This window comes from Erythrolamprus reginae, chromosome 3 (genome assembly GCF_031021105.1).
Source record: "Erythrolamprus reginae isolate rEryReg1 chromosome 3, rEryReg1.hap1, whole genome shotgun sequence".
In the NCBI taxonomy this organism is placed as follows: Eukaryota; Metazoa; Chordata; class Lepidosauria; order Squamata; family Dipsadidae; genus Erythrolamprus; species Erythrolamprus reginae.
The window spans coordinates 110,062,544-110,540,712 of NC_091952.1; the positions used below are offsets into that span (position 1 = coordinate 110,062,544).

Genomic DNA, 478,169 nt, shown 5'->3' on the forward strand with positions numbered 1-478,169 from the left:
CTTGTGGTTGTTGAACCACTGGTCAGTCATTAAGGCAGATTTCAGTCTGGTTTCCCACTCCTTTTCTTTGGGTGATGATTGTCCCCTCATATGGCCTCAAGTGTGGATAGGAGCAGCTTTCTCCATATGTTCCGAAGATGAAGGGGAACATGGGATAATCGGGTGGATTTCTTCTTCTCTTTGGCTGTTATACTGGGGTTTACGCGACAAGGCATCCACAAGAAGATTCTTCCCAGCCAGGATGTGCTTCAGTGTGAAGTCAAATCATTTGAAGTATTGAGCCCATCGTACTTGCCTAGGAGAAAGCTTTGGGGTTTTTTTAATGCCTCAAGATTCTTATGATCAGTGTACACCTCGAAAGGAATTGGTCCACCCTCTAAGAAATGTCTCCATGCCTCCAATGCCACTTGTATAGCAAAGCTTCCTTCTCCCATATGGCCCATCTCTTTTCGGTGGGGCTCAGCTTTTTGGAAAGGTATGCACATGGCAACAGCTGTCCTTCACCATTCACTTGTAGCAACATAGCCGCTACTGCCACATCACTGGCATTTGACTGAATCACAAACTTTTGTGTTGGGTCCAGATGTTGCAGGATTGGTTCCTTTGCAAAAAGTCTTTTTAGGCCTTCAAAAGCCTTTTGGCATTCCATTGTCCACCTAATTGGCTGAGAAGGTTTGGGCTTAGTAGGAGTGGACCCAGTTTTTAGGAGTTCAGTTAAGGGCAAAGCAACTTCAGCGAAAGCTGGAATGAACTGTTGATAGAAGTTTGCAAATCCTAAAAAACTTTGCTGTTGTTTGTGCGTGCGAGGAGCTTGCCAGTCAAGCACAGCCTTCACCTTGGCTGGGTCTATCTCTATGCCTTTGGTTGAGATGCGATATCCCACATAGTTTACTGAAGTTTTTTGAAATTCGCATTTGGAAAGTTTCACATAGAGCTTAGCGGCCAAAAGTTTTTTCAAGACTTGCCTCACCAATTTGACATGGTCAGGCAGGTTCAGACTATAGACAAGAATGTCATCTAAATACATGAGCACGCCCTCATAAAGGTGGGCATATAATATTTCATTGATGTTCTGCATGAATACCACGGGGGCTCCTTTTAGGCCAAATGGCATGACACGGAATTGGAAACTCCCCAATGGGCAGTTAAAAGCTGTCTTCCTCTTATCCCCTTCCTTTATTCTGATGCGATAATAAGCCTCTCTTAAATCCAGCTTGGTGAATAATTTCCCTTTTGCTAGATGATTGAGTAGATCCTTCATAAGGGGGAGGGGGTAACACACACCACATTCAGATTGCAAAAATCTGCTATCAGATGAATGCCCCCATATTTTTTCTCCTTAGGAGAAAAAAGGAGCACTGGGGCTGCTATCTTGCAATTTGCAGGCTGAATGAATCCCCTTCTTAGGTTGGTGTCTATGTACTTTCTCAGCTCTTCCATTTCCCTTGGTGACATTGCATGCATTCTATGTCTTGGGAGACCTGTCCCTGGCTCAAGTTCTATTGCACAGTCTGTGGGTCTGTGAGGTGGCAATTCATTGCAATCTTCCTCTCTGAAAACTCTCTCCAAGTCTCTGTATTCAAGGGGTACCTTTTGGAGACCTGGCAGTGTCCTTTCCTTCATTGTTGCTGCTACTAAGGGCCCATCTGCTCTCTCTTGGGGAAAAGACTTTTCCTGTCATTTTCGGTGGGAGAAGTAGGCCCTATGTGGAGGAAAAGCTTGCAGTATCCATCCTCCCACTTTATAGTGGGGGTCCATTCATCCAACCAAACCAAACCCAGGATGATGGCTTCTGACATTTTGGGGGTGACTATGAACCGCAGGAGTTCACGGTGTCGACCTATTTGTAACTCAATTAGTTCTGTCAGGAGCGTGGCCAGCGCTCCACCTACGATGGAACCATTCACTTGTTGGAACCGGATGGGTTTGGCTAAAGGTTTGGTTTGGGTTTTTAATCTTTGCTCTACTGCTTTGCTGATTAGATATCTGGAGCATTCTGTGTCTAGCAGGGCCTTTATTTCCCCCTCCTCCCCTCTGGTGATTACTTTAATCTTCGCCTTAAGGGGGAATGGAGGAATGGGTTCACTCACCATTGGGTCTTCTCCTCCAGCCGGTTCCTTGTTCCAGTTGGGGCTGGGTCCTGAAGGGATGGCTTCTTCGGCCCCAGGAGTATCCTCAGAAGGAAACAGCTTCGTTGTTTGAAAAGCCCAATGCCCTGGTTCAGAGGGTCTTCCAGGTCTTCTCCTTGCCGTTGTGTGAGGTTTGGCTCTTGGGAGAGAGAGGGGGGCTGGTGCCAGGCACTCAGACGCTCTGTGCCCTTGTTTACCGCACCGGTAGCAATTTATTCCCCTCATGGCCTCTGAATGAGAAGGCCCCAGCTGGCAAAGGAAAGGGCGGCGTCCTGGAAGTTTGTTAGAGGCCCGGCTGGGGAGTGGTTACTTTTCAGCGCGAACCACCTCATCCAAAGTAATCGCTGTGGCATACCAGTTCTGAATGGCCCAAGGGATTCCCCAAATTTCACATGCCCTTCTTAATTCTAGGTCAAGAGCATTTTTAAAAGTATGGACCAATAATCTTTTGGGCCAGTCCCTTAATTTACCTGCAGCTTTTCTGAATTCCCACACCAATTCCTTCAATGGTCACCCTGCTTGTTTTAGCAAACCAATCTGTTTTTCTGCATCTACCTGGCTTGCAATGTCATGAAATCTCAATCTCATTAACTCAACAAACCCCGCCACATTGTTTAGCTCAGGAGTGGCTTCATCAAACAGTTCAGCTATAAACTCAGTTGCTTCCCCTTCATTTAAAACCTCAGAAATGGCCTCAATCAGCTCGCGATCTGTTGGAAACAAATGGCCATGTTGCCTTACAAATGCTCCAACTCTGTAGAGAAAGTAATTAAGTTTCTTCAGATCCCCATCATATTTTGCCTGGAAGGAAGGTGGGCCGGGCAATCCGGGATGGTGGCTGCAGCAGGGAATGCAGCAGGCAAAGGGGTGTTAAACAATGGATGCATCCTCCTCAATGGTATACCCCCCTCCTGCTGAGAAGAGGGCTCCTGTCTCAGTCTCATTCTGCTGGCAGGGGGAGGCACAGGGGGAGGAGGCTGGGCAGGAAAAGAAACAGCATTCATTTTCACAGTTTCACTCAAAAGGCTTGGCTGCTGGAATTCCTGAGCAGGGGGGAGGTAAGGACCCCACTGGCACTGGGCCCATCCTATCCCAGGAATATACACAGTCCCAGGCATCTTCATCTCAGGGCATTCCCCAGGGTCTTGTCTCCCCTGCTTGGGGCTTCCCCCATTGGATCTGTGTGCCAACCTGGGCTCAGAAGGAAGTGTCCCCCAGGTAGTTTTCAATCCTGCTGCATCATCTTTAGGGGTTTCACTCGCAGCCATGTGGAAAGAAAGGGTTTGTTCACTTCACTGGGTCTCCTTCCCTAACTCAGCATTAAAATCCCCTGGGGCTTTCAAGACCCATCCGTGGGTCTGGGGGCTCTGTTTAGGGGTTGTTCCACTTACAGTCAGATGTCCAAAATAGTCAGGGAGATCTGCCAAGGACTGGCTCCTGAACACCGATTGCAGGCTCCCAAATTCAGGCTGATCGACAAATTGGCTTCTCAGTGAGCTCCAATTTGCGGGGGGGGGGGACCAGCTGCTCGGGGATGACTAATGGCCAGCTCTGTAATATGAGACCAGCCAGGCAGCTCAGGGTGGGGTTGGAAGTCTCTGCTATGTGAAACTTGCAACTTTGCAGCACAGACCTCACTGGTTGGAATGAGGTAATGGTGCAAAGAGGGGGGGGGGGGGGGTAGTGGCACAGGCCAGTTAAAGTAATGGGTGTCACCAACCTATGGCTCATTCTTCCCCATGCTGTGGCTTCCTGCCAGCTGAACACACCAGTTGTTGCCCACCCCTTGCCCTCCCCTGTCAAGCACTTTTCACCTGGCCTGAGACGGGAAGGGCGGGGGATGGGGATTTGCTCCAAATTCCAAAATGGGAGTGAAGCTTCATCTCTTGCGGGTGTGCGCACAAGAGAAGTGGGGGAGAGAGGGAGAGGAGAGGGGAGAGAGATGAGAAAGAGGGAGAGAGAGAAAGAAAGAGATGAGACAGACAAAGGGAGAGAGATGAGAGGGGGAAGAGAGAAAGAGAGTGGGGGAGAGGGGGAGAGAAAGAGAGGGGGGGAGAGGGGGAGAGAAAGAGAGGGGGGGAGAAAATGCCTAGAGGACCTAGTTAGTATGTGTCAGTGCAAAACCTTCAACATACATTAAGTAGAGTTGTTGTGGATGTAGGTAATGTGGGTTAGCCAGACAATGTGTCAGACTTAGTATCAATGTATATACAACAATATTATTATTTACAAATATACAGAAACAACAATATAACTCTAATAGCTTACAAACTGCACACAGCAAGAATAATACAACTCACAGGCAAAGGTATCACTAACAAAGTAACTCCCCCTAAAGGGAACAATGCTGGCGCCCTCTTATGGCCAACCAGTAATATTTCCTTAAAGATACAGACTCTATATTTTACAGACTAACATTGTTAGTGTACTGTATGGCAATACCCAAGTAGGTTACATACCATGTACTAAGAGACCTCATCGCACCACTGGGAGTCCAGGTGCTTTAACAAGTGTGCTGGATTCATATAGAAACATAGAAACATAGAAGACTGACGGCAGAAAAAGACCTCATGATCCATCTAGTCTGCCCTTATACTATTTTCTGTATTTTATCTTAGGATGGATATATGTTTATCCCAGGCATGTTTAAATTCAGTTACTGTGGATTTACCAACCACGTCTGCTGGAAGTTTGTTCCAAGGATCTACTACTCTTTCAGTAAAATAATGTTTTCTCAGGTTGCTTTTGATCTTTCCCCCAACTAACTTCAGATTGTGTCCCCTTGTTCTTGTGTTCACTTTCCTATTAAAAACACTTCCCTCCTGAACCTTATTTAACCCTTTGACATATTTAAATGTTTCGATCATGTCCTCCCTTTTCCTTCTATCCTCCAGACTATACAGATTGAGTTCATTAAGTCTTTCCTGATACGTTTTATGCTTCAGACCTTCCACCATTCTTATAGCCCGTCTTTGGACCCGTTCAATTTTGTCAATATCTTTTTGTAGGTGAGGTCTCCAGAACTGAACACAGTACTCCAAATGTGGTCTCACCCGCGTTCTATATAGCGGGATCACAATCTCCCTCTTCCTGCTTGTTATGCCTCTAGCTATGCAGCCAAGCATCCTACTTGCTTTTCCTACCGCCCGACCACACTGCTCACCCATTTTGAGACTGTCAGAAATCACTACCCCTAAATCCTTCTCTTGTGAAGTTTTTGCTAATACAGAACTGCCAATACAATACTCAGATTGAGGATTCCTTTTCCCCAAGTGCATTATTTTACATTTGGAAACATTAAACTGCAGTTTCCATTGCTTTGACCTAGTAAATCATTTGCCATATTACAGACGCCTCCAGGAATATCAACCCTATTGCACACTTTAGAGTCATTGGCAAATAGGCAAACCTTCCCTAACAAACCTTCCCCATGTCACTCACAAACATATAAAAAAGAATAGGACCCAGAACAGACCCTTGTGGCACACTGCTTGTAACCAGTGTCTGCTCAGAATACTCGCCATTGACAACAACTCTCTGATGTCTATGCTTCAGCCAGCTGCAAATCCACTGAACTATCCAGGGATTAAGTCCAATCTTCACTAATTTATCTATCAGCTCTTTATGTGGAACTATATAAAAGGCTTTGCTGAAGTCCAGATAGGCAATATCCACGGCACCACCTTGATCCAACACCTTTGTGACATAGTCAAAGAAATCAATGAGATTAGTTTGACATGATTTGCCTTCAGTAAAGCCATGCTGATTTGGATCCAATAAATTATTGTTTTTTAGGTGCTGATTTATCCTCTTTTTGAGTAGAGTCTCCATCATTTTAACTATAACTGATGTCAAGCTAACTGGCCTGTAGTTGCTAGCTATTTCTCTATTTCCCTTCTTGTGGATAGGCACAACACTGGCCTTTCTCCAATCCTCAGGAACATCCCCTGTTCACGGGGATTGGTTAAACAAATCAGTCAGGGGGGTAGCAATGACAAATCTGAGTTCTTTAAGAACTCTGGGGTGCATGCCATCTGGACCCATTGCCTTATTTATCTTTAATTGTTCAAGTTCTTCTAAGACATCAGCTTCTAAGGTCACTGGAGCTGAATCCATACAGCTGGAAGCAATGCTATATCCATCTATAGTATTATATTGTAAGGTGTCTTTTGAGAAAACTGAACAGAAGTAGCTATGAAATTGTCAGTGATCTCCTTATTCCCATCAATGCATGTATTATTCCTGGTACTAAGCTTTGTGATGTTGCAGTTTTTCTTCTTCCTATCACTAATATATCTGAAGAAGGTTTTATCCCCCTTCTTTACAGATTTGGCAATTTCTTCCTTATTTGAGGCTTTAGCAGCATATATTATCTGTTTCATCTCCTTCTGTCTCATTTTATACACCTCTCTATCAGTTATACTTCCAGACTCTTTATACCTCCTATAGGCAGCCTTTTTTTCATTGACTATAGCCCTTACATCATTGCTAAACCATAGCGGTTCCTTCTTCATTTTACCTTCAGTTATTTGCCTTACATACAGTCCAGTGGCTTTTAAGATGGGATTTTTTAATACAGTCCACTGTATTTTCTGTATTGTCTGTGGGATTTAAAATGATGAAAATAGTGGTCTCTAAGGTCCAAAAGGTTGACCTACTTTAATGAACACAGTGAATGGAACTTCATGAGGAATAAGATGTGTCATTCTTAAATGTGATATTGCTGTTTGGTGGAAATATAAGATATTATCTCAATGGCCTTTTCTAAACATTGATTGATTGGCTAGATTAGGTCTGCCACTGACCTAATCTAGCAAATTAGGAATACAAGTAGCCCTCGTTTAGCAGCCACAATTGGAGCCAGCAATTCATTTATTACAAGAAATAGTTGCTAAGTGAAAGATCATGTAATTGCAAACGTATGATTTTATGCTTATGGTTTTACTTCAGCAGGCCTTTGAAACTGGTGGCCCATGGACCAGATGTGTCACATGTAGGCCACAATCACACAAAGGCAAAAATGTCCCAAAATTTTCTGACACAGTGGTACCTCTACTTAAGAACTTAATTCGTTCTGTGACCAAGTTCTTAAGTAGAAAATTTTGTAAGTAGAAGCAATTTTTCCCATAGGAATCAATGTAAAACCAAAGAATGCATGCAAACCTATTAGGAAAGAAATAAAATTTGGGTGGAAGGAAGAGGAGGAAGAAGAGGAGGAGGACGATCACTACTGAAGGAAGAAGGTGAGGTGAGGGGAATCAAAAAAATCCAAAACTTAAGGCTTAATAAAAAAAAGAGGGACTCTGAGGTGGCGTGGAGGAGCACACACCTCGCATACACCCAACGTGAGGCTGCCTCCCATACACCGTGCCAGAGAGAGAAACCCAGGTGGGTGAGAGGGGGGAACATCCTGCTCCTTTGACCAAAAAGTGGCTGCTGCTGCTGCTGCTGCTGCTACCTGCTTCCTCTTCCTTCCCATGCTGAAGGGCTCCCCTCTCCTCTCACTCGCTCACTTTGTAGCCAGTGCCTTTCCTTACTGTGGTGACTCCTCGGTTGGCTGAAGTCGAGTTGATCTGGCCAGGGCTAAGTGCCCCCTTTTGCCCAGATGCTGTGGGAGGCAACCTCACACTGGGTGTATGGGAGGCAGCTTGAAGGAGTCTCCACAGTGAAGTGGTTTACTCTCTCTCCAAGTGCCCAAAGAAAGGAAAATGAAGTGTTTCTTTTTCTCTGGGCACTGGCAGAGGTTTATTCCCTCTCCAAGTGCCCAGAGAAAGTAAAATGCTTCGATCGCTCTGAACTGCCAAAGCCTCCTTAAGCACCACCGAAAGGCTCCTCTGGTAGCCCAGAAAAGCCCGAGGTGGCCAGAATTAAAGGGGGAATGGCAGGAAACTGGCTGGGCCTTCGTGGCACTCTCAAATTTCCTGGGAAATTTTTCTGGGCTCGGGTTCTTAAGTAGAAAATAGTTCTTAAGAAGAGGCAAAAAAATCTTTAACACCTGGTTCTTATCTAGAAAAGTTCTTAAGTGGAGGTGTTCTTAAGTAGAGGTACCACTGTACATCACGTGACCATAGAATATGAAACCCATGCTTTCTAGCATCAGATGGCTATGACCCCATATGCCCAAATGAAGGGAAAGTTTTCTGAAACTTGACTCACAAGGAAGCCAGATGAAAGGGCTGATCTTGTAGCCTTTAATCTTGCTCTCCCACCCTTTGGAATAATCACTGTGATGCTGGGATAATTTAAAAGAAGAGAATGTTTATAGTGGCATTCATTTGAAAAGAAGGGATTACAAGAGAGTAAGCAGGCACACCAAGGGAAGTATACATTGAAGGCCTACAAACTTTACCTAGTAATAGTCAAAGAAGTCTTTAGCTGAAACCTGACTAAGGTGTCAGTAGCAGTGCCAGGTGAATTATCCTAATCAAGCAAGATGACAAAACTGAACTAGTTAACTTGCAGTTAGCATTTTTTAAGGGAAGTGCTACACTGGGGAGAAAAGCAGCTCGGATAGAATAACTTGTTTAGTCAATCTCTCCACTCTGCAAGAGGTAAAGAAGACACAGGACATCTACTAACTGACAATATTGCTAAATAAATGATAGGCAGTGTTGTGTCCGTAATGGCTACCTTGTTTCAACTGTAAATAGTTTCTTCCTGTTTAAAGCGCTGTCTGAGCCGGAGTCAGGAAGTCGCTCCTCACCGATGCCCTAGTTTTCGGCATGAAAAACGCCTCAGTGAGGAACAAACTCCTCACCGAAGACGAGCCAACGCTACAAACCGTGATCAAATTAGCTCAAACCGCAGAGGTCGCCGACGCCGCGGCCAAAGAGCTGAAGGAAAACGAACGGCGAGAAGTCATCGCCAAGATCGACTCCGCTTTTCACCGCGTCGAGGGATCAGACGACCTCAGCCCGTCAGCCCAGAACGAGGACAACTGCCTCCTGCTGCAAGACCAGCCGAGACAGCACAGAGCTCCTCACCACACAGCCCCTTGCGCCGGCTGCCGGGGAAACCACCAGCGCCAACGATGCCCTTTCCGGGATGCCATTTGCCGCCGCTGCAACCGACGAGGCCACATCGCCGAAGCCTGCAGAGCATCGACGCCAGAAGAAACCTTCTCCACACCGCGCAATCAACGAGGCCAACACCAGGCGCCCCAACCGCGAGAAAACCGACCTGCCCGCTTTTCAAACCGAAGGAACTACTCAGCCGCTAACCGCGACTACTCAAAAGGTAACACTAAATTTTCCGTGAATAACACGGCAACAAGAAATGGGGGCAAAATTGTAATTTCATTACTGCTTAACAACAAACCATGCTCCATGGAACTGGACATGGGGTCTAAATACACCCTCATGCCATGGGAAAAGCTCAAATTATACATGCCTAATCTATCTAAAGATGACTTATTGCAAACCTCATTGGTGATTAGAGATTTTCAAGGGGGGGTAATCTCTGTGTTGGGCAAATTGAACGTACCTATTGTGTTTAAGGATGTTAAATGTACCCTCCCTATGATTGTGGTTACAGGGGCTAAGCATTCTCTCCTGGGTTTGGCATGGATGGAACCTTTAGGAATTGAAATTTCTGGAGTTTGTACTATTAACTCGAATAGCATGCCTGATTTCCTACAAGAGTTCCCCGAAGTGTTTAGCCCCACTCTAGGGACTTACAAAGGGCCCCCCATCTCGTTCTCTATTGACCCAAAGATTCCACCTATTCGACTCAAACCCCACAGGGTGCCCCTTCCGCTCCTTCCCAAACTGGATCTGCAGCTAGACAAGCTCATAAGTCAGGGCATTTTGGTTCCAGTGGAGCAGGGTCCCTGGGAGACACCCATAGTCACGCCTTTAAAGCCAGATGGCTCATTAAGAGTCTGCGCTGACTACAAATCTACTTTAAATAAGGCTCTCCAACATCACCCTTACCCCATTCCAGTTGTACAACAACTCCTGCACTCCCTGGGGGAAGGAAAAAGGTTTGCAAAGATTGACCTCGCCCAGGCTTACCAGCAGCTAACAGTCGATGAACAAACAGCAAAAGTGCAAACAATTGTAACCCACAGGGGTGCCTTTAAATGTACCAGACTGCAGTTTGGAGTGAGCATAGCCCCAGGCATATTTCAAAGTATAATGGAACGCCTATTAGCAGGCATTAAAGGGGCCATTCCCTATTTTGATGATATCTTAATTGCAGGGGAAAACCAGGAACAGCTAAACAAAAGAATAAGGGAAGTACTTAAGAGGTTGCAGGACAAAGGACTAAGAATTAAACCAGACAAATGTGTGTGGGGGACAAACAGTGTTGAATTCCTAGGGTATAAGATTGATGGAGAAGGTATCCACCCCACAACCGAGAAACTGAGAGCCATCAGAGAAGCCCCAGAGCCACAAAATAAGACAGAATTGCAAGCTTTCCTAGGCCTTCTTAACTTCTATTCCGTTTTCTTAAAACAGAAGGCAACAGTAGCAGAGCCTCTACACCGTTTGCTCCAGAAAGAAGCCCTTTGGACATGGGGGAAAACTGAACACGAAGCCTTTACTCAAATAAAACAGCTGTTGACTTCTAAGAGTGTGGTAGTCCAGTATAGCACCTCATTACCCATCAGGCTTACGTGCGACGCCTCCCCGTACGGCGTGGGAGGGGTGTTGGCTCATATCTTGCCAAATAATACAGAGGCTCCAATTGCTTTCTTCTCCAAAACAATGACAGATACCGAAAGGAACTATAGCCAGCTAGATAAGGAGGCTCTAGCTTTAGTGGCAGGGGTAAAGAAATTTCATAACTACCTTTTTGGGAGGAGTTTTGAATTGGTCACAGACCACAAACCCTTACTGGGACTTTTAGCCCCCGACAAGCCTACTCCCCCATTTATGTCCCCAAGACTAATAAGGTGGGCCCTTTTCCTCTCAGGATACCAATACGAACTCATCCATAAAGGGGGTAAAACCATCAACCACGCGGATGGTCTCAGTAGGTGCCCTATGGCAGAATTAGTAGTAGACCCTGCCCCATCTGCAGATGTATTAATGATAGAACTAGATGACAAACCGCTAGTCACGGCAAAGGAGGTGGCTACACACACACAGCAAGACCCCCTCCTAAAACAAGTAGTAAATTGTGTACTTAAAGGTTGGCAAAATGACTCGTTGAAACCTGAATTGTGTGATTTTAAGACTAAACGTTTAGAATTGTCATATGTAAAGGGTTGTTTGTTGTGGGGGGATAGAGTGATCATCCCTAAAACCCTAAGGGTAAAAGTACTCAAAATGTTACATGTAGGCCATCCTGGGATTGTCAGGATGAAAGGCCTAGCCAGGGGACATTTATGGTGGCCAGGTTTAGATGCAGACATTGAGAACTGGGTAGCCAAATGTGACCCGTGCCAAGAGTCACGGCCTAACCCCCCCAAGACAACTCCAGCAGAGTGGGAGCAACCTGCAGGACCATGGTCCAGAATTCATATCGATTTTGCAGGGCCAGTGGGGTCACAATACTTCTTAATAGTAGTCGATGCATTTTCTAAGTGGGTAGAAATCATTGCAATGAGCAACATAACCACGTGTGCCACCATCAAGGTATTGAGCAGACTGTTTGCTACCCATGGTTGCCCGGATATCCTAGTATCTGACAATGGCTCACAACTAACAGCCAGACAGTTTGAATTGTTTTTAGACAACCTAGGAGTCAGACATGCACTCATTTCAGTTTACTCACCCTGGGCTAATGGATTGGCAGAACGTTACGTTCGGGTGGCTAAGGAAGCCTTACGTAGGTCAGGCCCTGGGGATGTACAACAAAATCTGGACCAATTCCTGTTAACCCAACACATCACCCCAAACTCGCACACGCACATAAGCCCTGCTGAGTTGCTAATGGGTAGGAAATTAAGGTCACCACTAGATAGATTACACCCCAGGTTCTGTGAAAATAACCAAATGTTTGTAAAACCTGAAAGAGAAATGTATTTGGGACAAAATGTATTTGTTAAGAATTTTGATGGGGGTGTGAACTGGAAAAAAGGAATTATTGTTAAGCAAACTGCTCCAAAGACATATGTTGTAAAAATGGAAGATGGTCGAATGTGGAAGCGGCACATTGACCACATACGTAAACGTGCGGAAAATACTTTACAGCAAACCGCTAACACGGCCTCTCCCAACTCTACAGACGACAACACGCTACCCGAACTAATTAATATGCAATTGGACTTATCGGGACGAGGGGAGGCCTCCAGCGACGCCGAGCCATCATCCTCCTCCGAAATCAGCAACCAGCAGGCCGACGCACAAGTAAGGCCACAGCCGCACCGGGAGAGCAGCAGCGAGCCAACTTCCACCGTCGAGACTGAGGACATAACTGAACTGCACAGGTCCGAGCGATCCTCGCGAAGACCAAGCAGATTGGACGATTTTGTCACATGGCTTTCCTAATGGATGCATCCAAACTAAGGAGGGAGGGGTGTTGTGTCCGTAATGGCTACCTTGTTTCAACTGTAAATAGTTTCTTCCTGTTTAAAGCGCTGTCTGAGCCGGAGTCAGGAAGTCGCTCCTGATTGGCTCAGACGTGGCTGCTCCTTGCTTTGGCGGGAACCGCAAATGTATAAAAGAAGCAGTTTCTCCCAGGCAAAGCAGATCGGTACTCGCTAAAGTCACTTGCCTTGCTGAGCTGTCACTTCTCTTTCTCTGAGCTGAATTAAAGTACCGTTCTAAGATTACTAGCGTCTGGATTCATTTCAGGCAGTGAGATGCTGCAAAAGTTGGAAGACATTTCTATCCAATGAAGTACACCAGATCAAGAAATCAGCTCCATATGAAAATCAGAACTAAATTTTCATGAGATAGACCATAGTATCAGTATCTTGCAAATCTGCTTATTTTTTACATTCCCTCATTACAATCATCTAAGTCAAGAGGAGTCAGTTTGATCCTTTTCTTAATAATTATCTCTTTTCCTGGGCTTTATAAAAGGTTTCTGCCCTTGTTATTTCTGTAACTTTCTCTGAATATTATTTCTAAGGTCCTCTCCATGAGTCCCTATAGCAGTGATGATGAACCTTTTTTTCCCTTATGTGCAGAAAGCCCTTGTGTGTGTGCTCTCGTTCATGTGTGAGTGCCCATACTCATAATTCAATGCCTGGGGATGGCAAAAATGGCCTCTACTGCTCCCCCAGAGACTCTCTGGAGGCTTGAAAACTTGGTAGGCCCACTTTTCACCCTCCCCAAGCTCCAGAAGCAAAAATGCCCTCCCCCATCACCCCAGAGACTCTCCATAAGCTGAAAATGCCTTCTCAGATCCTCCGGATGAACCAAAAACCAGCTGGCCAGCACACACATGCACATTGGAACTGAGCTGTGGTAATGGCTCGTGTGCCAGCAGATGTGGTTCCGCATGCCACCTGTGGCACCCATGCCATAATTTCACATCACTGCCCTATAGCAAAGGATGCAATATTCCAGGGTAAATATTTCAGAGTCCTTTGGGAGTTGGGTGCCATAGAAATATAATAAATTAAATTAAATCATTTACCTAGTTGGTTCAGCAATATTGTTTGGGCCCTATTGGTTCAAATATTGAATTGGAACTCTTTCCCACACACAAACAGATGAGTGTCATAGGAATCTATGGTGGGTGAGCATGTGAGGCCTACATCAGATGCTATGGTTAAATGCTTGCAGGCCTTGCTGAGGAGAGTGGAGAGAAAGCAATGAATAAAGTGTAGATCTTTATAACTGCATCACGTGTGGGAATCATTAGAAACTGCTTAAAGGAAGGTATAACAAAAGGAAGTTATATTTTTGTTTTTAAAGAATAGAAGGCTGAATGAACTAGCCAAACACAGACACTTCCCTGGTTTAGCTGCTGTTTGATAAATTAAAGTATAGTGATACCATGTCTTACAAACTTAATTGGTTCCGGGATGAGGTTCTTAAGGTGAAAAGTTTGTAAGACGAAACAATGTTTCCCATAGGAATCAATGGAAATGCGATTAATGCGTGCAAGCACAAAATTCACCCCTTTTGCCATCCGAAGTGCGTTTTTGTGCTGCTGGGATTCCCCTGAGGCTCCCCTCCATTCGAAACCCCACCTCCGGACTCTGTGTTTTTGCGATGCTGCGATTTCACTGAAGCTCCCCTCGCTGGGAAACCCCACCTCCGGACTTCCATTGCCAGCGAAGTGCCCGTTTTTGCACTGCTGGGATTCCCCTGCAGCATCACAAAAACACAGAAGTCTGGAGGTGGGGTTTCCCATGGAGGGGTGCCTCAGGGGAATCCCAGCAGCGCAAAAATGGGTGCTTCGCTGGCAATGGAAGTTCGGAGGCGGGGCATCCCAGCGGTGATGGTGGGTTTGTAAGGTGAAAATAGTTCGTAAGAAGAGGCAAAAAAATCTTAAACCCCAGGTTTGTATCTCGAAAAGTTTGTATGACGAGGCGTTTGTAAGACAAGGTATCACTGTATGTCAAATGTAGTCCTTAGCTTACACTGGCAGTTGGGACCAGAATTTCCATCACAGAATGGCAAAGTACAGATAGTCCTCAATTTATGACTACAAAATTTACAGTATGTTGTTAAGTGAGAGAATTGTTAAGTGAGTTTTGCCTCATTTTATGACTTTTCTTGGCACATTTGTTAAGTGAATCACTGTAGCTGTTAAATTAGTAACAGGGTTGTTAAATGAATCTGGTTTCCTCGTTTGTCAGAAGGTCACCAAAAGCGATCACATGACTCCAGGACACTGCAACCTTCATAATTGATTTTACTTGTGGGAAGCTTGCAGGAATATATAGGAAATCACATGCTGTAAAGCTGAAACTTTGTGAAGCATTGAAAGTCCTCCCGATTCAGTGCCATTGTAGCTTTTAATGGTTGCTGAATGAGGGGTCACAAGTCAAGGACTATCTGTAATTGCAAAAGCTTAGCTCCCATCATTGGAATCCAGAAATGTGGGTATGGAAGCATTTAGGGTTCTAACAGAGAAGAGAGATACAGTAATTAGAAGGGGAAAAAGAAAGGAAGAAGGAAGGTACAAATAGGGATATAAGTATCTATAAAACTGATGACAAAATATTGAACTACTGCAGGAAGGCAATGGACTGTGATTGTTAAACAAAGCTCCTCTTTCCTTCTAAGGATCTCTTTTAGCAAAGGGGTCTGCTCAAGACATAATGATGGCAAATGTCACCACCATACAGATGGGTCCATGTTAGAAGACCAGGACAGCAAGAAAGACCAAAGCTTTTTGGAGCTCCTGAATGGGGGAATGTCTAGGTAAAAGGAAAAAAAATAGATTGCATTCCCATATCAGAGAAGTATAAACCACAGAAGAAGTGTGACAAGAAAACGCTCAAAGCTATAGCTGTAAGGGGCTATTCTCCTGATACCACCTGAAGATACTACCATACCTGTTGTGGTTAGCTCTGGCCCAGCTCCTGCCCCAAGGACTGGGGGGGGGGGGGAGGTGGATGTGGATGAAACATCCAAATGTCACAGGCCTGTTTTGCTGCCGACAGCTTCGGGCAACGTATTATCCTCTGAAGAACAGAGTGTCTGTGAGATGGGACCTTCAGAGGGTAGCTTGGCGGGCAGCCCAGAAAGAAGCCAGTCTTTACCTTCCTTATCTTTGATAGACTCTGATGAGGCAGTTGTCATAGACCCACACATTCGTAGAGCTATGCATAGAAGAGAACAGCTTCGCAGATATTACAGGAGATAATAGAGTCTACCTGTGGTTGGGTGGGGTTCAAGTAATTAGGGCTGCTGTTAAATGGGCAGCGTGCCGGCCTCACAGTGTGGAAGATTATCTGATCGTGCTTGTGGAATTTGCATTGCCATTCCGGATTGTCCCAGGACCTTGTGTTTTAATCCCTTTTTCCATTTTATTCTTTCTATTCTTCCTTCTAGGAAGGAAGGACTTTATTAGAAAAATAAAGGGGTTATTGGATCAAACTTTGGACACTTGACAACTGGTCTGTAGTTATGATGGTGGCAATGTCCCAGGATTATGTGAACATCTTTGGGGATCTTCTGACAAGTAACTGCAGGGATTCACTTAATGACTGTGACAAGAAAGGTGGTAAAGAGAGGCAGAACTCACTTAATAACTGTCTTACGCAGGAGATTGAATCGTTGGCATCCACTGGGGTCAGAACAGAAGTCGAGGATTATCTGTCCGACCAGTGCACTCTTTTAGAAGCAGATCATGAGTCCATTTTGAAGCTCCCCAGAAAACATCTAGGGGGGAAGGCAGGTTGTCCTCGACTTACAACGGTTCATTTACTGACCATTCAAAGTCATGATGGCCTTGAAAAAGTGACTTATGCCCCCTTTTCACACTTACGACCTTCGCAGCAGCCCCACAATCGTGTGATCAAAACTTGGCTGCCATTTCATATTTATGACCGTTGCTGTGTTACGTGACTTTTGCAACTGTCTCACAAACAAAGACAATGGGGGCAGGGGGGCAGAAAAGCCAGATTCGCTTAACAACTAGGTTTCTAACCAATCCACGCCCAGGCATGAAAATGCGCCACTCAGACATTATACTTTTCTGCCCACACCGAAAAAATATTAGAGGGAACATTGGTCATGGAAACTAAAATATCTAAGGCAGACTCGATACTGTTGTAGCAACTATATTTTTATTGATTGATTGATTTTGTCCAATACACAATGAGGGTTTTATTGGGTATACACATAGTAAAATACATGATGAAGGTTATAGAGGATATACTCATAGTAAAATATATCTAAGAAAGAATAGAAGAGAAGTTATAGGAATAGAACATATCAATGAAAGAATAGAAGAAGAGATATAGGAATAGAAGAAAGGTATAGGAGATATAGGTCATAGGAAAGGTATAGGAGATATAGGAAAGGTATAGGAGATATAGGACAGGGGACGAAAGGCACTCTAGTGCACTTGTACTCGCCCCTTACTGACCTCTTAGGAATCTGGATAGGTCAAACGTGGATAATCTAAGGGTAAAGTGTTGGGGGTTGGGGGATGACACTATGGAGTTCCACGCTTCGACAACTCGGTTACTGAAGTTGTATTTTTTACAGTCAAGTTTGGAGTGGTTAATATTAAGTTTAAATCTGTTGTGTGCTCTTGTGTTGTTGTGGTTGAAGCTGAAGTAGTCACCAACAGGCAGGATGTTGCAGCATATAATCTTGAATACTTAGATCATGTTTAAAGCGTCTTAGTTCTAAGCTTTCAAGACCCAGGATTGAAAGTCTTAGTCTCGTAGGGTATTCTGTTTCGAGGGGAGGAGTGAAGGGCTCTTCAGCTGTATTCCAGTCCTCTAGCAGTTTTACCATGCTCCAAGAACTCTAAAAAACTTCCTTTAGTAGCTACAAAAACACATCTGCCAGCTCCTTTAGTTTCCTGAGATGAAATCCATCTAATCCTGATGATTTGAACTTATTCAGATTGGATAAATGTTCTCTTACTATTTTCTTTCCTATTTTGATCTGCATCCCTATTCTGTCTCCTTCTGTACTGATAGGCTGGACTATTATAGATTGAACCTCTAGGTGTGTTTTTTACTATGTTAATGATACACTTTACTTATCTCCAGACCCCCATTTAAACATCTTTATCAGCTTAAGTGTAAACTAAATACCATTTTATTTTCCTTAATTTCAATATTGTCAAAGTCACGACCTACCAGTTATATAGGAAATATTTCTGAACAACCTATGAGGTGTTCGTGGTCAACCCCTCTAGATCTTGCCAACAGGTGTTAAAAAGATGTTACTTCTAGGAGGCAAAGACACAAATAAACTAATAGCGCTAACTAAAATCAATTAATAGCTTACCAAAGTTTCTAATTATTTATTAATAAGCTAATAAACCACCTATCCTCAAACTGGAATTGTATCACAGCTACAAGTAAGAAACAGACAAAGTTATTAGGCAAAGACCCAGACTGACTCCCCCTAATTTAGGTGGGTATAACAAGGAATGAAAACTTATCAGCTGAAATTTCCTGGTCCCCCACCCCCCGGAATGTTATTGTCCTGGAGTCCTGTTCATAACATCAAGCCAATTGTCATCTATTATACAATCAGAAGCCAAGCCAATGAATTATTTCAAATTCAGAGATGATACAATCACATAAGGATGAAAGGCCAAAAATGATTTGGTGGATTTTTAAAGATCAGAAGAAGAACTACTGTAATTAGTGGTTTTAGAACATTTAGTACATTTCATTCCATTCTGTGTCAAAGTTTATGAAGGAATGTGGTTTGGCAAGCCCTGCATCAATTTATAAAATCTAGCTTAATTTTAATTGTTAATAAATAATTATATAATTTCATACTGTTAAAAAGAAAAACAAAACCTTGAACCCATTTGTTATTTTCCCATGTTATACATCAAAGCAAATTCACTTGGTTGATCTGAGCATGAAGGTATATTGGGCTAACTCCAGAACAACCCAAGGAAGACTAGACTGCTTCTGGAACTTGGATTGGACTGTGAATTAGAGAGTTTGCTCTCTATCTCTGTTATTTAAAGAATATATTACAAATTGCTTGGTGAAAAAAATATTTATTTATTTTTATTTTAGAACTCAGCACATCTTTAAGCTGAAAATATTAATTACAATTTTCTATTTTTATTGTGTTAAGTTGACCTGCTGAATGATAATTCAGATTAATTAAATGTTTACTGATAAAATGTATATTTTTTAAAAAGGTAAATTCTTCATTGTAGATGTATCTGCCTTAAATATAGTCTGCAGACTTGTTTGTAAATGTTAACTTTTTCCCAGTTGGTAAAACTTGTTTTTTTACAAAGTAGACTTTTAGGTTCAGATACTTTGTTGATAGCTATAGACAATACAGTTTAATGTGGTCATATTTTAGGAGAATGATAAATGATTTCTGATGTTCATCTTCTGGTTCAAAGAACGGTGTGCATGTTATGTTGTTCCTTTAGTTAGATCTGTAAAATACAATGTGAAGAATGAAGAAATAAATGTGCATCTCTACATTTTATATACCGTAATTCTTTTTTAAATGGCTAGATCTTGATCCTCAAAAAAATACAGCCTCTGATAACTTTGCGATATTAAATTGATTCCATACATGGGCAAGAAGGCTCTGAAATGTCAGCAACTCAATTACTTAATTTACTCAAGTGACTCAAAATTTGTAGACCTCTGGGCAATGTTCTCCTTTTTTAAAAAAGAAATTACTTTTTACAACAATATAATTTACAATAACAAATTTAAAGAATATTTATTAACCATTCATTCTCACCAGGGATACACTTGAGAAAGGATGGAATACAAATGCAGTGAATAAACAAACTCCCATTATTCTCTGACAACACAGCCCAATAGAAGGACACTGGGAGCTGTAGTCCAGCAATACCGAAAAAGCTGCCATTTTTTCATTGATTAGAAAGAATGATTAGAAGAATTATTTCATTACAGAAATAATTGATATTTAATTTTAACTCTTGAAAAAAATTGGTATTATATTATTCCTATTTGTATTAATTGTAATTTCAAAGGAAAGCCTCGTTATACAATAAGATTCCTGTGATCTAAATAAAATTGCTTCCATTCAAAACAATGGGAAAGAAGTATCATGTGAATAATACTTAAAACAAGTAATGGGGCAGGAAGGAAAAAAATATATGTCCTTTCATAATGAGTTTCTGAATCCTGGAAGATTCTTAGACCAGATTCTTACATTCCTCTGTACTGGGACTGAAATGATAAATGGAAACTCCATGCAATGAATTTACTTGCCTCAAAATTAATGGTTCCAAATGAATGCTCATACTTTTTATTTTATTTCTTGCATTTATTTATTTATTTATTCATTCATTTACTTACTTACTTGTTTATTTATTTGATTTATATGCCGCTCCCAGGACTCAGGGTGGCTTACAACATATAAAAGAAACAATGATATACAATAGTTAAATCTAATTAATTAACCCTGCTGTTCTCCTCGCATTTACTATACACTTTTGGTCCTTGGGTTCTTTTAGACCCAGAGTAAAAAAAAGTTGGATTTAGCTAATGGAAGTGGGTTTTTTGAATACTTTTTTCAGTAGTATACTAATTTGAACATTTCTGAACACAATGAAATAAAAAATGAAATGAAAAAATTAATGCTTATTTGTTTAATTTGCTCAGAAAAACCTGCCCACCTGGCTGTGTGCAATTTTTTTTCAATTTATAGATAGATTAGCCTGGTTGCCGGGGAAGGCCCTTTTCTGTGCAAAATAAACAAATAAGCACCATTTCATTTTCATTTCATTATGTTCAGAAATGTTCAAATTAGCATACTAGTGAAAAAAGTATTTAAAAAGACACTTCCAGTAGCTAAAACCAACCTTTTTTTACTCTGGGTCTAAAAGGACCTGGAGGAGTACAAGTGTACAGTAAATGTGAGGACAATAGCAGGGGTAAGTAATTGCACATAGCCAGGGGGAGCCCTTTTCTAAGCAAAATAAACAAATAAGCATCAATTTTTCATTTCATTTTTCATTTCATTATGTTCAGAAATGTTCAAATTAATACGCCAATGCCAAAGATATTTTAAAAATTCAGATTTTGCAGGCTAATCTATCTATAAATGGAAAAAATTGCACACAGCTGGGGGGGCAGGCTTTTCTCAGCAAAATAAACAAATAAGCATTAATTTTTTTCATTTCATGTTCAAATTAGTATACTAGCAAAAAAAAAAGTATTCAAAAAACCCCATTCCAGTAGCTAGAACCAACCTTTTTTACTCCGGGTCACATATGACCTGGAGGACTACAAATGTTCAAAACATTTTTTTTTTTCATTTCCAAGCTTAGAATGAATGTAAAAAATAGACTGAAGAAACACCCCATGAAATGAATTGGATGAGATAGATTGTCCATTATTAAATAAAATTCTATTGACTTCAGGAGACTACTAGATCCTACCCAAGGATTACTTGCTTTCTACTGAAAATGTTACTGTGCATGCTAAATGAATTTGTTCCATTGAGGACAATGAAATCAATAAAAATAGCCCATTGAGGTTAAAATAGAGCTTACATTCATTTCAGGCCTAAGACACAGGGATCTCCTGTTCTTTATTTTGGAATTTATCAGGATTCAGCAACAGACCAGAAGAGATGAAATGATAGACAATGTTTTTGTCCCATGCCTCATTGTTTTTAAGTAACACCAACACTCATAGGTTTCTTTCCCATTGCTCTGATCAGAAGAAATTTTATTTAGGTCAGAGGAATCTTCAAAAGTGTTCTGATTTAGAAGAATTGCCAAAGACTAAGTTGCTTTATAATCTATTACATCCACAATTTTAGCTACCAGGCTTTGGCCATTTACACATTTCAATTGTTTTTTTCAATGATTAGATATACAGTAGATGTACAGTGGTACCTCTACCTAAGAATGCCTCTACTTAAAAACTTTTCTAGATAAGAACCGAGTGTTTAAGATTTTTTTTGCCTCTTCTTAAGAACCATTTTCTATTTAAGAACCCAAGCCTGGAAAATTTCCCAGAAAACTTGAGAGTGGCATGAAGGCTTGGCCAGTCTCCTGCCATTCCCCCTGGGTTTCTCTCTCTGGCACAGTATATAGGAGACAGCCTCGCGCCGGGTGTATGGGAGGCTCGTGCTCTTCCTCACTGCCTCAGAATCCCTCTTTTTTTTTTAAGCCGTAAAGTTTTGAATTTTTTTTATTCCCCTTACCTCACCTTCTTCCTTTAGTAGTGACTGTCCTGTGAGAAAAGTAAGTTTTACCCCTTCCTGGTAGATAAGAAAAACCAAATGCATAGGTATAGAATAGCAGTATAACTCAATAGCAGTAACTGTGAAAGGGATCTAGGAATCATTGTGGACAATCATTTAAATATGAGCCAGTAGTGTGCTGCATCTGCCCAAAAAGCCAATGCAATCATAAGGCTGCATTAATAGAGAGATAGAATCAAACCCATGGGAAGTGTTAGCACTACTTTATAATGCCTTGGTAAAACCACACTTGGAAGATTGCGTCCAGTTTTGGTCAGTAGAATATAAAAAAAAAGATAGAGAAATTCTAGAAATAGTGCAGAGAACAACAATACAGATGATTGAAGACAGAAACTAAAACATATGAAGAACAGTTGCAGTCTACTGTGATATGAAAGCAATTTTCTAATATTTGAAAAGCTGACATAAAGAAGACAAGATCAACCTATTCTTCAAAACACCTGAGGACTAAACAAAAAGCAATAGATGGAAACTAATCAAGGAGAGAAGCAACCTAGAAGTAAGAACTGACAATGAGAACATTTAACCAGAGAAATGGTTTGCCTACAAAAGTTGAGATGCTCCATCACTGGAGGTTTTAAAGGAGAGATTGACAACCATTTATGTGAAATGGTCTCCTGTTTGGGCACGTGGATGAAATGGGTCCCTTTCAACTCTATTATTTTGTTTTGTTATTCTGTTATTCTTTCTATGATCAGGTTTATCTATCCTGTAAAATCTAAAGAAAGTCTGCAATGGTATAGTATCTCCTGCCAAATGCAGAGGGTTGGACTACCTGACCTCCAAAATCTCCATTCCAATCCTGTTATTCTATGTTCTTTACCAAACCTTCAAATAGTTAAATTTGAAAGAAGAATGATGACTAAAGGTGTGAAAATGGTTGGAGAAGTTATCACAAGTAGTACATTTGAGATCTTTAAAATGACAACCAGTTTTGTGTTGTGTGCTGAGAAGGAAAATTAAAGGATGTTAATTGTGAAATAGAGAGAAGCAGATATCTCTGGAGACTCGGGGCGGCTAACAGCGACAATAAAACAGTGTACAATAGTAATTTGGTATTAGAAATGATTAAAAATGATTAAAAATCCATTAATATAAAAACCAAACATGCCTACCATGCATAGAATTGTAAAGGCCTAGGGGGGAAGAAGATCTCAATTCCCCCATGTTTGGCGGCAGAGGTGGGTTTTAAGTTATTTACGAAAGGCAAGGAGGGTGGGGGCAGTTCTAATCTCTTGGGGAAGTTGGTTCCAGAGAGCCGGGGCCGCCACAGAGAAGGCTCTTCCCGTGGGTCCCGCCAGGAGACATTGCTTAGTTTACGGGACCCGGAGAAAATCCACTCTGTGGGACCTAACTGGTCACTGGGATTCATGCAGCAGAAGGCAGTCCCTGAGGTAATCTGGTCCGGTGCCATGAAGGGCTTTATATGTCATAACCAACACTTTGAATTGTTTAAGATTTTTTTGCCTCTTCTTAAGAACCACTTTCTATTTAACAACCCAAGCCTGGAAAATTTCCCAGGAAACTTGAGAGCGGCATGAAGGCTTGGCGAGTGTCCTGCCATTCCCCCTGGGTTTCTCTCTCTTGCACAGTGTATGGGAGACAGCCTCACGCCAGGTGTATGGAAGGCCCTGCTCTTCCTCACCGCCTCAGAGTCCCTCTTTTTTTTTAAAGCCGCAAAGTTTTGATTTTTTTAATTCCCCTTACCTCACCTTCTTCCTATAATAGTGACTGTCCTCTTCCTCTTGTTCCTCCTCCCACCCAAATTCTAAGTTTTTATTTCTTTCCTAATGGGCTTGCATGCATTATTTGCTTTTACATTGATTCCTATGGGAAAAATTGCTTCTACTTACAAACTTTTCTACTTAAGAACCTGGTCACAGGACGAATTAAGTTCTTAAGTACCACTATATATAGTAGGTATAGTATCATGATGACAAGCATGTGTGCCATCTGTGGCACACGGAGCCATATGTGATGGCATTCGAGGTGTTGCCCTATGTCAGCTCCAACTGGCCAACTGATTTTTGGCCTTTAGAAAAGCCACCAGAGTCTGTAAATGGCAAAAATCAGACCCAATGGGCCTACCGGAAGTTCCAATAGGCCAATTAGGCCATTTTTTTCACCCTCCACAGGTTTCAGAAAAGCCATTTGAAACTGGGGAGATTGAAAAGGTTTTAGTGAGGCCTGTACGTAGGCATAGGGGTACAGCATGGGGCTGGTGGTTGTGTGCACATACATTGGGGGAGGGCATTACATTATGGATGTGGCCACAGGCAGGGGCACTCCCTTTTGGCACCTGAGCAAAAATAGGTTATGCATCACTTAAGGCAACCCAATGTCCTGCTTTTAGTGAGACAGTCCCGCTTTTTAGCAATTTGTCCTGTGTCCCACAGCGTTTTTTAAAAGTCCTGATTTTTTGAAAGAAGCTGTCAGCTGGAGATTGCTAAACCTTCGCATTGGTCGATTTTGGGCAGCATGGAAGCTGAGCTTCCTTCTTCGTGGCTTCCAAGTTTTTCCCCAGCAGATGCTACTTGCCAGTGCTGGGGGAAAACTGAGCAGGGGTAAACTGAGCTGGCTTTTTTCCTCCCCAATGTACCTTTGCCTCAGCACCATGAATGGAGAGACTCAGTGTACTATGCCTCTGCCTCTGGATAAGTGTCATCTTGGAAGCAGGTGAGAGAGGCAGCACAGCTCGATGGAGAGAGAGAGAGAGAAGAAAGGAAGAGAGAGAAAGAGAGAGAGAAAGAAAGAAAGGGAGAGAGAGAGAGAAAGGGAGAGAAATAAAGAGAAAGGGAGGGAGGGATGAAGAGAGAGTGAGAAAAACAGAGCGAGAGGGAGGTAAGGAGGGAGAGAGAGAAAGGAAGAGAAAGAGACAGGGAGGAGGGAAGAGAGAAAGAGAGAGAGAAAAGAGAGGATGGAAGGAATGAAGAGAAAGAAAGAGGGGGAGAGAGGGAAGGGGGGGAGAGAGAAAAAGAAATAGGCAGGGAGAAAGAGAGAGAAAAGAGAGAAGGAGAGAAAGAAAGAAAGAAAGAAAGAAAGAAGGAAATAGGAGGGAGAAAAAGAGAGGGAAATAGAGAGAAAGTAAGGGCGGAAGAGAGAAACAGATAGAGAAAAAAGAGAAGGAGGTAGAGAGGGAGAAAGAGAAAGAAAGAGCGAGGGAGAGAGAAATATAAAGGGAGGGAGGAAGAGAGAGAGAAAGGGAGTGAGAGGGAGGGAATGAGGGGGAGAGAAAGAAAGAGACAGGGAGGAAGAGAGAAAGGAAGAGGAATGGAGAGAAAGAAAAAAGAGATAAAGGAAGGGAGATAAAGAAAGAGGGAGGGAGAGAGGGAGAGAAAAAGAGAGAGAAATGGAGAGAAGATTTACCTCTTTACCAATGTTAAAATCTGGTCACTTTACCACCACTAGCGTAGTATATAAATATAGACAGGAGAAAGAAAAGTTAACTGGTGAATTAAAGCAATTTTCTGGAAAATGTACCTATAGGAATGCAGTCTGGAAAGTCGAATTTCCTATTCATACAAGTAACTCTGAATGATCTGGCATTTGGCTGTGGTTTATAGTCTCTTCTACATTCAAATTCCACTACATCTCTATCCTCGGAAGATATTTTATCCCAAGTTTTCCACCTCAGCTTTATATTGTGTTCTCTCATATCTTCTTCACTTGCTGTGCAAGGGCCTGCAAAAGAACACAGATCTGATGATGCAAACAAAGTTTGACTGAATAATTCCTTTGATAAAATGATTAAAATTTAGGTGGGAAATTCTGTGTTGCAATGGAATAAAATGATTAGAGATTTATGTAAATGGATTTTTATCTGTTGTTGCCTCCTCTCTTTTTTTTGTCTCTCAGCTGTTATCAGTCATAAACTAAACCACCTAACATACATAAACCTCTTTTAAGCAAGGCAATGTTTCATATGCAAAAGGCAGAAGGAAATTATTTTATCCTTCCTCCAGATTTCCTCATACTAAATGTCTGAATTATACAAAAAAACAAGTTCAGCCAACCTTTTTTAAAAAATTCCAGATTGCATCTTCTCCTTCAACATTATTATTATTATTATTATTATTATTATTATTATTATTATTATTATTATTTATTGGATTTGTATGGCGCCCCTCTCCACAGACTCGGGGCAGCGAACAACAGCAATAAAACAGTATATAACAAAATCCAATACTAAAAACAGTTAAAAACCCATTATATAAAAACCAATCATACATACAGACATACCATGCATAAAATTGTAAAGGCCTAGGGGGAAGTGTATCTCAGTTCCCCCATGCCTGGCGGCAGAGGTGGGTTTTAAGCAGCTTTCGAAAGGCAAGGAGGGTGGGGGCAATTCTAATCTCTGGGGGGAGTTGGTTCCAGAGGGCCGGGGCCACCACAGAGAAGGCTCTTCCTCTGGGTCCTGCCAAGTAACATTGTTTGGTTGACGGGACCCGGAGAAGACCCAATCTGTGGGACCTAACTGGTCACTAGGATTCGTGCAGCAGAAGGCGATCCCTGAGGTAATCTGGTCTGGTGCCATGAAGGGCTTTATAGGTCATAACCAACACTTTGAATTGTGACCGGAAACTGATCGGCAACCAATGCAGACTGCGGAGTGTTGGTGTAACATGGGCATATTTGGGAAAGCCCATGATTGCTCTCGCAGCTGCATTCTGTATGATCTGAATTTTCCGAACACTTTTCAAAGGTAGCCCCATGTAGAGAGCGTTACAGTAGTCGAGCCTCGAGGTGATGAGGGCATGAGTGACTGTGAGCAGTGACTCCCTGTCCAAACAGGGTTGCAACTGGTGCACCAGGCGAACCTGGGCGAACGCCCCCCTCACCACAGCTGAAAGGTGTTTCTCTAATGTGAGCTGTGGATCGAGGAGGACGCCCAAGTTGCAGACCCTCTCTGAGGGGGGTCAATGATTCTCCCCACAGGGTAATGGACGGACAGATGGAATTGTCCTTGGGAGGTAAGACCCACAGCCACTCCGTCTATTACCATCATTCAAAAAACAAATTAGGGGATTGTTGGTAAACTGAGTGTTTTATTATTTCTCTTCTGGGAATGACTGCTGATGGCGATGGTGATGATGGGATTGCACTGTGTGCTCAGCTGTGAAATACTAAGAAAAATTAAATATAGACTCTGGAATTTCACAGGAAGGTTTCGCAAAATGAGGACAACATTTGTAAATGTCAGAAGGTATTGTACCATTTTCCACTATAATGCAGTTTCTCTCCGAGAGTTTCTTTATCTTGGTTCACAATACTACCACTTCTAATTCCATTACAAGGCCACAAAACACCTTCTGACACTATCATACTGATACTGGTATTAAGAGCTTTCCCAAAGGACAATTTTGTTTATAAAGCACAAATATATATTAAAAATATAGATATTACTTATACCTCTACATGTTGGTGTTTGTGACCAACGACCATTTTGGCAAGTGACTCTTGAAGAACCTTCCATTATGTAGAAATTTTGGCACTGATAATTTACACTTTCAGATTGTAAATAGGTTTCCTTGAGTGTGTCTATGATGTCTCCATTGTCCACAGGAGGTGGGCGTCCACATCCTCCTTCACTATCTATATTAGACAAATAATCCATTGATCAACATTCCTGACAATTACAAACACATTTGTTCATGGTAATGATTTCAATGACTCTTTAATACATGAATGATGCAAAAAGGAATAATATCATGCCAGACATATCTTATTTCATGATTTGACAAAGTGACTAAATTAGTGGAATAACAAAATGCTGTGGACATAGTAAACATGGATTTCAGTAGGGCATTTGACAAAGTAAATGACAACCTACTTCTTTGTAAACTAGAAAAATGTTGGCTAGACAGCATCAACCCCATTTGTAATTAGCTGATAAACCACACTCAACATGTTAAACCACATTCAACATTAAGCAGTCCTTAATGGAACCATATCTACATGGAGGGAAGTGAGCAGTGGCATACCTCAAGGCTCTATCTCAGGCCCAGTACTCTTCAACATCTTCATAAATGATTTAGATGAGGACAAGGGAAATTCATCAAATTTGCAGATGACACCAAACTGGCAGGAGTAGCCAACAGCCCAAAAGATAGACTCAAGAACCAGAAGGATCTTGACAGACTTGAACATAGGATGCTATCTAATATAATTAAATTTAGTTGTGAGAAAAGTAAGTTTTACCCCTTCCTGGTAGATAAGAAAAACCAAATGCATAGGTATAGAATAGCAGTATAACTCAATAGCAGTAACTGTGAAAGTGATCTAGGAATCATTGTGGACAATCATTTAAATATGAGCCAGTAGTGTTCTGCATCTGCCCCAAAAGCCAATGCAATCATAAGGCTGCATTAATAGAGAGATAGAATCAAACCCATGGGAAGTGTTAGCACTACTTTATAATGCCTTGGTAAAACCACACTTGGAAGATTTCGTCCAGTTTTGGTCAGTAGAATATAAAAAAAAAGATAGAGAAATTCTAGAAATAGTGCAGAGAACAACAACACAGATGATTGAAGACAGAAACTAAAACATATGAAGAACAGTTGCAGGAATCGGGTATGTCTACTGTGATATGAAAGCAATTTTCTAATATTTGAAAAGCTGAGATAAAGAAGACAAGATCAACCTATTCTTCAAAACACCTGAGGACAAAACAAAAAGCAATAGATGGAAACTAATCAAGGAGAGAAGAAACCTAGAAGTAAGAACTGACAATGAGAACATTTATCCAGAGAAATGGTTTGCCTACAAAAGTTGAGATGCTCCATCACTGGAGGTTTTAAAGGAGAGATTGACAACTATTTATGTGAAATGGTCTCCTGTTTGGGCAGGGGGGTGAAATGGGTCCCTTTCAACTCTATTATTTTGTTTTGTTATTCTGTTATTCTGTTATTCTTTCTATGATCAGGTTTATCTATCCTGTAAAATCTAAAGAAAGTCTGCAATGGTATAGTATCTCCTGCCAAATGCAGAGGGTTGGACTACCTGACCTCCAAAATCTCCATTCCAATCCTGTTATTCTATGTTCTTTACCAAACCTTCAAATAGTTAAATTTGAAAGAAGAAGTAAGTATACAATATTAATGAATGGGAATGAACAAAGCATCTAGGTTGATCTGTATATCATTATAGAATGATGACTAAAGGTGTGAAAATGGATGGAGAAGTTATCACAAATAGTACATTTGAGATCTTTAAAATGACAACCAGTTTTGTGTTGTGTGCTGAGAAGGAAAGTTAAAGGATGTTAATTGTGAAATAGAGAGAAGCAGATATCTCTGGAGACTCAGGGAGGCTAACAACAGCAATAAAACAGTATATAACAAAATCCAATACTAAAAACAGTTAAAAACCCATTATATAAAAACCAATCATACATACAGACATACCATGCATAAAATTGTAAAGGCCTAGGGGAAAGTGTATCTCAGTTCCCCCATGCCTGGTGGCAGAGGTGGGCTTTAAGCAGCTTTCGAAAGGCAAGGAGGGTGGGGGCAATTCTAATCTCTGGGGGGAGTTGGTTCCAGAGGGTCGGGGCCACCACAGACAAGGCTCTTCCTCTGGGTCCTGCCAAGCAACATTGTTTGGTTGACGGGACCCGGAGAAGACCCAATCTGTGGGACCTAACTGGTCGCTAGGATTCGTGCAGCAGAAGGCGGTCCCTGAGGTAATCTGGTCTGGTGCCATGAAGGGCTTTATAGGTAATAACCAACACTTTGAATTGTGACCGGAAACTGATCGGCAACCAATGCAGACTGCGGAGTGTTGGTGTAACATGGGCATATTTGGGAAAGCCCATGATTGCTCTCGCAGCTGCATTCTGTACGATCTGAATTTTCCGAACACTTTTCAAAGGTAGCCCCATGTAGAGAGCATTACAGTAATCGAGCCTTGAGGTGATGAGGGCATGAGTGACTGTGAGCAGTGACTCCCTGTCCAAATAGGGTTGCAACTGGTGCACCAGGCGAACCTGGGCGAATGCCCCCCTCGCCACAGCTGAAAGGTGTTTCTCTAATGTGAGCTGTGGATCGAGGAGGACGCCCAAGTTGCAGACCCTCTCTGAGGGGGTCAATGATTCTCCCCACAGGGTAATGGACGGACAGATGGAATTGTCCTTGGGAGGTAAGACCCAAGCCACTCCATCTATTACCATCATTCAAAAAACAAATTAGGGGATTGTTGGTAAACTGAGTGTTTTATAATTTCTCTTCTGGGAATGACTGCTAATGGCGATGGTGATGATGGGATTGCACTGTGTGCTCAGCTGTGAAATACTAAGAAAAATTAAATATAGACTGTGGAATTTCACAGGAAGGTTTCGCAAAATAAGGACAACATTTGTAAATGTCAGAAGGTATTGTACCATTTTCCACTATAATGCAGTTTCTCTCCGAGAGTTTCTTTATCTTGGTTCACAATACTACCACTTCTAATTCCATTACAAGGCCACAAAACACCTTCTGACACTATCATACTGATACAACAGCTCTGGTATTAAGAGCTTTCCGAAAGGACAATTTTGTTTATAAAGCACAAATATATATATATAAATATATAAAAATATATAGATATTACTTATACCTCTACATATTGGTGTTTGTGACCAACGACCATTTTGGCAAGTGACTCTTGAAGAACCTTCCATTATGGAGAAATTTTGGCACTGATAATTTACACTTTCAGATTGTAAATAGGTTTCCTTGAGTGTGTCTATGATGTTTCCATTGTCCACAGCAGGTGGGCGTCCACATCCTCCTTCACTATCTATATTAGACAAATAATCCATTGATCAACATTCCTGACAATTACAAACACATTTGTTCATGGTAATGATTTCAATGACACTTTAATACATGAATGATGCAAAAAGGAATAATATCATGCCAGACAGATCTTATTTCATGATTTGACAAAGTGACTAAATTAGTGGAATAACAAAATGCTGTGGACATAGTAAACATGGATTTCAGTAGGGCATTTGACAAAGTAAATGACAACCTACTTCTTTGTAAACTAGAAAAATGTTGGCTAGACAGCATCAACCCCATTTGTAATTAGCTGATAAACCACACTCAACATGTTAAACCACATTCAACATTAAGCAGTCCTTAATGGAACCATATCTACATGGAGGGAAGTGAGCAGTGGCATACCTCAAGGCTCTATCTCAGGCCCAGTACTCTTCAACATCTTCATAAATGATTTAGATGAGGACAAGGGAAATTCATCAAATTTGCAGATGACACCAAACTGGCAGGAGTAGCCAACAGCCCAAAAAATAGACTCAAGAACCAGAAGGATCTTGACAGACTTGAACATAGGATGCTATCTAATATAATTAAATTTAGTTGTGAGAAAAGTAAGTTTTACCCCTTCCTGGTAGATAAGAAAAACCAAATGCACAGGTATAGAATAGCAGTATAACTCAATAGCAGTAACTGTGAAAGGGATCTAGGAATCATTGTGGACAATCATTTAAATATGAGCCAGTAGTGTGCTGCATCTGCCCCAAAAGCCAATGCAATCATAAGGCTGCATTAATAGAGAGATAGAATCAAACCCATGGGAAGTGTTAGCACTACTTTATAATGCCTTGGTAAAACCACACTTGGAAGATTGCGTCCAGTTTTGGTCAGTAGAATATAAAAAAAAAGATAGAGAAATTCTAGAAATAGTGCAGAGAACAACAACACAGATGATTGAAGACAGAAACTAAAACATATGAAGAACAGTTGCAGTCTACTGTGATATGAAAGCAATTTTCTAATATTTGAAAAGCTGACATAAAGAAGACAAGATCAACCTATTCTTCAAAACACCTGAGGACAAAACAAAAAGCAATAGATGGAAACTAATTAAGGAGAGAAGCAACCTAGAAGTAAGAACTGACAATGAGAACATTTAACCAGAGAAATGGTTTGCCTACAAAAGTTGAGATGCTCCATCACTGGAGGTTTTAAAGGAGAGATTGACAACCATTTATGTGAAATGGTCTCCTGTTTGGGCAGGGGGATGAAATGGGTCCCTTTCAACTCTATTATTTTGTTTTGTTATTCTGTTATTCTTTCTATGATCAGGTTTATCTATCCTGTAAAATCTAAAGAAAGTCTGCAATGGTATAGTATCTCCTGCCAAATGCAGAGGGTTGGACTACCTGACCTCCAAAATCTCCATTCCAATCCTGTTATTCTATGTTCTTTACCAAACCTTCAAATAGTTAAATTTGAAAGAAGAAGGAAGTATACAATATTAATGAATGGGAATGAACAAAGCATCTAGGTTGATCTGTATATCATTATAGAATGATGACTAAAGGTGTGAAAATGGATGGAGAATTTATCACAAGTAGTACATTTGAGATCTTTAAAATGACAGCTAGTTTTGTGTTGTGTGCTGAGAAGGAAAGTTAAAGGATGTTAATTGTGAAATAGAGAGAAGCAGATATCTCTGGAGACTCGGGGCGGCTAACAGCGACAATAAAACAGTGTACAATAGTACAGCGGTACCTCGGTTCTCGACCACAATCCGTTCCAGAAGTGTGGTTGAGAACCGATTTGGTTGAGAACCGAATTAATTTATCCCATAGGAAATAATGGAAATGGATTTAATTGGTTCCCAGCCCATTGACTTGCTGGGAACCAATTAAATCTACAGTATTTCCTCTATTTCCTATGGGATAAGAATCTGAGGGGACGGGGTGAGAGGGAATGGGAGTCGGAATCAAGACACGCCCCTCCTGGCCACCCTCTTAACAGCCTCCCAGTCTCTACCTTGTAACTGCTCCAAGCTGCAGGAAGGGTAGGGCTGGCTGCAATACCGGCAGCTTCGGGGGGCTCCTTTCCTCAGCGGTTCAGTTCGGTACCTCCAGGCAGCTGCACCAACTTTTTCCTTCCCTGCAGCGACGGCTCCGGCGGCTTACCTTCATCACATGATGTTCCTGACGCTGCTCTTCCTCGTAGGGAAGCCGCCGGAGCCGCTGCCGCCGGGAAGGAAAAAGTTGGTGCAGCTGCCTGGAAGTACCAAACTGAACCGCTGAAGAAAGGAGCCCCCCAAAGCTGCCGGTATTGCAGCCAGCCCTACCCTTCCTGCAGCTTGGAGCAGTTCCAAGGTAGAAACTGGGAGGCTGTTAAGAGGGCGGCCAGGAGGAGCGTGTCGGGATTCCAACTCCCATTCCCTCTCACCTCGTCCCCTCAGATCTTACATTTCGGATAGTAAACAAAATTTTCTGTTCAGTACCCGAATTTTTGTTTGGATACCGAAGCAAATTTTTGCAGAAAATTTTGTTTGAAATCCGAAATGTATGAAAACCGAGGCGTTTGAGAACCGAGGTACCAATGTAATTTGGTATTAGAAATGATTAAAAATCCATTAATATAAAAACCAAACATACATACATGCCTACCATGCATAGAATTGTAAAGGCCTAGGGGGGAAGAAGATCTTAATTCCCCCATGTTTGGCGGCAGAGGTGGGTTTTAAGTTGTTTACGAAAGGCAAGGAGGGTGGGGGCAGTTCTAATCTCTTGGGGAAGTTGGTTCCAGAGAGCCGGGGCCACCACAGAGAAGGCTCTTCCCGTGGGTCCCGCCAGGCGACATTGCTTAGTTGACGGGACCCGGAGAAAATCCACTCTGTGGGATCTAACTGGTCACTGGGATTCATGCAGCAGAAGGCGGTCCCTGAGGTAATCTGGTCCGGTGCCATGAAGGGCTTTATATGTCATAACCAACACTTTGAATTGTTTAAGATTTTTTTGCCTCTTCTTAAGAACCACTTTCTATTTAACAACCCAAGCCTGGAAAATTTCCCAGGAAACTTGAGAGCGGCATGAAGGCTTGGCCAGTGTCCTGCCATTCCCCCTGGGTTTCTCTCTCTGGCACAGTGTATGGGAGACAGCCTCACGCCAGGTGTATGCAAGGCCCTGCTCTTCCTCACCGCCTCAGAGTCCCTCTTTTTTTTTTAAAGCCGTAAAGTTTTGATTTTTTTTAATTCCCCTTACCTCACCTTCTTCCTATAATAGTGACTGTCCTCTTCCTCTTGTTCCTCCTCCCACCCAAATTCTAAGTTTTTATTTCTTTCCTAATGGGCTTGCATGCATTATTTGCTTTTACATTGATTCCTATGGGAAAAATTGCTTCTACTTACAAACTTTTCTACTTAAGAACCTGGTCACAGGATGAATTAAGTTCTTAAGTACCACTATATATAGTAGGTATAGTATCATGATGACAAGCATGTGTGCCATCTGTGGCACACGGAGCCATATGTGATGGCATTCGAGGTGTTGCCCTATGTCAGCTCCAACTGGCCAACTGATTTTTGGCCTTTAGAAAAGCCACCAGAGTCTGTAAATGGCAAAAATCAGACCCAATGGGCCTACCGGAAGTTCCAATAGGCCAATTAGGCCATTTTTTTCACCATCCACAGGTTTCAGAAAAGCCATTTGAAACTGGGGAGATTGAAAAGGTTTTAGTGAGGCCTGTACGTAGGCATAGGGGTACAGCATGGGGCTGGTGGTTGTGTGCACATACATTGGGGGAGGGCATTACATTATGGATGTGGCCACAGGCAGGGACACTCCCTTTTGGCACCTGAGCAAAAATAGGTTAAGCATCACTTAAGGCAACCCAATGTCCTGCTTTTAGCGAGACAGTCCCGCTTTTTAGCAATTTGTCCTGTGTCCCACAGCGTTTTTTAAAAGTCCTGATTTTTTGAAAGAAGCTGTCAGCTGGAGATTGCTAAACCTTCGCATTGGTCGATTTTGGGCAGCATGGAAGCTGAGCTTCCTTCTTCGTGGCTTCCAAGTTTTTCCCCAGCAGATGCTACTTGCCAGTGCTGGGGGAAAACTGAGCAGGGGTAAACTGCGCTGGCTTTTTTCCTCCCCAATGGACCTTTGCCTCAGCACCATGAATGGAGAGACTGAGTGTACTATACCTCTGCCTCTGGATAAGTGTCATCTTGGAAGCAGGTGAGAGAGGCAGCACAGGTACGTACCATCGATGGAGAGAGAGAGAGAGAGAAGAAAGGAAGAGAGAGAAAGAAAGAAAGAAAGAAAGGGAGAGAGAGAGAGAGAGAAAGGGAGAGAAATAAAGAGAAAGGGAGGGAGGGATGAAGAGAGAGTGAGAAAAACAGAGAGAGAGGGAGGTAAGGAGGGAGAGAGAGAAAGGAAGAGAAAGAGACAGGGAGGAAGGAAGAGAGAAAGAGAGAGAGAAAAGAGAGGATGGAAGGAAGGAAGAGAAAGAAAGAGGGGGAGAGAGGGAAGGGGGGAGAGAGAAAAAGAAATAGGGAGGGAGAAAGAGAGAGAAAAGAGAGAAGGAGAGAAAGAAAGAAAGAAAGAAGGAAATAGGAGGGAGAAAAAGAGAGGGAAATAGAGAGAAAGTGAGGGCGGAAGAGAGAAACAGATAGAGAAAAAAGAGAAGAAGGTAGAGAGGGAGAAAGAGAAAGAAAGAGCGAGGGAGAGAGAAATATAAAGGGAGGGAGGGACAGAGAGAGAAAGGGAGTGAGAGGGAGGGAATGAGGGGGAGAGAAAGAAAGAGACAGGGAGGAAGAGAGAAAGGAAGAGGAATGGAGAGAAAGAAAAAAGAGATAAAGGAAGGGAGATAAAGAAAGAGGGAGGGAGAGAGGGAGAGAAAAAGAGAGAGAAATGGAGAGAAGATTTACCTCTTTACCAATGTTAAAATCTGGTCACTTTACCACCACTAGCGTAGTATATAAATATAGACAGGAGAAAGAAAAGTTAACTGGTGAATTAAAGCATTTTTCTGGAAAATGTACCTATAGGAATGCAGTCTGGAAAGTCTAATTTCCTATTCATACAAGTAACTCTGAATGATCTGGCATTTGGCTGTGGTTTATAGTCTCTTCTACATTCAAATTCCACTACATCTCTATCCTCGGAAGATATTTTATCCCAAGTTTTCCACCTCAGCTTTATATTGTGTTCTCTCATATCTTCTTCACTTGCTGTGCAAGGGCCTGCAAAAGAACACAGATCTGATGATGCAAACAAAGTTTGACAGTGAATAATTCCTTTGATAAAATGATTAAAATTTAGGTGGGAAATTCTATGTTGCAATGGAATAAAATGATTAGAGATTTATGTAAATGGATTTTTATCTGTTGTTGCCTCCTCTCTTTTTTTTTGTCTCTCAGCTGTTATCAGTCATAAACTAAACCACCTAACATACATAAACCTCTTTTAAGCAAGGCAATGTTTCATATGCAAAAGGCAGAAGGAAAATATTTTATCCTTCCTCCAGATTTCCTCATACTAAATGTCTGAATTATACAAAAAAACAAGTTCAGCCAACCTTTCCCAAAGGACAATTTTTGTTTATAAAGCACAAATGTTTATAAAAAAATATAGATATTACTTATACCTCTACATGATGGTGTTTGTGACCAACGACCATTTTGGCAAGTGACTCTTGAAGAACCTTCCATTATGTAGAAATTTTGGCACTGATAATTTACACTTTCAGATTGTAAATAGGTTTCCTTGAGTGTGTCTATGATGTTTCCATTGTCCACAGCAGGTGGGCGTCCACATCCTCCTTCACTATCTATATTAGACAAATAATCCATTGATCAACATTCCTGACAATTACAAACACATTTGTTCATGGTAAGTTTACAGAATCAGCATATTGCCCCCAACAATCTGGGGGCAAAAGGATGGAAAGCTGAGACAACCTTGAGCTGGTGTGAATTGCTGAACTACAGCTAGCTGAAGTAGCCTGCAGTGTTGCACTCTAACCACACCAGCTTATTCATTATATTATCTTAATTGTTTTAATTAGTTACGATCCTAGATAATTAAATCATTTTGATAGCATGCTTACCAGAGATACATAATGGGAAATCCATGTAACCATCAATACACTTTCTAACTGATGGAACTACAAGCACATATCCTTCATTACACTGAAACTGCAGACTCTGATTACTTTGAATAATTTATTTATTATTATTTATTTATTTATTACTTAGATTTGTATGCCGCCCCTCTCCGAAGACTCGGGGCGGCTCACAACACGTGGAACAAATCATAAATAATCTGACAAATTTAAAATATTTAAAGATTTACAAAAGACCCCATATACTAACAGACATACACACAAGCATACCATATATAAATTAAACATGCACAGGGGGAGATGTTTCAGTTCCCCCATGCCTGACGGCAAAGGTGGGTTTTAAGGAGTTTACGGAAGGCAGGAAGAGTAGGGGCAGTTCTAATCTCTGGGGAATGTGAAAAGCAAAAGAAAAGGCAGAAGTTATTCTGTTCACAATCCCAGCTGTTAATACACTATCTTAACAGCTGGCCAAACTCTAAAAGATAATTGGCAAGTTTTACTGTACTTGGCATAAGTCCCAAACTGGCAAATGCAAGAGACAAGTTCCTTGCTGAAATACAAATGCAGAAGTCAAGAGTTAGAAGCGACATCCAAACTAGCAAATGCAAGAAGCAAGTCTGAACTGGAATGCAAACTGGCAACACAGGAGTCAAGATTCAGAAATGACGTTGTTCCCTGCAACTATGCTCAGCGTGGTTAGGACTTAAATAATCTAAGGGCATGGCCAATTAGCCTGCAGCTCTCTCTCAAAGAGACCTCCTCCTGTGTAGCCAGTCTTGTCTGCTAGCAGCCCTGCATGCCCTAGCCTCGAGAATAAGAGACCCTCTCCTCTTCTTCTGTATCACTCATGTGTCCCTCCTCACTATCAGACTCGGGTGCCAGGATTGATGGTACTGCACCACAACCGCCTCTTGGTCCTCGGGATCCATGACCAGCTCTGCAGGATGCAGGCATGCACAACACTATCCCTCACCACAGGGCCCTTCCCCTGGATCTGTCAGCCTGGATGCAGTTGTGATGGGAATTGTTCATGGAATCCATGAACCAAGTCAGGAGCTTGAACAGAGATCACATCCTTCCACATGAAATCTTCTGGCCCATTCACCTTTCACTCGATGAGGTACTGGAACCAGCCCTTCAGCCACTGTGAATCATGAATGCTGGCGACCTCAAATTTGGGCAGTTCATCTCATATACTGGGCAATGGCTGTGGTTGATGAAGAAGATGGAGCAGACAGGCAGGATTGTCAGGAACAAGAAGAGAAGAGTGGAACACGGGATAGACAAGGAGAGGGGCAAGGTCAGGCAATAAGTCACAAGAACATGACTGCTTCCACTGGAAATGGCCTCAGATAGTGATGGCTGAGCTTGCAGACTGGTCAGTCAGTGGGGAGATGCTTGGTAGAGAGCCATACTCGATCCCCTATCACCAATGGTGGTGTGGCTCTTCAAGAGTGATCCATGACCTTTTTGTAATCCACCTTGGCCTTGTTCATGTACGGTTTCATGTACCAATTGGTTTCATATACTAATTGGTGAATGGCCTGCAGCTTGAACAAGAAGTCCTCTGCTGCAGGAAATGGGGAATCAAGGAGTGTGAGCTGGAAGAAGTGGGGGTGGTAGCCCAAATTGTCTAAGAAAGGAGTGGTTTGGATGGAAGTGTGTTGGGAGTTGACCACTGCGAGGTACTCTGCCCAATTATCCTGTTGTTGATTGACAAAACAATGCAGGTACTGCTCAAGGATGCCAATCACCTTCTCCATGCCTCCGTTAGTTTCAGTTTGATGTGCTGATGATAAACAGACTTGGATCTCTAGAGCTGACATCAGACTTTTCCAGAATTGGGTGGTGAATTGGGCCCCTCTGTCTGACATGACCCTATATGGCAGCCCATGTAACTAGAAGACATGCTGAATAAATATGTGGGCAATGGAGCGAGCTGATGGTAATCCTCGAAAGGGGATGAAATGCACCATCTTCATCAGCATGTTTACCACCATGAACACAGTCATGAAACTGGTGGACAGAGGCAAGTCCATTAGAAAGTCCATGGAGATGGACTCCCAGGGTCTCTCTGGCCTCACCAAAGGCTGCACCAGACCAGGAGGTGCTCCCATGACTGAATTGGCCTGACGACACCAGATACAGGAGGTCATATAGGATTGGATGTCATGACGGAGTCAGGGTCACCAAAAAGTCCGGAAAACCAAGTGAAGTATCTTAAACAGACTGAAATGTCCTGACACAGAGTTAATATGGCATTGGGTAAAAGTCAGACCTCAGAGCAGTCCTGCTGGGACATACAATTTGTCTCAAAAGTGGAGAAGGTCTTCTGAGAAGGTCCAAGGAGACTCAGGCCCTATGTTCCACTTCCGTTGCTCTACAAAATCATCCTCTGCTTCTCCTCCCGAATATGTCTTCATAGATCAACAGGGTTGTGGACAGCCATAAACAACTTGATGGGCAGGATAATCTGAGACAGCAGTGGGTCCTCGACATGGATGTATTCAGGTTTGCGGGATAGGGCATTTGCCAGGTGGTTACACCCACTCAGGATGTAGGTGACTTTAAAGTTGAATTGGGCAAAGAAGAAGGACCACCAGATCTGGTGCTGGTTAAGTTTCCTTGGACTTTATAGGAATTCCAGGTTCTTGCGGTCTGTCCAAACTTCTACTTGATGTCAATACTCCTCAAGGGGATGCCTCCAGGTCTTGAACGTGGTCTTAATGGCAAATAACTCTTTCTCCCAAATTGTGTAGTTGCATTCGGATGGATTTAACTTGCTGGAATAATAAGTGCATGGGAAAAGAGGACTGCCATCCTCATGAGCCTGGAGAACATGGCTCTGACGGCAATGTCTGACACATCCACATCTACTACAAATGAATGATGGGGTTCTGGGTCTTTGTGGATTGGCTCCTTCATGAAGGCCTCCTTTAAAAGGCCAGGAATGCCTCCTGCTTGAGATGGGACTCAAATGGGACTTTCAGAGTTCTTGGAAGAAGCCAATTATCTAGGCCCTCAACAGTCAGGATTCAGGCCTGGCTACAGCACGGAAACTGCTTTGGTCGCGCTGATGGATGATCTCTGGTGGGCCTGGTACAGGGGCTTGTCCTCTGTCCTGGTGCTTCTTGACCTCTCAGCAGCTTCGATACCATCGATACCATTGACCGTGGTATCCTTCTGTGCCGGCGAAGGGGTTGGGAGTGGGAGGCACTGTTCTTCAGAGGTTCTCATCCTGCCTTTGTGGTCAGTTGCAGTCGGTGTTAGTGGGGGGTCAGAGGTTGACCTCTAGGTCTCTCTCTTGTGGGGTGCCTCAGGGATCGGTCCCCACCCACTATTTAATAACTACATGAAACCGCTGGGTGAGATCATCCAACGGCATGGGGTGAGGTATCATCAGTATACTGATGATACCCAGTTGTACATCTCCACCCTATGTCCAGTCAGCGAAGCAGTGGAAGTGGTGTCCCGGTGCCTGGAGGCTGTTGGGGTCTGGATGAGTGTAAACAAGCTCAAACTCAACCCTGAGAAGACGGAGTGGCTGTGGGTTTTGCCTCCCAAGGACAATTCCATCTGTCTGTCCATTACCCTGGGGGGGGGGAGATTATTGTCCCCCTCGGAGAGGGTCCGCAACTTGTGCTTCCTCCTCAATCCACAGCTAAAATTGGAACATCATCTTTCGGCTGTGGTGAGGAGGGCGTTTGCACAGGTTCACATGGTGCACCAGTTGCGGCACTATTTGGACAGGGAGTCATTGCTCACAGTCGCTCATGCCCTCGTCATCTCGAGGTTCGACTACTGCAATGCTCTCTACATTTGAAAAGTGTTTGTAAATCCCAGCGGCCGATAAAGTCCCACAGAGTTGACCTTCTCTGGGTCCTGTCGACTAAACAATGTCGTCTGGCAGGCCCCAGGGGAAGAGATAGAATTCTATTGGCAAGTATGATTGGACACACAGTATATTTCCGGTTCCGGTTTGAGCAGTGAGGAGATGGTGGGTCCACCGCTCCTCTGAAACGATGGTGAAAATCATCAGAAAAATGTATTAATCCAGGGTGAGAAATGCCCTGAAGTCTGCCTGCTGCTGCTGCATCTTGAGGGCTTGAGGGCTGGAGATGAGATATTCCCACCCGCTGTAGAAGTGCTGAGAAAAATTGCGGCATGGAGAGGCAATCAGCTGGGACGCGGAAGATGGCGTCCATGCCTGGCGCGAAATTTGAATATCGGAGGGAGGAAAGGAGCCGAGAGAGTGTGGAGGTACTAACGAACTGAGCCTCTCGCCCCGGCCCCAGTGAGTGAGAGTGACCGGTGCTGAGGCGGAGGTGACAGAGAGGGCATCCACCCTGTTGTAGAGGCACCAAGAAAGACCACGGCATCGAGAGGTGACCAGCTGAGACGGGGAGGATGGCGGCAGTGCCTGGCGCGAAATACAAACATTGGAGGGAGAAAAGGAGGAAAGAAGTTGAGACAGCGTGGAGTGTGGAGCGTGGAGGTTATTGCTGAACTGAGCCTCCCGCCTGGCCCTTGGTGAGTGAGAGTGACCAGCGCCGGGATGGTGGAAGCCAGGGGGTAACGGAGGCGACGAAGAGAAGTGGAGACCAACACCAACACCGAGATGGGAGTGACCTGTTGCCAGTGGCGGAGGACAACTGCAAGCGGGGGACATCCAGAGACAACCCCCCCGCCCCCGCCCCCCCCACATGGCACCAGTGGGTGAGAGTTGCTGGTGCCGAGGGGAGGTTAGAAGAGGATTGAAAGATCGAAGAGACAGATGGAGTTGGTGGATATTGGAACAACAATGACTAAAATGATTAGAGGGGGTGAGGATTGTAATTGGTTGCTCGGGAACACTGTGGCCAACCGGACTGGTGATATTGCTAATGCTATCTTTGCAAATTTTTATCACCATTTGTCGTCTCCCCCCCATCCCCCCTCCTCCTGATTGCTATGCACTATTATTGAAGACCTGCGCCCCTAGTGGATTGATTGTAGAAGACAGCAGCTTTTTTAAGACCTTTTAAGACTTTAAGACCTCATAGAAGACCTACAGAGGACATCATACCTGGATTGATCGATTGACTGATGATTAATTAATAACTAAGATCTAATTTTATATTATCAATTATTAATTTATGAACTTTTTCTACTCTCTATTTTATACTTATTTATTGTGATATATTTTATTAGTGTTTTAACTATTATTAATTTAATTCATTTTTAATATTATTGGGGGGGTTCTTAATTAATGGATGATTGGCGTAGATATAACACTGTGCATGGAGTGAATGATTGGTATGAGTGTGATGGTTGGGGTGGGTGGGAGTATGGTATGAATGAGATAATTGGAAACAGTATGAATGACGGATTTCGCCCACCTGACACCGGAGAGGCAGGAGGAGGGGGGGGCGCTGATCTCTGGGGTGACAGAGGGTCAGAATATCCAGGTGTTGCTGGGGAGAGGCAGATATGGCGGGGGCCACAGAGTTAGCCGTTCCAGGGGAACGAGGGATCGTTGCTTAATAATGATCCCTTGTTCTGGCTCTGTGAGCTCAACCTTGGGTACTGGTGATGAGTGTAATTCTGGCCCTGGGCTCAGGTTGCTGCTGCTTAATGCCAGGTCGGTGGTAAATAAAGCTCTCCTCATCCGGGATTTAATCCTGGATGAGGAGGCCGACCTGGCATGTATTACTGAAACCTGGCTGGGCCCAGACGGGGGAGTTCCTCTCTCTGAAATTTGCCCAGTTGGGTTTCAGATATGGCATCAACCTCGACCCCAGGGAAGGGGGGGAGGAGTGGCTATTATAGCCAGGGAGAGCCTTTGCCTACGTGGACTCATTGCTCCAGAGATTGCGGGTTGCGAGTCTCTCTTGATGAAGTTGGACTTAGGGGTTCAGGTGGGCTTGTTTCTCATGTACCTGCCTCCCAGCTGCGTGTCAAAAGCCCTGCCTGTGCTGCTCGAGGAGGTAGCCGGGTTGGCGGTGGAGTTCCCCGGACTTATTGTCTTGGGGGACTTCAACCTGCCGTCACTCGGCGAAGACTCTGGACTGGCACAGGAGTTCATGGCCACCATGACAGCCATGGACCTGACTCAAGTAATGCAGGGTCCGACTCATGAGGGAGGACATGCACCCGACATGGTATTCCTCTCTGAGCAATTGAGCAATGGTCTGAGACTAAGGGGCTTAGAAGTATTGCCTTTGTCATGGTCAGACCATTTTCTACTACAGCTTGACTTCCTGGCTCCAATCCTTCCCCGCAGGGAGGCAGAACCAATTATGATGTTCCGCCCCAGACACCTGATGGACCCAGAGGGCTTTCAGACGGCGCTTGGGTTTATTCCAGATACACTCATCCACAGTTCGGCAGAGTCTCTTGCGGAAGCCTGGAACAAGGCTGCAGCAGAGGGTCTTGATCGGATTGCGCCTTTGCGACCTCTCCATGGCGCTAGACCCCATAGAGCTCCATGGTTCAACGAGGAGCTCCGGGAGTTGAAACACCAGAAGGGACGTCTAGAGAAGCGATGGAGGAAGAGTAAGTCTGAATCTGATCGAACACTTGTAAGAGCTTTTATTAAGACTTACAAAGTGGCGCTCAAGGTGGCAAGATCCGCGTATCATGCCGCCTTGATTGCATCAGCAGAATCCCGCCCGGCTGCTCTGTTTAGGGTGACCCGCTCCCTTCTTAACAAGGGGGGAGTTGGGGAGCCCTTACAGAGTAGTGCCGAGGATTTTAACACGTTTTTCGCTGATAAAATCGCTCAGATCCAGGCGGACCTCGACTCCAATTGGAAAACAGAGTCGACTGACAACGAGTCAGTCGAGGTGACTGGGGCCCGTACTTGTCCACCTGTCTGGGAAGAGTTTGATCCAGTGACACCTGATGAAGTGGACAAGGCCATTGGAGCTGTGATTTCCGCCACCTGTTTAATGGATCCGTGGCCCTCCTGGCTGGTTTCGGCCAGCAGGGAGGTGACACGGAGCTGGGTCCAGGAGATTGTCAACACTTCCTTGGGGAGGGGATCCTTTCCATCATCCTATAAAGAGGCGCTCGTGCTCCCCCTCCTCAAGAAGCCTTCCCTGGACCCAGCCGTACTCAATAACTACCGTCCAGTCTCCAACCTTCCCTTTATGGGGAAGGTTGTTGAGAAGGTGGTGGCATTCCAGCTCCAACGGTCCTTGGAAGAAGCTGATTATCTAGGTCCCCAGCAGTCGGGTTTCAGGCCCGGTTACAGCACGGAAACTGCTTTGGTCACGTTGATGGATGATCTCTGGCGGGCCCAGGACAGGGGTTTATCCTCTGTCCTGGTGCTTCTTGACCTCTCAGCGGCTTTCGATACCATTGGCCATGGTATCCTTCTGCACTGGCTGGAGTGGTTGGGGGTGGGAGGCACTGTTCTCCAGTGGTTCTCCTCCTACCACTCCCGGTCAGTCACAGTCGGTGTTAGTAGGGGGCCAGAGGTCGACCCCAAGGTCTCTCCCTTGTAGGGTGCCTCAGGGGTCGGTCCTCTCCCCCCTGCTATTTAATATCTACATGAAACCGCTGGGTGAGATCATTCAAGGGCATGGAGTGAGGTATCATCAGTACGCTGATGATACCCAGCTTTACATCTCCACCCCATATCCAGTCAACGAAGCAGTGGAAGTGATGTGCCGGTGCCTGGAGGCTGTTGGGGCCTGGATGGGTGTCAACAGACTCAACCCAGATAAGACGGAGTGGCTGTGGGTTTTGCCTCCCAAGGACAATTCCTCTGTCCTTCCATTACCCTTGGGGGGTGGAAATTATTGACCCCCTCGGAGAGGGTCCGCAACTTGGGAGTCCTCCTCGATCCACAGCTCACATTAGAGAACCATCTTTCAGCTGTGGCAAGGGGGGCGTTTGCCCAGGTTCGCCTGGTGCACCAGTTGCGGCCCTATTTGGACCGGGACTCACTGCTCACAGTCACTCATGCCCTCATCACCTTGAGGTTCGACTACTGTAACGCTCTCTACATGGGGCTACCTTTGAAAAGTGTTCGGAAACTTCAGATCGTGCAGAATGCAGCTGCGAGAGCAGTCATGGGCTTACCTAGGTATGCCCATGTTTCACCAACACTCCGCAGTCTGCATTGGTTGCCGATCAATTTCCGGTCACAATTCAAAGTGTTGGTTATGACCTTTAAAGCCCTTCATGGCACTGGACCAGAATATCTCCGAGACCACCTGCTGCCACATGAATCCCAGTGACCGATTAGGTCCCACAGAGTGGGCCTTCTCCGGGTCCCATCAACTAAACAATGTCGGTTGGCGGGCCCCAGGGGAAGAGCCTTCTCTGTGGCGGCCCCGACCCTCTGGAACCAACTCCCCCCGGAGATTAGAACTGCCCCTACTCTCCTTGCCTTTCGTAAACTCCTTAAGACCCACCTTTGTCATCAGGCATGGGGGAACTGAGACATCTCCCCCGGGCATATACAATTTATGAATGGTATGTCTGTATGTATGTTTGTTTAGAAAATGGGGTTTTTAAAATATTTTTAAACTGTAATTTAGATTTATTGTAAATTGTTTCACTTTTTTGTGAGCCGCCCTGAGTCTGCGGAGAGGGGCGGCATACAAATCTAAATAATAAATAAATAAATAAATAAATAAATAAATAAATAAATAAATAATAAATTGTTCTGCTGTGAATTGCTCTATAGTGCTGTTTTGAGGGTAGGAATTGAAGCAGTTTGTGTCCAGGATGTGAGAGGTCAGTAAATATTTTCACAACCCACTTTTTGACTTGTGCAGTATACAGGACCTCAATAGAAGAAAGGATGGTAGTAATTGTTTTTTCTGCAGTTCTAATTATCCTCTGAAGTCTGTGTCTGTCTTGTTGGATTGCAGAACCAAACCAGACAGTTATAGAGGGGTAGATAACAGACTCAATAATTCCTCTGTAGAACTGTATCAGTAGCTTCCTGGGCAGTTTGAGCTTTCTGAATTGGTGCAGAAAGAACATTCTTTGTTGTGCTTTTTTGATTATGTTAAGTGTCCATTTTAGATCTTACGATATAGTTGACCATAGGAATTTGAAGGTCTCTACTCTTGATACTGTATTGTCTAGTATTGTAAGAGGTGAAAGTACAGATGGGTTTCTCCTAAAGTCTACCATTTTTTTTTACAGTTTTGAATATATTCAGTTCCAGATTGTTCCGGTCAGAATCAGGAAGAAAATAATTATAGAATAATTGCCTCTAACCCGTCAGCTAGTGAATTTAGCTATTTAATTTGAAAAAGTCTGAAATTGGATAGCATTCACAACTTCTCATGGCATTGAGTTACCAATTAATTTTACAATTATTGGGGAAAGAATACCATCTATACTAGTGATGATGAAGCTGTGGCACAGGTTGCATGCGTAGCCATATCTGCTGGCACACGAGCCATTGCCCTAGCTCAGCTCCAACGTGCATGTGTGTGCTGGCCAGCTGATTTTTTGTTTGCACAAAGGCCCTGGGAGGGTGTTTTTGGCTTACAGAGAGACTTTGGAGGGATGGGGGAGGGCGTTTTTACCCTCTCTCAGCTCCAGGGAAGCCTTGGGAGCCTGGAGAGGGGGAAACATGAGCCTACTGGGTCCACCAGAAGTTGGGAAACAGGCCATTTCCAGCCTCTAGGGGGCAGGGAAAACTGTTTTCGCCCTCCCCAGGCATTGAATTATGGGTGTGAACACTCGCACATGGGCGATAGCATGCGCCCATGCTCTTTCTGAGGAAAAGAAGGTTCTCCATCACTGATTGTTGATTAAGATCAGTTTTATTTCTTCCTTTTCCTTCATGAATGACTTTTGCAATCATCCAAAACAGTGATAAATATATGATTGGCTCAAAGTAAGAATATAGTCTTAGAAAATATAGTCTGAACTTTAAAATATTGTGAAGTCAATATTACCTTCATTGTCTTCTTGTAAAGGATACAACCATTTTCAATTTAGACATCCGCTAATTTCTTTGTATTTATCCTGATATATACGATACCCAACTAAAATACATCTCTACAACTTCAATCACTCTGACTTATGAAACCTCATCTTAGTCATGGTAATTACTTGGTTATTATCATATCAATTTCTTTATTAACTGAAACAAAGATCCTCAGAATTGTTGTGAATTTATAATACTGATGTGAAGTATTTTGTTATTTACAAATCAACTGCTGAAAAGTCTTGTATTTGAAAACAGGATTGGAATTATAAATCCATGATATTTTTAAAGAATCTGGTATTACAAATGTCTAGAAAGCCTCAAGAGAAAAATGAAACTGTTTGTCTTTTCTAAAAGAACTAGTTCCTTTAATGAATGCAATCAGGCACTAGTTCCCCCTTGATTTCTCTTTGTTTTAACTTACCTTTAACTTACCTTTTTGAGAAGAGAAGTCTGGCCAGAGAAGAAAAACAGCAGTCGGGAGCAGCCAGGCCTTCATAGCTCTGCAGGTAATCTCCCAGCCACTAAAATTCAGTTCAGTAGTTTAGCTATTTCAGCTGATTTCTCTGAGCTACTATCATCCCCGCCTCCTTTTTGCTTTGCTTTTTGTTACGGAACATGAAAAAGAAGTATTACTGGAATAAAAATATGACCTTGCTAGCTAAATGAGGACTAAATGAGAACTTTGTGAACTTTGTATTGCAATGAATAACAAACAAATCAAGCATGAACTTTCAACTTTTCATGCTGTGTTTCTATCTCTTCAGAAGAGGGAAAAAACCCACTTATGCCGCTGGCGACTTACCCGCCGGCGCGGGTTGTGGCGTGGCCGGGGAAGGAGGCCGCCATGTTGTGGGCAGAGCCTGTGGCCCCCACATCATCCCCGGGGGCTGCAGTGACGAGTTTGGGGTGCGTGGGGCACCTATTGGCCGGGCAAGAGGGAGGCAGCCCTATAAAAGGGGCTGCCTTGTGGCACAGTTTCTCTTTGCCCGGCAGCACCCGGAGACATCGCACGGCAGGGGACAAGGCCCGGAGGCCGAAGAAGTTCGCGGACAGCGCAGCCGGCGATCGGATCCTGATCAGGCCGGCGGAGGGCGGTGGACAGCGGATTGGAGGCTATTGGGGCTAGATTGTCTCTCGGGGGTGGTTTTTTCGGCGATGGCGCGAGGCAGCAGGGCAAAGGCGGGAAACCGGCAGCGGGGAGCGGGGGAGCAGGCCAGCGAGCAGGGCACCCCCCCATCGAGCCCCGGCGTACGGGACGGAAGAGGGCCCCAAAGAGGGCATGGATAGAGGCTTCTGGGGCTGGGCAGGCCGGGAGGCCTGGGCGAGAGGGAAGCTCCAGGGGGGCAGTAGGATCAAGGGGAAGGGCGGCAAAGCGTCGGGGGCCACCCCCAGGAGCGGGAGGCTGCCGCCAGGGGCGGGCCCCATCTTGGGGGCCACGCGGTAGGATGGCTGAAGGAACAGGGGAAGGGGAACCCAGCGCCTCAGAGCTTAGCATGTCTGAGGAGGGGTCCCCTGCGGTGAGGACACCTGGGGTGGAAGGTGCAGGGGATGATTCTCTTGCTGTTTCCTCACAACTCTTATCTGCTTTACTCAAGAAACTGGATGAGAGGCCAAGGAAGAGGGGAAGGCCCCGGCAGATGGGGGCCACAGGCGCCACGAGCGCGGAGGGGACGTGGAGCTCCTCGGAATCGGAGGAGAGGTCCCAGAAGGAGCGATCTGAGCATCGTGCTAAGAAGAAGCGTAAGAGGAAGCGGGTAAGCAGGACAGCCTCCTGCTCTGAGGACGCCGATGATGACTCTTCACATTGGGGTGAGTACCCTGTACCTAAGCATCGCTGGTCCCGTCCAAGGGGGCCACGAGGCCGGCTGCAGGCTGTCAAACGCACACCACATAGGGCACACAGAACATGGCGATTGCGCACGGCAGCCCAGGTGTGGGGGAGGCAGCGCAGGCGGGAGGTGACAAAACGGGGCAGGAAGACAAGGGACACATCGCAGGATAGCTCCGAGTCAACCACAACGGAGTCCACTGACTCCTTCGGGGGCAACAGTGACAACCCTTTCACCCCTGGCCTTCCGGACACCCTGCTGAGCATGCATATGTCACAGGCCCTTAAGCGAAAAATTTGGCGTGGGGCTTATGTGGATATCTTCAGTATTTTGTTACCGGAGAAGTCCAAGAAGGACAAAGACAAGGATAGTAAGAAAGGGTCCGATGAACCGAAGGACACTAAAATGGATAAGGGGATATTAGTGTGGGCGTGTGCATTCTTGGCTTACCATTCAGTGGTAGTGGAGGATGACGTGCACAAGACCCGCGAACTTATACTTTACATGAATATGATCTTGAAGGCGTACCAGGAGTTTGGGGGGGAGGCATGGAAACAGTACGATGAGACATTTCAGAGATTCGCCGCACACAATAGACACTGGCCTTGGGACATGAGGCATAACGATCTGTGGCTTCAGGCCACACAGCAAGCAGCTACCCCGGCCAGCGGGCGGACGCCCACTGGCCACCTGCTGCTGACCCAAGGAAAGGAAGCAACCCTTCCCCGCCCCACGGTGGGTTCAGGGACCCAGGGCTCTACACAACGTAGCGGGTCGGGTTTGCCCTTTCGGATCCCGCCGTACTGTTACGAGTACGGTGCCAGGGGAGCCTGTTCAAGGCCAGTTTGCCGCTTTCGCCACGCATGCGCTCTGTGCAATGGTAGACACCCAACCTCAGCATGCTACAGGGGCAGGGGGGGAGGCAGCAACAAGGAAACAGGGGCCCCCTCCAAACCCCAGACGGGAGGAGCTCAAGGGAAGGGGCCCAACCCCCGTTAGGTTGGACAGGTTGAAGGACAGACTTACTGGCTATCGACCAAGGAAGGATGCCAAGTTTTTGATGGAAGGTTTTTCTGAGGGCTTTAGGATTCCATACGAGGGGCCAAGGAGGGCCTGCCTTGCAGATAATCTGAGGTCTATAGCTGGCATGGAGCATGCGGTACGGGAAAAGATTATGAAGGAGGTGCGGGAGGGCCGGGTGTTAGGCCCCTTTCCGGAGCCGCCCCTGCCCTCCTTGCAAGTATCCCCCCTGGGAGTGGTGCCCAAGAGAGCAGCCGGGGAGTTCAGGCTCATTCATCATCTGTCTTTCCCTCCGGGTGAATCGGTAAATGACCACATCCCTGGGGAACTGTGCTCAGTGCACTACACACCCTTTGAGACGGCTGTCTCGATGGTCCGAGAGTGTGGAATGGGGGCCCTGATGGGCAAATGTGATATTAAGTCGGCCTTTCGACTTTTAACGATTCACCCCGAGGATTTTGACCTCCTAGGTTTTCAGTTTGAGGGGGGCTTCTTTGTGGACAGGGCCCTGCCAATGGGTTGTTCGGTGTCATGTTCTTTATTCGAGAAGTTTAGTTCATTCCTAGAGTGGGCCCATGTGAAGGGCATGGGGATTCGGTCAGTTGTCCATTATCTAGATGACTTTCTCTTTGAAGGGCCGGCTGGCTCTGACGAATGCCAACGGGGGATGGCAGGATTTCAGGATTTATGCGGTGACCTGGGCGTGCCTCTAGCCCACGAAAAGACCGAGGGGCCCACCACCAGGCTCACATTTCTAGGCATTGAGGTAGATTCGGTAGCACAGACGTGTAGGCTACCTGAGGACAAGCTGACTAGGCTCAGGGACACGGTTAAGGTTGTTCGAGCCGCCAGGAGGGTGACTCTTAAGCAGGTTCAGGAGCTAGCCGGATTGTTGAATTTCGCTTGTCGAGTGATAGCGCCGGGTAGGGCATTTATGTATAGACTTTACCGGGCGACAGTGGGTCTGAGTAAGCCGCACCACAGGATCCGCCTGACGGCTAGCGTTAGGAAGGATCTAGGGGTGTGGCAACAATTTTTAGACACATATAATGGGGTTTCCTTTTGGAGACAAGACATGCTTTTGAAAGGGGACTTGCAGGTGAAGTCTGACGCGGCAGGGACGACTGGTTTTGGAGTGATATGGAAGGATAGATGGTTCCGGGCGGACTGGCCGCAGGATTGGTGGGATACCGCGGTTTGCAGGGATTTGACATTCCTGGAGCTGTTCCCAATTGTTGTGGCCATCGAGCTTTGGTCCCCTAGTTTCGCCGGGAAGACGGTACACTTCTGGTGCGATAACATGGCAGTTGTACATGTGGTCAACACACTTTCCTCCAAAAACGAGCGGGTGATGGGGTTGGTTCGACATATGGTAGTGAAGTGCCTGGCTCTTTCGCACACACCATGTCCCGGGTATTAGGAACGGGGTGGCTGACGCATTATCAAGGGGGCAGTTGGCTAGGTTCCGGCTGCTTGCCCCACAGGCCGAGGAGCACCCAGAGGCAGCCCCCCTTCACCTGTGGCTGATTGGAGGGCCGATGTAAACAGGGCAATGGACATGTCCATAGCCGCAAGCACCAGGAGGTCATACCAGCGGGCAGGTAGGGAATTTTGGGCTTTTCGTCACCTTAGGAGATACGATCAGCTATGGCTGGCCCCGGTGGAGCACCTACTTGAGTTCTGTGTGCTTAGCAGATATCGGGGGTTGTCCGCCCGAACAATATGGGGCAAACTTGCTGGCTTGGCTTTTATAGCCAAGTCACGGGGCTTCTCAGACACCACTGGGGACTTCAGGGTTAGAAAAACACTGGAGGGCTGGATTAGGGAGAGGGGTCCGGTTCGGGGTGACAGAAGGCGTCCCCTTAAACTAGTTCACCTAAGGGGGCTGTGCGACTTGTGGGACGGGCTATGCCGCTCTCAGTACGAGGCAGCACTTTACCGTGCGGCCGCGGTTATATTGTTTTTTGGGGCTTTCCGTATTAGTGAGGTTTTAGCGGCATCCAGATTCGACAGCTCCGGCTGTGCCCTGATGGCAAGGGATATCAGATTTAGGCGGGGCTCGGTGTTCCTACGACTGCGATGATCCAAGACCGATCAAAAGGGACAGGGCGTTATGGTTAAGCTTTCCCGGACTAGCAACAAGAGGGTGTGCCCCGTACGGGCAATTTCAGCATACTGGGCCCTTAGGGGCATGGAACCCGGTCCGCTTTTCTGTCATCCCTCTGGGGAACCTCTCACCAGGTACCAGTTCTGGGCAGTAACGACTAAGGCCCTGGCCCGGCTGGGCCTGGACCCCAAGCGTTACGGGACTCACTCTTTTAGGATCGGTGCAGCTTCCTTTGCAGCGGAGGAGGGTTTCAGCATGCCGGACATCTGTGCAGTGGGCCGATGGAGATCTGCGGCCTTCCAGACTTACATCCGCCCTTAGGTGAGTAGGGCGGGACAGGGCGCAGCTGCTCCGCCACTTCTGACGCTGCTTTGTTTCCTCCCTTCCTTTAGATAACACACAGGGTGCGCACAGGATCCTGATCTGTGGCCACAGCATGGTATACTGGGCCGAGAGGAGGGCCCGGGAGACGTCGCCTGGCACGCACTTGGAGCTTGACCAGCATGTGTTTGTTCAATGGTTGGGCCGTCGAGGCCTGCGGTGGTTTGATTTACTGCCCCTGTTATTCAACAGTGGGAAGGTGCACGGGGTGCCGGGGTGGTTGGTTTTACATGTGGGAGGTAACGACCTCGGATCAATGACGGGCGTGGATTTGTTGTGGCACATTTGGGATGGCTTACAGGTGATTTGGAAGTGGTGGCCGGACACCCATGTGTTGTGGTCCAACATTTTGCCACAAAGGTGCTGGAGGCTTGCCATAAACCCTAAGGCGGTAAATGGGGCCAGGAAGAGGGTCAACAGAGCAGTTAAGAAGTGGGTACTCTAGTCGGGGGGTGGAGTGATAGACCACCCCGATATCAGAGCATCCCAGATAGAGTTATATAGACAGGATGGAGTACATTTGACAGACAAGGGGAATGACAAATTCATAGCGGACCTGCAGAGGTGCCTGCACATTCATGTGTAGGGGGGGTGCAGGGGGAATAAATTCATAATTTCACCCCCTGCTGTGGCCGATATGGGGCGGAAATGGGCGTAAGCAGCAACTGTGTGATCGCCTTTAGGGGCACCTCTACTGAGGTGAGGGGCGATTTCCTTCTCGGATTACAGGGCTCGATCGGCCTGGGTTCGGGGAGGGGGTCGCTCCTGTGGCTCGCTGCCTGGGGATTATCAGAGACCAGTGGCGAGCCATCCCATATGCCGTGGGGGCGTGGCAAGGGGCAGGGGGCAGGTGTAATTTTACCATGACCCTGCACCCGGCAAGGAGCTTTCGCCCTAGAGTTGCTCAGTTGAGGTTGTTGGAAAGTTAACTCCGCCCCATTTGATTTATGCACCCCTGGAGGTCACGTGGGTTTATTTGGTTAATAGTTAATTGAGTTGGTTTAATAAAAGTGACCCTATTTATACCCATACCTTGTGTCCAACTGTTACTCCGACTGCGCCGCAATGCCGCTGGTGACTTACCCGCCGGCGCAGGTTGCAGCGTGGCCAGGGAAGGAGGCCGCCATGTTGTGGGCGGAGCCTGCGGCCCCCACGTCATCCCCGGGGGCCGCAGTGACGAGTTTGGGGTGCGCCGGGCACCCATTGGTCGGGCAAGAGGGAGGCAGCCCTATAAAAGGGGCTGCCTCGTGGCGCAGTTTCTCTTTGCCCGGCAGCGTGAGACACCCGCCCGCCCTCCCTCTGTTACAGGGTGCATATGATGGGTCGCCCTTAGGGGGGCCGAGTAGGAATTTTTTGCAGCCACAGCAAATTGGCCGAGCTGTGGCTGTTTTTTCGCCTACTCCACTCTGTGCGTGGGAGTGCGGTTAGGGGGTGGACCCACCAGCTAGTACCCCTCCCCCCCCAAGGTCACTGGGGGGGGACGGCCGATAGGTGGCGGAAATGGGCATAAGCAGCAACTGTGTGATCTCCTTTAGGGGCACCTCTACTGAGGTGAGGGGCGATTTCCTTCTCGGATTACAGGACTTGACCGGCCTGGGTTCGGGGAGGGGGTCGCTCCTGTGGCTCGCTGTCTGGAGATTATCAGAGACCAGTGGCGAGCCATCCCATACGCCGTGGCGGCGTGGCAAGGGGCAGGGGGCAGGTGTAATTTTACCATGACCCTGCACCCGGCAAGGAGCTTTCGCCCTAGAGTTGCTCAGTTGAGGTTGTTGGAAAGTTAACTCCGCCCCCATTTGATTTATGCACCCCTGCAGGTCACGTGGGTTTATTTGGTTAATAGTTAATTGAGTTGGTTTAATAAAAGTGACCCTATTTATACCCATACCTTGTGTCCGACTGTTACTCCGACTGCGCCGCAACATCCCAGCATTGATAAATCTTCCCAGGTTGATACATGAATTTATGAAAACCTCTTGGCAATGGAAAACATTTTCTCCTTCTTCCATGTCTTAACATGGTAATTTGTATTGTAAATCACTCAGAGTGACTCAGATGAAAAGGGCAGTGTAGAAATTTGATTATTAAATCATTAAATTACATTTGATATCTGACATATTCCAGCTTAGGCCCAGTACTTCACAAATGACTTAGATGATGAATAGAAGTGGAACTTATCAAATTTGCAGATAATATTAATGTCAAGAATAGCTAACACCATTGAAGATAGGCACAAGATCCAGATTAATCTTGACAGATTGAACACTGGCTCCCACCTAATGACATTCAAAGTAGAGGAAAGTAAAGTCTTACAATTAGGCAAGAAAAACCAAATATACACATATAAACTGGGTGAAACTGGCATTAAGATGCAGTGACTGTGAGAGGGAACTTGGAGTCTTAGTGGACAGCCAGTTAAATATTAGCTAGCAATGTGCTGTGGCAGCCAAAAAAGCCAATGCAATCGTGAGTTGCATTAACAGAGGGATATAATCAGTGAAGGGCTACCAAAATTTTTACTACTACATTGTGGGCTTGGCTTATGCAGGGTGCATTTTCTTCCAATATCTTTCAGTGTAAATTGGGTGCTCTGGGGTGGAGCTCCATTTTCACTACCCCACTGTGCCCCCCCAGCCCCCCGTCCAGACAGTAGCCCACCCTTGGATATAATCAAGATCGAATACCACTCTATAAAGTCTTAGTAAGACTACACCTAGAATACTGCATCTAGTTTTGGTCACTACACTATAAATAAGATATTGAAACTCTCGAAAGAGTGTAGTGATGAGCAACCAGGATGATTAGGGGACTGGAGAATAAAACAAATGAAGAACGATTACAGGAACTGGGCATGACTAGTCTAGTGAAGAGAAGGATGAAGTGAGACTTGATAGCAGTGTTCCAATATTTGAGGGGCTTAAATACCTTAAATACCACACTTCACTTCCTACTATGTTATAGAGCCCTAATTATGACATGCAAACAAGCTAACCTCATTACTAATGTAGGGAGCCTCCTACCCACATTCTCTTATATTTCTTGGTGACCTAAACCTACCACATATAAAGTGGAACCTAAACGAATGTACAACTGAACCCATACATTCAACCCTTTACAGTGCTATTATAGCATTGGCTCCTATGGGTACGGTCAAGCATGCAGAACCAGTAGACAAAAATTGAATTTTGTTTCTTTTTTTCCCCTTCTGGGCTCTGGGTATGTTTTTCCTATCGCAGTAAATGAGATTGAATGTGTATAATTTTAGAAGAGCTGTGCATGCACATACAGTTTATATAGTAGATAATGTATATTTTTATGTGCCTATTTATAATATGTATGTCCACATATGGCATATATATAGAGAGTTAAATAGTACATTTTGGATGTTCAGTAATAGTAAATGGATAGGGAAATTGTATCTCTTTGAGGTGAGGAGAGGCCAGGAATCCTAATCCATATCCTTGACGTGAGTGATGTAAGTTGGCCACCTTTAAGCCAGTCACATGACCTTTAAGCTAACCCCTGGTCACATGATTGTCAAGTCACTCCTACCTGGTCACATGGCCAGCAAGCCACACCCACAAAATAAGCCACGCTCACAGTGTGGTAGTAAACAATTTTATAGCCCTTCAATGTCTAGGGCTAGATCAACTAGTTACAGACAATACTAGACTCAACAATTGTCTTGATTTCATCTTCTGCAACAGTTTACACTCAATATACAGACTACAAATAAAGGAACCCTTTTCCAGCAGTGACCATAGCATGATTGACTTTTGTCTCAGTATATGTCCTTACATAAACTACCTTAATAATGGGATAAGAGTACCGCAATATATTTTTGCTTGAAATCCAAGGAGTCATTATATTATATGCACCGCCATCACCAAAACCAAGAAAATTAAATTAACCATAAAAATAAGGAAGCTCCAATCTAAAAAAAGGATGAACTTGGCAAAAAAATAAAACAGGCTACATTGCAAACATTAAAAGCTGCTACAAAAATTTGTGTCAACAAATAAAGACAAAATTTACCAATTATCACTTCAATCAAGAAGTAAACTTATGTACAAAGTCCACAGGTGCCTTCTATAACTTGGTAAAAAACAAACTCAAAGACTCAAGATCCATCCCATGCCTTAAAGGACCGAATGGTAAAGACTATAATGATGAAACAGTTAAAGCCAACCTCTTTAACACATTCCTCAGCTCAGTCTTTGTTAACAGCAATGGCTCACGGACAACATTTCCTAGTCATACCACAATTAACTTCAGTGATGTAACACAAATCAATTTTACAGAAGAAAATGTTAGAAAGGCATAACAGAACCTAAAACCATCTCTATCTATTGGGATCTAATGGACTATGTGCATACTTCTTAAAAAGCTCTCCACAACCTTGCATCCAGATTCAGCACTGATTAGCGCAAGAAAATTAGCACCCAACTTTTCACCCCCTTTTTTGGGGGGGGGGTAAAAGATGTTGATTTTGACCTATAACAATGTGGAAAGTGGAGCTAGAAATGCAAAGGACCTGTTTTAAGGTCCTATTTTAAGCACCTGCATGTTTTACCTGTCATAGGTGTGACAACTATATAATATAGATATAGTCCACGGGGTGTCCATGGAGAGGGACGGCATACAAGTCCAATTAATAAAAATAATAAATAAATAAATACAAATAGGTGCATATTTCAATGCAATGTTGTATCAAAATTTCAAAATTCAAATTCAATCAGTGAAGAACTTTCAGAAATTTAAGATTTTGAGCAAATGACCATTTACATTTTTATTTATATAGATTTATTGATATTTATTTTATAAATACTTATAAAAACTTCAAGTTTGCAGATATCTAGTTCTTCTCTTAAATTACTCTGGAGTTTAACATTCTTCAGAGAAATGCAGTTAAATATTAGTCAATTATTATCATAGAAATGGTTTGTACACTTTGATATCAGTTTTTCCCCTCAAATATTACAGATCTGGGATGGTGTTTCCCTTCTACTGTCAAACCTGATTATGAGCATAGCTGCACTTAATAAAAATTGAACAGACAGCACACCACAAAAATATCACTTTATGATTCAGAGATTTATTAGAAATTATAGCATAGCAAATATAAGACACTTAAAGTAATCACACTGCAATGAAGGTCAATCAGAGAAGCAGTCTAAAGGGATGACTTGAGACCAATTGGCCCCGAACTACAAGTCATAGACAATTCATAAGGTAGCTTAAAACAACAAGCAAATACCACATTTTCATAGCAACTGTCTTCCAGCACCCCACCTTATTTCATCATTTCTATTTTTGTACATGCTGTTACCATATAGTTCCCCATTTTCCACAGCACCAGCTTCTTGCATCCTGAATTAAAGAACTATGGTATAAGAAAAGAGGAACCACACACCAAAACACTAATGTCAGTTATCATTTCAGCAGATGCACATTTTATTACAAATTTTCTTAATACTTTATACTAGCAGCAGTTAATTAATGTAAATATTGAACCCACCCTACACCTCCCAAACCCTATTGGCTAGAAGGGCATGCAAAAGGTGCATCAACACCAGTGAAATTGCATGTCTCCATTACAAACATATTAGTATTGAATACTAGCTAAATACCTGTGTTCTGCTACGGAACTATGTGATTGGGCTTGATAAATTGAAACTTACAGGAACGCGGGAACTAGTGTCTTGGAATGTGCGTGCGAAAATCATAGACCTTGAGCATGACACATATGATGACCCAGTTTCTCTAGCAACATTCTCCTTCCCTGCACTCTTATCTTGCTTTCGTTGCTGCTAGCCTAAGAAAAGTGCAACATTATATATCACGAGGTGGGCTGATGGGGCCCTTCTCTCGCTCTTGCTTTCTTTTTCTCATGAATCAGCACTTTGAAATGTAGCACAAGTTGTGTGATTTTTATTGGTTATATTTTGTACGCTTAATACGTTATAAGTTTGAATTGGTGTAAGAGACCCATGTGAAATGTAGCATCACAGAAGCCTGCCTTTCTTTGTTTGCTTTCAATAAAAGGGTCATCCTGGATTTAATCTGGGTTGCCTCACCAAAGAGAAAATCCAGGTTGTCTCACCAAAGAGCAAGTTTCTTGTGCAAGGTCTTTTCTCTCAATTGGATTTGTGAGTAACCCGCAGTCAGTTGCCAGCTGCGAGCTCCCATACATCAACACCAGTGAAATTGTATGTCTCCATTACAAACATATTAGTATTGAATACTAGCTAAATACCTGTGTTCTGCTACGGAACTATGTGATTGGGCTTGATAAATTGAAACTTACAGCTTGAAAATTAATGAGTAGTTACACTTGGCGTCTTCTTTCCCCTTCTCTCCCTCAGCCTTGCCATACAGAAGCCTTGCCTATCCCATCTCCTTCTCTCCCTCAGGCTTGCCGCATAGAAGCCTTCCCTCTCCCCTCCACTTCTCCCCCTCAGCCTTGCCGCACATAATTCTCTCCTTTCCTACCCCCTTCTCTCCCTCAGAATTTCCCCATGGAAGCCTCCCTATCCTATTCCCTGCTTTTGCTGTGAAAGTAAATCTGAACCTGAAACTTCTCTCCTCTGCTTGTGTTTTGCATTTGGAACAGATTTCTTTTCAGATGGGGAGGGGAAGTAGAAGTCCTTGGCAACAGAGCGTGTTAATAATAATATAGAAAATACTAATGCTCCAATGGTCATTTTGAAAAATCCTTTCTTAGTGAGCACCTAGAAGGCAAGAGGAACATACATGTCAAATTTAAGTTTATAAGCTTTACTATTTTGGAGACTTCATGATTAATGAATGAGTGGTTTTTGGTTTTATATATGTAGAGACAATAAACTTTGACCAGAAATCACCAGTCATCAATAGGAATTAATCAAAAGCTTAGGCATATAGAATGATTACTTGTTTTCTGTTGGAAACTTCCAGTATCTGGAAGCCCAAGTGTCTTTACACTCCTGGACTAAGTAAGATGGGGGCACAAGAAAAACAAAATGGTGGCTGGACAGACAGAGACCTAAAATGGCTCTCTCGCCAAATCCCCAAGCCACAAGGAGCCCACATAGAAACAAGGTAAGGCCCAGGAATCAGTAGAGGCTGTGGGGGAAGCCAATGAACTTGTCTGAGGTGACAGCTTCACCTGTGCTCCATGGCTCATCGAATAGCCGCTGATTGATCCCAGCTGTCTGTCGGCTTTCAGATTACTTGTGTGCATGGATGAGGCCTACTTCTTCCAAACAGGTAATTGGTTCTTCTGTAGTGTTGGGCGAACCCAACGAAGTTCGGGTTCAGCGAACTTATCCGAACTTGGTGGCGGAGTTCAGGTAAATTCGCCAAACCCGAACCCGAACACTTAAAAATTTTTACACCCGTAAAAATAAACAAGGAGGTGAGGAATCCCATAATGGGATTCCGGGAGTGGGGCTTTGACATCATGGAGACTCCTTCCTGGCCGGCCGAAACGGGGAGTTGAGGAGGAAATAAAGCCACAGGCCAGGAAGGAGTCTCCGTGACGTCAAAGCCCCACCCCCGGAATCCCATTGTAGGATTCCCCACCTCCTTTTGCTTGCAGCGGTGCTGCGGCTTCCTTTTCCATAAAAATAAAAGGAAGCAAAAGGAGGTGGGGAATCTCCTTCCTGGCCTGTGGCTTTATTTCCTCCTCAACTCCCCATTTCAGCTGGGCCAGAAGGAGTCTCCATGGGATTCCCCACCTCTTTTTGCTTCCTCAGAAGATGACAGCTGGGCGGCGGCGCTTCGTGGTGTTCGAACAAATGCCGAACCTGAACCCGAACTTTTAAAAACATGCCGAACACTGCAAAGTTTGGCACAAACCCGAACTGTGCAAGTTCGGTTCACACAACACTATTCTTCTGCTGTTCTCAGACTATAATTGGAAAAGTGGGAGAGCTCCAGAGCCAGCGGCAGCAATGGGAGGAAGAGGAGACAGCAGGGAACGAAGATGCAACTCCCCTTCGCTGTCAATTTAGGGGTGGTCAGGCAATTGCTGAGATAAGGAGGGTCTGTCACCTGAGCTGGTTAGAGGAATTGGAGTGGAAAAACTGCTAGTGCTGGAGCAAAAATCAGTGATTTGTTGCCATGGTGACTTAAACCTTTCCTCTCACTCTGATACAGATGTTGGCAGTTCAGGGGGAAAGGTGTAGCATACAAGTTCCTGAGAGTAGCTGGTAATCAGAGGGAAATTAATGGGGAACAAGGCCCCAAATAATAGTCCCTCAGTCCTATCAGGACTGGAGCAGGGCCAAGGCCCTCAGAGCATCTGCACAAAGACAAATTCCTTGTGTGTCCAATCACACTTGCCCATAAAGAATTCTATTCTATTCTATTCTATTCTATTCTATTCTTTATTGCTCCTGCCATCCAGTCAGAGGCAGTAAAGCTTGAAAACTGACAGTTGAATCAAGGAAACCTCAAACTCATGTGCAATGACAGATGAAAAGTAGAGATATCAGCTAATGAAGCTATCAATCTGAGGATTGAACAAGATGACCTCTGTCCAGACTGAAGACTGAGGGAAATAGGACAGAAGTGCCCTTCAGTATTTAAATTACCAGTTTCAGTCCTCATCTGATTGGGCAAGATCAACCCATTCTGGATTATAGTTCCACCTAATGTGGAGAACAATATGTATTAGTATCTGTATTATGCAACTTGAATTGAGTCAAAAAGACCCCATTGACTTAAAAAATGTAGACAGTGCTCTATGTTCCTCATGGGAAGATTCAATAAAATAAGGAAAAGATCTAATGTGAGAAGATATCTGGTTTGGCTCTGCCTTATTATGAAGCATCCAATCTTTCATTCTTCTCCTTCTTCTTCATTATCCTTGTCCTCGTCCTCATCATCCTTCTCCCCCACTCTTCCAAGAGGAAAAATACACAATGTTGTCCACAGGTAATCACAATGGATTATTAAAATTGGTGAAATGTGTACTTCTTAACTTGCTGTTCTCCAAACTTCACAATGACACCAGCAAAGTTGAGGGTATCTTGTGATCTTCCATAAGAAAGAAAAAAAATTACCATATCCAAGAGATGGATATTGTATCTCCCCCTATAATTGGGAATGAGTAATTCATATGTGCAAAGGGAATCTTTACTTTTACTATTTATGATACCCCTTTGCAAACTTCCTCTTGAATCCTCATGTGATTGTTCCCTTAAGATATTTTTCCTTCCTTTTTCCCCTTGAACATATCTATAGGCTTATTATCAATTACAATTTTGTCATTGTTTAAGATGAGTTGCTGTTTGATCTGATTAATCAAACGTTTAAAGGAAAAATATATTAAAAATTCTCCATTCCTCCATTATTTATTAGGTTACCTTATATTTTATTATATTTTATTATTTTATATTTTATTTCATCATTTTTAAATTTTACATTGCCACCTATTCACAAATGGATATTATTTTATCTGCCTTAATTTTAGTCCATAAACTTGTTTTTAATTAAATCTTATCATTTCCCAAGAAATTATAGTTGGTAAAATCTTTTGCAGACCAGGCTTTTTTGTTTGGATCTGATGTTTATAATTGCATACAATCCAGTTTCATGTGGTCACATTAAAGAGAATGATATATCTTTTCAGATATTCATCTTCTGTTTTAAAGGGTGAGGCATATGTCCTGTTGTTCATTTACTTAGATCTGGAAAAACAAAAAGTGAACAGTAAAAAAATAAATTTGCATCAGTACATTTTATATAATTCTTTTTTAAACCGATTCATCTGATCTGCAGCAAAATATAACAATTTTAAGAAACCAAACTACATGGACAAGAAAATTCTGAAATGTCAGTATCATCATTTTTATACCAAATGGCTAAAATCACCCAAGTGACTCAACATTTGTTAAATTAATAGCCTGATTGTTAAGTGAATCTGGCTTCCCTATTAACTTTCCTTGGCAGACGGTCACAAAAGGAGATCACATTGACTTGGAACATAGCAACCATCATAAATATGAATCAGTTGCGAAGCATCTGAATTTTGATCATGTGATCAAGGGAATTGCTGCAAAGGTCACTTTTTTCAGTGTTATTGTAACTTTGAATTGTCACTAAATGAACTGTTGTAAGTCAAAGACTACTTGTAAAACGTTCACTACAGAAATGTTTGGTATTTACATGTAAATCACAACACAAATTTGTATTTTACTAATACCATTTGTTATTAATTGCAATTTCAAATGCAAGCTCCATTGTACAATAATATTCCTGTGATCCAAATGAAATTCCTTCCATTCAGAGCAATGGGAGAGAAGTACTATGATTCTAAAACTGAAGACCAGAAGATCCCTCTGTCCTAAGGCTGAAATAAGTGTAAACTGTTATTTAACTTTAGTGGGTTATTTTCAATGATTCGATCATCCTCAGTGTAACAAATTCAATCAGTGTGCACCGTAAGTTTCCAACAGAAAACAAGTAGATTGGGTTTGGTAGTCTCTTGAAATCAATAATATTTCATTTAATGATCACTATTTTACAGATAAAAAGTTGTGAGCATTAAAAACAGCTGCTAAAAACAAAAACACATTTTGACAAGGTCCCACTCGTCATCTTCAGGCTATTGTTTTTTGGCTTTGTGCTTGGGCAAACAAGGTGTGGTCTATGCTACTGTCCCTCTATAAATACTGCTGGGTGGGTGTGGCGTGTTGGCTCAGCTGCTGCAAGCGGGTTGATTGGTTGTATTGAAACATCCTGATTAGTTGGTGGGGTAACACCTTGAGTAATTGATGTAGTTGATGTATGCAGATTAGTTGATGTTTGCAGATTAGGAATAGTAGTTGTGGCAGTTGATGTCTGCAGACTAATCTACATTACAAAACAGCTGACTAGCTGAAAGTTGTCAATGGAATTCCTCCTCAGATCCAGCCTCTTCTATAAGTCTCTTTGGATGTGAAAGGTATGAAAACAATTAAGCAGTATACTTTTTTGTTGTGAATACCAAAAAATAGAAATACAATTTTTTTTAACCCTTTGTCAATAATTACTGCTAGATTCTACAGTAATTTATTTCTGATGACAGTTTTTCCATCTTATGCTTTAAAGTTAATACTTGTTCTGATAAGTTCTTTTTTGGTTGTGTGTGTGTAAAATTGCTTATTTTTTCTCCACTCATAAATACATACATTTTTCATATACCTTCAACTTTCAATACAATACAATAATTTTCCATTTCCTTTTGGTAAATATCATTGAACAAGTGCTACCTCCTTAACTTTTGTCAACTGGATGACCCAATATAACAATTTTTAATATCCTTATTCAAATTTATCATGCTATTAGCTGTTAGATCTCATCAATTGCTTTAAAAAGAATTCCCACGGCCGACTTACCGGCCGATGGGGTTTGTGACGATCGGCGGGGCGAGGAGGCCGCCATGTTGGGGGCGGAGCCACGGCACCCACGTGGTAAGGGGTGCCGTGATGACGTGGCGCGGTGCGTGTGCACCGATTGGCCGGGCGAGCCAGGCAGCCCTATATAAGGGGGCTGCCTCATGATGCAGCAGTCTCGCCCGGATCAGCGTGAGGCGAGGCTGCTGCTGCTACTGCCGGCTCGGGCTGCTGCGTCACAGGCCCGGAGGCCGGCGAAGCAGCCGATCGACGCGGGACGTTCGGCCTTTTGAGGCCAGAAGAGCCGCGAACGGCGGCTGGAGGCTCAGTTCGCTTCGGCGACACCCCCCACAGGGTTTGGAGGCGCATTTGGGCTGCGATACATGGCGGGGGTGGGAGAAGTCGTTCGGGGGCACGGCGGCGGGCCACGGGGGGCAGGCCAGAGGGCTAGGGACCCCCCCCATCGAGCCATGCCGCACCGGGAGGAAGCGGGCCCCCAAACGGACATGGAATGAGGCCCCGGGGGCAAGGCTGGCCAGGAGGCCAGTTGATGAGGGCAGCCCCAGGGGGGAGGTGAGCCCCCGGGGGCGTGTAGGGGGCCGAAGGGGAGCCTCATCAGGGGCAAGGGGCCGCCGCCAGGGCCGGGCCCTACCGGTGGAAGCACCGGGGGGATCAGGTGAGGCCACTGGGGCGGAGGAGGGGGCCTTCAGCGGTTTGGAAACGGGTCTGTCTGGGGTAGAGGCCCCCGCTGCAAGGCCTGCCAGGAGGGAGCAGGAGGAGGGGGATTCACTTTCGGTTTCCTCACATCTACTGTCTTCCTTGCTTGAGAAACTTGATGAGAGGCCAAGGAAGCGAGGTAGGTCCCGGCGGGGCCAGGCCGCGTGCGTTGCCAATGCAGAGGGGTCTCGGAGCTCATCGGAGTCAGCAGACAGCCCGCGGAGGGCGCGGGGGACCCGGTGCGCAAAGCAGAAAAGCAGGCGGAGGAAGGCCAGGAGAACGGTGTCCGGCTCCGAGGACGCAGACGATGACTCTTCTCACTGGGGTGAGTGCCCTGTGCCTAGACACCGGTGGTCCCTCCCAAGGGGGCCTCGCGGCAGGCTACGGGCTACTAAACGCACGACACGTGGGCTCATAGGACCTGGCGCTCGCGCACGGCTGCTCAAGTTTGGAGGAGGGGGCGTAGAAGGGGGTTGGCCAGGAGGCACAAGAGGAAGAGGGATACCTCGAAGGATAGCTCTGGGTCGACCACCTCTGGGTCCACCAGCACCTCTTTTGACAGCGATAATCCTTTCGCACCAGGCCTCCCGGACACTCCGCTCAGTATGCACATGTCCCAGGCCCTCAAGCGTAAGATTTGGCGTGGCGCTTATGTTGACATTTTTCAGATTTTACTACCTGAGAAGTCTAAAAAGGATAGGGATAAAGAGGGCAAGAAGGGGTCGGATGACCCAAAGGACACCAAAATGGACAAGGGCATTCTGGCGTGGGCGTATGCATTTTTGGCATACCACTCAGTGGTTGTGGAAGATGACATCCATAAGACCCATGAGCTCATCTTGTACATGAACATGATTCTGAAGGCTTATCAGGAGTTTGGGGGCGAGGATTGGAAGCAATATGACGAGACCTTTCGTAGGTTCGCCGCCCACAATCGACACTGGCCTTGGGATATGAGGCATAATGATTTGTGGCTTCAGGCCACGCAGCAAGCGTCGACCCCGGCCAGTGGGCGGACTCCCACTGGTCATTTGCTTTTGACGCCTGGCAAGGAGGCCACTCTTCCCCGCCCGGCGGTGGGCACGGGGACCCCGGCCTCCGGCCAGCGTAGCACGGCTGGTTCGTCCTTTCGAGGCCCGCCGTACTGTTACGAGTACGGCGCCAGGGGGGCCTGTTCAAGGTCATATTGTCGTTTTCGCCACGCCTGCGCCTTGTGCAATGGCAGGCACCCGACCTCCGCTTGTTACAGGGGAAGGGGAGGGGCCGGCTCCAAAGACGCCGGGGCCCCTGCCAAACCCCAACCGGGAGGAGCTCAAAGTAAGGGGCCCAACCCCCGTTAGGTTGGACAGGTTGAAGTACTGGCTCACCGGCTACCGCCCCAAGAAAGGGGCTGATTTTCTGCTCGCGGGGTTTTCCGCGGGCTTCAGGATCCCATACAGGGGGCCGTGTAGGGCCTGCCTGGCGGACAATTTGAGGTCGGTGGCAGGTATGGGTCATGTAGTGCGGGACAAAATTATGAGGGAGGTGCGTGAGGGCCGGGTTTTGGGCCCCTTTTCGGAGCCCCCCCTGCCCTTCTTGCAGGTGTCCCCACTCGGGGTGGTGCCCAAGCGGGCCGCGGGAGAGTTCAGGCTCATACATCACCTGTCATTCCCCCCTGGTGAATCGGTGAACGATCACATTCCCGAGGAGCTATGCTCGGTGCGCTACACACCATTCGAGACGGCTGTCGCGATGGTCCGGGCGTGCGGAGTAGGGGCGCTGATGGGAAAATGTGATATCAAATCTGCCTTTCGGCTTTTGCCTATTCACCCGGGGGATTTCGACCTGTTAGGTTTTCAGTTTGATGGTGGGTTCTTTGTTGATAGGGCCCTGCCAATGGGTTGTTCAGTGTCCTGCTCGCTATTCGAGAAGTTTAGTTCATTTTTGGAGTGGGCACATGTTAAAGGTACAGGCATTGCGTCTGTCGTGCACTATTTGGATGACTTTCTTTTCGCCGGGCCGGCGGGTTCCGACGACTGTCAGCGGGGAATGACAGGTTTCCAGGATTTATGCTTGGATTTAGGCGTACCTTTGGCTCACGAAAAAACCGAGGGGCCTTCGACCAGACTGACATTTTTAGGCATCGAGGTGGACTCCGTTGCGCAAACGTGTAGGCTACCCGATGATAAACTGACGAGACTCAAGGATGCGGTGAGGGTTGCCCGAGCTGCTAAGAAGGTGACTCTTAGGCAGGTTCAGGAGCTGGCTGGCCTGTTAAATTTTGCTTGTCGAGTGATAGCGCCAGGTAGGGCTTTTATGTTTAGACTGTATAGGGCGACGGTTGGCTTGACGAAACCGCACCACAGGATCAGGTTGTCGAAGAGCATTAGGGAGGACCTCGTGGTGTGGCAAGGGTTTCTGGACGGGTACAACGGTGTGTCATTGTGGAGACAGGATATGCTGCTGAAAGCGGACTTTCAGGTGAAGTCCGATGCGGCGGGCACGACCGGTTTTGGTGTGGTATGGCAGGACAAATGGTTTCGAGCTGACTGGCCGCAGGAGTGGCGCGGTGCGGCCGTCTGCAGGGATTTGACGTTTTTGGAGCTATTCCCAATTGTCGTGGCCATCGAGCTGTGGGCCACCAGTTTTGCCGGGAGGACGGTCCACTTTTGGTGTGACAACATGGCGGTTGTACACGTAGTGAACACACTCTCCTCTAGGAATGAACGGGTTATGGGTTTGGTCCGGCATATGGTAGCGAGATGCCTAGCCAATAACATGCTCTTCCGGGCCCACCACGTTCCAGGGGTAAGAAACGGGGTGGCGGATGCACTGTCAAGGGGGCAGTTGGCTAGGTTCCGGCTGCTTGCCCCACAGGCCGAGGAGCACCCGGAAGCAGCCCCACAGCATCTGTGGCTGATTGGAGGGCCGACGTAAGCAAGGCCATGGATTTGTCCATAGCCCCAAGCACCAGGAGATCATACCAGCGGGCAGGTAGGGAATTTTGGGCTTTTCGTCATGATAGGAGATACGATCAGCTTTGGCCTGCCCCGGTGGAACACCTGCTCGAATTCTGTGCGCTTAACCGTCGCCGTGGGTTGTCTGCCCGGACGATTAGGGGAAAGCTTGCTGGCTTGGCCTTCGTAGCCAAGTCACGGGGCTTTTCGGACACCACAGGGGATTTCAGGATTAGGAAGACATTGGAGGGTTGGATTAGGGAGAAAGGTCAGGCCCAGGGTGACAGCAGGCGTCCCCTAAAGCTCGCCCACCTGATGGGGCTTTATGAGCTGTGGGGCCGGCTCTGCCGCTCTGAGTATGAGGCATCACTGTACCACGCGGTTGCGGTGACCTTGTTTTTCGGGGCTTTTCGGGTTAGTGAGGTTCTTGCAGCTTCCCGAGCCGATAGCTCCGGCCAGGCATTTACCACCAGGGATATCAAATTAAGTAGGAGCTCGGTGTCCCTGAGGCTTAGACGGTCCAAGACCGACCAAAGGGGTCGAGGTGTGACGGTCCGACTTTCCCGGGCTAACAACCGGAGGGTGTGCCCAGTGGCGGCTCTGGTGGCGTATTGGGCCCATAGGGGTGAAGAGCCGGGCTTTCTGTTTTGTCATGTGTCCGGCGAACCCCTTACCAGGTACCAATTCTGGGCCGTCACGTCCAAGGCGCTGGCAAGGCTGGGCTTGGACCCCAGACGTTACGGGACTCACTCATTCAGGATAGGTGCAGCGTCGTTGGCAGCAGTCGAAGGTTTCAGCAGGCTGGATATAAAGACAGTGGGCCGCTGGAGATCTGGGGCCTTCCGGACGTACATCCGCCCCTAGGTGAGTGGGGCGGGGGGGGGGGTCTTTCCGGGCCGCCACTTCTGATGCTGCTCTGCTTCCTCCCTTTCTCTAGAACGAATACATGGCAGGCACCGCAGAATCCTGATATGTGGCCACAGCATGGTGTACTGGGCCGAGAGGAGGGCCCGCGAGACGACGCCCGGCACGCAGCTGGAGATGGATCATCGAGTGGTTGTTCAGTGGCTGGGCCGTCATGGCCTACGGTGGCGCGAGGTTCTTCCCCTGTTATTCAACAGTGGGAAAGTGCAAGGAGTGCCGGGCTGTTTGGTTTTGCACGTTGGTGGGAACGATCTGGGATCGATGATAGGTGTCGATCTGCTGTGGCACATTTGGGAGGGTTTGCAAGTGATCTGGGAGCGGTGGCCTGATACGTGTGTGTGGTGGTCCAACATCCTGCCAAGGAGGAGTTGGCGGCAGGCTAGAAGCCCTATGGCAGTGGATAGGGCCAGGAAGAGGGTAAACAGAGCGGTTAAGAAGTGGGTAGTTCAGGCCGGGGGTGGAGTGATAGACCATCCAGACATCAGGGCATCCCTAATAGACTTGTATAGACAGGACGGAGTACACTTGACCGACAGAGGGAACGATAAATTTATAGCGGACCTGCAGAGGTGCCTGCACATCTATGTGCAGGGGGGGGGGGAGCAGGGGGAATAAATTAAAAATTTCACCCCCTGCTGTGGCCGATAGGGGGCGGAAAATAAAGTAAATAGCAACTGGTGATCTCCCTTAGGGGCACCTCTACTGAGGTGAGGGGCGAGCTCCTTCTCGGATTACAGGGCTCGACCGGCTTGGGTTCGGGGAGGGGGTCGCTCCTGTGGCTCGCTTGCTGGTGATTAACATAGACCAGTAGCGAGCCATCCCACACGCCATGGGTGGCGTGGTAACGGTGCAGGGGGCAGGTGTAGTTTACCAAGACCCGCACCCAGTGTTAAGGAGTTTTCGCCCGAGTGTTGCTCTGTTGAATTGGCTTAAAAGTTAATTCCGCCCCCATTTGATTTATGCACCATGCAGGTCATGTGGGGTTAATTGTTTAAATAAGTTAATCGGTTAAAGAAGTTAAGTTGAGTTGTTTGAATAAAAGTGACCCCATTATACCCACACCTTGTGTCCGACTATTACTCCGCCTGCGCCGCAATTCCCACGGCCGACTTACCGGCCGATGGGGTTTGCGGCGATCGGCGGGGCGAGGAGGCCGCCATGTTGGGGGCGGAGCCACGGCACCCACGTGGTAAGGGGTGCCGTGATGACGTGGCGCGGTGCGTGTGCACCGATTGGCCGGGCGAGCCAGGCAGCCCTATATAAGGGGGCTGCCTCATGATGCAGCAGTCTCGCCCGGATCAGCGTGAGGCACCCGCCCACCCTCCCTCTGTTACAGGGTGCATATGATGGGTCGCTCTCTGGGGGCCGAGTAGGAATTTTTTGCAGTCGCAGCAGAATTGGACGAGCTGCGATTGTTTTTTCGCCTACTCCACTCTGTGCGTGGGAGTGTGGTTAGGGGGTGGCCCCACCAACTAGTGCCCCCCCTTAGGGTCACTGGGGGGAGGGGTGGCCGATAGGGGGCGGAAAATAAAGTAAATAGCAACTGGTGATCTCCTTTAGGGGCACCTCTACTGAGGTGAGGGGCGAGCTCCTTCTCGGATTACAGGGCTCGACCGGCTTGGGTTCGGGGAGGGGGTCGCTCCTGTGGCTCGCTTGCTGGTGATTAACATAGACCAGTAGCGAGCCATCCCACACGCCATGGGTGGCGTGGTAACGGTGCAGGGGGCAGGTGTAGTTTACCAAGACCCGCACCCAGTGTTAAGGAGTTTTCGCCCGAGTGTTGCTCTGTTGAATTGGCTTAAAAGTTAATTCCGCCCCCATTTGATTTATGCACCCTGCAGGTCATGTGGGGTTAATTGTTTAAATAAGTTAATCGGTTAAAGAAGTTAAGTTGAGTTGTTTGAATAAAAGTGACCCCATTATACCCACACCTTGTGTCCGACTATTACTCCGCCTGCGCCGCAAATGCAGTTCATTACTTTTGGTAGTGTTTTCTCTGCTTTAGCATTTCCTAATTGGAGGGTGGGGTGTCAGCCTAGATATACAATCTATTTGAGGTCATGAAAACCCAGCAGGAGGGACACATTTTAAATTAGTGCAGGTTTTATGTCTGGAAATAGCACTTATGATTGCCTTGCCTACCTTGAATGATCAAGCTTGTTTGCTTATTTACCATATTTTTGGGAATATAAGATGCATTGGAGCATAAAATGCATCTTAGTTTTGGGAAAGGAAAACAAGGAAAAACAAATCTGCCTCTGTCTCCCAGCAATTTCCCTCCCAGCAAACAGCACAGATGATATACACTGTTTGCTGTGTATTTTTGCGCATCCGGGTCTAATAATAGAAATAGCAAAGAATTGGAGAAATGTATATTGCGGCGCAGTCGGAGTAACAGTCGGACACAAGGTGTGGGTATAAATAGGGTCACTTTTATTAAACCAACTTAATTAACTATTAACCAAATAAACCCCACGTGACCTGCAGGGGTGCATAACTCAAATGGGGGCGGAGTTAACTTTTCAACAACCTCAACTGAGCAACTCTAGGGCGAAAGCACCTTGCCGGATGCAGGGTCAGGTAAACTTACACCTGCCCCCTGCCCCTTGCCATGCCCCCATGGCGTATGGGATGGCTCGCCACTGGTCTCTGATAATCCCCAGGCAGCGAGCCACAGGAGCGACCCCCTCCCCGAACCCAGGCCGGTCGAGCCCTGTAATCCGAGAAGGAAATCGCCCCTCACCTCAGTAGAGGTGCCCCTAAAGGAGATCACACAGTTGCTGCTTACGCCCATTTCTGCCCCCTATCGGCCGTCCCCCCCCCAGTGACCTTGAGGGGGGGAGGGGTACTAGCTGGTGGGTCCACCCCCTAACCACACTCCCATGCACAGAGTGGAGTAGGCGAAAAAACAGCCACCGCTCGGCCATTTTGCTGTGGCTGCAAAAAATTCCTACTCGGCCCCCCGAGGGGCGACCCATCATATGCACCCTGTAACAGAGGGAGGGCGGGCGGGTGTCTCACGCTGCAGGGCAAAAGAGAAACTGTGCCACGAGGCAGCCCCTTTTATAGGGCTGCCTCCTTCTGCCCGGCCAATGGGTGCCCCGCGCACCCCAAGACACGTCACTGTGGCCCCCGGGGATGACGTGGGGGCCGCAGGCACCGCCCACAACATGGCGGCCTCCTTCCCCGGCCACGCTGCAACCCGCGCCGGCGGGTAAGTCGCCAGCGGCATTGCGGCGCAGTCGGAGTAACAGTCGGACACAAGGTGTGGGTATAAATAGGGTCACTTTTATTAAACCAACTTAATTAACTATTAACCAAATAAACCCCACGTGACCTGCAGGGGTGCATAACTCAAATGGGGGCGGAGTTAACTTTCCAACAACCTCAACTGAGCAACTCTAGGGCGAAAGCTCCTTGCCGGGTGCAGGGTCAGGTAAACTTACACCTGCCCCCTGCCCCTTGCCACGCCCCCACGGCGTATGGGATGGCTCACCACTGGTCTCTGATAATCCCCAGGCAGCGAGCCACAGGAGCGACCCCCTCCCCGAACCCAGGCCGGTCGAGCCCTGTAATCCGAGAAGGAAATCGCCCCTCACCTCAGTAGAGGTGCCCCTAAAGGAGATCACACAGTTGCTGCTTACGCCCATTTCCGCCCCCTATCGGCCACAGCAGGGGGTGAAATTATGAATTTATTCCCCCTGCTCCCCCCCTGCACATGAATGTGCAGGCACCTCTGCAGGTCCGCTATGAATTTGTCATTCCCCTTGTCTGTTAAATGTACCCCATCCTGTCTATATAACTCTATCTGGGATGCTCTGATATCGGGGTGGTCTATCACTCCACCCCCCGACTGGAGTACCCATTTCTTAACTGCTCTGTTGACCCTCTTCCTAGCCCCATCTACCGCCTTAGGGTTTACAGCATGCCGCCAGCACCTTTGTGGCAAAATGTTGGACCATAAAACTCGGGTGTCCGGCCACCGCTGCCAAATCACCTGTAAGCCATCCCAAATGTGCCACAACAAATCTACGCCCGTTATTGATCCGAGGTCGTTACCTCCTACGTGTAAAACCAACCATCCCGGCACCCCGTGCACCTTCCCACTGTTGAATAACAGGGGAAGTAAATTAAACCACCGCAAGCCTCGACGGCCCAACCATTGAACAGACACAGGCTGGTCAAACTCCAAATGCGTGCCGGGCGTCGTCTCCTGGGCCCTCCTCTCGGCCCAGTATACCATGCTGTGGCCACAGATCAGGATCCTGTGCGCACCCTGTGTGTTATCTAAAGAAGGGAGGAAACAAAGCAGCGTCAGAAGTGGTGGCGCAGCCGCGCCCTGTCCCGCCCTACTCACCTAAGGGCGGATGTAAGTCTGGAAGGCCGCCGATCGCCATCGGCCCACTGCACAGATGTCCGGCGTGCTGAAACCTTCCTCCGCTGCAAAGGAAGCTGCACCGATCCTAAAAGAGTGAGTCCCGTAACGCTTGGGGTCCAGGCCCAGCCGGGCCAGGGCCTTAGTCGTTACTGCCCAGAACTGGTACCTGGTGAGAGGTTCCCCAGAGGAGTGACAGAAAAGCGGACCGGGTTCCTTGCCCCTAAGGGCCCAGTATGCTGAAATCGCCCGTACGGGGCACACCCTCTTGTTGCTAGTGCGGGAAAGCTTAACCGTAACGCCCCGTCCCTTTTGATCGGTCTTGGAACGTCGCAGCCGTAGGAATACCGAGCCCCACCTAAATCTGATATCTCTTGCAGTCAGGGCCCGGCCCGAGCTGTCGAACCTAGATGCCGCTAAAACCTCACTAATACGAAAAGCTCCGAAGAACAATATAACCGCGGCCGCACAGTAAAGTGCTGCCTCGTACTGAGAGCGGCATAGCCCGTCCCACAAGCCGCACAGCCCCTTTAGGTGAACTAGTTTAAGGGGACACCTCCTGTCACCCCGGGCCGGACCCCTCTCCCTAATCCAGCCCTCCAGTGTTTTCCTAACCCTGAAGTCCCCTGTGGTGTCTGAGAAGCCCCGGGACTTGGCTATAAAAGCCAAGCCTGCGAGTTTGCCCCGTATTGTTCGGGCGGACAACCCCCGATGTCTGCTAAGAGCACAGAACTCGAGTAAGTGCTCTACCGGGGCAGGCCATAGCTGATCGTATCTCCTAAGGTGACGAAAAGCCCAAAATTCCCTACCTGCCCGCTGGTATGACCTCCTGGTGCTTGCTGCTATGGACATGTCCATTGCCCTGTTTACGTCGGCCCTCCAATCAGCCACAGGTGATGGGGGGCTGCCTCCGGGTACTCCTTGGCCTGTGGGGCAAGCAGCCGGAACCTTGTATTGCTGTTGCTGTGAGCCGCCCCGAGTCTGCGGAGAGGGGCGGCATACAAATCTGATTAAACTTAAACTTAAACTTAAACTAGCCAACTGCCCCCTTGATAGTGCGTCAGCCACCCTGTTCCTAATACCCGGGACATGGTGCGCGCGAAAAAGCATGTTATGCTCCAGGCACTTCACCACCATATGTCGAACCAGCCCCATCACCCTCTCGTTTTTGGAGGAAAGTGTGTTGACCACATGTACGACTGCCATGTTATCGCACCAGAAATGTACCATCTTCCCGGCGAAACTATGGGACCAAAGCTCAATTCCCATGACAATTGGGAACAGCTCCAGGAATGTCAAATCCCTGCAAACCGCCGTATCCCGCCAATCGTGTGGCCAGTCCGCCCTAAACCATCTATCCTTCCATATTACTCCAAAACCAGTCGTCCCTGCCGCGTCAGATTTCACCTGCATGTCCCCTCTCAAAAGCATGTCTTGTCTCCAAAAGGAAACCCCATTATATGTGTCTAAGAATTGTTGCCATACCCCTAGATCCTTCCTAACGCTCAAGCGGATCCTGTGGTGCGGCTTACTCAGACCCACTGTCGCCCGGTAAATCTATACATAAATGCCCTACCCGGCGCTACCACTCGACAAGCGAAATTCAACAATCCGGCTAGCTCCTGAACCTGCTTAAGAGTCACCCTTCTGGCGGTTCGAATAACCCTAACCGAGTCCCTAAGCCTAGCCAGCTTGTCCTCAGGTAGCCTACATGTCTGCGCTACCGAATCTACCTCAATGCCTAGGAATGTGAGCCTGGTGGTGGGCCCCTCAGTCTTTTCATGGGCTAGAGGCACGCCCAGGTCACCGCACAATTCCTGAAATCCTGCCATCCCCCGTTGGCATTCGTCAGAGCCAGCCGGCCCTGCGAAAAGAAAGTCATCTAAATAATGGACAACTGACCGAATCCCCGTGCCCTTCACCTGGGCCCACTCTAGGAACGAACTAAACTTCTCGAACAAAGAACATGAAACCGAACAACCCATTGGCAGGGCCCTGTCTACAAAGAAGCCCCCCTCAAACTGAAAACCTAGGAGGTCAAAATCCTCGGGGTGAATCGGTAATAGACGAAAGGCCGACTTAATATCACATTTGCCCATCAGGGCCCCAATTCCACAGTCTCGTACCATTGAGACGGCCTTCTCAAAGGGGGTATAGTGCAGTGAGCACAGCTCCCCAGGGATGTGATCATTTACCGATTCACCCGGAGGGAAAGACAGGTGATGAATGAGCCTGAACTCCCCGGCTGCTCTCTTGGGCACCACTCCCAGGGGGGATACCTGCAAGGAGGGCAGGGGCGGCCCCGAAAAGGGGCCCAGCACCCGGCCCTCCCGCACCTCCTTCAAAATCTTCTCTCGTACCACATACTCCATGCCAACTAAAGACCTCAAATTGTCCGCAAGGCAGGCCCTCCTAGGCCCCTCGTACAGAATCCGAAAGCCCTCTGAAAAACCTGCCATCAAAAACTCGGCCTCTCTCCTTGGTCGATAGCCGATAAGTCTCTCCTGCAACCTTTCCAACCTAACGGGGGTTGGGCCCCTTAGCTTGAGCTCCTCCCGACTGGGGTTTGGAGGGGCCCCCCGTGTCCTTGTTGCCGCCTCCCCCCTGCCTCTGTAGCATGCTGAAGTTGGGTGTCTGCCATTGCACAAAGCGCATGCATGGCGAAAGCGGCAAACTGGCTGTGAACAGGCTCCCCTGGCGCCGTACTCGTAACAGTACGGCGGGATCCGAAAGGACGAACCTGACCCGCTACGCTGTGTAGAGCCTTGTGTCCCTGAACCCACTGCGGGGCGGGGAAGGGTTGCTTCCTTTCCTTGGGTCAGCAGCAGGTGGCCAGTGGGCGTCCGCCCGCTGGCCGGGGTAGCCGCTTGCTGCGTGGCCTGCAGCCACAGATCATTATGCCTCGTGTCCCAAGGCCAGTGCCTATTGTGTGCTGCGAATCTCCGAAACGTCTCATCGTACTGCTTCTATGCCTCCCCCCCAAACTCCTGGTACGCCTTCAAGGTCATATTCATATAAAGTATAAGTTCGTGGGTCTTGTGTACGTCATCTTCCACTACCACTGAATGGTAAGCCAAGAAGGCATACGCCCACGCCAATATTCCCTTATCCATTTTAGTGTCCTTCGGTTCATCGGCCCTTTTCTTGCTATCCTTGTCCTTGTCGGACTTCTCCGGTAACAAAATACTGAAGATATCCACGTAAGCCCCACGCCAAATTTTTCGTTTAAGGGCCTGTGACATATGCATACTCAGCGGGGTGTCAGGGAGGCCAGGGGCAAAAGGGTTATCACTATCACCCCCAAAGGAGTCGGTGGACTCCGTGGTAGTTGACTCAGAGCTGTCCTGCGATGTGTCCCTTCTCTTCCTGCCCCGTTTTGTCACCTCTCGCCTGCGCCGCCTCCCCCAAACCTGGGCTGCCGTGCGCAATCGCCATGTTCTGTGTGCCCTATGTGTAGTGCGTTTGACAGCCTGCAGCCTGCCTCGTGGCCCCCTTGGACGGGACCAGCGATGCTTAGGTACAGGGCACTCACCCCAATGTGAAGAGTCATCATCGGCATCCTCGGAGCAGGAGACTGTCCTGCTTACCCGCTTCCTCTTGCGCTTCTTCTTAGCGCGATGCTCTGCTCGCTCCTTCTGGGACCTCTCCTCCGATTCCGAGGAGCTACGCGTCCCCTCCGCGCTTGTGGCACCTGCAGCCCCTGCCTGTCGGGGCCTTCCCCTCTTCTTTGGCCGCTCATCCAGTTTCTTGAGTAAAGCAGATAGGAGTTGTGAGGAAACAGCAAGAGAATCATCCCCTGCACCCTCCTTCCCAGGAGTCCTCCCTGCAGGGGACCCCTCCTCAGACAAGCTAAGCTCTGAGGCGCTAGGCTCCCCTTCCCCTGTAACCTCAGTCGTCCTTCCATGTGGCCCTCGAGGAGGGGCCCGCCCCTGGTGGCGGCCTCCCGCTCCTGGGGGTGGCCCCCGACGCTTCGCCGCCCTTCCCCTTGTTACTACCGCCCCCCTGGAGCTGCCTTCACGCCCATACCGCTCGGCCTGCCCAGCCCCAGAGGCCTCCATCCATGCCCTCTTAGGGGCCCTCTTGCGTCCCGTATGCCGGGGTTCGTTGGGGGGGGTTCCCTGCTCGCTGGCCCCCTCCCCCGCTCCCCGCCACTGGCTGTTTCCCTTTGCCCTGCTGCCTCGCGCCATCGCCGCCACAACCACCCCCGAGAGACAATCTGGCCCCCAATAGCCTCCAATCCGCTGCTCTCCGCCCTCCGCCGGCCTGCTCAGGCTCCGCTCGCCGGCTGCGCAATCCGCGAACTTCTCCGGCCTCCGGGCCTGTCCCTCGCTGCGCGATGACTCCTCGTGCTGCAGGGCCGTCTCATGCTGCCGGGCAAAAGAGAAACTGCGCCACGAGGCAGCCCCTTTTATAGGGCTGCCTCCTCCTGCCCGGCCAATGGGTGCCCCGCGCACCCCAAGACACGTCACTGCGGCCGCCGGGGATGACGTGGGGGCTGCAGGCACCGCCCCCAACATGGCGGCCTCCTTCCCCAGCCACGCCGCAACCCGCGCCGGCGGGTAAGTCGCCAGCGGCATTCTCTACAATTTAAAAGAAGATACAACAACACCAAGCCTCTTCAGATCAAGCATTTATTTTAAAAAGTTTTTTTCATTTTGTTAAGTTGTCTAGAAAAAATAATAAAGCAGTCTTTAAAAAATATGTCTAATAATTTGAACATTGTATAGGCATTTATAGTTATTGACTTATCTCCTTGCAGCATACAACAAATAGCCAGTTTCAACACAATGTGATTAGCACAGGAAATAAAATTCTGCCTTCCCTCTCCCTGACAGTGATTTGCCTCCATCACTTACGTTTTAACATATGGGTTTGCCTGCAGCTTCAATCAATCAGCTGAGGGTTGAAAGGCATATAATCAGTGGCTTATGCTAATCAGGCTATGGGCTGCTTGCTGCAAGGAGGTAAATTGCTGGGAGGAAGAAACCAAAAGGTGTGGGTACTGGGGGACTACAGCAACCATGTTTTCACCCTCTTTTGCAGGGGTAAAAGGTGCATTTTATAATCCACTTCTATCCCATCACAATCTAGAGACAGTTAGCTGCTTATATATATAAAAACGAAGTATAACAGCCTCATTACAATCAACTGTAAAAATAGTAAAGCAACAGAACAGACTAAGTGGTCTTTATATTAATCTGTTCTCTCTCATCCAGATCTGATGGTTTCCAAACATCAGCAAAGGATATTGAACCCATTTCCCTCACAGCCTAGAGTAGAGGATCACAGTTGCATCTGTTGCTTTGCTGCTTTGTAACAGACTGATTCGAAGGGAAAAGGCCAGAATAGTTCATCATGCAGAGGTCATTCACTTAATAGCTTCTTTTCTGTATGTAGTTCATAGAAGGATTTAAATTTCTTGCAAAATAATCCAGTTTTCAATACAACATTTTAGAATTGCTCTAATGCATAAATACCATCTAAGTATTAATGTTGTATTCTTATTTAGCTTTTACAAACAAAATTAGAAAACAGACTGTATACAGATTCTCCCACCCTCTGAGTTAACAATAATCCTACAAAAGGAGTTTCAGAGAAAATTATTTACACAAACAACTCACTACCACTAATCTAAGACTGATCAGATATCATGATAGTAATGATTGAAGGCACCCAATTTCATTTCTTCAAGGAGGAAGAGGACGTTCCACTCTCTGTAGTCTCACATTCCGCTCACCTCAAAGGGAACAGAACCTGCAGGGCCACCCTTGTATTTTCTATGCCATATGATATGTACTGTCAATTTTAGTTTAAAAAGTTAAAGTGAGAGCATGCTTACAAAAGTTTGTTTTGGGAAAACCAAGTGCATTTAACTGAACCATATTTGTTACTATTTTAGATGTAAGATGTTCTTCTCCCCCTGAAATTCAAAATGGTCAGATTGTTGGTGACATAAAGGAGAAGTATTTCCCCCAAGAGAAGGTGTATTATCAATGCAACACAGGTTATACTTTTCTTGGATTTTCTTTCATTACATGTTTGAAGAAACGTTGGGAACAACAACTACCACGTTGTACAGGTATTTGTACAGATCTTCACTATGTAGAACTGAAGTTAAAATTGGAAATGAAATTGTTTTTATTTCACTGGCTCTTTCATGTTATTTTGAAAGTCCTTTCAAACTTTTTCAATATTATATTATATACCAATATTGTATAAAATGCTATAATTGTAAAATTTAATGTACCAGTTGAATTGTGAAAGTGTAAATGTATAGATGAGATGGTTATGAGTACATAGGAAATAGACGGTAGGTGTGCTTATGCACGGTTCTTCCAGACCTCTTAAGAATGGGGTGAGGTCAATAGTAGATAGTCTAAGGTTAAGAATTTAGGGATTTGGGGAAGAAAGCACAGAGTCAGGCAGTTTATTCCAGGCATTGATCCCTCTGTTGCTTAAGTCCTATTATCTGCAATCGAGTTTGGAGCAGTTTACCTTAAGTTTGTTTCTATTGTGTGCTTGTGTATTGTTGCAGTTGAAGCTGAAGTAGTTACTGATGGATAGGACATTGTAGCAGATAATTTTATGTGCTAAACTTAGGTCAAACATAAGGGGATGTAGTTCTAAATTGTCTAAGCCCAAAATTTCAAGTATGGTGGCATAAGATATTCTGTTGCAAACAGAGGAGTGGGGGACTCTTCTCATGAAATATCTCTGGACATTCTCAATTGTATTAATGTTCGATATGTAATGTAGGTTCCAGACAGATATGCTGTAGTCAAGAATTGGTCTAGCAAATGTTTTGTATGCTCTAGTTAAAAGTACAATATTACCAGAAAAGAAGTTATGCAAGATTAGGTTAACAACTCTTAATGCTTTTTTTTGCAATGTTGTTACATTGAGATCTGGTACTTAGATCATTCGAGATAAGTACTCCAAAGTCTTTAACAGAGTGAGGGTCACTTACTAGGTCATTTCCATCCAGCCTGTATTTTGTGTCTTTTTTTTTTTTTGCCAATGTGTAAGACAGAGCATTTGTTGGTTGAGATTTGTAGTTGCTAACAGTTTGACCATTCTGACACATAGTCAAGGCCTGTTTGAAGGATAGCAGCAATGTTAGTAGTGTTGAATAGTTTTACATAATCAGCTAAGAGAATGCAGTTGCTTTTAATATGCTTGCAAATATGATTTTAATATGATTGTCATTTATGGAAAGTATAAAAAGTGTTGGCCCTAAAACACTGCACCATGGTTAACAGGCACAGGATTTGATATAGCATTTGATATTTTGACTACTGGTTGCCTGTTTGACAGAAACACAGTTATCCATTTGTGCAGGGGGCCAGATTTGCCATGAGATTGCAGTTTTAGAAGTAGTTTGTTTTGCACCACTGAATCAAAGGTTTTACAGAAATCTATGTAAATTGTGCCTATTGCTTTGCCATTTTTTTTCATTCTATCAAAGTACAGTGATACCTTTACTTAACAACTTAATTTGTTCTGTGGCCAGGTTCATAAGTAGAAAAGTTTGTAAGTAGAAGCAATTTTTCCCATAGGAATCAATGTAAAAGCAAATAATGTGTGCAAACCCATTAGGAAAGAAATAAAAGCTTGAAATTTGGGTGGGAGGAGGAGGAAGAAGAAGAGGAAGAGGACAGTTGCTGCCGAAGGAAGAAGGTCAGATGAGGGTAATCAAAACAATCCAAAACTTTAAAGCTTAAAAAAAAAGAGGGACTCTGAGGCGGCTAGGAGGAGCACACACCTTTCATACACCCAACACGAGGCTGTCTCCCATACACTGTGCCAGAGAGAGAAACCCAGACGGGTGAGAGGGGGAAACCTCCCACTCCTTTTACTGAAAGCTGGCTGCTGCTGCTGCTACCTCTTCCTTTCCATGCTGAAGGGCTCCTGTCTTTTCTCACTTGCTCATTTGGTAGCCAGCGCCTTTCCTTAACTGTGGCGCCTTTCCTTAACTGTGGTGACTCCTCGGTTTGGCTGAAGCCAAGTTGATCCAGCCGGGGCGAAGCACCCCCTTTTTCCTTTCTGCACCCAGATGCTCTGAGAGGCAACCTCACGCCGGGTGTATAGAATAGAAGAATAGAATAGAATAGAATAGAATAGAATTTTATTGGCCAAGTATGGGAGGTGGTGCGAGGGAGTCACCACAGCGAAATGGCCTAGTGCTTTCCCCTACTTTCTTTAATTTAAGCCTAAATTTTGCAATGAGAAGCTCATGATCTGAGCCACAGTCAGCTCCTAGTCTTGTTTTTAACTGACTTCTTACTCTTTGGCTATGTTCTCTACAGAGAACATAGTCAATCTGATTTCTGTGTTGACCATCTGGTGATGTCCACGTGTAGAGTATTTCTCGGGTTGTTGGAAAATAGTGTTTGCTATGACCATCATATTCTATTGACAAAATTCTATCAGCCTGTGCCCTTTTTCAATTTGTACTCCAAGGCCAAAATTGCCTGTTATTCTGGTTATCTCTGGCTTCCTATTTTAGCATTCCAATCCCCCATGATAATAAGGACATCATTTTTGGTTCAATTCTATAATGTGCTGTAGGGCTTCACTGAATGGGTCAACATCATCTTCTTCAACACCAGTGGTTGGTGCATAGACTTGGACTACTGTGATATTGAATTGTTTGCCTTGGATTTGAAATGAGATCATTCTGTCATTTTTAGGATTGTATCCCATTATCACTTTTCCTACTTTTTTATTATGAAGTCTATTCCATTTCTTTCTGAGGAATTATTGCCCGCAGTAATATACCTGATGGTCATCTCAATTAAATTACCTCATTCCTGTCCATTTTAGTTCACTGATTCCTAAGATGTTGGTGTTCAGTCTTTTCATCTTTTGTTTGACTACATACAGCTTGCCTTGATTCATGGATCTTACATTACAGGTTCCTATGAAGTATAGGTCTTTACAGCATCAGACTTTCCTTTCACCATCAGATACATCCACAGCTGTGTGTCCTTTCGGCTTTTGCCCAGTTGCTTCACTCTTTCTGATGCTATTAGTACTGGCCCCCTGCTCTTCCCCAATAGCATATTGATTACCTTCCGACCTGTTCCAGCATCATATCTTTTTGCCTTTTGGTACTGTCCATGGGGTTTACATGGCAAAGATACTGGAGTGGATTGCTATTTCCGTCTCCAGTAGATCATGTTTTGTCAGAGCTCTGCTATGACCTGTCCATCTTGGGTGGCCCTGTACAGCATAGTTTATGCTTCATTGAGCTATACAAGCCCCTTTGCCATGGCAAGGCAGTAATCCATGAAGGGGATTTGTCCAGCTATAGGACAATAATATTAATTTTATATCCTGGGCCATCAAAAAATCCTGCACTTCCCTAATTTGGTCACTGTCACATTTTCTAAGTTTTTGAACTTCTCTCCCACATACATTCTGTTCAGCCGGCTTATGACACAAGCCTTCAATTAAAGGGAAATATAGCCAAAGCAGACACACACAAGAGAGAATGCAATTAAAGTTTCTTTATCCAAACAAAAGAGCAGCAAAACTTCCTTTTTAACTTCAAAGGGATTTCTGGTACAAACAAAGCACACTTGAATATAGTAAGATAACGAAGGCAAGAAAGACATCCAGGCAATAAACCAGTAACTGTGAAATTCGTCACAGCTACTGTTTTTCAGACATTGTAAAAATTCACAATGGTTTATATCCCAAAGTCCTGAAATCCAAACAGAGTTCTGAGCACAATCCTGAAACAGCAAGTCATGGTCCAAACAAGTACAATCAGATAATCTTCCACACTGCGAGGCGGCATGCTGCCAATTTAACAGCAGCCCTAATTATTTGAACCCCACCCAAACACAGGTGGACTCAATTATCTTCTGTAATACTTTTGAAGCTGTTCTCTCCTATGCATAGTTCTACGCATGCGTGGGTCTATCATTATTTCCTCATCCGAATCTAACGAAGATAAGGAGGATTGGCTTCTTCCTGGGCTGTCTGCCAAGCCCCCCTCATCCATCCCACTGACACTTCCTTCTTCAGAGGATAATTCACTGGCCAACTCTGTCAGCAGCAAAATAGGCCTGTGACATTTGGATGTTTCCCCCGCATCCACCTCCACAGTCCTTGGAGCAGGAGCTGGGCCAGAGCTAACCACAACACATTCCCAGGAACAATTAATAAACTAACCTCCCTATAGCTTTTAATTCACCCTTTCAATTCCATCCTACACCTATCTTTCCTTTTCCATGCAAGCAATAGCACCTTCTTCCAATTTAAGTTTAAATATCCATATGTAATAAGCTGCACACATTTTCCATTATTTCATAATTCAATTATTTTCCTCCATGGTAGCAAGGCCTAATCAAACACTCTAACCACTTATGAATGAAAGCACATTTTAAAATTTCTCCTGATATAGCATCAAATTTGCCCACTGCTACTTTTCTTCATCATTTACTGCATTTCTGTGACTTTTCCTTTGACTCTAATATCAGTAGCATTGAGTTACATACCTTTCCATTCCATCCTTCAACTATCTCTATTATTTGCATTACAACTTATATAATGGGAATGATGACATGGGTCTCCAGAGCCATGTGGAGGAAATTGTGAAACACTTGATAGGAAAAGTTGCTTCTATCTATTCTCAGTAGAAGGCCAAACATAAAGCAGGTCCATTAGAGATGCCCAGGAAGTGGGCTTACCCAGGTATCTGGGAACAGTTTCATTTTGTTAGATCTAAAGAAGCAGACAAGGTCCTCAAGGCTATCAGTGCAAGTGCTTGCCTATTATATCCCTGGCTGGTGAAAACTTTGTGATGTTGTCCTCCAGGTGGTGATCAATGCATCACTGCAGAAGGGGGCATCCCTGGGACCCTTTAGACATTAGTCTGTTCCCTCCTTAGATGATGTGGATGTCTGAATAGTGGACAACAGGCTTGAATCCTGGTAAGACAATCTTGATATGGTTGTTTGAATCTGGGAATTTAAAATCTTCAGTTCTGGATGGGATTGTATTGACGCAAATAGATCCTGTGTACAACTTGTGGGTCCTCATAGACTCACAATGCCTGCTCAAAGATGCATGTAACATTGCTGTTACATGAGTTGAACTAATTGCTGGTATGCTTCCGGGTCCAATTCAACATTCAGTGATGGGCGCCTACGGGTATGGTCAGGTATGCAGAAACGGTAGAAAATTTTGAATTTGTTTCTTTTTTTCCCCTTCTGGGCTCTGGGTGTGTTTTTAATATTTCAGTAAATGAGGTTGAATGTGTATAATTTTAGAAGAGCTGTGTGTGTGTGTGTGTATGTATGTGTATGTGTACAAACACATAAGGTTTATATAGTAGATAATGTATATTTTTGTGTGCCTGTGTGTGATATGTATGCACACATGTGGCATATATACATAGAATTAAATAATATATTTTGGATGGTCAGTAATAGTAAATTGATAGGGAAATTGTATATCTTTGAGGCGAGGAGAGGCCAGGCAGCCTAACTCTAACCCAAACCCTTGACGTGAGTGACGTCAAGTTGGCCACCTTTAAGCCATTCACATGATCTTTAAGCCACCCCCGGTCATATGATCATCAAGCCACTCCCACCTGGTAACATGGATGACAAGCCACACCCACAAAAGAAGCCATGCCTACAGTGTGGTAGTAACTTTTTTTGCAGCCCTTCACTGAACATGTTGGTTATCACTTTTAAAGCCCTTCATGGCTTTGTCACTCACTCTGACAAAAGAAACATGCTGCAGAACTCCTCGGTCAAGAAAATTTGCTAGCAGGATCTAGTAAACGATCTTTCTCTGCCATGCCTCAACAATCTGGAAAATCTTGCTGCTGGAGATAAGATACACCCTCACTGTCTAGGCATTCTAGATTTGCCTAAAAACCTGAGTCAGTTGACTTGGGTCCATGATGGAGCATTTTACACAGTAAGTGTTTGGAGGACAAAGAAAGAAGATTCCACCACTGTACTGCTTATGTACTGTTTCCTAGTTTTAGTCAACCTCTATTGATTTTTAAATGTTTTTTTCTATTCTTGTTTTTATTGTGTTGAAGCCTCCCATCACTTCAATACTGACATGGATGGCACAACATTCCATACAACTACACAATATATTTGTGTAGATTTTAAACATTTATTAATGGAAAATGGGTAATTCAAATAAGAACACCTTGTGGGGAGATGTCAATTATCCCAAAGCAATTGCTATTCATTTAAATACAGATCTGGCTTTAGGTATTAAAAAAGTAATGGCACTATATTTTCTAAAGTTGAGAGACAGCACTAGGGGCAACAGTAATAATCATTTTGATCAAGCTGCAGGATATTGTTTTTAAAAATAAGAAACAGTATAATTTTGAAATATACCATGTTTTCCCAAAATTAAGGCCCTGTCTTATATTTGTTTGAACCCTGAAATAAGCTCTTGACCTTATTGCCATGCACTCAAAAGCCTGATTGTACTTACTATCAGCGGATGCTTATTTTGGGGAAAACAGAGTAGTTTCTTATGAATATGCTTAAAATGTGTCTCTCTGTGTGAAAACACTTTGAATGTTTGTAATCATGAGCAGCATTGCTGAATGGATTCTGTATGTATTATAGATATTGGTGGGGGATGTGGACGCCCACCTCCCATGGAGAATGGAGACATTATGGAATCACCCAAAGCAACCTATTTACAATCTGAAACTGTAACATATCAGTGCCAAAATTTCTATACAATACAAGGGTCTCAAAGAGTGACTTGTCGAAATGGTCATTGGTCACAAACGCCAACATGTAGAGGTATAAGTAATATCTATAAGTCTTCATAGATTTATTCCTTATAGAGAAATATTGTACCTATGTAGTATGTAGATTTTCTTTTGCTTAGTATTTCACAGGTGAGAATATAGGGCCTTTCCACCACCACCATCATCATCATGCCCTCATCATTTATTTATTTATTACATTTATATTGCGGCTTATTCACCCAAGATACCCATCATCAGTCAATCAGTCAGTCAATCAATCAATCAATCAATCAATCAATCAATCATTCATTCATTGAACAATCAATTAATCAATCAATCAATCAATCAATCATTTCTTGAACAAAAAGTTTAAAAAGCCATGTTTCCCAACAATCCACTAGAGCTCTTTTTGAATAATAGTATTAGTTGAATCTCTAAGGAACTAAAATTATTGGGGGTTTTTTAAAATAGACTAAGTATGGAGGCGGACTCTGTTGATTTAATCACATTTACCCTGTTTAGTCAATGTTGAAAAATAACATATAAGGTGACATTGTAAGAGAGGTTGCCTGAACTTGGTCTTCTAATTCAGATTTTCAATATGAGGAAATTTGGAAGAAGGGGACTAAAATGTTTTTCTTCTTCCTTTTACACATATGACATCAGTCCATTTACATAGATCTGTACAGTGTTCCCTCACTTTTCACGCGGGATGCGTTCTGAGACCGCCCGCGAAAGTCGAATTTCCACTAAGTAGAGATGCAGAAGTAAATACACTATTTTTGGCTATGAACAGTATCACAAGCCTTCCCTTAACACTTTAAAACCCTTAATTGCAATTTTCCATTCCCTTAGCAACCATTCAGATTATTACTCACCATGTTTATTTATTAACGTTTATTAAAAAAAATATTTATTAAAGGCAAACAAAACTTTGGTGATGACATATGCATCATTGGGTGGGAAAAACTGTGGTATAGGGAAAAAACCCACAAAGTATTTTTTAATTAATATTTTTGAAAAACCATGGTATAGACTTTCCGCGAAGTTCGAACCCGCGAAAATCAAGAGAACACTGTAATTGTTATACCCAATTGCAATATAAAATATCTAACCTAAACTTTAATTGCTTTATTAAATGAATTCCTCAGTATAAAGTCTATATGTCATCTGATCTGTGCCCTTTTACAGCCGCTTGTACAGCAAGTGAAGAAGATATGAGCGAACGCAATATAACGCTGAAGTATAGTAGAAGAGAAGGAAAAATATATTCCGAGGATGGAGATAGAGTGCAATTTACATGTAGAGGAGGCTGTAAACCAAATCCAAATAAAGCATTCACAGTTTATTGTGTGGATGGGGAATTTGACTATCCGAATTGTACTCCTGTATGTATATTTTCAGAAAAATACTTTAATTCACCAATATTAACATTTTGTTCCCTTATCTATATCTATTGACCTATATCTATATATATGCATTAAAAAACACTTGAAATATTTAAAAGACCTAGGTCTAACACAGTACTGGGTTCTAAAACCCATTACTACCGGTTCACATGTTTTTGTACACATGCACAACACTTCTGCGCATGTGTACAAGCATTGTGGGCAGAGGACAGAGCTTCCTGCCACCGGCACTACCGGTTCTAAGAACCAGGCTGAATTGGGAGCAACCCATTGCTGGTCTGGCAGCTAAATTTGTGGATGTAATGGATTCTAAAGTAGATTAGATTAGATTAGATTAGATTTATTCAATTTGTATACCGCCTCTCTCCAGAGACTCGGAGCGGCTCACGACATAAAACATGGTACAAATCCAACAATAGAAAGCAATTTAAAACCCTGAGTGTAAAAAACAATCATACATCTCAGACAAACCTTGCGCAAAATGGGAAACGGCACAGGGGAGTCAATTTCCCTATGCCTGACAGCAGAGGTGGGTTTTGAGGAGTTTGCAAAAGGCAAGGAAGGTGGGGGCAATCCTAATCTCTGGGGGGAGTTGATTCCAGAGGGTCGTGGCTGCCACAGAGAAGGCTCTTCCCCTGGGTCCCGACAGACAACATTGTTTCATCGACGGGACCCGGAGAAGGCCAACTCTGTGGGACCTAACTGGTTGCTGGGATTCGTGGTCAAAAGTCAAACCCAAGCCTGATGCAGCCCTCAGTGAAATTAAGATTGACACCCTGGTTTAGAGCAATGGGAGAGAAGCACTATGGGGACAGGTATAATGCTTAAAAATATTGAGAAATGAGGCCAGAATGCTAAATCTGCCAGCACTTCATCTCTTCTGTTCTGTTGATGAATCCTGACAGATGCCAAGACAAAGATCAGAAGATTTCTCTGTGCTGGAGCTGAAATGAGTAAAAACTCAGTGGGCCATTTTCACTCATTTCATTACTTCAGTCAACAAATTTAGTTGCTTCAAAATGAATGGTTCCAAATGAACACTCATACATTTTACTTATTTATTTCATTGCATTGATATTGAAATAGTTACTAAATTAGTAACTGTTGATAATAACAACAGCAAAAACCACTTAGACTTGTAGACAACTCCATAGTGTTTTACAGCTCTCTCTGAACAATTTACACAATCAACACATTGTCCCCAACAATCCTGGACTTCATTTTACCAATCTTGGAAAGATGGAGGGCTGGGTCAACCTTGAGCTTGTCAGGATCAAACTCCTGGCAGAGTAAATGCAAACTAAGAATTACTTACTTTCTACTGAAATCTTTACAGTGCTCACTGATTAAATTTGTTGCACTGAGCCGCTAACCATTTGTTTTAAAAATGCTGATACTGACTTTCAGAATCATGTTGCCCATGTAGATTGATGTATTAAAATGATTGCAGGCTGCTTTCTGCTACAGATCAAATGAATGGATTTTAAAAAATAATTACATAAAATGTACAGATGCAAATTTATTTCTTACTTACTGTTCACATTTTATTTTACAGATCTAAGTTAATGAACAACAGGACATATACAGCACCCTTTAAACCAGAAGATGAATGTCTGAAATCATATATCATTCTCTTAAATATGACCACATGAAGCTGGAATGTATACCATTATAAACGGTGGATCCAAATGTGAAAGTCCACTCTGTAAAAGACATTTTACCAACTGAAATTACTGGGGAAATGATAACATTTAAAAACAAGTTTATAGAACCTCTTTAAGGATGTTCAATTTAAGGATTAAATATTATAATATAACCATATAAATATATTTTTAAAAATGCATCTTGAGTGAGAAATGAAGATTTTTTTTCTGTCTATATATGTAATAATTGTAAACATTTGATTAATCAGAATTCAATCAGCAGCCCATCTTATAGCAATAACAATAGATAATTGAAATTGATGTTTTTACATATAGAGAAGTTAAGTACTTTTACAATTTTATTAAAAATTCATTAATCGTTTTTGCTGCCAAACAATTTGTAGTATGTTTTGTAAACATCCATCTAGTACTTCAATTTACAGTCTAATCCAAGATCCAGGGAGAAACTGGTGCTCCTTATGTTGCTCTGGAAGTCGCCAAATCTATTATGATGGTCGGAATCTTTTGGAGGTTCACCCAGATGAATTTCTATGCTTGTTTTTGTTTTGCTTTGCTTTTGATTGTTTGTTCTTACAATATGAAATTATATAATTATAAGTAATTAAAAATTAAGATAAAGTTTAAAAATTGGCACAGGCCTTCCCAAACTGCATTCCTTCCAAGGCTGTTATTTAACACTGAATGGACTACAATTTGTCATGATATCAATATAGTATCATTCATTGTTCTATACAAAGAGAACCCATTCAAAACAAAGTACATTTTTGGACTACCAAATCCCTTATTTATTTATTTTTATATAAGATTTTTTATTTTTTCTCTACCATAAAGTAAAACAATATATACTTATAAACACAACAATGCTTAAAATCAATCATATACAAACTTTTTTTTCCTCATTACTCCCTCAATGGAGGCTCTAATCTCTCTCCATGTAAAATTTTCTATAAATTTTATACAATATTAGCAATTCTTAAAAATCTAAATTAAAATTTTTCCCTCACCATCTTACTACAAAAGGTTACAGCAATGTAAAGAATAATAAAATCTCTTTTATCTAAATTTTAATCTTATATCATATAGCTAATTAAAAATTCTCTCTCTATATATGTGTCAGCATTCCAAATAGCATCTGAGAAATAAACCAAGTCCCAGTCCAATTCTCTCAATCAGAGCTCGATTTATTAACAGAACCATGTTGGCTATGCCATCGTCATTCCGATTCTGAATAGTTCCCAGAATCCCATCTAGGTTAAGGTTCATCTTACATCCCCCACACCCACAAGTTCATCACGAGAGCCAGTCTGTGTGCAGGGACTTATCAACTTCCTCTTCTCTTCAATTGAGGCAGAACAAAAGGTGACCTTGGCTTGGAGAAAGGAATCTTTGGTTGTGTCTGGTAACTTTCCCCTCTGACTACTCACTACCCCTCCCATCCCCCCTTGTGTTGTGTCAGGCTGAACTCTCTAACTCCACATGAAGATTTCGGCCTGACAGGTAGCCCCCCTTCGCAAAGAACCATCTCCTGGAAAATTAGAATAAACACATAGGGTGTTTAGTATCAGTTAAATCAATGAAGACATTTCAGTTTGGTTGGGTAAGTTTCATGAAACCACTTAATTAATCTATCAGCTTTGACATCCCGGCTCTTAACCCAGGTTGCTTCCGACTGGAGGTACCCTTTCCAATGAATCAGGTACTGCAGTTTGCCTCAGAAAATGCAGGAATCTAATTTCTTTTTCACTTCATAGTGAGTCTCCCGGCATGGGAATGAAATCTTGTCCACTGGTGACCTGGAAAGGAGTTAGTCCCACACTGCTGTGTACAGAGTTGTTGTACGCTACTTCCGCAAAAGGCAGTAGTTCAGCCCAATTGGTTTGTTGGTAACCCACGTAACATCTAAGATACTGTTTCACTAGGGTGTTAGCTCTTTCTGCTGCTCCATTTGTGGAAGGGTGGAATGCATAACTGAGTCCTTAGGTGGAACCAATGGTATGGATGAATTCTCTCCCGAACTTGGCGGTGAATTGGACCCCTCGATCTGATATAATCCTAATGGCAACTCCATGCAATCTTTAAATGTGTTTTAAGAATAACTTTGCCAGATGTCTGGCTGTGGGCAGTCCTGAACAAGTGATGAAATGAGCTTGTTTGGAGAACAAATCGATAACAGTTATCTGGTGGCGACTTGCTGCAATAACCCTGAGGGTTTACCAGGCCTATGTTTCCAGGTGGTGCAGGTGGCACAACTTTTCACATAATCTTCGACTTCTGCTCTCATCCTAGGCCACCAGAATTGTCTCCGCACTAGGTGCAATGTTTTCAGGAACCCGAAGTGACCCCAAGTCTGGAGTCATGACTCCATTGGAGAATTTCTATTTGCAGGCTGACAGGCACATATAATTTGGCTCCCTTCCAAGCCAAACCTTCCCTTAGTGTCAGGATTTCCTTGTGGTTGTTGAACCACTGGTGAGTCATTAAGGCAGACTTCAATCTGGTTTCCCACTCCTTTTCTTTGGGTGATGATTGTCCCCTCATCTGGCCTCAAGTGTGGACAGGAGCAGCTTTCTCCGTAAGTTCTGAAGATGAAGGGGAACATGGCACAGTAGGGTGGATTTCTTCTTCTCTTCGGCTGTTATACTGGGGTTTACACAACAAGGCATCCACAAGAAGATTCTTCCTGGCCAGGATGTGCTTCTGTGTGAAGTCAAATCATTTGAAGTATTGAACCCATCGTACTTACCTAGGAGAAAGCTTTCAGGTTTTTTTTAATGCCTCAAGGTTCTTATGATCAGCCCACACCTCGAAAGGAATTGGTCCAACCTCTAAATGTCTCCACGCCTCCAACGCCACTCGTATAGCAAAAGCTTCTTTCTCCCATATGGCCCATCTTCTTTCAGTGGGATTCAGCTTTTTGGAAAGGTATGCACATGGCAACAGCTGTCCTTCACCATTCTCTTGTAGCAACACAGCCGCTACTGCCACATCACTGGCCTTTGACTGAATCACAAACTTTTGTGTTGGGTCCAGATGTTGCAGGATTGGTTCCTTTGCAAAAAGTCTTTTTAGGCCTTTAAAAGCCTTTTGGCATTCCATTGTCCACCTAATTGGCTGAGAAGGTTTGGGCTTAGTAGGAGTGGACCCGGTTTTTAGGAGTTCAGTTAAGGGCAAAGCAACTTCAGCGAAAGCTGGAATGAACTGTTGATAGAAGTTTGCAAATCCTAAAAAACTTTGCTGTTGTTTGTGCGTGCGAGGAGCTTGCCAGTCAAGCACAGCCTTCACCTTGGCTGGGTCCATCTCTATGCCTTTGGTTGAGATGCGATATCCCACATAGTTTACTGAAGTTTTTTGAAATTCGCATTTGGAAAGTTTCACATAGAGCTTAGCGGCCAAAAGTTTTTTCAAGACTTGCCTCACCAATTTGACGTGGTCAGGCAGGTTCTGACTATAGACAAGAATGTCATCTAAATACATGAGCACGCCCTCATAAAGGTGGGCATATAATATTTCATTGATGTTCTGCATGAATACCACGGGGGCTCCTTTTAGGCCAAATGGCATGATACGGAATTGGAAACTCCCCAATGGGCAGTTAAAAGCTGTCTTCCTCTTATCCCCTTCCTTTATTCTGATGCGATAATAAGCCTCTCTTAAATCCAGCTTGGTGAATATTTTCCCTTTTGCTAGATGATTGAGTAGATCCTTCATAAGGGGGACGGGGTAACACACACCGCATTCAGATTGCAAAAATCTGCTATCAGATGAATGCCCCCATATTTTTTCTCCTTAGGAGAAAAAAGGAACACTGGGGCTGCTATCTTGCAATTTGCAGGCTGAATGAATCCCCTTCTTAGGTTGGTGTCTATGTACTTTCTCAGCTCTTCCATTTCCCTTGGTGACATTGCATACATTCTATGTCTTGGGAGACCTGTCCCTGGCTCAAGTTCTATTGCACAGTCTGTGGGTCTGTGAGGTGGCAATTCATTGCAATCTTCCTCACTGAAAACTCTCTCCAAGTCTCTGTATTCAAGGGGTACCTTTTGGAGACCTGGCAGCGTCCTTTCCTTCATCGTTGCTGCTACTAAGGGCCCATCTGCTCTCTCTTGAGGAAAAGACTTTTCCTGTCATTTTTGGTGGGAGGAGTAGGCCCTATGTGGAGGAAAAGCTTGCAGTATCCATCCTCCCACTTTAAAGTGGGGGTCCATTCATCCAACCAAACCAAACCCAGGATGATGGTTTCTGACATTTTGGGGGTGACTATGAACTGCAGGAGTTCACGGTGTCAAACTATTTGTAACTCAATTAGTTCTGTCAGGAGCGTGGCCGGCGCTCCACCTACGATGGAACCATTCACTTGTTGGAACCGGATGGGTTTGGCTAAAGGTTTGGTTTGGGTTTTTAATCTTTGCTCTACTGCTTTGCTGATTAGATATCTGGAGCATTCTGTGTCTAGCAGGGCCTTTATTTCCCCCTCCTCCCCTCTGGTGATTACTTTAATCTTCACCTTAAGGGGGAATGGAGGAATGGGTTCACTCACCATTGGGTCTTCTCCTCCAGCTGGTTCCTTGTTCCAGTTGGGGCTGGGTCCTGAAGGGATGGCTTCTTCGGCCCCAGGAGTATCCTCAGAAGGAAACAGCTCCGTTGTTTGAAAAGCCCAATGCCCTGGTTCAGAGGGTCTTCCAGGTCTTCTCCTTGCCATTGTGTGAGGTTTGGCTCTTGGGAGAGAGAGGGGGGCTGGTGCCAGGCACTCAGACACTCTGTGCCCTTGTTTACCGCACCGGTAGCAATTTATTCCCCTCATGGCCTCTGAACTAGAAGGCCTCAGCTGGCGAAGGAAAGGGCGGCATCCTGGAAGTTTGTTAGAGGCCCGGCTGGGGAGTGGTTTCTTTTCAGCGCAAACCACCTCATCCAAAGTAATCGCCTTGGCATACCAGTTCTGAATGGCCCAAGGGATTCCCCAAATTTCATATGCCCTTCTTAATTCTAGGTCAAGAGCATTTTTAAAAGTATGGATCAATATCTTTTGGGCCAGTCCCTTAATTTACCTGCAGCTCTTCTGAATTCCCACACCAATTCCTTCACTGGTCGCCCTGCTTGTTTTAGCAAACCAATCTGTTTTTCTGCATATACCTGGCTTGCCATGTCATGAAATCTCAATCTCATTAACTCAACAAACCCTGCCACATTGTTTAGCTCAGGAGTGGCTTCATCAAACAGTTCAGCTATAAACTCAGCTGCTTCCCCTTCATTTAAAGCCTCAGAAATGGCCTCAATCAGCTCGTGATCTGTTGGAAACAAATGGCCATGTTGCCTTACAAATGCTCCAACTCTGTAGAGAAAGTAATTAAGTTTCTTCAGATCCCCATCATATTTTGCCTGGAAGGAAGGTGGGCTGGGCAATCCAGGGAGGGGGCTGCAGCAGGGAAGGCGGCAGGCAAAGGGGTGTTAAACAATGGATGCATCCTCCTCAATGGTATACCCCCCTCCTGCTGAGAAGGGGGCTCCTGTCTCAGTCTCATTCTGCTGGCAGGGGGAGGCACAGGGGGAGGAGGCTGGGCAGGAAAAGAAATAGCATTCATTTTCACAGTTTCACTCAAAAGGCTTGGCTGCTGGAATTCCTGAGCAGGGGGGAGGTAAGGACCCCACTGGCACTGGGACCATCCTATCCCCGGAATATACACAGTCCCAGACATCTTCATCTCAGGGCATTCCCCAGGGTCTTGTCTCCCCCAGGGTCTTGTCTCCCCCATTGGATCTGGCTGCCAACCTGGGCTCAGAAGGAAGTGTCCCCCAGGTAGTTTTCAATTCTCCTACAGCACCTTTAGGGGTTTCACTCGCAGCCATGTGGAAAGAAAGGGTTTGTTCACTTCACTGGGTCTCCTTCCCTAACTCAGCATTAAAATCCCCTGGGGCTTTCAAGACCCATCCGCGGGTCTGGGGGCTCTGTTTAGGGGTTGTTCCACTTACAGTCAGATGTCCAAAATAGTCAGGGAGATCTGCCAAGGACTGGCTCCTGGACACCGTTTGCAGGCTCCCCAATTCAGGCTGATCAACAAATTGGCTTCTCAGTGAGCTCCAATTTGCGGGGGGGGGGGGGGCGACCAGCCAGCACTGAATTGTTTCTCAATTCTCTTGGTCAGAGGGTCCTGGCCTCCCACGGCTCCAAGAAGAGACAAATCCTGAGGGGGGGGTTGTTTCATCAGCAGCTCTCTTCCGCCGTGCCCCTCCCATGCCTTCATCCCTTTCCTTAGGGTCTTCAGTTAACTCCTTCTCTTGCATTTCTCCTGAGTTTACTCCTCCGCCAGTAGCTGAAGAAGATGAGAATCGGAATTTAATGTCAGCGTTCCAAATAGCATCTGAGAAATAAATCAAGTCCCAGTCCAATTCTCTCAATCAGAGCTACGCCATCGTCATTCTGATTCTGAATAGTTCCTAGAATCCCACCTAGGTTAAGGTTCATCTTACATCCCCCACACCCACAAGTTCATCACGAGAGCCAGTCTGTGTGCAGGGGCTTATCAACTTCCTCTTCTCTTCAGTTGAGGCAGAACAAAAGGTGACCTTGGCTTGGAGAAAGGAATCTTTGGTTGTGTCTGGTAACTTTCCCCTCTGACTACTCACTACCCCTCCCATCCCCCCTTGTGTTGTGTCAGACTGAACTCTCTAACTCCACATGAAGATTTCGTCCTGACAATATGTATGTTTAATAAAAGAAACTATTCATAATATATCACCTACATCGTAAAATAAAGTTCTATATGTTTAAAGTCTAAACAATAAGTAAATTTTGTTTTATATCACTATTATTATATGGCAGTAAAGGGAGATATTGTGGTTATGGGTGATTTCAACATGCCTGATGTTGACTGGAATATCCCCAGTGCCCTTACATGCAAAAGTAAGAATATAGTAGAGGCCTTTACAGGAGCAGCTCTGGCACAGCTGGTTAAGACACCAACTAGAGGGGAGAATATTCTAGATTTAGTTTTTACGAATGGGAATTGGGTTTCAGGTGTCAAGGTGGGAGAAAATTTAGGTTGCAGTGACCATCTATGTTTGTGGTTTGATGAAAAAACTCATCGTGAGCAATCCTATAATGCAACCAAAGTATTGAATTTCAGAAAAACAAATTTTAATGCAATGGGGGAATATTTAGATAATGAATTAAAGGGGAGGGATAAAATGGCAGGAGCGAGCACCCAGTGGACTGTATTAAAAAAGGCCATCTTAAAAGCCACTGGACTGTATGTAAGACAAATAACTAAAGGTAAAAGGAAGAAGAAACCGCTATGGTTTAGCAATGATATAAGGGCTATAGTCAATGAAAAAAAGGCTGCCTATAGGAGGTATAAAGAGTCTGGAAGTATAGCTGATAGGGAGGTGTGTAAAATGAGACAGAAGGAGGCAAAACAGATAATATATGCTGCTAAAGCCTGAAAAGAGAAAGAAATTGCCAAATCTGTAAAGAAGGGGGATAAAACCTTCTTCAGATATATTAGTGATAAGAAAAAGAAAAACTGTAGCATCACGAAGCTTAGTACCGGGAATAATACATGCATTAATGGGAATAAGGAGATTGCTGACCATTTCAATAGCTACTTCTGTACAGTTTCCTCAAAAGACACCTTACAAAATAATACTATAGATGGATATAGCATTGCTTCCAGCTGTACGGATTCAGCTTCAGTGATCTTAGAAGCCGATGTCTTAGAAGAACTTGAATGATTAAAGATAAATAAGGCAATGGGTCCAGATGGCATCCACCCCAGAGTTCTTAAAGAACTCAGATCTGTCATTGCTACCCCCCTGACTGATTTGGTTAACCAATCCTTGTTAACAGGAGAAGTTCCTGAGGATTGGAGAATGGTCAGTGTTGTGCCTATCCACAAGAAGGGCAGTAGAGAAGAAGCTGGTAACTACAGGCTAGTTAGCTTGACATCAGTTGTAGTTAAAATGATGGAGACTCTACTCAAAAAGAGGATGAATCAGCACCTAAAAAACAATAACTTATTGGACCCAAATCAGCATGGCTTTACTGAAGGCAAATCATGTCAGACTAATCTAATTGATTTCTTTGACTATGTCACAAAGGTGTTGGATGAAGGTGGTGCCGTGGATATTGCCTATCTGGACTTCAGCAAAGCCTTTGATAGGGTTCCACATAAAGAGCTGATAGATAAATTAGTGAAGATTGGACTTAATCCCTGGATAGTTCAATGGATTTGCAGCTGGCTGAAGCATAGACATCAGAGAGTTATTGTTAATGGCGAGTATTCTGAGCAGAGTCAGGTTACAAGCGGTGTGCCACAAGGGTCTGTTATGGGTCCTATTCTTTTTAATATGTTTGTGAGTGACATAGGGGAAGATTTGGTAGGGAAGGTTTGCCTATTTGCTGATGACTCTAAAGTGTGCAATAGGGTTGATATTCCTGGAGACGTCTGTAATATGGTAAATGATTTAGCTTTACTAGATAAATGGTCAAAGCAATGGAAACTGCAGTTTAATGTTTATAAATGTAAAATAATGCACTTGGGGAAAAGGAATCCTCAATCTGAGTATTGTATCGGCAGTTCTGTGTTAGCAAATACTTCAGAAGAAAAGGATTTAGGGGCAGTGATTTCTGACAGTCTCAAAATGGGTGAACAGTTCAGTCAGGCGGTAAGGAAAGCAAGTAGGATGCTTGGCTGCATAGCTAGAGGTATAACAAGCAGGAAGAGGGAGATTATGATCCCGCTATATAGAATGCTGGTGAGACCACATTTGGGATACTGTGTTCAGTTGTGGAGACCTCACCTACAAAAAGATATTGACAAAATTGAACGGGTCCAAAGACGGGCTACAAGAATGGTGGAAGGTCTTAAGCATAAAAGTATCATGAAAGACTTAATGAACTCAATCTGTATAGTCTGGAGGACAGAAGGAAAAGGGGGGACATGATCGAAACATTTAAATATATTAGAGGGTTAAATAATGTCCAGGAGGGAAGTGTTTTTAATAGGAAAGTGAACACAAGGACAAGGGGACAGAATCTGAAGTTAGTTGGGGGAAAGATAAAAAGCAACATGAGAAAATATTATTTTACTGAAAGAGTAGTAGATCCTTGGAATAAACTTCCAGCAGATGTGGTAGATAAATCCACAGTAACTGAATTTAAACATGCCTGGGATAAACATATATCCATCCTAAGATAAAATACAGAAAATAGTATAAGGGCAGACTAGATGGACCATGAGGTCTTTTTCTGCGGTCAGACTTCTATGTTTTTTGTTTCTATGTTTCTATATCATTATATAGTGCTACAACCATTTCTCATCTTTGCCATCTGGCTTGCAGAGCTTAAACCAAATTATCTTGTTTCAATTTTTTCAAAGTTAACCAATTACTAATACATACATAATGTATCTCTTAATTTTCTACCCAATCATAAAACTTACCCAAAATTTCTATAATAATCTGAGTCTTGTTTATCTTTAAGTTTCAAAGTCAATCTACTCATCTCTGCACAATCCATAATTTTTCTCAAAACTTCCCTTTCCGTTGGTATCCTATTCAATTTCCAACATTGTGCATATACAATCCTAGCTGCTGTATTTATATGTATAATTAAATATGTCTCTTCTTTATCAAAATTATCTGGTAAAATACCCAGAAGGCATCTCGGATCTAAGATCAATAGTCTTTCTTAAAATCTTCTGAATCCAATCATGAATTCATGTCCAAAATTTACGTGCTTCCGGACAAGTCCACCACGTGTGATAAAATGAGCCAGGAAACTTCTTATCTTCGCAACCATGAAGCATTTAGAGGGTGAAAGGTGGCACGCAGGGCCGTATTGGAGGGCACACAAGACGTTGCCCTTTGTCAGCTCCAGCATACATGTGTGTGCTGGCCAGCTGACTTTTGGCCTTAAGGAAGGCCATTTCACCCTCCAGATTCTTCAGGTATGCTTCCCTGAAGCCCCAGATTGCAAAAAACTACTCAATAGGCAAACCGGAAGTTTGGAAAATGCACTTCGGGTATGCCCATTGTGCTGTTTTTGGCACTCTGGAAGGTTTAGGAAAGCTTCCTGAAGCCTTGGAGTGCAAAAAACAGCATAACAAAGGAACCTGAAATCCATTTTTCCTAAATTCTGGTTTGTTCTGTTTTTTTCACCATCCCAGGCTTTGGTGAGGTCTGCGCACATGCGTGGGGATGGTGGGGGGATTATGTTCTGTGCAGGGGCAGCACCTGTGTGTGTGTGTGTGTGTGTGTGTATCTTTGTGTGCATATGTGTGGGGGGAGGAGGAAAGGAATGTGGGCATATGCACACATGCTAGCAACCCCCACATACCTTTTTGGCATGTGAACCAAAAAGGTTCGCCATCACTGCCATAGAGTAACAAATCTATGCTTGCAGAGGTCACCAACCATTCAGTGAGAAAATTTGGGTGGTCTGTGGCACACCTGGTGGAGGAGCTGCTCGAGGATGACTAATGGCCAGCTCTGTAATATGAGACCAGCCAGGCAGCTCAGGGTGGGGTTGGAAGTTTCTGCTATGTGAAACTTGCAACTTTGCTGCACAGACCTCACTGGTTGGAATGAGGTAATGGTGCAAAGAGGGGGTGGTGGTAGTGGCACAGGCCGGTTAAAGTAATGGGTTTCACCAACCTATGGCTCATTCTTCCCCATGCTGTGGCTTCCTGCCAGCTGAACACACCAGTGGTTGCCCCACCCCTTGCCCTCCCATGTCAGGCACTCTTCACCTGGCCTGAGAAGGGAAGGGCGGGAGATGGGGATTTGCTCCAAATTCCAAAATGGGAGTGAAGCTTCATCTCTTGCTGGGTCTTGCGGGTGTGCACACGAGAGGGGTGGGGGCGAGAGGGAGAGGAGAGGGGAGAGAGATGAGAAAGAGGGAGAGAGAGAAAGAGATGAGACAGACAAAGGGAGAGAGATGAGAGGGGGAAGAGAGAAAGAGAGTGGGGGAGAGAGGGAGAGGGGAAGAGAAAGAGAGGGGGGGAGAGAATGCCTAGAGGACCTTGTTAGTATGTCTCAGTGCAAAACCTTCAACATACATTAAGCAGAGTTGTTGTGGATGTAGGTAATGTGGGTTAGCCAGACAATGACTCAGACTTAGTATCAATGTATATACAATATTATTATTTACAAATATACAGAAACAACAATATAACTCTAATAGTTTACAAACTGCACACAGCAAGAATAATACAACTCACAGGCAAAGGTATCACTAACAAAGTAACTCCCCCTAAAGGGAACAATGCTGGCGCCCTCTTATGGCCAACCAGTAATATTTCCTTAAAGATACAGTCTCTATATTTTACTAACAGTAGACTAACATTGTTAGTGTACTGTATGGCAATACCCAAGTAGGTTACATACCATGTACAAACAGACCTCATTGCACCACTGGGAGTCCAGGTGCTTTAGCAAGTGGTGTGCTGGATTCATATAGAAACATAGAAACATAGAAGACTGACGGCAGAAAAAGACCTCATGATCCATCTAGTCTGCCCTTATACTATTTTTTGTATTTTATCTTAGGATGGATATATGTTTATCCCAGGCATGTTTAAATTCAGTTACTGTGGATTTACCAACCATGTCTGCTGGAAGTTTGTTCCAAGGATCTACTACTCTTTCAGTGAAATAATATTTTCTCATGTTGCTTTTGATCTTTCCCCCAACTAACTTCAGATTGTGTCCCCTTGTTCTTGTGTTCACTTTCCTATTAAAAACACTTCCATCCTGAACCTTATTTAACCCTTTAACATATTTAAATGTTTCGATCATGTCCCCCCTTTTTCTTCTGTCCTCCAGACTATACAGATTGAGTTCATTAAGTCTTTCCTGATACGTTTTATGCTTAAGACCTTCCACCATTCTTGTAGCCCGTCTTTGGACCCGTTCAATTTTGTCAATATCTTTTTGTAGGTGAGGTCTCCACAACTGAACACAGTATTCCAAATGTGGTCTAACCAGCAGCCAAGCATCCTACTTGCTTTTCCTACTGCCCGACCACACTTCTCACCCATTTTGAGACTGTCAGAAGTCACTACCCCTAAATTCTTCTCTTCTGAAGTTTTTGCTAACACAGAACTGCCAATACAATACTCAGATTGAGGATTCCTTTTCCCCAAGTGCATTATTTTACATTTGGAAACATTAAACTGCAGTTTCCATTGCTTTGACCATTTACCTAGTAAATCATTTGCCATATTACACACGTCTCCAGGAATATGAACCCTATTGCACACTTTAGAGTCATCGGCAAATAGGCAAACCTTCCCTAACAAACCTTCCCCCATGTCACTCACAAACATATAAAAAAGAATAGGACCCAGAACAGACCCTTGTGGCACACTGCTTGTAACCCGTCTCTGCTCAGAATACTCGCCATTAACAACAACTCTCTCATGTCTATGCTTCAGCCAGCTGCAAATCTACTGAACTATCCAGGGATTAAGTCCAATCTTCACTAATTTATCTATCAGCTCTTTATGTGGAACTATATAAAAGGCTTTGCTGAAGTCCAGATAGGCAATATCCACGGCACCACCTTCATCCAACACCTTTGTGATATAGTCAAATAAATCAATGAGATTAGTTTGACATTATTTGCCTTCAGTAAAGCCATGCTGATTTGGGTCCAATAAATTATTGTTTTTTAGGTGCTGATTCATCCTCTTTTTGAGTAGAGTCTCCATCATTTTAACTATAACTGATGTCATGCTAACTGGCCTGTAGTTGCTAGCTACTTCTCTATTTCCCTTCTTGTGGATAGGCACAACACTGGCCATTCTCCAATCCTCAGGAACATCTCCTGTTAACAGGGATTGGTTAAACAAATCAGTCAGGGGGGCAGCAGTGACCAATCTGAGTTCTTTAAGAACTCTGGGGTGGATGCCATCTGGACCCATTGCCTTATTTATCTTTAATCGTTCAAGTTCTTCTAAGACATCGGCTTCTAAGATCACTGGAGCTGAATCCATACAGCTGGAAGCAATGCTATATCCATCTATAGTATTATATTGTAAGGTGTCTTTTGAGAAAACTGAACAGAAGTAGCTATTGAAATGGTCAGTGATCTCCTTATTCCCATCAATGCATGTATTATTCCCGGTACTAAGCTTCGTGATGTTGCAGTTTTTCTTCTTCCTATCACCTCCTTTTGTCTCATTTTATACACCTCTCTATCAGCTATACCTCCAGACTCTTTATACCTCCTATAGGCAGCCTTTTTTTCATTGATTATAGCACTTGACTTACATCATTGCTAAACCATAGTGGTTTCTTCTTCATTTTACCTTTAGTTATTTGCCTTACATATAGTCCAGTGGCTTTTAAGATGGGAATTTTTAATACAGTCCACTGTATTATCTGTATTGTCTGTGGGATTTAAAATTATGAATGTAGTGTTCTCTAAGGTCCAAAAGGTTGACCTGCTTTAAGGAACAAAGTGAATGGAACTTCATAAGGAATAAGATGTGTCATTCTTAAATGTGATATTGCTGTTTGGTGGAAATATAAGATATTATCTCAATGGCCTTTTCTAAACATTAATTGATTTGCTAGATTAGGTCTGCCACTGACCTAATCTAGCAAATTAGGAATACAAGTAGCCCTCATTTAGCAGCCACAATTGGAGCCAGCAATTCATTTATTACAAGAAATAGTTGCTAAGTGAAAGATCATGTAATTGCAAACGGATGATTTTATGCTTATGGTTTTACTTCAGCAGGCCTTTGAAACTGGTGGCCCATGCACCAGATGTGTCACATGTAGGCCACAATCACACAAAGGCAAAAATGTCCCAAAATTTTCTGACACAGTGGTACCTCTACTTAAGAACTTAATTCGTTCTGTGACCAAGTTCTTAAGTAGAAAATTTTGTAAGTAGAAGCAATTTTTCCCATAGGAATCAATGTAAAACCAAAGAATGCATGCAAAGCTATTAGGAAAGAAATAAAATTTGGGTGGAAGGAAGAGGAGGAAGAAGAGGAGGAGGACGATCACTGCTGAAGGAAGAAGGTGAGGTGAGGGGAATCAAAAAAATCCAAAACTTAAGGCTTAATAAAAAAAGAGGGACTCTGAGGTGGCGTGGAGGAGCACACACCTCCCATACACCCAACGTGAGGCTGCCTCCCATACACCGTGCCAGAGAGAGAAACCCAGGTGGGTGAGAGGGGGGAACATCCTGCTCCTTTGACCAAAAAGTGGCTGCTGCTGTTGCTACCTGCTTCCTCTTCCTTCCCATGCTGAAGGGCTCCCCTCTCCTCTCACTCGCTCACTTTGTAGCCAGTGCCTTTCCTTACTGTGGTGACTCCTCTGTTTGGCTGAAGTCGAGTTGATCTGGCCAGGGCTAAGTGCCCCCTTTTGCCCAGATGCTGTGGGAGGCAACCTCACACTGGGTGTATGGGAGGCAGCATGAAGGAGTCTCCACAGTGAAGTGGCTTACTCTCTCTCCAAGTGCCCAAAGAAAGGAAAATGAAGTGTTTCTTTTTCTCTGGGCACTGGCAGAGGTTTATTCCCTCTCCAAGTGCCCAGAGAAAGTAAAATGCTTCGATCGCTCTGAACTGCCAAAGCCTCCTTAAGCACCACCGAAAGGCTCCTCTGGTAGCCCAGAAAAGCCCGAGATGGCCAGAATTAAAGGGGGAATGGCAGGAAACTGGCTGGGTCTTCGTGCCACTCTCAAATTTCCTGGGAAATTTTTCTGGGCTCGGGTTCTTAAGTAGAAAATAGTTCTTAAGAAGAGGCAAAAAAATCTTTAACACCTGGTTCTTATCTAGAAAAGTTCTTAAGTGGAGGTGTTCTTAAGTAGAGGTACCACTGTACATCACGTGACCATAGAATATGAAACCCATGCTTTCTAGCATCAGATGGCTATGACCCCATATGCCCAAATGAAGGGAAAGTTTTCTGAAACTTGACTCACAAGGAAGCCAGATGAAAGGGCTGATCTTGTAGCCTTTAATCTTGCTCTCCCACCCTTTGGAATAATCACTGTGATGCTGGGATAATTTAAAATAAGAGAATGTTTATAGTTGCATTCATTTGAAAAGAAGGGATTACAAGAGAGTAAGCAGGCACACCAAGGGAAGTATACATTGAAGGCCTGCAAACTTTACCTAGTAATAGTCAAAGAAGTCTTTAGCTGAAACCTGACTAAGGTGTCAGTAGCAGTGCCAGGTGAACAATCCTAATCAACCAAGATGACAAAACTGAACTAGTTAACTTGCAGTTAGCATTTTGCTGAAGAGACGGAGTAACGACACGGACACAAGAGCTGGATTTAAAACTGGGTCATTTTTATTAACATAAATTAGCATAATTTAATTTAAATAAATTAGCATAACAACATAACTAACTATGACCCAAACAATGGACCTGCAGGGTCAAACAAATACTTCCGGGGCGGAAATGACGTAGCAATAAACCTTCCTGGGCAACTTATGGGCGTAGCTCGATGCTAGTCCAGGTGAGGGACACCTCCCTCACCTGAGACCCTGCCATGCACTTGCATGAGGGGGGTCCCGCTGGCTAACCCCTAACAGGGGACTTAAAGGTGCGGGACCCAAAGACAGGTTCCCCCCAACTGCTCAGGTCGCTTCCACCACAAGCTTGGAGAGAACCTGTCAATCATCCCCAAAGATGCCCAAGGGAGAACGCGCAGTTGCTAAACCACCACCCAGTTTTCCGCCCCTAACCTGCCAATGAGCGGGGGTCAGATCTCTATCTTGGCCCCCCGACTCCCCCCTCCAGCTGCGCCAGCTCACGCAGAGACCGCTGCAGGTCCTGTAAGAAAATGGCGTTCCCCTGTTCTGCCAGGTGAACGCCGTCGGCCCAGTAAAGCCACGGACGATCTACAGTGATGAGGGGATGGGCCACTACAACCCCACCTAATTCCCTGACTATTCTGCCCAGGGCCTTATTTACTCTACGCCTGACCTGGTGAGTGGTCCTAAGGGAAATGGCATCCCTCCACACGATCCTCAGGAGGATCTCTGACCACACCACTTGCGTGTTGGGCCACACAGAGCGAAGCCGCCGCAGGTCTTTGATCGCCTGGATGATCAATGGTAGACCCCCAAGCAGGCACAGGTCATTGCCACCGAGGTGCAAGACCAGCCATCTGGGCGCAGCAATGGGATGCCGCCCTCCCAGTCCAACCTGGGCGTGACCCTGGGAAGCCGCCTACCCAGTAACGTTGGGTGCAGCCGTGGGATGCTGCCCCCCCAGCAAAGCCGGCAGGAGTCCTTCCCACCGCATACCTCTTCGGCCCATCCAAACGACCTTGACCCACCGTCCCAATGACAACTGGGTCCTGATGGCGCTTCTGGCTGCTGAGCAGCCGGCCCAAAATATCATGCTGTGGCCACACAGCAGCGCCGTCAGTTTCGTGTTGGCATGGGGACCTGGAAGAGGACACACAGAGAGGTTACCTAGCCTAAGCCCTGCCTAGAATCCTCAGCGGGCCTAACATAACCCAAATATGCTGCTGACCCCCAGGAAACCAGAAAGTGCCGCACTAGTGGCAGCGCCGATATGGAACGAATGCATTCCATAGCCGGCGGGATCCATGCCTACCTGAGCCCTTGCCCTGGACACCAACACCCAAAATTGATAATGGGTCAGAGGGGTACCGTCCAGATGCTTAAAAAGGTACCCTTGCCCTGACCCACGTAAACTACAATAATGCTGCAAGGTGGCCACTGGACACACAGACTGGTCGGCGGCCGCGCTTAGCTCAATACAAACCCCTCTGTGCAGCTGATCTGTCTTAGAATGCCTTACTACAAGGGATACACCCCCCCCTGCCTGAAGGCTAGATCAGCATACTGGAAGGCACGGAGCGACGTGTCAGCTTGAGAGGAGGCCATGGCCTCGCTGACCCTGAGGGCCCCAAAAAACATGACACAAGTCGCTGCCCTAAAAAGACGGGCCTTGTACAATGAGGCACACAGACTGTCTAAAGCCTGATTTACCAGGGACAGCTGCTGAACTGTCAGGGCCCGACGAGTGTCACAAGGGGCTCCCAGTCGCTCCCTCACCCAGCCTTCCAGCATCTTCCGAATGCGGAAGTCACCAGAAAAATCTCTAAACCCCCCCCGCCTTGGACAGAAAGGCGAGGCCGGCTAACCTGGACCTAATAGTCCTAACTGAAAGGCCAAGCTGCCTAAGCTGGACACAAAATTCTGCCAGGTGCTCAACTGGGGCAGGCCAGCTATGGGGGTAACCCCTATCCTGCCTGAAATCCCCAAACTCCTTACCTGCATGCTGGTAAGCCCGCAGGGTTCCCGGTGCTACCGAGAGGGCGATAGCCCTGGAGGCCTCTTCTCTCCACCGCTCGGGAGCCCGCCCAGGCTCCAAAGGTGGTCTGGGAATGCCTCTGGCGACTCTCGGGTCCACGGGGCCAGGGTCCGAAACCTGGACAACTGACCACAGGACAAGGCGTCAGCAACCCCGTTATCTAACCCGGGGACATGCCTAGCTAAAAACAATGTGTTTAGGGACAAGGACCTGTGCACAAAATGGCGGACAAGCCGCATGACCCTGTCACTCTTAGAGGACAGGGCATTCACAACATGGACAACCGCTAGGTTGTCGCACCAAAAATGCACAGTCTTGTCCCCAAACTGCTCACCCCAAAGCTCTAGGGCCACTATCAAGGGGAAGAGCACCAAAAAAGTCAAATCCTTAACCAATGAAGAGGCACTCCATTTCGGAGGCCAAACCGACCAGCACCACTGGTCACCTAACACTACCCCAAAACCACAAGTCCCCGCAGCATCGGAGCAGAGCTGCAACTCAGCTTCCAAAAGAAGCTCGTGCCTCCAAAAAGACAGCCCATTAAAGTGGTCTAAAAACTCCCGCCACACGCAGAGGTCAGCCCTGACCCCTGCACATAAGCGGGTACGATGATGGGGCAAACAAATCCCCTTCATCGCAGTATATAACCTCCTAGAAAAGGCCCTGCCCGGCACCACAACCCGGCAGGCAAAATTAAGTATATCAGCTAGTTCCTGGAGCTGCCGAAGAGTGACCTTCCTGCAGCCCAGAACCGTATCAAGCTTATCCCTGACTTTAATCAATTTGTCCAGGGGCAATCTGGAAGATTGCTCAACTGAGTCCAATTCAATACCGAGGAAGGTAATCTTGGTGGCGGGGCCTTCGGTCTTCTCAGAGGCTAAAGGCACCCCCAACTGAGTGCAAAGGGCTTCGAAGTCCCGCATTAGAGCAAAGCATTGCTCCGAATACGCAGGCCCCACCACCAAGAAATCATCAAGGTAGTGAACAACCGAACCCAGACCACTGCGCCTCCTGAGCGCCCACTCCAAGAAGGTGCTAAAGCTCTCGAAAAGAGAGCATGAGACAGAGCAACCCATGGGTAAAGCCCTGTCTACATAAAAACCACCTTCGAAATGGAAGCCCAAGAGCTCGAAGTCGTCTGGGTGTATGGGGAGGAGCCGGAATGCCGACTTAATGTCGTATTTTCCCATAAGGGCTCCAACCCCACACTTCCTAACCATGGCCACGGCCGCATCAAAGGATGTGTACCGGACTGAACAAAGCTCGTCAGGAATGAAATCATTCACTGACTCCCCTTTAGGAAAAGACAAGTGGTGAATCAACTTAAATTCACCACTCGCCTTTTTGGGGACCACCCTTAATGGGGATACTCGAAGATTCGGGAAGGGCGGCTCCGGGAAAGGCCCAAGGACCCTGCCCTCGGCCACCTCCTTCCGAATCTTAGCCCTAACAATGTCTTCATGTCCCACAACCGATCTAAGGTTGTCGGACATGAAGGCCTGCCTAATCCCCACGTAAGGGATCCTGAATCCCTTGGAGAAACCTAGCAAGAGAGCAGCCGCTCTCGAGCGAGGGTGGTAGTCAATCAACCAACCCTCAAGTGCTTTTAAATTAATTGGGCTGGGTCCCTTTTCCCCCAGTAGGTGGGGGAGGTTTTCCTGGACCCCCACCCTTCTTTTCCGCCCCCTTCTTGGGGCGGGGGCACACAGAGGAGGCATGGGTCCCCCCACAATTCCCGCATGCATGTTTATACTTGCAAAAGGGATGAAAACACGCCCCTTTTACAGCAAACTAATGACACGCAGGGGAGGCTCCCTTCCCCGCTCCCCCCGTAGCCGCCTTGGCTGGTGTGGAAGCCGTGGGCTCCTCCTCCATGAAATGACCGCTATTGGTCCTGTCGCACCCTTCCTTGCCAGACATATACGTGGCCTGGAACCATAGATCTGGCACCACCATATCCCAGGGGAGGGAGGGGTCGTGAGCTATCCGCATCATAAAGCCTTTGTCGTAATGATGCCAGATAGTACCTTTATACTCAAAATGAGCCCTAGCAATTAAGTCAATATATTTGAGCATAGAAGCGGCCCTAGCCGGCTGCCTTTGAATTACAACTGATGCATAAGTCAGGAAAGCGTACAGCCATGAGCTGAAACACTTAGTGACTTTGGTCTTTTTAGGCTTTTCCCCGGGCACTACATCCTTTTCCTGCTTGGGGACCTCTCTGTTCAATAGTGAGAAGAGGTCCATATACTCTCCCCTCCAAATCGCCTCCTTCACTGACGGGTGGAGGTGGTACCCCAGGGGAGTGGCAGGTAGCCCACATGGGATAGCCCCAGCCTTGATGCTGGCGAACGGGTCCCACACGGTGGAGGCCCCAGTTCCCAGCACCCCTAGCCCCGGTGGATACACCAAAGGGGGCGGGGGCATAATAGCGGGCGCTGGAGGGATCCAACCCGCCTCCCCGGGCCCCGGTGGGAAAATCACCCCTGGCGCCCCTGCCGGCAGAGCCGGCGGGGACCAAACCTGACCACATGTGCCTGAAGTGGACCCCAGAAAACTAGCGCCACTCCCCAAACCAGGCGGGTTAAACCCCGGACCCTGCAAGGGGAGGAGCGATGTGGCGGACAAGTGTGGTGCAGCCTCACCTGCCCCATACGGGGTTGAAGACATCCACGGGGGCCCATCCGAGAGGGGCCCTGCAATGCCGCCCTCTGCCCCGACTGGGCCATCTGCCCGGTCTGGGCCATCTGCCCGGCCTGGGCTACCTCTTCTTCTGGCTCCCTTCCCCAGGCCGCCGATGCAGCCAGGGGGATCCCGCCTGGGCCCGATCCGGACCGCCAACGCTCCAGCTCATCAAGCCTTTCCAGGACCCTGGCCCAAGAAAGGGAGGGAGAAACATCAAGGTGAGGGGCTGGAGGCATAAACCCCCCCTTCCGGTGGGACCACCCCAGGGGTCCCCTCTAGGTTAGCCCGAGCCCGGGCTGAAGACCTCAACGCCCTCCTAGGCCGCCCTGCTGGTTGGGCCGGAGGGGCCTGGGCCTGCCTCTTCTTCGGGGCCATACCCTTATTATTATTTAATATTCTATCTGTTAAGAAAACAAGAGATTGGGCTGGGAAGCGAGGCCAACACTAAGCACCCAGGCCTCACGAGGGGAGGCCCAGCGGCAGGCCAACCCACCCAATGGTGGCAGAAAAGCCAAGCCGCTCCTCCCAATGGGCACCCTCCACGACCCCCCGATCCTGGGGGAAAACGGAGCAGGCAAACCGAGGGCGGCAGCCAGCCGATGCCGGCTCCGCCAGGCAGAAGATGCCACGCCGAAGAGCTCTTTCCGCCGACTACGAAGCCACAAAATGGCGGCCAAAGACACGAGGCTGCCTAAAATGGCTGCTGAGAGCAGGCACCCAGCCGAGTGTCTGCCGTTCAGCCAAGGTCCGGGCGAAAAGGCTCAGCCCCGGGCCTACACGCCCTTAAATAGGGCCAGCAAGCCCCGCCCGGACTCGTCAGCAGTCAGGCCGAGTTGGCCTGACTCTCGGCCGAAGTCTCGCATCGCGAGACTTCGGCCGAGAACAAGATGGCGACCGCCAAGGAGCCCGGTGTCTCCCCGACCCTCCAGCAAACGCCGCCAGCGGGGTAAGTCCGCTGGCGCTATTTTAAGGGAAATGCTACACTGGGGAGAAAAGCAGCTCGGATAGAATAACTTGTTTAGTCAATCTCTCCACTCTGCAAGAGGTAAAGAAGACACAGGACATCTCCTAACTGACAATATTGCTAAATAAATGATAGGCAGTGAGATGCTGCAAAAGTTGGAAGACATTTCTATCCAATGAAGTACACCAGATCAAGAAATCAGCTCCATATGAATATCAGAACTAAATTTTCATGAGATAGACCATAGTATCAGTATCTTGCAAATCTGCTTATTTTTTACATTCCCTCCTTACAATCATCTAAGTCAAGAGGAGTCAGTTTGATCCTTTTCTTAATAATTATCTCTTTTCCTGGGCTTTATAAAAGGTTTCTGCCCTTGTTATTTCTGTAACTGTCTCTGAATATTATTTCTAAGGTCCTCTCCATGAGTCCCTATAGCAGTGATGATGAACCTTTTTTCCCTTATGTGCAGAAAGCCCGTGTGTGTGTGTGCTCTCGCTCAAGTGTGAGTGCCCATACTCATAATTCAATGCCTGGGGATGGCAAAAATTGCCTCTACTGCTCCCCCAGAGACCCTCTGGAGGCTTGAAAACTTGGTAGGCCCATTTTTCACCCTCCCCAAGCTCCAGAAGCAAAAATGCCCTCCCCCCATCACCCCAGAGACTCTCCATAAGCTGAAAATGCCTTCTCAGATCCTCCGGATGCACCAAAAACCAGCTGGCCAGCACACACATGCACATTGGAACTGAGCTGTGGTAATGGCTCGTGTGCCAGCAGATGTGGTTCCGCATGCCACCTGTGGCACCCATGCCATAATTTCACCATCACTGCCCTATAGCAAAGGATGCAATATTCCAGGGTAAATATTTCAGAGTCCTTTGGGAGTTGGGTGCCATAGAAATATAATAAATTAAATTAAATCATTTACCTAGTTGGTTCAGCAATATTGTTTGGGCCCTATTGGTTCAAATATTGAATTGGAACTCTTTCCCACACACAAACAGATGAGTGTCATAGGAATCTATGGTGGGTGAGCATGTGAGGCCTACATCAGATGCTATGGTTAAATGCTTGCAGGCCTTGCTGAGGAGAGTGGAGAGAAAGCAATGAATAAAGTGTAGATCTTTATAACTGCATCACGTGTGGGAATCATTAGAAACTGCTTAAAGGAAGGTATAACAAAAGGGAGTGATATTTTTGTTTTTAAAGAATAGAAGGCTGAGTGAACTAGCCAAACACAGACACATCCCTGGTTTAGCTGCTGTTTGATAAATTAAAGTACAGTGATACCTTGTCTTACAAACTTAATTGGTTCCGGGATGAGGTTCTTAAGGTGAAAAGTTTGTAAGACGAAACAATGTTTCCCATAGGAATCAATGGAAATGCGATTAATGCGTGCAAGCCCAAAATTCACCCCTTTTGCCATCCGAAGTGCGTTTTTGCACTGCTGGGATTCCCCTGAGGCTCCCCTCCATTCGAAACCCCACCTCCGGACCTCTGTGTTTTTGCGATGCTGCGATTTCACTGAAGCTCCCCTCGCTGGGAAACCCCACCTCCGGACTTCCATTGCCAGCGAAGTGCCCGTTTTTGCGCTGCTGGGATTCCCCTGCAGCATCACAAAAACACAGAAGTCCGGAGGTGGGGTTTCCCAGGGAGGGGAGCCTCAGGGGAATCCCAGCAGCGCAAAAATGGGTGCTTCGCTGGCAACGGAAGTTCGGAGGCGGGGCATCCCAGCGGCGGCGGTGGGTTTGTAAGGTGAAAATAGTTCGTAAGAAGAGGCAAAAAAATCTTAAACCCCGGGTTTGTATCTCGAAAAGTTTGTATGACGAGGCGTTTGTAAGACGAGGTATCACTGTATGTCAAATGTAGTCCTTAGCTTACAGTGGCAGTTGGGACCAGAATTTCCATCACAGAATGGCAAAGTACAGATAGTCCTCAATTTATGACTACAAAATGTACAGTATGTTGTTAAGTGAGAGAATTGTTAAGTGAGTTTTGCCCCATTTTATGACTTTTCTTGGCACATTTGTTAAGTGAATCACTGTAGCTGTTAAATTAGTAACAGGGTTGTTAAATGAATCTGGTTTCCTCGTTTGTCAGGAAGGTCACAAAAAAGCGATCACAGGACTCCAGGACACTGCAACCTTCATAATTGATTTTACATGTGGGAAGCTTGCAGGAATATATAGGAAATCACATGCTGTAAAGCTGGAACTTTGTGAAGCATTGAAAGTCCTCCCGATTCAGTGCCATTGTAGCTTTTAATGGTTGCTGAATGAGTGGTCACAAGTCAAGGACTATCTGTAATTGCAAAAGCTTAGCTCCCATCATTGGAATCCAGAAATGTGGGTATGGAAGTGTTTAGGGTTCTAACAGAGAAGAGAAATACAGTAATTAGAAGGGGAAAAAGAAAGGAAGAAGGAAGGTACAAATAGGGATACAAGGACCTATAAAACTGATGACAAAATATTGAACTACTGCAGGAAGGCAATGGACTGTGATTGTTAAACAAAGCTCCTCTTTCCTTCTAAGGATCTCTTTTAGCAAAGGGGTCTGCTCAAGACATAATGATGGCAAATGTCACCACCATACAGATGGGTCCATGTTAGAAGACCAGGACAGCAAGAAAGACCAAAGCGTTTTGGAGCTCCTGAATGGGGGAATGTCTAGGTAAAAGAAAAAAATAGATTGCATTCCCATATCAGAGAAGTATAAACCGCAGAAGAAGTGTGACAGGAAAATGCTCAAAGCTGTAGCTGTAAGGGGCTATTCTCCTGATACCACCTGAAGATACTACCATACCTGTTGTGGTTAGCTCTGGCCCAGCTCCTGCCCCAAGGACTGTGGGGGTGGAGGTGGAGGTGGGTGAAACATCCAAATGTCACAGGCCTGTTTTGCTGCCGACAGCTTTGGGCAGCAAATTATCCTCTGAAGAAGGGAGTGTCTGTGAGATGGGACCTTCAGAGGGGGGCCTGGCGGGCAGCCCAGAAAGAAGCCAGTCTTCATCTTCCTTATCTTTGATAGACTCTGATGAGGCAGTTGTCATAGACCCACGCATGCATAGAGCTATGCATAGAAGAGAACAGCTTCACAGATATTACAGCAGATAATAGAGTCTACCTGTGGTTGGGTGGGGTTCAAGTAATTAGGGCTGCTGTTAAATGGGCAGTGTGCCGGCCTCGCAGTGTGGAAGATTATCTGATCATGCTTGTGGAGTTTGCATTGCCATTCCGAATTTTCCCAGGACCTTGTGTTTTAATCCCCTTTTCCATTTTATTCTTTCTATTCTTCCTTCTAGGAAGGAAGGACTTTGTTAGAAAAATAAAGGGGTTATTGGATGAAACTTTGGACACTTGACAACTGGTCTGTAGTTATGATGGTGGCAATGTCCCAGGATTATGTGAACATCTTTTGGGATCTTCTGACAAGTAACTGCAGGGATTCATTTAATGACTGTGGCAAGAAAGATGGTAAAGAGAGGCAGAACTCACTTAATAACTGTCTTACTCAGGAGATTGAATCGTTGGCATCCACTGGGGTCAGAACAGAAGTCGAGGATTATCTGTCCGACCAGTGCACTCTTTTAGAAGCAGATCATGAGTCCATTTTGAAGCTCCCCAGAAAACATCTAGGGGGGATGGCAGGTTGTCCTTGACTTACAACGGTTCATTTACTGACCATTCAAAGTCACAATGGCCTTGAAAAAGTGACTTATGCCCCCTTTTCACACTTACGACCTTCGCAGCAGCCCCACAATCGTGTGATCAAAATTTGGCCGCCATTTCATATTTATGACCGTTGCTGTGTCTTGAGGTTACATGACTTTTGCAACCGTCTCACAAACAAAGACAATGGGGGCAGGGGGGCAGAAAAGCCAGATTCGCTTAACAACTAGGTTTCTAACCAATCCATGCCCAGGCATGAAAATGCGCCACTCAGACGTTATACTTTTCTACCCACACCGAAAAAATATTAGAGGGAACATTGGTCATGGAAACTAAAATATCTAAGGCAGACTCGATACTGTTGTAGCAACTATATTTTTATTGATTGATTGATTTTGTCCAATACACAATGAGGGTTTTAGTGGGTATACACATAGTAAAATACATGATGAAGGTTATAGAGGATATAGTCATAGTAAAATATATCTAAGAAAGAATAGAAGAGAAGTTATAGGAATAGAACATATCAATGAAAGAATAGAAGAAGAGATATAGGAATAGAAGAAAGGTATAGGAGATATAGGAGAGCAATAGGACAGGGGACAGAAGGCACTCTAGTGCACTTGTACTCGCCCCTTACTGACCTGTTAGGAATCTGGATAGGTCAACCGTGGATAATCTAAGGGTAACGTGTTGGGGATTGGGGGATGACACTATGGAGTTCCACGCTTTGACAACTCGGTTACTGAAGTTGTATTTTTTACAGTCAAGTTTGGAGTGGTTAATATTAAGTTTAAACCTGTTGTGTGCTCTTGTGTTGTTGTGGTTGAAGCTGAAGTAGTCACCAACAGGCAGGATGTTGCAGCATATAATCTTGAATACTTAGATCATGTTTAAGGCGTCTTAGTTCTACGCTTTCAAGACCCAGGATTGAAAGTCTTAGTCTCATAGGGTATTCTGTTTCGAGGGGAGGAGTGAAGGGCTCTTCAGCTGTATTCCAGTCCTCTAGCAGTTTTACCATGCTCCAAGAACTCTAAAAAACTTCCTTTAGTAGCTACAAAAACACATCTGCCAGCTCCTTTAGTTCCCTGAGATGAAATCCATCTGGTCCTGGTGATTTGAACTTATTCAGATTGGATAAATGTTCTCTTACTATTTTCTTTCCTATTTTGATCTGCATCCCTATTCTGTCTCCTTCTGTACTGATAGGTAGACTATTATAGATTGAAACTCTAGGTGTGTTTTTTACTATGTTAATTGTTGTGATTCAGCCTGAGGCTCCTCAGGGACCGGCTGGATCTCTGCCGGATCCATGCCCAGAGGAGGAGGACAGTGAACAGGAGGGGGAGGACCAGGCAGACGGGGGAGAGGAACGTCAGGAAGAGGAGGAGGGAGAGCAGCCTGAGACCCCCCGGGGGGGGGGCTCTCCCCAGCTGGTAGCCTGGATTCATTGGATGAAGACGCACAGTCTATAATAGACATGAGGCAGCGACGAGCAGCTCAAAGACGGAGCCAATTAGAAAGGTATTTCCATCCCTGAATTGGCAACAGCTGGGTTTGGGTGTGGTTCTCCTCAGCAGGGTTGAAAAGGCAGGCCCGCCCTTACAGTCTTGTGGAGAGTTATCAATTGGGAGTCCTGTGACCTTTGCTTCGATTCTCGGCGTCTCTGATCTTGGCTTGTGGCCAAGAAGTCTGGAAGACTTGGGGGAGGCATGGGTTTTATTATCTCCAATGTTGTTTTTGCCAGCAAGACTCCTGTTTTATTGCCTGGCCTTCATGAAACCTCTGTGAAGCTTCATAGTGTTCCTGTCTGTAAGAACAGTTTTTGTTACCTGTGTTTGCTTTGAATTATATAAACTGCCTTTGCTTTTTACCAGTGTGTCTGGATACTCTTTTTGGTTGGTGTTGGCATCTGGGGGGACCCAGACAGAACAGTTAATGATACACTTTACTTATCTCCACACCCCCATTTAAACATCTTTATCAGCTTAAGTGTAAACTAAATACCATTTTATTTTCCTTAATTTCAATATTGAGTTTACTTGCAAGGAATCTTAGCCAAGTGTCAAAGTCACGACCTACCAGTTATATAGGCAATATTTCTGAACAACCTATGAGGTGTTTGTGGTCAACCCCTCTAGATCTTGCCAACAGGTGTTAAAAAATGTTACTTCTAGGAGGCAAAGGCACAAATAAACTAATAGCGCTAACTAAAATCAATTAATAGCTTACCAAAGTTTCTAATTATTTATTAATAAGCTAATAAACCACCTATCCTCAAACTGGAATTGTATCACAGCTACAAGAAGCAGACAAAGTTATTAGGCAAAGGCCCAGACTGACTCCCCCTAATTTAGGTGGCTGTAACAAGGAATGAAAACTTATCAGCTGAAATTTCCTGGTCCCCCGCCCCCCGGAATGTTATTGTCCTGGAGTCCTGTTCATAACATCAAGCCAGTTGTCATCTATTATACAATCAGAAGCCAAGCCAATGAATTATTTCAAATTCAGAGATGATACAATCACATAAGGATGAAATGCCAAAAATGACTTGGTGGATTTTTAAAGATCAGAAGAGGAACTACTGTAATTAGTGGTTTTAGAACATTTAGTGCATTTCATTCCATTCTGTGTCAAAGTTTATGAAGGAATGTGGTTTGGCAAGCCCAGCATCAACCCAAGGAAGACTAGACTGCTTCTGGAACTTGGATTGGACTGTGAATTAGAGAGTTTGCTCTCTATCTCTGTTATTTAAAGAATATATTACAAATTGCTTGGTGAAAAAATATTTATTTATTTTTATTTTAGAACTCAGCACATCTTTAAGCTAAAAATATTAATTACAATTTTCTATTTTTATTGTGTTAAGTTGACCTGCTGATTGATAATTCAGATCAATTAAATGTTTACTGATAAAATGTATATTTTAAAAAAATGTAAATTCTTCATTGTAGATGTATCTGCCTTAAATATAGTCTGCAGGTTTGTTTGTAAATGTTAACTTTTTCCCAGTTGGTAAAACTTGGTTTTTACAAGGTAGATTTTTAGGTTCAGATACTTTGTTGATAGCTATAGACAATACAGTTTAATGTGGTCATATTTTAGGAGAATGATAAATGATTTCTGATATTCATCTTCTGGTTCAAAGAACGGTGTGCATGTTCTGTTGTTCCTTTAGTTAGATCTGTAAAATACAATGTGAAGAATGAAGAAATAAATGTGCATCTCTACATTTTATATACCGTAATTTTTTTTTAAATGGCTAGATCTTGATCTACAGAAAAATACAGCCTCTGATAACTTTGCCATATTAAATTGATTCCATACATGGGCAAGAAGGCTCTGAAATGTCAGCAATTCAATTACTTAAAATTACTCAAGTGACTCAAAATTTGTAGACCTCTGGGCAATGTTCTCCTTTTTTTAAAAAGAAATTACTTTTTACAATAATATAACTTACAATAACAAATTTAAAGAATATTTATTAACCATTCTTGTTATTTTTGGATATCAACTGTGGCAGTCAGAAAGATCCTGAAGCCCAATATTTTAAAAACAAGAGTGGGAAAGTAGATGTTACCAAACTTTAATTCATCCTCACCAGGGATACACTTGAGAAAAGATGGAATACAAATGCAGTGAATAAACAAACTCCCATTATTCTCTGACAACACAGCCCAATAGAAGGACATTGGGAGCTGTAGTCCAGCAATACCGAAAAAGCTTCTTTCATTGATTAGAAAGAAGCCCCATTACAGAAATAATTGATATTTAATTTTAACTCTTGAAAAAAATTAGTATTTTGTTATTCCTATTGGTATTAATTGTAATTTCAAAGGAAAGCCTCATTATACAATAAGATTCCTGTGATCTAAATAAAATTGTTTCCATTCAAAACAATGGGAAAGAAGTATCATGGGAATAATACTTAAAACAAGTAATGGGGCAGGAAGGAAAAAATATCTGTCCTTTCATAATGAGTGTCTGAATCCTGGAAGATTCTTAGACCAGATTCTTAGATTCCTCTGTACTGGGACTGAAATGATAAATGGAAACTCCATGCAATAAATTTACTTGCCTCAAAATTAATGGTTCCAAATGAATGCTCATACTTTTTATTTTATTTCTTGCAATTATTTATTTATTTATTCATTCATTTATTTACTTACTTACTTATTTATTTATTTGATTTATATGCCGCTCCAAGGACTCAGGGTGGCTTACAACATTTGAAAGAAACAATGATATACAATAGTTAAATCCAATTAATTAACCCTGCTGTTCTCCTCGCATTTACTGTACACTTTTGGTCCTTGGGTCCTTTTAGACCCAGAGTAAAAAAAAGGTTGGATTTAGCTACTGGAAGTGGGATTTTGAATACTTTTTTCACTAGTATACTAATTTGTACATTTCTGAACACAATGAAATGAAAAATGAAATGTAAAAAATTAATGCTTATTTGTTTAATTTGCTCAGAAAAGCCTGCCCCCCCCCCGGCTGTGTGCAATTTTTTTCAATTTATAGATAGATTAGCCTGGTGGGGGGGGGAGGCCCTTTTCTGAGCAAAATACACAAATAAGCACCATTTTTTTCATTTCATTTTTCATTTCATTATGTTCAGAAATGTTCAAATTAGTATACTAGTGAAAAAAGTATTAAAAAAGACACTTCCAGTAGCTAAAACCAACCTTTTTTTACTCTGGGTCTAAAAGGACCTGGAGGAGTACAAGTGTACAGTAAATACGCAGACAATAGCAGGGGTTAGTAATTGCACACAGCTGGGGGAGGAAGGGAGGGGGAAGGCCTTTTCTAAGCAAAATAAACAAATAAGCATACATTTTTCATTTCATTTTTCATTTCATTATGTTCAGAAATGTTCAAATTAATATGCCAATGCCAAAGATATTTTTAAAATTCAGATTTTGCAGGCTAATCTATCTGTAAATTGAAAAAATTGCACACAGCAGGGGGGGCAGGCTTTTATGAGCAAAATAAACAAATAAGCATCAATTCTTTCATTTCATATTTCATTTCATTGAGTTCAGAAATGTTCAAATTAATATACTAGTGAAAAAAGTATTCAAAAGAACACTTTCAGTAGGTAAAACCAACTTTTTTTACTCTGGGTCTAAAAGGACACGGAGGAGTACAAGTGTAAGTATTTTTGCCCAGCAAAAACTAAACAATTAAAAAAAAAAACCCTTAGAAATAGCCCATCAAATGAGACAAAGTCATGTAATTTCAAGTTTCAGATATGCAGGGAAATTTTTTTTACAATCTTTTACAATTTTGTTTTGTGTCTAAAAGGACCTGAGGAGAACAGCAGGGTTAAACTAAATAAGTTAATGTTAAAGTTAATTTTATTAACCCTGGTACTCTCCTTGCATTTACTATACACTTGTTACCCTCCAGGTCCTTTTAGACCTGGAGTATTAAAAGGTTGGTTCTAGCTACTGGAATGGGTTTTTTGAATACTTTTTTCACTAGTATACTAATTTGAACATTTCTGAACATAATGAAATGAAAATTGAAATGGAAAAAAAAGATGCTTATTTGTTTATTTTCCTCAGAAAAGGGCCTCCTCCCACATCTGTGTGCACTTTTTTCAATTTATAGATAGAATAACCTGCCAAATCAGAATTTATTTGACCATCTTTGGCATTGGCATACTAATTTGAACATTTCTGAACATAACGAAATGGAAAAAAAATGTTTTGGACACTTGGAGTCCTCCGGGTCATGTGTGACCAGGAGTAAAAAAGGTTGGTTCTAGCTACTGGAATGGGTTTTTTGAATACTTTTTTCACTAGTATACAAATTTGAACATTTCTGAACACAATGAAATGAAAATTGAAGTGAAAAATTAATGCTTATTTATTTATTTTGCTCATCAAACCCCACCCACCATTATTGTGAAATTTTGTTCATTTTCATCTAGATTAGGCTGAAAAATCTGACTTTTTTTTACCATCTTTGGTATTAGGAAACTCATTTGAACGTTTCTGAAGACAATGATATGAAAATTGAAGTGAAAAAACTAATTCTTATTTGTTTATTTTGCTCATAAAACTCACCCCCCATTTTTGTGCAATTTTGTTCATTTTCATCTCAATTAGCCTGCAAAATCAGAATTTTTTAACCATCTTTGGCATTGGCATACTAAGTTGAACATTCTGAACATAATGAAATGAAAATTGAAATGAGAAAAAATGATGTTCGCAAAGATGTTTTTTAAAATATTTTTTTCACTAGTACACTAATTTGAATATTCCTGATCACAAACAAATGAAAAATGAAATGAAAAAAAAAATGGATTTTACAGGCTAATCTATCTATAAATTGAAATAATTGCACACAGCCAGGGGAGGCAGGCTTTTCGCAGCAAAATAAACAAATAAGCATTACTTTTTTCATTTCAATTTTCATTTCATTGTGTTCAGCAATGTTCAAATTAGTATACTAGAAAAAAAAAGTATTCAAAAAAACCCATTCCAGTAGCTAGAACCAACCTTTTTTACTCCGGGTCACATATGACCGGGAGGACTACAAGTGTTCAAAACATTTTTTTTTTCATTTCCAAGCTTAGAATGAATGTAAAAAACAGACTGAAGAAAGACCCTATGAAATGAATTGGATGAGATAGATTGTCCATTATTAAATAAAATTCTATTGACTTCAGGAGACTACTAGATCCAACCTAAGGATTACTTGCTTTCTACTGAAAATTTTACTGTGCATGCTAAATGAATTTGTTTCATTGAGGACAATGAAATCAATAAAAATAGCCCATTGAGGTTAAAATAGAGCTTACATTCATTTCAGGCCTAAGACACAGGGATCTCCTGTTCTTTATTTTGGAATTTATCAGGATTCAGCAACAGACCAGAAGAGATGAAATGATAGACAATGTTTTTGTCCCATGCCTCATTGTTTTTAAGTAACACCAACACTCATAGGTTTCTTTCCCATTGCTCTGATCAGAAGAAATTTTATTTAGGTCAGAGGAATCTTCAAAAGTGTTCTGATTTAGAAGAATTGCCAAAGACTAAGTTGCTTTATAATCTATTACATCCACAATTTTAGCTACCAGGCTTTGGCCATTTACACATTTCAATTGTTTTTTTCAATGATTAGATATACAGTAGATGTACAGTGGTACCTCTACCTAAGAATGCCTCTACTTAAAAACTTTTCTAGATAAGAACCGAGTGTTTAAGAATTTTTTGCCTCTTCTTAAGAACCATTTTCTATTTAAGAACCCAAGCCTGGAAAATTTCCCAGAAAACTTGAGAGTGGCATGAAGGCTTGGCCAGTCTCCTGCCATTCCCCCTGGGTTTCTCTCTCTGGCACAGTGTATGGGAGACAGCCTTGCGCCGGGTGTATGGGAGGCCCGTGCTCTTCCTCACCACCTCAGAAACCCTCTTTTTTTTTTTTTTTGAAAAATACTTTATTTATTTACAAGCATAATTAAAAACAGGGAAGGGGGTTGGGGGAAGGGGGGACAGAACGAAAAGTTGGGGGTAGGATAGGGTGGGGGGGGAGGGAGAATTCAAAAACAAAACATTTATAATAGAATTGTGATACAAGTGAGTTATAATACACAAGTGTCTTAGAAGAAATGTAATAACTAATCTTAATATTTATATATGGAAATGACTCAAATGTAGTATTTCTTAGTATACATATATTGGCATTAAAGTTCTAGCTGTGAAGAGGAGGAGAAAAGAAAAGAAGAAAGAGAGAGAAAAAAAAAAGGAAGAGAGAGAGAGAGAAGAATCTGCATTTAATGCAGACGTTTTTATGGACGACTTTTGTTCAATTGTAGAGTGGGGAGTATATAGGTGATATAATGGGTGTGTATAAAGATTAGTTATTCTGAAAGTAGTCAGTATGTTTATAGTGTGTGTTAAGTTAGTTAGAAAACAGATAAAAAGAGATTTGATATATTTTCTTGTTGCAAATTTGATTAGTTTTTGGTGCTTCTTTTCTAATTTATTTTAATATTAATTTAAGTGTTGAAGGTACTTTTGGGTGTGGTAACGTATGAACTTTACAATAAGAGTTTTTTGTATTTTTTCTGAGAAACCCATTTATGCCAACTTTCCCATGCTTCGTAATATTCTGAGTCTTTTTTGTTTTGTGCTTCCATTGCTATTTTAGACATTTCAGCACATTCGTTAATTTTCGTAATTATTGTAAAGAAAGAGGGTACTTGATCAGATTTCCAAAGAGAGGCATATGATATTCTGGCTGCAGTTATAATTTGTAGTATAAGGTATTTTTGTGTCTTAGTAAGGTTTTGTCTGAATATCCCCAAAAGATAGAGCTCAGGTTTGAGTGGTAATTTGATTGACATGACTTGGTCGATTAGGGATTGAATTGTTGTCCAGTATTTTTGTGCAATTGGGCATGTCCACCATGTGTGGTAGTAGGTTCCAGGTTTGATCTTGCACTTCCAGCAGGTCGGTGAAAAGTTGGGGAACATTTTGGATATTCTTGCTGGGGGCAAATGCCAACGATAAAACATTTTAATTTGGTTCTCCTTGTAAGACATTGCAGTTGTCATTTTATAATTTGATGTCCATGTTTTCTCCCACTCAATTAAGTTAATCGTATAACCCTCTCTTTTTTTAAGCTGTAAAGTTTTGAATTTTTTTTATTCCCCTTACCTCACCTTCTTCCTTTAGTAGTGATTGTCCTCCTCCTCTTCTTCCTCCTCCCACCCAAATTCTGAGTTTTTATTTCTTTCCTAATGGGCTTGCATGCATTATTTGCTTTTACATTGATTCCTATGGGAAAAATTGCTTCTACTTACAAACTTTTCTACTTAAGAACCTGGTCACAGGACGAATTAAGTTCTTAAGTAGAGGTACCACTATATATAGTAGGTATAGTATCATGATGACAAGCATGTGTGCCATCTGTGGCACACAGAGCCATATCTGATGGCATTCGAGGTGTTGCCCTATGTCAGCTCCAACTGGCCAACTGATTTTTGGCCTTTAGAAAAGCCACCAGAGTCTGTAAATGGCAAAAATCAGACCCAATGGGCCTACCAGAAGTTCCAAAAGGCCAATTAGGCCATTTTTTCACCCTCAACAGGTTTCAGAAAAGCCATTTGAAACTGGGGAGATTGAAAAGGTTTTAGTGAGGCCTGTACGTAGGCATAGGGGTACAGCATGGGGCTGGTGGTTTTGTGCACATACATGGGGGGAGGGCATTACATTATGGATGTGGCCACATGCAGGGGCACTCCCTTTTGGCACCTGAGCAAAAATAGGTTAAGCATCACTTAAGGCAACCCGACGTCCTGCTTTTAGTGAGACAGTCCCACTTTTTAGCAATTTGTCCTGTGTCCCACAGCGTTTTTTAAAAGTCCTGATTTTTTGAAAGAAGCTTCCAGCTGGAGATTGCTAAACCTTCACATTGGCCGATTTTGGGCAGCACGGAAGCTGAGCTTCCTTCTTCGTGGCTTCCAAGTTTTTCCCCAGCAGATGCTACTTGCCAGTGCTGGGGAAAAACTGAGCTGGGGTAAACTGAGCTGGCGTTATTCCTCCCCAATGGACCTTTGCCTCAGCACCATGAATGGAGTGACTGAGTGTACTATGCCTCTGCCTCTGCCTCTGGATAAGTGTCATCTTGGAAGCAGGTGAAAGTGTCATCTTGGAAGCAGAGAAAAACAGAGAGAGAGGGAGGTAAGGAGGGAGAGAGAGAAAGGAAGAGAAAGAGACAGGGAGGAAGGAAGAGAGAAAGAGAGAGAGAAAAGAGAGGATGGAAGGAAGGAAGAGAAAGAAAGAGGGAGAGGGAGGAAAGGGGGGAGAGAGAGAAAGAAAAAGAAATAGGGAGGGAGAAAGAGAGAGAAAAGAGAGAAGGAGAGAAAGAAAGAAAGAAAGAAAGAAGGAAGGAAGGAAATAGGAGGGACAAAAAGAGGGAAATAGAGAGAAAGGGAGGGCGGAAGAGAGAAACAGATAGAGAAAAAAGAGAAGAAGGTAGAGAGGGAGAAAGAGAAAGAAAGAGCGAGGGAGAGAGAAATATAAAGGGAGGGAGGAAGAGAGAGAGAAAGGGAGGGAGAGGGATTGAAGGAGGGGGAGAGAAAGAAAGAGACAGGGAGGAAGAGAGAAAGGAAGAGGAATGGAGAGAAAGAAAGAAAGAGATAAAGGAAGGGAGATAAAGAAAGAGGGAGGCAGAGAGAGAGAGAGAAAAAGAGAGAGAAATGGAGAGAAGATTTACCTCTTTACCAATGTTAAAATCTGGTCACTTTACCACCACTAGCGTAGTATATAAATATAGACAGGAGAAAGAAAAGTTAATTGGTGAAATAAAGCATTTTTCTGGATAATGTACCTACTGGAATGCAGTCTGGAAAGTCTAATTTCCCATTCATACATGTAACTCTGAATGATCTGGTATTTGGATGTGGTTTATAGTCTCTTCTACATTCAAATTCCACTACATCTCCATCCTCGGAATATATTTTATCCCCATTGTTCCACTTCAGCTTTATATTGTGTTCTCTCATATCTTCTCCACTTGCTGTGCAAGGGGCTGCAAAGGAACACAGATCTGATGATGCATACAAAGTTTGACAGTGAATAATTCCTTTGATAAAATGATTAAAATTTAGGTGGGAAATTCTATGTTGCAATGGAATAAAATGATCAGAGATCTATGTAAATGGATTTTTATCTGTCTTTGCCTCCTCTCTTTTTTTGTCTCTCAGCTGTTATCAGTCATGAACTAAGCCACCTAACATACATAAACCTCTTTTAAGCAAGGCAATGTTTCATATGCAAAAGGCAGAAGGAAAATATTTTATCCTTCCTCCAGATTTCCTCATACTAAATGTCTGAATTACACAAAAAAACAAGTTCAGCCAACCTTTTTTAAAAAATGCCAGATTGCATCTTCTCCTTCAACATTATTATTATTATTATTATTATTATTATTATTATTATTATTATTATTATTAATTGGATTTGTATGCCGCCCCTCTCCGCAGACTCAGGGCGGCTAACAACAGCAATAAAACAGTATATAACAAAATCCAATACTAAAAACAGTTAAAAACCCATTATATAAAAACCAATCATACATACAGACATACAATGCATAAAATTGTAAAGGCCTAGGGGGAAGTGTATCTCAGTTCCCCCATGCCTGGTGACAGAGGTGGGTTTTAAGCAGCTTTCGAAAGGCAAGGAGGGTGGGGGCAATTTTAATCTCTGAGGGGAGTTGGTTCCAGAGGGCCGGGGCCGCCACAGAGAAGGCTCTTCCTCTGGGTCCCGCCAAGTGACATTGTTTGGTTGACGGGACCCGGAGAAGACCCACTCTGTGGGACCTAACTGGTCGCTAGGATTCGTGCAGCAGAAGGCGGTCCCTGAGGTAATCTGGTCTGGTGCCATGAAGGGCTTTATAGGTCATAACCAACACTTTGAATTGTGACCGGAAACTGATTGGCAACCAATGCAGACTGTGGAGTGTTGGTGTAACATGGGCATATTTGGGAAAGCCCATGATTGCTCTCGCAGCTGCATTCTGTACGATCTGAAGTTTCCGAACACTTTTCAAAGGTAGCCCCATGTAGAGACCATTATAGTAGTCGAGTCTCGAGGTGATGAGGGCATGAGTGACTGTGAGCAGTGACTCCTGGTCCAAATAGGGTCGCAACTGGTGCACCAGGCGAACCTGGGCGAACGCCCACCTTGCCACAGCTGAAAGGTGTTTCTCTAATGTGAGCTGTGGATCAAGGAGGACGCCCAAGTTGCGGACCCTCTCTGAGGGGGTCAATGATTCTCCCCCCAGGGTAATGGAGAGACAGATGGAATTGTCCTTGGGAGGCAAGACCCAGAGCCACTCCGTCTATTACCATCATTCAAAAAAAAAAAATAGGGGATTGTTGGTAAACTGAGTGTTTTATAATTTCTCTTCTGGGAATGACTGCTGATGGCGATGGTGACGATGGGAGTGCACTGTGTGGTCAGCTGTGAAATACTAAGAAAAATTAAATATAGACTGTGGAATTTCACAGGAAGGTTTCGCAAAATGAGGACAACATTTGTAAATGTTGGAAGATATTGTACAATTTTCCACTATAATGCAGTTTCTCTCTGAGAGTTTATTTATCTTGGTTCATAATACTACCACTTCTAATTCCATTACAAGGCCACAAAACACCTTCTGACACTAACATACTGATACAACAGCTCTGGTACTTAAGAGCTTTCCCAAAGGACAATTTTTGTTTATAAAGCACAAATGTATATATAAAAAATATAGATATTACTTATACCTCTACATGTTGGTGTTTGTGACCAATGACCATTTTGGCAAGTGACTCTTGAAGAACCTTCCATTATGTAGAAATTTTGGCACTGATAATTTACACTTTCAGATTGTAAATAGGTTTCCTTGAGTGTGTCTATGATGTCTCCATTGTCCACAGGAGGTGGGCGTCCACATCCTTCTTCACTATCTATATTAGACAAATAATACATTGATCAGCATTCCTGACAATTACAAACACATTTGTTCATGGTAATGATTTGAATGACGCTTTAATACATGAATGATGCAAAAAGGAATAATATCATGCCAAACAAATCTTATTTCATGATTTGACAAAGTGACTAAATTAGTGGAATAACAAAATCCTGTGGACATAGTAAACATGGATTTCAGTAAGGCATTTGACAAAGTAAATCGCAACCTATTTCTTTGTAAACTAGAAAAATGTTGGCTAGACAGCATCAACCCCATTTGTAATTAGCTGATAAACCACACTCAACATTTTAAACCACATCCAACATTAAGCAGTCCTTAATGAAACCATATCTACATGGAGGGAAGTTAGCAGTGGCATACCTCAAGGCTCTATCTCAGGCCCAGTACTCTTCAACATCTTCATAAATGATTTAGATGAGGAGAAGGGAAATTCATCAAATTTGCAGATGACACCAAACTGGCAGGAGTAGCCAACAGCCCAAAAGATAGACTCAAGAACCAGAAGGATCTTGACAGACTTGAACATAGGATGCTATCTAATATAATTAAATTTAGTTGTGAGAAAAGTAAGTTTTACCCCTACCTGGTAGATAAGAAAAACCAAATGCATAGGTATAGAATAGCAGTATAACTCAATAGCAGTAACTGTGAAAGGGATCTAGGAATCATTGTGGACAATCATTTAAATATGAGCCAGTAGTGTGCTGCATCTGCCCAAAAAGCCAATGCAATCATAAGGCTGCATTAATAGAGAGATAGAATCAAACCCATGGGAAGTGTTAGCACTACTTTATAATGCCTTGGTAAAACCACACTTGGAAGATTGCGTCCAGTTTTGGTCAGTAGAATATTAAAAAAAAAGATAGAGAAACTCTAGAAATAGTGCAGAGAACAACAACACAGATGATTGAAGACAGAAACTAAAACATATGAAGAACAGTTGCAGGAATCGGGTATGTCTACTGTGATATGAAAGCAATTTTCTAATATTTGAAAAGCTTACATAAAGAAGACAAGATCAACCTATTCTTCAAAACACCTGAGGACAAAACAAAAAGCAATAGATGGAAACTAATCAAGGAGAGAAGCAACCTAGAAGTAAGAACTGACAATGGGAACATTTAACCAGAGAAATGGTTTTCCTACAAAAGTTGCGATGCTCCATCACTGGAGGTTTTAAAGGAGAGATTGACAACCATTTATGTGAAATGGTCTCCTGTTTGGGCAGGGGGATGAAATGGGTCCCTTTCAACTCTATTATTTTGTTTTGTTATTCTGTTATTCTTTCTATGATCAGGTTTATCTATCCTGTAAAATCTAAAGAAAGTCTGCAATGGTATAGTATCTCCTGCCAAAGGCAGAGGGTTGGACTACCTGACCTCCAAGATCTCCATTCCAATCCTGTTATTCTATGTTCTTTACCAAACCTTCAAATAGTTAAATTTGAAAGAAGAAGGAAGTATACAATATTAATGAATGGGAATGAACAAAGCATCTAGGTTGATCTGTATATCATTATAGAATGGTGACTAAAGGTGTGAAAATGGATGGAGAAGTTATCACAAGTAGTACATTTGAGATCTTTAAAATGACAACCAGTCTTGTGTTGTGTGCTGAGAAGGAAAGTTAAAGGATGTTAATTGTGAAATAGAGAGAAGCAGACATCTCCGGAGACTCGGGGTGGCTAACAGCAACAATAAAACAGTGTACAATAGTAATTTGGTATTAGAAATGATTAAAAATCCATTAATATAAAAACCAAACATACATACATACATACCATGGATAGAATTGTAAAGGCCTAGGGGGAAAGAAGATCTCAATTCCCCCATGTTTGGCGGCAGAGGTGGGTTTTAAGTTGTTTACGAAAGGCAAGGAGGGTGGGGGCAGTTCTAATCTCTTGGGGAAGTTGGTTCCAGAGGGCCGGGGCCGCCACAGAGAAGGCTCTTCCCCTGGGTCCCGCCAGGCGACATTGCTTAGTTGACGGGACCCGGAGAAGATCCACTCTGTGTGACCTAACTGGTCACTGGGATTCATGCAGCAGAAGGTGGTCCCTGAGGAAATCTGGTCCGGTGCCATGAAGGGCTTTATAGGTCATAACCAACACTTTGAATTTTTAAAGATTTTTTTGCCTCTTCTTAAGAACCATTTTCTATTTAAGAACCCAAGCCTGGAAAATTTCCCAGAAAACTTGAGAGCGGCATGAAGGCTTGGCCAGTGTCCTGCCATTCCCCCTGGGTTTCTCTCTCTGGCACAGTGTATGGGAGACAGCCTCGCGCCGGGTATATGGAAGGCCCTGCTCTTTCTCACCGCCTCAGAGTCCCTCTTTTTTTTTTAAAGCCGTAAAGTTTTGATTTTTTTTTATTCCCCTTACCTCACCTTTTTCCTTTAGTAGTGACTGTCCTCCTCCTCTTCTTCCTCCTCCCACCCAAATTCTGAGTTTTTATTTCTTTCCTAATGGGTTTGCATGCATTATTTGCTTTTACATTGATTCCTATGGGAAAAATTGCTTCTACTTACAAACTTTTCTACTTAAGAACCTGGTCACAGGACGAATTAAGTTCTTAAGTAGAGGTACCACTGTATATAGTAGGTATAGTATCATGATGACAAGCATGTGTGCCATCTGTGGCACACGGAGCCATATGTGATGGCATTCGAGGTGTTGCCCTATGTCAGCTCCAACTGGCCAACTGATTTTGGCCTTTAGAAAAGCCACCTGTGTCTGTAAATGGCAAAAATCAGACCCAATGGGCCTACCGGAAGTTCCAAAAGGCCAATTAGGCCATTTTTTTCACCCTCCACAGGGTTCAGAAAAGCCATTTGAAACTGGGGAGATTGAAAAGGTTTTAGTGAGGCTTGTACGTAGGCATAGGGGTACAGCATGGGGCTGGTGGTTGTGTGCACATACATGGGGGGAGGGCATTACATTATGGATGTGGCCACATGCAGGGGCACTCCCTTTTGGCACCTCAGAAAAAAAAGGTTAAACATCACTTAAGGCAACCGACGTCCTGCTTTTAGCAGGACAGTCCCGATTTTTAGCAATTTGTCCTGTGTCCCACAGCGTTTTTTAAAAGTCCTGCTTTTTTGAAAGAAGCTGTCAGCTGGAGATTGCTAAACCTTCTCATTGGCCGATTTTGGGCAGCACGGAAGCTGAGCTTCCTTCTTCGTGGCTTCCAAGTTTTTCCCCAGCCGATGCTGCTTGCCAGTGCTGGGGGAAAACTGAGCTGGGGTAAACTGAGCTGGCGTTTTTCCTCCCCAGCGGACCTTTGCCTCAGTACCATGAATGGAGAGATTGAGCGTACTGTGCCTCTGCCTCTGGATAAGTGTCATCTTGGAAGCAGGTGAGAAAGGCAGCACAGGTATGCACCATCGATGGAGAGAGAGAGAGAAGAAAAGAAGAGAGAGAGAAAGAGAGACAGAAAGAAAGAAAAGGAGAGAGAGAGAAAGAGAGAGAAATAAAGAGAAAGGGAGAGAGAGAGAGAAAGAGAGAGAAATAAAGAGAAAGGGAGGGAGGGATGAAGAGAGAGAGAGAGAGAAACAGGGAGAGAGGGAGGGAAGGAGGGAGAGAGAGAGAAAGGAAGAGAAAGAGACAGGGAGGAAGGAAGAGAGAAAAAGAGAGAGAAAATAGAGGAAGGAAGGAAGACAAAGAAAGAGGGAGAGGGAGGGAGGAAAGGGGGAGAGAGAGAAAGAAAAAAAATAGAGAGGGAGGAAGAAAGAGAGAGAGAAAAGAGAGAAGGAGAAAAAGAAAGAAAGAAAGAAAGAAGAAAGGAAGGAAAGAAGGAAAGAAAGAAAGAAAGAGGAGGGAGAAAAAGAGAGGGAAATAGAGAGAAGGGGAGGGTGGAAGGGAGAAACTGATAGAGAAGTAAGAGAAGAAGGAATAGAGGGAGAAAGAGAAAGAAAGGGATAGAGAAATATAAAGGGAGGGAGGAAGAGAGAGAGAAAGGGAGCGAGAGGGAGGGAAGGAGGGGAGAGAAAGAAAGAGACAGGGAGGAAGAGAGAAAGGAAAAGGAATGGAGAGAAAGAAAGAAAGAGATAAAGGAAGGGAGATAAAGAAAGAGGGAGGGAGAGAGAGAGAAAAAAAGAGAGAGAAATGGAGAGAAGATTTACCTCTTTACCAATGTTAAAATCTGGTCACTTTACCATCACTAGCGTAGTATATAAATATAGACAGGAGAAAGAAAAGTTAATTGGTGAAATAAAGCATTTTTCTGGATAATGTACCTACTGGAATGCAGTCTGGAAAGTCTAATTTCCCATTCATACAAGTAACTCTGAATGATGTGGTATTTGGATGTGGTTTATAGTCTCTTCTACATTCAAATTCCACTACATCTCCATCCTCGGAATATATTTTATCCCCATTGTTCCACTTCAGCTTTATATTGTGTTCTCTCATATCTTCTCCACTTGCTGTGCAAGGGGCTGCAAAGGAACACAGATCTGATGATGCATACAAAGTTTGACAGTGAATAATTCCTTTGATAAAATGATTAAAATTTAGGTGGGAAATTCTATGTTGCAATGGAATAAAATGATTAGAGATCTATGTAAATGGATTTTTATCTGTCTTTGCCTCCTCTCTTTTTTTGTCTCTCAGCTGTTATCAGTCATGAACTAAGCCACCTAACATACATAAACCTCTTTTAAGCAAGGCAATGTTTCATATGCAAAAGGCAGAAGAAAAATATTTTATCCTTCCTCCAGATTTCCTCATACTAAATGTCTGAATTATACAAAAAAACAAGTTCAGCCAACCTTTTTAAAAAAATGCCAGATTGCATCTTCTCCTTCAACATCATCATTATTATTATTATTATTATTATTATTATTATTATTATTATTATTATTATTTATTTATTTATTTATTGGATTTGTATGCTGCCCCTCTCCACAGACTCGGGGCGGCTAACAACAGCAATAAAACAGTATATAACAAAATCCAATACTAAAAACAGTTAAAAACCCATTATATAAAAACCAATCATACATACAGACATACCATGCATAAAATTGTAAAGGCCTAGGGGGAAGTGTATCTCAGTTCCCCCATGCCTGGCGGCAGAGGTGGGTTTTAAGCAACTTTCAAAAGGCAAGGAGGGTGGAGGCAATTCTAATCTCTGGGAGGAATTGGTTCCAGAGGTCCGGGGCTGCCACAGAGAAGGCTCTTCCTCTGGGTCCCACCAAGTGACATTGTTTGGTTGACGGGACCCGGAGAAGACCCACTCTGTGGGTCCTAACTGGTCGCTAGGATTCATGCAGCAGAAGGCGGTCCCTGAGGTAATCTGGTCTGGTGCCATGAAGGGCTTTATAGGTCATAACCAACACTTTGAACTGTGACCGGAAACTGATCGGCAACCAATGCAGACTGTGGAGTGTTGGTGTAACATGGGCATATTTGGGAAAGCCCATGATTGCTCTCGCAGCTGCATTCTGTATGATCTGAAGTTTCCGAACACTTTTCAAAGGTAGCCCCATGTAGAGAGCGTTACAGTAGTCGAGCCTCGAGGTGATGAGGGCATGAGTGACTGTGAGCAGTGACTCCTGGTCCAAATAGGGTTGCAACTGGTGCACCAGGCGAACCTGGGCGAATGCCCCCCTTGCGACAGCTGAAAGGTGTTTCTCTAATGTGAGCTGTGGATCGAGGAGGACGCCAAAGTTGCGGACCCTCTCTGAGGGGGTCAATGATTCTCCCCCCAGGGTAATGGACGGACAGATGGAATTGTCCTTGGGAGGCAAGACCCACAGCCACTCTGTCTATTACCATCATTCAAAAAAAAAAATTAGGGGATTGTTGGTAAACTGAGTGTTTTATAATTTCTCTTCTGGGAATGACTGCTGATGGGGATGGGGATGATGGGAGTGCACTGTGTACTCAGCTGTGAAATACTAAGAAAAATTAAATATAGAGTGTGAATTTTTACAGGAAGTTTTCTCAAAATGAGGACAACATTTGTAAATGTCGGAAGATATTGAACAATTTTCCACTATAATGCAGTTTCTCTCTGAGAGTTTCTTTATCTTGGTTCATAATACTACCACTTCTAATTCCATTACAAGGCCACAAAACACCTTCTGACACTAACATACTGATACAACAGCTCTGGTATTAAGAGCTTTCCCAAAGGACAATTTTTGTTTATAAAGCACAAATGTATATAAAAAAATATAGATATTACTTATACCTCTACATGTTGGTGTTTGTGACCAACGACCATCTTGGCAAGTGACTCTTGAAGAACCTTCCATTATGTAGAAATTTTGGCACTGATAATTTACACTTTCAGATTGTAAATAGGTTTCCTTGAGTGTGTCTATGATGTCTCCATTGTCCACAGCAGGTGGGCGTCCACATCCTCCTTCACTATCTATATTAGACAAATAATCCATTGATCAACATTCCTGACAATTACAAACACATTTGTTCATGGTAAGTTTACAGAATCAGCATATTGCCCCCAACAATCTGGGGGCAATATGATGGAAGGCTGAGACAACCTTGAGCTGGTGTGAATTGCTGAACTACAGCTAGCAGTTAGCTGAAGTAGCCTGCAGTGTTGCACTCTAACCACACCAGCTTATTCATTATATTATCCTAATTGTTTTAATTAGTTACGATCCTAGAGAATTAAATCATTTTGATAGCATGCTTACCAGAGATACATAATGGGAAATCCATGTAACCATCAATACACTTTCTAACTGATGGAACTACAAGCACATATCCTTCATTACACTGAAACTGCAGACTCTGATTACTTTGAATAAGCTGAGCTTTTCTTTGACTCCCAAACACGGACAAGTTTTTTGCTGCTAGCTGTTGTCTTGTGATACTGCAGGGTGCTAAAAAGAGATAAAAGAAGGTAGAACTTATCAAGGCACGTAATTTGTCCATTGGTTTCCCTCTATTCCACTACCAACAAAATCAGCCTGGTTTGTAAATCACAACTTATAGTTCCAGATTAAAAGCAAATAAACCAAGTTAGAGCACAATATTAATGATAAACAAGTTATGATTCTGCAATAGATTTTAGACATAGCACAGAGGACTGGCTTGTAGGAACATGAAGGAGCATGCACAAACAGATAGTCTTGTTTATTTCAAGCAAAGAGCAAACAGCCTAACTCAGAATCTTCTGCAAAAACATTTGGAGTTGACTGAGTTATAATGGAACAAAATTTCAGGCAACTGGAGCCATATTCTATTGAAGTATGTTGAAAAACATCTCAACTTATCTAAGCATTGATTTCACTTTTTTTTACAATTTTATTTTATTGAAAAGGTTAAAATATAAAATCCAAATAAAAATAACTAAACTAAACTAGACAAAAACATTTAAAAATGTGAATTAAGAAAGGACAAAAACACACATTCTATCCTCTCTAGTTGAACACTGATCTATTACAACAATAATAATCTCCCCCCTTACAAAGCAGGTCCAGAATTTATGAGTTTGTATATCTATTTGCAATTTAATTGATCTGTCATACAGCACATTACATATATCAATTCTAACTCGCAGCCGGTTCACTTCCTCCCATACCATGTGGCAACACAGTGCCAAAATTAATCTTTTTTTAAAAGAAAAAGCCAAAACCAAGATGGTAGTGCATGCACAGTGCCAGAAACTTGGCTTCTGTGCATGCACAGAAGAAAAATATCAGTAAAAAAATTCCATACAAAAAAATTCCCCCCCCCCAAAAAAAAGAATCCCCAAAAGAGATGGTGGCATCCATGGGCCAGCACTGACAGAACCAGTTCCATGACATCACCATGACATAACCAGCAGTAGTGAGGGAAAAGCTACTTCTCAAAAAATTGGGCACCTGCAAGTCTTCTCCTATTGGATGAATTATGCATTTTCTCTCAGGTTTACACTAGTCAAAGAAAGCATGATGGTTTACCTAAGCATTTTGGTGGATGAGGTGTCCATTCTTCTCCTTTACACTGGATCCATTCAGGTCCTTCCAAGACATAGGAAGGATTGCATCTGTATTGCACACGGTCATTTTCCAGGTACTTGGCTTTCTCAGTACTCACAATTTCCCCAAAGTCAATCTCATCTGGTTCATTACATGCTGAAAATAAATTTACATTAAATTATCTTACCTGCTTGTTCTTCCTATCTACTCTTATGAGCTGTGAGATAACAAATTTCTCTCATAATTAGTTCCCATTTCTGTCTAAACTAGTAAACTAATACCTGCTACATACTTAATCCATGCTATAGGTTGTCCTTGACTAATGACTCATTGACTAATGACATTCAAAGTTCCAAAGGGGAATATTTACAACTTGGATTTGAAGTTCTGACAGTTGCCCATCCCAATGGTGACATGATCACACTTTGGACATTGGGCAACTTTATTGCATTTATAGTCATTTATAGTGTCCTACAGTTATATGACCCTGTTTTGTATCACTTTTGAAGTAGACCCAGAGACAGGGTTCAAGCAAATCGGTATTTTTAATTCAGCTCGGAGAACAAGTGACAGCTTAGCAAGGCAAGTGACAATTCAGCGAGTACCGACTGACTCTGCTTGGAAAAGCCGCTTCTTTTATACATTTGCGGCTCCCGCCAAAGCAAGAGCCAGCCGCGTCTGAGCCAATCAGGAGCGACTTCCTGCTTCGGCTCAGACAGCGCTGGAAGACGGAACAAACTATTTACAGGAATTACAAGGTAGCCATTTCAGGATACAACACCCCTCCCCTCATAGTTGGACACATCCATCACGAAAGCCACGTGACAAAGTCGTCCAATCGGTGGGGCCTCCGTGAAGCTCGCTCTGACCTGCGCAGTTCAATTTCTCCTTCGACACCGACTGTGGAGGATGGCTCGCCGCTGTTCTCCCGGCGCGGCGGACTTGGCCTGGCGGGCCCAATGAAGGCTTCGGAGGATGAGGATGGCTCGGCGTCGCTGGATGGCTCCCCCTGGCCCGATAAGTCTCTTTGCGTGTTTCTTAACTCGGGCAGTGTGTTAAAGTCTGTTGAAGGGGGAGAGTCCATGTCAGCGGTTTGTGGCAATTGATTTTCTGTTCGCTTCCGAATGTGGTCTATGTGTCGTTTCCACAAACGACCATCCTCTAGTTTTACAATATAAGTCTTTGGTGCATTTTGCTTAACAACAATTCCTTTCATCCAGTTTACATTTCCATCAAAACTTTTTACATATACATTTTGTCCCAAATACATTTCTCTTTCAGGTTTTACACACATTTGATTATTATTAATACAGAACCTTGGGTTCAACCTATATAGTGGTGACCTTAATTTCCTTCCCATTAATAACTCTGCAGGGCTTACATGTGTGTGCAAGTTAGGGGTGATGTGTTGGGTGAGTAAGAATTGGTCCAGGTTTTGTTGTACATCCCCAGGGCCTGACCTGCGCAATGCCTCCTTTGCCACACGAACGTAACGTTCTGCCAATCCATTAGCCCAAGGCGAGTAAGGCGAGATGAGGGCATGCCTGACCCCTAGGCCATCTAGGAACAATTCGAATTGCCTGGCTGTTAGCTGTGGCCCATTGTCAGACACTAAGATATCTGGGCAACCATGGGAGGCAAACAGTCTACTCAATACCTTGATGGTGGCACTTGTGGTTATGTTGTTCATTGCTATTATTTCCACCCATTTGGAGAACGCATCAACCACTATTAAGAAATACTGGGACCCCACTGGACCAGCAAAGTCAATGTGGATTCTTGACCAAGGACCAGCAGGCTGCTCCCACTCAGCCGGAGTTGTTTTGGGGGGATTAGGCCGTGACTCTTGGCATGGTTCACACCTCGAAACCCAGCTCTCAATATCAGCATCCAGACCTGGCCACCATAAATGCCCTCTTGCTAGGCTCTTCATCCTGACAATCCCAGGATGGCCCACATGTAACATTTTGAGTACCTTTTCCCTTAGGCTTTTGGGGATGATCACTCTATCTCCCCACAGCAGACAACCCTTTACATAAGATAACTCAAGTCTTTTGGTTTTGAAGTCACACAATTCAGGTTTCACAGAATCATTTTGCCATCCCTTAAGTACACAGTTTACCACTTGTTTAAGGATTTGATCTTGCTGCGTGTGTGCAGCTACCTCTTTGGCCGTGGTTAGTGGGTTATCCTCGAGTTCTATCATTAGTACATCTGTGGAAGGAGCAGGGTCCTCCACTAAGTCTGTTATGGGGCACCTGCTGAGGCCGTCTGCGTGATTGATTTCCTTTCCCCCCTTGTGGGTGAGATCATACTGGTACCCTGAGAGGAAAAGAGCCCATCTGATCAGTCTTGGAGACATAAAAGGCGGAGCGGGCTTGTTGGGGGCTAGCAGACCTAGTAAAGGCTTGTGGTCAGTGACTAATTCAAAACTTCTTCCAAAAATGTAATTGTGAAATTTCTTTACCCCTGCCACTAAAGCTAGAGCCTCTTTGTCTAACTGGCTATAATTCCTCTCTGTGCTGGTCATGGTTCTTGAGAAAAATGCTATTGGGGCCTCTGTCTTATTAGGCAGAACGTGAGCTAGGACTCCTCCTATGCCGTACGGTGAAGCGTCGCACGTGAACCTAATGGGTAGTGAAGCACTATATTGGACTACCACACTTTTAGAAGTTAGTAATTGCTTTATTTGGAAAAAAGCTTCACGTTCAGTTTCCCCCCAGGTCCAGCGGGTTTCCTTCTGGAGTAAACGATGTAGAGGCTCTGCTACTGTTGCCTTCTGCTTTAAAAAAATGGAATAAAAATTAAGGAGGCCTAAAAATGCCTGCAGCTCATTCTTATCTCGTGGCTCTGGGGCTTCCCTAATGGCTCTCAGCTTCTCTGTTGTGGGGTGGATACCTTCTTTGTCTACTTTATATCCTAGGAATTCTGTACTGTTGGTTCCCCAGACACATTTGTCAGGCTTGATTCTTAACCCTTTATCCTGTAACCTCTTCAGTACTTCCCTTATTCTTTTGTTTACTTGTTCCTGGTTTTCCCCTGCAATTAAGATGTCATCAAAATATGGAATGGCCCCATTTACCCCTGACAATAGGCGTTCCATAATGCTCTGGAATATCCCTGGGGCTATGCTCACCCCAAACTGTAACCTCATGCATTTGAAAGCCCCCCTGTGCGTTACAATTGTTTGTGCGTTTGCTGTTTGTTCATCGACCGGAAGCTGCTGGTAAGCTTGCGCGAGGTCGATCTTTGCAAATCTTTTTCCTTCCCCCAGGGAGTGTAGGACTTGTTGCACCACCGGGATGGGGTAGGGGTGATGTTGGAGGGCCTTATTTAGGGTAGATTTATAGTCAGCGCAAACCCTTAAGGAACCATCTGGCTTCAGAGGCGTAACTATGGGCGTTTCCTATGGCCCTTGTTCCACAGGGACCAAAATACCTTGGCTTATAAGTTTATCAAGCTGCAGGTCTAGTTTGGGGAGAAGCGGAAGGGGAACCCTGCGAGGTTTTAGCCTGACTGGTGGGACCTTGGGGTCAATAGAAAATGATATAGGGGGCCCCTTATACGATCCTAAGGTGGGGCTGAACACTTCGGGGAACTCTTGCACAAAGTTAGGCATATTATCACAGTTTACATTACACACACCCGAAATTTCAATCCCCAAAGGTTCCATCCAAGCCAACCCCAAGAGAGAGTGCTTAGCCCCCGTTACAATAAGCATGGGTAGGGTACATTTGACATTCTTGAATACAATAGGTACATTTGCTGTGCCCAGGACCGAGATTACCCCCCCTTGAAAATCCCTGATCACTAAAGAGGTTTGTTTTAGATCAGATTTAGACATATTAGGCATATACAGTTTAAACTTCTCCCAAGGCATAATGGTATACCTAGACCCAGTATCAAGCTCCATCGAGCATGGTTGGTTATTTAGTAACAGTGAGATAACAATTTTGGCCCCTTTTTTTGTTGCCGTGTTATTCACGGAAAATTGAGTGTTACCTCTATAGTAGTCGCGGTTAGCGGTTGAGTAGTTCTTTTGACCCGAATAGCGGAACGGTCTATTTTCTCGCGGTTGGGGGGTCTGGTTTTGTGGTCGTTGGTATTGCGGTGTGGCGAATCTCTCCTCTGGTGCCGTTGCTCTGCATGCGATGGCGATGTGGCCTCGACGGTTGCAGCGGCGGCATGTGGCGTCTCGGAAGGGGCATCGATGGCGCTGGTGGTTTCCCCGGCAGCCCACGCAGGGGGCTGGGTGAGTAGCTCTGTGGTGTCTCGGCTGGTCTTGTACCAGGAAGCAGTTGTCCCCGTTGTGAGCTGGTTGGCTGGGGTCGTCTGATTCCACGGCGCGGGGAGACGCGGAGTCAATCTTGGCGATGAGTTCTCGCCTTCCGTGTTCTTTTAATTCTCTAGCTGCTGCGTCGGCGGCTTCTGCGGTTTGCGCTAGTTTAATTACGGTTTGCAGAGTCGGCTCGTCTTCGGTGAGGAGTTTGTTCCTCACCGTGGCGCTTCTCATGCCAAAAACCAAGGCATCGGTGAGGCGAGCTTCCAGGTCTTTAAACTTGCATTGTGCAAGCACCGTCCGAAGTCGCGTTGTAAACTGGTTGATAGATTCTGTTTCCTTCTGAGCCATCATAGAGAACTGATGCCGAAAAACCATGGCTGGTTTGGTCGGTTTGAAATGGCTCGCTAACTTGTCTTGTAGGATGTCCCATGCGACGGTTCTTGCTGGCTGCGGGTCGGTGAGAGTCTGGGCGAGGCCACGGATTTCTGGGCCGCAGTAATTCAGAAAAATAGCCCGTCTGCGATCGGCTTCGGCGTCCTGTATCCCTGCTGCCTCGAGGAAGATCTCGAAGGTAGCCATGTATTCGTCCCAGGACGTTTTCTCGGGGTCGAAGAGCTCCGGAGCCTGGCCGATCTGGACTTTGCTCATGTTGCACGCGATGTTTCTTCCGTCCGTTCGTCGCCAGTGAAGTAGACCCAGAGACAGGGTTCAAGCAAATCGGTACTTTTAATTCAGCTCAGAGAACAAGTGACAGCTCAGCAAGGCAAGTGACAATTCAGCGAGTACCGACTGACTCTGCTTGGAAAAGCCGCTTCTTTTATACATTTGCGGCTCCCGCCAAAGCAAGAGCCAGCCGCGTCTGAGCCAATCAGGAGCGACTTCCTGCTTCGGCTCAGACAGCGCTGGAAGACGGAACAAACTATTTACAGGAATTACAAGGTAGCCATTTCAGGATACAACAACTTTTGCAATATTTACTTCCAGTTTGTAACAACCCCTGCCCATAGCAAATCATTGCTTATCTTAATGACTATGGATTTGCTTATTGACCATGGTAATTTGCTTAATGGCCAGTACAAAAAAGGTCATAAAATTGAATCAGTCACTTTAAAATCATAACAAATTATGATTGTGATGAGTAGGCTCCAAGTGGATAATAATTTAAGGACTAGCTATAATATGCAAACCTGCCTTGCCTAATCTAAACAAATCTGTGGATAGAAAGGTAGAGAGAGGTTGAGGGGCTCTCAAAATTGCATTCTCTTTGTATATGATTCTGTGGAATTTCATCTTTGCCAATACTTTGACTTACCCTGGTTGGTCCTGAAGAAATCTTTCTGACAGTTTTATGTATTGGATTTTCATGATTAATGTTCTGCCCCAGCGCAGAGCCTCCAAATAATTATGCACACACAAGCATTCAAATACAGTTTATTTTTGTAATTAACGCAAAGTCTCCTAATAACTTCTTAGGAATGTGAAAAGCAAAAGAAAAGGCAGAAGTTATTCTGTTCACAATACCAGCTGTTAATACACTATCTTAACAGCTGGCCAAAGTCCAAAAGATAATTGGCAAGTTTTACTGTATTTGGCATAAGTCCCAAAACTGGCAAATGCAAGAGACAAGTTCCTTGCTGAAATACAAATGCAGAAGTCAAAAGCGACATACAAACTAGCAAATGCAAGAAGCAAATCTGAACTGGAATGCAAACTGGCAACACATGAGTCAAGATTCAGAAATGACGTTGTTCCCTGCAACTATGCTCAGCGTGGTTAGGACTTAAATAATCTAAGGGCACGGCTAATTAGCCTGCAGCTCTCTCTCAAAGAGACCTCCTCCTGTGTAGCCAATCTTGTCTGCTAGCAGCCCTGCATGCCCTAGCCTCGAGAATAAGAGACCCTCTCCTCTTCTTCTGTATCACTCATGTGACCCTCCTCACTATCAGACTCAGGTGCCAGGATCGATGGTACTGCACCACAACCGCCTCTTGGTCCTCGGGATCCATGACCAGCTCTGCAGGATGCAGGCATGCACAACACTATCCCTCACCACAGGGCCCTTCCCCTGGATCTGTCAGCCTGGATGCAGTTGTGATGGGAATTGTTCATGGAATCAATGAACCAAGTCAGGAGCTTGAACAGAGATCACATCCTTCCACATGAAATCTTCTGGCCCATTCCCCTTCCACTCGATGAGGTACTGGAACCAGCCCTTCAGCCACTGTGAATCATGAATGCTGGTGACCTCAAATTTGGGCAGTTCATCTCATATACTGGGCAATGGCTGTGGTTGATGAAGAAGATGGAGCAGACAGGCAGGATTGTCAGGAACAAGAAGGGAAGAGTGGAACAAGGGATGGACATGGAGAGGGGCAAGGTCAGGCAATAAGTCACAGGAACATGACTGCTTCCACTGGAAATGGCCTCAGATAGTGATGGTTGAGCTTGCAGACTGGTCAGTCAGTGGGGAGATGCTTGGTAGAGAGCCATACTCGATCCCCTATCACCAATGGTGGTGTGGCTCTTCAAGAGTGATCCATGACCTTTTTGTAATCCACCTTGGCCTTGTTCATGTACCCTTTCATGTACCAATTGGTTTCATATACCAATTGGTGAATGGCCTGCAGCTTGAACGAGAAGTCCTCTGCTGCAGGAAATGGGGAATCAAGGAGCGTGAGCTGGAAGAAGTGGGGGCGGTAGCCCAAATTGTCTAAGAAAGGAGTGGTTTGGATGGAAGTGTGTTGGGAGTTGACCACTGCGAGGTACTCTGCCCAATTATCCTGTTGTTGATTGACAAAACAATGCAGGTACTGCTCAAGGATGCCAATCACCTTCTCCATGCCTCTGTCAGTTTCAGTTTGATGCGCTGATGATAAACAGACTTGGATCTCTAGAGCTGACATCAGACTTTTCCAGAATTGGGTGGTGAATTGGGCCCCTCTGTCTGACATGACCCTATCTGGCAGCCCATGTAACTAGAAGACATGCTGAATAAATATGTGGTCAATGGAGCGAGCTGATGATAATACTTGAAAGGGGATGAAATGCACCATCTTCATCAGCATGTCTACCACCATGAACACAGTCATGAAACTGGTGGACAGAGGCAAGTCCATTAGAAAGTCCATGGAGATGGACTCCCAGGGTCTCTCTGGCCTCACCAAAGGCTGCACCAGACCAGGAGATGCTCCCATGGCTGACTTGGCCTGGCAACACCAGATACAGGAGGTCATATATGATTGGATGTCATGACGGAGTCAGGGTCACCAAAAAGTCCGGGAAACCAAGTGAAGTATCTTAAAGAGACTTAAATGTCCTGACACAGGGTTAATATGGCATTGGGTTAAAATCAGACCTCAGAGCAGTCCTGCTGGGACATACAATTTGTCTCAAAAAGTGGAGAAGGTCTTCTGAGAAGGTCCAAGGAGACTCAGGCCCTATGTTCCACTTCCGTTGCTCTACAAAATCATCCTCTGCTTCTCCTCCCGAATATGTCTTCGTAGATCAACAGGGTTGTGGACAGCCATAAACAACTTGATTGGCAGGATAATATGAGACAGCAGTGGGTCCTCGACATGGATGTATTCAGGTTTGCAGGATAGGGCATTTGCCAGGTGGTTACATCCACTCAGGATATGGGTGACTTTAAAGTTGAATTGGGCAAAGAAGGACCACCAGATCTGGTGCTGGTTAAGTTTCCTTGCACTTTATAGGAATTCCAGGTTCTTGTGGTCTGTCCAAACTTCTACTTGATGTCAATACTCCTCAAGGGGATGCCTCCAGGTCTTGAATGTGGTCTTAATGGCAAACAACTCTTTCTCCCAAATTGTGTATTTGCGCTCGGATGGATTTAACTTGCTGGGATAATAAGTGCATGGGAAAAGAGGACTGCCATCCTCATGAGCCTGGCGAAGCATGGCTCTGACGGCAATGTCTGACACATCCACTTCTACTACAAATGAATGGTGGGGTTCTGGGTCTTTGTGGATTGGCTCCTTCATGAAGGCCACCTTTAAGGCCAGGAATGCCTCCTGCTTGAGATGGGACTCAAATGGGACTTTCAGAGTTCTTGGAAGAAGCCAATTATCTAGGCCCTCAACAGTCAGGATTCAGGCCTGGCTACAGCACGGAAACTGCTTTGGTTGCACTGATGGATGATCTCTGGCGGGCCCAGTACAGGGGCTTGTCCTCTGTCCTGGTGCTTCTTAACCTCTCAGCAGCTTTCGATTCCATCGACCGTGGTATCCTTCTGTGCCGGCTGAAGGGGTTGGGAGTGGGAGGTACTGTTCTTCAGTGGTTCTCCTCCTACCTTTCTGGTCAGTCGCAGTCGGTGTTAGTGGGGGGTCAGAGCTTGACCTCTAGGTCTCTCTCTTGTGGGGTGCCTCAGGGGTCGGTCCCTGTTGTGATTCCGTCTGAGGCCCCTCAGGGAACGGCTGATCCTCTGCCGGCTTCCTGCTCAGAGGGGGAGGATGAGGAACAGGAGGTTCAGGAAGACGGGGAGGAGGAATGTCAGGCTGAGGGAGAGGGAGGACAGCCAGAGTCCCCCGAGAGGGAGCTCTCCCCAGCAAGCAGCCTGGATTCCTTAGACGAAAATGCACAAGCAATAATCGATCTCCGGCAGAGAAGAGCAACACAACGAAGGGGACAATTAGCCAGGTACTTTCAGCACTAAAGAGGCAACAGCTGGGTTTGGGTGTGGTGCTCTCTGGAAAGGCTGAAAAGGCAGACCCACCCTTCCTGGCTTGTGGAGTATTATCTTTGGGAGTCCTGGGACCTGGCTGTGATCTTTGGCATCTTGGAATTCTGGTTTGTGACCTTGAATACTGAAACCTTGGGGGGGAAAGGTGTGGGTCTTATTGTCTACAGTGGTGGGTGTGCCAGCAAGAAGTCTGCTGTATTGTCTGGCCATCAGGACTCTGCTGTGAAGTCTCATAGCCTGCCTGTTGGGAAGAACAGGTTTTTCTCTGTGTTTATTTTTCAAACTATAAAGTGCTTGTGCTTTTACCAGCGTGTCTAGCTGCTTTTTCCAGTTGGTGTTGAAGTCTGGGGCACCCAGACAGAACAGTCCCCACCCACTATTTAATAACTACATGAAACCACTGGGTGAGATCATCCAACAGCATGGGGTGAGGTATCATCAGCATACTGATGATACCCAGTTGTACATCTCCACCCCATGTCCAGTCAGTGAAGCGGTGGAAGTGATGTTCCGGTGCCTGGAGGCTTTTGGGGTCTGGATGAGTGTAAACAAGCTCAAACTCAACCCTGACAAGACGGAGTGGCTGTGGGTTTTGCCTCCCAAGGACAATTCCATCTGTCTGTCCATTACCTTGGGGGGGGAATTATTGTCCCCCTCGGAGAGGGTCCGCAACTTGTGCTTCCTCCTCAATCCACAGCTAAAATTGGAACATCATCTTTCGGCTGTGGCAAGGAGGGCGTTTGCACAGGTTCACCTGGTGCACCAGTTGCGGCACTATTTGGACAGGGAGTCATTGCTCACAGTCGCTCATGCCCTCGTCATCTCAAGGTTCAACTACTGCAATGCTCTCTACATTTGAAAAGTGTTCGTAAATCCCAGCAGCCGATAAAGTCCCACAGAGTTGACCTTCTCTGGGTCCTGTCGACTAAACAATGTTGTCTGGCAGGCCCCAAGGGAAGAGATAGAATTTTATTGGCAAGTGTGATTGGACACACAAGGAATTGTTCTGTTGTGAATTGCTCTTTAGTGCTGTTTTGAGGGTAGGAATTGAAGCAGTTTGTGTCCAGGATGTGAGAGGTCAGTAAATATTTTCACAACCCACTTTTTGACTTGTGCAGTATACAGGACCTCAATAGAAGAAAGGATGGTAGCAATTGTTTTTTCTGCAGTTCTAATTATCCTCTGAAGTCTGTGTCTGTCTTGTTGGATTGCAGAACCAAACCAGACAGTTATAGAGGGGTAGATAACAGACTCAATAATTCCTCTGTAGAACTGTATCAGTAGCTTCCTGGGCAGTTTGAGCTTTCTGAATTGGTGCAGAAAGAACATTCTTTGTTGTGCTTTTTTGATGATGTTTTTTATGTTAGGTGTCCATTTTAGATCTTACGATATAGTTGACCATAGGAATTTGAAGGTCTCTACTGTTGATACTGTATTGTCTAGTATTGTAAGAGGTGAAAGTACAGATGGGTTTCTCCTAAAGTCTACCATTTTTTTTTACAGTTTTGAATATATTCAGTTCCAGATTGTTCCGGTCAGAATCAGGAAGAAAATAATTATAGAATAATTGCCTCTAACCCATCAGCTAGTGAATTCAGCTATTGAATTTGAAAAAGTCTGAAATTGGATAGCCTCTAGGAGGCAGAGAAAACTGTTTTCGCCCTCCCCAGGCATTGAATTATGGGTGTGAACACTCACACATGGGCGATAGCACGTGCCCATGCTCTTTCAGCACCTGAGGAAAAAAAGGTTCCCCATCACTGATTGTTGATTAAGACCAGTTCTATTTCTTTCTTTTCCTTCATGAATGACTTTTGCAACCATCCAAAACAGTGATAAATATATGATTGGCTCAAAATAGGAATATAGTCTTAGAAAATATAGTCTGAACTTCAAAATATTGTGAAGTCAATATTGCCTTCGTTGTCTTCTTGTAAAAGATACAACCATTTTCAATTTAGACATCCGCTAATTTCTTTGTATTTATTCTGATATATACGATACCCAACTAAAATACATCTCTACAACTTCAATCACTCTGACTTATGAAACGTCATCTTAGTCATGGTAATTACTTGGTTATGATCATATCAATTTCTTTATTAACTGAAACAGAGATCCTCCGAATTGTTGTGAATTTATAATACTGATGTGAAGTATTTTGCTATTTACAAATTAACTGCTGAAAAATCTTGTATTTGAAAATGGGATTGGAATTATAAATCCATGATATTTTAAAAGAATCTGGTATTACAAATGTCCAGAAAGCCTCAAGAGAAAAATGAAACTGTTTGTCTTTTCTAAACGTAACTTCCTTTAATGAATGCAATCAGGCACTAGTTCCCCCTTGATTTCTCTTTGTTTTAACTTACCTTTTTGAGAAGAGAAGTCTGGCCAGAGAAGAAAAACAGCAGTCGGGAGCAGCCAGGCCTTCATAGCTCTTTAGGTAATCTCCCAGCTACTAAAATTCAGTTCAGCAGTTTAGCTATTTCAGCTGATTTCTCTGAGCGTTTTGTTACGGAACTTGTGAAAAGGAAGTATTATTGGAATAAAAATATGACCTTGCTAGCTAAATGAGGACTTCAGGAGAACTTTGTGAACTTTGTATTGCAATGAATAACAAACAAATGAAGCAACAGTTCAACTTTTCATGCTGTGCTTCTATCTCTTCAGAAGAGGGAAAAAACCCACTTACATCCCAGCATTGATAAATCTTCCCAGGTTCATACATGAATTTATGAAAACTTCTTGGTAATGGAAAACATTTTCTCATTCTTCCATGTCTTAACATGGTAATTTGTATTGCAAATCACTCAGAGTGACTCAGATGAAAAGGGCAGTGTAGAAATTTGATTATTAAATAATTAAATTACATTTGATATCTGACATATTCCAGCTTAGGCCCAGTGCTTCACAAATGACTTAGATGATGAATAGAAGGGGAACTTATCAAATTTGCAGATAATATTAATGTCAAGAATAGCTAACACCATTGAAGATAGGCACAAGATCCAGATGAATCTTGACAGATTGAACACTGGCTCCCACCTAATGAAATTCAAAGTAGAGGAAAGTAAAGTCTTATAATTAGGCAAGAAAAACCAAATATACACATATAAACTGGGTGAAACTGGCATTAATAGCAGTGACTGTGAGAGGGAACTTGGAGTCTTAGTGGACAGCCAGTTAAATATTAGCTAGCAGTGTGCTGTGGCAGCCAAAAAAGCCAATGCAATCCTGAGTTGCATTAACAGAGGGATATAATCAGTGAAGGGCTACCAAAATTTTTACTAATACATTGTGGGCATGGCTTATGCAGGATGCATTTTCTTTCAATATCTTTCAGTGCAAATTGGGTGCTCTGGGGTGGAGCTCCATTTTCACTACCCCACTGTGCTCCCCCAGCCCCCCGTCCAGACAGTAGCCCACCCTCGGATATAATCAAGATCTAATACCACTCTATAAAGTCTTAGTAAAACTACACCTAGATTACTGCATCCAGTTTTGATCACTACACTATAAATAAGATATTGCAACTCTAGAAAGAGTGCAGTGATGAGCAACCAGGATGATTAGGGGACTGGAGAATAAAACAAATGAAGAACGATTACAGGAACTGGGCATGACTAGTCTAGTGAAAAGAAGGATGAAGTGAGACTTGATAGCAGTGTTCCAATATTTGAGGGGCTGCTACAGAGAGGAAGGAGTCAAGCTATTTTTCAAGGTACCTGAAGGCCAGACAAGGAATAATGGCTGGAAAGTGATCAAGGAGAGATTCAACCTAGAAATAAAGATAAATTTTCTGATAGTGAAAAAAATCAACCAATGGACAATTTGCCTTCCGAGGTTGTGGGTGTTTCATCATTGGAATCTTTCAAGAAGAGATTGAACTACCATTTGTCAGAAATGTTGTAGGGTTTCCTGCTTGGATTGAGGGGTTGGACTACATGACCTACAAGGTCAGTTCTGATAATCAAAGTATCTATTTTGGTGGGATGAAACCTATGAATGGAATATACAACTAGAGAGAGTTAAATTACTTAAAAGAAACAGACCTAATAAACGGAGGTAGACTTCTGCTATATATAAGAAACAACTATAGCTCAACAAAAATACAACAGAATAATGGTTAAAAAATCTTGAATGCATTTTGGTCAATATAAAAGAAAAAAATATTGACATTATCTAATGTATACTACAGTACACCCAACTAACCAAATAGAAGAAATATTTATTTATTATTTATTTATTATTTGGATTTGTATGCCGCCCCTCTCCGAAGACTCGGGGCGGCTCACAACAAGTGTAAAACAAATCATAAATAATTCAATTAATTAAAATATTTAAAGATTTAAAAAAACCCATATACTAACAGACACACACACAAGCATACCATGTATAAATTAAATGTGCCCAGGGGGAGATGTTTAGTTCCCCCATGCCTGACGGCAAAGGTGGGTTTTGAGGAGTTTACGGAAGGCAGGAAGAGTAGGGGCAGTTCTGATCTCCGGGGGGAGTTGGTTCCAGAGAGTCGGTGCCGCCACAGAGAAGGCTCTCCCCCTGGGGCCCGCCAACCGACATTGTTTAGTTGACGGGACCCGGAGGAGGCCCACTCTGTGGGACCTAATCGGTCGCTGGGATTCGTGCGGCAGAAGGCGGTCTTGGAGATATTCTGGTCCGATGCCATGAAGGGCTTTAAAGGTCATAACCAACACTTTGAATTGTGACCGGAAACTGATCGGCAGCCAATGCAGACTGCGGAGTGATGGTGAAACATGGGCATACCTGGGTAAGCCCATGACTGCTCTCGCAGCTGCATTCTGCACGATCTGAAGTTTCCGAACACTTTTCAAAGGTAGCCCCATGTAGAGAGCATTACAGTAGTTGAACCTCGAGGTGATGAGGGCAGATGAGTGTTTGCTAATCAGTTAACTAAGGTATGTAGGAAGCACATCACAATAGGAATGAGAACTTTAACTACTCTGACATCAATGGGAGACCAACCTAGTGGAAGGTCAAACAGATTCCTGACAAATCTAGCTGATCACTTTATGTCCCAAAAGGTAGAGAAGAGAATTAGAGGATCCGCCATACTGGATTTAATTCTCAGTAACAGAAATGAAATATATAAGATGTTGAACTAACAGGAACCTTGTGGGGGAGTGACCATGTATTATTTGAATTCAACATTATGCAAGAGCAAGATCAAAGTCAAACTAAAGTCTTGGACTTCAAGAGAACTGATTTCAATAAACTTAGAGAGAGCTTGGGAAGGATTTCATGGATGAGAATCCTCAGGGGAAAACAGCCCAAGAAGCTTGGGGAACTGTGAAAAGTCAGTGACCCTGAAAGGGTCAGTCTAGCACAATTCCAATGAAGAAGAAAACTAAGAGATCTCAAAAGAAACCAGCATGACTGCACAAAAAGGTCTCTTAGTTTTCTTCTTTTGTCTAAAATAAACCGATACCTGCTATACACTTAATCAACATTACAGATAGTCCTCATTTCAAAGGGGAAACTTACAACTTGAATTTGAAATTCCAACCACTGCTCAGCCAATTGGTGACATGATCACATTTGGGTCACTAGGCAACTCAGCTGCATTTCATGGTCATTTACAATGTCCTGCAGTCACATGACCCTGTGTTATGACAGTTTTGCTAAAAACCAGCAGTTTTTGGCAGGCCACAGTAAATCATTGTTTCTCTTAACAACTATGGATTTATGTAATGACAATAGTAATTTGTTTAATGGCCAGTACATGTTCTGTCTGGGTTCCCCCAGACGTCAACACCAACTAAAAAGAGTATCCAGACACACTGGTAAAAAACAAAGTCATTTAATATCTTTGAAAACAAACACAGATAACAAAAACTGTTCTTACAAACTGGAATGCTATGAAGCTTCACAGAAGAGTCACAACGGCCAGACAATACAACAAGCTTCTTGCTGGCACACACACCACGCCTCCCCCAAGTTTTCAGCCTTCGAGGCCACAAGCCAGAATCAGAAACGCCAAGGAACGAAGCAAGGTCACAGGACTCCCAAAAGATAACTCTCCACAATACAGGAAGGGCGGGCCTGCCTTTTCAACCTTTTTGAGGAGAACCACACCCAAACCCAGCTGTTGCCTATTAGGGATGGAAATACCTGGCTAATTGTCCCCTTCGTTGTGCTGCCCTTCTCTGCCTCATATCTATGATGGCTTGTGCATTCTCATCTAATGACTCCAGGCTGCTTGCTGGGGAGAGCTCCCCCCCAGGGGTCTCAGACTGTTCCCCCTCCTCCTCGTCCTGACATTCCTGTTCCCCATCTGCCTGGTTCTCCTCCTCCTCCTGTTCCTCGTCCTCCCCCTCTGAGCATGGAGCCGGCAGAGTTCCAGCCGTTCCCTGAGGAGCCTCAGACTGAATCACAACAGTACATAAAGATCATAAAATTGTCATATGAGTTGACTCACTTTAAGACCATAACAAGTTATGTTGGGGAGGCTTCAAGTGGTCATTAAAAACTACATATAATATGTTAGCTTTTTTTGCTAATGCAAGATTTAAGCAAATCTTGGTATAGGGAGATAAAGAGAGGCTATGTAAGGCTATGAAAATTTCCCCCCAAAGTAATTTGCCTGTAATTCTGTGGAATTTCATACTTGACAGCACTTTGCTTTATCCTTGTTGGTCCTGGAGAAATCTTTCTGACTGATATATGTATTGGGTTTTCATGATTAAACCTTTCTCGGTTTTAATCACCCTGCCTTCTTTCCATGTATAATTCATCAGCAACATGTAACCAAAATTTTAAATGCTGCCAACAGTTCCTTTCTTAGAAATATTGAACTATTGCTTACTAATATTAACCTTATACTAATTTCTCAATACATATAATAATGATAATGATAATGATAATGAATTTATTGTCATTGTCAATACAATGAATTGTCATTGGCAATGAAAGTCGTGTGACACCCAGAGACCAGTCCCACCATACATAAAATCAGAATAGGTAAATTTAAAATAGAATAAAAAATAAAATAAAAAATAGAATAAAATGTCCCACCCACTACAAATTTCCCACCCTGAACCACTCAACCATCTACATGACAAACTGCGTAATATTGTCCAACAGATCACTGATGGTGACCCTTTAGTTCATTGTTAAATGCGAGTATAGCTCTGGGATAAAAACTATTCAGGAAACGTGTGGTCTGAATTCTAGTTGTTCTATATCTTCTGCCAGAAGGCAACAGTTCAAAAAGATTGTAAGCAGGATGAGAAAAGTCTTTGAGAATGTTATGTACCTTCGTAGAACAGCGAAATGTGAAGATGCCATCCAGGGCGGGTAGCTGGAACCCAATGATGTTCTGGGCAGTTTTAATAATTCTCTGTAGAGCTTTTTTGTTTGCTACAGAGCTGCTCCCATACCAAACTAGAATGCTGTATGTCAAGACACTCTCAATGGTGTTGCGATAGTACGACAACAGTAGATGCTGAGATAAATTTAGTTTGTTTATTTTTATCCGTGCTGCCACATATAATTTATTCTGTAATTTTTTAACACACTCATGTACTTCCCTTGTTCTTCTAACCCTTCATCTATCAAATTTGAAAGTAAAAGCATGATATGGGATAACATTCACTCATTGTATTGATGTGTTTTCAATTATATTTGCAAATATTGAGAAAGGAATGCCTTCTATGTTCTCTGTTGATAGAGGCCAGTTCCAGTTCTCTTCTTTCACTTTTGTAACAAATGATAAATATATGATTGGTTCAAAAGTATGAAGATTACTATGAATATTAAACAAAGTTAGGTTCAGTGTCTACTGAAGTCAATATTATCCTCATCCTCTTGTGAATGATATAATCGCTGTGAATTTAGACTTCCACTGATTTATTTGTATTTATCCTGATATAAACATTCTGATATATGAAGCTCATCTTAGACATGGTAATCTCTTGGTTATTATCATACCAAGTTGCTTATTAACTGAAACAAAGACCCTCTAAATAGGTATAAATTTATAATACTGATACAAAGTACTTTGCTATTTACAAATCAGTTGTTAAAAAACATTATTTGAAAAAAGGATTGGAATTATAAATCTATAATATTATTAAAGAATTTGGCATCACAAATTTCCTGAAAGCCACAAGAGAAAAATGAAACTGTTTGTCTTTTCTAAAAGTAACTTACTTTAATGAATGCAAGCAGACACTGTTTCCCCCTTGATTTATCATTGTCTTAACCCTGATATTCTCCTCACATTTACTATATACTTGTTACCCTCCGGGTCTTTTTAGACCCGGAGTATAAAAAGGTTGGTTCTAGCTACTGGAAGGGTCTTTTTATATACTTTTTTCACTAGTATACTAATTTGAACATTTCTGAACACAATGAAATGAAAATTGAAGTGAAATAAAAAATGCTTATTTGTTTATTTTGCTCATCAAACCCTGCCTCCCCCGTTTTTGTGAAATTTTGTTCATTTTCATCTAGATTAGGCTGCAAAATCTGACTTTTTAAACCAGATTTGGTATTGGGAAACTTATTTGAACATTTCTGAACACAATGGTATGAAAATTGAAACGAAAAAAGTGATGCTTATTTCTTTATTTTGCTCAGAAAAGGGCCTCCCCACCACATCTGTGTGCATATTTTTTAATTTATAGATAGAATAGCCTGCCAAATCAGAATTTTTTTTACCATCTTTGGCTTTGGCATACTAATATGAACATTTCTGAACATAATGAAATGAAAAAAAAATGTTTTGAACACGTGGAGTCCTCCGGCCATATGTGACCAGGAGTAAAAAAGGTTGTTTCTAGCTACTGGAATGTTTTTTTAAAATTCCTTTTTTCACTAGTGTACTAATTCGAACATTTCTGAACACAATGAAATTTCCTTTTTCAAACAGTCCCTATAAAGCTACCCAAAAAATTCTATGACAAACTAAAAAATATAGCACATCAATTTATATGGAGCAAGAAAAAAGAGAGAACTGAATATAAAAATATACAAGATCATAAGACTAGAGGGGGGATGGGAGTCCCAGACTGGAAATTGTACTATATAGCCACCTCAATGTGTTGGATAAAGGATTGGATAACCTTCAGGGGGAAGAGAGCATAAGCAATAGAGGGTTTTAATCTTGAATTCGGATGGCACTCTTTCATATTTGGGAATAAAAATAAATCTTACACTCACTTCAAACAACATCTCATAAGAAAAAGCTTAATAGAATCTTGTCTAACAGTTTGAAAATCCCAGTATTTACAAATCCCAAGATGGATATCACCAAATGAGGCTATTATATACCCCAATATAATGAATTTAAACAAAATAATAACATATGACCAAATTGGTAACATTGGTAACTTTTTTTGCCCAGCAAAAACTATACACCCCCCTCCAAAAAAAACCCATCACCCTTAGAAAGAATGAGAAAAAGTCATGGAATTTCAAGTTTCAGATATGCAGGGAAATTTTTTTACAGGGTCTCAAACTTCATTTTGGGTCCTTTTAGACACGAGGGGGATACCAGGGTTAACTTACCATTTTGAGAAGAGAAGCCTGGCCAGAGAAGAAAAACAGCAACCTGGGACAGCTTCATAGTTCTTCAGGTAATCTCTCAACCACTAAAATTTGTGAACTTTATGTTGCAATGGTAATAGCAAACAAATCAAGCAATAGTTCAACTTTTCAGGCAGTTTTTCCAAATCTTCTTCAGAAGAAAAAACTTCCACTTTCATTCCAGTGTTGAGCAATTCTGAGCTTTTCCAAGGTCTTCAGTAGCAGCAGCTAACAAAAAAATTATTATATATGACTTTTATGAAAATTTCTTGACTACAGAAACCACTTTCTCATTCTTCCATGTCTTAAAACTGTATTTTTATTTTATTATAAATCACCCAGAGTGAATAGACAGTGAAAAGGGTAATGTAGAAATTTGATGATCAATAAAATTTTATATCTGTCATATCTATTTTATATTTATATCCTGTAGATATCCTGTTTTTTTCTTAAATTATTCTGGAGTTTTTCAATCTTTAGCAACATGCAATTAAACATTAGAGAATCATATCAGGGAAACTGTTTCTACAATTTGCTAACCTGTTGTTTTTTCACCAAATACCTCAGATCTAGGATTAGTTTGCACTTCAACAAATATCTAGAAGCTCAAAATACTATCAACTCCCGAGACAAGAAATTACTTACTTATCAGAAGGATACAATATCTATCCTCCTTTTATTAACAACGAAAATTTCATTTTACAAGGAAAACTGTGATTTTACATTTTATTTCATTTTTTCCTGTTTTGTCTTTTAGAGAAAATATGTTGCCAGCATTTTAAATTTTTTCTTAAATTCAAAAGTCTTATTTTTATAGGTGTTTATAAAACTCTTTGCTACAAATTCCATTTAACTATGAAGAAAACAATATGTTATCTTTCTTGAATTGATTCAAAAAGATCCCCTCGTTTTTTCATAAATGTAAACTAGGGGTCCCCAATCCCTAGTCCATGGACTGGCATGGGCCGTGATAGCCAGAGAACAGTATGAAGAATGGGCAGATTTTTCTGAAAGTTGTCAATGGAATTCCTCCTCAGATCCACCCTCTTCTACAAGTGTCTTGGGATATGAAACACATGAAAATATGGTAAGGATTAAGGAGTTCCTGGCAAGAATTTCCATTACACATGAGAACAAAAAAAAAAAAAAATAGAAACTCCAAGATTTTTTAACCCTTTGTCCATAATTACTGCTAGATTCCACAATAATCCACTTTTGATGGCAGTTTTTCTATCTTACACTATAAAGTTAAACTTGTTCTGGTATGTTCCTGAAATTTTAATGTCTTTGTGTTTATCTATGATTATTCTTTTTTTCCCCAGCCATTGAATTGGTCAGTTCCAAATCAGCTATTAGCTCAATTTTTGTTTTGGACTTAATTGCAGCCATTCAGCATTTTATTTAGGGACCTAAAAAAATTAGGAATGAGCAACATTAAGACATAGGGAGATACTTTTTCTATTTGATTCCTTTTCTCATTGAATTTTTTCTTTCTTTTTCTATTCTATTTCTATTCTGGTTTGGACCAGAAGGCTGGCTTGGCTTCTCTAATATTAGGTATATAGAAATAATGTGAGGACTTGAGACATCATGTGTGACATGACATCATCATGCAAATATTTGCAAATTATATATTAATTTCATTTGCACAATACCTTCATAGACTCTGACCAAAGAGCTAATGGCTAGCTAGGACAAAGGGGTGTAAACTAGCTCATACAAAAAGAGATGGGTTAGAGAATCACTGTTTTCACTAAAGAAAAGATGAGATTTTTCTGACTTAGTTCAGAATGTTTGCAATTCCAAATGTGACATGCTTTCTCTAAAAAAAAAATACTTATTGACAATAAAAAATCCTTCTTTAGTAATTGTAATGTTGCTCAGCTACCTAATCAGTGGTGGAGGGGGCGGGGAAGCAGCATTCTGATTGGAGAGCACTAAATACTCCCTTGGTAGAATTTCTAAAAGTAAATAAAATATACAAAGTCTTCTTGTTACGATTGGCTAATGATTCACTACATTTATACAGACTAGAGTTTTGTTTATATAATGAACCCTTCATATATATTGATCTACAGATCACCTCCCTTGAATTGGGTTGTGATGTATTTGTGTCGCAATCAAGCACATTACTCACTGAGCATTTTGTAAATCCTATTAAATAATATGTGGATATTTGTTTCTTTAGATGACTCCCTTTATTAACCTTTGGCTCCATTATCCCCATTTTATAGGGAGGGGAATTCACCATCAGGTGTCAGCCCTGGATGCCATCTTTTTCTTTGTATCTTCAGGGCTGCCAGACTTGGTGGATGGACATGCTGTGGGAAATGGGAAAGGGATTGGATGACGATGGGGCGAGTCATAACAACATTCTTTCCCTGGGAGTCAGGGATGTTCAGTCTACACCTAGAGAGACATGACTGGACAACAACTCCAATTAGGATGGTGACCTGATTGGGCCATGCAATGGACATGTGGGCATAGGGGAAGGGATTAGCTTTCCTTTGGGTGAGGAAAATTTGAGACTTTCAGATCTCAAATGCATCGATAAAATATTTCTAATAAAAAATTAACTTTGAGAAAATGTCTGCCTTGGAGTCTTACTTGGTTGAGGGTGTTACTTGGAACCATGTCATCCAGCTTTTTCCCTCTAATATGATAAGACTTCTTCAGGTGGTATCAGGGGAATAGCCCCTCTTACAACTGTAGCTTTCAGTGTTTTCCTGTCACATTTCTTCTTCTGTGGTTTGTACATCTCTGAATTGGGAATGCAATCTATTTTTTATTTTACCTAGACATTCCTGCATTCAGGAGCTCCAAAAAGCTTTGGTTTTTCTTGATGGTCTTCTTACATGGATCCGTCTGCATGGTGGTGACATTTGCCATCATTATATCTTGATCAGATCCCTCTGCTATAAGAGGTCCTTAGAATGAAGGAGGAACTTTGTTTAACAATCACAGTCCAATGACATCCTGCAGGAGTTCGATATTTGGTCATCAGGTTTATAGGTACATGTATCCCTGTTTGCAGCTTCCTTCATCACCTTCTAATTACAGTGATACCTTGTCTTACAAATGCCTCATCATACAAACTTTTCGAGATACAAACCCGGGGTTTAAGATTTTTTTTGCCTCTTCTTACGAACTATTTTCACTTTACAAACCCACCACCGCTGCTGGGATGCCCCGCTTCTGGACTTCCGTTGCCAGCTCCCCTCCATGGGAAACCCCACCTCCGGACTTCCATGTTTTTGTGATGCTGCAGGGAAATCCCAGCAGGGGAATCCCAGCAGTACAAAAACGGTCACTTCGCTGGCAACAGAAGTCCGGAGGTGGGGTTTCCCAGCAAGGGGAGCTTCAGTGAAATCGCAGCATCGCAAAAACACAGAGGTCCGGAGGTGGGGTTTCAAGAACTTCAGTGTTTTTGCGATGCTGCGATTTCACTGATGCTCCCTTCACTGGGAAACCCCACCTCCGGACTTCCATTGACAGCAAAGCGCTCATTTTTGCAATGCTGGGATTCCCCTACTGGGATTCCCCTGTAGCATCACAAAAGCACAGAAGTCCAGAGGTGGGGTTTCCCATGGAGGGGAGCCTCAGAGAAATCCCAGCAGTGCAAAAACAGGTGCTTCGGCTGGCAGAAGGGGTGAATTTTGGGCTTGCACGCATAAATTGATTTTCCATTGATTCCTAGGGGAAAAATTGTTTTGTCTTACAAACGTTTCACCTTAAGAACCTCATCCTGGAACCAATTAAGTTTGTAAGACAAGGTATCACTGTATTATCTTCTCTGCTAGAAGCCCACCAACTTCTCATCTCTCTTGCAACTTTTGCAGCATCTGTCTGGTCCATTATTTTCTTCTTCACCTCTTGCAGAGCAGTGAGATTAAATAAACAAGTTATTCTTTCTGATCTGCTTTTCTCCCCAGTGTAGCACTTCTCTAAAAAGTGCAAACTGCAAGTTAACTAGTTCAGTTTTGTCATCTTAGTTGATTGGAACCATTTACTGGACACTGCTACTGATCAGCTTTCAGTTAAAGGCTTTTCTTTGCTATGAAATGATTCATGAGTTGCACTAAGTCAGTGATAGCAAACCTTTTATGGTTCGCGCTCCAAAAGGGGTGTGCATGTGTGAGGGGGTGCTAGCATGTGTACAGATGCCCACACCTCTTCCCACCCCACCCCCACATGCACAAATTTCCCCAGCACTGCACACACACACACGAAGGCCTTTCTGAAGCCTGGTAGGTGAAAAAAATTGCCCAATGGACAAACCGGAAGTTCAGAAAAACATACTTCCGTTTTGCTGTTGAGCAGTTTTTTGCACTCCAGAGAGTTCAGGGAAGTTCCTCTGGAGTGGAAAAAGGGCATACATTTGGAGCTTCTTGGGCTGCTAGGCGGTGGGTGTGGCAGGAGCTATCTCAGTTCCCTCGTGCCTCAGCAGCCGAGAAGCCCCCAACATGCAGCAAGGATTCCAGGCATCCTGGCTGGTGAGGAGGTGGAAGCGGCAGTGAGCCAGGTCAAGGTCTCCCTTTGCTCCTCAAGCAGCTCAGAGCCCATTTGTGTTTGGCTCCTGTTCCTCATTTGGTTCCCTGAGAGAGACTGGCTGAGATGACAGAGCCTCCCTGCTCTCCCTTCCCTTCCCCTTTGTGTCAAAGCAGCAAGTATTCCTGGGAGTCAGCAGGCAAACAGGAAGGACAATATTCTTAGCCCGGGCTAAGAAAGAGTTCCCAAGCTCCCCAGAGAAGAAGCTTGAAGTTATGCATTGCTTTTTTTTAAAAGCCCTCCTGTCACACATGTGTGTGTGCAGGCTCCCTCCCTCCCTCCTTTTTCCCTTCTCCCTTTTTTCTTACTGGCTTTGCAAGGATCTTTGTAATCTATGGCTTCAGCCTGATACCCTGGGCTGAAATTGTAAATGCAAGCCACAGCAGTGGGGGGAAAGAAGAGCAGGTAGAAGGGAAACTCTACTCTAGATTAATTATTGAAAATAAAATAAAATAAAGAAAACTGGGAAAACCATTGCACTTTTCCTTCCCCTCTTTCTCCTTTGCTGATGCATTGCCATCATTACAGGGCTGTCATCAGTGACGGGCTACCAAAATTTTTACTACCACACTGTGGCTTATGCAGGACGCCCTACATTTTCTTTCAACATCTTTCAGTGCAAATTGGATGCTCTGGGGTGGAGCTCCATTTCCGCTAACTGTTGTGGTTGGCTCTGTGCCATCTCCTGCTCCAAGGACTGTGCGGGTTGGTGTGGGACAATCCTCACATTATCAGAGGCCAGTTTTACTGCCAACAGCTTCGGAAAGTGATGCTTCTGTGTCAGGGGAGGATTCTGGGAGTGAAGCAGGATCGGATGAGGAGATAATTACAGGCAGCCCATTAGCTAATTGCCCCATTAGTGAATCATCATCATTGTTAGATTCAAAAGAGGAGGTATTCATAGATGCGCGCAGACGCAGGTTTATGACATGGAAGGAACAACTGTGCAAGTATTATAGGAAATAAGGGAGAACACCTGTTGCTGGGGCAATTAGGATAATTGGGCTGCTGATAAATTGCAGTGTTGTTGCCTCTCGGTGTGGGAGTTTATCCATTTTATGAGAGAGAGAGACTTGTGGTTTGCTTTGGGATTGACAAAGACTTTTGTGAACTGCTTCAGGATTTTCAAGGACAATTCATAGTTAAGTAAGCATGAGGACTCTTGAACGGGATGTGTGTGGCCGTGACGTCTTCATAGCTGCTTTTTATCTGTTTTGCTTTTGTTTTGGTTTAACACAACATTCAAAGTGTGCATTTTGTGGGAGAGCACTTGGGCTGATAAAAGTGCGTTTGAACAGTATTTTTTCTTTGTGATAAACTGCCTTTTTTTACTTTACAAGTGAGTGTGTGTTTGAATTTATACTTCAGACTTAATTGGGGCTTGTAACGTGACTCCTGGCATAACACTAACCCACTGCGTTCCACCCTGTCCGGGCAGTAGCCCACCCCTGGCTGCCATGCTCCTGGCCATCCTCCTCCCCCCCATCAGGGCATCTCTTTTTCTCCCCGTTTGCTGATGTGCAGCCTGACTACAATGCGAAAACAGTGGAAAACTCGGCAAAGAGTCGACCGGGATAAAAAAGAGGAGGGAAGAGTTCCCAGCAGCCTGGTACCTCAGGCTGCTCCTGCTGGGACTTCCCTCTCATGGAAAGGAATCAGGAGGCTGCCATGCACATAGGCGTGTGTAGTGAAGGGCTACCAAAATTTTTACTACCACACTGTGGGCGTGGCTTATGTAGGACGCCCTGCATTTTCTTTCAACATCTTTCAGTGCAAATTGGGTGCTCTGGGGTGGAGCTCCATTTTCGCTATCCCACTGTGTTCCCCCATCCTAGCAGCTGCCCACCCCTGGGTGTGTGTGTCTATGTGGAGGCACATGTGGCAAGCAGCAACGGCTGTGGTGGTTAGGCAAAAAAGTTAGTTTTGAATAGGTTCATTTTGTGCAGAACAATGAATCAGACTGAATTGATATCATAAAAAATTCTAGCTCATTTGGCCTTAAATAACAGCTTTTGAAGGAATGTAGTTTGGGAAGTCATGTGCCAAGTTCTAAGGTTTATCTTAAATTTTAATTACTTATAATTATATAATTTCATTCTGCAATAACAAACAATCAAAGCAAAGCAAAGCAAAGCAAAACAAAACAAAAACAACTATAGAAATTCCTCTGGATGAACCTCCATCAGATTCTGATCATCAAAGTACATTTGGCAATTTCCAGAGCAACATAAAGAGCACCAGTTTCTTCCTGGATCTTGGATTAGACTGTAAATTGAATTATTAAATGTTTGGCAGCAAAAATGATTAACAGATTTTTAATAAAAATTTTAAAAGTACTAAACTGGTCTATATGTAAAAAATCAATTTCCATTATCTGTTGTCATAACTTTAAGATGGGCTGCTGATTGATAATTCAGGTTAATCAAACATTTACAATTATATAAATGTATGTATATATATAATCTACATTCCTCACTCAAGATGAATTTTTAATAATATATTTATAAATTTATATTATAATAGTTAATCCTTAAATAGAATATCCTTAAAGATGTTCTGTAAACTTGTTTTTAAATGTTATCAGTAATTTCAGTTGGTAAAATGTCTTTTACAGAATAAGCTTTCATTTTGGATCCACCGCTTATATTTGTATACAATCCAGCTTCATGTGTCATATTAAAGAGAATGATATATTATTTCAGACATTCATCTTCTGGTTTTAAGGGTGCTGTATATGTCCTGTTGTTCATGAACCTAGATCTGTAAAATAAAATGTGAACGTTAAGTAAGAAATAAATTTGCATCTGTACATTTTATGTAATTATTTTTTTAAAACTCCATTCATTTGATCTGTAGCTGAAAGCAGCCTGCAATCATTTTAATATATCAATCTACATGAGCAAGATGATTCTGAAAGTCAGTATCACCCTTTTTAAAACAAATGGTTAGTGGCTCACTGCAACAAATTTAATCAGTGAGCACCGTAAAGATTTCAGTAGAAAGTAAGTAATTCTTAGTTTGCAGGATAACTCTGCATTCCCTCTGCCAGGAGTTTGATACTGACAAGCTCAAAGTTGACCCAGCCCTCCATCTATCCAAGATTGGTAAAATGAAATCCAGGATTGTTGGGGACAATGTGCTGATTGTGTAAACTTTTTAGAGAGAGCTGTAAAACACTACAGAGTGGTCTATAAGTCTAAGTGGTTTTTTGCTGTTGCTAATATCAACAGCTACTAATTTAGTTAATTTAATTTTTTGTTCTGGTCTTGTGACCTCTGTTAGGTATTTATAAATATGCACATAGACATATCTGTAAGGGAATAAATTGCATATTGCATATTGAAACTCAAAGGACAGGGTACTATTTCAATATCAATGTAATGAAATAAATAAGTAAAGTGTATGAGTGTTCATTTGGAACGATTCATTCTGAAGCAACTAAATTTGTTGACTGCGGTAATGAAATGAGTGAAAATTGCCCACTGAGTTTTTACTCATTTTAGCTCCAGCACAGAGAAATATTCTGGTCTTCATCTTGGAATCTGTCAGGATTCATCAAGAGAACAGAAGAGATGAAATGCTGACAGATTTAACATTCTGCCCTTATTCCTCATTATTTTTAAGCATTATCCCCATAGTGCTTTTGTCCCATTGCTCTAAACTAGTGATGCCAATCTTAATTTCATTGAGGGCTGCATCAGGCTTCTATTTGACATTTGACCAGGGTGGGTGTGCCCAGCTCAATGTCAATCATGTCGGGGGTGCCTGTGGGGTAAAGTGACCAGATTTTTACATTGGTAAAGAGGGACACCATTGAAGGGGTGTGTGTGTGGGGGGGGGGGGGGGGTTTCTTGATTAAAAATATGGTCTACAAAAAAAATATCTTTCTTTTTTTTTCTCTCTCTCTTCCTCCCTCCCGCCCTTTCTCTCCCTCTCTCTCTCTTCCTCCCTCCCCTTCTCTCTCTTACTCTCTCACTCCCACACCTTTCTCTCTCTCTTCTTTCCTTCCTCTCTTTCTTTCTCTCTCTCTCCCTCTTTCTTTCTCTTCCTTCCTCTCTCTTTCTCTCTCTTTCTTCCTCCATCTCTTTCTTTCTCTCTCCCTCCTTCCATCCCTCTCTCTTTCTCTCTCTTCCTCTGTCCTGTTTTATTTCTCTATTTCTCTCTCCCCCTCTCTCTTTTTTCTTTCTTTCTCTCTTCCCCCTCTCTTTTTCCTTTCTCTCTTTCTCTCTCTTCCTCCCTCCCTTTCTCTCTCTTTCTCTCTCTTTCTTTCTCTCTCTCCCTCCCTGTTCCTTCTTTCCTTCCTTCTTTTCTTTGTTCCTTTCTTTCTTTCTTTCTTTCTTTCTCTTTCTCTCTCTTTCTTCCTTACTCTCTTTCTCTCTCTTCCTCCCTTCTTTTCTCTCTCTTTCTCCCTCCCCCTTCCTTCCTTCCTTTCTTTCTCTTTCTCCCTCCCCCTTCCTTCCTTCCTTTCTTTCTCTTTCTTCCTTACTCTCTTTTTCTCTCTTTCTCTCTTGCTTCCTCCCTCTCTCTTTCCCTTTCTTTCTCTCTCCCTCCTTCCATCCCTCTCTCTTTCTCTCTCTTCCTCTGTCCTGTTTTATTTCTCTATTTCTCTCTCCCCCTCTCTCTTTTTTTCTTTCTTTCTCTCTTCCCCCTCTCTTTTTCCTTTCTCTCTTTCTCTCTCTTCCTCCCTCCCTTTCTCTCTCTTTCTCTCTCTTTCTTTCTCTCTCTCCCTCCCTGTTCCTTCTTTCCTTCCTTCTTTTCTTTGTTCCTTTCTTTCTTTCTTTCTTTCTTTCTCTTTCTCTCTCTTTCTTCCTTACTCTCTTTCTCTCTCTTCCTCCCTTCTTTTCTCTCTCTTTCTCCCTCCCCCTTCCTTCCTTCCTTTCTCTTTCTCCCTCCCCCTTCCTTCCTTCCTTCCTTTCTTTCTCTTTCTTCCTTACTCTCTTTTTCTCTCTTTCTCTCTTGCTTCCTCCCTCTCTCTTTCCCTTTCTTTTTCTCTCCCTCCTTCCCTCCCTCTCCCTCTTTCTCTCTCTCTTTCTCTTCCTCCCCCATTTTTTCAGCAAGGCAGGGCTCAGCAAAGGGGCTAAATGGAGAGTCCCTTTGAAGATCGTGCCCTGGCTGAGGGGGGGGGGAGAAATAGAGGAGGGGGGAGAAGGGGTTCAGGAGCTGAGGCACCCAGCCTTTCACAAGATTGGGCTTGCCAGAAGGACTCACATGGGAGGCAAAGGAAGAGGAGAACTTCCCGAGCTGCTGAGACTTGTCAAACGCCTGGCTGCTTTGGCTTTCTCCTACCGGCTGCTAGCTCCACCTGCCTCTTCAGGGAGGGGCCTGGCTCATCTGGACTTGGAGGCTCCCACCCGGGTGTTATTCAGGAGGGGATCTAGGCTGGTGGGAGCAACTTGACGGGAGGCTACCCGGCCTGGAGCCACTGATGACTGCAACAGTGACTGTCAAGCCAGCTACCTCTGCCCAGCAGTTGATCTTTTAAAAAAGCATTTTTCAAATGCCCCAGGACATGGGACAAATTATCAAAAAGTGGGACTGTCCCACCAAAAGCGGGACATCTGGTCACCTTTCTGTGCTCTGCTCCCAAACTCTGTTTTTGGCTGCAATGGCCTCCTGCAATTCGCACATGACCCTCCTGAGCTTCATTTCACTGGCAGAGGCAACATGGGTCCTTTGTTCTTTTTTGGGTGACCCCTCAGCCCAGATCTAAGCACTCTGTGGGCTGGATCTGGCCCCTGGGCCTTGAGTTTGACACCCATCTTCTAAATGGAAGAATCTTTTTTATAACCCAGGAATCTTAACAAATATCAGAAGGGATGGAAGGGATCTTGGAGGTCTCCTAATCCAACCCTTTGCTCAGGCAGAAAACCTTATACCATTTCAGAAAAATGGTTGTCCAATCTCTTCTTAAAAACGTCCAGTGTTAAAGCATTCACAACTTCTGGAGGCAAGTTGTTCCACTTATTAATTGTTCTAACTATTAGGAATTTTTTCCTTAGTTCTAAATTGCTTCTCTCCTTGACTACTTTCTACCCATTGCTTCTTGTCCTGCCTTCAGGTGCTTTGGAGAGCAGCTTTACTCCCTCTTCTATGTGGAAACCCGTGAGATATTAGAACACTGCTATCATATCACCACTAGTCCTTCTTTTCAATAAACTAGATATACCAAATTCCAGCATCCTTTCTGTATATGTTTTAGCCTCCAGCACCCAAATTATCTTTATTGATGTTGTCTTCCTAAAGTTTCAACATCTTTTTAAAATTGTGGCAATCAAAACCAGATGCAGTATTCCAAGTGTGGTCTTGCCAAGGCGTTACAAAGTGGCATATAAAATTGGCATGATATTGAATCTATGCCTCTTGTAATGCAGCCTAGAACTGTATTGGCTTTTTTTTAAAGCAGCTGTAGCACACTGCTGGCTCATATTTAAGTAATTGTCCACTAGGACTCCAAGATCCTCTCACGGTTACTACTATTGAGCCAGGCACCACCTACAGTATGTCTGTGCATTGGTTTTTGTTAGATAGTATCCAATGTTCAAGTCTATCTATTAATGTTCAATGTTCAAATCAAGTCTGTTAATATGTGTTCTGATTTAGAAGAAATGCAGAAGTTCAAATTATTTTGGAATCCATTATATCCACAAATTTAGGTGCCAGACCAGCAGTGGGTTGCTCCCAGTTCAGCCTGGTTCTTAGAACCAGTAGCACCAGCGGCAGGAAGTTCTGCCCATCTGCCCAGGATGCTTGTACACATGCACAGAAGTGTTGCGCATGCACATAAACACATGTGAACCAGTAGTAATGGATTTTAGAACTCTCTACTGTGCTAGAGCTAGGTCTGTTAAATATTTCAAGTGATTTTTAATGCATAGATATAGATATATAGGCCGACAGATATAGATAAGGTAACAAAATGTTAATATTGGTGAATTAAAGTATTTTGTTTGAAAATATACATACAGGAGTACAATTCGGATAGTCAAATTTCCCATCCACACAATAAACTGTGAATGCTTTATTTGGATTTGGTTTATAGCCTCTTCTACATATAAATTGCACTCTATCTCCATCCTCGGAATATATTTTTCCTTCTCTTCTATTATACTTCAGCGTTATATTGCGTTCGCTCATATCTCCTTCATCTGTGGTACAAGCGGCTGCAAAAGGGCACAGATCAGATGACATATAGACTTTACACTGAGAATTCGTTTGATAAAGCAATTAAAGTTTAGGTTAGATATTTTATGTTGCAATTGGGTAAAAAAATTAGAGATCTATGTAAATGCATTTTGCCTCCCCCTCCTTTTTGTTTCTCATGAACTAATTATCAGTCTTGAACTAAATCTCTTTTAAACAAGTGAATGTCACATGTTTAAAAGGAAGAAGAAAAACATTTTAGTCCCCTTCTTCCAAATGTCCTCGTACTGAATATCTGAATTAGAAGACCAAGTTCAGGCAACCTCTCTTACAATGTTACCGTATATCTTATTTTCCAACATTGACTAAACAGGGTAAATGTGATTAAATCAACAGCATCTGCCTCCATACGTAGCCTATTTAAAAAAAACAATATTTTTTGTTCCCTAGAGATTCAACTAATACTATTATTCAAAAAGCCCTAGTGGATTGTTGAGAAACATGGCTTTTTTACTTTTTGTTCAAGGATTGATTGATTGATTGACTGATGATGGGTATCTTGGGTGTATAGGCCACAATATAAATTTAATAAATAAATAAATGATGATTGCATGATGATGATGGTGGTGGAAGGGCCCTGTATTCTCATCTGTGAAATACTAAGCAAAAGAAAATCTACATACTACATAGGTACAATATTTCTCTAAAAGGAATAAATCTATAAAGAATTATAGATATTACTTATACCTGTACATGTTGGTGTTTCTGACCAACGACCATTTCGACAAGTCACTCTTCGAGACCCTCGCATTGTATAGAAATTTTGGCACTGATATGTTACAGTTTCAGATTGTAAATAGGTTGCTTTGGGTAATTCCACAATGTCTCCATTCTCCACGGGAAGTGGGCGTCCACATCCCCCCCCAATATCTATAATACATACAGAATCCATTCAGCAATGCTGCTCATGATTACAAATATCCAAAGTGTATTCACACAGAGAGACACATTTTAAGCATATTCATAAGAAACTACTCTGTTTCCCCAAAATAAGACATCCCCTGATAATAAGTACAATCAGGCTTTTGAGTACATGGCAATAAGGCCAAGAGCTTATTTCAGGGTTCAAAAAATATAAGACAGGGTCTTAATTTCGGGAAAACATGGTATATTTCAAAATTAAACTATTTCTTATTTTTAAAAAGCATCAATATCATGCACCTTGAGCAACTTGATCAGCAGAAAATTACTGTTGTCCCTACTGTTGTCCCTAGTATACAAACTACATATATATGTAGTCCCTAGTATACAAACTACATATATACATAATCATAATACAAAAATAATAGAAGGAAAGCCAAATGACAAAAACATAGAGGAAAAAAATAAACAACTCAGAAATTAAAACAAAAACAAAAAAATACCAAAAAAATCATAAGAAAAAAAGGGGGGGGGAAGATTTGGTTAAAAATGAGAGAAATAATCTGTTTATCTCCAAACGTCCAAATCTTCCACATAAATTCTTGATAATCTTATGTAGTTTTAAATATCGTTATTTAATCTATCCTCGTACTATGTCTTATTGCTTTATCTATCCTAAAAATCACCAGTCAGATTTAGCATGTTAATACATGATGTTGATCACATTAATATTTAATTCACACTTATGTCTACTCTGTTGTACAGTTCTAAGAATTCACTTTTCTATCACCTCTATGGTACTAATCTCAATTTGTTTTATTTCTCTTATTCAACCATGCATACCATTTGTCCCAAATTATGTAAAAGTGTTGTCTTATAACCTTAGAAAATATAGTGTCATTACTTTCTTAGTACCAAAAGTCAATCTGTATTTAAATGAATAGCAATTGATTTGGGATAAATGACATCTCCTCACAAGGTGTTCATATTTTTATTACCTATTTTGCATTAATAACTGTTCAAAATCTGCACAAATAAATTATGTAGTTGTATTGAATGTTGAGCCATCCATATCATTATTGAAGTGATGGGAGGCTTGCAACACAATAAAAGCAAGAATAGAAAAAACATTTAAAAATTAATAGAGGTTGACTAAAACTAAGAACCAGTACATAAGCATCACAGTGGTGGAATCTTCTTTCTTAGTCCTTCAAACTTTCCTGTTTAAGTGTTCCATCATGGCCCCAAGTCAATTGGCTTACCCAGGTTTTCAGGCAAATCTAGAAGGCCTAGACAGTGAGGGTGCAGCTTACCTCCAGCAGCAAGATTTTCCAGATTGTGGAGCCATTGCAGAGAAAGAACATTTACTAGATCCTGCTAGCAACATTTCTTGACTGAGGAGGTCTGCGGCATGTTTCTTTTGCCAGAGTGAGTGACAAAGCCATGAAGGGCTTTAAAGATGATAACCAACATGTTCAGTGAAGGGCTGCAAAAAAATTTACTACCACACTGTAGGCATGGCTTATTTTGTGGGTGTGGCTTGTCAGCCATGTTACCAGGTGGGAGTGGCTTGATGATCATATGACCAGGGGTGGCTTAAAGATCATGTGACTGGCTAATCCCATTGAGGTGAAATAGTTCCCTGTGCCATGAAGGGCTTTAAAGATGATAACAAACATGTTGAATTGGACCTGGAAACAAACCAGCAACTAGCGCAACTCATGTAACAGCAATGTTACATGCGCCATTGAGCAGGCATTGTGAGTCTATGAGAACCCACAAGTTGTACACAGGAATGATGAATCCGCATACAGACGGGAGGTTGAATAACTATCCTTGTGGTGTGACCAGAACTGAACACACTCAAAACTGTAGAAATGGTGGTAGACTTTAGGAGAAACCCTTCCACCTCTCACAATACTAGACAACACAGTATTGACAGTAGAGACCTTCAAATTTCTAGGTTCTATCATATCTCAAGACCTAAAATGTTCACCTAACATAAAAAACATCATTAAAAAAGCACAACAAAGAATGTTCTTTCTGCGCCAGCTTAGTAAGCTCAAACTGCCCAAAGAGCTGCTGATACAGTTCTACAGAGGAATCATTGAGTTTGTCATCTGCACCTCTATAACCATCTGGTTTGGTGCTGCAACCCAACAAAACCGACACAGACTCCAGAGGATAATCAGAACTGCAGAAAAAACAATCGCTGCCAACCTGCCTTCCATTGAGGACCTGTGTACTGCACGAGTCAAAAAGAGGGTGGGGAAAATATTTACTGACCCCTCACATCCTGGACACAAATTGTTTCAACTCCTACCCTCAAAACATCGCTACAGAGCACTGCACACCAAGACAACCAGACACAAGAACAGTTTTTTTCCGAACGCCATCACTGTACTAAACAAATAATTCCCTCAACACTGTCAGACTTTCTACTAAATCTGCACTTCTATTCTACTAGTTTTCCTCATCATTCCTATCACCCATTTCCTCCCATGTTGACTGTATAACTGTAACTTGTTGCTTATATCCTAAGTTTTTTATTAATATTGCTTCTTCATTGCTTATTTGACCCCTATGAAAATCATTAAGTGTTGTACCACATGATTCTTGACAAATGTATATTTTATTTTATGTACGCTGAGAGCATATGCACCAAGACAAATTCCTTGTGTGTCCAATCACACGGCCAATAAAAATCTATCTATCTAAGACAATTGAGAATGTCGAGAGATATTTCAAGAGAAGAGTCTTCTGCTCCGTTGTTTGCAACAGAATACCTTATGCCACCATTTGTTTTTAGACAATTTAGAACTACACCAACTTAGGTCTGACTTAAGTTTAGCACATAAAATTAGCTCCTACATTGTCCTACCAATCAGTGACTATTTTAGCTTCAACTGCAACAATACACGAGTCACAATAGATACAATGTAAACTGCTCCAAACTCGATTGCAGACAATAGGACTTCAGCAACAGAGTGATCAATGCATGGAATAAACTGCCTGATTCTCTGCTTTCTTCCCCAAATCCTTACATTCTTAACCTTAGACTATCTACTATTGACTTCACCTCATTCCATATATGCCTAACAAAAATAAATAAATAAAATCTAATTTCACAATTCAACCGGGACATTAAATTTTACAATTATAGCATATTATAGCATATTATTATTATTATTATTATTATTATTATTATTATTATTATTATTATTATTTATTAGATTTGTATGCCGCCCCTCTCCGAAGACTCGGGGCTGCTCACAACAGTAATAAAAACAATATAGTAGTGGAACAAATTTAATATTAAAAACATATAAAACCCTACCGCATACCTGGCGGTATAAGTGAGTCTTGAGTAGTTTACAAAAGACATTATTATACAATATTGGTATATAATATAGTATTGAAAAAGTCTGACAGAACTTTTTTCAAAATAACACGAAAGAGCCAGTGAAATAAAAACAAATTCATTTCCACTTTTTAACTTCAGTTCTACGTAGTGAAGATCTGTACAAATACCTGTACAACGTGGTAGTTGTTGTTCCCAACGTTTCTTCAAACATGTAATGAAAGAAGATCCAAGAAAAGTATAACGTGTGCTGCATTGATAATACACTTTCTCCTGGGGGAAATACTTCTCCTTTATGTCACCAACAATCTGACCATTTTGAATTTCAGGGGGAGAAGAACATCTTACATCTAAAATAGTAACAAAAATGGTTCAGTTAAATGCACTTGGTTTTCCCAAAACAAACTTCTGTAAACATGCTCTCACTTTAACTTTTTAAACCAAAATTGACAGTACATATCATATGGCACAGAAAATACAAGAGTGGCCCTGCAGGGTCTGTTCCCTTTGAGGTGAGCAGAATGTGAGACTACAGAGAGTGGAACGTCCTCTTCCTCCTTGAAGAAATGAAACTGGGTGCCTTCAATCCTTACTATCATGATATCTGATCAGTCTTAGATTAGTGGTAATGAGTTCTTTGTGTAAATAATTTTCTCTCAAACTCCTTTTGTAGGATTATTGTTAACTCAGAGGGTGGGAGAATCTATATACAGTCTGTTTTCTAATTTTGTTTGTAAAAGCTAAATAAGAATACAACATTAATACTTAGATGGTATCTGTGCATTAGAGCAATTCTAAAATATTGTATTGAAAACTGGATTATTTTGCAAGAAATTTAAATCCTTCTATGAACTACATGCAGAAAAGAAGCTATCGAGTGAATGACCTCTGCATGATGAACTATTCTGGCCTTTTCCCTTCTAATCAGTCTGTTACGAAGCCGCAAAGCAACAGATGCAACTGTGATCCTCTACTCTAGGCTTTGAGGGAAATGGTCTCAATATCCTTTGCTGATGTCTGGAAACCATCAGATCTGGATGAGAGAGAACAGATTAATATAAAGACCATGTAGTCTGTTCTGTTGCTTTACTATTTTTACAGTTGATTGTAATGAGGCTGTTATACTTTGTTTTTATACTCTATATAAGCAGCTAACTGTCTCTAGATTGTGATGGGATAGAAGTGGATTATAAAACACACCTTTTACCCCCGCAAAAGAGGGTGAAAACATGGTTGCTGTAGTCTCCCAGTACCCACACCTTTTGGTTTCTGCCTCCCAGCAATTTACCTCCTTGCAGCAAGCAGCCCATAGCCTGATTAGCATAAGCCACTGATTATATGCCTTTCAACCCTCAGCTGTTTGATTGAAGCTGCAGGCAAACCCATATTTTAAAATGTAAGTGAAATTAAAGCTGCATGGGGGCAAATCACTGGCAGTGAGAGGGAAGACAGAATTTTGTTTGTTGTTTGCTGCAAGGAGATAAGTCAATAACTATAAATGCCTGTACAATGTTCAAATTATTAGACTTATTTTTTAAACACTGCTTTCTTATTGTTCTAGACAACTTAACAAAATGAAAAATCCTTTTAAAATAAATGCTTGATCTGAAGAGGCTTAGTGTTGTTGTATCTTCTTTTAAATTGTTGAGAATAACTGTACTTCCAGATAGCCATATCAATTTTAACAGTATCTGTAAAAGTATCATCTGAAATCTAGCAGTGGTCCTGTTTAATATAAAGATAAGGCAGCTGAGTTAAACCCTGACTTAGTCATGATTGGAGTAGATCTATTTAAATAATTGGAAAGAGTTGGTGTGATGACGCTTAAGAAAACCTGTTGGCATTAATATAATGCTATAATCTATATTTCTCCAATTCTTTGCTATTTCTATTATTAGACTCAGATGCACAGAAATACACAGCAAACAGTGTATATCTTCTGTGCAGTTTGCTGGGAGGCAAATTTCTGGGAGACAGAGGCAGATTTGCTTTTCCTTGTTTTCCTTTCCCAAAACTAAGATGCATTTTATGCTCTGGTGCATCTTATATTCCAAAAAATATGGTAAATAAGCAAACAAGCTTGATCATTCAAGGTAGGCAAGCTAATCATAAGTGCTATTTCCAGACATAAAATCTGCACTACTTTAAAATGTGTCCCTCCTGCTGGGTTTCCATGACCTCAAATAGACTGGATATCTTAATATTAACTTAATATTAACCGCTCCAAATGTGACTGTAAAAAATATGACTTCAGTAACCGAGTTGTCAAAGCGTGGACCTCATTACCGGACTCCACACTGTCATCCCCAAACCCCCAACACTTTATCCTTAGATTATCTATGGTTGACCTATCCAGATTCAGTAAGGGGCGAGTACAAGTGCACTAGAGTGCCTTCTGTCCCCTGTTCTATTGCTCTCCTATATTTCCTATACCTTACTTCTATTCCTATATCTCTTCTTCTATTCTTTCATTGATATGTTCTATTACTATATCTTCTTTTATATTCTTTCTTAGATATATTTTACTATGAGTATCTCCTCTATAACCTTCATCATGTATTTTACTATATGTATATATATGATTCGACACAAACATATGTAACCCTTCCCTGGTGCAGAGCTGAAGGGATTGGATACTGTAGTCTAGAGGATAATTCTCTGCCTTACAAGGCAAAGGTTGCAGGTTCAAGTCCCAGTGGGTATGGCTAGCTGATGAGGCCAAAATAAGGCCGAAATAGATCTATCCTAGTCTCCCTTAATTTTCAAATTCAGCAAAAAAAAACCAACAACATGTTATATGTGATACCCACTAAAAACCTCATTGTGTATTGGACAAAATAAATAAATAAAATAAAATAAATAAAATCTAGGCTGACACCCCACCCTCCGATTAGGAAATGCTAAAGCAGAGAAAACACTACCAAAAGTAATGAACTGCATTTCTTTTTAAGCAGAAAATAAGACATTTCAAATTGGAGGAAGTTCAACTTCATCCTATCTCCCAGCACTCAGTGACTCCACCCTCTAGAACTTAAGATACCAGTTACAAATGGCAATAATCTCCCATCCTTTCTAATTATTCTGAAGAGTAGTCCTGCAATTAAGGTGTAACTTAATTTTTTTCCTGATTAGTTAAAGACTATATTTTGCTCCTTTTTGCGGGCCACCTGAGGGGGAATGCTGGCATGTAGGTTGGAAGTTGAGCAATTGAAGATGTGTGGAAAAATAATGATTGTATCAAAATGCCCACAGGCTTATCTATTTGTCAAACAGGAAAAAATAAGAGCAACAGCTCATCTTGGGTGAATGGTTCAGATTTTTTAAATTTAATTGTTTGTTTGTTTGTTTGTTGGATTTGTATGCCGCCATGTCAGGAATTAAAAATCCCTGGGTAATATCTTAATACAGAATGTAGGCCTCTGTTAAGAATGCTGAGTCATTCAGAGGCAGTTGAGCCTGCAGCAACCTAGCAATTATGTGAATGGTATTTAATTAGGCAAGAGCTCCCTGCTCTTTCTATGTCTGTTCTCTCCCTGTTCGCTGTTAGCTTGTGTGCTGGTGCTGTTCGTGGAAATATGCTTTGAAGAAGCTGAAATGCTGTACAAGTTGGTTCCTAGAAGGTATTGAACTAAGATAGTTGTAGCAAGGTACTAGTAAGAGACTAGTTTATTGTATGTATAGTATAGACAGTAGTAATTGTAGTAGTAGTAGTATAAAGAAGTAAATATATTTTTCCACAACTTTCTACTGCTGCTGTGTTTAATTTTTTAACTTCATTTCTACTGGTCTGTGGCTGGCTGACTGGTTGGATTGGTGGGTTGGCTGGACTGGTTTGCTGCTTGGGCACAAACAGACTAGCTTCCGCAAATGCAACCTCTGATACGCCCCTCTCTGTGGATTAATTAATAAGATAAATAATATTTCATTTCTGAATTTTAAAAAATGTACTCTCCATGTGAATTTTGTGAATCTCAGCAAAAATATAGACCATATATTCCTACCTTGACATCTTGGCAAGCGTGACCAGTTATTTTGTCTACATGTTACAGTAGCTGATCCAGATATCTCAAAACCGTCATTACACTGGTAAGTTATTTTCTCGCCATTCGTGTACTTCTTTATTGTATCTTCACTAATTCTAGCATTTTCAACTATAGGGGGTGTGTGACATGTTGCACCTAAATTGATAGAGGATACAAAACGCCAATTTCCTGAAGTGATTCAAAATAAAATATGACAAAATATATCATCAATATTAGGCCAGCTAAAGACACAAAATTGTTCATGTTGATCGATTCCAATAATGCTTCCATTGGTTAATTTAATCTAGCCTTTTTTTTTAACCATACAATGTAAAGAATCATTCAATTTCTGGAACAACAAATGCATGTTTGTCTGAGTCCGCATAATCTGAAATAGTAAGACAGCAAGTTTGGCCTCTTTCCTTTAATCATCGCTTTTCAACAATTTTGTTTAAAAAACAATTACTTTGAGAAGTCCAATAAAATTACTGTACCTTTACAAAGGAAGGATCCTACCCATTGTCTTATCTATCTATCTATCTATCTATCTATCTATCTATCTATCTATCTATCTATCTATCTATCTATCTATCTATCTATCATCTATCTGTCTGTCTGTCTATCTATCTATCTATCATGATTTGTATGCTGCACAATTCCAGTGCACCCTGGGCAGCTAACAACATTTAAAACAGTACAAAAGTTACAATATCAAAATGAAATATGGAAGCTATTAATAATCCTTCTAACACCATTCATACATTCAGTCATTCATGATCCTAGTCCCGCCGGAGGAGCCAGATTTTAATGGCTTTCCAGAAGGCCTGTAGGGTAGGGATATTGTGAATCTCCAGGGGCAGTTGGTTCCACAGGGTTGGAGCTGCCACTGAGAAGGTCCTTCCCCGTGGGCCCCTGTCCGACATTGTTTGGCAGACAGGACCTGGAGAAGGATTTAGTAGGTTATTTAGTATCAAATCCATGATTACATGTATAATTTATTATTTTTCCAAAATCATATTGTTCTCTATTATCTTGCTCCAGTGAAGCATTGGAGATTTCTGGGCTGGATCATATGGCTTTTCAGGGAGGGTGGGTGGGGGATGAAAAGACAACTTTCAGTACAATGCCACCGGCGACTTACCAGCCGGCGCGGGGTTGCGGCGTGGGACCGGGAAAGGAGGCCGCCATGTTGGGGCGGAGCCTGCGGCCCCTCGTCATCCCTAGGGGCCGCAGTGATGAAGTTTGGTGGCGCGGGCCACCCATTGGCCGGGCGAGGGTGAGGCAGCCCTATAAAAGGGGCTGCCTCGTGGCGCAGTTACCCTCGCCCAGGCAGTTTGGAGACAGCCCTGCTGCTCCCGGACGTCGGAGGAGGCCCGAAGGCGGAGAAGCGCGTGGGCGGCGATCGGCGGCTCGGGCCGACAGCCCGCTGGCGAAGGGAGCCCGACAAGCCTCTGAGGCCGGCGCGATCGCTGGGGCGGCAGTCAGGAGGCGCAGGCCGGCGGCGCACGGCGGAGGGAGCGCAGCTAGGCCCGGAGGCCTAGGCGGTCGTGTGGGCGGCATCAGGAGGCCCGGGCTGACGACGCCAGAGGCATCGGCTGTTTGTCGGGCCTCTTCTGGTTTGGAGGGGGGCGGCAGCATGGCGAGGGGCAGCAGGGCGAAGTCCGGGACCCGGCGGCGGGCAGCGGGGGGGCAGGCCGGCGCTCAGAGCAACCCCCCCATTGAGCCTCGCCGTACGGGAAGGAGAAGGGCCCCCAAGAGGACTTGGGGGGAGGCCCCTGGGGCTGAGCATGTCAACAGGCCAAGCAGGGAGGGCAGCTCCAGGGGGGAGGAGACCAACAGGGGGCAGGCCCCAAGGCGCCAGGGGGTGACCCCTAGGGCAGCAGGCCACCGCCAGGGGAGGGCCCCAGCCAGGGGGCCACGTGGCAGCAGGAGGGAGGTTGCCGATCCCGGGGAGGGTGACCCCAGCCCATTTGAAACGAGTGGGTCTGATGAGGGGTCCCCCCCAGCACGGGCAGTTGGGAATGAGGGTACAGGGGAGGAGTCAGTCTCTGTATCTTCACACCTTCTTTCTGCCTTACTTGAGAAATTGGACGAGGGGCCGAGGAAGAGGGGCCGGTCCCGGCACGAGGACGCCAGGGGTGCCATGAGCGCTGAGGGGACCCGAAGCTCCTCGGAATCTGAAGAAAGGTCTCAGATGGTGCGATCCGACCGGCGCGCCAAGAAGCGGCGCAAGAGGAGACGTGGAAGCAGGGCCGCTTCTGCCTCAGAGGAGGCGGATGACGACTCTTCACATTGGGGTGAGTGCCCGGTACCCAGGCACTGTTGGTCCCGGCCACGGGGACCACGAGGCAGGGTACGGGCGGTTAAACGCAAGTCACATAAATCACATAGCACATGGCGTTCGCGCACGGCAGCCCAGGTATGGGGGAGGGGCCGAAAACGTGGGATGACAAGGAGGGGCAGGAAAAGGAGGGACCCCTCAAGGGATAGCTCAGAGTCCACGACCACAGAGTCCACTGATACCTCCACTGTCGACAGCGACAACCCTTTTGCCCCTGGCCTCCCTGACACTCCGCTTAGCATGCACATGTCACAGGCCCTTAAGCGAAAGATTTGGCGCGGGGCTTATGTCGATATATTTAAGATTCTGTTGCCAGAAAAATCTAAGAAGGACAAGGACAAGGAAGGTAAGAAGGGGGCTGTGGAGTCAAAGGACGTCAAGATGGATAAAGGAATTTTATCATGGGCATACGCCTTTCTGGCATATCACTCAGTGGTTGTCGAAGATGATGTCCACAAGACCCACGAGCTTATCCTATATATGAATATGATATTACGGGCTTATCAGGAGTTTGGTGGGGAGGCGTGGAAGCAATACGATGAGGATTTTAGGAGGTTTGCCGCACACAATAGGCACTGGCCGTGGGACATGCGGCACAACGATTTGTGGCTTCAGGCCACGCAGCAACCCGCCACCCCAGCTAGCGGGCGGACGCCTACAGGCCACCTGCTGCTGACCCAGGGAAAAGAGGCTACCCTCCCCCGCCCGGGGGCGGTCTCGGGGACCCAGGGCTCGGCGCAGCGGGGTGCGATGAGTTCGCCCTTTCGGATCCCGCCGTACTGTTACGAGTACGGCGCCAGAGGAGCCTGTGCCAGGCCAGCTTGTCGATTTCGCCATGCCTGCGCGTTGTGTAATGGCAGACACCCAATATCAGCCTGCTATAGGGGCAGGGGGGGAGGCGGCAACAAGGCAGCAGTTGGCCAGGCCAAGGCCCAGGTGCCTGGAGCTCAGGGCAAGGGGGCCAACCCCCATTAAATTGGATAGGTTGAGATACTGGCTTGGGGGTTTTCGCCCTAAGAAAGAGGCTGAGTTCTTGGTTACAGGTTTTTCGGAGGGTTTTAGAATTCCGTATAGGGGGCCCAGGATTGCTTGCCTGGCTAAGAACCTTAGGTCGGTTTCCGGAATGGAACACGTGGTTCGGGAGAAAATTATGAAGGAGGTGCGGGAAGGCCGGGTGCTGGGCCCCTTTAAGGAGCCGCCCCTCCCTTCTCTGCAAGTATCCCCCCTGGGAGTGGTGCCCAAGCGGGCGGCGGGAGAGTTCCGGCTTATTCACCACCTGTCTTTTCCTCCGGGTAACTCAGTTAACGATCATATTCCTGATGACCTGTGTTCGGTGCGTTATACTTCCTTTGATACGGCGGTCTCGGTGGTTCGAGAGTGCGGTCCGGGGGCCCTGATGGGTAAGTGCGATATCAAGTCGGCCTTCCGGCTCTTGCCGATTCACCCCGAGGATTTCGACCTCTTAGGTTTTCAGTTTGAGGGGGGGTTTTTTGTTGATCGGGCCCTCCCGATGGGTTGTTCAGTTTCATGTTCATTGTTCGAGAAGTTTAGTTCCTTCCTAGAGTGGGCCCACGTGAGGAGTTCTGGGATACGGTCAGTGGTCCATTACTTAGACGATTTTCTTTTCGCGGGGCCGGCGGGCTCTGACGAATGCCAGCGGGGAATGGCAGGTTTTCAGGGGTTGTGCGGGGACCTCGGCGTGCCTCTGGCGCACGAGAAGACCGAGGGGCCCACCACTAGGCTTACATTCCTGGGCATTGAGGTGGACTCGGTTGCCCAGACCTGTCATCTTCCGGAAGACAAACTAGCAAAGCTGCGGGACACAGTTAGGGTCGTTAGGGCCGCCAGAAGGGTGACCCTTAGGCAGGTACAGGAGCTGGCGGGTATGTTGAACTTCGCTTGTAGGGTAATAGCGCCAGGTAGGGCGTTCATGTTCAGGCTTTACCAGGCTACGGCCGGCCTCTCCAAGCCTCACCACAGAATCCGCTTGACGGCTAGCGTGAGGAAGGACCTGGGGGTGTGGCAGGAATTTTTGCAGACGTATAACGGGGTCTCCTTTTGGAGACAGGACATGCTGTTGAAAGGCGACTTCCAGGTGAAATCCGATGCAGCCGGAGCAGTTGGTTTTGGGGTGGTCTGGAAGGATAGGTGGTTTAGGGCAGACTGGCCTCAAGAGTGGCAGGGCACCGCAGTGTGCAAGGACTTGACGTTCTTGGAGCTGTTCCCAATTGTCGTGGCTATCGAGCTATGGTCCCCTAGCTTCACCGGTAAGACGATACATTTTTGGTGCGACAACATGGCGGTTGTACATGTTGTCAACACACTTTCTTCCAAGAACGAGAGAGTGATGGGTTTGGTGCGTCACATGGTGGTTAGGTGCTTGGCCCAGAACATGCTTTTCCGGGCTCACCATGTCCCGGGGATCAGGAATGGGGTAGCAGACGCTTTGTCAAGGGGGCAGTTGGCTAGGTTCCGGCTGCTTGCCCCACAGGCCGCGGAACAACCGGAGGCACCCTCCCCGCTCCTGTGGCAGATTGGAGGGCCGACGTGAACAGGGCAATCGACCTGTCCATAGCAGCAAGCACCAGGAAGTCCTACCAGCGGGCAGGTAGGGAATTTTGGGTTTTCCGTCATGGTAAGCGGTACGACCAGCTTTGGCCGGCCCCGGTGGAGCACCTGCTGGAGTTCTGTTCTCTTAGTAAACGCCGGGGGTTGTCAGCCCGCACAATTCGAGGCAAACTGGCCGGCCTGGCTTTTATAGCCAAGTCCAGGGGTTTCTTGGATAACACAGGTGACTTCAGGATTAAAAAGGCACTGGAGGGGTGGGTTAGGGAGAAGGGCCCGCCCCAGGGTGATAGGAGACGCCCCCTCAAGTTGGCCCACTTACGGGCTTTGGGTGATTTGTGGGACAAGCTGTGTCGCTCCCAGTATGAGGCAGCCCTTTACCGCGCGGTTGCGGTTACGTTGTTTTTTGGTGCGTTCCGTATAAGCGAGGTTTTGGCGGCATCCAAGTTCGATCACTCTGGCCGCGCCTTTACAGCTAGGGACATTCGATTTCGGCGGGGCTCAGTTTTCCTTCGTCTGCGCTGCTCCAAAACAGATCAGAGGGGCCGGGGCGTGACGGTCCAGCTTTCCAAGACCAGCCAGAGGAAGGTGTGCCCCGTGGGGGCAATCTCATCGTATTGGGGCATCCGGGGAAGTTACCCCGGCCCGCTTTTCTGCCATGCATCCGGGGACCCTCTCACTAGGTACCAGTTCTGGGCTGTGGCAACCAAGGCCCTGGCCCGGATGGGCCTGGACCCCATGCGTTACGGGACACACTCTTTCAGGATTGGCGCAGCTTCTTTTGCAGCCGAAGTTGGTTTCAGCACGCCAGACATACGCGCGGTGGGCCGTTGGCGTTCTACGGCTTTCCGGGCCTACATCCGTCCTTAGGTGAGTGGGGGCGGGACCAGGGCGCGGCCCAGGTGGCCGATTCTAATGCTACTTTGTTTTTGTCTCTTCCCCCCCCCCTTTTTTTAGATGACGTGCAGGGGGCCTGTAGAGTCCTGATCTGTGGCCACAGCATGGTATACTGGGCCGAGCGGCGGGCCCAGGAGACAACGCCAGGCATGCAGTTGCAGCTGGACCGGCATGTTAGGGTGCAATGGCTGGGTCGTAGAGGCCTACGATGGTTGGAGCTACTTCCCTTGCTGTTCAACAGCGGGAAGGTGCAGGGGGTGCCAGGATGGTTGGTCTTGCATGTGGGAGGCAATGACCTGGGAGCTATTACGGGCGTTGACTTGCTGTGGCACATTTGGGATGGATTGCAGGTTATTTGGAAGCGGTGGCCGGACACCCGCATCCTCTGGTCCAACATTTTGCCCCGTAGGGTTTGGAGGCATGCTAGAAATCCCAGGGCTGTCGATGGGGCTAGGAAAAGGGTCAATTGAGCAGTTAGGAAATGGTTACTCCGTGAGTGGGGTGGGGTGATAGACCACCCCGACATTAGGGCATCCCTCAGGGACTTATATAGGCAGGACGGTGTTCATTTATCAGAAAGCGGTAATGACAAATTTTTAGCGGACCTGCAGAGGTGCCTGCACATTCATGTGCAGGGGGGGGAGCAGGGGGAATAAATTAAAATTTCACCCCCTGCTGTGGCCGATAGGGGGCGGAAATGGGCGTAAGCAGCAACGGTGATCTCCTTTAGGGGCACCTCTACTGAGGTGAAGGGGGGATCTTCCTCTCGGATTACAGGGCTCGACCGGCCTGGGTTCGTTGAGGGGGGTTGCTCCTGTGGCTCGCTGGATATTATCAGTGACCAGTGGCGAGCCATCCCACACGCCAAGGGGGCGTAGCCAGGGGCAGGGCGCAGGTGTAATTTTACCATGACCCTGCACCCAGGCATGGAGCTTTCGCCCAGAAGTTGCTCAGTTGAGTTTGTGTTGAAGTTAACTCCGCCCCCATTTGAGTTTATGCACCACTGCAGGTCACGTGGGCTTATTTGGTTATTTAGTTAATTAAGTTGAGTTAATAAAAGTGACCCTATTTATACCCAATACTGTTGTCCGACTGTTACTCCGCCTGCGCCGCAAATCAATTTATGCCAATATTTCTTTAAATATTAAAAAAAATCAGCATATTATTACCAATAGCAGTTTTAGAAAATTAAGATGCAATAACCCTATTCAGTTTATCCTAGCATTTGCAAAGAATTCATTCAAAGGAGATTGTCTATTTCAATACATTTTGTTCTGTTCGAAAAAACTCCCTAATGTTATGTTCCCAGGTCTATTTGACCCGGACTGCAAATTGATCATTTTAGGTACTTATATTTGGTCTTTTTGAAAGCTTTTTTCACCTGGAAACAAGTTTGAACATTTCTGCACACAATGGAAGGAAAATTGAACGGAAAAAAGTAATCCTTATTGGTTTATTTTGCACATAAATGTGCCTCCCCTCATTTTTGTGAATTTCTTTTAGGTTTATTGGTAATTTTGCCTGCAAAATGCATTCTATTTTACTAAAGTTGGTGTGGGATTGGTAGCTTGAACATTTCTGAACATAATGATATGAAAATTGAACTGGAAAAATTGATGCATATTGGTTGATTTTGCACATAAAAGTATGCCTCCCCCCGTGTTCAATTATTTCAATTTATATAAAAATTATGCTGTTAATTTCAAACTTACATACTTGTTTTTAGTAAAATGGATTTCTTTCATAAAATTAGTTCTCTGGCTACAATGTGCTTGATTTTCAAAAGGATATTCCAAATATTTCTAGCCAAATATATATAAAAAGTGAACATAATGGCACAAAGCAAGGCCGAGGGGGGTGGCCCTTTTGAGGCAAAAATAAACAAATAAGAACCATTTTTTTCAGTTCATTTATATTTTTCCTATGTTCAGGATTGTTCAATTTAGTATATCAAACCTTTTGGGGGAAATGTCCTTAGAGATTTGTAGCCTTAAAAAATATAAATTTACACGAAATTCAGAAAGAATGGGGGGAGGGACTTTTTGATCAAAATAAAAATATAAGTCTCAATTTTTTCAGTTCAATTTTTATATCATTACGTTCATAAATGTTCAAACTAGTTTCCCAGTGGAAAAAGTTTTCAAAAAGACCAAATTCAAGTACCTAAAAAAAATCATTCTCTTCAGGTCTATATGACCCGAACTGAGTAAACGTGACTTTTTTGTTTTCCCCAGAAAAAAATTAGCCCCCACCCCCACAAATATTTTCATGATTATCAGCATTGTTAAATTGAGTAAATGAATGCCTAAGATTTTAAAGAATATTTCGGATTTGAAGCATAAAAAAATAAAAAGTGAAAATGGTTGCAAGCAGCCAAGGGGGGGGGGCTTATTTCTGATTTAAAAAAAACAATAAGAATCATTTCTTTCAGTTCATTTATATTTTTCTTATATTCAGAAATGTTCAAACTACCAATCCCACACCAACTTTAGTAAAATTGAACACATTTTGCAAGCTAAACTATCTATAAATTGAAAAAAAATCTGAAAAACGGGGGTGGTCTGCCTTTAATAACCAAATTAAAGCAATATGCATAATTTTTTTCAGTTCACTTTTCATATCATTGTGTGCAGAAATGTTCAGACTACTTTACAAGTGAAAAAAGTTTTCAAATTGACCAAACATATGCACTTTAAATGAAGAGTTTTCGGTCAGGGTGACCCGGGAACATAACAAGTGTGACTTTTTTTTCCAGAAAGAAAGAAACCCTCACCCCCCCCCCAAAAAAATTCTCATAGAGAGAACCCTTGAAATGATGAAAAGTCATGAAATTTCAAGTTTCAGATATGCAGGGAAAATCTTTTACAGGGACTCAAACTTGGCTTCGGGTCACATACGACCCGAACAGAACAGCAGGTTTAAAATAAAATTCTAAATACAGGTAGTCCTTGAGTCATAATTGAGCCCAAAATTTATGTTGCTAAGTGAAACATTTGTTAAATGAGTTTGCCCCATTTTACGACTTTTATTGCCACACTGGACCTTTGTATTTATTAAGATAGTAATAAATTGTTAATTTGCCTTCCGCGTCAACTTAGCTTGTCAGGAGGTCATATAAGCTGATCACAGGAGCCCAGGACACTGCAACCATATTTGCTGATGACTCTAAAGTGTGCAATAGGATTGATATTCCTGGAGGGGTCTGTAATATGGTAAATGATTTAGCTTTACTACATAAATGGTCAAAGCAATGGAAACTGCAGTTTAATGTTTCCAAATGTAAAATAATGCACTTTGGGAAAAGGAATCCTCAATCTGAGTATTGTATTGGCAGTTCTGTGTTAGCAAAAACTTCAGAAGAAAAGGATTTAGGGGTAATGATTTCTGACAGTCTCAAAATGGGTGGACAGTGCAGTCAGGCAGTAGGGAAAGCAAGTAGGATGCTTGGCTGCATAGCTAGAGGTATAACAAGCAGGAAGAGGGAGATTGTGATCCCCTTATATAGAGCGCTGGTGAGACCACATTTGGAATACTGTGTTCAGTTCTGAAGACCTCACCTACAAAAAGATATTGACAAAATTGAACGGGTCCAAAGATGGGCTACAAGAATGGTGGAAGGTCTTAAGCATAAAACGTATCAGGAAAGACTTAATGAACTCAATCTGTATAGTCTGGAGGACAGATGGAAAAGGGGGGACATGATCGAAACATTTAAATATGTTAAAGGGTGAAATAAGGTTCAGGAGGGAAGTGTTTAGGGAAAGCAAGTAGGATGCTTGGCTGCATAGCTAGAGGTATAACAAGCAGGAAGAGGGAGATTGTGATCCCCTTATATAGAGCGCTGGTGAGACCACATTTGGAATACTGTGTTCAGTTCTGAAGACCTCACCTACAAAAAGATATTGACAAAATTGAACGGGTCCAAAGATGGGCTACAAGAATGGTGGAAGGTCTTAAGCATAAAACGTATCAGGAAAGACTTAATGAACTCAATCTGTATAGTCTGGAGGACAGATGGAAAAGGGGGGACATGATCGAAACATTTAAATATGTTAAAGGGTGAAATAAGGTTCAGGAGGGAAGTGTTTTTAATAGGAAAGTGAACACAAGAACAAGGGGACACAATCTGAAGTTAGTTGGGGGAAAGATCAAAAGCAACGTGAGAAACTATTATTTTACTGAAAGAGTAGTAGATCCTTGGAACAAACTTCCAGCAGACGTGGTTGGTAAATCCATAGTAACTGAATTTAAACATGCCTGGGATAAACATATATCCATTGTAAGATAAAATATAGGAAATAGTATTAGGGCAGACTAGATGGACCATGAGGTCTTTTTCTGCCGTCAGTCTTCTATGTTTCTATAATAAATATGAATTACGTGCCAAATATCTGAAGTTTGATCATGTGACCTTTGGAATGCTGCAACAGTCATAAGTGAAAAGTGGTCATAAGTCAGTTTTTTCAATGCTTTGAACAGTCACTAAAGGAACAGTTGCAAATCAAGGAGCATCTATATCACAGAAGATTTTGAGAGATACTCTATATAATTAAGTCGGAAGAGCATACATTAATGTATTATTTAATTGTATTATGCATTTACTTAAATACATTTTCTTTAGCAAGGAAAAAAACCTGAAGAAATTGATTAAAGTTTGGTTTTAAATGGGTATAACTGCTTCTCTGTGCTGATTTTCTCAAAGAGAAACTGTTATGGCCCAACAGCAGCTCATGCAACCGGCACCCAGGTTGGACAGTGTGGAAGAAGAGGCTTCTCCTCTTGTAGATGTAAGGGCCTGCTAAGTGATAGGAATGGTTTTACAGAACTGGAATTCTGGGGTGGCGCTATGTCAGAGCGGTGCAAGGAAAGCTAAATGTGGTCTTTGTTTCACTTTCTGCGCCTTGGATTGCTGGAAACGGCAGGCAATCATCTGGAGGAGATTGTGTGAAATAAAGTGGATAGTCTGCTGCAAATGTGGAAGGGTACTGCTTCCCACTGCAGCAGGTGGAAGACCCTGTAGCCAGGCTCAGAAGAGATCAACATGAGAAGGGGATCCAGAGACATGGCATCTTAACTTCAAAGAGAGGAAGCGAATAGGGTAAATGGTAAATTGCTTGATGGACTCTATTTTCCCTAAAGAAAACCTGAATGTTTAATGTGTATCCTGTGAACCTCTGAAAAGAATCCTTTGAAGCCTTGGTGAGATCGGAGACGAAGAGTGGCTCAGAGTGAGACAAGTGTCATTAAACAGACAAAGTGTAAGAGACAATAATCAGTTAAATTAAAATCAATGGAAAAATAAATAAGGCTCAGAAATTTAATTGAGAGAGACTTTGAGTTTTCATGGAGACTTTTTTCTCTTAAAAATTACATAAATATTAAGCTGACTGGGTGAGGTTGGAAAGAGCAGAGAGGAGAAAGCAGTCATGACAGTGCAGAATTGAGAGATGACATCTTGAAATGGAGGAGAAGATTCTGACGATTTGCAGAATGAAGGAGTGAAGGAGAGTGTGGAGAAAGGACTATAGTCAGTGAAGAGTGTGGAAAGTGAGGAAAAAAGATGGTGACTGGAGAATCGAGTTTGCAAAGTGATAAAAGGTGAGACGGCTCAGGATTGAAGTGGATTGGAGTGAGGAGAGGAGAGTTAGAGGAGGACAAAGGAGACAATCCAGGGCAGCTGCCAGACCAATCACCAGATGGAGTGAATGGAGAATGGAGGGCATGAGACGACAGGAGGAGACAACTTAAGATTGAAGCAGATTGGAGTGAGGAGAGCAAGAGGAGAGGATCGAGGGTGGCGGCTGGAGAGATTGCCAGACCAGGCGAGAGAAGAGCATCTGAAGCTTGTAAGCCAAATGAATAACCAAGAGAGAAACCCTTAGTTTGAACAAGCGCTAGGAGTCCTATTAACAACAAAAGGACCTGTAAACGCTCCATTCAAAGGGAGACTGAAAAATCTTCTAAATCACCTCATCAAACACCATTTGGGTTAATAAGGCAAGCTTAAACTACTAGGTGCTGGCTGTGAAGGAAGAAGGGCGGTTACTGGGCATTCAAAAGCCATTGTTCTTGCCTGTTTCAACTATTTGCCTCTCTCTTAAAGTTACAAACTCCTAATTGCCTCTCCCTCAACAGGCTGTAAAGTCATAAAGAGGCCCACTGAGCAGGAAGCCAGAAACTCAGGCAGGGTAACCAAAAGACTTTCCTGAAGCACTAACACCCCCCCCCCCCCCCACACACACACCCTGGTAGACAGACGCTGACACAGAACAGCTCAAATCAAAGCAGAAATGCCAATCAAAAAGAATATACAACAACAAGAACAAAAAGAACAACAAGCAACAATTGATAATCACAGCTATCAATGCTTTAAATGCAAAGACATTATCAATGATCATGATGGTTTCATAAAATGCCAGACTTGCAATCAGTCTGCTCACAAAAGCTGCTTCAATATTTCTAAACATATTGACACCTTCCTAAAAGCAAACTCCTCATTTCTTTATATGTGCTCATCCTGCGCCCCCAAGCTAAATATACTTAGCAACTTGTCTGATGAGATTAATACCTTAAAAGAAGCCATCAAAACCCAAAAAACATTAATAGAAAGTATTGAACCAAGACTTCTCAAAACGCAAGAAGAATTCAAAAAAAGTATTGAATCAAGACTCTCATCCATGGAGAAAAATATCCAAACACTGAATCCACCCGACAAAATACCACTCACCACTCCACCACCCCAACCTCAACCACTTCCAATACTCCAAAACCCCACTAATTCTACCACTGATATCTCTACCCTAGTCAAGGATGCCATGGAACGTGAACAAAAACGCCAGAATGCTATCCTCTTTGGTCTTGATGAAAGTCATGAATCAGATATAACAAGAATAAGAAATATCATCCACCAACATCACTCACATGCACAAACATTCGCCCAAGAAGACATTTTGGAAGTTACCAGAATTGGACCTGAGCACAAGTATAACGATGGCTCAATAGCTCCCCGCTTCTGCAAAGTAGTATGCAAAACTGAACAAATAAAACAGCAATTCATCAAGACCATTAACCACATTGCCAGAAATAACAAGTCCTTCAACAAACTCAGATCCAGACCAGATCTTTCTCTCCTCCAACGTATTCGCTCTCGCGAACTACGGGCAGAACTCAAGAGACGCTATGAACTTGGTGAAACAAACCTTTACATAGATTACCGCACAGAAAGCATCAAACCCAAAACCCATAATTCTCCCCACATCTTCCGGTCTAACTTTCAACCTACCATCTCACAACATCAAACTGACACCAGCCAGACCACCATTCCACAACAACAAATGGACAACCCTACCACCTCAAACCAAGAATAGGAAAGCGTGCCCCTTACTTCCTCTAACCACCCCAAAACCAATTCTCAACACAAGACCAATCTCAAATGTAAACTATTAAATGCTAGAAGTTTAGTCAACAAGATATCTGAATTCCTCCTTCTACTTGACACCTCCCATTTTGATATAATTTTTATATGCGAAACATGGCTAAATGCTTCCTACCCAGACTCCATTATCACATCAAAAAACTACCATGTTTTCCGATCAGACCGTGAATCCCGCAGAGGAGGCGGAGTAGCTATATTTTACAAAAAATCGCTGAACCTAAAAATCCTTAAAGTTGCACAGGATTTATTGGTACCTGAAACTATTGTCTGTGATTTATCCCTAAATACCACAATTCGCTTCTTACTCTGCTACAGAGCCCCGGACTACGACATCGAACATGCTAACAAATTATCCACATTACTAACGTGGGCAACCAACTGCCCATACCCCATTATCTTCCTCGGAGACCTCAACCTACCACACATCAACTGGTCCTTAAATGAATGCAGCACGGAAACCATCCATTCTACCGTATATAATACCGTCACCCATCTGGGACTCGACCAACTAATAACTAAAAATACCAGACTTGATAACTGTCTGGATCTCATCTTCTGTAACAGCAAAAGTACAATATATGGCTTACAAATAACAGAACCATTTTCCAACAGCGACCACAGCATGATAAACTTCAGTCTCAACTTAAGCCATACTATGAACCACCAAAATAATACAACACCAAAATTCAATTTCAAAAAAGCGAACTACGAACTCATTGAAGCCCACCTCTCAACATTAAACTGGAAAACTCTATTCTCTGAATGCTACACTACTGATGACCTCTACAACACATTCCTACTCGAAATGAAAATTATCATCAGACTTCATGTACCTCTAACATGTACCATAAACAAAAAAAATAACCTCCCCATCTCAATAAGAAAATTACAAACAAGAAAAAAATCCCTCTGGAGGAAAAACAAAAAAGGACAAATTTCCAACTTCAAAAGCCGATATAAAAGCATTTGCAATCAAATAAAAACAGAATGCCTTAACTACTACAGCAAACAAGAGGAAAACCTCCTACGCACCAAATCTAATAGAGCTTTCTACAACTTTGTAAACAATAAACTCAAAGACTCTAGACCAATCCCACCTCTCAAAGGACCCAACAACAAAGAATACCATGATGATTCATCCAAAGCCAACCTCTTCAACTCTTTCTTTGGCTCTGTCTTTGTTAACAGCAATGGCTCATCCCCCAATTTCATCAATCGCACCTCAAACTCCCTCAATGATTTAACCCAAGTAGACTTCACTGAAGACCAAGTTGAAAAAGCATTACGTGACCTTAAACCTTCTCTATCAGTTGGACCAGATGGTCTATGTGCATACTTTCTAAAAAAGCTCTCTTCTGCCATAGCTGAACCACTAAGCATAATTTTTGAAAAATCCTTCAGAACCAGCACACTTCCTAAGCTATGGTCGAAAGCAATGGTCATCCCCATCTTCAAAAAAGGAGACCCCTCTCTTGTAGATAACTACAGACCAATTTCACTATGCTGCATCCCATGCAAAGTCATGGAATCAATTATAAACAAATCAATTACTCTCCATTTAGAAACTAATAATTTGCTCTCTAATAAACAATTTGGTTTCAGAAAAAAACTATCCTGCAACCTGCAGCTCCTCCACTGCAAAAATATATGGACAACTCATCTAGATCAAGGGAAATCTACAGATGCAATTTATATTGACTTCTGCAAAGCCTTTGATTCAGTGGTCCATGACAAACTACTCCTAAAACTCAAATCCTATGGCATCTCAGGATCCCTCCACAGCTGGATTACAGCATTCCTATCAAACAGACAACAAGTGGTCAAAATAGGAAGCACCATATCCACCCCCGTCCCAGTTAAAAGCGGTGTTCCCCAAGGTAGTGTACTGGGACCAACGCTCTTCATTCTCTACATCAATGACCTTTGCGATTACATCACAAGCAACTGTGTCCTCTTTGCCGATGATGTAAAACTCTTCAACACCACCGATAACACAACTACTCTCCAAAAAGACCTTGACGCCGTTTCTGAGTGGTCTAACACATGGCAACTCCAAATCTCAACTAGCAAATGCTCTGTCCTACACATTGGGAAGAAGAATCTGAACTCCAAATACGAACTGAATAATCAAATTATCACAGATAATCCCCACTCGGTTAAAGACCTTGGTATACTAATAACAAAAGATTTAAGTGCCAAAGCCCACTGCAACAATATAGCCAAGAAGGCTTCAAGAGTTGTAAACCTAATCCTACGTAGCTTCTGCTCTGGCAATCTCACACTACTTACCAGAGCTTACAAAACTTTTGCCAGACCCATCCTCGAATACAGCTCATCTGTTTGGAACCCATATCGCATCTCAGACATTAACACCCTTGAAAATGTCCAAAGATACTTCACCAGAAGAGCCCTTCACTCCTCCACTCGAAATAGAATACCCTATGAGACTAGACTTTCAATCCTGGGCCTAGAAAGTTTAGAACTAAGACGCCTTAAACAAGATCTAAGTATTGCCCACAAGATCATATGCTGCAACGTCCTGCCTGTCGGCGACTACTTCAGCTTCAACCACAACAACACAAGAGCACACAACAGATTTAAACTTAATATTAACCGCTCCAAACTTGACAGTAAAAAATATGACTTCAGTAACCGAGTTGTCGAAGCGTGGAACTCATTGCCGGACTCCATAGTGTCATCCCCAAACCCCCAACACTTTACCCTTAGATTATCTACGGTTGACCTATCCAGATTCCTAAGAGGTCAGTAAGGGGCGAGTACAAGTGCACTAGAGTGCCTTCCGTCCCCTGTCCTATTGCTCTCCTATATCTCCTATATACCTTTCCTCTATTCCTATATCTCTTCTTCTATTCTTTCATTGATATATTCTATTCCTATATCTTCTTTTCTATTATTTCTTAGATATATTTTACTATGAGTATCTCCTCTATTACCTTCATCATGTATTTTACTATGTGTATATTGATATATACCCACTAAAACCCTCATTGTGTATTGGACTTTTATATCCTTTCTTTATATATAATAACTCATGTCTATCCTCTTCAATATGTATTGTGCATTGGACAAAATAAATAAATAAATAAATAAATAAAAGTATTAGGAGATATCGGAAAAAGGATCCAGAGATGCAGAGGATTTTGAACTATTGTTGGAAAGTTTCCTGGAGAAAGTGCTAAATCCAATGAAGTACTAAAGAACGGAAGGCAAAAGAAGAAAGAACACCTGAGACTCTGAAAGGGAGGAAACCCCCCCCCCCTTCTCTTTTTTTTTGAAAAGTGATTTGGAGTGAGTGAACTTGAGAAACAAGTACATTCTGAGGTATTAAGGAAAGATCTGGAATAATAGTAAAAAGTGGGGTGAGAAATAGTACTCAGTGGAAAGAAGAAAACAGATAAAATTTAATAAAGTAAATTTGGCTATAGGTAATAAGGAATTGTGAATGCCATTCCAAATAAAAAGGGGACTGGAACATTAAATTAGGTATACTCTTGAAGACAGAGTTTGTTTAGAAAAAAGAGGGGGGAAAGGTGTTATTATAAACAAGAAATAAGTAGATTGTGAAGTATAAGCACAACCTAAGAAGAAAAAGAACAGAGGGATTTTGAGATATTGATTTTGGTTAGTGCTGAGAGAGAATCTGGAATAATCTAATAATCAAAAGATAACAAGGGTAATAGATTTAAGAAAGTGAATGTTGAGTGATATTTGAAGTGTGTGATATAAGTAATCTTTCTTCCCTTCTGTAATTAAATAGAAGCATATAGATACTATCAGAGATAGGCCACAGGCACCATGGCGTGGAACACCGTTCCACCAGCAAAAATGCCAGCAGTGCACATGCCATGCACACTCCATGCACATGACATTCAGCTGCTGTGCATGTGAATCTTCCCACCCTAGCCAGCAGCAACAGCACCCCTGAGCTCTGCCCATGCGGCCTGCTGTGCTCTCCCATGCCATAGGCATCTCTTGGAGCAGTGATGTGGCAGCTGCCCTGAGCAAGTAGTGGCCTTTGGGAGCACAGCGCTGGAGGCCTGGCCCAGTGCTGCTGTCTGCTGAGCCCAGACTCGGACAAATCTACTGCTCCTCAGAGGGCAAGGGGAGGATGCCCCTATGTTGAGCGAGATTCTCCCTCCTCCTTGCCCACTTCTGCACAGGTAAGACGTTGTAGTCCAGAATGGAATGAGGGGTGGGGCGGAGGTGGTCTTACTTGTGCAGAACTGTTGGAGGGAGGACATTGCTCAGCGGAGAGGCGCTCTGTCTCTTCCCCTTACCCTCTGCTGCTGCAGCTAATTTGCTGGGTCCTCAGCAATTGACTGAAAGGGCTGCATGGTGCTGGAGAAATTGGGTCAGAAGCCACTACCAGGGGGCACCTACTCCTCTGGCCTTCTGGAGCTCCGAAAAGTCTGAATCTGGCAGGCCGACCTCGGTGGGGGGCCGGGCTGCCCAACAGCCAGCGAAGCATCTAGGGGCCTTGCCAGTCCAGGGCCATTTTCTATTGTCGCCTGTTTGGGCTGCTCCATGAAGTAGGTCTCGAGTGCCCACAGCCGGCAAGGAGGAGGCAAGGTGGCGGGCATGTCTCCTGGCCAAGCAGCGGATGGCCAAGCGCAGCATCAGTTTTATATGGTACGAAAAACACAAATCATTCTTATTTTTACAATCATAAAATCAGGGAATCATTACTATGAATTTGGCTTAAAATAAAACTACAACACTATGGAGGTGGATCTCAGGCATAGAAGCAGTTATATATCCCAACACTCTGAGATACACAAAATATAATAAGATATGAAGAAATTCTAGATTCAAAAGGAAATTTAAAAGACTTAGAAAGTATAAAACAAAAAAGTAAAGTTAGATTTGTGGCTATATCACCAAATTAGTTCCAAATTTAATGAAGACAGAAAGAAATATGAGATAGCAAAAGGAAGAACAGAATTAGATAAAAATCCTATTAGGACCAGAGGAAAAAATATAACAAAAATTTATAAATATTTATTGAATTATAGAATGGTGGAAGAAATAGTTAAATGATAAATTGGGCAAAAAAAAATTGGCCATAGCATCAATTAATGGGAAAAAATTTGGACCCTAAACTATGAATTAACTAAAGCCACCACATAAAAAGAAAACCAATATAAAATGTTCTACAGATGGCACCTTCCACCAGCGAGATTGACAAGAATGTGCCACCCTTCTTGGATGACCCAGGCTGGTGTATGAAAATACGAATGCTTAATGTTGGAAATGCCATCAAAGTAATGGAACCTATTACCATATGTGGTGGACCTGCCCGATAATAAAAAAAATGTGGAACAAAATTCACAAGTGGTTGGAAGAAATAACAAAACACAAAATAAATATGAAGCCGGAAGCATTCCTATTAGGTATATTCGATGGAAAAATGGAAAGAAAATATTGATACATCATTCTACATATATTAACATCAACAGGAATAACCTTGGCATAACATTGGAAACAGAATAGGATACCAAATGATACATTTATTATTAGAAAAATACTAGAGTGTGCAGAATTAGATAAACTAACGTATGATCTAAATGACAAAGAAGATTCAGAATTGTATGAGGTTTGGAGCATGCATGTTTTCCAGAAAAAGAAATCAGAGGGAAAGGAGAGTCCATAAAGTGTACATAGTTACAAGAATAAATATGGGGAAAAACAAATGTTATAAAATGAAAAATGAATGTATAAGTAAAGATATATAAAGATATAACTTATGTATATGATAAGAGGTGATATTAATAGTTAAACAAATTGGAAATTGAAAACTGTAGAAGGAATACAGTTTAATTTATATGTACTTACAGTATATGACATCAACACAATTTACCAATAAAGGACTAAACTCTTTTTGGTTGTTTTGGGTGGTGGTTGTTGTTGTTGTTTTGTTTTGTTTGTTTGTTTGTACATTTTGATATGTTATCCGTCTTTTTATTGTCTTCTATTTAATGTTTATATTCAATTTTTTAAAAAAATTAAAAAAGGATGGTTACTCCGAAGGAGGTCTCAGGAGTAAGGCTAGGGGCTAATTGGCCCCTACAATGGTCTACTTAAGAACAATAGAGATGGCTGAAAGGCTGCAGGAAACAACAATTCAGACTCAGATTTCTGTCATGAATTGTCTTGTGAATCCCTGTTTCTCGGCTTCAGATTTCTTATCAAGACTCCTGGGCATTTTGCCAAGACCTTGGACATTACATGAGATAACAAGAATTAATTACATTGTTTTGAGTGAAGTGTCTGAACTTACACCAGCTGCTAATGTAGCAGCTGACTTTCTACAAGAAATGGTTGCTTTTTGATTTGTGGTGTGTCTCCACTGCTAAGCCAGTTGTTAGTGGTGATTCATTGATTAAACTAAGTTCATTCAAACGGTGTGTTTTTGATACATTCATAAATGAAGGCAGAATAGAAACCACAAAAAAAGGTTTTGAAGTTTTTCAGGATTTATTAAAACTACATTTTAAAAGCAAATTAATAGAGACCTGCTGATTGATTTGTTCACTCTATACTTTGATTTAGAAGTAGTGTGCATATATGTTTGATTTTCATGCAGTGTTTGTGTTTTAGTTTTAATTCTCTGTTTTGTGAGATAGTCAACTACATAAATTACTAAAATAAGTATTAAAACTCTTTTTAAATAATTTTTTCTTTATCTTCAACCAGGGGCCAGGTTCTGAATGACCATTGAATTGAAGACAGAAGTTATATCCCATTAAGGTCCTGATAAAAAACAAAGGTACAAAAAGCTAACAACAATTGAGGAAAGCCAGCAGCTGACTTTAGCTTCAAGCACCAGGTCATGGTGACAAAAATAATTAAGAAGTTCAGCTGGGAATTATGCATTAAATTTAATTATTGATGCTACATGGATTTATTATCTCTCTTATTCCTGCTCTACAAGTATGCTCAATAAACTGTATGTTTCCATATAACCTGAAACCTTTTTATAGGCTAGTTCAAACACAAAAATTATGCTTTTGCATAACAGATATAGTGCCCTGTATGACCTTAATAGGGACATTAAAATGACAGATCAAGGTAGTTGTAATAACAATAGCTCAAACAAGCAGGGGATTGTGGTCCAAGATGAAGAACTTATCTTGGAAAGTGGAAAGTGTGAATCACATGTACACATCAGTCACACAGAAGCAGCAAACTATCCAAAAAGAGAAGCCACCTTCTGGTTGGTGATTCAATTGTAAGTGATGTAAATTTGGGAAAGGACAAAGAGATTAGATGTCTGCCAGGTGCTACTGCCAACAGAGACAAGTGGCATATTCTTATGATAGTCAAGAATGCCAGCAAGGACTGTGATGTTGGTGCTCTTATACATCTTGGCACAGACGATCTGTTCCAAAAAGATCTACTCTCTGTGTAGAATGACTTCCATAGCTTGGGGTAGGAACCTAGTAGTATAGGTTGTAGGCTTATCTTTTAAAAGATATTATCAGTATATAAGGAACAAAAAGGGAAAGGCCAATGTGTAGCAGAGTTAATTGTGTGGCTAAAAGAGTGGTGTAAAAGAGAAGGCTTTGGCTTTATTAGTCATGATGTTTGCAGCTGGTCCAATGAAAAACTGTGCAAAAGAGATGGTTTGCATCTATCAAATAAAGGGACTGAGCTACTTGGTATTAAATTCACAGATTTCCTGGATAAACATTTAAACTGAACATCAGGGACAGAGAATTGATACAGATCATTTCTGTCCACAGCAATCAAAAATTAATAGGGTTAACAGTGCCCACAAAAAAGATAAGGGCAAGTTTATCAGTCCTGCTGTCAAGCAAAGCCAAGCATTTAATAGAGAGTGCCATACCATGTGCACTAATCAAACAGGTAGAAATAAAAATGGGGCAGTCAGGCACAAGACAGGTTATGTAGACAATAAAAACAGGATCAACCAAAATGGACTTAACTGTCTCCACCAATGCACAGAGTATGAGGAATAAACAGGGTGAATTAGAAATTCAAGTAAATGAGGGAAGATATGATATAGTTGCCATTATGGAAACTTGGTGGGATGAAACTGACAATTGGAATATACAGCTAGGGAGATTTAAAAGAAACAGACCAAATAAAAGAGGAGGTGGAGTTGCACTATATATAAGAAATAATTACATCTCTACAGAGAGCACAAAAATAATGAAAATCACCTTGAATGCATTTGGGTCAGTATTAAAGGGGGCGGGGGGGGGAATGACATTGCCATAGATCTATATTATAGGCCACCCAACCAAACAGAGGGAGTAAATGAAACCAGCATGGCTGCATAAAGAACTCTCTGACAAATTGTAAGACAAAAAGGAAAAATATAAAAAGTGGAAAGAAGGGGAAATAACTAAGGCAGAACATCAGCAAATAGCCCAAGCCTGTAAAGATGAAGTGAGGAAAGCTAAAGCTCACAATGAACAAAGGCTTGTGACAAAAGTAAAAAGTAACAAAAAAAAGCTTCTTCCAAAATATTAGAAACAAGAAAAAAGTCAAGGAAACAATTGGAGAAAGTGGCAAGAAGGTGATAAGCAACAGGAAGAAAGCAGAGCTACTCAACATGTTTTTTGCATCTGTCTTTACACAAAGGGAAAAAACAGTCCAACCTATCAAAAACAGCATCACAAAAAACATATTAGGAATGCAAGTTAAAATAAGGAAGAAATGGTAATTGAACACATGTCCACCCTAGACGAATTCAAATCACCAGGACCAGATGGATTACACCCCAAGGTGAGGTATCATCAATACGCCGATGATACCCAGTTATACATCTCCACCCAATGCCCAGTCAACGAAGCAGTGGAAGTGATGTGCCGGTGCCTGGAGGCTGTTGGGGCCTGGATGGGTGTCAACAAACTCAAACTCAATCCAGACAAGACGGAGTGGACAATTCGATCTGTCCATCCATTACCCTGGGGTGGGGGGAATTATTGACCCCCTCAGAGAAGGTCTGCAACTTGGGCGTCCTCATCGATCCACAGCTCACATTAGAGAAACATCTTTCAGCTGTGGCGAGGGGGGCATTTGCCCAGGTTTGCCTGGTGCGCCAGTTGCGGCCCTACTTGGACCGGGAGTCATTGCTCCCAGTCACCCATGCCCTCATCACCTCGAGGCTAGATTACTGTAACGCTCTCTACATGGGGCTACCTTTGAAAAGTGTTCAGAAACTTCAGATCGTGCAGAATGCAGCTACGAGAGCAATTATGGGCTTCTCTAAGTATGCCCATATCACTCCAACACTCCGCAGTCTGCATTGGTTGCCGATCAGTTTCCGGTCACAATTCAAAGTGTTGGTTATGACCTATAAAGCCCTTCATGGCACCGGACCAGAATACCTCCGGGACCGCCTTCTGCCGCACGAATCCCAGCGACCGGTTCGGTCCCACAGAGTTGGCCTTCTCCAGGTCCCGTCGACTAAACAATTTCGTCTGGCGGGACCCAGGGGAAGAGCCTTCTCTGTGGCGGCTCCGACCCTCTGGAACCAGCTCCCCCCTGAGATTAGGATTGCCCCCACCCTCCTTGCCTTTCGCAAACTCCTTAAAACCCACCTCTGCCGTCAGGCATGGGGGAACTGAAACATCTCCCCCTTGCCCATATTGTTTTGGTATTAGATTGATTGTATGCATATTTTTTAATATTCTGGGGTTGTTTTTTATGAATTTTTAGCTTAAAATTGTAATTGGATTGGTGGGTATTGGATTTGTTATTATGTATTGTTTTTATCTTGTTGTGAGCCGCCCCGAGTTTTCGGAGAGAGGCGGCATATAAATCCAATAAATCTAATCTAATCTAAGGTTCTGAAGGAAATGGCAGATGAGATCTCAGAACCACTGAACTATACCTTTCAAAGATCCTGGAGTACTGGGGAACTGCCAGAGGACTAGAAAAGAGCTGATGTAGTTCTCATCTTCAAGAAAGGGGGGAAAAACAGATCCAGGAAACAACAGACCTTTCACCCTGACCTCAATATCAAGGAATATTTTGGAAAAGATAATCAAGCAATGAATCAACACAGCCAAGAAATTGTGATCAAGGCTCAGCTGTGGATCCAGGAGGATTCCCAAGTTGGGGGACCTATCTGAGGGGGTCAATGTTTCTCCCCAACAGAACAATGGATGGATAGATAGAGTGGTCTTTAGAAGGAAATGCCCATAGCCAGATAATAGAGAGGGAAGAAATATTTAGGTTAAACAGGAAAGTTTAACCTAAGTATTTCTTCCTTATCTACTATTTGACTATGGGCATTTCCTTCTAAAGACCACTCTATCTATCCATCCATTGTAGATAAAAGATGCCTGAAGATGTAGATAGAGATGAAGACCCAAAGAAGGAATTTGGGAGACAAGTCAGAAAAAAAAAGAAGAATTGAAATATTAAAATGGATAGAGATGATGGATAAAATCTTTTATAATGCAAGATTGGCTTTACTAGGAGCTGGAATAGAGGCAGAAGGAAGACATAGGGAGAATAATATTATACATATTTCTATATAATATATTAAAATTACCATATTTTAGGAGTATAAGACACACTGAAGTATAAAATGCACCTTAGTTTTGGAGAAGGAAAATAGGGGGAAAAAATTCTGCCTTTGCCTACCAAGTATTCGGCTGGCTAGCATCCTTAGCCTGGTCAGCTTCAACACAATTGTTTTCTGGATGTGAGCATGCACATGCTCTCTCTCACTTCACTTGCACATACTACATTGGATCTGATAAGCAGCTTCAAAAGCACAGCTAATCATCAGAGGGAGCATCAGTGAGTAAAGCAGGTGAAGAACGGAAGCGATAAGACAAGACAGCAGCTGTTATGGGTTGCAATTTTGGGCTCCATGCCTCACATTTTCAGTCTCCAAACACTCTGTGAGAGCCATTCAAGGCTGCGGGGTTCACCAAATCACATCGCTGCCAATTGCCACCTGGAAATGTGACATGACAGAGGAGAAAAATGGTGTGTGTAGAGGCCTAAGATGCAATGCATGGAAGTGACTTGGCAATCCTGCAGCCTTGATCGGCTCTGAAATGGAGCATTTTAAGGCTGAAAATGCAAGGCATTGTCTGTGGCAATCTCTGCAGTCAGGAAGAGAATGAATGGAGGCTTAATGGAGGGGTGGTGGGTGGGTGGGGTTACATTCAGAGCAGGGGTGGGCTCCAGCTAATCTGTGTTAGTTACTTCCGGGATTCCCCGGTCACTGGCATTTCAAAAAAAATCTTCACATGTGCAGGAAATTGATTGATGAGCCAACAGCTTCCTGATTTGCTGGCTCGTCAATCATGCCCACCCACCTCACCTTGGCTCGCACAGACTCCTGTCCTGTGTGAGGGAGTGGTATGCAGCCAGGAATTTGCTTTGACTGATTGTATTGGCTGCCCTTAGCCATTTACAAAACCCCCTTTTTTATTTTCATTCGCTAGAGAAGGAGAACCGCCGCTCAAGTAAGTGTGTTATTTTATTGGAGATGGCTGGGCAGAGGAGTGCTTTATTTTTTATTTTCCTATCTGGTCACTGGCCACATGGCTGAGAAGATGGGGGGAAACTGCTCTTCCTCCATTCCCCCCCATTGTCGCAGCCCCGTGTGGTGTCTCCATGAATTTCTTTTTATTTTCCCACCCCGTGTTTTCCCCCATGAATTTCCCACCATTGCTGGCCATGTGGCTAAGAAGATTGGGGAGAAGCAGCTTCCCACCCAATCTTCTCAGCCACGTGGCCAGCAACGGTGGTAAAATAAAAAGAAATGGGGCTGTGACAATGGGAAGCGGGTGGGTCAGCCAAGGCCAGGGGAGGGGAGGGGCTGTCCCCACCTCCTCCAGCTTTCGCAGGATGGTGGTGGTGGTGGCTCACCAGGCCCCCTCGGCAGCCGAGGGGCCCTCAGTGGTAGAAGCAGAGCGCACAGATGGAGGCGGCGAAAGGGAGCCACTGCCTGCGCTGGCACTGAAGAGGCTGAGGCTGGGATGGGTTGTGGCGGGATGGGCTGTGGTGGGTCATGGGAGCAACACAGACGCTGAGCCTAAACAGCAGCCATTGCCCACTGCTGGCCCAGAGAGCACCAATGCCTAGGCCTCAAGAAGACCCCCGTTGATTCGGGAATGTGCCGAGCTGGAGGAAGACCTGAAAATCCACTCTGCTCAGCAGCCATCCCATGGCGGCAGGGTGGCCATCCAGCCCAGAGGGCATCTATGCCGGTGCCAGCCTCAACAAGAGCCCTGGTGTGTCAGGAAAGTGCCGGGCTGGAGGGCCACTGAGTGGAGCGGATTTTTGGGTCTTTCCCCAGCCCGGCGCTTTCCCGACTCACCGGGCTCTTCTTGAGGCCGGGGCATTGGCGGTCTCCAGGCCAGTGGCAGGCCACAGGAGCAACACAGACGCCAAGCCTTAGCAGCAGCCATTGCCCGCTGCCAGCCTGAAGAATGCCAATGCCCCGGCCTCAAGAAGAGTCCCGGTGAGTCAGGAAAGTGCCAGGCTAGAGGGCCACCCTTCTGCAATGGGGTGGCCGCCAAGCAGAGCAGATTTTCAGGTCTTCCTTCAGCCCAGTGCTTTCCTGACTCACCGGGGCTCTTCTTGAGGCTAGGGTGATGGCGCTCTCTAGGTTGGTGGTGGGCTGCAGGAGCAACATGGATGCTGAGCCTCAACAGCAGCCATTGCCCGCTGCCGGCCCAGAGAGCGCCAATGCCCCAGCCTCAAGAAGAGCCCTGGTGAGTCGGGAAAGCACTGGGCTGGAGGAAGACCCGAAAATCTGCTCCGCTTGGTGGCTGCCCCGTGGCGGCAGGGTAGCTCCCCAGCCCAGAGAGTGCCGATGCTGAGGCCAGTTTCAGCAAGAGCCCCAGTGAGTTGGGAAAGGGCAAGGCTGGAGGGCCGGCCTGCCGCCATGGGGCAGCTGTTGAGCAGAGCGGATTTTTGGGTCTTCCTCCAGCCTGGTGCTTTCCCGACTTGAGGCCGAGGTGTTGGTGCTCTCTGGGCCAGCAGTGGACCATGGGAGCAACATGTACGCCAAGCCTTAGCAGCAGCTGTTGCCCACTTCCAGCCTGGAGAACGACAATGCCCCGGCTCAAAAAAAGCCCAGGTCAATGTTCCCTCTAATTTTTTTTTCGGTGTGGGCGGAAAATTATAGTATCTGAGTGGCAGTCCCTTTGGGACTGAGTGGCATAGAAGTATAAATAAATAAATAGGAAAAAAAATCCCTTCTTTTTTATTAAAAGAAATTAATAATAAAACAAAACCATCTCTCTTCTCTCTCTTTCTTTCTCTCTCTCTTTCTCTCTCCCCCCTCTTTCTCTCTCTCTCTCTTTCTCACTGTCTCCCTCTTTCTTTCTATGTTGCTCTGTCTGTTGCTCTCTCTCTTTCTCTCTTGCTTTCTTTCTCTCTCTCTTGTTCTCTCTCTCTTTCTCTCTCCCTTTTTCTCTCTCTTTCTCTCTCTCCCTCTTTCTGTCTGTTGCTATCTCTCTCTCTCATTCTCTCTTTCTCTCTCTTCCTTTCTTCTCTGGAGGCCGTGGAAGGTTTTTCTTATTTTGAGGCGTACCGGAAGCTCTCGGGGAAAGCTCTCCGAGTGAAGGGGCTGCTACTCAAGAGGGGTGGGGCAGGCGCTCCCAGAGAAAACCCTCTCATAGCCTGGGAGCGCTTCGGGAACACCTGCCCACCCCTCTCGCAGCCCCTTGGCTAGTGGCTGGATGAGGAGGAGGAGAAGCCGCAACCACCACTGCTGTGGGAGGGTTAGGGTTAGACAGCCAAAAAGAGCAAAATTAGGAAAGTGCACTTGTGTGCCATAATTAGAAACAAAGAGTGGGAGGAAGAAGGGAAGAGGTGAGTCTTATCCTGAAAAGGTTGTGGTCCCCATGATGAAATTTCTTTGCATTTTCTGTTGCTAAATGGAGTGAGTGAGTAAAAAGGCTCTTGGTAGAACTTTTTTTATGGCATGGGGTTCAAGTCTCCTATTTTGCAAATGGTTATTATAATCTTACCCTGTACTCTGAAGAAAGTAGAGCCACCTGGGAGGGGGAGGAGGAGGAGGAGGTGGCTGGCAGCAGAAAACAGTCCCAGCTTTTCCCTCCCTTCATGACTTAAAAGAGTTTGCTTGCTAGTGCAAAATCCTATGGTGGAGGTTTGCGGAGTGTACGGAACCACTGACATGGGATGGCAGGTCAGAAGTCCTTATCTTTATGGCAGAAAGAAGCTAGCCAGCTAGAAGGGAGAGAAATAGAATCTTCTACTGGAGTTTTGGCTCCTACTTAAGGTGGAGTGGTGAGGCGAGACAACTGGTGGGGGTGGGCAGAGTGACCCTCCATGAGCCTCTCTTCCCTCTCCCCATGCCAGGACAGGTGGCAGGTTTTCCTTAAAGGGGGAGAAGTGCCCCAATTCAGCAGCTGGCATAAGACAAGCATACAGCTACTGCTGTCGCCTCTCTTTCTCTCTCTCTTCTCTCTCTCCCCCAGCTCGGCTCTGTTTGAATTTGTCCTACCCAAAGACAGGAGGGGAGAGATCTCCCATGTGCTTCCCTGGCAAGGGCCCACAAGGAACTGATTATTTGAGCAGTTTTAGAGCTTGTTTTCAAGCTTAGGCTGCTTGGAGTGAAAAAGTATTGCAGTAGCCCACACTTGAAACCACTCCAAAACTGCTCCAAGTGTTGGTTCCTCATGAGGGCTGGCATGACTTCCCCTCTGCCATCAGGGAGCCCAATGGGGATGGTGGGGGCCTCACTAGGCTGCCTGGAATAGAGCCACACTGGCCTTGGTGGCTTAATTAGCCACATGAGCTTGGAGGGGATAGGGGGGTTGCAGCAAGCTCTGGGGATGGGGGACCTAGCACAACAAGGAATTATCTTAGGCAGAAGGTGGCAGCTCAGTTGGGGCATTGGTAAGAGATGGGTTCCAACTTACCTCTCTGCTGCTTAGCTTCCTCTCACAGTGCACAACCATACCTCATGGCTGTGCACATGTATGCGCAGCGCAACCCCCCAAAAATTTTTTTAAAATAAAAATGCCATAAACAAGATGCCAACCGCATGCAATGCCAGAAACTCGGCATTTGTGCATTTGCAGAAGGGGAAAAAAGGATTAAATTTTTTTTTTAAAAAAATATGGCAGTACCCATAGACCAGCAACATCACCAGAGGGCCACTACCAGGGTGCATGCTCCAGAATGCACCGGTAGCAACCCACTACTGGTTCCAACATACTGTATGTAAAAAGACTCTGTTCAAGATAAATTTGTAGAAATGCAATGATGCAATCTTATCTATTCTGTTCTCATAGAACCTGATGAACCTTTTTTTCCTCAGGTGCCAAAAAGGTTCCCATATACATGACCATACCCATAATGCAATGCTCTACCCCCACATGCATGTTGGAAGCTAGCCAGCCAGAAGTGCACAACCCCCCTATGCTGCCTCACCCACATGCATGCCAGAATCACTGAAGCCTCTGGAGCCTGTAGATGGCAAAAAACAGATTCCAGCTGATTTTTGGGCTTCTTGAGGATGGAGGGAAGGGTTTTTTTCTTTTTTCCTACTCCAGGCTTCAGGAAAGCCTGCTGAAAGCCTCCTGAAGCCTGAGGAGCATGAAATTTGGCCCGAAGGCCCAATCAAAAGTCTGTTTCTGAAATTCTGGTAATGCCATTGGGTCCATTTTTCACCATCCACAGGCTCCAGAGGCTTTCCTGAAGCCTGGGGAAGATGAAAATGACCTCCCCCACCCCCTGGAAGGCTTAAAATCAGTTGGCCAGTGCACACATATGGACTGGAGCTGACAGGGAACGTGTGCCCTCTAATATGCTCCGCATGACACACTTGTACAGAATTAAAGATATCAGCCATTCTACAATCATTGTAATGTACACTAGTTCTACTTACTGAAACATTTTGGTGGAGGTGACCATCCATTTTTTGTGCATTCAACCACTTTTTCTCCATTATCTGGTTCAAAAGTAAATCCAGTGTCACAACGAATTCGAATTAGATCCTCATTGTGATATATAGTTCTTTGAGGTCGGAAAGTACCATGAGATAGTCTTGGAGAATTGCATGTAATTTCTAAAGAAAATAAATCATGTATTATATAAAAAAGGAAAACTCATATCAGATTGTAGTCACTGATTTCCATAAGTATGGATAACAATATCATTACTATTTTTCATATCTATTCTTATGGCCTCTCTGTTTCCCACTCAGCTGATCATGGGTTCTGAGGATCAAGAGACAGGTGTGTTTTGGTATCCTAGGCCAGTGTACTTGGCACCCGAGTCTGATAGTGAGGAGGTCGAAGAGAATGTGGAGTCAGAGGCTGAAAGTCAACCAAGGACTGTTGCACCTCCAGGGGTGACCATGAGTGACTTAGGAGAAGAGGATGAGCCCTTTCTCGATGCAAGAGTGTGCAGTAGTATTAGCAGACAAGAATGGCTTAGGAGGAAGAGATCTCTTTGTGAATAACTCTATAGAACACTTGGCCATGCCTTGTGGCTATATAAAGAGTTGTCTCATGATGAATTATTTGTAAACATCAACGTTTGACAAATAGACATGTATGTATGTATGTATATGTGTATATATATATATATACACACACACACACACACACATGTATATACATGTGTTCACCCTAGAACAAGGACAGAAGCATCAGCCTGAAGATGACGAGTGGGACCTCGTCAAAACGTCACCAGAAATTTCCAAATCCTACATGGGAAGAAACCCCAATATGCCAAGACCGTCATACCTGTACCTGTGAAAATCTATGAAAACAAATATATATATACCCGTGAAAATATAAGAAAACATTATATATATATATATGTTTTCGTAGGTTTTCACGGGTACAGGTATGACGGTCTTGGCATATTCGGGTTTCTTCCCATGTAGGATTTGGAAATTTCTGGCGACGTTTCGGCGAGGTCTCACTCGTCATCTTCAGGCTGGTGCTTCTGTCCTTGTTCTAGGGAGAACACAGCGAGACCTGACCTTCCTTCTATAAATACTGGTGGCTGGGTGTGGTTTGATGGCTCAGCAATTGTCTGCTGTGTAGAAACTTCCTGGTGAGTCAGTGGGGTAACACCTGGGGTCGTTGATGTAACTGAGGTATGCTGATTAGTTAATGATTGTGATTAGGCGTGATATCCTGAGTAGTTGGAGCTTGCAGGCTACTTGGTTGTTTTGCAATGTGTGTTCTGAGTCTGGTTTCAGATTATATGGCTGGGATACATTTGTTCATGAGGGCTGGTTTCCAGATGTCTGGTAGGCGGGAGGTATCATCCCACTTGTTCATATTTTGGAGATGTTTTTCTATCTCGATGGCTTCCATGATTATTCTTTTGCTGTAGTGTTCTGTTTTGGAAATTAATTTAGTACTGTCAAAATCAATTTCATGTCCTGTAGTTTTGAAGTGTTGGAAAAGGGAGGAGGTTTTTTCTTTTTTTCCTTAATGCATTCTTATGTTCTGCAACACGTGCATTTACTCTCCTGTTAGTTTGTCCAATATATGTGGCTGGGCAGATTTTCAGGGCCGCCGATAGACGGGTATTACTGGGAGGGGCGTACCGGGCCCTGGGAAATTGAATAATGGGGGGCCCCTGGCGCTTCTCCTGCTGAGCCCAGCTGCTGCGGCTGGAGGCGCACCCCTCTCTAGCGTTCCTTTCGGCCGGCCGCCGCCTGTGCAAAGTTCGGCTGCGAACTCGGAAGCGCCATCCCGCCGGCTGGCTGGCTAGCTGCTGCCTGGCCCCCTCCCTCCCGGAGGAGGATCTCCCTCCGCACCACCAGCGGCGGTCCCCCCGCCAGCCAGCCAGCCGAGCCCCGTGCCCGCCGGAGCCAGCTCGTTGCTCTCCCCCTGCCGGGTTTGCAGGCGGTGGGGAGGATTGGGTGGCCCGCCAAGGCCAGGAGGGACGCCGCTGCCCCCCTTCCCTCTCTCCGCCCACCGCTGCGCCTCCTTGATGCCGAGAGGAAATGCCCCAGGCGGGGGAGGCCAGGGGGGCTCGGACCGGCCATGGAGCCAGGCCCCCTCTGCCCGAAAAGCCGCCGCAGAAGACCGCGGGGAAGGCAGGCTAACTGAGGAGGGGGCTGGGGCAGGGGCGCCTCGGTGCAGCAACCTGAGCATGCAAGAGGGAGCGGAAAGTAGGGGCTGGGCGGCGGTCTGACCCTTGGGCGCTTTGTTTCTTTTTTCTTTCTTTCTTTCTCTATTTCTCTCTTGCTCTTTCATTCTTTTTTCTTTCTCTTGCTTTCTTTCTTTCTCTTTCTTTCTCTCCTTCCTTCCCTCTTTCCATTTCTTTCATTCCCCCTCTCTTTTTATTTCTCTTTCATTCTCTTTCTTTCCTCTTTCTTTCTTTCATTTCTTTTTCTTTCTTTCTCTCTTTCTCTCTTGCTCTTTCATTCTTTTTTCTTTCTCTTGCTTTCTTTCTTCCTCTTTCTTTCTCTCCTTCCTTCCCTCCTTCCATTTCTTTCATTCCCCCTCTCTCTTTTTATTTCTCTTTCATTCTCTTTCTTTCTTTCTCTTTCTTGCTCTTTTTCTTTCTCTCTTTTACCTTCCCTTCCTCTATTTCTTCTTTTCTTTCTCCTTCCTACCTTCTTCCCTCCCTCCCTTCCTTCAGTCCTTCCTCTCTTACTCTCCCCTTTCATAAGTTTCCTTGCTTCCTTCCTCTGTTCCTGTCCCTTCCCCCTTTCTTTCTTTCCTTCCTTCCCTCCCTCCATTTCTTGCTTTTCTTCTCCTTCCTCCCTTCTTTCCTCCCTCACTCCCTTCTTTCACTCCTTCCTCTCTTACTCTCCCCTTTCACACCTTTCCTTGCTTTCTTTGCACCCTTCCTCTGTTCCTGTCCCTTCCCTCTTTCCTTCCTTCCTTCCCACCCTCCGTCCATTCATTCACCCATTCCTCTCTTGATCGCCCCTTTTACCATTCCTTCCTTCCTTCCTTCCTTCCTTCCTTCCTTCATAGCTCGCCCTCGCCTTTCTTCCCTTCCTTCCAGATGGGAGTGCCCCCTCAAGACACCCGCCTGACTGCTGGTACCCTGCTTTTTCTCTCCCCTCGTCCTTTCCAGCTCCTCTCCGGTGGCTGCCGGGTGTGGGATCCCCCTCCCCTCTCCCCTCGCTAGAAAGCACATGGTTTTGTCAACAAGAAGGGAGAAGTGCCAAGGAGCCGTAAATAAGCCTCGCTCGGCCTGACCGATGCCAGGATCTTTCTTTCCCTTGTCACTCCCGCTTCTTTCTTTCTCCTGGACGAGTCCACACAATCGGCTTAACCCAGTTCCTGAAATAGCCTATAGCAGTGCTTCCCAACCTTGACAACTTGAAGATATCTGGACTTCAACTCCCAGAATTCCCCATTCGCTGGCTGGGGAATTCTGGGAGTTAAAGTCCAGATATCTTCAAGTTGCCAAGGTTGGGAAACACTGACCTATGGGACCGCCTCGCTTGGCGTGAACCGGGAAATGATCCCCGGGGGATGGAGTGGCTTGGCGACTTAAAATAGTTTTAAAATGGCGGCAGGGGGGGCAGACACTTAGGCTGTATGGGGCCCCAAAATTCCTGATGGTGGCCCTGCAGATTTTACACGGTATTTGATAAACTCCATGGTTTTCTAGCTGGATATTGTCTTTGGGGATTCTTAGGATGTTGGCTATTTTTTTATCTGTACCAAAGGCTGTCTTGATGTTGTGTTTGCAGAGAATTTTGCTGATTTTATCTGTGGTGCCTGATTTTATCTGTGGTACGTGTCATGAAGATCGAGTCTAAGTAAACAAAAAATTCCAACTTGAAGAACTGTCTCACGAATAAAGTCTCTACCAATAGATGGCAACCATACCATCCTTAAATCTCTTATTGTTGTTTTTTTCCACATTTCAGCTTTTTAACTTTTGAATCCAAATAGTATATATATAAAGAAAATTAATAGTACGTTTCTACAAATTCACCAATATTCTTCCAAGATGATTTTTAGATGTTAACTTCTAGTCCCATTCAAAATAAAAAAACCAGCAAATTACAGTATCCATTTAGCCGCTCTCCACAAATTCTTGAAATCCTTTTCCCATAATCCATAAGCAAAAAGATTGTTCCCTCTGGCAGCAATGCTCAAATTAACAGTCAATTCTCCTCGCCACAACTCCAGCACAAAAAACTTACACTCCCTTTTCTTTTCCGGATGACTTCCAATTCTTCAAGCAAGTCTTAGAAGAACTTGATCAATTAAAGATAAATATGGCAATGAGTCCAGATGGCATCCACCCCAGAGTTCTTAAAGAACTCAGATCTGTCATTGCTACCCCCCTGACTGATTTGTTTAACCAATCCCTGTTAACAGGAGATGTTCCTGAGGATTGGAGAATGGCCAGTGTTGTGCCTATCCACAAGAAGGGCAGTAGAGAAGAAGCTGGTAACTACAGGCAAGTTAGCTTAGTTAAAATGATGGACACTCTACTCAAAAAGAGGATAAATCAGCACCTAAAAAACAATAACTTATTGGACCCAAATAAGCATGGCTTTACTGAAGGCAAATCATGTCAGACTAATCGCATTGATTTCTTTGACTATGTCACAAAGGTGTTGGATGAAGGTGGTGCCGTGGATATTCCTATCTGGACTTCAGCAAAACCTTTGATACAGTTCCACATAAAAAGCTGATAGATAAATTAGTGAAGATTGGACTTAATCCCTGGATAGTTCAGTGGATTTCAAGCTGGCTGAAGCGTAGACATCAGAGAGTTATTGTTAATGGCGAGTATTCTGAGCAGAGACAGGTTACAAGCAGTGTACCACAAGGGTCTGTTCTGGGTCCTATTCTTTTTAATATGTTTGTGAGTGACATAGGGGAAGGTTTGGTAGGGCAGGTTTGCCTATTTGCCGATGACTCTAAAGTGTGCAATAGGGTTGATATTCCTGGAGGCATCTGTAATATGGCAAATGATTTACTAGGTAAATGGTCAAAGCAATGGAAACTGCAGTTTAATGTTTCCAAATGTAAAACAATGCACTTAGGGAAAAGGAATCCTCAATCTGAGTATTGTATTGGCAGTTCTGTGTTAGCAAAAACTTCAGAAGAGATTTAGGGGTAGTGATTTCTGACAGTCTCAAAATGGGTGAGCAATGTAGTCAGGTGGTAGGAAAAGCAAGTAGGATGCTTGGCTGCATAGCTAGAGGTATAACAAGCAGGAAGAGGGAGATTGTGATCCCCTTATATAGAGCACTGGTGAGACCACATTTGGAATACTGTGTTCAGTTCTGGAGACCTGACATACAAAAAGATATTGACAAAATTGAACGGGTCCAAAGATGGGCTACAAGAATGGTGGAAGGTCTTAAGCATAAAATGTATCAGGAAAGACTTAATGAACTCAATCTGTATAGTCTGGAGGACAGAAGGAAAAGGGGGGACATGATCAAAACATTTAAATATGTTAAAGGGTTAAATAAGGTTCAGGAGGGAAGTGTTTTTAATAGGAAAGTGAACACAAGAACAAGGGGACACAATCTGAAATTAGTTGGGGGAAAGATCAAAAGCAACATGAGAAAATATTATTTTACTGAAAGAGTAGTAGATCCTTGGAACAAACTTCCAGCAGACATGGTTGGTAAATCCACAGTAACTGAATTTAAACATGCCTGGGATAAACATATATCCATTGTAGGATAAAATACAGGAAAGAGTATAAGGGCATACTAGATGGACCATGAGGTCTTTTTCTGCCGTCAGTCTTCTATGTTTCTATGTTTCTAAATCTTTCTAGCACACAGTCTTCTTGGCTAATGGCTGCTAACTGCATTTGCACTGCTGATGGTGGAGGCTCCATGTCTGGTCAACCCTGGGGTTTGCCGACCCCAAACAGGAACCAAACTAAGTCCCCTTCTTCCCCTCCCCTAATTAATATTCTTCCCCTCACCTAAACTAATATTTTAGAATCTAAAACAGTGATGATGAACTTCTTATTCCCTTGGTGCTGAAGGAGCATGCACACATGCTATCGCACATGCGCGAGTGACCACACCCATAATTCAATGCCTGGAGAGGGCAAAAACATTTTTCCCCATGTCAGGAGGTCCTCTGGAGGCCAGAAACAGCCTCTTTCCCAAGTTCTGTTGGGCACAGTAGGCTTGTGTTTCATTGTCCCCAGGCTCCAAATGCTTCCCTAGAGTCGGGGAGGGTAAAAATGCCCTCCTCCATCCTCCCAGAGGCTCTCTGCAAGCCAAAAATGCCCTCCCAGAGTCTCTGTGCAAGCCAAAAATCAGCTGACTGGCACACACATACACGTTGGAGCTGAGCTAGGGCAACGACTCGTGCCCTCATCACCTCGAGGTTCGACTACTGTAACGCTCTCTACATGGGGCTACCTTTGAAAAGTGTTCGGAAACTTCAAATCGTACAGAATGCAGCTGCGAGAGCAGTCATGGCTTCCTCAGGTATGCCCATGTTACACCAACACTTCGCAGTCTGCATTGATTGCCGATCAATTTCCAGTCACAATTCAATGTTTTGGTTATGACCTATAAAGCCCTTCATGGCATCGGACCAGAATATCTCCGAGACCGCCTTCTGCTGCATGAATCCCAGTGACCAATTAGGTCCCACAGAGTGGGCCTTCTCCAGGTCCCGTCAACTAAACAATGTCGGTTGGCGGGCCCCAGGGGAAGAGCCTTCTCTGTGCAGCCCCGACTCTCTGGAACCAGCTCCCCCCAGAGATTAGAACTGCCCCTACCCTCCTTGCCTTTTGTAAACTCCTCAAAACCCACCTTTGTCATCAGGCATGGGGGAACTGAGATATCTCCCCCGGGCCTATACAATTTATGTATGGTATGTTTGTATGTATGTCTGCTTAATAATGGTTTTTTTTTAATATTTTAAATTGTAAATTATTAGATTTGTCATGAACTGTTTTATTGTGTTGTGAGCTGCCATGAGTCTACGGAGAGGGGCGGCATACAAATCTAATAAATAAATAAATAATAAATATGGCTCCGCGTGCCACATGTGGGCACTTGTGCTATAGGTTTGTCATAACAGATCTAAAATATACTGTGAAATTATTCATCTTGATTTAATATGTTTTTAGTAGCCTTGTATTTATTTGAAAGATCATAAATAAATTCAGAAAGTTGTTATACTTATGCTTCCTCTTCACTTTGATTTTGAATTAATTGATACGCTTATACCTCCATACTGGATACACTTATTTTCAATTCCATTGTGGAGCCCAGTAGCATTTGCAATAACCTACAAGGTTACAAATCAGGGTTTCTGCATTGCAGTTCTTCTCCTGCCTGAGGTTACAGGTTCAGTAAATTGTGACAAGGAAAAGTGGTTGGGTCTTCAAATTCTCTGTGGTGGAGCTTTTAGTATTTTTAGTAGCTCTTGACTACTATTTATTTGGAACATCATAAATAAATTCGGCAAGTTGCTATAATTATCCTTTGGTTTGACTTAGAATTTAAACATAAAGGTATAATTTGACACCCTGCTTCTTACTATTTATTCCTGTGGCGATCCCAGTAGTGTTTTCAACTACCTGCAAGGTTGTAAATTAAGAGCTCCACATTGTAGTGATTCCACTCCTGCCTAAGGCCAGGCTTTCAAATGCTGTAATGGACCCCGCAGTGCTTGTTCCTTTTCCCAAAGCCGTTAAAATTCTGCTAAGAATTAGAAGTGATCTTTTATCTATAATGATAACTCTGAGGTAGAGTATCACCAATAACAATATAGATGGATTCAATTACTGGGCTGATGGATAAATTGCTGGAAGATCTAAATGATTGATTGCAACAGATTTCCTGGAGAAAATCTATGTGATTGTGAGAGTTGATATCAACTTCTTAGCATGTAATTCAACAATTAATTAGCTATTCTTGAAATTGCCCTGGGGATACCATCAAAACATCAGTTGGTCTAAAATTCAATATCCTGTATATTCAGTGTATACTCTTAACTCTGCCTTATTACAGCTGCAGGAGCTGCATTGCCTACCAATGTACCTCTGAGTGCAATCCAAGGTTTGGACACCACTTTTAAAGTTGGTTATAGCTCAAGTATGTATGACAATTTTCCAAATAACCATGGTTTGTCTAATCTGGATGGCAATACAACATTTACTAATAGTCCCCAGCTTTCAGGTTAGTCAGGAAGTGATATCACATCTTCTCTTTGCAACTCCACTCCTTGGAAACAGCTGCCTTAAGTTGAGTATGACAGCCACTCTCCTGATCTTCTTGAAGCTAGTAGATCCACAGGCAATTTTGTCTATATGTGTGCATTTTTCTTATGATTTAATTTTAGTCATGTTATTGATTTTTAAAATTATTTTATTGCTATTTTAATATCTGTAAACTGCCTAGAATTAACAAGGATAATCAGGCTACAGAAATAGAAACATAGAAGACTGACGGCAGAAAAAGACCTCATGGCCAATCTAGTCTACCCTTATACTATTTCCTGTATTTTATCTTACAATGGATATATGTTTATCCCAGGCATGTTTAAATTCAGTTACTGTGGCTTTACCAACCACGTCTGCTGGAAGTTTGTTCCAAGGATCTACTACTCTTTCAGTGAAATAATATTTTCTCACGTTGCTTTTGATCTTTCCCCCGACTAACTTCAGATTGTGTCCCCTTGTTCTTGTGTTCACTTTCCTATTAAAAAAACTTCCCTCCTGAACCTTATTTAACCCTTTACCATATTTAAATGTTTAAATGGCATGTATGCACAAACAAACCAACATCTCCACAAAGTTCTTCTGATACCTGTGGTGAAACTTGGTTCTGGGAAAGGTGGAATTGCTAAAATTGTGAAATGTCCCTCATTATACATCCACTATTCTACTAGTCCCAAGATCAAATGCAAAGCAATGTTCTCTAGATGTAACTAAAAAGGTTTTTATATTCTTGTTAGCAACTACATTGGAATTTCTTTTGGTATTGGTACTTAGATTTTGCTATGGTAACAGTTTATAAATTCCTTAAAAACAGAAATACGTAGGAAGTTGGGTTTGGAGTTTACTGTTGGCAAAAGTATTTACCATTCAATGATATAAAATATTACTGTGTAGTTATATTACCTTACACTGATGAAAAATTTTCAGGAGTACAATGGGACAGTTTTTGCCATAACTCAGCCATGAAATGATCATAGGTGTGTCTTTTATTGCACTACTCCCTTTCTAGCAATCTGAAGTCTTTCAGGTTTCTCCTATTTCACCTACATCCTGAGTGTTTCCATTGGTACCTCTAGAATGGAAAAATGTAGTCCAGCCAGGGAGGTTTCAGAGAGATAAAAATATCTGCCCCAGTAAATGACATATGTAAATTATTGCAGTTTATTCCAGCTCTAATGGTATATAGGCTCAAACTGAAGTGCTTTGGCTCTGTATTGGTGATATCAGGATTATAAAATTAAACTTTTTAAAGTCACCTTTGCATTTTGGAATCACTGGTGGTGTCCCATCACAATGGATTACAAAAGCTGATTGGGAAGAATTTGCTGCCAGGACATATCCTGTTTTACAGGTGAGCTCAATAAAACGACCATGTTGCACAAATATATTTTCAGGTGCATCTATTTCATCTTTTATCACTTCTATCTTCTGGCTTTCCAGTTCAGTCCTGGTGATCATACAGGGATCTGATATGGAAAGGAAAGGAAATCCTGTCAGGATCTGAATGCATCATATTATCATTGCAAAATGCTAATAGTAGAATTTAGTTTTCATTCACTGTCTACTTTACCTCAGAAACAGAAATGAAATTGAATATTAAGTAGAGCTGATTCAGGCAAGTGCAATTAAATGATTTTTATGCAAGAGAGAAAGAAGGCAGTGAATCTTAATGATTAGAAATGTTTATGAAAATTGAAAAGAGGATGGAAGAAGAAATTAAATCTATTTCACTAAATATTAATGGATTAAACTCACAAACTCCGGTCTGAGCGGCGAGAGGATGGTGGAGCTGCCGCTCTTCTGAGATTTGTGGAGGAAAACGCCAAACAATGACTCATTCTAGGCCAGTTATTGTTTTTGTCCTCTTTGTTGCTGAGCCCTCCATTTGGGGGTTCAGAGAGTGAATGCTGCCATTTCTGCGGGTGCCGGTTAAAAAACCCACAACTCAAACAATCCAACCAACACACATGCTATAATCCAGCTGTAGAGAAATCCTGAGATGCCATAGGATTTGAATTTTAGGAGTAGTTTGTCGTGGACCACTGAATCGAAGGCTTTGCAGAAGTCAATATAAATTGCATCAGTGGATTTTCCTTGATCTAGATGGGTAGTCAATATGTTTTTGCAATGAAGTAGGATCATTTTGCAGGATCATTTTCTTCTGAATCCAAATTGTTTGTTAGAGAGTAGGTTATTAGATTCTCAGTGAAGAGTAATTGATTGATTTATAATTGATTCCATGACTTTGCATGAGACTTGCATGAGATGCAGCAGTGATATTGGTCTGTAGTTATCAATGAGAGAAGGGTTTCCTGTTTTGAAGATGGGGATGACCATTGCTTTTGACCTATAGCTTGGGGAATGTGCTGGTCCTGAAGGATTTTTGGAAGATAATGCTTAGTGGTTCAGCTATAGAAGAAGAATGTTTTTTTTAGGAAGTATGTCTGGTCTGACTGATAGAGAAAGTCTTGTTGTTGACAAAATTGTAGAATGCTCAATTACATTTGGTGCGAAGGAGGTTTTCCTCTTGTTTGCTGGAATAGTTGAGACATTCTGCTTTTATTTGCTGGCATATGCTTTTGTAGCAGCTTTTGAAGTTGGTTACTTGGTCTTTTTTGTTTTTACGCCAAAGATATCTTTTTTTGGTTTGTAGTTTCCTTATTGAGACAGGTAAGTTATTTTGCTTTTACTTCTGGTTGATGTTAGAGGTACATGTAGTCTGATAAGCCTTTCAATTTGTAGTAAAAATGTGTTGTAGAGTTCATCAATAGTGTTGCAGTTAGAAAATAAAGTTTGCCAGTCAAGAATTGAGAGATTGGCATCTATGAGTTCGTAGTTGGCTTTCTTAAAATTGTACTTAAACTTAACTTGATTATGTAAAAACTAACACAAAATTTAAACATGGCAAAACAAAACTATTTTGAACATGCTAACAAACTGGGATGGTGGCTAGCCTATAAACTGAAAAAGAAATAGAGAAGAAACCAATAATACAAATACAGGATGAAAAAAGGAAAAATCTATATAAAAATGAGGGGAAAAAGTAAATAGCTCATTTTCCCCCAAAAAATCATATCAACAAAATATTGTAGCAGTGGACATTTAGAAGAAATGAAACTAACTGAAATTATGGAATCCAAAAAAGAATCATTTAATGAAAGAATCACAATATTGGAATTGGTAGAGGCAAGAAAAAAAAATCTCCAGGTCCAGATGGAATACCAATCAATTTCTATAAGACAATACAAGAACCACTAGATATATTAATGCAGAGATTTCCAATGATGCCTTAATCAATGCAAACATACTACAATCATGGACAGAAGCCCTTGTCTCACTTATTCCTAAAGAGGATACACAACTCACACAAATTAAGAATTATATGCCCATTTCCCTTCTTAACATAGATTGTAAGATTTTCGCAGCTATCATCTCGGAAAGATTTTTAAAAAGTCTTAAATGAAATGATACACATAGATCAAAACAGCTTTCTCCCAAAAAGAAACATAAAAAATAATATTAGAAATATAATAAATGTCCTTGAATATTATCAATCTCATCCAGAAAATCAATTAACATTAATCTTTTTAGACAGAGAAGGCTTTTGATAACATAAATTGGAAATTTATAATTTTACAATTGCAAAAGATGAACTTTGGAGATAAATTTACAAAAATGATCGAAAAAATATATACTATACTGAGAGACTACTGGCAAAATGAACATTATGAAGGGAGTAAGACAAGGGTGTCCCCTAGCTCCCTTACTATATATTTTTACATTGGAAGTCTTATTGAGTAGTATTAGAAAAGAGCAAGAAAGAGATTAAAAATCAAAAAAGTAACTTATAAACTTCAGGCATTTGCAGATTATTTAGTTTTTATATTAAAACAACCATTAACATCAAGATCCAAACTATTACAGTGCATAGAAGATTATGGTAAGGTAGCTCTTAAAAGCAGTAGGAACAAAATGAAAATAATAATGAAAAACCTTACAAAAAAGCAAGAAAGGCAATGGGAAGAGGAAATGCTATAAAGGTTACAAAAAATATAAAACATCTGAGAATTTGGTTAACATCTAAGTGCTCAACTTTGAAAAAAGATAACTATGATAAAAGCACTGCTCAAAAAAATAAAGGCAACACTTAAACAATACAATATAACGCCAAATAAATCAAACCTCTGTGAAATCAAACTGTCCACTTAGGAAGCAACACTGATTGACAATCAATTTCACATGCTGTTGTGCACATTCAACTTTGTAAAGAATAAAGTATTCAATGAGAATATTTCATTCATTCAGATCTAGGGTGTGTTATTTGAGTGTTCCCTTTATTTTTTTGAGCAGTATAGTTCAACAAGTCAAAAAAGATCTAGAAACCTGGAAGAAGCTTCAATTGTCCTTTACAGGTGGGATAGCCTCTGCAAAAATGAACATACTGCCCAGATTTTTTTAAAAAATATTTTTTTCATATTTCTCCACATTTATCTCATAACAACACGATACATATACAGTAAAAATAAGTCCATAATGTTCATTTCATACATATCATCAATAGCTTATTTTAACTTCAAATCTTACTGTTATTAGTCAGTCTATCACTATCTTCTCTATTCACTTCCTTTTCTCTCTCTACCCCTCCCATCTACCTTGTTTTCCCCTTTCTACTTCTTTCTTCTCTCCACCTCTTCTCTCCCCCTCCTACTTCCTCTTTCTCAGAGATTCTCTGAGTGAATTAATTATATTCTATATTATATTTAGGAAATGGGAAGAGGAAACGTCTATATAGGTTACAAAAAAAATCCTCTGTGGCTGCAGAACCTGCCCCACCCCTCTCACAGCCCCTTCCTTAGCAGCAAGATGAGGAGGAGAAGCCGCAGCCGCTAGCAAAGCCAGAAAGAGGGTCAGATCAGGTGGGTGGGAGGCATCAGCAAGAGGGCAGGGGCGTGAGGAGGCCAGAGGTGCCTGGGGGGGGGCTGCAGCGATGGCCGCCGGCAGTAGATATAGGTGGTGGGAGAAGGAAAGGGAGCCGCCCCCGCCCGCCACGGATGGGCTGGTGCCGAGCCTCTCAGTTGTGGCCTCCCCACCTCCCTCACCCTGGCGGGCTGGCAGGGGGATTGGTAGCACACATACATGTGCGCCCGACATTCAAAATAAGAAGAAACCTTTGTCGGCCTCCACACGCTCCCCGCCCCCAACTCCAATGTTGCGTGGCCTTGTAAAAGGCCGTGCGGGGGGTAGTTTTTGGGTGTGCAGCTGCACGGGCGCGCGCCTGAGATGGAATATTGCTGCCTGCACAGCTCCAGCTGACCGGCCGGACCACAATCCTTTTTTAAAATTTATTTTTTATTTTTTTAAAATCATCTGCATATGCACACCTCTTCGGTCTGCCAGAAGTGGAGCCAAAGGCACATTGGAGGTTTTGGTGGCCTAACCAGCTGCAAGTTCAAAACCACCTAATCAGAGATTCACTTTTCAAAACATGGCAAAAAAATGAAAAGAAACCACTGTAGCCAAATACCCACCTGGCTCTCTACGACAGAAGCCTTAATTTATACAAACTTAATACATATGGATAAAATGAAGACATATAAAGAAGTCTTAAAGGAACAGGGAGAACTAAAAACAAGAGAAGAATTAAGACAGCATGGCATAGAAATGGATTGGCGCCATATCTTCAAATAACGTCTAGATACAAACAAGATATAGCACAATATGGATTTCAGAAAAAAGATAATAGAAAAAAGATTTAAAAAGGAGGTATGTATATATGTATATATTATGCTTGTTTCTCACAAATACTAAAGAGGGACAAGCAAATAAGAAAATAATATAAATGAAAGTGGGACAATTGTGCATAAACCAGAATGTAATATTTTTAAAATGTAAAACATTCAATAAAAAATATTAATTAAAAAATAAAATTGAATAAAGATTTTCTTTTCTACTTACCTAGGCAAATGGGCACTTTTGTCCAGGTCCCATTGTCACAAAAAGATCTGTTCTGGCCTTCTATGGCATAATAGTTTTGGCATCTGAATTCTACTGAAGAGCCAGATCTGTACTGCTTCTCAGATAAAGTAGTAATGTCTCCATTCTCAGTCCTGGGTGGACCACTGCAGTTTTTTCCTACCTCTATTAAATAAGGGGGAGGGGGAGAGACAATAGGCCAAGAAATGTTAGCTGAAGTTGCTGACATTCGTTATAATAAAAATTACAAGTAATGGTTTAAAATTACTACTATTTTTAAATTTTTGTAAATTATTACTTATTACTGTATTTTTGGTGTATAAGGCACACTGGAGTATAAGACCCACCTTAGTTTTGGGGGAGGAGAACAAGGAAAAAATTCTGCCGCCGCCTTCCATCAATTTGCCTCCCAACAAATAGCAAACAGTACAGATGATATACACCATTTGCTGTGTATTTCTGTGCATGTACTGTATGTCTGACCCATAGAAATAGCAAAGAATGAGAGAAATATACAGTATATTAACCCTGCTGCTCTCCTCACATTTACTGTACACTTTTGGTACTCGGGTCCTTTTAGACCTGGAGTAAAAAAAGGTTGGTTTTAGCTATTGGAAGTGGTTTTTTGAATAGTCTGGTGTTGGGGAGGCCAAAGATAGTATAAAGATTCAGATTTGGCAGGCTAATCTATCTGTAAATTGAAAAAAAATGCACACAGCCGGGGGGCAGGCTTTTATGAGCAAAATAACCAAATAAGCATAATTTTTCATTTCATTTTTCATTTCATTGTGTTCAGAAATATTCAAATTAGTATACTAATGAAAAAAGTATTTAAAAAACACACACTTCCAGTAGGTAAAACCAACCTTTTTTTTACTCTGGGTCTAAAAGGACCCAGAGGATAACAAGTATAAGTATTTTTGCCCAGCAAAAACTAAACAACCAAAAAAAACCACAAACAAAGAATTCCTCAAATGAGACAAAGTCATGTAATTTCAAGTTCCAGATATGAAGGGAAATTTTTTTACAGGGTCTCAAATTTCGTTTTTGGATTAAAAGGACCCAAAGAGGGTTAATGCCAGTAATTTTCTACTACGGCTTGACTTCCTGGCTCCAATCCTCCCCCGCAGGGAGGCGGAACCAATGAAGATGTTCCGCCCCAGGCGCCTGATGGACCCAGAAGGCTTTCAGACGGCGCTTGGGGTTATTCCAGAGGCACTCGTCCACAGTTCGGCGGAGTCTCTCACGGAGGCCTGGAACAGGGCTGCAGCGGGGGCTCTTGACCGGATTGCGCCTTTGCGACCTCTCCATGGCGCTAGACCCCGTAGAGCCCCATGGTTCAACGAGGAGCTCCGGGAGTTGAAACGCCAAAAGAGACGTCTAGAGAAGCGATGGAGGAAGAGTAGGTCTGAATCCGATCGAACACTTGTAAGAGCTTTTATTAAGACTTACAAAGTGGCGCTCAAGGCGGCAAGATGCGCGTACCATGCCGCCTTGATTGCATCAGCGGAATCCCGCCCGGCCGCTCTGTTTAGGGTGACCCGCTCCCTTCTCAACCAGGGGGGAGTTGGGGAGCCCTTACAGAGTAGTGCCGAGGATTTTAACACGTTTTTCGCTGATAAAGTCGCTCGGATCCGGGCCGATCTCGACTCCAATTGTGTAACAGAGTCGACTGACAACGAGTCAGTCGAGGTGACTGGGGCACGTACTTGTCCACCTGTCTGGGAAGAGTTTGATCTGGTGACACCTGATGAAGTGGACAAGGCCATCGGAGCTGTGAGTTCCGCCACCTGTTTACTGGATCCGTGTCCCTCCTGGTTGGTTTCGGCCAGCAGGGAGGTGACACGGAGCTGGGCCCAGGAGATTACCAACGCTTCCTTGGGGAGGGGAGTTTTTCCATCACTCTATAAAGAAGCGCTTGTGCGCCCCCTCCTCAAGAAGCCCTCTCTGGACCCAGCCGTACTTAACAACTATCGTCCAGTCTCCAACCTTCCCTTTATGGGGAAGGTTGTCGAGAAGGTGGTGGCACTCCAGCTCCAGCGGTCCTTGGAAGAAGCCGATTATCTAGGTCCCCAGCAGTCGGGTTTCAGGGCCGGTTACAGCACGGAAACCGCTTTGGTCGCGTTGATGGATGATCTCTGGCGGGCCCGGGACAGGGGTTTATCCTCTGTCCTGGTGCTCCTTGACCTCTCAGCGGCTTTCGATACCATCGACCATGGTATCCTTCTGCACCGGCTGGAGGGGTTGGGAGTGGGAGGCACTGTCCTGCAGTGGTTCTCCTCCTACCTCTCTGGCCGGTCGCAGTCGGTGTTAGTGGGGGGTCAGAGGTCGACTCCTAGGTTTCTCCCTTGTGGGGTGCCTCAGGGGTCGGTCCTCTCCCCCCTGCTATTCAACATCTACATGAAACCGCTGGGCGAGATCATCCAAGGACATGGGGTGAGGTATCATCAATATGCGGATGATACCCACCTTTACATCTCCACCCCATGCCCAGTCAACGAAGCGGTGGAAGTGATGTGCCGGTGCCTGGAGGCTGTTGGGGCCTGGATGGGTGTCAACAGACTCAAGCTCAACCCGGATAAGACGGAGTGGCTGTGGGTTCTGCCTCCCAAGGACAATCCCATCTGTCCGTCCATCACCCTGGGGGGGGAATTATTGACCCCCTCAGAGAGGGTCCGCAACTTGGGCGTCCTCCTCGATCCACAGCTCACATTAGAACAACATCTTTCAGCTGTGGCGAGGGGGGCGTTTGCCCAGGTTCGCCTGGTGCACCAGTTGCGGCCCTATCTGGACCGGGACTCATTGCTCACAGTCACTCATGCCCTCATCACCTCAAGATTCGACTACTGTAATGCTCTCTACATGGGGCTACCTTTGAAAAGTGTTCGGAAACTTCAGATCGTGCAAAATGCAGCTGCGAGAGCAGTCATGGGCCTACCTAGGTATGCCCATGTTTCACCATCACTCCGCAGTCTGCATTGGTTGCCGATCAATTTCCGGTCACAATTCAAAGTGTTGGTTATGACCTTTAAAGCCCTTCATGGCATCGGACCAGAATATCTCCGAGACCGCCTCCTGCCGCACGAATCCCAGCGACCGATTAGGTCCCACAGAGTGGGCCTTCTCCGGGTCCCGTCAACTAAACAATGTCGGTTGGCGGGCCCCAGGGGAAGAGCCTTCTCTGTGGCGGCCCCGGCCCTCTGGAACCAACTCCCCCCGGAGATTAGAACTGCCCCTACCCTTCCTGCCTTCCGTAAACTCCTTAAAACCCACCTTTGTCGGCAGGCATGGGGGAACTGAAACATCTCCCCCGGGCACGTTTAATTTATGCATGGTATGTCTGTGTGTGTGACTGTTAGCATATGGGGTTTTTTAAATATTTAAATATTTTAAATTTGTCTGATTGCTTATGATTTGTTTTTTACATGTTGTGAGCCGCCCCGAGTCTTCGGAGAGGGGCGGCATACAAATCTAAGTAATAAATAAATAAATAAAATAAGTTTTCTTAAATGTAGTCATTTTTTCCAATTATTTAAATAGATCTACTCCAAACATGACTTAGTCAGGGCTTAACTTGGCTGCCTTATTTTAATATTAAACAGGAACACTGTTGTATTTCAGACTATACTTGTACAGATGCTGTTAAAATTGATGTGGCTTTCTTGAAGTATACTTATTCCCTGCTATTTAAAAGAATATACAATAGCACTGGGCCTCTTCAGATCATGCATTTATTTTAAAAAGCTTCTTCATTTTGTTAAGTTGTCTTGAATAATAAAGCAGTCTTTAAAAATAAGTCTAATAATTTGAACATTCCATAGGCATTTATAATTATTTACTTGTCTCCTTGCAGCAAACAACAGCCAGTTTTAGCACAGCCTGATTAGCACAATTAAGTAAAAATCTGCCTCTGCCTCTATCTCTCAGCAATTTGCCACATTGCAGTTTCAGTTTTAGCACAAGGACCTTTGTCCAGTTGTTAATCTAATCTAATTTGCTAATAATTTCAGGTTGCAGGGATTGCCATAGCCTATTGCTGCCTGCCTGCAGCCTGAATCAACTGTTGGTCAGGAGGCCGATAATCAGTGGCTAGTTCTAATTAGGTTCTGCACTGTTTGCTGCAAGAAGGCAAATTGCTGGGAGGCAGAAGACAAAGGGTGAGGCTGGCTGGGCAAGGCTATATTCAGTTTATAAGACACACCCACATTTCACCCTCTTTTAGGGGGGAAACGTACATCTTATACTCCAAAAAATACAGTAAGTGCTCATTACTGCTTTTTCCCCCTGTGCATTCACAAATCGATTGTGCTCTATGTTGACCAAGATCTTGACAGAATTAGCTAATCTGACGATTCATCATGTCTGGTCTACTTTGGATGATTGACACATAATCACTTTCCATTAAAGACTGTGAAGGGTAATATTCGATTAGATAGAGATGATAAAGTAACTGCATAGTAATATCATATGTAAATTAATACATAAGGATAAGTTATTCTCAGGCCATTATATGTATATATTTCAATCTTTATATTTTGTTGTTTCACTTGTTCTAAATAACATGCTACCAATTTATCTGCTTATTCAATTTACAATTATGTTATAAATATGTTTCTTAGGAGAAATGTTTCTCTCAGATTTATAATGCACAAGATTTAGACTTCCACCTATAAATAGCAATAGCACTTAGACTTATATACAGCTTCACAGTGCTTCACAGACCTCTCTAAGCAGTTTACTGAGTTAGCATATTGCTCCCAACAATCTGGGTCCTCATTTTACTCAGAAGGATGGAAGACTGAATCAATCTTGAGAGAGTGAGAATTGAACTGCAGAACTTCTAGCAGTTGGCAATCAGCAGAAATAGTCTATAGTACTGTGGTCTAACCACTGCACCACCATGGCTCTAATAAATGATGATGAAGGAACAGAATGACAATTTTTTTAAAAAAATCTTCTGAACTAATTTTTTGTAGGGCTATAAAAATTATCATAACAATCTGAGAATCAAATGTCTTCAAACAAACGATAATAAAATATCCTTCATCTTTCCAAACCTTTATAATTATTAACTAAATAATGTATTTTTCAGTGTATAAGACGCACCTAGATTTTAGAGGAGGAAAACAAGAAAAAAAGTATTCTGGACCAAATGGTGTAGTATTATGTTGTTTAATAAAATACCAGGGTAGCAGAATACTTTTTACAACCATGTATACTTCTTAAAACCATGTACACTTTTTACAAACTTCAAACTTGACAGCTTCAAGGACTTCAAGCTTGGGGACTTCAACTCCCAGAATTCTTCCACCAGTTATGCTACCTTAGGAGTGGGAGCTGAAGTCCACAAGCCTTAATCTTGCCAGGTTTGAAGACACTTGAACTCCTAACCTCTAACTCAGGGGTCTTTAAACTTGACAGTTTAAAGACTAGTGGACTTCAACTTCCAGAATTCCTCCACCAGTCATGATACCTTAGCAGTAGGAGTTGAAGCCCACACGCCTTAATCTTGCCAGGTTTGAAGACCCTTGCACTTCCAACCACTAACCCAGGGGTCTTCAAACTTAACAGTTTTAAGACTAGTGGACTTCAACTCCCAGAATTCACTCCACCCACTTACCCCTTAGCTACCCACCCAGATTTCTTTCTTGCTTTACTAAAACTTGGAAGGCCAGTTTGCACTTCTGCGGAGGTAGGGGGAATGAGAAGCAAAGGGAGGGGAATCCACCCACAGACCTCTCCCTCCCGCCCTCCCCCCTACCTCGCTCTCTCTGTCTCTCTCTTCTTCCTCTATTACTCTCCAATGCAATTTGTTGGAACCGGCCTGCTGTAGCTGCCGTCGCACGCGCCCTCCTCACCTACCTCCCGAAGGCACCCCCGTATGCAGAAGATTAGGGTGGGAGCTGATGGAACTGAGCCCCCTTGCACAGATCAAGGCCCTGCAGGCTTTCTCCAGCGGCTGGATACACAGAGTACTGGGGGGATGCACACATGCTCCTCCGCAGCTGCTGCTGCGCGTCTCATATCACTTGCCCGGGGGCAGGCATTTCTTGCAGGGTCCCTGCCAGCACCACCACCAGTTTGGATGGGGGCGGCTAGTCGCCATAGGCATCCAAAATGGGAGCAGTGCCGGCAGGGATGCCGTGAGAAACGCCTGCCACTGGGCAAATGATACAGGGTGTGCGGCTGCAGCTGAGGGGAAGCAGACAGATGTCGCTTGGCACTCTGTGTATCCAGTTACTGGAGAAAGCCCATGGGGCAGCCTTGATCAGCGCGAGGGGGGTCAGCTCCATTAACCCCCACCCCAATCTTCTGCCTTTGGGGGTGCCTTTGGGAGGTTGCAGGTGAGGTGGGTGAGCACAACAGCAGCTGCAGAGAAGCAGGCCCACTTCTCAAAGCCTTGATCATCCAGCACAAGGGGGCTCAGCTCCATCAGCCCCCCATTCACCATGTTGTTGGGTGGCCGGCTCAGCTGGGTGAGCAGCTGTGGCAGGAGTTGGGCAGAGGCTGGCTCTCCCCAGTTGAGAGCTGCCTCAGCCAGGGAGAGCCAGACCCTGCCCAGTCATTGCCACAGCTGCCCACCCAGCTGAGCCGGCCACCCAACAACACAGTGCTGGTGCGGATGACAGCTCTGCCCCTTCAGGGCTTGTTTGCCGACATCCTCAGCTTCATGATTCATCCTGGGGTGTGAATATGACATTCTTGCCCATAAACAAAAGCTGCCGGAGCTGCATCAGCAGTTGCTGCCACCGCCGCCGGGACTGGCTAACTCAGGCAGCGCGGGCACCTTATCCCTGCCAGCTGGAGGCTCTGGGCAGCCACCTGGAAAGAGGGACTTTGCTACTGATGCTACACCCGGCACCCTGCCCATCCCTGGGGCTGAGCTGCTGGGCGGCCTCAGCAGCATTCGATGTATAAGACAAACCCAATTTTAAAGCGCTTTTTTGCAGTAAAAAGGTGCATCTTATACACCGAAAAATATGGTAAACACTATTAATATTAACATGACTATATGATAAATTCATCCAAGCAATTTCAAACAAAAAAGATTTTTTCATGCAAAATATAGAACTCCTTTAATTATATGACAAACTTATTTTTATACAAAAATTTTGCAATTTTTGAAATGTATTCCTATGTCTACCAATATTATACATATCTTCAACCCTATGGAATCATAGTTCTTAGCTGAAGTTCAAGATTTTGGATTGAACCTTGGACATAATTTAGAGGATTTGGAAAATATCATACAATCCTTCCGCAATTGGATGTGCTTTATGTTTCTTGTTTTAGATTACAGCTACTAAAATTCTAAACTAATATGTGAATGATGTCAGTGCAGATTAAAACATTTTTAGAGAATGGAACTTTGGAAGGAAATGTTCATGTCTGTAATATTAATTATTTTAATCGGTTACAATCCCAGAGGAATCCATCATATTGACAGCATGCTTACCTGAGATACATAAAGGCAAATCAATGTAACCATCAACACACTTTCTAACTGATGGAGCCACAAGCACATATCCTTTATTACACTGAAACTGCAGACTCTGATTACTTTGAATAAGTCGAGCTTTTCTTTGATTTCCAAACACAAGCAAGTTTTTTGTTGCTAGCTGTTGTCTTGTGACACTGCAGGGTGCTAAAAAACAGAAAAGAAGGTAGACTTTGTCAAGGGAGGTAATTTATCCATTGGTTTCCCTCTGTTCCACCATCAAGAAAATCAACCCAATTTACAAATCACAAAGGATAATTCCAGCTCAAAATCAAATCAAGTTTTTAATGGGGAACTTTTCCAAGAATTGCGTCCCATTTTCAAAGTTCATAAGTGTAAGGACCTGCAATAGATGGTCCATCAAGAAAGCTTTGACTGTTTACTTCATTGAGTTGAATCAAAAGAACTTTTACTGAGAGAAATTGGTTGCAGTAAAGTTAGGCAGAATATGAAGGACCCATGCAAGGACCCACAAAACAGTTCTTCCACGGAGGACATCCTTCTCTGTAACGGAACAGCCTTCTCTGTAGCGGCACCTGTCCTCTGGAATCAACACCCCCCAGAAATTCTTACTACTCCCACTCTCTTTGCCTTTTTAAAGGTGTTAAAAACACATTTATGCTGGCAAGTCTGGGGACCATGAGCAATAGTTCTGCTCTGGCCATTGTATGAATGGGGGATGGTTGATTGTTTTTATAGTGGTTTTTATCTAAATTTTTCTAAATTTTTTCTAATATTTTAATTCTATTTTATTTTTACTTTGTTTTTTTATCTTCTAAGCACCCCTGAGTCCGCGAGGAGAAGGGCAGCATATAAATCTAACAAAACAAACAAACAAATAAACTGCTGAAGGGCCAGATGCACTGCCTGAAGTTCCAGTAGACTGGTATTGAGTCCGGTTTCTGCTGGTGACCAGGTGCCCTGTGCCACCTCTGACAATATATGGGGCCCTGAACCCAAGATCCTCATGTCAGTGGTCACTGTGATTCTGTCGGGCTCGAGGAAACAAGATCTCTTGTCAATGGCCACCTGTATCCACCATCGGAGGGAGTTCCGAACATCAGCTGGAAACTGGACTTTGACCGGAGAGGCACTCTGTCCCACCCACTGAAATCTCTCTTCTCACAGTCACTTATGTCCACATCACCTTGAGGTTCGATTACTGCAATGCCCTCCATCTGGGGCTACCTTTAAAGAACATTCGGAGACTGCAGTTAGTACAAAATGCAGCCATGTGACCCGTTATGGGCCTTCCAAGGTATACACATCTCACCATCACTCTTTGAGCTGCATTAGCCAGCAATTGGTCTCCAAACACAATTTAAAATGTCGGTTATGATCTATAAAGCCCTGTATGACTTAGTAACAGATTACATATGACCATCTCCTGCCTCACATATCTCAGTGGTCAGTCAGATCCCATAAAGTCGGCCTTCTCCAGGTCCCGTCAACTAAGGAATGCCAGCTGGCGGGACCTAGGAGAAGAGCCTTCTCCGTGGCAGCTCCAGCCATTTGGAATCAACGCCCTCCACAGATTTGCACTGCCCCTACCTTCCTGACCTTTCATAAGGTTTTAAAAACTCACCTTTGCCTGCAGGCCTGGGGCTGTTGAGTGCTGACATTGTGCTCCAGCTGATGATATGAATGTATGATTGTGATAGGATGAATCTGGGTGCCTGTTTTTAATAATTCTGGGGTTTTAGAATCAGATATTAGGTTTGGGCATCTTATATGTTGTATTTTGCATTTATTTTTGTTTTGTAAGCTGCCCTGAGTCTATGGAGAAGGGCGGCATAGAAATCCAAATAAATAAAATAAAATAAAATAAAGGAAGTAAATGAAATACAATTCATTTTTCCAGATTTCAAACGAAAAAGCTGACAACAGGATAGTTTTGAAATCAGTAAAACCTCAATCCCAATTCCAACTTTTTTTTTTTAATGGCAGCTGCTACTCTCCTATTAGATGAATTCTGCATTTTCACACAGGTCTACACTAGTAGAAAAAAAAAGCATGATGGCTTACCCAAGCATTTGGGTGGATGAGGTGTCCATTCTTGTCCCTTACACTGAATCCATTCAGGTCCTTCCAATACATAGACAGGGTTGCACCTGTATTGCACTCGGTCATTTTCCAGGTACTTGGCTTTCTCAGCGCTCACAATTTCCCCAAAGTCAATCTCATCTGGTTCATCACATGCTGAAATTATATATGGATTAAATAATTTTACCTGATTTAACAAACTTGCTCTTCCAAATTATTCTGTCGGGCTCTCTGGTAGAATCCTCCCAAAAATTCACAGGTACAAATTTCAGACACACGCACGTTTGAAAATTCAAAACAATGTTCTTTATAATGAAAATTCACTTAAACTAAGCCCTCTTTTGGTATAGCAAAGAGCACTCATCTCCAAACAAACTGGTAATTTATACAAGTCCCTTATCAGTCCTGTGATACTTAGCTTGCAGCTGTGAGGCAATTCAAAGTCCTTCTTTCACAAAGTGAAACACACTTTGCTCTGGTTTAGTTTCAAAGCAGGGAAAAATCAGCACACAACAAGTGAGTCAGTAAAGCAGTCATGAAACACATGATCAGATAATCCTCCACAATGGTCAAACCCATTAATTACCACAGCCCCACCCAACCACAGGTGGCCTCATTTTCTTTGATAATAATCTCTCAGTTGTTGTTGCCTATGCATCGCTCTCTGCATGCATGGCTGTATCATTAACTCTTGTTCTGAATCCAAGGAGGAGCTAGATAATTGATCTCCTTCTGAGCTGTCTGCCACACTCTCCTCCTCCCTGTCACTCATGTCTTCTTGGTCAGAGGAGCCTTCATCTTCAGATTCCACCGGGGGCAAACCAGGCCTGCAGCATGTGGATGTCTCCCCCACATCAACAGTCCTTGGGGCAGGAGCTGGGCCAGAGCTAACCACAACACAAATAACCCTAAAAAGCTAACAAATTTCCCTCCTAAACAATTAGTTTCCACTTTCCTCTAAAGTAGTAAATCAATGCCTGCTATACTCTAATCCACATTACAGATAGTCCTAGACTAATGATTCATTGTTTAATGACCTGCATTGCATTTATGGTCATTTATAATATCTTCCAATCATGTGACTCTATGTTATGACCAATTTTGCCAAAACCCACCACAGATTGCCAGTTTTTGGCAGACCCCTCGCCATAGTGAATTGCTGTTTCTCTTAACAACAATGGATTTGTGTAATGACTATAGTAATTTGGCCGTTATAAAAAGGTCATAAAATTATAATGTGAGTTGACCCACTTTAAGACCATAAAATGTTATGACAGTGATGAGGAAGCTCCAAGTGGGTCATAACTCAAGATCCAACTGTAATACATTAGCTTTTCTTGCTGATGCCTAATCTAAGCAAATCTTAAGTATAAGGACATAGAAAGTTATTGTAAGGCTATCAAATCCCCCCTCCCCCTCACCAGCCTGTAATTCGCCTGTAATTCTGTGGAATTTCATCCTTGCCAGCACTTTCGTTTACCCTATTTGGTCTTGGAGAAATCTTTCTGACAGTTATATGTATTGGATTTTCATGATTAAACCTTTCTCAGTTGTAATCACCCTGTCTTCTTTCCATGTATAATTCATCAACAACATCTAACCAAAAATATTAATAATGTCAACTGTTATGTATTAAGGTTAGAATCTGAGTTAATTGTTTACACCAAGGCCTGCTTTGTAGAGTGGGAGAATAGAAATCGCTGATTGATTAAACCAGCTGGCAGCCCTCTATTTAAAGAGAGCTTTGCTGGGTTGGTTCTTGCAATAAAGAGCTGTTAGTCACAATACTGTCTCCAGCTTCTTCATTATGAGAACTTAACATTGGCAACAAAGGTAGGATACTGAAGAAAAAAATTCACAAACGAAGGCAAAGATCCAGCTTTGCAAGAATGCGAGTGATGTTTTTAACACCTTCTGGAAGGCTAGGAGAGTGGGGGCCATACGAATCTCTGGAGGGAGTTGGTTCCAAAGGGCCGGAGCCACCACAGAGAAGGCTCTTTCCCTAGGCCCTGCCAGGTGACATTGCCTGGCTGACAGGACCTGGAGAAGGCCGACTCTGTGGGACCTGACCGGTCACTAGGATATATGAGGCAGATGACAGTCCCATAGATAATATGGTCCTAAGCCATGTAACCTTTCACTTATCAAATTTGAAAGTAAAAGCCTGATATGGGGTAGCATTCACTCATTATTGTACTGATGTGTTTTCAGCTAATTTCGCAATTGTAGAAAAAAGAATGCCTTCTATGGTCTCTGTTGACTGAGATCAGTTCCAGGTCTTCTCTTCTTTGACTTTTGTAACCATGATTGGCATTGGCATCCCTCAGTCTCGAAAGATCATGGTATCATGTTCTGGATTCCCCAAAGCATGAAGTCTGAGAGGTTAGTATGGAGGATAGACTGTTACCCAAGCAGCAGATTCCCCCATCTCCACGTCTCTTAAATATTCCAATGGAATGGCAAAGGCCAATACAATGGTTCCAGCTATATCACAGGAGTTATCAGAACATGCCTATATACAGCCATGAACTGCTTCCTGGACTCCGTCTCCGGATATGCCTCAAGCCTTTTCAAATGATGTATATAGCCACAAGGCAATGGAGATTTGCAGTCAGTTTCTCTTCTCCTAGTGGTTAACTAGGGCATCTTTCCTGTCTTGCCATGCTCTTAGAGTACCACATTGCTTGCAGAGACCACCTTCATGATCATTGACCTATTCTAATAGGTTTCATCTGCTCAGTCCACCAGAATTTGTCTTCACATGCTTGGGATATATAAGTCCCTATCTCGCCGAAAGTCAGTGACCCACCGGCTACTCACAACCTGGTTTAGGGCAGCTGGTTCACCTTTGGCCCCCACCTGTCACTCAGCTCTCATCTGTGGCTCCTAGTAGCTTTAGCATGTGCAGCAGACACACCCCAGGCAACAGCTTTGACAGTCTGGCCAGACTGTCAAAGCTGTTGCCTGGGGTGTGTCTGCTGCACATGCTAAAGCTACTAGGAGCCACAGATGAGAGCTGAGTGACAGGTGGGGGCCAAAGGTGAACCAGCTGCCCTAAAAGCTGCCTTAAACGAGCTGCTGTAAACGGACATGACATGCTCCTACACCAGAGGTGCTACCCCTCCCTGAGCACTCAATAAACTCCAAAATCATGATAAAACAGTGATACATATATGATTGGCTCAAAAATATGAATATTATATTGAATATCAACAAATATAGTCTAAGCTACAATGGCTAATGAAGTGAATATTATCCTCATGTTCTTGTGAAGGATTTGATCACTGTGAATTTAGACTTCCATTGATATATTTGTATTTTTCTTGATGAGATATATCTTGCTAATTTCAAACACTCTGACTTATGAAGCCTTAGCTTAGACATGGTACTCTCTTGATTATTATCATATCGAGTTTTTTATTAACTAAAACAAAGACCCTTCAAATGGGTGTGAATTTATAATAATGATGCAAAATATTTTACTATTCATAAATCAGTTGCTGAAAAATATTTCTTTTATTATTTATTTTGTCCAATACACAATAATACACAATGAAAGTTATAGAGGATATAGTAGAGAAGAAATACGAGATATAGGAGAGACTATAGGACAGAGGACAGAAGGCACTCTAGTGCGCCTATGTACACCCCTTATTGACCTCTTAGGAATCTGGAGAGGTCAACTGTGGATAGTCTAAGGGTAAAAATGTTTGGGGTTAGGGGATGATACTATAGAGTCTGGTAAGGAGTTCCACGCTTCGACAACCCGATTACTAAAGTCATATTTTTACAGTCAAGTTTGGAGCGGTTAATATTAAGCTTGAATCTGTTGTGTGCTCTTGTGTTGTTGTGGTTGAAGCTGAAGTAGTCTTTGACAGGCAGGACATTGTATTTGAAGTTCTGATTCTTTTTGCCGATGTGTAGGACAGATCATTTGCTGGTTGAGATTTGGAGTTGCCATGTGTTGGACCAGTCAGAAACTGAGTCTAGGTCTTTTTGTAGAGTAGTTGTGCTATCAGTGGTGTTGAAGAGTTTTACATCGTCTACAAAAAGAAACGGTTGCTTGTGATGAGATCGCAAAGGTCGTTGACGTAGAGAATGAAGAGTGTAGGTCCCAGTACGCTACCTTGGGGGACACCACTTTTAACAGGGATGGGTGTGGATATGGAGCTTCCTATTTTTCAAATATTGTATTTGAAAAGAGGATTGGAATTATAAATCTATGATATTATTAAAGAATCTGGCATTACAAATTTTCAGAAATCCACAAGAGAAAAATGAAACTGTTTGCACTTTCTAAAAGTAACTTCCTTTAAAAGAATGCTAGAAGACACTGTTTGCCCCCTTGATTTATCTTTGTCTTAATTTACTGTTTTGAGAAGAGAAGCCTGGCCAGAGAAGAAAAGCAGCAACGAGGAGCAGCCAGACCTTCATAGGTCTTCAGGTAATCTCCCAATCACTAAAAATCAGTTCCTTAGTTTAGCTATTTCAATTAATTTGTCTGAGCTACTATCATCCTTTCCACCTTTTTTCTTATTGCTTTGGTTTTTGTTAGGAAGCTTGTGAAGAGGAAATAGTACTGGAATAAAAGTGTGATCTTGATAGCTAAATGAGGACTTCATGAGACTATGAACTTTGTGTTGTGCTGATAACAGTAAACAAATTACCGGTAAGCAATTGTTCAACGTTTCAGGCAGTGCTTCCAGATCATCAGAAGAAACATAAACTGTACTTTCATTCCTGTGTTGATCAATTCTGAACTTCAGTAGCAGCAGTTTACAACAAAATTATTATACATTGCTTTTATGAAAGTTCTTGGTCATGGAAAACATTTTTCCATGGCTTAAAACTGTATTTTTATTGTAAAACATCCAGAGTGACTCAGATAAAAAGGGCAGTGTAGATATCCAATTGTTTTCTTAAATTATTCTGGAATTTTATGATCTTCAGCTATTTGCATTTAAACATTAGCCAATCGTTGATACCTGTTGTCCCCCTCCCCTCTTCCCATACACAATACTGTATATCTAGGATTGGGTTGCACTTCAACAAATATCTAGAAGGTCAAAATATTATGAACTCCCAAGGAGAGAAGATAGGGAATAAGACATTGCTTCCTTATCAGTAAGACAGAATCTATCTTTCTCCTTTTATTAACCAGAAAAACTACCTTTTACAAGGAAAAATGTTATTTTATGTTTCATTTCCCATTCCCCTCTTTTGGTTTTTTTTAAGAAATATGTTGCAATATTTTAAATTATTTTCTTAAATTCAAATATTTCATTTTTATAGATGTGTATATGAATATTTTTTGCTACAATTTACATCTAATTTGTATGAAAAACCAACATATATTATTATCTTTCTTGTGCAACTTGAGTCAAAAAGAACCCCTCATTTTTCTTTAATGTAAACCAGGAGTCACCAACCCCTAGTCCATGGACTGGCATGGACCATGGCATGCCAGAAACTGAGCTGCGCAAGCAAGTGAAGGCCCAACTACGGGGTGCAGGCAGCAGGTAAAAAAATGTCCCCTCTGGGTTGTGCAAAAACTTTGATCCAGATTTTGTCCCTGGTGCCCAAAAGGTTGGTGGCCACTGATAAAAACCAGTATTTACCTCCTCCAGGTCCTGTAGAGGAAAAGTGAATGGCTCTGGATAACAACAACAAGAGCTATTACAGTAAAGTAATGAATGCAATAATGTGTCAAAGATTCCTCAGAGGAATATTTGAGAAATCTTTCCTAGCATTTCTCTGTAACTTTCACGATGGACATCCTATTTCGAAGATGTTCTGGAAGGCTGCAATTGCCTCACAGTGGACTTGTTAAATAAAAAGGAGATCCAGGCATATTTGGATAGCACATTAACAAATGTCAAGATAAACTTTTTTCCATGGTTTTCCTTAGAAAATTTGGAGGCATCTATGGGACCAGATTAAACTGACGGACTATATCAGTCACCACTGTTTTATTTCTAGCAAAATTAATTCTCATAGGCTTATGAAGAATGTAATCATCTTTTCCTATAAGTCATCGTGTTTTCTTCCCTCCTGAAAAAGGGATTTATACCACCATAATTCCCCTTACACAAATAATGTTCATACTTCATTCTAATGAAACATCACTGACAAATCATTGTTATTTCTCTTTAACATATGATTTTATTAGTATTTCAGAGTTGAGAGGGCATAAATAGAACCTAAGAAAAAATTCCCTATAGTCTAGATCACAAAAATCTTCAGATTTTAGGTTGGCTGTGATTGCCACCAATATAGAGGTTGTCCTCAACTTACAACACTTCATTTAGTGACCCTTCAAAGTTACAATGATAAAGATGACTTATAACCATTTTTCACAGTTATGATCTTTGGGGCATCCCCAATATCACATGACCAAAATTCATGTGGATGGATGGATGGATGGATGGACGGACGGACGGACGGACGGACGAACCGACAGACAGACAGACAGGCAGGCAGGCAGACAGGCAGACAGGCAGACAGGCAGATGGATTAGATGCACCAGAGTATAAGATGCACCTTAGTTTTGGATGAGTAAAATAGGGAAAAAATCTGCCTACCAGACATTTATCTGGTTAGCATCCTTAATCTGGTCAGCTTCAGCACATTATTTGGAGAGAGTAACAATGAAAGAGTTTGCAACCAGGTAAGAGCTGGGAAGATTGCTAGCACCTTGTTATGGCTAGAAAGAAACACTGGGAGCAAGTAGAGCAATGAAAAAAAGCCTGCAAAGACTTAGGGCTTGAAAAACATTATTTGCAGGGACTAACAATGAAAAAACCTGCAAGGTTAGAGCTGGAAAGATCATTAGCACCTAATTAGGGCTGAAAAAAAAGCTTTGGGGAAAAAAAGCTACATTCAGAGTATGAGACACACCCAAACTTTCAGCCTCTTTTTAGGGAGCAAAAATGTGCATCTTATACTCCAAAAAATATGGTAGATATATAGAGGTAGAGATAGAGATAGGGATAGAGATAACTTGATATCACATACACACACACACAAATGGCCCATTGGGAAATGATACTTTTCTATGTATCCTGACGCAAACATAACTAAGATAGATATTAAAATTTCAAACCTTTGACTTAGGAAGAATCATTTTCTTGGCACAGTAAATTACAGACACTACAGGCTTGGTTCCTATAGTATCAGTGTTTTAAAAATAACCTCACTTGGAGGGAAGAGAGAAAAATTGGGACAAAGTTTAGATGCTACAGTGCTGATAGCATATTATTGGTTAAAATATGATAGAATTACTTTCAATAAATGCATTCCATTTTTATACCTGTTCTACTGTTATACTTTTGAGAATATTTTTGTTTACAAATAAAATAAACCATTAAGTACAAATACTTTAATGAAATCAAACAGTGAACTTTCCATTTTACTTTTAAAGTGGCATCATTAGACCTGGCAATTATCTGGTTATTATCATATCATGTCCTGAAACAAAGTTCCTCAAAACCAGTGTGAATTTGCAATACTGATTAAAATATCTTGCTATTCAGAAATCAGTTGCTAAAATTATTGGATTGGAATTATAAACCTATGATGTTCTTAAAGAATCTGGCATTACAAATTTCCAGAAAGCAACAAATGAAAAATGGAACTCTTTCTTTTTGCTAAAAGTATCTGTTCCTTAATGAATGCATCAGAAATTATTTTCTTTAGTAATGCTTTGATTTCTCTTCTTAACTTACCATTTTGAGAAGAGCAACCTGGCCAGAGAAGAAAAGCAGCAACCAGGACCAGCCAGCCCTTCATAGCTCTTCAGGCAATGAAGTTTAGAGGTTTGGCTTTGTCAGCTGATTTCTCCTAGCTATTATTATCTCTTCCTCATTTTATGTTTGTTTGCTTGTTGTCAAAGAAACCAGGAAGAGGTAGTATTACTGGAATAAGAATATGATCTTGACAGGTAACAGAGGACTCCACAAGAATTTTGTGAACAAAGAAATCAAGCAATAGTTTAGTTTTTCAGACAGTCCTTCCATCTCTTCAGAAGAAAAAATCACCACTTGCGTTCCAGGTTTTAATAAATTATGAGTCTTCCCTAAATCTTCAATAGCAGCAGCTAACAGCAAAACTATTTTACAGGACATTTATGAAAACTTCTTGGTAGGTTCCTCATTCTTCAAGGTCTTAACACTGTATTTTTATTGTAAGCCATCCAGAATCAATTAATTAAGATGGACTGTGTTGAAATTTGATCAAAAATTACATTTGATATCTATTTTGTATTTATGATATCAATAATAGGAATCACGTGTTGCAGATATCCAATACAGTTTTTAACTAAATCTGGAGTTTTACAAACTTCAGCCAAATATAGTTAATCATTATCCAATCATTTGTTTCAGAAGAAAAATACCTCCACTTCCATTCCAGTGTTGAGCAATTCTGAACTTTTCCAAGGTCTTCAGTAACAGTCGCTAACAAGAAAATTACTATATATGACTTTTATGAAAAATTCTTGGCAATGGAAACCATTTTCTCATTCTTTCATGTCTTAAAACTGTATTTTTATTTTATTACAAATCACCCAGAGTGAATGGGCAGTGAAAAGGGCAGTGTAGAAATTTGATGATAAATAAATAAAAATTGATATCTGTCATATGTATTTTATATTTATAGAAATCTTGAGTATATAGATATCCACTTTTTTTCTTAAATTATTCTGGAGTTTTACAATATTCAGCAACAATTAATTAAACATTAGAGAATCATATCAGGGAAGCTGTTTGTACAATTTGCTACATGTTGTTTTTTCACCAAATACCTCAAATCTAGGATTAGTTTGCACTTCAACAAATATCTAGAAACTCAAAATACTATCAATTCCTGAGAAGAGAAATTACTTACTTATCAGAAGGATACAATATCTATCCTCCTTTTATTAATAAGGAAAATTCATCACTAAAGGAAATATGAGATTTTTCTGACTTAGTTCAGAATGTTTGTGATTCAAAATGTGACATGCTTTCTCTCAAAAAAATTACTTATTGACAATAAAGGATCCTTCTTTAGTAATTGTAAAATTGCTCAGCTAGCTAATCAGCAGTGTGTGTGTGGGAGCATCCTTCTGATTGGAGAGCACTAAATACTCCCTCGGTAGAATTTCTAAAAGTAAATAAAATATTTAAAGTCTTCCTGTTAAGATTGGCTAATGATTAACTACATTTATACAGACTAGAGTTTTGTTTATATAATGCACCCTTCATATGTATTGATCCCTTGACTTGGGTTGCGATGTATTTATGTCGCAATCAAATACCCTACTCATTGAGCATTTTGTGAATCCTATTAAACAATATATGGACATAGGCTTCCTTAGATGGCTCCCTTTATTAACCTTTGCCTCCACTATCCCCATTTTACAGGGAGGGGAATTTACCATCCAGTGTCAGCCATTTTTCTTTGTATCTTCATGGCTGCCAGACTTGGTGCATGGACATGCTGTGGGAAATGGGAAAGGGGTTGGATGACGATGGGGCAAGTCATAACAAAATTATTTCCCTGAGAGTCAGGGATGTTCAGTCTGCATCTGGAGAGACATGACTGGACAACAACCCCAGTTAGGATGGTGATCTGATTAGGCCAGGTGATGGACATGTGGGTGTAGGGAAAGGGACTTTGACATTCTTTTGGGAGGGGGTGAGGAAAACCAGGGAGACTTTCAGATCTCAAATGCATCGATATGATATCTCTAATAAAAAATGAACTTTGAGAAAATGTCTGCCTTGGAGTCTTACTTGGTTGGGGGTGTTACTTGGAACCCTGACATCCACCTTCTTCCCCCTAATATGGTAAGACCTCTTCAGGTGGTATCAGGGGAATAGCTCCTCTCACAACTATAGCTTTCAGTGTTTTCCTGTCACATTTCTTCTTCTGAGGTTTATACATCTCTGAATTGGGAATGCAACCTATTTTTCTTTTACCTAGACATTCCTGCATTCTGGAGCTCCAAAAAGCTTTGGTCTTTCTTGCTGGTCTTTTTACATGGATCCGTCTGCATGGTTGTGACATTTGCCATCATTATATCTTGAGCAGACCCCTCTGCTAAAAGAGGTCCTGAGAAGGAAGGAAGAGCAATCACAGTCCAATGCCTTCCTGCAGGAGTTCAATATTGGGTCATCAATTTTATATGTACATATATCCCTGCTTGCAGCTTCATTCTTCCTTTCTCCTTCCCCTTCTAATTATTTCTCTTCTCTGCTAGAACCCCACACACTTCCATACCACATTTCTGGATTCCAATCATGGGAGTTAAATTCAGCTAAATGGCACTAAACCAGGGGGACTTCCAATGTTTCACGAAGTTCCATCTTTACAGCATCACTGTGTCATATGATTTGATTACCTATATACCGTGCAAGCTTCCCACAAGTAAAATCAATTGGAAGCCAGCAGGAGTTTGGAAGACACATTCATGGTCTGACTCATGAAAAATTAGTTATAGAGCTTATTTCTTAATCTGGTATATCTCATCTCTCTTGCAACTTTTGCAGCAACTATCTGGTCAATTTGGTTTTTCTTCTTCACCTCTTGCAGAACAGAGAGATTAACTAAACAAGTTATTCTTTCTGAACTGCTTTTCTCCCAAATGTAGCCCTTCTCTAAAAAGTGCAAACTACAATTAACTAGTTCAGTTTTGTTGTCTTAGTTGATTGGAACCATTCACCTGACCCTGCTACTGATGCCTTAATCAGTTAAAGGATTTCTTTGCCTATGAAATGATTCATGAGTTGCACTAAGTCAGTGATGGCAAACCTTTTTTGGTTCACGCACAAAAATGTATGTGTGTGGGGGTGCTAGCCCACACCTCTTCCCATCTCCCCACATGCACAAATCTCCCCAGCGCTGCCCCCCCCCCAAGTGCATATGCACAAGCCTGTCTGAAGCCTGGTAGGTGAAAAAAATTGCCCAATGGACAAACCAGAAGTTCAGAAAAACACTTCCGGTTAGCTGTTGTGCAGTTTTTTGCACTATGGAGGGAAGTCCCTCTGCAGTGCAAAAAAAGGCACACATTTGGAGCTTCTAGGGCTGCTAGGCGGTGGGTGTGGCAGGTGCCTTCGCTCCTGCCTCAGTAGCTGAGAAGCCCCCAACGTGCAGCAAGGATTCCAGCCATCCTGAGGAGGTGGAAGGGGCAGTGAGCCAGGTCAAGGTCTCCCTGTGCTCCTCACGCAGCTACTAGCCCACATATGTTTGGCTCCTGTTCCTCATTTGCTTTTCTGAGACAGACTCACTGAGATGACAGAGCCTCCCCGTTCTCCCTTCCTTTCCCCTTTGTATCAAAGCAGCAAGTATTCCTGGGAGTCAGCAGACAAACAGGAAGGACGAAATTCTTAGCCCGAGCTAAGAAAAACTTCCCAAGTTCCCCAGAGAAGAAGCTTAAAGTTATGCATTGTTTTTTTAAAAAGTCCTCCTGTCACACATGTGTGTGTGCGGGCTCCCTCCCTCCCTCCTTTCTCCCTTCTCCCTTTCTCTTACTGGCTTTGCAAGGATCTTTGTAATCTAAGGCTTCAGCTTGATACCCTGGGCTGAAATTGTAAATCCAAGTCAGAGCAGTGTGGGGGGAATTAGAGAAAGGAAACTCAAGTCTAGATAAATTATTGAAAATAAAATAAAATAATAAAATAAAATAAAATAAAATAATAAATGAAATGAAATGAAATGAAATGAAATGAAATGGAAATGAAATGAAATGAAAATAAAAATAAAAATAAAAATAAAAATAAAAATAAAAATAAAATAAAATAAAATAAAATAAAATAAAATAAAATAAAATAAAATAAAATAAAATAAAATAAAATAAAATAATAAAATAAAATAAAATAAAATAAAATAAAATAAAATAAAATAAAATAAAATAAAATAAAATAAAATAAAATAAAATAAAATAAAATAAAATAAAATAAAATAAAATAATAAAGTTGCGAAAACTGTTGCACTTTTCCTTCTCCTCTTTCTCCTTTGCTTATGCATTGCCATCACTACAGGGCTGCCATCAGTGAAGGGATACCAAATTTTTTACTACCACACTGTGAGTGGTAACATGCAGGAAGCCCTGCATTTTCTTTCAATATCTTTCAGTGCAAATTGGGTGCTCTGGGATGGAGCTCCATTTCCACTACCCCACACCTGGCTGCCATGCTCCTGGCCATCCTTCTCCCCCCCCACCACCACCAGGGCATCTCTTTTTCTCCATGTTTGCTGATGTGCAGCCCGACTACAATGCAAGAACAGCGGAAAACTCAGCAAAGAGTTGATCAGGAGAAAAAGGAGGAGGGAAAAGTCCCCAGTAGCCTGGTCCCTCAGCTGTGGCTGCTGGGGCTTTCCTCTCATGCAAAGGAATGAGGAAGCTGCTGTGCACATGGGTGTATGAAGTGAAGGGCTACCAAAATTTTTACTACCACATTGAGGCCATGGCTTATGCAGGATGCCCTGCATTTTCTTTCCACATCCTTCAGTGCAAATTGGGTGCTCTGGGGTGGAGCTCCATTTTCACTACCCCACTGCATTCCCCCGCATCTGAGCAGCAGCCCCCCCTTTGGCGTGTGTGTCAATGTGGAGGCGCATGTGGCAGACTGAATTGATATCATGACAAATTCTAGCTCATTTTGTCTTAAATAACAGCTTTTGAAGGAATGTGGTTTGGGAAGACTTGTTCCAAGTTCTAAACTTTATCTTAAATTTTAATTACTTATAGTTATATAATTTCATACTGCAATAACAAACAATCAAAGCAAAGCAAAACAAAAACAAGTATAGAAATTCCTCTGGGTGAACCTATATCAGATTCTGATCATCAAAGTACATTTGGCGATCTCCGGAGCAACATAAAGAGCACCAGTTTCTTCCTGGATTTTGGATTAGACTGTAAACTGAATTATTAAATGTTTGGCGGCAAAAATGATTAACAGATTTTTAATATTTTTTTTTAAAGTACTTTACTCATCTATATGTAAAAAATCAATTTCAATTATCTATTGTCATTACTTTAAGATGGGGTACTGATTCAGGTTAATCAAATGTTAACAATTATATATATATGACAGTCTTGGTATATTCGGGTTTCTTCCCATGTAGGATTTGGAAATTTCTGGCGACGTTTCGATGAGGTCCCACTCGTCATCTTCAGGCTGGTGTTTCTGTCTTTGTTCTAGGGTGAACACAGTGAGACCTGAGCTGCCTTCCTTCTATAAATACTGGTGGCTGGGTGTGGTTTGATGGCTCAGCAATTGCCTCCTGTGTAGAAACTTCCTGGTAAGTCAGTGGGGTAACACCTGGGGTCGTTGATGTAGCTGAGGTATGCTGATTAGTTAATGGTTGTTGATTAGGTGTGATATCCTGAGTAGTTGGAGCTTGCAGGCTACTTGATTGTTTTGCAATGTGTGTTCTGAGTCTGGTTTCAGTTTTTATGGCTGGGTTACGTTTCAGGGCTGGTTTCCAGATGTCTGGTAGGTGGGAGGTATCATCCCGCTTGTTCATATTTTGGGGATGTTTTTCTATCTCTATGTTTTTCAGCCTGATGATGGTGAATATGATTTCACCGAAACATTGCATAGACATGCAAAATATTACACGGGGCAAAACCCGAACTCAGAACAATCTACATATATATTTATATATATATAAATCATCTTGAGTGAGGAATGTAGAACTATTATAATATAAATTTATAAATATATTTTTAAAAATTCATCTTGAGTGAGGAATATATTATAATAGTTAATCCTTAAATAGAACATCCTTAAAGATGGTTCTATAAACTTGTTTTTAAATGTTATCATTTTCCCAGTAATTTCAGTTGGTAAAATGTCTTTTACAAAGTAGGCCTTCATTTTGGATCCACCGTTTATATTTGTATACAATCCAGCTTCATGTGTCATATGAAAGAGAATGATATATTATTTCAGACATTCATCTTCTGGTTTTAAGGATGCTGTATATGTCCTGTTGTTCATGAACTTAGATCTGTAAAATAAAATGTGAACAGTAAGTAAGAAATAAATTTGCAACTGTACATTTTATGTAATTATATTTTTTAAACCCCATTTATTTGATCTGTAGCTGAAAGCAGCCTGCAATCATTTTAATATATCAATCTACATGAGCAAGCTGATTCTGAAAGTCAGTATCACCATTTTTAAAACAAATGGTTAGTGGCTCAGTGCAACAAAATTAATCAGTGAGCACCGTAAAGATTTCAGTAGAAAGTAAGTAATTCTTAGTTTGCAGGATAACTCTGCATTCCCTCTGCCAGGAGTTTGTTCCTGACAAGCTCAAAGTTGACCCAGCCATCCATCTTTCCAAGATTGGTAAAATGAAATCCAGGATTGTTTGGGACAATGTGCTGATTGTGTAAACTGTTTAGAGAGAGCTGTAAAACTCTATATAACTCTAGAGTCTATAACTCTAGGTGGGGGTTTTTGCTGTTGCTAACATAAACAGTTACTAATTTAGTTAATTTTATTTTTTGTTCTGGTCTTGTGACCTCTGTTAGGTATTTATAAATATGCATGTAGACATATCTGTAAGGGAATAAATTGCATATTGAAGTTCAAAGGGCAGGGTACTATTTCAATATCAATGTAATGAAATAAATAAGTAAAGTGTATGAGTGTTCATTTGGAAATGCCCGACCGGCGGCTTAAACCGCCAGTCGAAATTGCCTCCAGAGCAGGGGGACGCTGTTGGCAGCTCCACGGAGCCCCAAACTTCTGGTTTCTGGTGAAAATGGAAGTTCGGCTTTTGGCAGGATGCCAGGATGGCACACTGCATGTTGGGTGCAAGAGGAGGTCCTAGATTGCCCTATTTAAGGGCGATCCGAACAGGACCTCCTTCTTGCTTTGGCTGCCTCTGGAATTGAACAGAAGGCTTTCTGTTCACTTCGAAGATCGGACCATGTGGCGAGGCCTATCGAGGCCTCGCTTCAGGTTTAATTTTGCAAGTCAGAGGCAGGCTGGCCTCTGATTTTCTTTGGGTTGCTGCCAGGAATCCATCTTTGGGGAGTAGGCTTAGCCTACTTCCCATTGTGGTGGGGAGGAAGCCTTACCCCCCCCCGCGACACCTCCCCCCTGGCACCCACCCCTACTTTAGGGCTGGGCCAGGGCGGGCTGGTAGGGGCTGACTAACAAGGGTGGGAAGGGCTTTCACCCCCCCATCACCTCCCTCCCACTTTGGGAGGGGGCCTCAGGAATGGTAGCAGGGGTGGTGGGCAGGGGTGGGTAGCAGGGGTGGGTAGCAGGGGTGGTGGGCCATCACAGGCCCCCCTTTTATGGGATAAGGGCCTCGGTGGTGCAATGGTTAGAGGGCAGTACTGCAAGCTACTTTAGGGATTTTAATTTAGGGATTTTAATTTAGTTGAGCTGTTTAACAGGGATTTAGCTAATTTTTCCCCTTTTACGGCCCCAGGACCCCCCATCCGGGAGGCTTGGGTGATTTGGGCCTGCTCTTTCAAGGCCCATTAGCTAGCAGGTTTTAAAAAATTTTAAAGTTTTTTCCCCCTTTTGGGGACCAGCTTCAGCATAGCCCCCAAGCGGCAAGCTTCCACCCAGGGACCCCTGGGATCTCGCCCCAGTAGGACACGGGCTCCTTTGGTGCGGGCTAGGGAGGCGAGAGAGGCAGCTCCTACCCCCTGGGCACGGGCCCCTTCTGAAAACCGGGCCACGGTAGGCCCTGTTGCCAGTGTGGTGTATGAGAGAGAGAGAGAAAAAGGAGGGGAGAGAGAAAGAAATCAAGAGAGAGAGAAAGTGAGAGAGAAAGAAAGCAAGAGACAGAGGGGGAAAGAGAGAGGGAGAGAAAGAGAGAGGGAGAGATAGAAATAGAGAGAGAGAAAGAAAACAAGAGAGAGAGGGAAAGAGAGAGAGGGAGAGAAAGAGAGAGGGAGAGATAGAAATAGAAAGAGAGAGAAAGGGAGAGAGAGAGAGGGAAAGAGAGAGAGGGAGAGAAAGAGAGAGGGAGAGAAAGAGAGAGGGAGAGATAGAAATAGAGAGAGAGAGAGAAAGAAAGGGAGAGACAGAAAGAGGGAGATCGAGAGAGAGGGAGAGAAAGGGAGAGATACAAAGAGGGAGAGAGAAAGAATGAGTGAGAGAAAGAAAGAGAGAGAAAGAGAGAGAGGGAAAGAGAAAGAAAGAGAGAGAGAAAGAGGGAGAGATAGAGGAAGAGAGAAAGGGGGATAGATGGAAAGAGTGTGAGAGAGAGACAGAAAAAGAGAAAAATGAGAAAATGGTGGAGAGAAAACGAGGGAGAGAAAAATGAAACAAATGAGAGAGAAGAACGAAAAGAGAGAGGGAACAGAGAAGTGGAGAAGAAGGAGGGAGGGAGGGAAGGAAGGAGAAATGGAGGGAGTTTGTTGATTTAAGTTTAAATTTACTTCTTAATAAAGAAGTATAAATTACTTTATTACTTAATTACTTAATTACTTCTTCTTTATTTTAAATATTGTATTTGTTCCCATTTTGTTTTTTACTTTAAATAAGATATGTGCAGTGTGCATAGGGATTTGTTCATAGGGCTTTTTTATAGTCCGGCCCCCCAACAGTCTGAGGGACAGTGAACTGGCCCCTGTGTAAAAAGTTTGGGGACCCCTGTGCCACACTGTCATTTTATTAAACAATACTACACCAATTGGTTCAGAATACTTTTTTCCTTGTTTTCCTCCTCTAAAATCTAGGTAATTCTTACATACCAGTGTGTTTTATACACCAAAAAATAGGGTACATAGAATTAAATAGTATATTTTGGATGTTCAGTAATAGTAGATAGATTTATAGCAAAGATATTGGAAATCTTCACTGACATATTGCAATACATTTTACGGAGAAATCCCTGAAGTTTTTACATTGCAGTGCCTCTCTCTACCTAATTAATTTTTCTTTGACTACTGAAGTTACTTGGATGAGCAACTAACTGTCTCATATTAATAAAGTTTGGTCCCCTTGCCATGATTCAATGTTTAGACAGGATACAACTACACTGACAACAATTAAAGGATTGTCTTATTTTAAGACTTCTGTAGCATCGTACAATTGTGAAAGTATTTGAAGCACAGACCTAATTCTTTTTATGCAAATGCTATCATTCATTCACACACACAACCACATTGAAGTTTTAAAAATATGTTACATACAGTGAATTGTTTTAGTTGCAATATTAAAAGGTATTATCACATAATTTTGATATTTACCACCCTTTTCTTTATTTTACTGTTCCTTAATAATTGCCATTTATCTATTCATTTATTGTATATTTGCATACTGCCCAAAACAATTTATGCTGAGCCTTAGATCGTATTTGGAGACAAACCTAAATCCTCTTTGCAGATCAAAACACATCTTTCTGTCTTCAAAAATAAGAAAAAAAATATTTAATTGTTAACAAACTTCATCTAAAATATTTTTCTTCAAATCAGAAGTCACCTTTTTATTGAAATATTAAACAGATCTAAGTAATAGAAGGCATTAAGTTTAATAAATAAATGACAGGCACATAGGGACAACTATATGTATATACATAAACTTTACTTTTACCCCCAGTCACAGCACAATTCCCTGTAGAAATATGAATCTCTTTTCCTTCCTGCTGCTAAATTATCACAAATTCTCATTTAGAAATCCATATATATATGTGTGCATGCACACACAGACACACACACACACATTGTGTGTGTATGTGCATGTATACCTGTGTGCACATATACAGCATATGTGTGCATATATACAGCATGGTAAGCAATTTCACATCAGGCAATTTTAGTTGACCTTCCTAAAACTTACCTGGCTGGATACATCTTGGAGCAGGTGACCACCCATATTTTGTGCAAGTAATTGTTGATTGCTGGTTTGCAGGAGAATATCCGCTATCACAAGTAAATGTAATGTTGTCACCTTCTATGTACTTGTTCCGGGAGTTATAAACAGTACGCCCATAATAAAAACGTACATAAGGATCACATGTTTCTAAAAGCAAAAAAGAGCAACATGGTTACATCATTTATGGTTCTTGGAAGGCTATTCATACTCCGCATGATATCTAATTCAGAGAGATGACAAGGTGTGAAGAGAAGAGAAAGCTGATGAAGAAGAACCCTATTTTGCAGAAGAGACGGAGTAATGACATGGACACAAGAGCTGGATTTAAACTGGGTCATTTTTATTAAAATAAATTAGCATAATTTATTCAACTAAATTAGCATAAATTAACATATCTAACTATGACCCAAACAATGGACCTGCAGGGTCAAACAATTGCTTCCGGGGCGGAAATGACGTAGCAATAAATATTCCTGGGCAACATATGGGCGTATCTCGATGCTAGTCCAGGTGAGGGACCACTCCCTCACCTGAGACCCTGCCATGCACTTGCATGAGGGGGGTCCCGCCGGCTAACCCCTACCCGGGGGCTTCAAGGTGCGGGACCCAAAGACAGGTTCCCCCCAACTGCTCAGGTAGCCCCCACCACGAGCTTGGAGAGAACCTGTCAATCATCCCCAAAGATGCCCAAGGGAGAACGGGCAGTTGCTAAACCACCACCCATTTTTCCGCCCCTAACCTGCCACGGAGCGGGGGTCAGATCTCTATCTTGGCGGCCGCCGAAAGAGGCTCCAAGAGCAGACAGCCACGTGTCTGCTCTTTTGACGTGGTCCGGGCGAAACAGGCCGAACCCGGGCCTGCACGCCCTTTTATAGGGCTGGCAAGCCCCACCCGGCTACGTCAGCAATCAGGCCACACTGGCCTGATTCTCGGCCGAAGTCTCGCAATCTCGCGAGACTTCAGCCGAGATCCAAGATGGCGGCTGCCGTGTGTCCATGCCGTCCCGACCCTCCTGCAGAAGGCACCGGCCGGTAAGTCTGCCGGTGATATTTCTGTTTATATTTTATCGAAGACTCAGCTTTTATCTCTATCATTTAGGCTTTAGTACACATCTTTTGCAAACTGTAGGCTCCAAAATAACCTTTAGAGTCTCTTGAGAAGAAGAAGAAGAAGGGACAGAAGTGTAAGCATCAGCCTAGCAGACAAAACAACCCACAAACAGGCTGACATCTCTGTAGGATGTTACTTCATTAAGGTTAAAGTAAGATCAGGACAGCATCTGACCTGTTTTGTTTGTACTTGGCAATATCTACTACAAAGGGGGAAGAATTACTTACTGAAACACTTTACTTCTGGGACATAACGGGAACTCCTGCATGTTGCTGTTTGCCATGTTTCCTTGTTTGCAGGCAGAAAACCATTAAAACAATAAAACTGAATTGATTGTCCCTCCCATTTTGGAAATGGTTTGTAATATTCAAGATGATTGGGCATTCTTCCATTTTCTATATCTATATAATCACATCCTTTTCCTGAAGAGAAGGCATAGGGGGAAAAAAAGTAAGGCACTCCCCAAATTCAGAATATTCTATCAATTCATTTGCTTTGCTTTATTCTGTGCTAGCATCAAAGATGAACCTGTTATTAAATGTTATTGTTTGCTCTAGTGCAATATCAGAATCAGATCTGGATTTCTGCCTTGGATCTAAAGAGAGAACAGAGAGTGAAAATGAGTGATGCGATAATAAAAGGCCCTTATTTCTTCTGTTTACAATCTGTGAGGTCTGTGAGGAGAATGGAATGATATTGATTTGATGTCTTCAATCTTATACTGTAAAATGGGACTGAACTTCTTTCTACTTCCCCGTTTTATCACTGCACTGGGATTTATCAAGCATTATGATTCTTGCTATTATTGTTATTATTATTATATTTTCATCCTGCCTTTTCATAAATGAGTCAATGAGCAAATATAGCTATACTTCAGAGGTTCAGTCGGTTCAGACTAGGTTAGGCGAACCTATAGTGGCAACCTGCCTAGGCAATCCCATCCTATATCCCATCCTATATCACTGTATTTTTTATATTGCATGCATGTCTGGATGGTTCATGTGAGCGAATTGCCATGTTGTTTGTTGTTACACAAATGTGCAGATGGTGCAGTTGAGCGAATTGCCGTGTTTTGTGTTGGCGCACACTTGCATGGATGTGGATAGTACACGCACACTCACATTTCAGTTGCTCACATTTCAGTTGTTACAGTTTGTTAAGTTCATCCCTGCTATATTTCTACCTTCTACCTTCTATTTTCTGTACCACAAGCACCCTGTGAGGTGAGTACACTTTAGTGGCTACATCTACAGGCTAGGACTAGAGAGGTTTACATTCAATTTCCCCCCACATTAAACAGTTTGGTAACCTTGATTCAGCAACTGGATATAGAAGCAGGATAAAAATTTAAGCAAAAACAAAAATACCCCACCAAAAAACTCTTCAAAGTATCTTTTTCTGAAGACTCTATTCAGATAATGATATTACTATAATACTAGATGTCATATCTCATTGCGATTTAGAATTCTTTGTTTTGAGAAGACTTACAAATTCCTTTGAGTTACAGATTTTGTGTTCAGTGATAGTTATGCAGGAAATGTGGAGCATTTTAGGAATGTTCTTCTGGAGCTTAATTACTAGGCCACCTTCTGGCTAACTTGTTTTTTCTTTCATTGTTTCACCTTTCCTCTTTAAGAGTTTTTGTTTGTTTGTTTGTTTAATGTTTTGGCATTTAATGTTTTGGCATAAAATCTGTTTTTGCATCAGAATTGCAAAGAATACCCAGATCTCTGTTTAATTTCACTTTTAGATAAATCAATATTGGCTGTGTTTGGACACAGATTTAAGAGTGTTTAGATAGTTTACAGCTTTTGACCTTAATAGAGACTGGAGTGTACTCATTGTGTTTCTCAAGTATTTGTAAATAAGTCAGGACATGAGACTCCGGTGTTTCCATTTTTCTAGATTGAGACAGTTTAACTTTTACAGTCTTTTTCTTTCCTTCTTTAAAACTATTCATTTCGTTCCTGCAGCCACTTCTGTTCAAACATTTTTGGTGTTCAGGTTTTCTGTTCTGCCATTTCAGTCCTATTCCTTCCACCAAGAGCCTCGGTGGCATAGTGGTTAGAGTGCTGCAAGCTACTTCTGCTGATCACCGGCTACCAGCAGTTTAACAGATCGAATCTCAGTAGGCTCAAGGTTGACTCAGCTTTCCATCCTTCCAAGATCAGTAAAATGAGGAACCAGATTGTTGGGGATAATATGCTTACTCTCTGTAAACCACTTAGAGAGCGCCGTAAAGCACTGTGGAGCGGTATATAAATTTAAATGCTATTGCTAATGCTATATTCCTCATTTAATGAAAGTTAAGTTCCTCAGTTTATGATTTTGTTTCACTTGTTGCAATCATTCTATTCACATGCCATGAAAATGGTATTTTTTAAATTTCTTCTAGTACTTCAATAGCTATGCAGTCTATTTATGATACCTCAATAGACAAGGAGTTTTTGTTTTTCCTGGGATACTATTAGCTATCGTCCACAGTCTTTTTGATTAGGGCTGCCTAAGTAACTATAGAAGGATTTTTTTTGTGTACAGTCAGATTACACTTTGTTTTGTCAAGCATACCTGGCATCATGTACCTGAAAAGGGCAGTTTCATGAATATCTGATCCTGTATGGCCCAGGGTCACCCTATCACTGAAAAGTGTAAGAATTTCACCTAATGTGAGCAGTTAACGTGGCAATTACTTTTACCTTTTTGGCTCTCCTTATCTCATATTCCATATATCACATAGAAATACAGTGTTCCCTCGATTTTCGCGTGGGATGCGTTCCGAGACCGCCCCCGAAAATGTCGAATTTCCACAAAGTAGAGATGCGGAAGTAAAAACACCATTTTGGCTATGGACAGTATCACAAGCCTTTCCTTAACACTTTAAACCCCTAAATTACAATTTCCCATTCCCTTAATAACCACTTACTCACCATTATTACTGGTACTTACCATTGAATAAGACACTTAGTGATCCTGATATTTATAAACATAATTATTTATTAACAATAATTTTTTTTTGTTATTTATTTGCAAAAATTATTAGTTTGCCGATGACGTATGACGTCATCGGGCGGGGAAAACCATGGTATAGAAAAAAAACCGTGAAGTATTTTTAATTAATATTTTTTGAAAAATCGTGGTATAGGCTATTCATAAAGTTTGAACCCCCGAAAATTGAGGGAACATTGTACCATAATTTTCTTACTGCATTGTTGTTTTGCATACTCTGCAATATACTTCAAACTACACTTGCCACTTTGTGACAGCTTCCCTTTGCAAGCTGGAATGAGAAATCCTGAGCATTTGTTCCGAAGTAGCACCATTGGTAGATTGCTAGGCAGGAAAATGGTCAGGATCTTCAATAATCACCCCTTCTTCCTTCCAGACTTTGTCAAGTAGTTTATTTTTGTATGGACATTAATTAATAGGACCCCTAAAAGTTCAGTTCAGTCCCTACAGTCTTCAGATGACTTTATGAGTGACTGGTTAGGGATAGCATGGAGCACATTTTCTATACTGTATAATGCTATTATTCCATTTTTATATTGTTTTTCCTTATTTTATTGTGGAACAATTTTATGATTATTATAAAAGACTTTAGGATTGTTTTTAATGAAAAAATTACAGTAATCATACTGTAACTTCTGATAGCTATAAAATATTCTCCTACTACCATAATTATCTCACTTCATCCACCCAAGTATAAGAATATTATTCATAAACAATGAAGAAATTTCTGCTCTAGAAAGAAAGTTCATAGGAAAAGTTGCTTACGTTTACAGACAGGAAGAGGGACCCAGCCAGTTTCTTTGCATATGGAAGGCTTTCTCAGGCTTTCAGAGACAAACCCTTCATTACATGTTATGTCAATTTTTTCATTGTACATATATTGAGCTCGTCTAGGTAGAAAATGGCCATTTGTCACTTCTGGAGGGAAGCACGTAATTTCTATGGAGGAATATGAATAAAAATAGGTGGTCAACCTTTAACCAATAAGAACATTTATCTGCTCCTGATCCTTGGGAAATTCTCAATAGGTGAAGAAAGATTAGTTGATTGCAAATTACTTTTCATCATTTATCAGCCAGTTCTTTACAGCCATTTATCAACCATGGATAAATTATGAAATACATGGGGCAGCGTTCCCTGTAAGCTGCGTGCGTGAGCATGTGCGTGCCCCAAAATACTCCTCCGCAGCCTTTTTCACAGGCACGCAATCCCCATCCCCCTGCCAGCCCGCGGGGGGGAGGTGCCGGCAGTAGAAGGGAAGGGAGCCACGGCCGCCCCTGCCTCCCCACGGTGCCTCCGGCCAGTGTTCTCTCTAAATTTTTTTTGGGGTGGGCGGAAAAGTATAGTGTCTGAGCGGCAGTCCCTTCGGGACTGGGCAACACAGAAATAATAATAAAATTTCCCTCTCGGCTTCTGGGCAGGTTTGGAAAACTCTGAGTTGATGATGATTTTTAAGTGAGCGATTGCTCACCTGCTCAGCTTAGAGGGAACTATGCCTCCGGCCCCCTCGGCCTTTCGGTGCTGCCCCCTGCCCACCCGATCCGCCCCCTCTGCTCCTCCGCCGCCTCCTGCCTTTGGGCGTGGCTCCTCCTGCACCAGGAACGCATGCCCTGCCCGTCTCACAGTCCCTTTGCCAAAAGCACTTTTGTCCTGGGCTCTCAGCAAGGGGGTTGCAGGAGAGGCAGGGCAGGCGTTCTCACAGCAGAGGCCAGCGAAGGTGATATTCAATGTCGGGGGTGTGCAGGCGGTTGCGCATGCTTCCTATCCCCCTGACAGCCCCCTCGGAACATTCAAAATAAGATAAACCTTCGCAGGCGAAGGCTTTTCTTGTTTTGAGTGTTCCGGGCGGACTGGCAGGGGGATGGGGAGTGCGCGCAACTGCCTGCGCGCCCCCGACATTGAATATCACCTTCACCGGCCTCCACTGTGAGAAGAATGGAGAGAGAATGAGAGAGAGTGAGAGCAACAGAGAGAAAGAGAGAGAGAAAGAGAGAAAGAGAGAAAGGGGGGAGAGAAAGAAATAGCAAGAGAGAGAGAGAACAAGAGAGAGAAAGAGTGTGAGGAAGAAAACAAGAGAGAAAGAGTGAGAGAGAGAGAAAGCAAGAGAGAAAGAACACAAGAGAGAGAAAGTGAGAAAAAGAGAGAGAGAGCAAGAGGGGGAGAGAAAGAGAAAGAGAAAGAAAAAGAGAGAGGAGAGAGGAAGGAAGAGAGTGAGAGAGAGGAAGAAAGCAAGAGAGAGAGAGAGAAAGCAAGAGAGAGGAGTGGAAGGAAGAGATAGAAAGAAATGATAGAAAAAAAGGGGGGGGAAGAGAAATGAGAAAATGATTGAGGCAGAGAATGACAGGAAAGAGAAACAGAGAGAGAAGTGACTCTTGATTTAAAACATATGGTAAAAGCACTTAAATAATAACAGAGGGGAAAAAAAACCAGCCCTCACCTGTTTTTATTAATAGTTATGTTTTTGGTTTTGCTGGTTGATTTAGTTTTAATAGTAATGGATTTTGGGTTTTTTTAAATTATTAATTTCTTTTAATAAAAAAGAAGGGATTGTTTGTTTGTTTGTTTGTCTGTCTGTCTGTCTGTCTGTCTGTCTATCTATCTATCTATCTATCTATCTATCTATCTATCTATCTATCTATCTATTTATATATATGCCGCCCAGTCCCAAGGGGACTGCCGCTCAGACACTATACTTTTCCGCCTACACTGAAAAAAAATTAGAGGGAACATTGACATGGGGGATCCTTGCCCTAAGACTATTTTGCTCTTTTCTCAATTTTCTGCTTAGCAGAATACAGTGGAGTGGAACAGAGCAGAACGGAACATATAATTCTTTTATATTATATATATTTTTTGAAAATAAATTTATTGAATATATACATTAAAAACAGGGTACAGAAAAGCAAAAGGGATATATATAATATACATTCTAACATTTACAATTTACTTATATAGTACACGTAGGTGGGGAGGGAGAAAAGAAGAAAGGTAGGGGGTTGGGGAAGAAGGGAAAGAGATATAAGGGGAAGGGGGGTAGGAAATTGGAGCAAAAGGGGAGTGGTAAGAAGAGAAGGCCAGCGTTAAAGCTGGGTCTTTCATGATTTGCGGCCTGTGATTTGAGCCCATAGTTGGTGTAAATTTCCCTAAAGTTTTATCCATATGTTTTTGATGTAATTGTTAGTGCCAATATGTATCAGTGGTTTAAGGATTTGTTTTCTTTGTAATTTTAAAGTTCGTGTCGATCGATGTTTACAGTTTGTCGTTTCAATTTGATGTTATGATTTGTGATGTAGGTTGCTAGTTTTTCAAGATGTTTTTGTTGGATATTTTTCTTGATGGATAATTTTTAAGTAATTCCTTTTTTTTAACCAGAGGTACCATTTGTCCCATGCTTTGTAGAAATCTGTCTCATCCTTGTTTTGCAGTTCCATTGTTAACTTGGACATTTCTGCACATTCCATTATTTTAATCAAAAGTGATAGAACGGTTGGGTTTTTTTCTTGTTTCCAGAATTGTGCATACAAGATCCTTGCAGCTGTAATAATGTGAATTATAATATATCTGTTTTCTTTACTAAGGTTTTGTCTTATGATTCCTAATAAAAATGGTTCGGGTTTTGCATGGATGGTCTGAGAAGTAATTTGTTCTAGCATAGTTTTGATTTTATACCAATATTTTTGGGTGGTTTCACATGTCCACCAGATGTGGTAGTATGTACCTGGTTTTTCCCTGCACTTCCAACATAGTGGTGATAGGTTTGGATACATTTTTGCAAGTCTAGCAGGTGGCAAGTGACATCTGTAGAACATTTTATAACGATTTTCCTTATATGAGGTTGCCATCGTTAGTTTATAGTTAACAGTCCAAATTTTTTCCCATTCGTTTAAATAAATTGTGTACCCAAAATTTTGTGACCACACTATCATAGTTCCTTTAACTATTTCTTCTACAGCATCGTGTTGGAGGAGGATATTGTATATGTTTGATATTTGTTTTTTTTTGTGGACCAAAAATTATCTTATCAAGGAGATTGTTTTTTTGAAAACCTAATTTGTTCTTATCTTCATTATATTTTGATTTAATTTGTAGGTAGTGTAACCAATCTACTTTAATACCTTTTTCCATGATCATTATTTTCATTTAACAGTTGGTCGTATGTTATAATTTTGTCAGGGGTTAATGCATTCAGGTATATAATTGCTTCTGTTGGGGAAATCCATTTTGGGATACAGAGATAATGGTTTTTTAATAAAGTGCCAGGTGTTGATTAAGGTTTTTCGAATGTAGTGTGATCTGAAGTATGTTGGTATTTTATCTATGTCTGCCATCAGAAACTTGTGCCACCCGGATTGAAGGTCATAGCCTTCAAGTGTTAATATTCTAGAATTTTTAAGTGTTATCCATTCTTTCAGTAAATTTGCAATTGAGGCATGGTAATATAGTTCCATGTTTGGTAACCCAAATCCACCTCTTGACCTATGGTCTTGTAGGTCTTTAAGTTTTATTCTGGCCTTTTTTTTTGTCCATATAAATTTGCGAATTTTTTTGTGTAAGTTTTTGAAAAGGTCCTGTTTAATTTAATGGGTGCAGTTTGGAAAAGGTATAAAAATCTAGGGAGTATATTGCTTTTAATTACAGCAATTTTCCCCATTATAGAAAGTGGGAGCTTCGACCATCTGCAAAAATCTTTGTCCATTTCATTAATTAGTTTATCATAATTGTCTTTCTTGATAGTGCTGCGATTTGCGGTGATCCATAGTCCTAGGTATTTAACTTTTTTGGCGGTTTTGATGTTAGTAGATTCCTCTAGTTTCAATATCTGCTGTTTTGTCATATTTTTTGTTATCATTTTTGTTTTTTCTCTATTGATTTTTAGACCGGCAATCTCTCCAAATTTATTTATTTCGTTACTTAAAATAGGTGCAGATTTTAAGGGGTCTTGTACAATGAACACCATGTCATCAGCAAATGCTTGAAGTTTATAGTGTTCATTTTTAATTTTTAGTCCTTGGATTTCCTTGTTGTGTCTTATTTTATTTAGTAGAACTTCTAGTGCGAAGATAAAGATCAGGGGGGCTAAGGGACAGCCCTGCCTCACTCCTTTTTTTATGTTTATTGTTTCTGTCATGTCATTGTTTATCAGTATTTTGGCTGTTTGTATTGAGTATATAGTTTTAATGAGTTCTGTAAATTTATTACCGAATTGCATTGACGCTATTTGTGTTGTGAAGAATTGGCAGTATAAACTATCAAAGGCTTTCTGTAAATCTACGAATAGGAATGCTACTGGTTTATCTATGTTTTTATCGTAATATTCTAAAGAGTCCAAAATAATCCTTGTGTTCGTTGCTATGTTTCTTGCCGGAAGGAAGCCATTTTGGTCTGTATGCATTCTAACAGTTAGTATTTGTTTAAATCTTTCAGCTATGATGGATGCAAAGATTTTATAGTCTGAATTAAGCAGGGATATTGGGCGATAATTTTGAATGTAAGCCTCATTCCAAGAGGAAGGAAGTTTTGAATATAAGCCTCATTCCAAGAGGAAGGAAGTTTTGAACCTTCGAGGATTTCATTAAAAAGAGGTAACATTATAGGCTCCAGGATTTCTTGAAATTGTTTGTAGAATTCTGCAGGTATACGGTCTGTGCCCGGGGTTTTATTATTTTTTTGTTTCATAATTGCATTGATTAGTTCTATTGATGTTATTTTGTCATTTAGCATATCCTGATCTTCCTTATTTATTTTTTCTGTGTTTTCTAAGCTCTCGAATAGTTTATTTATTAGTTGTTCATTTACGTCATCTTTTTTATACAATTCCTCAAAGAAGGATTTAATTATTTGTTTTTTATCGCTAAGTGTTGTTTTTAAAACATCTGTATGATCATATAATGCCTCTATAATTTTATCTGCTTTTTGGTGAGCGAGTTTTGAAGCTAACCATTGCCCGGGTTTGTTTGCAAATTCAAAGTGCTTTTGTTTGGCAGTCCTTAATTTATGTGAAAGTTCTTCTTGAGTTTGCAGGTTTATGTAATGTTTTGTAATATTCAGTTCTCCTAAAACTTCGGTATTGTCTGGTTTCGTTTGTGGGGTTTTTTCAAGTTTCTGAAGTTTTATTTTTAGTGTGGATAGGCTGTTTTGTTTCTGTTTTTTCTTTTTACTTTGGTATGCAATATAGATTCCTCACACATAGGCTTCATTGTGTCCCATAGGTTTTGTGTGGAAGTGTTACCATCATTTTTAATTTGGAGAAACTCACCTAATTCTTGTTTTAATATTTTTTGAAAGTTTTCTTCTTTAAATATTGTTTGGTTCATAGTCCATCGTCTTGAGTAGTTATTAGTTGAATCTCTCCATTTCAACAATATGGGGTTATGATCTGCCCAGGAGTTTGGAAGTATTTGTATGTCTGTTACTTCATTGATAAATTCTAAATCCGCCCAGGCCATATCAATGCGGGACCATGACTTAAGTGTGTATATATAAGTGTGATTGGACACACAAGGCATTTGTCTTGATGCATATGCTTTCAGTGTACATGAAGAAAAAATATATATTATATATTATATTTATTAAATTTGTATGCCGCCCCTCTCCGTAGACTCAGGGCGGCTCACAGCAATAGTAAAAAACAATGAAAATACAAATCTAACATTTAAAAAACGAAAAACCCATAATTTAAAAAACATACACACAACATACCATACATAAACTATATAAGCCTATGGAAGATGTCTCAATTCCCCCATGCGTGATGGCAGAGATGGGTCTTAAGAAGTTTATGAAAGGCAAGGAGGGTGGGGGCAATCCTAATCTCCAGGGTGAGCTGATTTCAGAGGGTCGGGGCTGCCACAGAGAAGGCTCTTCCCCTGGGTCCCGCCAGACAACATTGTTTAGTCAACGGGACCTGGAAAAGGCCAACTCTGTGGGACCTAACTGGTCGCTGGGATTCGTGCGGCAGAAGGCGGTCCTGGAGATATTCTGGTCTGATGCCATGAAGGGCTTTTAGGTTATAACCAACACTTTGAATTGTGACTGGAAACTGATCAGCAACCAATGCAGATTGCGGAGTGTTGGTGACACATAGGCATACCTAGGGAAGCCCATGATTGCTCTCGCAGCTGCATTCTTCACAATCTGAAGTTTCCAAACACTTTTCAAAGGTAGTCCCATGTAGAGAGCATTACAGTAGTCGAACCTCGAGGTGATGAGGGCATGAGTGACTGTGAGCAGTGACTCCAGGTCCAGATAGGGCCGCAACTGGTGCACCAGGCGAACCTGGGCAAATGCCCCCCTCACCACAGCTGAAAGATGGTTTTCTAATGTAAGCTGTAGATCGAGCAGGACGCCCAAGTTGCGGACCCTCTCTGAGGGGATCAGTAATTCCCCCTCCCAGGGCGATGGACGGAGAGATTGAATTATCCTTGGGAGGAAAAACCCACAGCCACTCCGTCTTATCAAGATTGAGTTTGAGTCTGTTGACACCCATCCAGACCCTAACAGCCTCCAGGCACCGGCACATCACTTCCACTGCTTCATTGACTGGACATGGGGTGGAGATGTACAACTGGGTATCATCAGTGTACTGATGATATCTCACCCCATGCCCCTGGATGATCTCGCCCAGCGGTTTCATGTAGATATTAAATAGCAGGGGGGAGCGGACCGACCCCTGAGGTACCCCACAAGGGAGAAGCCTTGAGGTTGACCTCTGACCCCCCACTAACACCGACTGCAACTGACCAGAGAGGTAGGAGGAGAACCACTGAAGAACAGTGCCTCCCACTCCCAATCCCTCCAGCCGGCACAGAAGGATACCCTGGTCGATGATATTGAAAGCTGCTGAGAGGTCAAGAAGCACCAGGACAGAGGATAAATCCCTGTCTTGGGCCCACCAGAAATCATCCATCAATGCGACCAAAGCAGTTTCCGTGCTGTAGCCAGGCCTGAATCCTGACTGCTGAGGGACTAGATAATCGGCTTCTTCCAAAGACCACTGGAGCTGGAGTGCCACCACCTTCTCAACAACCTTCCCCATAAAGGGAAGGTTGCAGACCGGACAATAGTTGTTGAGAATGGCAGAGTCCAGGGAAGGCTTCTTGAGGAGGGGGAGCACAAGTGCTTCCTTGTAAGGAACCAGAAAGGACCTCCTCCCCAAAGAAGCATTGACAATCTTCTGGACCAGCTCCATGTCACCTCCCTGCTGGCTGAGACCAGCCAGGAGGGACACGGAACCAGTAAACAGGTGGCGGAACTTATAGCTCCAATGGCCTTGTCCACTTCATCAGGTGTCACCAGAACAAACTCTTCCCAGACAGATGGACAAGTACGGGCCCCCAGTCACCTCGACTGACTTGTTGTCAGTCGACTCTGTTATCCAATCGGAATCGAGGTCCGCTCAGATCCAAGCAACTTTATCAGTGAAAAGTGTGTTAAGGTCCTTGGCACTTGTTCTGCCTGGCTCTATGGTATGAGTCTCCCAAAAATTCAAGGGTAAAAATTTCAGACACACACACACACACTTGAAAGTTCAAAAACAATGTTCAATCACAAAAAAAAATCACAAAAATTCAAAAGAAACAAGCACCCTTTTTGTATTGCAAAGAGCACTCGTCCCAAAACAAACTTGTAGGCTGTACAATCCCCTTAATCAGTCCTTAAGTACTTAGCTAACAGCTGTGAAAAAATGTCACAGCCCTCCTTCTTCCATGAAGTGAGACACACACACTTTGCTCTGCTTTGGTTTCAAAGGCGTGAAAAATCAACAAACAAAGTCCGGAAACAGCAAGGCACGGTCCTGAAGAAACAACAATCAGATAATCTTCCACAACGGCCAAGCCAGCATACTGCTATTTATATCAGCAGCTCTAATTGCTGGAGCCCGACCCAAACACAGGTGGCCTCTCTTATCTCCTTTAATATTTCTTCAATTGGTCTCTTCTATGCATAATTCTGTGCCTGCGTGGGTCTAACACTTTCTCATCCGAATCGACCAAAGATAATGGAAATTGGCTTCCTGGACTGTGTGCCAAGGCCCCCTCTTCCAAGTCACCCCCAACTTCTTCTTCATTCGAGAAAACTGTACTACCTGACTCTGTCGGCAATAAAACAGGCCTATGACATGTTGATGTTTCTCCTGCATGCACCTCCACATTCCTTGGGGCAGGAGCTGGGCCAGAGTCAACCACAACAGCACTACTCTGCAAGGACTCCCCAACTCCAATATATTCATCAAAAAACATAAGATCCAACACTTAGCAATAGACATAGGAGACTAATAAGCAATCAAATCATATTAGGAAACAATAAAACAATATAAATCATAAAGAACAAGCAACATTATTAAAGCCATAAGTGAGAAGAGATAAGTACCAGGAAGGGAAAGAAGAATAATAGTAATACAGACTTAGTAAATAATTTGACAGTATTGTGGAAATGAGTGGTTTAGCAGAGTGATGGCACTTGGGAAAAAACTATCCTTGTGCCTAGTTGTTCTAGTGTGCGTATCCTGTACTATCGCATTGAAAATAGAAGTTTGTGCTCAATTAGGGGTCCCTTTGGCCCCGGAGAAGACTGAGGGCCCCGCTACCAGGATTACTTTTCTGGGTATTGAATTGGACTCAAGATCCAGAGCAAGCTTGACATAGTGTTAGGTAGTCAGAAAGTAACCCCTCATCAGCTGCAGGAACTCGCTGGTCTTCTTAACTTTGCCTAGTAGGTAATAGTCCCCGGCAGGGCCTTTTCCCGGAGGGTATACACTGCGATGAAGGGGCTTCGCTTGCCCCATCATCATACCCACCTGAGCGCTGGGGTCAAAGATGACCTGCATGTATGGCAGGGCTTTCTGGCCCACTTTAATGGTCTGTCCTTTTGGAGGCACGAGCTTCTTTTGGAAGCAGAATTGCAGTTATGCTCGGACGCTGCGAGGACCCATGGGTTCGGGGTTATCTTAGGCGACCAGTGGTGCCATTGCATGTGGCCTCCAGAATGGAGGGCCTCTCCCCTGGTCAAGGATCTGACCTTTCTGGAGCTCTTCCCACTGATAGTAGCTTTAGAGCTATAGGGAGAGCAGTTTAGGGACAAAACCGTGCACTTTTGGTGCGACAACCTGGATGTAGTCCATGTTGTGAATGCCCTGTCCTCTAAAGGCGACAGGGTCATGCGGCTTGTCCGCCATTTAGGCTTGTCCCTAAATGCCCTGGTTTTGGCTCGACATGTCCCTGGTCTAGATAACGGGATCGCTGACGCCTTGTCCTGTGGTCAGTTGTCCAGGTTTCGGACCCTGGCTCCATGGGCTCGTGTGTCACCGGAAGCCTTCCCTGACCACCTTTGGAGCCTGGGCGGGCTCTTGAGCAGTGGAGGACTGAAGCCAACAGGGCCATGGCCCTCTCGGTGGCACCAAGCACCTTGAGGGCATATCAGCACGCAGGTAAGGAGTTTTGGGATTTCAGGCAAGCCAGGGGCTACCCTCACATTTGGCCATTCCCAGTGGATCACCTTATGGAGTACTGCGTGCAGCTTAGGCAGTGTGGCCTTTCAGTTAGAACTATTAGGTGCAGGTTGGCAGGCCTCGCCTTTTTATCTAAGGTGGGTGTTTTTTTGGACCTTTCTTGTGAGTTCCACATTCAGAAGATGCTGGAAGACTGGGTGAGGGAGCGACTGGGGACCCCAGTGGATGGCAGGCAGGCATTAACGGTACAGCAGCTGTCGCTCATTAACCAAGCTTGGAACAGCCTGTGCGCCTCTCTGTATGAGGCCCGCCTCTTTCAGGCGGTGGCCTGTGTCATGTTTTTCGGGGCCCTTCAAGTCAGCAAGGCTTTGGCCTCCTCCCAGGCTGACAGATCTCTCCGTGCCTTCCAGTTTTCCGACTTGCATTTTAGCGACAGGGGTGTCTCTCTATTGGTGAGAGAGTCCAAAACTGATCAGTTATGTAGGGGGTGTTAGGATAGAGTTGACGGCTGCCACCGATCAGTCTGTGTGCCTGGTGGTGGCTTTATCTAATTTCTGTAGTCTTAGGGGAGTGGGGCAGGGGTACCTTTTTAAGCACCAGGACGGTACCCCTCTGACCCGCTATCAATTTTGGGTTTTAGTGACTAGGGCTCTAGTCAGGATGGGCATTGACCCTGCCAGCTATGGAACGCATTCATTCCGTATCGGCACTGCAACTAGTGCAGCTGCGTCTGGTTTCCCGGGTCAGAGGATCCGGGAGATTGGCCGCTGGTGGTCTGCGGCCTACTTGGGATATGTACGGCCAGTTGAGGGACCAGGGCACGATCTCAGGCTAGGTAACCTTTCTCTGCCCTCTCCTAGGTAGCCCCGCCAGTGTGAGACTGACAGCGTTGCTGTGCGGCCACAGTATGATCTTTTGGGCTGGCCGCTCCGCAGCAAGAACCGCCATGGGGACCCAAATGTCATTGGGCCGATGGGTCAACATCGTATTGATGGGGAGAAGAGGTCTTCGCTGGGAAGGGCTTCTTCCACTGCTCCTGGGAGGGCGGCACGTGGTGGCCACGCCCAGGTGGTTGGTATTGCACCTAGGTGGCAATGACCTGTGTATGCTTGGGGGTCTAGCTCTGATCTGCCAGGCTCACAAAGACTTGCGCATTCTTCGCACTGTGTGGCCAACCACACAAGTGGTATGGTCTGAGATCCTCCCGAGGATCGTTTGGAGGGACGCTATTTCCCCTAGGGCCATGCACCGTGTTAGGAGGAGAGAGAATAAGGCTTTGGGTAGGGCGGTCAGAGAGTTAAGTGGGGTAGTAGTTGCCCATCCCCACATCACCATAGATCAGTCATGGCTTTACCGGGCTGACAGTGTTCACCTGTCAGATCAGGGGAATACCATCTTCTTACAGGACCTGCAGTGGTCACTGCGTGAGCTGGTGCACTTAGAGGGGGGAGTCGGGGAACCAAGATAGAGATCTGACCCCCACTCCGTGGCAGGTTAGGGGCGGAAAACTGGGTGGTGGTTTAGCAACTGCGTGTTCTCCGTTGGGCATCTTTGGGGATGATTGACAGGTTCTCTCCAAAGGCTTGTGGTTTGAGCGACCTGAGCAATTGGGGGGAGCCTGTCTTTGGGTCCCGCCCATTTCCTTCCCCTGGTAGGGGTAAGAAGGCGGGACCTCCCACATGCAGGTGCATGGCAGTGACTCAGGTGAGGGCATGGCCCCTCACCTGGATCAGCATGGAGCTATGCCCATAAGTTGCCCCTGATGTTTTTCTGACGTCATTTTCCACCCCGGAAGCAATTGTTTGACCCTGCGGGTCCTTGTTAGGGTTATAGTTAATTATGTTAATTTATGCTAATTTATTTGAATAAGTTATGCAAATTTAATTAATAAAAATGACCCAGTTAAAATCCAGCTCTTGTGTCCGTGTTGTTACTCCGCCTCTGCTGCAAATGACATCAAATGAAGACATACAAATACTTCTTTCCTTATTTTTAGTTTTTAACCAGATCAGATTGATTGGAGCTACAATTCCAGGCATGCATAGCAAGAAGACTAAAATGTGTATAAGATTTCAAAACAACCATGACTATTAGAAACATATACAAACCTGCACATTGAAGCTTTGAACTCCATCCAGTCTCAGTACATAAGGCATATGGTCTGTCAATATATCTATATCCTACATTACAGGAGAATTGTACTGTCTCACCATCCTTATAAATGAGCTTCGGTGATAATAGGTTTCCATTTTCAATAGGGTCTGCCTGGCAAGTTGTTTCTACCATAAAATACAAACAAGATTGTTTTCATTAATATCCTCTTTATTCGGTGAATCTAATAAATTGAATTGAATTGGATTGAATATTCACTTGAATTAAAAAATACCATATTAAAGAAGAACGAAATATCTTTGTAAATTTTAATCTCATTTTTCATCCTAAAAGAATTCAGGTAGAATCAAGTTGAAGAAGTAACCCTTTTCATACTCATTGGTATGAACAATAATAAATATACTATTTCACAATCAAATGAAATGCCTTCAGCCTCAACCAGTATCTTCATGTTAATATTAAACAGAATTGGGGAAGGGGATGAGCACTGAGGCAACCTACAAAGCAGTATATGCTAACTAAAACTGTCTCAAAGGAAGGAGTAGAACTAGTACAACACAGTGCTACCCAATCCAATCCTCAAAGCCACTTCAGAAAGTTACCGTGATTAAAAGCCACTAAAATACCAAGGACAGATGGATGAATGGTATGATCAATTCAATTTTAATTCTGTGCTCAGGTCTGAAAACTGACTGAAAAAGTTGATAACTTACTCCTCAATTCTCTGAAGCAAATGCTTGTTCTTGTCTGGATATATGCAGAGCTACACAGGAGGACTAGATAAGATACCAGAATATAGTGTGGCAATTAATGAACCAGATAAATGACAAAGATACGTTTGTAGAAAACACTAGTTTTACTGTTCAGTGCAAAATATCTTCTGCTTCCATCTTCTATATACAGGAACTTTACTTTAGCTATATTCAGCTTACTTACAAGTAGATACTAAACCAATTCAGGTTTCTAGTAGATACTAAACCAATCCAGGTTTCTTTGTATCACTGCTACTACTCTACTTAATATTTAACTCACGCTCAAACTGCTCCAGCTAGCCAAATAATAACCACCACCAATAGCAAACAACAGCAGACAGATAATCATGGTAAAGTTAATTTGCATCTTATAATGCTCTGGCCCAACCAGATTGCAGTTCACACCCTATGACTCAGCATTAACATGCTTACAATCTTTCCTTACCTTATATTGTAACACAAGGAAATATCATCCAGGATTACTAATCCTGACACCCCTTCTGTACTTCATTGAAACAACATTCATTTGTTCTACCATTTTACAATGTTTTACATATGGTAGAATAGAATAGAATAAAATAGAATTTTATTGGCCAAGTGTGATTGGACACACAAGAAATTTGTCTTGGTGCATATGTTCTCAGCGTGCATAAAAGAAAAAGATACATTTGTCAAGAATCAACTGGTACACTTAATGATTGTCATAGGGGTCAAATAAGCAATGAAGAAACAATCCATATTAATAAAAATCTTAGGATACAAGCAACAAGTTACAATCATACAGTCCTTAGTGGGAAGAAAAAGATGATAGGAATGATGAGAAAAACTAGTAGAAATAGAAGTGCAGATTTAGTAAAAAGTCTGACAGTGTTGGGATAATTATTTATTTAGTAGAGTGATGGCGTTCTGGAAAAAACTGTTCTTGTGTCTAGTTGTCTTGGTGTGCAGGAGTCTGTAGTGACGTTTTGAGAGTAGGAGTTGAAACAGTTTATGTCCAGGATGTGAGGGGTCAGTAAATATTTTCCCCACCCTCGTTTTGACTCGTGCAGTATACAGGTCCTCAATGGAAGGCAAGTTGGCAGTAATTGTTTTTTCTGCAGTTCTGATTATCCTCTGAAGTCTGTATCGGTCCTGTTGGGTTGCAGCACCAAACCAGACAGTTATAGTGGTGCAGATGACAGACTCAATGATTCCTCTGTAGAACTGTATCAGCAGCGCCTTGGACAGTTTGAGCTTCCTGAGCTGGCACAGAAAGAGCATTCTTTGTTTTACTTTTTTGATGCTTTATTTATTTATTTATCTATTTGTTTTTTTGTTTTTTTGTTTTTTGTTTTTGATGTTAGGTGACCATTTTAGGTCTTGTAATATGATAGAACTGAGAAATTTGAAGATCTCTACCATTGATATTGTGTTGTCAAGTATTGTGAGAGGTGGAAGGGTGGAAGGGTTTCTCCTAAAGTCTACCACCATTTCTACGATTTTGAGTGTGTTCAGTTCTAGATTGTTCTGGTCATACCACAAGGATAATTGTTCAACTTCCCATCCGTATGCGGATTCATCATTGTCTCAAATGAGTCCGATCACTGTTGTATCGTCTGCAAACTTCGGTAGTTTAACAGATGGATCGTTTGAGATGTAGTCGTTAGTGTACAGAGAGAAGAGAAGTGGTGAGAGTACACAGCCTTAGTGGGCACCTGTGCTAATCTGATGTGATTTTTCCTAGCTTCAACTGCTGCTTCCTGTTATGAAGCTTGTGATCCACTTACAAGTGTGTTAAGATACCGCTAGATGATTTAGTTTGGTTAAAAAAATGTCCAGTATGGTGGTATTGAATGCTGAACTGAAGTATACAAAGAGAACCCTAGTGTAGGTCATTGGAGATTCAAGATGTTGAAGGATGTAGTGTAGAGCCATATTAACAGCATCATCTGTTGATCAATTTGTTCGGTATGAAAATTGCAGGGAGTCTAACAATGGATCCATGATGGTTTTCAACTGGAACAACACTAGCCTTTCAAAGGTTTTCATAACTACAGATGTTAGAGCAACTGGTCTGTAGTCATTCAGTTCCTTCAAGGAGAGCTTATTTAGCACTGGGATGATAGTCGAGCATTTGAAGCAGGAAGGAACATAGCACAATTCTAGTTTTTGTGGAGGGATGTAAATCACAGATATTAGGAAAGAATGGATTTCACAAGGAGAATAAGGTTTTTTGGTAAGGGTTTTGCTAATCCATCGGCAACATTACATTCCGACTCAATATAATACAATTTTAATATTCCATTTTTACCATCTTGTATATTTTGGAATTTTACAGCGATATATTTAGCTCTCGCCTTCATACATTCTGCTTCTGCAAGATGAATACCTGTTTGTGAATAATCAAGTGCATTTTAATTCTTTGTCCTTCGGCAATTGATAAATCCACAGCAAACTTCAGATAATGCTGCATATTCCACTTCCGCTGTCGACAAGCTAATTGATGTCTGCTTCCTTGACCTCCATGTTAACAAAATATTCTCATACAATATAATGAAACCTGTACATGATTCACAGTCAGTTAAATTAGCAAATGAACTATCAACCATACATTTCATGGTACAATTTTGCTTCTGTTCGGTCTTTAATCTATATGTTGCAGTACTCTTTAAGTATCTAATTACTCTTTTCAATCCCTTGCCAATCTTTTACAGTTGGTTTCAACACTTTCCTATTTAGCAACCCAATTGCATAAGATATATCGGGTCTTGTAAAATGGGCAATATGCAACACACTTCAGTGGTTCTCTTCCTACCTCTCCAGTTAGTCGCAGTTGGAGTTAGTGGGGGGTCAGAGGTCGACTTCAAGGTACCCTTGTGAGGTACCTCAGGGGTCAGTCCTCTTCCCCCTGCTATTCAATATCTACATGAAACCGCTGGGTGAGATCATCCAGAGGCATGGGGTGAGGTATCATCAGTACGCAGATGATACCCAATTATACATCTCCACCCCATATACAGTCAACGAAACAGTGGAAGTGATGTGGCGGTGCCTGGAGGCTGTTGGGGTCTGGATGGGTGTCAACAGACTCAAACTCAACCTTGATAAGATGGAGTGGCTGTGGGTTTTGCCTCCCAAGGATAATTCCATCTGTCCGTCCATTACCCTATACCCATACTATAGTGCTTTCCAGAATAGCAATACATCTCAAAAGTGTTCTGGTCTAGTATTTTGGTTATTTTTATTTCTTGCAGAAACTCATTCCAACCACAATCATACTGTCAGCCAGAGCAGAGTATCAACACTCAATGGCCCCAGGCCTGCCAGCAAAAGTGCATTTTTAAAACCTTTTGAAAAGCCAGGAGAGTGGGCGCTGTGTGAATATCTGGGGGGAGGGAGTTGATTCCAAAGGACTGGAGACACCACAGAATGGCCCTTCCCCTAGGCACCACCAGATGACATTGCTTGGCTGGCAGGATCTGGAGAAGGCTGACTCTGTGGGATCTGACCGGTCACTGGGATAAGTGAGGCAGGAGATCTGCAAGATATTCTATTTGCTTACAAACATGAACTGATGGCATCACAAAATAGAAGAAGAAGCTAAACTTCTCTGGCACTTTAGAATTCAAACAGACAAGACCTGCTACATAATACCCAAACTTAAAAATTGTTGATAAGAAAGGCATATAACAGTGGCTGGTTCTCTTCTGACAATAGAAGAGAAGAGAAAGAATTAGAGAAAAATCACAAAATACAAAGATCTTCAAATAGAAATGATGAGTCAATAGTGAAGCCACAATTTCAGAGTGAAATAAAAATAACCAAAATACTAGACCAGAACACTTTTGAGATGTATTGCTATTTTGGAAAGCACTATAGTATGATCTGTATAGAGCAGCAGGGCAGTGATGTAATCCCCTAGTTTAGGGAGATGGAAGTATCATTTGGACACCTCACCATACCATTGATATAATAATAATAATACTAATAATAATAATAATAATAATAATAATAATAATAATAATAATAAATTAGATTTGTATGCCGCCACTCTCCGCAGACTCGGGGTGGTTCACAACAACAATATAACAAATCTAATATTTAAAAAACATCTAAAACCCATCATTGAAATCATACAACACAAGAATACCATACATAAGCTATATAAGTCTGGGGGGGGGGGGTGTTATCTCAATTTCCCCATGCCTGGCAATATAGGTGGGTCTTAAGCAATTTATGAAAGGCAAGGAGGGTAGGGGCAGTTCTAATCTCTGGGTTGATTCCAGAGGGCCGGGGCTGCCATAGAGAAGGCTCTTCCCCTGGGGCCCGCCAGACGACATTGTTTAGTCGACGGGACCTGGAGAAGGCCAACTCTGTGAAACCTTATCGGCCACTGGGATTCATGCAGTAAAAGATGTGTAGGGCTTTATAGGTCATCACCAACACTTTGAATTATGACTGGAAACTGATCAGCAGCCAGTGCAGGCCACGGAGTGTTGGGGAAATGTGGGTGAATCTAGGTAGCCCCACGATAGCTCTCGCGGCTACATTTTGCATGATCTGGAGTTTCCTAACACTTTTCAAAGATAGCCCCCATGATATAAAATTAAAGAGCAGGGAAACCAAAATAAATATGTTTTAAGTTTTAACCCCATCTTAAGTTATAAGTGAATTGGACTTCTGGTTTACATCACGGTACAATCAGACTCAAAGGGCAGGGTTGCATACATTTGCACCAAGGACCCCATAAGGGGCTAAAGTCATCCTTTTGACCCAGGGCTAATTCCCTCTCATTTGACAATGAAGAGAAGAGGCAGCCATTATGACTGCCATGAAGCTGGAGCAGCTGAAGAAACAAAGAATATGCTGGAGTGGTGTTGATGAACAGTGACTTGTGGAAGTGAATTTTTAAAATCTAAAAGCCAATCTAAGGAAAAGTTCTGGTAAAGAGACTCTTGGAAAAATTTGTTTACATGGCAAAAAGTTACAAAGAAAAGTGACAGACCCAAAAGATCTTAAGAAGGGAATGCAAAACTTTTTAAAACATTGACAGATTGGATTTCTAATTTTTATTGGCAATAAGGCATTTTAAAATGCTGGAATTACTTGTTAGAATTTTGATTATTTGTTTGAATAAATACCAATTGAACCTTTTAGAATTTGTGCAATGTTGAGATGCACAACGTTGATGAATGTTGCGACCTACTGGTGAATGGAATAGAGATTATACTCCTATAACCATATGGAAAATACTGGTAAGACAGAGAAGAAAGTGGAAATAACACCTGGAGGACTGATGTGCTATCTACTGCACTATACAACACTTATCTACTTCATGACTACTGGAACTCTAATGGTGAAAAGACGGAAGATAAAGTGACTTTAAATATCAGAAGTTATGATTGACCTTATAGAGTGGGTTGAAGGAGACATTTGGAAATCTTCCTGGATTACCTAAAAAGAACTAAATTCACTAACTATGAGACATGAAGTATTCCCTGAGGAACAACATCAGGATTGAGTCAACACTTTCCAGATTAACTTTCTGAGGTCAAAGATAATTTAGAATCTTGGGCTACTGAGCTATATTTGGACTTATCAAAATAAGGGAAGATGTTTCACAGAGGGAAATAAGTGGGTTGCAAAGAAAATGATGCTGATGTTTCTAATCATTTATGATGTTATGATAAGGAATCATAGGGAGATAAAGTATTTAATGCAGTGGTTCTGAACCTAGGAGTTGGGAACTCTTTGGGGGTTGAATGACCATTTCACAAGGGTCTCCAAAGACCATGGGAAAAGACAAATTTCCATGGTGTTAGGAACTAAAGCTTCTATTCTGGTACCTTGAAATATATTTTTCAATCCAACCAATCAGGCATTTACAGTGAGGGTGTCCTTCTAACCTCCCTGTCAATCAGCTTAAGGTTCTGTTAGAATAATTGGCACTAGACCTTTGGTTGGGAGGGGGGGTCACCACAACATGAGGAATTGTATTAAGGGGTTACAGCATTAGAAAAGTTGATAACCACTGATTTAATGAATAACATAAGTGAGAGGTTAGAAAGTGTTCTACAAGGGATAATAAGTACTGATCAGAAAGCCCAGGAAATAGAGGAGATAATAGAGAGAACAGGAGAAAAATAGAACAGACAGATCAAATAAAACAAGAAGATAAGAAGGAGAAGGCAATAAAGACTTAGGAAACAATTCAGAGAAAATACATGTTAAAAGATCAAAACATGACATTGGATAAACAGAAAGATATTCTTGAAAAGAAAATAGAGACTTGGGAAGATCCTCTCGAGGCTTGACAGTCAAAGAGATGGAAGAAATGCTTAAGTTAAACAGGAAAGATCAAGATAGAGATGAAGAACCAAGGTAAGAATTTAGGAGACAAGTCAAAAATAAATAAAAATTGAAATATTAAAATGGGCAAGAGGATTAATAAATGGGAAATGGTGGGTAAAATCTTTTATAACACAAGACTAGCTTTACTAGCAGCTAGAATAGAGGCAGAAAGAAGAAATAGGGGAAATAATATTATACATACAGGGTGCATTCCAAAAGTAATGCAATTGAATTTCCCGCACCGCTCCTATTGGTCAGAGTGGGACCAAAGCACTTGGAGTAGGTGTGGAGGATGCTAAGCTTTGCCATGAAACCAGTCTCAGTGCTCTCCAAGCTGTGAAAATGGCAGGACATCAGTTATTATAAACCTCTGCGCGCCGACCATGTCACCAAAAAATGCAATCGATGATCGAGCAATGTTACGCGATTAAGTTTTGTGCTAAACTGAACAAATCTCTTGAGGAGACTAACAAAATGATTCGTGAGGCTTATGAGAACTCTGCTCTGTCCTACTCACAGGTTTTGAGGTGGTTAAAGGCCTTTAAGAAGGGTCGAGAAGAGGTTCACGATGAACAACGCTCTGGGCGGCTGTCAACCAGCAAAACCAACAACAATGTGGCTCGTGTTCAACAACTGTTGGATTCTGACCATGGATTGAGTATCAAGATGGTTGCCAATGAACTGAACTTGTCGTCTACTGTTGCGTTTCGCATTGTTACTGAAGATTTAGCGATGGGGAAAGTGTGCGCCAAGCTCGTGCCCAAGGTGAACTCAGATGACCAAAAGACCAACTGAGTCGAAATTTCAAGTGAACTTTTGCAACATTTAGAAATTGAACCTGATTATTTGGACACTGGCGATGAAACCTGGGTTTTTGAATACGACCCAGAAACAAAACACCAAAGCTCTGAGTGGCACACCAACCAGTCCCCCAAGCCCAAAAAGGCAAGAATGAACAAATCAAAAGTGAAAACAATGCTCATTATAGTTATAGTTTATAGTTTATTAGATTTGTATGCCGCCCCTCTCTGAAGACTCGGGGCAGCTCCCAACATAACAGTGATACAATACATTACAAATCCAATAGTAGAAAATTAAGTCAATTTAAAAAACATTAATAACACAGTAAAATCCGTAACTATACAATCATACACATACAACCTAATCCATCATAGAGTAAGGCCGAAAAACATAACAAAAAAGGGGGAAGAAGATGGAAATTATCCCCACTCCTGGCAACAAAGGTGGGTCTTCAACATTTTACGGAAGGCAAGGAGGGTGGGGGCTGTTCGAATCTCTCAAGGGAGTTAATTCCAGAGGGCCGGGGCTTCCACAGAGAAAGCTCTTCCAGCTGACATTGTTTAGTCTACGGGACCCGGAGAAAGCCAACTCTGTGGGACCTAATCGGCTGCTGGGATTTGTGCGGCAGAAGGCAGTCCTGGAGATATTCTGGTCCGATGCCATGTAGGGCTTTATAGGTCATAATCAGCACTTTGAATTGTGACCAGAAACTGATCAGCAGCCAGTGCAGGCCCTGGAGTGTTGGTGAAACGTGGGCAGATCTTGGAAGCCCCACGATAGCTCTCGCGGCCACATTCTGCACGATCTGAAGTTTCCGAACATTTTTCAAAGGAAGCCCCAGGTGGAAAGCATTGTAGTAGTTGAACCTCGAGGTGATGAGGGCATGAGTGACTGTGAGCAGTGACTCCCGGTCCAAATTGGGCTGCAATTGGTGCACCAGGCAGACCTGGGCAAATGCCCTCCTCTCCACAGCTGAAAGACAGTGCTCTAGTGTTAGCTGTGGATCAAGGAGGACGCCCAAATTGCGAACCCTCTCTGAGGGGGTCAATAATCCCCCCCAGGGTAATGGATGGACAGATGGAATTGTCCCTGGTAGAGCTGTTCAATAAATTACTTTTAAAAAATTAGTTGCATTACTTTGGGAACGTACCCTATATTTAATCTTATATGTATATATGCTTCCCTAGCTTGCACATCACTGTTAGAGCTAGGAAATGTCATGTATTAAGTAAAGAATAGAATTCTCTTGCTTAGCAACCGAATTTTGGGCTCAACTGTGGTCATAAGTTTTTCTTTCTTTCTTTCTTTCTTTCTTTCTTTCTTTCTCTTCCTTTCTTTTCCTTTCCCCTTCTTTCCTTTTTTTCCCTTCCTCTGTTCCATTCTTTTCCTCCTTTCCTTTCCTTCTCTTTCCTCCCTACCTTTCTCCTTTCTCCTCCCATTTCCTTTCATTGTTTCCTTTCTCTTCCCCTATTCCATTCCTTTCCTCCTTCCCTTTCCTCCTTCCCTTTCCTGCCTACCACTGCACTCCCTTTCCTTCTTCCCTTCCCTTCCCTTCCTCTTTTTCTTTCTTTCTTTCTCTTTCTTTCTTTTTCTTTTAGTTTATTTCCTTCCTTTAATCTCCTTTCCTTTCCTTCTTTCCTTTCCTTTCCTTTCCCCCGTCCTGTTCCTTTCCTGCTTTTCTTTCTTTCCTTCCTCCTAGTGGTGGGAGAAGCTCCACTCCCTCTCCCACTACTGAGAGAAAGGACTTTATTCACTGGATGCAGAGAGCGGAACCTGAGGCAGATGGCAGCTTAGAAGACCAGGCATGTGGGAGAAGCAACAAAGCTTCTCCAACACTGAGAAAAAGGAAGCGTCCCACTCCCTCTGGTAGGGCAGACAATATGCACACAAAATAGCCTCTAGGCAATGTTGGCTCTTCTATGACATGTGGACTTCAACTCCCAGAGTTGATGAGCTAGCATGATTGGCTCAGGAATTCTGGGAGTTGAAGTCCACATGTCAGAGGAGAACACACTGGAACTGCAATCCAAACTCGGCTGCTTCAAGTGGGAAGATATTCTAGTGGCACATAGGAGAGTGGGCCAGATGGATCATCTCAGACCCAGCCATGAGATTTTCCAGTGGTCCAGGCAACGGTCAAAAATCTCCGCAACCATGGCATTTGTCCCAAGTTCACTGGCTTAAGGGTTCTTTCTTCAAAGTGGAATGGGTGGGGTAGTGTTAACCCAGCTTTCCCCCCACTGCACAGTGGAAAATTTTCCCACCCCGCCCCAGGATGGCATAATTTCTGCCACCTTGCTTGCCTGCCACATCACTCGACAATAACACGCTTTTCCACCTGACAAAAGTTTCGCTTGTGCACATGAAAACCATTCTAAACTGTCGGTTCAGGAAGATTGCGTGCAGTTGAGCAAAAACATAGTAATTTTGGTCTCTCTTTATCGAATTCCTATACTGTTCTTGCGGATTTAAATAGTAAGGATGTTGGAGATATTAGCAAGGCCCCTCAGGCAGAGAATGAGGGAATATTCAAAGGGGAAATTGTTGTAAATGTCACCAAACCATCAAGTGCAGTTAGTAGAAATATAAAGAGGACACATTTTCTTGTGGGTGATTCGACTGTTAGAGGTGTTGATTTGGGACAGAGTAAGGACGTGGTGAAGGTGCTGAGGTGTCTCCCAGGGGCCACTGCCAGCAGGGACAGGAGGAGGATTACAAACATTGTCAAGGCTGTGAGTAAAGGTAATAACATTGATGTGGTGGTGCATCTTGGCACAAATGATTTGTCCCAGAGAAATGTCAATGTAGTAAAAAGAGATTTTCAATGTCTAAGTGTGGAGCTGGGTAAAATAGCAGATTCAGTGACTTTCTCAGAGGTGTTACCGGTTTGTGGCCAACAGGATAAAACAACGTGTATCATAGAGTTTAATGTGTGGTTAAAGCAGTGGTGTAAAGCTGAAGGTTTTGGCTATGTAAGTCATGATGTCAGTAGGTGGTCTAATAGGGAGTTGTTTAAGAGGGATGGTTTGCATCCATCATACAGAGGTACCCAGGTACTCGGTGAGGAATTCAGAACTTTTTTGGACAGGCATTTAAACTAGGTAAAGGGGACAGAGATGTAACTGATGTGGGTGATTTCTGTCCCCGACCAATGAGGATAAAGCAGTTTTTGGAAGCTTATGAAAAGGGAGCTGCAAATAAAATAGATGTAGTTGTTGATGATAAGGGGCAAACTAATAATGAAAATAATGTTCTTCGTGTAATGTGCACGAATGCTCAAAGCTTGAGCAACAAGCTCTGTGAATTAATGGCCATAATATCTAGAGATAATTTGGACCTGGTTGCCATAACTGAGACATGGTTTAAGGATTCTAATGAATGGGAAATATCCATACCAGGATATACACTGTATAGGAAGGATAGAATAGAGAGAAGGGGAGGTGGAGTAGCCATTTATGTTAAAGAAACTCTAAAAACAACACTAATTCAAAATACATGTCAAGATCTAGAGACCCTCTGGATTTGCATGCAAAATAAAGATGGTTCTGTCATTAGAATTGGGGTGATCTATAGGCCTCCAGGGCAATCTGAGGAATATGACAACAAGATGGTGGATGAATTTACCCAAATGGCAGTAAAGGGAGATATTGTGGTTATGGGTGATTTCAACATGCCTGATGTTGACTGGAATATCCCCAGTGCCCTTACATGCAAAAGTAAGAATATAGTAGAGGCCTTTACAGGAGCAGCTCTGGCACAGCTGGTTAAGACACCAACTAGAGGGGAGAATATTCTAGATTTAGTTTTTACGAATGGGAATTGGGTTTCAGATGTCAAGGTGGGAGAAAATTTAGGTTGCAGTGACCATCTATGTTTGTGGTTTGATGTAAAAACTCATTGTGAGCAATCCTATAATGCAACCAAAGTATTGGATTTCAGAAAAACAAATTTTAATGCAATGGGGGAATATTTAGATAATGAATTAAAGGGGAGGGATAAAATGGCAGGAGCGAGCACCCAGTGGACTGTATTTAAAAAGGCCATCTTAAAAGCCACTGGACTGTATGTAAGACAAATAACTAAAGGTAAAAGGAAGAAGAAACCGCTATGGTTTAGCAATGATGTAAGGACTATAGTCAATGAAAAAAAGGCTGCCTATAGGAGGTATAAAGAGTCTGGAAGTATAGCTGATAGGGAGGTGTATAAAATGAGACAGAAGGAGGCGAAACAGATAATATATGCTGCTAAAGCCTCAAAAGAGGAAGAAATTGCCAAATCTCTAAAGAAGGGGGATAAAACCTTCTTCAGATATATTAGTGATAAGAAGAAGAAAAACTGCGGCATCACGAAGCTTAGTACCGGGAAAAATACATGCATTAATGGGAATAAGGAGATCGCTGACCATTTCAATAGCTACTTCTGTTCAGTTTTCTCAAAAGACACCTTACAAAATAATACTATAGAGGGATATAGCATTGCCTCCAACTGTACGGATTCAGCTCCAGTGATCTTAGAAGCCGATGTCTTAGAAGAACTTGAACGATTAAAGATAAATAAGGCAATGGGTCCAGATGGCATCCACCCCAGAGTTCTTAAAGAACTCAGATCTGTCATTGCTACCCCCCTGACTGATTTGTTTAACCAATCCTTGTTAACAGGAGATGTTCCTGAGGATTGGAGAATGGCAAGTGTTGTGCCTATCCACAAGAAGGGCAGTAGAGAAGAAGCTGGTAACTACAGGCCAGTTAGCTTGACATCAGTTGTCGTTAAAATGATGGAGACTCTACTGAAAAAGAGGATAAATCAGCACCTAAAAAACAATAAATTATTGAACCCAAATCAGCATGGCTTTACTGAAGGCAAATCATGTCAGACTAATCTCATTGATTTCTTTGACTATGTCACAAAGTTGTTGGATGAAGGTGGTGCCGTGGATATTGCCTACCTGGACTTCAGCAAAGCCTTTGATACGGTTCCACATAAAGAGCTGATAGATAAATTAGTGAAGATTGGACTTAATCCCTGGATAGTTCAATGGATTTGCAGCTGGCTGAAGCATAGACACCAGAGGGTTGTTGAGAATGGCGAGTATTCTGAGCAGAGTCAGGTTACAAGCGGTGTGCCACAAGGGTCTGTTCTGGGTCCTATTCTTTTTAATATGTTTGTGAGTGACATAGGGGAAGGTCTGGTAGGGAAGGTTTGCCTATTTGCCGATGACTCTAAAGTGTGCAATAGGGTTGATATTCCTGGAGGCGTCGGCAATATGGTAAATGATTTAGCTTTACTAGATAAATGGTCAAAGCAATGGAAACTGCAGTTTAATGTTTCCAAATGTAAAATAATGCACTTGGGGAAAAGGAATCCTCAATCTGACTACTGTATTGGCAGTTCTGTGTTAGCAAATACTTCAAAAGAAAAGGATTTAGGCGTAGTGATTTCTGACAGTCTCAAAATGGGTGAACAGTGCAGTCAGGCAGTAGGGAAAGCAAGTAGGATGCTTGGCTGCATAGCTAGAGGTATAACAAGCAGGAAGAGGGAGATTATGATCCCGCTATATAGAATGCTGGTGAGACCACATTTGGAATACTGTGTTCAGTTCTGGAGACCTCACCTACAAAAAGATATTGACAAAATTGAACGGGTCCAAAGACGGGCTACAAGAATGGTGGAAGGTCTTAAGTATAAAACGTATCAGGAAAGACTTAATGAACTCAATCTGTATAGTTTGGAGGACAGAAGGAAAAGGGGGGACATGATCGAAACATTTAAATATATTAAAGGGTTAAATAAGGTCCAGGAGGGAAGTGTTTTTAATAGGAAAGTGAACACAAGAACAAGGGGACACAATCTGAGGTTAGTTGGGGGAAAGATCAAAAGCAACATGAGAAAATATTATTTTACTGAAAGAGTAGTAGATCCTTGGAACAAACTTCCAGCAGACGTGGTAGATAAATCCACAGTAACTGAATTTAAACATGCCTGGGATAAACATATATCCATCCTAAGATAAAATACAGAAAATAGTATAAGGGCAGACTAGATGGACCATGGGGTCTTTTTCTGCCGTCAGACTTCTATGTTTCTATGTTTCTAAAAATGTGTTCATCACTCTATAGCTTATGGTTTTCTTGGTGATAATAAGCTAAAATAAATAAAATCCATATATATTTTATTGTGATAGCATAAGTAGTAAAATGAAACAATTGTGGAGTGGACTCAGTGGGTCAAATCTACATATTTTCCTTATGTGGGACTGGGAGTACACAAGAACCACCTGTGAGGAGGGCAAGAGCTTCCTCATTCAGAGATGCTAAAACTGTTTTCTTTGCTTCAAATTGAGCCCTCTCCCCTTGTCTCCATTAGCCAGCATCAATAGTGCCACATGGCTGGACAAACAAAACTAAATAAAAAGATTTAGTTTATGGTATCTTTCTTTCCATGCTTCAAACCCAGAGCCCCACCCCGCCTCCATTAGCTGGCATTAGCAGCCAAACAAAGTAAATAAAAGTGAAATAAATGATGAATCAGTGCCACATGGCTGGCCAAACAATTTTACTACAAATGATGAATCTTTCTTTCCCTGCTTCAAATCCAGAGCTCTACCCCGTTTCTATTAGCTAGCATTGGCAGCTAATCAAAGTAAACAAAAATGAAATAAATGATGAATCAGCAGCATGTGGCTGGTGAAACAATTTTACCATAAAAGATGAATCTTTCTTTCCCTGCTTCAAATCCAGAGCCCTACCCTGCCTCCCTTAGCCAGCATCAGCAACCAAACAAAGTAAATAAAAATGAAATAAACATGGAATCAACTTCTTGCCCAAGGAAGGAAGGGGAAAGGAGGATGGAGCATGGAGAAAAGAAGGAAAAGAGGAAAGCAATTATTTATTTTATTTTATTTAATTATTTATTTATTTGTCAAACAATTATAGGATGGTAATTTGTAGAAATAAAACTTTAGATAAGTAATGATAAAAAATAATGCTAGAAGACAATAGGACAGGGATGGTAGGCACAATGGTGTGCTTATGCACGCCCCTTATAGACCTCTCAAAAAGAGGGAGAGGTCAATTGGAGATAGTCTAAGGTTAAAGGTTAAATTACTTACCATTACCAGCACAGCAAAGTCCTCAAAATTGCTGTCTCCTTCTCCAGAAGCTCAAACGAAGTTTAAAAAAAAATTAAAAGGGGGCAAGGCTAGGCCACAAGGGCAATAGTAAGGCAAGCTGCTGCTGCTGATGGAGGTTCCTCCCCACAGATTTCTCTGAGGCATCACTCACTATATATAAGGAGAGGTGAGGTGGGTGAGGTGATCAGTGAGCCAGCGAATCAGCAAGCTGCTTGCTCATCAATCACTCTCCCAGTGCATGCTCAGATGAGTTTTTTTAAAAAAAATATTAAAAAAAAAAAAAAGATTGTGGTCTTGAGCAACCGCCAGTCCAGGAAGTGATTGACCATTTTCGCTACCGGAATGGGATTAATCCCCCCCTCCATACTGGCTGCTGCCCACCATTGCTATATTCTATCATCTACCAATATATATATATAATCTATCTATATCATCAACTTATTTCTCTATCATCTCTCTCTCTCTCTCTCTCTCTCTCTCTCTCTCTCTCCCCCTCCCTATATATCTATATCTATATTTATATCTATATCTATATCATCTATATCTATATAATCTATATCTATATATCTATATATCTATATCTATCTATCCTCTATCTATCTTCTCCTCCTCCTCCATTTCCAGGCCCCAAATCTGGAAAGACTGGGGAACTCTGATCTAACAGATGGGATTTGCAGAGTTGTAAGAGAAGGAATCTTAAATCTCATGGGCCCATAAGCAAAGGACTCTTTCCTTACTTGCCTTTCAACCATGGCACCAATAAATTTTCTGAGTTTGGCCTTGGTCAACATGTCATTACTTTCATCTGTTCCCCAGCCCACAAGTGGCTTTAAATTATATTTTTGTCAGAATTTATTTTATAATCCCTGTAGGCACAAAAATGTAGACCAACAAGGGTTGAGGCATTTCATCTTGCATGTCAAAAAATGAATAGGACAATTCCTCAGTGTTTTCTGTTTTCTGTAATAAAGTTAATTCTCTTCTAAATACAAGCTCTATAGAAAACCATCAAGTGGATAGTAATTCCATATTTTTTTTGGATAAATATATCATATCTCTTTGCCAGGCAGATTTCCAGACAATGAAGTCCAGGAGTGGTTTGCTTGTGGCTGCACAAATACTATTATAGTCAATCAGTACAATAACTTCACATTTGAAGTATGTGGAAAACATTCAGAATAGTAGTTTCACAATTCATGTAAACATAATGATCTCTGCACACAACTGTTTCAGGATCTGGTAAACAATGGAGATACACATTTAGGAGGTGGCACAGAGAGGGAATTTGGTTTTAGTTGATGTATGTTAATGAAGTATCAGTTTCATGGAGAATTAATAGACTTGTACATTCTGCATGGGAACATTCCAAAGATCACAGAGAAAAATAAGTAATATTATACTTTCCCTTCTCAATAGCCTGGATAAAATGTTGTAAAATTATGTTCACCACAAATGAAGAAAAATGTTTTAAATTCAATATATTATTTACATTTGTCACACAGAGCATATACACAAGACATTTGTTGCTCCCAGAGCCATAGTTCCCTCTAAGCTGAGCAGGTGAGCAATCGCTCACTTAAAAATCATCATCAACTCAGAGTTTTCCAAACCTGCCCAGAAGCCGAGAGGGAAATTTTATTATTATTTCTGTGTCGCCCAGTCCCGAAGGCACTGCCGCTCAGACACTATACTTTTCCACCCACCCCAAAAAAATTTTAGAGAGAACACTGCCCAGAGCTATCAAAAAATCGGTGGAAGCCTTTCATTGTAACTGTCTGTTTTGCTCTGTGTAAGAAAGGAAGCCATAGCCTGGAGCCATCCCAGGTTGCATTGAACTCACATGTCTGTTTTGCTCTGTGTAAGAAAGGAAGCCATAGCCTGGAGCCATCCCAGGTTGCATTGAACTCACATTTCTAAAAAAACCCTACTTGAACTAAACCTTAAAAAGAACTGTAAAGAAAGAAGGGGCTTCTTCTTCTCCTGGGGCAGAAGGCAGCAGCTCAGTTGGGGCACAGGGCAATTCCAACTTACCTCTCTTCAGCTTAGCTTCCTCCCACATCAAAACAACCTCCCCCCAATATTTTTTTTAAATAAAAATGCCCAAAGCAAGATGGCGACCGCATGCAGTGCTGGAAACCTGGCATTTGAGCATGCACATAATGAAATGAAAAAAATTCAAGAAAATTCAAAAAATAGATGAGGAGAGATAAGAGCCTTCATTGAGTGAGTAATAAGAAAAGAAGTTTATATATGATTGATTTTAAGCATTGTTGTTATATTTATAACTATTGTTTTATTTTATGGTGGAGAGCATGAAAAATGGTTCAAAAGTCCAATAAGAAGTTTGTTTCTGAAATTCTGGTAGAGCTGTTGGGTCCATTTTTCACCATCCACAGGTTCTAGTGGCTTTCCTGAAGCCCGAGGAAGGCAAAAACAACCTTCCACACCCTCTGGAAGGCTGAAAATCAGCTGGCTAGGGCACACACGCATGCTGGAGCTAACATAGAGCAATGTGTGCCGTCAGATATGCTCCATGTGCCACACTTCTATAAAATTAAAAATATCAGCCATTCTACAATCATTGTAATGTATACTAGTTCCACTTACTGATACATTTTGGTGGAGGTGACCATCCATTCTTTGTGCATTCAACCACTTTTTCTCTATCATCTGGTTTAATAGTAAATTCAGGGTCACAACGAATTCGAATTAGATCCCCATCATGATATATAGTTCTTTGAGGTCGGAAAGTACCATTAGATATTCTTGGAGAGTTGCATGTAATTTCTAAAGAAAATAAACCATTTATTATATAAAAAAGGAAAACTCATATCAGATTGCAGTCATTGATTTCCATAAGTATAGATAACAAAATAATTACTATTTTTAATATCTATTCTTATGGCCTATCCATGCCCTGCTCAGCTTGATCACAGATTCTGAGGATCGGGAGACAGGTGTGTTTTGGTATCCTAGACCAGTGTACTTGGCACTAATGTTCCCTCTAAGGCGTACAGCCTTTTCTAAGGCCACGCACAATGGAGCCGGATGTTGGAGTTGGGGACGGGGAGCGACAAAAATGTTCCTTCAAAAAGTACAACACCAATTATATTTCTAACTTATTAACCATTATGCCAAAGTGCTTCCTTCTTTCTATAAACCAAGAAAACCTTGCATAGCCAATCATATGTTAACAAAAGAAAATTAAAAACAAAACATAAACATAAACATAGTTTATTATTATAATCAATACTTCTAAATTTATTAAAACAGATCAGCAATTCCTAAATTTATATATCTAGAAAAAATAATTTTAAAAAGAGTAAACAAAACAATACTCCAAGCTTAATCAACCCTTCTCAAACTCCACTTTCTTTAATCTGAGCAGAACTTTGAACCAAACCCTTTTCTTTATTATTTTTGTATCCCCTTTTAATCCCCTCTTCCATTTTATTCTTTCTATTCTTCCTTCTAGGAAGAAAGGACTTTGTTAGAAAAATAAAGGGGTTATTGGATCAAACCTTGGACACTTGACAACATAGTTATGATGGTGGCAATGTCTCAGGGTTATGTGAACATCTTTTGGGATCTTCTGACAAGCAACTTCAGGGATTCACTTAATGACTGTGTCAAGAAAGGTGGTAAAGTGAGGCAGAACTCACTTAATAACTATCTTACTCAGGAGATAGAAATGTGGGCCTCCATTGGGGTCAGAACAGAAGTCAAGGATTATCTGCCTGACCAGTGCACTCTTTTAGAAGCAGGTCAGCAGATCAGGACTCCATTTTGAAGCTCCACAGAAAACATCTAGGAGGAAGGCAGTTTGGCCTTGACTTACAATGGTTCATTTATTGACCGTTCAAAGTCGCAACGGCCCTGAAACAAGTGACGTATGCCCCTTTTTCACACTTAGGACCTTTGCAGCAGCCCGATGATCACAGGATCAAAACTTTGCTGCCGTTTCATATTTATGACTGTTGCTGTGTGTGCTGAGGTCATGTGACCCCCTTTTGTTTCTAACCGATCCACACCCAGGCATGAAAATATGCCGCTCAGACATTATATTTTTTCGCCCACATCGAAAAAAAATTAGAGGGAACATTGCTTGGCACCCAAGTCTGATAGTGAGGAGGCTGGAGAGAATGTGCAGTCAGAGGCTGAAAGCCAACCAGGGACTGTTGCACCTCTAGAGGTGACCATGAGTGACTCAGCAGAAGAGGATTAGCCCCTTCTCCATGCAACAGTGTGCAGGAGTATTAGCAGACAAGAATGGCTTAGGAGGAAGATATCTATGTATGAATAGCTCTATAGAACACTTGGCCACTATTTTACTCTTATTAGAATCTAAAATATTTTACTATTTTAGAATCTAAAATATACTTTGAAATTAGTCACCTTGATTAAAAATGTAAGATCATAAATAAATTCAGAAAATTGTTATAATTATTCTTCCCCCTCACTCTGATTTTGAATTGAAATAGAAAGCTACAATTTAACACCCCTATACCCCCATACTTGATATCCTTGTTGTTGCTTTTCAGTCCCACTGTGGAGCCCAGTAGCATTTGCCACCACCTGCAACATTACAAATCAGGGGTTCTACATTGTAGTTTTTCTCCTGCCTGAGGTTACAGTTTCAGTTAATGGTGACACGGAACAGAGGTCAGGTCTTCAAATTCTTGATGGTGGAGCTTTTAGTATTTTTAGTAGTTCTTGGCTGCTATTTATTTGGAATATCATAAGTAAATTCAGCATGTTGCTATAATTATCCTTTGGTTTGGTTTAGAATTGAAACATAAAGCTGCAATTTGATACTCTGCTTATCTCTATTCAGTCCTGTTGTTGATTCCAGTAGTATTTTCAACCACCTGCAAAGCTGTAAAATTAAGAGCTCCACATTGTAGTGATTCCACTCCTGCCTAAGATTGTCACTGTTAATGGTGACAGAGGAAAGAGGCCAGGCTTTCAAATGCTGTGATGGACCCCACTGGACTTGTTCTTTTCCCAAACTACTCTCCAAATTCTACTCAGAGTAAGAAGTGATCCTTTATCTATAACGATAACTCAGAGGTAGACTATCACCAATAACAATATAGATGGATTCAATTACTGGAGTGATGGATGAATTGCTAGAAGTTCTGAAGGCTTGATTACAACAGATTTCCTGGAAAAAACTGATCTACGTGATTTTGAGATTTGGTATCAAATTCTTACATGTCATTCAACAATTAATTAATTTTTCTTAAAATTGCCCTGAGGATACCATCAAAACATCAGTTAGTCTAAAATTCAATGTCCTGTATGTTCAGTGTATACTCTTAGCTCTGCTATATTACAGCTGTGGGGGCTGCACTGGCTACCAATGTACCTCTGAGTGCAAACCAAGGTCTGGAAACCTCTCTCTCTCACTCCCCCACCCCGGGTTTAAAGTTAGTTATAGCTCAAGTATAGGGCATGTATGACAATTTTCCAAATAACCATGGTTTGTCTAATCTGGATGGCATTACATTTACTAAGAGTCCCCAGCTTTCAGGTTAGTCAGGGAGTGACTAATCTTCTCTGCAAAAATATTGTCCAGGACTGGTAGCTGGAGCCCAATGATATTCTGGGCAGTTTTAATGATTTTTTGTAGAGCTTCTCCCATACTACAAAACCTCTCCACCTCCTTGCCATTTATGTGCAATGGTAAATATATACCTCAGTTCTTTAGTGTTTTTGGTGTAAAATTATTTTCTTTATACCACAAAGTCAGCCCTTGTACTTGCTTTCTATAAGCAGACTCATTGCTTTTATTAATGAGCCCCCCCCCCCGTGGTATCTCCATTGCATAACACCAACACAATTATTAAATTTGTGTATCTCACACAAATTTAATAATTGTGTTGGTGTTATACAATGGGGTTTAGTTTAGTTTAGTTTAGTTTAATCAGATTTGTATGCCGCCCCTCTCCGCAGACTCGGGGCGGCTCACAGCCGTGTCATGTGTATACAAGAAGTAAAGGAAAGGGCTTAGCGCACAACCCTGGGGGGCTCCTTTGCTTAATATCAGAATAAACAAATGATCAGGTCCCATCCTTACTGACTGTGGTCTATCTGTCAAAAAAAATCAAATACAAAGCATGATCTCTAGCTGTAATTTTTAAAAAGTTTCTATATTCTTGCTAGGAAATACATTGTAATTTCTTTTGGTATTGGTACTTAGATTTTTATTTGGTATGATTCAGGTTAGTTGGGAGTGATATCATATCTTCTCTTTGCAGCTCCACTCCTTGGAAACAGTTGCCTTAAGTTGAGTGTGACAGCCACTCTCCTGGTCTTCTTGAAGCTAGTAGATCCACAGGCACTTTTGTCTATATGTGTGCATTTTTCTTATGATTTAATTTTAATCATATTATTGATTTTTTAAAATTATTTTATTGCTATTTTAATATCTGTAAACTGCCTAGAATCCACAAGGATAATCATGCTACAGAAATGTCATGTATGCATAAACAAACCAACATCTCCACAAAGTTCTTTTGATACCTGTGGTGAAACTGTTGGTTCTGGGAAAGGTGGAACTGCTAAAATTGTGAAATGTCCCTCATTATACATTCACTACTCCACTAGTCCCAAGATCAAATGCAAAGCAATGTTCTCTAGGTGTAACTAAAAAAAGTTCCTACATTCTTGTTAGCAACTACATTGGAATTTCTTTTGGTATTGGTACTTAGATTTTGGTATGGTAACAGTTTATAAAATCCTTAAAAACAGAAATATGTAGGAAGTCGGGTATGGAGTTTACTGTTGGCAAAAGTAATTACCATTCAATGACATAAAAATATTACCGTGTAGATGAATGGGGCAGTTTTTGCAATAACTTAGCCATAAAATGGCCATAGGTGTGTCTTTCATTACACTACTCCCTTTCCAGAAATCTGCAGTCTTTCAGGTTTCCCCTATTTCAACTATATCCCAAGTGTTTCCATTGGGCCCGTGCAGAATGGAAAGTGTAATCCTGCCAGGGAGATTTCAGAGAGATAAAAATATCTGTCCCAGTAAATGATATATGTAAATGATTGCAGTTTATTCCAGTTCTAATGGTAAATGGGCTCAAACTGAAGTGCTTTGGTGTTATCCAGATTATAAAATTAAACTTTTTAAAGTCACCTTTGCATTTTGGAATCAATGGTAGTCTCCCATCACAATGGATTAGAAAAGTTGATTGGGAAGAATTTGCTGCCAGGACATATCCTGTTTTACAAGTGAGCTCAATAGAAAGACCATGTTGCACAAATATATTTTCAGGTACATCTATTTCATCTTTAACTTCTATCTTCTGGCTTTCCAGTTCAGTCCTGGGGATCAAACAGGGATCTGACATGAAAAAGAAAGGAAATTCTGTCAGGATCCAAATGCATCATATTATCATTGCAAAATGTTAATAGTAGAATTTAGTTTCCATTCACTACCCACTTCACCTCAGAAATGAAATGAAATCAAATATAAAATAAAGCTGATTCAGGCAATTAAAGAATTTTTATGCAAGAGAGAAAGAAGGCAGTTAATCTTAACGATTACAAATACTTATGAAAATTGAAAAGAGGATGGAAGAAGGATTTCGCTAAACATTAATGGATTAAACTCACAAACTAAAACGAAGCAGGTGTTTACAAGACTCCAAAAACTACAGATAGATATAATCCATATCTCACAACAACAAAATAATTTACTAGTAAATGCAAAACTTTGTAAAACATTTACATCACTATCTCAACAAAAGAAAAGGGGAGTGGTAACCTACATTAAAGACAAACTAGAACCACGACAAACATTCAAAGATGACCTTATTGAAAGCAAAACATAAAGGAGTTTAGGTTTTGTCTCTGTAAACTAAATTAGGATGGAATTCAATCTGATAAGAAATGCTGAGATTTTGTTTTTCTTAGAATGTGAGAACATGTTGCAGCTTTGAGAGGTGAATCAATAGTTTCAAGTAGAAATGTAGCTGAACAATGTTTAAATTCTGTCTCCTTTTGAAGATAATTCCTGTTTCTTTAAAGTCAGCAAAATTCGTAGGGTTCAATAAAAATGTAATACCATAGTATAGGAATGTTTCTGTAGTTTATAACCCACCTCGTCAGAATAATTTAGGTTATATTATCCAGCATCTTGCTTCTGTAGGGTGCCATTCCCTTGCGGGGGTCACCAACAAAACATTTGTTTGAATACAAAACAGAATAAAACTTTTATGTTCTCTTTGTGCAAACATCTGGAATATCATATATTGGCTGTAGCAAGGGGGGCATTTGCCCAAGTTTGCCTGGTGCACCAGTTCCAGCGCTATCTGAACAGGGAGTCCCTGATCACAGTCACTCATGCCCTTATTACCTCAAGGTTCAACTACTGCAATGCTCTCTAAATGGGGCTACCTTTGAAGATTGGAAACTAAAATTGTGCAGAATGCAGCCGCATGAGCAGTCATGTTCACTCAGCGCAAACACCCAGAAATCTTCACATCTCTTCAAGACCCCCTGCAATTTGCATACCGAGCAAATAGATCAACAGATGATGCTGTTAATATGGCTCTACACTTCATCCTTCAACATCTTGAATCTCCAATGACCTACGCTAGGGTCCTCTTTGTGGACTTCAGTTCAGCATTCAATACCATCGTACCGGACATTCTCTTAACCAAACTAAATCAGCTGGCGGTACCTGAACACACTTGTAAGTGGATCACAAGCTTCCTAACAGACAGGAAGCAGCAGGTGAATAAAAATTACTAATTAAAAAAATAAAATTGAATAAAGATTTTCTTTTCTATTTACCTAGGCAAATGGGTACCTTTGTCCAGGTCCCATTGTCACAAAAAGATCTGTTCTGGCCTTCTATGGCATAATAGTTTTGGCATCTGAATTCCACTGAAGAGCCAGATCTGTACTGCTTCTCAGACAAAGTAGTAATGTCTCCATTCTCAGTCCTGGGTGGACCACTGCAGTTTTTTCCTCTCTCTATTAAATAGAAAAAAACAATAGGCCAGGAAAAATTAACTGAAGTTGCTGACATTCCCTAAAATAACAATTACAAATAATGGTTTAAAATTGTTATTATTATTTTTTTTTTGTAATTTATTACTTATTATTGTATTTTTCAGTGTATAAGACACACTGGAGTATAAGATGCACCTTAATTTTGGGGGAGGAGAACAAGGGGAAAAAAATCTGCTTCCACTTCCCATCAATTTGCCTCTCAGCACATAGCAAACACTGCAGATGATATACACTCTTTGCTGTATATTTCTATGCATGTGTGCCTGACCCATTGAAATAACAAAGAATTGGAGAAATGTACATTATGGCAGTATATAAATGCCAGAAAGTTTTCTTAAATGTAGTCACACTAATTCCTCTCAATTATTTAAATAGATCTACTCCAAATATGACTAAGTCAGGGTCTAACTGCCTTATCTTAATACTACAACAGGACTATACTTGTGCAGATGCTGTTAAAATTGATGTGGCTTTCTGGAAGTATAGTTATTCTCTGCTATTTAAAAGAAGATACAATAGCACTGGGCCTCTTCAGATCAAACATTTATTTTTTTAAAAAACTTAATTATTAAAAGTTGTTTAGAACAATAATAAAGCAGTCTTTAAAAAACAAGTCTAATAATTTGAACATTCTATAGCCGTTTATAGTTATTGACTATAACTATAAAGCAAACAAAAAACAGCCAATTTCAGCACAGACTCATTAGCACAAGAAAATAAAAATCTGCTTCTACCTCCCAGCAATTTGCCTCCTTGCAGTTTTAGTTTCACGTTCAGTTTTAGCACAAGCAGCTAATAGTTTCAGGCTGCAGGCATTACCATAGTCTATTGCTGCCTGCCTGCAGCCTGAATCAACTAATGGTCAGGAAGCTGATCAGTGGCTTGTGCTAATCAGGTTCTGCACTATTTGCTGCAAGAAGGCAAATTGCTGGGAGACAGAAGACAAAGTATGGGGGTGGCTGGGGAGGGCTACATTCAGTGTATAAGACACACCCAATATTTCACCCTCTTTTAGGGGGTAAACGTGCATTTTATACTCCCAAAAATATAGTATTTGTGAAACTCAGAATCAAAACGCAATCTACAACTCAATAAAGCACAAATGCTCATGACCGCTTTTTTCTTTTTTCTTTTGCTGTACATTCACAAATAGAGCATTGATTGTGCTCTATATTGACCAAGACCTTGACAGAAATATATGATGTAACAGTATGTAGAATTGATCTTGGAACAAAAGGAAAAGAAATGCAGCCAAGGGAATCATCAGATAAAAGGCATGCCAGGAACAGACACAGCAAGTGGTTGAGAAGACACCCTTCAAATTTCAAGTGTCTTAATGGGGCACAGCGGGGGAAGGAAAGTACTTTAGGATTTCAGGATTCTATTAATGTAAATCTAAAAAATTTAGAATTAGCTAATCTGGCCATTCATCATGTCTGGTCTACCTTGGATGATTGACACATAATCACTTTCCATTAAAGACTGTGATCATCTCAATTACATAGAGATGATAAAATAACTGCATAGTAATATCAGTATTATATGATTGCAGATTCCACTGGAAAAAAGTAAATTAATACATGCAGGATACGTTATTCTCAGGCCATGATATGTATATATTTCAAACTTTATATTTTGTTGTTTCACTCGTTCTAAATAGCATGCTAACAATTTATCTACTTATTCAATTTACATCACTTTACAATTATTTTATAAATATGTTTCTTAGGAGAAATGTTTCTATCAGATTGATAATGCACAGAATTTAGACTTCCACCTATAAATTATAATAGCACTTAGACTTATATACAGCTTCACAGTGCTTCACAGACCTCTCTAAGCAGTTTATTGAGTTAGCATATTGCTCCAAACAATCTGGGTCCTCATTTTACTCAGAAAGATGGAAGGCTGAATCAATCTTGAGAATTGAACTGCAAAACTGCTGGCAGTTGGCAATCAGCAGAAATAGTCTATAGTACTATGTTCTAACCACTGCACCACCATAAATGATGATGAAGGAACAGAATGACAATTTTTAAAAAAATCTTCTGAACTAATTTTTTGTAGGGCTATAAAAATTATCATAACAATCTGAGAATTAAATGTCTTCAAACAAACTATAATAAAATATCCTTCATCATCCAAACCTTTGTAAGTATACTAGTCAGATCAATATTAACATGACTATATGATAAATTCATCCAAGCAATTTCAAACAAAAAACATTTTTTCATGTAAAAATTGGAGCTCCTTTAATGATATGATATAAACTTATTTTTATACAACCTTTGCAATTTTTGAAATGTATTCCTATGTCTACCAATATTACAGATATCTTCAACCTCATGGAATAATTGTTCTTAGCTGAAGTTCAAGATTTTGGATTGAACCTTAGACATAACATAATTTAGAGGTTTTGAAAAATATACAATCCTTCTGCAATTTGATGTGCCTTAATTTTTTTGTTTTAGATTACAACTACTAAAATTCTAAACCAAGATGTGAATGAAGTCAGTGCAGATTAAAACATTTTTAAAGAATGGAACTTTGGAAGCAATTAATTATTTTAATCAGTTACAATCCCAGAGGAATCCATCATATTGACAGCATGCTTACCTGAGATACATAAAGGCAAATCGATGTAACCGTCAACACACTTTCTAACTGATGGAACCCCAAGCACATATCCTTTATTACACTGAAACTGCAGACTCTGATTACTTTGAATAAGTCGAGCTTTTCTTTGATTTCCAAACACAAACAAGTTTTTTGCTGCTAGCTGTCGTCTTGTGACACTGCAGGGTGCTAAAAAACAGAAAAGAAAGTAGATCTTGTCAAGGGAGGTAAGTTATCCATTGGTTTCCCTCTGTTCCACTACCAAGAAAATCAACCCAGTTTACAAATCACAAAGGATAATTCCAGATCAATATCAAATAAACCAAGATAGATACCAGTATTAATGACAAACAAGTTTGGATTCTGCTATAGTTTTTAGATCTTTCACAGAGGACTGGCTTGTAGGAGAATGAATAAACAGATGGTGTTGTTTCTTTCAAGTTAAGAACAAACAGCTGAATTCAGAATCTTCTGCAAATTCATTTTAAATTGAAGGAGTTGTAATGGAACAAAATTTGAGAAAGCTGGAGTTAATATATTGTGCTGGAAGCGGAGTGATAACACGGAGACAAAGCTGGATTTAAAATTGGGTCACTTTATTAATTAACATAAATTAATTAATTAAACCATTAATTACTGGGACCTGCAGAGATCACTAAAAATTTCGGCATGGAAATGATGTCATAAAACTTTCCTTGGCAACTATGGGCGTAGCTCCTTGCTGATCCAGGTGAAGGGACCATGCCCTCACCTGAATCTGAGTCATGTTATGCATGTGGAGAGGCTTGCTGTCCAACCCCTGGCTGGAAATTGGCTGGGGTGAGACCCAGGGGCACCCCCTCCCCAATCGCTCAGGCTGGTGGTGACACTATGAGCTCTTGGAGAAAGTGTGCCCCTCATCTCCAAAGATGCCCAAAGGAGAACATGCAGTTGCTAACCACCTCCCAATTTCTGCTCCTAACATGCCAAGGAGGGGGGACAGATCTCTATCTTGACCCCCTGACTCCCCCCTCAATCTGCGCCAGCTCTTGCAGGAACCTCTGCAGGTCCTGTAAGAATATGGTGTTACCTTTCTCAGACAGGTGCACGCCATTGGCATGATAAAGCCATGGCTTCTGAACACTAATATGGGGGTGGGGAACAACTACTCCACCCAACTCTAAAACAATTTTGCCTATGGCCTTATTCACCTTCCTTCAGATCCTGTGAATAGCCTTTGGGGAAATGGCGTCCTTCCAAAAGATCTCAGACCAGACCACTCGCATGGATGGCCAAGTAAGAGAGAGAGAGCCCACAGGTCCTCACGGCCCTGAAAAATCAATGCCAGGCCCCCCAAAACACAAAGGTCATTGCCCCCAAGGTGCAAGATCAACCACTTGGATGAAACCACATAGTGGTGCCCACCCAAGAGCAAATGGAGGAGCCCCTCCCAATGCAGGCCTCTCCTTCCGAGCCAGATGACATTGACCCAATGGCCCAAAGACAGCTGGGTCCCAATGGTTGATCTTGCCATGCTCCGACTGGCCCAGAACACCATGCTGTGGCCACACAGCAGCACCGATGGCTTTTTCCCCAAGAGGGCTATCTAAGGGTAGAAAAGAAGGTTAAACATGCTCGGTGTTTGGGTCCCTGCGATCTGGGCCCTGTACATAAGTTCTAAAGACTGCAGACCACCAATGGCCTATAGCCTGGATCCTGGAATCCTGAAAACCTGATACAGCTGCTGTAGTGGCGGCTCCAATCCGGAACGAATGAGTTTTGTATAAGGCAGGATCGAGCCCTATCTCCCTCAGCGCCCGTGATGTAATGGCCCATAGTTGATATCTAGTCAGAGGGGAACCATTTCTATGGTTAAAAAGGTATCCACGGCCCATTCCCCGTAACCTACAAATAGAGGCAATTGCTGCCACAGGACAGACAGACTGATCTAAGGCAGCTGAAAGTAATACCTTAATTCTTTTGCCTAACTGATCCATCTTGGACCTCCTGACTAACAGGGATGCCCCAACCCCTTTAAAAGTGACATCGGAAACTGTAGGGCCTGAAGTGACCCATCTCCTTAGGAGTAGGAGAGGGCTTCGCTCATGCAGAATGCTCCAAAAAACATAACTGTGGCTGCTGCATGAAAAATGTGGGCCTCGAAATCAGAGGCACACAAAGCAACCCAGGTCTTACTAAGGTCAGTGAGCTGCTGCAGGGAGAGTGCTTGCCTGCCATCAACAGGGGGCACTAATTGTTCTCTCACCCAACCCTCTAACATCTTTCTAATATGGAAATCCCCTGAAGAGTTGGGAAATCCCTGAAAGTTGGTGATATACACCAGCCCTGCAAGCCTGCTTCTGACCATCTTGACTGACAGACCGCTCAAGCAGGATGCAGAATTCAAGTAGGTGGTCAACCGGGATGGGCCTTTAGCAGAGAAGAAAGATAAAAACAAGAAGAAAGGAAAAAAAGAAAAAAGTGCAGAACAAAAAAAGAATAAGAAAGAGGAAAGAATAAAATAGAGCTTTCCTCTTCTTCTTACTAACTTCCCTACATATCTCCATATTGCATCTTCCAATTTCACACAATCTTAAAATTCAGTTAAAAAAGAAAACACACCCACTAAAATCCTTCAACCCGCTCAAAAATATGTATCTATAAATCTAATTAAAAAGAAAAAAAGAACAAAAAAGAAGGAATAAACATCCATCCTGATCTTTTCCCTTATCCATATTTCATAAGATCATCATATCCTATTCTCATTTTATTGCTGTGTATACAACAACATCTTCATACTTCACTTCTAGTTATATTAATGCAATCTCAACAGAATAATAATACCTTTTCTAATCACATATCAATGTAAATGCAGTAAAATCATCCTATCCTATTCTTTTTTAAAAAGAGAGTGGAAAAAAGAAATAAAATCTCTTAATAACCCACTGGAGTCAACTTCTATGTATAATGCTGCATACTCAGCTAAATCTTCATATCCTAGTCTAATTTTATCTCTGCATGCCCAGCAGAATCATCATGCCCTAGTCTAAAGTGTTGATCCCAAGAAATAAAAAAGAAAATTCCATTTCCTTAATCCTAACTAAATTTATGTCCTTTCAGGAGTTAATACGCCCTTCAAAATTTATGGTCTACCTTATCTATAATTTACTGTATTCCATAATTATCACTGAAATAATTTATCTCTTTTTTTATGCATAAGAAAAATTTTAAGAGAAAAGTAGAAGACTCTCCAATAACCCACTGGAATCAATTTATATATATAGCGCTGCATATCCAGCTCAATCATTATGCCCTACTTTAATTTTATTCCTGCATACCCAGTGGAATTCTCATGCCCTATCCTAATTGTATTGATCCCAATAGATAACAAGAAAGCTTACCCCTCTTTGATCCAAATTATATTATAACTTTTTATAAATTCACCATCATTATAGTACTTTCTTTTTTTGTGTATTAAAATCAAAATAGTGCAAAGCTCTCTAAAATATATAGTCAATAGTCTCTATTTTGTATAAATATCATCTTTAAACAATTTCATTTCTTATCTCTCTAAATTCATCCCATTACTAATTCCATTTTTAGTACTTAATCATGCTAATTATACCTAATATAAAACTATTAGCTGCACCTTAAATTCCATAAGATAATTTTCTTATATTCTTGCCAGCGCTTACTGTATTTCACTCCTCTCCCATTCAAATCCATATATTTCCATGTAACCATATATTTCTAATAGTCATTAACAACAGTCTTCCTGAACAAAAAAAAAATTAAGTCGCATCATATACAACATAAATATCTTTGTTCAAATTTTGTTCAAATTTTGTTCAAATTGATTGATTCTCCTTTCCTCAAACCATGCAGTCTCCAACCTGAAATACATTCCCTCTAAGGTTTTACTTCCTCCCCCTAGTCTAAACACATCATATTTCATATGATCCCCCTCTTAACATAATTTAAAAAACAGCTATATTATATAAACTTTTCAAAAAGATCTTTTCCCTCATGATGTTAATATTATCAAGCAAATTTCAGATCCAAAATTCTTTCTCCATAAATAAGCCTGTTAATAAATCCAGTAACTTTAATAAAATTAGTCTTTATATGAGCAGTAAATCTTGCCAAGTAGTATGTCCATGTCTCTGATGAATTCCTTTCTTCTAAAAGTACTGTCCTTTCTTCTTCCTTACTTAGAATAATACTGTAGATGTTAAAGTTAAAGTTAACTCTTGATTTCCCAGTCCAGATCTTCTCAATATGTATCTCCAAGTATATAATGACTTATTCTATTAATCAGTTCTTGCCCAATAGTTCTACGAAGCTCCTCCATTTCATAGCAATGTTAATGTCCAAATCTCCTCGATGTAATAGCTTCTCAAATCCAAGATGGCGAATCCCCTTCGAAAACGACATGTCATTTCCTCGAAAGTAAAGGGGAATAATTTCGAAACAAAAAAAACATAATCCAAATGAAAACCAAATCGGCTCTGATCTAAAGTTCCATCTTTTTACAGCCTTTAGAGCTCTTTAAAAAGAAGAGAGGAGATTAGGCATTTCGTTGATTTGTGCTGCCGCTGTATGCCTCCATTCACACGCAGACTGCAATCTATTTCCGGCTTTTCTAATCCCGATCATAACAAATCCTCCAACAAATCCATTTAAGTCCTTTTAGCACTCCAAACTCACCAGCACACCACTTAAAATTTCTTCACCTCGCCAATGCTTAGATTTTATTCACTTTCCAGATGTTACCATCTTCTTCAATCTCCTGCATTGTGTTGTCATATACGGCTAGCATCGACACAGGCATTGCAGCCTGGCCGACTTTGCGCCACCGCCAGCACGAGACAAGGCCAGTTCGCTCAGTGGGGGTTTGCCAACCCTCCAACCAGATCCCCGGTAGCACCCCCTATGTCACCTACCCTTCAGGGAGGATCAGGTCCGATTCTTCTGACCCAAGACCCCCGGATGGTGGGGATTTGGGGCTACCCTCAATGGAGTGAGGGCACTCCCGTGTTGCCGCAGGCATTGATCCCACCCCTCTTCTGGTCCTTCATATTCTACCTGACTTTACTACAACCATTTTATCTCAGGAAAAAGTCTTTTGATTCAACTCAATGAAGTAAATAGTCAAAACTTTCCTGACAGACCATCTGTTACAGGTCCTTATACAGGGACTTATGAACTTTGAAAATGGGATGCAATTCTTGGGAAAGTTCCCAATTAAAAACCCAAGGAAACATTACATTATAAGAATCAAACAAAAGTATTTTACCCTGGACTCAAAAGATAATGAGCAGGGTGATTTGTAGTAAATATAAAAACAGATTTTTAAGATAGTAGCTTGAAATTTCTCTTTGCTGTCGTTTAATTGGTTAAAAACTTTCATATTTGTAATATATCACAGGTCAATTGGGTTGCAAATAGATGTTCAAGCTTAGAAATTTTGGACCGGCTTTACTAGGGGAGAGGGAGCTATTATTGTTGCAATAGATTTGTCAGTGTTCAACTAGGAGGATAATATAAATTGTCCTTTTTAAATTCACTTTAAAAAAATGTTTTGTCTGACTTTGTTTAGTTCTATTTTTTCCCTTTGGGATTTTGTATTTTAACCTCTTCAATAGAGGAAAAATTATAAAAATATCATAAAACAATAAAATAAAATAATAATACAAAGTGTAAAGTATAAAATATAAAGTATAAAATAAATATAAAACAATATAAAATAATATAAAATATAAAATAATATAAAATATAAAATAATATAAAATATAAAGTATAAAATAATATAAAATTAAGTAAAATAAAATAATAATAAGAAATAAATAAAGTAAAATAAAATGAAATCCAAGAGTCAGTATACTTAGATAAGTTGACACGGGGTGAGTTTCCATCAGTACGCTGATGATACTCAACTGTACATTTATTTATTTATCTATTTATCTATTTATCTGTTTGTCTGTTTGTCTGTTTGTCTGTTTGTCTGTTTGTCTGTTTGTCTGTTTGTCTGTTTGTCTGTTTGTCTGTTTGTCTGTTTGTCTGTTTGTCTGTTTGTCTGTTTGTCTGTTTGTCTGTTTGTCTGTTTGTCTGTTTGTCTGTTTGTCTGTTTGTCTGTCTGTCTGTCTGTCTGTCTGTTTGTCTGTCTGTTTGTCTGTTTGTCTGTTTGTTTGTCTGTTTGTCTGTTTGTTTGTCTGTTTGTCTGTCTGTTTGTTTATTTATTTATTCATTTTTTATGCCGCCTTTCTTCTCAGACTCAGGGCGTCTTACAACATGTTAGCAATAGCACTTTTTAACAGAGCCAGCATATTGCCCCCACAATCTGGGTCCTCATTTTACCCACCTCGGAAGGATGGAAGGCTGACTCAACCTTGAGCCAGTGATGAGATTTACAGTCAGGTTCAGTGGCCTGCAGTACAGCACTCTTCCTGCTGTGCCATCCCGGCTCATCCACATCTCCACCCCATGTCAATTCAGTGAAGCAGTGGAGGTGCTGGTGTCTGGAGGCTGTGAAGGTCTAGATGGGCATCAGCAGGCTCAAGCTCAACCCATACAAGACTGAGTGGCTGTGGGTCCTGCCTCCCAAAGACAATCCCACCTGTCCATTCATCACTCTGGGGGGTTCGCAACTTGAGAGTTCTTCTAGATCCACAGCTGAGGTTAGAGCAACATCTCTCTCCCTATAAAGCTAAGACTGTGGCTAGGGAGACTTTCACACAGGTTCACCTGGTGCACCAGTTGCAGGCGTATTTAGTCAGGGAATCTGTTCTCACAGTCACTCACACCCTCATTACCTCTGGGCTCAACTACTGCAGTGTGCTCTACTTGGGGCTACTCAGAGATTTCAACTAATCCAGCATGCTCTACTGGATTAGTAGAGCGTATTGGGTGTATTCTCACATTAGTCCAGCACTCAGTGAGCTGCTCTGGCTGACGATCACTTTCTGAATGCAATTCAAAGCATTGGCTATTACCTATAAAGCCCTACATAGCATGGGACCAGATTATTTATGGGAGTATTTTCTGCCTCACATGTCACATGTCAGCAACCAGCAACCAGTTAGCTCGCACAGAGTCAGCCTCCTCCGGGCCCTATCAGCCAAACAATGCCAACTAGCAGGTTCCGTCAGGAGAGAGCCTTCTCTATTGTGGCCCCTGTTGTCTGGAACCAACTCCCCCCAGAGATTCTTATTGCCCCCACTCTCCTCGCCTTTTGCAAGGCATTAAAAACACATTTATGCTGGCAGGTCTGGGAACTATGAGCAGTGTTCCCAGACAAGCTGAGTTGTGCACTGTAGCACAGGAGATTTAAAATCTCAGCCCAGAAGATTGCAATTCTAGTGCAGAGGACTGACCTCTGCGCTAGAATTGGCAAACTGTTGCTAAGATTTTTAATTCCCGTGCTTCCATGCATAGTAAAGGTGGAAAGGTGGGAAAGAAAGGGGCCAATTGCAGTCCCACTTTCCTTTCCGCCCCTTTAACCATTTGTCCTTCCTGCTAGGGTTGGTAAGCCCCTTACCATGGAGGGTGTGTGTGTGTGGATCCACCAGACTGCCGCCAGCCCGATGTCCATCCGTGGGGGTGGAGGGGGTGGATCTGCCGGACCGATGATATCCATCTGTGGGTGGGATGACCAGGGGCAGCCAAAAAGCAAGCAGCCTAGCAGTGAAGCCCACCACCTAGCTTCTTGCCATCCATGGGGGGGAGGCACCGATGCCAAATGCGGTCCGTCCATGGTGGGGGGTGCAGAGCAGGCACAGGCAGCCCCAGGAAAGAAAGAGGGAGGGAGAGAAAGGAAAGAGAGGGAAAGGGAGGGAGAAAAAGGAAAGAGAGAGAAAAGGAGGGAGAGGAAGAGGGAATGAAGGAGGGAGAGAAAGAAAGAGTGAGAGATAGAAAGGATAGAGAGAAAGAGGGAGGGAGAGAAAGGAAAGAGAAAGGGAGGGAGAGAAAGAGGGAATGAAGGAGGGAGAGAAAGAAAGTGTGAGAGGTAGAAAGGATAGAGAGAAAAAGGGAGGAAGAGAAAAAAAGAGAGAAAGGGAGAGAGAGAAAGGAAAGAGACAGAAAGGGAGGGAGAGAAAGAGGGAATGAAGGAGGGAGAGAAAGAGTGTGTGAGATAGAAAGGATAGAGAGAAAGAGGGAGGGAGAGAAAGGAAAGAGAGAGAAAGGGAGGGAGACAAAGGAAAGAGAGAGAAAGAAAGGGAGGGAGAGAAAGAGGGAATGAAGGAGGGAGAAAAAGAAAGAGTGGGGGATAGAAAGGATAGAGAAAAAGAGGGAGGGAGAGAAAGGAAAGAGAGAAAGGGAGGGAGAGAAAGGAAAGAGTTGAGTGATGAAGGAGGAGAGAGAAAGAGGGAGAAAGGAGGGGAGAGAATTATGGATGTCAGAACTCGTGCATGCGTGATAGTGTGTGCCTACCCTTTATTTATTTATTTATTTATTCTTCTATGATGCCCAGTCCTGAAGCGACTGCCGCTCAGACACTATACTTTCCCACCCACACCAGAAAAAAAATTAGAGGGAACACTGACCATGAGCGATAGTTCTGCTCCAGCCATTGTATGAATGAGAGATGATTGATTATTTTTATAGTGGGGGGATTCTTGACTCCCTCAGAGAAGGTCTGCAATTTAGGAGTCCTCCTTGATTCACAGCTGAGTCTAGAATATCATCTCTCAGCTGTGGCAAGGGGGGCATTTGAACAGGTTCGCCAGGTATACCAGTTGCAGCCTATTTGGACAGGGAGTCTCTTCTCACACATTCCCTCATCACCTTGAGATTTGATTTGATTTGATTTGATTTGATTTGATTTGATTTGATTTGATTTGAATGCCGCCCCTCTCCATAGACTCGGGGCGGCTAACAACAGTAATAAAACAACATATAACAAATCAAACATACACACAAATATACCATGCATAAATTGTATAGGTTGGGGGGGGAATGAATATCTCAATTCCCCCAAGCCTGATGACAGAGGTGGTTTTAAGGAGCTTACGAAAGGCAAGGAGGGTGGGGGCAATTCTGATCTCTGGGGGGAACTGATTCCAGAGGGTTGGGGCCACCACAGAGAATGCTTTTCCCCTGGGTCCTGCCAAATGACATTGTTTAGTTGACGGGACCTGGAGAAGGCCAACTTTGTGGGACCTAACTGGTCGCTGGGATTCGTGCAGCAGAAGGCGGTCCCGTAGATATTCTGGTCCAATGCCATGAAGGGCTTTATAGGTCATAACCAACACTTTGAATTGTGACTGGAAGCTGATCGGCAACCAATGCAGACTGCGGAGTGTTGGTGTGACATGGGCATACCTAGGGAAGTCCATGATTGCTCTCGCAGCTGCATTCTGCACAATCTGAAGTTTCCAAACACTCTTCAAAGGTAGCCCCATGTAGAGATTGTTACAGTAATCGAGCCTCGAGGTGATGAGGGCATGAGTGACTGTGAGCAGTGACTCCCGATCCAAATAGGGCCGCAACTGGTGCACCAGGCAAACCTGGGCAAATGCCCCCCTCACCACAGCTGAAAGATGTTTCTCTAATGTGAGCTGTGGATTGAGGAGAACGCCCAAGTTGCAGACTCTCTCTGAGGGGGTCAATGATTCCCCCCTCAGGGTGATGGATGGTTACAGACTTAGGATACTTAATAGGATATGCAATAGTTGAATATTTACATGGTAAAAACCAGGAAAGAAAAATTGTATGAAGGCAAAAGACAAAGATTGTATAATTGTTAAAGTATGTGAAAGTACAGGATACGAATGAAGTTAAAACAGTATATTGAAGTTAGATAGCAAAGTGTGAATAATCCGAAGGGATTAAAACTGAAGTATATGAAGAAAGTAAATGTAACAATGAAAGTGTATGTATGTAAAATGTAAATATTGATAAACAAGTTGTGTAGCGCTGCATTGAGATATTAGAAGAGGTGTCAGGATTAAGAAATATCCTGATGTAATATCTCAATGCAGAAGGAAGGCTTACAAAGAGAATGCTGGGTCATTTATTTATTTTTAATTTTATTCATTTATTTTGTCCAATACACAACTAGGGTTTTAGTGGGTAGAATACATGATGTAAAATACATGATGAAGGTTATAGAGAAGATACTCATAGTAAAATATATCTAAGAAAGAATAGAAAAGAAGATCTAGTAATAGAACATATCAATGAAAGAATAGATGAAGAAATATAGGAATAGAAAGAAGGAATAGGAGATATAGGAGAGCAATAGGACAGGGGACGGAAGGCACTCTAGTGCACTTGTACTCGCCCCTTACTGACCTCTTAGGAATCTGGATAGGTCAACCATAGATAATCTAAGGGTAAATTGTTGGGGGTTTGGGGATGAAACTATGGAGTCCGGTAATGAGTTCCATGCTTCAATAACTTGGTTACTGAAGTCATATTTTTTACAGTCAAGTTTGGAGCGGTTAATATTAAGTTTAAATCTGTTGTGTGCTCTTGTGTTGTTGTGGTTGAAGCTAAAGTAGTAGCCAATAGGCAGGATGTTGCAGCATATGATCTTGTGGGCAATACTTAGATCTTGTTTAAGGCGTCTTAGTTCTAGGGTTTCTAGGCCCAGGATTGAAAGTCTAGTCTCGTAGAGTATTCTGTTTTGAGTGGAAGAGTGAAGGGCTCTTCTGGTGAAGTATCTTTGGACATTTTCAAGGGTGTTGATGTCTGAGATGCAATATGGGTTCGAAACGGATGAGCTGTATTCGAGGATGGGTCTGGCAAACGTTTTGTAAGCTCTGGTAAGTAGTGTGAGATTGCCAGAGCAGAAGCTACATAGGATTAGATTTAGAACTCTTGAAGCCTTCTTGGCTATGTTGTTGCAGTGGGCTTTGGCACTTAAATCTTTTGTTATTAGTATACCGAGGTCTTTAACCGAGTGGGGATTATCTGTGATCATTTGATTATTCAGTTCGTATTTGGAGTTCAGATTCTTTTCCCCAATGTGTAGGACAGAGCATTTGCTAGTTGAGATTTGGAGTTGCCATGTGTTGGACCACTCAGAAACAGAGTTCAGGTCTTTTTGGAGAGTAGTTGTGTTATTGGTGGTGTTGAAGAGTTTTACATCGTCGGTGAAGAGGACACAGTTGCTTGTGATGTAATCGCAAAGGTTATTGATGTAGAGAATGAAGAGCATTGGTCCCAGTACACTACCTTGGGGAACACCGCTTTTAACTGGGACGGGGTGGATATGGTGCTTCCTATTTTGACCTCTTGTTGTGTGTTTGACAGGAATGCTGTAATTCAGCTATGGAGAGATCCTGAAATGCCATAGGATTTGAGTTTTAGGAGTAGTTTGTCGTGGACCACTGAATCAAAGGTTTTGCAGAAGTCGATATAAATTGCATCTATAGATTTCCCTTGATCTAGATGAGTTGTCCATATATTTTTGCAGTGGAGGAGCTGCAGGTTGCAGGATAGTTTTTTTCTGAAACCAAATTGTTTGTTAGAGAGCAAATTATTAGTTTCTAGATGGAGAATAATTGATTGGTTTATAATTGATTCCATGACTTTTCATGGGATGCAGCATAGTGAAATTGGTCTGTAGTTATCGACAAGAGAGGGGTCTCCTTTTTTGAAGATGGGGATGACCATTGCTTTCGACCATAGCTTAGGAAGTGTGCTGGTTCTGAAGGATTTTTTGAAAATTATGCTTAGTGGTTTAGCTATGGCAGAAGAGAGCTTTTTTAGGAAGTAAGCACAAAGACCATCTGGTCCGACTGATAGAGAAGGTTTAAGGTCATGTAATGCTTTTTCAACTCGGTCTTCAGTGAAGTCTACTTGGGTTAGGTCGTTGAGGGAGTTTGAGGTGTGATTGATGAAATTGGGGGATGAGCCATTGCTGTTAACAAAGACAGAGCCAAAGAAAGAGTTGAGGAGGTTGGCTTTGGATGAATCATCATGGTATTCTTTGTTGTTGAGTCCTTTGAGAGGTGGGATAGGTCTAGAGTCTTTGATTTATTGTTGACAAAGTTGTAGAAAGCTCTATTAGATTTGTTGTGTAGGAGGTTTTCCTCTTGTTTGCTGTAGTAGTTCAGGCATTCTGCTTTTATTTGATTGCAAATGCTTTTATATCGGCTTTTGAAGTTGGAAACTTGTCCTTTTTTGTTTTTCCTCCAGACAGATTTTTTTTCTTGTTTGTAATTTTCTTATTGAGATGGGGAGGTTATTTTTTTTGTTTATGGTACATGTTAGAGGTACATGAAGTCTGATGATAATTTTCATTTTGAGTAGGAATGTGTTGTAGTAATCATCAGTAGTGTAGCATTCAGTAAATAGAGTTTTCCAGTTTAATGTTGAGAGGTGGGCTTCAATGAGTTCGTAGTTGGTTTTTTTGAAATTGAATTTTGGTGTTATATTATTTTGGTGGATCATAGTATGGCTTAGGTTAAGACTGAAGTTTATCAAGCTGTGGTCACTATTGGAAAATGGTTCTGTTATTTGTAAGCCATATATTGCACTTTTGCTGTTGCAGAAGATGAGATCCAGACAGTTATCAAGTCTGGTATTCTTAATTACTAGTTGGTCGAGTCCCAGATAGGTGACGGTATTATATATAGTAGAATGGTTGGGTCATTCTGAGTGAAGTAAGGATGCAACAACCAGATTGGATAAATATTTGAATATGCAAGAGCTCTAGTATTTATTGCTCTCTGTTCTCTTTTCTCTGTTCTCTGTTCTCTGTTCTCTGATATCTGATCTCTGATCCTGCTCTGTGTGAAGTATGCTGTGAAGTTGCTGTATTGATCTGTTGGTTCCTGTGAGTTATTGTGAGATAGTTGTTGTGAGATACTAGTATGGTGTATGTATAGTAAAGTAGAAAACAGTTAGTAGTGTAAATAAGAAGAAGTAAATATATTTTTCCAAGACTTCCTACTGCTACTGTGTTTCATCGAAGACTTAAACTCCATATCTATGGTCTGTGGCTGGCTGGTTGGGTGGGTTAACTGGTTGGGCTGCTTAGCTGGTTGGGCTGGCTAGCTTCCAAAAGTGCAGCTCTGATATAGGTCAGCGGTTCAAATGTCATCAGTATCTCATGTTGCTAACATGTTGTAAGCCGCCCTGAGCCTAAGGAGCCTAAGGAGAAGGGCGACATAAAAATTGAATGAATGAATGAATGAATGAATGAATGAATAAATGAATGAATGAATGAATGAATGAATGAATGAATGAATAAATAAATAAATAAATAAATAAATAAATAAATAAAGTAGCCCTGTGTGCTTTTATGGGCCTTCCAAGGTATATAAATGTCACCAGCACTCTGCAAGCTGCATTGGCTACCGATTGGTCTCCAAACACAATTTAAAGTGTTTGTTATGACCTATAAATCCCTACATGACTTAGGACCAGATTACTTACAGGACCATCTCCTGCCTCACGTATCCCAGTGGCTGGTCAGGTCCCACAAAGTCGGCCTTCTCCAGTTCCTATCAATGCCAGCTGACAGGGCCTAGGGGAACAGCCTTCTCTGTGGCAACTCTGGCCCTTTGGAATCAACTCCCTCCAGAGATTTGCACTGCCTCCACCTTCCCAACCTTTCATAAGGTTTTAAATATTCACATTTTCTGGTAGGCCTGCGGCCATTGAGCGCTGGCATCTTGCTCTGGCCATTGATATGAGGCCAATGATATGATTGTCACGCTGTTATGTACTGTTTTTAAATGGTTGTCCTTTCTTTTGGAAAGTTAGGCAGCAGAAGTTTATTTCTTGCTCTTCAACTGAGTCTGAATATGCATGTGTTTCTGATTCCTGTAATGAGTTAACCTCTCTTTTTAATCTCATTGATAGTATTTGGGAAAGTCCAAAGAAACCAATTGTTATTATGGAGGATAACATTTCAGTCACATATATTGCTGAAGCTGAATTTGTTGGAGCTCGTTCACGGCACATTGATATCCGGTATCAAAATACCAGAGAGAAGGTGAAAGAAGGATTCGTAAAACTTCAGTATGTGGCTACTACTGAGCAGATCGCTGACTTGCTGAATAAGCCATTGCCAGCTGATCAACATGAATACCTCACCAACAAGATGTGCCTTAAGTGAACTGATGCCTTGATGTCCTGATGTCCCTTATGTCTCTGATGACTGACAAAGAAGGGGTGTCACGCTGTGAATTTGACAGCCTCCAAAGACATTGAGAAACATCCAGTAGTTAGATAGTTAACTCTGTTTATTAATGTAGCTCCTCCTTTGTGATGTAACCTGTTTGCTCACATGCTCCTTCTTGGAGAAGAAGGCGGTCTCTAGTTTTAGAGAATCTCCATTACGCTTCATCTTCATTAACCATGTAGATGTGCATTTTATGTCTCTTCAGACAAACTTTATTTTCTACTTTTCTAATAAAAGTTTAGTTCATTCGAACATGCTCTGTCTGTACTTTAATAACCATCACCTCCGGAAGGTCCTGGCTCAGTTCCAGCGGGCTGAGCACCTTGCTTAAGGTAATGGTCTTTCTAGAATTCCAACAATGATATGAGATTGTGAAAGGATGAATGTGGGTGCCTGTTTTTAATAATTCTGGGGTTTTAGAATCAGATTTTATGCTTATCTGTTGTATTTGGTAGTTATTCTTGTTTTGTAAGCTGCCCTGAGTCTACGGAGAAGGGCGGTATAGAATTACAAATAAATAAATAAATAAAATAAAATAAATAAATGAGGTAAATAAAATACAATTCGTTTTTCCAGACTTCAAAAGAAAAAGCTGACTATAGGACAGTTTTGGCATCAGTAAAATCTGGATCCTAATTACAGTTAACATTTTTTTAAAAAAAATGGCAGCTGCTATTCTCCTATTAAATGAATTCTGCATTTTCACACATGTGTACAGTAGTCCAAAAATAAGAATGATGGCTTACCCAAGCATTTTGGTGGATGAGGTGTCCATTCTTGTCCCTTACACTGAATCCATTCAGGTCCTTCCAAGACATAGCCAGGGTTGCACCTGTATTGCACTCGGTCATTTTCCAGGTACTTGGCTTTCTCAGCGCTCACAATTTCCCCAAAGTCAACCTCATCTGGTTCATCACATGCTGAAATTATATATACATTAAATGATTTTATCTGATTTAACAAAGTTGTTCTTCCAATTTACCCTTATGAACTGCAAGCTAACAAATTTCCCTCCTAAACAATTAATTCACATTACAGACAGTCCTAGACTAATGATTCATTGTTTAATGACCTGCATTGTATTTATGGTCATTTATAATATCTTGCAGTCATGTGACTCAGTTCTGCCAAAAACCAGCACAGATTGCCAGTTTTTGGCAGACCCCTGGCCGTAGTGAATTGTTCTTTCTCTTAACAACTATGGATTTGTTTAATGAATACAGTAATTTGCTTAATGTCTGTTATAAAAAGGTCATAAAATTGTAATGTAAGTTAACCCACTTTAAGACCATAACATGTTTGAAAGTGATGGGGAGGCTCCAAGTGGGTCCTAACTCAAGAACCAACTATAATACATTAGCTTTTCTTGCTGATGGCTAATCTAAGCAAATATGGGTATAAGGAGATAGAGGTTGTAAGGCAGACCTGGGCAAGGAGCGGCCTGTGGGTCGCATCCGGCCCACCTGCTCTCTGTGACCGGCCCGCCCACTATCTGTGAAAAATGTCCCGCTTTTTTTAAAGTTCTCCTCTCCCGGAGCTGCAGCGGGAGCCTGGAAACGGTGGTCCGGAGGCAGCTGTGCAACTACTCTGCCCAAGGGAGGCTCAGGACATAGACAATAAGGTGAGCGCTAGGTGATGAGGTCACTGTGGGTGATGTCAGGAGCCCGAGAGAGACGCTTTGGCAGAGCTGAGCAAGCAGCCGAAAGAGAGAGGAGCAGCGGCGGCAGCAATTGGGGTATGGGCAGGCAGAGGAAGCAGCGGCAACGGAAGAAGGAGAAGAAGAGGAGAAGCAGCAGCAGCAGCAGAAAGGGGCAGCAGCAGCCACGGGCCAGGAAGAGCCAGCTCCTGAAGGGAGGGGATGCCAGGGAGACCTCCTCTACACAGGCGCACCATGGCCCCCCTCTCTAACAAAGCTTTAGTCCGGCCCTCTAAAACCATCCCAATTTCTCATGCAGCCCCATGGCAAAATTAATTGTCCACCCCTGTTGTAAGGCTATCAAAATCTTCCCCCCCCCCCAAAAAAAGCCTGTAATTCGCCTGTAATTCTGTGGAATTTCAACCTTGGCAACACTTTGGTTTACCCTATTTGGTCCTGGAGAAATCTTTCTGACTGTTTTATGTATTGGATTTTCATGATTAAACCTTTCTCAGTTGTAATCACCCTGTCTTCTTTCCATGTATAATTCATCAGCAACATCTAACCAAAAATGTTAATGATGCCAACTGTTAAGCATTAAGGTTTGAACTGGAGCTAATTGTTTACACCAAGGCTTTCTTTGCAGAGTGGAAGAATAGAAATCGCTGATTGATTAAACCAGCTGGCAGCCCTCTATTTAAAGAGAGCTTTGCTGGGCTGGTTCTTGCAATAAAGAGCTGTTAGTCACAATACTGTCTCCAGCCTCTTCAGTAAGAGAATTTAACATTGGCGATGAAGGTAGGATACTGAAGAAAAAAAATTCCTGAATGAAGGCAAAAATCCAGCCATGCAGGAACGCAAGTGATAGCCATTTTGCATAGCAAATTCATTCCAGTGAGCCATGTCAATGTTTCACCCACTGACTCCTGGGGGTCCTCCATGATGAAGTTGTTTCTTATAACCCAAAGATTTGCAAGGCCTCTCAGACAATCAAGCCCTTTTTCTAAACCATTGTCTTGCATGAAGTCTTTGATATGGCTGTGTCACTAGCCAAACCAATGCTGGTGGAAACGGTTCCCTGGTAAACACTACAAGTCTCACTTCAAATGCACTATGTTCCAGTGAGATAGACAAACAATCAATCAGTAACTTGCGGCACTCAGAAAGGCAGTTATGCATTGTGATTTCCGTTACCTGGATGCAGGGGTGGATTACTGCCTGGATGGTGGGGGGGCACAGTGGGGTAGCAAAAATGGAGCTCCATCCCAGAGCACCCAATTTGCACTGAATGATGTTGAAAGAAAATGCATAAGCCACACCCACAATGTGGTAGTAAAAATTTAGCCCTTCACTGCCTGGATGATATTTATTTATTTATTTATTTACTTACTTACTTACTTACTTACTTACTTACTTACTTACTTACTTACTTATTTATTGGATTTGTATGCTGCCCCTCTCCAGAGACTCGGGGCAGCTAACAACAGTAATAAAAACAGCATATAACAATCCAATATTAAAACAGTTAAAAACCCTTATTATAAAACCAAACATACATACAGACATACCATGTACAAAATTGTAAAGGCCTAGGGGGAACGAGTATCTCAGTTCCCCCATGCCTGGTGGAAGAGGTGGGTTTTAAGAAGCTTACAAAAGGCAAGGAGGGTGGGGGCAATTCTAATCTCTGGGGGGAGTTGGTTCCAGAGGGCTGGGGCCACCACGGAGAAGGCTCTTCCCCTGGGTCCCGCCAAGCGACATTGTTTAGTTGACAGGAGCTGGAGAAGACCCACTCTGTGGGACCTAACTGGTCGCTGGGATTCGTGCAGCAGAAGGCGGTCCCTGAGATAATCTGTTCCGGTGCCATGAAGGGCTTTATAGGTCATAACCAACACATCACTTGCAAGACTGCATATGTATCACATCACTTGCAGAGACCGTCTTCATGACTGTTGACCTATTCTAATAGGTTTCATCTGCTCAGTCCACCAGAATCTGTCTTCACATGCTCAGAATAGACAAATCAATGACACACTGGCTACTCTCAACCTGGTTTGGTAAGCCTGTGGAAGCTGTTGCCTGGGGTGTGGCCGCTGCACATTCTATAGCTACTAGGAGCCACAGATGAGAGCTGAGTGACAGGTGGAGATCAAAGGTGAACAAGCTTCCCTAAAAGCTGCCCTAAATTAGCTGCTGTAAAAGGACATGACTTGCACTTATAGAGGAGGTGCTACCCCTCCCTGAGCACCCCATTCAACCCAATAACCATGGTAAAACAGTGATAAATATATAATCGGCTCAAAAATATGAATATTACTTTGAATATCAACAAATATAGTCTTATCTACAAAGTCTGGTGAAGTGAATATTATCCTCATCTTCTTGTGAAGGATCTAATCACTGTGAATTTAGACTTCCACTGATATATTTGTATTTTTCTTGATGTAAACCCCACTGAGATATATCTCAATAATTTCAAACATTCTGATTTATGGAGCCTTAGTTTACACATGGTAATCTCTTAGTTATTATCATATCAAGTTATTTATTAACTGAAACAAAGACCTTTCAAATGGGTGTGAATTTATACTACTGATGCAAAGTATTTTACTATTTATAAATCAGTTGCTGAAAAATATTATATTTGAAAAGAGGACTGAAATTATAAATCTATGATATTCTTAAAGAATCTGGCATCATACATTTCCAAAAAGCCACAAGAGAAAAATGAAATGTTTGCATTTTCTAAAAATAACTTCCTTTAATGAATGCAAGAAGACACTGTTTGCCCCCTTGATTTATCTTTGTCTTAGCTTACCATTTTGAGAAGAGAAGCCTGGCCAGAGAAGAAAAGTAGCAATCAGGAGCAGCCAGGCCATTATAGCTCTTCAGGTAATCTCCCAATCATGAAAAATCAGTTCAGCAGTTTAACTATTTCACTTAACTATTTCTGAGCTACTATCATTCCTTCCACATTTTTGCTTGTTGCTTTAGTTTTTGTTAGGAAGCTTGTGGAGAGGAAGTATTACTGGAATAACAGTATGATCTTGATAGCTGAATGAGGACTTCATGAGACTTTGTGGACTTTGTGTTGTGGTGATAACAGTAAACAAATCAAGCAATTGTTCAACTTTTCAGTCAGTGCTTCCAGTTCTGCCAAAGCTCTATTTTCATTCCTGTATTGATCAATTCTGAACTACTCCAAGGTTTTCAGTACAGCAGCTTACAACAAAATTATTATACATTACTTTTATGAAAGTTCTTGGTCATGGAAACCATTTTTTCATTGCGTAAAACTGTATTTTTATTGTAAATCATCCAGAGTAGCTCAGATAAAAAGGGCAGTGTAGATATCCAAATTTTTTCTTAAATTATTCTGCAGTTTTACAACCTTCAGCTATCTGCATTTAAACATTAGCCAATCGTTTGTGCAATATGATTAGCCAATCATATTAGGGAAACTGTCTGTGCAATTTGGTACCTGAATACCATAAACTCCGGAGGAGAGAAGATAGGAAATAAGACATAGCTTCCTTATCATAAGGATACAAGACTTATCCTTCTCTTTTTTATTAACCAGAAAAATTCCCTTTATTTTATGTTTTTAATATTATTTTAAAATAACATTGTTTTATGTTTCATTTCCCTTTCCCCTTTTTTGTTTTTTTAGAAAAATATGTTGTCAATATTTTACATTATTTTCTTAAATTCAAATGTTTCATTTTTATAGATGTGTATATGAAAAAAATCTGCTGCAAATTCCATCTAATTTGTATGAAAAAATCAAATGTATTATTATCTTTCTTGTGCAACTTCAGCCAAAAAGAAACCCTCATTTTTTTCTTTAATGTAAACCAGGGGTCCCCAACCCCCAGTCCATGGACTGGCACGGGTCGTGACATGCCAGAAACTGAGCTGCGCAAGCAAGTGAAGGGCCATTTACGGGGTGTAGGCAACAGGTGAAAACATGTCCCTTCCAGGTTGCGAAAAAATTTTGCTCCAGAATTTGTCCCTGGTGCCCAAAAAGTTGGTGGCCACTGATAAAAACAGTATTTACCTTCTCCAGGTCCTGTAGAGGAAAAGTGAATGACTCCGGATAACAATAACAAGAGCTATTACAGTAAAGTAATGAATGCAATAATGTGTCAAAGATTCTTCAGAGGAATATTTGAGAAATCTTTCCTAGCATTTCTCTGTAACTTTCATGATGGACATCCTATTTCAAAGATGTTCTGGAAGGCTGCAGTTGACTCACAGTGGATTTATTAGATTAAAAAGGAGATCCAGGCATATTTGGATAGCACATTAACAATTGTCAAGAGAAACTTTTTTCCATGGTTTTCCTTAGAAAATTTGGAGGCGTCTATGGGATCAGATTGAATTGATGGACTATGTCAGTCACCACTGCTTTAATTTTTAACAAAATTAATTCTCACAGGCTTATGAAGGATATAGTCATCTTATCCTGAAAGTCATATCATGTTTCCTTCCCTCCTGGAAAAGGGATTTATACTACCATAACTCCCCTTACACAAATAATTTGTCAGAATATTTTCATACTTCATTCTAATGAAGCATCACTGGCAAATTGTTCTGTCTGGGTCACTCCGGAAGCTATGACCAACGCAAAAAGGTAAGCCAGACACACCGGTTGAATCCAAACACAGTTTTATAATGGTAAAGAGAAAAGAAGCCAAGAGCAAATGTCCTTACAAGTCAGGAAAGCACTGGAACTCCAAATAGATACACAAAGGCAATTGTTCATACATAAACACAGGATCCTCAATGCCAAACGAGGCTGTTGCTAACATACACCAACCTCCCACGGGTCTTCAAGACTGCTGGGCCACTAGCTAGGAACAAAAACACTGAGAGAAATGCAGATAACAGCAACTCCACTGTGATAACACTCCACGCTGCCGAAAGAGTTTGCCTGCCTTATAAACCCTTCCCTGCTAATGAGGACCACACCCAACCCCCTGGAGTTCCTCATTCAACGCTGATAATATCTCTTCAGTTGCTGCCTCCTTTGATCTATGCGTCTCTGTCGCATACTAATGATAGCTTGTGCCTCGTCATCCAATGACTCCAAGGACTCCAAAGAATCCAAGCTAATTGCTTGCGAGAGCCCTTCCCCAGGGCTCCCAGGCCTTTCTTCCTCATCACTTTCCTGACTGTAATCTCCCCTGTCTGGCTGCCAAGAACTCTCCTCTTCACTCTCAGCCTCCCCCGGGCATGGAGCCAGCAGAGACGCAGCTGGTCTTTGATCTGACTCAGGCTGAACCACAACACAAATCATTGTTATTTCTCTTTAACATATGATTTTATTAGTATTTCAGAGTTGAGAGGACATAAATAAAACATAAGAAAAATTTCCCTATAGTCTAAATCACAAAATCTTTAGAAGATGTGTCATGCCTGTGATTGCCCCCAGTATAGAGGTTGTCCTCAACTTATGACAGTTCATTTAGTGACTAGTGTTGGGTGAACTGAACTTGCTAAGTTCGGTTTCGCGCTGAAATTTACAGTGTTTGGCCTAAAGTTTGGGTTCAGTGTTTGCTCGAACACCACAAAATGCCGCCGCCCGGGAGGAGAGTGGGGAATCCCACGATGGGATTTCCTACCTCCTTTTGCTTGCATTGCCACAAGCAAAAGGAGGTGGGGAATCCCACGATGGGATTCCGGGGGCGGGGCTTTGACATCACGGAGACTCCTTCCTCCCTGTTTCAGCCAGCCAGGCAGTAGTCTCTGTGATGTCAAAGCCCTGCCCCCGGAATCCCATTGTGGGATTCCCCACCTACTTTTGCTTGCAGCGCCGCTGCGGCATCCTTTTCTGTAAAAATAAAAGGAAGCAAAAGGAGATGGGGAATTCCCCACCTCCTTGTTTATTTTTACAGAAAAGGACGCCACAGCAGCTTGCTGCTGTTCGGGTTCGGATTCACGGCAAAGTTTGGGTGAGTTTGCCGCACCCGAACTTCGTTGGGTCTCAACACTATTAGTGATCCTTCAAAGTTACAATGACAAAGTTGACTTATAACCATTTTTCACAGTTATGATCTTTGCGGCATCCCCATGATCATATGATCAAAATTCAGATGCTTGGCAACTGTTCATATTTATACAAGTCCAACTAATAAATAAATAAATAAATTGTGCGTAGCTCTGCAGCTCTGCACATTTGAGCAAAATTTGCTTTCTGTACCTGTGCAGGTAACAAAATCTTGCAGGGGACGCCTGCGCAGAAGCAAAAAACCTCACCAAAACATGCCAGAGCCACAGAGCTGCATGCAGTTAGATGCACCAGCAGGAACCCACTACTGTTACAGTCGACCTCTCCTCATTTCTAAGAGGTTTGTAAGGGGCATGCATAAATGCACCACTATGCCTACTGTCCCTGTTCTACTGTCCTTTTGTCCTATTTTATCATTACTTTTTACTTATGTTATGTTTATACAAACTGCTACTATCCTATACATTTTTGACAAATAAATAAAATAATCATAATAATATTATTTTTAACAAAACAGGGGTTTTAAACTGCAGAACTTCACAGCCACCTGTGGTTGAGGCACTAGCAACAGCACTTGTGCAGAATCACAGCCTGTAGCTAAGACACAATTAAGGGTTTCTGTGTAGAAACACAAGTCTGCCAAATCTGAACATGGCCAGTCACCATGCTTGGAAATACATGGATACCCACTCTGCAGCCAAGTCCCTGAGTTCTCTTTGTGCAGAACATCTTCAATGGATTAGTTTGAATTTGTATCATGGCAAATTTTGGGTTGTTCATTAGGAACATATGACAGAATAATAGAGTTGGAAGAGACCTGGGAGGTCTTCTAGCCCACCACCATCCCGCTTGTTCTGTCTGGGTCCTCCCAGAAGCCAATACCAACCAAAAAGAGTATCCAGACACACTGGTAAAAAGCAAAGGCAGTTTATATAATTCCAAGCAAACACAGGTAACAAAAACTGTTCTTACAGACAGGAACACTCTGAAGCTTCACAGAGGTTTCACGAAGGCCAGGCAATAAAACAGGATTCTTGCTGGCAAAAACAACGCTGGAGATAATAAAACCCACGCCTCCCCCAAGTCTTCCAGACTTCTAGGCCACAAGCCAAGATCAGAGACGCCGAGAATCAAAGCAAGGTCACAGGACTCCCAGTTGATAACTCTCCACAAGACTGTAAGGGCGGCCTGCCTTTTCAACCCTGCTGAGGAGAACCACACCCAAACCCAGCTGTTGCCAATTCAGGGATGTAAATACCTTTCTAATTGGTCCCTTCTTTGAGCTGCACGTCGCTGCCTCATGTCTATTATAGCCTGTGCGTCTTCATCCAATGAATCCAGGCTACTAGCTGGGGAGAGCCCCCCCAGGGGGTCTCAGGCTGCTCTCCCTCCTCCTCTTCCTGACGTTCCTCTCCCCCGTCTGCCTGGTCCTCCCCCTCCTGTTCACCGTCCTCCTCCTCTGGACATGGATCTGGCAGAGATCCAGCCGGTCCCTGAGGAGCCTCAGGCTGAATCACAACACCGCTCAGGCAAGAGACCCTGTACCAGTGATGGTGAACCTATGGCACGGGTGCCACAGGTGGCATATGGAGCCATATCTACTGGCATGCAAGCCATTGTCCTAGCTCAGCTCCAACATGCATGTATGTGTCGGCCAGCTGATTTTTGGCTTGCACAGAGGCTCTAAGAGGGCATTTTTGGCTTCCAGAGAGCTCCTGCAGGGATTGGGGAAGGTGTTTTTACCCTCCCCTGGCTCCAGAGAAGACTTTGGAACCAGGGGAGGATAAAACATGAGCCTACTGGGCACACCAGAAGTTAGGAAACAGGCCATTTCTGGATTCCAGAGGGCCTCTGGGGGGCAGTGGAAGCTTTTTTCACCCTCCTCAGGGATTGAATTATAGGTGTGGGCACTCATGTATGTGTGATACCATGGGCACACACTCTTTCAGCACCCAAGGAAAAAAAATGTTTCGCCATCATTGCCCTATACTATTTCAGAAAAATGATTGCCAGACTATTTTTTGAAAAACCTCCAATGGACCACTACAACTTCTGAAAACAGGTTTTCTATTGGTTGATTGCTCTCATCCTTACAAAATTTCTCCTAAGCTCTAGATTGCTTCATATTTAGTTTACATCCATTGTTTCTTCTCTTTTCTTTTGGTGTTTTGAAAAACAGTTTGACGCTTCATCTTTGTAGGAACCCCTCAAATATTGGAACACTGGTATTGTGTATCCTGTAGTCCTTCTTTTCACTAGATTACACATATCCATTTCCTGTAATCGTTCTTCATAAATTTTAACCTCCATTCCCACAGCCTAATAATTTCTGTTGTTCTTCTCTGTACTTCTTCTTTTTTGTATTGTGGTGACCAAAACTGGATGGAGTATTCCACGTGTTGCCTTACCACATTTGTAAAGTGGTTCCAGAATTTCAAGTGATCTTGATTCTATCCCTCAATTATTGCAGGATTGAATTGGCTTTTTTGGCTGCTGTCGCACATTATTGTCTCATATATAAGTGATTGTCCACTTGGACTCCAAGATTCCTCTCAGACTTACTGGCATTAAGCCAAGCTTCACCTAGGCTACATTGAATTTCATTTTGTTAGATAGAGCCTAATGTTCAAGTCTCTCAAGATCTTTTTGGATCTTGGCCTTGCCTTCTAGATAGATAGATAGATAGATAGATAGATAGATGGATGGATGGATGGATGGATGGATGGATGGATGGATGGATGGATGGATGAGATGCCCCAGAGTATAAGGCACACCTTAGTTTTGGGGGAGTAAAATAGGGAAAAAATCTGCATACCAGATATTTATCTGGCTAGCATCCTTAGTCTGGTCAGCTTCAGCACATTATGTTATCCCCTGGTTAGGAAGATAAAAACCTTATTTGGAGAGAGAAACAATGAAAGAGCTTGTAAGCAGGTAAGAGCTGGGAACATCGTTAGCACATGGTTAGGGCTGGAAAGAAACATTCAGAGTAAGTAGAGCAATGAAAAAAAGCCTGCAAAGACTTAGGGCTTGGAAAAAATAATTCACAGAGAGTAACAATGAAAGAACCTGCAAGGTTAGAGCTGGGAAGATCGTTAGCACCTAGTTAGGGCTGGAAAAAAAGCTTTGAAAAACAAGCTACATTCAGAGTATAAGACACACCCAAATTTTCAGTCTCTTTTTAGGGAGCAAAAATGTGCATCTTATACTCCAAGAAATGCAGTAGATATATAGAGATAGAGATAACTTTATATATATATATATATATATATATATATATATATATATATATATATATATGTATATATATATATATATATATTTGTTTTCGTAAATTTTCACGGGTATATGTATGTAGATTGTTCTGAGTTCGGGTTTTGCCCTGTGTAATATTTTGCACGTTTATGCGACGTTTCGGTGAAATCACATCCACCATCATCAGGCTGAAGTTTCCAAGCTTTGTGCTGTTGTAAAATGGAATGTTTGCAACTGTCATTTCTTCCTAGTGTATAGTGTGGGGGTGGAGATTTGGTTTGAATGTAGCAAATAGATTGGGTGATTATGTTTCAGTGATCTGATTGGTTGGTGTAATCATAATTATTAGAAGGATTGGCATGGTGATTTTTATGAAGTGTTTTTTGTTTAAGGCTGGCTTCCAAATTTCAAAAGTCCAAATTCATAATTATTAAAAGGATTGATATGGTGATTTTTATGAAGTGTTTTTTTTGTTTAAGGCTGGTTTCCAAATTTCTGGTAGGCGGGACGTGTCATCTCTTTTATTCATGCAAAGGGGGCTCCTTTCAATTTCTATGGCTTCTAGAGCAATTCTTCTATATAAATTCTCTGTTTTGTGAAGTAATTTAGTTTTTTCAAAGTCAATTTCGTGCCCTGTTTTTTTAATGTGCTGGACAAGGGAGGAAGTCTTATCTTCTTTTTTAACTGCATTCACATGTTCTGCAAGGCGTGCACTTACTCTTCGGTTGGTTTGTCCAATGTATGTGGCTGCACATGTTTTGCAAGGGATTTCATAGATTCCTTGGTATTCCAATTGGATTTTATCTTTGGGGCTCCTTAGGATATTAGATATTTTTTGGTTGGTGCAAAATGAAGTTTTGATGTTATGTTTGTGCAGGATTTTACTAATTTTGTCTGTGGTGCCCTTGATGTAAGGGAGGATGGTGGTACCATTGTCCTGTTCTTGATCTTGTTTTTTGGGGGGTGTCTCTTTTTTGATTAGATTTGTGATTGTTTTCTCTTCGAATCCATTAGAAATTAATACATCTTTGAGTTTGTTCAATTCAGTTTTTAAGTGCTCATGGTCAGCTAAGCGTTTGGTTCTGGTGATGAGAGTTTTGGCCACTGAGGTGATTTGTGCGGGGTGGTGGTGTGAGTGTGCATTTAGATAACGGTTGGTATGGGGTTTTTTTTGGTAGATAGTGTGTCCTAGGCTGCCATTGGGTTTTTTATAGACCAGTACATCTAGAAAGGGAAGTTGATCATTGATTTCTGTTTCCATAGTAAACTGTATTTTGGGGTGTAGGCTGTTAAGATGTGTGAGGAAATTGTCTAGTTTTTCCTTACCATGTGGCCAAATTACAAAGGTATCATCAACATATCTCAGCCAAAGTTTAGGTTTGTATTTGGATTGCTCTAATGCATTATTTTCGAAATATTCCATATAGAGGTTGGCGATGACCGGTGAGAGAGGTGATCCCATGGGGGCTCCCTCTATCTGTTTATATCTTTGTTCATTATAGATGAAGTATGTATTGGTCAGGCAGTGGTTGGTAAGGTCTAGGATATATTTGGGGGGTTTGTGTTTGTCCTGGATAGCTGTCAAGGCTTCTTTAATAGGTATTTGTGTGAAAAGGGACACGACATCAAAACTCACAAGTAGGTCATCGGGTTGTAGGTTTTGTTTTTTGATTATTTGTATAAAGTGGAATGAATTTTGAACATATGAGGTAATAGTTTCTGTATATGGTTGAAGGTATTTGGCTAAAAATTTGGCAAGGTTTTGTAGAGGGGAGCCTATAGAACTGACTATTGGTCTGAGAGGTATTCCTTCCTTGTGTATTTTTGGAAGGCCATAGAGTTTTGGACATATGGAAGATTTTTCTCTGGGGATGATTTTTTGCTGGATTTCTTCGCTGATGGGAGAGGCCTTGATTTTGGATTTGGTAGTTTTTTCTAGGTAGGTGGTAGGATCTGTGCTTAGGAGTTTGTAGGCTGGGTTTTGTAGTAGAGTTGTCATTTTTTCTTTGTAGTCTGCTGTATTCATCACTATTGTGGAGTTTCCTTTGTCGGCTGGGAGGAGGGTTATATGATAGTCTTTCTTCAAATTGATAAGTGCATCTCTTTCCCCCTTTTGTATGTTGTATGTTGTATGATCACCTCTCTCACCGGTCATCGCCAACCTCTATATGGAATATTTTGAAAATAATGCATTAGAGCAATCCAAATACAAACCTAAACTTTGGCTGAGATATGTTGATGATACCTTTGTAATTTGGCCACATGGTAAGGAAAAACTAGACAATTTCCTCACACATCTTAACAGCCTACACCCCAAAATACAGTTTACTATGGAAACAGAAATCAATGATCAACTTCCCTTTCTAGATGTACTGGTCTATAAAAAACCCAATGGCAGCCTAGGACACACTATCTACCAAAAGAAAACCCATACCAACCGTTATCTAAATGCACACTCACACCACCACCCCACACAAATCACCTCAGTGGCCAAAACTCTCATCACCAGAACCAAACGCTTAGCTGACCATGAGCACTTAAAAACTGAATTGAACAAACTCAAAGATGTATTAATTTCTAATGGATTCGAAGAGAAAACAATCACAAATCTAATCAAAAAAGAGACACCCCCCAAAAAACAAGATCAAGAACAGGACAATGGTACCACCATCCTCCCTTACATCAAGGGCACCACAGACAAAATTAGTAAAATCCTGCACAAACATAACATCAAAACTTCATTTTGCACCAACCAAAAAATATCTAATATCCTAAGGAGCCCCAAAGATAAAATCCAATTGGAATACCAAGGAATCTATGAAATCCCTTGCAAAACATGTGCAGCCACATACATTGGACAAACCAACCGAAGAGTAAGTGCACGCCTTGCAGAACATGTGAATGCAGTTAAAAAAGAAGATAAGACTTCCTCCCTTGTCCAGCACATTAAAAAAACAGGGCACGAAATTGACTTTGAAAAAACTAAATTACTTCACAAAACAGAGAATTTATATAGAAGAATTGCTCTAGAAGCCATAGAAATTGAAAGGAGCCCCCTTTGCATGAATAAAAGAGATGACACATCCCGCCTACCAGAAATTTGGAAACCAGCCTTAAACAAAAAAAAACACTTCATAAAAATCACCATATCAATCCTTTTAATAATTATGAATTTGGACTTTTGAAATTTGGAAGCCAGCCTTAAACAAAAAACACTTCATAAAAATCACCATGCCAATCCTTCTAATAATTATGATTACACCAACCAATCAGATCACTGAAACATAATCACCCAATCTATTTGCTACATTCAAACCAAATCTCCACCCCCACACTATACACTAGGAAGAAATGACAGTTGCAAACATTCCATTTTACAACAGCACGAAGCTTGGAAACTTCAGCCTGATGATGGTGGATGTGATTTCACCGAAACGTCGCATAAACGTGCAAAATATTACACAGGGCAAAACCCGAACTCAGAACAATCTACATATATATATATATATATATATATATATATATATATATATATATCCCACAAACACACACACACACACAAAATGGCCCATTGGGAAATGAGGCATTTCTGGCCTCCAGAGGGCCTCAAAGGAGAAGGCCATTTTTGCTTTCCCCAGGTCTACATGCAGGGGTGGGCTACTGCCCAAATTGGGGGGACACACAGTGGAGTAGCAAAAATTGAGCCCTACCCCAGAGACCCCAATTTGCACTTAAAGATGTTGAAAGAAATTGCAGGATATCCTGCATAAGCCACGCCCACAATATGGTAGTAAAAATTTTGGTAGCCCTTCACTGTCTACATGCCATTTATGGCACACGTGCCATAGATTCGCCATCACAGTCCTAGAATATATTATTATTGTGAATTAAGATATATAATTTTCTATGTATCCTGATGCAAACATAACAAAGACATATCTTTAAAATTTCAAATTTTTGACTTATGAAGAATCATTTTCTTGCCACAGAATATTAAAGATACTACAGACATGGTTCCTATAGAATCAGTGTTTTTAAAATCACCTCACTTGGAGTGAAGAGAGAAAAATTGGGACAAAGTTTAGGTGTTACAGTGATGATGGCATATTATTAGTTAAATTATAATAGAACTACATTCATTAAATATATTCCATTTTATAGCTGTTCTACTGTTATACTTTTGAAAGTATTTTTTTTTACAAATAAAATAAACCACTAAGTACAAATACTTCAATGAAATCAAACAGTGACCTTTCACTTCATTTTACATTTAAAGTGGCACCATTAGACATGGCAATCATTTGATTATTATAATATCAAGTTCTTTATTAATTGAAACAAAGTCCCTCAAAACCAGTGTGAATTTGCAATACTTGCTATTCAGAAATTAGTTGCTAAAAATATTGTACTTTAAAAGTGGATTGGAATAAACCTATGATATTCTTAAAGAATCTGGCATTACAATTTCCAGAAAGCTACAAATGAAAAACGGAACTCTTTATTTTTTCTAAAAGTATCTGTTCCTTTAATGAATGTATTAGAAATTATTTCCTTTAGTAAGGCTTTGATTTCTCTTCTTAACTTACCATTTTGAGAAGAGCAACCTGGCCAGAGAAGAAAAGTGGCAACCAGGACCAGCCCGCCCTTCATAGCTCTTCAAGCAATGTGTGAACCACCAAACCTCAGTTTAGAGGTTTGGCTTTGTTAGCTGATTTCTCCCAGCTATTATCATCTCTTCCTCATTTTATGTTTGTTTGTTTGTTGTCAAAGAAACCAGGAGGAAGTAGTATTACTGGAATAAGAATATGATCTTGGCAACTAACGGGACTGCACAAGAATTTTGTGAAAAAACAAATCAAGCAATAGTTTAATTTTTCAGTTCTTTCATCTCTTCAGAAGGAAAAATCACCACTTGCGTTCCAGGGTTTAATAAATTATGAGTCTTTCCTAAATCTTCACTAGCAGCAGCTAACAGCAAAATTATTATACAGGACATTTAAGAAAATATCTGGGTAGTTTCTTCATTCTTAAGATCTTAACACATTTTTATTGTAAACATTCAGAGTCAATCAAATGAAAGGGACAGTGTTGAAATTTAATTAAAAATTACATTTGATATCTATTTTGCATTTATGATGTCAATAATAGGAATCACATGTTGCAGATATCCAATACATTTTTAACTAACTCTGGAGTTTTACAAACTTCAGCCAAATATAGTTAATCATTATCCAATTATATCAGGGGGACTGTTTATCTTAGTACCTGTTTTTTCCCCAAAATTATGCAGAACTAGTGTTAGGTTGTATATCTATAAATATCCAGAAGGTCAAAATAGTATCAACTTCCAGGGAATAGAAGAACAAAGGAAATTTAAAAAGATGTTGCCTCCTTATCAGAATTATACAAGATCTACCTTTCCCTTCTTACTTAGGTTTGTATAAGAAGTATTCATTTCTGCCAATTCTATCTATTCTTTCTGAAGATAACAATATGTATATTATCTATTAAATGTAGTTTGAATTGAGTCAACAAGATCTCATCATTTTTTCCCTTTATTGTAAACAGTGTATCTCCTTCCCAGCATTTACAGAACAGAGGAACTAGCCAAGGCAGCAGTCAAATAAGAGGAGCCTGAGACCAGGCCCAGAAAGTAGCTTGAGAAAAGTATCTACAGTATAGGGATTCTCAGTCATCATGGTTGTCCCAAAGTGCTTTTCTAAAAAGCAACTGGACTTTTCCTTGAAAACATTTTGCTCCACATCCAAGAAGCTTCTTTAATTCTAAGCGAATTGTGGGGAATGGAAGCATTTATATTCTTTGTAAACGTTTTGTCATTAGCACTCTGAGGTTTGGTTACTAGCTCTCTTTCTGGCACCTTATAGTGCCAATTTCTACTTTCTGCAGCGTTAATATCTATATTATATTGAATGTGCATGTTCATGGCTCAGAACTGGAAAGAGGTTATTAGTAAAGATCAGCTTGTAAGTCTGTTGATTGAAGATGAACTAAACCAGCCATCAGTGTTTTATTTCTACAAAAAATAATTCTCACAAGCTTATGAAGGGTATAGACATGTCGTGGATACGTCCTTCATTCCTGAAAAAGGGAATTCACCATACCGTAACTCCCCTCCCACAAATTTATTTAGACAATTAAATATAGAAACATAGAATATAGAAATATAGACTATTTTCATTTTTCATTCTACCAAAACAACATTGAAAAATAATTGCATATTTCTTTTAACATTTGATTTTATTGGCAATTCAGAATTCAGAGGACATAACTAGAACATCAGAAAGTTACCCCTATATTCCAAATCAAGTAAATCTTAAAAAGATTTGCAACTACTGCCATTACCATTGGCTCATAAAAAATTGTGAACTTTTTGTTGAAATGGTAATATTGTGGTTGGCTCTGGCCCAGCTCCTGCCCCAGGGAATGTGGAGGAGGATGCATGTCCTAGGCCTGTTTTGTTGCCGACAGAGTCAGGTAGTGCAGTTTCCTCAGACGAAGAAGAAGGTGGGGATGACTTGGAAGAGGGGGGGCTTGGCACACAGCCCAGGAAGCCAATCTCCATTATCTTCGGTCGATTCGGATGATGAAGTGTTAGACCCACGCAGGCGCAGAATTGTGGATCGAAGAGACCAATTGAGGAAATATTACAGGAGATAAGAGAGGCCACCTGTGTTTGGGTGGGGCTCCAGTAATTAGAGCTGCTGATATAAATAGCAGCGTGCTAGTTTGTCCGTTGTGGAATATTATCTGATTGTTGTTTCCTCAGGACCGTGCCTTGCTGTTTCCAGACTTTGTTTGTTGATTTTTCATGATTTGAAACCAAAGCAGAGCAAAGTGTGTGTGTCTCACTTTGTGGGAGAAGGAGGGCTGTGACGTTTCTTCACAGCTGCTAGTTAAGTACTTAAGGACTGATTAAGGGGATTGTACAGCCTACAACATTGTTTTGGGATGAGTGCTCTTTGCAATACAAAAAGGGTGCTTTATTTCTTTTGAATTTTGTGATAAAGAACTTTGTTTTTGAATTTTCAAGTTTATGTGTCTGAAATTGAATTTTCAGAAAACTCATACCATAGAGCCCGGCAGAACAGGTAATAGCAAACAAATCAAGCAGTAGTGCGACTTTTCAGGCAGTCCTTCCAATACTTCTTCAGAAGAAAAAAACTCCACTTTCATTCTAGTGTTGAGCAATTCTGAGCTTTTCCAAAGTCTTCAGTAGTAGTCGCTAACAAGAAAATTATTATATATGACTTTTATGAAAAATTCTTGGCAATGGAAATCACCCAGAGTGAAAGGGCTGTGAAAAGGGCATTGTAGAAATTCAATGATAAATAAATAAAATTTGATATGTCATATATATTTTATATTGATATCAATATTTATAGAAATCTTGAGTATGTAGATATCCAGTTTTTTTCTTAAATTATTCTGGAGTGGATAGTCTAAAGGTAAAGTTTTGGGGGTTAAGTGATGATATTACAGAGTTTGGTAGTGAGTTCCATGCATCAACTACTCAGTTCTTAAAGCCGTATTTCCTGCAGCCAAGTTTAGAGCGGTTTACTTTAAGTTTGCATCTGTTGTGTGCTTGTGTGTTGTTGTGATTGAAGCTGAAGAAGTCATTGACATGAAGGAAGTTGTAGCAGATGATTTTATGGGCTATGCTTGGATCATGTTTAAGGTGATGTAGTTTTAAGCTTAATAAACCTAGGATTGTAAGTCTAGCTGCGTAGGGTAGTCTGTTGCGAGTGGAGGAGTGGGGGGCTCTTCTAGTAAAGTATCTCTGGATATTTTCTAGAGTTATTATGTCTGAAATCAGTATGGGTTCCAGACAGATGAGCTGTATTCAAGGATTGGTCTGGTGAAAGTTTTGCATGCTCTAGTTAGTAGTGTGAGATTACCAGAGCAGAAGCTACATAGGATTAAGTTAACAACTCTTGAAGCCTTTTTGGCAATATTGTTGCAGTGGGCTTTGGCACTTAGGTCACTTGAGATGAGTATTACAATGTCTTTTACTGAGTGAAGGTTGTCTGTAAGATATTGTTTATTCAGCTTGTATTTGGTGTTCTGCTTCTTTTTGCCAATGTGAAGGATAGAGCATTTTTTGGTTGAGATTTGGAGTTGCCAGATTTTTGACCATTCAGATACAACGTCAAGGTCTTTCTGGAGAGTAACTGTGTTATTGGTGGTGTTGAAAAACTTTACATCATCAGCGTGAGGGAGATGCCCCAAGATATGCATTTTTCTATATACCCTAGGACAGTGTACCCTCTATTTTTTGGGGGGGGGTGTGGCGGAAAAGTATAGTGTCTGAGCGGCAGTCCCTTCGGGACTGGGCGGCACAGAAATAATAAACAAACAAACAAACAAACAAATAAATAAATAAATAAACAAATAAAAACCCCACCCTGTTTTGCCTCAGAGAATTTCAAAATAAAATACTGTACTGTGTGTCTATAACAGTGAGCTCATAATAGGGCAACTCTATCAATATCAAAATGCCACTTAAATAGTTGAGCTAGTTTCAAACTAGATTTTGATTTTCTTTCTCTCTTCCTTACTCCCATTCTTTTTCTTTCTCTTTTCCTTCCTCTCTTTTTTCTATCTGTTTCTCTCTCTTCCTCTCTTCCTCTCTCTCTCCTTCCCTCTCACTCTTTCTCTCTTGGCTTCTGGGCAGGTTTGGAAAACTCTGAGTTGTTGATGATTTTTAAGTGAGCTATTGCTCACTGCTCAGCTTAGAGGGAACTATGCCCTAGGAGTGTTCTTACAACAATCCCATACATCTTAAGTGCCTTTATAATGTTAAAGTTTTACTAATGGTCCTAATCAGCAGTTCCACATTGCAAAAAGATCATAAATGAATAATTAATATTAATATTATGCATTTATGATCTTTTTGCAATGTGGAACTGCTGATTAGGACCATTAGTAAATCAACATCAACCTTGACGTTGACGTTGATGTTGATATTGATATTGTTTTTGATATTAATAATAATAATAATAATAATAATAATAATAATAATAATTTATTAGGTTTGTATGCCGCCCCTCTCCGAAGACTCGGGGCGGCATACAAATCTAATAAATTATTATTAGTTTGTTCTAATAGTCTGTACTTTCCTCGACTTCCTCTTTTCCTTATCTGTTTGTTGAGCAACTGACTTCTGGAAATATACACACATCAGGAATTGGGAAGTGAAACATCTGAAGGCTCTCTCTCTCTATATATATATATATGTATGTATGTATGTATGTATGTATGTATGTATGTATGTATGTATATATATATTTGTTTTCGTAGATTTTCACGGGTATATGTATGTAGATTGTTCTGAGTTCTGGTTTTGCTCCATGTAATATTTTGAGTGTCTATGCGACGTTTCGGTGAAATCACATTCACCATCATCAGGCTGAAGTTTTAAGCTTCATGTTGCTGTAAATATGAAATGTTTGTAACTGCCATTTCTTCCTTATATATAGTGTTGGGGGTGGAGATTTGGTTTGAATGTAGCAAATAGATTGGGTGACTATGTTTTAGTGATTTGATTGGTTGGTGGAATCACACTTACTTGGAAGATTGATATGGTGATTATTCTGATATGTTTTTTTGTTTAAGGCTGGTTTCCAAATCTCTGGTAGGCGGGACGTATCATCCCTTTTATTTATGCATAGGGGGCGTTTCTCAATCTCTATAGCTTCTCTGGTAATTCTTCTGTATAAATTTTCTGTTTTGGAAAGTAATTTAGTTTTTTCAAAGTCAATTTCGTGCCCTTTTTTTTTAATGTGCTGGACAAGGGAGGAAGTCTTTTCTTCTTTTTTAACTGCATTCTCATGTTCTGCAATGCGTTGGCTCACTCTTCGATTGGTTTGTCCAATGTATGTGGCTGCACATGTTTTGCAAGGGATTTCATAGATTCCTTGGTGTTCTAGTCGGATTTTATCTTTTGGGTTCCTTAAGATGTTTGATATTTTTTGGTTAGTGACAAATGAAGTTTTAATATTATGTTTGTGCAGGATTTTACTAATTTTACTACCACAGACAAAATTAGTAAAATTCTGCACAAACATAATATTAAAACTTTAGAGAAGTCAATGTAAATTGTATCTATTGATTTGCCCTGATCAAGATGTGTAGTCCATGTTTGTTTGTTTGTTTGTTTGTTTGTTCGTTCGTTCGTTCGTTCATTCATTCATTCATTCATTCATTCATTCATTCATTTATTTATTTGATTTTTTATGCCACCCTTCTCCTTAGACTCAGGGCGGTTTACAACATGTTAACAATAGCACTTTTTAACAGAGCCAGCATATTGCCCCCACAATCTGGGTCCTCACTTTACCCACTTCGGAAGGATGGAAGGCTGAGTCAACCTTGAGCCAGTGATGAGATTTGAACTGCTGACCTGCAGATTTAGCAGTCAGCTTTAGTGGCCTGCAGTACTGCACTCTACTCACTGCGCCACCTCAGCTCCATATGTTTTTGCAGTGAAGGAGTTGCAGGTTGCAAGATAATTTTTTTCTGAAACTGAACTGTTTGTTAGAGAGTAGGTTGTTAGTTTCTAGGTGGAGGGTAATTTATTGGTTTATGATTGATTCCATGACTTTGCACATAATGCGGCATAGTGAGATTGGTCTATAGTTTTCAACTAGACTAGGATCTCCTTTTTTTAAGATGGGAATGACTGTTGCTTGCACCCATAGCTTTGGTAGTGAGATGGTCCTGAATGATTTTTCAAAGATTATGCTTAGTGGTTCAGCTATGGCTGTGGAAAGCTTTTTAAAGAAGTATGCACATAGACCATAAGGCCCAATTGATAGAGAAGGTTTAAGGTCATGTAGTGCTTTTCCAACGCTGTATTCTGTGAAGTCTATTTAAGTTAAGTCCTTGTGAGTATTTGAGGTGCGATTAGTGAATTTTGGGGATGAACCATTGCTGTTAACAAAGACTGAGCCAAAGAATATGTTGAAGAGGTTAGCTTTGGTTGATTCATCATAGTATTCTTTGTTGTTGGGTCCTGTTAGTGGTGGGATGGATCTTGAGTCCTGGGGTTAATTAAACAAGTAAATAATTAAACAAGTTATTATTTCTGAGCTGCTTTTCTCCCCAGTGTAGCACTTCCCTAAAAAGTGCTAACTGCATGTTAACTAGTTCAGTTTTGTTGTCTTAGTTGATTGGAACCATTCATCTGGCACTGCTACTGGTACCTTAATCAGGTTTCAGCTAAAGGCTTCTCTTTTCCTTTGAAATGATTCATGAGTTGCACTAGGTAAAAAGTGCAGTCCTTAAATGTATACTTCCCTTGGTGTGCATGCTTACTCTCTTCCCCTCAAATGAATGCAACTATAAACATTCTCTTCTTGTGAATTATCCCAACATCAGAGTGAATATTCCAAAGGGTGGGGAGCAGGATTAAAGGCTACAAGATCAGCCCTTTTATCTGGCTTCATTGTGAGTCAAGTTCCAGAAAACTTTCCCTTCATTTGGGCATATGGGGTCATATCCATCTGATGCTAGAAAGCATGGGTTTCATACTCTATGGTGATGTGATGTATCAGGACATTTTGGGATTTTTTGCCTCTGTGTGGGTATGGCTGCTAAATTAGGGCTCCTTGTATAACATTAGCTGCATCAGCCGCTGACCTATGATAATCTAGCAAATCAATTACCGTATTTTTCGCTCCATAAGACACAGTTTTTTTCCTCCCAAAGTAGGATGAAAAATCAGCCCCGTCTTATGGAGCGAAGATGCAGGCAGGGAGGGGGGGGGAGGCGCTGGAGCAGAGGGGGGGCTAGCAGGGAGATAGGGAGCGCGCGCAACCGCCCGTGCGCCCCTGACATTTCCAGCACCCCCCCGAACCCCCAACCTGGGTTCGAGGGGGTGCTGGGAAGCCCCCCAGGCTGGCTGCCATCTTTTAAAATAGCCGCGCCGCTTCCCAGCTGACTCCTGAAGCACGGAAGTTCGCCTTTGGCTTTTGGCTTCAGGAGTCAGCTGGGAAGCGGTGCGGCTGTTTTAAAAGGTCGCAGCCGGCCTGGGGGGCTTTCCAGCACCCCCCCGAACCCCCAACTCGGAACCGAGTTCAGACGATTCCCCCCCCCGTCCCCATCCCTGCGCCTACCGCGCACCGCTCGCCTTCCCGGGCATCCCAACACGTGGATCGCTCGCTCCCTCGCGCGTCCTGCCCGCCGCCAAGCCCCGCCCGCCGCCAGGCTTCTTCCATCCACCTTGTACGCATTAATCGCTTTTCCATTGTTTCCTATGGGAAACAATGTTTCGACATACGAGCTTTTCGACTCACGAGCCTCCTTCCGGCACCAATTAATCTCGTAAGTTATTCTGTTATTGTAATAAATATTTTAGCCCACTTTTTGGCTCAAAATATTTTTTTTCTATTTTCCTCCTCTAAAATCTAGGTGCGTCTTATCAGCAGGTGCGTCTTATAGAGCGAAAAATATGGTAATGTTTAGAAAAGGTCATTGAGATAATATCTTACACTTCTACCGTACACAATTTATTTGTGCAGAATTTGGACAGTTATTAATGGAAGATAGGTAATAAAAATAAGAACGCCTTGTGGGGAAATATCGTTTATCCCAAAGCAATTACTATTCTTTTAAATACAGATCTGACTTTAGGTATTAAGAAGATAATGACACCATATTTTCTAAAGTTGAAAAATATCAGTAGGGAACACAGTAGTAATCATTTTCTGCCTATCAATTGATCAAGCTGCATGATAAACTTCAAACTTCTGGCAGAAGAAATGTGGAGTTAGCGGGCAAAATTGCATTCTAACCATTGTGCCACCATGGTTGTGTAATCATACATTAAATATTACATGTAAAATAAGATATCCCATGAAATATTTCTAAGCTTAGAAGAAATGGAAAAATAGTTTGAGCAAGAAGACTCTCTGAAATAAATTGGACCAGACTGATTGATTATCTATCACTGAATGGTTTTCTATTGCCTGCAAGAGACTACTAGACCCAGCCTAAAATTAATTGCTTTCTGATTAAATTGGTTGCACTGAGCACAATGAAGGGTCTAAGAAAAGCCTTGAAATCACTATGAATTGGAAATGTATTGAAGTTTTATTGCAGTAATGTTACAGTAACAACATTGTACTAATGTATAAACAGTTCAGTCCTCTCAAAATGTAAATAAAACAGTGATCCTTCCCCATCGTGGCTGCCGTGTTTGGGGGCGTGTCTGAGGGCACGGAAGTGACTACAGCCACGCCCTCAAGCAGCAGCGATGTCGGATAATCCGGAATGTCAGATGACCGAAGGACGGATAATCGAGACTCTGCTGTACTTGTATTGGATGTTATCCTATCCATGTCATTATTGAAGTGATGGTAGGTTTGCAACACAACAAAACCAAGAATAGAAGAAAAAAAAACAATTAAGAATTATTAACATTAAAATTAATAAAGATTGACTAAAACTAGAAACCAATAGATAAGCATCACAGTGGCAGAACCTTCTTTCTTAGTCCACCAGTCACTTATTCATTTTCTTATTTTTGATTAATTTTGGTTGTCAAACATGTACGTGTACAGGTGTAGGCAGAAACATAAACATAAGTGAACCGAGAGGAACCCACCTCTGATATAGAGCATATATAGCCCCTTTATTATTATTTATTTATTTACTTATTAAATTGATTTGTATGCTGCCTCTCTCTGAGGTCTCCAATTAATATAGCTAAAAAAAATTAAAAACTCTAATAACATTTAAAATCATTCATTCCCATTCAAACCTACTACACTCTACACTTGTTGGCCAGGGGCTAGGGTCTAATGACCTCGAGCCTGCTGGCACAAATAGGTCTTTAAATTTTTACAGAAGGCGAGGTGGTGATGGAAGTGCGAATTTCTGGTTGGAGCTGATTTCAGAGGCCTGGGGCCCCCCACATAGAAAGATTTTCCCCTAGGTCCTGCCTGGAGAAGGTCAACTTTGTGGGACCTAACCAGTCGCTGGGACTCATGCGGCAGAAGGCGGTCTCAGAGTTAATCTGGTCCAATGCCATGTAGGGCTTTATAGGTCATAACCAACACTTTGAATTGTGTCTGGAAACCAATAGGCAACCAATGCAGTCCACGGAGTGCTGGAGAAATATGGGTATGCCTTGGAAGACCCATAACTGTTTGCGCAGCTACATTCTGGACAATTTGAAGTTTCTGAACACTCTTCAAAGCTAGCCCCATCTAGCGACCATCACAGTATTCAAGGTGATAATGGCATAAATGACTGTGAGCAGAGACTCCCTGTCCAGATAGGGCCGCAACTGTTGCACCAGGCAAACATGGGGGAACACCCCCCTCGCCACAGCCAAAAGATGATAGTCCAATATCAGTTGTGAATCAAGGAGGATGCCCAAGTTGCAGACCCTCTCTGAGGGGGTCAAAAGTCCCCACCCAAGGTAATGGATGGACAGATGGAGGTGTCCTTGGGAGGCAGAACCAACAGCCACTCCATCTTGTCAGGATTGACTTTGACCTTGTTAGCAGCCATCCATAAACTAACAGCCTCCAGTCACCGGCACATCACTTCCACTGCTTCACTGAGTGGACATGGGGTGGACATGTATAGCTGAATATCATTAGCATACTGATGACAACTCACCCTGTGCCTTTGGTTGGTATCACCCAGCCTGCCACCTTATAAAGACACAGGTCAAAGCAGAAACGCAGAGAAATAGTTTTAACATCAATGTACCAACCTTGATCTGATGCTCAGAGAAAGACAAAAGTAGCATGTACAATATGCAAAGAACCTGATTTATTCCTTGGAATACAGCATACATATATACAGAGTTGCCACTGATGATTAACAGCTACAAAGAATTCCATAAACCATGCTCCGAAGGTTCTCTTGAACTACTTCTTACACTTTATCCATAATGTCCAGTTTCTTTAAAATAAAGGCAAAACTGAGCATACAAACAAAGACAACGTGGGCGTGTTTGCCATTTTCCATCTTCACACTTTATTTTTTGTGGGCCACGAAGAAGGAAATGTTCTTGACACTTAAGGCTAATTTCTTCTCCACTCCTGTAGATTCTCATCTCGGCTACAACGATGGAATTGGGAATTTGAGGTGGTGGAGGACAGATTCCTTTCACAAAACACCTTGATTAGAATTAGAGCTGAAAATTATCTCATTTCTACTTTACCCAAAGAAGATAAATCCTAAGTATTTTCTTATGAGGCTTTTTTATGTCAAATCTCTTGTCTACTGTGATTGAGAATGCCATAATCACAAAATTCTAATTATATTTATATGATACAATTATCAGAGCTTATTTAAATCAGGGTTTCAGTTGAGTTATAAGATGAAATTTGCTTATTTGTGTGAGGAGGGGTCAATGACCACAGCAACACGGGGCTACTCTCACTCTCTTGAGAGTAGCCCCGAATCCCCACCATCCGTGGCTCTTGGTTCTGCTGAACCAGGCCCGATCCTCCCCGAAGACAACGCAATGCAGGAGATTGAGGAACAGAGGTAACATCTGGGAAGTGAATAAATATAAAGCATTGGCGAGATGAAGATATCTTAAGCTGTGTGCTGGTGAGTTTGGAGTGCGAAAGAAATTTAAAAAGAAATGTTGGAAAATTTGTTGCGATCGGAATTGGAAACGCCGGAAATGGGTTGCAGCGGCTGCTCGAGAATGAAGGCATACAGCAACAGCTTTAACTCAGCGTAATGCCTAATATTTTCTCTTCTTTTTTTTTTGGAGAGCTCTAAAGGCTGTAAAAAATAGGGAATTTGGATCTGAGACAATTTGGTTTGTATTGGGACTATTGTTTTTGTTTTTGTCAAAATTATTTCCCTGCATATTTAAGGAAATGACATGTCATTTTTGAACACGATTCGCCATCTTTGATTCGAGGAGCTATCGCATAGAAGAGACTTAGACACTAATATTGTTACAGAACAGAAGAGCCCAGCAGGGACATTTTATAAGAACTTTTTAACAAAATAAGCCATCATATACGAGATTCTTTCTAGCTGTGATATCTACACTTGGTGATACAGTCGGAGAAGTCCTACAGAGTTCTACAGAGTTGGAATTTGAAAGATATCATTAGCATTAATATTAGCAGTATTATTTCAAAGGAAGTAAAAAGGACAGTATTATTTGAAGAAAGGAAACCTGCAGTGATATGGATATACTATGTGGCAAGACATCTTATTTTTACAAAAAAATATTTTTATTAACTTTAGACTGGACATAAAAGGACTTATATTTGGACAAAGTATTATTGATTTGAAGTTGTTTGAGAATACCATTTGTTGTGTTTGGGCTTGGGCCAGCCGTTGCTCCCACAGATGGGAGAGGTGCGGCACAAAGTGAGTGCGAAAGCCTGGCTGACTGCCAGGAAGACGTGGCAGACAGAAATGAGGATGAAGCCACTGGTTCAGAGGAGTTGGCAGACAGCACGCAGGACTCAGAAGACAGCCCAGGGAATTTGGCATGCAGTCACTCAGACAGTCTGTCTTCCTTGGATTCCTCTGCAGACCAATTCGTAGACATGCGTAGCCGAAGAGCTATGCAAAGGAGGGCTCAATTAAAGAACTATTATCAGTGATCAGAGTAGCACCTGGGCTGGGTGTGGTTCTTATACTGAGGGCTGGGTGTGGTTCCCTTAATGAGGGCTAAAGGTATAAAAGGGAACAGAGGCACAAGGCAAACTGTGGCTGTTTATCTGTGTTACTTTGTGGATCCTGCTCTGAAGTTTCTGTTCCGTGCCTTTGGATTTCAACCCAGCTTTTTCAGTCACGTGGGAGGTGAAACCTCTGGGACTTGCTGTTTGCTCTAAGATTCAAAGGACTCCTGAAACATTTCTGCTCCATGCAGGTTGTCTTTGTTTGCTTTTTCCTGTGTTTTGTATTTGGGCTGATTTATGCCTTGCACTATAGTTTATTCCTGATAACAAGGACTGTTTTGGTTAACCCTTTTTTGTTTGTTTAATGTAAGTTTGCTGATTAGAACAGCACATGTGTGTTTGATTTCTTTTCCTTGGACTGTTACTAATTGCCTGAGCCCAGTCAGGCAGAACGCCATTAAGGGAAAGTGCTCTTTGAAAAGATGAAATAATATCACAGTTTTACAATTATATTAAGATGGGGATTATGTGAATTAGAATGAGTTTAGACTATAAGAAAAGTATAATATTAAGGGAAATGTATTTCGGTTTCGGGATTGCATTGTTTGAGGAAAGGGGAATTAACTAATATGAACAAAGATACTTATGTTTCATATGATGTGAAAATAAGAGCTTTATTAGATTTAAAAGAGTATTCCTTGGGTAAAACTCAAAATTAAAATTTAAAGTATAAATTTTGAAATTTTGAAATATGGAAATACTGAAAGAATGAATACAGAGATGGGTTATGGTTGTTGTTTTTTTTGTTTAGGAAGATTGATATTAATGATCATTATAAATATACTGATCTACAAGGATGAGAGAAGTGGAGTAAAACCAGCGTTGAGTTAGCAAAAAGAATATAAGAAAATAATTTTAGGGAACTTTAGGGTGTAGCCAATAGGTTTTTTATTAGCTATAATCAGCATGGAATAAGCATAGAAAATAGAATTAAAAATGCATTGAATTTAGATGGATAACTAATGAATTATTTCTTGATGCAAAGTATTTTGAAATAGAATTAAGATACTTAACTTACTGATTTAAAAGCATAAAAATCTTTAATCTAGAAGATAAGGAAGAGTATGTTTGATGTATTTTTTGAAGATGATACTTATACAATATACAGACTATTGATAATATATAGACTAAAGACTACTGATAATATATTTTAGGGACCACTAGAACACTCAGATTATAATTTTTGAAAAGTGTACTAATTTATAAAAAGTTATAATTCAATTTGGGTTTAAGAAGGGGAAGCTTTCTTTTTTAATCTATTGTGATCATTATAATTAGAATAGGGCATGAGAATTCCGGTGGGTATGCAGCAATAAAATTAGAGTAGGGCACAAAGATATATTATTTGATTCCAGTGGGTTTTTAGAGAAGTTTCTTTTTCACTGATTAAAATATTTTTGGTAAGAGAAAGTATTATAAAAGTAATTATTGATCATAGAAATTATTAAATTATAGAAAATATAGACTACAATTTTAGAAAGGCATACTAATGCTTGAAAGGTTATAACTTTAATTAGGATTAAAGAAAGGGAATTTCTTCTTTTTAGCTATTGGGATCAGTATATTTAGGCTAGGGCATTATGATTCCACTGGGCATGCAGCGATAAAATTAGATTAGGGCATGAAGATTTAGTTGGGTATGCAGCATTATATTTTGGAGTTAATTCCAGTGAGTTAATAGGGAATCTTTCTTTTCTTTTTTCTCCCCCTGCTCTTTCTTTCTTTAATCTCTTTTTTATATACCAGATGGCTAATTTGGGTGAGGGGGTCCTTTCCGGCTCCTTACAAGGAGGCACTTGTGCTCCCCCTCCTCAAGAAGCCTTCCCTGGACCCAGCCGTACTTAATAACTATCATCCAGTTTCCAACCTTCCCTTTATGGGGAAGGTTGTTGGGAAGGTGGTGGCGCTCCAGATCCAGCGATCCTTGAAAGAAGCTGGTTATCTAGGCCCTCAACAGTCAGGTTTCAGACCAGGTTACAGCATGGAAGCTGCTTTGGTTGCGTAGATGGATGATCTCTGGAGGGCCTGTCACGATGTGTATTGCCAGCCCCAGAGACGTTCAGAGATATTCAGTAATTAAATAGTTAACAGTGTGTATGTTTGTTAGCTCCACCCATTATGATGTAAAATAATTTCCTTTCTTCTCCAAAGACTCCATCTTCTTCCTTCTTTTGTCTTCAAAGATGTAGCATGCATAGAAGATGCCTCTGATAGGCATTAGATATATTTTGTTATTTTCTTAATAAAAGTAACCTCGTTTGAAAGCTGTTTCTCTACTTTAATCCATCGACTCTCAGATTTGATTTATTGTAGTCCATGCGGGCTATAATTTATCTACTAAATCTGTCAGAGCCTGGGACAAGGGTTTATCCTCTGTCCTGGTGCTTCTTGACCTCTCAGCGGCTTTCGATACCATTGACCATGGTTTCCTTCTGCACAGGCTGGAGGGGTTGGGAGTGGGAGGCACTGTTCTTCAGTGGTTCTCCTCCTACCTCTCTGTCCGGTTGCAGTCGGTGTTAATGGGGGGGTCAGTGGTCGACCAAGTTGCTCCCTTGGGATACTTCAGGGGTTGGTCCTCTCCCCCCTGCTATTCAATATCTACATGAAACCGCTAGGTGAGATCATCCAAGGACATGGGGTGAGGTATCATCAGTATGCAGATGATACCCAGCTTTACATCTCCACCCCTTGTCCAGTCAATGAAGCAGTGGAAGTGATGTGCCAGTGTCTGGAGGCTGTTGGGGTCAACAGACTCAAACTCAGCCCTGATAAGATGGAGTGGCTGTAGGTCTTGCCTCCCAAGGACAATTATATCTGTCCATCCATCACCCTGGGGGGGAAATAATTATCCACAAATTGGGTGTCCTCCTTGATCCACAGCTCACATTAGAGAAACATCTTTCAGCTGTTGCGAGGGGAGCGTTTGCCCAGGTTCACCTGGTGCACCAGTTGCGGCCCTACTTGGACTGGGAGTCACTGCTCACAATCACTCATGCCCTCATCACCTCAAGGTTCGACTACTGTAATGCTCTCTACATGGGGCTACCTTTGAAGTGTGTTCGGAAACTCCAGATCATGCAGAATGCAGCTGCGAGAGCAACCATGGGCTTCCCTAGGTATGCCCATGTTACACCAACACTTCGCAGTCTGCATTGGTTGCCGATCAGTTTCCGGTCACAATTCAGAGTATTGGTTATGACTTATAAAGCCCTTCATGGCACCGGACCAGAATATCTAACTAACTAACTAACTAACTAACTAACTAACTAACTAACTAACTAACTAAATAAACAAACAAACAAACAAACAAACAAACAAACAAACAAACAAACATGACAAACAAACAAACAAACAAAAAGAAAATATTCTTTAAAAAAAGATCTAATTGCTTATTTAAGTACATTAATAACAATAACTATTCACTTAGTATATTTTATAATATTTGTACTTGTATTCCCTTCAGGAGGTAAGTTTTGAATGATTTTTGATTTTAAATTATTTTCTGGTGAAGCATGTTGTGTCCTCAGCGTATACCATTTTCTCTTGTAGGTTGTTACCTCTTGAGTAGTCGCAGTTAGCGGTTGAGTAGTTCTTGCGGCCGGAAAACCGGGGAAACTGGTTTTCACGCAGTTGAGGTGATTGATTCTGGAAACGAGGAGGACGAGGAGTGGAGAAAGATTCCTCAGGCAAAGGTGCTCTGCAGGCTTCGGCGATATGGCCGCGTCGGTTGCAGCGGCGGCAAATGGCGTCCCGGAAGGGGCAGCGTTGGCACGGATGGTTTCCTCAGCAGCTGGCGCAGGGGGCGACGGGGCGATGGTATCTGGGTTGTCTCGGTTGGTCCTGTTGCAGCAGGAAACAGCTGTCCTCATTGAGGGCTGGTAGGCTGAGGTCGTCTGGGGCCTCCGCGCGGGAAAACGTGGAGTCAATCTTGGCGATGACTTCTCGCTTGTCGTGCTCCTTCAGCTCTTTGGCAGCGGCGTCGGCGACCTCTGCGGTTTGTGCCAGCTTGATTACTGCCTGGAGAGACGGCTCGTCTTCGGTGAGGAGTTTGTTCCGCACCATGGCATTTCTCATGCTGAAAATTAAGGCATCAGTGAGGCGAGCTTCCGGGCTATCAAACTTGCATTTTGAAAGCACCGTTCGAAGACGTGTCGCGAACTGATTAATGGATTCGGATTCGAGCTGGGCCATTCTTGAAAACTGGTGCCGGAAAACGACGGCTGGTTTCGTAGGCTTGAAATGGCTCGCGAGCTTGGTTTGCAGGACGTCCCAAGCGACGGATTTGGCTGGGAGCGGATTGGTGAGAGTCTGGGCGAGATCGAATATTTCTGGGCTGCAGTAGTTCAGGAAGATTGGCCGCTTTCATTCGGCGTCGGCGTCCCTTATTCCCGCGGCTTCGAGGAAGATCTCGAACTTGGCTATGTAGGCGTCCCAGGAAGATTTCTCCGGATTGAAGAACTCAGGAGCCCGGCCGATTTGAAGGTTGTTCATCTTGCACGCGTGGTTCTTCCGTCCGTCGTCGCCAGTGAAAAGTCCAGAGACAGGGCTAGGTTAAGACGGTTCCTTTATTTCAGCTCTTATAGGTAAGTGACAATCAGCGGAATACCGTCTGCTCAATCTGGGAGAAACCGCTCCTTTTATACATTTGCGGTTCCTGCCAAGAGAGAGCAGCCCACGTCTGAGCCAATCAGACGCGACTTCTTTTTTCCCCGCTCAGACAGCGTTTCCACACGGAACCAACTATTTACAAGGATACAACAATAGGTCCATAAGGGGAAGGGGAGGTGATAGTGGGAGTGTCAGGTTTTACAATCCATACCCATATGAGTCCAAGGTCCTTTGTAAACATCCTCAAGATAGATTCCCCAAGATCCAGGTCACTCCTCATCTAGGGACTACTGCAGTTTATTCCTCCCAACAATGCACATTATTCTCTCCAGATCACAAGCAGCATAGAATGTGGCGGAACAATGGCAGGGTTAACCCCTCAGCAGTTAGAAATTCCTCACTTTGCTGTTTCTCTCCCAATGGTGTCTGGTCCCTGGCATCTGATATTTTGCCTCAAATGGTCAAAAGAGAAGCAACAGCGTCTATAGCCTTCACCCAGTCCCCCCTGGTCACCCTCGCCTCTGCCATCTGTCTCATCATCTAAACCAATCTCAGTGTGATTGTATGTCTCTCAAATAACTTGCATGATCAAAAAAAACATTACAGTCTCTGAGCATGAAAGTTATTACTGGGGGAGGCTCATGGCTCTCTGTCTCGGCTAGTCGACCACTTATTCACCTATGCATTTGGGTGCCATCTTCCACAGCCCTTTGGGGTAAATCTTTAGCATTCAGCCTTTGAGCTCCTGGGGAGTTATTTCGGCTCCTCTTGTCCCCAAACCTTCAGCAGTTATGTGGAGCACATTCACTGCCAGGCTGGATGTAAGCCTTACAAACTATTTAAATTGACTCTGCTGGTGGGGATTTTGTTTGTTTGTTTGTTTGTTTTTGATGGTAAAACACCATAGTTGGTCACTGAGCACCTTGGCTTTCCTCCTCCTTCTAACATGACTGGAAACAGAAATATGTTGGATACATGCAACTAATTCCTTATTATTCATGAAAAATCCATTAATTACTTTTAGCAGAAAATAAAGCCTAAACTTGTAGTTCCATAATGATAATAAATTATGTTTTTAGCATTCCTTTTCTACAAATCTTCAGACTTAATAATGATCTAAACCTCAGGAATCTTCCTTAGAACTACCAGATGTTTTTTCTAGAAAACCAATTTCCATTAATCAAATTATTAATTAAAACATACGTCTCATTATTTCTAATCATGGGATTAATATAATTTATAACTTCAGATTAAAGAAACTAGCACCAAATATTTCATCTTTAGGTGCGCTGGCAATATGACAGGACATTATTTATTTATTTATTTGTTTGTTTGTTTGTTTGTTTGTTTGTTTGTTTGTTTGTTTATTTATTTATTTATTTAGTTAGTTAGTTAGTTAGTTAGTTAGTTAGTTAGTTAGTTAGTTAGTTAGTTAGTTAGTTAGATATTCTGGTCCGGTGCCATGAAGGGCTTTATAAGTCATAACCAATACTCTGAATTGTGACCGGAAACTGATCGGCAACCAATGCAGACTGCGAAGTGTTGGTGTAACATGGGCATACCTAGGGAAGCCCATGGTTGCTCTCGCAGCTGCATTCTGCATGATCTGGAGTTTCCGAACACACTTCAAAGGTAGCCCCATGTAGAGAACATTACAGTAGTCGAACCTTGAGGTGATGAGGGCATGAGTGATTGTGAGCAGTGACTCCCAGTCCAAGTAGGGCCGCAACTGGTGCACCAGGTGAACCTGGGCAAACGCTCCCCTCGCAACAGCTGAAAGATGTTTCTCTAATGTGAGCTGTGGATCAAGGAGGACACCCAATTTGTGGATAATTATTTCCCCCCCAGGGTGATGGATGGACAGATATAATTTGTTATGCGTTGATTTAGCATTGTATTAATATAAAACATATTGTATGTAAATGTGTATATATTTGTAATAAAATTTTATTAATTAAAAAAAAAAGAGGTAACAATCAATTTTCCGTGAATAGCACGGCAACAAAAAATGGGGGCAAAATTGTAATCTCACTGCTCCTAAACAGCAAGCCATGCTCTATGGAACTTGATACGGGGTCTAAATATACCATTATGCCGTGGGAAAAGCTTATAATGTACATGCCTAGCCTCTCAAAGTCTGACCTTTTACAAACCTCATTGGTAATTAGAGATTTTCAAGGGGGAATAATACCTGTTCTAGGCCAAGTGAATGTACCGATTATGTTTAAGACTGTTAAATGTACCCTTCCTATGATTGTTGTTACAGGGGCTAGACACTCTCTCCTGGGGTTGGCTTGGATGGAACCATTGGGAATTGAAATTTCTGGTATTTGTACTGTTAACCATGATAGCATGCCTAACTTCTTACAGGAATTCCCAGAAGTGTTTAGCCCCACCTTGGGATCGTATAAAGGCCCCCCTATCTCATTTTCTATTGACCCCAAGGTCCCTCCTGTCCGGCTCAAACCTCGCAGGGTACCCCTCCCGCTCCTTCCCAAGCTTGACCTACAGCTAGATAAGCTCATAAGCCAGAGCATTTTAGTTCCTGTAGAGCAGGGGCCATGGGAAACACCCATAGTTACGCCTCTTAAACCAGATGCCTCATTAAGGGTTTGCGCTGACTATAAGTCTACGCTCAACAAAGCCCTCCAACATCACCCTTACCCCATTCCAGTGGTACAACAGCTCCTTCACTCCCTGGGGGAAGGGAAAGTGTTCGCAAAAATCGATTTAGCCCAAGCTTGCCAGCAGCTCCCTGTCAATGAACCAACAGCACTCGCACAGACAATTGTCACCCACAGGGGTGCATTTAAATGTACCAGATTACAATTTGGGGTAAGCATAGCTCCCGGGATTTTTCAAAGCATAATGGAACGTTTGCTATCAGGAATTAAAGGGACCATTCCCTATTTTGATGACATTTTAATTTCAGGAGAAAACCAATCTCAACTCAACGAAAGAATAAGAGAAGTATTACATAGACTACAAGATAAAGGGTTAAGAATCAAACCTGAGAAATGTGTGTGGGGAACCAACAGTGTAGAATTTTTAGGATATAGAATAGATGGGGAAGGCATACACCCCACTACTGAAAAGTTAAAAGCCATCAGGGAACCCCCAGAGCCACAGAATAGAACAGAATTGCAGACATTCTTAGGCCTTCTAAACTTTTACTCTGTCTTCTTAAAACAGAAGGCAACAGCAGCAGAGCCTCTACACCGACTACTTCAGAAAGGAACCCTCTGGACATGGGGGAGAACTGAACACGAAGACTTTTTACAAATAAAACAGTTGTTAACGTCCGCAAGTATAGTAGTCCAGTATAGCACGTTACTACCCGTCAGGCTTACGTGCAATGCGTCCCCATATGGCGTAGGAGGGGTCTTGGCACACGTGTTGCCAAATAATACAGAGGCCCCAATTGCTTTCTTTTCAAGGACAATGACCAATACGGAAAGAAATTACAGCCAACTAGATAAGGAGGCTCTAGCGTTAGTGGCTGGGGTGAAGAAGTTTCATAATTATCTCTTTGGCAGGAGTTTTGAATTGGTTACCGACCACAAGCCTTTACTAGGCCTCTTAGCCCCCAACAAACCAACTCCCCCATTTATGTCTCCAAGATTAATCAGGTGGGCCTTGTTCCTCTCAGGATACCAGTACGAGCTCATTCACAAAGGGGGTAAAACCATCAACCACGCAGATGGTCTCAGTAGGTGCCCAATGGCAGAGTTAGTAGAGGACCCTGCCCCATCTGCGGATGTGTTAATGATAGAGCTCGAAGATAACCCACTAACTACTGCAAGGGAGGTGGCTGCACACATGCAGCAAGACCCAATTCTAAAAAAGGTGGTAAACTGTGTACTTAAGGGGTGGCAGAATGACTCTGTAGAATCTGATTTGTGTGATTTCAAAACCAAAAGACTGGAATTGTCATATGTTAAAGGTTGTCTGTTGTGGGGTGATAGAGTAATCATTCCTAAAAGTCTAAAGACCAAAGTACTCACAATGTTACATGTGGGCCATCCTGGGATTGTCAGGATGAAGGCCCTAGCTAGGGGGCACTTATGGTGGCCAGGTCTGGATACTGATATTGAAAAGTGGGTAGCCAAGTGTGATCCATGCCAAGAGTCGCGGCCTAACCCCCCCAAAACAACTCCAGCAGAGTGGGAACAACCTGCAGGGCCTTGGTCCAGGGTCCATATTGATTTTGCAGGGCCAGTGGGGTCACAATATTTCTTAATAGTGGTAGATGCATTTTCCAAGTGGGTGGAAATCATTGCAATGAATAATATAACTACGAGTGCCACCATTAAGGTTCTGCGCCATTTGTTTGCCACCCATGGCTGTCCTGACATCTTAGTGTCAGACAATGGACCCCAATTGACAGCCAGGCAATTTGAATTATTTTTAGATAACTTGGGGGTCAGACATGCCCTCATCTCACCTTACTTGCCCTGGGCTAATGGTTTGGCAGAACGATACGTTCGGGTTGCAAAAGAGGCATTGCGCAGGTCAGGCCCTGGAGATGTACAACAGCATTTGGACCAATTCTTGTTAACACAACATATTACACCAAATTCCCACATACATGTAAGCCCTGCTGAAATACTAATGGGAAGGAAACTGAGATCCCCACTGGATAGGTTACACCCAAGGTTTTGTACTCATAACCCTATGTATGTGAACCCTGAAAGACAAATGTATTTGGGTCAAAGTGTTTTTGCAAAGAATTTTGATGGGGGTTTGAATTGGATGAAGGGAACAATTGTACAACAAACTGCTCCTAAAACATACATTGTAAAATTGGATGACGGTCGAATGTGGAAGCGGCACATTGACCATGTACGAAAGCGCATTGAAACCTCCCCTGAGCAAACCTCTAAAACAGACTGTCCCGCTCTAATGGACTGTAACGCGGAAACCGCTTTAATGGACATTCAAATGGACTTATCGAGTCAGGAAGGATCCTCCAGCGACGCCGAGACGTCTTCATCCTCAGAGGTCGGTGTTGTGCCTGCCCGATCGACTCAGCGGGCCGGAGCCCAGACTAGGCCCCAGCCGCACTGGGGAAGTGCAGGCGAACCGATCTCCACCGTTGGAAGAGAGGACTCAAATGAACTGCGCAGGTCGGAGCGAGCCTCGTGAAGACCAAGCAGATTGGAGGACTTCGTCACGTGGCTTTCTTGAGTGATGTATTCTGACTAAGGAGGGAGGGGTGTTGTATCCTTGTAAATAGTTGGTTCCGTGTGGAAACGCTGTCTGAGCAGGAAAAAAGGAAGTCACGTCTGATTGGCTCAGACGCGGGCTGCTCTCTCTTGGCGGGAACTGCAAATGTATAAAAGGAGCGGTTTCTCCCAGATTGAGCAGACGGTATTCACTTACCTATAAGAGCTGAAATAAAGGAACCGTCTTAACCTAGCCCTGTCTCTGGACTTTTCACCTATTCTTCCAGCTTACTTTTTTAAGACTGAAATGGACTTTACTGTTGGTATTTATATATATTTTATATATTCCTTTAGATCAGAGAGAAATGTCTTTGTTTTTCCCAGAGGAAACATAATGGACCCTGCTTGAGAAGGCCAAGCAATTCTAGCAGATATCAAGTAGAAACCAGCCAGAATAGCACTGAAAATAAACACTTTAAAAAGTTATACTGGTAAAGACTAGACCCAGACAGGCCAAAACAAAAACAAACAACTTTGCACTGCTGTGCTTACTTACTTTACATCTTTTTGTTATCATATGGAACTTGCCTAAGCTATCTACATTCATCATCTCTTCTCTGGAGTGGTAAAAGAGCCCTTCAGGAAAGACAATCTTTGAGCTGATTTATTAAACCAATGACACTTTCTAAGTCCCTGATACACTGTGAATAAGAGATTTTGAAGTCAGAATCCTGCTGACAAAAACTGTTTTGAAAGTTTACATGATATTACAAATAAGATTAATGTTTGAGGTCATACACGTGATATTTTAAGACATGTGAAATCTCAATATTTATATAAGCCCCTCCAAATTCCTCATTGATGCATCTTCCTTGTCCCAGTTCTAATATTAACATAGGAATGAAAAAAACACATATGCATGGATAACCTTTTTTAGAACTCAAACACAAGGTTGGCATTTCAATAGAAAAAATACTATTTCTTACCTTTGCAAACAGGTAGCTCAGACCATTTCAAATTTTCACATCTTACTGTATTTGGCTGACTAATTTCAAAACCTGAAAGGCAGTTATACTCCACAGTTTCATTAGGAAAAAACATTGTGCGGTTTCCAATTTCTATTATACCATTGACAATTTCAGGAGGAGATTTACATCGTAAATCTAGAAAGAGAAACCATAAGAAGTTTTTTAATGAAAGAAATAAAATATCATAAAGACATTTCTATTGTATCTGTATAGGAAATCTCATTCAATGAAACATGATTCAAAAAACAAATCTCTATGCTAAAAACAGCTGCTAGTGTAGAACTAGTTCTGAAAGACTCACGTTGCTGCCAACCCTTCCATCGTAAGCGGCTGCCTCTTGGTCATGTGATGCATAATGGAGTGTATAGAGCAGTGATAGCGAACTTTTTTTTCCCTTGGGTGCCGAAAGAGCGTGGGCATGCACTATCACACATGCACGAGTGCCCACACCCATAATTCAATGCTTGGGGAGAGCAAAACAGCTTCTCTTGCCCCCTGGAGGGCCTCTGGAGGTCAGAAACAATCTGTTTCCCAACTTCTGGTGGGCCCAATAGGCTCCAACGACTTGATTGAGTCTTCAGAGAGGGGCGGCATACAAGTCTAATAAATTATTATTATTATTATTATTGTTGTTGTTGTTGTTGTTATTATTATTATTATTATTATTATTATTATTATTATTATTATTATTATTATTATTATTCCCTGGAGCCAGGGGAGAGTAAAATCTCCCTCCCCATCCCCCCAGAGGCTCTAAGAAAGCCAAAAACGCCCTCCCAGAGCCTCTATGTTGGGCAAAAATCAGCTGGCTGGCACACACATGCACGTTGGAACTGAGCTAGGGCAACCACTCACGTGCCAGCAGATATGGCTCTGCGTGCCACCTGTGGCACTCGTGTCATAGGTTTGCCATCACCGGTATAGAGCATATACATCCCCTATGCTCACCACCATATACAGACACAGATCAAACCAGAAATAGTTTTAGCATCCATGTACCAACCCTGATCTAACTCTCAGAGAGAGAAGAAGGCAGCATCTACAATGTGCAAAGAACCTGATTTGTCGCTTGGAATACTGCACACACATATACAGAGGCCACTGTGGATAAATGGCTGTGAAGAATTCCATAAGCCATGCTCTGAATGTTCTCCCGCACTTTTGCTTCTTACACTTTATCTGTAATGTCCAGTTTCTTTAAAATAAAGGCAAAACTGAGCATACAAACCAAGACAGCGTGGGGGTGTTTGCCATTTTCCATTTTCACACTTTATTTTTTGTGGGCCACGAAGAAGGAAATGTTCTTGACACTTAAGGCTGATTTCTTCTCCACTCCCATAGATTTTCATATCTGCTACATTGATGGCATTGGGAAGTTGAGGTGGTGGAGGACAGGTTCCTTTAACAAAACATCTTATAATTAAAATTTGATTAGAATTAGAGCTGAAAATTATCTCATTTCTATTTCACCCAAAGAAAATAAATCCTAAATATTTTCTTAGGAGGATTTATGTCAAATCTCTTGTTTAATCTCTATTGTGATTGAGATGCCATAATCACAAAGAGATTTAAATTCTAATTATATTTGCATGATAAATTATCAGGGCTTCTTTAAGTCAGGATTTCAGTTGAGTTATACAATGAAATTTGCTGCATCCAGTTGGTAAATGGCTTTGTAGGAGAGCAGACAAATAGTCTTGCAGAAGAGACGGAGTAATGACATGGACACAAGAGCTGGATTTAAACTGGGTCATTTTTATTAAAATAAATTAGCATAATTTATTCAACTAAATTAGCATAAATTAACATATCTAACTATGACCCAAACAATGGACCTGCAGGGTCAAACAATTGCTTCCGGGGCGGAAATGATGTAGCAATAAATATTCCTGGGCAACATATGGGCGTATCTCGATGCTAGTCCAGCTGAGGGACCATTCCCTCACCTGAGACCCTGCCATGCACTTGCATGAGGGGGGTCCCGCCGGCTAACCCCTACCCGGGGGCTTCAAGGTGCGGGACCCAAAGACAGGTTCCCCCCAACTGCTCAGGTAGCCCCCACCACGAGCTTGGAGAGAACCTGTCAATCATCCCCAAAGATGCCCAAGGGAGAATGCGCAGTTGCTAAACCACCACCCATTTTCCCGCCCCTAACCTGCCACGGAGTGGGGGTCAGATCTGTATCTTGGCCCCCCGACTCCCCCCTCTAACTGCGCCAGCTCATGCAGAGACCACTGCAGGTCCTGTAAGAAAATTGGTGTTCCACTGTTCTGACAGAGGAAGACCAGCAGCCAGGTAAAGCCACAGATGATCTATGGTGATGCGGGGATGGGCCACTACCATGCCGCCTAACTCTCTGACTACCGTACCCAGGGCCTTAAGAACTCCCCGTCTAACCCGGTGAAGGGCCCTAAGGGAAATGGCGTCCCACCAATCGATCCCCGTGAGGATCTCGACCATACCACTTGCGTGGAGGGCCGCACAGTGTGAAGCCACCGCAGGCTTCGTGAGCCTGGCAGATCTAAATAGACCCCCAGGCCCACACAGGTCCTTGCCACCGAGGTGCAAGACCCACCACCTGGGCGCCGCAATGGGATGCAGCCCTCCCAGTACCACCTGGGCACAGCAACGGGATGCCGCCCTCCCAGCACCAACTGGGCGCAGCAATGGGATGCTGCCCTCCCAGCACACATCCAGGCGCAGCAATGGGATGCCGCCCCCGGCACCAACTGGGCGCAGCAATGGGAAGCCGCCCTCCCAGCACCAACTGGGCGCAGCCATGGGATGCTAAAACAATGTGTTCAGGGACAAGGACCTGTGCACAAAAATGGCAGACAAGCCGCATGACCCTGTCACTCTTAGAGGACAGCGCGGTCACAACATGGACAACCACTAGGCTGTCACACCAAAAATGCACAGTCTTGCCCCCAAACTGCTCACCCCAAAGCTCTAGGGCCCCTATCAAGGGGAAGAGCTCCCAAAAAAGGTCAAATCCTTGACCAATAAAGAGGCCCTCCATTCTGGAGGCCACGCAGACAAGCACCACTGGTCACCTAACACAACCCAAAGCCACAAGTCCCTGCAGCATCAGAACACAACTGCAATTCAGCTTCCAAAAGAAGCTCTTGCCTCCAAAAAGACAACCCATTAATGTTCTAAGCACCCCCGCCACCCGCAGAGGTCCGCCCTGACCCCTGCACATAAGCGGGTACGATGATGGGGCAAACGGAGCCCCTTCATCGCAGCATATAACCTCCTAGAAAAAACCCTGCCCAGCACCACGACCCGGCGGGCAAAAGTAAGTATCCCAGCTAGTTCCCGGAGCTGCCGAAGAGAGACCTTCCCGCAGCCCCAGAACCGTACCAAGGGTATCCCTGATTTTAGTTAACTTATCCAGGGGCAATCTAGAAGATTGCACCTCCGAGTCCAATTCAATACCGAGGAAGGTAATCTTGGTGGCGGGGCCCTCGGTCCCCGCAGAGGCTAAAGGCACCCCCAGCAGAGCGCAAAGGGCTTCGAAGTCCCGCATTAGAGCAAAGCATTGCTCTGAATGCGCAGTCCCCGCCACCAAGAATCCCTGAAGGTAGTGAACGACCGAGCCCAGACAACTGCGCCTCCCGAGCGCCCACTCCAAGAAGGTGCTCAAGCTCTCCAAAAGAGAGCACGAGACAGAGCAACCCATGGGTAAAGCCCTGTCCACATAAAAAACCACCTTTGAAATGGAAGCCCAACAGCTCGAAGCCGTCTGGGTGTATGGGGAGGAGCCGGGATGCTGACCTAATGTCGCATTTATCCATAGGGGCTCCAACCCCATACTCCCTTACCATGGCCACGGCCGCATCAAAGGATGCGTGCCGGACTGAACAAAGTCCGTCAGGAACGAAATCATTCACTGACAGGCAGCGCAGCAGCAGGAAGCTGCCACCAAGGGCCCAACTGCCCTCAGTACAGGGGCCACGAACCGGGGGGGCCCCACACACGCGAGCCCTCCGCCCGAGCCCCCACGTCCCAAGGGGTCTACCAGAACGATCCCCCCCATTGCGAAAGAGGGGGCAACAGACGAAAAACGGCACAAGGCCCAGCCTCCCCGCCGGACCAGAAGCCCCCGGACCGGTCCACGAGCCTCCGATGAGGCTTCCAAAATGGCGGCCGCAACCCGCGGCCGCCTCTTACTAGGGCCTCGGATGGGGCTTTCGCCCAGCTGCTCCAATGATCGGCAGCCTCCCCAAGCCTCCGACGAGGCTTCCAAAAGCGGCAGCCACCCATGCGGCCGCCGAAAGAGGCTCCAAGAGCAGACAGCCACGTGTCTGCTCTTTTGACGTGGTCTGGGCGAAACAGGCTGAACCCGGGCCTGCACGCCCTTTTATAGGGCTGGCAAGCCCCGCCCGGCCACGTCAGCAATCAGGCCACACTGGCCTGATTCTCGGCCGAAGTCTCGCAATCTCGCGAGACTTCAGCCGAGATCCAAGATGGCGGCTGCCATGTGTCCGTGCCGTCCCGACCCTCCTGCAAAAGGCACCGGCCGGTAAGTCTGCCGGTGCTATTTGTGATGCTCTTCAGTTGTTTGGTAGTTTTCCATACATTTGCCTATGATATTTTTCTCTCTTTCGCAACTGAGGATGGAGATAGTTGTGATCTCATTTTTCTTGACTGTTGATGTCCCCATGTGAGGCTAGGGATGTAGTTTTGGGTACCACAGCCCTAATTAGTCTGTTGACCCATAGGCTTCTATCCTTACCCCTACCAGTCAGTATTTGCATTATGAAAAGCAGAAAATGACTGCAGATATTTGTTTGTTTGGCAATGTTTTACAGATAAACATTTATGGTAAGAATTAAACAGCATGCAAAAATTAATCACTTTCAAAGTTAAATAGCAAGCAGATCAGCACCTTAACAATACATCTAAAATACAGGGCATGCAATTAATCCATAAATATTTTGTGAAAGAAATCAATTTGAAACATTTTTCTTAAGAAAAATGCTATTCTAGAAAGCTGGTGCTACTACTGAGAAATTGTGGTTTTATACTTTATATCTCATTCCTCTCCCCTTGTTTCATGGAAGTTGAGCACCTTGTCCTTGGCTGACTGTGACTTCCAAAATATATAGATCAACACCTGGAATTGATACTGATAATCTTTTGGAAACCAATGAATTTCATCAGAAAATGATATCGATAGAGAAGCCACATAGACTTTCCTTTTCACCAATCCTACAGAATGCCAGGATTGACCCAACTGGGGAATGAAAAAAACAAGAAGTATAGCTATCATCTTTTCTATTTTTATTATCTTTTCTTTTCTGTTATCTTCTCTAACATTTGAGGCGTGCATAAGTGCACTAGTGTGCCTTCCGTCCCCTGTCCAATTGTCTCTCCTTATCTCATTTATCTTTTCTTCCTTTCAAATTATACTTTTATATCTTTTCTTCTATTCGTTTCTTTAGTTATATTACTACATATCTATTCTCTTCGATGTGTATTATGCATTGGACTAAATAAATAAATGAATAAATGAATGAATGAATGAATAAATAAATAAATAAATAAATAAATAAATAAATAAATAAATAAATAAATAAATAAATAAATAAATAAATAAATAAATAAATAAATAAATAAATCCACCCATCTGTTTTTTCACAAACTAATATTTCAGGAGCACATTTTAAATTTTCTGTTTCTTCTGATGATTATTCTTTGCTGTCACCTAGTACTCAGAATTCATCCTTAAACATTACACCTAGAAACACTCACAAAACAGCCATTAAGGTCAAAACCAATTCAACAGCCACAAACTAAGCTAAAACAATACCTAATTACATCAAATACCATTGATATGAGTCATTGTTGCAAGATCTGTGTACTTTAAGGCCACAATTGATGAAGCAGATGGAGCCATCAAAACTTTGCAGCTGTGACATTAATACAGTAGTTAAAAATAACTGTATTGATCTTTGACACCTATAAAAATGTTTTCAGGATTGATCATAAATTAGATTAAGGTAGACAAGCTGATATTGAACTAGACTATGAAGAAAGTCCACCAGTTAGCACAAAGACAGGTAACCAGATAAATTATTTATCTAATCCAGGCAAAGTTTATCTATTCATCACAATATTTGCTCTTCTATGAACTGAACAAAAATAAGATTTAATTAATGTAAAGTATTCTAGATTATCACAATTTTGGAAAGGAATGAAGATGAATGCCTTGTAGCCTGAATGTTAAAATATTTACATTTTATTTTAATATATTTCTTATTGATTTATGAGAGGGACTTACGTTCATTGTAAAGTTATTTTGAAATTAACTAGGAGCAATATAATGATCCAATGCTCTTCTTAAGCAGCAGAAATTCTGAAATTTATTCCAGTGAAATTTTTTACCTTGCCAAGAATCTGATGTAGATGCATGCAAGTACCAAAAATCAAAGACAAATTCCATATTAGATTTGCATGATTTTATTCTGTGTAAATTCACTTCAATTGCTTAAGACATGAGAGACTCAAAGCAAATAACATTGTAATGTGACAAATGAAGTTTTATCACTGAACTTAGATTGTTGCTTAATGGGGAAAAGTGGACAAAAGTATGCTGTCCAATGCAGACTACAGCACAACTGTGTTACAGCTGAGTTGACCCCTGAGGTGGAGCTGCTGCTGTGAAGGGAACAGAATAGTTGCTATGGAAAAAACCAATTCTTACCGATACGCTAGGTGACTCTGTTCTGGTAGCAGCTGCCAGACTGCACAATTTGCACGCAACCACTCCGGTGCTGGTCATCGGGTGGTGCTATCTTTTTTTCTGAATTTCAGGGCTTTATTGCTTCTTTTTGCATGTGAGGAAGAAAATAATGTCAAAATCGCATAAGCGTGAACGTCCCCTCATGAGATTTCAGCACTTTTTTGCTTCCTGCGCACGTGTGGAAGCAAAATTGCATGAGGGATGCATGCGCACAAGCGTGCTCAAATCAGGAGGATGCATGCAGAGCGCACCAGTATGTGGATAAGTGCAACCCACCACTAGAAGAAACAAACTGATTTTAGGGTTAATGCTGTATTTGCTTTTGTCCTTGGTTTGTTGAGAAGGATGTTACATAGAAAGACAGTCCACAGGTGTGCCCACTTTTATTTTTAGAGAGGATTGATATCACCCTATTGAAGAAAGCAGAAACTTGTACATAGCATGCAAACGATACCTTCACACAGTGGCTCAGGAAGCCATAATCCATCAACACATTTTGTTTGATGCAGATTGGAACCACAGCGGTATTTTGCAACCTGGCTGGTCTTAAACTGCTTTGTACGTGGAACAGTTGGATCAAAGTCTGCATACCGTGGACGTGTACATGTTCGTGGATTAACTAACAATTCAAATATTGTTACATGAGTATTTGTATAATAAATCAATTATTCTTCTCTTTATTTATATAATCCATTCTTCTTCTTCTAGACTGACTTCATATTCCAAATACATTTATTGATTAATTTCTGCTTTATTCATCTGTTCTCTATTCTGAATGGCAGATCCCTTATGCAGGATTTTAGATTTGATGCAATCATCAGACAGGTAATCCAGAAAGTTGGCCTTAATGAAGTAGGTGGCATATAGGTTGGATTGATAAACAAACAAACAAAAGGGATAACCTCATCCCTTTCCTTTCTGTTCCCATTCTGAATTTCAAGGCTGCCAGTTATTGATCTCCCCAATTGTGAAGATCATAAGAGTCCAAATCTATGGTAGAATAGTTTAATTTAAAAAATGAAAACTGTAGCTTTGACCCCTCTGTGACAGCCTTTTCTCTGTGACGGCCTCTCAAATATTGGAAGACTGCTGTCATGTCACTCCTACTCCTTCTCTTTCTAAGATTAGACTTACCCAGTTCCTGCATCCGTTCATTGTATCTTTTTAGACTCCAGCCCCCTAATCTATTCAATTCAATTTATTACAGTCATAGATAGAGACCATATGTGTGTGTATGAGTTTGTGTGTGTGTGTATAAAGAGCTCGATCTTACTAGTCTCCCTCCCTTTTCATTATCAGCAAAAATGTTATACACACACAAAATTTATAATAATAAATTATCTATGATAACATCCAGTCTGTCAATTACAGTCTGTTTAATACTAAAAAGGAAAGGAATAAGCAGTGTAAAGGTTTGCCACATTTGTATAAAATTGCTGTAGTGGTTTAAACACGTGTTTCTGATGAATCCACAGTGCTGTTGCACAGAATATAGCTCCTTGTGTTATAGTTATGGACTGCTCGTCCTTAAGCAGCCACTTGAGATAAGAACTACGACATCGAACATGCAAACAAATTATCCACATTACTAACGTGGGCAAGCAACTGCCCATACCCCATTATCTTCCTCGGAGACCTCAACCTACCACACATTAACTGGTCCTTAAATGAATGCAACATGGAAACCATCCATTATACTATATATATTATCGTCACCTATCTGGGACTCGACCAACTAGTAACTAACAATACCAGACTTGATAACTGTCTGGATCTCATCTTCTGCAACAGCAAAAGTGCAATATATGGTTTACAAATAACAGAACCATTTTCCAACAGTGACCACAGCATGATAAACTTCACTCTCAACCTAAGCCACACTACGATCCACCAAAATAATACAACATCAAAATTCAATTTCAAAAAAGCGAACTACGAACTCATTGAAGCCCACCTCTCAACATTAAACTGAAAAACTCTATTCTCTGATTGCTACACCACTGATGACCTCTACAACACATTCCTACTTGAAATGAAAATTATTATCAGACTTCATGTACCTCTAACATGTACCACACAAAAAAAAAACACCCTCCCCATCTTAATAAGAAAATTACAAACAAGAAAAAAATCTTTCTGGAGAAAAACAAAAAAAGGACAAGTTTCCAACTTCAAAAGCCGATATGAAAGCATTTGCAATCAAATAAAAGCAGAATGCCTTAACTACTACAGCAAACAAGAGGAAAACCTCTTAAGCACCAAATCTAATAGAGCTTTCTACAACTTTGTCAACAATAAACTCAAAGACTCTAGACCTATCCCACCTCTCAAAGGACCCAACAACAAAGAAAAGCACGATGACTCACCCAAAGCTAACCTCCTCAACTTTTGCTTTGTCTCTGTCTTTGTTAACAGCAATGGCTCATCCCCCAATGTCATCAATCGCACCTCAAACTCCCTCAACGACCTAACCCAAGTAGAATTCACTGAAGACCAAGTTGAAAAAGCATTACGTGACCATAAACCTTCTCTATCAGTCAGACTAGACGGTCTATGTGCTTACTTCCTAAAAAAGGTCTTTTCTGCCATAGCTGAACCACTAAGCATAATTTTTGAAAAATCCTTCAGAACCAGCATACTTCCTAAGCTATGGTCGAAAGCAATGGTCATCCCCATCTTCAAAAAAGGAGACCCTTCTCTTGTCGATAACTACAGACCAATATCATTATGCTGCATCTCATGTAAAGTCATGGAATCAATTATAAACAAATCAATTACTCTCCATCTACAAACTAATAACTTGCTCTCTAACAAACAATTTGGATTCAGAAAAAAATTATCCTGCAACCTGCAGCTTCTCCACTGCAAAAATATATGTACAACTCATCTAGATCAAGGGAAATCTATAGATGCAATTTATATTGACTTCTGCAAAGCCTTTGATTCATTGGTCCATGACAAACTACTCCTAAAACTCAAATCCTATGGCATCTCAGGATGCCTCCACAGCTGGATTATAGCATTCCTGTCAAACAGACAACAAGCAGTCAAAATAGGAAGCACCATATCCACCCCCACTCAGTTAAAGACCGCGATATATTAATAATAAAAGATTTAAGTGCCAAAGCCCACTGCAACAACATAGCCAAGAAGGCTTCAAGTGTTGTAAACCTAATCCTACGTAGCTTCTGCTCTGGCAATCTCACACTACTTACCAGAGCTTACAAAACTTTCGCCAGACCCATCCTCGAATACAGTTCATCCATTTGGAACCCAAATCGCATCTCAATCATTCATACCCTTGAAAATGTCCAAAGATACTTCACCAGACGAGCCCTTCACTCCTCCACTCGAAACAGAATACCCTACGAGACTAGACTTTCAATCCTGGGCCTACAAAGCCTAGAACTAAGATGCCTTAAACAAGATCTAAGTATTGCCCACAAGATCATATGCTGCAATGTCCTGCCTGTCGACGACTACTTCAGCTTCAACCACAACAACACAAAAGCACACAATAGATTTAAACTTAATATTAACCGCTCCAAACTTGACTGTAAAAAATATGACTTCAGTAACCGAGTTGTTGAAGCATGGAACTCATTACCTGACTCCATAGTGTCCTCCCCAACCCCCAACACTTTACCCTTGGATTATCCACGGTTGACCTATCCAGATTCCTAAGAGGTCAGTAAGGGATGAGTACAAGTGCACTAGAGTGCCTTCCGTCCCCTGTCCTATTGCTCTCCTATATCTCCTATACCTTTCTTCTATTCTTATATCTCTTCTTCTATTCTTTCATTGATATGTTCTATTCCTATAACTTCTCTTCTATTCTATCTTAGATATATTTTACTATGAGTACATCCTGTATAACCTTCATCGTGTATTTTACTATGTGCTTACCCACTAAAACTCTCATTGTGTATTGGACAAAATCAATCAATCAATAAAGTGTCAGAACAGCCAAGATACCTAGCAGCTATTGGAAAGATTTTTTTTCATAACTCTGTGTAAAAGGAACATTGAAGGAGTGTGTGTGATCTTCACCTCTCCTGAGCCACATGAACTTTTTTTGCTACTCTTCTCTATATCCTCTTTAGAGTTTCAACATCTTTTTCTATTATGGTAAAAAAAAAACTGAATGCAGTATTCCAAGTATGTCTTAACAAAGTAGTATAAAGCTGTACTAGTATTTCATGTGACCTTGATAATATTGCTCTATTGATATAGCCTAGGACTTCATTGGCTTTTTTAGCAGCTGCTGCACACCACTGGCTCATATTTAAGTGATTGTCCATTGAGACTCCTATATCCCTCTAAAAATTAATGTTATTGAACTACATGCCACATATTTTATACCTAGCCATTTGATTGTTCTTGTCCAAAGATAAAACCTTACTTTTCTCACCACTGAATTTGCACTGCACTGAATTTGCATTTTAGAATCTGCCAGTTTTTCACTACAAAGATGAGGTACCAGTAAACTTGAACCAGTAATTATAACCTGGATCATTTGGTTTTACCATGTACTAGAAGAGCCACCTAACACTTTTATCATTGGAGGCCATTTCTATGAATCAACATAATCCCATCAGGATTACGTTTGAATTGAATCATTTTCAAAAGCATTAAAATCTTTCTTTTTCATAGATCCTGTGAAAATCCCATTTAAACAGAGATCAGACAGAAAAAATAACCACACTGGCAGTTCCCATTGTTATCCTGCTGAATCACACTTCTGAGCAATCATGTCAATAATTAATGCTGTTCCAAGATAAGCTTAAAATTCATTTCTATAGGTTCAATCATAACACTCTAGATTACCAAGACATGATGGTACTTCCCACTGTCCATGAAGACACTTAGCTGGGTTAGTCCCAATAATGGCATGTTGTCGATTGCATTTGTATTTCACAGTGTCACCATGCCTGTATATGAATGACTCAACATCATCAACAAATCCGTTTCTAATTATTGGAGGTCGTCCACATGTTTTTGATTCCTCTGTTGAAAGCAGCAGAAAAAGGAATTACTACATAAAGGTATTAATAATTTAGCTTCTTCTAACAATTTGCCCTTGTTATCAAACAATCAATCAATATAAAAATTACGGACAGTTTTTATTTTTTCAGTTTTGTTAGAGACCTTTAATATCTGTAACAGAAAGTTCTGACCAAATGGAGGAGGAAAATATATGTGAACATCCATATTCCAGCTAACACTCAATTCGTACTGATGTCAACTTGCAAAGCTTTCCAGACCAGTTTTCAAGTTGCCCTAAGTAGTAATGTGGGGAGCACTGACAGAGCTGCTCAGCTGCCTCAACCAAGAATACATTCCAAACATGCCTTTCTACAGATTGTATCCCAGGCTACCAGAGCCAGCAGGAGGAGTGTGGGTTTTACAGTCAGCCAGCGTGTTCCATTGGAGAATGTGATTTATGTCACATGTAGCTGGGAGTGGAGGGACAGGGTCATGAAGACCCATAAATTACATGGGGTCAAAGCTGACTTCACTGGAGTAATTGCTGCAATATTACTCCTAATAAATGACTGGATTTCTTTTGAAACTTTGCTCAAGACTCATGAATTAATTAGGGCATCTTTCGGAAACTTCACAGAGAGTCAGCTCTGACCACATGTAATTCATGGACCCCCGTGATCCTGTCTCCCCCCAAGGTGTATCATAAATTACATTTTCCAATGGAACATGTTAACTGGCTGTAAAACCCACACCCTTCCTGCTGGTTCCGATACAACTGTATTACCATAACTTAAATATTTGTATTGCTAATTATTTGAATCATTTGCTGCAATTTCTTGTCAAGTTATCAAGTTGTCAAGTTATCATTTAATTTTCAACATTGAAGTCTTAAACCTGTTATGGTACTTCTAATATGATTTGGTGAACCAACTAGCTACATTAAGCCCACATTTCCAATACATTTTTGGAAATATCACAAATTTTCTGAATATCATGCTACCTCTAACCATGTCTGATTTTACCATTTGTTCTCATGGAGCCATGGAAATGTTACAAAGAGGAGGACAACTCTCAATTATTACTTCCTGTTGTGAGGAAAAAAGACTCGAGTGTTAGAATTAAGTACAGGAATATATTCATGACTCATGAGATTATTAGAATAAATCAGAATATAATTTAATTCCTCTATAATTTTGTTACTTAAACACTGGAAAATAACCCCTTCCATTCTCTTCTAATGTATTGGAATCTGTTTTAAAGGAAGATTCCAGTTTACACACCATGGAACACTCCCACCACCACTCCCCCTCCCAGATAAGTACAATAAAATACCATGTTACATTTACAAGTCTGTCTGCTCATATTTCTTCTTGTGAACACATCTTTCAGGCAGCTGCTTCTTACCTGTGCATGTTGGTAAGAGTGTCCATTCACCATCCACACACTCTATGATTTTTGATCCATATAGTGCAAATGAGATTTCACACTGAACCTCCGATAGATCACCATGCTCAAAACCTCCTTTACGTTTACCAGTAATTATGCCATGTGGAATGATTGGTAATGCCAGACAATGTTAGTTAATCTGGTTTTCTGGTATCTTCAGTATTGAAGATGTTGATAATATCTTGTCTTCATTCTCACAGTGGATCTACTTCCTATCTATTGTCTTTCTACCCAGACATGAATGGAAGAAAGCTCAATTTTTCAGATGAGAGACCTGCCTCTGAGCACACTTATTTTGGAATGGAGCTACACCTGCTTTTAACATTGTTGTTGTCCTCTACCAACAATTTGTAATACATTAAGGCCAATGTTGCAAATACAGAACTAAATAATTCACATGCCTTCTGTGGAACTAGAGGGTCAATAGAACTAGAAGGAAGTTTAAGCAGATTCTGTGACATCTGTACTCTAAGAGCAAACAGAATATATTGTAATTTCTAGGGTTCCTAATACTAAAAAGCCCAGGAAGTTTATGGAACTCCCTCAATGTGCTAAAGTTTCTTAGCTCACAGCATTTCAAGGAATTGGATTTAAAAATTGGTTCTGTGACATTTCTCTGAAAGTGTGATCTGTATGACGGTAAGACATAGAATGGAGCTCCATATAATACACATGTCTTAAAGAACCCACAGTTATTCATTATTGGACTTCTAGACCATTCAGAAGCCGTGATTCTAAGCCATTTTATGATGGTGCAGAAATCAAGCAAGAGCCAAGGATAAATGTGCACGTAAGAGAGGGGGAGGATGGGAGAAATGTGGAAGATTTTTTTTGAGAAATAACTCTTGAAACAATATCCTGTAAAATCTTAACAGGAAAACTGATAAACAAAATAATGTGTTTATGGAAATAGCGCCGGCGACTTACCGCCGGCAGCGTTTGTCGGAGGGTCGGGGGAGACACCGGACTCCCCATGGCGGCCGCCATTTTGTTTTCGGCCGAAATCTCGTGAGACGAGATTTCGGCCGAGAGTCAGGCCTACATGGCCTGACATGCTGCATGGTCCGGGCGGGGCTTGCTGGCCCTATTTAAGGGTTTGCAGGCCCTGGGCCAAGCCTGTTCGCCCGGACCACGTCAGAAGAGCAGACACATGGCTGTCTGCTCTTGGAGCCTCTTTCGGCGGCCGTGTGGGCGGCCACCGCTTTTGGAAGCCTCGTCGGAGGCTTGAGGAGGCTGCAGCTCGTCGCGAGCAGCTGGAGCAGCCCATCTGAGGCCTGCGGTCTGCCCCTCTTCCACTTGGAGCTCTCGGGCAGCATACAGGCTCTAGGCTGGAGTCCGGCGTGAGCCCCCCCCCCCCGCTTAGTAAAAGGCGGCTGTGTGTTGCGGCCGCCATCTTGAGAGCCTCATCGGAGGCTCGTGGAGTGGTCCGGGGCTTCGGGTCCGGCGGGGAGGCTGGGCCTTGTGCCGTTTTCGGCTGTTGCCCCCTCTATTTTGTCCGGGGGGGATCGTTCTGGTCGCCCCCTCGGGAACGTGGGGGATCGGGCGGAGGGCTCGCGTGTGCGGGCCCCCCCCCCGGGTTCGTGGGCCCTGTTCGGAGGGCGGTTAGGCCCTTGGCGGCAGCTTCCTGCTGCTGCGCTGCCTGTTTGGGCAGAAACCATTTGCTGCCCTCTTTTGGGGCCTGGGCGGCCCCGGTTTCCTTCATGTGTAAAATAAGAACCATGGTGTAAAACAAAACAAAAATAATAATAATACTGAGACTGATAATTATGGTTAAAATTATTTAATATATTTATATAGAAACATAGAAGTCTGACGGCAGGAAAAGACCTCTTGGTCCCTCTAGTCTGCCATTATACTATTTGCTGTATTTTATCTTAGGATGGATATATGTTTATCCCAGGCATGTTTAAATTCTGTTACTGTGAATTTATCTACCAAGTCTGCTGGAAGTTTGCCATTAGTGCGGTAACGGCGTTCTCGATACGGAGGATTCGGGGAAGTCGACCGCTGGCGGTCAACGGCCTGTTTTAGGGTATGAACGGCCTGTTGAGGGTCCGGGGTAAGGCCAGGTTCCCCTTTGGTCCCCTTCTATTCAACCCCGCCAGGATGCAACCGCCGGTGTTGCTTTGGGTCATGAGCGTTCCGAGACCACTCAGCAACAAGGTACCGTCGGGGGGTGGGGACCCTGCTGTCGTGGCGGCTGGGTCCTTGTTGTCTGGCGGGGGAGATGGGGTGTGCGGTGGGACGGGCGTTTCTACCGCTATTGCTGGGAGGGCGGCATCAGATTGCTGCGCCCAGGTGGTCCTGGGAGGGCAGCATCCCATTGCTGCGCCCAGGCGGTGCTGGGAGGGCGGCATCCCGTTGTTGCGCCCAGTTGCTCCTGGGAGGGCGGCATCCCATTGCTGCGCCCAGGTGGTCCAGGGAGGGCGGCATCCCATTGCTGTGCACAGGCGGTGCTGGGAGGGCGGCATCCCATTGCTGCGCCCAGTTGGTCCTGGGAGGGCGGCATCCCATTGCTGCGCCCAGGAGGTGTTGGGAGGGCGGCATCCCATTGCTGCGCCCAGGTGGTGTTGGGAGGGCGGCATCCCATTGCTGCGCCCAGTCGGTGCCAGGGGCGGCATCCCATTGCTGCGCTCAGAGGTGTGCTGGGAGGGCAGCATCCCATTGCTGCGCCCAGTTGGTGCTGGGAGGGCAGCATCCCATTGCTGCACCCAGTCGGTGCCAGGGGCGGCATCCCATTGCTGCGCCTGGATGTGTGCTGGGAGGGTGGCATCCCATTGCTGTGCCCAGTTGGTGCTGGGAGGGCGGCATCCCATTGCTGCGCCCAGGTGGTCCTGGGAGGGCGGCATCCCATTGCTGTGCCCAGGCGGTGCTGGGAGGGCGGCATCCCATTGCTGCGCCCAGTTGGTCCTGGGAGGGCGGCATCCCATTGCTGCGCCCAGGTGGTCCAGGGAGGGCGGCATCCCATTGCTGCGCACAGGCGGTGCTGGGAGGGCGGCATCCCATTGCTGCGCCCAGTTCTTCCTGGGAGGGCGGCATCCCATTGCTGCACCCAGGTGGTGTTGGGAGGGCGGCATCCCATTGCTGCGCCCAGGTGGTGTTGGGAGGGCGGCATCCCATTGCTGCGCCCAGTCGGTGCCAGGGGCGGCATCCCATTGCTGCGCTCAGAGGTGTGCTGGGAGGGTGGCATCCCATTGCTGCGCCCAGTTGGTGCTGGGAGGGCAGCATCCCATTGCTGCGCCTGGATGTGTGCTGGGAGGGCGGCATCCCATTGCTGCGCCCAGTTGGTGCTGGGAGGGCGACATCCCATTGCTGCGCCCAGTTGGTGCCGGGGGCGGCATCCCATTGCTGCGCCTGGATGTGTGCTGGGAGGGCGGCATCCCATTGCTGCGCCCAGTTGGTGCTGGGAGGGTGGCATCCCATTGCTGCGCCCAGTTGGTACTGGGAGGGCTGCCTCCCATTGCGGCGCCCAGGTGGTGGGTCTTGCACCTCGGTGGCAAGGACCTGTGTGGGCCTGGGGGTCTACTTTGGATCTGCCAGGCTCGCGATGCCTGCGGTGGCTTCACACTGTGCGGCCCTCCACGCAAGTGGTGTGGTCAAGATCCTCCCGGGGATCGCTTGGTGGGACGCCATTTCCCTTAGGTCCCTTCACCGGGTTAGACGGGGAGTTATTAAGGCCCTGGGTACGGTAGTCACAGAGTTAGGCGGGGTGGTAGTGGCCCATCCCCGCATCACCATAGAGCAGCTGTGGCTTTACCTGGCTGCTGGTCTTCCTCTGTCAGAACAGAGGAACACCATTTTTCTTACAGGACCTGCAGTGGCCTCTGCGTGAGCTGGCGCAGTTAGAGGGGGGAGTCGGGGGGCCAAGATAGAGATCTGACCCCCGCTCCGTGGCAGGTTAGGGGCAGAAAACTGGGTGGTGGTTTAGCAACTGCGTGTTCTCCGTTGGACATCTTTGGGGATGATTGACAGGTTCTCTCCAAGCTTGTGGTGGAAGCGACCTGAGCAGTTGGGGAGAACCTGTCTTTGGGTCCCGCACCTTTAAGTCCCCCGTTAGGGGTTAGCCGGCGGGATCCCCCTCATGCAAGTGCATGGCAGGGTCTCAGGTGAGGGAGGGGTCCCTCACCTGGACTAGCATGGAGCTACGCCCATATGTTGCCCAGGAAGTTTATGTGACGTCATTTTCCGCCCCGGAAGCAATTGTTTGACCCTGCAGGTCCATTGTTTGGGTCATAATTAGATATGTTAATTTATGCTAATTTAGTTGAATAAATTATGCTAATTTATTTTAATAAAAATGACCCAGTTTTAAATCCAGCTCTTGTATCCGTGTCGTTACTCCGTCTCTTCGACAAAAACCTCCTTATGTTTGGTTCCAAAAATAATGCTTTCTATGATAGGAACATGAGAACTATGGGAGAACTCATTTTTCTTCACTGTTAATATCTTTTTCACTGCTGTGATTAGTTGATGAAATAACATCGATGAGCTATACGTTGGCATGGAAGGTGCTGTAATACTTGTAGTTTGGAGTTGAAACTCTCATTGTTAAAGGAGACAATCACACCTTGAGTTTTAGATATGCTCACAAATACATGCATAGCATTTTTGGTTAATCATTCCAATATTGCTAATGTTTTTTTCTGTTCCAGCAATGGAAAATCCTGCTTGTAGGCAGCTGCAGTACTCAGGATGATGGACATTTATACAGTGTAAAACATCATGCATCAATGTACCAGCTTCTGGAAGATCACTTAAGAAGAAAACTTAAATTTTTCTTTATGAATCCCTGTGAAAAATTCTGGGCCCGAGGAAGGAAACCGTGGAAGCTGGGCATACAAATTCTGAAAATAGCTATGGTCACTATCCAGGTGAGATACACAGCTGCAGTACAATTATTACTTACACATTTTTAGCTACTGCTATATAAATTCAAGAAATTATAACCAGTTGAGTGTCAACCTCTGATTTACTGCTTCTTTAGAGACTTGTGTTTTTAGAACCATCTGTACGGTTGGTATTTGAAACTTTCAGACCTTAATACAGGCAGTCCTCGACTTATAACCATTTGTTTAGCAACTGTCTAAAGTTACAAGGGCATGGTCATATGATTAGAATTTGGGCGCTTGACAGCCAGCATATACTAATGATGGTTGCAGCATCCTAGAAACATGTGACCTGCATTTGCAATCTTTCCAGCTGGCTTCCAACAAGCAAAGTCATTCCAACAAGCAAAGTCAATAGGGAAAGCTGGATTTATTTAGCAACCGCATAATTCAATCAATTACTGCAGTGATTCATTTAAAAACCATGCCCCCCCCCCATTTTTTAAAATAAAATCAGGTACAACTCATGTAATAATTGCCTTCTTTAGCAAAGAGAAATGTTGGTCATAATTGTGATTGTAAATCAAGGACCATCTGTAAGTATTGAAATTACCTGTGTTCTTACACACTGAATATTTTGGAAGAAAATATTTTTGTCAAGTATTTAGTATTGACAAATTTAATAATGTTATATGTATCTTCATCATATGTTCGCCCCGAGTCTTCGGAGAGGGGCGGCATACAAATCCAAATAATAAATAAATAAATAATAAATAATGTTCTTCATCTGTGTTGCAAAAGAACTTTCATAAGTGCCAGCTAACATAGCTATCTCGTTAAGGAATTATAGAACTTTTAGTCCAAATATTTGATGGATGCTGGATTGGGGTAATGAACAGAATAGGCTATTAGTCAAGTGGAGACAATGAACAATATCAAGATTACACCTGCAGTTTCATTTTATTATTATATATGTCACTCTTCAGCCTTCTACTAATTAAATGCTCATTGTTCACCAACTATAAGGAAATCTGTGTGTTCAGAATATAGTATGAAAATGTCCAATATGAACTATACTAATATTATATTATGTTTTTATTCAGCAAACCAGATCCAAGATTAAAAAGAATAAAATAGTCGTGATATTGAACTGGGCTAAATTATAAGTATAACAAGAATACAGTTACATAAATATAGGAGGAGTCTTTGACCACTGAATGAAAATAAAAGTTATAGAATCAGAGGGATGGTACCCAGCTTTTTTTCCCTATATGTTCAATTCCTGATTTATTTACCTTTCACACTCTCAGAGTAAAATGAAACTACCAAGAGAATGAGTAGGGAATGGTGGTAAATTTTCAAAATATACAGATAAGAGGCACCCTTTTCCTCCCTAAAAGAGGCTGAAAATTTGGGTGTGACTTATACTTTGAATGTTACTTTTTCAAAGCTTTTTTCCCCAGCCCTAGCAAGGTGCTGACAATCTTCTCTGCTTCCTATGCCCTCCGAAGAAGGTTTTTTCCAGCCCTAAGTCTTTGCAGGCTTGCTTTCATTCCTACCCCCTCTGAAAAAGGCTTTTTCAGCCCTAACCAGAGGATAAAATAATGTGTTGAAGCTGAATTGACTAAGAACACTAGCCAGATGAATACCTGATACTAGCCAGATGAATACCGAAACTAAGGCGCGTCTTACACTCCAGTGTGTCTTATACTCTGAAAGATACGGAAGCTACGAATACTCCATCAATTATAAAATGTAATGTACTTGTGGTCAGAATGGACTTTTTGAGTATTTTAGCTGAAGAATTCCCTTTCTATTGATATTTTCAGCTTGTAGTTTTTGGGTTAAGCAATCAAATGGTGGTTACATTTAAAGAAGAAAACACGGTATCCTTTAAGCATCTATTCCTGAAAGGCTATATGGACAGCATGGATGACACCTATGCAGTGTACACGCAAACAGAGGTCTATGACCAGATCTCTTTTGCAATAAACCAGGTAATATCTATCTATCTATCTATCTATCTATCTATCTATCTATCTATCTATCTATCTATCTATCTATCTATCTATCTATCCATCCATCCATCCATCCATCCATCCATCCATCCATCCATCCATCCATCTATCTATCTATCTATCTATCTATCTATCGGCTGTATGTTCCAGCATAAGTCTGGAATGGCTTAAGCAATTTTAAACAAACTTGGTACACAGATGATTTACCCTCTGGAAACAAATACTGTGGGAGTAAGACACCCTAGCACCCCTTAGTGTGTATATGTGTTCCAGCATAACTCTGAAACACCTGGGCCATTAATGAGAGCGAGTGCAGCATCCTAGTGTGGACATTGTCTGTGATGTCACTTCTGTCACAGCTTCCTCTGGAAAGCCAGCCATGACATTCGCCCTCCACTGGACCAATGGGAAAGCACCTGATATTCCCTTCTCTTGATAGAAGGTGGGCCAAAGTGCCATGATTGTAGAAAGGGTGGGAAAGAGGAGTGCATTGGAGTGGGGAGGGACAGGACAGGGGTGATGGGCATGGGGGTAGGGGGAAGAAAGGCCCCTCTCAATGACTCCCTGTCAGAGGCAGACAAAGCCCCCTGGTGGATTTGGGGCAAAGTGCCAAGATTGTAGAAAGAGCAGGAAAGAAGATCGCATGGGAGGGGGAAGGGGGAGGGCAGGGGTAATAGGCATGGGAGTAGGGGGCAAAAAGACCCTTCTCAATGGCTCCCTGTCAGACAAATGCTTTGACGTCTATAAATACCTGTGTAGCGCTGGGTTTTCAGCTAGTATTTTATAAAACATTGTACACTGAACCTAAACTAAGCTTGAAAAAAGCCAAGTCATTATATGTAAACAGATATGAATGGAAGGAAAATCACATTGGTTTCCTATACCATAGAGCTTGCATTGGCTCTAATGAGGCAAGAGATGCAGACCTTTTAATTCCATAATAACCTCATGAGATAAAGGTAACACAGGCAATTGGCCCATAAAAATGAGGTTTTCTATGACTGAATCCATTTGACCAAGTTTTATTTGAACCTTAATCTTTGTAATTCTATTCATGAGATCAATAAATCTGAAAAGCAGTATGTTCCATCGCAGACATTCTCTTGCGTCTCCAATTAGTTCAGTTTTAATTATCAGGCCGCTCCATTAACTGGTTGTACCTTGTCGCTTAGTTCTTACAGCTGCGTGCTATTTTGGTTGGGAATCACGCCTACGAAAAGAAAGGATCAGAAGAGACGCCCATGGCAATATGTCAGTACTTCTACAAGAGAGGAATTATCAGCCCTGGAAATGACACTTTCGATATTGACCCAGAAATTGAAACTGGTGATATACTGAACGACTCAAATCAGATAGATTGTTTCTGTGTGTGAGAGAGAAAGGAGAATGAGAGTGGGGTGGGCAGAGATCAGAAAGAGAGACAACTTGAGCAAAGTCATAGTGTTTAAAAGCAAACACATAGTAATTTCCAGTATCATTACAATATAATGGGTAGACACTTCAGATATTTTATTTGTACAGGAAGAAATTCAACTACTGCAGATAGTCCTCACTTAGCAATTGCTTCATTCAGTAATAGTTCAGAGTTACGACAACAGTGAAAAGGTATATTTAAGACCAATCCCTGAACTTGCAGCTATTGCAACATCCATTGTTACCTTCTCAGCTTGTTTCCAACAAGCAGAATCATTGTGGAAAATGGCAGGAAGTCACAAAAGTCACATGCCATTTTGCTTAACAACCTGAGGTGATTTGGTTAATGACTGCAGTGGAACTATCGTGTGATGTTTCACTTTATGACTATATCACTTAGTAACTGTGATTAGTAAGTGAGGACTACTTGTACATTAGAGTCTTGTTTAAGTCATGAAAACTGCAGTAGTGGTGCTTCATTTAATTCCTTGCCCCATTTCACTCAAATGATGTCAGCTTCCGTCAGACCTAATATATTCCATATAGCTGTACATTGTTTATATCTATGGAGATTCTCAGTCATCCAGGTTATGGTTGTCCTGAAGGTGCTTTTTCAAGAAGTAACTGGACTTTCTGGTTTTTCTTTGAAGATGTTTTGCTTCTCATCCAATAAGCTTCTTCAACTCTGAGCTGAAGAAGCTTCATGGATGAGAAACAGAACATCTTCAAAGAAAAACCAGAAAGTCCAGGTGCCTCTTTAAAAAAGCACCTTTAGGGTGTACGTGGTTTAGTTTCCAAGTGGCCTGATACCCTGCTGATAAAAATGGCTGACTCATAGCCCAGTGTGTTGACTTTATTGTATCTGAAGCAGGTTCTTCATACTGGTAATTATTGAACAGAATTAAGGTGCATCTACTTGCAAGATACTGTAGTATAATCAAAATTGAAGCAATTGATGTCCCTCATCCACAAAAGGGTCTTGCCAACTCAACATTGCAAACATCACCAACACTAATTGGTGATTCAGGTTCAGGGTGAACTTTACTATTAGGAAAAGTGAGGCAGTGCCCTCAGACTGTAGACATGTGATAGAAAGCATTAGTAACCTGTTGGATGACATAAATGTTTGCTGTGTGGATTATTTTGCGCTCTTACTTTTGCCCTGAAGTATTTATTTATTTTATTTATTTATTTATTTATTTATTTATTTATTTATTTATTATTTATTTATTTATTATTTATTTATTTATTTATTTATTTATTTATTTATTTATTATTTATTTATTTATTTATTTATTTATTTATTTATTTATTTATTTATTTATTTATTTATTTATTTATTATTTGGATTTGTATGCCGCCCCTCTCCGAAGACTCGGGGCGTATTGAAGTATTGAAGAAAATGTCACCTTACAATGCACTTACAAATCCAGTTAGCTTATCTGCCTGAGCCATTCATGTTTATGTGCTTTAGGCAAATACCGAAATATATTTTGTTAAGTCTGTAAAAAGAAATTCTGTAAAAAATACTGTCTCTGTCAATTTAAAATGTGAATAAATCAAGGTCGCGTCTGATTGGTTAAGACGCACGGCCGTTTCTTTTAGGCGCGAGCCTTTAAAGTATAAATAGAGCTGTTTTGACACTGACAGCTCAGACGCGTTCCTTGCTGAAGTCACTTGCAAGAGAGCTGAATAAACGGAACTGTCTTCAAGATATCTGTGTGGTTTGCTTCATTTCACTGGCGACGAGAGAACGACGAATCCACGTGTCAAGAATGAACAACCTCCAGATCGGCCGGGCTCCCGACTACTTCGACCCCGAAAAGTCGTCATGGGACGCCTACATGGCAAAATTCGAGATTTTCCTCGAAGCGGCAGGAATGGGAGAAGCCGAAGCCGACAGGAAGCGGGCGATTTTTCTAAATTATTGCAGTACTGAAATCTTCGACCTCGTCCAAACGCTGACCGACCCGCTCCCGGCTAAAGCCGTTCCTTGGGACGACCTCCAAGAAAGACTCGCCAATCACTTTAAACCAACGAAACCTGCCGTAGTCTACCGACACCAATTTTCAAGAATGACACAACGTGAGTCGGAATCCATAAACCAATTCGCCACGCGACTTCGTACGGTGCTGTCAAAGTGCAAATTTGACAGCCCGGAATCTCGCCTCACCGACGCTCTTATTTTTGGAATGAAAAACGCCGCAGTCCGCAATAAAATCCTAACTGAAGACGAGCCAACGCTTCAATCTGTTATTAAGCTGGCTCAAACTGCCGAAGTAGCTGACGCGGCCGCAAAAGAACTCAAAGAACACGAGAAAAAAGAAACCGTTTCCAAAATCTCCGTTGCTGTCTCCCACGCCGAGGCACCTGATGACCTCAGCCCAGCTGCCATGGACGACGACACCTGTCTCCTGCTGCCATCTGACCAACCCAGACAGCCCAGATACCAACGACCATCCAATCCTTGCCCCGGATGCCGAGGGAACCACTCACGACAACGCTGCCCGTTCCGAGACGCTATTTGCCGCCGCTGCAACCGGCGCGGGCACATCGCCGAGGCATGCAGAGCGCCCCTTCCCGAGGAGTCCTTCTCTGCACCCTGCCAACAAAGATTCAACAACCAGGCACAACAACCGCGAGACAACAAATTTTCCAGAGGCTTCAACCGAAGAAACTACTCCACCGTTAACAGTGACTACTCACGAAGTAACGCACAAACTTACGTAAATTGCGCAAATACGAAAAAAGGGAGCAAAATTGTCATCTCGTTACTTTTAAATGGCAAACCTTGTAATTTGGAATTGGACACAGGGTCAAAGTATTCTATTATGCCTTGGGACAAATTTAAAATGTATATGCCTAATTTTCTTAAATCTGATTTCATGCAGACAACTCTGGTCATAAGGGATTTTCAGGGAAATGTTATACCTGTATTAGGGAAAGTAGATGTGCCTGTCCAATTTAAGGAATGTAAATGTTCTCTTCCATTGGTTGTGGTTGAGGGAGCTAAACACTCCCTCCTTGGGTTAACGTGGATGTCTCCTCTGGGCATTGAAATATTGGGAATTTGTAAAATTAATGCTGATAATGATATTCCTGATTTTGTGCATGAGTTCCCTGAGGTTTTCAGCCCTACATTGGGCACGTATAATGGGGCCCCTATTTCTTTTTCTCTAGACCCCAAGGTTCCCCCTGTCAGACTCAAGCCTCGCAGGGTTCCTTTACCGCTCCTCCCTAAATTGGACATCCAACTGGATAAACTAATAGCTCAGGGCATCTTAGTCCCGGTGGAGCAAGGGCCGTGGGAAACCCCTATAGTAACACCGCTTAAACCTGATGGTTCGTTAAGGGTCTGTGCAGACTACAAAGCAACGATTAACAAAGCCCTCCAACACCACCCATATCCAATTCCGGTAGTCCAACAACTCCTGCATTCACTAGGGGAGGGAAGGGTCTTCTCTAAAATCGACCTCGCACAGGCATACCAACAGCTTCCGGTCGATGAGCCCACATCTCTGGCACAGACCATAGTAACTCACAGGGGTGCTTTCAGATGCACCCGCTTACAATTTGGGGTTAGCATAGCCCCGGGCATTTTCCAAAGCCTCATGGAGCGGTTATTGGCAGGCATCAAAGGAACCACCCCATATTTTGATGATATCCTTATCTCAGGGGAAAACCAATCACAATTAAATGAAAGAATTAGAGAAGTATTGTCCAGGCTACAATCCAGGGATTTGAGAGTAAAAGCAGACAAATGTGTATGGGGAGCCAACAGCATCGAATTCCTGGGTTACAGAATAGACGGTGAGGGAATCCACCCCACAACAGAAAAATTAAAAGCCATAACAGAAGCACCCGAGCCAAATAATAAGACAGAACTCCAAGCATTTCTGGGCCTTCTTAATTTTTATTCTGTCTTTCTAAAACAGAAGGCAACGGCAGCAGAACCTCTACACCGACTGCTGCAGAAAGGAATTCCCTGGACCTGGGGCACACCTGAGCGCGAAGCTTTTCGCAAAATAAAACAATTGTTAACATCTAAAAGCGTAGTGGTTCAATACAGCTCAATATTGCCCATAAGGCTTACATGTGACGCTTCGGCTTATGGGGTAGGCGGGGTATTGGCTCATATAATGCCTAACAAAACAGAAGCCCCAATCGCTTTTTTCTCCAGAACATTGTCCATGGCCGAAAGAAATTATAGCCAACTGGACAAAGAGGCATTGGCCCTAGTATCTAGCGTGAAGAAATTTCACAACTACCTGTGTGGGAGGAATTTTGAACTAATCACAGATCACAAACCCCTTTTAGGTCTACTGGCTTCTAACAAGCCAACTCCTCCTTTCATGTCCCCCAGATTAATTAGGTGGGCACTATTTTTATCAGGTTATCAATATGAATTAACCCACAAAGGGGGAAAAGCAATAAACCATGCAGATGGCCTAAGCAGATGCCCCATGGCAGACTTAGTTAAAGACCCAACCCCGTCAGAGGACATATTGCTATTAGACTTCGAGGAAAACCCTTTGACCACAGCCAAAGAGGTAGCTGAATACACCAAGAAGGACCCAATATTGCTAAAAGTTATCAATTGTATACAAAGGGGTTGGTTGGGAGACCCTGAGGAAGCAGGACTAACAGATTTTAAATCAAAAAGATTGGAATTGTCCTACATGAAGGGTTGTGTGTTATGGGGTGACAGGGTGGTCATTCCCAACAGTCTAAAACAGAAAGTGTTATGTATGCTGCATGAGGGCCACCCAGGCATTGTTAGAATGAAGGGTTTGGCCAGGGGACACTTGTGGTGGCCAGGCCTAGACACAGACATCGAGCAGTGGGTAGCAAACTGTGACCCTTGCCAGGAGTCACGTCCCAATCCCCCTAAGACAACACCGGTTGAATGGGAGAAACCCACTGGGCCATGGTCACGTATACACATCGATTTTGCGGGCCCTATTGGATCTCAGAATTTTTTGATTGTAGTAGATGCTTTCTCTAGATGGGTGGAAATAATAGCCATGCAAAACATCACTACTTGTGCCACTATAAAGGCTTTGTACCATTTGTTTGCCACTCATGGGTGTCCAGACATCCTGGTTTCTGATAACGGGCCACAATTGACTGCCAGACAATTTGAATGTTTTTTAAGTAATTTGGGGGTCAGACACGCCCTCACATCTCCTTATTCCCCATGGGTTAATGGTCTGGCAGAACGTTATGTTCGGGTAGCCAAGGAAGCTCTACGCAGGGCAGGCCCAGGGGAAATACAACACAATTTAGATAAATTTTTATTAATGCAGCATATAACCCCAAATTCCATCACAAATAAAAGCCCTGCAGAGATTCTATTGGGTCGAAAAATAAGGTCCCCTCTGGACAGGTTGCACCCTCGTTATTGTACAAATAATTATAATGATGTAATCTGTGTAAACCCTGAAAGAAGTTTGTACCTAGGGCAAAATGTATTTGCAAAATTTTTTGATGGGGGTTTAAATTGGCTCAAAGGGAAAATAATCCAGCAAACAGCTCCTAAAACATATATTATTCTACTAGAGGATGGCCGCACATGGAAACGGCACATAGATCACTTGCGGGGGCGTATAACACCTGACAACGAACAGACCGCTAACAAAAATTCTTCCCCCCAAGCAGACTCTCACACACAGCCTGAACTTTTTGATTACCAAATGGACTCACCACGGCCAGAAGTATCCTCCAACGACTCCGAGCCGTCCTCCTCATCAGGAATCGGTGCAACGCCAACATATCCTCGACCGCAGGCCAGAGCCCCAACTCGGGCCCAGCCGCAAACAAGAGATCACAGCGAGCCATCCTCCTCCGTGGAAATCCCAGACGCAAATGATCTGCGCAGGTCTGATCGAACTTCACGCAGGCCAAGCAGACTGGAGGATTACATCACATGGCTCACTGATTGACAGTTGTACTCAACCAATGAGGGAGGGGTGTTAAGTCTGTAAAAAGAAATTCTGTAAAAAATACTGTCTCTGTCAATTTAAAATGTGAATAAATCAAGGTCGCGTCTGATTGGTTAAGACGCACGGCCGTTTCTTTTAGACGCGAGCCTTTAAAGTATAAATAGAGCTGTTTTGACACTGACAGATCAGACGCGTTCCTTGCTGAAGTCACTTGCAAGAGAGCTGAATAAACGGAACCGTCTTCAAGATATCTGTGTGGTCTGCTTCATTTCATATTGGCTGACTCTACTGGCCTTTGAAACTTTGTGAATAAATTTGAGTGGACAGTCTTAACTGTTCAACATGAATATTGAGTACTGAACATATAGAATTATTGGTAGTGTCTGTTATGAGAATTCAGAAGCATTGTGACTTATTTTTGGAGTTTGGAAATAGTGACATAAATAATAATCTCTTAGCGAACTAATGTAGTAAACATATGTGCACAACATTTCCAAACAATACCAAAAGCTGAATTGTGTAAGGATATCTTAGCTTAAACCTCTTGGGTTTGAAAGATATCAAAGGACTGTTGAAAGATTGAGGGTCTTTTCTTGATATATGTATGCAATTACATGAACCAATGTGTAACACATACAAATAATTACAGTACAAGCACTTTCTGAATTACTGTTTCTTCATTTTATTTAGATGGAAGTAATTCATAACTGCATTGAAACATCATTCTACAGTCATAAGTAGAAGGGCCTGTAACCATAGAAATTAGGGTATTCTGATCTGTGGGTCAAGTATAAAATTTCCTTTTTGGGTTTATTTTTAACAAGCAGATATTTCCAGGGATTCTTTATCAAATAAGAATTCCCATAAGGCAGAAGTTCAGTAAATATATGCATTAAATTAATGAAAAAACATAGCTGCTTTTTTCTTGCAAGTATGAAGAAAGATTTTACTTCTCGTATTATTTAGATAAGACTACCAGTGACCAGACTGGATTTAATTTCCTTATTACTGATTTTCTGTCTTCCTCATCTTATTAAATATTGAGTATTTTCTATATGCCGTAAAGCATCTGTCTTCCCACAGAGTGTCTTTATGTGGAGCCAATACTACCTCTGGAAAATGGGACACTGAGGAAGACTCCTTTCAATTTTACTTTGGACTTCCAGAGGTGAGGAGAAATAAAAGTTGCTGGCATTCTTGAATATTTTTGGTAATGGTGAAATAAAGCTCCGGTCTCTGTTCTAGACTTGTAACTCTGACACTCACGTTCAAACTGAAGGCCATTAATCTCCAGACCATTCGACAACATGAACTCCCAGACTGCTCTGATTTCACACTAACAGTAAGTACAAAGGTGGAGTCCTTGGAACTTTCTGAGTTTGGTTGTTTATGTACAGATAAACTAGGAAGCAAGTTTAAAAAAATGAAATGATGAAGACTTGTAATTAGTCATTTTCTGAAGGGCAGGTTTGGGATGGGAGAAATGGGCCTAGATCAGTGATGGCGAACCTATGACACGCGTGTCAGCACTGACACGCGTAGCCATTTTCGGTGACACGCGGCCGCCGGAGAAACGGGGAGCTTTAGGGAGTGGCCAAGATGCAAATCTCCCTGCTTTCCAATTTCCCACCGACTGCAAGCAGGTACAGCAAGCGCAATTATTATTATTATTTTTCCTCTCCCCTTAATTTTGTTTTGCACCGATTAAAAAAAAATTGCGCCAGTTGCAATTTTAATTTCACTCCCAGGGCTATTTACCCGGTGGTCCTACTTTGCTTACATTAAACTGCTCATCCCGTAAACAAATATTGCTCCGCCAGGAAATCTACTCCAACCTCCCCTCCTTCGCTTCTTTCCCTCCACGAGCAGCGTGCGGTGTCCCCTCCCCTTGGGTCGGTCGCATTGGGGAGGGCAGAAGAGAAAAATTGAAATCCCTCCGCCGAGATGAGTCTGGTCCTGAGTTTGCAAACCCGGAAGTAAGGTAGCAGCAGCAGCAGTTGCTGCTGTAGTCATAATAATACTTGGAACCCCTCGGCGGAGTCCTGCTCAAGGCGCTGTTTCCTCTTATAGCTGTTGCAGGAGACGGTGGTAAGGTAAACCCTTACCGGTTTAAATGTAAAGGATGAGGGGTTATTAATTTGTAATAAAAAAACCATGCTGGGCTCGCAAAAAAGAGAGTCCGAAAAAAGAAGTGCATGGACGTCGCGCCATTTGCTTCCTCCTTTGGCGGCTCGTAACTAGATTTTTACAACCTCCCTCTAAATAAAAGCACATGCCAGAAGGGGTGGGGACGAGGAGGGGGGAAAGGTTTGAGGAGATCAAGTAGATTGAGAAGTTCAAGTAGATCAAGTGGGTTGAATAGATCGCGGTGTCATCCTATGCACATTACTCAAAAGTAAACCCCAGTTCTGTGCTGTCCAGGGCGCAGTCTCGGATGAATTGATATTTTGACTGCAGCAAAAAAAAAGAGAGAGAAAATAAAAGGGACCTTTTCTCCCCCACAATGCACCACAAGCTGGGCTGGAGGCACCTGAAAGTGAGACCCCAAAACTTTACATCCTAACTAACCCTAATTCAAATCAAAGCATAGAAAGGCTGACTTGGGGGTGTTCCTTAGTTTTTTTTTCCTCTCCCCCCCCTTTCTCTCCCAAGTAGTAACTGTGTTGCATGCTTCTTCTCTCTCCTTCCTTCCTTCCTTCCTTCCTTCCTTCCTTCCTTCCGTCCTTCCTTCCTTTCTTTCCACAATGCCATGACTGCAAAACGTGTGGAAGGAGGAGGGGAGTGAAAAAAAAGACGTAGCTGGGACCGCTCCTGACCCTCCGTTTTTTTTTTCAAGGTGACACACCACCCGAGTTATGCTCGGGTTTTTGGCGATTTTTGACACACCAAGCTCAAAAGGTTGCCCATCAGTGGCCTAGATTGTGTCAGCTTCTTCTTAAAGTGGACTATTGCAGTATATACATTAGCAACTTAGAAGTAGAGAATGAAGTGAAATGATAATGCTGAAACTAATCAAGAGGCAGGCACCAATGATTTATTGCTACCGGAGATTTGCCTGCCCACAGCTGCAAATACCCATTTGGTAAATCACCTATTCTTTGTGTGTTTGTTTGTGTGTGTGTGTGTCCTGCAATTCACATTAATTCTCGCGGTAACTCACCTATTCTCCTTTTAGTTAAGTTCAAAACATAATTCTGTATAGTATTAGCTTTTCGACAATAATATTAACAATAATATTAATACTTTTGCTTATACCTAATTGTATTGTACATTTTAAAATTTGTTTCTATTTATTTTTGGTTGACTGTGGCTGGCGGTCAACTTGAATACTCCTCAGATGGAAAGGTGCAATAAAACCCAAATAGTGATAAGAATAGAAATATTTCTGAAACAATATTAAAAAGATGAGGACATTGGGTCAGTGTTCTCTTGTTAAGTTTTGTTCGAGGGTTATTCAGATATAGTCTTCCTTTATTCTATTTCTCCACTTTATTTTTAAACTGCTTAGATTTGGGGGAGAATGGTACAATGACAGAACTAAACTAATCCCAAGCATTTTCTGTTTTCTACAAAACATGCTTTTTATATGGCATCACTACTTCAAAGTTATACTTCAAGTTAACTATAAGACTTTATGGCTTTTTTGAGAAGAATAGTAGATAGATAGATAAATAGATGGATGATAGGTAGGTAGATAGGTAGGTAGATAGATAGATAGATAGATAGATAGATAGATAGATAGATAGATAGATAGATAGATAGATAGATAGATAGATATAGATTTTGATTTTATTACCAAGCATTTGGCATAAATTATTCAGATTCTATCTGAACTAACGAGTGTTTAGAAATAAGAATAATAGCATCTTTTCTATCTCCACAATATCTACAGATACTCTTTGATAACAAAGCTCATAGTGGAAGAATTAAAATAAGCCTAGACAATGATATTGCCATCAAGGAATGTAAAGACTGGCATGTTTCTGGATCAAGTAAGCTTAAAAAACATACTTTTGTTATTATTTATTTAGTGCTTATTAGGTTTTATTGAAGGCTTAGTAATGCATGAAGTTAAGTACAGTATTTGCTATAATCTGCAGTAACTATATTTTTAAAAGTATGTTTGTCAACTGAGCACGCAATTTGAATGCGTGTTACATCATTTCACCTATAGTCCTTAAAAAAAGTCTCTTTCTATATGGTTAATATTTACAGTTCTGGCGAAATTCAAAATTTTTCCCTACCAGTTTGGTGGGTGAGGTTTGGTGGGCGTGGCAAGGAAGGATACTGCAAAATCTTCATTCCCACCCCACTCTGGGGCCAGCCAGAGATGGTATTTGCCGGTTCTCCTAATTAGTCAAAATTTCCGCTACTGGTTCTCCAGAATCTGTCAGAACCTGCTGAATTTCACTTCTGATTTACAGTATATTAGAAGGGAATTCCCCACAATGGGAAATTTGCCCCAAGTGCAAATAAGTACACAACTTGAGGGAGGAGGGGTCCTCTTTAGACTACCAAAAGTGTGAAGCATTCATTCTTTTTGATGGCTTTGAATCCTTTAATTATCCACCTCTCCCTGTATTGAAAAATTAAGTAAGATGGAGGCCTCTTCTCCATTATTAGCACTCTCTCAAGGCAATTTCACGAAGAAAATTTCCCCTCAGACACAAATCAGTATGTGTTCTATGAGAGTATCAGGTTAACTATTATGCATAGACAAATATATCAATCTTTTTTTCCCAGTACAGAAGAATACCCATTATATGATGATCTTTGATGGTTTTGTCATACTGACATGTCTTGCATTACTGATTCTCTGCACACGATCTGTAATTAAAGGAATTTATCTACAAAGGGTAAGCTTATGTTTGTCAGTATCTCTTAATAAATTTAATTGCAGCTTTTCAATAGCAATTTCTCTTTTCTTGCCCTCTCAGGTATCCTAGGAATTTGTGACTTTTTTCCAACATCACTATAAGAAAGAAGTATCTTTCTCTGATCTAGTAGAATTTGTCAATGGATGGTATATCATGATCATCGTTAGTGACCTTCTTACCATAGTTGGTTCTACATTAAAGATGGAGATACAAGCTAAGGTAAGTGACTTGAATGCTGATTAGATCGCCTGTGTTCCAGTTTTGGAAGTCCCAATTGAAATCTTATTGACCAACCTGAATTTTGTTATTTTTATAGTTCACTTGAGTCTTCAACTGGGGAAAATGGTCACATTGAGAAAACTGCTGCTCCAGAGAAGGCATTTTTCTAGCTGTATATTTTACCTATCCATGGTAATATCATTAGAAATTAGAAATGAGCAGTATCTGTGCATATCATCAAAAGTCTATTAATTTGCTGTGCAATGCATTTGTGCTCTTTGTCCACCAGGAAACAGCCCTGACATTTTTAGCCCATTTCTTTTTAATGGAATAAGGTTTACTCACCTCCCAAGAACGGTCTCCTAATCTAGCAAAACTTTATGTCACCCATATCAGTGTCAAAAGAAAAGAAATTATGGTATCCCCAAGAGTTAAAATGAATATAAAAGGTCCTTTTTTATGGGCACCCCACCTGAAATTCCGTTAGTGTAATTTATTGAACATCATCTTAATCTTCATATAGAGTCTGACAAGCTATGATGTCTGCAGTATCCTGTTAGGAACTTCCACCATGCTTGTGTGGCTTGGAGTGATCCGCTATCTCAGCTTCTTTAAGAAATATAATGTAAGGATCTTCTGGAACATTCATGCTCTTGGTATTCTTTTCTGTTATTACCTAGCAATGCTGAATATCTTTGGAAAGTCTAATGAGCATCTCTGGGTTTTTCTTGGGCCTTGTTTTTCAGCTGCTTATTTTGACTCTCCGTGCAGCATTGCCCAATGTCATTCAATTTTGCTCCTGTGCGGCTATGATCTATCTGGGTTATTGTTTCTGTGGCTGGATTGTGCTGGGCCCATATCATGCTAAGGTACTGTGACTTGAATGTTTGTCATCTAGTTTTGTATCTGAAGGGTCTTGCGCAAATGTTGACAAAATGAGCACGCTGCCAAGATATCTGAAAGGGCCAGTTTATCACTTTAGTTATGTAACTATACATGATCACCAGAATTGTCACGTATAGGTATATATTCTGCATTATCTGAGGCATTGATGCACATTAATAAAATATTGTAATATCCAGAGATTTTCAAAGGCTGGTATTGAGTAAAACATGTAACATTTATTTGCAGTTTACTGTATTTGACCAGTATTTTTTAAACAACTTGAGCAAAAATGGAAATAATTTTCTTTTCTTTTGTCTGTTTGTTCCTGAATATTTGTTCTCTTCTAGTTCCATACCTTGAATATGATTTCTGAATATCTTTTCTCTTTGATAAATGGAGATGACATGTTTGCTACTTTTGCAAAAATGCAACAGAAAAGCTACCTGGTGTGGCTGTTCAGCTGGATCTACCTCTACTCTTTCATTAGCCTATTTATCTACATGGTCCTGAGTCTCTTCATTGCCTTAATTACAGACACGTATGAAACAGTGAAGGTACATAAACATCACTATAGGATGTTACGTTTAATTTTTGAAATGTGAATTTCCAAAAGTTCTGAAATAGTTTTCTGAATATCAAACGATTTTGTTCATTTCATTAGTCTCTTGTGCAAACAGAGATATTCTACACCTTTGCAAGAATTCAGCATAACATCATGACATCATCATACAAATGACACAGAGCTCTGATAAGTTCATATTTACTGCAAGTAAGCAAAAAAGGGCCATTTGCATGATGACATCATGATGCAGTGTGATCACGTTTATGTCAAACTCACAGTCATGTTACCTTCATATGATGTATTGCGATGTTTCCCCCCTTTGCGGGAACTGGGGTGGGCTTGGCCTGCGCATAATGCATCCAAATCACAGGCCATCTGTTCGATTTATTCCATAGCTGAGTGATAATTTTTTTGTATTTAATTTTTTTTTGTTAGCATGGTTTATCTGGTTCTAAAGAACTGAGCAAGTTCTTTAGAACAACCAAGACTGAAGTTTAAGGCTATAACATATTGCTTAATTTCCCAACTCTATTTTAATCTGAACTACTATGCTTAATTTCCCTTGGGCAAGAGGACATGTACTATGATAACAGTTGTTTTTCCCTTCCCATTGCCTATAATATGAGGGAATCTCTTCAGAAGATAGTTTGGGTGCTCCAACTTCCTAATGTCCTCTGTAGGCCCTAAAGACAAAAAAAATATGAAAAGCCCTCAAGCACTCTTCTTGCAATACTGACATGAGAAGACCCCAAGAGCAAGACAAGATTTTAAGTTAATTTATGTTTATATTGAATTACAAGGATATTTAATTCAACACAATTCCTAATTCCATGAAGTCAATTAAATCTCACGCTGACTGCTTCAGTGACTCCATCCAGCCACCTCATTCTCTATCACAGCGTATCCCAACCAGTGTGCCACGGCACACTAGTGTGCCGCGAGACACGGTCAGGTGTGCCACGAAGCTCCTAGGGAAGCTCCAGCTGGGCGGGGCGGGGAGGTGCGGGCAGTAGAAGGAAGCTGCGGCCGCCCCTGCATCTCCATGGTGCCTCCACCCCCCTCGCGCTCCTGGACTCTCGGCCTTGCCCCCCGCCCGATCTGCCCCCTCTCCTCCTCCGCCGCCCCCTGCCTTGGGGCGCGGCTGCAGCTCCTCGGGACGAAAGCGCTCCCAGCCAGGGTACTGCGAGAGGGGCGGGGCAGGCTTTCCCGAAATGGATGGAGAAAGCCCTCTCTCACAGCCCCCTGGCTGGGAGCGCTTTCGCTGCGAGAGAGGGCTTTCTCCGTCCGTTTCGGGAATGCCCGCCCCACCCCCTCTCTCTTGCGCGCCACTCCCCTATTCTCTCAGCCCTCTCTGGCTTCGCTTCTCAATCCCTCCCTCCTTCCATCTTTCCTTCCCCTCAGCCATTCTGTCTGGGGGTCTCCCGCTCTTCCCTTCCCCGCCTCCCAGGCTTTGCCTTCGCCACCCCCACCCCTTTTTTGGTTGGCAAGGAGTCCTTTGCCGCATCCCGCAGTTCACACTCGGCTCGAGGCCGCTTTCCCTGGCTGCGCTCGGAACTGACAGGGTGCTGCTCTTTCTCTCTCTCTCCCGTGAGGCGGGGGAAGGGGAAAAAAGCAAAAAAAAACCTTCTTGCAGCGGGCCCGCATGCGCGCTCGTGCCCGCGCTCGTCCATTCAGCAGCGAGGGAGGGAAGTCAGAGGGCGAGGGAGCGAGCGAGCGCTCTTGTCCTCGGTGCCCTCTGCAGCCTGCCTTCCTTCTTCTTTGCCGCCGCTGAGGGATGGAGAGAAAGATAGAAAGGAAAGAGGGAGGGAGAGATAGAAAGGAAAGAGGGGGGGAGGAAAGAGGGAGAGAGGGAGGAAAGAGGGAGGGAGAGATAGAAAGGAAAGAGATAGAAAGGAAAGAGAGAGGGAGGGAGAGATAGAAAGGAAAGAGATAGAAAGGAAAGAGGGAGGGAGGAAAGAGGGAGGGAGAGATAGAAAGGGAAGAGGGAGGGAGAGATACATTGGAAAGAGGGAGGGAGGAAAGAGGGAGGGAGGAAAGAGGGAGGAAAGAGGGAGGGAGAAATAGAGTGAAATGGAGGAAGATAATTTTTTTTGTCCAAACTTTTTCTTAGCCCCCCCCTGCCCGCCCCCCCCGCCCAAGAGAGAGAGACAGAGAGAGAGAGAAAGAGAGACATAGCAAGAGAGAGAGAAAAAAAGAAAGAAAGATATAGCAAGAGAGAGAGAGAAAGAGATAGCAAGAGAGAGAGACAGAGAAAGAGATAGCAAGAGAAACAGAGAGAGACAGAGAAAGAGAGAGAAAGAGAGATAGCAAGAGAGAGAAAGAGGGACAGAGAGAGAGAGAAAGAAAGAGATAGCAAGAGATACAGAGAAAGAGAGAGAGAGAAAGAGATAGCAAGAGAGACAGAGAGAGAGACAGAGAAAGAGAGAGAAAGAGATAGAGAGAGAGAAAGAAAGAGACATAGCAAGAGAGACAGAGAAAGAGAGAGAAAGAGAGATAATGAAAGAGAGATAGCAAGAGAGGCAGAGAGAGAGCAAGGGAGAGAGAAAGACATAGAGGGAGGGAAGGAGAGAGAGAGAAAGAGAGCAAAAAAGAGAGGAAGAAAGAGGGATGGAGAGAGAGAAAGAAGGGAAGGAAGGAAGAGAGAGAAAGAGGGAGGGAGAAATAGAGTGAAATGGAGGAAGATATATTTTTTTTGTCCAAACTTTTCTTTAGCCTCCCCGCGCCCCCCCCCCCCCCGTTCAGTGTTCCCCAGGATTTTGAAAATATGAATAATGTGCCGCGGCTCAAAAAAGGTTGGGAAACACTGCTCTATCATCCCCTTATTCCTTTGCCCTCAATCTCTCCCAGCATTAGGTTCTTCTCCAGTGAGTCCTTCCTTCTCATTAGGTGGCTAAAGTATTTGAGTTTTATCTGCAGCATCTGGTCTTTTAAAGGGCAGTCAGGATTGATATCTAGGACTGACCGATTTAATCGCCTTGCAGTCCAAGGGACTCGCAGAAGTCTTCTCCAGCACCATATTTCAAAGCCCTTGCTCCCTCTCTATTATTTAATTATTGCCTTAGCAGCCATCAGCATCTTCAGGTAGCTAACGTACGATTTGACAAAGCAGATTTGGCTCTGGTTAGCTTTCATATCAGAAGTTGAAAAAAATCTAGTGCTGTGGGAGGTTGAAAACCCATGCTGGAAGATGGCAGAACCATATCACTTTCTTACCATTCCTGGGCAATAAAACTGAATGGATGTATCCATGTAAATCACAAGGGGCCAGAGAAGATGGCTTTGCTCTTTGATTTCAGCATTTTCCTCTTCTCTCGTATGAAAAAGTATAATTTGGCAGCATCATTTGGAAGACATCTGAATATTTCCTCCAAGGCTACTAGAGTCTGCCTGGAATCCTGAGGCTCAAAGTTGTGTTCCCCTGTCATTTCTACCAGAGCTTAAAGAGCTTAAAGACAGATAAAATGCAGATTACAAGTCTACCCTAATTTCACAATCTCATGTGGAAACTTGGGGGAAGGTGGATGAGAAATAGGGTGCAAGAACCTCACTTTTCTACTTATTTAATGGCTTCTAACTCACCAGGAGAAACCTGACCTTTCCTTTTTTTCCTCACCCCTCTTTAAAAATTTAAGAGACAGAACTTCATTCATTCATAGCCCAGTGCAAAGACCTGCAAAACTCTGGAAGATACAGATTAGAAGAGGAGAGTCCTATAAATATTTTCTGTTGTTGTAAAAGGTTGGTGACTAAAGGCCTGGGTGACAGTTGCATCATCTGACAGCTTGGTTTCTTCAATATTAAATTAAGTTGGCTGCTAAGAGAACAGAAAGCAGGTTAACAGAACATCAGTCTTGAATCTAGTGAAACTGTAGGCACTTCCTCATAAGCCTAGTGACCCTACACTGGTTTGAAAGCTGCTCTGGATTCCCATGATCCCCCAATGTCATAGATGGATGGATGGATGGATGGATGGATGGATGGATGGATACCCGTTTTTCAGAATTGCAAATGGTTAAAAGTGAAAGCAATTACTGATTTATTTTAAACTTTCTGAGGGTTGAGGAATAAAGATATCAGTGAACCTTTTAAATAATGGTGCATAAGATAACTTTGGTATTAGTTATACTTTTCTAAAGTGAGCAATTGTGATTATCCCCACTAATTCTTTGGATTTTTTAATAACAATACGGTATCTAATCTTGCACTTCTTATTCAGGATGACTTATATTTATTAAAATTATTTTCTTTAGATCAATAGATCTTGTTTGATTTATAAAATGGGACCATTTTGATTTCTTCCTCTTTATTATATATTTTGTGCAGCTGGATAACTTCTCTGTACCTTTTCTCCTTTTTTAGGTCTTAATAAAAACATTGGCAAAAATAGCTGAAAGTAGTTGGATATTCTGGAGCTAGACAATCATCACAGATTCAGTAAGAAATCATCAAAGAGGAAATTCAAATATAAGAGGCACAAAATTGTCATAAATGTTTTTGAAATATGTGCTGGTAATTATGTTAATTCTGAGTCATAATTAACATATAATGCACAGCTTAAACTTTTTATGAAAAACATATTGTGATGTACTATCATTACTCTTACTATGTTATGTTACAGGCACAATGTATGAATAACTCTCTACGTAAATTACTGTACTTTTCGGAGTATAAGATGCACCTTAATTTTTGGAGAGGAAAATAAGGGAGGGAAATCTGCCTACCAGATATTCATCTGGCTAGCGTCCTTAATCTGGTCGGTTTCACACATTATTTTATCTCCTGGTTAGGGCTTAAAAAAACCTTATTCGGAAAGAGGAACAATGAAAGAACCTGCCAGCCGGTCAGAGCTCGGAACATTATTAGTGCCTCGTTAGTGCTGGAAAGAAACTTATTTGGAGCAAGTAGAGCAGTGAAAAAAAGCCTGCAAAGACTTAGGGCTGGAAAAAACATTCGGAGAAAGTAACAATGAAAAAGCCAGCAAGGTAAAACCTGGGAAGATAATTAGCATCTTGTTAGGGCTGAAAAAAAACCTTCGGAAAAAGCTACATTCGGAGTATAAGATGCACCCAAATTTTCAGCCTCTTTTAGGGTGGAAAAATATGCATATTATACTCAAAAATACGGTAATCATACAAGATTTTCTCTGTTTTTATAGGTATCTAAATTACCTTAAAAGTAAAAGAGAGCAAATGGTTTCAGTATCTTCTCTCTGTGATTTGAGACATCACTAAAGGACTTTTGAGTCCCAATTGTTTATTGTTTGTCAAATCTGTTGAATTTGTGAATCTGTTAGTTCTTCAGCCAACATAAAGATGGTTGGCTTCATTATTTATTCTAATTATTTTATGAAAAACCTCCTTTTTTTGAACTTAAACAGTCTCTTATCCATCGCTTTCATGTCTAAGGCAAGACTAAAATTCACAGGCTCCTGGTTTCTAGCCTGGTGCCTTAACCACTATTAATGCCCTGAGTACTTTGTACCAGAAAAACATTCTTAACTTAATATATTTCTATTTTAAGAAATGCACAGACATGTTTTAAATGTTAGCTAGTAGCATTTCTTAAGTGAATCTCTGCAGCTGTTAAATTGATAGCACACTTGTTAAGTGGAATCTGGTTTCCCTGTTGACTTTGCTTGTCAGAAGTTCGCAAAAGAGGATCACGTGATCTTTGATGCTATGTGATCCATGGGGATGCTACAGTGGTTTTAAGTGTGAAAATAAGTCACTTTTTTCTATTTCGAACAGTCACTAAGTGAACTGTTGTAAGTTGAGGACTGCCTGTATAGATACATTACAAGTTAATGTTAATAGTGAAAATGTTAGTGAATCAACACAGCATTGGATCCATGGCCCTTCCATGAGCCAGCCCCCTTCTGGTTCTTTCTGAAGTCAAGGTTCATTGACATCAGAATCTGACTGGATCTTGAAGAGTACTCACATCAAGGCCAGATTCTTTGCATTAGAGCGGAAATCCTATAGTCGTCCTAGATGATGTATTACAACTTTTCTCCCCTTCACTAAACCATGGGTGGACGTGGTCAGCGTGTGACGTATCTGGCCCACAGACCGTGAGTTTGACACACCTGCCCTAGATCATAGCATTAAAACCTAAGCTTTATCCTGGTTTAATCTCTGTTTAAAATTAATTAGAGGAAAGAAGAAACTTGCAGTATTTTCTCCTAAGAAATCGTTTCCCTCATAGACTTTCACAATAAGTATTTGTTAGACAGTGCTGGGTTTTGGCATTTAGTGGCTGTGCTCTAGACCACAAATTTCCTAACAGACCACAGGCAACAAAGCAGGAAAAGTCTGGGTTTCTATCTTTATAGGCAGGTGTCCTCCTTTTGATTAACCAATGTGATTAAATAATGTTTTAATCCAATTACAGCCAATTTTAATGGCTATTGTCTTGTCTTTAATATGCTGTCCTAGTTTTGGCAAAGGCCACAGGAGAGGTTGTTACTAGAGGGACCAAGCTTGGGTTTTCATCCTTTCAAGAAGCTTTCTGAAGTATTTTTTTTTTTCAAAAAAGTAAAAATGACATCAAACTATTGAAGACAAACATACTCTTTTAATTATTGCTTCTCATGCCTCCCCTGGAAACTTTTAGGGCTGTCATTCAGTGGTTTACTTTTTGATTTAGCATAGTAATTTTAGAGAGCTCCAGGGCTTAGAGGGAAAAAACAAAGTGGAGACCACCTGTGATCCACAGGTTTTCTACCACATCAGTCATTAAAATTCAGTACTGACTTTATTTGATGCTCTTCCAATTACAGTAGATGGAAATAATTGGATTGACACATTTGAATTCTTTGGTCTATTCTTAGATAAAAAGAGATCATTCAGTAATAGAGAACTGAATATTTTATTACAGTATATAATAAATGTATCATCAGTGCAATGTGTTTCTCAAATCTTTATATTAAGTAAATGCTATCTGCTTGCAGTAGAGCAAGAATGGGCATAACATGAAATATGCTTAATTATAGTTTTTAACTTTCTGTCTTAGAACTGTTAAATAATTGCATAAAAATCTTGAAATGAAACTTGACTTTTATGGATGTCTAATTTGTCATGTGATATTGAAAAGCAAATCTGAAAAATAAATTCTATTTTTAGACTGAAATTTTCAGATGCAGAAGCAATAATTACAGCACAAACTGTTGGCAGAAGGCAAAACAATATATTATAATGTACTGTGTACAAACTTTTGAAAGTAGAAACATGCTCACTGTTTTCATTTGTAAATCGATACTGTAGAAAATAATATATTATTTCGAATGTACATCTGAATATTATATTGAATGGTACATAATATTAACACTAGAAATAAATATTTCTTTATCCAGTAATATCTTTGTGTAATTAAAAAAATGATGTGTGTGTGTGTGTGTGGTATGTGTGTATGAGAGAGAGAGAGAGAGAGAGAGTGAGTGAGTAGTGGCCTAGACCAGTGTTTTTCAACCAGTATGCATGAAACATGGTCAGGTGTGCCGTGGGGAAATTAAACATGAGTCCCCAAACTACAGCCCGCATGCCGGATACAGCCCATGTAGGCCATTTATCCGGCCAGCTGCCTCCATCCGAACATAAACATTCCCCTCACAATCCTGCCAGCTATCAGCGACAGGAAGAGTGGAAGCACAGGGAACACTCATTGACCAATCACCTTCTAGGATTCATCCCGATCATTAGTGATGAACCAATAGCAGGCCGCCTCTCATCTACACCCAGGAAGGTCACCGCTCGGGCTGCCGCGAACTTGTCATTGTGTGGCCATGGTGAGTAGGTGAAGCTGCTACTCCTCCCCATGGTCCCGATTTCTAATCCTGGTCAGGACTGGAGGTAAATGTTGCCACCACAAGATGAATCCTCAGCTTCAGATGGTTATGTCTATCCTGATGGTGTATATTATTAACTATATGTATAATATGTACTGTGTTAGAGTGTCATTTTGGTTGGTGGTGTGCCCCAGGATTTTGTAGATGTAAAAAATGTGCCGCAGCTCAAAAAAAGGTTGAAAATCACTGGCCTAGACAACTCCCAAAGGAAGGAGAATATGAAGTTGCAGACTATATTTTCTTCTGCTTTACTTAAAAGTCTTTTTATCAATTATCTATATCCTACCTTAAGTAATTAGCAGTAGTGAATTGATATGTCACATTGTGTGATGGTTTTATGAAAAAGTAATACAAATAAAATTGAGGTGTACTTTTCCCAATTCAAATTAAACTGAGTGAAAGTCTTGTCAAATCCAACCATGGAATATTGAAGCTCAGAACTTAAATGTTAAAAGTAGCCTCCCCTTAAAGGTTTACCTAATAAAGTTGGTAACAGGGAAGGCTAGAATTAACATTTCTGAGCCACAAACTACTATCTTCAGTTATTTCAGGCAATATCCACCTCTAATTAATTTCTCTTTTGTTGCTTTTTAGCAACAAAATTTCTGTTTAATAGAGAAAAAAGAGAAAAAAGACCCTGTGCAAGAGTAAAGCGTACAGTCCAATTTGAACACATTTCTTCAGTCTAGTAAAGACTATTGCTATGTTTACCTCATGTTGAATTTGCCTATGGAAATTGTTGCGACTATAATACCACCATTATCTATCCCGAAACTTTCCATTCTGGATAAAGTTGAATTATACTGGATCTTACAACCTAAGAATTGTCCTCCTCAACCATACTGGCTGGTGATCGATAGTTCTACTATTCAACCTGTCTCTTGCCATTTCCTGTCCTATAGTTGCATGGGGGATCACTGTGTAATAAAACCTGACGAATCTTGGATACAACTGAAGAGATTCAGATGACATTTACATGTGGAAAGTACTACCTATAATGACAACATAGTGTAGATACATAGATAGATGATCTCTACACATAGGGCTTCCACAGATAAAACCTGCCAGATGGTAATCAGATGGGATGAGATGGCATGAGGTGCATTTAAAAACGGGGAAATGAAACAAGCTGGCTAATCCCCTTTTCCATCCATTGTGAAGCAGCTTTCCAAGTTTGAGAAGTTAAGGGCTAGGACTTGTCTGACAGATTCTGGAGCTTTTGAACCACACAGCATCAAAATGTCTTTTGTAATGGGACAGTCTTTTCTGGCTGGCATCTTCCTTCCTTTTGCCTAATAAGCACATCCTATGCTTCAAGAAGCATATTTAGGTTGCAAATATCCAGAGGACTATTTGGTAGTGGCAAACAGCTTGGGGTTTCTGTAACTCTTGTGATTTTTGCAGCCAATATATCCATGCAATCAAGTTTGTTGAAGGCACAGCAAGAGAGGTTTGTGATCTTCAGGGCAGTTTCTTGTTCTGCCTTCACTATGTGTATGGACACTTCTGACTTCCCATGAACCAGTTTTAAAATCACAACTGTTCTCAATCTAGTTACCAAAATCTCTTAAATCAGCGAAGAGCAGTCTTTTTTACAGGGAGCAAAATCATTCCCACCCTTACTTTGTTTAAGATTAGGTAAGCTGGTCTGCAAACCTCCACATGGCAGGACAAAATAATATTTTCACATTTCTCTGCTATCATCTAGTAGTCAATCTAGATTTCTACAGTCAGATATGGTTCAGTTCTCTTAGCTTTGCTGCTTGTTTTGTTGCAGACGTAAAGGCAAAATTATCCTTACCTAAATATTAAATAAAAATAATAAAGTTAGCCATCAAGACTTCAACCACTTTTCCTTAATGTTCTCCTGATCATTCAATAAGCTTTTTTTTATATAGACCCACAAAATAGGCAAGATACTAAAAGGTTTCTTTGCTGCCATCTAGTGACCACTCTCTGGAATCAATTGACCCCTGTGATCCGCACTCTTCCTACCTTCCTGGCTTTCCTGAAGGCTGTGAAAACTTGGCTTTGCCTGCAGGCCTGTGGCCGATGAGTTATACCATCTAGCTCCGGCTAAAAGGATGAATTATTTATTTTCTTGTGGTTTTAAATTGTTATTATATTGTTTTAAATTGCTGTACACTTCCCAGAGTCCTGAAGGAGTTGGGCAGCTTATAAATAAATTAAATTAAATTAAATTAAATTAAACTTTTTACAGCCCAAATATGGTAGATCTAGTCTTGGGGGAGGGGAGAGAAATGTTTTCCTGCCAGTAATACTGGGAGATAAAATATCCTGAGCTGAGAAGCCCCTGAGTAGCCTCACTCACCACGGCACTAAAGACATTCCTTTTTGATTCAGCAGATTGAAACATCCTTGTTCTGGGGATCAGCAAGAGGGGAAGAAATTGGAGAGGTTGGGAATGTTTTCAATAGGTTTTGTGGTTTTATTAGTTGTGTTTCAGCTAAGTGTGTGTATTGCCTACTGCCTGTCCTTGTTAGTTGTATATGGCTTGCCGTCATTCCCCTTGTTAAAAGGGCATTATAAATAAATAAATTTCTTATTATTATTATTATTATTATTATTATTATTATTATTATTATTATTATTATTATTATTCTGTGAAAGGACAGTGGAACAGGTGTGTGCACATCGCAATTGTGCTTCAGTTTAGTGCAAAAGAGATCCCCAAGATTCACAATCACGATCAAGCCCAGCATTTCCCAAACTGCTGTCTTCCAGATGTTTATTTATTTATTTGTCTAAACATACAAGATAGCAGGTATTGGTATAAACATAAACAAAAGCAAAGTAGGTACAGGTAAATTTGGACAATAGGACAGTAAGACAAGGATGGTAGGCACGATGGTGTGCTTATGCACGCCCCCTTATAGACCTCTAAGGAATGCGGTGAGGTCGACTGTAGACAGTCTAAGGCAGTGATGGCGAACCTATGACATGGTTGTCACAAGTGGCATGCGGAGCCATATTTGCTGGCATGTGAGCTCCAACATGCAGGTGTATGCTGGCCAGCTGATTTTTGGCTCACACAGAGGCTTTGGGAGGGTGTTTTTGGCTTCCAGAGAGCCTCCTGGGGATGGGGAGGCATTTTTACCCTTCCCCGGTTCCAGGGAAGCCTTTGGAGCCTGGGGAATGAAACAAGAGCTTATTGGGCCCACCAGAAGTTGTGAAACAGGCCATTTCCGGCCTCCAGAGGGGAAGGTGTTTTTCCCTCCCTCAAAGTTTTTTATTATTATTATTATTATTATTATTATTATTATTATTATTATTATTATTATTATTATTTAGATTTGCATGCCGTCTCTCCGGAGACTCAGAGTGTCTCCTCACAAGAATTCACCGCATTTTTGCTTTCTGTGCATGTACAGAAGCAAAAACATGTGGGGATATGCACACATAACATATACACAAAACAACCAAAGCTGCATACGCAGCACACCAGTAGCAGCGGACGGTAATAGCAATTTAAGTTTAAGTTTATTGGATTTATATGCCGCCCCTCTCTGAGGACTCAGAGCAGTTTACAACATATAAAAAAGACAATATACAGTATAACGAAATCCAAATAATTCAAATTCAGTTACAACTAAAAAAACTAAATTTGCCCCTGATTTTGTTTTGAACTTCTCAACAAATCAGGAGAAAATTTAGGCGAGGCGATATACATGCCCGCTCGCTTGAGGGAAATCTCTCTTTTTCTGAACATGCATAAAAGATAGATAGACTGTCACTATATTGTTTAAATATTAAGAGAGAACTTAACCGCTGTTGCTACAGGCCGCAAACACATACTAAGAAAGAACTGACTTGGGCGAGGATTAGGGTTATGTTCTCTCGGTTTGTGTTGTTCTGTACTTCAAGACATGTATAGTCAAAATAAGCAAACGTACGATAAATTATGTAATGCCTTTTTTAAGGCTGATTGTAAAGATGGTTTATTGGTGGACAGGACCACATGGGTTTGAGGTCCTGGGCAACATATGGAAGAGAGAGATTGAGGTATTTATACCCTCTCTTGGGCCTTGCCCTTAAGCTTCCTGCTCCTGTGCAAGAAATGTATTCTGTTGGCTTGTCAGATTCCCAGGTTATGCAGCAGTCATAGTTAACTTTGTAAGTTATCTGAGTCTCAGGCATGGTTGAAGCTTGCTAATGAAATGAAGGGGCTTGTCCTATTGCGGCTGAATGATTTTGCCCTCGTTTAGATCTTTCGTGAGGGCTAATCGCATCACTGAGGCTGAAGGTCTTTTGTCTTGTAGATAGGCTGGTCCAGTCCTGCTGGGGCTTTTAAGAAAGGTGGGGGCTGTTTTCCAAGAGCATGTTTCTCCTTTAGGGAAATATAATATTCTACCTTTTAAATATTTCTCCAAATATTTCATTCTTCTAAGACAGGGTTGTATACTAGCTTTCCATAGGATCACTAAACAAACTGTAACAACTTGAGGATTACCTGTAATAACATTCACCTATCTCCAGTGATGGGCTCCTACGGGTATGGTCAGGTACTCAGTACCGGTAGCAAAATTTTGATTTTTTTTTCCTTTTCTTTTTTCCCTTCTGGGCTCTGGGTATGTTTTTCCTGTCGCAATAAATGAGGTTGAATGGGTATAATTTTAGAAGAGCTGTGTGTGCGTGTGTGTACATACACTTTATGTAGTAGATAATCAGGGGTGGGCTACTGCCCGGACGGGGGGGTGGGACGCAGTGGGGTAGCAAAAATGCAACTCCACCCCCCAGAAAACCCAATTTGCAGTGAAAGATGTTGAAACAAAATGCACAAGCCACGCCTGTAAAAGAGGCCTCAGTAAACTTAGAAGTTTATTACAGAACACTTGCCAGGCCTGGCAGGTACAGACTTGGAACGTTAACATACACACATAGTTATATATAACAAGCTGCCTGAGGCAGCACCCAATCCCCGCAGAGAGAAACTTCCCGCTTACATTGTAACTACGGGCTGGCGGCCAATCAGCACCCTGGATAGGGACGCCTATCGCACGGCTCTAATCTGCGGCTGTAACTGAGCAGATATAACACTCCTATCCCTTTCGTTAGCACACGCGTAATCTTTCAAGTATTCTGGTCTCTTACACTGACGCCCAGAACGCCGAAGTTCTATTGTTTGTTCCTCCCTGGTCTCCGGACTCGCCCCTCGGCTTTCCTCGCTTGCAAGCGGCAAAGCTTCTTCCGAGCTGTCAGTTTCCACATTGTTTCCGCCCTGGTTTAAGCTTTCCCCCGGGGCATTCCCGGGGTGGCAGAGGTCCCTTTCTTCACCAGTATTCTTTCCCTTGTCTAACCGAATCTGGTCCAAATGTCTCCTCCACACTCGGCCATCCCTTAACATAACCTCGAATGACCTGGGACCCAGTTCCCGGCTTATTCTTCCTTCTGCCCAATTCTGCTCTCCTGAATACGAGTGCGCAAACACCGTATCTCACACCTTCACCTTCCTGACCGGGGTTTCTGGCCAAGGCACCGACTGTGAATACCACGGATGAAGCCTGTCCAAAACTATTCGTAGTTTGCGACCCATTAACAATTCTGCCGGGGTCTTGCCTGTGGCTACGCAGGGGGTAGTGTGCTGTGCTAATAATAAGTCTGCCAGCCTCTTCTGCCACGAACCCCCAGTCATCTTTTTCAGGGACTCCTTAACTGACCTAACGGCCCGTTCCGCCTGGCCATTACTGGCCGGATGCCAAGGCGAAGTCAGCGCATGACGGATGCCCACCGATGCCAAGAACGACTTGAACAGCACCGCTGTGAATTGCGGGCCGTTGTCAGAAACCAGGAGGTCTGGAAAACCCTGTGTGGCAAATACTGTCATCAATGCCTCTATAATCGTTTGCGCCTGTGTGGATTTTAGGTGAACGACCTCCACCCATTTAGAGTGTGCGTCCACAATTACCAGGAATGATTGACCCATGAAGGGGCCGGCCAAATCAATATGTATCCAGGCCCAAGGGCCCGCAGGCGGCTCCCACGCCAATGGCTCCCCCCGGGGAGGAAAAGACCAGTTCTCCTGGCATATCCTACACTCAGCCACTCCCTGTTCTACCCTCCTTATCCAACCCTGGCCACCACACGTAATCCCTAGCCAGGCTTTTCATACGTACAATGCCTGGATGGCCATCATGCAAAAGAGCTAATACCTGACTGCACTGTCTTCTAGGAATTACCACCCTGCATCCTCTCAGCAGGATGCCCCTTTCCACAGAGAATTCGGTTCGACACCTAAAGAAGGGCACATACTCTTCGGCCGGGGCTGAGACTGGCCACCCCCTCAACACCCATTGCCTCACTTGGGACAAGATGAAATCCCGCCCCGTTTCCCAAGCTACCTCAGCTGCAGATAAGATAAGACCCCCTTCAGGCTTCCGGTTTGGTGGAGATCGCGGCGAGACGTGTCTGGCAGGGCTCTGCCAGGCGAATCTCTTCTACCCCCTCCGAAGGTCGCAATTGCGATCGGATCGGGCCCGGATGGCCCGATCCATGAACAGGGGGCTCTCCTCTGCCCGAGGACCCATCGCCAGGACTCCAGAGGCAGCGGTTCGCCCCGCAGCTTCGGAGACGGGAGAACCGCTCCTCTTTGCTTAAGAGGACCGGCCAGCGCTTTCTCCCCTCACTCAGCGGGAAGAATAAAAGCAAAGAAGCGAAAGTAAAAATATCTACATCTACATAGAAAAAGAATATAGCAGAGAAAGGACTTAAGGTAAAAATCTCCATTCTGTTTCGTTTTTAAGTCAGAAGATCGTAAAACTTTTAAGTAAAAGTTTTTTTTTTCCAGGGCGAAAGTGAAAGTTTTTTCTTGTTTAAACCCATCCGCAAATAACAGCCGGACCTAATTTTTTTTTTCTTCACTTTTACTTTTCCATTTTGAACGTGAGCTTGGGAATCTACAAAATAATTTTCTGACTTTATGCTTTAACAAAATAGTTTAAATTTGACATGACTATTTAGAAAATTTTAACTGCTAAAGAAAATTTCTAGTGATGAACAGAATCTGTTCTTGATAGACTTTTAAAATCATAATCTTCTGGACTTAATTTTTGAAGCGGAGGAACACAGTCTTGCTGCCTTTTTTTTCTTTCTTTCTTGCTGCCTATTTTCACAACATGAATAACTTAATAATCATGAATTAAATGGAACCTAGAAGAGATTGAAATTACTTTTTTCTTGGATTACTTATTGTTGGATTAACCTATTTGGAATACTTGCTGAGCCTTTTGGACTATTTGCTGACACCTTTTGGATTATTGCTGACACCTTTTGGATTATTTGCTGAGAACTCCTTGGTTTAACATCTGCCTGCTGCACGAAAATTAACTTGACTCCATCTTGGGATCTCTTTCTTTGTTCTTTGCTCCTGTCTTGAATTTGGAAAATAAACTGACTCCATCTTGAACACAAGCAAGCTTTGGAATTGCTTTACTCCTTGAATTTTGAATTGAAATCAAATATAACTTTACCCTTTGAGATTTGGATCTTCATTTCTACTTCCTAGCAAAATTACAGGATTTATAAGAAGAACTAAAGTATACAATACTGTTATTGTGTCTTTGAATAATTATCTGGTTTTTTCCCTGATTTTTCTTTGACTTTCTTCCTTACATTTTTATTACTAGAAGAAGTTTGGTTTGAACTATATGCATTGTTAAAACCTTGGGTTCCTGCTCTATTCTAAATAGTTGAACTAAAATACCACCCTCCTTCTTTTTCTTTTTGAACAATTCTTTTTACTTCACTTTTTCCCCTTTTCTTTTTTTCTTCCCTCCTCCTAAAGTCTTTTCTTCCAAAAAACTTTTTTTTTCTTCTCTTTCTTTTGTCTTCTATATACAGTTGATATTCCTTCTCTTCTTTCATTTTTTGTCCTCCTTTTACTTGAAAAGGCTAATACTTGTTTTTTCTTCCTTGTGGCTCTAAATAATAATATTTCTTTTTTCTCTTCTTCTTTTGAACTTTGTTATGAATTGAATTGCTATTGAATTGGTATAGTCATATTATAAGGGAAACAAAATATATTGAATAGATTTGGAATTTATAGTAATTTCTTTTCCTTTTCACTATATATAAAATTGAAACTAACCTTAAAATTTGAAATAGTGGATTCTAATTTGATAATGTCCCACACCTCAACTTTTGTTAAAACAACAAAGAAACAAACAACACCAACTACCCTATCTCCACAAGTGTCACCGCATTCTTCTCCTTCGCATCAAGTGCTAACCATGTCTACCAAAGACAAAGACAAAGATAAAACAATGCAGTCCAATATTGCAACTATTCATGAGACTTTGAATGCTTTGAAGGACTTTATGGTCAAATCACAAGAAGATGCCACTCAACAAAGAGAGGCCATAAAGGAGGAGGCAACACAACAAAGAGAAGCCATAAAGGAGGAGGCAACACAACAAAGAGAAGCCATAAAAGCTGACTTGGCAGAATTTAAAGTGGAGATGGCTCAAATGAAAGCTGATATGGGCGAGATGAAAGATCAGATAAAGCAGATTCAACAAACTCTTCAAGAAAGTGATGACCGAGTTAAAAAAGTTGAAGAGCAAGCTGACAAAAATGAGAAAAGAATGGAGTATCTTGAAGGGAGAGCTGATGAAAGATACAAAAGATATGATGAATCTATCATCCAGCTGGAGATGCAACGAGCTTCGTACGGACTTCGATTTCAGAATATAAAAGAGGAAAAAGATGAAGACTTAAAAACGACTATGGCGGAAATCATTGGAGGTATACTTCAAGAGGACCCCATGGCTTTACAGAAAGAAATCGATGAAGTATACCGAATTTCGAATAGCTATATCCGTCGACACAACCTCCCAAGAGAGATACATATTAAATTTACAAGAAAGGCGTTGCGAGATGAGATACTTCATTATTCAAGAAACTCCCCGCCTCAACGACATGGAGTAGAAATAAAGATATTAAAACAAGTTCCAAGAAGTGTCAGAGAAAACAGAAGAGATTACCACTTTTTAACCAAAATCTTGATTAAAGAAAATATCACTTACCGTTGGCTTATTCCACAAGGACTTTCTCTGACATGGCGCTCTACAAGGTACAAACTGGAAAACGTAGATCAAGCTATGTTCTTTCTTGAACAGAGTGGTTTGGGCCACTCCGACCATGCAAGTAAGCAACTAGTGGTCCAATTACAACCAGCTCAACAGCAACCAGGGGAAAAATCACTAATTCAGCAAGAAGAAAACCTGGGGGCAACTGCCCAAGTAATAGAGCAGGACCAAGGCTCTAGAAGAGTTCAACCTCAGCGAGAAACCAAAAAACCTATTAAATGACAACGAATAAAGACTTGAAAATCTTTTCCGTAAATGTTAATGGACTTAACGAACCAAGAAAAAGGAAGCAAATTTTTTCCAAAATCAGAAACCAAAATGTTCAGATTGCAATACTACAAGAAGTTCATATTAAAAAAGATAACCAAAAATTACTGTTGAATCCCAAAATTGGAAAAATGTATGCTGCATTAGCAGACCAAAAAAAAAGAGGTGTAGTGATGTATGTCAAGAATTCTATAAATTCCAAACAAATATATAAGGATAAAGAGGGTAGGATATTGATTGTACAAGTAGACATTGAACCCAGACCTCTAGTGGTTGTTTCTATTTATGCCCCCAATGAAGACCAAATGACATTCTATAAAAATTTACACCAAATAATAACAGATTTAGCTATTGATAATCTATTGATAATAGGTGATTTTAATGCTATCGCGAATAGACAATTAGACCACTCAGGAGGGGGAGGTAATAAAAAAAGGGGAAAAGGCAAAAAAACAAGAAGAAACTTGCTACCCAGTACTTTTCAAAAAATGAAAGCGGAACTATTATTAAGCGATATTTGGAGGGAAAGACACCCTCTCAAAAGGCAATTTACCTTTTATTCCAATCCTCACAAAATTTGGACGAGAATTGACATGTTATGGGCACCAAAAACAGTGGCAGAACAAATAAGAGAAGTTGAGATAGACGTTAATACATGGGCCGATCCAATAGTGGTCTATATGACGATGAATAATAAACAGAACAATTGGCGGATGAACAGGTATATATTAAACGACAAGAAATATAAGGATTGGATTGAAAAGGAATTAAAAATATTTTTTGAAATTAATAAAACATCAGATACTACTCCACAGAACTTATGGGATACAGTTAAAGCGTACATAAGAGGTTTAACAATATCTTATACAGCAAAATACAATAAGGAAAAGAAATTAGAGTATTTACAATTAACAAACGAATTAAAACAATTAGAATCCTTATCGCAGCAACATACTAAGAATAGAGATCTAAAGACAGAAATAAACGTAATTAAACATAAAATTAGAGTTATAGAACAAAACCAACTAACTGAAAAGATTAAAAGAGCAAAGCAACAATACTTTGAATATGCAAATAAACCTGGCAGATGGCTAGCGTATAAACTTAGAAAACAGAGTCAATCAAAATTAATCCAAAAATTAGAAGATAAAGATGGTAAAATAAAATTCGATACAGAAGGTAAGGCAGACATTGTGTATAATTTTTATAAGGAATTATATGCTAAAGATCATGTCATTGAAGATGAAGTTTTTAATTATTTAGAGGCTTCAAATTTACCACAAATAACAGAAGATCAACAGGCTACCATGGATGGACCAATAACAATGGAGGAACTCCTAATAACAATTAAAAAACAGAAAAGCAACAAGGCCACAGGCCCAGATGCCATACCTGCAGAATGGTACAAGATAGATAATGAAACAATAAGAAATCATATGTTAGAAACTTTTAATTCCTGTAGACTTGACGGAAAAATTCCTAAATCTTGGTCAGAATCACTGACAACCTTAATACATAAACAGGGTACAGAACCAGAAAAAATTAAAAATTATAGGCCTATATCACTATTAAATGTAGACTATAAGATTTTTATTGCCATTTATGCAGAGAGACTCAAAGGAGTTATAAATGGAATAATACACCAAGACCAAAATGGGTTTCTTCCAGGGAGACAAATTAAAAATAATATTAGAACTGTAATAAATATACTAGAGTACTATGAACAACACCCAGATAAGATGGCATCTTTAATGTTTTTGGATGCTCAAAAAGCCTTCGACAACGTTAATTGGATATTTATAAAAATGCAATTAAATAAAATGAGATTTGGCCCAAAATTTGTTAATCTAATAGATACCATATATTCAAAACAAACAACGAATATAATATTAAATAACAGTCAATTACCAATACTTGATATAAATAAGGGAGTTCGCCAAGGATGTCCTATATCACCATTGCTATTTATTATGACCCTTGAAACCTTATTAATTAAAATAAGAGCGGACCCCAGAATAAAAGGTTTAACCGTAGGAGATGAAATCTATAAACTCCAGGCCTTTGCAGATGATCTAATGTTTATAATTGAAGAACCGACTACAACAGTTCCTACTTTATTACAAACCATTGAACAATATGGAAACGTAGCAGGTTTAAAGATAAACAAAAACAAAACACATTACTTGACTAAAAATATGAACAAAACACTAGAAACTAAATTAGAAACTATTTCTGGAATAAAGACTGTAAAAAAGGTAAAATATTTAGGAATAAATTTAACAGCGAAAACAATAACATTAAAAAATGATAATTATATGAAATTGTTAGCAGAAATTAAAAAAGACTTAGCAACCTGGAACAATTTGAAAATATCTTTCTTAGGAAGAATTGCAACAATTAAGATGAATATTTTACCCAAGGTCTTATTTCTTTTTCAGACAATACCAATAAACCCAGGGGGTATCTTTTTAAAAACTTTAACCAACTTAGTTAAAAAATTTATATGGCAAGGTAAAAAAGCAAGGATAAAAATGAATTGCTTAGAAGATATCAAAGAAAGAGGAGGATTTGGCCTTCCAAATTGGAAATTATACTATCAGGCCGCCGCACTAACATGGCTTAGAGATTGGATAATCTTAGATAATAAAAGAACACTCGAACTAGAAGGACATGATTTAATGCTTGGATGGCACGCATTTTTATGGTATGATAAGGACAAAAACCATTCATACTTTAAAAGGCATACATTAAGGAAATACTTACTAGAAGTATGGAAAGATATAAAGAAGAATCATTTCTTAAGCATCCCAGATTGGTTAGCCCCCTTAGAAGCAATAACGCATCCAAAGTCTATAAAGGACAAGAAAATGACTTATAGATATAAAGAACTATTAAATGATCAGATGAAGCTTAAATCTAGAATTGAACTACAAGAAGAAGGGATAATAATAGACTGGTGGCACTATGCCCAGATCCGATCTAGATATCAGAAGGATAAAACTCTTTACATTTTTAATAAAAGTAAGAATTCTTTAACTACCTTAATAACCACTAACTCTACAAAAATGATAGGGAAAATATATAAACTACTTATTGCTCATAAAAATATAGAGTTGACTTTAAAAGATACTATGATAAGATGGTGTAGAAATATTGGTAAGGAAATAGATATAGACACATGGGAGAAAGTCTGGATTAATAATTGGAAAATGACTAAATCAGTTTCCTTAAAAGAAAACCAAATCAAAATGTTCTATAGATGGCATCTCCCACCAAATAGGATAGCAAAAATGTTTCCTAAAACATCCCCAATATGTTGGAAATGTAAGAAGGATATAGGAACTTACTATCATCAATGGTGGACATGTAGCAAAGCAAAACTATATTGGAAGATGATTGAAAAAATATTAAAAGAAATAATAAAACAAGATATAGATAATACCCCGGAATTTTATTTATTAGGTGTCACAACCCAGATCTATAAGAAAGAAATTTTTTATTTAATCATACATATATTAACTGCGGCTAGAATAATATATGCGCAAAACTGGAAAGGGGAGGAAATCCCCAAGGAAGAAGAGGTTATAGCTAAGATATTAGATTGCGCTGAAATGGATATGATGACAAGAAGATTAAACGATCAAGAGGATACTAAATTTTACGAAACATGGAATAACGTTTACAAATGGATAGATAAGAAAAAATAAGATATATTTTTAGTGGTTGTTTTTTCTTTCTCTTTATTCTGTATTAGTTTTTATCTAGATGATAACAATAGTAATATTACTTTAAAAGGATTTTTTGATGATTATGATATAGCTATGTATGTATAAGTATAAACAATATATTAAGATTTTTGAAGTATAATAGTTGAATTTAGTCTTACTGTTTAGATTGAAGGTTTAACACTATTTTATTATAGTAATTAGGATTATATTAAAGGTATCTTTCCTTTCTGGTAACTATGTTATACTAACCTTAATACCCACATTAAGATTTGTAAACTTCAACCCAAATTTATTAATTTTTTCTTTTTTTTTATAATAGTTAACACATATGTATTCTTTTTCTATATTTGAATTTATACTTTCATAAGAAGCGGGGGAAATACACCCCCACTTTATGTTCATTGTTTGTTTGTATTTGTTTGTCTTTTTTATGAAAAATAATAAAAAAATTGTTAAAAAAAAAAGATAAGACCCCCTTCTGACAGCGTAAATACTGAACATGCAGGTGCGGGGTCCACTAAAACATCGGTCAGGGGGCATCTGCTAAGCGCATCTGCATGTGATATATGGCGCCCCGGTTTGTACAGCAAGGTGTAATTATAGTTGGCTAGGAAAACGATCCAACGTGACATCCTGGGGGAAATTACTATAGGGCTTTGACGGGAACCAGACAATAACCCCAATAACGGCTGGTGGTCTGTCACTAGTTCGAAGTGACGGCCATACAGGTACTCGTGGAATCTTCGGACTCCCGCAATCAGAGCCAGTGCCTCCTTGTCTATGTGGCCGTAATTTCTTTCGGCTTTAGCCAACGTGCAGGAGAAGAAAGCCAGGGGAGCTTCTGTGCCATTTGGCAGTCTGTGGCTTAAAACTGCGCCCACCCCATACTGAGAAGCGTCGCAGGTGAGCACTAGAGGCAACCCAGGTGAGTACTGAGCCAGAATATTGTTAGAGGTAAGTAGCTCCTTAACCCCCATGAACGGGGCTTCCTCCCTCTTTCCCCAATGCCAAGGTGAATGCTTGTCTAGAAGTCTGTGCAAAGGCTCAGTCACCGATGCCTTATGCGGGATGAAGACCGCATAAAAATTCAGTAAACCCAGAAACGCTTGGAGTTCCCCCTTGGATTGTGGCCTGGGGGCATCCCTGATAGCTCGCATCTTGTCAGGGGTCGGGTGTATTCCTTGTCCATCCACCATGAAGCCTAGAAACTCGACCTGAGGAACACCAAACACGCATTTTTTAGCTTTCAGTTTAAGCCCAGCCTCCCGGAATTTAACCAAAACCTTCCTCACTCATGCCATTAGTTCGTCTGTGGAACTCCCCGACACCAGGACATCATCGAAATATGGCACAGTTCCTTCCAGCCCATATAACAGCCGCTCCATCAAACCTTGGAAGATTCCTGGGGCAATGGAAACCCCGAACTGCAGCCTGTGGCATTTAAATACCCCCCTATGGGTGATGATCGCCTGGGCCTCGGCTGTCAAGGAGTCTACGGGAAGCTGCTGATAAGCTTGGGATAGGTCGAGCTTAGCAAACACCCGACCCTCCCCCAGAGTGTGTAGCAGCTGTTGCACTACTGGCAAGGGGTATGAATGGTGGGCCAATGCACGGTTCACAGAGCACTTATAATCCCCACACAATCTGATTCCTCCATCCCCCTTGAAAGCAATCACCACAGGGGTCTCCCACGCAGCCTGATCTACCAGCTCTAAAACCCCCTGGGCAATTAATCTATCCAATTCTGCATCTACCTTAGGACGGAGGGGAATGGGGACACGGTGGGCCTTTAAGCGAACCGCTGGAACCTTTGGATCTAAATTGAACGAAATGGGGGTGCCGGTATAACGACCCAAGTTACTGTCAAAAACGGCAGGGAACTCCCGTGCCAGCTGCTCAAATCCCGACTCCCCCTTAATTGCATTCACCCCCTCCAAAGAGAGTCCCAGAGAAGAGAACCAGTCCAGTCCAAGCAGGCTTGCAAAAGGTCCATCCACCACAACGAGAGGCAATCTGCCGGCGAAAGTTTTAAATCGGACTGCAAAACGGCCTTCTCCGATGATAGGAATTGCAGATCCTTGGTAATCCCTCAAGCTCAAAGCGCAGGGCAGTAGGCGACTCTTCTTCCAAGTGGGGAAACAACGCTTAAAGGTGGCCCATGAAATCAACGAATGAGCCGAGCCCGTGTCTACCTGCATGTTACACCGAGAACCCCCCAAGTGAACTACCACAGAAATTTTTTCAGCTGAGCCGGTGGTCTTCCTGACATAAGAAGAAGTAGGACGAGGGTAGCTGTACACCGCATTGCAGTCCTCCCTTCTAGTGGGGGGAAATCTCCTTTGTCCCCGAGGATTGAAGCCATTGAACTCACGCTGCTCTCTGAACGGGGCCGCCAGGGATCTACGAGAGCGGCAAACTCTGGCGAGGTGGCCTTTAGCGCCACAGCGCCAACACGCCACATCCCTGGACGGGCAATTTGAGCGAAAATGACCCCCCCCAGCCACGGCATGGCAACAAAGGGGGACGAGGACGCCCCGTCGGTGCTTCTCTAGCCCGAGTCGTAGCCAACCTGCAGACCTCCTCTTCCTCAACCCCTAGATCGTTGTCCTCCTCTGGGGCCAGCTTGGGTTTATCCACCACAGTGGCTGCCTTTTGTGTGACATTAACCGAGCTGTCCATAGATGCCAAAGATTGTGTAGATAACTCGAAAGCATGAGCCTCCGCCACCGCTGCTGGGAAAGTCAAATCTCGGATTGCCAGGAGGCGTCGCTTGAGGCGACCGTCTCTCACCCCGAAAACTAATCTGTCCAAAAGGTAATCATTTAGGTCCCCAAACTCACAATATAATGCTGCTCTACGGAGAGCAGCCAGAAAGTCATTAATAGACTCCCCTTCGGCTTGATTTCGCTGGTAAAATGTGTAGCGACGTGCACACCTCGAAGGGGCAGGGGCATAATGGTCCTGTAATGTTTTCAAGAAATCCTCCCAAGACACATCATGGATGGAAACTGGGGCAAACAGGGCACGAGCTGTTTCAAACATGTCGGGGCCACAAAACCCCAAGAAATACGACCTCTTCCTATCCCCCGAAATGTCCTGGTATCCATTTGAGATCAGGAAACAATCAAAACGGGCGACATAGGAGTCCCACGTCTCCCCTTGAGGATCAAAGGGGGCGAATGTTAATTGTACAGACATCCTGACTTACTGTCACAACTGTCAATCTTCCGCATAGGCTCACTACCTCGTCGCCAGTGTAAAAGAGGCCTCAGTAAACTTAGAAGTTTATTACAGAACACTTGCCAGGCCTGGCAGGTACAGACTTGGAACGTTAACATACACACATAGTTATATATAACAAGCTGCCTGAGGCAGCACCCAATCCCCGCAGAGAGAAACTTCCCGCTTACATTGTAACTACGGGCTGGCGGCCAATCAGCACCCTGGATAGGGACGCCTATCGCACGGCACTAATCGGCGGCTGTAACTGAGCAGATATAACAACGCCCAAAGTGTGGTAGTAAAAATTTTGGTAGCCCATCACTGCATCTATCTCCTTCCCACTGAAGTACTAGCTAGGAAGAGAAACTTTGGGATTCGTGCAGATGTGGAAGAAGGACATAACTATGCTCGCCAGTTAGATTTATTAGTTATTAAAATTCTACAGTACAATTTGTGATTTTGTGTGTGTGAGAGAGAGAGAGAGAGAGAGAGAAAGAAAGAAAGAAAGAAAGAGACAGACAAAGACAGAGAAGGGGAGGGGAACATTACAGTTAGCCTAACCTCCAACAGCTATACTAGACAAGAAGTTTCCAACCTTGGCAACTTTAAGACTTGCAGACTTCAACTCCCAGAGTTGAAATTGACTGAGGAGTTCTAGGAGTTTAAGTCCACAAGTCTTAAAAGTTGCCAAGGTTGGAGACCCTGTACTCAGGGATGGGTTGCCACTGCGCATCAATACCAGCCCCAGGACCGGCTGAAAGTCATGACAATTCCTGTGTGCAACGTCCAGGGGGACTCCAGTCTTAAAGTTGCTAAGTTTAAAGAGCCCTCCTTTAAGGCTTCTTTTCCACTTGATCCAGTGATTTTGGGAAAAATTGGGTGCTCAGGATGGAATCTTGTCTTTAAGATATCTTCCCAGCATGCCAAGCAAGTGTCGGAGTGCCCCGGTCTTCCCCATGGACAATCAGTGGCCTGGATGATTTCTCTGTAGGTAAGACACTGCTGGCAATGCTGCTAGGAGCTCCCTGGTGGAAACCAGGAGTGAGAGGTTGAGGGATCCCTCGTGAAAGTGAGTGGGATTCAGAGATACCAAGTTTGAGTTCGGCTCTGCCCCGACTTCTGATGGCCTATCAGCTGGAAGGGGAGGTGGCTGTGTCAATCTAGTCAAAGGCACATCCTGGATGGATCTTGTGGCACTCAGTAGTTTGAAGGCAGATTCTTACCAAAAGGCCCCAAAAAGGTCCATTTCTGCCTTGTTCCATTGGGCGGATTCTCTCCAACCCCTGAGCTAAAACAGAATTCATCTCGTTGGGGACCCCAATTTAGACCTGCAAGAGGGCCACTTTCTTGGTCTTAAAGAGCCAGCCAGGTGGGGCTAGATCTCACGCAGTTGGGACATCCCTTCTCCACCAGAGACCCTGGAAGAAAAGTTAGTCCTACCCCAAAACAATGGCAATTAATCCTGTGCACAGAGTAGATGGGCTGGGCCCCAAAAATGTGCTGGCGATTATGCTGGGCATTTTCAGATCAGGATAAATCTGGAAAAATTTCCCCTTTTTTCAAAGGAAAGTCAAATTAACTTTAGCTATAGCAAGGAATGTGTTTGGCAGGATGCCAGTTACCTTATGTAGGAAGAAGGACAACTGCATCCCATCTGATCCCATCCCTCAAAACAACATTTCATCTGGAAGGTTTTTCTAAAAAGATCAGTAGGATCCATTTAAAAGCTGACAGGATTTCATCCCACAATTGAAATTTTCCTACCTACCTGCATGGGGAAAAGAGCTCAAGCAGGTCAAAGGAATTCCTGATTGTGGGAACGCGGGAACTAGTGTCTTGGAATGTGCGTGCGAAAAGCATAGACCTTGAGCATGACACGTATGATGAGCCAGTTTCTCTAGCAACATTCTCCTTCCCAGCACTCTTGTCTTGCCTTCTTTGCTGCTAGCCTAAGAAAAGTGCAAACGTTATATATCACGAGGTGGGCTGAAGGGACCTTTCTCTCGCTCTCGCTTTCTTTTTCTCATGAATCATCCCTTTGAAATTTAGCCCAGGTTGTGTGATTTTTATTGGTTATATTTTGTATGCTTAATACGTTATGAGTTTGAATTGGTGTAACAGACCCATGTGAAATGTAGCATCGTAGAAGCCTGCATTTCTGTGTCTGCTTTCAATAAAAGGGTCATCCTGAATTGAATCTAGGTTGTCTCACCAAAGAGAAAAAGTTGTTTACAAGTTTCTTGTCCAAGGTTTTTTCTCTCAATTGGATTTATTTATTTTATTTTATTTATTTATTTATTTTGTGACATACGCGCAGTCAGTTGCCAGCTGCAAGCCTCCGTAACCCCATACCTGATCTTAAGAAAGAACTTTCCTCTGCGCAAATCCAAAGAGATTTCTTGGGGCAACTTTTCAGCACCATAAAATAGTGCACTCCGTCAGAGGTGGGAACCTCCCCCCCCAATCATTCTGTTTGGGCCTTGTGGGAAATTCTAGACAAGCATCAAGACCAACAACCAGAGGTAAGGAATCAAATATTTTGGTCTATAACATCACCACTTCAGAGAGTTGTGCTAGCAGAAGGGGTCCTGGGAACATAGCAGCCACTTCTACCATCATTGACATCAATGACTAAACTCAGGAAAAAACCCTGGAAATTCAGGTGCTGGACTGGAGGGTTTTGTAGCAGTTCCTGCCCATCCTATTCCTAGTGATGCAAAGATGAATTTGAGAATATGGAGTGGAGATCTGTTTCCTGAGCCAGGAAGATGACAAGGAGTTGAAAGTGAAAAATATTCAAACAGGTTTTAATAGTTTATCATTTATTATTTTTAAAAATGCCTCCATGCTAGTCTTTTCTAAGAACACCACAAAAAGGTCTCTCCCTCTGGGTAATCATTCCTTTGCTTTGCCCTGATAATTTCTGTTCTTCCAGCTTGTTCATAGCTGGCAAAATGGCAATGCCAGAAAGTGAGACTTCAGTCCTTACTGTGTGTTGTCCTCCAACATCTTTTTTCTTTGCTCCCAAGGGAAAAGCCCACAACTGAGGTGATCATGCCAAGTAGGAGGGAATCTGCATAGTCCCTCCCAACAGCCACATTGTTGAGGGAAAATCTCTCTGGAGGATCTAACTCAGGTCACATCAGGGTTGGATTGCCTGAATGATGTGAGGTCCCAGAAGTTCCCAACTGCCTCCATCTTCTGTTACACTCAAACTGTTTCAATCAAAGAGATTTATTCCCCGTTCCCTTCCTAGTCAGCTGAATGCAAATTCCTCATTCATTGGGATCAGCTTGATTTTGTTCTTGGGCAGCAGATCACACCATAGTAACCCCTTCTTTTTATTTAGGAGACTAATGTGGACACCCATCTTATGCCCAACATTCCTGGGCGGGTCAGTGTTTAAGAATAAAATATAAAAGCCAACAAAATGATAGTAATCACAAACCGTGCAGCATATCATACCAACAAAACCATTCTACCTCCACACCTTCTGAACTCTAGTCTCAACTTACCCCATATGTTAGAGGAAGAACCAACTGTTTGACGAGTCCATTTCACCCAATAAGGGGATGAAGGGGGGATGCTGAATGTTATAGAAAATCCTCTTACCACTTGGCAGGGGCAGCTATGGTCTCACTGGGTGACAACGTCTAAGCAAGGGGACCCGGAGACACCCATTCTTATCTGTCTCAGACAGAGAGAGGCCTTGCAAGTATCCTGGCTCTGTGCTATTCATGGTTTGAAAAGTGACGACCTTATTTTAAACCTGAGAAAAAACCCAAAAGTCCATGCAGCATGATAGCCAAAGGAAGACTCGATATACAGCCCATTACATGAGTGCAATTATGAAGGGACCAAGTAGTGAGGGACCATGAACAAATGGGAGGAGATGACTCTGTGCCAAGCCAGCTAGCCACAGATAAACAACTGCTCCTCCAGCAACAGTTGTGAGTCCAGAGCAGGGATGGGTCCCTCCTAGCTTGGACCGGTTCACCCAAACCGATAGCGACCCACTGGTGATGTCATGATAATGTTAACGAACCGGATTGGTCAGTGTCGGTCCATGGGCACAGCCCTCGTTTTATTTTTTATTTTTATTTTCTTCTGAGCATGTGGAGAAGCCCAATTTCCAGCACTGTGTATGCAGTCACCATCTCGAGGAAGCGAACCAGTGGCAAGATAAGTTAGAACCCGCCCCTGCTTGGGTCCCCTCAACTTTTCAGTCCCAGAAAGTGGCTGAAAATTGCCCTTCTCCTGTTTTGCAGCCATGCACCATTTTATGTCCTTGCCTCCTTCCTGTTTTTATTTGGTTTTCCCTCTCACTCCGAAATCAAAAGGAAGTGAGGGAGGAAAGTGGGGAAGAAGGCACCGTTCCCCGTAAGCTGCGCGCGTAAGCATGCGCACGCCCCAAAATACCCCCGCGCACCCTTTTCCACGGGCGCGCGCTCCCCATCCCCCTGCCAGCCTGCCGGGGGGCAGGGACGGAGAGGCGCCAACAGTAGAAGGAAAGGGAGCTGCGGCCTCCCCTGCCTCCCCATCGTGCCTCCCGCCCCCGCGTGCCCCTGGCCTCTTGGCGCTGCCCCCGCTCGCCCGATCTGTCCCCTCTCCTCCTCTTCCAAGAAAAGCGCGGAGGCTGCCTGCTTGAGTCTCATGACGCCGCTTCACCCTGCCTGTCTCCGTTGTGTTTTCGGGGGGGAGCGGCGGGAAAGCCCTGTGCCGGCCAGGAAAGCCAGCTTTCCAGGAAAGCAGCGTGCCTTCTAAACACGCTGCTTTCCTGCACCTCTTTCCTGGGGGGGGGGGGTGGCCTCCTCCCCCCCCTGCCCAGGAAAGAGTTGCAGGAAAGCAGCGCATTTGAAAAGTGTGCTGCTTTGCCGGAAAGCCGGCTTTTATATTCTTACTCTTTTCCCTTAATATCTTCTCTAAATTTGTTTCTTGTTTGAGGAATATTTCTTTATTTTCCCTTTTACTTAAATACCTACTTATTGAGTTAACTTGTAACCAATTTTGTTGTCCAAGGCATCTCTCTATTTCATTTCTATTGATCCTTCCATCCTTTTCATATAACTGTTCAATTCTCTGTATACCTTTTTCCTTTAATTTCCATATTATCTTTGTGAGGTAACTTTCTTTATATTTATCACATGCAGCGTCGCTAATTTAGAATTTGTCATTTTTAATTTGCCTTGCCATTTCATCCAACTTTCTCTAATAGCTTTAGTTGGATCTATTAATCTATTTATTTCTATCTTGTTCCATTTCCTAAATAATAATTCTTGATTCTTAATGTCATTAATTCCTTTCTCTAATTCTACTCATGGTTTCTCTTCTAATAATTGTAATTCCATTAATCTATCTATTTGATATGCATCCCTGTAATACTCCAAACTTGGATTTCCCCAACCTTCCTCGCCTTCCGTGGCTATCAGCCATTTTTTAAAAAAATTCTTGGTCTTTTATTACCTTCTATCCAAGCATTTAATTTAGTATCCCATTCTTTTAATTTCCTTATTGGGAAGGTTCCATGCATTACCTGTAAAATGTATAACATTTTTGAGATAATCATCATTTTTAATGCTCTTACTCTAGCCAATCTTCTCAAATTTTTATTTCCCCAATTCTTAATTTGTTTCTGAATTTTTTTCCATATTAAATTATAATTAAATTCCACCATATTTTCTGGGTTCTTTAATAATAAAACTCCTAAATATTTCATTTTCTTATTCCTCCGTTTTAAACCTGATACCTTCCGTATTTCAATTTGTTCTTTAGGCCCGGTATTTAGACAAATAATTTCTGATTTTTCCATATTTATTTTTAACCCTGATTGGTCTTTAAATTCCTGAAGTATTATAATCATTCTCTTAATCATATCTACTGGTGTCTCTGTAATTATTATAGCATCATCTGCAAATAGATTTAATTTTAATTCCATATTCCCTATTTGATATCCCTTCCATTGTTTGTCTTTTCTAATTTTATTAGCTAATGTTTCAATTGCCATCGTGAAAAGCATCAGGGATAGGGGTCATCCTTGCTTGGTTCCATTATTTATTTCTATCTTCTTCATTCTATTTCCATTCACTCTAACATAGGCTATATTTTCCTTATATATTTCTTTTATTACTTGACAAAATGTTTCCCCATATTCAGGCTATTACATAATTGAAATAAATAGTCATGATTTATTTTGTCAAAAGTTTTATAAACATCTAACTTTAATAGTCCCATTTTCCTTTTAGTTCTAGTAGCATGGTGCAGCACATTCACTATATTTCTAATAGGTTCATATATTCTTCTTCCTTTTATAAATCCATACTGATCCTTTCCAATTATTCTTGGTAGTATATTTTCCAATCTGTTTGCTAAAATGTTCATCAAAATTTTATAATCTTGATTTAGTAGACTAATTGGGCGGTAGGAACCGGGTTCTTTTAAATCTCGATCTGGTTTAGGAATTGTTACAATTTTGGAGTTCTTCCATGTTTGTGGAACATCTAATGTTGTGAGGACATTATTATACAATCTCTCCAAATGCGGTAGCAAAATTTCTATATACGTTTTATAATATTCTCCTGTAAATCCATCAGGGCCTGGTGCTTTACCAGGTTTTAACCCTTTTACCACTTTAATTATTTCATCCCTTGCTATGTTTGCATTTAACATTTGTCTTTCTTCTTCATTCAACCTTTCTTTAACCTCTATATCTTGTAGCATAACATGTTCTTTTTCATACAATTTTGCATAAAATTCTCTCATTACACTTTCTAACTCTCTATTACTATATTTCATTACTCCATTTTTGTCTCTTAGACCATTTATTAGTAATTTTTCCTTTCTTTTTTTGAGGTAATTCGCCATTTGTTTTGCTGATTCCCCCCCCCCATATTTCTATTCTCTGTTTTACCATCATCCTCATATTATTCCATTGTTGTTCCTCTATATCCTTTAATTGTCTTTGTAAGTTTTAACAAATCATTCCATTCTTTATTTCTTGTTATTCTTAAATCTTCTCTTATTAATTCTATTTCCCTTATTCTTTTTTCCCTTTCCATTCCCCAACTTTTTTTAATATAAGACTCCATACTGATTAAATTACCCCTAATAACTGCTTTCTTCGTGTCCCAGATAACTGATTGCCTCATTTCACCATTTTCATTTATATTATAAAATTCCTGAATATCTCTCTGAATTTTTCCCCTATTTTTTTCACTTACTGAAACAATTGTGTTATATCTCCAAATTCTTTGTCTACTAATGGAGTCTATTTTTATAACTGCTGTTATGGGTGCATGGTCACATATCCAATTACTCTTAATTTCTGCTTTTTTTATTTGAATATTTCCTGTTTTATTCATAAATATATAGTCAATACAACTAAACTTATTATGTCTTACAGAATAATATGTTCCTCTATTTAAATTATCAGCATGTAGGTCTGTCATATTTAACCTATTTAAATTTAGTTGTTTCTTTTCTTTGTTGTTAGCCATTATTTCTACATTGAAATCCCCAGCATATATCACCATCCCTTCTGAAAATAAATCCAATTTACGTTTTGCATTCATACTAAATTGGTTAGCATTTACATTTGGAGCATATATTACCGCAAGTGTTATTGTAATTTGGTTTATTTTTCCTTTTACAAATAATAATCTTCCTTCTTTGTCCCCTTTTGTTTGTATCACCTGAAATGGGTTCCTTTCATTTATTAATATAGCTACCCCCCTACTGTTTATTTTTCCTCTAGATTCGAAAATACCTTTCCATTCATTACTGTCAATCAGTTTATCCGTTCTTTTCCGTCCCTTATGGGTTTCAGTAAGAAATAAAAAATTGACATGATTTTCTTTCGCTAATTTCAATAGTCTGTGCCTTTTTAGAGGCGATGTAAGACCGTTTATATTTAATGCCATAATTGTTCGATCACTCATAGTATTTCCATTTAACGTTTTCCCCTCCTGTAACCCAGAGTTCTATTAAATTCTTCCTTTTTATAAAAGAATCTTCCCACCCAGGTGCCTCCCCCCGAATTTCTCTCACAATGAGAGAAAAGCGGGGGGGAAATCCGCTGTTTTGATCAGGCACCACTGGGGGCACGATTCCACCAAAACTGTTGCTCTCCCCCTAACACTCTTTCTTTAAAAAAGGAAATAAAACCCCACACTCCCCTCCCCAAGTCTCCCTTAATTTGATTAAAATTAAAACAAATATTAAATTAAATCAGGACCAAACCTTAACCTTTTTCTTAATATATAAAACAATCAAAACAAAAATATTTTACAAACATTTCATTTCTTTTTTTGCCTCGTAACTCTTGCCTCCATTTTGGAAGAATCTGGTGCTTCTTTCTCTTTCTCCAAAAGAGCTTGCCTTTTCAATTAGAACTCCTTAATGGGGAATGTTGATTGCAAAAGTTCAAAAAGATTTTTAACCCCCTCTCCTCCTCTTGCACCCCCCTCTTCAATCGCCTCTGTTGCTTTTTCTGCCTGTTGCTTTAAATCCGGATTCAAACCAAGTTTTCCCAGCATTTCCTTCCCTTCCTCCAACGACTTTGCTCGGTACATTTCCCCCTCTCGAAAGACCATTATAATTGCCGGATATTGCCAGCTGAAATGAATGTTTCCCTTAAACAAAGCTTCTGCTATCGGACGCATCTGGCTCCTAGCTTCCAGGTTCCAAAGTTTTAGCTTTTTACTTAGTCCAGTTTATTTGAGACTCCAAGAGGTTCAATGGGGTTTAAAATCCAAAGTTTATTTTTTTCATTTGAGGAGCATTCAGAGTTCAGCGGAGCGTCTACACCAGTGATGGCGAACCTATGACACGCGTGTCAGCACTGACACGCGTAGCCATTTTCAGTGACATGCGGCCACTAAGGAAGTCAGGTGTCCATTTTTCCAGAGGAAGAAATATCGTCGCTTCGTATTCTCTTTCATTGAGTGAGCCGATTCTTTCCATTACAATGAAACCTGTTCCTTCCAAAGAGCCCCTTCCGGGAACGGAGCTGGGCCGAAGGGGTTTTTCTACTCGTTTCCGAGGGAGCAATACTGCGGTTTGTCCAGCAGATGGCATTACGATCCCATTCATCGCTCGCGCAGAAAATGGGTCTTCTAAGAACGAAGTCGCCGCCTTTTGTCTTACTGTCTCTCGAGGATCGTTAAGTCCCCACCATCAGACATTACGGGGAACGCGCAGCTTCCCAATGTTTGGGGGTGGGTAGGTGAAAGAGGGCCGTCAGATGTTGCACAAAATGTGGGACTTCTCGAGATCCAGGTCGACCTCGACCGGATTTTAAATCTTCGAACCAACTGCGGTTCAGAAATTTCAAACATGGAGGGATTTGGGGCGCCCGCGTGTGTGTGGGGGACATTCCCGTAGCTCTTCCATTCGCTCTTCCGGATGAAGCTCCCCCTCCCTCTGTTCGATTTTCTATGCCAGGAATTGGGCAACGGAGGCAACTGGCGGAGCGGCCTTTGCTTTCTTCCCGCAGCTTCAGCTGGGCACAGGCTGGAGAGGGCCTTGCTCCTTGGGCTATTCCCGCTTCTCACCGGAAAGAGAGAGGCTGGGCTGCCCTTCGACGTGCCCCCCTTTTCAAAGCCCATGGGATCTTTCTTTCTTTCTTCTTTTTTCTTTCTTTCATTCTCTCTTTTTCTCTTTCTTTCTCTCTCTCTCCTTCCTTCTCTCTCTGTCTCTTTCTTTCTGTCTTCCTACCATCTTTCTTTCTTTCCTTTGTTTCTCTCTCTTTCTCTCTCTCCCACTTTGTTTCTTTCTACCTTCCTTCCTTCTTACCTTTCTTTTTTCTCTCTCTCCTTCCTTCCTTCCTTCCTTCTTTTTCTTTCTTTCCTTCCTTACTTCTTTTTTTCTCTTTCATTCTCTCTTCCATCCTTCCCTCCTTCTTTTTTTCCATCTCTCTCTCTTTTTCTTTCTCTCTAACTTCTTACCATATTTCTTTCTTTCCTTTCTTTCTCTCCCTCTTTCTCTCTCCCTCTTTCTTTCTGTCTTCCTTCCTTCTTACCATTCTTTCTCTCTCTCTCCTTCCTTCCTTCCTTCCTTTTCCCCTCTGCTCCCTCCCTTCCTCTTTTCGTCTCCTCCTTCCCTCCCGTCATTTCCCTTCTTTTGAAGTTTGCTCTTTGCTTGCTTTTTCTGTCAAACCTTTGCAAGGATATCTGTCTCAGGCTTCTGGAAATAACCTGCAATTCACGTGAGAATTCGCCGTTTCAGTGAGTCTTTGGGGCAAGGGCGCCCCTCCCTCTCCTGCAGGAGTTTAAAAAAAAAAAAAAAGAGTCCGGGACTATTCCACAAAGTGAAAATAAGACTCGGAGAAGCTTGTTTGTTGACTTGAGGTCAAAGCTTGAGAATGTAGAAAGGTGCCGCTTGGAGAATCAAGAGGAGTGCCACTATGAACGGGAAATTTGGAGTGCCTGGAATCGGTTACCAGACACTTTTAGCACAAAATTATGTTTTTTTCCTCAAGGTGACACACCACCCGAGTTATGCTCGGTTTTTTGGCGAATTTTGACACAATAAGCTCAAAAGGTTGCCCATCACTGGTCTACCAGCCTCGATACAAACGCAAACAACTCCTCAAGTTTTCTTTAAACTCCTTATAAATTTCAGTTTTTTCTTCGCAAAGTTTCTTATTTTCTTTAAAAAGTTCATTAATTTTTATTTGTAATTCTTCTTTTTCATTCTGTAGTTTTGAAATTTCCATTGTGTTCCTGCAAATAATGAAGACCAGAGAGAAATTAGCCCCCAGGGTTTTTTTAACTTGAATTATCAACCTTTTTATTCAATTTTTATGAAATACACATTAAAAATACCTTATGAAATTATGAATGTCATACAGACAGGGTGAACTTAATAGGATTGTGCAAAGATTTGATGAACTATGTGAAGAATTACGAGCCTTTCCTCTGTAGTTTCTGGTGGCTATCTAAAAATTTCTCACCTCCACTGCAATTGGTAATGTTCTCGGCAGAGCTCCTCATTTTTATCAATATTTTCAATTTTTTGGAATGTGGTTTTTTCAATTTCCATTTTCATTTCTTCTTTTTCTGTTGTAATTTTTTCTATTATTGCCATTTTCCTGTAAAATATAAGGACCAGAGAGATATTAGCCCTCTTGCAATATAGAGGCGGGAGGAGTGGAGGAGCCCATATCTAGGGTGGCAAAGGGCCAGAATATCCCGGTTTTGCTGGGGAGAGGCAGATATGTTGGGAGACATGGGGTAGGCTGCTCTCGGGGAACAAGAGGTCGCTGCTTGAAAGCAATCCCTTGTTCCGGCCCCATGAGCTTAGCTCGGGGTACTGGCGACAAGCGAATCTCTAACCATAGGCTCAGGCTGTTGATATTCAATGCCAGGTCAGTTGTAAATAAAGCTCCCCTCATCCAGGATTTACTCCTAGATGAGGAGGCTGACCTGACATGTGTTACTGAGATCTGGCTGGGCCCAGAAGGAGGAGTCCCTCTCTCTGAAATGTGCCCAGCTGGGTTGCAGGTGTGGCACCAGCCACGACCCCAGGGAAGGTGGGATGAGTGGCTATTATAGCGAAAAAGACCTTCAGCCTACGCAGGCTCGCTGCTCCTGAGATTACGGGTTGTGAGTCCCTCTTTGTAAAGTTGAACCTAGGGGTTCAGGTGGGCTTGTTGCTCATGTACCTGCCTCCCAGCCCTGCCTGTGCTACTCGAGGAGGTAGCTGGGCTGGCAGTGGAGTTCCCCAAGCTTATTGTCTTGGTGGACATTAACCTGTTGCTCAGAGAATCCTCTGGATTGGTGCAGGAGTTTATGGCCACCATGGCAACCATGGACCTGACCGAAGTAATTTAGGGTGCAACTCATGAGGGGGGCATGCTCCAGACATGGTATTCCCCACAGAGCAGTTGAGCAATGATCTGAAATTAAGGGTCTTAAATATGTTGCCTTTGTCATGGTCAGATCATTTTCTGCTACGGCTTGATTTCAAGGCTTCAATCCTCCTCTGCAGGGAGATGGAATTGATTAGGGGATTCCTTCCCAGGCACCTGATGGACCCAGAAAGCTTTCAGAGGATACTTCCATCTGCTGGTCCATTACTCTGGGGGGGAAAGAACATCATCTTTCAGCTGTGGCAAGGGGCACGTTTGCCTGGTGCACCAGTTGCGACCTTATTTGGACCGGGAATCTCTACTCACAGTCGCTCATGCCTTTATCACCTTGAGATTCAACTACTGCAATGCTCTCTACATGGGGCTACCTTTGAAGAAAGAGTGTTTGGAAAATTAAAATTGTGCAAAATGTGGCTGTGCAAATGGTCATGGGCATTCCTAGACATGCCCCTCTTTCTCCAACACTACGTGGATTGCATTGTTTGCTGATTGGTTTCTGGACACAATTAGTGTTGGTAATGACCTATAAAGCCAAACATGGCATCGGTACTTGGCGGTACTTGTGGGACCGCCTTCTGCCGCATCAATCCCAGCAATTGGTGAGGTCCCACAGAGTTGGCCTTCTCCAGGTCCCATCAACTAGACAATGTCGTTTGGTGGTGCGTAGGTGAAGAGCCTTTTCTGTGGGGGCTTCTGAATCAGCTCCCCCTGGAGATTCGCTCTGCCCCCCCTTCATTTATGCCACCAGCCTTGGGGCAGTTAGATCTCAGTCCCCCTGGCCGACCAAATGTTTGTATGGCTGTTGTTTGAATGGGTATGACTGATTTTTAATATAATTGAGGGTTTTAGATTGTCTCTATAGTTTTAATTTAATTGGATTTGCTATTGTATTTGTATTGTATATGTTTTTATATGTTGTAAGCCACCCCGAGTCCTTAGAGAGGGGCGGCATATAAATCCAATAAATAAAATAAATAAAATAAAAATAAACATTTCTCACCTATGCAGTTCTTCTTTCAACTCATTAATTTCTTGGAGGAGCTCTACTTTCTTGATGGCATCTTTTTTAATTTTTGTGCTCAGACTTTCATTTTCTTTCATTATTTTTTGAATCTCGTCTTTTTTCTCTTCACAAATTTCATTTTTTTCTTGGCGAAGTTTCTTATTTTCCTTAAGAAGTTCATTAATGGAAACTAGAAGACAAAGTAATAGGTGAGAATGCAGAACAGCCTTGACATTTTTATTTCCAAAATTGGAATCTAAACTTGAGAGACAGTGTCCAGAATAGCACATAATTTTAAAATTATATTTCCCCTCTAATTCCTCTACTCTGATCCTTTAGGTAAGGTGACCAGATGTCCCACTTTTGGACAGGACAGTCCCAATTTTTAACAATTTGTCCCACATCCTGCAGCATTTTTTAAAAGTCCTGATTATTATTTTTTTTACTTCCAACTTGACATCGCATCATGGCAGGGCAGCCTCCAGTGAACTCCAGGGCTGTTCTCTGCTTTTGAGCTTTTTTGGTTGCAGCTTGGAGAGCCTCCACAACTTAAAGAAGAACTTCCTGTGTATCTGTGGCGTTAAGGTGATCCCCCAGAGAGCGAGAAATACCCTCAGGACCACAGCTGATGCAGCTGCCTGACACTTAAAAGGGAAGCAAGAAATAACAGCCAAAATAAGCCAAATAAGGGACTAAAACGGATGGGGATTGCGGATTTGTGGAAAGGTTCGGAGTGAGAGGTGGTAATAGTAGAATGACTAGGAGAGAGGAGCCCTTGATGCTGTCTGGTTGGATTGATTTGATTGTACAGTATTTGATTTGATCGGGAGTTCCAAGGGGCAACGCAGCAGTCATTGCATTTCATCAGGAACAGTGAGGACTTGAAAGATGGGTGAGGAGAAAGAGTTGAAGTGGCGGACGGGTGATTGGAGATCGGAAATCAGAGCTCGGAGATAGGAGACCAGCCACAGACTCCCTCCTCCTAATACCAGATTTAGACCTACTTGGGAATCATTCCGGACGAGCTGTTTGAATAGCAAAGGGCAAGGTGGTGTTTTTGCATGTACAGTATATGAAGTTTTGTGCAAGTTGAAAGAACAGAAGACTTAGAGGTGACTAGGCAAACCGGAAGCCCCACGCTGAAAATAAAGGGAGTATCACCAGCTCAGCGGGTTTATTAATTTGGATATAAACGGATTAGAACTATAAGCAACTTGATGACCAATAAGGAACATTGTTGAATTAATTTAGGATTGGGTCAGACTGATACATTAATTAGAAGACAATTGGGTTCTTAACTAACTTAATAACATTAAGAGTTCAAAACTGATCTTATTTAATAATCAATGTAAATCTGTCTAGGTATATCCTAATTCCTATTTCTCTCTTTCCTCTTCTGATATTCATTTACAATTGATTCCATATTAAATATAGAATTAATATAAATACTGATCAAACCTGATTAATCAAAATTACTTAACTATTTATTGACTACTTTATTTAACATTGCTTTGTAAATGAACTGTCATTGATTGATTTGCTTTATTACCTACTGTAGTGATAGATTGCTTGCTTGTTATTATTATTATTAATTATTAGATCTTTAATTTTTAATTACATTAACTATTCAATATTTGAGGGGCAGAGATATTAATAGACAAACCTGACACATAGCAACTCTTTTTTGAAATAGTTTAAATAAATATAATAGAAGTATATGGTTAATTGGAGTTATATTCTGGAAATATTTAAAATATTTAATTTAAAACTGGCTTTTTGCCAGTTTTGTATTGGAATGTAGTAAAATGTCGATGTCTTCAGCGACTACATTCCAATCCATGGTAAGGATGCAGCAATCAATCAATCAAAATTATGAAAAGATGACAGAAACATGGAAGATATGAGGGGTAATATTAAAAGAGTAGAGGATAGAGTAGTCAAAATGGATGGGAAAATAGAGTCTATTCAATAAACATTATCAAAGAATGAGCCAAAAATAAAAGAAATAGAAGAGAAGAGTGAAAAGATGGAGGCAAAAATGCAAGAAACAGAAACTAACAGGATGACAACTATTAAAAATATGGAAGAAGTTTTACTTAGCACGGAACTTGAAAAACCTGCTTTCTTTCTGAGGTTTCAGAACATACAGGAAAATAAAGAAGAAAATAATGGCTGAAATAGTAGCGAGCATTATATGGCATTAAATATGGCAAAGAATAAAATAATACTATGCATAACTTTTTAATGTATTATATTTGTAAATTGTACTTAAAATTAAAATATATATATTGCAATACTATTTTCGTGTTCTATGAAACTTTTTGTTGCTCCATATAGACCAAATTTTTAATCAAGAAACACCCCCGGTCAATGGTGTCCTGCTTTACCAATGTTAAAATCTGGCTACCTTTCCTTTAGGACAAGTGTTGAACACAAGTAACATAAAAAGATAAGCAAATAAATAATATTTCTGTCCTAAAAAGATCTAGACGAATAGACACAATAATGAAAAATGTGACTGGTAAATTAAAATCTAAACCATAACAACATGGGCCCCTAAAGACCATACTAAAATAAGTGTTCTATGGATTTTATAAAGACAGAGCTGTAGCCAAATGCAGCTGCCTCAAGACTGCCTTGTAAACTCTGGAGATGATGCAGGAAAAGACCATCTCCAATCGGCCTAGTAGTTCAGTCTCAAGAGCAGCGGAGTTTCTGCGTATCTCCTGCAGACTTCAGTGTCTGCTGAAACACATTTTCTATTTATATGTGGCTTGCCTTACCTAAAGGCAATACTTGGTAACTAAGTGAAATAAAACATTAACAGATTGTAAAAGAAACATCAACAGTAACATGGTTTAAAAAATGTGAATCCTTCTGTGTAGGGGATGTAACCATGGACCTGCTGAACTATCATGGATCTATCATAGTACTTGGCTGTGAATGTTCCCCATGAAGAGCCTTTCAATTCAAAGAATATTTTTCTCTTTCATAGCAGAACAGACACGAAATATTCAAAACAATTTCTAGAGGTAATGTTTTTGATTTAGTGTGTGGGAAAAGTTCTCACTTTGTTCCCAAATGCCAATCTGCCAAAGTAGGCCAACAAGCTGCTTTCTCACAGTACCCTTTTTGTGAGGTTGCATGAGATCACAACTGCTTTAACAAAATTTGCAATAGTGATGAGAGCTTCATATGAATCACAAGCTCAACTATTTATATATGCAGGTTTTTTTTTCTCCAAAGTTTGATCAGAATGCAGGTCAACAAATAGCAGATGTCTTTTTGGTATTCTATATGTAGTCTATAATTTATCTGCCTTTAAAATGGGGATTGGCAACAGGATTAGCAACAGAATTTTATAGACATTTACCAAGAAGTCTGCCTCTCAGTTTCGATGTAAAAACTAAATACTGAATGCAAACGTGTCATTAAGGCTTGGTGCAAGATGGGAAATGACATCTCAGTACTTTCTCTAAAAGTGGGACCCACTGGGCCATTCTTCCAAAACTGTGTCCTTACCAGGATCCTCAGGTCTTTCACGCCTTAGCACTTCAGCACATACACGCTTGAGTTTCTCGATTTTCCTTTTCATTTGTTCTTTTTCTATTGTAAAATTTTCCAATACTAGCGTTTTACTGTAACATAATAAGGACCAGAGAGATATTAGCCCTCTTGCAATATAGAGGCGGGAGGAGTGGAGGAGCCCATATCTAGGGTGGCACAGGGCCGGAATATCCCGGTTTTGCTGGGGAAAGGCAGATATGTTGGGAGACATGGGGTAGGCGGCTCTTGGGGAACAAGAGCTCGCTGCTTGAAAGCAATCCCTTGTTCTGGCCCCATGAGCTTAGCTCGGGGTACTGGCGACAAGCGAATCTCGGATCCTAGGCTCAGGCTGTTGATATTCAATGCCAGGTCAGTTGTAAATAAAGCTCCCCTCATCCAGGATTTACTCCTAGATGAGGAGGCTGACCTGACATGTGTTACTGAGATCTGGCTGGGCCCAGAAGGAGGAGTCCCTCTCTCTGAAATGTGCCCAGCTGGGTTGCAGGTGTGGCACCAGCCACGACCCCAGGGAAGGTGGGGGGATGAGTGGCTATTATAGTGAAAAAGACCTTCAGCCTACGCAGGCTCGCTGCTCCTGAGATTACGGATTGTGAGTCCCTCTTTGTGAAGTTGGACCTAGGGGTTCAGTTGGGCTTGTTGCTCATGTACCTGCCTCCCAGCTGCATGTCAACAGCCCTGCCTGTGCTACTCAAGGAGGTAGTTGGGCTGGCAGTGGAGTTCCCCAAGCTTATTGTCTTGGTGGACATTAACCTGTTGCTTGGAGAATCCTCTGGATTGGTGCAGGAGTTGGACCTGACTGAAGTAATTTAGGGTGCAACTCATGAGGGGGGCATGCTCCTGACATGGTATTCCCCACAGAGCAGTTGAGCAATGATCTGAAATTAAGGGTCTTAAATATGTTGCCTTTGTCATGGTCAGATCATTTTCTGCTACGGCTTGATTTCAAGGCTTCAATCCTCCTTATTTGGACCGGGAGTCTCTACTCACAGTCGCTCATGCCTTTATCACCTTGAGATTCAACTACTGCAATGCTCTCTACATGGGGCTACCTTTGAAGAGTGTTTGGAAAATTAAAATTGTGCAAAATGTGGCCGTGCAAATGGTCATGGGCATTCCTAGACATGCCCCTCTTTCTCCAACACTACGTGGATTGCATTGATTGCTGATTGGTTTCTGGACACAATTCAAAGTGTTGGTAATGACCTATAAAGCCATACATGGCGTCGGTACTTGGCGGTACTTGTGGGACCGCCTTCTGCCGCATCAATCCCAGCAATTGGTGAGGTCCCACAGAGTTGGCCTTCTCCAGGTCTCATCAACTAGACAATGTCATTTGGTGGTGCGTAGGTGAAGAGCTTTTTCTGTGGGGGCTTCTGAATCAGCTCCCCCTGGAGATTCGCTCTGCCCCCCCACTTCATTTATGCCACCATGCTTGGGGCAGTTAGATCTCAGTCCCCCTGGCCGACCAAATGTTTGTATGGCTGTTGTTTGAATGGGTATGACTGATTTTTAATATAATTGGGGGTTTTAGATTGTCTCTATAGTTTTAATTTAATTGGATTTGCTATTGTATTTGTATTGTATATGCTTTTATATGTTGTAAGCCACCCCGAGTCCTTAGAGAGGGACGGCATATAAATCCAATAAATAAAATAAATAAAATAAAAATAAACATTTCTCACCTATGCAGTTCTTCTTTCAACTCATTAATTTTGTGGAGGAGCTCTAATTTCTCCATGGCATCTTTTTTAATTTTTGTGCTCAGACTTTCATTTTCTTTTATTATTTTTTGAATCTCGTCTTCTTTCTCTGAAGTAATTTTCCTGTAAAATATCAAGAGCAGAGTGAAGTTAGCCCCCTTAGGTTTTTTTACTCAAATTGTAAAACTTGTTTAAAATTAAAACTTATTGAAATATTGAAGAAACGACGAGAAAGTCAGGGTTGCTATCCAAAATTTTCTCACCTCCTCAACTTTTCTTCAAAGTCTTCACAAATTTCATTTTTTTCTTGGCAAAGTTTCTTATTTTCCTCAAAAAGTTCATTATTTTTTATTTCTAATTCATTTTTTTCAGTCAGCAGTTTAGAAATTTTCATTGTCATGCTGCAAATAATGAAGACCAGAGAGAAATTAGCCCCCAGGTTTTTTTTTAACTTGAATTATCAACCTTTTTATTCATTTTTTATTAAATACACATTAAAAATACCTTATGAAATTATGAATGTCATACAGACAGGGTGAACTTAAGAGGATTGTGCAAAGATTTGATGAACTATGTGAAGACTTACATATAATTCTGCTCCTTCACTCTCTTCAAATCAGCATCTGAACTTTGCACTTTTGTCTGAACAATCTAGAGAAGCCAAAATAGATCATAAGTCAGGAATATATTTCGGTAACAGCCCACTTGCTACCCCTCACTACCCAATCAGTCACACTGGGCTTTCCCCCCTCTTTTTATGATATGAACTATGTCTCGGTCATGCACACTCAACAGGTTCCTTATGTACTAGATTGCTTACCTGATGGGAAGGCAACTTTATGCTGGGCTAGAAAAAAAAGTAGTCTTAGTTAATTTCTTTAGGAAATGTAAAACACAGTGGTTCAAAACAATTATGAATCATCTAAATTTTATTTCACTGCTATTGGTATTGTATGTGGCCAAAGAAGCTAGCTAATGTAGCAACGAAGGAACCGACCAAGAATTATCATCAGCTCTGATAATTGCCATTCTTTTAGAGAAATTACGAATAAACTAGTCTGCATAGATGTGTGTATGGATTTCATATATGCAATAGAAATATAAAGCGAATATATATACAGTGATCCCTCGGTTAGCGCGGGGGTTACGTTCCAAGACCTCCCGCGCTAACCGATTTCCGCGTTATACTGGATGCGGAAGTAAAAACACCATCTGCGCATGCGCGCCCTTTGTTCCATGGCCGCACATGCGCAGAAGGTGGAGCGACGCAAGTTCGGAGGCTGGCAATGCAATGGTGATTTTTCCGGGCTCCTCGCCGCTACCCACAGGGCAGCGCTGGCGGCAATGGCAATGGCAACCCTCCTTCCTTTGGCCAATCAGCAATCAGTATGACGTCATCGGGCGGGAAAAACCGTGGTGTAGGAAAAAAAACACAGACTTATTTTTTAATTAATATTTTTTGAAAAACCGTGTTGCAGCGTTTCGCGCTAATCGAGAACGCGCAAATCGAGGGATCACTGTACTACATAAAATATGCTGCACATGCATTATTAACCATTACCAATTGTGAAAAAATCATTTATTTTCATTTTTCTCATAATTATATTCTAAGGTGAGCTGCAAGTATACATTATATACCTCAGCATGTCTTTGTGCCAGAAGAGGAAGTCTCGAATTTTCTTCATCCGGAGGCAAAATACCCTATTTTTAAAAAGCAAATTGACAGTGATTAAAGACACTAATTTTTCTATCAACAATTCTAAATGATATTAAACATTGTTTCCTCTTCAAATCTGGGGTACCAACTATATCTCTGCCATTTAATCTTTGACACATGCCCGGAAATTCACACTACTGAAAAAAATAACATTTTACTATTCTTCCAAACTGAAGAAACTTCTTGGATTACGGTCTAAAAATTTTCAAAAAAACCCCAAGCAAAGAAAAAGGAAAGTCCAGTTTCTTCTCGGTTGGATGAGTTCCTGCTGTTTTCCTAACAAGATTTTTCAGAAGTGGTTTGGTGTTGCCTCCTTTCTAGGGGAAGAAAAGGTGACTGAGTCAGGGTCACCCACTTGGCTTTGTGCCTAAAGTGGGGCAAGGAATGTCGGTCTCTGGGTGCGCAGGGTGATGCCTTAACCACGATACCAAACTGGCTTTCTTGGGTTGCTAATGCAAGCTAACAATGTATTTCAGAGGTCAAAACAAAAACCTAAACAGTCAACTGAGGATAAACAGAAATCACAATTCATATTCTATCTGTCTGTCTATCTGTGTTTCTCCAACTACCTACTGTTCTTTCTATCTATATGTCTGTCTGATTGACTGTCTGTCTCTTCTCTCTCTCTCTCTCTCTCTCTCTCTCTCTCTACTATCTATCTATCCCTACCTAGCTACCTAGCTACCTGCCTAAAATTTCTATATGTTCCATCACACATTTACTGTGAGTGTATGAACAAATGTTTTCTCTTACCTCCTTTTCGAGACGTTTCATCTTTTCTCCTAATTTTCTCAACAGATTGTTTTTCATCCCAAAATCAGTAATGGAAACTAGAAGACAAAGTAAAAGGTGAGAATGCAGAACAGCCTTGACATTTTTATTTCCAAAATTGGAATCTAAACTTGAGAGACAGTGTCCAGAATAGCACATAATTTTAAAATTATATTTGCCCTCTAATTCCTCTACTCTGATCCTTTAGGTAAGGTGACCAGATGTCCCACTTTTGGGCAGGACAGTCCCAATTTTTAACGATTTGTCCCACATCCCGCAGCATTTTTAAAAAGTCCTGATTATTATTTTTTTTACTTCCAACTCATCGGCCTTTCGGGTTGCTGCCATCCCTCCCGGGTGAAAGGGACTCTTCTGCCTCATCGGAGGCCGGCGGTTTGGCTGCCAGCGGCAGTTATTCCCTCGGGCACGAGGGGATTGCCAGGGTCGTTTCCCCCTTCAGATCGGGGCTACTTTGGGCTGCTTATTGTTCCTTGGGCCCGGAAGGGGCCCTGGTAAAGGTGGGGGGGAGTGGCTGACCCTGCTTCTCCTCGGGATCGAGGAGGGCGGCGTGGGTCAGTTTGGGCTCCCCTTTGACAGGTGGCAGCCCCTCTGATACTTCCCTGCCTTCCTAGGCTGTGTTTTTTATTTTCTTTTGGAGCCGGGGCCTTTTTGGCTCTGGCTCCTGGTTAAAAAAAAACAAAAACAAAAACAAAAAAGAGACATACACATACATCGGGAAGGGCCCGGGAATTAGATGGCAGCGTTGCCGGGCCCCGTGGGACAGGGTATACCCTGGGTGCTTTTTCCACCTTTCGGGGTGGGTGAAGCACCCCCACATTCAGCATCCATTGCGTTACTCCGGTTGCCCGGGCAGGCCTTTGTCCCGCCGGGTTTTGGGAGTGGTGTCCATGGTTTAGGGTCTCACCAGGTGTGGTCCCCGCCGGCTATGGCTGCACTCCCTTGGGCTCTTGCGGCAGCTTTTCCATCGGGGCCCAGGGCATCTAGTGTGGGGGGTTGGACCCCGTCAGCTTCGGCCACTATGGCTCTGGCCCCTGGGATGGCTTACCCATTGGGGCCTGGGGTGCTTAGTTTGGGGGCCACTACGGTTTGGGACCCGTTGGCCAGCCTTAGGGCAGGGGCTTTCCCATGCGGGCTGCCAGCGACTCCCCTGGGGTTCCACCTTCACCCTTCGGTCAAGGAGGCCATTTGGAAGGGGGAATTCATGGACCTCTTCTCTATCTTGAATATGGAGGTCCCGAAGGCAGATAAGGAGGGGGAGGTCCCGAAGGCGGATAAGGAGGAGGAGGTCCCGGGGGAGGAACACAAGAAATCAAAGGTCAGTAAGTGTTTCAGCTCTTGGCTGTACGCTTTCTTGACCTATGCCACCATCGTGATCCAGAGGCAGCTGGCTAGGGCTGCCTCGATGATTAATTATATAGACCTTATAGCCAGGGACCATTATGAATATAAGGGATCAATGTGGAGGCATTATGATAATGCATTCAGAATGCGGGTAGCCTTCGATCCCAGTCTCCCGTGGGATGTGGTGGTCCCTGACTTGTGGTTCCAAGCGGCCTACATGTCTGGGACAGAGGGCTGCGACAGGACAGATAGTGGGCATTGTGTGGGGGGCAGTCCCCAGCTTCCACGCGAGATAAGGCCGCATCGGGGGGTGCAGCGAAGGGACCCCTTCCCCCATGCCACGGGGCATGTTTTCGTCCCTTCCGTAAATACTGGCATGCGCGTGGGAGCTGTGGGGGCTCCCACGCCGCTTCCGTTTGTCCTTGGCCTAAGAAGGGGAGGGGCAAGAAGGGTGGGGGGTCAGGCGAAGCAGCACCCGCCTGCTGGGGGAAAAGGGCCCCAGTCCAATTAATCTTGTTGTTCTTAAGGGTTGATTAAAAAACTACCACCCTCGCGAGAGAGCTGATGCTCTTCTTCTGGGTTTCTCTGAGGGATTTAGGATTCCTTACAGAGGGGTTAGGAAGGCCTTCCTGTCTGACAACCTTAGATCGGTTGTGGGGCATGAAGACATTGTTAGGGACAAAATAAAGAAGGAAGTGGCCGAGGGCAGGGTTCTGGGGCTTTTTCCGGAGCCGCCCTCCCCAAATCTCAGGGAGTCCCCTTTAGGTGTTGTCCCCAAAAAGGCGAGTGGTGAATTTAGGTTGATTCACCATTTGTCTTTTCCAAAAGGTGAGTTGGTGAATGATTTAATTCCTGACGAGCTTTGTTCAGTCCGGTACGCATCCTTTGATGCGGCTGTGACCACGGTTAAGAAATGTGGGGTTGGGGCCCTTATGGGAAAATGCGATATTAAGTCCACATTTCGGCTCCTCCCCATACACCCTGATGACTTCGAGCTCTTGGGCTTCCACTTCGAGGGGGGCTATTATGTGGACAGAGCATTGCCAATGGGCTGCTCTGTCTCATGCTCTCTTTTTGAGAGCTTCAGTACCTTCTTGGAGTGGGCGCTCAGGAGGCGCAGTGGTCAGGGTTTGGTTGTTCACTACCTTGATGATTTCCTGATGGCGGGGCCTGTGCGTTCGGAGCAATGCTTTGCTCTAATGCGGGACTTCGAGGCCCTTTGTGCCCAGCTGGGGGTGCCTTTAGCCCCCGAGAAGACCGAGGGCCCTGCTACCAGGATTACTTTTCTGGGTATTGAGCTGGACTCAGAGGAGCAATGTTCTAGATTGCCCCTAGACAAGTTAGTCAAGACCCGTGATAAACTTGATCAGATGTTGGGCTGCAGGAAGGTTACCCTTCGGCAGCTACAAGAGCTAGCGGGGATCCTGAATTTTGCCTGTCGGGTCATTGTTCCCGGGCGGGCTTTTTCACGGAGGTTGTATAGTACGATGAAGGGGCTGCGGTTGCCCCATCATCGTACCCGCCTACGCAATGGGGTCAAGGATGACCTACATGTATGGCGGGAGTTTCTGGAGCAGTTTAATGGGTTATCCTTTTGGCGGCACGAGCTTCTTTTGGAAGCTGAGTTGCAGTTGTGTTCTGATGCTGCGGGGACATGCGGATTTGGGGTGGTGTTAGGTGACCAGTGGTGCTGGTCTGCTTGGCCTCCGGAATGGAGGGCCTCTCCCCTGGTTAAGGACTTGACCTTTTTAGAGCTCTTCCCCTTGGTAGTGGCCTTAGAGCTTTGGGGGGAGCAGTTTAGGGACAAAACCGTGCATTTTTGATGCAACAACTTGGCTGTTGTCCATGTTGTGAACGCCCTGTCCTCTAAGAGCGACAGGGTCATGCGGCTTGTCCGTCATTTTGTGCACAGGTCCTTGTCCCTGAACGCTTTGTTTTTGGCTAAACATGTCCCCGGTTTAGATAACGGGATTGCTGATGCCTTGTCTCGTGGTCACTTGTCCAGGTTTTGGATCCTGGCCCCGTGGGTCCAAGCGTCACCAGAGGCTTTTCCCGACCACCTTTGGGACCTGGGAGGGCTTCCGAGCGGTGGAGAAAAGAGGCCTGCAGGGCTATGGCCCTCTCAGTGGCACCAGGCACCCTGAGGGCTTGCCAGCATGCAGGTAAGAAGTTTGGGGATTTCAGGCAGGATAGGGGCTACCCCATGGTTGGCCTGCCCCATTGGAACACCTGGTTGAATGCTGTGTCCAGCTTAGGCAGCATGGCCTTTCAGTTAGGACAATTAGGTCCCAGTTAGTCGGTCTCGCCTTTCTGTTCAAGGCGGGTGGTTTATGGACTTCTCTGGTGACTTCCGCATTCGGAAGATACTAGAAGGCTGGGTGAGGGAGTGACAGGGGACCCCTTCTGATAGTCGCCAGGCTCTGATGGTGCAGCAGCTGTCGCTTTTTAATCAAACTTTGGACAGTTTGTGTGCCTCTCTGTACGAGGCCCGTCTTTTTAGGGCAGCGACTTGTGTCATGTTTTGGGGCCTGGGGGGGGGTCAGCGGGGCTATGGCCTCATCGCAGACTGACAGGTTGCTCCGAGCCTTCCAGTTCGCTGAGTCAGTTTAGTTGGGTTCTAGTGTTTAGGGTTCTGGCCGGGCTAGGTATTGATCCCGCCGGCTATGGAACGCTTGTTCCGTATCGGCGCCATCACTGGTGTGGCAATTAGGGGTTTCTCGATACGAAGGATTCGGGAAATTGGCCGCTGGTGGTCAGCGGCCCGTTTAGGGTACGAACGGCCGGCTGAGGGTCTGGGGTAAGGTCTTAGGCTAGGCTACCTCGCTTGGCCCTCTTCTAGTGGGCCCCGCCTGTACGACACTGACAGGTTGCTTTGTGGTCACTGTATGGATCCTGGGCCGGCCGCTCAGCAGCTTGAACCACCGGGAGGACCCAACTGTCTTTTGGAGGACGGGTCAATGTCGTCTGGATGGGGAGAAGAGGCGTGCGGTGGGAAGGGTTTTCTACCGCTATTGCTGGGAGGGCAGCATCCCATTGCTGCGCCCAGGTAGTGCTGGGAGGACGGCATCCCATTGCTGCGCCCAGTTGGTGCTGGGAGGGCGGCATCCCATTGCTGCGCCCAGATGGTGCTGGGAAGGCGGCATCCCATTGCTGCGCCCAGATGGTGCTGGGAGGGCGGCATCCCACTGCTGCGCCAGTTGGTGCTGGGAGGGTGGCATCCCATTGCTACGCCCGGATGGTGCTGGGAAGGCGGCATCCCACTGCTGCGCCCAGATGGTGCTGGGAGGGTGGCATCCCATTGCTGGCAGCATCTTGTTGCTGCACCCAGGTGGTGCTGGGAGGGCGGCGTCTCATTGCTGTGCCCAGGTGGTACTGGGAGAGCAGCATCTCATTGCTGCACCCAGGTTGGTACTGGGAGGACGGCATCTCATTGCTGTGCCCAGGTGGTGCTGGGAGGGCGGCATTCCATTGCTGCGCCCAGGTGGTGAGTCTTGCACCTCGGTGGCAAGGACCTCTGTGTGCCTGGAGGTCTACTTTGATCTGCCAGGCTCACGAAGGCCTGCGGTGGCTTCGCACTGTGTGGCCTACCATGCAAGTGGTGTGGTCTCGGATCCTCACGAGGATCACTTGTTGGGACGCCATTTCCCTTAGGGCCATTCACCGGGTTAGACGGAGAGTTATTAAGGCCCCGGGTAAAGTGATTAGAGAGTTAGGCGGGTTGTAGTGGCCCTTTCCCTCATCACCATAGATCAGCTATGGCTTTACTGGGCTGCCGGTGTTCCTCTGTCAGAACGGTGGAACATCATCTTCTTACAGGACCTGCAGCGGTCACTGCGCGAGCTGGTGTAGTTAGTGAGGGGGGAGTCGGGGGCCCAAGATAGAGATCTGACCCCTGCTCCGTGGAAGGTTAGGGGCAGAAAACTGGGTGGTGGTTTGGCAACTGCGTGTTCTCCGTTGGGCATCTTTGGGGATGATTGACAGGTTCTCTCCAAGCTTGTGGTATTGGCGACCTGAGCAGCTGGGGGGAACCTGTCTTTGGGTCCCGCCTATTTAATTCCCCTTTTAGGGGTTAGCCGGCGGGACCTCCCACATGCAAGTGCATGGCATAGTCTCAGGTGAGGGAGGGGTCCCTCACCTGGATTAGCATGGAGCTACGCCCATATGTTGCCCCAGAAGTTTATTATACGTCATTTTTCGCCCCGGAAGCAATTGTTTGACCCTGCAGGTCCAAGTTAGGGTCATTAGCTATTCATGTTGATTATGCTAATTTGATTAAATAAATTATGCAAATTTATTTTAATAAAATGACCCAGTTTAAATCCATCTCATTGTGTCCGTGTCGTTACTCCGCCTCTCCTGCAATAGCACCGGTGGTCTTTACCCACCAGTGCCTTTTGCTGGAGGCCCGGGGAGACAAGGGCACACGGTGGCCGCCATCTTGGATTCGGCCCAGATCTCGCGAGACTTCATGAGATCTCGGCCGATGATCAGGCCTGGGTGGCCTGATCAGTGACGTGTCCGGGTGGGGCCTGCCTGCCCTATATAAGGGCGTGCAGGCCCGAGGTTGTCCCTTCTTGCCCGGACTCGTCAGTCATTGCAGACACCCACCCACCCTCCCTATCTTATAGTGTGCTATTTTGGGTCGCCCTAGGGGGCCGAATAGGAATTTTTGGCAGTCTGGCCCCTTAGCCATGACCGTTTTTTCACCTATTCCACACTGTGGAGATGGATAGAGCTGTTAGGGGTGCTTGCACCTGTTTAGGTTAATTGGCTTACCTTTGGTCATTTGGGTAGGCAGGTTAGGGGCGGAAAACTGGGTGGTGGTTTAGCAACTACGTGTTCTCCGTTGGGCATCTTTGGGGATGATTGACAGGTTCTCTCCAAGCTTGTGGTATTGGCGACCTGAGCAGCTGGGGGGAACCTGTCTTTGGGTCCCGCCTATTTAATTCCCCTTTTAGGGGTTAGCCGGCGGGATCTCCCACATGCAAGTGCATGGCATGGTCTCAGATGAGGGAGGGGTCCCTCACCTGGATTAGCATGGAGCTACGCCCATATGTTGCCCCGGAAGTTTATTATACGTCATTTTCCACCCCGGAAGCAATTGTTTGACCCTGCAGGTCCAAGTTAGAGTCATTAGCTATTCATGTTCATTATGCTAATTTGATTAAATAAATTATGCAAATTTATTTTAATAAAATGACCCAGTTTAAATCCAGCTCATTGTGTCCGTGTCATTACTCCGCCTCTCCATAACAACATTGGCCCCTAAAGACCATACTAAAATAAGTGTTCTATGGATTTTATAAAGACAGAGCTGTAGCCAAATGCAGCTGCCTCAAGACTGCCTTTTAAACTCTGGAGATGATGCAGGAAAAGACCATCTCCCATCGGCCTAATAGTTCAGTCTCAAGAGCAGCCGAGTTTCTGCGTATCTCCTGCAGACTTCAGTGTCTGCTGAAACGCATTTTCTATTTATATGTGGCTTGCCTTACCTAAAGGCAATACTTGGTAACTAAGTGAAATAAAACATTAACAGATTGTAAAAGGAAACATCAACAGTAACATTGTTTAAAAAATGTGAATCCTTCTGTGTAGGGGATGTAACCATGGACCTGCTGAACTATCATGGATCTATCATAGTACTTGGCTGTGAATGTTCCCCATGAAGAGCCTTTCAATTCAAAGAATATTTTTCTCTTTCATAGCAGAACAGACACGAAATATTCAAAACAATTTCTAGAGGTAATGTTTTTGATTTAGTGTATGGGAAAAGTTCTCACTTTGTTCCCAAATGCCAATCTGCCAAAGTAGGCCAACAAGCTGCTTTCTCACAGTACCCTTTTTGTGAGGTTGCATGACATCACAATTGCCTTAACAAAATTTGCAATAATGATGAGAGCTTCATATGAATCACAAGCTCAACTATTTATATATGCAGCTTTTTTTCTCCAAAGTTTGATCAGAATGCAGGTCAACAAATAGCAGATGTCTTTTTGGTATTCTATATTTAGTCTATAATTTATCTGCCTTTAAAATGGGGATTGGCAACAGGATTAGCAACAGAATTTTATAGACATTTACCAAGAAGTCTGCCTCTCAGTTTCGATGTAAAAACTAAATGCTGAATGCAAACGTGTCATCAAGGCTTGGTGCAAGATGGGAAATGACATAGAAACATAGAAGAAACATAGAAGACTGACGGCAGAAAAAGACCCCATGGTCCATCTAGTCTGCCCTTTTACTATTTCCTGTATTTTATCTTACAATGGATATATGTTTATCCCAGGCATGTTTAAATTCGGTTACTGTGGATTTACCAACCACGTCTGCTGGAAGTTTGTTCCAAGGATCTACTACTCTTTCAATAAAATAATACTTTCTCATGTTGCCTTTGATCTTTCCCCCAACTAACTTCAGATTGCTTTCTCTAAAAGTGGGACCCACTGGGTCATTCTTCCAAAACTGTGTCCTTACCAGGATCCTCAGGTCTTTCACGCCTTAGCACTCCAGCAATTCCACACTTCAGATCCTCAGCACGTCCACCCCTCCACCCCTCCACCCCTCCACCCCTCCGCCCCTCCACCCCTCCACCCCTCCGCCCCTCCGCCCCTCCGCTCCTCCGCCCCTCCGCCCCTCCGCCCCTCCGCTCCTCCGCCCCTCCGCCCCTCCGCCCCTCCGCCCCTCCGCCCCTCCTCCCCTCTGCCCCTCTGCTCCTCCGCTCCTCCATTCCTCCGCTCCTCCGCTCCTCCGCTCCTCCGCTCCTCCGCTCCTCCGCTCCTCCGCTCCTCCGCTCCTCCGCTCCTCCACTCCTCCACTCCTCCACTCCTCCTCTCCTCCACTCCTCCACTCCTCCACTCCTCCACTCCTCCACTCCTCCTCTCCTCCACTCCTCCACTCCTCCACTCCTCCAATCCTCCACTCCTCCACTCCTCCTCTCCTCCACTCCTCCACTCCTCCACTCCTCCACTCCTCCACTCCTCCACTCCTCCACTCCTCCACTCCTCCACTCCTCCACTCCTCCACTCCTCCACTCAACTCAACTTCTCAACTCAACTACTCAACGCCTCCACTCCTCCACTCCTCAACTAAACACCCTCAGCACAAGGATTGGGATCTTGGATATATATATGTATGTAGCAGTCAATTATCACAATGAGTGTTTCATGACTTATCCTATTATGGCAAACCTTTGTCCTAGAATCGCCATGGCTCCTCATATACATGATAACCTCATCTGCTTTTTGGCTGAGAGTCCCACCTCTGAAATGGTTTCAGCAGTTTTGATTTTGATGGGGGATCCGAATTTAGCCTATTTCTAAAATACCAGCTCAATTTTTAAAATTAATTTTATCCCCCGTTTACAATCAAAACTATCCTTCCTTCTTTCCTCTTTCATTTCCTCCTCTCCCTTCCTACTTTCCTCCTCTTCTCCTCTCCTTTTCTCCAGTTCTCGGTGCCACAGGGGCTGTCATCTTATTTTTTGCTTCTGTGCATGTGCATAAGCTGGTTTTTTTAGCACTGTGCATGCGTGTGTGAAGCGCCCGCGCAGCAAGGAGTGAACCAGCAGCAAAAAAATTCAGAACCCGTCCCCTGGATTGCAGGATGCTGTAACTCTCATAATCGTGCGCCAAGCACCCAATTATAATTTCATTGCAAGAACACTGCAATGACTGCTACCTTGAGGACCAGTCATAAATCCTCTTATTCATTATAACCCTAAACTGTTACTAAACAAATGTCATTAAATGAGGACTGCATTTAGAGGCAAAGGTTTGGCTACTGAGTGCGATGAGAACAGTATAGGATAGAAATAAGCGTGATAATAAATGGAAAGGCTAGCAAATTTTTCTTTTGGGGGGGGTAATTTTTTAAAAATTTTCCTTCTCTAATCATGTGTACAGAAAAAAAGATACCATTAATTTTAAGTTACATTATAGTATATCATTTTTGCAATTTCGGTATACATAGATTAACCAATGCCACCTCCTTACCATTTGACAGCTGAACAAAAAATAATTATTCCAATTCCTTATATGATAAGAAAGAAAGAAAACTGTTAGCCAATATACATTTTAGCCTGTTACTATTCTTAATCACATCAAATTAATTAGATCATAATGTTTCAATTTTCTCAAAATCTCCTCCATATCAATTTTCATGTATACTTTAAACCTTCTTCCATAGCAAATTTTTCAACATTGAGGGAATAACGTCATATCCCCCTGAATGCTTAATAACAAATGTTTCTCATGTTAAAAGTGTTTGATTGGCAACATGAATGGATGTGTATTTTTGAATGCAAATCATGCCATGTTGTTGGCTGAGGAGAAAATAAGTATGCATAATTATAACAATAATATAATATTATAATAATAGTTCCTTTACAAACATCTGTGTTTGAATTTCTCTTTTTGGACTTAATTGGGGGCTCGCAACGAGAAGCCCGGCAGAAGACATAGTAATATGCTTTTGTCCAAGTTGAAGTGAGAGTTGGGGCTGGTTAGGTCTCACAGAGTTTGCCTTCTCCAGGTCCCGTCAGCTAGGCAATGCCGCCTGGCAGGGCCTATTAGACGAGCCTTCTCTGGCATCCCTGGCTCTCTGGAATCAACTCCTTCCAGGAATTCGTACTGCCCCCACCCTCCTGGCCTTCCGCAAGGCTTTAAAACCTCACCTTTGCCAGCAGGCTTGGGGCCGTTGAGTGTGATGCCTAGCTCCGGCCAACGGATTGGAATCTACATGGGATGAGTGTGGATTCTTGTTTTAATGTATTGGGGGTTTAGATCTGATTTCTAAATTTAGATTTCTTATGCATTGTATTTTTGTACCTATTTTGTTGTGAGCCACCCTGAGTCTGCAGAGAAGGGCAAAAATAAATAAGTAAGTAGGCCAGTCAGAGTAAGAAGTAAGTTGAAGTCATTGAGAATTGGGTACATCAAAAAACTATAGTAAAACATGAAGAACAAAAGTGAAGACTTCTTGTAGTGTGAATGGATTTTGAATATGAAAGTAAATGACCAATATGAAACTGTAATGAGGTAACATGACATCAGTCCCTCAGGACAGAACAGGAAACTAGCCCCAGCCCCAGCCCTAGAGCCCCTGCCCAGCCCTAGCCCTAGCCCTAGCCTAGCCTAGCCTCAGATGGCCAACGCACATACACACACTGGAGCTGACATAGGGCAATGTCTTGTGTACCCTCTAATATTGTTTTTCGTGCCACCACACGTTTAAAAAGCGTCCGCTTTCCCGGGCAGCTGGCTTTGCTGGCTGGAGAAGTGAGTGATCTGGGACTGCGTGGCTTTGCGCCACTTCAAACATTTCTGTGCAGAGGGTTTTTAATGGCTGCGCGGACGCGCACCCGCGCAGCTTGTAGGTAACAGTGCCTGCCAACTTGGTAAAAAGAGATTAAAATCATCTGTTTAGTTTCTAGAAAAAGAGTGAAATGAGATGGAGGTGATGTCATGAGAATGTATCCCTCAAACAAGAATGTTTTGCTGCAGCTGACAGAACATGAGAGTGAATTCTGTGTCAGAAATGGATATTTTGCAACCAGCCTGTTTTTCAAATGTCAACCTCGTGTCCCCACCCACAAAATGTGGTTACATTCGAATAAGCAGGTAGCCATGGCCTGCCCTACTTCCCCAACATGAAGTCAGTGTGGGATGTGATGGGCATGTGGACATAATCAGGGCCAGATTGCGATTATCAAAGCTACCGGAGTGCTGCACACGCAGCTTTGGTTCTCTTGCATGCGGTGTGCATGTCCCAGCGTGTTTTCCCCCCTTCAAAATACTGTATCCAGATGGTTCAGTTCCAAGTGGGGAGAAAGACATTGGAAACATGGAGGCTGATTGGAAAGATGGTTTATTGGTGAACAGGACCACATGGGTTTGAGGTCCTGGGCAACATATGGAGGAGAGAGATTGAGGTATTTATACCCTCTCTTGGGCCTTGCCCTTAAGCTTCCTGTTCCTGTGCAAGAAACGTATTCTGTTGGTTTGTCAGACTCCCAGGTTATGCAGCAGTCATAGTTAACTTTGTAAGTTATCTGAGTCTCAGGCATGGTTGAAGCTTGCTAATGAAATGAAGGGGCTTGTCCTATTGCGGCTGAATGATTTTGCCCTCGTTTAGATCTTTCGTGAGGGCTAATCGCATCACTGAGGCTGAAGGTCTTTTGTCTTGTAGATAGGCTGGTCCAGTTCTGCTGGGGCTATTAAGAAAGGTGGGGGCTGTTTTCCAAGAGCATGTTTCTCCGTTAGGGAAATATAATATTCTACCTTTTTAATATTTCTCCAAATATTTCATTCTTCTAAGACAGGGTTGGGTGCTAGCTTTCCACAGGGTCACTAAACAAACTGTAACAAGTTGAGGATTACCTGTAATAATGTTCACCTATGTCCAGTGATGGGCTCTTATGGGTATGGTCAGGTACTCAGTACCGGTAGCAAAATTTTGATTTTTTTTTCTTTTTTCCCTTCTGGGCTCTGGGTATGTTTTTCCTGTCGCAATAAATTAGGTTGAATGTGTATAATTTTAGAAGAGCTGTGTCTGCATGTGTGTACATACACTTTATGTAGTAGATAATCAGGTGTGAGCTACTGCCCGGACGGGGGGTGGGACGCAGTGGGGTAGCGAAAATGGAACTCCACCCCAGAACACCCAATTTGCACTGAAAGATGTTGAAACAAAATGCATAAGCCACGACCACAGTGTGGTAGTAAAAATTTTGGTAACCCCTCACTGCCTGTCTCCTTCCCACTGAAGTACTAGCTAGGAAGAGAAACTTTGGGATTCCTGCAGATGTGGAAGAAGGACATAACTATGCACGCCATTTAGATTTATTAGTTATTAAAATTCTACTGTACAATTTGTCATTTTGTGTGTGTGTGAGAGAGAGAGAGTGAGAAAGAAAGAGACAGACAGAGACAGAGAAGGGGAGGCGAACATTAGAGTTAGCCTAACCTCCAACAGCTATACTAGACCAGAGGTTTCCAACCTTGGCAACTTTAAGACTTGCGGATTTCAACTCCCAGAGTTGAAATTGACTGAGGAGTTCTAGGAGTTGAAGTCCACAAGTCTTAAAAGTTGCCAAGGTTGGAGACCCTGTACTCAGGGATGGGTTGCCACTGCGCATCAATAGCAGCCGCCAAATTGTGCAACCTGCAGGCAACCACTCTGGTGCCAGTCCTATGGGCTACCACCATCTTTTTTCTTTAATTTTTTGCATTTATTTTGCTTCGTGCAGACAAGCAAAACCTTGTGAGGAGAGGCGCATGTGTGCAAGATTTGGTGATTTTTTGCATCTAAAAATCACCAAAAACACACATACACGTGTTCCCTTGCAAGATTTCAGCACATTTTTGCTTCCTGCCCATGCGCGGAAGCCAAATCATGCTGGGGATGCACATGCACAATGAGATAATCCAAGCTGTGTGCACACCCCACCGGTAATAGCCGGTAGTAGCAATCCGCCCTAGCCTGTACTACACTACAGAATCCAGACATCCCTAATAAAACCCACACCAATGCCCACACACACCCCAGGACCAGTCTACCAGCTGTGCTAGCAAGGGAAAATTCACTGCTCCTTCCTCAAGGGGAGGGGCATATTTTCGCACCTCAGTGGGGACTAACGCAGCAGCAGACTCTCCACCCCCCACACCACCCAATTAACAAAGAGGAAATCCAGAAAGACTGTTTGATTCCGCTCTACCCCAGGACCGGCTGAAAGTCATGACAATTCCTGTGCGCAATGTCCAGGGGGCACTCCACACATCCGAGGAGTTCAAAGCAGGGAGAGGAAGGGGTCAAGTCATCCTGCCATGCTTCCCATCAATGATTGAGGTCCGGGCCAATTTGCATTGCATATTCCTCACAGAGACACACCCATGCTCCAGCCAATGGGAAGTCTTCTTGTATCATACGCAGAACGCCCAGAAGAAGCCAACCTTCTCGGTAGCGTCACAGGACTAACGGAACATGCGCAAGAGAACGTTTCCCATAGTAATTCCTTGGGAGCGTGGGCGGCAACGTTTCCTTTAATCTCCCCTCCGATTTGCAGGATAGGCTGCAGTAGCAGGCAGGGACCACTAGGTGGCGGCTGCTGTGCAGCATCCCAAGGAAACAGATTCCTCCAGTTAGCAGGCTACAATGGGGGGCAGGGACAGGACACTCGGAATCTTTAGAAAGGGGCCGCAGTCCAGGTGAGGTTTGCTAGGGTGGGAGTCTTCTCCCCTCCTAGCCAAAATCTCCTGTAAGTGCAGTAATTTCTTTCCTTTAAGGCAGGGGTCTTCAAACTTGGCAGCTTTAAGACTTATGGACTTCAACTCCCAGAACTTTCCAGCCAGCATATCTGACATAGCATAGCTGACTCTGGGAGTTGAAGTCCACAAGTCTTAAAGTTGCTAAGTTTAAAGAGCCCTCCTTTAAGGCTTCTTTTCCACTTGATCCAGTGATTTTGGGGAAAATTGGGTGCTCAGGATGGAATCGTGTCTTTAAGATATCTTCCCAGCATGCCAAGCAAGTGTCGGAGTGCCCCGGTCTTCCCCATGGACAATCAGTGGCCTGGTTGATTTCTCTGTAGGAAAGACACTGCTGGCAATGCTGCTAGGAACTCCCTGGTGGAAACCAGGAGTGAGAGGTTGAGGGATCCCTCGTGAAAGTGAGTGGGATTCAGAGATACCAAGTTTGAGTTCGGATCTGCCCCGACTTCTGATGGCCTATCAGCTGGAAGGTGAGGTGGCTGTGTCAATCTAGTCAAAGGCACATCCTGGATGGATCTTATGGCACTCAGTAGTTTGAAGGCAGATTCTTACCAAAAGGCCCCCAAAAGGTCCATTTCTGCCTTGTTCCATTGGGCGGATTCTCTCCAACCCCTGAGCTAAAACAGAATTCATCTCGTTGGGGACCCCAATTTAGACCTGCAAGAGGGCCGCTTTCTTGGTCTTAAAGAGCCAGCCAGGTGGGGCTAGATCTCACGCAGTTGGGACATCCCTTCTCCACCAGAGACCCTGGAAGAAAAGTTAGTCCTACCCCAAACCAATGGCAATTAATCCTATGCACAGAGCAGATGGGCGGGGCCCCAAAAATGTGCTGGCGATTATGCTGGGCATTTTCAGATCAGGATAAATCTGGAAAAATTTCCCCTTTTTTTCAAAGGAAAATCAAATTAACTTTAACTATAGCAAGGAATGTGTTTGGCAGGATTTATTTATTATTTATTTATTTATTATTTAGATTTGTATGCCGCCCCTCTCCAGTTGCCAGTTACCTTATGTAGGAAGAAGGACAACTGCATCTGATCCCATCCCTCAAAACATTTCATCTGGAAAGTTTTTCTAAAAAGATCAGTAGGATCCATTTAAAAGCTGACAGAATTTCATCCCACAATTGAAATTTTCCTACCTACCTGCATGGGGAAAAGAGCTCAAGCAGGTCAAAGGAATTCCTGATTGTGGGAACGCAGGAACTAGTGTCTTGGAATGTGCGTGCGAAAAGCATAGACCTTGAGCATGACACGTATGATGACCCAGTTTCTCTAGCAACATTCTCCTTCCCAGCACTCTTGTCTTGCCTTCTTTGCTGCTAGCCTAAGAAAAGTGCAACATTATATATCACGAGGTGGTGCTGATGGGACCTTTCTCTCGCTCTCGCTTTCTTTTTCTCAGCACTTTGAAATGTAGCCCAGGTTGTGTGATTTTTATTGGTTATATTTTGTACGCTTAATACGTTGTGAGTTTGAATTGGTGTAACAGACCCATGTGAAATGTAGCATCATAGAAGCCTGCCTTTCTGTGTCTGCTTTCAATAAAAGGGTCATCCTGGATTGAATCTAGGTTGTCTCTCCAAAGAGAAAAAGTTGTTTTCAAGTTTCTTGTCCGAGGTTTTTTCTCTCAATTGGATTTATTTATTTTATTTTATTTATTTATTTATTTATTTATTTATTTTGTGACTAACCCGCAGTCAGTTGCCAGCTGCGAGCCTCCGTAACCCCATACCTGATCTTAAGAAAGAACTTTCCTCTGTGCAAATCCAAAGAGATTTCTTGAGGCAACTTTTCAGCACCATAAAATAGTGCACTCCGTCAGAGGTGGGAACCTCCCCCCCCCCCTCCCAATCATTCTGTTTGGGCTTTGTGGGAAATTCTAGACAAGCATCAAGACCAACAACCAGAGGTAAGAAATCAAATATTTTGGTCTATAACATCACCACTTCAGAGAGTTGTGCTAGCAGAAGGGGTCCTGGGAGCATAGCAGCCACCTCTACTATCATTGACATCAATGACTAAACTCAGGAAAAAACCCTGGAAATTCAGGTGCTGGACTGGAGGGTTTTGTAGCAGTTCCTGCCCATCCTATTCCTAGTGATGCAGAGATGAATTTGAGAATGTGGAGTGGAGATCTGTTTCCTGAGCCAGGAAGATGACAAGGAGTTGAAAGTGAAAAATATTCAAACAGGTTTTAATAGTTTATCATTTATTATTTTTAAAAATGCCTCCATACTAGTCTTTTCTAAGAACACCACAAAAGGGTCTCTCCCTCTGGGTAATCATTCCTTTGCTTTGCCCTGATAATTTCTGTTCTTCCAGCTTGTTCATAGCTGGCAAAATGGCAATGCTAGAAAGTGAGACTTCAGTCCTTACTAAGTGTTGTCCTCCAACTTCTTTTTTCTTTGCTCCCAAGGGAAAAGCCCACAACTGAGGTGATCATGCCAAGTAGGAGGGAATCTGCATAGTCCCTCCCAACAGCCACATTGTTGATGGGAAATCTCTCTGGAGGATCTAACTCAGATCACATCAGGGTTGGATTGCCTGAATGATGTGAGGTCCCAGAAGTTCCCAATTGCCTCCATCTTCTGTTACACTCAAACTGTTTCAATCAAAGAGATTTATTCCCCGTTCCCTTCCTAGTCAGCTGAATGCAAATTCCTCATTCATTGATTTTGCTTGATTTTGTTCTTGGGCAGCAGATCACACCATAGTAACCCCTTCTTTTTATTTAGGAGACTAATGTGGACACCCATCTTATGCCCAACATTCTTGGGTGGGTCAGTGCATAAGAATAAAATATAAAAACCAGCAAAATGATAGTAATCACAAACCGTGCAGCGTATCATACCAACAAAACCATTCTCCCTCCACACCTTCTGAAATCTAGTCTCAACTTTTCCCATACGTTAGAGGAAGAACCAACTGTTTGACAAGTCCATTTCACCCAATAAGGTAATGAAGGTGGGATGCTGAATGTCATAGAAAATCCTCTTACCACTTGGCAGGGGCAGTTATGGTCTCACTGGGTGATAACGTCTAAGCGAGGGGACCCGGAGACACCCATTGTTATCTGTCTCAGACAGAGAGAGGCCTTGCAAGTATCCTGGCTCTGTGCTATTCATGGTTTGAAAAGTGACAACCTTATTTTAAACCTGATAAAAAACCCAAAAGTCCATGCAGCATGAGAGCCAAAGGAAGACTCGATATACAGCCCATTACATGAGTGCAATTATGAAGGGACCAAGTAGTGAGGGACCATGAACAAATGGGAGGAGATGACTCTGTGCCAAGCCAGCTAGCCACAGATAAACAACTGCTCCTCCAGCAACAGTTGTGAGTCCAGAGCAGGGATGCTCCTCCAAGCTTGGATCGGTTCACCCAAACCGATAGCGACCCACTGGTGATGTAATGATGATGTTAACGAACCAGATTGGTCAGTGTCGGTCCATGGGCACAGCCCTCGTTTTATTTTTTATTTTTATTTTCTTCTGAGCATGTGGAGAAGCCCAGTTTCCAGCACTGTGTATGCAGTCACCATCTCAAGGAAGCGAACCAGTGGCAAGGTAAGTTAGAACCCGCTCCTGCTTGGGTCCCCTCAACTTTTCCGTCCCAGAAAGTGGCTGAAAAATGCCCTTCTCCTGTTTTGCAGCCATGCACCATTTTCTGTCCTTGCCTCCTTCCTGTTTTTATTTGGTTTTTTCTCTCACTCTGAAAGCAAAAGGAAGTGAGGGAGGAAAGTGGGGACGAAGGCACCGTTCCCTGTAAGCTGCACGCCCCAAAATACCCCCCACGCACCCTTTTCCACAGGCGCGCACTCCCCATCCCCCTGCCAGCCTGCCGGGGGGGGGGGACGGAGAGGTGCCAACAGTAGAAGGAAAGGGAGCCGCGGCCGCCCCTGCCTCCCCATCGTGCCTCCCGCCCCCTCGTGCCCCTGGCCTCTCGGCGCTGCCCCCGCCCGTCCGATCTGCCCCTCTCCTCCTCTTCCAAGAAAAACGCGGAGGCTGCCTGCTTGAGCCTCATAACGCCGCTTCACCCTGCCTGTCTCCATTGTGTTTTTGGGGGGGAGCGGCGGGAAAGCCCTGTGCCGGCCAGGAAAGCCAACTTTCCAGGAAAGCAGCGCACATTTTTAAATACGCTGCTTTCCTGCACCTCTTTCCTGGGGGGGGGAGTGGCCTCCTCCCCCCCTGCCCAGGAAAGAGTTGCAGGAAAGCAGCGCATTTGAAAAGCACGCTGCTTTGCCGGAAAGCCGGCTTTTATATTCTTACTCTTTTCCCTTAATATCTTCTCTAAATTTGTTTCTTGTTTGAGGAATATTTCTTTATTTTCCCTTTTACTTAAATACGTACTTATTGAGTTAACTTGTAACCAATTTTGTTGTCCAAGGCATCTCTATATTTCGTTTCTATTGATCCTTCCATCCTTTTCATATAACTGTTCAATTCTCTATATGCCTTTTTCCTTTAATTTCCATATTATCTTTGTGAGGTTACTTTCTTTCTTTATATTTATTACATGAAGTGGCGCTAATTTAGAATTTGTCATTTTTAATTTGCCTTGCCATTTCATCCAATTTTCTATAATCGCTTTAGTTGGGTCTATTAATCTATTTATTTCTATCTTGTTCCATTTCCTAAATAATAATTCTTGATTCTTAATATCATTAATTTCTTTCTCTAATTCTACCCATGGTTTCTCTTCTAATAATTGTAATTCCATTAATCTATCTATTTGATATGCATCCCTGTAATACTCCAAACTTGGATTTCCCCAACCTCCCTCGCCTTCCGTGGCTATCAGCCATTTTTTTAAATTCTTGGTCTTTTATTACCTTCTATCCAAGCATTTAATTTAGTATCCCATTCTTTTAATTTCCTTATTGGGAAGGTTCCATGCATTACCTGTAAAATGTATAACATTTTTGGGATAATCATCATTTTTAATGCTCTTACTCTAGCCAATCTTCTCAAATTTTTATTTCCCCAATTCTTAATTTGTTTCTGAATTTTTTTCCATATTAAATTATAATTAAATTCCACCATATTTTCCGGGTTCTTTAATAACCAAACTCCTAAATATTTCATTTTCTTATTCCCCAGTTTTAAACCTGATACCTTCCGTATTTCAATTTGTTCTTTAGGCCCGGTATTTAAACAAATAATTTCTGATTTTTCCATATTTATTTTTAACCCTGATTGGTCTTTAAATTCCTGAAGTATTATAATCATTTTCTTAATCATATCTACTGGTGTCTCTGTAATTATTATAGCATCATCTGCAAATAGATTTAATTTTAATTCCATATTCCCTATTTGATATCCCTTTCATTGTTTGTCTTTTCTAATTTTATTAGCTAATGTTTCAATTGCCATCGCGAAAAGCATCGGGGATAGGGGGCATCCTTGCTTGGTTCCATTATTTATTTCTATCTTCTCCGTTCTATTTCCATTCACTCTAACATAGGCTATATTTTCCTTATATATTTCTTTTATTACTTGACAAAATCTTTTCCCCATATTCAGGCTATTACATAATTGAAATAAATAGTCATCATTTATTTTGTCAAAAGCTTTATAAACATCTAACTTTAATAGTCCCATTTTCCTTTTAGTTCTAGTAGCATGGTGCAGCACATTCACTATATTTCTAATAGGTTCATATATTCTTCTTCCTTTTATAAATCCATACTGATCTTTTCCAATTATTCTTGGTAGTATATTTTCCAATCTGCTTGCTAAAATTTTCATCAAAATTTTATAATCTTGATTTAGTAGACTAATTGGGCGGTAGGAACCGGGTTCTTTTAAATCTTGATCTGGTTTAGGAATTGTTACAATTTCCATATTTGTGGAACATCTAATGTTGTGAGGACATTATTATACAATCTCTCCAAATGCGGGTAGCAAAATTTCTATATACGTTTTATAATATTCTCCTGTAAATCCATCAGGGCCTGGTGCTTTACCAGGTTTTAACCCTTTTACCACTTTAATTATTTCATCCCTTGTTATGTTTGCATTTAACATTTGTCTTTCTTCTTCATTCAACCTTTCTTTAACCTCTATATCTTGTAGCATCACGTTCTTTTTCATACAATTTTGCATAAAATTCTCTCATTACACTTTCTAACTCTCTATTACTATATTTCATTACTCCATTTTTGTCTCTTAGACCATTTATTATTAATTTTTCCTTTCTTTTTTTGAGGTAATTCACCATTTGTTTTGCTGATTTCCCCCCCATATTTCTATTCTCTGTTTTACCGTCATCCTCATACTATTCCATTGTTGTTCCTCTATATCCTTTAATTGTCTTTGTTTAAGTTTTAACAAATCATTCCATTCTTTATTTCTTGTTATTCTTAAATCTTCTCTTATTAATTCTATTTCCCTTATTCTTTTTTCCCTTTCCATTCCCCAACTTTTTTAAATATAAGACTCCATACTGATTAAATTACCCCTAATAACTGCTTTCTTCATGTCCCAGATAACTGATTGCCTCATTTCACCATTTTCATTTATATTATAAAATTCCTGAATATCTCTCTGAATTTTTTCCCTATTTTTTTCACTTACTGAAACAATTGTGTTATATCTCCAAATTCTTTGTCTACTAATGGAGTCTATTTTTATAACTGCTGTTATGGGTGCATTGTCAGATATCCAATTACTCTTAATTTCTGCTTTTTTGATTTGAATATTTCCTGTTTTATTCATAAATATATAGTCAATACAACTAAACTTATTATGTCTTACAGAATAATATGTTCCTCTATTTAAATTATCAGCATGTAGGTCTGTCATATTTAACCTATTTAAATTTAGTTGTTTCTTTGCTTATTTCTACATTGAAATCCCCAGCATATATCACCGTCCCTTCTGAAAATAAATCCAATTTACATTTTGCATTCATAATAAATTGTTTAGCATTTATATTTGGAGTATGTATTACCGCAAGTGTTATTGTCATTTGGTTTATTTTTCCTTTTACAAATAATAATCTTCCTTCTTTGTCCCCTTTTGTTTGTATCACCTGAAATGGGTTCCTTTGATTTATTAATATAGCTACCCCCCTACTGTTTGTTTTTCCTCTAGATTCAAAAATACCTTTCCATTCATTACTGTCAATCAGTTTATCCGTTCTTTTCCGTCCCTTATGGGTTTCAGTAAGAAATAAAAAATCCACATGATTTTCTTTCGCTAATTTCAATAGTCTGTGCCTTTTTAGAGGCGATGCAAGACTGTTTATATTTAATGCCATAATTGTTCCATCACTCATAGTATTTCCATTTAACGTTTTTCCCTCCTGTAACCCAGAGTTCTATTAAATTCTTCATTTTTATACAAGAATCTTCCCACCCAGGTGCCTCCCCCTGAATTTCTCTCACAATGAGAGAAAAATGGGGGAAAAATCCACTGTTTTGATCAGGCACCACTGGGGGCACGATTCCACCGAAACTGTTGCTCTCCCCCTAACACCCTTTCTTTAAAAAAGGAAATAAAACCCCACACTCCCCTCCCCAAGTCTCCCTTAATTTGATTAAAATTAAAACAAATATTAAATTGAATCAGGACCAAACCTTAACCTTTTTCTTAATATATAAAACAATCAAAACAAAAACATTTTACAAACATTTCATTTCTTTTTTTGCCTCGTAACTCTCACCTCCATTTTGGAAGAATCTGGTGCTTCTTTCTCTTTCTCCAAAAGAGCTTGTCTTTTCAATTAGAACTCCTTAATGGGGAATGTTGATTGCAGAAGTTCAAAAAGATTTTTAACCCCCTCTCCTCCTCTTGCACCTCCCTCTTCAATCGCCTCTGTTGCTTTTTCTGCCTGTTGCTTTAAATCCGGATTCAAACAAAGTTTTGCCAGCATTTCCTTCCCTTCCTCCAACGACTTTGCTCGGTACATTTTCTCCTCTCGAAAGACCATTATAATTGCCAGATATTGCCAGCTCAAATGAATGTTTCCCTTAAACAAAGCTTCTGCTATCGGACGCATCTGGCTCCTAGCTTCCAGGTTCCAAAGTTTTAGCTTTTTACTTAGTCCAGTTTATTTGAGACTCCAAGAGGTTCAATGGGGTTTAAAATCCAATGTTTATTTTTTTCATTTGAGGAGCATTCACCGGAGCGTCTACTCTCCTCGACGCATACGCAAAAAAACCCTTCACTAGGTCTTATTTTAGGTTGAGGTCTTGTTTTCAGGGAAACATGGTAGGTTCTCCAGATAGTGGGAGGCTTTCTAAGGACTCTTGAAGTCATTCTGATATATTGACCACAGATTCTTCAGGACATTGCTTCTTGGGGGTTTTTACTGATATTTCAAGCCATCTCTTTTTTCGGCTTCTTTGTAAATGTTGAATGGCTATAATAGATGCTTCAATCCATCCCTGCACATCTAAATCACATGTTTCTGGCCCTTCTTCTTTGACATTACTTAGTGATATGCCTAACCAACCTTTCACATCCTTGGCGCATTCCTTCGGCAGGTTGGTTAGGCATTCATTAACCCATTTGGGCAGGGTGTACGCCAACAGCTTACACAAATCCTCGCTATGTTTTTTTTAGAAGCCAGTTCCGCACATTTGAAATGGATTCTTTAAGATTTTTTGCTTTCAGTTCTTCTACTGACATTTTCAGCCATTTTTTATTAAGCTGATGTGGCTTTCTTTTCTCTTCAGCTTTTTCATTCCTGAATGGGCACGAGCCTTTCCTCTGTAGTTTCTCTCTGAAAAAAATCAGAAGGTTAGCTGTGAACTGGACCAACAGCAAAGTATTCTTAGTTAAAAATAATGGGAACTGCTTTGATGTCAGGAAACTCTCATTCCTAAAGTATATATCTATAGTTGGGCGGTGGGAGTTGAATGAGGCTATCTACTAGATTTATATATGTAAAATTATAATGAGCTATAATTCTTTTTTTTTTCTAAAATAAGGAGAATGTGAGACTTTTCTGAATTTTCTAATTTAAGGAGAACCTAATATAAAATTCTGGACCAGGAAGTTTATGGTGCCTATCTAAAAATTTCTCACCTCCACTGCAATTCAGAAAAGTCTCGGCAGAGCTCCTCATTTTTATCCATTAAGTCCATTTTTTGGAACGTGATTTTCTCCATTTTCATTTTCATTTCTTCTTTTTCTATTGTTAATTTTTCAAATACTGACGTTTTCCTGTAAAATATAAGGACCAGAGAGATATTATCCCTCTTGCAATATAGAGGCGGGAGGAGTGGAGGAGCCCATATCTAGGGTGGCACAGGGCCGGAATATCCCAGTTTTGCTGGGGAGAGGCAAATATGTTGGGAGACATGGGGTAGGCTGCTCTGGGGGAACAAGAGCTCGCTGCTTGAAAGCGATCCCTTGTTCCGGCCCCATGAGCTTAGCTCGGGGTACTGGCGACAAGCGAATCTCGGACCCTAGGCTGTTGATATTCAATGCCAGGTCAGTTGTAAATAAAGCTCCCCTCATCCAGGATTTACTCCTAGATGAGGAGGCTGACCTGACATGTGTTACTGAGATCTGGCTGGGCCCAGAAGGAGGAGTCCCTCTCTCTGAAATGTGCCGAGCTGGGTTGCAGGTGTGGCACCAGCCACGACCCCAGGGAAGGTGGGGGGATGAGTGGCTATTATAGCGAAAAAGACCTTCAGCCTACGCAGGCTCGTTGCTCCTGAGATTACGGGTTGTGAGTCCCTCTTTGTGAAATTGGACCTAGGGGTTCAGGTGGGCTTGTTGCTCATGTACCTGCCTCCCAGTTGCGTGTCAACAGTCCTGCCTGCGCTACTCGAGGAGGTAGCTGGGCTGGCAGTGGAGTTCCCCAAGCTTATTGTCTTGGTGGACATGCTCGGAGAATCCTCTGGATTGGTGCAGGAGTTTATGGCCACCATGGCAACCATGGACCTGACCGAAGTAATTTAGGGTGCAACTCATGAGGGGGGCATGCTCCTGACATGGTATTCCCCACAGAACAGTTGAGCAATTATCTGAAATTAAGGGTCTTAAATATGTTGCCTTCGTCATGGTCAGATCATTTTCTGCTACAGCTTGATTTCAAGGCTTCAATCCTCCTCCGCAGGGAGATGGAACTGATTAGGGGATTCCTTCCCAGGCACCTGATGGACCTAGAAAGCTTTCAGAGGATACTTCCATCTGCTGGTCCGTTACTCTGGGGGGGAAAGAACATCATCTTTCAGCTGTGGCAAGGGGCACATTTGCCTGGTGCACCAGTTGCGGCCTTCTAAAATACCAGCTCAATTAATTTTTAAAATTAATTTTATCCCCCGTTTACAATCAAAACTATCCTTCCTTCTTTCCTCTTTCATTTCCTCCTCTCCCTTCCTACTTTCCTCCTCTTTTCCTCTCCTTTTTCTTTCTCTCCTTTGCCATTTCTATCTCTTTTCTTTCCCTTGCTTCTTTTCCCTCTCTACTTCCTCCTTCCTTCATCCTCTCTTCTTTTTTTGACCTTCCTCCTCTCTTCTCCCGTACTTCTCTCCAATCCCCTCCATTCCTCCATTCTTCCCACTGTTACTTTCAGTTATTTACCATCAAAAATTTATTTCTCAATATATTATTAAAGCAAGCAGATTTAATATAAATTAAATTGACAATAATAATCATCATCATTTCTTTTAGTTTTATTTAATTTTATATTTCTTCTTTTTTTCAATGCTCACCTTCTTTCTCCTCTTCTTCATAAGTTTATTGTGAAAAAGATGGTGCCCTGGTCTGGTCTTTTAATTTCAAGAATATTTTTTCTTTTCAATTTTTTTTATCTTTACTCATTTTATTTTTATACAAACCATATCACTAAAGCCCTTAAATTCTCATCTCTTACTATGTTAACCACTGATAAAAACCTTATACCTCTGTATTTCTATATAGTTTATATAAAAACCATTCAAGACAATTATTTAAACACAATTAATAACATTAATACATTTAGTTTTTTTAATATCTATGTTATTCATCATATCTAAATCATTAATAAGCCATAATCCTGGTTTTCATCTTTCACATTTATATCTTTTTCTTCTTAATTTGAGTATCAAACTTTCATTTTATTTTTAAACATTACGACTATATATGCCAATCTTATATGAAAACCACTTAAAATAACCAAACAGAGTTAATCACATTAGTACAGTTCAGTTAAATCAACTAGAATGCCTCTTCAATCTTTTTCTTTTGGTCCCTCCAAAATTCCATCTCTCATAACTCCCCCCCCCCATTTTGTTGATTTCTCTCCCCCACCGTTATTTCTGTATCTATACTTCCTTTTCTTTTTAATTCTTTTATTATCCTTTAAGTATTTGATTAAGGTCCCTCCAACCTCTTAAGATCTTCCCACTATTATATCTTTTATTTCTAAGCATCTAAAGGGGGAAACATCCATCCCCAAGGTCGACCATCAGATGGCCAATGTGCAAACATGCACTGGAGCTGACATAGGACAATGTCTTGTGTGCCCTCTGATATGGTTCTATGTGCCACCTGTGGCATGTGTGCCATGCGGTCACTATCATGGGTATAGAGTCGCCTGCTTGAGGCAGCTGGATTAGAACAGGGTTGTCAAAAGGGTGGCCCTCAGGCCAGAGGCATCACTTGCAGTTCCGGAAATGGGCAATTGTCCTGAAACGTCATAAGGCCCTTCACCGTTCCTTCTCTTGATTACTTAATAACTACAAATAACTGAATAAGTTTCAGGCCAATGTACTAAACTCTTCAGGCATCAAACCAATCAGGATGCTGTCCTGTTCAGAAGGGATCTCATATAGTTATTTTCCTTCCTGCCTGCCTGCTTTCCTATCTTAAAGCTTTGTCTAGATTATCACTATTGTTGATAATAAGTATTCATTGGTTGTGAATCACATGTTGCAATAGCTTATTCCATTAGGTATGTCACGTAGTATGTCACTCAGTTCAAAACGGCACAAGAAGTTCTGCAAACCACAACTGCTACTGATATGTTCCTTCTTTGTTTATTTGATGAGCGTGAGGCTAGTAGCACTAGAAGCAGCAGAAACAAGAGGAGGTTTTCTTGGGAAAATTGTATCTACCTCTGTATCCCCTTTAGCCAAAGAATTCAATTTAACTCAGTATTTTATTATCACAGTTGTTGAAAAAAATGAAAGAATATCATCAACATAGGAAACACTGTGGATTTTTTTTTCATTTTTTGTTTCATTTGCAAAATGAGATCCAGTTGAAGGGAATCTTTGTATCTCAGGGCTGAAATGTGGAGTCCTTGGTGCTCTCTGAGGTTGGTTCTTTGCTTGCAGACATTTCATTAACTAACATCATCATCACCCTCAGTATGAAGGTTGGATCCCTATACCTACAGGTAGTCCTTGACTTTTTTTTTATTTAAAGTATTAGTTTTCAAATATATTTTTAAAACAGACAAATACCGACAAAGGTAGACAAGGAAAAACAACAAAACAAACAAACAAATAAACAATTTTTTTTATATCAGCAAACATTAAGTATTTCTGCATTGCTACATCAGATATGTCATTAAATCCTATTATAATATACATATTAATTAAGTACCGTTATATTCATATTATTTCATACAATCACAAAGTCCCTATTCAAATCATTCATATTTACATATTGATATTCTTTATTTTACTAATCTTTATATCTTCTGTGATCTTTTTATTTCTATTTCTTAACTCAATCAATCTGTGCCATTTTGCCCATATTTCATGATATCCGGAATAGTTTTGTCCCCTTAATTCCATCATCAGTTTATCCATTTCAGAACAATTATATATTGTGTCAATTACTGCTTTTTCAGGGGGGTGGGGGTGTTCTGTATTTTCCCCATATTGGGCTAAGATAATTCTGGCCACAGCCGTAATATGTAATATTAAATATTTTTCAGCTTTACTATATTGTTTTTTTTATTATTCCCAATAGGAACAATTCCTGTTGTAATCATAGGTTCTTAGGCACTGAACGCTGGGATAAGATATTACTGGAGGGTGGTGTTTTAACCCAGTGGGTGCTGTGTATAAAATCTTTATTCCTCCTCTTTAGAAAGGCAGCAAGTCCAGGATGAGTGGCAAGCTGCAGAATCCATGACCACGTGGAAAATAATTAACTTGATATACAGCATGAAGATAACGTAGAGTTAACTTACCATATAAGGAAAACATATGCCTTACAGTCATCCCCCAGCCAATCACCAGTAAATACACAATCCAGGCAAACGCTGTGACGGAGCTTCCATGTAATCATCTAAAGGGAAGTCACGAGGAGGTTGCCTGAATGGTAGTTGGGGGATGGTTTAATGTATGTGGCATTCATGGATTGGTTATTTTGTTCCACCTGACATAAAAAGTAAAATACAATAAAAGGAACGATCCCGATTCAATCGTGGTTGTCTCACTGATAAAACCTTCTCCGTTGCTTCCTTTTGATGTGGCAATTACGGCATCCTGTGCCTTCCTCAAGGTTGACCCACTGGTGAAGGGCTGTTTTCCTTCAACTGGTGACTTTCCGACATGATCCAGATAAAGGACATGTTTCATGGTTTGTCCTGACTCACCGATGGAGAAGAAAGAAGAAAAATAATAATAAAGCATCAGCGCACTGAGGGCCGGCTCTGAGCCTACGAAGCACCCTCTTCCGTGAATATGGGATCTGAATTTTCTAAGTTGCAGATAGAGCATTTTAAGGAATTCAGGGAAATAACCAGGTCATCCATTTTAATTTTGAAAAATAATGGGGAAAATTTGCCTTTGCCTTCAAAAAAGGATTTAGTTCATTTATTAAAATGTTTACCAAAATTGTCCCTCTTATCCGGAAAGTGGCAGTTTAAAATGTTCAACCTGGATTAAATTAGGGGGGTATTTTCATGAGTCTCCTTGCGCCCCACCCAAAATTCTTTCTACATGGCGGATAATAATGGAATGCCTCAAAATTCATGAATGTACTGTGAAAGGGGAATCTGAGCCCCCTCCGCCATATCAACCTGACTCTAAAAATCTCTCTTTAAAATCCTCCAATGAATCTGATATATTACTGGTTATGTCTTAAAATCCCTCCACTCCGCATGTTGTTATTCCGGTTCCTGCTGGGGCGGTGGCCAAGGGTTTACAGGAGGCTAAAGAGAAAGGAGACATAACCTCGGAGGAAATGTCACTTTGTGCGCTATTGCAGACAGATGAAGGTGGCGCGCTTTTTGTACAATCATTGCCCATTAAAATAGTTCATGAATTAGAACAAGCAATTTCACTTTATGGGTTACACATATTGTTGCAAAATATTTCCGGTCTTTATTTAATGGGTCCTAATGACTGGAAAGACCTTATGCGAATGATTTTAACACCCATGCAGTATGTAGTATGGGAGCCTGAGTGGAAAAGGGAGTGTGAAAAACCAGTTCTTACCCGGGGGGGACCCTTACCCTTGATGAAATTATGGGATTGAAAGTTTTCTCTAGCTCAGTGTCTCAGATTAATTTGCCCTCTTCTGCCTATGGCCATAGTGGCCGTGCAGCATTAGACGCTCTTAAAAGAGTGGATGATGTTTCCCAAGCTTCCAGAAGTTCCTTTGCAAAAATTCATCAAGGACCAAATCAGCCCTATTCTGATTTTTTGGATGATCTTAAGAAATCGCCAACCCTATAGCACAGGAGGAATTAATTAAATTAAATAAATTAAATTAAATTAAAAAACTACCCTATGAGAGTGCAAATGAGGACTAAGCGGGTTCTTCAACCTCTTTTTTTCTAACCCAGATGCGGGATTGGCTGATTATCTCCGTGCCTGCCGCATTGTTAGCACTAATATATATAATATGGAATCCCTAGCCATGGCATTGGAAAGGTTTAACCCCAATCCACGATCTGGCAACTGTTATAATTGCGGTAAATTTGGTCATTTCAAAAGTGCAGGCCCTAGGAGGGGGGGCGCCCAAAAGCAATGCTTTAACCCTAGCACAGCCAAACCACGCACTCTTTACCCCAAATTCAAGAAACGGTATCATTGGGCAAATCAATGTAAAGTACAGCCTCAACCTCAGCCCCAGGACCAGGGAAAATAGACTGGGGGCATTTAGCTAGTCCTGCACCAAAGGCTGAAATTTTTGATTTTGGGTGTATGCTTCTTTCTTTTGGTCTCTATGCGTCTGAAACTGTGTCTATGATGATCCCTGGCCTTACTTATTTTTTACCTCTTGAACCAGAGCCTGATTTTTATTTTCTGGAAGCGGGTGAGGATGACCCATCTGGTCTGCCCCCCACTTTGCCATTGATTGTATACCCCAGGAAGGAATTTATTACCCGCAGAGTCATAGCCTCTCCCTTTTTGAGAGACCCCGCAGACTTTGCCTATGTTGCCCTTATTTGTCTTGTGGACACACCTTTAACAGTGGAAAAGGGTGAACTTGTTGCACAAGCAATCCCAGTCCCTTTAGAAAGGGAACCTCAGGACTTCCATAGAAGCACTCGCATTGGTGCTGCTCAAATGGACTGCCTTACTGTTGACACTCGCATTTCAAATTCCCACCCTATTTTAATTTTTCAGTTGAATGGATGTTCTTTTTCAGGAATTCTGGACACTGGGGCAGATGTCTTCATAATTCAATAGTCTGAATGGCCATCCCAGTGGCCCGTCATTTCCTCGCCCGCTGTCCGAGGTGTGCGGGGTGTTCAGAATGCTCAGGTTAGTAAGCATTGGCTTACTGTCACTTCCTCTGAGTGCTCTGTTACTGCCCATATCAAGCCTTTAGTCCTACCCCTTCACGTTAACTTGTGGGGGAGATATCTGATTTCACAATTGGGCAGACGCTTGGTTTTGCACTAATGCCTCCCCCTCTCACTCACCCTTCTTGATTCCTCCATGGTGTGGGTGGATCAATGGCCTCTTCCCATGGAAAAGTTAACTGCCCTTACTGCACTAGTGGAAGAACAATTGCAAATGGGTCATATCGAACCCTCTGTGAGTCTTTATAATACTCCTGTTTTTGTAATTAAAAAGAAGTCAGGAAAATGGAGATTCTTGCACGATCTACGGGCCATTAATAGAATTTTACAGTCCATGGGTGTGCTTCAATGCAGCCTGCCAAACCCCAATCTTATTCCCCGAGACTGGGATCTTATGGTAATTGATTTAAAGGATGCCTTTTTTCCCATCCCATTACAGAAGAAGGATTGACAATTATTTGCTTTTACGGTCTTACCATTAAACAATTCCAAACTTTCTTCTCGATATCAGTGGAAAGTTTTGCCACAAGGCATGATTAATAGTCCCACCATGTGCCAGTATTATGTCAATGCCATTTTACAACCTTTCAGATTGCAACATAAACAGCTCTTAATTTACCATTATATGGACGATATCCTTGTGGCCACCCCAGGACTACTGGGTACCGTCCAGTAGTTTTTATATTCTCTTGTTTCTCTCCTAGGAATTGCAGGACTTCATGTCTCCCCTGAAAAAATTCAGATCAAGGAGCCCTATTTATATTTGGGTCATAGGCTCTTGGCAGCCAGAGCTGCTCCTTACTTGCCACACCTTTTTTTATCGGACACAATCACCCTAGTTAAGTTACAACAGTACTTGGACGCCCTCAACTGGGCGCACGCGTATTTGGGTTTAACAACAGCTCAATTAACTCCTCTTTTTTATGCTTTTTCCCTCCCTCCCTCCATTTCTCCTTCTTTCCTTCCTCCATTTCTCCTTCCTTCCTTTCTCCCTTCCTTCCCTCCTTCCCTTCTCTCCTTCCTTTATTCCTTACTTCCCTTCCTCCTTCCTTCCCTCCATTCACAGTCTTCCAATTCTCTCCCTGCTCCCCAACCTAATTTCCCCCCACTGGGAGTGGGAGAGGCTCCGCCGCGAATTCCCAAAGAAGGTTAAGTCAACTTAAGGGAAAGTTGGAGAGGGCGAGGTGAGAGCTCCAGTGTAGGCAGCACCGTCAGCAAAGCAACAGGCACGATGCGATTGCCGCTTTTTCGCCTTTTGCTTCAAGATTCCAGGCCACTGACACCGGGACCACCGAGCAGTCCTGTAGATGCATAGGTGAATATTCAAAAATAGCCGCTGGATGATCAGACTGAAAAATCAGGACTTCAGTCTTACCCATATTCAACTTGTGGACTTCAACTCCCAGAATTCCTCCTTCAGTCACAAGCCTTAAACTTGCCAGATTTGAAGACCCTTGCACTCCTAACTCAGGGGGTCTTCCAACTTGGAAGTTGGTCTTCAAACCTCTCAGGCAGCTTGCTTCAGGCAGGGGAAGCAGTGGCAGCTCCTCAGATAAAGGCTTGAAAGGCCCGCAATGGCTACCACCTGCCTACGCAGAGTGTTGGGCGCGAACCCCCCATCTAGACCTTTCTGCAAAAAGACTAGTAAGTGAATAACAGAAGACGATTGGGGTCGTATCTCCTGAGCCTTACAAAATTGATAATAGGTTGCCCAGGAGGCCTGATTGATGAGCTTTGTCGCTGGTCGACGGGCAGCCTGAATGGTATTAATGATGTTTTCGGGAAGATGCTCTTTCCTCATGCAATCCCCATCAATTGCCACATGGCAACTCTCCACCATTGAGGGTGTGGGTGGACTACTGACTCCTGAGTGAGGGAAACCCAATGGTATGGAAGAAGCCATGGAAGGGTGATTGATAAGTCCATGAGGTCCGCAAGCCATGTTCGTATGGGCCAGTAAGGTGCAACAAGTAGGACCTCTGCTCGTTCCAGGAGTATTTTGGTCACCACCCTGGGGATCAGGCAAATCATAGGGAAGGCGTATATTAGGCCCCCCCGGCCAGGGAGATAGCAGTATATTGACCTGTTCTGCTCCCGGGGATGGAAAGCGGGAGAAGAACAGTGGAACCTGATTGTTGTCGTGCGTTGCGAACAAGTCCACCTTTGGTTTGCCATAGCAGCGAACAATGTCCTGAACCAAATCTGGATTCAGGCACCATTCCCTCAGGTCAAGTGTTCTTCAACTCAGCCAGTCCGCTTGTGTGTTCGATATGCTGGAAATGTGCTCCGTGCGAATAGAGGCTTGATGTAGCTCCGCCCAAGTAAAGAGAGTGTGGGCTTCCTGCATTAGGTGGCCCGACCTCGTACCCCCCTGATGGTTCACATGGGCGTGCATGGCTACATTGTCCATAATGAGAACATGTTGGCCCTCGACTAGTTCCGCGAAGCTCAGAAGCGCTTGGAACACCGCCCGGAGCTGTAGGAGGTTCATATTGAAGTCCAGGAGGTCTTCTGTCGTCCAGAAGCCCTGTGCTACGTGAGAGTTGGAATGAGCTCCCCAACCCAACAGACTGGCATCGGTTGTGATAGTAACCTCCCGATGGAACAGGAAGGGTGAACCCTTGTGCAATGCCTCTGAATTCCACCAGGGGAGAGAACAGCGGACTTCGGATGTGATCGCCATAGCTTGTCTGGAATGGCTGACCCGTGCTCTCTGAAAGGGGTGCAGGAACCACTGCAACGGCCTGATGTGGAGTCCAGCCCAGGGTACGATCTCTATGCATGAAATGAATGTTCCTTGTAGTTGGGATAGGAATGCCAAGGCTACCTTGCTGCGATGTTATAGGTAAGTCACCATAGTCTTGATCTTTTCCTGCCATTCTGTCGAAAGGTGCACCTTGCAGACTGATGTATCTATCATGGTACCCAGGTACAGCAAGCGCCTGGTTGGTTCTAAGTGACTCTTCGTAGTTGATTGTGAACCCTTGTATTTCTAGGGACCTTATGGTGTCTGTTAGGTCTCTGCATGCCTGCTGTGGACTCCTGGACAAAATGATATCGTCCAGGTATTTATTTATTTATTATTTGGATTTGTATGCCGCCCCTCTCCAAAGACTCGGGGCGGCTCACAGCAAGTGAAAAACAATCCAATACATAATCCAATTAATTAAAATATTAAAAGTTTTTTAAAAAACCCTATACTAACATACACACACACAAGCATACCATGTATAAATTCAGCTAGCCCAGGGGGAGATGTTTAGTTTCCCCATGCCTGATGGCAAAGGTGGGTTTTGAGAAGTTTACGGAAGGCAGGAAGAGTAGGGGCAGTTCTGATCTCCGGGGGGAGTTGGTTCCAGAGAGTCGGTGCCACCACAGAGAAGGCTCTTCCCCTGGGGCCCGCCAACCGACATTGTTTAGTTGACGGGACCCGGAGGAGGCCCACTCTGTGGAACCTAATCGGTCGCTGGGATTCATGCGGCAGAAGGCGGTCTCGGAGATATTCTGGTCCGATGCCATGAAGGGCTTTAAAGGTCATAACCAACACTTTGAATTGTGACCGGAAACTGATCGGCAGCCAATGCAGACTGCAGAGTGATGGTGAAACATGGGCATACCTGGGTAAGCCCATGACTGCTCTCGCAGCTGCATTCTGCACGATCTGAAGTTTCCGAACACTTTTCAAAGGTAGCCCCATGTAGAGAGCATTACAGTAGTCGAACCTCGAGGTGATGAGGGCATGAGTGACTGTGAGCAATGAGTCCCGGTCCAGATAGGGCCGCAACTGGTGCACCAGGCGAACCTGGGCAAACACCCCCCTCGCCGCAGCTGAGAGATGGTTTTCTAATGTGAGCTGTGGATCGAGGAGGACGCCCAAGTTGCGGACCCTCTCTGAGGGGGTCAATAATTCCCCCCCCCAGGGTAATGGACGGACAGATGGGATTGTCCTTGGGAGGCAAAACCCACAGCCACTCCATCTTATCCGGGTTGAGCTTGAGTCTGTTGACACCCATCCAGGCCCCAACAGCCTCCAGGCACCGGCACATCACTTCCACCGCTTCGTTGACTGGGCATGGGGTGGAGATGTAAAGCTGGGTATCATCCGCATATTGATAATACCTCACCCCATGTCCTTGGATGATCTCGCCCAGCGGTTTCATGTAGATGTTGAATAGCAGGGGGGAGAGGACCGACCCCTGAGGCACCCCACAAGGGAGAAACCTAGGAGCCGACCTCTGGCCCCCCCATAACACCGACTGCGACCGGCCAGAGAGGTAGGAGGAGAACCACTGGAGAACAGTGCCTCCCACCCCCAACCCCTCCAGCCGGTGCAGAAGGATACCATGGTCGATGGTATCGAAAGCCGCTGAGAGGTCAAGGAGCACCAGGACAGAGGATAAACCCCTGTCCCGGGCCCGCCAGAGATCATCCATCAACGCGACCAAAGCGGTTTCCGTGCTGTAACCGGGCCTGAAACCCGACTGTTGGGGACCTAGATAATTGGCTTCTTCCAAGGACCGCTGGAGCTGGAGTGCCACCACCTTCTCAACAACCTTCCCCATAAAGGGAAGGTTGGAGACTGGACGATAGTTATTAAGCACGGCTGGGTCCAGGGAAGGCTTCTTGAGGAGGGGGCGCACGAGCGCTTCTTTATAGAGTGATGGAAAAACTCCCCTCCCCAAGGAAGCGTTGGTAATCTCCTGGGCCCAGCTCCGTGTCACCTCCCTGCCGGCCGAAACCAACCAGGAGGGACACGGATCCAGTAAACAGGTGGCGGAACTCACAGCTCCAATGGCCTTGTCCACTTCATCAGGTGTCACCAGATCAAACTCTTCCCAGACAGGTGGACAAGTACGTGCCCCAGTCACCTCGACTGACTTGTTGTCAGTCGACTCTGTCTTACAATTGGAGTCGAGGTTGACCCGGATCTGAGCGACTTTATCAGCGAAAAACGTGTTAAAATCCTCGGCACTACTCTGCAAGGGCTCCCCAACTCCCCCCTGGTTAAGAAGGGAGCGGGTCACCCTAAACAGAGCGGCCGGGCGGGATTCCGCTGATGCAATCAAGGCGGAATGGTACGCGCATCTTGCCGCCTTGAGCGCCATTTGTAAGTCTTAATAAAAGCTCTTACAAGTGTTCGATCGGATTCAGATCTACTCTTCCTCCATCGCTTCTCTAGACGTCTCTTTTGGCGTTTCAACTCCCGGAGCTCCTCGTTGAACCATGGGGCTCTACGGGGTCTAGCGCCGCGGAGAGGTCGCAAAGGCGCAATCCGGTCGAGAGCCTCCGCAGCAGCCGTATTCCAGGCCTCCGCAAGAGACTCCGCCGAACTGTGGATGAGTGCCTCTGGAATAACCCCAAGCACCGTCTGAAAGCCCTCTGGGTCCATCAGGTGTCTGGGGCGGAACATCTTAATTGGTTCCGCCTCCCTGCGGGGAAGGATTGGAGCCAGGAAGTCAAGCCGTAGTAGGAAATGGTCTGACCATGACAAAGGCAATGTTTCTAAGCCCCTTAGTCTCAGACCATTACTCAATTGCTCGGAAAGGAATACCATGTCAGGTGCGTGCCCTCCCTCGTGAGTCGGACCCTGTACTACTTGAGTCAGGTCCATGGCTGTCATGGTGGCCATGAACTCCTGTGCCAACCCAGAGGTTTCGCCGAGTGACGGCAGGTTGAAGTCCCCCAGGACAATAAGTCCGCGGAACTCCACCGCCAACCCGGCTACCTCCTCGAGTAGCACAGGCAGGGCTTTTGACACGCAGCTGGGAGGCAGATACGTGAGAAATAAGCCCACCTGAACCCCTAAGTCCAACTTCATCAAGAGAGACTCGCAACCCGCAATTTCCGGAGCAATGAGTCTACGTAGGCAAAGGCTCTCCCTGGCTATAATAGCCACTCCTCCCCCCCTTCCCTGGGGTCGAGGTTGATGCCATATCTGAAACCCAGCTGGGCAGATTTCAGAGAGAGGAACACCCCCCTCTGGGCCCAGCCAGGTTTCAGTAATACATGCCAGGTCGGCCTCCTCATCCAGGATCAAATCCCGGATGAGGAGAGCTTTATTTACCACTGACCTGGCATTGAGCAGCAGCAACCTGAGCCCAGGGCCAGGGTTACACTCATCACCAGTACCCAAGATTGGGCTCACAGAGCCAGAACAAGGGATCGTTATTAAGCAACGATCCCTCGTTCCCCTGGAACGGCTAACTCTGTGGCCCCTGCCATATCTGCCTCTCACCAGCAACACTTGAATATTCCAACCCTCTGCCACCCTAGAGATCAGTGCCCCTTCCTCTCCTGTCTCCCGAGCGTCAGGTGGGCCAAAACTCCCATTCATACTATTATCAATCAACTCATCCATACCATGACCCCACCCATTCCAACCATCACACTCACACCAATCATTCATCCTATGCACAATATTACATACACCCCAGTCATCCATTCATTAAGAAACCCCCCAATAATATTAAGATTAAATTAGTAATAATTAAAATAGATTAACTTGATTATTAAAATACAATAAGAAAAATATCTAAATTTATCTAATTTAAAAAACTATAAATATAATATATATATATATAAAATATAAAAAATATAAAAAATATCGGAAATTAGTCAGCAATAAGATAGTGTAAAATTCTTAATTAGTTCTTAATTGGAAGTTCTGGATTGTAACAGTGTTCAGGGTCCCAGGGGAGTATCTCAGCCTGGTTAAAAGGAAGGATCTCTTCTTGATATTAGTCACCCCTTTTTCTGGTGCTATGATGTCTCCCAGGTCTCTTCTCAGTCCCTCAGTTCCATCACCAGTCTCTTGGCTCTCATAGGACCCTCGCCCCTCGCTGGTCACTCCTCGGTGGCCTCCGATGGCGTCGCTGATTTCCGAGCGACATTTCCAGTTCTCTGTCTGCCAGACCCCACTGCATGGCCTCCAAGAACTCTCTTTTCCACCTCGATATTGCTTTGACATCTCCCCCAGTCTCCACGCTCCCCTCACGGACCACCATCTCCTCTTCCTCGACAGCAATATCCAGTCTAATCTTTCCATGCAGGTCTTTTCACCCCGTAGAGCCTCCGACGCTTGGGCACTCCCACCAAGCAGCTCACAAGCGTCCTTAGTTCATGGGGGGGGGGTCGTTCCAGCAGCAGCACCTCCAGCCAGCATCACCTTCGCCTCTCGGTCCCGTCTCTCCTCGTTCTCTCCTCCCTTCAAGGCTCCACTTTTATCAATATCAATCAATCTCTCCCCCCAGTCTCAGCTACAGCCTCCCGTTGTAATCAAGGGAACCGCCATTTCCCCGCAGCCCAGCTGCTTCCTCCACAAAATCTCCGTGGCTGAAATAGATTGAAACAAACGCCACAGAAAAGGGTGCAGCAAGTTCTTCCCACGCTGAATAAAAGCAATCTCTGCTAAGCTCAGACAGCAGGCAGCGTGCTACGGGGCTGTGAACAACAAGCTATAAACAAGCTGTCAGATGTAGAGAACGAGTCCGGAGCTCAGCTGTCAGCACATCCAAGAGCTTGGTAAACGCCCTCGGGGTTGATGATAAGCCGAAGGGCATGGCTCTGTATGGGAAATGCTGATCCTTGAAACAGAAGTGGAGGAAACTACGATGTTGTGGGTGGACCGGTACATGCAGATACGCTTCTTTGAGATAGATGTTGTTGGATAGATGCCAGGATTGTGCACAAGGAGTGCATCTTGAACCTCTGATAGCAGACGTATATATTCAGCTGTCTAAGATTCAGGATCAAGCGGCATCAGACAGAGATCTTGGGTACCACAAAGACTATGGAGTAGAACCCCTGTCCCTGTTGCGCTGCTGGTACCAGTTCGATTGCCCCAATGTCCAGTAAATGGTGGACCTTTGGAGATAAAAGAGCCTGTTTCTGTGGGTTGGTCAGTGTCGGGCATTGTAGGAATCTGTTTGGTGGAGTCTGTAGGAAATTTATCTGTAGGCCCTGTGCTCCAGTGTCCAACGCCCAAGCGTCGGTAGATATAGTTTCCCAAGAGGCGGTGAAGAACTGCAACTGACCTCCAATGGGAATATCGTCTCAGAGTCACTTTGACCTATGACATCCACCTCTATTTGTTCCCCAAAAGGATCTCCAGGGCTATTGGAACTGTCTGTTCCGATCTCCGAATCCAGTTCTATCTGATCGGTATGAAGCCTGGTTATAGGACTCTTGCCCGTAGGACCTGACGACCCGGCGGCATGGCGGTGGCTGGGTCAACCCGAAAGGGCTGTCTATGGAAATAATAATAATAATAATAATAATAATAATAATAATAATAATAATAATAATAATTCATTAGATTTGTATGCTACCCCTCTCCGAGGACTTGGAGCGGCTCACAACAATACAATATACAAATTCAATATTAAAAACAATTTTTAAAGCCCTTATTAAGAACAATCATGCAATCCAAACAAATCACACATAAAGCGGAACAGCCAAGGGTATATCAATTTCCCCATGCCTGGTGACTATGTGGGTTTTCAGGAGTTTACAAAAGGTGAGGGTAGGGACAGTCCTAATCTCCGGGGGGAGTTTATTCCAGAGGGTCGGGACCCACACCTCTGGGTCCCACCAGATGACATTGTTTTGTCAACGGAACCCGGAGAAGGCCAAGTCTGTGGGACCTTATCGGTTGCTGGGATTCGTGCGGCAGAAGACGGTCCTGAAGGTATTCTGGCCCGATGCCATGTAGGGCTTTATAGGTGATCACCAACATGGGTTCATCCTCCTGTCCTGTCTCTGGGAGGTCCTCAGAAAGACTTTCTTTTTGTCTCTGTCCTTGATGAGGACGGTATCAAGGGACTCCCCGAAGAGCTTGGCAGTGTTGATGGGGTAGCAATGTCCACTGGGCTCAAGTGGTGAGTGGGGGAACACTGGCCAGCAGGTTAGTTGCAGCCAGTTTATATACCACCTCGAGCTGTCCCTCAAGGGCCTTTATACGTTTTTCAGCCCCTTTCAAGGCTGAGGAGGCCTGTGAGCTCTTACTTTTAGTCTTGGAAATCTGAGCTCTGTCCTTATCTTTGGGTACTATAACCATGGCAACTGTCTTACCCAGACTGAATTGTAGGTCTTGAAACATCGTTGAGGAATAAAGGCTAACTGTCACGAACTGTCAGAGGAAGATCTCACATAGTGTCATACCCAGCACTGCCAGAAAATGGCTGTCCATTGTTAAGAGACCATGTGTGTGCGCCCGCGAGGCTACTGCCCTCAAAATGGTGCCTATTTGCCCTGTAATGAGAGGCCTCTATGAGGCCAGGCCAGGCATCAAGCACCTCCTCCGTCCATCTCCTGGCAATGTCCCCAAAATGGCGGGCACTATAACAGGTGTCAAAACACCTTGTAAAAATGAGTGCTGTTTTCGGCATTAGAAACACTGCCCTGATATTGCCGAGGGAATGGCGGGCGATCTTTCTGGCCTGCAGGGGCTTGGCGGGGATCGATCGGAGGCTTATCTGGCCTCCCGATCCCTTATCTGATGCTCGCTTGAGGCTGTTGTGATGCAGAGCATTCCACGTTTCGGCCAGCCAGGAAGTACATCTTCGTGATGTCAAAGCTCCGCCCATGAAATTCCCTATTGGGATTCCCCACCTCTGTTTCAGCCTCCTGACCGACTGACAGTGGCGGCGGCGCTTCTTGGCTTTCTCCCGAACCTGAACGCTGAACCCGAACTTTTGCCGAACTTCCGGGTTCAGCATTTGGGAGAACGCCGAGAGGTCCCCCGGCTGTTTTGGAAGGTGACAGCCGAGCGGCGGCGCTTCTCGGCAGCCTCCCAAACATGAACTTTTGCCAAACTTCCAGGTTCGGCGTTCAGGAGAACGCCGAGAAGTACCTGGATGTTTTAAAAGGTGACAGCTGGGTGGCGGCACCCAGCGGAGCACCGTTTTTGCGATTTTTTTTTTGCTTGCATGCATTAATCGGTTTTACATTGTTTCCTATGGGAAACATTGTTTCATCTTACGAACTTTTCACCTTACGAACCTCCTCTCGGAACCAATTAAGTTCATAAGACGAGGTATCACTGTAGAAGCAATTTTTCCCATAGGAATCAATGTAAAAGCAAATAATGTGTAGGTTTGCAGAAAGAAATAAAAGCTCAGAATTTGGGTGGGAGGAAGAGAAGGAAGGAGGACAGTAGCTGCTGAAGGAAGAAGGTGAGGTGAGGGGAATCAAGAAAATCCAAAACTTTAAGGATTAAAAAGAAATAAGAGGGACTCTGAGGCAGCGAGGAGGAGCACATGCTTCCCATACACCTGGTGTGAGGCTGCCTTCCATACACTGCACCAGAGAGAGAAACCCAGGGGGAATGGAAACTGTCCGGGTCTTTGTGCCGCTCTCAAATTTCCTGGGAAATTTTTCCAGGCTCGGGTTCTTAAATAAAAAAATGGTTCTTAAGAAGAATCTTGAACACCCGGTTTTTATCTAGAAAAGTTCTTAAGTAGAGACCTTCTTAAGTAGAGGTATCACTATATATTTTTTTGTATGAGGTAGAGGAGCCATTTAATAATAGTAGTCCTTTTTAATTTATCCCAGAGGGAACATCTGGATATTGAATCCAGGGCCTATTTAAAGTCAAGAAGGGCCACAAAAAGAGAATATGTCCTTTAAACGTATATTTTTGTATAGTTGGTAAAATACCAAAATATGATCAATTATTGACCTTGCTTCCCTGAATCCATTTTTTGTGTTTTTAATTATGCCCTCTGCAATTATCCAATCTTGAAGTTTGCTATTTAGGTGCTTAGCATGCAACTTGCTATCAACATCAGTAGACTAATCAGGTACATAATTTTTATTGCTTTTTGTATATAGGTACTATAATTGCAATTCCCTAATCTCTTGGCATGCAACCAGTCTGATCTATAAATGTAAAGAGAGATGCCAATAGGGGTTTCTATCAGCTAAGGTTCTTTTTAATTATTTCTGCCAGAACATAATCAGCACTGGGAGCCCAATTAACTTTAAGGGATCCGATCAACCGTGATACCACTTGTGGTGTTACAGCAGGCCAGTAAGGGACTGGGTCCAGATTGATCTGACTCTCATTCATTTCACAGGCGGAGTCCGTAATGTCAAAAAAGGGAGTCTTCTACCCTATTAATTTGTGCCAGGACTCCTTCAATGCTGCACTTTTCCTTTCTTTTAAAAGGGCCATATATTGAGCCTTCAGACATTTAGGTCGGTGATGACGAACCTATGGCATGGGTGCCACAAATGGCACACGGAGCCATATCTGCTGGCACGGGAGCAGTTGCCCTAGCTCAGCTCCAGCCACCTGATTTTTTGGCTCACATAGAAGCTCTTGGAGGGCAGTTTTGGCTTCCAGAGAGCCTCCAGGGGGGCAGGGGGGGCATTTTTACCCTCTCCTCGACTCCAGGGAAGCCTTTGGAGCCTGGGGAGGGTGAAACACAAGTCTACTGGTCGCACCAGAAGTTGGGAAACAGGCCGTTTCCAGCCTCCAGAGGGCCTCCATGGGTGGGGAAAGCTGTTTTCGTACTCCCCAGCAATTGAATTATGGATGTGGGCACTCGCACGTGTGATAGTACACATGCATGCTCTTCCAGCACCCAAAGAAAAAAGGTTCGCCACCACTGTTTAGGTAGTGAATTTGATCTTCAGATGGGGAATTTTTACTTTTTCTGTACTCCCTTATTATACACCTTCTTCAGTTGTACACAGTCTTGATCAAACCATTTATTCTTTATAACTTGCTTTCTGGACTGAGGCAGTGTTCCATTAGTGGGAACTGATTTCAGATAGGCAATTAAAGCTTCAAAACTATCTAAATATAATCCTTAACATTTATTTTTTATGATATTTGCATACAATTCTGGAGTTTCTGAGGCTTGCATCTATTTAATGACTGTAATTGCATTTTCTCAGTCCATTTAATTCTAACCTGGCTATTATACTTATCGAGCTTTTGTGGATAGTTAGATCTCAGAAATTTCCAGTGGAATGTCAGTTACAATAACTGGATATTGGTCATTTTTTAGTTGTGAGTCTACCTTCATTTTCCATACAAAATTCAAAAGATCAAATGATACTATCCAATAATCAACTGTAGATTTTCTTCCTGCATTCCAAAAGGGTAGTTATATTGTTGGGACCCTGCTTATGAAGCAGTTAATTATATTAAGTGTATCGCTTTATTTACTTTAGTCTTTCTAAACATTTATCCTAAGATACCTTTAAGTGTTCCAGAAAACAGAACACAAAGAATTCTGACTCATTATAGAAAAGTGTCAACTTTATTACGATGAAATGTAATATAGTAATTTTTAATGAAGATTTTAGCATGCATAAATAACCAAACTGATTAAATATGTATTAGATATCACTATATTAGGATTTGCTAAAAAATTAAATTCTTTGAATTGAACAAAGAACCTCTCATGAAGGGAATAATCAATGTAAAATGTTAATATCTGCAGATATGGTTTTATTTTTTATTAAATTTCTTGATTGCCCAACCCTATAAAAAACTGGCTTCCCTAAGATTAATAGAATCAATATTTTATGTTAATATTTGCTATTTAGAAAATCCCAAAGTTGCTACCAGTTTGTTTAACAGGGAAAAAAATGATCCAGTTTTGACTGTGCAGTACATGCTATGAGGATTGCTGGGCTGCTGTAAGACTATGCTAGATCTCTGATAGACCCTATTCCATGTTTTCATCTCTGCTTTGCATAAAATCCCAATAGTTGAACAAATATGTATATGTGACAATGAGGAAGTTGAAGAAATATCACATCTTATTGCGCTACACATTTTACAGGGACATCAATGTACATTCTTCTTAGATTTCTAGAGAAATCAAATAATTTCTTTGCAACCACTTCATTATTTGAATCCATGGACCATTCGTGCTGTGGCAATTTTTTGTGCTTCTGCAATGATAATAAGAAAAAACTGCAGAAAAAGTAATTGCTGCCAACCTGCCTTTCATAGAGGACCTGTATGCTGTACGGGTCAAAAAGAAGGCTGTGTAAATATTTGCTGACCTCTTACATCCTGGACATAAACTGTTTCAACTTCTACCCTCAAAACGTCGCTACAGAGAACTGCACACCAAAACAATTAGACACAAGAAGAGTTTTTTTCTTGAATGCCATCACTCTGCAAAACAAATAATTCCTTCAACTCTGTCAAACTATTTACTAAGTCTGCACTATTACTACTAGTTTTTTCTCATCATTCCTATCACCCATTTCCCCCCACCAATTGACTGTATGACTGTAACATGTTGCTTGTATCCCTAAAATTTGTATTAATGTTGATTGTTTCCTCATTGTTTATTTGATCCTTATGACAATCATTGTGTTGTACCTCATGATTCTTGACAAATGTATCTTTTATGTACACTGAGAGCATATGCATCTAGACAAATTCATTGTGTATCCAATCACAATTGGACAATAAAGAATTCTATTCTAACTGGTAAAAATTCCAAAAAAAATATCCTTATTCTTATTAACACTTTGCTTAATTATTTTTGTTAATAATTTTTAGAGAACATATATTTTAATGTATAGCTTTATTATACACGTGGTCCTTAACTTATGATAACAGAGCCCAAAATTTATGTTGCTAAGTGACACATTTGCAAAGTGAGTTTTGCCCTATTTTATGCCTTTTCTTTCCACATATGTTAAGTGAAGCACTGCAGTGGTTAAATTAGTAGCACGGTTGTTAAATGAATCTGACTTCCCCGTTGACATTTGCTTGTGAGAAGGTCACAAAGTATGATCACGTGACCATAGGACACTGCAACTGTCATAAATATGAGTCAGTTGCCAAGCATCTAAAATTTGACCAGGTGACCAGGATTGCTGCAATTGTCGTAAGTGTGAAAAATAATGTCATTTTTTTCAGTGTCATTGTAACTTTGAACGGTCAGTAAATGAACTGTTGTAAGTTGAAGACTACCTGTATTACTTTTATCAGTGCTAATAAAGGAGAACATTTGTAGTTCAGGGATGAAATGAGGGGGGTCCTTGGTGCTCTAGTTCCAGCTTTGGTGATATTACCTTGTTAAGGTAATGAAACATCTGCAAGAAAACAAGCAAGCTCAGAGAGCACCATGGACCCCTCACTTTTACCAGTGTTAGATAAATAAATGGGATATTATTGTAATAAGGTGTTTATTGAGTATATCATATTTGATTTATTTTATACTTGCTAATATATAATGCACTTAGTCCTCTTTATTGATCCTGGTTGTATTTCCTATTGTTGTTTTATATAACTCATTTTATTATTTAATGTTGCTGGTCATTGACCAAATAAAAAAAATCAAATAAAAAATTTCAAAATTTCTCATCTGAAGGAAGCCTTTGGTTGTCAGTGATAGTCTAACTGAATAAACTGAAGAGCCCTGTGTTTTTGGATTGATGTAATTATAATTATTTGAAAACATGCATACTGTATTACATAGCTACATGCCATTTTCAAACGAGAAAAAGAGTCTATCATTGATTTAACACAGGCTTATATCTTACATAATTTTGTAGCAAAAGCAGAAACTTACAGAATCTACAGGTACAAGATTTTTTACAATGCAGTTTGTGAAAATGGAATAAGACAAAATTATTCTTAGGATATAGGAAAACCTGGTCTCAACTTCAACTTTGCAGTCTATTAAACTTTAAGCAGAAAGATAGAATCTAGTATTATAATTCCTTACCTTGTTATCCACAATCACAGTATTTTCCAAAAGGATTTTGATGCTTTAAAAAATTCATTACACAAAGTTGGGTGGGCCTGAGCAACAAGATTTCCCCCCTTAAGATAGAATCTTGATTTCCAATAAATCACTAGAATTGTTAAAGGTCTAAGTTTTTTATAGATTACCAGCTTCTCTATAAAGGAGAAATTTTATTCTGATATTGAATCACCTATAACTTCAGTAATTCTGATTAATAAATTGCAATTTTCTCATTATATAAACAGACTTATACAATACATTTTGTATTGCAACGTATTTTCTTCTTGCTCCCTTTTCTTCAGTCATTTCATCTGCAAACATTTCTCCTGAGGGATGAAGTTTTCCGGCCATATAGGTAAGACTACATGGGCTATGTGACTCCACAAGCCACTCAACTTGTCTGTATCCGTGTAGTTATAAGACTTCGGTGTGTCTGAGTTAGTAAATTTAGCCCAGAGGAAATATTTCACTCTCTCCTCAACTTGCAATAAGGAAAAGCTCTTATTCAAGGACTCCCCATCCAGAAGAACGGTTAATAGTAATGCCACATCTTTAAATGCTGCATTTTCATGGTCACAGTACTTGTAAAAAATCAGGGTGGAACCTGCGGGCAATGAGTCAAACCGATGGACTACCGCTGCTTTGTTACCATTCTCGAAACCAGAGCTCAGCTTTTCATCGACATTAAGTTTGACAACATCACTATCTTGAGCTCTTGTGCTGGCCCCATCAATTTTAATCGTAAGTGCACCTTGAGAAGATGAGAAAGCATCAGCAATCTGGTTGCTTAAACACTTCAACACATCTTCAGCTTCTTTTGAAGCGGTGAGTAATAAAATAGCTGGTTCCAAATGAGGGTGAGAAGAATTTAGACGTTTCTCAAAAGTAACTTGGATTCTGTTCCAAACTATTGCGTCTTGACTTGGATAAGTGTTCCTGAGCTCTTTCATTTGTTTTTTAAATGTTTGTAGAACTTTATAATCCATTTCAGAAACATGAATTGGTGAATGCCAAAATATATACCATCCACCAGCAGCAATACAAGTTGCAACAAATATCACAATTGCTGTAAGTGAGGATCTTCTTTCAGGTTTAGAAACTAGTACACATATGTAAGAAAGGAAGAAAAAACCCCTTCAGTAATGCATTCATATTTTATTATAATAAGTATATATCTTTATCTATTTGAGTCCTTCTAAACATTTATCCTAAGAACTTAAGAACACAAGTGTTCCAGAAAACAGACTGCAAAGAACTCTAACTCATTAGGAAAGTGTCAACTAAACATTTCAGTCAAAATAAAGTGTATAGTTTTTTCTGAAGATTTTAACACACATTACACAAATAACGAAACTGATTTAGAATGCAGTCCATTTATCACTATATATAGGTTGTTGCTAATATATTGACCAAAGAACCTCTGTCATGAAGTGACCTAAACCTATACCCTCCACAATCCATGTACAATATTAATATCTGAAAATACAGTTGTACTATTTATTAAATTTCCAGATTGCCCAACCCTATTAACAAAGTGGCTTCACAAAATTAAAATAACTCCATAAAAACAACAATAATAAAACAACTACCAAAGAGAACAAAATAATCTCTTCAGTTCAAAAGGGCCTACCAATCACTCTTAACCAAAGCCTAGGAAAAAGCTGAGATTTTAAAGAACAATTGAAAATGGGCATGATCGAAAACATGGATCTCGGAGGGGGGGAAATGTTATCGCACAGCATAAATGGAGTAACAGAAAAAGTTGTCCCTGGTTTCCTCTTAGTGACACTATTTTGCAATGGGACCTGAAAGAGGTTAATGCTGTCAGTGCACACAAAGCAGATGGGCACTTACAGGAATCGTGCAGTCTCTCCATTATTATCTATAGTAAAATGAAATGGCTTTATAAGTGATATCTACCTAGAATTACATCCGGTAGCCAAATAAGGGCTAACTGTAAATTGCATTCTTCTATGCGCTTGCTGTCCCATATGTACTTCATCTGATCACTAGTTGCTTCTCTCTGGCAATTGAAATCTACTTATTAGATTGTATTCCTAGTCTTTAAAATAGAAAAAGAAAGTCATTCTGCATAACCGAGCATATACTGAATTTGTCTCAGTATAGAGAGTTCCAGATTCTTCAGATATTTCAGACATGAGTGCATGTAGATTATATTGGTTACCACCATACAGAGTTCTAAAGGATTAAAAATGAGTCTTACTTTTTAAAGCAGTCTGTAGATCCTCCTTCTGTGGAGCACTGAGCTTCTCACGCTTTGTGATTTTGTGTTGCGGCGCAGGCGGAGTAATAGTCGGACACAAGGTGTGGGTACAACGGGGTCACTTTTATTCAACAACTTAATTCTTAACTTATTAACTTATTTAAAACATTAACCCCACATGACCTGCAGGGTGCAAAATCAAATGGGGGCGGAATAACATGCCCAATTCAGACAGCAACCCTGGGGCGAAAACTCCTTGAAACTGGGTGCGGGTCATGTTAAACTACACCTACCCCCTGCACCCTTACTACGCCACACCTGGCGTGTGGGATGGCTCGCTACTGGTCTACGTTAAACTCCAGCCAGCGAGCCACAGGAGCGACTCACTCCCCGGACCCAGGCCGGTCGAGCCCTGTAATCCGAGAAGGAGCTCGCCCCTCACCTCAGTAGAGGTGCCCCAAAAGGAGCTCACCAGTTGCTATTTATTTTATTTTCCGCCCCCTATCGGCCACCCCTCCCCCCCAGTGACCCTAAGGGGGGGGGCACTAGATGGTGGGGCCACCCCCTAACCACACTCCCACGCACAGAGTGGAGTAGGCGAAAAAACAATCGCAGCTCGTCCAATTCTGCTGCGACTGCAAAAAATTCCTACTCGGCCCCCCGGAGGGCGACCCATCATATGCACCCTGTAACAGAGGGAGGGTGGGTGGGTGCCTCACGATGCTCCGGGCGAGACTGCTGCGCCACAAGGCAGCCCCCTCTTATAGGGCTGCCTCCACTCGCCCGGCCAATCGGTGCCCACGCACCGCACCACGTGGTCACGGCACCCGACGTGGGTGCCGTGACTCCGCCCCCCAACATGGCGGCCTCCATCCCCCGCCGATCGCCGCAAACCCCACCGGCCGGTAAGTCGGCTGTGGGAATTGCGGCGCAGGCGGAGTAATAGTCGGACACAAGGTGTGGGTACAACGGGGTCACTTTTATTCAACAACTTAATTCTTAACTTATTAACTTATTTAAAACATTAACCCCACATGACCTGCAGGGTGCAAAATCAAATGGGGGCGGAATAACATGCCCAATTCAGACAGCAACCCTGGGGCGAAAACTCCTTGAAACTGGGTGCGGGTCATGTTAAACTACACCTACCCCCTGCACCCTTACTACGCCACACCTGGCGTGTGGGATGGCTCGCTACTGGTCTACGTTAAACTCCAGCCAGCGAGCCACAGGAGCGACTCACTCCCCGGACCCAGGCCGGTCGAGCCCTGTAATCCGAGAAGGAGCTCGCCCCTCACCTCAGTAGAGGTGCCCCAAAAGGAGCTCACCAGTTGCTATTTATTTTATTTTCCGCCCCCTATCGGCCACAGCAGGGGGTGAAATTTTAATTTATTCCCCCTGCTCCCCCCCCTGCACATAAATGTGCAGGCACCTCTGCAGGTCGGCTATAAATTTATCGTTCCCACTATCGGTCAAGTGTACACCGTCCTGCCTGTACAAATCTATGAGGGATGCCCTGATGTCTGGATGGTCTATCACTCCACCCCCAGCCTGAATCACCCACTTCCTAACTGCTCTGTTTACCCTCTTTCTAGCCTTGTCCACTGCGCTGGGGCTTCTAGCCTGCCGCCAACTCCTCCTGGGCAGGATGTTGGACCACCACACACACGTATCTGGCCACCGCTCCCAGATCACCTGCAAACTCTCCCAGATGTGCCACAGCAGCTCTACACCTGTCATCGCTCCTAGATCGTTCCCACCAACGTGCAATACCAAACAGCCCGGCACCCCTCGCACCCTTCCACTGTCGAACAACAGTGGAAGAACTTCCCGCCAACGTAGGCCTCGTCGGCCCAACCACTGAACCACCGCTCGATCGATCTCCAAACTCGTGCCGGGCGTCGTCTCACGGGCCCTCCGCTCGGCCCAGTACACCATGCTGTGGCCACATATCAGGATTCTGCGGCGCCGGTCAAGTCGTCGGGCTAGAGAAAGGGAGGAAGCAGAGCAGCATCAGACTGGCGGCCCGGCGCCTCCCCCCCGCCCCGCCCCACTCACCTAGGGGCGGATGTACGTCCGGAAGGCCCCAGATCTCCAGCGGCCCACTGTCTTTATATCCAGCCTGCTGAAACCTTCGACTGCTGCCAACGACGCTGCACCTATTCTGAATGAGTGAGTCCCGTAACGTCTGGGGTCCAAGCCCAGCCTTGCCAGCGCCTTGGACGTGACAGCCCAGAACTGGTACCTGGTCAGGGGTTCACCGGACACATGACAAAACAAAAAACCCGGTTCTTCACCCCTGTGGGCCCAATACGCCACCAGAGCTGCCACCGGGCACACCCGCCGGTTGTTAGCCCGGGAAAGTTGGACCGTCACACCTCTACCCCTCTGGTCGGTCTTGGACCGTCGAAGCCTCAAGGACACCGAGCTACGACCTAACTTGATATCCCTAGTGGTGAACGCCTGGCCGGAGCTATCGGCTCTGGAAGCTGCTAGAACCTCGCTGACCCGAAAGGCCCCGAAAAACAAGGTCACCACCGCGGCGTGGTACAATGACGCCTCATAAGCAGAGCGGCAGAGCCGACCCCACAGCTCGTAAAGCCCCATCAAGTGGGTGAGCTTTAGGGGACACCTGCTGTCACCCCGGGCCTGACCTTTCTCCCTGATCCAACCCTCTAATGTCTTTCTAATCCTGAAATCCCCTGTGGTGTCCGCAAAGCCCCGAGACTTGGCTACGAAGGCCAGGCCTGCCAACTTGCCCCTAATCGTCCGGGCAGACAACCCACGGCGGCGGTCAAGCGCGCAAAATTCAAGTAGGTGTTCGACCGGGGCCGGCCAGAGCTGATCGTATCTCCTATCATGACGAAAAGCCCAAAATTCCCTACCTGCCCGCTGGTACGCTCTCCTGGTGCTGGGAGCTATGGACAAATCCATGGCCTTGCTTACGTCGGCCCTCCAATCAGCCACAGATGCTGTGGGGCTGCTTCCGGGTACTCCTCGGCCTGTGGGGCAAGCAGCCGGAACCTAGCCAACTGCCCCCTGGACAGAGCGTCAGCCACCCCGTTTCTCACCCCCGGAACATGATGTGCCCGGAAAAGCATATTGTTGGCAAGGCATCTCCTAACCATATGCCGGACCAAACCCATAACCCGCTCGTTCCTAGATGAAAGAGTATTCACTACGTGTACAACCGCCATATTGTCGCACCAAAAGTGGACTGTCCTACCGGCAAAACTGGATGCCCACAACTCAATGGCCACGACTATTGGGAATAGCTCCAAAAATGTCAAATCCCTACAGATGGCCCCACCGAGCCACTCCTGCGGCCAGTCAGCCCGGAACCATTTGCTTTGCCACACCACTCCAAAGCCGGTCGTGCCCGCCGCATCGGACTTCACTTGGAAGTCCGCTTTCAGCAGCATATCCTGCCTCCACAATGACACACCGTTGTATCCGTCCAGAAACCCTTGCCACACCACGAGGTCCTCCCTAACACTCTTCGATAACCTGATCCTGTGGTGCGGTTTTGACACACCAACCGTTGCCCTGTACAGTCTAAACATAAAGGCCCTTCCTGGCGCGATCACCCGACAAGCAAAATTTAACAGGCCAGCCAGCTCCTGCACCTGTTTCAAAGTCACCTTCTTTGCGGCTCGTGCGACCCTCACCGCCTCCTTGAGTCTAGTCAGTTTGTCATCGGGTAGCCTACACGTTTGTGCAACGGAGTCCACCTCGATGCCTAAAAATGTCAGTTTGGTTGAAGGCCCCTCGGTCTTTTCGTGAGCCAAAGGTACACCTAAATCCGCGCATAAAGCCTGGAAACCCATCATTCCCTGCTGACAATCGACGGCGCCCGCCGGCCCCGCGAATAGAAAATCATCCAAATAATGTACTACAGACGCAAAGCCCGTACTTTTAACATGTGCCCACTCCAAAAATGAACTAAACTTCTCAAACAACGAGCAGGATATAGAACAACCCATTGGCAAGGCTCTATCAACAAAGAACCCGCCCTCGAACTGGAAACCCAACAAGTCGAAATCCCCCGGGTGAATGGGCAAAAGCCGGAAGGCCAATTTGATATCACACTTCCCCATCAGCGCCCCCACTCCGCACGCCCGGACCATCGCGACCGCCGTCTCGAATGGCGTGTAGCGCACCGAGCAGAGCTCCTCGGGAATGTGGTCGTTCACCGATTCACCAGGGGGGAACGACAGGTGATGTATAAGCCTAAACTCACCCGCGGCCCTCTTGGGCACCACACCGAGTGGGGACACCTGCAGGAAGGGCAGGGGGGGCTCCGCAAAGGGGCCCAAAACCCGGCCCTCGCGCACCTCCTTCATAATTTTGTCCCGCACAACGTGGCCCATTCCTGCCACAGACCTCAAATTGTCCGCCATGCATGTCCTGCGCGGCCCCCCATACGGGATCCTGAAACCCGCGGTAAACCCTGCGAGCAGGAAATCCGCACCCTTCTTGGGGCGGTAGCCGGTGAGCCAATGCTGCAACCTGTCCAATCTAACGGGGGTTGGGCCCCTTACCTTGAGCCCCCCCAGGCTGGGGTTTGGCGGGGGTCCCAGCGTCCTTGGAGCCGGCCCCACCGCGCCCCCTGTAACAAGCGGAGGTCGGGTGTCTGCCACTACACAAGGAGCAGGCGTGGCGAAAACGACAATATGCCCTGGAACAGGCCCCTCTAGCGCCGTACTCGTAACAGTATGGCTGACCTCGAAAGGACGACCCAGCCGTGCTGCGTTGGCCGGAGGCCGGGGTCCCCGTCCCCACCGCCGGGCGGGGAAGAGTAGCCTCCTTGCCCGTCGTTAAGAGCAAATGACCTGTGGGTGTTCGCCCACTGGCCGGAGTTGACGCTTGCTGCGTGGCTTGAAGCCACAAATCGTTATGCCGCATATCCCACGGCCAGTGCCTGTTGTGGGCGGCGAACCTGCGAAAATCCTCGTCATATCGCTTCCAAGCCTCCCCCCCAAACTCCTGATACGCTCTCAGAATCATGTTCATGTACAAGATGAGCTCATGTGTCTTATGGACATCATCTTCTACCACCACAGAGTGGTAGGCCAAAAATGCATACGCCCACGACAGAATTCCCTTGTCCATTTTGGTGCCTTTTGGGTCCTCCGACCCCTTCTTGCCCTCTTTATCCTTCTCCTTCTTGGACTTAGTCGGTAGCAAAATCTGAAACATGTCCACGTAAGCGCCCCGCCAAATTTTACGTTTGAGGGACTGGGACATGTGCATACTGAGCGGAGTGTCTGGTAGGCCCGGCGCGAAAGGATTATCGCTGTCAAAAGAAGTACTGGTAGACCCCGAGGTAGTTGACCCAGAGCTGTCCCTCGAGGTATCCCTCTTCCGTTTGTGCCTCCTAGCCACTGTCCTTCTACGCCCCCTCCTCCAGACCTGCGCAGCTGTGCGGGAGCGCCAGGTCCTCTGACCCCCCTGTGTCGTGCGTTTTGAAGCCCGTAGCCGGCCACGAGGCCCTCTTGGGAGGGACCACCGGTGCCTAGGCATAGGGCACTCACCCCAGTGAGAGGAGTCGTCATCCGCCTCCTCAGAGCCGGATACCATCCTGCTGGCCTTCCTCCGCTTGGTCTTTGACTGCGCATGCCGGTCCTCGTGGGATCTCTGCGGGCTCCCAGCCGACTCTGATGAGCTCCGAGCCCCATCCGCGCCGGCAACTGGCGTGGCCCGGCCCCAACGAGACCTGCCCCGCTTCTTTGGCCTCTCTTCCAGTTTCTCGAGTAATGAAGACAGTATACGTGAGGAAACAGAAAGTGAATCCCTCGCCCCCTGCCCCCTTCTGGCAGGCCGTGAAGCAGAAGCCTCTGCTTCAGAGAAACCTGATTCCCTACCACTGAGAGGCCCCTCCTCAGCGCTAGAAAACTCCTCTGGGGCCCCCAGTGGATCCACGGGCGGGGCCCGGCCCTGGCGGGGCCCCCTCGCCCCCACTGCAGCTCCCCTACGGCCCCTCGTGCGCCCCCTGGGGGTCGCCACCCCCCTGGGGCCATCCTCGCTATCCTGCCTCCCGGCAGACCCTGCCCCTGGGGCCTCGCTCCACGCCCGCTTGGGCGCCCTCCTTCTTCCAGTGTGGCGGGGCTCCATGGGGGGGGCCCCCGGCCCTCCGGCCTGCCCCCCCGAGGCCCGCCGCCGTGCCCCCGAGCGACCACGTCCGCCCCCCGCCATGCCTCCCTGTTCCAATGCGCCTCCAAACCCTGTGGGGGGTGTCGCCGAAGCGAACTAAGGCTCCAGCCGCCGCTCGCGGCTCTTCTGGCCTCGAAGGCCTGACGCTCCGGCGATGCTCGGCTGCGCACCAGGCCTTCAGGCCTGTGACGCAGCTCGCTGGGGGGAAAGATAGCAGCAGCCTCGCCTCACGATGCTCCGGGCGAGACTGCTGCGCCACAAGGCAGCCCCCTCTTATAGGGCTGCCTCCACTCGCCCGGCCAATCGGTGCCCACGCACCGCACCACGTGGTCACGGCACCCGACGTGGGTGCCGTGACTCCGCCCCCCAACATGGCGGCCTCCATCCCCCGCCGATCGCCGCAAACCCCACCGGCCGGTAAGTCGGCTGTGGGGAATCCCTTAATATTATGTCAGCCTTTGCTATTTCAAAATCTGGGTGGAGCAAGAGATAAATACATCACATTCAATAACTACTTTTGCAACTTTATAATATAAAAAGTTTTCATTGGAAACAAGCAATAGTAAAATCAAATTTAAAAATAATTTTAATTTGAAGCCATTTGAGTTCATTTTAACATAATTTGTAAAATCTTGTGTTTTAATTCTTAAAGGAAAGAAACTATCCAGCTTTGACTGTACATGACATGAGGATTTCTGGACTTCTGTAAGACTGAGCTAGATTAAAGTGACCAGATTTTAAGATTGGGAAAAAAGGACACCATTGGGGGTGGGCGGCTGGGGTGCTAGAAACATTTCACCAAAAAAAAAATCGCAAAAAAAATAATAACTTTCTCTCTCTTTCTTTCTCCAGCTCTCTCTCTCTCCTCTCTCCCTTTCTCTCTCTCCCTTTCTCTCTCTCTCTCTTTCTCATACACCACATACAGGGGTTGAAGTAGGAGTGGGAGGGTGCCGAGAGCAGCGGCACTGGGCAGTCAGCTGAGAGCAGGAGCTCTAGGGCGGAGGCACCGGGGGGGGCGCGGCTGGACGTGATGCTGGACGCCATACATGCTGGTGCTGTGCTCGGCATGGGTGAGGGGCTAGCACTGGCCTGTCAGCATGTATGGCGTCCAGCAACACGTCCAGCCGCTGCCTGGAGCTCCCGCTTACAGCTGACCACCCCGCCGGCGCTCCACAGCTACTGCCCAGTGCCGCTGCTGCCAGCACCCTCCCACTTCTACATAAACCCCTGTTTGGTGCTGCCACCAAAGCTGACCAGCCCCGCTCTTCCTGCCACCCGAGAGCTGCAAAGTTCACCTGCTGCCGCCGGGTGCCAAAGCTCCTTTGTTCAGCACCCGTTTCCCCCTCCCCCCTCTGTTGCGGTCTCTTATCCCCGCAGGGTGGCAGGAGGAAGAAGTCCTCTGGGCATAACAAGAGAGGAAAGGTGGCGGCGGTGGTGGCTGGGCTCCTGAAGGAAAAGAAGGCAGGAAAAGTTCTCCCGCCCTTAAAATGCCCCCGAGGAGTCCCTGCAGTGCCCGAGCAGCTGCGGCTTCTGCCCAGGCAGCGGCATCCCTTCCAAGCCTCCCCGGTCCAGCCCGCCCGGTCCAGTCTGGCTCAGAAGCCCTGGGTGTCACCCGGAGAAGATCCTCCGAAACACCCCAGATGCCTGCAATGCACAGCTGAGGCCGGGACATGACTCGGCTGATGATATTTTGGAAACCCAGTGGGACGCGGAACAAATAATTTAAAAGCGTGACTGTCCCCCAGAAAGCGGGATGTCTGATCATCTTATGCTAGATCCCTTTCAGATCTTATCCCATATTTTCCTCTCTGCTTTATATAAATAATCCAACAGTCAGCATGATTTGGTTGTGACAAGGTTCCAGCTTGTGAGATAAAGAAGGATTATTGAAAGAACTTGCTGCTACTCTGACAAGGTGGTTATCAACTTTTCAAAGCAAACTGGGGAGGAAAATGATAGTTAATAGATAAATAAATAGATAAATGGGATTTGGGCTTTATTTGTCCAGACAGAGGGGAAAAGATAGTATAAATGATCCTGCTTTGCAGAGGCTGACGCTCTTTAGGACTATTCTCTATTTATCCAAGCATAATAGGAAGTAATCCTGTTAAAATGTGACTTTACATGCACAGGTATCTTCCACCTTCTCAATCGTGGGCCCCCTCTCAAATATTTTTGTGTTTATTTAAGAAGTTGAAATAGGGGCCACATTTTGAAACATATGAAAAAGTTTTAAAAACATATTCTAATCCAACTATTCTAAAATCCCATCAGTTTAATTAAAAAGAGGCTTGTTTGAAATGTTATATATCTTAGCTCTAATAGAGTAGTTTAACAAAGGAATCTCACAAACGCTGCTAGCCAGCTGTTGCAAAACTCTGTGGTGTACCATGGATGAAGCACATGTGTGAACAAAACAAACTAGCAATCTTATTAGGCTGCCAGAACTACTTTGTGGTAAAAAGCATTGTAGACTTCCCAAGCTATATATGCCATACAGTTAAAAGACAACCAAAGAAGTTATACATCTTTTTAGATTATTGAGGGTAAGACCATAACTTGCTACGATTCAGACAAAACTGATATAACTGAGATTAGATAATCTGATGAATCATGGGAATTATGTATTTGTTTGTTTATTTATTTATTTGACTTCTATACTGCCCAATCCCGAAGGACTCAAAGCAGCTATCTAAAAAACAATAGTTTGTTTATTATTATTGTTATTGTTGCTGTTGGAAGGGACCTTGTAGGTCATGTAGTCCAATTTAATTTAAGCATTTAACAAATCTGTGAATTTCCTTTAGAACAAAAAAAAAATCTTCACACTTAAAATAATTTGGGGGGGGGGGGGAAACAGACTTTTGTTTGATTTTTAAAATCTCTACTACACATTCCTTATGCCCATCTTTGAAACTATACCAGTGCAATGCTAGAGATTTACTTTTGAAGAATTACTTCAAAACATGCAGAAAACCAAGAGAACAATTCATTAAACTGCCAGGATTGAACAGCTACTTTAATGCATATAACACACAGGATATCTTTGCATTTCAAAGATACTGTTCCAAAATGAACAACTATGATTCTTAGAAAATAATACTATAACCTCTAGAAATGAATGAAAATATTTTAGAACTGGATCTGCAGATAGGCATTTTTCAAGTTTTGAATTTACCATTTTATGATGGAACATTTAAGTTAATACAAAATGGCATTTACATTTTTTTAAATTTAGAAAATAAAGTTATAGCTTGTTATTCAATTCCAAAAATAAGTAACACAGAAGAATCAATAGAAGGCCTGCTCTTTATTATCATTTAAAAACCAGTCAACCTATTCTCATTTTCTCCTAATTTTTCAATTTTCTCATGGAAAAAACACTAAGCAAAGAAATTTTTAAAGGAATGACATTTTACCCTATAATGAAATATGACATTTTTGCCTTTCTTATCTTTTTTACATTAACTCTTCTTTCAAGGATAGGGAGAATGCAATTCCCAAATATTGAAAGCAAAACCACACTAAAGCAAAACCTTATTATTAGTACAATGTTGGGTTCAACCAATTAAAAAAAGCAAAGGGTACCTTTCAATACATGTCATTTAAAAAGACATTTAGAAAAGTACAGTAATAATACAGTGGTACCTCGTCTTACAAACTTAATTCGTTCCGTGACGAGGTTCGTAAGAAGAAAGCTTTGTAAGATGAAACAATGTTTCCCCTAGGAATCAATGTAAAAGTGAATAATGTGTGCAATCCCAAAACTCACCCCTATTGCCTTCTTCCCGGCCGCATTCAGATCCTTGTTCTGGGGCGGGTGAAGGGGGAGGGAGAAGACAACGCAGGCTGCCTGGAGGGAGTCTCGTTGGTGGATTGACACATGTGGGAAGCTGCCTGGCAGCTTGTCAATGGTGGTTTTCCACCCGAGAGAGAAAGAGAGAGGGAGGGAGGGAGAGAGAGGCTGACTGCCTCTCTTTTGCAAATGAGCTGAGCCAGCCCCTCCCCTCTCCTCCTGCCCCGCCGCCAAATTTGTCCTGAGAGGCACTGCAGCCGCCTTTTTCTCTGGGCTGGGGCAGCGCCTCTCCTCAAAAGCCCCAAGATAGGGCTGCTGGGTTCCGCTGCCCCCTGGACGCGCCCAGTGGATTTGCCCGAGGAAGAGAGAGCAGCTGAGGGACAGGCGAACACGGGGTTCTCCGTCCGTCATACACACACAGAGGAGAAGGAGGGCAAGAGAGAGGGTGAGAGGGGGGAAAAGAAATGGGGAGAAAGAGAGGAAGGGAAAGAGAGATGGTGTGTGTGTGTGTGTGTTTGTGTGTGTGTGTGAGAGAGAGACAAAACCACAGTTCTCCCTTCCCCACCAGTGCACCGTGAAAAATTTAACAGCCGAGGTGGAGGTGGGGAGGGAAGGACTGAAAGGCAACCAAGCGAGGCTCGTGAGGTAAACTCCAGTTTCTCAGCATGGACCAGCAAAAGGCAGCAGCGGGAGGGAATACAAAGAACAACTGGAGAGATGGAGCCACACTCGGCTACCTAGGCTTTCTGAGAGAGAAAGAAAGGCAAATAGAGAGGAAGAAGGACAGAGAGAGACCCATTTTCAAGAGGGGAGAAAGAGAGAAATGAGTCCTGTTTTCCAAAGAGAGAAAGAGAGGCAACTGGGTAGGAGAGAGGAAGGAAAGAGCCCGGGCTCTCTTACTGCGCGTGCACTCTCTTACTGCCGCAGGGATTCCCCTGCCTTGTGACTGCCACCGCTGGGATTTCCCATTTGCTTGCCGCCCCCGCCGGGATTCCCTGCCTCCGGACTGAAATGCCTGGGATTTTCCCTTTGCTTTACAGCAGCTGGACGAGATGCCTCCTCCTCCTCCTCTCCTCCTCCTCCGGAGCCCGCGGAAGAGAAAGAGGAGAAAGAAATAGTCCCATTTTCAAGAGGGGAGAAAGAGAGAAATGAGTCCCATTTTCCAAAGAGAAAGAGCGGCAAATGGGTATGAGAGGGGAAAGAAGAGTCCCGTTTTCAAGAGGCCATTCTTTCTCTCTTTGGAAAATGGGACTCCTTTCTCTCTTTCTCCCCTCTTGAAAACGGGACTCTTCTTTCCCCTCTCCTACCCATTTGCCTCTCTTGCTCTTTGGAAAATGGGTCTCATTTCTCTCTTTCTCCCCTCTTGAAAATGGGACTATTTCTTTCCCCTATTTCTCTCCTGCAGGCTCCGGAGGAGAGGAGAAGGAGGAGGCATCTCGCCCAGTTGCTGGAAAGCAAAGGGAAAATCCCAGGCATTTCAGTCCGGAGGCGGTGAATCACTGCGGGTGCGGCAAACAAATGGGAAATCACGGCGGTGGCAGTCACAAGGCAGGGGAATCCCTGCAGCAGTAAGAGAGTGCACGCGCAGTAAGAGAGCCCGGGCTCCAGTTCGTAAGGTGAAGATGGTTCTTAAGAAGAGGCAAACAAGTCTTAAACACCGGGTTCGTATCCTGAAAAGTTCGCATGAAGAGGCGTTCGTAAGACAAGGTACCACTGTATTTCTAACCTAATGACAGACATAGTATTCTCAATCAGAACTATATATCTGCTATAATTTATAGTGGCAGATCATAAAAATAAACACATAATTAATATAAATATTAAACCAAATAACATACATATGACAGAGCCCAACATTAATAAATACCTTGTTTTCTGTGCTTTAATTCTTCCAAATTCTGCACTGAATCTGAAAAAGAACCTCAAAAGGAGAACAAATGATCATTTTAAAAGATATAATCTAAGAGGTGTCACGTCTTCTTTACTACAGTATGTCTAAATTCAAGAACAGATATTTATTAAAAATATTTATTCACCAATTACAAAATTCCATCCAAAACTAATTTGCTAGTTAATTAAACCAGCAAAAAATAAGACAAAACACAGCAACCATGTATACTTAAAACAGCTTTATTAAGATACGAAAAATATCTATAATATCTATAATAAAAAAAGCAAATCTTAATCTAGGAATTGCCAAGATTAATGACAGTAGGATGTCTAGCCATGCCCTACACTATCTTTATTAGTCGAATATTCAGGTATTTAAACTCTTTTTAACCATTTATTCAAGCTTTAAGAGAAAGTAAGTTCTGATTTATGAACACAACATGAAGATTGCATTTTTTGAACAACAAACAGAAAGCTCTACTCAAAGGAAAAAAGAGTGAACAGGATTGTAAGAAAAATAAGGACAAATAGATATTTGAAGTTTGTGACTAGATGATTTTAAACACAAGCACCAATAGTTTAAGCTGCTTCTGTCTTAAAAAGGGAGTCGTGGGGGGGGGGGGGAGATGGCAGGTCCAAAACAGCACTAAGATCAAGGAACAGAGAGAGGAATTGGGAACAGTTGCCAAGAGATTATTGACATAATCTAGGCATGCACAAATAAAATCATAGATTCCTCTGTCTGTCTCATAGAGCCCACCAGCAATATGCATCTAGGGCAAATTACCTACTTTTGTTATCAGTTCAATAAGTGACTGCAAAGTCACCCAATTTCAGTTCCATAAAATACACATTGATTAAAAGAGATGCCAGAAGATGCATTATTTTCAACATCTGTTGTAATATTACAAGGGCTACAAAAGCAGTCTTGGACCGATGACCATAATGGAACTTGCTTAACAACCTCCACTCCCTGCTCTTTTAGCAACAGTGCGGTCATTCAATGACTGAGCTGGTCATTCAGCAGGGCAAGTCTCAGGGTTGGGAGCCTCTGCTCCAGGCCTTCCCAACCCTGAGACTCTTCTGTGCTTCACTTCCCCTTCCATGCAGGATCCCCACAGCTTTTGGGCACGCTCCTCCTCCCATTGGGTTCTCACAGGCCTTAGGCCTGCTTCCCATCCCAGCAGGTCCTAGAACCTCCACTTTGCTTACCTATCAAAGATCTCTTGAGCTCAGGAGTTCGGGGCAGGGAAGGAGAATTTCCTATATAATAAGTCACAGTTAGTGCAAGTTCAAAAAACCCGCAATATTCGATTTAGTGAGAATTGTAAATTGATACTAAGTGACATTTAATGTGATAAACATTTAATGAGAGTCTAGTGTTTGTGCAATTAAACCAAGCAAATGCATAGCGACAGTTTTAGATGCAGCTAATCTTTATTTGTGCAAAATGGGAGAAAAGAAAATTCCTGTCAGAGGAAAATAGTACAAGTTTAAAACGAAGAGGTCCACTATTACGTTAGAGCAAAAAATTGTGCATATGAACGCTGAAGGAAAAATCCATTGTGTATAAAATAATTTTAAGTTTTATTTTAAGAATATCAATATTTGCTGTCTGTAGTTTATGTCTTTAACAAGATTAGGATTTCCTGTTTTTCCTTATCTTGTGACTGTCATTTTGGAATCTGTTTTTTAACAAGATAAATGTTTGCTAATTAACAAGATAAATGTTTTCTGATTAACAAGGTAAATGCTTGCTGTTTACCCCAATAAACCATATAAGGTGCTATTCATCTCCAGGAGAAAGAAACAGGATGTAGACCATATTTAGACAAGGAATTCTGTGTACCCCTATGATAGGTTGAGGAATTCTATGTACCTTTGTGATTTGTAAAACCTATATAATCTGCTCTTTAGCTTCTGTACAAGTGTCTCTTCCCTTGGGAAGAGTACCCGCTTTGCAAACAGTTTTTTGGTATACCCAGAGAGAATAAACATTTCTGTTCTCTTTGTCCAAATGTCTCGTGTGAACTTTTTCATAAAATTTCAGCGCACAACTTGGGGGCTCTCCGGGATTCCATCCTGTTGACTGTCCAGGGAGGAGCGTCTTTAGGTGCACCCTGTCCCATTTGGACAGAGGACGGACCTCCATGGAGAGGCAATTGGCTCTGGTAGACCCATAAAATTGGCTAAACGAGATCACTAGGACAAGGAGACAGAAAGAGGAAGAGACAAAGAGAAATAATAGAAGGCCCCTCGAGGACCGGGGCAACCCTGTGCACAGGTCTGGTAAGTACCTGTAATTTGCTATGGCATTTTACAACTAAGGGACTACTTACTCAGACGGTTATTGGGCGGGTAGGCTAGGTTGTTTGGAGACTATTGAGTGTGTGTGGTAAGACGTCCTTTTGAGGGGTCCTATTAGAGGATCTGCAGGACGATGTGAGAGTTGACTCCTGATTTGCGGTTCCATCCTCCCGTGAGGGAATTGGCCAGAAAAGGAGGCACGAATGTTGGTGAAGTGTGAATTGAAAGTCTCAATAGTGGGGAACTCCAACAGGGAAATCCTAGTGGGAAAACTACCATTAACGTCCAAGGGCAAGATAATTCTTGGAAAGGTGGGCTAGGTAGCTTGGAGACTAAAAGATACTCCAATCTCTTAGTGGTAAAACTGCCTTAAAAATCTGAGATCAAGAAGTAAAGAAAATAATGGGAAATAAAGAGTCTGCAGACATAAAGAGAAAGAGAGAGAGAGAGAGAGAGAGAAAAGAGTCTGGTTCAGACTCTGAACCTGAAGAGAAAGAGTTGCTAAAACTTTTATTTAAGGAAGTAAAAGAGTTAAAGGGGCAGATAGCCCAGAGTTAAAGAGTTAAAGAGCTCTGTAGTAACAAAAGGAGGAAAGTTAGATTTTGAAAATGCCTGGAATCAACAAAGTCTGAAAATGCAATTTTTGAATTGGTCATTTGATTTAGACCCTCCAACTACTATG

The 478,169-nt window shown here is 42.7% G+C and overlaps 6 protein-coding genes and 4 long non-coding RNA genes across 25 annotated transcripts; 3 read left to right on the plus strand and 7 right to left on the minus strand.

Annotated features, from left to right (window-relative positions):
- Window positions 1-18,667: 18,667 nt before the first annotated feature.
- Window positions 18,668-47,314, minus strand: LOC139164350 (complement factor H-related protein 1-like). Of its 3 annotated transcripts, none has more exons than XM_070746354.1 (7): window positions 47,147-47,314; window positions 36,295-36,477; window positions 35,690-35,890; window positions 30,500-30,682; window positions 27,311-27,493; window positions 25,379-25,579; window positions 18,668-19,079 (listed from the first exon to the last, which is right to left on the minus strand). In XM_070746354.1, the coding sequence occupies exons 1-7, from the start codon at window positions 47,208-47,210 to the stop codon at window positions 19,057-19,059; spliced, it is 1,038 nt and encodes a 345-aa protein (XP_070602455.1). In that variant the 5' UTR covers window positions 47,211-47,314; the 3' UTR covers window positions 18,668-19,056. The 3 variants fall into 3 exon arrangements, with proteins under 3 accessions (XP_070602455.1, XP_070602456.1, XP_070602457.1); XM_070746355.1 differs by lacking the exon at window positions 47,147-47,314 and adding an exon at window positions 36,757-36,863; XM_070746356.1 differs by lacking the exon at window positions 30,500-30,682.
- Window positions 47,315-61,697: 14,383 nt separating this feature from the next.
- LOC139164357 (uncharacterized) lies at window positions 61,698-345,693 on the minus strand. Its single transcript, XR_011558610.1, has 4 exons — window positions 345,549-345,693; window positions 339,575-339,745; window positions 338,305-338,481; window positions 61,698-61,722 (listed from the first exon to the last, which is right to left on the minus strand). It is a non-coding gene; the product is annotated as an uncharacterized lncRNA (long non-coding RNA).
- LOC139164356 (uncharacterized) lies at window positions 78,263-88,805 on the plus strand. The gene is made up of 4 exons (XR_011558609.1): window positions 78,263-78,439; window positions 84,975-85,157; window positions 86,297-86,493; window positions 88,070-88,805. It is a non-coding gene; the product is annotated as an uncharacterized lncRNA (long non-coding RNA).
- Window positions 115,574-151,946, minus strand: LOC139164354 (complement factor H-related protein 2-like). Of its 8 annotated transcripts, none has more exons than XR_011558607.1 (8): window positions 144,580-144,723; window positions 133,209-133,382; window positions 131,958-132,146; window positions 131,489-131,671; window positions 129,532-129,728; window positions 125,089-125,271; window positions 123,148-123,344; window positions 115,574-115,983 (listed from the first exon to the last, which is right to left on the minus strand). XR_011558607.1 is itself a non-coding variant. In XM_070746370.1 (8 exons), exons 1-8 carry the CDS (start codon window positions 151,812-151,814, stop codon window positions 115,901-115,903), a joined length of 1,272 nt encoding a protein of 423 aa, XP_070602471.1. In that variant the 5' UTR covers window positions 151,815-151,946; the 3' UTR covers window positions 115,574-115,900. The 8 variants fall into 8 exon arrangements, 6 of the variants coding, with proteins under 6 accessions (XP_070602471.1, XP_070602475.1, XP_070602474.1 ...); XR_011558608.1 differs by having other exon boundaries at window positions 123,144-123,344; XM_070746370.1 differs by lacking the exon at window positions 144,580-144,723 and adding an exon at window positions 151,757-151,946 and having other exon boundaries at window positions 123,144-123,344; window positions 129,528-129,728.
- LOC139164351 (complement factor H-related protein 1-like) lies at window positions 158,370-232,499 on the minus strand. 6 transcript variants are annotated; one of them, XM_070746358.1, is made up of 11 exons: window positions 232,390-232,499; window positions 224,648-224,821; window positions 222,581-222,769; window positions 215,107-215,289; window positions 210,408-210,617; window positions 200,885-201,064; window positions 171,746-171,922; window positions 167,915-168,094; window positions 164,210-164,392; window positions 163,286-163,482; window positions 158,370-159,082 (listed from the first exon to the last, which is right to left on the minus strand). In XM_070746358.1, the coding sequence occupies exons 1-11, from the start codon at window positions 232,451-232,453 to the stop codon at window positions 159,077-159,079; spliced, it is 1,743 nt and encodes a 580-aa protein (XP_070602459.1). In that variant the 5' UTR covers window positions 232,454-232,499; the 3' UTR covers window positions 158,370-159,076. The 6 variants fall into 6 exon arrangements, with proteins under 6 accessions (XP_070602459.1, XP_070602458.1, XP_070602464.1 ...); XM_070746357.1 differs by having other exon boundaries at window positions 171,746-171,955; XM_070746363.1 differs by lacking the exon at window positions 232,390-232,499 and adding an exon at window positions 229,036-229,114 and having other exon boundaries at window positions 171,746-171,955.
- Window positions 229,043-230,178, plus strand: LOC139164360 (uncharacterized). Its single transcript, XR_011558613.1, has 3 exons — window positions 229,043-229,109; window positions 229,221-229,334; window positions 230,084-230,178. It is a non-coding gene; the product is annotated as an uncharacterized lncRNA (long non-coding RNA).
- Window positions 237,354-315,582, minus strand: LOC139164352 (complement factor H-like). 2 transcript variants are annotated; one of them, XM_070746364.1, is made up of 11 exons: window positions 315,441-315,582; window positions 300,700-300,873; window positions 285,838-286,026; window positions 283,000-283,182; window positions 281,339-281,545; window positions 276,797-276,976; window positions 259,174-259,344; window positions 247,384-247,557; window positions 243,840-244,034; window positions 242,467-242,649; window positions 237,354-238,663 (listed from the first exon to the last, which is right to left on the minus strand). In XM_070746364.1, the coding sequence occupies exons 1-11, from the start codon at window positions 315,502-315,504 to the stop codon at window positions 238,650-238,652; spliced, it is 1,734 nt and encodes a 577-aa protein (XP_070602465.1). In that variant the 5' UTR covers window positions 315,505-315,582; the 3' UTR covers window positions 237,354-238,649. The 2 variants fall into 2 exon arrangements, with proteins under 2 accessions (XP_070602465.1, XP_070602466.1); XM_070746365.1 differs by lacking the exon at window positions 315,441-315,582 and adding an exon at window positions 304,408-304,655.
- Window positions 345,694-353,632: 7,939 nt separating the features above from the next.
- Window positions 353,633-376,046, plus strand: LOC139165373 (mucolipin-3-like). Its single transcript, XM_070748561.1, has 15 exons — window positions 353,633-353,689; window positions 356,179-356,397; window positions 358,182-358,349; window positions 359,543-359,696; window positions 362,964-363,125; window positions 365,295-365,661; window positions 366,971-367,067; window positions 369,618-369,717; window positions 370,469-370,581; window positions 370,672-370,821; window positions 371,345-371,446; window positions 371,568-371,690; window positions 372,054-372,283; window positions 373,537-373,550; window positions 375,901-376,046. The coding sequence occupies exons 1-15, from the start codon at window positions 353,633-353,635 to the stop codon at window positions 376,044-376,046; spliced, it is 2,202 nt and encodes a 733-aa protein (XP_070604662.1).
- An 84,553-nt stretch (window positions 376,047-460,599) lies between these two features.
- On the minus strand, window positions 460,600-462,201 carry LOC139165772 (torsin-1A-interacting protein 1-like). The gene has a single exon (XM_070749016.1). It carries the CDS (start codon window positions 462,101-462,103, stop codon window positions 461,420-461,422), a length of 684 nt encoding a protein of 227 aa, XP_070605117.1. The 5' UTR covers window positions 462,104-462,201; the 3' UTR covers window positions 460,600-461,419.
- Window positions 462,202-469,930: 7,729 nt separating this feature from the next.
- Window positions 469,931-476,706, minus strand: LOC139165773 (uncharacterized). Its single transcript, XR_011558797.1, has 3 exons — window positions 476,393-476,706; window positions 475,158-475,211; window positions 469,931-469,955 (listed from the first exon to the last, which is right to left on the minus strand). It is a non-coding gene; the product is annotated as an uncharacterized lncRNA (long non-coding RNA).
- Window positions 476,707-478,169: the final 1,463 nt, after the last annotated feature.

Excerpts from the sequence above, each read along its gene's own strand:
- LOC139165373 (XM_070748561.1), top strand. The coding sequence starts at position 353,633 with ATGCAACCGCCGGTGTTGCTTTGGGTCATGAGCGTTCCGAGACCACTC. Across the intron at positions 356,398-358,181 it reads TAGCTATGGTCACTATCCAG|CTTGTAGTTTTTGGGTTAAG; the intron begins GTGAGATACACA and ends TGATATTTTCAG. Across the intron at positions 367,068-369,617 it reads GCTCTGATTTCACACTAACA|ATACTCTTTGATAACAAAGC; the intron begins GTAAGTACAAAG and ends CAATATCTACAG.
- LOC139164354 (XM_070746369.1), bottom strand. The coding sequence starts at position 144,643 with ATGAAGGCCTGGCTGCTCCCGACTGCTGTTTTTCTTCTCTGGCCAGAC. Across the intron at positions 131,672-131,957 it reads TTTCCCATTATGTATCTCTG|ATAGTGAAGGAGGATGTGGA; the intron begins GTAAGCATGCTA and ends TGTCTAATATAG. Across the intron at positions 129,729-131,488 it reads ACAAACACCAACATGTAGAG|CCCCTTGCACAGCAAGTGGA; the intron begins GTATAAGTAATA and ends GTTCCTTTGCAG.
- LOC139164352 (XM_070746364.1), bottom strand. The coding sequence starts at position 315,504 with ATGAAGGGCGGGCTGGTCCTGGTTGCCACTTTTCTTCTCTGGCCAGGT. Across the intron at positions 281,546-282,999 it reads AAAGGTACCCATTTGCCTAG|ATCCCTGTTTGATCCCCAGG; the intron begins GTAAATAGAAAA and ends TTTTCATGTCAG. Across the intron at positions 244,035-247,383 it reads CCCTCTTCCTGTCTGTAAAC|GAAAAGGATGTGATTATATA; the intron begins GTAAGCAACTTT and ends CCTTCTCTTCAG.
- LOC139164351 (XM_070746357.1), bottom strand. The coding sequence starts at position 232,453 with ATGAAGGGCTGGCTGGTCCTGGTTGCTGCTTTTCTTCTCTGGCCAGGT. Across the intron at positions 224,822-232,389 it reads AGGTTGCTCTTCTCAAAATG|CATGTGATGAACCAGATGAG; the intron begins GTAAGTTAAGAA and ends ATATAATTTCAG. Across the intron at positions 168,095-171,745 it reads ACGCTTGCCAAGATGTCAAG|ATGTAAGATGTTCTTCTCCC; the intron begins GTAGGAATATAT and ends TTACTATTTTAG.
- LOC139165772 (XM_070749016.1), bottom strand. The coding sequence starts at position 462,103 with ATGGATTATAAAGTTCTACAAACATTTAAAAAACAAATGAAAGAGCTC.
- LOC139164350 (XM_070746354.1), bottom strand. The coding sequence starts at position 47,210 with ATGAAGGCCTGGCTGCTCCCGACTGCTGTTTTTCTTCTCTGGCCAGAC. Across the intron at positions 27,494-30,499 it reads ACAAACACCAATATGTAGAG|ATAGTGAAGGAGGATGTGGA; the intron begins GTATAAGTAATA and ends TGTCTAATATAG. Across the intron at positions 25,580-27,310 it reads ACAAACACCAACATGTAGAG|GCCCTTGCACAGCAAGTGAA; the intron begins GTATAAGTAATA and ends GTTCTTTTGCAG.